At 43.3% G+C, this 576,716-nt stretch overlaps 2 protein-coding genes and 1 pseudogene across 5 annotated transcripts; 2 read left to right on the forward strand and 1 right to left on the reverse strand.

Annotated features, from left to right (window-relative positions):
- Positions 1-109,914: 109,914 nt before the first annotated feature.
- On the forward strand, positions 109,915-422,116 carry Otud7a (OTU deubiquitinase 7A). Of its 4 annotated transcripts, none has more exons than XM_051206440.1 (12): positions 109,915-110,069; positions 266,510-266,639; positions 348,424-348,606; positions 354,989-355,210; positions 386,016-386,117; positions 391,172-391,299; positions 391,894-392,009; positions 395,672-395,799; positions 397,559-397,708; positions 418,096-418,210; positions 418,358-418,442; positions 420,652-422,116. In XM_051206440.1, the coding sequence occupies exons 4-12, from the start codon at positions 355,096-355,098 to the stop codon at positions 422,074-422,076; spliced, it is 2,364 nt and encodes a 787-aa protein (XP_051062397.1). In that variant the 5' UTR covers positions 109,915-110,069; positions 266,510-266,639; positions 348,424-348,606; positions 354,989-355,095; the 3' UTR covers positions 422,077-422,116. The 4 variants fall into 4 exon arrangements, with proteins under 4 accessions (XP_051062397.1, XP_051062396.1, XP_051062393.1 ...); XM_051206439.1 differs by lacking the exon at positions 109,915-110,069 and adding an exon at positions 151,611-151,775; XM_051206436.1 differs by lacking the exons at positions 109,915-110,069; positions 266,510-266,639 and adding exons at positions 299,660-299,740; positions 301,327-301,481.
- Positions 422,117-470,844: 48,728 nt separating this feature from the next.
- LOC127238018 (nudC domain-containing protein 3-like) lies at positions 470,845-471,996 on the forward strand (annotated as a pseudogene).
- A 39,217-nt stretch (positions 471,997-511,213) lies between these two features.
- On the reverse strand, positions 511,214-559,754 carry Klf13 (KLF transcription factor 13). Its single transcript, XM_051206481.1, has 2 exons — positions 558,686-559,754; positions 511,214-516,543 (listed from the first exon to the last, which is right to left on the reverse strand). The coding sequence occupies exons 1-2, from the start codon at positions 559,263-559,265 to the stop codon at positions 516,254-516,256; spliced, it is 870 nt and encodes a 289-aa protein (XP_051062438.1). The 5' UTR covers positions 559,266-559,754; the 3' UTR covers positions 511,214-516,253.
- Between the last annotated feature and the right edge of the window lie 16,962 nt (positions 559,755-576,716).

The raw sequence follows: 576,716 nt of genomic DNA on the forward strand, positions 1-576,716 counted from the left end.
TGTAACCCCTGTGGATATTTCAAATGATACATAGATGTCAAAATCTTAAAATCTAGCATCTAACATGTAATATCTTATCAGGTTACCTCACTCAGAATGACTGTTTCTAGTTTCATCCATTTACCTGCAAATTCTATTTTTATCTGCTGAATAATATTCCACTGTATAAATGCACCAAATTCTCATTATCCATTCATGTGTTGACTGTCATCTAGGCTGTGTTCCTTTCTGGCTACTGTGACTAGAGGAGAACTAAACATGGGTGAGCAGGCAGTTTCTGTAATAAGATGTCTAGAGTCCTTTGAGTACGTTTCCAAGAGTGATCTTGCAGTAGATCTATTTTCTGCTTACTGAGGAACCTCCACACTCATTTCCAGAGTTGCCACACCAGTTTTCATGCCCCTCTCCCAGCAATGAGTAAATGTTCCCATTTCCATGCATCCTTGCCATCTGTTGTTATGTTTTAAGGTTTATTTTTATGTTGTTTGATTTTTTCATTTTATATTAGTCATTTTGACTGGGGTACAATGAAATCTCAAAGAAGTTTTAATTTGAATTTCCCTGAGGAATGGGGATTCTGAACACTTTGAAAAATATTTCTCAACCATTTATGTTTTATCTTTTGAGAACTCTATTATTTCCATGACCATTTTTAATTGGATTTTTTGTTTTTTGGTTTTGGGTTTTGTTGTTGTTGTTTTGGATTTTTTTGTTTGTTTGTTTTTTGTTTTTTTATGCTTTGTTATTTGTTTTGATTTTTTTGAAGGAAGGTTTCTCTATGTAACAGTCCTGGCTGTCCTGGAACTTGCTCTATAAATCAGACTGGCCTTGAACTCATTGAGATCTACCTGCCTTGCCTCCCAAGTACTGGTATTCCAGGTATGAGCCATCACCGCCTGGTTACATGCTATTACTGCCTGGTTGATGCTTATTATTTCAAAGTTCCTTATATTCTTAGATAATAATCCCCTGTCATTTTAATATCTAACAAAGATTTTATCCCAGTCTGTATTTTGCCTCTTTACTCAAATAAAAGGAAATGAAAACAGTTTTGGGGTTTTGCCTGATTGTTCTCATTCTTGTTGTCAAGTTCATCTGTTCTATTGCTGAGGTATACCTTCACTGATATTAGAATCTAATTCTTCAGGATTCCTATGTAGACTGAAGGCTGGAAACTCTCTAGGACTTCCCTAGGACTCCAGCATCATATTGGGACCAATGAGAAATCCACTCTTGTGGACTAAACATCTAGTAGACGCTTGGCTTCACATCATGAGACAGCCATTGTTGAACTATGTAGACTAATAGTAACTCTCCTTTTAACATATATAATATTATATATATATATATATATATATATATGTGTGTGTGTGTGTGTGTGTGTATAAAATGCATGTAATCTATTATATATTATATTCCTTTAGAGAGTCCTAACTAATAGGAGTATAGTGCCTAGAGTGGTTCATAAGAAACAGAATTTTAAGGATAATTTTTTAAAGTATTTGTAACATGTTTTACAATTTTCTTACAGCTACAGCTGCTGGAGAGTCCTCTAGTAACATGTAGAACACTGACAGTCTATGGTGAGAAATATTTCAAGGGCTTGCTGTAGGTAACAAGCAATTTACTAACTCTGTGCATAAAACTTTTGACAATTTGTGGATAAATAATGAAAATCACAACACTGGAAGGTTGCTTCTAGAAGCTCTGAGCAAACTGACAGTGGAAAATTCAGTGTGTGTGTGTGGGGGGGGGAACTGGCTCCAGATTCATATAAACAATGTAAAGTTGTCCAAGTGTGCTCGCTCCCCAAAAGAATCTTCTTTTTAGTAGCTATAGAAGTCAAGTTGTAGAAAATCAAGAGACAAGAAGCTTACTATGTTTTTGTTTTTATATGTATAAGCAGAAAAATTCTTCAACAAATGAAAAGACATTCTGTAGGGCTGTTTTGTCCAGCTGTTTTGAATGTAGGATCAGCTTGTACTCTGTTTCAGGCGGTTGGAGACCCTATGTTAAGACAAAACACAAACATCTACAATTTCAAAATCACTTGAACTGACAAGTTGAGTAAGATTTTAATTTACAAGGTTCTAATTTAATATTGGTTATCAAATTGATTGGGCCTGGGGTCAATTAAGAGATATGCCTGGGATGGAGAGGTCTATGAGGTTTTGAAAATTACCAAGAAAAATCTTGAAAGTAGCTAAAGATAAATAATACATCAACTGTAGGTTGAATATCAAAAAAATTCTCGTCAGAAACAGAATCACCAAGGCCAGAAATAATTACTGGCCTCTGGAGCTCTTTAAGGCAAGACTAAGACTAATCGAGTGAGAACTTCCTGGGAGGCTTACTGTGGGTAGATGCAGTGTGAAGCACCTTCTAGCAGAAGCCTGGACACACACACACACACACACACACACACACATATATATATATATATGATGGGAGATGTCATTCTGTAAATGTTTCTCATGCTGGTTAATGAATAAAGCACTGTTGGCCAATAGGAAAGGAAGATAGGCGGGACTGGGAGACAAGAAGGAAAGAGGAAGTAGTAAGGGGAGCCAAGATGGAGAGTCGGGAGAAAGCAGTAGGCCGGCCAGCTCCCCGGTAAGAGAAATACATAGATCAGCAGAAATGGGTTAATAATTAAGACAGAGCTAGCTGATAAGAAACAAGTAACCGGGCCAACAGCATTGTATCAAATACAGAGTCTCAGTGTGTTATTTGGGGCTGGCGCGGCAGCGGGACCAGACCAGGCGGTAGGTGGAAAAACCGTACTCCTTACATATATATAGAGCGAGAGAGAGAGAAGGGTGGGGGGAGAAAGTCATGCAGGGTTTTGCCTGTCCACTTTTATTATTGCTGATATGTGCACCTATCTCATTATGGCCTCTGCTGTTGCCATGCTTCACTGATGCTGTAACTCACTTTCTTTTGGTCTTCTGATGTAGACTAAAGACCAGTAATTCTCTAAGAATCTCCTGACTTTCACAGAATCATGTGTTATCCAGACAACCATTGTTGGAATATAGTCATCTGGCCTATATCTTGTAAGTAAGATTAATAAATTATATTCCAGTATGTTTTTATATTTTTAGTTCTGTTCCTCCAGAGAATCCTGTCTAATACAGATTGTGATACCAGGAATGGTTCTAGAGAAACACAATTGTAAGGCCAACTCTATTAATTCTAGAATTGCTATAGACTCCCCAGGTAGCATGGAGAACACTGATAACCTATGGTGTGAGCTACATAAAGAACCACACAAGGTAAGTGAATTGAAGACTGATTCATCCCACTGTGAAGAACAATGAATTTAATAACTTCCTGTTAGGAGTAAGGTTTTTTTTCCCCCTGCTGGTCAGGTCCCACTTCTGCGCCAGCCCCAAATAACACACAGAGACTCTGTATTAGATATAAATGCTGTTGGCCAGTTACTTGTTTCTTAATCGGCTAGCTCTGACTTAATTATTAACCCATTTCTATTATTCTGAGTGGTCTCATCTTACCGGAGAGTGGGGCCAGCATTCTGCTCTCTCCAGTCTCAACATGCTGACTCCTCCCTACCTATTGGCCAACAGTGCTTTATTCATTACCTACCTGAAAAACATATTTACAGAATGATATCTCCCATCATCTCCTCTTTTCTTTCTAAGATAAAAAGGGTTTTAACCTTAACATAGCAAAATATATAACAAAACAGTTATCAAATAAGAACCACAGTTAACAATATTCTACAGTTACTGCTATTCAGTCCATTAACATTTAGTAAGATTTAAAGAAAATATTCTATCTTCTATCTTATCTTTGTGAGTCTAAAGTCTTATATGTAACTTATCTTTACTTTCCTAACTAAGGAAAACTATAACCATAACTATCTGTCTTCAACTCCATCAAAGACCACAAAAGGATAATATATAAACTCTAGAATAACAGAGACAACCCCATTTAAATGAAATCAAGCATGTATAAACAATATTTGGGAATTTGGGCTTTGTTCTTTCCAAACTGCTTCCTGCTGGTAGGGAGCGCTGTCATGGGGATCCTAAGAAGACACAGATATCTTAGCTGTAGTCTGCACGACTGCTATGTCCCAGGTATTTTTGAATGTTGGATCACCTGCAGCTCTGTTTCGGGGGGGGGGAGTCTGGCTTGATCAAACCACATTAGTCTGGAAAGAATCCATAGCTTTTCATTTTCTGTGCAAACAAAATTAGAAATCCTTTTCCCCAGTAATTTCCTCAGTAAGTCTAATTCCTTAGACTTAAATTTTGAAGTCAAAGCATTTCTAAAATATATAAATTGGATTGATCCAGGAGCATTTGTTTTAACAGTTGTTGTTATTTCCTCAGCAGTCAAACGATACAAAGACAATATAATACCATATAGTAACCAGATTTTCTGCATCTTTATGTGGCTTTTTTTATTACTCTGTTTCTTTTACTTTTTATTTTTTCATTTTTTTGGGACAGGGTTTCTCTGTGTAACCTTTTATCTGTCCTGGAATTCACTCTGCATATCAGGTTTACTTTGTAATCACAGAGATATGCTTGCCTCTGTGTCCTGAGTGCTGGGATTAAAGACCTATGCCACCACACCCAGCAACTTTCCATCTTTTTAAAACCATTTTATTCTTTTTCTTTTTCAAAGAAACAGAAACCCACTGAACAGAGAGTTATGGCAATTCATGTAGTCAAAAAAAAAAAAAGTGCCAGAAGTTTGGTTGGTTCAAGTGTGGGTCAAAGGGTGGTCAAGTTGTGAATGAGCTGAAGAGAGGTCACGTCCTATGCCTTGCTGCTGATGAAAGAGTTCAAGCAAGGGCTTGGGAAACTGGAATGCTGGAGTGGCTTTGCCATAGAAGATTACTCCTCCTCCACCATGAAAGTGCCTGGAAGACATGCTCTTCATTAATATTGCAAGTGCCCAATTTGTGACAAGGACCAGAATGCTGAAAGAGTCTCACAGTGGTGGTCTTACCTGAAATGGGTTTCCCTCGATCCCAGCACATCACAGACCTCATGGCAGCCCTGAATCCCTGCAGGCAAGTGAGAACTCTTAGCATGATGGGCAGCATAGGCAACAGCCTTCTGTTGGTACTGGCTAATTAATCACTGTGCCTCCCAAAATGAAATACACAGAGAGCCTACTAATCTGTATAATCAAAGAAATTCCAGGAAAAATTATTGAAAGGCTACCTTGGATCATAGAAGTGGAGACAATGTCCCCAATTTTAAGATTTGAGTCATTTTTATATACAGAACTTCTCAAATGATGGCCATGTACCTCAGAGGGGAATTTTATTACAGCACCACAAAGGTTTACTGCTAGCCTTTCTCCCATAGTTCCCCCAAAGTACCTATAGCCCTTTACAGTATAGTTGTACAATGAATAAAAGGAAATAGTCAGACCTTTCAAGAACTACTAGAAACTACTGGTTTTGAATAGATATTGATTCCAGGAGACCCCAAGCAACACTGTGGCCCTCCAGTTAACCTAGACAACTAGAGGCTTATAGCGGTGAAATGTTTCACAGAATTGTAGCTAAGCTCCAACTCAAATGGGTCCACTGGGTTCCTGAACCCATCCTTTGGTTATTTACATCAACTTGGAATGAATAATTAGGACACATAGGTGAAGAACTTGGCAGAATTGCTATACACTGGTTCCCTGACCTGTGTAGTGAGAGCTTCTTTGATTGTACAAAGTGGAAGCCATAAAAGCTGCTTTTACCAGGGAAAATAGTGAACAAACCCAGTAACTCACCCCTGTGGGTTCCTAGAGATTTGACACCTTCAAGGACTTCAAAGATGCAAGGATGGTGGTTCATGCCACATTTCTATTTATATCTCCTATTTGCCTTTGTGGAGAATGAACAGATCATGGAGAATGGCATTTAATTATCTCAAATGGAATCAAGTAGTTACTCCAATTGCAGCTGCCCTTCAATTGTGGTTTCCTTACTTCCATAGATTAATATCTTCCCATACCTTGTATGCAGCTATTAATCTTTAAAATGTTTTTTTTTCTCTGACTATGTCATAAGGATGCCTAGAAGCAACTTGCTTTCAGCTGGCAAAACCAGGAGGAAAACTTTACAGTTCTACCTCAAGGATATATTAATTCACCAGACTTGCATCATAACTTTGATCATCTGTCTCCTCCACAAAGTATCACAATGGTCCATTATATTAATAACATTATGCTTGTTCGACCAAGAGCGAAGGAATTGGTAAAGTATATGAACACCAGATTGTGGCACATTAAATTCAATTAAATTTCAAGTATCTTCTTCGTCAGTGAACTTTTCAGGAGCTTAGTGGTGTGGGGCATGCAGAAGTATTCTTCTAAGATGGAAGATAACTACTGTACTTGTACTTGGCCTCTCCCACCACCATGAAAGTATTACAATGCTTAGTGGGACTATTTGGATTATGGAAACAGCATATTCTTCACTTGGGTATGTTACACCAGCCTGCATACCAAGTACCCAAAAAACTGTCAGTATTGAGTGGGGTACAGGACAGACACAGGCTCTTCAGTAAGTCCAGGCTGCTCTGCTGTATGGGCCATATTACCCAGTAGAACTGGTGGTACTTGCAGTTCGAGTGACAGATGGAGATGTGGTTTGAAGTAGTCATAATGGAGGCCCTTGGGATTTTGAAGCTGGACTCAGCATCAACTATTCTTCCCTGAGAGATAATTATTGGCCCCCTGGTGGGCCTTAGCAGAAACACCATGAAACTAGAGCTGCCCACCATGAGATGGATGTCGGATGAGATGGATGTCGGCTGACTCATCAGGACATAAAGGTGGGCATGCAAACAAACAGAACATGTAGCTATATTATCAAGCCTCAGAAGGTCTTGAAAGAACATATAAATTAGATAAAATTCCCAAGTTATCAATAAGTCCTTCTCCTGCTACCAAGCCTTCTGTCCCTGAGTATGCATGCATCTATGGCCTCATAGGATGCACTCTGTGATTGGTTGACTTGGGTGGGAAGATTAGAGCCTAGTATACAGATAGCTCTACATACTATGCAGACATCACCCAGAATAGCTGAAGTACTACCAACCTGTTCTGAAACAACCCTAAAAGACAGTGGTGGAGAGAAATCTTCAGAGTGTACAAAGCACAAAGCAGTGCACATGTGCATTTTGCTTAGAAGGATAAACTGCCATCTGTGCAATTACATACAGATTCATGGGCTGTAACCAATGGTTTGGCTAGATGTCTTGAATGGAACATGATTGGAAAACTGATAAGAGAGATATTCAGACAAAGGATATGAGTTGCATCTCTCTGAGTGGGCAAAGGACTTAAAGATGTTTGTGTCCCTTGTAACTGTTCCCCAAATGATGACCAGCAGAGGAAAAGCTTAACAAGCAGATGTAATGGCCAGTCTGGGGGAGGGTAAACCTCTTCTCCTGGCCATCTCTGTTATTGCCATATAGATTCATGAAAAAAGTTACCATGATAGATGGAATGGAAATAATGTATGGGCTAAACAGGTACTTCAAATCACTGAGGTTGATCTGGTTATGGCTACTACTGAATGCCAAATTTGTCATCAGCAGAGACAACACTGAACCCCTAATACGATGTTGTTCCTTGGGATGATCAGACAGTGACCTGGTAGCTGGTTGACTACCTTGGATCACATCTTTTGTGGAAATGACAACACTTCATACTCACTGGAATAGATACCTATGTGGGTTATGTGTTTGCATTTCTAGTACCTAATGCAGCTTCCAACACTACCATCTGTGAACTTACAGAATGTCTTGTTTACCATCATAACACTGATTCTGACCAGACAGTGAACTTTACATACAAAAACATGCAACAGTGGCCTTATGCAATTCACTGGTGTTAAAATATTCTCCATGCTCATGAGCATCTGGTTTGATGGAACAGTTGAGTAGAGTGGCCTTTTACACATAGTTAAGCCCAAACTAGGTGGCAACACCTTGGAGTGCTGGGCCATGGTTCTAAGGAAGGCTGTATATGCTCTTGATCACTGCCACTTTATGGTACTCTTATACATATAGCCAAAATTCATAGGATCAGGGACCAAGAGGTGGTATCTATTATTTCTAGTGACCCACTAGAAACTTTTTGTTTGTATCCCTGCAGATTTATGCTCTGCTGGCCTAGAAAACTTTCTTCTAAATGGGGAAGTACATCCAAGAGATACAACAAACATTCCATTGAGCTGGAAGCTAAGATATCACCCTGTCTACTTTGGGCTCCCAATGTCCTTGAGTCAACGTGCTAAAGAAGGCATAGCAGGATTGGCTGTTGCAGATTACCCCCTTTGATCAAGATGTAGGACTCTCAGCTCTTTCTCCAGCACCATGTCTACTTACATGCTGCCATGTCCCACCATGATGACAATGAGCTAAATCTCTGAAACTGTAAGCCTTTTCCTTTATAATGTTTGCCTTGGTCATGTTGTCTCTTCACAGCAATAGAACCAGAAACTACGGCGAAGACCTACCAAGGTGTTTGCAAGGGTGGAGGAAATATGAAATCATTAGTAGAAAAATGATAGTTATAAATGTCATGTGACAAGTTGCAGAACCAAATTATAGCTACCATGTGTGTTTCTGCCCTGTTCTGTTAAGAACATGCTTATGTTCTTAACACATACATTGATTAACTAGTCATGTTTCCTTCTCCCCATTTCTTTGTCTTATATTGTAATGTCCACTGATTTGATACTAGTAGTGAGGAGTCCTCAAACTGCATTGTCACATATAAGTTATGGGGTAGTAAAAGACCATGCATTCCTCAAAGGTCATTACTACCTATCTTGAGGGAAGAATCATGCCTTTTTGGCTATACAATGGGTTAGTGTATCAAGGTACATAGAGGTATGACCTCACTGTTGTCTTCATTTGGAAATTAAGTACAACACAAGGACATATGATTAGGAGCCAAATTGGCAAGGGGAAGACTTGACTGAAAGCTAGATTGTATCTAGGATCACATAAGAGATCCATCCCTGGGTGAGTCTATGAGGGTATTTACTGGAAGGGCTAAATGGAGAGGAAAGTGCTTCCCCTGTAGTGGGTACCACCTTCTGACAGTAGCCCCATATAAAAACATCTGACAGAAAAGCAGAGCTTGTTTTGGCCTGTCCACTTTTGCTACTTGATGATACACACACATCTACTCAGTTGTTGCATTTGCTGCTGCTCTCCTTCACTAACATCAGAGCCCTGTCTCTTTGGCCTTCGAACACAGATTGAAGACCAGTAGCTCTCCAGGAATATGCTAGGGAAGTGGTTCTCAATCTATGGATTGGGGGTCACTGCATATCATATATTTACATTATGCTTCATAACAGTAGCAAAATTACAGTTATGAAGTAGCAATGAAAAAATTTTTGGTGGGGTCACCACAACTTGAGGAACTGTATTAAAGTGTTGCAGTGTTAAGAAGGTTGAGAACCACTGCTCTAGGGCTTCAGCGCTAGATTGGGACTGCTGTGCATGTTGCTCAATAAATGAGCAGCTACCAGTTTCTTAGCTTCTCCAACATACAGATAGATAGACATTGTTAAACAACTACCCATTCCATACCATGTGAGGCAGTCTAACAAATCCCTTTTTGTAGTAGTTCTAGCATTTCTGTTCCTATGATTAATACATAAGGTCAGTGCAAAGAATGGATCACCTTTCTGCAGACTAACAATGGATATGTAGAAGCTTAAAGAGGGGTTTTGTTTTTATGTAGATTCTCACCATGTTTCCAGGCTGGCCTTGAACTATGGACCTTCTGTTTTAGCTTCCTAATGTTAGGGTTACAAGTCTTGATCCCCATGCTGGCTCTACAATAACATTTGTAACACACCCCTTCACAATAAAATCTTAGAGATATAAAGCTAGTATAGAAGGAAAAAAGAAACAAAAAAGTAAAAAAAAAAAAAGTTGTGTGGGATATCTGTGCTAAAAGTTACAAAATACTGATGATGACACATAAAAATAGAAAAATTTATTTTGCAAATTGAGTGGAAAATTGAGAGAATAAAATGACAGTTCTATCAAAATTGATCCATAGGTTTAAAGAAATTCTTTTCAAATTCCCTCAAAAGAATACCATAATTTAGTATTTTACTTGATATTTACACATGCATATAATGTGTTTAGATCCAATTCATCTCACATTTCTTCCCCTCATGTTCCTCCTCTATTCCCCCGCCATCACTTTTCCTTCTCAACTTCATTTATCATCTTTTTTTTGTAAACATAAGACATGTTTATTCTAAAATGTGTACATGAAGCTACAAACTCTAAATTACATTTTAAAACCTTTTAATATAAAGGGAAAGGAAACATTCTACTGAATGGTTTACTGGATACCTACATTAATTAAGATGTTGTGAAGTGGTACCATGGAACAGAAAAGAGAAGCAAGGCATCTACCCACACAGTCTTCCAATTTTTTCCCACCTTTGTGCGAGCACAATGGTCTCAGGAGTGCTGTTGAAGCGACTGTACATCTACTGGGAAAGAAAGCATGAATTTCTTCCCAAGCTTGTAGTCTAAACAAGAGCTAATGCAATACCTCAACGCTTTAAATGTAGCATCTCAACCATAAAAGTCCTGGAAAATGAAAGAAAATTCAGGATCTAGGGTACACAATGCTTTCTCTGATAATGAAAAGTAAAAATAGTTGGAGCTCATCAAAAGTAAACCCTACTTCAGTGCAAAGATTCCATGAAGAGGATGTAGATGATGCAGGCTGTGAAATAGTAATTGCAAATTAATATCTAACTGAAGATTGGAAGCTGCACTGAATATAGGCTGTTTAGAACTCAACAATAAAGAAAAGTCAGTTAGAAAATGGGCAAATGATGTAGACAGGCACTGTTTCATGTTGAGTAGAAGGAGCTCAGTACAGTAGATATAATACTTCTTTATTAGATAAATTACTTGTAAATATTACTCTCCCCTGTTTTGTGGGTTGTATTCTCACTTTGATGCATACAACCTCTGATGCAAAAAAGCTTTAATTTTTTACAAATTTCATAATTATCTAACTTACCATTTTACTTTATCATAGTCTTAACATTCATCGGATATGAGATTACCCACAATTTGTGAAGAAGACTACTTTTTGCCACAAGATGATATATGGTGGCATGGAACACCTTTTGTGGGGGGACGTGATAGGCTCTGTGGGAAGGGTATCCATAGCTCAGACATCTATCCTTTGTTGCTTTCTTTGTGAGTTTTCTTCCTATGCTCCTCATTAAAATCATGTACAATCCTCCCTGACCAAGACAGAAAAACACATGGATAGAATTCAAAAGTTAAAGAAAGGCTTGGATACAATAAGAGCTTAAGAAATAGAGAGCTCCCATAAAAACACAAAGCCAATGGCTGTGATGTATACTCAAAAGACCTGTAAAGTAAAAAAGAAAAAAATCCCTGACACAGCATTATGAGACAAAGAAACATCCAAGATGCTATTGAGTTTGTTTAGTTTTGGCCTCCTACTATTGGGCGTGAGGCATGTGTGTCTCTGCATCTATATATTTCTTGTGCTTTGGGGGAGTGATCTCTTTTTCTTTTGTTTGTTTATTATGTTCTTGTTTTTGTTTTTGTTCTTCTGTTTTATCTTATTCTATTTTTATTTCTGAGAGATGGAAAGGGCATGGATCAGATGGGAGGGGGGGAGGAGGGAGAAACAAGGAGGAGTTGGGGGAGGGAAAACTGTAATCAGAATACACTGCATGAAAAAAAAACTATTTTCTATAAAAGAAAAAAAAATACAGCGGTAAAAAACAGTGTCCAAATGGATATGAAAAGTGACAGACACCAAGTAAAGATAAAGGATCTACAGATAGCCATGGCAAGGAGAACTGGGAGAAATCTTCTCAGGTGTGATTGAAAGACCCCCCACTATGCTTATTGCCTGTTTGAGCTGCTCTCATTAATTGCCAAGGTCAAGCTATGAGAAAAGTACAGGAGGGAACCAGTTGCTGCTCTCATCCAACGCCAACCAGATATCTGTGGTCTGCAGCTTGGACTAAAGCAAGGTCAGCAGGACGGTATCCAGGATGCTGAGAGAGTCCTAACTGAATTCTTTGTATTCTTTGTGCCCAACCGGAATAACCAACTGTTCTTGGTTAACTACAACTGCTACATTTAGATGAAACAATGAAATCCCTGTAACCATGCTTCTGCTTCTGTAAGCCTGCTTCTTGCCACCCCAACCCTATATAAACTGCCTGAGTTTTAACCTCAGCACGCTCAGTCCCCCGAAAGACTGAAGCGTCCACAGGTACCTGTGTAAACAATAAATAACCTCTTGCACTTGCATCCAGTGGTCTTGTCTCATCTCTTGGGGGTAAGGGCCTTCCCCCCTGACAGGCTCCAAACTCTTGGCATCTCATGGGGGTCTTGCATGATTTGTAGACAAAACAGATTAAGCACAAAACACAAGCTGGACAGACACGGGACAGAAACTTTGGGTTGTGTAGAAGAAAAATGGATGGGAAAGTACCAGAGAAGATGTAGAAAATGGAGCAAAAAAATGGTGAGGCTGAGATATGGAGAAAGATCCTTGGGATATTTTCACTTTTAATGAGGACAAAGAGGAAAAAATGTGCAAGAAGTCAGATAGGAAGGTTCAGGTTTGCTCCAGAGAGAGAAAACTTAGCTGCAGCAGCTTCAAGTGTCTGTGGGCTGAACACCTGCGATGTTCCAGTGGGCTTGAGAGGAAGAAAAGGCAGAAAAAAAAGCCATGGCAGGGAAACAAGGCTTACACATAAAAAATGCACTCAACAAGGTTCCAGCATTGAGTCAAAACATGTTACACAGTAACGAGTCTCACTTCCCTGCTTTTGTCTGCTCAGCCCACCCACACTCTCAAGCAAATGTACTTATTTCCTTTCCGATAAAACATAATGCTAATGTCAGATTTGTTTTCTCGTGGCCATATATAGTGTTGTTCTTTTGCTATAATTATTGCCTATGAAACACAAACACTAGACTCAGCGCCCACATGGAGTTTATTCGTAGGAAGGAGAGAAAGAGAAGAAAAAGAAAGAGGGAAAGAGAAAGAGAAAGAGCAAGAGAATGAGAGAGAGTAAGAGAAAGAGCAAGAGAGCAAGAGAGAGGCACGTTTGGCACGCTCGCTTTTTTATTTTTTTAATTATTATTATTTTTATTTTACATGTCGATCCCAATTCCATCTCCTTCTCTCCCTCCCCCCTTAACCTCTCTCCCCCCTCACATGCACCCTGAGCACCCTCTCCTCCCATCCCCCCACCCCAATTCCACATGTAGGGCAATGCCATCCAGGTGGGGTCATGTAAATCTGTCAATTCATTTGAAGTAGGGACTAAGACTTCTATCCTCTCTCTAGGTTAAGGGAGTATCCCTCCATGGGGGGTGGGATGTGTCCACAAGGTCCTTTTGTGCACCAGGATACATCCTGGTTCCACTGTCTGAGGTCCCTTAGACTTCTCAGTCCTTCTAGCTGAGACCCATGTTCAGGGGGGTCTGAGTCAATCCCATGCTGGATTCCTAGCTATCAGTCTGGGGGCCCATTAGCTCCTTGTTCAGGTCCGCTGTCTCTATATGTTTCTGCAACATGGTCTTGTCCTCCCTCTCTGCATCTAGATTCTAATTCAACTCAGTGTTTAGTTATGGGTGTTTGCTTCTGTTTCCAACAGGTACTAGATGAGGGTTCCATGATGGTGGATAAGTTAGTTGTTGATCTCACTATCCGGGAAGGGCATTTATGGTAACCTTTCCACGGTTGCTCAAATTGTTGGTTGGCAGCAGTCTTGTAGGTCTCTAGACCTTTCTTTAGGTTCAGTTTTCTCTTCAAACCAATAATGGCTCCCTCTTTTATGTTCTCTCTCTCTGAGAGAAGTAGGAGAAAGAGAAGGGGAGGAGAAGAAAGCACATGCGACTAAGAAGATTGAGTCAGGGTAGGAATAGAGGGTGTGCTTGCTTTAAAAGGGTAACTTGCACATGTGTAACTGAGTCCCCTGGCAGCCAGGTAAAGCTTGAGCAGCCAGGTAAGTCATGACATAGATAAGACATGGCCATGAGCATCCCGCCCATCATCGGGGGTGGGGTCAGCAGACTGCTGGTTCCCAACATATAGTTCCCAGGTATTTTTCTAGTAACACATGGGGAGCTTCTTGATCGCTTTTATTTTGGTGTCTATGCTGGTTCGAAGTGCTCTATTCTGACTTTCTCTTGGTGGAGTTCTGAGTTGTTTCAATGCCACTGAGAATAAGTTTATACATATATCATTTTGAGTGTGTGCAAATGCATGCAGAAGACAAATTCCTGGAAGGCACTACAGAGTCAAGGGGCAGGTGCGTTTCTCATTTTGATGGATGTTCCCACTTGCCCTGAATCATGTACCATTTCGCACTCCCAACAGCAATGGATGAAGTGCCAGTTGCCTGAAGGGAAGAAGTGACATCGTTTGACTTACAATGGCAAAAGCCTTCCTGCTCAGTCTCTGACAGCAGGATGCATAGGAGGTGGAGGTTATCATGGAAGCTTTTGCAATCAGGAAAGACTGCCATTCATCAGTGGAAACAGGTGAAGCAGGGAGAAGTAAAGCATGTTTGGTAAAATTGTCAAAACTTGTTGATGCTTGGTTTGGGGGGGGTATGAGAAGGAGTATGTGGTGTGGGTGGGAGCACTAATGAAAGACCCCCACTATGCTTATTGCCTGTTTAAATTGCTCTTGCTAATTTGCCAAGGTCAAGTTATGAGAAAAGTACAGGAGGGAACCAGGTGCTGCTCTCATCCAACGCCAACCAGATATCTGTGGTCTGCAGCTTGGACCAAAGCAAGGTCAGCAGGACAGTGTCCAGTATGCTGAGATAGTCATAACTGAATTATTTGTATTCTTTGTGCCCAACCGGAATAACCAACTGTCCTTGGTTAACTACAACTGCTACATTTAGATGAAACAATGAAATCCCTGTAACCATGCTTCTGCTTCTGTAAGCCTGCTTCTTGCCACCCCAACCCTATATAAACTGCCTGAGTTTTAACCTCAGCATGCTCAGTCCCCCGAAAGACTGAAGCGCCCACAGGTACCTGTGTAAACAATAAACAACCTCTTGCACTTGCATCCAGTGGTCTGGTCTCGTCTCTTGGGGGCAAGGGCCTTCCCCCTGACAGGCTCCAAACTCTTGGGGTCTCTGGGGGTCTTTCACTAAGAAGGAACAAGGCTGCAGCTGTCAGTCTGTTAGGATGGTCCCCAGTGGGATGCTCTCCCATGGAAGAGAGATTCCAATTCCAGCTGCTGATTGGGGATGGAACTTATAAAAGTTAAGTAGGTCACCAAAGTGTGTGTTGGGGGAGAGGTACGGGGGAGGGGACTCTCCCAGCCCAAAGCAGAAGGCTAACTCATGTCAAACAGAATAGAGAAGGGGCCATCAGAAAACAAATGTGACTATGGTCTTGTGTGTTGTACAAGCTGTGGGGAGAGGGGTGTCATTGGTCCATTTTCTCCAAAGCTGCAATGAGGTGGAGACTATGGAAACGAGAGTCCAATGGATGGGAAACTGCATGTGGTTTCATCAACTCTAAAGCATCCACTAACAGCATTAAAAGAATATTTGGCTTAAGTCATCACAAGGAGGAAAAAAAAGCTTCAGATACATATACCTAGGGGAACACAGGAAACAGCTCGGGAGCAATAGCAGAGCACACCACAAGCTTGTAACAGCCATTAGGAGCAGGGCTGATGTTTATGTTTAAAATAGAAAAAGAAAGACAGAGGCCTAAACAGGGTTAAGTTGGGGATTGCATATTCTGACTTGGAGCAGTATGCATGATCCCTGCTATGGTTTGACTATAGTCTTCTCTTGGAAACTCATGCTGTAATTTCATCCCCCCCCCCACATGTAGCTGATATTAAGAGATAGGACCTTATGTCTCCAGCTAAGTCTCCTGGCAACAGTAGATATGTAGCCTGAACTGGCCATTTCCTGTGATCAGATTGGTGGCTACCCCAATTGTCATCAGAGAGCCTTTATCCAGTAACTGGTGGAAACAGATACAGAGACCCACAGCCAAACATTAGGCTGAGCACAGAGAATCCTGCTGAAGAGAGAGGGGAAGGATTGTAGGAGCCATAGTGGTCAAGGACATCACAAGAAAACCCACAGAATCAACTAACCTGATTCATGGGAACTCACAAAGTCTGAACCAACAATCAGGGTACCTGAATGGTACTGACTTAAATCCTTTCTATATATGTGCAGTTGTATAGCTTAGTCTACTTGTGGGACTCCTAATAATGGAGGCAGGGCTGTCCCTAATGCCTTGATTGGCTCTTGGGAACATATTCCTCATTCTGGATTGCCTTGTCCATCCTTAATTCAAGGGGATGTCCTTAGTCATACCACAACTTAATATGCCATGTTTTGTTGATACCCTTGGGAAACCTGCCTCTTTCTGAACAGAAACAGGAGGAGTAGATGGGAAGGGGGATATTGAGGGGGAGATTGGTGGAGGAAATGGGTGGAGAGGAAAGATGGGAAACTGAAGTTGGGGTGTAAAATAAACACATTAATTAAATAATAGATAAAAGAGATAGGACCTTTAAAATGGTATATTGAGATTTGCCCTCATTAATGGATGAACATCTGAATTCATCCCTGAAGTTAAAGGGTTTAATGAGTTGTCCAGAGAATAGATCTCCTATAGAAACCCAATGGGGGTCTCTTGAAGGTTCCCTGTGTGACACTGATGATTCTGCCATCACAAGATATGGGGCATTCAGCCTTGAACCAAAAGCATGAGCTCAAAGCAGCCCTCTTCTCTTTGTAAGCCATCAAGTCTGAATTATTAGCAGCAGAAAAAAAATGGGCAAAGAAAATAACTTAAATAAAATGGCATTGACGGAGATCGAAAATAATATCGACCCAGAAAAGGCAGGCAAGACAAAGTAGAGAGCAATGGTGAGAAGATAAGGAAGGATTTCCTTCTGGATGCTGAGAGTCTGTGCTGCAGCTGCATTTGTTACACTTTGACTCAGACAACTCAGCACTGCACCTTGGAGGGCTGATTTGAATAAATCTTGAGTTTCTATGACACATCGATGCTCTTCCTGTAGCTTTGATCATTATACTGTAGCCATATAGGCTGTCAACAACTAGGAAAGCGAGACCAAGTTTCCAGGACTTTTCAGTCTAACTATCCTAAAATGCAAAGTTCTCTTTTAAACAAATGCATTAGTTTTCTCCCCAGACCTCATCTGTCTTCCATTTCTGTGAGAAATGCTGTGCTTCCTCCAAGCCTCTGGCATCACCCCCTCTTCCCTCACTTTCCTCTCATCAGTTCACCCCAGAACGTGCCATCACATTGTTCCTCCTCCAGCACAGTAGGTTCAGTCTGGCACTGTCTGCAAAACTTCTGACCCTTGTGCAAGGCCAGCAGCCTGTGCCTTCCCACCTCCCGCTATGACCAGTGTCATTGTAAAACACAAACACATCCATCTACCTGCAGTGGACTGTACTCCTGGAGACCCCTACCTGTCCTCCTTCATGTTCAGCCACTGGTTCCTCTGTCTCATGCCCCACCTGGTTTACCTCAAGTTTAGTCAAAGGCAAGCTCTCTTACAGCATTCCTAAAACCACACACCTTCTCAAAGTACTTACTGCCCTCTGTTCAGTGTTCCCACAGTGGCAGGTGTCTTGCTTATTGTAATGATACAGAAGATGAGTGGCATTATGCTGTTCCTGCTTCCTGTGGCTTTATATCCTGCCAACACAGCCCAGTTCCTGGGGGTATAATACATTCACATAGGGGTGTTGTTGCACTGAACATGTGCCAGTCACTCATCAATGTCTTGCTTAATCATATTACAAAAGCAGCAGAACTTCAGATGAGCCAGAAACAAGCCATTTTCCATGCTATGAAGAAACTCAACTACTCACTACCTCCAGTCCTTTCACCACCCAACAGCAAATGGCCAAGAATATCAAATCGTAATCTACTTAAATGTTCTTCAATTCTGAAAAGGACTCAGTTCAATAGAACTCCAAATTATCTCCAGTTTCCTTAGCAGAATTGGAATCTGTTCAACTCACATTGGCAGGCTGGAAGGGATGTGCATATCAGTGCAACCCTAATCACACCACAATGCTCAGCAGCCCATGCAGAATTCATCTAGTCAGAGAGCAGCAAAGGAATCACAGCCTCAGCAAAGAGGGGGAGGTTGGTGTGCTCTCTGTATGCCTGCAACTCAGCAGCAACTCAGAAGGACTCAGGAGGCAGAGTCTGAGTTCTCATAACTCTTAGGACATGACTGCTGCACTCTGCTAGACTTCTAGACCCCCTCCAGCTTTCTGGGTAAAGTCAGCTTCATGAATGTGAGGACCCCTTTTCTAGTCCTCTCTAATATGATCCTAATGTCATCCTTTATGCTGGATGCAGACACAGCTATGCCAGGGTAACTAATAACCTATTATTTCTGGGTGTGCCTATGAGGGTGTCTCTAGAAGAGATGAGCATCCTAATGGTGAACTGAATAAAGCAACATGTTTTCCCCAGTACATGTGGACATAAGTCAGTCCTTCCAGGGCCTGAGTGAACCTAAAGTTAAAGGGGGAGAACAAGTTCTCTCCACTCAAGATGAAAAGACACTCTCTTCTGCTTTGTTGCATGGATGATCCTGGTGTCCAAGCCTTTGAACTCAACTAGCTCTGACTTTCTTGATCTTTTTTATCTTGTAGAAGCCAAGGGATGCTTCTTGGTCTCCCTAGGCTCATGATCCAATTCCTACAGTAAATCTTTTGTGCATAGTCTATAGGTTCTGTCCTCTAACTCATTGTTAGTAATCAGAAAAATGGAGAACCCTTTGTCTCAGTCTTTATTCTTCCTTTCAACCTGATTGAAGCAGGCAGGCAACACATGTCCCTCCACACACAAATATGCACACATGCACACCTGCACATATATGTGATCACAAAGTCCCTTTCTAAGCAGCTTTAAATTTAGCCCAGAGTCTTTTGTTACTCCCCATTTTTTGTTCAAGAGACTTTATTCACTAATCATTAGAGGAAAGCCCAGTCTCAAATGTGCTGATTTGGGAAGAGCATCTGGGGATTTCTAGCAGCAAAGACATGCTTGGAGGTTAGCCAATGGCAAGTGAAGTGAGGGAGGCCAATAGGTCTCATTTGTATCTCCCCTACAATGCACCACCCATGTCATTTTTAAGGATATATTGATAGTCCCAGCAATGGGGAAACAGAGGCAGGAGTGGTCAGGAGTTCAAGCAGTTTAAATTTGGCCACAGAGTAAATTCAGGGCCATTTTGAAATACATAAGACCATGTCTTTAAAAAGGATCAAACAGATCTCAAATAACTTAATTATACATCACAGAGTCCTAGAAATATGAGAACAACCCAAACCTAGAGCAGAAGACAGAAATAAATAATAAATATCAGGGTACAAATGAACAGAACAGGGACAAAAAAAAAAAAAAAAAAAAAAAAAAAAAACACACACACACACACAATGCAAAGAACTGATGAAACAAAGAATTGATAAACCTGTATCCAAACTAAGAGAAAGAAAAAAAACTGCGTGAATAATTGCACAGTGATGAATAGGACATCACAACATCTGCCAGGGGAATCTAGAAAATATTCTCTAAAAACAGGGGAAACTAGGAGAAACATAAACTATTATAAGACACATATGGCCCACCAAAATTAAATCACAAGGATGAAATTACTCCTTTGTAAAGATAGCCTCCCCAATGAATGATTTGCTAGAGTGACTGACAGGTCCAACATTCCCAAACCTCCCTCAAGTGCCTCAAGAAAGGGACAAATATGGGATAGGAGCTCTCAGTGCCCCTTCTCCAACACAAGTCTCCAAAACTGTCTGAGGCTTCCACGCTTCCCTGGAAATTGAATGGGCACCTGCTTTACTCAAGCAGGCAGCATGGGGATGGAGGCTTCACACCTCCTAAGAGAGAAGTGACTATGGGAAATGGCAGAGGCCAGTCTATGGGCCTAGAGGACAGAGCATGGAACATACAGCAAACTAAGGCCAAGGATGCTCAGGCCCCAGGAGCAGGAGCTTTTGCTGTTGGACAAAGACATTAATGAAGCCCCTGGACGAGGCCTGGGAAGCATGTGATCAAAGCTGTCTATCTCATTTCTGTATATTCCCTCGGTCACTTGAAACATATTTGTTACTGCCAGAGGTGACAAAAGTGACTCCAACTGCTTGGACAGGGAAGGCCAGACAAGGCCAGGCATGTGTCCTATGGCAAGTGGTAAGTGACCCATGCTGCTGGGGCAGAGTTGTGCCATGTCATTGACTCCACCATCAGTTGGAGTTGGGAGCCTGCTCGTCCATTCCAAACACTGGGATAAGGCATTATCCATCACCAGCACCTCCATGGTAACGTTTCTGGTAGACATGCACACCAGGGTCTGCAATCATTTAAGCAGTCTCATGAATCACTTTTGCCTCCTGCAAATTGGCTAGATCCGTATCCCTGGACTCTGAGCAGATCACAAGCAGGCAGTCAAGATGAAGCTGGATAGAGGCCATATCTGAAGGTCCCCTCCTCCTCAGCTGTTTGCCTATGGTGTGCATAAGGTCCTTTTTATCTAATAAGCACTCATTAGCTATTCTTCAAAGGCCTATCCGAGAAGACAAGTTGAAAAATGCCTCCCGGTGCCCTTACACTGACTCCATTCAATTTCCAGCCCTTTCTCAGCTAATCCTCAGCCTGTAATTTCCTAATGACTCTGTCAGCACCACTCTATGGTTCACTAAAAGGCACAGCTACATGCCCTACATGGATTTGCAGTTGGGATGCTGTCAGCATTTCTTCTCTGGTTATGAAATACTGTCAAGGTTCCTCTGGGTGTTCAGTGTTTCTCTGAGATAAGCTTTCTGCTATCAAGAACAGGGTTTGAGAAGGACTCTAAAAGACCCATCCTAGAGAAAGCCTGTACCCCACTCTTTCCTGGGGCAGGGTGGGGCTTAATTATGGATCTTCTTTGTTTCCTTCTTGAAGGGCCTAGTAAACAAAGGATAGACCAGCATCCAGTATATCTCTACACTGGTCTGTATTTTCTGGACTCACTAGCCTTGGCTAATCTGACCTGGCTATGATGCTAAGTAAATGTTTTTCAAAATACATCTATTAATGTCACACTATAAAACTGTGTAATTGGTTACATGTAGCACTCTGCCCATACCTAGTATTTCCAAATTAGTGAGATTATGAGCCTTAGGCTGGCACGCCACATCCTAAGGACAGACTGGGAGAAGCTATTAAAAAGTTATTACTATCATTGCTGCTATTCGGTTGTGGAAAGGCACTCCTCTCCTTCTCCTCTGGGCAAAAGATTTCTCAGGAAAGAAGACCTGTGACAAAGTATATGATTCCAAGTACAACAATAAATCAAAGAAACAGCAGGACCCCTGAGCTCCCCTCTGCCCTGTGGAGCCTCTGCCCTGCTTCCCGCCTCTGCCTATTAGGAACCCCCCCCCCATGAAGAAGGAACCAGCTACTTCCCATTCCTCATCCCTGCTTCATTCCCACCCCTGGACCAGTGCTGTGAACTCAACTGTGCCATGGAGTGGCCATGGTCAGGGTCTCTGTCTCTTTGGAAGTTACCCCTACCCACTTTCTCCAGAAGAATGCATAAATATGCATAAGATTTTAAAAGCTATTTATGTTCTCCAAGAGCTATGATCCTTCTATGATCTGAATTCTAACAAGACCTGACTCCAGTTCCTATTTGCCAGTACCTAGCCACACCCATTCCCCAAATTAATTAAAACGAAAATTCAAGTCAGTCTCCAAACACAACAGCTGCTTGCAGCTCTACAGTACGTGTTTCTACTGTTGCAAAGATAGAGTGGTCACCCCTGTCCATCTGCCAGTCCCTATGTCACTCCAAGATCCAGAATACCCAGGAGAGCCACCACACTCTTCTTCCTGTTCACACTCTTCTGACTGTGAAATGGTCTGCCACACCCTTTAATAGACTACCTGCCATCAGGGGAGGTTTGGATGGAGTTTGCATGGCAACAGCCCAAAGGAAATGAACACATGACTCATAAAAGAATTAGTGTGTGCCAAGGACAAAGTACCAAGACAAAGGTTGTACTTAACTAAAGTTTCATGTGGTGGTTTGAATAAGAATGGGCCACATAGGTTCATATATTTAAATGCTTAGTTAGTCACCAGGGAGTAGCACCATTTGAAAGGACTAAAAGGATTAGGAGGTGAGGCCTTGTTGGAGGAAGTGTGTCACTGGGGGTGGGCTTTGAGGTTTCAGAAGCCCATGACAAACCCAGAGTCTGTCTCTTGGCCTGTGGCTCAGGATCTAGTTTTTACCTCCTCCTCCAGTAGCACACCTACCTGCCACTATGACCACCATGATGCTGACCTCTGAAATGGAAAGCAGCAAACCCCCGCCCCCCGATTAAATGCTTTCTTTTCTAAGAGTTGCCTTGGTCTCTTCACAGTAATAAAACAGTGACTCATCTCATCACTGAAAGTTCAATAAACTATGAAATTAGGAAAATTAGGAAAAGTAAATGAGATTTAGAGGTGATCCTTGGCTGATGCCTGGGCGGGAAAGGCAACTAATTATTCCTGTGTGCAAAAAGGATCACCAAAGGTCTACCTAAAAACTCACACCAACCCCATGCTGGCCAGATCTCAATGAGATTACACACTCACACTTGGCCTGTCCTCACAAGGACACGTCAGTACAGACTACACAGAGGGTGCACACTGAATGTTTGCAGAAAGGTGTGGAAGGCCCCACGGTTACACATGCGTCGACTCAGCACAGGCAAACTATAAGAGAGTCATCAGGATTCACAGGGGCAGACTCTGTGCTTACAGTGGCGGGGACAGGATTTCTGAGCCTGTGCACTTGAGTCTGTCCTGACTGTCACTCTATTCTTCTCCATTCTCCACTTCATGCCTTACTACAATCGTCTTCTAAAATCCAGACATAAATATCACCCAGTATGCTTTCCTGTCACTCTGTCTTCTAAATGATAGCATACAGTTGCATATTAAATCCTACAGCCCATTTGAGGGCATGAGAATCGACCCCGTGAGCTAAAGAATGTAGCCCTATGCCTATCCAATATTGGTGACTTTTATGAATTTCATTGTTTTCAGCAAAAGTGAAAATGCTGATCCTCAAGAAGATACTGTCTTGAATTTGACAAGCTTGCTCATCATCATCCTGTGGTTTTTAAGTCAGTGAAAAAGAGAAAACACATCCATAAGCACAACAAAACAGCATAATGTTACAGAGATTAAAATAATAATAATAATAACAACAACAACCTTCAAATAGGAAAACATTACAGAGATGATGATGATAAAAAAAAAAAAAAACCTTCAAACTGCAGAGGACACCCAGGACAGGACAACAGCTTAGACAATGTGAATAAGCAAAGACCTCACAGAAAACACAGGTGGTTAGCATCCACACATCCATTGGTGTGCAGGAACCTTTCTTCTCTCTACACAGAGAACCCCAGAGGTCACAGCTGGCCATGCTCCTTTCCATACTCCCCCACCCCAGTAAGCAGGGGCAGAGCAAGAGGTAGAAAGGTAAGGGACCCCAGACTGTCATAGAGGAAAAACATGGAACCTGGGACATTACAAATCAAAACACTCAGCCACCCAAGTTAAATGTTTTGTTCTCTAATGGCCTCAACCTACAGGAAACATGAGTTTTCAGAGTGAGTTTTTAAACCACTGGTTTGTACCTTTAAATTCCGTTTTTCACAAAGCTCACACCTTTCTCTTGGTTACACCTCACACCCTTACAGAAGAGATCTGAGGGTGCCCTCATGCTAGGGTGCTCTTCATTCCAGCAAGTTAGAACCAGTGTCCCAAGACAGAAGGTGGCTCTGCCACCTCGTGGTTCTATCTGGTATTGCATCAATCCAGGCCTTGAAGTTGAGCGGAGAGCCCAGAGGCTGCCTGAACCCCACCACCACCCAAACCCATCGGGAGGTAGGAGGGGAGCTCTCCAGAATACCCTGGCCTTCATGGGACAGGGACTGCCCTGGCTTCTCTGTTAGATGGACACCCAACTTGGTATGCAGACTGGGGGCTTGAAATGATACCTTCTTTTTTCTATTTTCTCTTTTTAATTAACATATAATTGTGCATATTTCAAACACATTATGACATTTCCTGAATAAGCTCCGAATTGATTATGTCAGGTTAGCATTTCTTCTGACACTTTTGAGCTCCACTCTCTTCAGACAGGAACTGAGCTCTTGTGAACCCTCACCCCATCTACCTGCAAAGCATGGAGGCGTACTCTTCCTGCATTACTGGCAGGATCATGCAACCTCCTCTATGCACTTCATTCCCTCTAGACTATTCCAGTCTTTCCCTACTTTGAGAGCACGACCACCAGGGGGAAAGGTTGAGGCATTAAAATAATCTTCCTCTTGTAAGACAGAATATGAGGTATTTACACACACACACACACACACACACACACACACACTCACACACACACAAATTTCTCTTCATATAATGCCTTTCTGATCCATGTTAAGATTTATTTATTTTATGTTTATGAGTGCTCTATCTGCATGTACTCCTTTATGCCAGAAGAGGGCAAGAGGGCATCAGATCCCACTATAGATGGTTGTGAACCACCATGTAGTTTCTGGGAATTGAACTCAGGACCTCTGGAAGAGCAGTCAGTGCTCTTAACTGCTGAGCCATCTCTCCAGCCCTCAGAGCCATTTTATACAGATGTCAGACTTTTTTGCCAGAACAAATGTCTCTTGGTTCCCAGGACTTGTCTAAGCCTATGTACAAGTGTCCCAGTCAGGGAAGGGCAGGAGATGAGATGGGACAGAGGGTTGAGTAGAAGTGGAATTTATCCCCCAGGTCCTGGCAGGACTTCCTCGGTGCCCTCCAGCTGGAAGAAGGGTAAGTTCATAGGGTAATGTGTGAACTTTAAAAACAACAACAACAACAACAACAACAACAAAAAAAATCAGTGTCCTTAGGGGATAGCATGAAGGAAGAAGGCCTGTTCCACCAAGAACTATACCAGCCTCAAAGGTCCTGGAAACAAGGCCTGTGCCTGCCACACTACAGTCAGAGGATGGCCTCCAGGGTGGGCTGTGAAGACAGATCTCTTTACCCTCTCAGCACTCCCCAAGTTAATGGGGTGTGTGGTAAGTGGGAATCTGTTTGTTGTGAAATGGTTGAACTTGAAAAAACTGAGATGAGACATGTGTTCCCAGGTATCTGAGCTCCCCGGGGGAAGAAAGAAGGTAGAGGGATAGCCAGAGGTCAGATGTGACCCTGAACATTTCCCAAGCAGAACTGAAAGTCAACACCAACACAAAGTTGGAGGCTAAACATCACCAGGAAACAACCTGCATACATCACCAGGTGTACAGTTCAGGGCATGGACACACCCACAGGGCACACACACACAGGGTACACCCACAGGTACACACAGGATATGCACACAGTGCACATACTGGGCTGTATAGAAAGGCAGCTGAGTAAGATGGAGCAAGCCTGTCAGCTTTCCTCCTTGGTCTCTGTTTCAGTACCTGTATTCAGGCTCCTGCCTTGAATTCCTATCTTGGCTTCTCTTAACAAAGAACTAAACTGTCTGGTAGAAGAAACCATCTCCTCTCCAAGTTGTTGTTGCCAATGATGTTTATCACATCAACACAGTGCAAACTATAACTGTAATCAAGCAGGCAGCATTGTTCATCAAGCCTAGGCAGGCAGTACCACACACACTCGCCATGCACTCTGGGCATGCAGATCCAAGTATAATCCCTGACACATGTTGCAGGACACCTACAGCAGTCACTGGGCAATGGGGACACTAACAGAGTCAGTAGCTGCATACACATTTGACAGATGACACAGGAAACTGGTTCTTAGATGATAATGCACACAGAGGGAACATAATGGTGGACTTCCAATGCAGACACCACACAAGGCAGGCATGTGAGAGGACCACATGCTGGACACAGACGCTGGCGACAGGCTACACAACAAACAATAGGCAGCACATAACACAGGATGCAAGGCAAGCACACAAAGCCCTCCCCCCCACACACACAGAGACAGTGGGCACACAGCAGCAGATGACATACTGGGCACTCAGCAGTACATACAGCACTCAAAGTTGACTTTGAGTATTCAAGTAATAGTAGAAAAGTCCCTAACAATGTTCTTGTCTCTCGTGCTCAACAGCCAACTATGTTGCCATGGTAGTGGTGCCTCAGCCCTAGACCCCCATGAGTCTAGCAGAGCTGTGACCCAGCCTCTGGGGCTCAAAGTCATTGGTTTCTACTGCAGAACTAAACCACACAGTAGTACTGTTCCATCCATTAAGGGAATCTTTGAATCATTTCCTAGACTTTTTGCTACAACAAATCAAAATGCAGTCTGAAGCACACAAATATCTCCTGCTTGGATGACTAGGTCAAAGGACAACAGCAAATGAGATTTGCCTAGATTTTGCCAGTTATTTCCACGAGGCTGTGCCATTTTGAATGTCTGCTAGCAAAGTTTGTGAGTTCCTGTCTGAGCAGCTGCAAGTTGCAAGCCGGGGTGGGGGGGGGATCATTAGGCTCTCCCCCAGACTCCAGAAATCAGAGAGACCTTTTCTCACTGCCCTTCAGTTTGGGACTTGCATTTTACGTCATTGGCCGTTAGGTGACGCCAAAGAGTAAGCTATCTAATTGAGGGCAGGCTCAGCACCGGTGAAATGTCTAGGATTTAGTCCAAATGGAAACCACAGCTCCAGCATCAGTGTCTTCAGCCACTCTCAATGCCTTTAGTACCAGTTCCTACGCAGGTGTGGGTGTGGATTTGCCCCATAGCCCCAAGCAGTCCGCAAGGCACCTGAACTCTCTTAAGAAAAAACTAGAGCTTGGTGATTGTGGCTAAACACAAAGAGTGAGGTCCCTGCTCTGTATGCACCAGAGGGGTCTGTAGCTCTCCATTCACAGCCTCTGCTGACTGACAGTCCCTGGCTTGCTGGGCTGTCCTGGGTGGTGAGCATGGCTGCGGAGCGAGTTCTGACATTGGCACCATCTTTGTACTTCCGTTGCTGTGGTTTATTGCTTGTTTGCATCTGTTCAAAATTTCTACTAAGTTTTAGTTCCCAGTGCAACAGTATTAACAAGTAGGGTCTTTGTGGGTGATTAAGTGGGATTGGACCAGTGCCTTACAAAAGTGCATGGGAGACGTAGATAGGCCCTTCTTTGCTACTATGGCTCCGACCTGTGAGGACACAGTGCTTGCCCCTTATGCTATGTAAGGATGCAGTGAAAGAGAAGAGAGCCCTCGCGGACTCCAAACTACAGAGCCATGGCCTCGAACCTCCCTGCTTCAACTGAGAAAACAAACCCTTGCTGTTTATAAATTAGTATCTGAGATATTTTGTCATCAAAGCACAAAGAAGACAGAAGCCTATTGAGTATTTTATACATTTGGAATGAAGTTTTCCTCCTGGGTTTGATGAGTGATTTTTAATTAAAATGAGGACATTTGAGATATTATATTACCAAACGAGTCTTATTTATCTTTTTAAAAAAAATTAGGTAGTGTTTTGTAACACTATAACTATGGATAGAGGGGACTCAGTCCAAGTACTGTTAGGCTGAAGGAGAAGTCGGATCCCTGCTGCTCTCCAGACACCCAAGGAGATGAACTAGCCTCCCACTGCGTGTCTTTTAATACCACCACCGCTTTAGAGAAGGACAAGCAAGATCTATCAATACAGATCCTCGTGTGGTCTCTGATGGCTCTTCTGTCCGAGTCCCGCCATTAAGAGAGCTTTTCCCAGCTCTTCCTCCAACCTCCTTCCACAGGTCACTTCCGCCCATGGCTCCACCCCCAATGGGCGTGGTCAGTGCCACAGAAGGACTATCTCTCTACAGATGATTGTGGAAAACTGGCCTTTGCTGTGCTCAGTGTGGGACGCAGAATATCATACAAACCCTTGGAACTCACCAAGTCCTTCCTCAGGACATAGTCTGCTTAGCCAGCCCACCCCCAGCTTTCAAATTTGCCTATGTTCTTTGTGTACAATGTTCAAGATGTGGTTGCTGCACCGGGTGGGAGGAACTGGGAAAAGAACCCTTCATCTTCGTGGAGGCAGAAATATCCATCACAATAATTTTTATATTCTGTCCTTTATTCAATTCAGTGTGTATTCATAATTTTGATGTTTTAAAACTATGACTTAAGTTTTGTTATTGGGCATTAAATTCGTCCAAGACGTAGAGTATTTTTGTGCTGTGTTGTTTTGGGTTTTTTAATCTTTTTAAAAATTTTAATTACATTTGTTCTTTCTGGCCAAGTGTCATAGTGCATGCCTCTAATCTCAGCACTCAGGAAATAGAGGCAGGTGACATCTGTGAGTTCCAGGCCAGCCTGGTCTGTATAATGACTTTCAGGCCAGTCAGGGTTACACAGTGAGCCCTGCCTCAAAAAACTGTATACTTTTCCCTCTTTCATACATGTGTACAATGCATGCATTACTCTCCCCCTGTCCTATCAACCCACTCCCTTCTGTACAAGTTCCTTCCTTTCCATTCCTACATTCATATCTTCTTGTTTTGTTTTGTGACCCATTGAATTTAATCAAGGCCACTTGCTGACCATGGGTTTGGAAGTATCCATTGGATAAAGAAAGGGATGATGGGGCTGGGAGAGGGGAAGTCATTTACTTCAGTTGTGTAGCCCTCTCCCAGCCCCATCATCCCCTTTTCTATCCATTCAAGATTGTTGACAGCCCAGTCTTGGGAAGCTCAGTGCAAGTAACAATTGCTGCTGTGAGTTCAGTATTGCAGCAGCTGTGCAACACCCAAAAGGTGGTGGTTAGCAGCCCTTCTTCCTATCTTCCCACTCTTTTCTTCCTACCTCCTCTCCCTCAGTGTTCCTGAAACTCAAAGGGGGTAGCATAAATACCTTGATTAGAGCTGAGCATTCAACTATCACTTACTCTCAGCACCGTGAGAAGCCATGAGTCTGCATTCACTGTCATTCAGTTCACTCATCAAGATGGAGAGTATCATTTTTGTAAGGGTATAAACATAGATATTTGGGTGGCAGTTTGACACTGTGTCAGTTTAAATAAGCAACAGTTCCCCATAGGGCTTGCAACTTCTCCAGCCCTATGATTTTTTGTTTTGTTTTGTTTTGTTTTGTTTTGTTTTGTTTTTTGTTTTTGGCTGAGTTTATAGCATCTTGGATCAGGCCTCAGATCTAAGCAGAGAGCAGTTAGTTACACCCCTAACAGGAGTGCCACTGTTGCAAAGTGAGCACATCTTGCTTGGCAAATTGGTTTTGAAGCTGAGTAAGATCAATGATGCAGTCTTTCCCCCAGTAGCCTACACAGCACCCTCTAGCAGTATGGAAGCTAACCAACAGGGAGAAAATTTCCAGCTCAATTCCGGCTTGTTTTAGTTCTTTCAACCAAGGTAGGTAGGTGTGTGTGTGTGTGTGTGTGTGTGTGTGTGTGTGTGTGTGTGATCTTAAGCAGTGAGATCTTGTCATCTGGTTTTGTCGAGCAACTAAGAGGAATTACAAGAGCCTGTATTATTTAGAAGACTTCTGAGAGCTAACCAACAACTCATCTGGAGATATTCCATACATGGTACTTGAATTTTTTTAATGGACTTCTAATTGGTGTTTCTGGACAATTTACATTCAACAAAATTATTAGTATGTGAAGACTGAAATCTTCCTTTCCTACTTCTAGCTATTCTTTCTATTTTATCAATGTCTCTGTTTTCTTTGCCCAGTTTTCTTAGAGATTGTTTGCATATTTTTTCAGTCCCACATAGATTTATCTATACCATTATGAGTGTATTTTTTTTCTATAGAAATTCTTAGCCCTAATAAGCACGCTCCAGGGTGTGTATTGGTGCAGTAAATGAAAGGAGTTGCCAGCATGTATATGCTTTTCAGACATTATTGTCAATGTAGAAGTGTCCTTTTGCTTATTCAACTTTTTTCTGTTTCTTTATTTGTTTTAAAATAGGGTCTTTCTGTGTAGTCAAGGCTGGCCTCCAACCCAAAACACTCCTGTCTCGATCTTCTGGGTGATAATATTACATGTGCTCCATCACTCCTGTCATCTTAACAGGAGGAATTGTCTACAAGAGGTGGCTCTTTTCCCTGCTCACCAATGACTGCACTGCTCAAATGAGACTCTGTTTCCATGGTACCAATATACTGAGGTGAATACCATCCTGTCAGCCTCTGACAAGCAGTTTGGATTTCTTGCCTCACTGGGTGTTGCACTTCCAATTTGAACACACAGGCCTTCCTTGTGACATCCTTCAGTTGAACTGTAACACCAGGGAATGTCTGAAGTGAGATAGTGATATTTTACAAGCCAGAATAATGAAAATCTAGTGATTTCAGGGCTAACTGTCCCCATCAGTTCAAATGGAACTATAATGCCTTACCTGCAGTGAATGGGTTCTCGTGCATTGCCGGCAGGTTTCACAGGACCTGGAGTTCCTGCACAGCACCTCCAGCCTGGTCTATGAAATCACTGGAGCAGTTGTAAGAACTTGAAACACCGTTTTTCTCTGTTGGAAAGTAGAAAGGAACCAAGGTCACGGTTTCTTCATATAGGTACTTCCCGGAGAAATAAAATAAGGTACAGTGTGCTGTGGCATTGAATAATTTTCTGTAATCTGATTCTACACGTCTGGGCACTCATCTGATGTATAACCAGCCTCCCAATATGGTGGATTAAAACAATATTCATAGTGTAGTTTGCTCAAAAATAAAAATACAGTGTGTTCTCTATTGATGGGAGCAGTCTGTAGCCCTGTTCTCTGGCAACACTAGCTGAAAGCTCTGCTGGGCCAAAGGTTCCTAGAGAAAACAGCCCATGTAGTAGCTGTCAAAGATGGTGTTGGCTCATAGCTTTGACTGGGAACCTTGGGTCTTCTTCACATGAATTTCCCTGGATGAGCTTCAACTCAGAGCTCTTGGGTCCCCCTCTCTAATTTCCAGAGAGCAAGAAAGAAGCTCCTAGGGCGCTGTTTCTCAATCTGTGGGTCACACCCCATTTGGGGAATAAAACATCCCTTTCACAGGAGTTGCCTAAGACCATAGGAAAACACACTTACATTATTATTTATAACAGTAGCAAAATTACAGTTATGAAGTAGCAACAAAATAATTTTATGGTTGGAGTCACTACAACATGAGGAACTGTATTGAAGGGTGGCAGCGTTAGGAAAGTTGAGGACTACTGATCTAGAGAGATGACTTGTGTTTCCTTCTATTGATTATACAACTCATCTAATCCAGCCAATACTTATGATGATAGATATTAGATCTCTTCATAGAAGGATTAGGAAGTAACTTCTGGAGTTCTTTAATCTTCTACAATATGAAATATTATATGACTCTCTACTAGCCACATCCATGACTATGTTATAAAGAAAACCAGAGTATGATCTGCTTGATTTCATATCACTTGCATAAGATAGGAAAGACAATGCATGTGCTTTTTAGTTATTTAAATATTAAGTATGGTGGACTATACAGAGAAGGAGGAAGAAAAAAGAGATAAAGTATAAGGTTGGCTTTTTTTTTTCCTGCATGGGGTTGTTACAATGGGGTTCACATTACTTTTGTAAACTTGAAGAGCACAATGTGGCTATTTGTAAAAAACCAAGATATTTTAAATCACTGAAACACGCAGAATTAGAAAATATGATTCTCGAATATCCCACTCAAATAGAAACCAAAGTTATAAATAAATGTCTCAGTGCTCTTCTTAACAACTACTCAAAGGTAAATGGTCACTAGTGAAGTGTTGAGGTCCATAAACACTCTTAATTCCGAGACCCTACTGCATTTCTTTTATTGTTTTTCTCTTTAAAAAAAAACTTCTAGTAGAATATATTTTGATCATATTTGTCTTCTCTCACAGCTCCTCCCAGATCCTCCACACCTCCCCACCTTCCCAGCTTTAAGTTCTTTCTTTCTCTTTCAAACACACACACACACACACACACACACACACACCAACACACACACACACCAACACACACACACACACGCACACACACACCAACACACACACACACGCACACACACACACACACACACACACACACACACACCCATCAAAACAAACAAAAAGAAACCAGTAAGACAAAAATTTCCCTAAACATAGAGTTTGTTTTGTGTTGGCCCACTGTTCCTGGCATGGTGGCACTACCCTGGAGTGGGTTTATACACCTAGTTTTTGCCATTGAAGAAAATTGATTTTTCCCTCTGTCAGTGGTATCAGTTGTAAGCAGCTTCTTGGTTAAAGGTGGAACCCTGTGTACACTGTCTTCGCTCAGTGCTGGGACCCTGTGTGGCTTGTATCTTGTATCTATTATGGTTCTTAGGCGTTCTTTCACAGTCTTTGTGAGTTCCTGCATCAGTCCTGTCCTGTCTGGAAGACACTGTTTCCTTGGAATCAGCTGTTACCTGTCTCTTAGAATAGTTCTGCCTCTTCTTCCAATAGATTCCATAGTCTGGGATCAATGGGTTTTGTAGCAGTGCAATGACAATTCTTTTACTTAAAACACAAAAATATAGCATATTTTAATTAAGTTACATTTTCAGTATAACTCACATTCACAAGTACATACACAACACACACACACACACACACACACACACACACACAGACACTGTGTTGAGCTTTAGAGCTACTCATGTAATAACAAGGTATCATCTCCTTGTGCTAAACCACACTGCGAGCCTTCCATTGTCTAAGCAGCTATCAATATAGACATTTTATTTGTTTGGAGCTTTATTTAAATGAAACTAGAGGTCATTCTGTGCCTATTTTCTTTAAATACACAAAATATGTGAGGTACTGTAGAGAAGTCATCATTTTTCATAGCTTTGGAATATTTATTACATAATCTAAATTCCATTAAAGACTTAATGGAATGCATTTGCTTATACTGCTGTTGATCAATATTTGGAATGCTCTCAGTTTTGATTATTGTGCATAATGTAACTGTGAGCATATTTTCAAACATATTTTAGTGGAGTTCCAAACATTTATTGTTTTATCTACGTATATTGTGTGTATATATGTCTATGTATGAGCAATGACTCCAGTAGAAGCCACCAGAGGACAACATATCCCTGGAGCTTGAGTTACTAGAGATTGTAAGGTATCCTACCTGGGCACGGGGACCTGAACACCAGTTCTATAAAGGCAGCAAATGCCCTAACTACTGAGGGATCTCTGCAGCCCCTATGTTAGTGTACTGTGTGGAGTTTATTTATTTATTTATTTATTTATTGATTGATTGATTTCATATAACCAAGTCCATTTAAATGAGAACAAACATTTCTAGACAATATTTGGGAATTTGGGCGTCGTTCTTTCCAAACTATTTCCTGTTGGTAAGAGGTGCAGTCATGAGGGATTCTAAGAAGATGCAGAAATCCTGGCTGTAGTCTGTAAGGCTGCTTTGTCCAGCTGTTTTGAATGTAAGATCACCTGGTACTCTGTTTCAGGCGGTCTGGGGTGATCAAACCACATTAGTCTGGAAGGAACCCACAGCTTTTCATTTTCTGTGGAAACAAAAATAGAAATCCTTTTCCCAGTAACTGGTCCTTCAACTTAAATTTTGTAGTCAAAGCATTTTTTAATTAATTTCTTATTATTTAGAGAGTCAGTATATGTGCCCCTGGAGTTATGTTCAGGAAGCGGTCTCCTATACCAATTTGTTCAAGGGTACCTCCTGCTTTCTCTTCTAAGAGGTTCAATGTGGCTGGATTGATGATGAGGCCTTTGATCCATTTGGACTTGAGTTTTGTGCATGGCGACAGACATGGGTCTTCTACACATCCTCATCCAATTGTGCCAGCACCATTTGTTGAAGATGCTGTCCTTGGCCCATTGTATAATTTTAGCTGTTTTGTCGGAAATTGGGTGTTCATAGGTGTGTGGGTTAATATCAGGATTTTCAATTCGATTCCATTGGTCTACCTGTCTATTTTTATGCCAATACCAGGCTGTTTTCAGAACTATAGCTCTGTAGTAGAGCTTAAAGTCAGGAATGGTGATACCTCCTAAAGTTCTTTTATTGTATAGGGTTGTTTTGGCTATCCTGGGTCTTTTGTTTTTCCATATAAAGTTGAATATTATCCTTTCAAGGTCAGTGAAAAATTGTGGTGGGATTTTAATGGGGATTGCATTGAATCTGTAGATTGCTTTTGGCAAGATTGCCATTTTTACCATGTTTATCCTACCTATCCAAGAGCATGGGAGATCGTTCCATTTTCTGGTATCTTCTTTAATTTCTGTCTTTAGAACCACAAAGTTCTTATTATATAGGTCTTTTACTTGTTTGTTATGTGTTACCCCAAAGTTCTTATTATATAGGTCTTTTACTTGTTTGTTATGTGTTACCCCAAGATACTTTATGTTATTTGTGGCTATAAAGAGATTTCTTTCTCTGTCTCTAGTCATCTGAAAAAAGTAGGGCTACTTATTTTTTTGAATTTATCTTGTATCCTGCTAGTTTGCTGAAGGTGTTTATCAGCTGTAGGAGTTTCCTGGTAGAGTTTATTGGGTCGCTTATGTAAACTGTCATGTCATCTGCAAATAGAGACAGATTGACTTCTTCCTTTCCAACTTGGATATCCGTGATCTCCTTTGTTGTCTTATTCCTTTAGCTAGAACTTCAAGTACCATATTGAAGAGATATGGAGAGAGAGGACAGCCTTGTCTTGTTACTGATTTTAGAGGAATTGGCTTAAGTTTCTCTCCATTCAGTTTGATATTGGCAGTTGGTTTGCTGCATATTGCTCTTATTATGTTTAGGTATGTTCTTGTTATCCATGATCTCTCCATGACATTTATCATGAAAGGGTGTTGAATTTTGTCAAAGGCTTTTTCCGCATCTACGGAGATAATCATATGGTTTTTCTTTTTCTGTTTGTTTATATGGTGGATCACGTTGATAGATTTTTGTATGTTAAACCATCCCTGCAATCCAGGGATGAAGCCTACTTGGTCATGGTGGATGATTTCTCTGACGTATTCTTGAATTCGGTTTGCTAGTATTTTATTGAGTATTTTTGCACCGAAGTTCATCAGGGATATTGGTCTGTAGTTTTCTTTCTTAGTTGTGTCTTTGTGAGGCTTGGGTACCAAAGTTATTGTGGCCTCATAAAAAGAGTTTGGCAATGAACCTTCTGTTTCTATTTTGTGGAACAATTTGAGGAGTATTGTTATTAATTCTTCCTTGAATGTCTGGTAGAATTCTGCACTGAAGCCATCTGGCCATGGACATTTTTTTGTTGGAAGGCTTTGAATGACTGCTTGTCTTTCATTGTGGGTTATAGGTCTATTTAAATTGTTTGTCTGTACTTGATTTAATTTTGGTAAGTGATAGTTACCCAGAAATTTATCCATTTCCTTTTAATTTTCAATTTTTGTGGAATACAGGTTTTCAAAGTATGACCTGAAAATTGTCTGGATTTCCTCTGTGTCCGTTGTTATGTTCCCCTTTTTGTTTCTGATTTTGTTAATTTGCATGTTCTTTCTCTGATTTTTCATTAGTTTGGATAAAGGTTTGTCTATCTTGTTGATTTTCTCAAAAATCCAACTCTTCGTTGCATTGATTTTTTTCATGTTGTTTTCCTGGTTTCTATTTTGTTGATTTCAGCCCTCAAGTTGATTATTTCCTGGCGTCTACTCCTACGGGATGAGTTTGCTTCTTTGTGTTCTAAGGCTTTCAGTTGTGCTGTTAATTCTCTTATGTGACTATCCTCTGTTTTCTTCATATGGGCACTCAATGCAATGAACTTCCCTCGTAATACTGCTTTCAAGGTGTCCCATAAGTTCAGGTATGTTGTGTCCTCATTCTCCGTTGAATTTTAGAAAGTCCTTAATTTCTTTCTGTATTTCTTCTTTGACCCAGGTGTGGTGCAATTGCACATTGTTCAGTTTCCATGAGTTTGCAGGTTTTCTGCCATTTGTATTGTTGTTGAATCCACTTTTAAAGCATGGTGGTCTGATAAGATACAGGGGACTATTCCTATTCTCTTGTATCTGTTGAGGTTTGTTATGCCACCTAGCATGTGGTCAATTTTAGAGAAGGTTCCATGTGGAGCAGAGAAGAAGGTATATTCTTTTGTCTTTGGATGGAATGTTCTATAGATGTCTGTTAACCCCAGTTGAGACATAACTTCTGTTAGTTCTTTTGTTTCTTTGTTGAGTTTCTGATTGGTGGTCCTGTCTAATGTTGAGAGTGGTGTATTGAAGTCTCCCACTATAAGTGTGTGAGGTTTTATATGAGCTTTGACTTTTAGTAGTGTTTCTTTTACGAATATGGGTGCCTTTGTATTAGGGGCACAGATGTTCAGAACTGAGACTTTGTGTTGATGGATTTCTCCTGTGATGAATACTCAAAATGACCGTCTTCATCTCTTTTGATTAGTTTTGGTTTAAAGTCTAACTTGTTAGATATTAGGATAGCCACGCCTGTTTGTTTCTTGGTTCCAACTGATTGGAAGATCTTTTCCCAACCCTTTACCCTGAGGTAATGTCTATCTTTGAAGCTTAGATGTGTTTCTTGTATGCAGCAGAAGGATGGATTCTGTCTTCGTATCCATTCTGTTAGCCTGTGTCTTTTTATAGGTGAGTTGAGACCATTAATGTTGAGGGTGAGTAAGGACCATTGATTGTTGATGCTTGTTTGATTTAGGTTTGTTGTTGGCAGTAGTATTGTTAATATATTTGTCCTGCTTTACCCTTGGTTTCTGGTATGGTTAGATTATCTGTTGCCTACATTTTTGTGGGCATATTTACCTTCCTTGGGTTGGAGTTTTCCTTCCAATACTTTCTGTAGGGCTGGATTTGTAGATATGTATTGGGAAAATCTGGTTTTGTCATTAAATATCTTGGTTTCTCCGTGTATAGTGATTTAGAGTTTTGCTGGGTTTAGTAGCCTGGGCTGGCATCCGTGGTCTCTCAATACTTGTAGAACATCTATCCAGGACCTTCTGGCCTTGAGGGTTTCCATGGAGATATCAGGTGTAATTTTGATAGATCTGCCTTTATATGTTACCTGTCCTTTTTCCTTTGCTGCTCTTAATATTCTTTCTTTATTTTGTATGCTAGGTGTTTTGGTTATTTTATGTCGAGGGGTCTTTTTCCTTTGGTCCAGCCTATTTGGGGTTCGGTATGCTTCTTGTACTTTCATGGGCATGTTCTTCTTCAGATTGGGATAGTTTTCCTCGATGATTTTGTTGAATATGTTTTCCTAACCTTTGAGCTGGGCTTCCTCACCTTCCTCTATGCCTATTATTCTTAGGTTTGGCCTTTTCACGGTGTCCCACATTTCCTGGATGTTTTGTGTTAAGGATTTGTTGTATTTATTTTCTTTGGTCAATGAATCTATTTCTTCTAGTTTATCTTCTGCGCCTGAGATTCTCTCTTCGATCTCTTGAATTCTGTTGGTTATGCTTGCATCTGTAGTTCCCGATCTTTTGCCCAATTTTTCTATTTCCAGCATTCCTTCGGTTTGTGTTGCCTTTGTTTTCTCTATTTCAGTTTTCAAGTCTTGAACCGTTTCCTTCACCTGCTTGTTTTTTCTTGGCTTTCTGTACTTTCTTTACTTTCCTTAAGGAATTTATTCATTTTGTCCACTTTTTTGTTTGTTTTTCCTTCCACTTCTTTAATTGGTTTCCTCACATCTTCTTTAAGTTGTTCCCTTCTGCTTCATCTGCTTTGTTGTTGTGTTTTGTTCTAGTTGGAGTAGATTCCCTAGATTCTGGTGGTGTCATGCTTGTCTTTCTGTTGTTAGGTGTTTTCTTGTGTTGCCGTCTTCCCATAGCTTCTTCCAGTAGGTGTTGGTAGGGTCTCTCCCTCTCTCCATGGTACTTCCCCTGTGGGCTTATGTGGGTCAGAAGTTCAATATCTGTAGGTCTGGATGGTCCAAGCTCTCTAGGAGGTCTCTCCACAGACAGGGGCCAGGAATGGGGTCAGCGATCAGGATCCAGTAGAAGATGCTGACAGGAACTCAGAGTGGTCCTGCAAAGATAGGCAGATCACTGGGAGGGGCCCAGGACTCCGGCAGATGACCGGTGGTGGGGGGTCAGAGCCCAAGCAATTGGAAATTATGGGTGGTCCCGCGTGTATAGGCAGGTCTCCTGTGTTCAGAGCTGCTCCGAGAAGTTCCTCAAAGTTGTGTGGACTATTGGCTCCACCCTCTGTCCCAGTGCTCAACCAGAGCAGTGGGACAGTGGGCAGGGTGGGGCACAGGGTAGGAGGAGGGCAGGCTCGTGGTGGGAGTGGGTAGGGGTGTATCAGAGCTCCAATAGTGCTCTCGATGGGGACAGGATACAGGAGTAGGGGGATCAGGGGCCAACCCGTGGGGGGAGAGGGTGTCAGGGAGAGGCCGCCCCAATTGGGCCCAGACTCACCTCTAGCCAAGGGCTAGCAGAAGAGGACAAAGGCTGGGCTCAATCCTTGGAAATTTGTATGAAGAAAAATTATGCAATTTATGAAGGTTTTGTCTTTTATATTTTCAATATAATTTCCCTCTTAACATTACTTATTTCTTGTCTTGTTTGGCTAGCTGAGGCCAAACAGTGCTGACTAGGAGCCATGGGATTATTCACCCTTCATTTTCCCAGAGCTTAGGGAGAAAACATCTAATCTTTCACCATTAGGATGATTTCAGTGGATGGGAGTGTAGTTTAGTGGTGAAGGGCTTGCCCAAGCTGGGTTCTGGGTACACTATTGGTACTGGAAGGAAAGAAGGGGGAGAGGGAAAGAGGAGAAGAGAATGTAAGAAGAAATGATGGAAGAAGGAAGGAAGAGGAAGGAGGAACAAGTTGCTCAAGTTAGAGTTGAAAAGAGGGAGATGCTACAGCAAATACCAGAACAATCCAGAAGACCATTAGAGAGCATTCTTATTTGCCCAAACTTGAAAATATATAAAAATAAATAAATTCTTAGACACATATGATTTACTAAAATTAAGCCAAAAGTATATAAATGACTTAAGTAGACTGGTAACAAGAAATGAGATCGAAGCAATAATAAAATCTCTCAACAAAACAAACCCCAGAGCCACATGTATTCTTTGCCAAATTCTACCAAAGCTACCACAGGAAAAGCCAGTATCAATTGTCCTCATAGCTGCCCACAAAAGAGGAGGGAGAGAAACACAACCACACTCAGACTAACTGGGTGAAGCGTGATTAACCTGATAACAGAACAAGATGAAGACACAACACAAAAGGAAATTACAAACTGATTTACCCAGTAACTATGGGTACACACACACACACACACACACACACACACACACACACACACACACACACACTCACATCTGCTAAAATACTTGTAAATGCAAGTCAATGGTACAACAGAATGTAACAGACCACAGCCAGTTTGGCTTCCTTGATGGTTTTCATAGATAACTCGACATATGCTATTCAGTGGTTGTTACACATCACATAATACATGCTTGTGAAAAAAAATCACAGGATCATCTCCATAGAGGCACAAAAGACTCTTAACAAAATTCAATATTCCTTCCTGGAAAGAGTCTAAAGAGAGTAGGAAAATAACGACTATACTTCAGCGTGATTAAAGCTATATCTGACAAACCTATAGTCAATATTATGTTAAATGGAGGATAACTGAAAGCATTCCCTCTAAGATTAGGAATGAGAGAAAGGTGTACACTCTTTCTAAGATTTAGTTTGATTAAAAAGGAAAGAGAAATGAAAAAGGTTATAAGAAGAAAACAAATGATTCCTGTTTGTAGCCAATATGACCCTTTATTTAAAATTTCTTACAGATTCCATTGGGGAAACACTTTACAATAGAGTTTTATTCAGCCATAAAGAGGAATGAAATTGTGTTATTTTCAGAAAAAATAATGGATCTGGATCCCATCATGTTAAGTAAAAGGCTCTTAATCAAATGTAAAATCTAGATTTACATGTAAAATATATGACATGAAAACAGAAAAAGGGCTATGAAAGGAGATGCAGGAGCCTAAATGAGGGAATTTGTGGTAAAGAGTGGATAATGTACAGAAGAAAGACAAAAATATGACATATTTGTTTTTATCCAATACACATATATAATATAAAAGACAGAGATTATTGATGAGGAATGTTCTTCTGTATATTTGTTTCTCTTATTTGTTAATGAATAAAAGACTGATTGGACAGACAGCAGGTGACATAACTGGGCAGAATCAGGATATAAGCAGGGACAAACAGGAAATTGCTCTCTTCTGTGCAGAGATGCTGAGCAGTTGCCATGTAGCAGGCAAGATAGTTTCAGGTCAGGCATTTCCTCAGTAAGATAAGCCCACATGGAAATACATGGATTAATAGAAATGTGTTAAATATTAAGACAGAGCTAGCCAATAAGAAACCTTAGCCAACAGCCAACAACTTTATAACTAATATAGCATCTGTGTATTCATTTGGGGCTAAAGCAGCAGCAGGACCCAACTGGACCCAAAACCTCATGTTACAGATTATTTGAGTGTGTAAGAAGGGTATCAAAGGGGTGGGGAGAAGGATGAGGAAAATAGGGAGAGGGACTATAAGCAAATTACATCAGTGTATATGAAATATCCTAACAAAGCCCATTATGTTACATACCAACTGAGAATTTAGTTAGTGTCTTAGCTGGGTTTTCTATTTCTGAAATAATACTCTATGGCCAGGGTTTATTTCATCTTAAAACGTGCAGGTGACACTGCATCACTGAGGGAATTCAGGGCAGGTACTCAAGGCAGGAAGCTGGAGGCAGGAACCAAAGAGCCCATGGGGGAATCATGCTTGCTGGCTTGTTCCTCACAGCTTGCTCAGGATGCTTTCTTATACAGCTCATGCCCACCTCTCCGGAGAGCACGGCACACAGTGTGTTAGACACTTCCACATCAATTGTCAATCAGTCTTGCCCGTTACTGCCAAAGAAGGGCCAAAGAAGGGTCAGCTGACCCCAGGAAGTTGAAGTTGAAGGGCAACATAGCAAGACATTGTCCCACAAAGAATTTTGGGTTTTTGCATATGCTTCAAATCACATAAGGAAGTATTATTTTTTTCTTCAATTGTCACAGATAATTGAGAAAATTCATAGGGAAAATGAATTATTTTCATCAATTTTAAAACATCCTTCTTCATTGGTGCTTGCACTTTATATTTCCATTTTCTTTCTGTTAGCAAGTTTGGCTTAGTTATTTCATGGCTAGTTTTACTTTAGGGGAAAGGCATTGGGCTGGAGAAATGGCTTATCAGTTAAACCACTTATCTTGGTATAGTATTCTATCCTCTCTCCTAATTCATGAACCTTATCCCAAGCATTCAGAGCTGCTGTACTGCATAGAGACAAGATATGTTCATCATAGGCAGCTTGGGTTCCTGGGTCAGCATAAAGTCCCTCACCAAGAATTTTATCTTGGGGAGCTTTATAACCTTTCTTTAAGCCCTAAAGTTCAAGAGCTTTTGCTTCCTCTCTCCATAAAGCCCTCCATTATAATTGAGAGGAGTTTTCAAAGACAGCTGATATTAACTGATCCCAATCCTTAGGGGTTACGTTGTTGTTCCTTGCCCATGATTCTACTAATTGCTTTACATATGGTGAGTGCATGCCATAAGAGACTACTGCTTCCTTTATACCTTTTAAATCTTTCATATGTATTGGTTCCCACTGATATGCAATGATACCTTTTGGGTGTTTTTTTGTTGCTGGTTTTTCATTAATAGATACAGGGAAAGCTCCCCTGACCCTAAATGGTGTGGAAAATTTTAAGTCTTTTTCATGCCCTGTTACCTGTAGTTCTTCTTCTGATGTATCAGACTGAAAGTCTTCTAAAGCCTGAAATCTATTCACCATTGTTTCTCTGAGTGTCTGAACTTCTTGAATCAAATAACTTTCTAGAGACTTCATTGCATCAGTCAGTTTTTTACTTGCTCCAACTACAAATGATTCCATGTTTTTAATCTTCTCATCCTTAGATATTATCTGAATGGCATGTAAACTGCCTTCCAAAAACAATGTTCTATCTGCTAGCTTGCCATTATCCTCAGACATGGAAGAGATTCTATCATCTAGTCTTTCTATCTGATGTTCCAGTTTTTTAAACTTATTAGTAGCATCCTCCGACCAGAAATGAGCTGTTTCTGCTAGAGTGTTAATGCATTGCATTGTTTCTCTTCTGGTTATTGAGGTATCAGACATGGAACAAATTCTGTTTTCTACTTGGTCATTTTTATGTTCCACGGTTTGTATTCTACCTGTCAGCTCTCCAATACCATCTTCAATATTCTGAAACTTTTTTCCTAAGCATTCTATGTTTTGAATTCTATACTTTTCAATGTTTCTAATCCTTGTTACTAAGTCTCCTATGATTTGTACAAGTTCCTTATTGTTTGCTGTAATCTCAAACGATTTCTTTAAGAATATCATGTTAATGATGAAACCCATTGCTATTACAAAATAAAAGTACATATTCGTCCAGTCATAATTTTCTTCTGCTAAAATTCCTTCTATATATGAAGTAAAATAATTCCTAAAGTCCTGCATTGTAAAATTATCTGCCTTAGGTATGGAACAATTGATCTCAGATATTATATCAGCTTAAATTGCAAAGGATTTTACAGTTACCTTAGGTGTAATTCTGCTATCCTGGAACTTTGATGCTTTTAGTTGCAGGTCTCAGCTTGTGGTGGTTAAGCCTGGAAGTGTACCACCAAATAGCGTCTGGCCACAGAGGACCTGTCTGATCCTGGTTCTGCCTGGAAGTGTACCGCCAAATATTGTCCGGCAGCAGATGATCCTTCTGATCCCGGTCCCTGTAGAATAGCTCTTAACAAACTATGGCAAGCGAAATTTTGTTAGACAAATGAGTAAAAGGAGCCTTTTGGAATTGTTGGGACTGCAGGGCTAACCACAGGAAATACACAAGCAGGGCAGGTGCCAAGCAGCTCTGCGTGAATGCAAAGTGCGGAAGTGGGCAAAAATTTTGAACCAGTGAGTGCCTTCTCAGCCCCGCTGTGGAGGCAAAGGAGTTGTAGGGCAGAGGCAAATGTCCCAAAGCTGTGGTGAGTCCACTTGGTTAGGCAATGGACCCTGCCCGTTGGGGATGGTGGGGGAGAAGAGCGGCGTCTGCTGCCTGAGTGAATCCCAGGTCCCATGAAAATCCTAATCCCACTTCTGACACAAGATATTGCAGTTAAATAAGGATCAGGATAAACAAATAGGCCGAATAGATGTTTATTCAGGGAGAAATAACTTACAACCTAGACAGATGAACACCAGCAAGTTTCACCGGATGCTCTCCTGTCCAAGTTCCGCCAGCAAGAGAGCATTCCCGGCTCTTCCTCAGAACTCCTTCCACAGGTCACTTCTGCCCATGGCTCCACCCCCCAATGGGCGTGGTCAGCGCCACAGAAGGAGACAAAGTAAATATCTCACTACACAGGACAGGAGATAGGAGGACAGGCAGGAAAACAGTTAAGGCTGAGCAAGATATAATCCCAGGCAAAGACACAGAGTCAAATCAAGTGGATCTCACACTCAGACTTCTTGGTTTTTTTCCTCAGCATCAATTCTGGTACCCATGAGTTCATTTTGCCTTAGGGAGTGTTAGAATCCTACATTCTTAATATATGATTCCCCTCTCTGATCATGTATAGGTGTCCATCCCCACCCCATCCCAAGTGATGTCTAATCCAGCTGGCCTGTTGTTTGAAATCCTGTTAGATAAGTTAGTCAGGATTCCCTCACTCCTGAGTTTCATCTTACCAATTTTCTTTTTGTTAATTCTTATTATATTTCTCTCTCTCTCTCTCTCTCTCTCTCTCTCTCTCTCTCTCTCTCTCTTCCTCTCTCTCTCTCTCTCTCTCTGTGTATAAATTTGGCATGCATGTTCAGGTTAGAGAACAGCTGGTAGAAGTTGGTTCTTTTCACACACCTTATGGATTCCAGGAATCAAACTCGGGTCCTTGGTGTTAGCAGCTGAAGTTACATCCTCAGTGTTGACAGCAGATACCTTTACCTTCCAAGCCATCTTCTTACTAGCCCCTGATTTTTTATCCTCACCTTGTCCTTGACTATGGGTTCTAACATCTATTGTATCATGAGTTGAGCCCAATATGTCTTATTGCAAAGTCCCTACAGCATGTGAACCTTTTAACATAACATCTGGAGGTCAAGTTACATCTCACAGCTATACTGTGTAGAAACACATTTGCCTGTCCCCTGGACATAGGAGGATAGTAGATACAGCAGACTGGAGGGAGATATCTGAAGAAGCTGTCAGGTATCTTCTGCCAGAGGCAAAAGAAAGTCTGCAATGCCCACAGAGACCCAAGGAATCAGGAGGTGAGATGACAATAGTACTGGCATCATCCCCCTGCTGTGCCTATCCACAGGGGTGTGTCAAGTCTGCAGCTCCATTCCTCAATACCTTATCCCAATCTTATCTGAACTCCCAGACAACAGATTTTTTTCCTACATCTTCCTTGATGGCTAGTAGTATAAATTACCACACCAAATACTACTGATCTAAAAAGAGTATCAATAAAATGAGTCCTAATGATATTCACAGGTCATCATCATCGCCAGAGACCCTTCCTTCTGCAGCAGATGGGAACAGATGTAGAGACCCACAGCCAGACGTTATGTGCAGAGAGAATCCTTGGATTGCACAGCTCTAAGTGGGATGTCTCCATTTAATCCTTCCCCTCAGAGCTCAGGGAATCCCACAGGGGACATAATGGATGTAAGAGTTAGAGATGACAGAGGACACCAGGAGACCAAGTCCCTCTGATTCATATTATCAAGTTCATATGAATTCACAGACTGAAGCAGCAAGCACAGGGTCTACATGGCTCTTTACCAGGTCCTCTGTGTATAGATTATAGCTTTCAACTCAGTATTTTTATGGGACTCCTGAGTGTGTGAAGAAGTGTGTCCCTGATTCTTGTGCCTACTTTGGGGGCTCTTTTCCTTCTGTTAGGTTGCCATATCCAGCTTTGATGTGCTGGTTTTTGTTTTAACTTACTATATTTTCTTTTTTCATGTCCTTTTTAAAATGAGACAGGGAAGGAGTGGATCTGGAGGGGAGGGAATATGGAGAGGAACTGGAAGGAGAGGAAACTGTAATCAGGATATATTGTAAGATGGTTTAAATAAAACTATTTTCAATAAAATTAAAATACATGGATAAATAAATAATTACTGCATGATGATAAAGGGATAGATTTACTCAAGAAACATCTATGTGTAAATCTTGGTTCTATTCCCTTATCTCTACTGTGAGAAGGAAGTCAACCCAAATATAGGTCAAGAAGGTGGACTCCGAGTGCATCACTTAACCTGGGTATGAGCTGAGAGCTAATGTTTTATTACAGAATTTGTAGAGAATTGTCCCAAAGCTGTCTACTCACCTAATTACCACCCATGTTCACAGATAACCTCTTAGGCTTATCACTATGTTGAATTAGCCCCCTATGTTCATAGTTTAAGGTGTCTCCATTTAAAAATATTTTTCATATAATCTGTTAGTGCCAGGAGCTGAGATGACTTCTTAACTTAATCCCCACAGAAGCCCCAGAGAGCATTATCACCCACATGAGAAAAAGGAGGTCAGAGGCTTACTGAAGAAGGCTTAGCAGGAGTGTAGGCATAATGGGGTCATCCTTGGAAGAGCTCTGCCTACAGGGTCCTTGACTCCTCCCATGCCTTTGCCCTTGACTAGACTGATTCCTGGTCTCAACTCTGCATCCACTTGAGTCCCATCAGATACCACTCCTATCCCACGGAACCTTCTGCAGCTTTTCCCGGGCATGCCTGCTATCTTTTGAAAGTGAACTATGGTGACTGGCCCTGTCTCCCTTGCTGGTTCCTGCCAACAAGGGAAAGGGTTTTGAGCATTCTCTTTCCCTACTCTCCAGAGGGTGTGGTTAGAAAGCTTGAATATAGACTGGAATAAATCAATGATGCTCATTATCTGGGTGTTAAGAGACAAGCACACTGATTTTCAGATTTGAAATGTGTGTTGTTGTGTTGTTGAAGGATTTCCTTCAGGATCCAAAGATGCTTAGAACCTCCTCCGGGTGCCTGTTGCTTGGAAGCCAGAAGGGACTGGACCAGAGTTCCTGACCCCTCAGCTCCCTGGCTGTCTGAATGATTTGCCTCACCCAGTTTGCTTTTCAATGGGCTCTGGGTTCTTAGCTCCCTCCTCATACCACACTCTCTTCCTGCAGTGGGTTACTGTGACAGGATCTACAGCCCTGGAAATTCCTATCTGAAGGTTGCTATAGAAACGCCCAGTGTGGGTGTGTGGAGGAAGGGGTGTGATTCCTCCCAGCCGATGCATGGAGGAGCTTTGCACAGCTTGCAGCAGCACAGAATCAGGCCCCTAGTATTTCTCAACCAATTTGAGCCACCCCAGAGTGTGGAGGAGGAAGACACCCTACTCCTTTTCTATGTATCTCCAATATTGAGGGAAAAGAGTAAATCTTCTCATGTGATTTGATTTTATCTGGGGAAAAGTAAAGGGCTTGTTGAGCCCATCCACTTCAGAGACAGTGGTACAGAACCAGAGCACCCAGGGTGTCAAAGATTACCAAAAGTCAAGGTGACCAAAGCATACTTCTCAATAGGATACCAACATCATTCACCATATTTGGCAGGTTGCAGGTTAGGGAACCTCCATGGACTCATAGCTTCAGTAGTCAGCCCTATAGCTAGCAGCAGGGACTGGTTGAGCATCTTGATCCACAGCACCCCCTAGTGATCAGAGATCAGAACAGTCAGATGTAACTGGGGTTGTAATCCTCCATGTTGACAAACGACTGGAATTTAACAGGGTTGCCTGTGAAGTTGTTTCTTTTCACACAGTTCTTAAAATAAATCTTATTGAAGGAAGGGTTTCACATGCAGAAGAGTGTCAGATATATCCTGCCCCGTATAAGATGACTAATATCTGCACTTGTTCACAAGCACAAGCTGGAGAATGTCAGAGACACTCTGGCCATGAAGACAGGGGGCTTCTTGGCCCACATGGAGGATTGGAAGTGAGAAAATAGGCGGATTTCACAGCAAGGTAAAAGCCCCACTGAACCAAACACTACTGAGTGAGTGCCTACTGAGTGCATGAGTCTGTGCTAGGGATAGGTCAAGCCTGGAGATTGATGTGAATGAGGATTCCCTGCTCAATTGGCTTCAAAGGGCACTGATGACATCAGGGTGTAGGCAGTAGTAACAATGTGAAGAACAATTTTAAATATCAAAGAAGAGAAAAAAAAACTTTGGGCATGTGGGGCATGGAAAACTTGAGCTCTCCAGGTTTCGAATCTGAGAATGGCCTACCTGGGAGCTTGTGGGATTCCCAAATCTACCAGGAATCATGGTGCCTCTGTAAGAGGCTTTTAAAGGGCAAATATAACTATGTTTTAAAACCTAAAGTCTTATAAAGATTGTTTAAAACATTGACTATTGTAAATAGAAGATGTTTAAGAATAATTCTATAAAGGGTTACGAGCTGTTTTCTAGGAAGATACTAATATCAAGAAACACACAGAGAGACTGGAGAAGAGTTGGGTCATCCTCCTGCTGTATGCTAAATGTGCCCAAACTTCTGTGCTGGAAAGTCACGTTTTGGGAAGTATGTGGGGAGGGAGGTTAGGTCGAGAGTAATGATATAATGAGATCCCAATGGTATCAGGGTTGTTTTGTTTGTATCTAAAGCTATGTGGAGATCTGTTTAGCTTTTTCCTGGGGCTGTCCATCCAATTCAAGTAGAGGTCAGAGCAGTACCAGATGTCAGAGCCTAGATCTAAGACTTTGAAACAAACAGGGCTGTAGGAAACAATTCAGCTCTTTTTCTAGTCTCTCATTATAGTCGAGTAAACTAGAATAGCAACTTTCTGTTTCTGACAGACTGTAACTCTTAAAGGAGATATTAGAGTATTTCTTATCTAGGAAACAAATGCCAGAAAATAGTATCCCTCCATGGGGAATGGGCTCCTGAAGTCCATTCCTGCACTAGGGATACAGCCTGTATCCATTATCAGAGGTACCATAGACTTCCCAGGCCTCCTAACTGAGACCCATGTTCAGGGGTTCTGGGAAAGACCCATAGTCTTATAGTTCTGGTGTTTGGTAAACCTAAGTCTTTATTTGCCTTCTCATATGAATACAAATTTTATGATGTCCTATGCAAATAGGAAGTGATCTAAATACCAAGGAAAACTTAAATGCAATCCCTTCTCCAGATTAGTAAGTCTGTTATGGTCTCAAGGTCCAGTCATAAACAGAGTCATTAGTAAAGTAACTTCTCCCTTTTTGGGCCTTAACCTGGCCCCAGGTGGGCAGACCTGATCTCTGATGATGTGGACTATATCTCCTGTTGCCCTTTCCTGGAGGTTTGCTATTGTCCACTGTCTCCTCACCCTCCACTGTTGTCCTTGATGGCCCAGGGATGGAGAAGCCAGAGAGGGATTCATCATATTTCAGTAGATCATGCTGCAATGATAGATATACATTCCTCCCCAATTTTCTTTTGAATAAGTCTTTCAGCAATAACCAGGGAGGTTAGAGTGTGAATGAGGATGAAGCTATTGTTAGATATAATCATACAACACAAACAGAATCTGAAATGATATTTGCCAGTTTGTGAATAAATGTAATAGATGAATCAAAACAGCCAGTTTTACCTTTTGGGCTGAGGAAAAGGAAGTACTAATAAATTGATGAATATCTGGACCATGAATCCCTCCTACCCTTAGATAAACCATTAATGATATGAGTATCTGTATGTGGAATGGGAGAAGGGTGGGCTTTTTAAAAAATTATTTACAAATCAGTTTGTATGAGAAAATCCCATAAGGCTGGATAATAATCTCCTATCCTTCCATAGTAATCTGCAAATAAAATTTGAAAATTCATACAGTTCTATATTGCTCTTAACACCTGATTGTTAGTTAAATGGTATATAATTCAGCAAGGATCAAATCCATATAATTGTTGATACTGAATCCTCTCCTGATTTATAAATTGAGCAAGAAGAGAAAGCATTCCTCATGATGTAAATGTATCCATCCCAAAGATTTATCTGCTTGTGCTATAATGCCTGTAGGAGACAATTTATTGGGAAAAATAAGTAAACTGAAAGGTAGAAAGATCTACATGCTACACAAATGCCTGTTTTAGATAGATTCAATAGATGTAGTACTTTCTTTGCTTCTTGAGATAATGTGAGAGGCCTGGCCAATAACGCCTCTCCTAGAGTTTTAAATAGATCAGTTAGTGCATAATTAGGTAAACATTTTGATTTTGCTGCAATTGCACTGGAAATACCAACCACAGTTCATGATCCAGGAAGGAACTAGGGGATGAATTTTGTTTCCCTGTTGTCCTCTATCTTGCCTACATTGTAAACTTAGCATTCTTATAGGCTTTCCCAAATCCTCAGTAAGAAGTGGAGAGGATTATCAAATTCCTCGGGCCATGCTTCAAGATCATCTTCAGGCAATGGAGGATACATATTTAAAGGAGGTTCCAGTAAGGACAGAGCCTTCAACCCTGTCCCATCTTCATCTAAAGCTCCTTTTTTTTCTAGAAGCTAGGTTATACTTGTGCCATTTGTTTCTTTAAAAAAAAAAGTTTGTACAAGGTCAACACAAGGCAAAGCCTTCCTGTTTTTTCTTTATGTATTCCCTGGCTTGCCACCCATTATACTCCTTTGCTTCCTTCTGTGCTGGTCCCCACTCTCTCATCTCATAGCCAACTTCAGGTCTATGATTTGTAACGCCACTTGCTTACAGCTCTAGTTAGTGGCATGAACCTGGGAGAATGGAGCCTAAAAATGAAGTCTAAAATTCCATGCAAAGCCAACTTTATTCAGAGCTGCATACAATTTATAGTCTAAGAGTTAAGAAAGGTCACCTGAGTAAAGCTCTCATGAGTTGGAGCTGTATATAACTACAAGGATAAACGACACATGATAAGAATATGTTTTTCCATAGAGGCATGAATAACTACACCTGAATTAAACTTACTCCTAACCACTACCTGTGGGAGGAGCAGGAAAACACATTCTAAGAACAATTGCATGTTCTGGAAGACACTGAGACTATACAACTCTTGTGTTTTCTTGGCATTTTCTCACAGGCACTCAGAATTCTCCTTGACTCTATTCTTGAACCATGTTCCTACAAGTAAGGGCATTTAACACTTTTTAAAATAGTTATTGGCCATTCATGCATCTTTTAAAAACTGGTTTATTCATCGGCCCATCTTTTAATTTCCAGTTTGATTTCCTTGGTATTTAATTTCTCGTTTCTTTGTAAATGCAGGAGATATCACCCCCCTTGTCTGAAGGGCACTGGTAAAACTGTATCACACTCTGGGCTGTGTGTGTGCTCTGCCTTTGCTATGCATAAACTACTTAATTTCATGTAGTCCTTCTGTTGATGTCTGGGACTGCTTGCTCTGCTTTGGGTGTCCTGCATGGAAAGTTCTTACTTGCCCTGGTATCTTTCAGACCATCCCCTGTGTTTCCCTCCAGCTATTTCAGTGTTTGGGGTTTTAAATTATGATTCTTGATCCAGTTTTATTTGACTTTTTGTACAAGGTGAAAGATCAAAGACCTTAATTTAATTTAATCAAAGACCTAATTTAAAATCCAGACACCTTGAGCTCTTCCTTTCCTATTTTTATGTCTTTCCTCTTTATGTCTTTCTCTTGTGTAGCATCTAAGGTGTTGAGCACCATATTAAATATGAAGAGATATTGTGGACATTTTTGATTCACAATAGTTTTATAGGAAATTTTACAGATTTGTCTCCTTTTAATGTACTGTTCATGATAGGACGGTTATATATACTCTATGTAATGTCTCCCTGACTCTTATCACAAATGTATTAATTGGATTTTGCTGAACATCTTTGTGACATCAATTGAGACAGCTATGTGATTCTGTCCTTAAGTTTGTTTATGCAGCACATTACATTTATTTCTTTTATTTTTGAGACTATAATACAATTATATCATTATCCATTGTTTTTGCGATGGGATTGCAAACTGGACATCCACTATAGAAATCAGTGTGGAGAAGTCTCAAAATGCTAAAAATAAATCTACCACATGACCCAGCTATACCACTCCTTGCAATATGCCCTAAGGAGTCAAATCCTACTTATACCTATTCTATTTACAATAGCTAGGAAATGAAAACAACAACTTAAATGCCCTACGATGGATGAATGGATAATGGAAATGTGGTACATATACACTGTGGAATGTTCTTCTGTAGTAAATAAAAACGTCAAATCATGAACTTTACAACCAAAGAAATGGATAGAACTAGAAATGGTAAGATTAAGTGAAGTAATACAGACTCAGAAAGACAAATATCACATGTTCTCTCATATTGGAAGCTCTTAGATTGAAATCTCCAGATATGCCTACCTTGCCTGTGGTAACTATATAAATCAGGAAAGTAAAATGAGACTACCACAGTATAGGAATGTTGAAGAAGAATAGAGAAGGGAATAGCAGGGGTAGCAAGATCAATTACAGAAGAAGGAGAGAGGAATAGCAGGATACAAGTGATCTGATAAGAAAAATGGGAAAATGGGGGCTCTTTAGGGAAAGGGGAAGAAGGCAAACATGGGAGAGGGAGGGAGCTGAGTAAAATAACAGGGAAGCTATCTTAAAAAAAGCCACAAGGAATCATATTATTAACTATTGGCTTTAAAAACTATAATGTATCCAATTCTGTATATAAATATACATCTATAGCTTTACTGAACTTTTCTTATATGGGCTTATGGTGCTCCTTCCAAGAGCCAAAGACTACCTAACAAATACAAGATATCAGACATGAGCCCCTATTGATTTGTTGGTCATGGTTGTTCAAGAGACTCCCAAATCATACAGCCTATTACTGTTGCCCTTGATTACCCCTCAGAGATGGCAGACAAGTCCCTATTGCTGAACACGCCTGAGATGGAACTGACCTGAAATCCTCCTCCCTGAGGACTAGTCTTCCTGGAATCAGAAGGCACCATGAGCGCTTCCAAAGGAGGGAAGCAACCCAGTCCTGTCCTCCTATGATGCCTATGAACCATATCAGTGAATGACCAGCATGGTACAATAACCTTCAGAGTGCAACAGTGGTATTCATGCCTTGATGGTAACCAATAGCTTTCTGATTGGACTTGAGACCTAACCACCCAGTGCCAGTGAAGTCATGGTATTTACTAAACCAGGAAAATCTCTATCAATGTCTGTAAATATTTGTCCTTATACCCACAGATAAGTGTAGTCTTCAACCCTCAGCAAACCTGTTTCTCTTTGAAACAGATGGGATCAGTACAGAAATTTACAACCAATTGAAATGCAGAGTTGTGGATCCCAGTCCAAATGGATACACCTACAAAGCACTACACTAAAGGCTCTGGGAGTGTGTGGAAGAGGAGCAGAAAGATTGCAAGAACCAGAGGATTTTGTTGTGAGATTGTGTCTCCTAGTAATGTGAAAAGCTACACCCATAAAATCTCACCTGCATGACTACTAAAACATGAGCTGAACAAGGAGAACAAACTTGCCAAACTGTATGGAAGAAAAGTCATGAAACCTCAACCCTACATGAAGAATCATAGGCAACTGACTGAAGGAAGTTGTCAGAAGGAGAGGTGGCCTTCCCCAGGGTAGAGCATGCCAGACTGTCTAGTGCCAAACAGTCAACCCTGAAGATCTACATACAAGTAGTGCATGATATGAAATAAACATGTATTTAGTAATGGATATATGTAAATACATTTATATACCTGTGTATAATGACAATGATGAAAAGAGAGACCATGAATTGAAAGAGCATGGAGGGGTATGTGGAAAGGTTTGGAATGAGAAAAAGGAAGGAATAAGAGTTATAATTAAACTATAGTCTCAGTAATAATAGTAACATTGAGGAATTTCTATTTTAAGAATTTAATGAGATATGTGAAAGCCTTGGAAAAACAAGGGCAGTAAATATCTCAAAAACAGGACACAGGAAGAGATAAAATAAAGGCTGTAGTTGATGAAATAGAAACAAACATTAAAAAAAAAACCACTAAGCATCAACAAAATGGAGAGCTGGTTCTTTGAAAAGATAAACAAGATAAATAAATACTTTGCCAAATTAACAGATAGGAAGGAAGGAAGGAAGGAAGGAAGGAAGGAAGGAAAGAAGGAACAGAAGGAGACAAATTGATGACATTATATATGAACAGAAAAATAGCACCACAGATGCCAAAGAAATTAAGAAAACTGTAAAAGTACATATTAAAATTGTATATTCCACTAAAATAGAAAACTTAAAGCTCCATGGAGTTTTAAGGGCTACTCTGGCAGCCTAGATAAATGGGGAAGGGCCTAGTCCCTCCCCAAAATATGACAGATTTTGATAATCCCGCATGGAAGGCTTCACCCTCCCTGGGGAGTGGATGGAGGGTGGGATGGGGGGGTCAGTGGAGATGGGAGGATGGAAGGGTAGGAAACTGGGATTCAAATGTAAAATAAGGTTGTTTCTAAATTAAATTTAAAAAAAATATTTAAGAAAAGGAAAAGCTAAAACCAATGGGTGGATTTCTAGATGCATACAACATACCAAAATTAAGCCAAGATTAAACAAATAATTTAAACAGATCCAGATCCATAATTAGCAACAAGACCGAAGAAGTAATAAAACATATCCTAACTGGAAAAAAAAAAACATGATTGGCTGGATTTACTATAGAATTCTGCCAGAAATTCAAAGAATTAGTATCAACAGTTTTCAAATTATTCCATCAACTAGGAAAAGAAGGCTCCCAAGTCCCTAGAGCAAGTGTTGCCTGATACCAAAACTAGATAATGACAAAATAAACAAAAAGAATGTTTCAATTTTCTCTTCCTGATAAACATAAATGCAAATATTCCAAATAAAATACTGGTAAACCAAATTCAAGCTCTTATCAATGTCATTCATCATGACCGAGTTGGTTTTATTCCAGAGATGCAGGGGTGGTTCAAAAGTAAATATAAAATGTTATCCATCATATAAATAGACTTAAAGACAGAAACCATAGATGTAGAAAAATCCTTTGACAAAATGTTATACCCTGTCATGATAAAGGTTGTGAAGAGGTAAGGAATATAGGGAGCAAACCTCAACATAATCATGACTATATCAAATGAAACCAGCCAGCATGATGTTAAATCAAGAAAAACTCAGCATCCTCATTAGGATCAGGATCAAGCCAAATATTAGCTGGTACAATAAGAAAAGAGAAAGGCAACCCATGTTCCATCGTTCTATCTTCTATGTGGATCCCAACTTCAGGTTTTGCTTGTTTGTTTGTTTGTTTGGTTTGGTTTTTGATGTTTAACTTGAACTACAAGTGGGAGCCAGGAAGCTAGGAAGGGGCCTAGTGCACATTAAGGGAAGGGAGACTGCAGGTAAAATGAAAGTTTTGAAGTGCAATACTGGAGCAGAAAGGTTTAAGCAGGAAATGTGAGAGCTAGCAAACTCAAAGCAGGTGATATGAAAAGTTATATGCAAGACTACTATCTTATAACCCAGCAGCATTAAAAAAAATCACTGGATGGTTAGTGGCACATATGTGAAATGGAAAAGAAGAGGATACTAGGGAATACTAGGGTCTAACGGGTTAAGAATAAATGCAGGGGAGTGTATGGGAGGGAAGATAAGATAGTGGGTAAATTAATCCAAACAAAGGATATATGAAAATTACTTATGGAAAATTACTAGGTAGTAAACACAACTAAAAGTAGTTAAGACAGAATTATCCTACAGGAGTGGACAATGTATTTGTTACTTTACTATTGCTATGACAAAACATCGTGGTCAAGGCAATTTACAAAAGAAAGCATTTAATTTTGGGACTCAGTTCGCAAGGGGTATAGTCCATGACCACCATGGCAGGGTGCATGCCAGCAAGGAGGCATACGTAGTGATAAGGCAATACCTGAGATCCTTATACCTGATCCACAAGCATTGGGGAGACAGGGAATGTGAGGAGACACAGAGAGAGACACATACACAGAGAGAGACAGAGACAGACAGATAGACACAGAGAAAAAGAGAGGAGGAGACAAAGAGAGTAGCTAGAATGCCCCCAGTGATACACCTCCTCTCATAAGGCCACACCTCCTAATCCTTCCCAAGCAGTTCCACCTACTGAGTCCAAACATTAAAATTTATGAGTCTATGGCTACATAACACCCAAACCAAACCAAATAGAGCTCCCAGAAGACATAGGTTATTAAATGAAAATCACACTATACAGCAACACCAATGGATTTACTGAATTATTATTTTAAAAAAGAGAGATGAAGTTAAAAGAGTGGTGTGAGATAGGGATATGGCATAGGTTAAAGGGGGAAAACAGGGATAGATATGACCATGTGTCATTGTGTATTAATTTTATGGATAATTTAAAACAATATATTTTATCATGTTTTTTTTTCTTCTACAATGCCTCCAAGATCCTGTTCCAATTCTGCATCCATCTGACTCATGTTGTTTCTCTCTTGTAAACAAAACAACAACAAACACCAAAAGAGGCACATAAAAAAAACATTAAGTCCAATTTGTTGTGGACAACTACTCCTGAGCCTGAGACCTTCCCTCTGACTCTGTGCTTTCTCTTGCACGTTTTTCCTTCTGTTTGCTTGCTTCGTCTGATTCCAATTTTCCATTTTTTAAAATCTTATTTTACTTTATCAATTTCCCTTAGAAACCTGTTTTTTGTTTTGTTTTATTGTTTTCTTTTTTTTTAACAGAAAGGGAGGGAACCAGATGGGAGAGAAGGAACTAGGAGGAGTAGAAACTGTAATTAGGATATATTATGTGAGAAAAAAAGAAAAAAGAGACTAGATCAGCAATCACCATGGACAAGCAAGTATCTCTGTATACTATATAGAGAGTCCTGGGTGTATGCCCAAGACCTATGTAAGTAGATCTTTTGTAGAAAAACTTTCAGATTTTTTAGGATTTTCCACACTGATTGCCATAGTGGCTATACCAGTTTGTACTCCCACCATCAGAATATGTGTCTCCTCTTTCCCACATCCCACCAGCAAGTGATGTCATCTGTTTTGCTAATCTTTGTCATTTTGACAGGGGTAATATCAAATCTTAGTTTAATTTTCCATACTTCTGACAGTGAAGGATGTTGAATATTTTTCTTTTTTAATTTATTTTGAAAATGTATTTATTTTTTAACATCCCTACCCCTGTTTCTCCTTCTTCCCCTCCTCCCCTCTGCCTCTCCCCAATCCTCTCCTCCTCCATTTCTGTTCAGACAAGGTGTATCTTCCCATGACATACCCAGTTGCAGTAAGATAAGTACCTCCCCTTGAATTGAGGAGTAGGGTCCCGAAAGCAAGCAAAAGAGTCAAAGACAGTCCCTGCTCCCATTGTTAGGAGTCCCACAAAAAGACCAAGCTACACAACTGTCACACATATGGAGAATAACAAGGTCAGTCCCATGCAGGCTCCCTGTTGTCTGTTTCTGTGAGTTCCAATGAGCCCAGGTTAGTCAATTATGTGGGTTTTCTTGTGATGTCCTTGACCCCTTTGGCTCCTACAATCCTTCCTCCCTCTTCTCAGCAGGATTCATGGGCTTAGCCTAATTTCTAGCTGTGGGTCTGCATCTGTTTCTATCAGTTGTTGGATGAAGTTTCTCTAATGGCAAGTAGGCTAGGCACCAATCCTAGAGTATAGCAGAATATCATTAGGAGCCATTTCATTGACATTTTTTTTTCTCCAATCATGTTTGGTTCTATCTTACTTCTCTGGGCCATCCAGCCTCTGGGTCCTGGCATTCCAGGCAGTGTCAGAGATGGGCTTACTGTTGTGGCATGGCTCTGAGGTTGGATCAGTCATCGGTTAGCCACTCCCACAGTCTCTGCTCCATCCTTAACCCAGCACACCCCATAGGCAGGACAGAGTGTATGTAGAAGGTGATGTGGCTGGGTTGGTGTTCCAATCCTTCCAGTAGTCATCTTGCTTGCTTAGTTGCGGGAGATGGCTAGTTCAGGCTACATATCTCCCATTGCTTAGAATCTTAACTGGGGTCATCCTTGCAGATTTCTGGGAATTTCCGTTGCACCAGATTTCTACCTCACTCTGAAATCCAGCCCCACATTTCCAGCCATCTCCTTGAGTACTGGACCCTTCCATTCCTCTCCAACCTGATCCCTCATGTAATCATCCACTCCCACCCCCAGTCCACTTGTCAAATCTATCCTATTTTTCCTTCCCAGAAAGATCAGAAAGTCCTGCCTTGAGCCCTCTGGTATCTAGACTATCTTTTTTCTCACCCATTTGTTTCAACTTCTGAGAACTCTATTTCATTCCATACCTCACTTTTAAAGATTAATTTATCTATTTTGTGTATATTTTGCCTGAATGTATACATGTACACCACTTAAGGTCCTGGTGCCAATGGAGGTCAAAAGAGATTGTTGGATCCTCTAGAAGTGGAATTACAAATGGTTTTGTACCACCGTGTGGGTGATGGAAATTGAACCTGGGCTCTCTACAAGAGCAACAAGGGCTGTTATCCCTTGGGCTAGCCCCCTATATCTCATTTTTAAAACTGTTGTTGTTTTCTTGTTCAGGCTTTTTTGTTTTGTTTGCTTTTTAGTATTTTGTATATTCTGGATACTAGTCTTTTGTCAGATGTATAATTGATAAATAGTTTTCTCTTATCATGTAGGATGCCTGAGGTGATTTGAAAGAAAGTGGCCCTCAAAGGGAGTGGCACAATTAGGAGTTGTGACCTTGATGGCGGAAGTGTGCCACTATGGGGGTGGGCTTTGAGGTCTCTTTTGCTCAAGCTCCCCTCAGTGTGTCAGCAGTTTGATTTCATTCCATTGATCACCATGTTTGTTTTCATGATGTTTTTAGTTTTTAGCTCTGTAGGAGAACTTGGAACCTGGCATGGTGATGTCTCCAACAGTTCTTTTATTCTTCAGGATTGTTTAGCTCTCATGACTTTGATCATTTGTGTATGTGTATTTCCACATGAATTTGAATGTTATTTTTTTATTTATTTCTGTAAATGATTGTGTTGGAATTTTGGTAGTGATTGTGTTGAATTTGTAGACTGCTCTTATTAGAATGGTCATTTTTACAGTAGTAATCATACCAGTCCATGAGTATAAGATGTCCTTCAATCTTCTGATGTCTTCTTCGATTTCTTTCTTCAATGTCTTAAAATTTCCATTGCACAAGTCTTTCACTTGCTTGGTTAGAGTGTTTCTAAGATATTTTTGAGGGTATTGTGTATGGAATTATTTACCTGATTTCTTTCTCAGTCTGTTTGTAATTTGTATATAGGAAGGATAAATGTTTTCAATGTTTTAATTTTGTATGCTGCTACTTTGCTAAAGGTATTTATAAACTGTAGAGGTTTTCCAGGTGGAATCTTTGGATATTTGGGATATATATATATATATATATATATATATATATATATATATATAAATAATCTGGATACATTCACTTTTCTCCTGTCCTATTTTTAATCCCTTGATTTCCTTCAGTTGTCTGTTGTCTTGTCCCTTTAGCTAAGATTTCAAGCATTGTAACGGAAACAGTATACATTTTTTTCTTGTTCCTGATTTTAGTGGAAACGCTTTGTGTTTCTCTCCATTTTGAACAATGTTGGCCTGTGGGCTTGTGTAAATAGCCTCTATTATGTTGACATATGTCCCTTGGAACCCTAGACTCTTTAGGACTTTTATCATGAAGGGATGCTGGATTTTGTCAAAGGCCTTTTCTATATCCAATGAGATGATTATGTGGTTTCTCTCTTAGTCTCTGTATGTTGTGAGTTACATTTGTTGATTTACATTTGTCAAGTGCCCTATATCACACACACACACACACACACACACACACACACACACACACACACACACACCAATCTCTGCAAGGCCCAGAAAATGGTGTAAGAAGAAGGATGTGGTGCTTTGTATGAGAAGTGTCCCTAATAAGTTCATGTGTTTGAACATTTGGTCTCCATTTGGTAGTATTGTTTGGAGACCATACGGAATCTTTAGGTGGTGGAGCCCTGTTAAAAGAAGTACATCATTGGAAGCAGGGTTTATGGGTTTTTTGAGGTTTAATAACTTGATTTCACTTTCTGCTTCTCTTTCCCTGATTCCTAAGTGCAGATGAAATGTGATCAATCTGTTTTGTGTTCCTGCCTCCATGCCTTCTCCACACTATCCCCATCACACAGGAGTCTATCCCTGTGGAATTGTAAGCCAAAATAAATCCTTTCTTTTCTAATGTGCTTCTTGAAAGAATATTCTATCACAGCAAAAGAAAAATAACTATTACACAGCTCATAGCTGGTACTGGGAGTGGAATGGTTGCTGTGATAATCCTGACCGTGTGATTTTTATGCTTTTGGCATACTCTGTGGAAGAATCTGGAACTTAAGGCTGGAGGAGTTGTTGAGTGCTGTGGACAGAGCTTAATGATGAATTCTTATGCAAGGTTAGAATTGAAGGATGCTGAGAGAAATACAGACATGAGGTTCAGAGGTTTCAGGGGAAAAAAAAGCAAGGACTCTACTGGGTAAGGCTGTTTGTATGATAATCACTATAAAACCTGGCTGGATTATGCCCATGCCTTGAAAGTTTTCATGAAGCTGAATTTGAAAATAATGGACCAATTTCTTTGTTGGAGGGAATTCTGCGCTCAGCGTAACACTGAGTCTGGGGTATGGTCATAACTTGTGCAGGTCTACAATGAAGACAAGCAATAAGCTGGGCAGAAAGAAATCAAAATGTGCAATTTGGAGGGGGAAAGAGCACTAGAAAGTGTTTCGGTCACGTCATGTGATGAGAAGGAGGGTGTAATTGTTAAAGATGTGAGCCCCATTAAAGAGAAGCCTCTGGATGAAGCTGCAGTGGAATGACAGTGAAGATGCCCTGAAAATAAGACTCTAGCTGGCTAAGCGTAGAAAAAGCTAAGAAAGCAAATGCACAGGGGAACCTGACACAACTAGTGTCCAAGGGAGCCAGACTTCATCTGAAGTCAAACTTGCCAGGATCACCTACTTGGCTTTGTGAACAAGAAAGATGCAAGACTAGCATCATGGGTTCTTTCTTCGTGTTTTCAGAGATCTGCTGAGGCTAGGCAACCTGTGGCGTGATCAGAGTCCCTGGGAGGAAGCCCCGAAAAGCCACTGGGTGCAGATGAAAAGGTAAAGCCTGAGTTGCCATGGAGACTCCAGGATGTTGGATATGCCAAGGCCGTGAGATGTCTTCCAATCAGAGTGACGTACAGGGCATGGCACTAGCCCAAGAGAGGTGTATATTTTAGGTAGCAACATGCAGCTTTAGGATTTGGTGCCCCCCCAACCCCTGCTTGATTTTTGTCCTGCTTTGATCTATTATTTCCTCACTATGATCTCAATCCCTCCCTTTTGGAAGAGGAGTGTATGTCAGAAGTATGTAATTTTGTAATTTAGCATTGTTGTGAAGGCAAGGATGTAATTACTTCACTAGATCCAAGATAAATGATAAATGGGTGTTTATTGGGGAACAATTACACAGAAAAATACAAAGAACTGTGGGAGCATTTCTCTGCCCTTCCTACCGGATCGGCTGACCCACCAGAAAGAGCACACAAAGAAAAGCCACACCTCAAGCTTCCCTCTTTCTGCTTCTGTTTGCCTGAGGCCATGCCCAAGGGGTATGTACACCTTTACAGGTCCACTGCAAGACTGCTACTTTGTTGTTTTAAATTTATAGGAGATCACAGTTAAGAGCTTGCATTGACTATCAGAAGGGATTTTGGACTTTGGACTTTTGAACGGTGTGGGAACTGTTGAAAACTATGGGATCTTTAAAGTTGGGCAACAATCCAACTGGAGGCTAGAGGCAGAATGTTGTTTAAATGAGACATGTTATCTACAGGCTCATGTGACCAAGATTGTAATACATGAGCTTCAATAAACACACACACACTACTTCTATATGATTCATAATGTCTAATACAATGTAAATTCTGAGTAACTTGTTATACAACATTATTTAGGGAATGAGAAGAAGAAAAACTGTCTGCATATTCTGGACAGTGTTGATATACAAAAATAGATGTGCAAAATTTATAGGTAAATTCAGAAATGGTGCAAAATATTAACTCATTATTATCAACCATATATTTCCATACTAACAATTACTATATAGAACCCAAACTTTAAAGGATGATGCCATTTACAAATCACTCTAGCTGAGAGTGTTTGCTAACATTAAGAAGAGAAGCCAGTATAAAAGGAATGTAAGTGTTACAGGACAAAGGCAAAGTGGTGAGACTTCTCTGTGGCTTGGCTAGTAGTGGGTCCATGATGGCATTGAAACACAACACTGTCTTCTACAAAAATCACACTTCATAATTGAGCAGTGAAATTTCAAAAGAACAGTAAAAAAAAAATGTTCATACTGAGGCTTGAGAGATGGCTCAACCATTAAAGGGTAGGCTCACAAAAAAAAATGTTCATACTGTTTTATTAATTAAGTTTACAAGTTTGTGTTGGGTCAAATTCACAGGGCTACAGGTTGAACATACTTGGTAGATAACAAATGTCCATCAAAGGCCTATGTTTTAAGGACACGGTCCCTAGAGTACTGCTCTTGAGAGATGGTGAGACGTATAAGATGTGGGGCCTGGTAGGGGATCTTTAGGTAACTGGAGGAGTGTCTTCAGAGGAAATACCGTGATCCTGATCTCTTCCCACCTCTCCCTTTTACTTCCTAGCAATGCAATAATGCCAAGTAAGGTGGCAGATAGAAGAGAATAAATAAAATTCTACTGACATTGCAAGGTTCACTAGCCATCAAGTCAGAATTCTGAGTATGCAACTGTAAGGCTGCAGCAGAAGCAGGAAGTGGCACAGTACTTCTTACATAGCAAGAGATACTTTCCCAGAGCATCCCATGGATATGGAGAAAGGCTATGTCTACTCAGCCCCAATGCAAATGAGAATATCAGAGGAGTGGAAGACCTTCTCAAAGACAAATAAGGTAGTTAATTGTTTAGATTCATACTAAGGAGACAAGACAGTGGGGAGAACAAACCAGTCCTTAATTGTTCCTTCCCTATTCCCCTCATATGAGAGCATGCACCCCACCCCCACCCCATCCCTGTTACAGCCTGTCTGTAAATGATTAAATTTAAAGGAAAATTTTACACCTCAGGTGGGTTTATTAGTTTCCAATAAACATGGCTGCTATCTATTTTTGGCTCTCATCACCCTAATGAAAGGATCACAGAATGTTTCACAGCCAATTACTTTGCACTAGATAAATGCATGTATTTATTCATTCTCCATAGTGATGATTAAGAGAGAGTTCATTTCACTGTAGTCTAACAGATGTTTAAAATATAAATGAACCAACTGCAATAAAAATACCCAAAGCCCTACCTGAGGAAAATGCCATCCAGATAATGCATTCCTGTTTAAGTCTATTAGCATGAAATTGATCTTCCTTTCCTTCAGATCTCACTGAAGGAGTGAGCTAAAGCACAAGTTTGAAAGTGCACACCACGATTTAAGGAAGGGACTGGCTTTCCTGTATGCATCAGGCTCGCCCAGAACCCCAAGTCTGCTCTCCAGACAGATTTTTTTTTTTACTCTGATGTATGCATGTACATGTATACATGGAAATACTTCCATTGCTGAAGTCCTCTACTGGGAGAAAAAAAAGAAAAAGAAAAAAATGTGATAACATGTAGCTATGGAAATGCCCATGGTCATCTGATCAATCCTTAACATGCTTACTATTAAAATCCTCACTTTGCAGCATTATTATTCCTTTGCTCTAGATGGACACCATAAGAAGGAACAGACTGTCTATCATGTGCTGTGTGCTACTCTCAGAAGATAACTCTACCTGGCCAGGTCATGCAGGACAAATGTCACAGAGCAGTTTTAACATGTCCAATTATCAAAACTTTACTTTCTAAATGGAAATAAAATATACATACCCCAACTTTAGTTTTCAGTGACTATGATGACTAGATTTCTTTTCAATACTTGAACAATACCTGACCCTTGAAGCTCCCTTGAAGCCCAACAGAGCTGTCTCTTACAGTGGACCCTTAGGAGACTTTTCTACATGCTAACCCCAGACTCTTCCTGACTTGCTTCCCTGGGTTCTGCACTCCAGGAAAAATCTCAGAAGCAAGAATGTGGTAGAAAACAGGCATTTGTTTCATTAACATGTGAGACAACTTGGCAGCATATTTCCCATATGGTGACCCCCATATTTTGGCCATACAAGGACATTCTGAAGAGTCTTGTGTCTGAGCCTCTCTCAAAACAGTAGATCATGGGCTTTTTGCAATCAACTCACCAACAAGGAGAAGACATAGGAAAGGAACATGGTATATCATAGATTATTCTTTTTGATGGAATGTTTTATGACTATAAAGTATAAAACATATAAATATTTCAAATACAAGTATATGAATATATTTACATTTACATATAAGTATGTACTCAATGTAATATCTTAAATAGTATTTAAATTAGTTATTGTTTTTATTTAAACACAAAAGAGTGAACAAACTAATTGCATTCAATTAAGCAATGAAAAGTAGCAGTAGAGGGCAATGTCAGAAACAATTTTTATTTGGTAGGCTAAAGTGTTCTGAAGTCTTTCCCTTTCTTAGTCATCAGAGCAAGAAGCCCTGTGACTTAGCTTAATATCCCCAGCCCTCTTTACCCTGCTTTACCTCCTCCGACACCAAGCTAGTTCCTAGCAACACTGGTCTTATCCAACCTGCTCAGTTGTCCCCAAACTAGTAGATCCTGTTGCCATTTACTCTGTGTTTAATGTCTAGTTGCTACTATTCTCTCCATGCCCTGCTTACAAGTCTGTGTCCATATGCCTGGCCATCTCAGCGAACCTGCTAGGGCTATTCCTAATGCTATCTAACTCACATCCTACAAAAGTCTTATCTCACCAGACACACACCTTGGGTATGCAGTCATCTTCTACCACCAGAAATCCAGTTCAGTTCACAAAAAGTATCAGGTGGATGTTTTTGTTACCTAACCTGTGGATCTAGGTGAACCACTCACAGGTTAAGACCAACATCATCTGGCATCACGAATTTGGAACAACTTTTTAAAGAACTTTCCAGCAAGAGAAAGATTTGCAGGCTGGTAAGCACTTGCCTCGGGTCTGCCTAGGAAATAACCAGTTCTCACAAGTACTTCCTGCTAATATGTTCTCTCTCACTCTGAGATTTTAAAATCTGCCAATCTCAAGCTTTCATTTTAATGAAGTGACCCTGGGCAGCTTTGTTTAACAGACTGAAAGCTTGAGATTGGCAGATTTTATCTCTGAACAACCAAACAAGTTGCAAAGTGGTTCAAAGCTATTTTGAGTCTCTGAGCTGGATGAGATTGTTTGCTCAGTTTCAATCAAACTTTAATTTTCTTTGCAGAGACTTATGCTACCTGCATGTCACAGCTATAGGGTTCCTTTGCAGAGTAGGAAACCATGGATTTCTTTACAGGAGAACCCTTTGTTGTCCCTGAATTCATCAGAAACCACTGGAAGACCATCTTTGTTACATGACTTTCATTTTATAGGAGTCAGACTCATGCTACAGTCACTACTGTCACCTATGTTCTTCATAATGGACTCAGAGGTAACTTACAGGGCCGGAAGTGCCTTCCTTAGTGTCAGACATAATGTTTATGGTTAGCAGAGCGACAGATGAGGGCATTGATTTCTTAAAAATTTGAGCAAAAGATTAGTATTGCTAATTATACATTCATATATTAATCTGACAAATACATCAATTGATTTAATTACATAGTATATGCATATAAACAATATTAATTAGTTTAATTAATTATACAATATATACATTAGTTTATATTTTATTATTTTATAAACAATAGCCAAACCATATAAGAGAGATTAGGGATCTCCCAAGCTTGATATGCGCCAGTTCAGCCATGTGAATGTGCATGACAGCAGTGTCATGATTCAGTCATATTTTATGCCTTCTTCATGGTCTAGGACATTTGTGAGTAGGTGTGTGTGTGTGTGTGTGTGTGTGTGTGTGTGTGTGTGCGCGCGCGCACCGGAGATTAAGCTCTGGACCTCAAGTATTCAAGACCTCTGAAGTTAGGGAAGATGGAAGACAGATATTTCTGGACATAAAGTTCTTGGCAGGCAGTGCTGCAACTCCTGAGCCCATAATACCAGACTGTACTTTCCCCTTCAATTTAGATTTTGTTTTATTTTGTTATGTTTTTGCTTTTTTTTTTATTTCATCCAGAACATTTTTAATGGCTCTTACAAAGCAAATTATATCCCATCCCCCACCTGCCTCACATTCATATTTTGAAATTCTAACACTCAGTAACTCAGGAATGTGACTTTTTGGAGATGGGACCACTGAATAGATAATTAAGTTAAAATGAAGCCTCAAGGACAGGTTCTAATTCAGTATTGCTGGATCCTAATAAAATGAGGACATTAGGAAACAAACACTCAGGAGAAAATAATGAAAAGAGATGAAAAAATGGCCATTGTCTTAGTTAGGGTTCCTATTGCTGTTAAGAGACACCATGACCATGGCAACTCTTATAAAGGAAAACATTTATTTAATTGGGGATGGCTTACAGGTTCAGAGGTTTAGATTGTCATAGCAGGAAACATAATGGCATATAGGCAAACATGGTGCTAGAGAAGGAGCTTGAGAGTTATACATCCTGACAAGCAAGCAGCAGGAAGTGAGAGTGAGCTATTGGGCTTGGCCTGAGATTCTGAAACCTCAAAGTCCATCACCAGTGACATACTCCCTCCAGCAAGGCCACATGTCCTAATCCTTTCAAATTGTGCCACTTCCTATGAGCCTGTGGGAGCCATTCTCATGCAAACCACCACAGCCATCAACAGGCTAAAGAGAGAGACCTCAGAAAAAAAGTACCATGGTGACATCTTATTCTCAAACTTATTTGAGAAGAAGGAATTGTGGGGATAAATTTCTATTGTTCCAATCACCCAGTCAGTGGTACTTTGTCAATAGTACTTGGCAGTCAAAACAAACAAACGAACAATAAATGCAGTGTCCATGATGAATTTAATGGTCCTGCAAGTTCATAATGTAGAGATTAGACTTAGTCTGATTAATATGCACTGAGTAACTATTTCAAGAAAATGATGATGATCTAAAACACAAACCCAGCAGTGGTGTTTTGTTTGTTTGTTTGTGTTTTTGGGTTTTTTGTTGTTGTTTTGTTTTTCTTAAAATTTACCTATCTCAGTATTCCTGGGTATTTGGAATATTGTATCTTTAGAACCAAAACACAGTTTAAAGACAGTAAAAACAATACTCCCAGCAATAGAAAGCATGAGAGTTCAGATTTACTGGCAGTTTGCCATATATTATTGTCTAAGGGTAGTTGTGATGGCCAGTGTTGTCAATTTGACAAGCTCTAGAGTTATTCCTGTGGGAAATGAGTGATGATTAGGTGAGGTTAGCTTCTTGGCACACCTGTGAGGCATTATCTAGGTTAGGGTATCTTTTTGGCACATCTGGGAAGCACTGTCTAGGTTAGGCTATCCTTTTAGCATGCATCTGAAGCATAATGTAGGTTAGGGTATCCTCTGGGCATACCTGTGAGGGATTCTTGATTAGATTCATTGAAATAGGAAAACTCCTTCTTAATGTAGGCAGGACCTTCCAAAGGCAGTGGTCCAAATATAAGGAATTCTGAAGGAAAAGCCTTTGCTTTTTGCCTGCTTACCTTCACATCTTGCTGTGAGTTCATCTACCTAGTTACTATCAGGGCTGCTGCTGCTGTTGCTGCCACTGCTCCTGGTTCAGAACCCAGCTTCTTCAGCCTTCCCATGTGTAAGCCAGCATCTCCCCAAGAATCCTCCAGGCATTTGATCCCATACTGGGAGACTGCTGAGGCATCCTGCTTCATGGACTTAGCAACTAGCAGGTTCTCAGTGGCTCCACTACAAAGACAGCCATTGTTGGACTACACAGACCACATTATGTAAGCCAATCTAGTAAACTCCTTTATAACAATTCATCTAATGGTTCTGTTCCTATAGAGAACTCTGACTAATACATTAGTGTTCTGCCCTAGGCCTTTCTTTTCTCTGAAGCAAAATGAAAATATTTGACTTGTAATATAACATTTTATGGCTCTTTATGAGTCCTGTAAGTGAAAAATGATTTTGAGTATACTCAAAGTGGCCATTGTTATTACCCTTAAACCAAAGAGACAAAGCCAATACTTAAAGGTTCATATTCTGACACTAATCACCTCTTCTAGGTTGATGTTATTTGAATTTTGTGTTATATGATATGATTATGTCTGACATGATTAACAAGAATAGAATTTATTTAATAAAAGGATAAGTATTGTGTTATTTGCATATATTTATTCATCTAGCATTGATTTATGTTCATACGTAGACTGGCCTAATGCAATGAGTTCTTTTCTGTAGGGAATGCATTCCAGGACAGTGGAGAGATACCTGAAACCATAAATAGTTATCAATCATATACTTTGTATGGTTTCTTTTCCTTCACATACACACTCAAAATAAAACTCAACTTACAAACTAGATACAGTAACATATTAACAATACTAAAATAACAGATAAGTCATAAAATACACTGCAGTGAAAATTATGTAAAAGCTATTAACAATCTGAGCAATAGTGGAGAGGCTATCTTAAAAGCTCTTCCCTGATAATGAGATTGATTACTAACTTATATGCCATTCTAGAGCCTTTATCTAGTAGCTGATGGAAACAGAAGCAGACACCTACAGCTAAGCTGAGCTGAACTTGAATCCAGTTGCAGAGAGGAAGGAGTGATGAGCAAAGGGGTCAAGACCAGGCTAGAGAAACCCACAGAGATAGCTGATCTGAACAAGGGGGAGCTCATGGACCCCCAGACTGATAGCTGGGAAACCAGTATTGGACCAACCCATACCCCCTAAATGTGGATCTCAGAAGGCCTGGGCAGTCTACCTCTGAGAGTGGAACCAGGATGTATCCCTAGTGCATGAAAGGACTTTAGAGTACATTCCCCATGGAGGGATACTCTCTTAGTCCAGAAACACAGGGGAGAACCTAGGCCCTACGCCAAATGACTTGACAAATTTTGATGATCCCTCCTGGAAGGCCTCACCCTCCCTATGGAGAGGGTGGGGAATGGGACTGGGAGGAGTCGGGGGCATGGGTGGATCGGAAGGAGAGGGATACGGGGATCCATATGTAAAAATAAGAAAAAAAAAGCTATGAATTGTTTAATTCTGTAATATCCCTTTTAATGTTTTTGAGGCACAGCTAGTCATAGAAAACTGAACTGTAGAAAGGGAAACCATAGACTGCTGTAGCTGGGTGAGTCAGTAATGTCTGGGATGTGTGCATGTGTGCATTGTAATAGCATGTGTTCTTATGATAGAAAATGAGATAAATTAGCTTGAATGAAGAAAGGAATTATTGGTTAATAACCTCTAAGGCCCAGGATCCAGAGCAGGTCCACTGATTCAATATTCCATCTCCTTTGTTAGCTGTTTCTTTCAGCATCTCTGCCTTAAATCTACAGTGTGAGTGAAGCAAGAGAGATGGCAAAAGGGACTGAAAGGGTGTGGGGTCTATCCATGCTCATTTCCAACAGGAAAAGGAGCCATTTTCTTGATGTTGCTAGACATATCTAAAAATAGTCTCACTGTTTTCTTAGATAAAGTGGCAATTCCCGATTATCCCTAAGATAAGGAAAGCAGATTGTGCTGCTGTGTTTGGTAGTATTGTAGGCATCTGGTGTCTCAAAAGGATGAATCCATATCAGGAAACCATTGCCTGAGTGGCTATCTTCATCAATGATGCAAGCGGACTTCATGCAGTTTTCCCAAGTCTCTGAGTAATAAGCTGAATTGCTAGCAGAAAATGGCAGAAAATCATTTTGAAAGTTTGATACTAATATTTTGCAAATCTTTTTCTTGTAGGAAAAGTTATATAAGTTTAAGCTAAGAGAACAAAGAATTATAAATGCTAATAATGATGAATGTGTGAGATATTGTATCTTTGAGGAAAGAATCTTGTATTAGTTACCCTTCTGCTGCTGTGATGAAGCACTATGACCAAGGCAACTTAGAGATGAGAGAGGTTTTTGGACTGGTGGTTCCAGAGTGACCAGAGATCAGAGTGATGGGAGTTCACATTGGCATGGCCACGGGCAAAATGGTGGCTTCAACAGGAAGCTGAGCATTCCTGTTTTGAACTGTAAGTACAAAGGAAGGACATAAAATTGGAGTGGGAGGGTTTTTAGCTCTGAAAGTCTGCCTCCAGTGTCACACTTTTTCAGCAAATCTGCCTTTCCTAAATCTCCCAAAACAGCACCACCAAGTGGGCCCCAAGTATTCAAGTATGTGAGTCTATATGGGACATTCCCATTCAACCACTCCATTCCACTCTCTGGCCCCCAACCTCAGCTGCATCATAATGTAAAATTTATTTGGTCCAACTTCAAATGTCTCTAGGTCTTTCATGGTCTCAACACTGTTTAAAAGTGCAAAGTCTCTTTGCGAACATATCCCCCATGGAGGGATAACTGCCTTAATCTAGAGATAATCTAGAGACAGGAGAGAAGCCCTAGTCCCTACTTCACAGGACCTGTCAGATCTACATGACCCCAACTGGATGGCATTCCCCTACATATGGAATTGGGGTGGGGGATGGGAGGGGAGGGTGTTTAGAGTGCATGTGAGAGGGCAGAGAGGGTAAAAGGGAGGGAAAGAGGGAGGGTGGGCTGGGGGGAGGGAGGAAGGGAGAGGGAACTGGGATCAACATGTAAAATAATAAATTAAATTAAAAAAATGCTTTGACTCCAAAATTTAAGTTGAAGGACAAGTTACTGGGGAAAAGGATTTCTATTTTTGTTTCCACAGAAAATGAAAAGATGTGGATTCCTTCCAGACTAATGTGGTTTGATCACACCAGACCGCCTGAAACAGAGTACAAGCTAATCCTACATTCAAAACAGCTGGACAAAACAGCCCTACAGACTACAGCCAGGATATCTGAATCTTCTTCGAATCCACCCAAGACAGCGCCCCTTACCAGCAGGAAGTAGTTTGGAAAGAACGATGCCCAAATTCCCAAATATTGTGTATAAATGTTTGTTTTCATTTAATTGGACTTTGTTATATAAAATTAAATAAAATAAAATAAAAAAATAAAAATAAAAGTGCAAAGTCTCTTCTGAGAGTCAAGGCAGTATCTTAACTGTAACCCCCTGTCCAACCATGGGAAAATCAAATCACATACTTCCAATACATAATGTCACAAAATATACATTATCATTCCACAAGGGAGGAATGGGGCATTGTAAAGAAATCTTAGACTGAAGATCAAAACCCAGAGGTACCCAACACCAAATCCTATAATTCTATATCTGATGTCTAGGATTTTAATTTCAAATGACTTAGATAGCCCTGTCCCTCTAGCTTTGCTGCCTGCAATATACACCCCTTCTCTGGGGATGGTCCCACTCCCTGTTTGCAGCTCTCCTTGGCAGATATTTCCTGACTCTGGCAATGCAATCCAGGGTTCACTTTCACAGCTTCACCCCATGGCCTCTCAGGTTCTCTTACCTCATCATGGTTTTCACACAGGGATTCCTCTACAAAGGTCACCTGGCCTCAGCAGCTTCCTGATACCACAGAGGACCTTCACCCTTGCATCTTTCATGCCTCTAAAGTCAGCACCAAATGGATGACACTGCCAAGTTCTCCAGCCAGCTTGGGATGAACTCTGGCTTCCTTAAATCACATTAGCAGCAGTTTTTGTTTACAGTTGCTTTCTAGGACCAGAAAATGTTGGAGGTAAACTGGGTAGAGTCTTACACCGAGGACACCCTTCTCTTTATTCTAGTGCCAAGCAGGAGGCTTCTCTTTAAGGGCATTAATGTAATCTCTTCCATCCCCAAGCCTTGGCTGTGGCAGGCATTAAGCTTCCTGTTGTTCTTTTTCTCTTTAATACATTGTGTATTTCTTCCTGCCTCCTTTGCTCTTTTTTATAGTAAATAGGCATAAGGGTCATTAATAATATCCAATCCAGAAATTCGATATTATGCTGCCTCTGCCAAGCAATAAGTCCACTGCCTTTTTGATTTAGCCTCAGGCAAGTTAAGTCAAGGGCAGAGCACAACCATGTTCATTACTAAAATAGTCAAGGATTGCTTCATGCTCAGTCACTATTACTGTTCCTCTCTGATACCTCTTGAGCTGGCCTGCTACAGTCCAATTTGTTTTCAGAACTACTGGTTTCTAGGCTCCTACCAGAATGACCATTAACCTTCACTTAGAGCATTTAACCATTTTCCTAGTTCAAAGTTCCAAACCCTTCCAAAACCCTCCAAAAATCATCAGGCTTGTGTTCTTCACAGCAACAGACCATTCCCAGTACCAACTTGTTTATTAGTTACTTGTCTGTAATGAAACATCATGACCAAATCAACTCACAGAAGAAGGAACTGATTTGACCTTATGGACCCAAAGGGATGAGAGTCCATCATGGCATGGAGGCATGGTAGCTGGAACAAGGAAGGCTTATTTCCTATCTTGAACCACAAGCACAAAGCAGAGAGAGTAAACTGAAAGTAGTATGAGGATTTAAGCTTGGGAAGTCCTCCCCCAGTGACATACTTCCTCCAGAAGGCCACATCTTCTAGTCCTCTCCAAACAGTACCACCAACTGGGCATTAGTATTAGTGTTAGTGTTAGTATTAGTATTAGTATTAGTATTAGTATTAGTATTAGTATTAGAATACAGGAGTCTATATGGGACATTTCTCATTCAAACCACCACAGATTGATCTTCTTGAAGTATGCCTTTAAAAGTTGCTATAACTACCAATGGATCACAGTGTCTAGTAGAAGCTGTGTCTCCATCTGTGGACTATGAAACAATACCTTTTACAAGCCAACATCCCAATGACTGACAGCCCCATTCAGGACTCTGCCCTATGTCCCAAGCCCTCTGAGATGGCTGGCCCAGGGCCTGTGATGCTGCCATGGAGTCACTTTCCACTACCTTTTATCTCTGTAAACATACTAGGAGTTTCTCTGACAGATGCTTCATTGTGTTAGGATGTAATTCTCATTAAAGCCTACACCCCAGCAAGGAGCACTCAAACCAAACACAGAGAAAGATAGCTTCCACTGAGAGGACAAACGCAGGAAGCAGAAGAGAACAGAAACCCTGAGAGAACTACAAACAGAATCCTTGCATTGCACCAGCAATACAAGGAATTTACATGCTCAATTTTAATCTGTGATGTGAAAACTGGAGGATCAGGCTGGAAAGATGACCCAGTAGGTAAAAGTGTTGCCACCAAACTTGACAACTGGAGTTCAATCTCCAAGACCCATGTGATGGAAGGAGAGAACTCAGTCCCACAAGTTATCCGTTGACCTCTATAGATGTGCCATGGCACCAACACCCACCCAAAACAAATAATAAAATAAATGTGTTTAAAAAAAAAAAGCTGGACAGTTACTACTAAAGAAACAAATTGCTCTGCAAAAACAAGAAGCTCACAGAGATCTAGCTGCACAGAAAAATGTGCTCTGACTTTTAGAATAGTAGATATTCCAAAGTAGATAGAAAGCTTCATCACAGAAGAGATGGACCTGCCAATTAGCTTGGTATAATCATTATGTGGCATACATATATTGAAGCCCATACATATGCACAGATCTAAGGGGCCAAATAAAAATAAAACTAAATTAAATTAAATGTCTTCATCATACGTAGAGACACAAGACTTTATGGAGTAAGGATGTGCAATATTTGGCATGAAAACATATGCCTTCCAGGAAGGAAAATAAGAGAAGAAATGTTTTTTGGAAGGGAAAAAATTTGAATCTTCAAATTGGAAGACTATACTGACAACCAGACAGGCCAACCAAAATCAACACAAAAAATTTCCCAAAGATGTCCAATAGAATCCCTGAATCTGAAGAATAGAAAGAAATCCACCCTTGTTTGCCAGAAAGAAAACAGCTAGCTCAAACAACAGAAACAACACACCATTATCTGATCTTCACCATCAGGAGTAAAATGTCGCCCAAGGACTGCTGGCAGAAAAATCAGTAAGAACTAAGAGTTCCAGCTTCATGCATGGAAGAAAAAAAAGAGAAAAAAAAAAGAAAAAAGAAAGGAAGAAAGAAAGAAAGAAAGAAAGTGTAAAAAGCCTCACACACGTCCTGAATAGAATATATATAAATATATTAAAAGCACACAAACAACAAAAACATCTCAAGAAGATAGATGTCTAGTTGTCTTAAGATGGGAGAAATGACAAAGGAAATAAAAGTTAATATGGACATTGGGCAAGCTCCCATCCCACTGGATCACACCTATTCTGAGGAGATTTAAATACTGGAACCTCCTTGAGGTTTCTTGTCTTGCTCTATTGGTTCCCTACCTCCAGCTACCCCAGCTAGCATCTCAGCACTGGGCACACAGTCTGTCTCGGGCCTTCATGTCTCAGAGAGAAAAATCCATCAATGCTTCTCTGGGCAGGAGCTCAGGGACCACTGTCAGGAGACACTAGGAATCAACACTCCAGCAGTTATCAGCTTCAGCCAGTAACTGTGTAGATTCCTGCCTTTCCTAAAGCACAAAAGGAAAGGGGCCAAGGCCAGGGCAAGCATCTGTTTTCAGGTCACTGCAAGGACAGCCAGAGCCTACATTCCCCATCTCCCAGGCAGAGACCACACCCTGCAGCTGCTTAGTGAAAGGACAGTGTGAAAAGGAAGGGCACAGAACAGTTGCAGGTAGGGCTGCCAGCAACCACAGAGATACCCTGGAGCAGGACTTGGTGTTGTAGGCTCGGAAACAAGGGGCCTACAACCCATCTTCTGTGTTTATGCTCAGCATGCTGCCCTGGAGGTTATCCCAGTCACAGTCCCCTCCAGGATTAAATGTAGCCTCTAAAATTCTGATGTTGAAAACTTAGCAATCACATTCATATAACAGGAGTTAGAGTGGGGCAGGCCTTTTCACAGTGCTAATAATGAAGGGAAAGAGATCCAACTCAGAGCACACACTCTGTTTTATCAGGAGCTGTTCTCTACCTGGTTGTGATACAGCCAGGTATCCCTCATCAGATACCTGCACCATGCTCCTCAACTTCCTAGCCCCTGGAACCATGAACTAAATAAACCTCCATTAGGAAATTATCCTATCTTTATATGCAATTATAGCAACAGGCAAGCAGACTGGAGGTATCCTGTTCCCACCTTGAGAGTTTCCTCTAAATGTCGATGTGGGAACAATTACATTGGTAATTAGTTCTACAAAAACCACCTGATTTCTACGGTCATTGTGGTCTCAAGCCTCACTTCACCTGCCTCTGTAGTCACAACTAGGATTTACCAGGTCCCTGCTGGCCCTCCATGCTATAACCTCATACACTAGGAAGTCAACGGAGAAGGTCTGTCCCAGAGAAGAGACAGGTGTCCTCCTCCTGCTCTTGGGCAGTTAGCACTGGAATGCCTTTCTGCTGCCTCCCCCATTCTGTTTTCTAAAGACATGTATGTTCTCAATACCACCACTCACCCCAGGACAGTCCTGCTGTCTGTGTGAGTGGCACCCCATCTCCCTCTAGGGACTAGACATTTTATTCCAAGAGGAACTTGGATTTTGCTATCTTCCTAGCTTCAAGGAAGGACCACATGTCCAAGTTCCAGAGCACAGAACCTTCCTTTTATTATCCCTTTGAGTCTCCTCTCCCCCATGAGGATAGTTCCTCAATCTTGCCTACCTGGGCAGGGTGACAGTGACAGCTTAGTTAGCTTCCTACCTTCTACACCTCTCCCAATTCTGCCCACCACTGCTGACCACAGAATGAGGACATCCTCTGGAGTAATTTCTGACCTGTACGCTAGATCCAACCATGCTACTGAGTGTATCACATTCTCTCTCCTGGAGCACTGCTTGTAAATTCACTCCCCTTGCCTTTGTGTGCCCTTTGACATTAAAGAAACACATATTTCTAGGTTTGAGACCCTGTGAGAGTTCACCTTTCCACGTTAGCCTGTCTATTGGTGTCATCCTTGTTCAGGTCTTGTTTAGGCAGCCATGTATGTACGATTCTAGACATTTCTAGGAGATATAATTTCACATCAATGTCCTGTTCTTCTGGCTCTTACAATGTTTTTGTTCCTTCTTCTGCAATGATGCCAAGTCTTAGTTGCAGGAGTTATATTGTAGATGGGATTGGGCAGCACACCATCTCTTGTGCTCCCTGTTGTATTCTATAATAGAATCTGTCTATTACAAACAGAAGTTTCTCCTGATGAGAGGCAAGAACAAAGAGTTCCAGGCAACTAAGGAATTCTGAGAATGGGAGAAATTGTCTTCCCCAGGGAAGAGCACACCAATCAACTATCTAATACCATACAGTCAGCCCTAAAACCACATACATACAAGTAACACTAAGAGAACTCAGCAGTCAGTACTTGCATATTTATTCATAAATACACACATCTATAACATTATGTATATACATTTATATAACTGATTAACAACAATTCAATGAAAAGGGCCATTAAATTTGAGAAAGAGTGAAGGGGATATAAGGGAAGGGTTAGAAGAACGAAATGGAAGGGGAAATTAGATAGCTATATCTTAATTTTAAAAAAAAAACACATTGTCACATTCCTTAGACATGAGTAAGTATAGCTTCTGCCAAAGTTTGGTGCTTTCACTTGACTGGGGATGGACAGGGAATAAAGAAAGGACAGACACACAGACACACGGACAGAAAATCTGGGGTCAGGTGGGATGCAGGCACTCTGATAGAGCTGCATCATCTACCACCAACAAACTGGAACCCCTGCACATTTATTATGCACAAGGGAGGGGTTAACTAACCTCAGTAGGAGGTCTCTGTAGGTAAGCAGTCTTGGGCTACAAATACCCAGGAACAAAAAGCTATATTTGCTCATTTTTGTACACACTTATCAATCATTCAGAAACACTTGTGCTCAAACACACTATCAACATTCACACTCAGATAAGAGAAAGCTTTTGGTATTCCTTTGAGCCTCATCTTAGGGGAAGGCTTTGGCAAATTCCTATGAATCCAAGGCCTTTGAATCCTTGACATGGGCATGCCCATGTCAACAGTACACATCCACTCAGGATTTCATTCACTCAAGGCTTCCTTGGCTCCACACAAGTATCTGCAGAGTCCTGACCCACCAGCTGCATGTCAAAAGAGAGGTAACAGGTAACAGAACTCTCAAGAACCATTCAAGGTCTCCCAACAGCCTGAAACTTCTGGGAAATACCTTTCTCTAGTGTTCATCTGAAAACTAGACGAAAGTGAGTTTCTAGGACAGCATGAAGCTCAGGCTTCTTCTGCGTGAACTTCTCCTTCAGCCTGGCCTGCACCTCCCTTAGTATTTTTCTGCTTCTGAGTCCTGGAAATAAAATTTGCCATCTCTATTGTTAGGATCCATACCAAGAAGACCCATGACATACATTATATTCATATTTCACCAAAAAGGGCAATAGCTTATGATGGTTTGACTTTCAATTTTTTGGCATTATGATGGTGTGAAATAGATTTTAATTTAGTTAAATACATGAATTAATTTTAAATACCATTTTTTATTTTAAGGTTACATTTACATCATTTTCCTTCTCAAACCCTTATGTAGTCCTCCTTGCTCTCTTTCAAATTCATGTGTTCTTTCTTCATTAATTATTACATGCATATATATATAGACACAAATATATCCCTAAATATAACCTGCTTAGTCTGCATACTGCTACTTGCATGTATGTTACAGAGTTGAACATTTGGTATTGAAGAAACAATTACTTTGCTCTTCCCTAGGTAAGACTATTTCTCCCATTTCTGGCATCCCTTAGTTACCTGCAGTTGTTTATTGTATAGAGTTGAGGCCTCATGAGCTTTCCCTGTTAACATTTATCCTTGTTCTTGTTTAGCTCTTTAGCTCATGTTGAGGCAATCATGTTGGTGAGTCTTAATGGGTGTAGCTTCTGACATTCCTAGGAGACACAATCTCATAGCAAACTTCCTGATTCTCTGACTCTCACAACCCTTCTGCTCCTCTTCTGCCATGTTTCCTGAGCCTTGGGTGCTGGGCTTGCTTAGTGTATATAGCCACTGGGACTAGGCTCCACAATTCTGCATTTTAATTAGCAGTCATCTCCATCTGTTGCAAAGAGATGTTTCATTGATGAATAGTGAGGACTACACTTATCTGTGGGAAGAAGAACAAATATTTAGAGTGTCTTTAGGGATGGTGCTGGTTTAGTGAAGTGATGGTTGGAGGTTCTCTTCCAAGATCCATGACTTTACTAGCAGAGTAATCTGCTAGGCTTCCAATACCAGAGATAATATCCTTCTTGTTAGGCAGGTCTTAAGCCCAGTTAGAAAGCTGATGGTTGTGCCAAGATATGCACAACACTACTCCACCCTTAAAGTTGTCATGACATGCTGGTCATTGTTGTGGTTCATAGGCACCATAGCAGGGCAAGGACTATTGGTTGCATTTCTCTTTTAGAATCTGGGAGGAGGCTTTCAGATCAAATGTCTAAAGTGACTCTGTGTGCTGTGTCTGAAGGACATGGTACCTTCAGCAATGGGTACCTAATTTCCACCTTTGGTACTCAACCAACTGCAATGGCAGTTGTCTCTTGGACAACCCCTGCCAACAACTCAAAAGAGGACTTCTCATGCCTGATGTTGTTTCTATTTTGTTTTATGGTCTTTGGCTCTCAGATAGAGCATTGCCAGCCCAGATGAGAAATTTTTATTTAAACTACATATGTATTTTTAAGGAGAGACTTGTATTACAGGGTTTTGGAGTGAACATTTGAATCCTTAAGACTTTTTCAGACACCTATATTGTTTGTTTTTGTTTTGTTTTGTTTTGTTTTTGTTTTGAAACTATCTTCTCTCCTGTATTATCTCCTCGTTCCCTAATTAGAAGCCTCCATCTCCATTGCTCCCCTAATCCCTTACTCTGGCAACAATCACCTTTTAATGTCTTACTTTCTGCAGTTTCTCTTGGCTATGTACTGCCATTGGAAGTTTTGGAGTTAGAAGCCTCCAGTGGACATTTGTCTTTCTGGGTCTGGGATATGTCACTTAATATGATTTTCAAGTTCTTCCATTTACCTGCAAAGTTCATGGTTTCACTTTTCTTTGCAGCTGACAAATGTATATGTACCACAATTCCCTTATCTATTCATTGGTTGTAAAACATTTAACGTGTTTCTAGTTTCTACCTATTGTGACTAGAACAGAAATGAACATGGCTGTGACATCTGAGAAGTAGGATGTCCGGTCCTTTGGGACATGTGGAAAGGAGTGGTTCAACTATGTCATACTGTAGTTTTTTGTTTTTGTTTTTGTTTTTGTTTTTTAAGATTTCTGATACTTCTTCAGACGTATTTTCATAGTGGCTGTACCAGTTTGCAATCCCACCAATGGGCAGTAAGAATTACCTTTTCCCCATACCCCCTCCAGGAACTGATGTTGGTTGTTTTGCTTATCTTTGTCATTCTGACTGGACTAAGATAAAAATCTCAAAATTGTCTTGATTTGCATTACCCTTATTGCCAGAAAGAACGAGGAGTTTTAAAAAATATTTCTTAGCCATTTTTCTTCTTTTATGAACTCTCTGTTGAGGCCCTGGGCCCATTTTTTGAATGGATAATTTGTTTTTCGTGATTCTATTTTGAGTTCTTTGTGCATTATTATTAATCCTCCCATTCTGTGGTTTTCTTCTTTATCTAATTGGTTGTTGTTATTGTTGTTTTTGTTTTTGTTTTGCTTTGGAACTCCTTAGTTTTATGAAGTCTCCATTTGTCACTTGCTGGCCTTAATTCTTGGACAAATGTAGTCCTGTTCAAGAAGTCTTCTACACCTACATCATGCCTTATTTTCTTGTAGCAGATCTGGTGTTTTGAGTTTTATGTTTAGGCCTTTGATCTATTTGGAGTTAGTTTTTGTGCAAAGTTATAGTTAAGAATCTAATTTCATTCTTATGTATATGGACATCCAGTTTCCATGCACTATTTGTTAAAGATGTTTTCTTTTCTCTAGTGTGTATTTTTTGACATCTTAGTGAAATATAAGATGGTTGAAGTAATGTGTACTCAAGTTTGGGTCTTCAATTTTGTTCCATTGATCTACAAGTCTGTTTTTATATCAGTACCATTTTGGTTTTATTACTATGGTTCTGCAATTTATCTTAAGATATGCACTGGTAATCCTTCCCATATTATTTGTTTTGTTAAACACTGTTTTGAGGAGCCAGGGTTTTGTGTGGTTCCATATGAATTTTAAGATGTTCTTCTGTAAATAATGAGATGGGAGATTTCCACTGGGATTACTTGAATTTGTAAATAGCTTTTGTTAAAATAGTCATTTTCACAATATTAGTTCTACCAACCCATGAGCATGGGGTGCCTTTCCATTTTCTAATGTCTTTATCTCTTTCTTTAGAGGTTTGATGTTTTCATTGTAGACGTCCTTCACATGCTTGGTGTAATGGCTGTTCTTGGTTTTCAACTTGACTATATCTGGAATTAACTAAAACCCAAATGGCTGGGCACAACTGTGAAGGATTTTTTGTTAATTGAATCATTTGAAGCATGAAGACCCACTTCTAACTGGATATTTGAAGTGGGAAGATACACCTTTAACACAAATCTTTAGAGGTGGGAAGAGCCACCTTCTGCTGGATGCCTATATAAAGGACATGGAAGAAAGAAGCTTGTTCTCTCTGCCTGCTTGCCTTCATTCTCCCTGGCGGGTCCATTCCTTCATTGGCAATTGAGCCTACCTCTTTGGAATTCTGGTGCATACTGAAGAACTCATGTACTGAACAATTACTGGATTCTTAGGCCTTTGTTTGACTAGCTGGACCACAGCCTATAAGCCATTCTAACAAACTATATATATATGTTCTCTCTCTCTCTCTCTCTCTCTCTCTCTCTGTATACATATATATCCTATTATATATATTTTTTCTATCAACTCTGACAGACCCTGAGTTATGTACTTGGATAGGTTTATTCCTAGGTATTTTGTTTTGTGATTGGGGATGTATCTATGATCTTCTCTATTTGTTTGGTGTGACACTATTAATTTTTGTCAGTTGATTCTGTATCGTTCCACATCTCTGAATTTATTTAGCATTTCTAGAAGTTATCTGGTAGAATTTCAGGAATCTCTAATGGATAGTATCATATCATCTGTAAATAGAGATAATTTGACTTCTTATCCTATTTGTGTCTCTTTAATTTCTTTCTCTTGCCTTATTTCTTCAGCTAGTACTTCAAGCTCAACATTGAAAAGGAATAGGGATAGTGGAACATCCCTGACTTCATTGGGGATTGCTTCAAGATTTTATTCTTTTAGGATGATGTAGCTATTGGTTTCTCTTATGTAGCTTTTATTGTGTTAACATGTATTCTCTCTTTTCCTACATTCTCTATGACTTTTATTGTTGTGCATTAAATTTTGAACTCTGATCCTTCTCCAGGCTGGGGATCTGCAGTCCAACCCTCCTTGGTGATGGAGCAGAAACTGCAGTTTACACTCTGCAGTGTTATGTACTGATAAACTGAGACATCCATTCCGGAAGGCACTTGATATGCATTTTGTCATTAGTTCTATATATTTATTGCACAAAAGAATAGGTTTCATTATGATATTTTCATACATGTAAATGACATACATTATGTTCACCATTGATGCTATTTTATGCTTCTCCTTCCTGTTTTTTCTTTTCCTTCCAAATAGCCCCCCCTTTTCTTCTTTCATCTCTTTTGTCTTTCAATACACATCCCATATATGAGAAGCAAAGATGAATGATAGCTGTCATTCTGGGACTGGTTTGTTTCACATAACTTTCACTTTAATACCTGAAATCAATATAATTTCATTCTTTATAGCTAAACAATTCTTCATTGTGATGTGTGTGTGTGTGTGTGTGTATGCTTTGTATAATTTTCTTTATCTGTTCATCTATTGCCAGGTACCTAGGCTGAGTCAATGACTTGACTACTATGAATAAATACTACCACTTTAGATACAGGTGTGCAAATGCCTCAATTGTGTGCCAACTAAGATTCCTGCAGGAACATATGCAGAGATAGTACAGCTAGATTACATGGTAGTTCTGATTTTGGTTGAGACCTTTTCTGCTATTAGTGGTAGCGTCTGATGGGTGTGTAATTACGGTCCCTTACCCCTGCATCCCTAGTAGTGTTTGCTGTTAGTTTCTAATGATTGTATTAAGACCTGAAAGACATGTTTACAGGTGTTATATATTATTTAAAAAATTAAGTAAAAATGTTTCTTATATTTATTTTTGTCAAAATAATGTTTCTCTAGTGATGAGATAATACAGTGGTTTATAAGGAGCATTGCACATGATTGCAAGCAGAGAGGACTTAAAAAGTCAGAGAAGGCCAAAGAGTTTAGTGTAGACATGATTTTATGAAGCTTATTTTTTGTTTTGTTTTGTTTTGTTTTTGAAGTACTTCCAGGCTGTACTGGGTTATTAGGATGTCATCTGTTCTACATGGGAGAGCATCTGTACTAAGTGGTCCAAACTACCTGGATTACAGAGTGTCTTTCTGAAAGACCTAGTTTAGCTGATGCAGAATCCTGCCTACAAACAAGAAACTGGCAGGGAAATAGTAGGGTCACTTTTTCCCAGAGAATTTCTAATGTTTCATGAGTATTGATTTACTTTATCCCCTTTCCAAACTAGGAGGTTAACTGCTATTATAACCTCTAGTTTTCACATAAGGAAACTGAGACCCAAAGAGAGAAAGACTAAATAACCTCCTCACTGTCACAGATGCAACAGATGGTCATCCACTCCTCAGAACATCTAGATCTGCTATCTGCACTCTAGATTCCATCCATATGCCTGATCCTACAAGCCCCTAGAAAAGAGTCAGTGGTATTATTTAGTGGCAGCTTGCTAGACAGAAGCTACAGAATGCTATTTGTGGAGAGCCAAGAGTTTTCTTTCAATGAAAATTTCATAAGGAATCATAATTCTATCTATTTAAAATGCCTATAATACACCTAAGTTGGCACATAAATAAACACATATAGTTTTTATGAAATGTTCTCATTCTAGGCTCACAATAAATGCACCATCCAAGAACAAAGGCCATCTAATAGAAACTCTAAAGCCAAGCATTTCAGCCCTCCTTTGAGTTGTAAGTCAAGGTTGTCCAAGGGACACTCAAAAACATACAGCCTAGTGCTATTGCCTTTGGCTGCCTCCACGGTGGTAGAAGGAAAGTCCCCATTGCTGAGGACACCTTGTGCTTTGAAGACAGGGTCCAAAGACTGTGTCTGACCCAAAAGTACCCTCCCTGAGGACTAGCTTTGATGGAACTGGCAGGCAAATGAAAGAAGCAACCAACTGTCTCATTCAGCCATGATATGTATGAACCACAACAACCACCAGCATAGCATGATAATCCAAAAGGCACAGCAGAGGCACGCATACCTTGGCAGTAACCAGCAGCTCTGTTCTTGGATTTAAGTCCGACTCAACCAGAGAGAAATTATGCCTGCTACTGGAAACCTGGCAACCCAGGCTGAAGATGGAAGATTACAGAAGAACTTCAGGTGACTGACAAGGCAAGATGTCTCTGTCATTTCTAGAGTTTATATACTATCTATCCTTCTGTGGTCTTGAAGGAGTTGAAGACAGATAGTTATGGTTATAGTTTTCCTTAGTTAAACTTAAACATAAGTTACATATAGACTTTAGATTCACAAAGATAGGATAGATGATAAAATATTTTCTTTAAATCTTGCTAAATGTTATTGGACTAAATATTAACTGTGATTCTTATTTGATAACTATTGTGTGATATATTTTGCTATGCTAAGGTTAAAACCCTTCTTTTTATTTAGACAAAAAAGAGGAGATGATGGGAGATGTCATTCTGTAAATATGTTTCTCATACTGGCTAATGAATTAAGTACTGTTGGCCAACAGGAAAGGAAGGTAGGAGGGACTAGGAGACAAAGAGGAAAGAGAAAGTAGGAAGGAGGAGTCAAGATGGAAGACAGAGAGAGCAGAATGCCGGCGGGCTCTCTCTCTCTCTCTGGTAAGATAAGATCACGTGGAGATTAAGAGAAATGGGTTAATACTTAAGACATAGCTAGCTGATAAGAAACTAGTACCTGGCCAACAGCATTATATCTAATACAGAGTCTCTGTGTTAATTGGGGCTGGCGCAGCGGCAGGACAAGACCAGCGGCAGGAGAAGAAACCTTACTCCTTACAGTAACTAGCAGCTCTGTTCTTGGACTTAAGCCCGACTCAACCAGAGAGAAATTATGCCTGCTACTGGAAACCTGGCCACCAACCTAGGACTAGTGATGACTAGTGATGTCATGACCTAGCCTCTCAACTAAAGCATTGCTTTCTCTCTGTGCTCACACCATGCACAGATGTAGCATGCCTCTGCCCTCCCCACTCCCTCGTTTTCGTGTGAAGTGAACTGTCATCATTTTTTCTCCTACAGGAGTCACTTCTTTTTCCAGTATCTTGTATGCTCAGCACAAAAAAAATTGTTATGATTATTATTGTAATTTAAAAGGATAAGCTTTTGTTTTCATTTATGCTTTTTCCATAGAAATAAAAAAAATCCCAGCAATGGTATGTGCCTTTGGGTGTTTTTTATAGTCGTCATAGCACTCAGTAGCATTTACAATTTTCCAACTATGATTAGGATTATACCTATTATACCTATTTTTTTAATGTGTTGGCAGTAAAGTTTATTCCCAAGAATTCTTTTTTATATGCTTAAAATTCACTCTAAAACATACATTTTAAAGAGTGATAGGGCATGATTCTCAAATTTTCAAAAAATATACCTTGTTTATACAACATAACTTACCTATTTTTACTTATTTTTAAGTTATTTTTGAGATTATGTTTTCATCATTTTATCTTGCCTCCACTCAAACTTGTTTCCATCCTAGGAAAGTTTTGTATCCACAGGTTCAGCAAATGCAGATTGAAGTTTTCCTAAAAATGATTGCATCTGTACTGAACATATGCACATATTTCTTGTCATTATTACCTAACAATATAGCACAGTAGCTATTAATCCAGCATTTACATTTTGTATAGTTTTATAATTTAACATATGTGGGAGGCTGCATGTAGGTTACATGCAAATACTGTGCCATTTTATATGAGGGACTAAGCATTTACAAATTTGGGTTTTTGTGGCATATCTGGAAACCCTGTATTCTCACATGGTCTCCTTGCTTATCCTCCCATACATAAAGGTACTGAGTTGATCAGCACAGAGGAAGCAAACAGGAGGCCTCTGCCCTTCTTTCCCTTTTTGAAAAAAGGCCACAATGAACATGATGGATGCTATTTGTCATTGCTTTTCCCTGTCAATACAGTATAAAAAATACTGTAGCACTAGTGATTTGGTGTTAGCCTTTATAAGTTAACTAGGAATGGTTTACAGGATATATGAAGGTGTAGGTAGATTTATGAAGACCCCATAACATTTTACCTAAGAGACTTGTACATCCTCAGATTTATGTATCTGTGGGGTAATGGGTATTCTAGAACAAATCTTTTTCAGTTACAAGAGATCACACATATCTCCAATGCTCCTATCATTAAAAGCAAAACAAGTAAACCCCTAGAACATAAACTATTACATGAATTTTCAGCAGCATAACATGTCTCTACTCTGTCGGTCTAGGTTTCTCATGAGCAGTCTCACATGCCCCTGCAATGTTACAAAGCTCCAGGCCACCAGGTCTGTCCTCTGGATACTTGGGTCTCAGAGCTTCTGATTTGGACACCCTTAAAGACGGGAAACACCTCGTTTGGAAGCCCTTAGTCTACACCCCAGCCCACTGCTTACCATACCAGTAAGGACAATGCCGAAAAGTGATGAAGCACTCACGCCAGCCCCAAGATAGATGCTAGACACTTTTGCCTTAGCCAAGCAGGAACATTTTATGGCTAAATTTATAGAAGAATGTTGACATTCAGTACGCTGTGTAACTGAGAGATCTGACTGGATAAGAGAGCCAAACTTTGTGTATGGACAGAGGATTATGTTTTCAAAGGATATTCAGAAATCTGTAACATTTTCTTGGCATGTACAATAAATTCTACAATAGATGGCCTAAACAACAAAAGTATTTGCCTACAGTACTGAAGGATATAAGGCCAAAATCAAGGTATGAGAAGGTTGGTTTCCCTGGAGATCTCCTTGAATTAAAGATGACCATCTTCATCACTGTGTGATTTCATGTGCATCCTCAGTGTCTTTGTTCACCCAATCTTCTCTTCTCATTGGAACAACACTATGTTGGATCAGGTCCTACCTTAATGGCCTCACTTGATTTGATACATCTTTCAAAGGCTTGATTCTGTATAAGCTCCATTGAAGGTCAAAAAGGAATAAGACATGGTGTAAGCAAATCTGTCTATAACTCAATTTGTTGCATCATGACTTTTAACAAGGTAACATGTGACTATTTGATAATTCCTCAACACTCAAATATGTAAACAGAATGGTTTAGACAGCACAGAGAAAGCTATTGAGAGCATTGAGGTCAGACACTCATAGTACAGGCCTGACTTTGTGACCTGCTACTGGGACAAAGCTGCCCCCATCCCTTTAAACAGCCTTGCATTATGTTTCAGAAATTGAGTCCTAGTTATTTAGAGATGAGGGGAAAATAGCACTATTTAGAGGGGGATACAAAATACCAAGCTCAGCGTTTTAGTTTGATTTCTACTGCTATGATAAAACACTACGATGAAAAGCAACTTTGGGAGAAATGGGTTTATTTCAGTTTACAGTTCCGTATTGCAGTCCAACACTGAGGGAAGCCAGGGCAGGAATTCAAACAAGGCAAGAGCCTGGAAGCAGGAGCTGATGCAGAGTCATTGGAGGAGGACTACTCCTTGTGGCTGGCTCAGCCTACTTTCTTATACACCCATGCAGGTGGTCCTAGAGTGATTAATCACTAAGAAAATGCCCAATGGATTTACCTATAGTCATTATGGAGGCATTTTCTCAATTAGGATTCCCTCTGCTCATCTAGGCTTATATGAATTTGATGAAAACCAACCAGCACAACTGACCTATCAACTGGACACACAGCCACATCACTTTTTAATCCATAACCTTTCCTTTATTGTTCATCCCCACGATCTCATGTATTAACATCACAATATAAAAAATACATGTAACTTCTGAAGTACCAGTCTTTAAATAAAGCATCCAAAGTGTCTTTCAAAGTTCAAGTCTCTCTAAAATGCAGTCTCTCTAAATATATGAAGCTTCTTTAAACCTCCAAAATCTCTTAACTATGGGCTCCTATAAAACCAAAATCAAGTTAGGTGCTTTCTTATTCCAAGAGAAAGAATCAGGCCACAGTTATAACTAAACCAAAGCAAAACTAAACTTTAACTGCATAAAGAGTTTGGGGCTTGACATCTGGGACCTACTCCATCTTCTGGGCTCCAAAGGCTCTGTGATTTGTAGTGTGCTTATCTCCTAGACTCAGGTTGGCTCCACTCCCTGGTCACTGTTTTTCTTGGCAGTCACCTGATGATATTGGCATCTCCAAAATTGTGGGGTCTCTTGCAACAGTAGGTTTTCTTCTTCACTAGTATCCTCTCCAAGTCTCCTTTGGAGATTCCTGCCCTGTCACACAGTCATAAGCCTCGGCTGCTCTCCATGACCACCGAGGGCCTCTTACATTACCAAGTTCAGCTGCCAGGACAAGATACATCATTGGATCCCTCTGGATCACATTTCTGTGTGCTGGCCCTGAGAAAACACTTCCCAGAAGACTTCACCTCAGTGATGCAGGATTCTTCTTAATCAGTGCTAATTTCTCAGCTCCAACTCTCCCCGCTTTAAACCCTCAAGTCCTGAGGCCTCTGCTCCATCCCCATACCCACCATGAGGCTGTGGCCCCCCCCACTGTCTCCATTAAAGGACAATCTGCTTCTCTTGGGTCCGGAGTCTGCTCTCCTAATTTCTTCTTTGTGTCATCTGGGTCCTTTTGTACCTAACATTTTTGGTGACAAAATCCAGGAATGAGTTAGGTACTTTCAGTTTCCAAATTCTAACTGATATAAGCAATTTTGTACAACAGAATGGCAAGTGGTTTGAGGTTCCTTATGTTCAAACTTTTCATAAGGCCCACCCCTCCGCCTATCAGACCTGTTCCAGTTATCAAATTCTTCTTCCGTGATCTCCCCTTGCTCACTTCCCCACTCGCAATGACCCTCCTCCCTCTGCCTTCAGAGGCTTCAACCCAGAGATGATCCCCCACATTAAAGACCCCCCTACCTACCCTTTCACCCTTCTGGTCCCTTTTGCTCCCCTCCCTCTTCCTCCCCTTCTACCTCTTCCCCAGCTGCCTCCTCCAGATTACCTACTGCCTACCTTCTCTCTCCTCTCCCCACATCTCTTTGCCCCTATCACTGGGTCTCATGAACAAGCCCACATGTTTCCCTTACAGGAAGCAGTGGAGGCCACTAGGCCCACTTAGGTCCTTATGCCCTTCTCCCTCCCTGATATTTGAGAAATTTCCCTTAGACTAGGCTTATTCTTCCCCCCCCCAAATGCCCATTAACTACAAGAAAGAATTCCTCCATGTCACCCAATCCTATTACCTCACCCTGTGGCAAGGTTTCAGGAGGCATGTAGTATCCATTCACTTCTACCCTCACCCCATGCAGACCAACCTTAGCTGTCAGCAATTGTCCTGACCTCTGATCATAACTGGGCCCTACCAGAGGGGAGATCCTGGCTTTCAGGGGCTTAAACAAATGATCACCTTTCTTTTAGAAGGCATGCAACAAAATGTTCATACTTTTGTAAACTGTGATAAAGTTAGGGAACTCACCCAGGGACTTGAGGAAAATCTGGCCCTATTTCTAGCCAAATTCACCAACCTAGATATTTCAACCCCTGCTGCTTCTTCCCTCTTCCTTCACAACTAATTCATTGGCCAGTCAGCCCAAGATACCCAGTGCAAGCTCCACAGATTTGAAAAGGAGCCTGGGGCCCTGTGGAGGGACCTATTAGACATTGTCTTTAGGTTCTTAACAACAGAGAGGATGAAACCCGTGTGTGTGTGTGTGTGTGTGTGTGTGTGTGTATGGACCACAAAGCCAAATGTCAGCTTCTGGCCCCTCCCTCCATGGTTTGGTCCCGCCTCAGGGAAGCTACCTTTCAAGGTGACAAAGTCCCTCCCCCAGGGGCCCTGCTTCAAATGCAACCAACTAGGTCACAGTGTCACTGGGACAAAGCTTTCCCTAATAACAGACGCCCTACCCAGGCCTGCCAGACATAGGTCAGTGGGTGCAGTGGAAAACAGAATGCCCTCAGAGGTACCTAATCTCTGATGGATCCCAAAATACCAATTCCTCACCACATCTGTTGCAATAATGAGGTTCATGTTCAAGACCTCATGTCAGTACTTCTGGCTCCTCCAGGGAACTCTAGGTGATGGGAATGGTATCCAGATATGACATTTCTTTTTCCTAGATATGGTGGCTTCCTTCTCTCTATTGACATCCTAGATACTTATAATCCTTCCACTGAGTCCTACCATGGGCCTATTAAAGTTGACCAAAAAAAAAAATCCCAATTATGTATTACCCTTTGGCTTCAACCACTTGTTAATTTGTAGAGCCCCTTACTACACAGTGTCTCAAGCCTGTTCCCTGTTATTTAAATCCCATTCCAGGGATCAAAAAACCAAATGGTGCCTTCCACTCAGTTTAAGATTTACCGAAGGTTTATGAGTCATTAGCCCCATCTCCCCAGTGGTACAGTCTTTGACCTAAGGGGTACTTTTTGTACCAAGAGTACTTTTTGTACTCTATCGGCCATCTCAACTTCATTTGCCTTCACCTGGGAAGACCCTGACACAGTTTTCTCTCAACAGCTAACTTGCACCATGTACCCCCAAAGTTTAAAGGATAACCTTCACCATTTGCCAGGCCCTATAATGAGATTTCTCCCCCTTATATCTCTCATGCCAATTCTATGTTTATTATCTCCTTTTCTGGAGGCTCTCACAGAAACTCTGTCTCACCCACATCTCCCAAATCCTTAATGCCCTGGCTGCTTAGGTCTACCTGGTCTCCAAAGAACAAGGCCCAAATCATCCTAACCACAGCTCAAAACTTATTCTTATCCAACTCTCACCAGCCCAGGTCCATTCCTCTAGAAAGAACATCCCTATTCCTATATCAACCTATGCTGTCCTCTAAATGAGAACTTTCTTCTGGAACTCTTTAACTACTTCCATATTTGGATTCTCACTTTCTCTCATAGTTCATGCCCTATGAATGGTTTCTAGGGAAACCCTGCATGAACCCCTTCTCTCTCCCTTCTCACTAACAACCCTGATCCAGTCTCTCAAATAAGTGCTAGCTTGCATCTCCACCCTCACTCTACTAAACACCACAAAGTCTTTATCCTTTGTTCATGCCAATCAGGACTTATCCTATGCCAAAGGGCTGGAGATACCTTTTCTCCCATGACATCTATCTCCATAAAACTGGACTTAGTTATTCACATCTGGCTTCCTTTCCTATAGGTCCTGGAAGCTGCTGTTCTCCTTATTCCCAAGGCTAACAAACAACTCAGTAGCCCCATATTTATTCTACATAGTCCCTCAAAGACTGCCTCAGCCACTGAGCCCTCCACAGCTTACCACCTTCTAGCTTCCAGATCCCCCATGCCCTTCTCTTTGATTCCAATTTATCATATTTGAACTCTGTCCCACTCTCAACCCTGCATCTCTTCTCCCATGTCTCCCATCTCAGACTCTACTTCCTTGACCCACTCCCATGCCAATGCCTTAGACTTATCTCTTAGCCCAGTCCCATAATACAGGATTACCTTATCATGGATAGGTCTACTTCAGAATGTTTTATAGACAGAAGTTCACAGAAAACACCTCCTTAGTAGCTGGATTCAATATAATCCTAGGACACCTCCATTCCACCGATATCTATAATATCATAGAAACCAAACCTCTAGCCCCAGGCACCATCACTCAACACACAGAACTTTGTTAGAGCCCTCATACTGGCCAAGGGTGTATATAAACATATACAGAGACACCAGATATGACTACAACATCATTTACTTCAAGATCTTTATATGAGAAGAACTGGACTTCCTCACTCCAAGAGGGACCCCTATTAGAAACACTACCACAATACATAACTTCTTGGAGATAGTTCTTGTTCCCTATTAAGCAGCTATCATTCACTGCTGAGGATACCATAAGGACAAACAGCACAGTTCTGTTTCTAACCACCACATTGACTTGCTGGCAAAAGACACAAAACCCTTTCCCAAGATCATATCTGGCTATTAATATCCATTGTCAAACCATCTTGGCTGCTTTTCCTCCACTAAACACACCCTGTTCCATCTACACTCCGTATTTCACATCTCTACCCAGCCCCTCATAATCTTGGTCCAAAACCACATATCATTGCAACCCTCAGACAAATGATTTTTACAATAGCTCCCTAGTCTAGCTCTACCTGCCCACAAACTAGCCCTAGCCCAACCTCCAGCATCCAAACCCTTTACTTCCTACTCACCATATGCAGGGCCTCCAAACCAGCATGAATTGGCAAATCAACTACACATGTATACCCCTTGCCAAAAAAAAAAAAAAAAAAAAAAAAAAAACCTACAAATACCATTTCATCCTGGTGACACATTCTCATGATAGAGGTCTTCTTCACTACTAGCAAAAGGGTCAATGCTGTACTCCAAACCCTTACCCACCACATCAACCTCTCCCACTCAGGTCACCCTCTTTCATAGAAATAGATAATGGCCTCCCGGATCACCTCCTCCATTACTCAACAGATAGCCTATTTCCTTCACATTCTTTTAGAAATCTCATATACCTTATCATCCCCAATTATCAGGAAAAGTTAAAAGATCCAATAAAACTTTGAAAGAAACACTCACTAAAATTACCCTAGAGCTAAAGCTAGACTAGATAAAACCATTTACTTTTGGCCTTACTTAAGATAAGTGCCCTTCCAAGGAAGCCCACTAACATTGACCCCTTCCATCTTCATGAAAGACCTCCCTGCTCCTTGGAGACACCAAACTTTCTCCCTTACAAGCTTTTCCCCTTATATCATTTCCCCAACACATCTTATGGTGATACAACAAAGATACAAGTACCTTTCCAGGATCCCATGCAACACTTCCTTATCATTGCCACTAGGAGCAACAAGTCTCAGTTTCAGACCCCAATCATCCTCTTATCCCCCAAATGGAATAGCCACCTAAAATAATCCTAATACTCACAGCTGCTGAGCTTGTGTAGCTTCTGGAGCTTTCCTCCTGCTTCAAAAGTATTCATCTGCCCCCAATAAGAACAACTCCAACTGGACCTATCGTGAACAGGAAATTCCAATATAAACTCTCCTAATGGTTCTCACTCTACAGAAGCTCTGGTCATTCATCACACATCTACAGAGGGATCTGTGGCTGATTCCAACTTCCATCAACACCTCTGTGGAACTCCTGGAAGATGTACAAGAGCAACTTTTATTCCATTTACTCCAGATCAGATACAGCTCTTTACCTCAGCCCTGTGTTTTCTTCTATGACAACCTTGTAATGCTGCATAGTCCCTCACTGGTTGTACCAGCATTCAGGTGTAGCCTGTCTGGTAGTAGGGCTATAAAATGACTGGATATGGAAAGAAAAGCTAATTCTAATTCTTTTTTTTTTAATGTCATCTGGATTATAACCCTAGTCATCATACACTGTCACCCCCCTACTTCACCCTTCCTATATTTCCCTTTCACCCTTAATTCTCCCTTTTAATGACAATAAACCCACTTTGATATTCCACTGGGAGTAGTTGGCAGTTCCAGTGGGCCAAAAGGACAAAATGTGTCCCTTTATTTTTGTGCCTGAGAGTAATGAGACCAGGGTTCTGATCCAATTGTTGTGGCCTAAGATGGGAAACAGACTATACCACCAATGATAAATACTTTTGTTTAAAATATAGACAAGCTGGTGATTATGACAACCAACAGAATTTTGCTGTCTGTATTGGAATTCCAATAACCTAAACTCCTTCCTTCATATCCTCTCTCTCTCTTACACACACACATACACACACACACACACACACACACACACACACACACACACACACACACACACTGGCTGAACCCTGGAAGACTTCAACCCACCCAGTAAGATTCCAAATCCCTACACTCCAAAACTCACATTGACACCAACCACAAGAGGCAAGAAACATGGTTGATGGTTGTGGCTGTGAGGTGGACCCAGAAGACAGAGTCCTGTTCCACTATCTGGCCACTTTGGCTGCTGTCTGTTGCCCAGAGTAAACCTCCAGCAGCCTGTATGGTACCCACTACCTCACTCTGCTCTGACACTATCTAGTTCCACCCATCACTTCCTGGCACACAATAAATCCACGCTTGTTCATAACTAACAAATCTTCAAAGATCACCCCTCCCCTCAGTTCTCTAGCTCTAGTGCCTTCTCAGATAAGCTACATTTGTCAACACCACAGCCAACAATACTTCCTGTTCCAATTCAGTCGTTATCTGGAACCTGTCAGAGCCACAAAAGGAACCTATACCCACAAGGGTTCTGAAAGTATCAATACCTAAAGTGACCAAGAACCTGAAACTAGATGGTCACTGGCCTAGGGAAAACCTAGTACTATTATTCTGCTAAAAGAACAGACAATTAAATGATTACTGCCATACTACTATATTCATCAGTCAGTACCTTGTTCAACCCATATCAGAGAAACTTCTCACAGTTGATGAGGATGTGGAGCACTTTCTTAAGTGTCTTTCAGCCTTTTTGATTTCCTCTATTGAGAATTCTTTCTTCAGTTCTGTACCCCATTTTTTAATAGGGTTATTTGGTGTTTTGGTGACTACTTTCTTGAGTTCTTTGTATATTTTGGAGATCAGCCCTTTGTCGGATATAGGATGGGTGAAAACCTTTTCCCAGTCTGTGGGCTGCCGTTTGGTCTTGTCCACTGTGTCCTGTGTCTTACAGAAGCTTCTAAGTTTGGAGAGGTCCCATTTATTAATCATTGCTCTCAGTGTCTGTGCCACTGGAGTTATGTTCAGGAAGTGGTCTTCTATACCAATTTGTTCAAGGGCACCTCCTACTTTCTCTTCTAAGAGGTTCAATGTGGCTGTATTGATGTTGAGGTCTTTGATCCATTTGGACTTGAGTTTTGTGCATGGCGACAGACATGGGTCTATCTGCAGTCTTCTACACATCCTCATCCAATTGTGCCAGCACCATTTGTTGAAGATGCTGTCCTTGGCCCATTGTATAATTTTAGCTGTTTTGTCAGAAATCAGGTGTTCATAGGTGTGTGGGTTAATATCAGGATTTTCAATTCGATACCATTGCTCTACCTGTCTATTTTTATGCCAATACCAGGCTGTTTCAGAACTATAGCTCTGTAGTAGAGCTTAATGTCAGGAATGGTGATGCCTCCTGAAGTTTTTATTGTATTGGGTTGTTTTGGCTATCCTGGGTCTTTTGTTTTTCCATACAAAGTTGAATATTATCCTTTCAAGGTTGGTGAAGAATTGTGGTGGGATTTTAATGGGGATTGCATTGAATCTGTAGATTGCTTTTGGCAAGATTGCCATTTTTACTATGTTTATCCTACCTACCCAAGAGCATGGGAGATCTTTCCATTTTCTGGTATCTTCTTTAATTTCTTTCTTTAGAGCCACAAAGTTCTTATTATATAGGTCTTTTACTTGTTTGGTAATCATTACACCAAGATACTTTATGTTGCTTGTGGCTATTGTAAAGGGTGATGTTTCTCTGATTTCTTTCTCTGTCTCTTTGTCGTCTGAAAAAAGTAGGGCTACTGATTTTTTTTGAGTTTATCTTGTATCCTGCTAGTTTGCTGAAGGTGTTTATCAGCTGTAGGAGTTCTCTGGTAGAGTTTATTGGGTCACTTGTAGTGAGATAGTCTTTCTGTGGCGCTGACCATGCCCATTGGGGGTGGGGCCATGGGCGGAAGTGACCTGTGGAAGGAAATCGGAGAGAGAGCTGGGAAAAGCTCTCTTGCTGGCATGACTCGGACAGGAGAGGATCGGGTTGAATTTCCTGGTGTTCATCTGTCTAGGTTGTAAGTTATTTTCCCCTGAATAAACATCTATTCGGTCTATTTGTTTATCCTGATCCTTAATTAAACGTGATGTCTGATGTTAGAAACTAAAAACATATATAGAAAAGATCTCTGACTTGATTATAAAAGGTAAATTAAGACTTCGTCAGCTAATAGGAAGGGACCCACCAGAAATTATAGTACCTTTAACTAATGAGGAAATTTCTTCCTTATGGAAAGATAACGAATATTGGCAGAGAGCTTGCAGTAACGTTTTGGGAACGATTAGCAACAACTAACCCAAAACTAAGAGAATCAAATTCATAAAGAAAATATTTTGGATCCTTCCACGCATTGTAAGAAAAACACCTATTTCTGGAGTTCATACATTCTACACTGATGCAAACAAATCAGGTAAGGCAGGATATAAATCAGGAAAAATTAGAAAAGTGGTTCAAAGCCCTTACAATTCTGTACAAAAGGTAGAATTGTATGCCATTTTCATGGTACTTATGGATTTTAAAGAACCCCTCAATATAGTTACTGACTCTCAATACGCAGAGAGAGTCGTTTTACACATTGAGACTGCAGAATTTATTCCTGACGATACAGAATTAACTTCATTGTTTATACAGTTGCAAGATACTATCAGAAGGAGGACTCATCCTATATATATAACACACATCAGATCCCATACGGGTCTGCCAGGTCCTCTAGCACAAGGCAATGATGAAATTGATCGTTCATTGATAGGAAGTGTGCTAGAAGCCTCAGAGTTTCATAAGAAACACCACATGAACAGCAAAGGTTTAAAAAAGGATTTTTCTATCACTTGGGAACAAGCCAAGGAAATAGTAAGGAAATGTCCTACATGCTCATTCTATACCCAAACTCCTTTACCACCAGGCAGTATCCCTAAAGGTATAAATAGGAATGAAATTTGGCAAATGGATGTGTTTCATTTTGCAGAATTTGGAAAATTAAGATATGTATATCACACTATAGATACATTTTCAGGGTTTCAATGGGCTACTGCTCTGAGCTCTGAAAACACTGATTCTGTTATCACACACCTATTAGTGGTAATGGCCACTATGGGCATACCTGCACAAATAAAAACTGACAATGCTCCAGCATATGTCTCCAGCAAATTGAAATAGTTTTTTGAGTATTATAACATGAAGCACATAACTGGTATACCACACAATCCTACAGGACAAGCAGTGGTTGAGAGATCCAATCGTACTTTAAAAGAAATGCTCCATAAACAGGCAGGAGGAACCAAAACACCCAAACACAGATTACATAATGCTTTATTAACATTAAACTTTCTTAATGCTGATGAAAAAGGAAAAAAAGCTACAGAAAGACACTGGACAATAGAAAAAATTTCTGAACTAAATCAGCCAGTGTACTTCAAGGATGTACTGACCTCAGAATGGAAAGCAGGATATGTGTTACATTGGGGTAGGGGTTTTGCATTTGTATCTACAGGAGAAGAAAAACTATGGATACCATCTAAGTTAATCAAGATCCGAGTTGAACAAGAGAAACATCTTAATGAAGAGAAATGACAAGTCATTCAACAAATTAGGTCACATGAGTTGTGCAGAGGCCTCTCAAAGGTAGGGGAAGTGTTCTGTTCTTGTTCTTACAGGAAAACAGAGAAAACCTAATCATCAAATAGCCAAAAGACACTGAATATGTAGGTGCCTACAGAAGAGAAGACGGCTCTTCAGAAACAATCGCTTAAGGAAGCAGAATCTGATATATGGTAAAAATATTTAATTGTAGTAAACTATTTCTATACAGAAATCTATTTCTCTCTACTATCTAGTATTCCTGAAGTCCCAATTTATGTAAACCAATGCTGGCTTTGGAGTTGAATTTGGCTTTGCTTCTCTAAATTCAAGCATGTTGTTAAGATTAAATTCATGGTTTCTGCCTTAAATCAAGAAGCCAATTGGTGTAAGGCAGAAGAAAACAAAATCTGGGACTCATTTCTTATATGCAATTTTCTCTCTGAAATCCTAATTTTCTCACATACTTTTAATGCTTATTTTTTTCTTTCCCTAATGCATACCTTAAAACTTGAAATTTTTACTTTAATATTGATGTGTAACTTTTCCACAAGGAATAATAACGATTCCTAACAGCAGTCTTTGAACTCTCTGGAAAGAAGATGGGGCCCCACATCATCGTTTCCACTTGACTCAACCTGATGCATCTGAACTATAAACATCACCCTAAAACCAGTTTGAGACTGTTTTGCTCAAGACAACTCATGACTAGGTAGCTGTAATGGTGCACCTTTTTATTACACACTGGCCAGAGTTTCAAATAGAACTACAGTCAAGAATTTTCTGCCACACAGTGACTAGCTACATATGTCACAGCCAGTTCTGTTGAGAGAAATTTGGTTGCTAAAAATTTTTCTTCCTACAGGATCCATTGGAGCAATCATCGTCACATTTCAGCAGGAAGTAACCTTAAGATAAAGACACCCCCTTTCCCTACCCTTGGAATTTTGGGATAATAGTCATCATCTTTGGGTTGGTTTTAGTTATTTAGGATTGGGTATGGAAGGTGATGCTTACACTCGGGTTTATCTTTTAGACAGGAATAGGGAATGGTTGGGAAAGGTATGGTTTAGATGGGATATATGTAGATTAGCCTATTTTCTTGTGAATTTGAATAAGAATGAGATAGTATTTTACAGCTTACATTGTTATGTATTCTTATATGTGGTAAGCTATGTAAAATTAAGTTTATATTTTGTTATATTGTGTGAAATCTTTCCACTTTACAGTGTTTTATGCACATTATTTTTACCATATTCTATGTATATATACTTTTCTTGTATTCAAGACATTTGGGATATTTATCATGCTGCCCTTTATAGTTCTATCTCTTGTCTTGACATTTCTACTCTACCTCTATTGTAGGGATTTATATGTATGTATATGTATGTATATAGTTATATTGTTTAAGTATTTGTTCCTGCTTTACTCAGGGAAGTTTTAATCAGTTTTTTAGCTAAGTTCCTGAGTATTACAGATTATCTTTACTCATGTTTCCTGTACCTATGAGATTAGTCAGATATAGATGCTTAATCTTCAATCACTTCATAGACATGCAGAACATAGCATTTAAATGTTTTAATATTAGTACTCCATTGACATGAGACACTGTTGCTCCTGACCGCACCGTGCACATTCCCGAAAATATGTTGGACACTGTTGTTGCTCCTGCTGGAGTTCATTCTCGCCTCAGCTAATGGCCTGTTGGGCAAAGAATTGCCCCCACCTTGACCACTGATTTGGACATGCAGTCCTATGTGCTTTCAGGAGACAAATATAGAAGACTGCTTGACCTTGCCAAGTCAGGGTAAGACAGCCATTCTACCTCCCTGCTGTTGCTGTGGTCTGTCAAGTTCTCTTGGCCTTAGCCAAAACTGGGTGTACCAACATTGCTGTGAGACATAGGGTGACTGTTCAGGTGGCTTGCTGTTTCTGTCCTTGCTGCACCTTTTGGAAGTTGTCCATCCAAACTTCCTGTCTACTATAGTATTGTTATTTTCCTTCTCAGGTCTTGATGAGGTTGAAGATTAAACTATCACAACTATTATTCTCTCTTCCTAGTTAGATATATTAGGTACTAGACTTACATTTTCCAGCTTAGGACAACTCTATTGTAAACTCCATTATGCCTTCACCCTAGGACTAGATATGTAGGTCATTTTGTTCTCGATTTTCCTTTTCTTAGAGCACACTTGTTATTCACTGTTTTGTACATAGTTTTGTATTAAGCCTTTTCTCTAGACTAAAAGGGGAATTGTAGTGAGATAGGCCTTCTCTGGCACTGACCATGCCCATTGGGGGGTGGAGCCATGGGCGGAAGTGACCTGTGGAAGGAAGTCAGAGAGAGAGCCAGGAAAAGCTCTCTTGCTGGCGTGACTCAGACAGGAGAGGATCGGGTTGAATTTCCTGGTGTTCATCTGTCTAGGTTGTATGTTATTTCTCCCTGAATAAACATCTATTCGGCCTATTTGTTTATCCTGATCCTTATTTAACCGCGATAGTCACTTATGTAAACTATCATATCATCTGCAAATAGAGACAGTTTGACTTCTTCCTTTCCAATTTGGATCCCCTTGATCTCCTTTTGTTGTCTTATTCCTTTAGCTAGAACTTCTAGTATGATATTGAAGAGATATGGAGAAAGAGGGCAGCCTTGTCTTGTTCCTGATTTTAGATGAATCAGCTTTAGTTTCTCTCCATTCAGTTTGATGTTGTTTGTTGGTTTGCTGTATATTGCTCTTATTATGTTTAGGTATGTTCTTGTTATTCCTGCTCTCCATGACCTTTATCATGAAAGGTTGTTGAATTTTGTCGAAGGCTTTTTCAGCTTCTATGGAGATAATCATATGGTTTTTCTTTTTCTGTTTGTTTATATGGTGGATCACGTTGATAGATTTTTGTATGTTAAACCATCCCTGCATTCCAGGGATGAAGCCTACTTGGTCATGGTGGATGATTTCTCTGATGTATTCTTGAATTCTGTTTGCCAGTATTTTATTGAGTATTTTTGCATCGATGTTCATCAGGGATATTAGTCTGTAGTTTTCTTTCTTAGTTGTGTCTTTGTGAGGCTTGGGTACCAAGGTTATTGTGGCATCATAAAAAGAGTTTGGCAATGAACCTTCTGTTTCTATTTTGTGGAAGAGTTTGACAAGTAGTGGTATTAGTTCTTCCTTGAATGTCTGGTAGAATTCTGCACTGAATCCATCTGGCCCTGGACTTTCTTTGGTTGGAAGGCTTTCGATGACTGCTTCTATGTCATTGTAGGTTATAGGTCTATATAAGTTGTTTGTCTGTTCTTGATTTAATTTTGGTAAGTGATAGTTATCCAGAAACTTGTCCATTTCCTTTGAATTTTCAATTTTTGTGGAATACAGATTTTCAAAGTATGACCTGAAAATTGTCTGGATTTCCTCTGTGTCCATTGTTATGTTCCCCTTTTCCTTTCTGATTTTGTTAATTTGCATGTTCTCTCTCTGCTTTTTCATTAATTTGGATAAAGGTATGTCTATCTTGTTGATTTTCTCAAAAAAACAACTCTTTGTTGCATTGATTTTTTTTTTGTGTTGTTTTTCCTGGTTTCTATTTTGTTGATTTCAGCCCTCAAGTTGATTATTTCCTGGCATCTACTCCTATGGGATGAGTTTGCTTCTTTGTGTTCTAAGGCTTTCAGTTGCACTGTTAATTCTCTTATGTGACTATCCTCTGTTTTCTTCATATGGGCACTCAGTGCAATGAACTTCCCTCGTAGCTCTGCTTTCAAGGTGTCCCATAAGTTCAGGTATGTTGTGTCCTCATTCTCCTTGAATATTAGAAAGTCCTTAATTTCTTTCTTTATTTCTTCTTTGACCCAGGTGTAGTGCAATTGCACATTGTTCAGTTTCCACGAGTTTGCAGGTTTTCTGCCATTTGTGTTGTTGTTGAATTCCAACTTTAAAGCATGGTGGTCTGATAAGATACAGGGGACTATTCCTATTCTCTTGTATCTGTTGAGGTTTGTTATGCCACCTAGCATGTGGTCAATTTTAGAGAAAGTTCCATGTGGAGCAGAGAAGAAGGTATATTCTTTTGTCTTTGGATGGAATGTTCTATAGATGTCTGTTAATCCCAGTTGAGACATAACTTCTGTTAGTTCTTTTATTTCTTTGTTGCGTTTCTGATTTGTGGTCCTGTCTAGTGGTGAGAGTGGGGTATTGAAGTCTCCCTCAATAAGTGTGTGAGGTTTTATGTGAGGTTTGGGTTTTAGTACCGTTTCTTTTACAAATGTGGGTGCCTTTGTATTTGGGGCATATATGTTCAGAATTGAGACTTTGTGTTGATGGATTTCTCTTGCGAATAATACTAAATGACCCTCTTCATCTCTTTTGATCATTGATTGTTAATGCTTGTTTGTTTTAGATTTGTTGTTGGCAGTGGTATTGTAGTGAGATTATCTGATGCCTACATCTTTGTGGGCGTAGTTAACTTCCTTGGGTTGGAGTTTTCCTTCCAAACTTTCTGTAGGGCTGGATTTGTAGATACATATTTTGAAAATCTGGCTTTGTCATTAAATATCTTGTTTTCTCCATCTATAGTAATGGAAAGTTTTGCTGGGTACAGTAGCCTGGGCTGGCATCTGTGGACTCTTAGTACTTGTAGAACATCTATCCAGGACCTTCTGGCCTTGAGGGTTTCCATGGAGAAGTCAGGTGTAATTTTGATAGGTCTGCCTTTATATGTTACCTGTCCTTTTTCCTTTGCTGCTCTTAATATTCTTTCTTTATTTTGTATGTTAGGTGTTTTGATTATTATATATCGAGGGGTCTTTTTTCTTTGGTCCAGCCTATTTGGTGTTCGGTATGCTTCATGTACTTTCATGGGCATGTCCTTCTTCAGATTGGGATAGTTTTCCTCGATGATTTTGTTGAATGTGTTTTCTGCACCTTTGAGCTGGGCTTCCTCACCTTCCTCTATGTCTATTATTCTTAGGTTTGGCCTTTTCACGGTATCCCACATTACTGGATGTTTTGTGTTAAGAATTTGTTGGATTTAAGATTTTCTTTGGTTGATTAATCTCTTTCCTCTAGTTTATCTTCCGCACCTGAGATTCTCTCTTCCATCTCTTGAATTCTGTTATGCTTGAGTCTGTAGTTCCCGATCTTTTGCCCAGTTTTTCTATTTCCAGCATTCCTTCGGTTTGTGTTGTCTTTATTTTCTCTATTTCAGTTTTCAAGTCTTAAACCGTTTCCTTCACCTGCTTAATTGTTTTTTTTTTTTTCTTGGCTTTCTGTACTTTCTTTACTTTCCTTAAGAAATTTGTTCATTTCTTCCAATTTTTTGTTTGTTTTTTCTTCCATTTCTTTAAGGGTTTTCCTCACATCTTCTTTGAGGGCCTCTCTCATATTTATGACCATAATTTTTAAGTCGTTCCCTTCTGCTTCATCTGCTTTGTTGTGTTCCAGTCTAGTTGGTGTATATTCTCTAGATTCTGATGGTGTTATGCTTATTATCTTTCTGTTGTTAGGTGTTTTCTGGTATTGCCGTCTTCCCATAGCTTCTTTCAGTAGGTGTTGGTGGGGTCTCTTCCTCTCTCTACAGTACTTCCCCGGTGGGCTTAGGTGGGTCAGAGGTTCGATGTCTGTAGCTCTGGGTAGTCCAAGCTCTCTAGGAGGTCTCTCCACATGCAGGGGCCCGGTGATGGGGGTCAGCAATCAGGCTCTGCAAAGACTGGCGATGGGGGTCAAAGGCTGGGACTCAGGATGTTCCTTGTGCCTATAAGCAGATCTAACCTGGGCCTGGCACTCTCCAGCTGAGGTCTCTTTAGCCCTGCAATGGGGGTCAAGGATCCTGGTGGCGGGAACTCAGAGTGGTCCTCTAGCTAAGGCCTGGCAATGGGGGACAAATGCTGGGCTGGTACTCAGGATGTTTCTGCACTCATAGGTGGATCTAGTTGGGACCTGGCACTCTCCAGTTGAGGCTGCCAGCAGGAACACAGAGTGGTCCTGAAGAGAAAGGCGGATCTCTGGGAGGGGCCCAGAACTCCAGTGGAGGACTGCTGGCCAGACTTCTTAAGCAGAACTGCTAGGCAGCTTGGAAGATTCCTAGTGTGGAGCCTAGGAGAACACATCTCTTATCTGCCCCACATGGGCATCTGGGTAGAGTCCTGAGTAGCGATTATGGTTTGGCTGTTTGGGTGGGTTCTAGGAGTTGGAGCCAAGGGAAGCAGTTCTCTGGTTAGCCATGTGTGGTGGATGCCTGCAGAGGATGCCTAGTTGGAGGGGGTAAGTTGATAGCAAAGCTGGATCAGGTCTCTTACCATGGGACTGTTTTATGGGCAGCACAGCACCTGGAAAGCCTATAGCATGTCAGGATTGAGTCCCAATAAAGACAGGAATGTTTTGGGATCCTAAGAGGAAAAAGGTGAAGACATTATCCAGTGATGGTGGTGGGATAGCAGTGCATGGAGGAGGAAGGAGTTGAAATGGCAATTCAATTTTTGAAAGAATAAAGCATTTTAAAATCAAAGAAGCTTTTGAAAAGCCACTGCAACTCATTAGAAAACAGTTAACAATATGTTTGAATATAAAAACAAAATATGTCAATAACAATGTTCAATATGGATGGTTTAATGCACCAATCCAAAAAACAGATTAGCAGGGTCATATTCCTGTAGCTGAAGCAGTGGGGAGGCTGAAGAGGGAGTATCATGAGTTTGAGGCCACCTAGGGGTACAGAGAAAAACCCTAACACAGAGGTTGTCAGAATTAATTACAAAAGAAGACTGGACTGTGTTTTATCTATATGAAGCCTCTGTTAGCGCAAACTTGATTGTTTCTAGGTACAGGATGATGGAAAATACAGTAATTAACTCTAGAAAAAAGAAAATTATAGTAGTTATATCAGTTTTATCCAAGACAGACTTCAAAACAAGAGAAACGATCAGGAACAAAACAGGAGTGGTAACACATAATTTTAAAAGGGTAAATTCTTTAAGAAACCATAATAATCCTACTATGTATACTGAATCACTGAGTCATAAACCTGAGAGAAAAATATGACCAATCTCTTATCACAGATGTGTAATTAAACATCTCCTGTCTATCATTAGTGAATTAGACAGAAAATCAGAAAAAGACACTAACAACACTAACAACATGTACAGCCCTAACAGTAACAGGACAATACATACTCCTCCATACTGACACGGAAGATTCATGAGCACTCAACCCATTCCAGGCCACATAGTAGAAAACATCAAGTATATTTTTGGCTTACAGGACTCAATGTTGAAATATTGAGTCTTACAAATTTAATGCCCATTATCACAGGAATATAAATAAATTTCTAGAAAGCTGTGATATAGATATGTGTAAGTAAATTACAAAATTTTATGAAAAAAGTAGCAGACCTGCAGTGGCCAATATAACACAGCAGAAGAACAAATTGAAGGAGAAGTGCTACTCACCTATAAGTTTTACTGTTATGCTATAGATATCAAGGCAGTAAGGTATAATTATCAACAGATTGATGAAATGCAGCAAAGAGCACAAGATTGGCTATTCTTGCATTTCTTACAGAAGCTAATAAAAATGGATCACAAACTAAACACAAAACTAGAGGAAAAAAATAGAAGTAAATCTATATGACCTCATGATGCTTAGATACAAATATTGAAGCATGACACTTGAAAGAAAACCATCTTAAGCTGGACTTACTTAGAATTAAAAAATTAATGTAGGACTTAGGTTCTACAAAACTGGAAAGACAAGCCTCACACTAAACAGAAAATATTTCTAAAACTCATCCCAGCACTTCTCTCCAAAGAGGCAAATGACATTAAAATTCAACCATAAGAGAATGACCCAGTTCAAAACTGGAGAAAATAGGAATGTAATAAAAAGAATCACAAGTGGAAGATACACAAATGCAAATGTACACAACATTATTTTTCATTGGGAAGTTGAAAAGTAAAACAGTAATCATGTACCTTTTAGATGTTTCCATGTGGGTGCATGCCTCAGTAGTAGTTCTTTTTATTAAGTACTGTCCTCATTAAAGTTGATTGAGTAGAGAAACTGTAAGTTAAGAAAAGCATGTTTATTGGTGTCTCTAGGATAGTATTTTCAGAGAGGAGTAACTCAAGGAGGAGGGGGTTTATCTTCTTGCCCTATAGTTGTGAGAACAAGACAGAATAAGTGGGGGTGGGGGTAGGAAGGGATGTAACATTCTTTCTGTTTCCTGACGATATGGTGTGAGCTTCTGTGGCATGCTCTCCCAGCCACAATGAACTGAAACTTCTGAAAATGTGTGTGTGTGTGTTTGTGTGTGCGGGCGCGGGCGCGCGCGTGGACGCACGCATTTCTTCAAACACTGACAAAATAATTTATGCTCCTGGTGTTTTCTTCATTTGAGTAGTTTGTATGCTTGCTTAGAGAAGAAATCATGTGACTAAAAAGGAAAGACCATATCATAAACTAAAGATAGGAATTCCACACTTTCATTGAGATAGGAACTAAACTCCCTTTCAGGAACTAAACTCCCTTTCAAATGGGAATCATGTTCTCCACGACCCTTGCTGGGATGCTTCTTTTATATTTAAATTTTGGTTGTTTACCGCTAATCAGAAGGTGTGCCTGTGAGACAATTAAAGGTATTTGGGCATCTACCACTATAAAGCTCCCAAGACAGGGTAACCTGGAGAAGAAAATGCCATGAATCTTAAATTATGTGCTAAAAAAGAAGCAACAATTGTTGAGATTAGTGCCAAGAAAGAAAAGACCCTTACTATCTGTTAGAAAGATAGAAAAGGTGCCCTAAGTGTAAGACCCCATCCAGGTAAAACTCTAATTTGTGGAAAGAAGCTGATGGGGTCAACCCCAAATTGGGACTAGCTTTGATGACATGAAAGATGAAAGATTGAGAAAGTATTGATCCTTATTCCGTGGTTTCAGGAAGTTTATAAGGCCAGGGGATATGTGGCAGGGTTGGAGTCTCTTTGAGGAGACCTTTATAAGCCACTAGACAAAGCTGTGAAGTTGCTACCTGGGTTGTGCTAAAGACCCCAAGAATTTGGAGATGCCTAGGCCATGGTATATCTGCCAAGAAGAGCAGCATACGGGGAGTGAAACTAGCCGAAGGGAGCTGTAGCTTGAGAGACTGCAGGTATGTAGCCATCTAAGCCCTTTGATCTGAAGCTCCAGATACCAAACACAGAGCTAGAGGATTTGGTGTTTTCTCTAGTGTGCTTAAGTCTTGCTTGTCTGATCTTTCCTCACTATGCCTTCATTCCTCCTTTTAGGAATGGGCATGTGTAGCCTGAAGCATTGTATGTTGGAATTATGTAATTTGTTTTTGTATTTTACAGGGAGTCAGTTAAGAGATTGCCTTGGGTCTCAGAAGATAATTTGAAATTTTGAACAGTGATCAGACTATTGAAGATGATGAGGATTTTTGACATTGGACTAAACACTTTTTGTATTATGATATGGCCATGACTGTATGAGAGCTATTGGTGGAATTTGGTGCTTTGATTGAGAAATGCCCCCTATCAGTGCTGTTAAGGAACCTGCTGGAGGAAGCATGTCTCTGGGGGCAGGCTTTGATGCACTTCCTGTCCTTTTTCTCTGCTTCCTGTATGTGGATTGAAATGTAACCAGCCAGCTTCCTGATTAACATGACATGCCTCCTCTCTCATTATGGGATCCAACTCTCTAGAATCATAAGCCCCAATTTTTTATTCCTTAGGTTGCTTTTGGACAGCAACAGAAAAATAACTAATACAATGACCCTCCCTTTTCTGTAAGCATCCTTTTCTAATAAGGGAAAATCATCTCTTATTTGAATCAAACTTATGATGGAATACATTGTATAGATTCTTCATCTCTCATTTACTGAGCAAACAGGCCCTCTCTGATTATAATACTTTCTTGACTTTCTTTGTTAGGAATGTGGCCTGTTGGCAGGGCCCTATTCTTAAAATGATTATAATAAACCATCCACTCCTAACTATAGATATGACTTATCCACCAACTCCCATTCAGGCAGAATCTCAACAAATGACTCAACACCTCACACAAAAACCTCACAGGGAGACTGGTCTCTCTAATCATAAAATGACCAGAAGCCACTGTTTGTACTCATGGATACCGTAATTAGAAAGGGTACAGAGGCTATGGAGGATCTCACAGTCACAAAGACTACAAAGAAGTCCTTGCAAAGTCTACCATAGGTGGTTGCTGGATATTGCCAGCACCCAAAGGAGATACTCCACAGAGAGAGGCCCAGGAATCTATGCCATGCTCATTCCTGTCCAGGGCACATTCTTTTGGTGGAATCAGCTCTCCATGCTCTCCTCTCCTCCCTGTTGTAGGTTATCACTGGAAATTCTTCTTTTCTACCAGACTCTGCTTGGGTATTTTGTTATACAATGACTGACATTTAACTCACATAACCTCAGAAAAAAGGTATATTATATTTTACTGTAACTCTGCTTAATCCCCATACCATCTTGGGGATGGAAAGAGATGGCTACCATGGTTCAACTCTCCATATGATGTTCAGTTGCTTGATAGTGATTCCATAGACAGACCACGACAACTCCTTTCAGTTCAGTTTCTTTAGCCAAAGATATTTCCATTAATTCCTCTAAATCAGAGATCTGTACTTTTTTTTTCAACACTCATTATTATCTCATAGAATGATTTCTGGCATTCTATACAAAATTAAATGTAAATATCTTTTAAAGAGAAGCCTACTATTATAAGAGATTTAAAACATGATAGCTAAAATTCAAAATTAGTTACAGGGTATTTCCACAGTAAGTTCCCAAGAAAAGATAAACTAAATGAATAAAAACTAAAATTAGGTAATTTCAACAATTGGGAAAAGACATCACATAAATGGGGACCCTTGACCTAGAAGAGGAGTCTACTGGGCACTTCTAATACTGTTCTATAACACTTCAAGAGATACCCCAGATTTTTCACAGCATCTTCATGGACTTCAGAAACACAGGATGACACAGGTCTTCAAACATGGTGACAATTGGGTACCCCAAGTTACTAAATTCCAAGCCTCTCTAGGAGTATTTCTAAGTCTTGCATTGTATACTTCTTAAATACTTTTTTAATGGATACTTTGAAAGTTGTCCATGATATTTGGAGCTTTCTTTGACATGATACTAATGATAAAATAATGCTAATGTTTTCATTAGTGATACTATTTCATTCTTAATTGGGTTCTATTGTACGTCTTTGCCTACCCAGGCCTTCAATTTTATTTTTATTCTAAGACTTCATGTGTAAAAATCCTCTAGACACGGGGGTGGGGTGGGGATGGGGTTAGGGGGTAGGGGGGTGGCAGAACATGTAATGGTATGACTAAACAGTGTTAATGCACACAGAGGTCTTTGGGTTGGTTCATACACCTTCATCTGTTCCTTTCTTGATTATTTTAACTATAGGTATAATATTTTAATTATGCTTTGCATATAAATGATTATTAGAAGACAAAATAAAGGAAAAACAGACTGTACTTATGAAGGCATGTAGATTTTATATGATTCAGGGATTTATTCCTTAATGGCAGAGACATCCTTCCTGCCTACTTAGATGACTCTAGGAATGAGCTTCCCTTGCTCCATGGGACAATATTTGGTCTCTTCACAAGCAAAATGTGATTCTTAATCAATTTATTAGTTACTTTTCTCTTGCTCTGACAAAAATGTCATGACCTAAAGCAACCCTAAGGAAGAAAGGCTTTCTTTTAGTGTGTGGTTCCTGAGGTATATAGTCCAGCACTGTGGGGGAAGGTATGGCAATGGCATGTATGTATGGCAGCAGAAGCAGGAAGTTGGCTAGTCACATTTTCATTCACATGCAAGAGGGAGAGAGGGAGGGAGGGAATAAGGGAAGGAAATATGAAGGAGAGGGAGAGGGGAGATGGAAGAAGAAGTTGGTTGTGGCTATAAATCTTCCACATCTGCCATTAGTGACACACTTCCTCAGTAAGGTCCCACTCACCTCTTAAAGGTTCCCTGTCATCCCCAAACAGCATCACAAACTTGTAATGGAGTGTTCAAATCCACGATTCTATACAGGACATTTCCCATGCAAACAACCAGAGCCAAGAAGGAAAACTTTGAACTGAAGCTCTAAGAATTAAATAACACATGAGTGTTAAGACAAGTCTGGGGAAGTCCAACACAATATTAAACATACCCTTTCAACCTCTATCAATGTCCTGGGCATTGCCAGTACCCTTTCCTATAAGGATACATATCTTCTCCCTGATTCTTTAGTTCACTCCTTGGCTTCCTCTTCTCAATAATTATACTGTGTATGTCTTCAGAACACAACAACTTCGATTGCAAATGGTGCTCCATCAACAGATGCCACCAGGATTGGCAAAATAGGCAAAAGTCATCTGTTTTGTCCCTTGACCAACAGTCTGAGAACTTTTCTAGACATTCACTAATGGAGACCCAGGAAATATAACAGCCTTAGGGACAAAATAGGAAATACCGTTTTGCCCTTTTCAGCTTTAGACCGCTACACACACAGCACAAAGAAGTTCAAAGACTGATCTTCAACTCCCCTGGTAAATTATGGAGAAAAGTCTCTCAGTGAAGTTGAGAACTATATGCATTGTGCACAGCTTAGCAATTTGGAACTTCATTTAGCTATACACAATCCTTCTCCTAACAATGCACTAGCAACCTGTTGGCAAACTGGAACACCCACCTGCATGGAGATGTATCCACACCCTACTGTAAACAATGGAATAGGTATTTCTTCCCAGTAAAGACCATTAGACACTGACAGTTTTCTCTTCAGTCATATCAAGTTATACTAGGGTTTAAGAATGGGAGTCCAGATCCCACCTGAACTAGATTTTGTGCTCATGCACAATAAGGAAAGTGTGCTCTGAGTGAACTTTTAGGAAGAATACACTTCTTAGCTATTATACGATTATGCATAGTTGGGGGTGCAATGACTAAAATCAAACACATTATAGGAAAGAACTTTCATAGTGATAAACGGCTTACATAATCTGCTCTGTCAATCAAAACAGAGGACCACTGATGCTACATCCTTTAGCCATCAAACACCTCCTTCTCTGAAAGCCCATAGAAAGAACCCTCCAAATAATCCCGGCCTTTGAGTGGGCTCACTGATGTGGTCCGCTATCACTCGACTGTATATATTTCTGATCTGCGCTATGGCTTTGCCCTTAGTTTTGTTGTTACTTTGCAATCCCTATGTACCCTTCTTTCAGTTTCTTGAACAAGAATGTGGAAACGCCCAGCTCTGAACTTAACTACATCAAGAGGGTTGAGAGGACAGAGAGCAGTGGCACCACTTGGTGTCAGGACCTTGAAAACGTCTTAAACAGTCATGTAAATATTGTCAAGGGGAAAAGAAACAGGGGAAGGTCAAAGGGGCGTGGGACGCGGAGCTGAGGCAGAACGAACTAGCAAAAGTTTAAGAGTGCTTAGGAAAAGCGAGCCAGCCCAGTGGTGAATGCAGACCAAGAGAGGCAGGACGAGCAAGCATCGTTTTCAGCGCTTTCCATAGTCCAAGGACCATCTCTAAAAGCTACACCCTAAGGGGCAAACCTGGGAGCGCGTGCGCGAGGGCACAGCGGGTCCTAGCATGTCCCCGAAGAGCTCTGCGCGACCGTGGCCAACGGCGGCTACGGGCACGCGCGCTCCCGTGGCCCCCACCACCTCGGTGGGGGCGGGGCGCAGTGGAGGGGGTGACGTCAAGGCAGGGCGCGCGCCGCGGGGCCGCGGGAGGAGCCGGGAGGCGGGCGCTGCGCGCGACCGCGGGCGGGGAGGGGGGGTCGCGGGGGGCGGAGCCCGGCGCAGCCAGGAAGGCGGGGGAGGAGAGGCCCGGGAGCCGCGCGGCAGCTGGGGAGGGGGCCGCGGCTGGGCGCGAGCGAGCGGAACAGCTGATCTGGTTTTCCCGAAGCCAGGGAAGATGGAAGTCGGCTAGCGGCGACTGCGGCGCTGCGGGCTGAGCGGCGGGCGGCGCGGCAGGTGAGCGGCGCTGGCCGCGGTGCTGCCCGGAGGGCGGCGGGCCGGGCGCCACGGGCAGGTGCGATGGGGCGAGCGGTGCCGGGTTTTCCTACGCTCCGCAGTGAGGCGAGTGGGCGCAGGCCGGAGCCGCAGGGCGCGGGGGGCGCGGGGCTCGCTGCAGGTCTGCATTGCGGGATCCGTTTGAGATCCCGTGGGCGCTACGGCCACCGGCTTGGGTTCTAGCCTGGCGCGGGCAGGGCGCGGCGCTCCCGCTGGCTCCGGTAGCTGCCTCCTGGCCCTTTTCGCGGTTCCGCACTGGAACGTGATGACAAACTCGTGGGGACTGGGCCCTCCGTCCGTGGGGACGCGTCGGGGGTCCGAAGGGCATGGCGGGTCCAGAGCGGCGCGCGAGGCCGCTGGCTTGCACAGGGGTCACCGTGGTCCCACACACCCCTCGCTGGTGGTTTCTTTGGGTCTGGCTGGACTGCCACGAAACGATTGATGAAATTTGGCTCTGAACCCAGAGGCCTTCCCTAGTATCTCTTCACTGGAAGGGAAAAAATGAATCTGCTGTGCTTTAAGTGCTCCTTTAAATTAGGGAGATGTCAGTGATGTCATCATTAACTAAAACTTTCCTTCATTGGACATAACCGCTCAAGGGTACCCTCCTCCCGAACGGTGCAAGCTACTGCAGCTCTTTGAGAATCTTAGCCATCCTATGGATTTGCCTCTCCTTGCTCAGAACCCCCAAACTCATAGAAGTGCAGCTTTTATTCTGTTGGCTTGGAAATCAGTACATTTAAGAGTGACTGAAAGGACATGTGTCCTTAAAGGTCTGGGAATCAGTTGACCAGAGCACACAGATCCATCATGTAGAGCAGTACATGATTGCACCTTGCTGCTTTCTCTCTGCAAATGAAAGTGGTCTATAAGAGAAACACACACACACACACACACACACACACACACACACACACACACGATCTATTTAATGTGGTGCCCAAGGTCTCTGCAGGCCTTGATTGCTTCAGGTGAATCTGCAGGGCTCCTCTTTCACCAACATCCCCTTCTAGGGTGTGACTGAGAGAGATTCCCTCCCCAAAAGGTGCTGGTTTCTCTAGGGCCCTTCCAGCAGTTGTGTGTCCTTCCAGACCCCAAGACCTCTCCAGAGCATTCAGGGAATGTGAATGCTAGAGATCTGGACAGCACACCAAAATCGGGGGGAGGGGGATCTTCTACTACAGCAGCTACAGCAAGCCATCATTTGATTATCTGAGTGTGCCATTAGTATTTGCCTTTATGGGAACAGATGAAAGCTAGTGCCCAAGACAGTCTGAACATCTACTTAAGCCCATTGTACAAAAGGATATCTAATAAGAGACGAAAGAAGTATTGATGTTTTTGTATTTAATAGTTAATGACACCTCCTAACTGGTTAAAATAAGGATGCCTTAAATTATTAGTGTGATCATACTGGGTTTGCAAGGAATTTAATGCCAAATGCCACAGGAAGGTTTGAATCTGGCTACAAACGTGAAGCCTTTGAACCCTGAAAATAGTGTCATTGTTGTTCAGGGTGGTAATGAATGGAAGTAAATTCTGAGGTCCCTCACCCTACTGGAGAAAGAGAGGGGAGAGCTGCCATGAGCACTGTGCACGTCACAGTCTCTGATTTCTTGATAATGTCAGATTTATTCACATTGGCATGCCGAGTGAACAAGCCTTGTAGTGAAATTTGCCACATGAAGAACTTTTCCATGGTTTTTCTAACACAGGTTGCCTTGTGCTTGTGTATAGTGCCAAGATCCTTCTGTATTTAAAGTGGTGAGTGGATTATAGCACTCTGGGATGGGAAAATGGAATCTGTGAAACCATGGTGGTGGCCGTTGTATCTATTGTTTCCACCTGTAGACCTGTCAAAATATCTTCATTTTTTTTTTCACTGTAATACTCATGAATATATAGCAGCAACTCTTTCCTATAGTTTTGAAAACACACTTGAAATATGTTTAGGTTGAGTGTTATGCCCTTTATTTCTGAGAAGCCCAGATTGACTTAACCTTATCATTTTGTCTGTCCCTCTGGGTTTTAAGGTCATTCATCCATGATTTAGGCCCACAGAATAAAGGCTGAGTCAGCTCCTGCCAGCCCAGCAGGGGGCGTGCTAGATGTGGCTTGGCTGTGCCTCTACCAGACTTTTGAGGAGGATTACCGAGAGTGTATGTTAGGTGGGTGGTTCGTGTGTGTGTGTGTGTGTGTGTGTGTGTGTGTGTGTGTGTGTGTGTGTGTGTGTACCCTCTCAATTTCCCCCTCCGCCACTGTGTGCCCAAGGAATGGAAACTGAAAAGATATGCTTCTGAGTGACCAGAGGTCTTCAGTGTGATGATATTTTGTTTGTAATCTAACAAATAAAGCTTACCTGAAGATCAGAGTGCAGAGCTAAGCCACTAAGTAGAAACACACACACACACACACACACACACACACACACACGTTAGCCACATACCTAAGCCATAAACCATTAGTTAGCCATAGCGGACAGGCAGTTGGTGGCCACACCTTTAATCCCAGCATTTGGGAGACAGAGGCAGATGGATCTCTGTGAGTTCAAGGCCACCCTAGGGTACAGGAGAGTGAATCAGTCTAACAGAGAAACAGAGCTCCCACTTCAGTGTGAGAGGTCTTTAACTGCCCCTGTCTTTGAAGGGTGGTTGATGGTCTTAAGCACATCTTGAGTCTGAGGACTCATTGATTTCAGGAATGTTACTTCCAAGAGAAGAGTCATCCTCAGGGACATGCAGCCCTGTATACTGGTGAGAGGACAAATACCCACTAGAGCCACCGTTGGAAACCTAAAGGTTGCCCTTGATGTTCATGTCTACATGAGCAAACCCTGGTTCTCTGTGTTGTGGCACTTCCCAAGAGAAGTTCCTTGCCCTCCTTGGCAGAGTTATTAGCCTCAAGGACTTTCTGAGGGAGTAAAGCAAATGTTTAATCAATGTCTGGCTTTATCATCTAGAAAATGAGAAGAGGATGAAACTACTTTTCATCCTAATGTGGTTGATTATGGCTGTAAGGTATGCCTCCAGTTATTCAACCGTGTGTTTCTGAGAGGCTGTGCCTCATGGGCAGTGAACTCAGACAGCCAACATCTACTTGAGGCTTACTGTAGGGAGCTCCTGCAGGCATGCCCCATGGCTTCCATAACTGTGGAGGGGTTCATCTGTGCTACTGAACACCAAAGATTCCTGATGGATTCCACCTACAAAAGGGTCTTCTCCTGCCTTGAAATAAAAGTTTAGTGGACACCCCAATAGAGACTAAGCATACTTACTACTCTTTTGAAGTTGCCTGGAAGAACAAATGACTGGTTTCCAGAGGGCAAATGGTAATGTCACAATTTTTTGCTTTCTGCTGGGCCAGGCTTTTTACTCTAGCACTGCAGATGGCCATGGATAAAGTGCCACTAGACATTAAAAACAAAGGTTACCAAATCACTTAGAAAGCTATTGCTACTGAAGTTGATCAGAGACAATTCTACTTAACTAGGATCCATAAACCTTCAGGCATTTAAGTGGAAGTAAAACACACAGGTCTCTTTTATAATTCACTTAAAAACATTTTGAACTCCACAAAGAGTATTTGCCTGTTGATAGGCTTCTGTGTCCCCAGGAAGTTTATGTGTAAAATTGAGATGGTCTTAACACAGACATGACAGAACAGTGCAAGGAGAAGCCACCTTTGTTACACTTGAGGGTAGGATTCTTTTGAACCATTTATAGTAATAGACAGGTAAAGTGGTTTATAAATGTCTTAAAATATAAGGGTTTGTTCCTAGTCTTATTGCATCTTGTTACGCTGTGTTCCATTGAGAGCCCTGGAAGGCCTGCTCTTTTCTGAAGGGAAACAGAGAAGTGGATTTAAGGGAAAGGAGGGGGGTATAGGAGGAGTGGAGGGAGGTGAGGCTGCAGTCAGGATGTATTGTATGAGAGAAGAATAAAGTAAATAAACCTACAGAAGGGCTGGATGCAGCCTGTGCACTTGACTGTGTGGTGGAGATATGTTTCATTGGCTGACTTTGATGGCATCTCTGGATAGAGGACAAGGATGGGGAGAATACACATCTGGCAGCAACTCTCAGCCAGGTAATCTGTGACTTGATCATGCCCTAGGTTCCTCATGAAAAAAGAGAAATGTGTTGCTTCCCATGTCCCTAGTCCTTATCTGGTAAAACTGGGTATTCTACATAATTCCAGTACTTGCTGCCCTAGCTCTTTGCTGTAACTATGTCATGCTCAAGGAATTAGCACACATTGATGTTAGTTAACACAACTTTTATGTGCAACTCGTAAAGTCCAGAGGATTGAGTTTTCCTCCCAAGAAAATATTTTTTATTTGAGCATAGTTTATACTCTCCTAGGTTTTCTTACCAGTGCTGTAGAAATGTGGTGGCTGAATGAATATAGACAAGTGTTGATGTTTAATAAGGATCAGGAGAAACAAATAGGCCGAATAGATGTTTATTCAGGGAGCAATAACTCACAACATAGACAGATGAACACCAGCAGGTTCCTGGTCCCAAGGGTGCCTCCGGAAGTGCTCCTGTCCCTGTACTGCAAGCAAGAGAGCTCTCTGAGCCCCCTCCTCAGCCTTAGTTCCCCCAGGTCACAACAGGCCCTGTCTCCACCCACCATGGGTGTGGTCTATGCCACAGGTGCGGACAAGGTGAATATCTCACTACAGACAAGTGCTTGATTTATGAAACATAGAATTAGACCCTTTCCACTCATTTTCGTGCCTTTTCAGTTTCATTCATTTTATTAGCTGGCACTTTCATGTGGTTCTGGGACAGCGACCCATACTTTGATGAGGTTGTATGAAGTTCTCCCTTTACTGGACCTCGTTTAAAAGCACACTTGGAAGGAGGCTGCCTGACATGGGCACAGAGACCTGTCCCAAGTGCCAGCTTAGCAGGCTGAGCCTTTGGAGAAGGACCCAGTTTTATGCCCCCACCCAAAGTGATTATTATCCCAGATAGTTTGTTCATCTCAGTACCTGTATCAGACATGTTGGGAAAGGCTTCACAGGGCGTGCTGTGGGACCATTCTTCCCCAACCTCTACTGTGTCCACTCCTGAAGCTGATAGGGTATCTTTCAGATGTTTGAAATTGCCACCATGGTTGCCATCCATTTCTTCTCAATTCCTTCAGTGATGATTTGAGATTTGAAACTGTTGTGTTATTTGTCTGTCCATTTTCTGTCACCATAATAAAATATCTGAAGCTTGATAATAAGTGTTAAAGAAAAAACAAAGGAGACTTGTGGTTTTAGAGGATACACATTTTAGATCAGTGTCCTGTGGTGAGGGCACCCTTGGCTTATGACAGTTAGACAGAAGGTGACAGGAGCATGTACTAATGTTGCTGTATAACAGACTGCTGCTCTCTAGAGAACTCCCTGCCTCCCTGAGCTCTGTATTAATCCCTCCTGAAAGTAGTTCCCAGTGATCGTGTCAACTTTTACCTTGTTCTAGGTCCCACCTCTTTATAATTCTACCACATCATTCTTCCACACTAAGGCCACGTTTCTGGTACAGTTATTGGAGGAACAAAATCAAAATACATTTAAACCACAGCAATATTACTGAAGTGTGAACAATGAAATCACATTTATAATTTTTCAGACATTAAAAAATTCCACCAACATCCATAATATGTGTAAGCATTTTTGATAAATAAATTAATGGGGATTATTGTAATCAGCCTTTTCTTTCCCACCAGCCAATTCCCAAATAACCACATGGAGACTTATTATTAATTATAAATGCTTGGCCCGTAGCTCAGGCTTGTTACTAGTTAACTCTTACATTTTTTCTTATCTACATTCTGCCACGTGGCTTGATACCTTTGCTCAGTATGACAAGTTCATACCCTATTTCCTTTGCATCTTCTGGAGACTCCCAAGACTCCTTCCCTTCTTAGTACTCTCTTTTTGTCTGCCTGTCCAGCCTAACCTCTATCTGATCAGCTATTGTCCAGTCAGTCAGCTTCTTCATTACACCAATCACAGCAACATATATTCACAGAGTGTAAAGGAATAGTCCACATTTACCTCCCTTTGCCTAATTCAAAAGGAAAATTTTACTTTAACATTGTAAAATTACATACAAGAAAACAGCTATCAAGTAAGAATTACAGTTACACTATCCAGTATATTTGTATTTGGCAAATTTAGAGGAAAGTACTATTTTATCTTCGTGAGTCTAAAGTTTTATACCTGATTTCCTTTTTGTCATAACTAAGGAAAACTTTAAGTTCCCACAAGAGTGTGTGTCTCAACTCTAGCCCAGTTTCTCCCCTGTGTTCATTGATTCCATCATAGTTTGTACTTGTAAATCAAAACACTGCTTGGATGAATTACCTTGACTGGCTTTTTCTTTCAGAACTTTAGAGAGAGTGGTAAGTTTAAAAAGTAGAAGGAAGGTCTTCTGTGGCTGAGCAGTTCTTATTAGCCATCTCTGTTAACAGTCCTTGAAATTCTTTGAAATCAGAGGGGATGATGAACCGAGGACCAGACTGTGCCCCTCCAGTGGATGCTGCTGGTACATGGGCAGCAGACCCGGAGAGGCTCAGTGATTGGGATCATTCCTGAACACTCTTTTCTGATCTTAGAGTTGATTAGTCCTTCACAGGTGAGTGGGAGGAGACTGGCATCCTGAAGGGTGGAGTCCTGAAGCAGATGCCAGAGAAGGAAATGTCAATGTCAGACAGAGTAGCCTCAGGTTGTGCAGACAGGGTGGGCTTGCCCTTTTCCCCTGCTGTGGTGATAGACATCCCACTACTCCACCTTGAGCATATTTGCTTGAAATGTTTCAGAATGCTATTCAACCCTTTGTTGTGGGCTGGACTATAGTGAAGGGCACAGTGGCCTTCATTCTTTTTTTGGGGTGACATAGACCCACATAGATGGCTGCAGATCCTCTGTGAATTCTGTCACTTGTTATGCTGAATGAAAGTTCTATGGCTTCCTGTTTAATTTTGCTGTACAAGTGTAATTTGGAGATAGTGTACCTGAAAGGTTGACATGGGTGGCAAAGATGGTCTTCAGTGTCTACACATCTCTCTTGATTACCCCTCTGGAAAGCTTCTTTTGTCCGACATGTATGTGACCTTGGCTCTCAGCCATACCTGATTTTGAGGGCTGCCTGCTTGACTCTAGGTCATCAAATAGAGCATGCTCTTTGTGTCCTCCCTACAGCTATCTACCTGATCAGGTAAGCTTCTTTTACCAGAGTTGACTTATCCCATTTGTAGTATGGTAAGCAGTGTGTGCATCAAGAATGTAGTCATATAAATAGGTGAAAGGCTTCAGGAGTCCAAGGAGAAGTAGATTCCCAGAATCATCCCATGGCTTAGCAACTGGGGTTTGTTGGAGGAAGGTCAGTGTGCTTTGATATTGACATCACATTTCTTTCCTACCTGTAGAGTCCTGGCTAGCGGGCCTAGCCCCACTCCATGGGGGAAGACTAACCGGTAGCCTGCTTTCTGGATGAACCTCACTTTGGACATACTCATAGATTTTAATTTCACATGTACACATGAAGGGATATATCTGTCTACCTTCTATCCCATCCAAATCCATAATTCTGTAAAAAAAAAAAAAAAAAAAATCCCTAGTTTTCCCAAAGTAGTAAAGAAAGCTGGGCACACTGCTGTTAGAGAAAAATGTAAGGAAAATTGGTGTCTCGTGAAAGTATTTATTTGTTGCCACAAGAAGAGTTGTGGGACATACCACACATCAGAACAAGTACTTCCAATTAGCATTGAGTTGTGTGGATAGTATTCGTTTCTCCTTCTTGCAGTTAGACCATCAGAGAAATGATACTCCATCTCAGAGGCACCTTGTGCAGAACAGGCTCCCAGCTCATGTTTGTTAAATGCATTTAGTAGCCCTATGGGAATTGAAATTAGAAATTTAATTATTCTTTCTAGAATTGCTTGGTTCCCATGAGTCTAGAAGCATAGTAGTTGAAAATGTTCATATAAAATCTGAAACACTTAGGCCAAGTTTTGTTCAGCTGGCATACAACAGTAAGAAAAGACACAGTGTGCTTCATATTTCCACTCTATGAGTCACAAATATTATAGGTAGCCACAGGGAACATTAGCTCTATCTGTTTAATGAAACAACTTACTATACAATAGTTTTTTTTTTAATAAGACACAGTGGTTTACTGAATGGTAAACATTAATGTTATGAAAGAGACAATGGAAGGTCACATAAATGAGTCACATCTGAAACAGTCCTTTAGGGAGAAAAAAGAAATGTACTGAAAGAACAGACGGCAATGTTATGACTCATTAAAATGATCAATTAGGTTGACTTTAGATGGGTTGAGAATCCCTTATCTGAAAATTTTGAGATGGGAAGTGCTAGGAATGCTTTTCAGATTTGGAACATTAAGTTATATATAATAAGATGTCTTAGGGATAAGACCCAAGTCCAAGCTCAGAATTACTTTCTATTTTGTGTATACCCTATGCATACAGGCTGAAGGTAGTATTAATCAGGGATTTAGGTATACTGTATTTGGACTTGTAGTGTATCACATTACACTTGGTATGGAGTTTCCTGCATTGAGTGTCTTGTCCACACTAAAATCATTGATGATTTTTGGAGCATTTCTGATTTCCAGATTAAAGATATTCAGCCTGTACAAAAGAGTGCCAAGTGGACAGGGAGCATGCCTGTATTTAGTGACTGAGGTAAGAGGAACATGAATTTGAGGCTACATATTGAATTCTAGGACAGCCTGGGTTACATATGATAAGACTGTCTCAAAAAACAAACAGACAAAATAAGAAGAAAAATAGTGAATTCTAATCCTCAGAAACTTCCCAACAGGGAAGAATGTTTTTCCTGTTGGTAGACCTCCCTACTTGCTTGATACACACACACACACACACACACACACAGAGAGAGAGAGAGAGAGAGAGAGAGAGAGAGAGAGAGAGAGAGGGGAGGGAGAGAGGAGAGAGAGAGAGAGAGAGAGAGAGAGAGAGAGAGAGAGAGAGAGAGAAGTGCTGTTTTGCTTTTCTGGAGGGCCCACCATGTAACATGGGATCATGTCAGTGATTTAAAAATGCCTGCTGAGTACTACACTGGAGGTGCTGAGATCAAGCTAGGTACACAATAGGACAAATAACAGCTGAGATTGGAAAACGTTGGCCTGATGGAAGTCCACATAACTTTCAAAGGTAACAGAGAAGTCTCAAGAGGCTGGGAAGAGAAGAAGGTCTTCCCTCCTGTACATTATCTCATGAGTAGCAAAGACAGAAATTGGGAGACATCTGTGAGATGAACTAACAAAGCTGTCACAATTTGACCCAGGTTATGATATTATATGATTTAATAATATAGTTAGCATAAAAGTATTTGCATTGAAGAGTTCTAGTGTAAAACCTGGTGACCACAGTTAATAGCAATGTGATGTGTGCATTGTGCTCATCATTGCAGTAAACTAAGGGCACATGGTTCAGTATCACAGCCTCTACAGAGGAGCCCTTTTTCAGAATGGAGAGCTCATGGTTCTTCCTGCCTCAGGCCTGCTGCTCTAGGAGCACCTGGGAGCATTCTAGGATCGAACTGAGATACTCCTTCAGCCCCAAAGCACAAATTATTCATGTCCTTTCTTCCTAATTTGGCTATCTGTTCCCTACCATGTTGAGGCCACCCATCTGACTTTATAGAGCTACTGAACTTACAGCAGGAACAGCATCACAGTCAGTAATACCCCTACTCACAAATCCTCATCTCACCAAGAGGCAGGCAGTACCCACCATCCCTTAGCAGATTCCTACTGGTACTCTGTGATGCGTCAAAGAAAGATCCCATAAAGCATTACGGATCAAGTGCATCCTTATCAGCAGTGACATAGGTGTAAGAGCCTAACATTTGGGTTGCTTTGGGGGTAGTAGAGAAACTATAGATGGAGGCCTCAAATGGGCAGAACATAAATAGGTGGAACATTGGATCCCATGGGATGTATAGGCAGGGCTCAGACCCTCTGTGCAGGGTCTTATCCCAACCATGGAAGGCTGAGCTGGATCTGAGGAGGCATAAGTACACTGCTTGCCTGTTCCCCAGCCTCCCAGGATCCCAGAGACAACCAGACGCAGTGGGGAGTCTAGTCAAGCAGGGACTCATTTATTGCCTCATAGCAAGCATCTTTTAAAGCAAAAAACCACAGAGCAGGAAAACAGCCAGTCAATGGTTTTAAAGGTCAACCTATCATGGGCCTAAGTGCCCTATGGTTTACCTAATGAACATGAGCCATTCATGCAGTGACCTCTTCTGGTTGGATCTTGGCAACCAATCACCCTTTTTTATAAACATCTCAGGACTCGCCTCCCTGACTTCCCCTCCGCACCATCTTTGATTGGCTTGTATGCCCTTCACCTCTGAATATATTGTTAGGAGGAGGAGATGGACCCATCCAATCTCAGCTTTCATTTCCTTATTTTCACTCCTGGCTTCACTTTGTACATCCTAAAACTTTGTTTAGCAGTGTTCTCATTTTTCTAAATTCTTTTCAGAAGCAACCAATAATCAAAGCCCAGAGGGAAGAAGGTAAAAGGATTGGGTAGATTAATCAGGCAACATGTGTACTGGCATGCAGATGTTAGCTGATACCTTACCTTAGCTGGGAAGTCTCAGAGGAGAATGGCCTGAGAAACTGGTGGTAGGCTCCATTGCTGATTGTAGGCAAAGGTCAGCTATGCACAGCCCCAAGGAGCAGCTCTGTGGAGCCAGGAGGTTGTGAGACCGGTACTCCTTTCAGACACGTCTTCTCACACTTTCCCTAAGTCTCTGGCCGGTGCTACTTAAGGAGCCCTGTTTCTTACCTACTTACCCTAATTGTTTCTTGATGCATTGCCAATGAATGTTTGCCAAATGCACTGCCACATTCAGTACTTAGAGTGGGTCAGGTTCTGTCTGAGGCACCACTCTGCCTGTTCTGACTATATTTGTTCTTTTTGTTGCTCCCATGGGGGACCTGGGTTTCTCTCCAACTAAGCTTATTGTCCTTCCAGACTTAGATTCCCAGAGAGAAACTCATGAACCCCAGAGCCAGATCTGGATGAGACACTTAGACCCACCATCCCACACATGGTTCACCTTCCATTTGTGGTTCCTCTGGCTATTAGTTCATCTCCCAGCCTCAGCGTCTGTGACATGTGGCATCTGCCTTACAGGTGACAATAGAGCTAAGGCAACACTTGTCAGGTATGGTTGATTACTTTCCCAGCTCCTCTTTGGCCAGAGACAAACTACCTTGGGCGATTATTTCCCTTCTGGTATGAATGAGACAACTTGGCTCAAGACTTGGTAGTAAGACCTGCCTCTTCAGTGGGACAGTTCCATGCTGCAAACAGGAGTGGGCCCGACATTTTGCAGGCCTGTTTTTGTGAGAATGAAAGGGTGATGAGTAGCTCCTTGATGGCAACTCATAGAGAGGTGATCTGGGAAATGGGAGGGGCCAACTCGTCATTGGCATGAGCACCATCTAGGCTGGTGCTCCAAAGTCCAACAAGCCCCTTGTCTATTGCTCCTGTGATGCTCCAAGACAATCAAGAGATGATAGACTCAGAAAGGACAGTTCAGACCCTCCATCAAATGCAGAATCTGTCTGTGGGCTTTGTATTTTAGGAAGCACACTAAAGGACTGTGCACACATTGTCCAGCGTCCATCATGGGATTTAACATTTACATAGTTTAAACGAACGTAGTTAAACCTGGTATGTGGGGGCATAGTATAGCCCTATTAGGAAGGTGGCTCTGGGTGAGCCCCACTTGGCTCATAGTATTTTGAGTATTATAATCTGTTATAGGGGAGCTTTTAAATGTGTCCTTTAAGAAATACCATACATACACAAAAATAAAACTAGGGCACAGACTTCCACACCCCACTCCCTTTCACTAGGTCCTTCTGTGTACAAGCAAGGGCAAGGGCACAGATATTGATTAAATGCCTCAAAGCAAAGCCATATTGATTGTTCTTTCCTTTTTCTGTGCTAACTCATGCTCTCCCCACTCCATGAAAATCATTTGCACAGATTAGAAGAGGAAATTCAAAGAAAGTAGGTGTATAATAAAATGTATAATTTTATGAGCTAAGGTTCCCATTTCTTTACCAAGATGCGCCACTGGTCATTGTTCCTTTACAGATATTTCTAGAATCATCTTATGGATGCCCATAAGATGTGTCTTATTTTCTCATGTTGAGACATACAGACTCGTGCAGTAGTTATTGGAGATTATTATATTTTTTAGTCTAAAAAAATGTGTTCTTTTCCATTTAAAAAGTATTAAGTTATATTTTGGTTTCATTTAGCTATGTGGGTTTTTTTTTAATTTAAGCTAAGTATCATTTCTTGGAACATACAGTTTTCTAAAATATCCCTTCCTTGGCTTATCTTGCAGCTCCTGATTATCATTACTTAGCACCAGCTCCCCTGAGTGGTAGCTCCTACAGCAGGCCCCTCTAGATATGAGAAAGAGTATCCTTTCACTCTCTACCCCAGGGAACATATCAATATGGTCAGAAAGGACAGAAAGTAGATTTGGGGAATGTCTCCAGTCTACATCCACTCACTATCAAGTTAAGAAAAATCTGTGTAATACCTGAATACTTGTTTGGTTGTTGCTGTCCACGAGTTGGTGTTTGTTGTTTGCTAACTGCTGTGTAATAGACTCACTTGAACTTTGGAAGAGGACTAATTTACAAGCCAACTCTTTCTTTGGCTTCCTATCTCCCTTATTTATAAAATTTTCACTTACTGGCTACTTGTTCTTAGGTTTTTTTTTTTTAATTGAAAATTCATACTAAATATTCTGATCATGGTTAAAATCCCCTCCCCAATCTCTTCCAACCTCCACCCTACCTTCCCACCCATCAAACGTCATGCCTTCTTTCTCTTTAGAAAAGAAACAGGACCAGGCAGTGGTGGTACATGCCTTTAATCCCAGCACTTGGCAGGTGGATCCCTGTGAGTTTGAGGCCAGCCTGGTCTACAGGGCGAGTTAAAGGACAGCCTCCAACACTACAGAGAAATCCTGTCTTGAATAAGTGGGGAAAAAAGACAAAGAAGAAATAAATAAAGGGTGACAGGCAAAAAGAAAAAAAATACAAAAGCAAACACACAAAAACATTCCATAAACATTCACACCACTCATACTCTTTAACACTAGTTTTACAACACTGTTTGTTAAGGTCTTTAGTTTCCCTCAGTTTACTTCTGCTCTGCTTCCTGGTCCCTTCTTCTCTTCTTTCATGGACAATGGTGCCCACTTGGAGAATTGTTTTAGAAGTGGCCATATCTCTCACCTGATCATCAAGTTGTCAAGTTATACCATTTTCTGTAAAACTAGGTGCAAATATGTCTTTTGTTTTTTATTACTGAGTATTATTGTGAAAAAAATTAAAACCATCATGTTTTCTCTCAAGATACTTATGCTTCTTTTGGTTCTTGCAATTTCCACAGAATGTTACTGGAAGCAGGTCTTTTCTTTCTTTTAAACTAAATAGTGCAGCCTGGTAGTAAGCAAAACTCAACTGTACTTACAATTTTTTTTTTTTGTATTATGTCATTGAAATTTCTTCTATTAGTAATTCAGTAATTTTAATGACATGTAGTTGTTTCTTCTGTGCCTTCTTTCTGGTCATCTCTTTAATGAACTCTATTTATTATGTGCTCCCTCATCTTATTCAGTTGCTAATTTGGTTAATCACTTTAAGCATTTGTTTGCTTCTAATGTAGCTTTTATAGTTACCCTATTTATTTTTACTTTTGGTTTCTTCCTCAATTTCTGTTTTTTTTTTCTGTTGTTTTATAATTTCTTCTTTGATTTTTTTTTCTTTTGTGGAGCATGTGTTACTCAAGATAATGGCCCCTCAAAAAGGTCAATATTTCTTCCCTCTAAACCCATCAATGGAGCACCTTGTAAGACAGAGGATCTTAGAATGAAAAACCTCAAGTGAAATATAGAATGAAGACTGCACAATTCTTCACTGACCTTGGAAGGTTAATACTCGATTTTATATGGGAAAACAAAAGACCCAGGATAGCCAAAACAACCTTGTACAATAAAGGAACCTCAGGAGGCATCACCATCCCTGACTTCAAGCTCTCAATAGAGCTATACTCCTGAAAACAGCTTGGCATTGGCACAAAAATATACATGTAGACCAATGGAATTGAATAAAAAAATCCTGATAGTAACCCACACAACTATGAACACCTGATGTTTGACAAAACAGCTATAAGTATACAATGGGAGGAGGAAAGCATCTTCAACAAATGGTGCTGGCACAACTGAATGATGGTATGTAGAAGACTGCAGATAGACCCATGACTATCACCATGCACAAAAACTCAAGTCCAAATAGATCAAAGACCTCAACATAAATCTAACCACACTGAACCTCTTAGAAGAGAAAGTGGGAGGTACCCTTGTACACATTGGTACAGGAGACCACTTCCTGAACATAACTCCAGTAGCACAGACATTGAGATTAACAATTAATAAATGGGACCTCCTCAAACTGAGGAGCTTCTGTAAGGCAAAGGACACAGTTTACAAGACCAAACAGCAGCCCACAACTGGGAAAAGATCTTCACCAACCCTATATCTGACAGAGGGCTGATCTCCAAAATATACAAAGAACTCAAGAAAGTAGTCACCAGAACACCAAATAACCCTATTAAAAAATGGGGCACAGAACTGAAGAGAGAATTCTCAATAGAGGAAATTAAAAAGGCTGAAAGACACTTAAAGTGCTCAACATCCTTAGCCATCAGGGAAATGCAAATCAAAACAACTCTGAGATACCATCTTACTCCTGCCAGAATGACTACAATTAGAAACACCAATGACAACTTATGTTGGAGAGGAGGTGGAGAAAGAGGAACACTCCTCCACTGCTGGTGGGAGTGCAAACTTGTTCAGCCAATTTGAAGATCAGTATGGCAGTTCCTCAGGAAAATGGGAATTAGTTTACCAAAGGACCCAGCAATTCTGCTCTTAGGCATATACCCAAATGATCCACATTCATGCAACAAGGAAAACTGTTCAACTATGTTCATATGAGCATTACGTGTAATAGCAAGAACCTGGAAGCAACCTAGAATGGATAAAGATGATGTGGTACATTTACACAATGGAATACTATTCAATGGAACAAAAACAATGGAATCTTGAAATTCTCAGGCAAATGGATGAAACTTGAAAAAAACCATCTGAGTGAGGTAACCAAGTCACAAAAAGAGGAACAAGGTATGTACTCACTCATATATGGACTTTAGATATAGAGCAAAGGATCACCAGCCTATAATTCACACCACCAGAGTAACTAGGATACAAGGAGGATTCTAAGAGATTCATACAAGGTCCCTCACAGAAGGGGAAAGAAACAAGATCTCCTGAGCATAATAGGATTGGTGAGGGGGAATAGTGAGTGGAGAGGGAGCTAGGAGGAAGAGAAGGGGAGGAGAGGGAAGCACGTGGAACTAGGAAGATTCAGTCAGGGGAGAAATAGAGGAGAGAGAGAGAGAGAGACAGAGATAGATAGATAGATAGATAGATAGATAGATAGATAGATAGATAGATAGATAGAGAGAGAGAGAGAAATGTCCAGAGACCTACAAGGATGACCCCAACTAACAATCTGAGCAACAGTGGAAAGGCTACCTTAAATGCCCTTTCCTGATAATGAGATTGATGACTAACTTATCTACCATCATAGAGCCCTCATCTAGTAGCTGATGGAAACAGAAGCAGACACCCATAGCTAAACACTGAGCCAAACTGGAATCCAGAGGCAGAGAGGAAGGAGTGATTAGAAAATGGGGTCAAGACCAGGCTACAGAAACCCACAGAGATAGCTGACCTGAACAAGGGAAATGTACCCCCAGACTGATAGCTGGGAAACCAGCATTGAACCGACTCAGACCTCCTAAACATGGGTCTCAGTTAGAAGGCCTGGGCAGTCTAAGGGACCTCTGACAGTGGAACCAGGATGCATCCCTGGTGCTCAAAAAGACTTTGGGAGCACATTCCCCATGGAGGGATACTCCCCTAACCTGGAGGCAGGAGGGAAGGCATGGTCCCTACTCCAAAGGACTTGACAGATGTCTGAAAGGCATCACCCTCCCTGTGGAGTGGGAGGACTGGGGTGGGAGGGTGGAAGAGGCATGGGAAGAAGGGAGAGAGAGAGGGAAGGAGAAAAAGGGAATTGGGATCAATATGTAAAATAAGAAAAATATAATAAAAATATGTCTCAGAAAAAAAAAAGATTGCTAAGCAGCAGATTTTTAAAATGGGAGGTTTCCAGCATAATTCTTAATTGCATTCTTGTAGCTATCATCCCTCTTATCCAATACTAAGTGGTCAGTTCTGAAATCATATAGGTAGAAGTAATTAAGTGAATCCAGAGGGTTTTATATATACATGTATGTATGTATGTGTATAATGATAACAGTTAAAGAAAAAGAGGCCATGGATTTGAGATGGAGCAAGGGGATATGGGCAGAATTGGAGGGAGGTAGAAATGGTGTAATTATATTATATTAATTATGTAATTAATTTCAAAAATATAAAGTGGGAAGATTTTCCTAGGTTGTCTGTTTGTATTTGCTGTGTGTGTCAGTCTTGCGCAGAGGTAGATGGAGGAAGGCAGAAGAGTAATAACCAAAAAGCTGGTTATGGGACTGTACCTGACACAGTTGAATGCAGAGGACTGTGAACCAAAGGCTGCCCCTGGAACCTGGAAACATCAAGAAAAAATGTTTACTCGCATGACGGGCACAATAACAAACCTCAAGATGTTTGAGTCCTAACATATCACTAAGGTTGGCAAGGGAGGTGTGCAACTGTGATTAAGTGTATGAAAAAGGACCCTGAACTATACAGTGAGTCTCAAGTCATCACAAAAGACAGGCATGACAGTATCAGGGAAGGAGATATGACCTGGGAGATCAATGGTGCATTTCCTAGAAGGAGCCATGAGCCAGGGGCCTTGAAAAGCTGTAAATGGTAAAAGAGCATCCTGGAGGCATGCTGCCATTCCCTGGGCAATTTTAGCCCAGGGAGACTGATAGTAGATTCTGACCTTCTCAACTCTAAGATAATGAACTTGTGTTGTTTTAAGACATATATTTTGTGATAACTCATTATAGTGTGATAGGAAACTAATAGAGTGGGAAATATTCTTTTCCCCCAAATATATTTTAATTGAAAATAGATTTTTCTTTCATACAATACATCTTGTCTATAGTTCCCTTTCCCTCCACTCCTCCCAGCTTCCCTCTCACTTTCCCTTCCCCCAGATCCACTCCCCCTTGGCTTCTTCCTTAGAAAAAATCAGGCCTCCAAGAGATAACAGTCAAGCATGACAAAACAAGATACAATAAGACAAGGCAAATGTCCTCATATGAAGGCTGGATAAGGAAACCCAATAGGTCCCAAGGGCAGGCGAAGAGTCAGAGACACACCCACTATCACAGTTGGGAGTCCCACAAAAGCACCAAGGAACAGCCATAACATTTAGGCGGACCCATGCAGATTTCTGTGCTTGCTGCTTCAGTCTCTGTGAGCCTGTGTGAGCCCTGCTTAGTTGACTCAATGGGACATGTTCTCCTAGAGTCCTCCATCCCCTCTGACTCAGAATTCTTCCTTTGAAAAGATCACAGACTTTGTTCCTTGGAGTGTTTTCCCCTTTGCTTTTACTCTTCTTCCCACGCTGGTGATTCTGTGGCTTTAGGAAATGTTTGGTATGACCTGGTCTTTGTTGAGGGCTGAAGAACATTTTCTCTGAATGGCTTTCTTCTGCTCAAGGTAGGCCTCCTACCTGGCTTCAGTGTTTACACCCATTGTTTACTGCAGGTCTGCAAGTTTCTGTTTTACATCTGTTGCCTTTTGTCCTGATCAAGGTCTAATCCTTAGGCACAGTGCAAGTCCCCCTTGCTTGTAATGACCAGTTGTATCAGTGCCTGGGTGCTTTCTTCCAGCATGACCCGTGTGTTGCTGGCCTGTAGTTAAGGCATGCTCTGAGTTGCTGTGTATCTTCTTGGCTTCTTTGGTTCTAGTGCTTGCTCAGTGGTTTGTGGTTTGTGGTCATGTCTGCTTGATTTATTGGAGGTGGAATGCATTTCTCTTTCTGATTCTCTCTTTCATTTCACATTGTTTTTGGGGCTTTCAAAGAAAATGCGGAGGAGTAATTGTTCTCTAAATGCTGGGAAGCTGATATCTGGTGGGTGACTATGTGTATGTTCAGGATTTTGCTTTTCAGTTTTGGGGACACCTTGTGCTTTGAGAAAGAGAAACAGGTCATCATATACATGGGGGCTGGGCATTGTTTAGGAATGCTGGGGTAGAGTTGTGTCTTATTCCTGATGGCTTCTTCACAAAAACCCTTCTGTTACATTAGACAAGCTATTGTACTAGAGATTTGGCATCCCCAAGAGCCAGCCTGGCCCCTCCTTTCACAGCAGCGTGGCGTAAAGGGAGACAGGCAAGTAGTGCAATGGGCATCTGTACCCCTCCTCTTAGGCCACCAAGCACCCTGCCTAGTTCAAACGTGGTCTTGCAAGTTTTGGAGCCAATTCATAAAACCTTGAATGAACATTTACTGTTATAATAACTTCATTGTAGGAATTAATTTATATCCATTAGTTTTTTTCCCCATAATGTCTAAGTGGCAAGATGGGCAAGTTGTCAAGCACTTTGCCTATATTATCCAGTTAAGTTGTATGGCTTCCTTGTAGTTAACTTGTGTTTGTTTTAAATACTCAAATTAAAATAATATGCAACACCTCAAGTTTGCAGTTTAGAAGCTTATGGTAACTTAGAAGTTGGGTGTCCTCAGTTCCAAGGAATGAGAGCTGGTAGATATTTTGCCCCAGCCTAGGCCACTATGTGCTGTATTTGTGTAGCCATTTCGGCCTGTTGCCTCTAGAACACCTGCCAGCTAAGTGATGTAGATGGGAGACAGAATTTTCCCTCACTGTCTTCAGTCTGCCATACCTTAAAAAGATAATGGGCTGAATCTCAGCATTTTTCTTCTTTCTCTGAGTGCCTCCTGGTCTCTGGGGTATACAGGAACTCTCACTTGTAGAAGCTGGACGCATGAGTCCCGGCATCTTTGTCAACAGGGGTCCTGTAGAATCTAAGAACTAGTTCAAATTATTAACTCCATCATGTTGGTACAGTATAAGCAAGCATTTGAAAAAAACTGTATCCCACAGCTGTACAACCAGAACATTTGAGGATGTAGAAAATGGGACTGTTCATGTCTGGATACCTGGGGAGATCTCTGGGCTCCCTAGGTCTCCCTCGAGTAGATGACACATACCTGTCATTAGTTCTGGGACATGTTGGGCATAGTTTTTCACAAGCTGCCTATCACCGCATCTCTTTTCGTTACCTCCCTGCAACCATTTTTTGGTCCTTTCATCTTTTGCTTTGGGTGGTTTTTCTCTTGTCAACTTTTCCTCTAATCCTATATGATATTTTCTCAGAAATTCACTCAATACTGCCTTCTAGTATATTAACCTGCCTTCTACATACAGTCTGATCACGTCTGACTATGGTTTTGTTTGTCAGGCCCCCAAAGACCTTGTGGACCACTCTGTATGTTGACTCCTTGAGTTGGAGGTATTGAATACCAAGAGACACTTTGGACTGAGGGTCCACTCTGACTGAACAATTGTCAAGTTATTTAGTGTGGTTCTGTATATGCAAGGACATAGGTGTGCCACGGTATGTGTGAAGTCAGAGGAGAACTCAGAGAGGTCAGAGGTGGGAGTCAGTTCTTTTTTTTACCAAGTGATTGAACTGACATCATCAGGCTTCAGCACACTCATCTGCTGATTCATTGAGATAGTCCTTTGGCTGGGCCTTTTATTGGTGTGTCTGCAGTGAAGGTTGTGGAAGGAATCTGTGTGCATGAGAGGTACAATGGATAGGGACATAGGACAGGAATGGGCACAAACCAGATATTCTGTGGGCCTGTGTGGAGATGCTATGCAGTTTTAAGTGGCTCAGGAAGTACATTCATGTGGCAAGGCTTGAGAGAGGCCAGTTGGCAAGTGCAAGTTCTCAGACCTGCCCGTAGTTGGTAAACATTTGGGCCCGTCAGAGAGCTCTGCTGAATAGACAGAGGCAAAAGACATGTTGTGATTTCTAAAAGTCTATTATCTTGTTATTACACCAAAATGTTAAAAAACATAAACTTCAAGCTGAGTATGATGGCACGTATCTTTAATCCTAGCACCCTGGAGGCAGAGAGAGGTAGGCAGAACTCTTACCAGTTCAAGACTAGATGATCTACATAGAGAGTTCCAGGACAGACATAGCTCCATTAAGAGACCCTGTCTCAACCAAACAAACAGATAGACAAACAAAATGCAAATATCTGTATGTAAATCAGCATGTGTAAAGCAGCCATTGGCAAAGACGTAATCATGTGTTCAGAGAGTGCGGTGTATATCTTCTACTGTCTTGGTAGACTTGTGTAAGGGTGTGTGTGTGTGTGTGTGTGTGTGTGTGTGTGTGTGTGTGTGTGTGTGTGTGTGGTGCTAAATGCCATTCCATAACTGCATTTCCACTGTATTGAGGCAGACATTCATTGAACCTAGAGCTTGCTAATTCACCTAGACTAACTGGTCAGCAAGCCCCAGGGGTCCTCCCATCTGTCCTTCCCCAGATCCAGGACTACAGACACACGTCACTATACTCAGCTTTTGCGTGGGTGCTCGGCATCTGAGCTCATATCTCACACTTTTGGTGCAAAGCCCTTTGCCTGCTGATCCACCTTTTAAGCCACCCAGGTGTTTTCTTTTCCTGGAGCATGCCATTAAATACCCTTCTCAAATAAAGGTTTTGGTGGCTACACAGCCCTACACTAGGGAGTGGGTTGTGGTTGCTGAAGGGATTATTGATTGAGGCTTGTCAAGGGTGGCATTGATATGGACATGCTCCAGGGAGAAATTCTGAATTACCCCTGCAGCCTGGCATCTCCTCATGAGCTGTAGCCCTTCCCATCGCTTGCTGTCTATGGTGTCACCCCCCCCACACACACACACATACACTTTAGTACTGTTCTCTGTTCTCTGGGGTGTTCTATGGCTCCTTCACCACTTTTTGTCTGAGTTCTTCAGTGTTCTTATTCCAGCTGGCTGCACCAGGCCCTTGGCAGCATACCCCAAATGTTGACAATTCTCTTTGCATGATCCTTCTCACAAAAAGGGGGGGGGCATGACTGGCTGGGGGGCCAACTTGTACCTGAGATGAGCTGCACATTCCTGAAAGTGTTGTTCTTGGGTTTTAGATGCAGACATATTAAAACATTAGTCAAACTTCTAGGGATAAGAACTGAGCAGGAGATGGTGGGAAATGGAGTCTGGAAGGATGTAGATTACAGATTTGCAGGGTTGTATGTGAGGCAGGAGAGCCTGCCCAGTGTGGGTGAGGAAGGGAACTCTGTACCCACACTCTGGTGCCAGGCCTGGCACTCTTGTGCTGATGCCAGCTCTTCAGCCCATGTTGGGAGCATGGCAGATCTGTGAGGTCGTAACCTATGCTTCCCTGCACACAGAACCAGGTACAGGAAGAGGTGTGTGCAGAGATACAGGTGGGGTCTTAGAGGAGAAGTAGATGGCACAGACTTTCCAGGCTGGTCTTTCTTTAGTCTGTCATTGACTGGCATAACAGCCAGTCTTGGAATCTCTGAACTGAAAGATGTGTGGTTACCCTGTCCAGAGCCATCTGTCTGTCTACTGAAGATATGTTATACAATCCAGGCCAGTGTGCAGCCAGCTCCGCAGAGGACAAGAACAGACCAATGGGTACACAAAAGTGCCAGGCTGGCCAGATGGTTTTCATGCACTCATGTACGCTTGTTCCTTTCCATATATTCGAGGGCGCTGGGATAGAGGAAGTGTGTAACCTCTTTTAGTTTGAAGCACAGAGCAAGGTGTGTGCAGAGTCACCAGGGAAGCAGATTTATGTCTTCCCTTGGAAATAGTAGGGTACCACCTGCCTTGCCTGGTTAGCTGACATGATGAAAAGTAATGCTTTTTCTTATTGTTTGAAAACAATCAGTAAGATGGGAACAAGAAGATGTTAGGAGGCAAGAAAATAGCCTACTTCTAGACTGTCCTGGGCCTCACCACTAAGGAGGTTGGTGATCATAGCCAGTGCCAGAGGCTTTTGGCTTGCTGTGGACTGTCCAATGTGGGCCTGTAGGTCATGACTTCTTAAGGCATGGATGCTATTGTCTCTAGCCCATTGGTGGGGACACAGGGTATAATATGGTTCCTGAGTCACTGTGGAGCCCTGAGAGAGGTCCTGGACTGGCAGAGCCTCCATTCATGACCTCCTATTGAGGAGCCAGCCTAACTGTCTGGCATCAAGTAATTGCCTTTATGGAAGGCTGAAAGTGTCTGCTTTAGTTTCTGATATTTTTATGTAGCAGAATGGACCGTGTATAGGGGTTCTGTGGCAGAAGTGCCCTGAGTAGTTCTGGGAGCTGTTCATGAGGACTCGGGAAACCCTGCATATACCTTTAGATCAAGGTGACAAAAAACAAAGGACAAACATCTCTAGTGTCACCAGAAAACACAGGTTTGTAGAACTAGTTTGAGTTTCTAGATTTTCTGTTCTGTTGGATGCTGTGCTGCCATGTTGAGACTGGGCTATAAAGGTCAAAGGATAAGAGGAAGGAACATGGAAAGTGGGAGCAGGCAAGATGGTCAGTCTCCTGGTCATGGAGTCCCAGTGTGATGTGTAGTCTGATGATTCAGGAGGATCACTATGGAAGATGTTCCCCAAATAATGAGAAGGTCAAGGCTTTCTGCTTTCTTCTGATTGTCATATTTATCTGGTGTGAACATGTTCTTGGAACTGGGGTATGCTTTGCAGAAAGGCTTAATAAACTCTGATTTGAAAGCTTTCATGTGTAAGTTTGTGGCCCTCATGTCCCAGAAGGATATCCTCACAGGGCTATGTGGTTTAGCTGGGAGTGATGGTGGCTCTGCTGGCACTGCAGATCTTAAAGATTGCTTTGATGAAATCATTGGTACCTGCCCTGCTGGGACAGATGTGTATTATGTTTGAGTTACAGGCAGCACTATGAAAAAAAAAAAACAACAAACAAACAAAAAGAACTACATATGCCCAAACAAAACCAGCAGACCCAAAACAATGACTGTGACATATCCAGGATTTGTTCATTGTCACCCAGCTCACTTGGGGTGGGTAATGGGGCTCTGCCAAGCAGTCGTTCATCGTGATGTATCCACAGATGTTTGCAGGCCTTGTTTCTAGCCTGGCAGGAAATAGTAGTTATGTTGCATGGAAACTACAGATTTTACTTTGAAGAGGGTATTTACTTAAGGAAAGGCTGTAAAAATAGTATTGGTGAGGAAAAAGAAATCAAAATTAGTATGTTATATTTAAATATGTAAATAATATATATAAATACATATTTATAAAATAACCTGAATATAGAGAACAAAATAATAGAAGAGATAGACCATACACAAGCACACATGTGTGCATACATATGCAGATCATATATGTCTAGCAGTGTTGAGCATGGATTTGAGGGTCTCTTGCCTCCCTTGAGCCCTAAGGAAAGTGATGTGGTAGGATACCAGCTTTGAGGACAGAACAAAGGACAATCAAAAGGTCCTCTCTTCCTAGCATCTCTACTATTAATAGGAACTGGGGTCTACATATCAGCGCAGGGAGGGGGGAACAACAATTGACGGTATTCCTGTGCACTGTTGGCCCAGTGCATCAACTAAGATGCACATTGCACAGGAGCTGTTAGCAAGTGCAAGCTCATGGCTAAGAACCCTGGACCAAGCAATGAATCTGGGATTTTCATCTGTTCAGCTCTTGCTTGAATCGTTAAGAGACAAGCTTTAAATAGGAAAACAGCAATGTCACTTAAAGGCACTCTCCTGGCCCTAAGTAGGTCAGGGTTTTGTCATAGCTTTAAGGAGATCACAGGTGAGTCACAGTAAATCCAGAGAGTCAGGAATCTCATCAGAATTCAGGATGTGTGTTTTTTTGTTTTTTGTTTTTTGTTTGTTTGTTTGTTTGTTTGTTTGTTTTTTTGTTTTTGTTTTTTGCCACATAGCACACTTTAAATCCTGGCCAGCTGAGTTTCCCTCTGTCCCCACCCCACATCCTGGCCCCACACAGAAAATACACAGGATACTTTGTTGAAACCAGCTACCTGAGGGACTTTCTCCCAGTGTTGGCTTTGAAAACCTGTCTTATTGCTAGTTTAACTGGTAGGAAAAATGAAGACTTGAGACAAAGCCTGGGTCATTCCATCAATAGGCTCTCTCTTTACCTTGGCCATTTTATACAGAGTTTTTTGTGGTCTGTCTATGCGTCAGTGAATGTTTACACTTTGAATATTCCTATTATCCACGGTGGGGTACATCACCATCTTTTCCAGTACCAGCAGCTAACCACTATCCTTTTCTGACTGCAAAGACTTGCCTTACTTGTCAAATCATTTGCACAAGGGGCCCTATGGTGTGTCACCCAGGACAGTGTGGGGCTTGTGTATGTCTTTGTGTGTAACTGTAGATAATTACTCTTCAGGGGTGTATGAGAATTCAGTGAGCACTGGGATGGGAATGATTTCCACTCTGTACCATCATGAACCCTTTTGTCATTCTAAATGATGGTTTTGGTAAACACCTGGACACTGTTGGGTGCAGGAGCTCTGGGGTCATGGTTATACATATCTTCAGCCAGGACATTATCCAGATCTTTAGAAATTCTCTTTCCAGTAGATATTAAGAAAGGATGAGGTTTTCCAGGCAGCACAAATCAGGTTAAGGTGGCTATGGTGTACCCTGGAGTTGACACTGTATGTATCAAACAGGGAACCAAAGACTCTTCAGCAGTCATTCCTGGAAAGCTGAGTGAGGGAAGAGGACTGAGTGTATGGAGGTTCACTTTTATGAGGATGATTTGTTCCTATACCTGTCTGTATAGCTTTCATCTTTACTGGGCTCAGCGTCTTCCAGCAGAGTATGCCCTACTCCCTGTAAGCTAACTCAGGCAGATATAAGAAGTCCCTGATGTGGGCAGGCAGATTAGAACTACTGAAGTGCCAATATGTACTTGTCATTTATGGTTCAGGAGTCTTGCTGCACACGTAAGAAGTCTCAGGGAAGCTTATGGAAGCTGAGATTGCTGAGTTCAGGAGCTGCATTTCTGAGGCAGCCTCACATTTGTCCAGCATACATCTATTAGGATCGCCTCCCACACTCTGAGGTAGACAGTAACCCTATTGTATAGATGGTGAAGTGGAGATCCAAGGGACCTTAACCAGGGATTTTGTATGAGTAAGAAGAAGGCTAGACTCAGCCTAGGTCCATTGACCACAAACCTGGTGAAACCCTGCCAGCCCACAACCCCTTTCTCTTTGTATATGGTGTATGACTTTATGACAAGTGTCCTAGGTCTGCCTAAACAACAGGTCGTCTGGTGTTTGTCTGAGGTTTGCCTTTGAATATCCATACCACACAGGTGACAACATACTTTTGCACTGGTTCTTATGGGGCTTAGGAAGACTGATGTGGTGACTTGATCCCTGGGATGGCTGTGTTACTGCTGGAGGTAGAAATAACCAAGTTCAACTCTGCTAAGAGTTTCAGCATAGCAGATGCTACTATACATATTTTAATTTTGAAGTACAATTTGATATTATATTGTATAATCATAGTGTTAGTGTAGTGGAATTTTTAAACAGCAGCTGTGATATTTTAGTTAAAGTTGTTTATGCTTGTCAATTGCTCCAGCCCTGTTTTTGAAGTCTCTATCTTCATTGAATTGGTTTTTCACCTTTGTTTGCGACTTAATTTTAATTAACGTTTTCTTAATTTCTTTATCAAGTAGTTCATTGCTAGTATCCAGAAATGCTACCTCCTTTTTTTTTTTTTTTTTTGGTATGTTGATAACATGAAACTTCACTGAATTTTTTTTTCCTTGCTCTCTTTTCAGAGCCTAAGATTATACTATTAAAAGATAATTTCATCTTTTCTTATTGAATGTTTTATTTCTGTTGTCCACCACTCAGTCTAGGAAGAAAGTAAAATATTTGGGAGAAATTTGACAAAAGAGGTGAAAAATCCTTATACTGAAAACTGAAAATTTGGTGAAATTGGTTAGAAAAAAAAGATAATCAGAAAAAATTGCCATGTTCATGGATTGGAAAAATAATTATAAAAGAGTTTTGAAAATGTCTTACTACCTAAGCAGTCTACAGAGTCAGTGATATTCCAATTAAAATCCCAAAGTAATTTTTCATAAAATTAAAAAAGACTAAAATATATTCAGAACCACAAATGACCCTGAATACTTTAAGCAAAAAGGAAGATGCTAGTCAACCAGAAAATAGAACCTCAAGTTGGAGGAGTTAGTCTTGGTGACCTTAGTGCCTAGTAGTTTTAGTGCCTAGTAATTGTTAAAAATACATTTGGCATTTGCATAATGAGCAGTAAGTCATTATGATGGATACTAGCTTGTTCTTACAGTATAAATTAAAATAAAATGTCACATTCTGTCGCATAAACATTTGTCAGTTAAAAAATATCAGATTGTTCCCTAATAAATTCCTTCCTTTTAAAAATCTGCCCTCTTGATCTGTGCTTTTATCTTTTTATCACCTGCACAGTCTTGATCACTGAAATGTCATGATAAGCCCTAATACCATGTATCATGGTTTCCCTTTTTATATTTTATCAATACTGTTTTTGATGATTTTCTTTCTTTTGATTTTTCATAAACATTTAAGATTTTTAGCCTTGTGTATGTACAGAAACAACTTTTGGGGGACTTTTGATAGAAATTTGAAGGGACTTAACATCATTAGATTTTTTAATCTTTTTATTTTTAATTAATTAATTGTTTTTACAGCTGTACCCACCATTCTGAGTCTTCCAATCCACTGGTGTAGTATACTTGTCCACTGACCTAGATCCTCCTTTATTTCTTTTGTCATTATTTTGTAATTTAGAAGTCTGATTCATGTCTTATTCAACAGATACCTAATCATCTCATTTTATTTTGACTGTTTAAAATCAGTTTCTACATGAGCATTGCTGGTATGAAGAAACAATATAAAGTTTGTGTATATGTGTCTTGTACTGACTGAATTTATTTAGTTTGCAAAGATTTCCTGTGGATTATGTAGAATTTTCTGCATAGTTTATGTGGTCTGTAAGTAGAGAAGGCATCCCTTCTTTCACAGTCTGTTCTTATTGACTTTTTATGCCTTGTTGTCTGGCTGAACTTCCACTGCCCAGCTGACTAACGCCTCTGAGAATGCATGGCCGTCTTTTGCAGACTGTTGGTCCTAACAGTAAGTGCTCTTATTTGGGAACATAAACTAATGATGCTAGAGAGTTCTTTTAATGCATGTCTTTAATCATTTGGGGAAAAATACTCTGCTGGGAGTTTTCTGGTGAGTATGTGTTGGATCTTGCCAAGTGGTTTCCCTAAAACAATTGCTATGATCTAGTAGATCTTATGTGTAGCCTGTTAATATAGTAGACTATATTGCTTGGTTTTCTTAATGTCAGATTAGCCTTGTGTACTGGCACATACATTTTAATGCATTAGTTGCTTCTTAGAAATATCCATACATCTTTTATGGTTTGATTGGTTGATAATTTATGGTAATCCTTGTTTCAGAAAATAATTTGGCAAAATATTTTTCTTAGAAAGGGTTTTTGTGAAAGAAACCATGAGTGAAATTCCACAGTGAATTTTAAAACTTTTCTCATGAAAAATATAAATGCAGCGGAAAGAAAATATCTCAAAAGCAATGGAGAATGACTAAGTTTAACAAATACCATGGATATCTAGCCCTCTCTTATTCATAGTCTCACTTCTGAGGTTGCGCTTACCTGTAGTCAACTGCAATAAATAATGTTGAATGGAAAATTCCAGTAGTCAACAGTTTATATTCTAAATAACTTATTATTTTATTAATATCAATCTATTTTATTATATTGAAGTTGTTAATCTCATGATGTACCTAATGTGTAAGTTAAATTTTATTGTAGCATAGGTGTATATGAATAAAAACTCACAGATTATTCAGGATTTATTAGCATTAGTATCCCAAGTTTCTGGAACATGCTTGGACTTGGGAAGTTATCCTCTGTGTACCAGGTAGGCAACTCTACTGCCTTTTGTATCCTAAAATGTTCTAGTCCAGAGAATTGCTTCATTGGGACATTTTTATTTTTGGGATTCCATGTATGCAAATAAGACATCTTGATCAAACCCATCTGCTTTCCCTCCACAACACAAAGCCCTCTCCTATCCCCCTCCCCACTTTTTCAACCCAACTTCATGTGCTCTTTTTCTTTTTAACCCACTGAGTTCACATAGTGATCCCTGGATATGCATGGGTGTCAGACATTTTAAAATGTCCAAATGTGATTAGAAAGAGCCTTTAAAATCAGAGAGATAAGGCTGTTGATAACTGTTAGTACTGGGTATCACCCTTGGAACTCACTAGAGGTCTGTGTCTTGGTCAGATAATTAGAAGTACATTCTGTGTTCCAGAAAATAAGCAACTTTCTTCTTCAGGGGTATGACCACAGAGGGTATGCTTAACTATGGAGCTGGTCCCCAGCACTCACATGTGTGTGCATGTACAAAATATCTAAATGTAGGGCCCTAAATTAAGGTGGCTAGGAGAACAAGAATGAAAATATAATAAAATAATAATGCAAGAATGAAACTATAATAAAGAAATAAATACTAGTTACACAGTAACTGCACTGTATATGGGTGATGGCACAGTCCTAGTTGCCTGCAACAGCCTTTTCACAGGTCAGGGATTGTTGCTTTGCTTTTTTCACTATGGAGACTGGCAGAAATGAGATTTTAGGAAGGCCAAATCAGTTTGCTTCCTTTAGAGTTGCCTAAAATGTACAAATGCTAATGTGGCCTTCCTTGCTAATGTGGATTTTAGTTGAATAAGAAATGCTATTTCTGGCATAGCATTTCCCCAAATACTCCACAAGATACACACTAGAGTATTCATCATTTATCTAAACTTCAAGTTTACTGGACATTCAGTGTTTTGTTTAGCATCCTGGCTGCTGTCTATACATGTTTTTCTTCTTCTTGCTTGTTTCCGTTGAAGGTAAAAGCAAAGAAGTTGTAGATGGGTCAAAATTCTGTGGCATTGATTTTTGTGAGACAGGGTCTCACTGTGGGACCCAGACTGTCCTTGAACTTGTCATCCTCCCAACTCTGTCCTTCAGTTGTGAGAACTGCAGGTGTGCACATGTCCACTCTGCCTGGCTTAGCAGTTGTAAAGCTAGTAAAGCTAGTAAAGCTAGATAGCAGCACAATCGAGAGCTGTGGTTTCCACACAGGTGAACCTGAGGGCAGACCATGTGAAATGTCTGATGTTCCTTGTTGTATTCTGTTGTTTCCTTTCTGCCATCAGTACCTGTGGTAAGATACATAGCCTGAGGTGGGGGTCACTGCATCCCAGTGCAGCTCTTGGGCATTGCAGCTATCCTGGTGATACATGGGGTCATGACTGGCCTGAAGCTTCTCTGCCTTGCGCCATCATTTCTCTTCACACTTTCTATTCACAGTGACCTCACTCCACTCGCTTTGCCACTGTCTAATTATTCAGAAAGATTCTCACTCTTTCACACATCCCCCTCCAGTCCTATTTGCACCTACCCTTTTAGGATGGTTCCTAAATTAGTGTCCACACACTACAGACAACATTTTAAATTCTTCCTGGGTGGGGCATAAAAGTGTATACAGAGTACACCACCACTGTATGAATAGTCGTGATAGCATGAATAGAGCTTGGATTCAACAATGGTGGGTCTAAAGATCATAGAGAAACGAACATCCATGTTAACATCTAAGGTCACTAGTCCCAGGAAGAGGCAGCCTAGCTGGGGGAGGCTGAGTACCTAGTCTGTTTTGTTTGTTTGTTTTGTTTTCTACTTGTTTCCCCCCCCCCCATTTTTTGATTTTTTAATTTCATTTTACATTCTAACCACAGTTCTCCCTCCTATCCCTCTTTTCATACCCCCTGCCTCCTCTCACTCCCCTTTAATTCCCCCCTGGTCCATCCCCAGTCTGATGGGAGATGTCATTCTGTAAATATGTTTTTCATACTGGTTAATGAATAAAGCACTGTTGGCCAATAGGAAAGCAAGAGAGGAGGGACTAGGAGACAAGGAGGAAAGAGGAAGTAGGGAGGAGGAGTCAGCATGGAGAGACCCCGGAAGACCAGATGCCTGCCCCACTCCCCGGTAGGTAAGACCACGTGGAAATACATAGAAATGGGTTAATAATTAAGACAGAGCTAGCTGATAAGAAACTAGTAACTGACCAACAGAATTATATACAGAGTCTCAGTGTGTTAATTGGGGCTGGCGCGGTGGCGGGACCAGATCAGGCAGCGGGCGGAAAAACCTTACTCCTTACACCAGTCCATTCCTCCATGAGGGCTTCCATGAGGAGTCAACTTAGTGCGGCACAATAGGTTGTGTCTGGGTCAGGGCCAGGCCCCTCTCCCATGCATTAATCATGGACCTCTAAAGCCCCCATTGCCATCTCTTTCAGAGAAGCTATCAGACCCACATGTGAAACTACTCTGCTGCTGTGAACATGTTCCTAAGGAAAGACAATGCCTCCACCTCATCTTTGTATTTGTGGCTAGGATTAAGGTATCTGAAGCCAGTTAGAATTACAGCTCTGCCAGCAGTGGCTCTGAAGGCCACCTCTCTTTTAACACCTAGATTTCCTTAATGTAAGATCAGAAAACAAGTATAGGGAGTTTATGAGTAGCTAACATGAAAGTCTTCCATGGTTTCCCTTGTGAAGAGTCCAAGGATGTGGCGTGCAGGGTGTGTATAGGTTGGGGTGAACCCTCTAAAAAAGCAAGAAATCAATTCTTGAACCATCCTCCTCATCCTCAGAAATGGCACCTCCTCTTCCCAAGTAGAAATTGCAATTGAGCAAACCTGTGTTCCGATTCCTACCATTCCCCATATCTACTTTACAATAGAGATTAGAACATTTTCTTGTGCTGGGCTATTTTCTTCACTCAAAATATGGAAGAGAGAAACTTAATTCTTGCCAATCTCTCTGGAATTCTGAGGATATTCTGGTTCTTAGAGTGTTCGTGAATTGTGTGTACTCCATTTTTATATTGACCTAAATAGATTTTATTGGTTAGACTACACAAACGCATGTTTTCTAGGAACTGGTCTTTGAGTACTAGGAATGGATATTTTCCTGACTTGTTGATACAGTGGCAAGGGGAATATCAGTATTGTGCTGTTACAATAGGAGGGAAACATCCTCAGAGTAATTCTGTCGCCTTGACCAAGAATATTTCTGTAGCCCTCACAGATAGGTCTAGGTTGTTCCAAGTGAAAATAATTAATTTTGCAAACATTCCCTGTTTCTTCTTTCTTTTAAAAGTATCAAGGATGTTACCACTCAACCATTGAAAAGAGTCCTGTCATTAAAAACTAGGCACAAAAATCCTGATAAGGATGTGAAATTGGAAGGTTAGATACTATTGGTAGGGTTTAGAATGGTGTTGCTACTGGATGAAGCTTTAAGGTGGTGCTCTAGAAAATTAAACATATAATTGAAATATAAATCAAGGTATCTACCCTTGGGATGGCCCTAAAAGGGCTAGAAATGGACTCAAATATACATTTGCATAACCAGGCTCATAGCAGCATAATTCCTGTCACCAAGAAGGCAGCAATCAAGGGTCCCACAGTGGATGAGTGGGTAGATATAGGTGCTGCAGGCATATGATGCACTGTCAGTCGACTTAAACAGGAAGGGGACTCTGACACACACTGCAGTGCAGATAAACTAACCTTCAGGGTATCTGAAGTAAGCCAGTCCACAAAAAAAAAAAAAAAAAAAAAAAAAAAAAAAGACAGATAATGAGGAGTTTTGTGCAGTCATAAATCAAAGAGGCAGAATGTCAAATGGATGTCACAGGAGATAAAGAAGGGGTGTTAGTGTTTAAGGCAGACACAGTTTCAGTTTGCAGTGATGAAGAAATGGATGGATGGTGATGACTGACTGAATAACATTGTGAATGTTCTTGAAGCTATTAAGCTAGACAGTCAAAATGGTTAAGATAGAAATGTTTATAATGGTTGTATCCTGTCACTTTTTTTTTTTCACTATCAAAGGTGTGTGCCTATTAGGAGATAGAGGAGCAACTAATACCTTCCTGAGTCCAAATCTGTTTATGCTATAGATAATATGTGACACCCTCAAGCACTTGAGGTTCTCTCACCCTTCAGGCTATTGCATCTGAAGTCTCTGTAGACTATCTGTTTCTCCATCTCTTAGTATTGGTATGTCTGAGGAGTCTGAGTGGAGGGATAGATGTGGAAGCACCTCCAGTTCAAGCCAATCCAGAGGGAGAGGTTTCATCCAACATTGACTCAGATCTCAGCCTGCTAGCCCATCTGTCTCCTCACTACTTCCCTTGTCTACCAAATGAACTAAAAAATTGAAGTGAGTCTTGAAGAATGCCTACTCCTAGATATCTGTACCCTCATTAAGATACAGATGCCACATGAGGCAGCCCCTTAATGTCCAGTGTATCTCTCAGGCTACCGTCTTTCTGACTTCTCACTACAGGCTGATTTATTCTAAAACTTCATATGGAGGACGCAGGCACTAGGCCCACACCCTCCTTTCACCTAGTGTTCCTAGAGTTTGCTGTGTTGTCGCTGGGTCATCAATGCTCCTCTCATTGCTAATTGAATCCATTGTCTCACTGTGCCAGTGAGCTGTTCCCAGTTTGGAGCCCTTGTGACTAAATCTGCTGTGAACATCCTTTTGTGAGGATTTATGTGGATGGATACTTTGGATTCTCCTGAGTTAATATCTAGGAAGGAAATCACTGGGTCATGGGGTGGTTTGTAAGAGACAGGCAAACTGTTCCACACTCTGCCCTCAAATATTCCTTCCAGCCTTTGGTACTGAGAGTAGTATGTCCTTCAAGACACTCCAGTAGAAGTGTAATAATTCAATGTAATTTTAATATGCATTAAAAGTTCACCAAATTTTCCTTTATGAATATCATCCACCTCTTCTACTCATTTTTACTAGGTTATCTTTGTATTGTTGATTTATAATTACATCTTTGGATGAATGCCTTTTACAATTTGTATAAAGTCTAATTTCTTATTTTATAGGCATTCTTATTACTGCTATGTCTTAAGAAATTTTGCATGCTCTAAGTCATGTATATAATCTTCTTATTTCTTAATATTTTATAATTAAATTTTTATATTGTGGTTTGTGGTTCTTATGTATAGTGTGAAGTCAGGCTCAGGATATTTTTTTTCCTGTTCATTTATGAGTTATGGCAATGCTGGTTGAAAATGGAGTGGCTATAAAAGTGGGGAGCTATTTCTGGGCTCTTCACTCTGTTGATCACTTTATCTGTAGCTTTGATAAGCTACATTTCCCAGTAACTATATCTTTCTTGTAATATCCCCAGAACTTGACCCCTGTGTTGCTGTGGCCTTGCTCCCTTGTGATGGAGAGGTAATACTGTTTGCTCTTACTCATGTCCCTCATACATAAATGGAGATGATGTCATCAATGAATCTGGGCGAGAAGGTGAATTCTGATGATGATGTAAATCAGGGCACATGTAGGAGGTCTTCAGCAAACATTCCCCTCTCGCTTTATTCTGTCACTGGGGTACGTTGCTGTGGTGCAGTAGGAGTGAGTGCAGGAACCGAATGAAACTATTTTAATTAAGATCTTTAACTCATCTTAGAAGAGAAAGTGGGAGGTATCCTTGAACAAATTGGTACAGGAGACCACTTCCTGAACACAACACCAGTAGCACAGACACTGAGATCGACAATTAATAAATGACACCTCCTCAAACTGAGAAGCTTCTGTAAGGCAGTCAACAAGACAAAATGGCAGCCCACAGAGTGGGAAAAGATGACAGAAGGTTGATCTCCAAAATATACAAAGACCTCAAGAAGCTAGTCACCAAAACACCAAATAATCCAATTAAAAAGTGGGGTACAGAGCTAAACAGAATTCTCAATAGACACTTAAGAAAGTTCTCAACATCCTTAGCCATCAGGGAAATGCAAATCAAAACAACTCCGAGATACCATCTTACTCCTGTCAGAATGGCTAAAATTGGAAACACAATGACAAGTTTATGCTGGAGAGGATGTGGAGAGAGAGGAACACTCCTCCACTGCTAGTGGGAGTGCAAACTTGTACAGCCATTTTGGAGATCAGTATGGCAGTCCACCAGGAAAATGGGAATCAATCTACTACAGGATCCAGCAATTCTGCTCTTAGGCATATACCCAAATGATCCACATCCATGCAACATGGTATGTACTCACTCATATATGGATTTTAGACATACAGCAAAGGATCATCAGCCTACAATTCACACCGCCAGAGAAGCTAGGATACAAGGAGGACCCTAAGAGAGACATACATGGTCCCCCACAGAAGGGGAAAAGGACAAGTTCTCCTGATCGTGTTGGGAGTGGGGGACCAGTGAATGGAGAGGGAGTCAGGAGAAAAAGAAGGGGAGAAGAGGAGGGGAGAGGAGAACGTGAAACACCAGGAAGATTGAGTCAGGGGAAGAATAGAGGAGAGCAAGAAAAGAGATACCATAATACCATTATAGGTTTGAAGAGAAAACTGGCACTAGGAAAATGTCTAGAGACCTACAAGGATGACCCCAACTAACCATCTGAGCAATAGTGGAGAGGCTACCTTATGCCTTTCCCTGGCAATGAGATTGATAACTACCTTATATGCTATCCTAGAGCCTTCATCTAGTAGCTGATGGAAACAGAAGCAGACACACATACTGCTAAACAATGAGCCGAGCTCCTAGAATCCAGTTGCAGAGAGGGAAGAATGATGAGCAAAGGGGTCAAGACCAGACTGCAGAAACCCACAGAGATAGCTGACCTAAACAAGGGGGAGCTCATGAACCCCAGACTGATAGCTGGGAAACCAGCACTGGACTGACCCAAACCCTCTGAACATGGGTCTCATTTAGAAGGCCTGGGCAGTCTAAGGGACCTCTGACAGTGGGACCAGAATGTATCCCTATTTCACAAAAGGAATTTGGGAACACATTCCCTATGGAGACACGAGGGAGGGCCTAGGCCCTACCCCAAATGGCTTGACAGATTTTGATGATCCCTCATGGAGGGCCTCACGCTCCCTGGGAAGTGAATGGGGGACATGGAAGGATGGGAGGGAGAGGGAACTGGAATAGATATGTAAAATAAGAAAAAATAAAATAAAAAAGTATAAAACGTTGGAAAAAAGATCTTTAACGCAGTGGCAGAAAAAAAGACATAGCTGCTATCTATTTAGTTCTATTGGTAACTTTGGCCGTTTTATTTTGCAACATTATTTAATTATTTAAAAATTAGGTATCTGAGCTTCTGTGTTCACATATGCAAAATGAAGAAAATCATGTTCAAGGCTGTTGTCAGAAGCAGATGTAAACACATCCATCGTGGGATCTAAACTATTGTGACAATAACACACATGGCCACTGTGACTTATCTGTGTGTTGGCATTTGGATAACCAGAAAATGAATGCATATTTCTTTTTCTGTTGTTGATGTATGACTCATCTGTGAGATCTCACATCAGTGATTTGCAACTGATGAACAGAGCATTTAAAATAATTTATTAGATATGTTTACAGACTTAAAGAGCCAGAGCTTTCCCTCTCAAAGATTCCGATTTTAGGTAGAATCACTATAAGTAGGAACTTATAGTGTGGGTTACATACAGCATAAGCAAATAGCAGTAGGTGGTAAGTGATGGTTTAGAGGACTCTTTGGAGTGCCCTAGCTGTGGGGTGGTGTATATGGGTCTCAGGTTACAGACCTAAGTGTTGAAGAACAGCCTCTTGTCTTTGGGAGGTCTGCTTAGGTTTCAATTCTGAACTTCCAGTCCCACACAGCCTGTGACAGTGTTTGTGGCATTGGTGGTTTCTGCTTCTAGCTTGTGCTGGAGTAGTATCTTTAGAACTGACAAGGATTTTTGTTCCAGGGGGAATGGTCAGAGTCCACGCAGATGGACTCTGCAGTGTCCAGTCTTCTGTGTACCTGAGGTGTTCAGGTTTGTGCACTTGGCAAACATGAAGAGCACTTGGCATCTTCACAGAAACAACCCAAATAGTACCCTATTTGCCATGGTAGTGTCCATGCCCTGGAACTACTATACCAACCAAAGTTGACAAAACCAAGATAAAGATGGATGAAGCCTTCTTTCATCTGTTAAAGGTGTGTTTTCAAAAAAAAAAAAAAAAGGCACAGAGGAATAAAGTATAGGTAGCCTGTCAACCCTTACATGTTATAGTGCCAGGATACACTTGAGTAGGAGAGTTTATTAGAGCTATAAGAAATGACAGTGTAGCAAATTGTTCTGCCCCAACGGCAGCATAACTCAGAGGAGACTGGCCTTGACTCCCATCTCACAGTATGTTGTGCTTTTCACCATCCTCAACTCTCTGTGAATCTCTGGGATTCTTCATTTGATTGATTAGTCAGTGAAATGGTATGTTTATTTAAGAGAGATTTAGTGGGCATGTACTATGGATTGGGGGGTTATCAAGTGCTTAAGTGAATGAGTACCTTTTCCTTGCCAGGGCAGAGTGAGTTATTGAGTACATTTTTTTCTGCCCGCCACCTGGTCTGTCCTGCCGCCGCGCCAGCCCCAAATAACACACAGAGACTCTGTATTTGATATTATGCTGTTGACCAAGTGCTAGTTTCTTATCAGCTAGCTCTATCTTAAGTATTAACCCATTTCTATGTATTTCCACATGGTCTTACCGAGAGGCGGCTGGCGGTTCTATTCTCTCCAGGCTCTCCATCTTCACTCCTCCTTACTACTTTCTATTTCCTCCTTGTCTCTCCCATCTTCCTTTCCTATTGGCCAATGGTGCTTTATTATTAACCAGTATGAGAAACATATACAGAATGACATCTCCCATCATCTCCTCTTTTCTGTCTAAATAAAAAGAAGGGTTTTAACCTTATCATAGCAAAATATATTATACAACAGTTATCAAGTAAGAATCACAGTTAACAATATTTAGTCCATTAACATTTAGCAAGATTTGAAGAAAATATTCCATCATCTATTCTATCTTTGTGTGTCTAAAGTCTAAGTAACATATCTTTAATCCTAACTAATGAACTATAACCATAACTATCTGTCTTCAACTCCATCAAAGACCACAGTAGGATAATATATAAACTCTAGAAATGACAGAGACAACTCACTGCCTGGTCACCTGAAGTTCTTTTGTAATCTTCCATCTTCAGCCCATAGGCCATAGTGTGTCTGGCAGACTCTTCAGCAAAGTAGGAAACTTTAAACTGTCTTCTTGTATTGGCAGTTTTCTCTGTGTCCTGCAGACTGTCTGGCAGATTCTTTCATGAAGCAGGAACTCTGTAGCAATGTCCATCTTGAATCAGCAATCACTTTTCTGTGGGTCCTGCATGTCCAGTTTATATAGCACAAAGTCAAACAGTCCAGACAGGAGCAATATCTTGTCCAAATGGCTAGTCTTGCCATATTGGAGGCAAACTTCATAACGCGTTTCTTCAATGTCCATCTTCCTTTCTGTCGCAGGTAGTGTTGCCAGGAGCAATTATGTCTCATTGTCAAGAAAAACCCTAAACCATTTTAAATGCCATATTCTGTAGGTCTTTGAAAGGTTTGAAGAATTCCTATCTATCTTAAATACATCTCTGTGTATCTTGAAAAACCTAACTAAACTCTAAGCTTTGACTCTCATAGGTAATTATCTATAATCTGTACTCCATTATACATTACATTTCTAACTGAGCTCAATAAACACAATACCTGAACAAGAGGAGAAATATACATATCACCTTATTGACCTTAAATTGTATCAATAAATGAAAACCTGTTCTAAAACAAATGAATCTATACCATAATTCCCTTTTTACCTTTAAAAAGAGATTGGTTGTTGTCATTAACCATTTATAACCAAGTCCATTTAAATAAAAACAAACACTTATAGACAATATTTGGGAATTTGGGCATCGTTCTTTCCAAACTACTTCCTGCTGGTAAGGGGTGCTGTCATGGGGATCCTAAAAAGATGCAGAAATCCTGGCTGTAGTCTGCAAGGCTGCCTTGTTCAAGCTGTTTCGAATATTGGATCACCAGCGACTCTGTTTCGGGGGTCTGGCTTGCTCAAACCACATTAGTCTGGAAGGAATCCACAGCTTTTTGTTTTCTGTAGAAACAAAAATAGAGATCCTTTTCCCCAGTAACTTGTCCTTAGTCTTAAATTTTTGAGTCAAAGCATTTTTAAAATACATAAATTGAAGTAATCCAGCAGCATTTCCTTTATCAGTTGTTGTTATTTTCTCAGCAGTCAAACAATGCAGAGACAACACAATAGCATACAGTAACCAGATTCTCTCTGAGCTTTTCATCTTTACATGGCTTTACTATTACTCTGTTTCTTTTACTTTTTATTTTTTATTTTTTTGAGACAGGGTTTCTCTGTGTAACTCTTATCTGTCCTGGAATTCACTCTGCATACCAGGTTTACTTTGAAATCACAGAGATCTGCTTGCCTCTGTCTCCCGAGTGCTGGGATTAAAGGTGTGTGCCACCACACCCAGTTCCTCTTTGTCTCTTTAAAACCATTTTATTCCTTTTCTCTCCCAAGCCTACATATATTTTAGAACATACTGTAAACCTTTAGAGCTTTTTCTTAATGTGAATCTGCCTTTACTGTAAATCTTTATCTTTTTTTCTGGCCAGGAGTCTTTTATCTGGTAAACAACAACATTGCTAAAATGAAAGTCTTTGTTGTTTCTGCCGTGGTTTATAAAAGATGGCGGCAGCTATTTTACCGCCAGCACTGAAAGCTGCGCTCACTGCCTTGGTCTGCATGCTGCCGGCTTGGAAATGTGCTCACTGCCATTGCCAGCTCTGATAAACAGCAATAAATTGTTAGCAGTGCTTTTTTAAAGCCATGCGGTTTTTTACCGCTTATGCTGAGTCAGGAATCTTCCCTTAAAGGAGCCACGCAAATATCTGCTTGTCTCTCACAAATCAGAGTCCAACCGAGAAAAATGCTGCTACCAAGAAACCTTGCTTGTTCTTTTGTTTCTAAAACCCTTTTTTAAGCTTTTGTTAAATTTTAAGTGTAAGTTCTTAGCCACGTTGGGCGCCATTTGTAAGGGTATGGTTTTTCCGCCCTCCGCCTGGTCTGTCCCGCCGCGGCGCCAGCCCCAAATAACACACAGAGACTCTGTATTTGATATTATGCTGTTGACCAAGTGCTAGTTTCTTATCAGCTAGCTCTATCTTAAGTATTAACCCATTTCTATGTATTTCCACATGGTCTTACCGAGAGGCGGCTGGCGGTTCTCTTCTCTCCAGGCTCTCCATCTTCACTCCTCCTTACTACTTCCTATTTCCTCCTTGTCTCTCCTATCTTCCTTTCCTATTGGCCAATGGTGCTTTATTATTAACCAGTATGAGAAACATATACAGAATGACATCTCCCATCAGTCAGGTGTTCAGAGGCAACAATGAAGTGGCTAAGCTGTCTCCCATTAATAGTGTATAGCATCTGCCTCCTGGCTTAGGGACCTGCCCAAGAGGAAACAGGAGATGGAGATATGAGCCTGTCAGTAACTCATTGCTGCCTTGAAGACCTATGACAATAGGAACCTTATTACTAACCAACCCAACCTTTCAGGAGCCCAAACAGAAGGGGACAGCTTCCCAGGTTGAAGTGAAGTGGAGCAGTCAGAGAGAAAATATTTCAGACAAATTTGAATCTGGACTGTAAACATTCTCAGCTTACATTCTCAAGTCATTCTATATTATCCTTCCATAAAGTACTGATCCCACTCGAGGATGATTAAGGACTGCTAAATAGTACGCAGAGAACACAGAACATGATTAAAAAAAGAAAAACAAAACAAAAGACCCAGAGAAAATGGACAATTCAGAGACCAACCTAACCATTCAGACAATTTACATCTTCTCAAAGAAAATATTAGCAGTGGTGTCTCTAAAGCATGACTGAGCACCAAAGACTCAGAGAGGTGACTGAAACAGAAGAAAACAAAGCAGCTGCTGGCAGGATTAAGGTGGTAAAGGTAGAAAACAGCAAAATGTTCTGACAGGGAACTAACTGGGAAGCTACTGACTAGGATCTTCTTGAGAGCATATGCCATGTGTGACTTGATGACACTGCATGGGAACAAAGGCTCACCAGAATCCAATTTCCTAGAAAAGCAGAGGAAATTAATAAAATGATGTAAGAAAACCACATCAATGTGCACACCAGACTTGACTGCCATTCGGAGAAATGATGACATTTAAGGAAGCTTGCAGAGAGCAGTGCTGGGTGATTTCCCTTTGCCATGGGACTCCTCACCTACTATCCAGGTAGGATCAGGCTGCATCAGCCTGTGCCCACCAACGTGATCCCAGGACACAGAGGAAGTGGGTCCTAGCAGATTTCGAGTGAGACTGGTACAGGGAGATAATTTATCTAGCTAAATTACCCTATTATTCAAAACAGCTGGGGGAACATTCATGTGCAATGATTCCTTTTGAATAAACATTTGGGATAAAACTGTTGGATGTCAAAATCTAACCCAATTAGGATTGAAGGAACCATAGTACAGAGTGTGGCATCACTAGGTGGTAATGAACCTTGGGTATGTTTAATGTAAGACTGAGATCTGCCAGTCAGAGTTATTTTGGCAGCCCGTAATAGAAAAGATGTCAGCCTTGCATATCATAATGTAACTTGGGGAAGTCTTAATGGGAAGCTAGAAGGGACACCTAAGGTGTAGTCGTCCCTCTGTATCTGTAGGTTCTCATCCTGTTCACTCCACCAGCCTTAGATTTAGACTTCAAATGTTGCTTCTAAACATGTGCAACATCTTTCCTGTCATGTTTCCTAATCAATGCAGTATAACTACTGTTGAGATTGGGGATGAATTAGAGAACCCACGACTGTGTGCTAGGCTGTCTCTAGATGCTTTTATGTCATTTTATGTAGCAACTGGAGTATCCACAGATCCTGTGTATGTAGGTGGTCCTGGAGCCAGACCCTCGAGGGCACCAACGGGCGTCTCTATATAATGTCATCCTCATATTTCTTAAGAAGCATGAGAGCCAATGGTCTCTGTGAGAATGTCCATTTTTAATAATGAGGATTATAACTTTAAGGTTGTTCATAACATCTTCATTACCTTTAGCTCATTCTTGAAGCATGCTGTCTCTCAAGGAAGTAAACGCTCTCCTGAACTTCAGTGACCTTCCTGTTTCACGGTTACATTCTGTCTTTCATTGCCCTTGTAGGAAAGTGGGCAGTGTGCTAGAAGTGTAGAGAATACCTGCTGAGCTGGCACTCCGGAGTGGAACATCATGGCAAAGGTGAGGTGTTGCTATGGCGATTAAGGCGGGTGAAGGGAGGGAAAATTAGGTACAGCCTCACTCAGAAAGGCCTCTCTGAAGAGGTGCATGGAGAAGGCCTGGATGCTGCACTATAGCTAGCTTGGCTAAGGAAATGTGGCTCCTGATCCTGAACAAAGAATTGTGTTCCAGAAACAAAGCACAGGTACCCTCCCCTTCCCCTCCCAGACCACCGAGTTTGCCCTTTTTACTTATCCTTTATTAGGTGGTCTCTCCACTAAATAGTCCTGTCCTATAGTAAAACCTTCATGACTTGGACCATAGATTGATTTTTTTGCGGGGGGGGGGGTTGGTTTTTCCCTTAATAGCTTTTAGGATTGTCTGGAAGAGATCCATGAATGAATAAGAATGGATGAATGAATCAATACATGAGTGACAAAGGGAAGGATGGGAGGTAATGGAAGGGAGATAGGAAGAGAGAAAAGAGAAAAAAAGTAAGGATGTAAAGTGTAAAATGTCTCCCAAGAAATATTTTTATTTTAAATTTAATATTTTTAACCTAGACTGACTTTTGGAACCATTATGAAACCCACATTTTACAGCATGGGATTGGCCAGGCAGTTTGATATTCTGGCATCTCCTGATAAACCACATAAGTTGTTCTCAGAGACTTCTTCAGATACCAGCAGAGTCAGAGACATAAAATTCACAGCCAAGAACTTTGTCTGTACTGATTTGAGAAGAAAGTAATGTGAAAGTCTACCCCGAAGGTTTGGGATGTGGCATCCCTGAGCTGGGTATTAAGTAGAATACTCTTGTGACCTCTACTCGAATCTTCATTGCTGTAAGGTTGGTTATGTTACAGACATGGTGCCTGGGAGCAGATTATGAGTAATTGAAGTGTCTGTTTGACAGCAAGATGGCTTGCATGTTGGCAGTCACATATATAGATCTGTTAGTGTGCACAGGTGGCTCTGCTTCCCTGGGATCTTTCTTGGTGGAGGTACTGCTGACATTAAAAAAAAAAAAAAAAGGTTTCTAGGGTGTTGTTCAGAAGGAGGGCTCTGTTCATGTTGCATTTTTTTTCCTTTGACCCACAAGCCTCAAAGAGATTAATGAGAATTTCCAGTGTGTGGCCAGGGCATTTTTTAAATTTTTTGAATGTTGTTTTTAAATTCCAGGATTCATGCCCTGTTGGCCAAGGTTTCTTTTATCCCTCTTTGCTTTCTGTAGGTTTATTTAACAGGGTACATTAGAGTTTAGAAATTTTCCATATAGGAGAATTTTAGTTTGGAGGTAGTTTGGGATGACTTTTGTTTGTTCTTTGTGGAGTTTGTGAGCCAGTTATTATCTATGGGAATTTGGATACTTCTGTTAGGCTACATATTCCCGCCCTCTACTTTAGATTGAATTTGTACAAAAACATTTCCTGGAAGCTTGGCCATGATGTGTTTCTGGTGTTTGCCCATGTGGTTCCCACAAGCCTGGTGGAATTTTAGGTGATATCTCCGCAGGCCATAGGAAGTCCCCATCATTGACAATTGCAGTAGGCTATTTAAAGGAACTTTTCTGTGGCTCTCTGCAAGTAAAGAGACATAGGTCTGGATTTGTGATGTTTCTTCTCAGCACATGGGAAGGGAGGGTATCCAGGAAACAGCAGCTGGTGCTCCTCTAGCAGCAGTGGTGGCAGCACTTATAACTAGGCCATCTCGGAGCCTCTCTTACCTCTTGTGTAAACTGGGTAGAGTGGCCACATTTCCAATTTTCTTTGTTTCATTGTGGTCATGCTTCCATTGGTGACCGGTAGGAAATGGATGGAGGAGGGACTCACTCTGTGCGACTTAAGAATCCAAGGAGATGTAGCTCTGGGGTTCAGGACACATGAACCCCAACAGAGGCCTGCTATGGGAGCCTGGGAATTTACTGTGTGATTTCCCTGCTGTTTGAGCCTTCCTGAGTTTCCTCATGCAACCTGCCCTGGGTGCTTTGGCTTACACAGCATTGAAACAACAAAGAAAATAGATACAGTTGACTACTGTGTCTGTTGGACTTCTTCATGCTACAGATATCACTCACCTTTGAAGCAGTGAAAGACAATCCACAGAACAGTAGAAAATATCAGTAAGTTATATCTTATGAGAGCCTAAACCCACTATATATATTTTTAAAATCTTACACTTCAGCTATTTAAAAAGCCCAATAAAAATTAAGAAAAGTACATTAATAGGCATTTCTGCAAAGAAGATGCACAGTATCCCATGGGCACACAAAATGCCCAATATAATCAGTCATTAGGGATTCATGAAATCAAAACCACAAAACAATACCACTTCACACCCAGTAGGATATCAGTAATGTGAAAAGTGTTGGCAAGGTGGCAGAGAAATCAAAGCTGCCATGCATTGTAGATGAGAATCGAAAAACTGCATCTCTGTGGAAGCAGTTGGATATTTCCTAAGAAATAAACAGAATTTCCATCTGACCCAGCATGTACATGCCCAGGTACAGACAGAAGAGATGTGAAAGCTTTTTTTCTGAATGTGCATTATGTGTTAATAACCCAAAGGTGGATCCAGTCCAAATATCTACCCACCAATGCCTGGATAATTAGAATTTAATGTACATGGCACATTGTGCTCTGTGGTATATAATGGCATATTACTCAGGAAATGAAGCACTGATAAGTGTTGGCCATTGAAAACATGCTAAGTGAACTTTTCCAACCAAAAGATTGCACATTGTATGATTCTATTTACATGAGGGAAAATGGCACTTCACAGAATTATAAGATACATTAGTGGTTGCCTGAGATGGGAAACCTCAGAAGGGTTGGGCAATGACTGAAGAGCACAAGGTATCTTCAAGGGTGGAAAAAAAATGTTCTTAATTTATATTGTTCTTATAGTTACATCACTCAGAGTATGATAAAAAAAATCCTCTGAACGATACATATTAAATAGATAAATTGTCTGCTTAGGTATAGTATTTATGTCATAATGAAGCTGGTTAATAAATAAAACAAATTTTTGAACTCAGACTCCAAATTCCATCTTGTGTGGCTAAGTCTCTGTCCAGGCAAGGGGACAAAGGCTGCAAATAAAAACAATGTGTGTGTGTATGTATGAAAATGACAAATGCTGTTTTCCTTTAATCCTGATTTGAAGGACGACAGTTGCCATTAAAATGAAGAGATGCATGCAAGTCATTCAACACAGTGCTTGGCATGCTGGACAGATCAACTCCAATGGCTACATCAATGTCACACTGTGCCCTGTATAAAGTAAAGCTCAGAACATAGTCAATGAAGAACCCTGCCTCAAGAAATGAGAGAAGTTCCAGGGTGAAAACACTGAGTTCCAGTATGTCTTTTTAAGGGAAAAACTAGATATTTAATTTCTGACATGGGATTCCATGTTGCTTAATTTTTGTCAGCCTGACACAAAGTCATCTGGGGAGAGCAGCCTCAGCAGAGAAGATGCCTCCTCCAGACTGGCATAGGGCCAAGCTATAGGACAGTCTCTTGATTAACGATTGATGGGAGGGTCTAGCCCTCTGTGAGTGGGGCACTGCCACCCATGGACAGATGGTCTTCAGGATATAAAAAAAGCAAGCTGAGTGAACAATGGGGAGCAGGTTGGTAAGCAGTGTCCCTCCATAGCTTATGCCCCTGGGTTCCTGCCTTGAATTCCTGCCCTGTCTTCTCATCATACTGTAAGATGAAATAAACACTTTCCTCCCCAAGCTGTTTGTGGCTGTAGTGTTTATCCCAGCAATAAAAAGCAATAGGTACTTTCACCTTAAACTCATAGATGTGAAATTCCTTTCACACACATATGGAGATGGCTTCATCTGCCTCTTGGTAGTGATGTGTAGCAGCCATTATCTGCTGCTGTGAGGATTTGTTGATTTCTGTCCAATTTTATTATCATCACTTTCCGCAAGTCCCCTCCACCCCCGTAATGTAAGGTATTAGGTGGCTGCAGACAGGAGCAGACAACAAAAATGTTTAAAGGCAGACTGGGACCAGAGCTATATTTAGCATCTCAGATTCCAGATTCTGTCGTCTGTCATGAGGAAGGCACTGCCCACACATGTGATGGGACCCTAAGGATTAAGTACTAAAAACACTGTCTGCCTGAGAGGCAGTCACAAAACCATATGTACTGTAGTTTAGATTTTAATAATCAAAATGTATGTTTATAAAATGTTAGATGCCACGCTACTTAATATTTATAAGTACTTATACATCATGTATTAAAATATAGGCTTATGTAAATTTGATGAAAAGTGTGTTTTGAGTGGTAAACATAGCAACCCATCATTCAGAGATGACTAATCTGTGTGGATAAAGTAAAATTCATTGAAATGTTAAATTTCATCACAGATAACACTATTGGCATCTGTCCTTCCATATTCTGATGGATCATTCTAGAGAGATATGGCTCCTCCTAGTTATGCCCTTCTCTCCAAGCATCTACAAAACATTCTGGAAAAGTAATAAATGAAACTCCTTGATTAAAACTTTTCTTCTGGTAATTTTAGAGCCACAAAAGATTGGAAAAAATGTTCCTTCTTTTATATATGCTCTTGCATCTAAAAACCTGCAGCTTGCTTGGGTGCATCAAGCTTGGGCACAAATGCCTTACTCTTAATTTTCAGGTGCTATATATATCAAGCCATTTTGTTCATCTTAAAGAAATATCTAGACTTTTAGCCTACTCACAGTTTACAATAGCAGTGTTAAGGTTCTATCATGCTTTACACCCTTCCCTTTGAATGTTGTGTCCTAAGGCTGGAGACTTTAATAGACAGTGCAAAAACCTTAGTGGCTTACAGACTGTTATTTATCACTCCTACTTGTCTGCTCTTTGTCAGTGAGAGCCCCTGCTATGTCAACCAGAGAGGCACAGATCCTTGCTGTTAGCCAAGAAAGAGGTAGCATGAGGATCAAGCAGTACAGACTCCCATATGAAGGGCCAAGCCACCTCTGCCTTTTCCTGATTAGCAGGTAGGCAAGGCCCATGGCCTCACCTATAGGGACAAGACAACTACCCTCCATCTAGAAAGAGAGAAGCCAGACATATGCATTTGGTATTAAAAGGTACTACCACAGTGCCTTTTGCCAGGGAAGAGAGTAATGCTTTCCTTTTATTTTTCTTTATAAATAAAAGTAGAGTCAGACCTTTCCCCATAACTGTTTGATCCTGTACTTTTGTTTTCCCCCTTTTATTGAAAAAATAGATCTTTTCTCACATAATAAATGTTTTTACCCCCAATTCTCCTCTTCCCAGTTCTTCCCCATCTTCCTTTTCATCCTGATACACCCCTGTTCTGTCTCCCATTAGACAACAAATGGGCTTCTAAGGGAAAATAATAATAAAATGACATAAGATAAAGCAAAAGCTGAACACATCAGAATTGGATAAAATAAACAAAAGGAAAAGAGCCTAAGAGAAGGCACAAGAAACGGAGACCCACACATTTTTAACATTAAGGAATTCCATATATGCACAAAGGACCTATAGGTAAAAAGAGAGAAGAAAAGTATTTTATAAGTAAAATAAAAATTAAAAAATAATCAGATAAAATTTTTAAAAATAAGAATAATGGCATAACATTAGGAGACAAGGAACTCTGTTGAGTTCATTTTCTATTGACCATACTGCTGGACATGCAGTCTACTGTTTAGAATAGTTTCTCCAGTGAGACTGCCTTAGAGGAAACTACATTTTCATTTTTCAAGTGGTTATCAATTGGAGATAGCTTCTGGGTTAGAGATGGGGCACCTGTCCACTTGTCCTTTCAACTCTAGGACCCCATTTGGCACAAACCCATGTGTACATTTATTATATTAATATAAAGGACCTTGTTTTCTTGGTGCCCCCTATCCTCTCTGGTATAACACTCTTTCTGTCTCTTCCATATGGTTCCCTAAGCCCTGTAGGAGGGATTTGATGGAGATATCATCCCATTTAGGGTTGAGTGTTTCAAGGTTTGTCACTCTCTGTATAATATCTGGCTGTGGGTCTCTGTATTTGTTCCCATCTGCTGCAGGATGAAGCTTCTCTGATGATGGCTGAGTGAGGCACTAATCTATAAGAATAACAATGTCAGTAGGATTCATTTTTATTGCTGTTTGTTGTTGCTGTTTTTAGAACAGTATTATTCAGTTTTACCCTGAGTCCCAGGGCAATCTAGTCTCAGGTTCTTAGTCACTCATGCAGTGTTGAGTATGGCTTCCATCTCATGGAGTGGGTCTTAAGATGAAGCAGATACTGGTTAGTTACTCCCACGAGCTTTGTGCCACTATTGCCCTAGCATATCTTACAGGCAGGACCACATTTTAGACTAATAGGTTGTGGCTGTTTACATTCATTTCTTGGTAGTGTACAGAGTACTTTCCTGTACCAAAGATTCTAGAACAGCAGTTTTCAATCTATGCGTTGTGACCCTTTTGGGGGTTAAATGACCCTTTTACAGCAGTTGCCCAAGACCATCAGAAAACACAGATATTTACATTTAATTAGATAATTTATTTCAGTTAGCCTTCATATATGTATATATTTTAGGAAGTTTCTACTATATTGGGTTTCCATATTACCACTCAGATGGCCCTTAATTTTAGCAGTCTCCTCATATTCCATCTCTTGTTCCCCTCCCTGTTTCCCTTACCCACTGATCCTTTTGTTCAAGTCCCCCCTTCCCATTCCATACATAGCTATTTATTCTATTTCCTTTTAATAGCAAGATTTTTCTGCCTTTCTCAATCCCTTACTCTATACTAGTGGTTCTCAACATGTGGATCATGACCCCTTTGGGGGGGTCACATATCAGATATCCTACATAACGCGGTTAAATAAGGATCAGGATAAACAAATAGGCCGAATAGATGTTTATTCAGGGAGAAATAACTTACAACCTAGACAGATGAACACCAGGAAATTCAACCTGATCCTCTCCTGTCCGAGTCACGCCAGCAAGAGGGCTTTTCCTCGCTCTCCCTCTGACCTCCTTCCACAGGTCACCCTGCCCATGGTTCCACCCCCCCCCAATGGTCGTGGTCAGTGCCACAGAAGGACTATCCCACCTCACATACATATAAGATTTTTACATTATAATTCAGAACAGTAGAAAAATTACAGTTATGAAGTAGCAATGAAATAATTTTATGGTTGGGGTCATTACAACATGAGGAACTGTATTAAAGGGAAGGTTGAGAACCAGTGCTCTACACCTAACATCTGCTTCTATGGTTTGTAGCTTGGTTATCATTAACTTAACAGATAATACCATATTTGTTTCTTTTGATAAGGATTATTTCATCCAGGATGATTTTTCCAAGTTGCATCCATTTATGTATATTTCATGATTTCATTGGTTTTTAATGGCTGAATAATACTCTATTGGGTTAAATGTATTTGATTTTCTTTATCTGTTTTTCTGTTGAGGGACATCTAGGCGGTTTTAAATTTCTGGCTCTTAAGAACAGAGTAGTAATGAACATGGTTGAGCATGTGTCTCTTTCTATATGTTTTGTTTTAAAAGATAAATTAAAAAATTTGACACAGTTTATACCTGCTAGGAGAAGTAAAATCAGTTTTCCCCAGTGGATTATATGAAGCACTCCAGGGCAGGCCTTATGTTCAGGAGTTGACCAATATGTAATTGTACTCCACAGGTTTTCTGTGTGTGTGTGTGTGTGTGTGTGTGTGTGTGTGTGTGTGTGTGTGTGTGTGTGTGTGTTCTTTTATATGGTTACAGTTTTTTGTTTGTTTGTTTGTTTTTATTTTGTTATTTTTGGTTGTGGTTTTTATTCTGTTTTCTTGGTTCAGGGATGTTGTTTCTATATTGGGATTTGTTTGTTTTTTGAGAAAGAACTTAAAGTTGGGTGGATGGGTGGGTGGGTGGAGAGGATCTAAAAGGACTTGGAGGAGGGGGAAGAATGTGATCAAATATATTTAAATTTAAATTAAAAATAATAATAAAAACAGAGAAAATTGACATTAGAATAAGCCCAGGAAAACATTTTGTTACAACAAAATGCTGTATACTGAGTGATTCATAAGAAATGGGCATTTATTTGTCATGGTTATGGATGCTGAGAAAACCACGGTGAAGGTGTCAGTGACTCTGTGATTAGAAAGGGCTCTCTGCTCTATGAATGGTTCCTTGCTGTATCCTCACCTGATAGAAGGCAGAAGAGTGAAAAGGATGAACATTGTGACCCACATGACTAGATGGAAGAAGGAGGCATCTCTGAGAAATCTTTTTTACAAGAGCATTTATCACCTTCATGCAGAAGAAGACCATCACTTCATAGTACAGTGTGGAATTTAAATTTTGACCTATTGACTTGGAAGCTCATGTGCATTTTAACCTTGGCAGTGTGATGCCTGTTTGTGTATGACTATGAGAGCCAGGTGGACAGCAACTTGTGAGCATGAGGAGCTGGTGTACTCTGCAGGCAGGGCATGAGTATGGCTTAGCAAATAATCAGGTTTGAGGTTCTACATCCCTCATAAGATAGGACAATATTCCATCTTCTTAGTTGTTCACCAAACTTAACAAAAACCTTGATGTACAAGTTTCTATCAAGAGTTGGTTTATGCTTTTAACAGCTAGGAGCATGCCTTGACTCACTAAGACCCAAAGGAGAAAGCAAGCTTTGCCTTTTTCAAAGATTGACAATATTTTCACCTCCTTAAATATTCATTTTTGTGTTGAGAATCATTGATCCCTTCTCTTCCAATTCTTCATAAAATATTCAATGACTTCTTAAACTGTAGACACTCTAATGTGCAGCAGAACACTAGAACCCATTTCTCGTTGTAACTAAGTTTGTCCAAGTCATATAACATATTGTGTTACTAAGTTCCCAGGAAATGTGCTACAAGATGATTGACTGATAAGAACTTCAATGATTGTAGACAGCTGAAATATTATAGGTGTGAAGCAAAATTATCTAATGTCTTGGGCCCACCCTGTGTTTAATAACTTTTATCTATTAGGTGAATCCTTTTGAAATGACATAAAGACCCTATCTTCCACTGACCCATGGCTAAGCCTGCTATCCTTCCTACCTGATGTTACTAGCAATGAACTTTGAAAAATCTCTTATTTTACAACTTTCTTTGTTCTGTTACTATAAAAGTTTCATGAACCTCTTACCATATTTGAACATGGTATTTGCAGTAACTTAAACCCATGTTCCTGGACCATAGTTCCAGAGTATTTGGTTCCAGAATAAACTGTCCCTTATGCCTTTGAGGTAAATGTTTTTCAATATATATGTATCAAATTGCAATACTGAATACTATAAAAGTATGCAGCTATTGTGTGTCAATTTAGAAATCAGCAAAGGAAACAAAACCCATTCATTCTATTGAACTCATTCTAGTCTATATGTTCCAGTATGGTGGAGGAGGGTTTCACAAGTTCCAACCCTGGCTGATGAGCCATTGACAGATGATGGCTTCTGGGTAAGGAGAGAAAGTTTATGTTAAAGTTGTGCCCCCTTGTAGGTCAACTGTACTCCATGAACATGAGATCTATATATGGTCTGCACAAATTGGGCTGGGTAGGCAGTTTGTAAAAGAAGACACGAAGTTTGGAAGAATGTGGGTGATCTGGGAAGAATTAGGGGGGAGTTTGGATAAATATGATAAAAATACAATGTAAACATATATGAAATTCTTTTTTTTTCCTAGACAGGGTTTCTCTGTGTAGCTCTGGAGCCTGTCCTGGAACTATCTCTTGTAGACCAGGCTGGTCTCCACTCACAGAAATACGCCTGCCTCTGCCTTCCAAGTGCCGGGGCAAATATGAAAGCATCTTAAAGCATCAACAAAATATATTTCTTAAAAATGTCTTCGTATTGGGAACCCTTAATCCCTATCTTCTATATCTCCATAAAATACATAATAAGTTATTTTGAACTGTAGTAGCCTTCTTGTACTCAGAACACTAGAATTCATTCTCCCTCCTTGTAAGTATAGGTTTCCTTTCTTCTGGTTTAGATTCTGATAGTGTGATTCTGCAGTTTTGTTGTCATCGTGGGCAGAACTGACAGGAGCTCTTTCTGTCTTTTGGTTTGCCTGTGGTACATATGTATTGTCATGTGACTTGTACCTTCTTGCTGTTCAGATCCTCTGTCAAGTGCCCCTCTAAAGAGCAGCCCTTCTGGTGGGTAGGCAGACACTAGTACAGGATAAAAATGTAAGATTATTAAAAATATAGTATGCACAATGGAAATTATGGAGCCATTTGTTTCCAATGGATTTACTCTGGAAGTCTCAGATAGTAAGCATCCCAATATATGCTTAATATTAGATCCCAATTTAAAACTATTTTCCTTAATAAGATCAGTAAAGGGAGAAATGGTAACTGCCTATTGTTGTGATAAAATACCTAACAGAAGTGATTCATGGAAGAGATTTATTTTGGCTCATAGTTTGATGGTAAAGACCATTTGTCTTTACAGCCAGGAGAACAGGAGTGGTGAATGCTGCTGCCAAACTCCCTAGCAGTGTCCCACATTTAGCGTGGATTGCCCCACCTTAATTAATGGTGTCTAGAAACTTATCACACATAGGAACAGAAGGTGAGTCTAAATCTTGTCAAGTTGAAAATCAGTCTTGCCTATTGGTCATTTTGCTTTCTAGTTTCAGTATCCAAGAGCACTCTTAAATGATTAATGTAAAAATTCTAGAAACAATTCCCAAATTTTAAGTTGTATGTTGTTCTAAATAGTCTAATACAATTTCATACCACTCTACCTGAAAGGGAGTCACTCCTTTACCCAATGTATCCACACAGTATATGCTACCTGCTCATGGGCCAGCTTGTATTATCCCATTGACTCTTGAATAATCACATTTCTTGAAAGCAACCATTTTTGTTTGATAATGGCTTCCAAGTGAAGTCTAGCCATTTGAATAAGCCAAAGAGACAGCATTAAATGAAAACCTGAGCACAGTAATATATTAGAGAGAGAGAAGACTTATAATAAATTTTTTATTACAAGGCATTCTAATTTCTAAAGTTTATCATTACAAATTAATTTCTTATTTTGACAAATTTATAAATAACACTTGATCATAGGTATGTATATATGTGGAAAATATGATATATGTATGTGTCTGAAGGTTCAAGTATCCACTGTTGTCTTGGATTCTATATCCATGGATAAAGGAGAATGCTTTAGTATTACATAGCTTGTCCCACCTCTTTCAAGGAAGAAACAGAATACCCCTTTTGGGTACTTCAAGAACACACTTGAACTATATGTCTTCAGTTGGACCCATGTTGCCTTAAACTAATGAGACTTCCAAAGCTGCTGCTGCTTTTCATCATCAGACATAAGGCAGTGTCTTAATTATGATTTCTATTGCTGGGATAAAACAAAGGACCAAAAGTAACTTGGGAAGGAAAGATTTGTTTTATTTTATACATTATAAGTACGTCACTGGGGTAAGCCAGGCAGGAACTCAGGGTAGGAACCTAGATACAGAAACCAATGAAGAGGCCTTGAAGGGATGCTGCTTACTGACTTGCTCCTCATGACTTGCTCATTCTGCTTTCTTATAGAGCTCAGGACCCCTAGCCCAAGGGTGTCCCCACCTACAATGGGCTGGACCCTCTGCCATCAATACCTAATTAAGAAGGAACCCTACATGTTTGCCTTTCTACAACCTGATCTTATGGAGACATTTTCTCAATAAAGTTTTCCTCCTCTCAGATGACTCTAGTTTTTGAGAGGTTAACATAAAACTGGACAGGACAAGCTGGAATATTTCAACCACTGTCTTGCATCTCACTCAATGCTAGGTACCAGTAGACCTGGTCTGGAGGTAGTCCCAGAGGAAACTCCTGCCGAATACTCTGGCTTCTCTCAGCCGTTGGTGGAAGGCTGTTACAAAAGCACTGGATGCCCAGTGTACTGATACACAAATCAGCCAGATAACCTTGAACTAGTTCCTCACATAGACATTTGCGCATCTGTGAGACAGGACAGCCATGTGTCATTCCAGCTGCCCTCGAAGAATGGCTGTGGAGAGGACATGGGTGACCAGATGTGAAAGGTCACACACATTTGGGACTGAGAACTTACCGGGCCCCCTGTTTCCTTCAGCCCGATATATCTTCTATCTGTTGCCCAACCTCTGCCCAAAGACCTGTCATAACTGTACCTTTTGCTCCATCATGGCAGGGGCTGTTGTGAGAAGTTTCTACATTCCATGGATTTGTGTGATTACAAGTATAGTGGTATCTCAGGATTGGGATGTGGTAGGAGGTAGCTTCAGGGCTCAGAAATTCTGTGTGCCTCTGTTAAAGAATGTGCCTCTGTTGGGGATGTTGACTACATCCACCTGGAGGCAAAAAAAATTGTGATCCCTATAGCTGGGAGTTTATTCCAGTCTCATCAGGGTGGACTGTTTGTCTGGAACTGTGGGATTATAAACACACACTTAGCTATTGACTGCATGGATGGATTCATATCAATGAAAAAAAAAAGAATCTAGCTTTGCTTAAGATGGGCAAAAAGTTTAGATCAGTGAGGAGGGTGGGTGGGGACTTTGCAAAGGGTGGCAAGCAAAAGGCTGATCTTTCTGAAGGAAAGAGGAAAGGTAAACTACAGGGATGGTGAGAGGATGCCTTCTACACAAAGATGTTCATAAGTTGAGAGACAGAAGAAGAAAACATGTTTAGAAGATAAATATTGAGTTCATTTCTGGATAAAAAAACATTCCATAACTCTTTATGATTGTTCTAACATTAAAAATTATTTAAATACAACAAAAACAAAAAGAAGAAAAGAATACTCAGCAAACATGAAGAGAACTTAAGCATAATGTTTAGAATTTGATTCTCAATAATGTTAAGGTCCTTCTTTACCTGTTAGCTGTACTAATACTGAGCAGGGTTCACTGAACAGGGTTGCAGCAAGTCCACCATGGTCTTCATCAGTACCCTTGCCAGTGTTCCAGGTCCCACCCATGTGACAAGTGGACTGCTGTGATAGGGTGAACCCAGGAGGTGGATACTACTCTGAGAGTGGTGAGTCGGATCTATATATGTGACTTGTGGGATGGAGCATTTAATTTTGGTTAAGCTAGACCTACACAAAACAGCTGTGAATCTAAGCATCTGGAGTGTTGGATACTGGGCATAGGAGAGTCCTCAGGTCAATGCTCCTGGGTGCCTTTTGTCTCTTTTTCTCTGCATTGTTATCAAGTTACTCACATCTTAGAATTGAACACTGATGATTTTTCTGGCTGCTTCCCATAATTCCTAGTGAAAAAATATTTTCAAGCATCTCCAAGTAAACAATAGATGCTCCTGGCCCAGATGTCATGGCAAAGGCCAGAATAGAATTGGGTATGGGTATTCAAGGAGATGCATATTTATCAAAATGTTTTGAAATGAGACAACTGACCAAAAACAGTGAACTGGAAATTTACCAAGTTATGTTTCTTGATGTTAAAATAAATATATCTGATAACAAAATAAAATGAGGAGGTCCCTTATCCAATAAGCTTGGTAAATACCATGTTCTGTCATATTTCATAATTATTCATGGTGCCCATCCATGTACCCAAGGCTCCAACAAGGAACTGATCACTTACATGGGATCTGGTATTCCCCAGTCCAGTTTACAAAGTTCCTTTGTCACATACTCTTCTCAGATCCAATATTTATGGAGAAGTAAACAGATGAGCAGTGCTTCTCTGTGGCTGTCATAAACTTCTAGGGTGTGTCATGTGTGAAATCATGTAGTTAAACCTTTGCCAGTGTTCTGTAAGCAATGATTTATAGAATTCCCAAATTGTACAAGGCAGTACAAGATGGTAGTAGGATGTTCTTCATCTGATATATGACCACGCATGCTTCATCACCCTTGTTCACAGGCATAGGGAGGCATGTGCGTGCTTGCACATCCTGCTTGCTCCATCACTTTCAGAAAGGACTTCTCTTCATGCAGGTCACAAGAATCCACACTAAATCTGGTTCTTTTTTCTTTTTTTAATTTATTTTTATTATTTTACATATTGATCCCAATTCCCTCTCTGTTCATCTCTCCCTCTCCTCCACCCTCCCATGCCCCTCATCATCCTTCCATCCCACCCCCTCCACTCCACAGGGAAGGATCAACAAAATCTGTCAAATCATTTGGAGTAGGGAATAGGCCCTCCCTCTTGCCTCTAGGTTAAGGGATTATCCCGCCATGGGGAATGTGCTCCCAAAGTCCTTTTGTGCACCAGGGATACATCATTGTTCCACTGTCAGAGTTCCCTTAGATGGCCCAGGCCTTCTAACTGAGACCCATGTTCCTTATTTCTTTCTTTATTTCTTCTACGACTCAGGCATAGTGCAATTGCACATTGTTCAATTTCCATGAGTTTGTAGGGTTTCTGCGATTTGTGTTATTGAATTCCAACCTTAAAGCATGGTGGTCTGTATCTTTCTTTCTTTCTTCTTCTTCTTTTTTTTTTTTTTTTTTTTTTTTTTTTTTGTATCTGTTGAGGTTTGTTATATTGCCTAGTATGTGGTCGATTTTAGAGAAAACCTTCTCTAAAAGGTGGAGCAGAGGAGAAGGTATATTCTTTTGTGTTTGGTTGGAATGTTCTATAGATGTCTGTTAAAACCAATTGAAACATAACTTCTGTTAATTCTTTTGTTTTTTGTTAAGTTTCTGTCTGATGGTCCTGTCTAGAAGTGAGAGTGGGGGTGTTGAAGTCTCCCACTGTGAGTGTTTGAGGTTTTATGCGAGATTTGAGTTTTAGTAGCGTTTCTTTTACAAATGTGGGTGCCTTTGTATTTGGGGCATAGATGTTCAAAATTGAGACTTTGTGCTGATGGATTTCTCCTGCAATGAATACGAAATGAACGTCTTCATCTCTTTTGATTGATTTTGGTTTGAAGTCTAACTTGTTAGATATTAGGATAGCCACACCTGCTTGTTTCTTGGGTCCATTTGATTGGAAGATCTTTTCCCAACCCTTTACCCTGAGGTAATGTCTGTCTTTGAAGCTTAGATGTGGTTTTTGTATGCAGCAGAAGGATGGATTCTGTCTTCATATCCAATCTGTTAGCCTATGTCTTTTTATAGGTGAGTTAAGACAATTAATGTTGAGGGAATGTAAGCACCATTAATTGTTAATGCTTGTTTGTTTTAGATTTGTTGTTGGCGGTGGTATTGTGAATATATTTGCCCTGCTTTACCTTTGGGTTCTGGTGAAGTGGGGTTATCTATTGCCTATGTGAGTGTAGTTAACTTCGATGGGTTGGAGTTTTTCTTTCGGAACTTTCTGTAAGGCTGTATTTGTAGATATGTATTGTGAAAATCTGGCTTTGTCATTAAAGATCTTGTTTTCTTTGTGTATAGTGATTAAGAGTTTTGCTGGGTACAGTAGCCTGGGCTGACATCCGTGGATTCTTTGCCTTCTTCTATGCCTATTATTCTTAGGTTTGGTCTTTTCACAGTGTCCCACATTTCCTGGATGTTTTGTGTTAAGGATTTGTTGGATTTATGATTTTCTTTAGTGGACAAATCTATTTCCTCTAGTTATCTTCAGCGCCTGAGATTCTCACTTCCATCTCTTGTATTCTATTGGTTATGCTTGTGTCTGTAGTTCCTGATCGTTTGCCCATTTTTTTCTTTTTTCAGCATTCCCTTAGTTTGTGTTTTCTTTATTGTCAGTTTTCAAGTCGTGAATTGTTTCCTTCACCTGTTTGTGTTTTTTCTTGGCTTTCCTTGCTTTTTTTTAAAGAGATTTGTTCATTTTTTGCATTTTTGGCTTGGTCTTTTCCTCTATTTCTTCCAATTTTTTGTTTGTTTTTTCTTCCATTTCTTTAAGGGATTTTCTCATATCATCTTTGAGGGCCTCTGATGGGAGATGTCATTCTGTATATGTTTCTCATACTGGTTAATGAATAAAGCACTGTTGGCCAATAGGAAAGGAAGATAGGAGGGACTAGGAGACAAGGAGGAAATAGGAAGTAGTAAGGAGGGGTCAAGATGGAGAGTCTGGAGAAAGCAGAATGCTGGCTGGCTCCCCGGTAAGAGAAATACATAGATCAGCAAAAATGGGTTAATAATTAAGACAGAGCTAGTTGATAAGAAACAAGTAACGGGCCAACAGATTATATCAAATACAGAGTCTCTATGTGTTAATTGGAGCTGGCGCGCGGCCGGACAAGACCAGGTGGCGGGCAGAAAAACCTTACTCCTTGCAGGCCTCTATCACTTTTATGAAGATAATTTTTTAAGTCCTTCTCTTCAGCTTCATCTGCTTTGGTGTGTTCAGGTCTAGTTGATGTAGAGTCCCTAGATTCTTCTGGTGTCATGTTTGTCTTTCTGTTGTTAGGTGTTTTCTTGTTTTGCTGTCTTCCCATGCTTCTTCCAGTGGGTGCAGGTGGGGTCTCTCTCTCTCTCTCTACCCTACTCCTCTGGAGGGTGGTCTAAACTCTCTAGGAGGTCTCTCCTCTGGCAGGGGCCTGGCAATGGGGGTCAAAGATCAGGCAGACATGGACTCAGGGTGGTCCTGCATGGATAGGCGGGTCTAATGTGCTCAGAACAGATTCAGGAAGTTCCGCAGAGGTGGAGGGGTTGTTGGACCTGTTCTTTGGTCCAATGCTCAACCAGAGCAGTGGGGCAGTGGGCTAGGTAGGGCACAGGGTGGGGAGAGGGCAGGTTCTGGGTGGGGATATTTGTGGATCTGAGTACCAGGAGTGTTCTCGATGGGGGCAGGATATAGGAGAGAGTGAGATTCGGTGCTAACCCAGGGAGTTCCCAGGGAAGGGCATGGGGGGGACCTAGGACCTGAACTGGTCCCAGACTCACCTCTGGCAGAGGCCTGCTATGGGGGTCAAAGATCAGGGAGGCGGAGACTCATGGTGGTCCCTCGGGGATAGGCAGGTCTTTGGTAGAGGCCTGGTGCTCTGGCAGAGGCCCAGCGATGGGGTTTTCTCCTAAATCTGGTTCTTTTACATTACCATTCTTTTACATTACCTCTGATTTGGGTTTTATTTGGAAGTACTGGGGTGGTCCTGGTCCTGGTGATCTGGTTGTGTGGTCTTGAGAGACTATATAAGATGTGATATGCATATATGTGTGTGGAGAAGCAAAGTATAGGAGGCTTATCACTTGCATTTAAGGCCAAGGCCAGAAGAGCAAGGTTCCTTGGGATTTAGGGAATGTGATTTAGACTTGATATTTATCATATATTCGAGTGATACATTCTTTATCCTTATAGTAGTCATATTGTGTAGATGGTAACACTTTTTCCTGGATTTTTTTTTTTTTTTTTTAGACAGAATCTAACTGTATAGTTCAAGATGGCCCTGAACTCCCAATTCCTCTGCCTCAGTCTCTCAAATGCTAAGATTATGGGTGTGCCACATCACCTGGCTCAGGTGGTGATTATAAATGATGATGGTGATAAAGAAAGCAATGAGTGGCAGTAGGCTTTAGGAGCTTTATGGGAGCTAGTCTGCTCTACCTCTCACATGTCTGTTATTTCAGCTCAGTGGAGGGCTCCTGAGGCACTGAGTCATGGTGCATGAAGCACTTCTGGAATTTATTCACGCATGGGTAGAACTGGATAATTTTTTCTGGTCCATGAAAATGGCCAGGGCTTATGTTTCCTTGGGAGTTACTATTAACATTGCATGATGTTCCTGCCAGGCGGTCTCTTCTCCTCCTACAAGGACAACTGCAAATGAGAAGTCATTTAAATTCTGTCTCTTCTCCATTCAAATTACCTCACAGTGGCTGGTGTGGTTGTTAGGAAGGTATTACTGAAGGACAGTTGCTGTTGTAGGCTCTGGAGCCCTGCAGGTAAGTGCTAGCCTGGGGGCCTTAGGGGTGAATGTTGACTGGGTGGGTGGACCTTCCAGGGACAGCAGTGGCTGGAACATTCTTGATAAGATGGGACACTGAACTGGAGAATGTGGGAGACATGGTTCATGAGATGCTTGTGCAGGTAGAGGTTTTAGTTTTAAATAGAAGTGAATGTTCCATCCCTGAGTAATGCTTCCCCAAGAGTTACCTGTGCATCCGTTGGTGTTGCTACCCAGAGAAGGAACAGTGCAGAACTGTCAGTCAAGTCAGCACCACCTCTGTCTGTGGCATGTCGGTGGGGGGGGGCAGGGGTAAAGCAATGGAGTTAGTGTCCACCCAGGCTCTATCATTCTCTCAGGTTTCTTGGGGGGGGTGACTACTACATGAGTAAGGAAGGGTAAACTGATGCCTCATTCCCACGCCATGTGCTTGGTGGAATGGAGAATGACTGCCCACTCAAGAGATTGAATGGTTGCTAACTTTGCTTGGTGCCTAGCTGGAAAGACTAAGGGGAAAGCAGATGGTCTTGAATAAGGAGACTGTGGTAGATGGATGGGGTGATAGCCTGCAGAGGTCTCCCTTTTCCACCCCTAGAACTGGGCAGCCTTACATGTGCATGTATGCTCATATGATGGAATACAGCAAAGTGAGAGTGACAGAAAAGCATCTCTATGCTGTTGTTTAATCAGCACTAGGACCTCTGAACTCGTTAGAGAGAATGTGTTACTCTTGGGATTTGTCTGTTTCCCTAGTCACATTTGTGTATGCATACAATAGACAGCCCATATATACACACAATAACACATAATTTAAATATCACTCATGCCCTCCATATATATATGTATTACATACCTGAAAATGTGTACACACATGCACTGTGCAATATACAACACACTCTATAAGTGTCACTCATGCCTTTCCACATATATGTATAATATACCTTCTCACACACTCATAATAAATGTATACATGTACTTATATAGAGACATACTACATACCCATGCGCTTATATACCACATGTCCACATACTGTATCATGTATACACACATATATACCCTGCCCTACACATATCCTTCATACCATAGAGACCTTTCCACAACACAGCACACACACATTACACACTATGCCCCACATGTACACACATTAGCATATACATAACCACACACCCTTCATACTACTAGTACCACGTAGACATACATAATTCTTTATCTACCACAAGTGTGCATTTGCTCCATACCTCAAATGTGTATTTGTGCGTATATATAAAATCAAGTCAATTGAAGCTCCTAGTAATTCATCTTTCCAAATGTCTTTTATCCTGTCTGCCTCTTTCCATTATTAATGCCCTGAATGCAGCCATCACTGTCTCTCCTGGCCAGAAATATCATCATCTTTTCTACCAAATGTAATTGAAATTGTCCTTAATGATAGGGGCTAAGACAGGAGCTGGAATCCATGTAAATTCTTCAGTGCCTAGTTTGTATGTAATAAGTACAACTTGCTGACCTCCCAGCTTCACAGAGATCCCTAGGACCCTTCTTTGGGCTGCGGATGCAACTCAGGCTCTGTCCATATGTACATGATACGTGCCCTCTTCAGCCTGACCTTGCACCTCATTAGATGGCCTGATTCCTCATCTGGAAATTCCATCATGGAAAATGCCATTCCATACTCCATGTCCTTGAGGGTCAGAGACTCCTGGGCACACATACTGATGCTGGCTGACCCTGCAGAACTAAGAGGCTAGCTTTCAGGTAGAATTAAAAAAAAAGGGGGGGGCAATTTAGTCATGGAAGCATCAAGTCTCCAATACTTAGGATCATTATTAAAATGTAACATTCTAGCAATGGACATGGAGGACTCTGACATTATTTATGGTTGGGATCTTAGTCTTTGGGACTTGGGCAGCAGACATTTATTTTCTAACAGTTCTAGAAGGTGAAAGTTCCAGGTCTAGGTTTCTAATCACTACCTCCCACAGGGGGCTTGGCTTGCAAAAAACACCTTGTCATTGTGCCCTCAGATGGCAACTTGTAGGATAGAGACAGAGAGAAGGGAGAGAGAGGAAGGCTGGGTGGGAGGAAAGGAGGGGTAGACAGATGAGGGGGCAGAGAAAGATACACAGAACAGGGGACTGAATTGTCTTTTCTTCTTTTTATAAGGACACTAATACACTGCTTTGGGGACATAGCCTTCTATACTCATTACCTTCAGGTACCTCCTTTTAAAAAGCCATACAGTCAAATTAGTGGCTAAGAATTCAACATAAAAATCTGAAAGACACAATTCAGTCTTTAACAGAGATAGAGTTTTTAGCTAGGTTCCTTCCAAGAATAAGAAGATGTTATGGAACACATCAAGGAATGCCCAGCCAGGCATAATGCTCTACCCCTGTACACTTGGGAGTCTGAGGCAGAATGGAATTAAGTCCAGTATGAGCTCCATTGAGACCTTGTCTCAGAAACATAAGGAAGAGGGGCTGAGGACATTGTTCAGCAGTGAGAGCACTTGTTGCTTTTGCAGAGGACCCAGGTTCAGTTCCCAACAGTCATGGCCACAACAGTCCATAACTGCAGGTCTAGGAAATGATGCTATCATCTGACAACTGAGGGCATCAGCTATACATGTGGTACACATGCATACCTGCAGATAAAAAAAACACTCATACATATAACATTATCTTTAAAAAAAATCCAAACTGGGAGGGACTAGACCATGTTGTCCTACTGTGCCATCAACTGGATACCAAGTATTCAAACACCTGAGCCTATGGAAGACATCCTAATTCAACTGACTACTGCTCTGTCTTGCTGTACTACAGTGGTGGTTTGAAAGGGAGTGGCACTATTAGGAAGTGTGGCCTTGTTGGAGTAGATGTAGTTTTGTTGGAGGAAGTGTGTCACTGTGAAGGCAGGCTTTGAAGTTTTTTTCCTCAGTGTGACAGTCAGTCAACTTCCTGTTGCCTGCAAGAGGTAGGACACTCCACTGTTTCTCCAGCACCATGTTCCCTGTCATGATTATAACGGACTGAATCTCTGAAACTGTAAGCAAGCCACCTCAATTAAGTGTTTTTATTTATGAAAGTACCAACAGACAGGGAAGATTCCCAGATCAGTAAATATAAACCAGCATGTGGCAAGCAAAGGGCCTCTGTTGCTAAGTTTCTCTTCAATTTTGGGGGACAATTCAGGTGAAAAGACAGGGCACCTAAGTGTGTCAGCAACCTACAAAAGTCCAGTTACTTCCCCTCCACCCCACTTTATCCATTTGTCTATTATTTAGGCCTTTTATTTGTTTATTATTTGACTTTTGAAAAAAATATAAGGGACCTGAGCCTAGTGCAGTTATTAGAAGAAAGGCATCCATGGTCTCTGCTGCTGTATGTATGCCAGATAAGCACTAGAGATGTGTGACCAGGGGCTGCCCAAATGGCCACTAGGGGCCTGTGGTAACTCTGGGTATAAACCTTGAATGTCTGTTCTCATCCATTTGAAAGCCAGATCAGAGATTGGGAATGTCTGTCTTTTGTACTATGGCAATTTGGATGGAGACAGAGAAAATTCCATTAAAAACGTTATAATGTGAGCTTGATGTGAGAATTTAAAAGACACATTTAGCACATTCACAAACTGGAAATACTAGTAACTCATAGTAATTCACAGAGACAGAGTCTCATACATGTGTGAGTCCTCTTCACAGACATACATTGTGTGCATGTGTGTGCATGCGTGCATGCGTGAGTGTTAGAAGAGGACAGTGAGGAATAGGAATATGGAATTCTGAAATGGAGGGACCATTCTCATAGGTCTAATGAGAACAAGTTAGCTTCTTAGCTCAATTTCACCTGTAAAGTACATGGGGATTAAATGAGGCAATGTTTACAAAAAAAAAAAAAAAAAAAAAAATGGGAAGAATCAAATAATGGAAGGTGAAATGAGTTGAATTGGCTCTAAGTCTTTGGTCTGTGAGGGAGAGAGGAGAAGGACCTGGTGCCTGTGGGGTCAAAGGCCCCACACACCTCTTGCAAAGGGAAACAAGTAGGAATCCCAGTGATCGGAGTGGAGTAAGGGCAGAGGTGACAGCATGTATCAGTACCTGGCTGTCTTTTCCACTTCTACCATAGATGCCAGCATCCATGTGTGTGTGTGTGTGTGTGTGTGTGTGTGTGTGTGTGTGTGTGTGTGTGTGTGTGTTTAGCTTAATTCTTGGGAAAAAATGTTTCTTGGTATAATTTTGATATGATCTTTGCAACACTATGAATTGTTTTCTATGTGTGACCTTAGGACAAGAGGCCAAACGAAATTCAGTTGCTGAGAAATGGGATGCTCTGCCCTTACATTCAGGATCACAAAAGTCCCTGACTCTTCTGGGCCGTTCAGCCCCTTAGACCCTCCAAAGGAATCAGATAGTTTAAGTAAAAATTGTGATAGGTCTGTTTTAACCCAGAGGTCCAAAGGCCGGGTTCCATATGCTCACTAAATTGAGATTGAACTGTTGTGTTGTGGGTGATGAGTCAGGTTAGAATAGTCTCATCGTAAATGTGTTGCAGGCAAATATCAACAGACTTAACAATTCATGAGCATCTCCCATTTGTCCAAATGTGTTACTTTAAACTCATGAATATCACAGAAACAAGGCTCTAGGGGGAAGCTTGGCCAGAGGTCACTATAAAAAGACTAAGACCCAGAAAACTGTGCCGATAAAGAAAAATTCATATCCAATAACCTTTTATTTTTCTGTACTGAGAACTGAACCAAGGCCCCTCTGCAGGGTAGGCAAGTCCTCCATCACTTAGATATATTCCTGGGTGGTTTGATAAGAATGGCCCCCACAAGCTCATATATTTGAGTGCTTAGGTCATCAGGAAGTGATACTGATAGAGACAGATTAGGAGGTGTGGCTTTGTTGGAGTAGATGTGGCCTTGTTGGAGGAAGTGTGTCACTAGGGGTGGGGTTTCAAAAGCCCAAACCAGGTCCAGTGTCTCTCTCTTCTTGCTGCGTGTGGATCCAGATATGATATCCTCAGCTACTTCTCCAGCACTATGTCTGTCTGTGTGCTGACATGTTCCCTGTCATGATGAAAATGGACTGAACCACTGAAACTATAAGCAACTCCCCTCCCCCGACCCATTAAACCATTAAATGCTTTTTTTTTTTTAAAATAAGATATGCCTTGGTCATTGTGTCTCTCCACAGAAATAGAACACTTACTAAGACAATTTCCGTTCCTTTTCTTTAGTATTTATCTCTAAGCAGGTTTTCCTTACATTGCCCAAGTTGTTCTCAAACTCACTCTGTAGCCCAGGAAGGCCTTGAAATCTCAATCCTTCTGCTTCAGCCTTCCAAATAGCTAGCATTGTCAGGCCTGTGCCACCAACTCATCTCTCCCCGCAAACTCTCAGCCCTAGGAAACTTGCTTAGTTCTCTGGATGGAATAAACCTCAAGAAATTCAGAGCCTGGAAGCCAGCCAGACCCTTTCGCAAAGCACTGTGCACTTTGATTGCTGTCATCATGATGTGTCAGCTAGAGTTTAGCTCCTAGGCAGACCCCCTAAATGCCAAACTCTCTGATATGTTTTTTGCTTATGTCCATACAGAAATTATCTTTAAGTCACTTTAAATAACATGTTACTGGAAATTTCCGAAGCAGAAGGGGCCTTGGAGCTTCACCCTTGGCTCTATTGCTGGCTGGCTGACTGCATCTATTGGTGTTAATGAATTGAATGTGTACATTGGTTCCTGTCATTGGGGTTTGAAAGAGATGCAGAGAAGCCTGCAGCTCTCAGTCTATGAGGAATGCCAGGCCTCCAGGAAGCTCTCAGAAACACCCATCCTACTATCCCTGGAGTTCTTTTTGTACTCTTGGAGATCTAGGTGCAGGCAGGGAGGTGGTGCCACCGAATCCTGGATTTTGCCAAATACAAATCTGTCAGTTCCTACATGAGTCTATCTCAAGACAGATCACTTGTTACTTGAGATACTGCCATGTTATCTTTGGTCTTAGATCTCTATAGACAGGAACAATATCTGTAGGGAGAGAGAGAAGAGAGATAGGCTTGTGTGGAGCTCCAGCTAACCCTACATGATAGATGATTTCAAAGTATTTAGTGGGCACTGGAGAGAGTTAGGAAGAGCCCAAGCAGAACTCCAGGGCCTTCATTGGAACCTCTAATTGGAGGTTTCCTCCATGATGTTTTTTAGTTGATCTTCGGTCAGGCCCAGGTCCCTCTTTCCACACATAGAAGCCTCTGGGGGGCTTACCTTCCAGCTTTAATCCTGACCCTGGACTCTGTTTCAAAGTTAAACAGCATCCTATGACCTTCCTCAGGCTGTCTATGTTTGAGGAAGGACCAGCGTAAGGTATGGGATGGTTCCTGACCATTAGCTAGCTGAAAAGCTGCTGTAGTACAGAGCTACTTTCTGACATCTGACTTCTTCCCTGGCCTCTGCCTAATTTTTATGCACGGTTCTCCCATTTCCCCCCATTATTTTGTTAATGATCCCTTTTGTGTAAATTGTGAATGGTTCTTCTCTAATTCACAATGGTAGTGCAGCATTGCTTAGGCCCCAGTGCTCTACAGAGATAGGGGCTTTACTTTTTCTAGATGGACCTTATCATTAATCACACACACACACACACACACACACACACACACACACACACACACACACACACACACACACACACACAAAGCGGGGAAGATAGAGGAGAGAGAGAGATGCCTACCCAAGCATACTGATAGGATGGTGTTCATGGCTGGGACTGAGCCAAACCCTAGTTTCATCATGAGGAAGAGAGGGGGACAGAGGAAGTATGCAGCAGCAGTGGCATACTTAAGTCCTTAGCAGAGGGTGGAAAGAGAGGGGTATGGTCACAGAAAGGGTGAGCAGGGAGGAGTGGGGAGCCAGCTCTGAGATTCAGTAAGGGAAAAGTTCCCTTGGCTCCCCCAGTGTGGAGTATGATTCAAGGGGTCAATAATAGAGCCCTATTTATACATACACACACATATATTTCATATAATTATAGATAATATAAATCCCAAAAGCAGTAGTCATATAAAATTGCTATAACCCTTATCACTGCACTAAACTAAATTGCACTAATTGATTTCAAGCAAGGATATGTTTATCTCATACTCCAGTCATGTTCCACCATATTCTAGTTTAGAGCCTTAAGCTTGTCCCTAGATATTATACTCCTCTCAATCACCATGAGGAAGCATTAGATTTGCATTGCAGACCTATTGTACCATCGCGTCATGCCTCTTTGATTCAGAGCTTATTGCTCATACTGGAAGGTATCTTTTCCTAATATTAAATTAAAATTTTAGTTGACATATATTTGTACATATTTGTGATAATTATACATAATCAATGACATGTAATGTGCAGTTATCAATTCAGGGTGATTTCCATCTTGTATCAGTTACTTTTCTATTGCTGTGATTGATTGTGTTGCAGAGGGTAAGGGTCCATGAAGGCAGACTGAAGGCATGGCAGCAGCAGCCTTCTCTTGGAGGAATTAGAGAACATTTGAGGGTTGGTAGAGCCCTTTGAAACTTAAAGCCAGTGAACTTTCCCCACCCACCCAACCCCCCCGTGACACACCTCCTCCAAGAAGGCCCCACCTCCTAATCCCCTAAAAGATTCCACCAACTGAGGGCCAAGTATACAAATATGTGAGCCTTTGGGTGCCATTCTTATTCAACACCAGACACCTTCAAAACATTGTCATTTTGTGGTGGCACATACCTTTAATCCCAGCACTTGGGAGGCAGAGCAGGCAGATCTCTGTGAGTTTGAGTCCTACCTGGTCTAGAAGAGCTAGTTCCAGGACAGCCTTCAAAGCCACAGAGAAATCTTATCTCAGAAAAAAAATGTCATTTTCATGTGCTGGGAACATCCTTCAGGTATTACAAATTACATCCTAAACTGTAGTAGCCCTCTGGCACCCACTGTGCCATAGAATGTGAGAGCCATTCCCCTCCCCTCTCTGCATTTGGTGCCATTATCCATCTATGATGCTATGAGTCTCCATGAGGTTCCTCCTGATCCTGCCCCACCAGGGCCTTGGCACTCACCTGCATTAGAGCCTTGCCCACATATGGCCACAGTGGTGATTGTATGATTCAGGTTTTCCATAGAAACTTCCTGAGATGAAGCCAACAGCCTCAGGCAGCCAGCCTCAGGTTCCAATGACAGTTCTGTCACTCTGAGTAGAGGCCTGGAAGCCTCAGGAATAGAGACACAATGTTTTTTTCACCCAGGCTCTGGCTCATGGTGTCCTGAATAAGAGAGGAAGGAAGGCTGCAAAGTTGCTCTGTAGGGAGAGTTGTGTATTGAGCTGATTTGCAGGGAAAATGACCAATAAGTAACTTAAGAATAATAAGTAACAAGCAAAGCACCAAATGCAATATACAAAGTTGTGAATGTAGGATAATCAAGAAGAAAATGACCTTTAACTTTTTATTATTCACTTTAGGATTTTGAAACAGTACAGACAGATGTGAAAGTTGTCCCATCCCCGTATTCTGAGCAGGGTCAATGTGGTTAGAGGAAAGACACTTTGTGGCCTATACATGAGAAAATGGCAGCTTCAGTCTGCTGTTTTCTGAATGACCATGACACTCATGTTCCTATGAGCACCCATGTCCTCTAGAATACAATCTTCGGTTGTGTAGATTCATCACTCTCAACTCTGCATTCTCACCCTCTATAACTGCCCTTCAGTCAGATCTTACCCCCAGCTGCCAGCAGTTCTGCCAGCTGACCCTCTCTGACTCAAATTTTCCTGGAGGTGCCCCAAGCCCAGGGAACTGGCCTTGAATGCTAATTCTAGACCATGGGGCCTGGGACCCCCAGGCTGTCGTTACCCAGCTCTCAGCTGAATTCAGGCTTGCGTAGACTATCCTGAAGTACCTTTGTACCGAGAGATGGTAATTGCCTTCCAATGTCTGAACAGCTATACAAACAACTATGACTGCATTGCCTGCAGAGCAGGAACCTGAGTCAGCCTCTTGCTTGCTCTTAGGCAGATGGACAGAGGCTGCCTGTAGCTCTTGGGCACTGGGTGTGGGGGAAGGTGCTCTTCCCACAGCAGTCAGACAGGCTTGAGGGACTAGCAATGACTGCAGGTGGCAGCAGAAGATCCCAGAAATCACAATCCCCAGAACTCAGTCCTTCCAAGACCTGAACAACTGGAGGCCCACAAGCCAGCCCTGGGCTGTTCCAAGCTGACTTCATCCAGGCCAGCAGTTAGTATGCCATCACAGGTATTTTTCTCAAATGCCATAAAACTTCATTGTTGGAGAAATAGTAGTATTTTAAAATATAATTTTTTAAAAGAAACATATTATAGGAAATTGTCTACTTAGTAGGTGCTAAGATTTTCTATGGATAAATTGTGTGGATGAATTGCATGTGTGTGTGTTTGTGTGTGGTGGAGGAGGAAGAGAGAGAAAATTTGCACATGGGAGTGTTGTGTGGGAGAGTATATGGGCAATATGAGATCATTAAGCTAATTTAAATCTACAACTGAAAAACCAAGAGAAACCAGGATGCCTTTAAATCTTGAACCTATAGTATATGGAGGCTCTTTTATATATTTATATTAGAACATACTAAAATGATAGTTATTATAAATTTAAATGGCAAAACAGGGAGGGTTCAGAATTCTCACAACAGGATGATAAATCATACACATATGACATGCTTTTGCATTATCAATCTTCATGTTCTAACAGTGTGTTCTTCATTTTCCTAAAAGAGTATAATAGTGTTCAATTACACATTATATAGCCAAGGTTCACATTAGAAGTAAAGTTACTGCTGGGACAGATTGGTGATGTGAAATTAAGAATGCTATGAGGCACATGCTTCTTAAGAGCAATCACATTAACCCTTTCTTAGGAACAATCACACTAACCGCCCCCCCCCTTTTTTAGGAGCAATCACACCAATCCCTTCTTAGGAGCAGTCACACTAACCCTTTCTTCCTAGGAGCAATCACACTAACCCTTTCTTTCTAGGAGCAATTACACTAACCCTTTCTTCCTAGGAGCAAACACACTAACCCCTTCTTGGAACCAATCACCCTGGGCCTTCTTTCACTAAGCTTTGAGCTAGGTGTTCCCAGCTTCTCTCTCTCTGTCTCTGTCTCTGTCTATGTCTCTCTCTCCATGTGTCTGTCTGTCTCTCTCTCTCTCTCTCTCTCTCTCACTCTCTCTCTCTCTCTCTCTCTCTCTCTCTCTCTCTCTCTCTCTCTGCTTAGATCTCTAGAAATAAGAAATTTCTGTGACCCAGAAGGACCTGGGAACATAAAGGGACTGAGACCCAGGCCTGACTCCATGAAACAAGGACAGAAACCTTGGGGACAGCCCCTTTCTCTGTCTCTGCTAATTGCATTGCTGGGTCCTGAATGTCTTTCCTGATGACATCATACAGTCCTAAGGCCTTAAGACTTCTCCAACATGGTGGGCTCTAGGATCAGTATCCTTAGGATGCTAAGTATGCTGAGTACACAGGGTGGTGCGACTGTGAACATCCAATCCCCTGGACACAAGGTCAGCTTATCTGGCAGAACCTCAGGTTCAACCTGCCAGGTCTTGACAGCTTCTGGGCCCTTTGTCTGAATTTCCACATCAGCTTAGCCAGGGCCACTCAGGTCCTATCATACATCCCTATCCATTGCATTTCCAACCATTCCCCAACCTCCTTCACCTATCAGGAGTGATTTTAGCCTACTCAGGAATACCTATGCATTGGTCTGTACATCCATCTTTCAGTCCAGCCCCATCTGAAGTCCTGAGCTAAAAGTCTGGGACACTCTAATAAACTGCCCACGTTGTATTCCCACCAAGCTGGTGGTGGGAATGATGACTGATCTAACATAAATGCTAATTGTGATAGGAAGACACAGAGCTAACACAGCTAGGACAGAAGGCCTCCCCAAGACTGACTACTGTTTTCATGTTAAAGGATGAGTTTGTGCTAGTGAGACAAAGAAGGAAAAGAACATTCACTTGAGCAACAGGAACAGTTTGTAGAGGACAGTGGTTGGACTTGAGAGCATAGAGAATACCTTGTGGAGTTTGGGTTGGTGTAGGCTGCACTGGGCAGGGCTCTGCCCTGAGTTAGGGAGTGTAATAATGTTTTCGTGGATCTGGGAGTGCATTCAAAGAACAGTAGTCACTGTTCTGTGAGGGCTTTTTCTGCTGCAGGTGGGGAACTGCAGGCTTTGTTGGTGTGTCAGGTAGGCCTGTGCTTATCATCCCGAGAGAGATGCTGCCTGGCCCAGATATGTACTTGGGGTTCATTTCTGCCCCATCTCTACCCTTCAGACCTGCTGCATGGTACAAAGAACTTGCCTGGTGTATCCAGAGATTTGAGTCCTTAAAAACATGGATATGCCATGTGCTCCTTTGTCAACAGATTAGTCTGCTTCCTGTTACTATAACAAACATCAAAAGCATCCTGGGTGAGGAAACGGATTATTTGGCTTTTACTTCCATGTCACAGGCTCTTATTGAAGGAAGTCAAGGCAGGAACTCAAGAAGACCAGAGGTGGAACCACAGAGGAAAGCTGCTTACTGGCTCTTGTTCTGTGGTTTGCTAGGTTTCATAGTTTAGATAACCCAGGACCACCTTCCCTCCCACCTAATAATTAATCAAGAAAATCCTCCACAGACTTTAATACAGGCAACTCTTGTGGAGGAATTTTCTCTATTGGGATTTCTTCCTCCCAGATGACTGTAGTTTATGTCAAGTTGACAAAACAAACAAACAAAAATCAAACAAGCAAACAAACAAAATGATCATCCCACTTAGCTTCAAGTCCTTGCCCTGAAGGGTCTATGCTGCTGAATTTCTCAAACCCATCCAATCAAGGGTACAGAAGCTATATGGTAGAATCAGCAGGGGGATGGGTGGATGGATGAGTGTGTGGATAGGTGAGTTTAGCTAATTGTTCTAAAGGGAGAGAGCAAACAATGAACCTGATTTCCCATCACTTTTCTATCATTTCCTGTCTGTCTTCCTGATAATAAATTACATCATCATTCTCAGTTTACTCATCTAAAAGTGGGACTAAGAGTGATGTACTGATTAGTGTTGGAGGATGACATGAGATCATGAATGATGATGAAGTATAAGAGCTGCAGAGCATGAGCCATGTTGTTCCTGTGCTCAACAGACTCTGCAAGTTCCAAGAGGCAGCAATACCTACCTGAAGTCCCTCAGCACCAGCAATGGTGATGGTCTGATAGCTCCCCTTTGATGAGCAGTCACTCATGGGAGACATCTATTCATGTGCCATGGTGAGTGTTCAATGTACACTCAGGGCTTATGTTATTTATAGTCACCTGGCCACAGATACCATGCCAAAACTCCGCTTGTCAGAAGTTTGCGCCAGCCTATCCACTGCCTGTCCACTATCCACTTCTGGTCTAATAAACTTCATCTCTTGTTTCTATGAACCAGGTGTGGTTCCTGGATCAGAGTTTAATGTGGGTGCCATGGCTAACTTGAAGGCAAGTTTGGCTTCTATAGAATGAGATACTACAGGACCCCATGGTCCTACCTGTAGCTTTAGGCCATTGCCCTCCCTTGGCCTGTGACACATTGGCTGAAGGGGAACTATATCTTGGGAAAAATTAGGTGTAAGCCAGAAAGACCTGGATTCTTGTCTGACTTGATAAGCTTGGGCTGTTATAACAGATGAGCAAAGGCTGGTAGCTTAAAGAGCAGACATCTATATTTCTTAGTTCTAAAAGCAACAAATACAGGTCAGGGTGTGGGTGGATTTTGTGTCTGGCAAGAAGCTGCTTTTATCCTTGCTGATGGACGCCTTCTTGCTGTGTCCTTACATGGCCTGTCTGTTGTGTATGTGTGTGGAGGGGGAGGGAACCTTCTTCTTCCTGTGAGGGTGCTAAGTCTGTCATGAGGCCCCTATTTCATGACTTCATCTAAGCCTAATCACCTCCCAGAAGGCCCACCTCCAAAGACAACTGTGCTGGGACATAAGCATTTGAGCCACAACACAACTCAGGGGTCGGACAATGGAGAATCCTGCTTCCTTTGCTGGGTGCTTTCTCATCTACATATCAAGAACAATTATGGGGCTACTTTGGGGAACATCTCCATAGCCTACAGTCCCCTCCAATTTTACACAGGAGCCTGCCTTTCTGCCTTATCTCTTCTGGTTCCACCAGAAGCCGTAATGGCCTCTGTGTCATTTGAAGAGCTCCGTAGCCCCGGCTCTCTCTGGCCTTGGAACCATGTCCTTTGCTTAGATACTTCCTCTGAACTATTCTGTGACTGCCTTCATGCCTTGGGGTCCCTCATACCCTGATCTTTCCTGAACAGCCTCTGGAGCCACACCAACTTAGCCAATACCACCATCTGCCTTCTATAGCTTGACCCACCTGTATTCAATGTGGGCTGGATTTAGGCTTCACTACTCTTCCTCTTTGGTTGTGTTTGGGGGATCCCCATGTCAGGACATCCTGAGAGAGGAGATCACAGTTCTCCCTAGACATGAAGAGGCCTACAGTTTGCCCACTGGCATAGTAGACAATCACTCAAGCACAAGGATCTCAGTAGTGACAGGTGCCCACAGTGGGTAGCTCTTTCTAGGCCTCCTGCTGATTCATAGTCATTTAAGGCCAAGGAAACAAAACGCCCACCATAGATGCTCTGCCATCATCACACTGTGAGCAAACAGGGATCTTAGCAGGCTTCAGTACACTACAGACTTCTTCCAACATACACAGGACTGGAGCGTGTTTCCTACTGCTCATCCTCCAGTCAGTTTAGGTTCTTCCTGTGCACACTGTTGTGCAGCTAGGGGACATCAATGCTGATGCCTGGGAGATAGCCCCTTCTCTGTCCTTCACATTGCCCAGACACCTTCATAATACTGTTGGTCCAAAGGGTGCATTGATCATTTTATGTGTGCTCTCATTCTTGTTGGTGCTAGAGATGACATTAGGATTGTCCTTGTCCTAAGCCCACACTCCTTCACTTCATAACCCCAGCTTATAAACTCTGACTCATCCACAGACACTCTTGGCACCTGGATAGCAAGTACACAGTGGGCACTGGTAGTACTTAGCAAGTGTCTGTTAAGTGAGAACCTCAGAGTCATGGGTAGGGCATCAAGCAGATCACAGGCATCACTTCTTCAAAAGCACTGCAGTAAGTACAGTAAAAATTTACATTGTATTTATTATAACTCATTGAGGGATGAGTTCATAAATACAAAATGGCTAACATGTTGGCACATGCCTGTAATCACAGCACTAGGAGGCAGAAGTAGATGTATTACAACAAATTTGAAGCCAACCTGTTCTGCTGACAAGTTCAAGTTCCAGACCACTCAGGGCTATGTAGTAAGACTCTATCTCAAAAAAGGGGGTGGAGTATATGTAGTATAAGCATAAATGCTACACCATGTAATATAACTTGAACATTTATAATTTTTGAGATCTTAGAATTAATACCCTTCAAGGAATGAAGGGACAATCATAATCATATTAAAATGAAGCCATTTAGTGGTTCCTCAGACAGGTGACAGGCATGGTCAGATGAAGACATAATTGGTCTGTAAACGAAGCATAATAGTCTCAGGAGAAACCAACTTTGCCAGCACCATGGTCTTCAACTTTCAGCCTGCACATCTGTAACAGACACATCTGGTGCTGAAGCCATTCAGTCTGCCACAGCCTGTGTGGCTGCACTAGCACAGCAATGCAGTGTCCCATGGGGAATGAACTGGGAAGAAGTGTCAGAGCATCAGGCACATGAAGATACACCCAGACCAGCATTTTTTTTTTTTTTTTTGGCAGCTGCAGTGCATCTTTTGTTTGTGAAAAGGAGGCTTAAATTTTGTAAGCATGATTTGAGATGTTGGGTTGATAGAGGAGATGTCAATCACTTTCTTTGGAGAACTAGACTTGTCTTTTACGAATGTGACCCAAACAACAGATCTGCCCATAACACAGCCTAAGAGGAAGTGGCACTGGAGGCACATTGGAAGGGTTGTGGGGGACAAAAAAGACATGGACTTTGGGGAGCTTGTCCTCCAGTGAAGAAGGTAGACAGGACATGAGGAGAGAGCAAAGCTGAGAGGGCTGCCTGTGGACATCCTGGGAGTTACATGGATGGAAAGGGAATCATACTCAAGTTCTTGTAGGTGCCACTAAGATTGGCTCTGAGGGAAAGCCTCCTGGAGATGTCCTGAGCCAGTGGAATGCACTGTTGATACAGCCTGCTCTGCAATCCTTCAGAAGAACAAGGGAGGATGTTACACTAAAGGAGAGTTAGGGAATCAGGCTCCCTCCAGCCCAGCATGTCTCCACCAGGGCTCAGGAACTTACTCCAGGAAGGAGCCTGGTCTGAACTGCCCAGCCAGTGGAGATTTCCTCAGATGGCCTCTAACTAAAGAGAATTGTGGTTCTTGGACAGTGGAGAATATGTTCTAGACTTCCTGTCATGTTCCAGATTTAAATTCCATAATTATGACTGTGCTGAGAATAAAGAATACAAGGACTATGGAACATGTCAATGAACTGTTGTGCTTTAAGAATTGATGTCCTTAGCTAAGCATGGTGACTCACATCTGTAATCCCAGAAGTCAGGGCCTGAGACAGGAGGATTGCTGACTCAAGGCCAACCTGGTCTACATAGTGAGGCTCTGTCTCAAAAAGAAAGAAAGGAGGGAAGGGAGACAGGGGAGGGAAGGGAGGGAAAAGGAGGGAAGGGGAGAGAAGGGGAGGATTTACAATTGTATAGATAGAGACTGTTCAAAGGGGACCACTTCTGAGAGGGAAGGGGCAGTGTTGGCAACTGGCAATTTTGTGTTCCAGGAGAACTGAGCTATGTTGTCAGACCATTATAAAGTAGATAGCTTATGTTCTGAAAATGAAATGTCAGCTAGAAGTGGACAATCTGCAGTGTGAGATATAAGAAGTTCTTAAGTGACCATAAATGTAGCCTTTATGAATACTGCCTTTCTGGAGGTAGTTTCATGCTCATTGCATGAGTCCCTGTGAATCAGTCATGCAGGGGAGCCTTCAAAAATGTTCAGTTCTTAAACTCATTTACCCTCCTCCTTAAAGTTCCACATTGCCCATGGGGTGCAAGCTGAATTAGGGAGCAGTGACTGTGAAAGGGCTCTATGTCTGGGAACCTGAGATAGGCTCATTGGCTGGAATAGAACATTAGCAGCAGGGGCAGACTCTGGAATAGTGTGGTAGCCCTGCCCAAAGGTCAGAAATGTTGTTAAGGGTCCAGGCCACCTTTGGAAGAAATATGTAATTTAAGGAATGACCTGTAAAGAGAGTAATAAATCCAGTGTCATAATTCACTGATTCTAAGATGATACTTGACCATCCCTCAATTTCTGAGTCAACAGTGATACGCAAGAGGTAGTCCATGATGAGTGTCCATCATGGCTGTGCATATGAAGACTGCATGGTGCTATTCCCTGGTATGGATTGTTTGACTGTGGGAAAGATATTCAGAAGCATTATACTTCAGTCTGCATTCAAGATAGAAGCTATTGGGGTACAAAATGACATAGACCCAGCAACAGTGCACAGGCAATGGTGTTGATGGAGCAGGTGCTTATGTTTTCAGTGAGAATAAAGACTTGATTCTAAGGAAGGAGATTTCCTACAGGAACTGGGATCTGTGTTCTATTTTGTAACACAGAGAAGAATAAGAAAGGAATTGCCTCTACTCACCCAGCTTACTGGAAACTGTTGTAGTCTGAAATAGTATCTGACTTAGGGTTTCTAATGCTATGGTAAAACAGCATGGCCAAAAACAACTTGGAGAGAAGATGGTTTATTCTACTTAGTCTCCCAATGATCACAGTGCATCATTGAAGGAAATAAGAGCAGGAACTTAAGGCAGGAATTGAGCCTTCTTTGAAGTAAGGATGTTGCACAATCCTCATAGTCATGGGGCCTCCAAGACATAAGACAGCTAAAGCCTTTACATCATATATTTGTATTTGAGGTAGGGTATGTGACTGCATTCCTTGTGCTCCGAGGATTAAGTTTTAATGTACTCTTTGTCCTATAGGGAGGAAGTGGAGTCGTAAAAAGATCCAGGCCTGTTTTGACATCAGGGACTGTATTCCTAGCTCATACATATCCTTGAGGGAACTTGTACACTATATCCTAGCTCCCTGTGTAAATAAGCTAAATTAGCATTTGCCAAACCTTCTAAAAAGGGGGATGTGGCCAATGTGAACATCTGCATTGAACCTCATATTGCAGGACCTGCTGACCCCAGGAAGTGTGTGTACTCAGTGGATGTAACGAGTCTTTCCCTATCCTACCAGCCAGCTCCTAAATAATGACAAGGAGACTTACTAATTATGAATGTCTGGCCTTAGCTTAGGTTTCTTTCTAACTAGTTCTTCTAACTTAAATTAATTCATTTTTATTAGTCTGTGTTCTGCTTGTCACCCTGCTTCCTCCATGTCCCCTCTCATCACTTTCACCTTCTCCTTCTCTCTCTACCCAGAAGTCCCACCTCTACATCCTGCCTAGCTATTGGCCATTCAGCTTTTTAGTACACCTGTCACAGTAATGCATTCTCACACAGTATACCAATATCCTGCACCAGCTGGTGATTCCTGTCACTAAATATTGGCTACTACCCATAGAAGGAGTGTATCTGATGGCCTATCCTCCCAGCCAAAGAGCTCTGATTTTTTTTCCCATCCCCCGCCCAGATTCTCTCTTGGCCAATTCTCTTGGGAGCATGCCCTGTACCTAGCCAGATGTGTGCCTACAGTAGCTGTGACCAGTGAGGACATCTGAAAGGGGCCGGCAGGGCTTTTTGTTTTGTTTTGTTTTGTTTTTTTGAGGAAAATTGAAAACCCAGTCCAAAGATATTCAGGGAGAATCGGCTTTCCTGCTAGGAGAGTTGGGTAAATGAGAACCTGGCCACCATCTGCTGACTGGGGACTGGGAAGGTCTGGGGTGGTGTCATAGTGAATGAAGACCTCTCCTACTAAATGCTCACCAAGCAGCTGGGGGATGTTAAGGGAGGAAGGACATCATGTGGTCACCATGTGGTGGGGAGGGGCTGAGAGTGGAGGGGGTCTAGTGAATGATCACCCAGCCACCATATAGTCCATCGTGGCTGGGGAAGTTGGGGGAAGCTGGAAGTGAGGTATTTAGTGAACAAGGACTGGCCCACCATCTGGTCACCCAAGGGCTGGAAGAGGAGCAGAAGAATGATCTAGTGGGTAGGACCTGTGACACCATATGGTCACCCTGTGACTGAGAGAGGCTAGCCAAGGAAACATTTGTCTTAACCAAGGCTCTGCCTTGTGAGCCCTTCACCTGGGAGGAGCAGGGGATCTGCATTTATCTTAATCTCCTTTACTGCCAAATTGCTCTTTTCATAGGACAGTTTCATTTCCATGTTAAACATAATGAAAATAACTAGATTTTATTGTTTAGAAGATTCATGGCAGTAATAACTTTGCTTTCATTTCCATAAATCTTTATTCACAGATAGACCAGTGACTAAACTAAAGAGAAGGAAATGACTAGCTATTTACTTAAGCTAAATATATTGACTTTTTGCAGAATTAAATCTTGAGTAAATTAACTTGTGCAATGGATTTCTGATTAAAGACAGAGGGAGATGCTCACACTGTTTACCTGCAGCTCAGGGGTGACTCAGGCCTCCTGAAACATTTATTCCCTCAAGGAGCTAGAAGGTGCTTCGAGGTTTTCACCCTGACCTTGGTAGAAGAAAATTCTCCAGACACTGAGCTGGTGAGAGGAGGTGCATGAAATGATCTCCTGATCTCTGCCATTCAACTGTAAGTTTGTGAAGGCATGGTCAGGGTTTCTGAGCGTGCTCAGTCCCCCAGCATCTAGAGCAATGCCAGCCAATAACAGATATCTAGTTATATTTGTTAAATAAATGAATCAATTGACCATTTATAAATTTACCTCCATAGAATACCAAGAATGACTGATGTTTAAAAAAATTAATAACAACCACTTTAAATATATGGCTGAGATTGTCACTTGCTTTCTGCTTGGCGTACAATAATTTCTTTAAAAATAGCAACTGACTTCCCATATAAGGAGAATTTGCTTTGATAGACATTAAGGTATACTAAAAGCCAGGAGTTGGTGACGCATGCCTTTAGTCCCAACACTTGGGAGGCAGAGGCAGGTAGATCTCTATGAGTTTGAGGCCAGCCTGGTCTACATATCGAGTTCCAGGACAGACTCCAAAGCAGTACAGAGAAACCCTGTCTCAAAAAACCAAAAACCAAAACAAAACAAAACAAAAACAAAACAAAAAAAAAAAAAGAAGAAGAAGAAAACAAAAGAAAGAAAGAAAAGAAACTTTTAAACAAGATCTCCCTAGCAAATTGGAAGCATGGAGGGAAGGGAGAGGGAGTTAGGAGAAAGAAGAGGAGAGAGGTGGGCATGAGGGAACAGGAAGTGAGACAGAGAAAGAATAGAGGAGAACAAGAAAAGAAATACCATAATACAGGGAACCATTATAGATTTGAGGGGAAATCTGGCACTAGGGAAATGCCCAGAGATCTACAAGGATGAACCCAACTAACAATCTAAGCAGTAGTGGAGAGGCTACCTTTAATAATCTTCTATGATAATGAGATTGATGACTACATTAGAGCCATGTTAGAGACTTCATCCAGTAGCTGATGGAAGCAGAAGCAGATACCCACAGCTAAACACTGAGCCGAACTCCTGGAATCTAGTTACAGAGTGGGAGGAGTGATGAGCAAAGGAGTCAAAACCAGGCTGGAGAAGACCACAGAATCAGCTGACCTGAACAAAGGGGAGGTCATGCACCTCAGTCTGATAGCTGGGAAACCAGCATAGGACTGCCTCAGACACACTGAATGTGGGTGTTAGTTATGAGGACTGAGCAGTCTATGGGACCTCTGGTAGTGGGTCAGTATTTATTCCTAGTATATGAATAGACTTTGGGAGCCCATAATATATAGAGGGATACTCTCTCAGCCTAGGCACATAGGGGAGGACCTAGGCCCTACCACAAATGATATGACAGACTTTGAACACTTCCTATATAAGACCTCACCCTCTCTGGGGAGCAGAAAAGAAATGGGCTGGGGTTTGGTGGAGGTGACAGGGGAGGACAGGAGGGTGAGGGAACTGGGATTGACATGTTAAACAACCTTGTTTCAAATGTAGATTTAAAAAAAAAGTATACCACAAATACACCCTAATTAACAATGTGGTCTTGGGCAAGTACAGACAAATAGGCAGAGGGAGCTGGGAGACAGACTTTAATGTGCCAGGAGCTTAATATACATTAAATAGAGCCACAAATCAATAAAGTTTTTAGATGAAAAGTTTAGAGACTTCCTATATAGGGGAAATCTTATATATAAAGGAAAGCCAAACTGGAGCCATACCAAACCACATCAAAAAGTTAAAAATATAGGCTTAATCATGGATAATAGGCCTGAGAACTTAGCCGAGAGGAACTAAAATATAAAGATTTCTAAAATAAAGATTTAAGAACACAAGTATAGGATCATATCAGAACTAAGGATCTCAGATTAATTAAGGCTATCTTGGAAAGCACCTGCAATTGGGTGACAGGAAGGAAATGGCTGCAATATCAATAAGTTATATATGTATGTATGTATGTGAAATTCTTCCAAGTCAATAGGAACCAAGAAAAGGCTGTGTGGGAGAACCAGTGATGCTGTCTTTCCTGTCAGCTTGACTTGATTTAGGATCTCCTTGTAGACTCACTTCTAGGGGTGCTTATGGGCATTTCCAGTGGGATTTCACTGATGAGAAAAGACCCATCCTGAATATGGCTGGCACCATCTCATGGGCTGGGCTCCCCGACTGTTGAAGACATAGAGTAGAAGCAGAGAACACCAGCATTTGTCCTTGTGTTTGCTGACAGTAGACACAACCAACGTGACCAATTGCTTTACCTTCTCACCACCAGGCCTTCTCTATCACAGTGGACTGAATAGCTTCAAACTGTGAGCAAAACAAGCCCCTCCACCCTTAACATGCTTTAGTCAGGTATTTTACCACAAGAAAAGAAACTAATGCAACAGGCATAGTATGCAAAACAGGAAAATCCCAAGACTAGATAGCAAAAGAGAAATCCCCATACCACACGATTTTTAATCACAGCTGTGTGTTTTACAGAGCAATAAAATACCCTTTGTAAATCATAAGGACCTTTGTCATCTTCTATGCCTACAGATAGTAGTTCTGACCACACCCCTTACAGAACTGTGGCTTTAGATTGAGAGATGAAGAATGCAAATATATCTGCTTCTTAAGAGGCTGTGACATGTCTGCCCTCAGTAGTGCAGGGATTTTCTTCTAACTTGTGCTATTCTCTGAAAGATAGTTTTTATTCATTAGAGATTCTTAATTTCATGTGATTTAATTCATCACTATGGCCTTATAATCTGCACCCTCTCTGTAGGATGGATGTTTCTGTGGAGGAGGCAGCATGCTGTACAGTGTGGGAGGAGAGAATATGAGAAGAGATACCATTGGAGGAGGGCTGGATCCTCATCCACTAGACACCATTCCACCCTCCGCCCCTCCCAGCCATATGGTAACCACATTATGTCCTCTCTCCCTTAATGTCCCCCAGCTTCTTGGTGATCTTTTGGTGGGAGAGATCTACATTCACTAGACTATACCCCAGACCCACTGACTGTTGACTGAGCTCTTCAGTGTCAACCAGCATTCCAGACACTGAGGCTATAGAGGTGACCCACAGGTGACTGTGCTAAAAAGTTCTTGAGGATAATGGGTCCAGACATAAAGAGCCCAGACACAGTGCAGAGAATGAGAACAGGCTGATGGAACAGAAACAGGCAGTGCCAGCCTGAGGAGGAAGCAGAGGCTGCAGAGAAATGGTCCAGGGAGACTGGAAGGGATGGGGTTAGACATCTACAACAGCATATAGAGAAGCCTCAGAGGAAGACCACTAGTGGACTGGTCTAGGACCAATAAGCTAGTCAGAATGGCAAGTGTGGAGTGGGAAAATAAAAGCCCAGAATGTCATGGAAAGGAAAACAGGGTGCCAACAGATGGAGATCTTCCATGTCTGGCTGAGGAGTTTTGGTTTAGGTGCAAGTAAGATGGAAGGTTATTGTGAAGTTTTAAGTCAGAGGTGATAGAATCTGTTTTCTACTTCACACACACACACACACACACACACACACACACACACACACACACACACACAAAACTACCACCACCTCTTTCTCCTCCTCTTTATCTTCCTCCTCATTCTCTCAATGTGTAGTCAGTTCAGAAAGAAAGAACACTGGTGTTTGTCTGTGGACACTCAGTCACGCAGGTAAGAGACAACTCTGAGGTGGAGAGCAATTAGAAGGCTGAACAGATGCCGAATTCCATCTTAGTGTACACTGAGGAAGCAAGGTAATGGAGGTCTTGAGCTTTCTGATTGAGAAGCTGAGAAGGGAGGAGGAACTAATATCAGATTGTGTGGAGTTAGAAGTCAGAAGCCTAGTTAGGCAGTACATGATTTGAGGTATGTGGGAATATCAGACAGGAAGTTAGTTGTTGAAACCCAGAGTTCCAGTGAGGCATTAGCTCTGGAGACATGTTTGTGGCTTTCCCTTTTTTCTGCATACTGTCTCCAGCTTTCAGCAAGAAAAGCAATGAGGAGTGCATTCTTGAAAATAGGAAGCCCCAGCTGAGCTCAGTGCAGGATTTGGAGAACACACAGTGATGAAGCAGAAAGCCTGGGCTAAGGCAGAGTGTCAAGAGTGCCCAAGGAGGCAGTGTGTTAGCAGAGGGATGTCTGCAGTACACTTGAAAGCTAATTAATATAAGACACACTTCGTGGCTGCTTTTAGAAACCCACATCAGACAGCACAAAACTGAATAGGAAGCCTTTAGATGCTATGCTGGCCTGGGACATTTGGTACCTTACTCATCTGTCACATGCTTGTGTCACAGCTATCTGTTCCTATTCCTCCAAAGAAAAACAGAGATCTAAGCCTTCATTTGACTCCTATGTAAAAGGAAGGACATAGCAGTTAGCCCAAAACACAAGGTAGGATGGGGTAAAAAATGTGAACAATCCAAGCAAAATCACCAGCCCACTTAGTGCATTAACACAGCTCAGCTTCACAGAGACCACAGAATTCACGGAGGCACTTAGAACTGAAAGATCAGAATTAGAAGCTGAAGCATTCCCCTCTCGGTCCAGTTCTCCTCCTGTGGCTGCTCACAGTGAATATCACCAGGAAGAGCCTCAACTGTCTGACTCTCATGACATTTCTGAGGGGAGTGGGAGGAGTTGTCCATTCCCAAAGCCTCAAAGCAGACAGTGCCTACGACATTAGCAGATGGTGGCCAGTGAGCTCAGAGGGTATGCAGGACATAAGGGTCAGTTGTGTCATCTGAGTTACTGTTGTGACATTGGCTGGCAGGCTCCTCATGATTAGATTCCCCAACTGGGATCCCATGTAAAGTCCAGAAATTCCCCATCCCAGGTCAGATTCACCCAGCTCCTGGTCTTCAGAGAGCTTTGCATTTTCTTTTGCTACTTTTTATTGTGTTTAAGCTCTTTAGTCTTATGTCTAATTTTCCCTTCCCCCTTCCCTCCTATCTTTCTTCTTTTCCATCTCTCCTTTTATATTTAACTTCTCATTTTAAATATTCTAACTTAAATGTTATTACATTACTCATTCCTTCCTTCCCTTACCATAAACCTTCTTTTTCTTTGATGATTGTTATTACACACACACACACACACACACACACACACACAGAGACAGAGACAGAGAGAGAGACAGAGAGAGAGATCATAAATATATAGTCAAAACCTAATCTTCAGCCTTTCCTTTGAGAGCCTCCATGCTCTTTTCTATTAAATAAATGCTTTGAGGTGCACTGGGGGAAGAAGTTCTCGGAGTGTGCACTGTAGGCTTAGAGTGTTGTTGGCACTGCTTGTTCCAGAGAGAGAAATAAATACACATTCAGGGGCTTTCTAGAGCCCTGCTAAATCAGTTTCTGGAGGCAGGTTTTGTTTGTTGGTTTTTCGGCCCTCTAGGACTTCTGTGCTGAGCACATAGATGTTATGTTTACTCTGGGTTTGACATGGATAAAATGACTTAAATTGGCACAACTGGGGTCCTGCAGGAGACCAACCCAAGAGTCATTGTCTTAACATTTGCTCGTGGAGGAGGAAGGAGGTTCAAGAGTCTCTCAGGCATAACAAGACTTCAAGGGATCCTCAAAAGGTACCTTCTCCCCCTAAGTTTATGTAGAACTAAACAACTGACTAGGGTAATACTTTTCAGTAATGCCTCTATCTGTAAGTTCCCCAGGAGACTCTTCATCCATGCTGTTTGACGTTGGCACAGGACAGGACATGAGACACTCCAGGGGTCAGTGTTATTAGCCAAACATAAGTTGCCATGGGGAGTTCCTGGTAACAGAGTTGCTTTTGGTCACTGATGCTCCTGAGAGCTCATTGCTTCACCAGGCTAGACAGTCTTTCGTGGGGATGCCTTTTTTAGCTGAGATAAAGATAGAGATGTTTCTTCATATCTCCCTGGAAAAGTCACATGACAAAAGTAGAAGAAATTAGTCTTAAACAATCTATACATTGCCTTGTTATCTGCAGCTTTTCTTTCAAGTCCTAATGTCTCCAGATCAACTGTGGTCTGAAAATATTAGGTGGCAAAGTCCATGTTTACATAATGCTTATTACAATAATATCATTGTAATTATTCCATTTTTGTGATTGGTTGTTATTAATCTCTGATTGCCTCAAATTTATAAATTGAACTTTATCACAGGTATGGTGAGTAGGCTAAAGAAGAAAGTCTATATAGTTCCATGCTACCTACAGTTTCAATCATTTGCAAGAGTCTTGGAACCTATCTGCCATGGAAGAAGGAACAACACTCTGCTAGAAGGGAGACAGAGCTGTTGCTGCAGACGTGTCAGGAAAGAGAGAAGTGGAAATAAGGGGGGAAGGAAAGTCCTGAAGCTGGCTGCCAGCTGACTTGGTTTGGAACACTAGAAGGCAGGCAGATAGTGAGGAAGTAAGTGACACTCAGGGTATTGCAGAGTGGGGCTTTCCATTGTTAGATGATCCTCCATGAAAATGTCCACCAGAGTTTGTCCTCTGGAGAGGTCTGCTTCTTTTGAATGCATTAGCAAGCTGGAGGTGGTTGTTCTTCTAGGGTTGGCCTTCCCTGCCTCATTCAAAGGGTAGGGATCTCTGTGAAGATACGGCCCTGCCCCCTCCCTTTCCCTTATCTTACTTCTCAGCTGCACCTGGGGATAATGGGTTGACCCAGGGAAGGGTCTCTGGAGGATAATATGTCTTTTGAGATCGTGAAAATAGTTCCTTGAGAGCTTTCTCCTGGAGATGTAACTGTAGCACAGAAGCCAGGCTGCTGTATCTGATTGTCTAGATTATTAGAAAACAAGAAACAGGGTCAAAAACACCTCATAGTGTGGCAGAACTCTGTCAGTACTCTGAAGCTTCCCCCCCAACTCCCCACTCTGTCACCACCATCACTTCCCCCTCCCCGCCCTGATCTGGTCCTTAGGGCATTTGGCTTTATTTTCTTAAGGCAACTCATGTGTGTTTCTGTGGTCTGTGATCCAAAGAGTCTCTGGTATACTGTTTCCATCAACAGGTGAATTAATGAAGTTTCATGCATATCTCTTCTCATTTGACAAGATGTTAATGCATTCTTACAAAGAAAGGAAAAGTATAAATGTTATGAAGATAAGTTATTCTTTGCAATCAATATGATAATTTATCTGGAAATCCACAAGTACCTATTCATTCATCCAATTATTTGAAGATTATCTTCCTATATGTTTATTGTTTTAGAATTTCATAACCTGTATAATATTTAAATTAAGCCTGCTCCCAACCCTTCCCCACAGTTTCTCCCTATCTCTCTAGCACTTTCCCCTCCCTATTTCATGTGCTCTTATTTTTAAAACCCATGGAGTTCACTTCAAGCAGCTTATGTGGACATGGGTGTGGGGCCATCCACTGGTGCATGGTGAGCCTGTCAAAGGCCACTTCTCTGAAGAAAAATGACTCTTCTACCCCAGCATCCATCAGTTTCCAGAGACTTCCTTAGCTAGGGGTGGTACTTCCATGGCCCCCTTCCCCTACCTATGTGGAATTTTGACTGGTTTAATCTTTACAGCTTTGTGAATGCAGTCCCAGCTGCTATAAGTTCATGTGTTTCATTTTATGTAGTAGCGCTATCATGTCAAGCAAATACTATTTCCCTACAGATGTCACCATCTCTGGCTCCTACCATGATGATCCCCAAACTCATAGGGAGGAAGTGTGATATAGCTGTCCCATTTAGAACAGACCAGTGCATTCTCCTGTTGACCAGTTATACATGTCTATACCAAATCACCATCAACTGCAAAAAGGAAGCTTCTATACTGAGGGTTGAGATATGTACCAACCTATGAGTGTAAAGATAAAAAACTTAGGGGTTTGTTAATTATTATATTCAGTTAGCAGAATAATATCATTAGGTTCTCCCCTATGGGCCATAGGTTTCAGCCCAGTTAATAGTACCAGGCATGTGTTTCATATTGTGAACCAGGCTTTAAATCTAGACAGAAAGTCTTTTGCTATTGTATTAGTTGCTTTTATGCTGCTGTATCAAACACCATGACCATGACAACTTATAGAAGGAAGAGTTCATCTGGGCTTATGGTTGCACAGTGATACGGGTCCATCACAGATGGGAGGGCTGACAGTAGACAGCAGGCATGGTGACAACAGCTAGAAGCTAAGATCTTATATTCTCAACTGCAAGCACAAGAGAACTGGGATTGCCACATGGCTCCTAACTCTCAAAGCTCACCCCCAATGACATAGTTCCCCCTAAACCTCCTACCCAGCATCACCCATTGGAGACTGCATGTTCAAATACTGGATCCTATGGGGGACATTTCTCATTTGATCCACCACAGGTATCCCATAGTATTCATGGCACCTTTGCACCAATTGGCATATCGTGCCAGGGTAGTTATTACTGTAGTTTGAAGGGTTAATATTTGGGTGAGATTTCTGATTACTTGTATCCTTGTGTTGTGCATAGAACCTTGAAGCACTATGAAAACTAACCAGTATGGATGAAGTTTCCAAGTCAGTACCAGCTTGTTTTCTCCAAGTCTCATGACTCAAGTATGTGATCTTCAGAAATAGGGTCTTTTCATCAATTTCTAGAGGGTAGCCAAACTCAGCAAACAACCACCCATAAAGTTTGTGAGGTCTATGGGTTGCCACTCAGCAGGATGTCAAAAAGAGGTGACTTGTACCTGGTGTTGGGCTTATCATTTGGAGGGCATCATCCCTCCATTACAGTATAATTTCATTTAAAGATTCTATAACTTTTGGTTTCTATATGGCATTTTCAAAGGCCCTTAGTGCTTTGGTGTGAGTTATCCCTCTCCATAATCCCTGATTTACTCTGTCCTTCTATCCCAGCCCCATTTAAGCATTGCTGCTCCATTAGAGCTTGGGAATCTTGTAAGCTTCGAGGTAAGAGAGAGAATGAAAATTAATTCTTGAATTTTGTTCTGGGTCTTGATTTGTGGAATGAATTAGAATTATGAGAGGATTCAGTAACGTAGTCAATTACAAAATATAACAATAGAGTTTTCATGTGACATAAAGCTTATGACCCACATTTGGTTAACAGGATTAGGCCACATCTTGGTCTGCTTGGTGTTGCTATACTAGAATGCCTGAGACAGTAATTTCTAATGCATGTAAGCTTGTTGGATCATAGTTATAGAGTCGAGGAGCCCACACTAGCATGATATTAGATAGCATCCAGAAATGATCTTTCTATGTCACCCTCTGACAGAAAGCAGAAGAGTTGAGTAAGACAGTGGTAGAGAAGAGAAGGCACAGATCCTGCTGCATAGAAAACACACTCATGTTACAATAATAGATGCATTTCTTTGATAGCAGCATTCATTCTTTACTCCATTCTCATGGCCTGATTACTTCTCATTAGGGCTTAGAAACAGCACCATCCTTGTCTCTATCTTCTTTGCCTTTAATGTTGAGGCAAACCTAGTAAGAAGCATTGCTGAAGGATGAAGAACATGTACTGCTACTCAATAGCATGTATCATATGTAGTAATGGTTGCCAATACTTTTAAAAGGATTTATTTTTTTAATTTTAAGTATGTGTGTTATGGTAGTTTAGATGAAAATGACCCCCATGGTGAGGGGAGGTGTGGCCTTTTTGGAGGAAGTGTGTCCCTGGAGGTTGGCTTTGTGGTTATTGTCATTTCCTGTTGCCTGTGGATATAGAACTGTCAGCTACCTCTGCAGCGCACCCTATCTGTCTGCATATCTCCATATTTCCTGCCATAATGACAATGAATTAAAATAAACCTCTGAACTGTAGGCCAGCCCCAGTTAAGTGTTTTCCTTTATAAGATTTGCTATGGTGTCTCTTCATAGCAGTAAAACCTAAACTAAGGCATGCATGTATGTGTGACTGCATGTGGGTATGTGACATTCACTGGAATCTGGGGTTACAGTCAATTGTGAGCCATCTAGTGTGGTTCTGGGAACTGAAATTGGGTGTCCTTAAGTGCTGAGCCATTTCTAGAGCACTATACTTATGAATACTAATTCAGTGCTTGTCATAAATCACACCTTATTGTGTGTGCTTTACATGTACCATTTAATCAGAGGAAAATCTCCATGAGGAATGTGAAACTACCCATTTTACAGAGTAGGAAATGGGGTCACGTGCAATTATGTAATTTGTTCATGGCCCCATGGGAAATCTGTTGCTCAAATGAGGCACTGTGGTGCTTAATCTTAATGGTCAGTTTTAGTAGCTTGAACAGTGCCTAGGAGAGTGACAGAATACCTCTGGGGTGCTGTTGAAGGCATATCCAGAGACTTTTAAGTAAGAGGAGGAGACTTGTCCTGTGGGCTGGGGCACCTAGATGAAATAAACAGGGTAAAGGGAGTCACAATATAGGCATCTCTCTCTGCCTAGCTAAGAATGTGAGTGACACCTTCGTATGAACTGGGATTCTAGACTGATAGAAAGGAGAAAGGAAGGTCTGTAGCTTTAGCTTGGTTGGTAGAGAACTTGACTGGCATCCATGAAACCATGGGTTCAGTCTCTAGCACCAAGTAAAGCTGGATGTGGTGGCACATGTCCATAATCTTAGGATTTGGGATGTAGAAATAAGATGATCAGAAGGTCAGGATTATCCTTGGCTACATACTGAGTTTGAGGCCAGCCTAGGTTATATGAGATCTTGTTTTCCTCTGGTATTTGTCACAGTGACAGGATAACTAATAGGGTTTATACCATGTCTCTGTCACTAGCTATGCGGAACAGGCATGGCACAGTCTGGAGTTGATTCCCTAGGCAGAGGCAGACCTCTGCCAGGTTCTAAGCCCATGAAAGCATCTGGGGTAGCCAGGGTGATCCCTTTGCCCTTCTACCACAGAAAAAAAGGTTGGTGAGACCCATGAGAGGCTCCAAGATACAAATGAAAAAAATATATAGTACAAACCATTATTCTGTATATCTTACATTTAAAAAGGAAAGAAAGGTTACTATAAATTTGGAGTGAGAGAAGCTGTTTCTAATCAGAAGAGCAAAGGGTATGTTTCAAGTGAAAATCACCCCAAAGATCAAAATTTGCAAAAAATAGTTGAAGTGTAGCAGAAACCCTATCAGAATCCCCAAAGGAGCAGATGGACAAAGGTGTAGATGGATATTGGGAAGCTTGAGCTTCATCATGCACGAGATGCCTTTGTCCCCATATTCAGGAAGACACAGGATCAGACATCTGCCTGCTGGCTGACTCCAGCATCTGGTGCATACCCTGTCCCACCTACTCTACTATTGTCTTAGGAAAAAACATCAGTCATCTCTACTAATTGTGGCCTTTCTTTCCCCTCTATTTGTTTTACAACAAATTTTTGTTTCAAAGCAATCAGAAGGCACCGTAGTTCCCTGGTGCCTACAGAATCACCTCCTTTGGGGTTTTTTTTTTCTTCTACTTGCCAGCCTTTGCAACTGTGAACCAAAATAAAAATATACCTTTCTCTTATAATTTAACCATTCTCAACTTTTTGTTATAGCAACAACAACAACAAATGAATTTGGCACAGTCCTTGTCATCTTAAGTAACCCAATTGAAATCACCCACCCCTTCTCCATGGCATGTTTCTCCTCAACTGTCATTTCCTGGTGTTCTTTATGCGCATTGTGACTACAGAGCACCCCCTGCTGATCTATGGAGCTCCTGCAGGGTAGCCTTGCAACTAGCCTTCAGGTGACCCTGGGTTCTTTGGATGTGATACAGTAATTCATCTCCCTGCTTGTCCCCTTCACCCCCCAGTGTGTGTGTGTGTGTGTGTGTGTGTGTGTGTGTGTGTGTGTGTGTGTGCATGTCTCTGCATCTCTACTCCTCTCTCCTGTTTTCTTCAAGTCTGTCTTTCTATCCACACATTCTTCTTGGGCTTTGTTCTAATGCTGACTCTTTGTACAGGCCTTCCTTTGCATGCTGTTAGTACCAGCAAACCTGCCGTTCTATCACCCAGCAGAGAGACTGAGATCCCTTAGGCCCCTCTGTTCCAGACATTACCATTAAAACCTTTGTATCTAAGAACTGTTTAGATGGCTCAACTAGCAATTCTTCAAGCTCTCAACACCATAGGAGCTGGCCTTCCCAGGCAAGACACGAGCCAGAGACAAGGAAGGATCTCATGGGGATTTTTGTTTGTTTTTGTTTTGTTTTTTAACTTCCACCATTCCATCTATGTGCCCCCCCCCTCCACTCTCTCGATCACTTCAGGGTGTGACATTTTGGGACACTCCAGGCTCCTGCCCTTAGCCTCTTTGTAAGTGGCTTGTTGTGTGAGAAGTTTGCCCCTAGACCTCTGCTTAGGACTCTTTAGACAGAATCCAAAAAGCTAAATGGAGAAGAGGGGAATCCCCAAGGACTCAGGAGAATATTACCCTCCTTCTGTAGGAGGAAAATCACACATTTCCTAAAAAGGAAAAAATCCCAACAATGGGTTTCCTCCCAGATCTCTGGCAGCTGACTATACCCCCTTCTTCAAGCTCTAACACAAAAGTATTTTTCTCTTCGAGGCTCTTGAATTTCAAAGCTTGCCTTCCCCACTCTTCTGCCTAGCAGTCAGGTCCACTGTTTTATTGAGACATATGAACACACTCATACACTATTGTTTGCTGCTTCTCTCTTCTCATCTACTTCAATGGAGCCAACACTGTGGCAAGAGTCTTTATTTCTCTGACGTGCCTCGAGCACCTAGTATAATGCCCATAGTGTGGTACTGTGGAGTGATTGAACGAATATCTTTTGCCTTTGGAATAATGTGTTTTGGTCTATATATTTTTCATATCCATCTTGGTGTTTAAGCAGTTGAATCTTTGAGACAGAAAAGAAAAGCCTTTTGAAAAATAACATGGAAACTACACACACACACACACACACACACACACACAGATGAGAGAGAATTAAAATGGAGTTACTCTATAACAGGATAATAGTGACCCTACTAGACACAAGAAAAGTCCCAGTGCCAGAAATGGGTAAATTCTTTTGGAGTGGAGTATTTATCAGTGAGGTCCCATAACCCTTCAGTTTTTGCTGGCTATTGTGTTGCTCCTGGGAACTTTCCAGAGCATGATGAGCACTGCAAAATCAAGCTGATACTTTCCTGAAATCTTCATCCCTATTGGTTTGCTTTCTTAATGCTGGAAGGTGCTATGTAAGCTACTGGAAAATAAAAGTAACCATCAATCATACCAAGATGTGAACCCTGAAAGCTATAGTAATGCCTGGTTTAATAAAACATGATCATTGGTGTAATATTGGCATGAACATCGTGGGAGTAACCAACCACTTTTTGATTGGATTTAAGTCGCACTCTACAAGACGAAATACCTGTCACCATTATTGAATTAAGAACTTATAGCCAGACAGTTCATAGTCCCTAGGGAAGTGCCTACTATTATTATGCTGCTAAATGGACATAGTATTAAATCACCTTCTAACAACATACCATCATACCCATAGATCATTGCATCTCTCAGCCCTCATCTGAGAAGCTTCTGTTTGCAGTAGATGGTAATCAACACAGTGATCCACAATTGGCCAAGGTGCAGAAAACAAGAGTGAAGAATTCTCAGCCATAAGGGGACTATCTACAGTGTACTTTCTGTCATCTCCCATGGATCAGGGATCATTACAGAAAAGTGAGTGAACAGGAATATAAAACCCAAAGGTGAAGGATTACTGCCAGGAAACATTATCTTCTAGACACAACAGAGCATCTGCACATATGAATTCACAATGGTTGCAAAAGCATGCACAAAACCTGATGTATACCTAATATCAGCAAGGAGAAAGGAATTGGCACATAGTCCAATCCCTAGTCATGAAGCTACTGGCAGTTGTTAGCTGCTGGGAGAGGGAATGTCAGTTTTCTCTAAGAGTGTAGTCACTGGTAAATTGACTATGCTCCAATGAAAGACCACTATCCAAGAATATGTTGGCAGCACAAACTGATCTTGAAGGACTAAAAAGAAAAACAGCAAAGTTTGGTGGATAGGGAAGTAGGAGTGGAGCTAGAGAGTTGGGGGAAGGGATGCATATACAATCAAAACTTGTTTTATGACACTCTTAAATAACTAATAAAAAAGAGAAAGCAAATGATGTTTAGTATTGTCAGGTTCTCCAGAATGTAGGCATGGGGAACATATATGCATGTGCGTGTGAGAATGTGGGATACACGTGAGAGCACACATGATAAGCATATGAAGGACAAAGAGGCTGAAATGGTGTTGCTGTAGAATGCTGTCTTTCCTTCCAGAAAAACCATCTTTTTAAAAACCCTCTTTTCAAAGTAGGCCCACTTTGACAGTATTCAGGCCATTATCTCTGATGAAGTGCCTTAGTTCCACCAAAGGTATTGCCAAGAGCCTCCTCTGATCTCTTGATAAAAGAGGAAAGTATCAACAGCTTTTGCTGTTTCAGTACAAATGTCTCTTTTCTCCTAAATTAACTTATAGGGCTGATGTTGTCTCTTACACACCTGGGATTGCTTTGGAAACTTGGCACAATAGTGAGCTTAATAGACTCTGGATGTCTCATGGAGAAAGAAGTTGCTGTGATTGGCAACTAGTAGTGCTGAGTATTGTGAGCTCTGTGGGAAAACCTCCCGGCTGTTTTCATACTTCTGGAGTTACCATGACCTCATTGGCAGTGTACACTGGATCTTTAGTTTTATTCTAGAGCTACAAGTTCAATTCAAAACATTGATTGTGTGCAGATGGCATATGAATTCATTATCCTTTCAGGCTGTTTTGTGGTTGTTGTTATCCTCTTTTCATTTTGCAAGGTGTTGGGATATGATGAAGGAATTCTACACCAGCCATGAAAAGACAGGGCGTAGGACAGATAGTTCATTTCTGAAGCTATATTCCAAAGAAATGGAACCATCATATCAAAGAGGTGCCTGTGTGCACATGTTTATTTGGCCCTATACACAGTCATGAAACTAAGAAATCAAAATAGGTGCTATTAGCAGGTGTGCATGTGTAGTATGTATATATGCTGGCATACATGAACAGAACTTTGGTATTTGCCACCAAATGAATGAAACTGGGGATATATGTTAAGTGAAATAAGCTAGGAGCAAAACAACAGGTTTCCCTTTTTCTCAAATATGGAAGCTGAATGAAGTCCACCCAAATGTGAACAGGGATCACTGGAGACTGGGAAGGGTACAAAGTGGGTAGAAAAAGTGAGGCTGGGTTTGTCAATACCCATTGCATTCACTTTGTGAAGTTTATTAAACATTATTGAAATCCACAATCATAAATATTAATAAAAATGAAATAATAGAGGTATATAGGCCAAGGTGTAGAATGACCACAGGGCTGCTTACAGTGCTATACCCTGCTGTGACCCAGGAGCAGCTGGCCATTTCCAGGACTCTGAACTTGCTACTGTGGTATGTGTCATTACCACCTAGGATGCCACCAAACTTCTGTAGATTCAGCCACATGTGTTCAGTTGCTAACTCCAAAATTTGTTTTTGGTGAGGACCTTTCAGAGGCTATTTGAGGAAGGAAGGAAGGAAGGAAGGAAGGAAGGAAGGAAGGAAGGAAGGAAGGAAGGAAAGAAGTCATTCGTAGTTGTCCTCCATTGCATGTGACTGATGCTGCTTTGGGCTCATCTTCAGGTGCCCATTTTTCACCATTTGCCCTGAGCTGTTGTTTTCATTCCCATACAAATATGGACTGTGATGGTTATGTAGTGCAGGTGTTGATAATCAGTTGTTTTACTTGTTGTTCTTAGAGTATCAGACAATTCTAAGTTGCCTTACTTGACCTCACACCAACTCATTCTACATCAACGTAGTATATAAATATGTTGTGAACACTAGGAGACGTCATTTACATGAATGGAACAAAGCATGTGCATCACTCCCTATAACTTTGTGTATTCAAATGATTTGAGTATATCAAAAGCCTAGTATCTAACTTGATCTTGTCAAATTTCAAAGGAAAAAAAAACCCTAAAATACTGAGATTAATGTAGTAGTCATCTAAATCTATACAGTGGTTCATTGTAATGGAAGCTGGGTTTGCAGTGGTGTAATGGAGTGGGTATTTGTGCTTCCCATTGCAGGTCCATGTCAAAATCTTCACCCTAATATTAGGAGGTGGGGCCTGTGAACTCGATTAGGTTATGAATGTAGAGCCCCAATGAATGGGATTAGATGCACTCTAATAAAGTGTACCCCAAGAGTTCTGCCTCACTTGGGATGCAAGCGTTCAGAGAGTAGACCCTCATCTGTGAGCCAGGAAACAGGTATTCACCTCATATGTAGGCTGCGAGTATGTTGGTCTTGGACTCCCATGACCATGAAAGATGAATGTCTGTTATATAAGCCATTCACATCTTTGTTATAGTAGTCAGCAAGCCAACAAGTGGAAAGAAATAGGTGCGGAATTTGTTGTCTCCACAGGTGATTCTGTCAAAGGATCTAGCACTCTGCCTAGAAGACTGCCAGCATGTGTTCTATATAAATAAAGCTCACTTACAATTTCTTTTACACTGTGTTAAGTAGAAATTCTACCTGCAATATAGTAGCTGTCTGTCAAGTGTTTGTCAAATTCATCTTAATCTATTTAGACATGCAGACATATCTGTAGTGACAATTACATATCTATTAGCCAAGTTCTGGTAACAATAATGAATGAATTCACCTAAAATTTGAATTATCACAGAGAAATCACCTGTCATTATATGATGTCACCATCCTTATATACCAGGGGTCCTCCTTTAACACATTGCATATTAACAGTGCAGCTGCCCATCTCACCCATCACTAGAACTTAACAGGTATACTATAGTACCCATTTGAACATCATACATGTGTTCTTCAAATATAAGGAATATATTTTTCTTTTAATGAGTTCCTAATTGTGTGTTTTTATTTTAAAAGCTTTGTGTCAATGGTTCCTCAGTCTTTCTAAATGTTGGTATTACCTGGGTGGTGGTGACTTTTACAATTAATAAATGTATGTTTCTTCCTTAAAACTTTCTGATTTAATAGCAATGAAATTTAAAATGAAAACTGAGATTTTTAAAGCTGCCTAGCTGTTAATATACAGCAATGTGGGGGCAGCTGTGGTATGAGCCATGTATAGCCAGCCATCAGATGCAAATCTGAGAATGCTCAGACATGTCTGTTTATTATTTTTTTTCTGTATTCACTGTGTACTGAAATAAATACCCACCACCATCCTACAGGCATTGTGAAGCTGTAGGTTCCATAGCTGTGAATGGGACAGTACCATCCAGCAATGTCGACATACTAGAGGAAGACAAGTTGCAGGTAAATTAGCCAATACTCTAAGTATGCTGTTATTAAAAGTATGGAAAGTGAGAAGTTCAAGCTGAGATGTTATTGCAGAGCCCGGTGGGGTTGCAAGCAGAGAGACAGCATGGATGGTTACTGCAAAGCAGGAGGGAGCCTATCAGATGCTAAGATTAAGGCTCATGCATCCTGTGAGACAAGCTGACAAGGTTACTAAGGGGCATCTTGTGCAGGGGCTTCTAAACTATGGCAACCATTTGGGGTTCTGTAGTTATTAAGACAATGCACTTGCCAAGGCTTACCTGGAGGTGGGGGTAAGGCTCTATTTGGTCATTGTTAGAGGTCCTTGTGGTATTTCACTATCTGAAGTGAAAAGTGATAGTGGAGAAGAGCAGTGGATATGAGTTCATAATTGATTTGAAAGTAGAACCCATGGTCATCTTTGGTGAGCTGTATATGTGGTACAAAGAAAGGAGTCACACGTGTACCCACATGTATGATCTGAGCAATTAGGTACATCCTCATGCTATTTGGTGGAGAGTGTTTAGTGGGTAGTTGTGAATAGATGTGGATTTGAAATTCAACTTAGTGTTTCCATTTCTCATATTAACTTTGAGATAAGAAATGCACGTTTGAATAATGTTTTCACTAAAACATACGACAATGTTTTTCACTCTGCAGAAATGCTCTTTTGATCCCATTCTTTTACCTCATACACTTGTGTGGTCATTTTTTGTCAAGTCTTAAAGCAGTGGTTCCCAACCTGTGGATTGAGACCACATTTGGGGTCGAATGACCCTTTCACAGGAGTTACCTAAGATCATCAGAAAACACAGATTTTTATATTACAACTGATAACAGTAGAAAATTACAGTTATGAAATAGCAATGAAAATAATTTTATGGTTCAGGGTCACCATAATAGGAGGAACTGTATTGAAGGGTCACAGCATTTGTAAGGCTAAGAACCACTAACTTAAATGTTTACATTTAAGCTTGTCATCTGCAAATGCAGACTACTGCTGTTATTTTGAAGGTGCTTTAAGGGCCAGGAGCAGAAGATGCTTGCTTTGCTCTTGCCCTAAGGTGCAGTTTTCACTCTTTCATCATTCAATGTGATGTTGAAGGTAAGCTTGCAAGGGCGTCTTTGGTCAGGCTGAGGAAGCCTGGTAGTCTGCATTTGTTGGCTGTTTTTTTTTTTTTTTTAAACTGCATAATTGTTTTCATCAAATGCTTCCTCAGTGTTTTCTTCATCTTTTGAGGTTATTATGCAAGGCTCTTTCCTTCACTTGTATTCTCTTACCTTTCTAATTATACCATGTTAATAGACTTTCCAGTGTTAGCCCATGCTGACATTATTGGGCTCAGTCCAGGCTGGTTATGGCATGAAATGTTGCTGCTTTGGTCCACTCGTGTTTTATTGTGGGTTTTCATGTCTGTGTTCCTCAAGGATATTGTTCTGGGTCTCTTTTCTTTTCTTTTTTTTTTTTTTTCTTTTTTTTTAACTTAATTTATTATTTTACATGATGATCCCAGTTCCCTCTCCCTCCCTCTCTCCTTCCCTCTCTTGCTCCCTCCCTCCTTCCTTCCTCCTTCTCTCCCTTTTTACCCTCTCTGCCCTCTCACAGGCACTCTAACCACCCTCCTCTCCCATCCCCCACCCCAATTCCATATGTAGGGGAATGCCATCGAGTAGGGGTCATGTAGGCCTGACAGGTCATGTAAAGTAGGGACTAGAGTTTCTCTCCTGTCTCCAGGTTAAGGCAGTTATCCCTCCATGGGGGATGTGTTCACAAAGTCCTTTGTGTACCAGGGATACATCCTGGCTCCACTGTCGAGGTCCCTTAGACTGCTCAGTCCTTCTGGCTGAGACCCATATTCAGGGGGGCCTGAGTCAGTCCCATGCTGGCTTTCCAGCTATCAGTCTGGGGACCTGTTAGCTCCTCTTGTTCAGGTAAGCAGTCTCTATGTGTTTTTGCCACCTGGTCTTGTCCTCTATCTCTGCATCTGGGTTCTACTTCAACTCAGTGTTTATGTATGGGTGTTTGTTCCTGTTTGCAACAGGCATTAGATGAGGGCTCCATGGATAAGTTAGTTGTTGATCTCACTCTCCGGGAAGGGCATTTTTGGTAGTCTTTCCACGGAAGCTCAAATTGTTAGTTGGGGGCAATCTTGTAGTTCTCTAGACCTTTCTTTGTGTTCAATTTTATCTTCAAATCAATACTGGCTCCCTCTTTTATGTTCTCTCTCTCTCTCTCTCTCTCTCTCTCTCTCTCTCTCTCTTTCCTGTCTTCTATTCCTAACCAGGCTCAATCTTCCTGGTCACAAGTGTTTTCCTTTCTTCCCCCTCGTTTTTTCCTACTTCTCTCTACATTCGCTGCCCCCCCCACTTCCCCTGAGCTCTGGGGGACTTGTCCCTTACCAATTCTATGAGGGACTTTATATGAATCTCTTAGAATACAACTTGTATCCTAGTTCCTCTAGTGGTGTGAATTATAGGCTGGTGATCCTTTGATCTAGGTCTAAAATCCATATATGAGTGAGTACATACTATGTTCCTCTTTTTGTGACTGGGTTACCTCATTCAGGATGGTTTCTCCAAGTGCCATCCACTTGCCTGTGAATTTCAAGATACCATTATTTTTTTCTGCAGAGTAGTATTCCATTGTGCAGATGTGCCACATCTTCATTAACCATTCTTCAATTGAGGGGCATCTAGGTTGCTTCCAGGTTCTTGCTATTACAAATAGTGCTGCTATGAATGTAGTTGAACAGATGTCTTTGTTGCATGGATGTGAATCCTTTGGGTATATGCCTAAGAGGGGGATTGCCAGGTCCTGTGGTAAACTAATTCCCATTTTCCTGATCGCCATACTGATCTCCAAAATGGCTGTATGAGTTTGCACTCCCACCAGCAGTGGAGGAGTGTTCCCCTTTCTCCACATCCTCTCCAACATGACTCATCATTGGTGTTTCTAATTTTAGCCATTCTGGCAGGAGTAAGATGGTATCTCAAAGTTGTTTTGATTTGCATTTCCCTGATAGCTAAGGATGTGGAGCATTTTAAGTGTCTTTCAGTCCTTTTGATTTCCTCTATTGAGAATTCTTTCTTCACTTCTGTACCCCATTTTCTAATAGGGTTATTTGGTGTTTTGTTGACTAGTTTCTTGAGTTCTTTGTATATTTTGGAGATCAGCCCTTTGTCGGATATAGGATTGGTGAAAATCTTTCCCCAGTCTGTGGGCTGCCGTTTGGCCTTGTCTACTGTGTCCTTTGCCTTACAGAAGCTTCTAAATTTGAAGAGGTCACATTTATTAATTGTTTCTCTCAGTATCTGTGCCCCTGGAGTTATGTTCAGGAAGCAGTCTCCTATTCCAATTTGTTCAAGGGTATCTCCTACTTTCTCCTCTAAGAGGTTCAATGTGGCTGGATTGATGTTGAGGTCTTTGATCCATTTGGACTTGAGTTTAGTGCATGGCAACAGACATGGGTCTATCTGCAGTCTTCTACACACCCTCATCCAATTGTGCCAGCACCATTTGTTGAAGATGCTGTCCTCACCCCATTGTATAATTTTAGCTGTTTTGTCGAAAATCAGGTGTTCATAGGTGTGTGGGTTAATATGGTTAATATCAGGATTTTCAATTCGATACCATTGCTCTACCTGTCTATTTTTATGCCAATACCAGGCTGTTTTCAGAACTGCAGATCTGTAGTAGAGCTTAAAGTCAGGAATGGTGATGCCTCCTGAAGTTCTTTTATTGTATAAGGCTGTTTTGGCTATCCTGGGGCTTTTGTTTTTCCATATAAAGTTGATTATTATCCTTTCAAGGTCGGTGAAAAATTGTGGTGGGATTTTAATGGGGATTGCATTGAATCTGTAGATTGCTTTTGGCAAGATTGCCATTTTCACTATGTTTATCCTACCTATCCAAGAGCATGGGAGATCTTTCCATTTTCTGGTATCTTCTTTAATTTCTGTCTTTAGAGCCACAAAGTTCTTATTATATAGGTCTTTTACTTGTTTGGTAAGGGTTACACCAAGATACTTTATGTTGCTTGTGGCTGTTGTAAAGGGTGATGTTTTTCTGATTTCTTTCTCTGTCTCTTTGTTGTCTCTTTGTAGGGCTACTGATTTTTTTTTTTTGAGTTTATCTTGTGTCCTGCTAGTTTGCTGAAGGTGTTTATCAGCTGTAGGAGTTCCCTGGTAGAGTTTATTGGGTCGCTTATGTAAACTATCATATCATCTGCAAATAGAGACAGATTGACTTCTTCCTTTCCAATTTGGATCCCCTTGATCTCCTTTTGTTGTCTTATAGCATTAGCTAGAACTTCTAGTATGATATTAAAGAGATATGGAGAGAGACAGCAGCCTTGTCTTGTTCCTGATTTTAGAGGAATTGGCTTAAATTTCTCTCCATTCAGTTTGATGTTGGCAGTTGGTTTGCTGTATATTGCTCTTATTATGTTTAGGTATGTTCCTGTTATCCCTGACCTCTCCAAGACCTTTATCATGAAAGAGTGTTGAATTTTGTTGAAGGCTTTTTCAGCATCTATGGAGATAATCATATGGTTTTTCTTTTTCAGTTTGTTTATATGGTGGATCACGTTGATAGATTATCATATCCTGCAATCCAGGGAAGAAGCCTAGTTGGTCATGGTGGATGATTTCTCTGATGTATTCTTGAATTTGGTTTGCTAGTATTTTATTGAGTATTTTTGCATCGATGTTCATCAGGGGTATTGGTCTGTAGTTTTCTTTCTTAGTTGTGTTTTTGTGAGGCTTGGGTACCAAGGTTATTGTGGCCTCATAAAAAGAGTTTGGCAATGAACCTTCTCTTTCTATTTTGTGGAACAGTTTGAGGAGTATTGTTATTAGTTCTTCCTTGAATGTCTGGTAGAATTCTGCACTGAAGCCATCTGGCCCTGGACTTTCTTTGGTTGGAAGGCTTTCGATGAATGCTTCTATTTCATTGCGGGTTATAGGTCTATTTGAGTTGTTTGTCTGTTCTTGATTTAATTTTGGTGTGTGATAGTTATCCAGAAATTTGTTCATCTCCTTTGAATTTTCAATTTTTGTGTAATCTAGGTTTTCAATGTATGACCTGAAAATTGTCTGGATTTCCTCTGTGTCCGTTGTTATGTTCCCCTTTTTGTTTCTGGTTTTGTTAATTTGCATGTTCTGTCTCTGCTTTATGTTAATTTGGATAAAGGTTTGTCTATCTTGTTGATTTTCTCAATAAACCAACTCTTTGTTGCATTGATTTTTTTGTAATGTTTTCCTGGTTTCTATTTTGTTGATTTCCACCCTCAAGTTGATTATTTCCTGGTGTCTACTCCTATGGGATGAGTTTGCTTCTCTGTGTTCTAAGGCTTTCAGTTGCACTGTTAATTCTCTTATGTGACTATCCTCTGTTTTCTTCATATGGGCACTCAGTGCAATGAACTTCCCTCGTAGCACTGCTTTCAAGGTGTCCCATAAGTTCAGGTATGTTGTGTCCTCATTCTTGTTTAATATTAGAAAGTCCTTAATTTCTTTTTTTATTTCTTCTTTGAACCAGGAGTGGTGCAATTGCACATTGTTCAGTTTCCATGAGTTTGCAGGTTTTCTGCTATTTGTGTTGTTGCTGAATTCCAATTTTAAAGCATGGTGGTCCAATAAGATACAGGGGACTATTCCTATTCTCTTGTATCTGTTAAGGTTTGTTATGCCACCTAGTATGTGGTCGATTTTAGAGAAGGTTCCATGTGGAGTAGAGAAGAAGGTATATTCTTTTGTGTTTGGATGGAATGTTCTATAGATGTCTGTTAACCCCAGTTGAGACATAACTTCTGTTAGTTCTTTTGTTTCTTTGTTGAGTTTCTGATTGGTGGTCCTGTCTAATGTTGAGAGTGGTGTATTGAAGTCTCCTACTATAAATGTGTGGGGTTTTATATGAGCTTTGAGTTTTAGTAGTGTTTCTTTTACGAATGTGGCTGACTTTGTATTAGAGGCATAGATGTTCAGAACTGAGACTTTGTGTTGATGGATTTCTCCTGCGATGAATATGAAATGACCGTCGTCATCTCTTTTGATTAATTTTGGTTTGAAGTCTAACTTGTTAGATATTAGGATAGCTACACCTGCTTGCTTCTTTTCCATTTGATTGGAAAATCTTTTCCCAACCCTTTACCCTGAGGTAATGTCTATCTTTGAAGCTTAGATGTGTTTCTTGTATGCAGCAGAAGGATGGATTCTGTTTTCGTATCCATTCTGTTAGCCTGTGTCTTTTTATAGGTGAGTTAAGACCATTAATGTTGAGGGTGAGTAAGGACTATTGATTGTTGATGCTTGTTTGATTTAGGTTTGTTGTTGGCAGTGGTATTGTGAATATATTAGTTCTGCTTTACCTTTGGTTTCTGGTGTAATTGGAGTATCTGTTGCCTACATTTTTGTGGGCATAGTTACCTTCCTTTGGTTGGAGTTTTCCTTCCAATACTTTCTGTAGAGCTGGATTTGTAGATAGTTATTGGGAAAATCTGGTTTTGTCGTTAAATATCTTGTTTTCTCCATCTATAGTGATTGAGAGTTTTGCTGGATATAGTAGCCTAGGCTGGCATCCGTGTTCTCTTAATACTTTTAGAACATCCATCCAGGACGTTCTGGCCTTGATGGTTTCCATGGAGAAGTCAGGTGTAATTTTGATAGGTCTGCCTTTATATGTTACCTGTCCTTTTTCCTTCGTTGCTCTTAATATTCTTTCTTTATTCTGTATGCTAGGTGTTTTGATTATTATATTTCGAGGGGTCTTTTTTCTTTGGTCCAGCCTATTTGGGGTTCGGTATACTTTTTGTACTTCCCTGGGCATGTCCTTCTTCAGATTTGGAAAGTTTTCCTCGATGATTTTGTTGAATATGTTTTCGGCACCATTGAGCTGGGCTTTCTCACCTTCCTCTATGCCTATTATTCTTAGGTTTGGCCTTTTCATGGTGTCCCACATTTCCTGGATGTTTTGTGTTAAGGATTTGTTGGATTTATGATTTTCTTTGGTCGATGCATCTATTTCTTCTAGTTTATCTTCTGTGCCTGGGATTCTCTCTTCCATCTCTTGAATTCTGATGGTTATGCTGTGTCTGTAGTTCCCGATTTTTTGCCCAGTTTTTCTATTTCCAGCATTCCTTCGGTTTGTGTTGCCTTTATTTTCTCTTATTTCAGTTTTCAAGTCTTGAACCGTTTCCTTCACCTGCTTAATTGTTTTTTCTTGGGTTTCTGTACTTTCCTTAAGGAATTTGTTCATTTCTTCCACTTTTTTGTGTGTTTTTTCCTCCATTTCTTTAAGGGATTTTCTCACATCTTCTTTGAGGGCCTCTATCATTTTTATGATGGTAATTTTAAGTGGTTTCGTTCTGCTTCCTCTTCTTTGTTGTTGTGTTCTGTTCTAGTTGGTGTAGATTCCCTAGATTCTGGTGGTGTCATGCTTGTCTTTCTGTTGTTAGGTGTTTTCTTGTATTGCCTTCTTCCCATATCTTCTTCCAGTAGGTGTTGGTGGGGTCTCTCTTTCACTCTATGGTCCTTCCCCAGTGGGCTTATGTTAATCAGAGATTTAATATCTGTAGCTTTGTGTGGTCCAAGCTCTCTAGGAGGTCTCTCCACAGACAGGGACCCAGGGATGGGGTCAAGGATGAGGATCTAGTAGAAGATGCCAGCAGGAACTCACAGTGATCCCGCAGAGATAGGGGGAATCTCTGGGAGGGGCCTGGGACTCCAGCAGAGGACTGGAGGCGGGGTCAGAGACCAAGCAGGTGGAAATTACGGGTGTTCCCGTGTAGATAGGCAGGTCTCCTTTGTTCAGAGTTGCTCCGAGTAGTCTCCAAGTAGGGTGGACTGTTGGCTCAACCCTCTGTCCCAGTGCTCAACCAGAGCGGCAGGACCGTGGGTAGGGTAGGGCACAGGGTGGGGGGGGGCAGGGTCACGGTGGGGATGGCTAGGTGTATATCAGAGCTCCAAGGGTGCTCTTGATGGGGACAGGAGACAGGAGCCTGTTCTGGATCCCTTTTAATGTGAGGCCTTTGATTTAGATAAGAGGGGAAAACTGACTTCTAGAATGACTTGAGTTGTGTTCTTACTCTTCCGTGTGGCAGTGCATGAGGAGATTAATGCCACGTTTTCTTGTCCCACTGGCAGAATGTGCCACTAGTTTTATCCTGTGTGAGAAGAAGCTTTATTTCAAATTCATTTTATTTACTCTGTTATTGGCCTATTTCTATTTTCCAATTTCTTCTTGTTTCAGTTTTGGCAATTTGTTATTCTTTTTGGAGTATGTGTTTGTGAGTATGTTCTTGTGTATGCAAGTGCACCTATGTGCAGTTATGTACTATACATGAATATATGGAGACCAGAGGGTGACCTCAGCATTCCTGAGGTACTGTGTGCCTTTTTTAAAAAAATATAAGTCACTGAACTGAAGCCCTCTAAGAATGCTCATGTGGCTGGCCAGTGACTCCCAGAGAGCCATATTTCTCTGTCTCTACACTGCTGAGATCCCAAGCACATACCACCATACCTGGCCTTTTAATATTAATGCAGGATCATGGATAAATTTCACACCCTCAAGCTTACAAGGCAAGCACTTTACCCACTATGCATCTCTCCGACTCAGTGTGTACATTCTTGATCATGTGTGTCATGTGACTTTTTTTTTCTTGAGACAGGGTCTCACTATGTAGAAATGGCTATCCCGAAGCTCAGTATGTCGTTCAGGATGGCTTCAAAATCAGAGAGATCTACCTGATTCTGCTTTCCCACTGCCAGAATTAAAGGCATGAACAACCCATACCTGTCTGCTATCTGGTTTCGTTTGCACAAAATTGTTCATAGTATCATGCAGAATACGTCCCACATCTGTGGGTTTGGGAACCGTGGCTGCTCTTTCATTCATCATTTTCATAAGTTCTGTCTTCCATTCAGTGTCTGGTATTTTGTTAATATTTTCAAAGAACAAACTTGTAATGCTTTTTGTTTTCTCCATTTTCAAAATGTCATCAGTTGCTATTCTTGACATTGATCCTATTGCTCTACTCATGTTGTGTTTAGTGTGTCCCTCACTTTCTACTTTTTCAGTTGGAAGCTTAACTTCTCTATTTCATGCCTTGTTTACCTGATAGTAGTCATTTTTATTTTTATTTTTTATTTTTAACTCAGCACATTTTGATGTACAGTTCTGAGCTTAATACATGTGTAGTTTTATTTACTCATGAGCACAGTTAACATATAGGCTAGTTTCTTCAATCCACAAATGTTGGTCCAGCTGGCCTTTGGCAGTCAATTCATCCTTTACTCTTAATGCCAGACACCTTGATCTGCCCTGTGTCTCCTATAGTTTTGTTAAGAATGGGATCATAATAGTCAGCATTGTCCAAATTTTCCTCTCTATGATAGATATCACGACCAAAAGCAACTTGGGGAGGAAAGGGTTGATTTTCTCTTATAACATCCTCCTCACAATCCACCATTGAGGAGAGTCAGGAAATGGACTTGGGGCAGAAATCTGGAGTGAGAAACTAAAGCAGAGATCGTGGAGGACTGTTTATTGCCTTGTTTCTCAGGTTTGCTCAACAAACTTTGTTGTATAGCCCAGACCCACCCTCCCAGGTATGGCTCTCTTCATGGTAGGTTTGGTTCTCAAACACCAATCAGCAAGTAAGAAAATGACCCATAGACCAATCTGATGGAGGCAATTCCTCAATTAAGATTCCTTTGTCCTAGGTATGTCTAGGTATCAAGTTTACAAAAACTAAATAGTTCAAGTGTGTCGGGACCATCTTCTTTAATTTATCAAGGCACATTTGTCCTATATTTTTGTGAGAATCAATAACTCATATCTTTGTGAGAATAAAAAGCTCATATCTTTGTGATAATCAATAACTCATATCTTTGTGAGAGTCAATAATTTATTTCTGCTATCGTTTGGATTGTCAGTGTGCTCTCAAGGACAGTGTCCTAGAGGTCTAGTTCTCAGCATTATATTACTAGGAGGCAGTGGGACCTTTCAGAGCTGGGAGTTTGTGTGAGGTCTTTGAGTCATGTGACACATGATCTTGAAAGGGATACTGGGACTCTAGCCCTTGACTTCCTTTCTCTATGAAGTGATTGACCATAATGGGCTGGCTTGGCACAAGTTCAAAGCAGTGAGAGCAATCATGAATGAATGAAATTTTCAAAATACTAAGGCAAAATGTCTCTTCTCTATTCATAGGTAAGTCATATCTAGGGTATTTGTAATTAAAACTGATTAGCATAATTTCTTGTTATTGCTCAATAGTAAGCTACTGTATATAATATCACAGTTTATGCATTCTCTTTTTGAAGGACATTAAAAAGGCACCAGTTGGGGCTATGAATGCTCCTTTACAGATTTTGTCAAAAGCTAGTTTTTTCATTTCTCTGATGTGTATCTGTATGTTTAAAGTTATAAGAAGCTCTCACACGATTTCCCAAGTGGATTTTGAAGCTCTGTTTTTGGGCCATACACATCTGTGGTTGGTATGTCTTCTTACCAAAGTGAACTCTCCATTGTTCTAGAGTCTACTGTGCCTAATGTCCATGTTGTACATTAATGCAGCTGCTCCAGCCCAGATTTTATTGCTTTTGACCTACCTGCTTCATATACATAAAAGTAATTTTCATGGAGAGATAGTGTCATTGATTCATTTCCTTTTATACATCCAGTCCAACAATCTATGCCTTTTACTCAGTTTGTTTAGATTATTTTCAATATATTTTTATGTTTGTGTTTAAGTGATACCCCAAACTTTTCTGATTTTTTTAGTCTTTATGTTTTCTTGTTTTTGACAGAGGCCCTCTTTATGTAGTCCTAGCTGTTCTAGAGAGCTCATTATGTAGACCAGGCTAACCTCAAACTCAGAGATTTGCCTGCCTCTGCCTTCCTTAGTGCTTGGGCTAACTAAAGATATGCACCACCATGCCAAACTCTAACTTTTCCACTTTTAAATCTGTCTCTTTGTATCAACTTGTTGTTTCATACAATATAATATTTTATTTCATAAGATGTAATATCTGTACTAATTTTTCACAGTCCTTGTAGGATTAATACTTTATTACATAGCATAGAATTTAAAAAAAAAAACAAACAAAAACAAAAAACTTCACACTGAGTCTTTTCACTTTACCTCCCCCTTGTGGTAGTTTTCTGCAGTAGTCCATCCCCCAATCCAGGGAAGCTGTGTTCTGAACACGGACTGTGGATAGTACTGATCCCTAAATATACTGTTTATCTTTCTACATACATGATAAATTTGAATGTTTAAGTTATATATCAACTCATTTTTATTTATAAACAATCATTTTGCATATCAATTTCCCTGTTCCCTCTTCCTTCCATCCTACCATGCCCCCTACAACCCCCCACAGCCCAATCCCCAAGGATAGTGAGGCCTTCCATGGGGGATCATCAAAGTCTGTCATATCATTTGGGGGAAGTCCTAGGCCCTCCTCTGTGTATATGGGCTGAAATAGTATCCCCCCCCCCTCCATAGGGAATGGGCTCTCAAAGTCCATTTGAGCACTAGGGATAAATTCTGGTCCCACTGTTAGAGGTCCCATAGACTGCCCAGGCCTCCTAACTGACATCCTCATTCAGAAGGTTTGGTTCAGTCCAATGATGGTTCCACAGCTTTACAACTGGGGTCCGTGTGCTCTTACTAGGTCCACTCATCTGTTTCTGTAGGTTTCTCTAGCACGGTTTTGACTCCTTTGCTCATTCCTCCTCCCTCTCTACAACTGGATTCCAGGAGTATGGTTCAGTGCTTAGCAGTGGGTGCCTGCTTCTGCTTCCATCAGCTACTGAATGAAAGCTCTAGGATAGCAATTAAGGTAGTCATCATTCTCATTATAGGAGAAGGGCATCAAAGGTGGCCTCTCTACTACTGCCTAGATTCTTAGTTGGGGTCATCTTTGTGGATTTCTGAACATTTCTCTAGTGCCAGATTTCTCTTTAAACCTATACTGGCTTCCTTTATTAATGTATCTCTTTTCTTGCTCTCCTCTATTCCTCTCCTGACTCAGTTTTCCTGATCTCCCATGTTCTCCCCTTCTCTTTTTCCTACCTCCCTCCCCTCTCACCCCATTACCCGAATTTGCTCAGGAGTTCTTTTCTCTTTCCCCTTCTTCTGGGGACCATGTATTTTTCTCTTAGGGTCTTTCCTATTTCCTAGTTTCTCTGGTAATGTGGACTGTAGGCTGGTAATTTTTTGCTCTATGTCTAATATTCATAGATGAGTGAGTACAAACCATACTTGTCTTCCTGTGATTGAGTTACTTCACTTGGGATGATTTCTCCCAGTTCTATTTATTTGCCTGTGAATTTCAAGATTTCGTTCCCCCCCCCCAAATAATACTCCATTGTGTAAATGTACCACATTTTCTCCATCCATTCTTTGGTTGAGAGGCAACTAGGTTGCATCCAGATTCTGACTATTACAAATAATGCTGCTCTGACCATAGTTGAACATAATGTCCTTGTTTTAGTGTGCATCCTTTAGGTATATGCCCGAGTGGAATTGCTGGATCTTGAGGTAGACTGATTGCCATTTTCCTGAGAAATTGCCATACTGATTTCCAAAGTGGCCACACAAGTTTGCATTCCCACCAGCAGTGGAGGAGTATTCCCCATTCTCCACATCCTCTCTAGCATAGACTGTCATTGGTGTTTTTTATTTTATCCATTCTGGCTGGTGTAAGATGGTATCTCAGAGCTGTTTTGATTTGCATTTCCCTGATAGCTAAGGATGTTGAGCATTTTCTTAATTGTCTTTCAGCCATTTTAGATTCCTCTATTGAGACTCTCTATTTAGTTCTGAACCCCCACTTTTTAATATGATTATTTGGTGTTTTGGTGACTAGCTTCTTGAGTTCTTTATATATTTTGTAAATCAGCCCTCTGTCAGATGTGGGGTTGGTGAAGATCTTTTCCCATTCTGTGGGCTGCCGTTTTGTCTTGTTGACTGTGTCCTTACAGAAGCTTCTCAGTTTCAGGAGGTCTCATTTATTAATTGTCTATCTCAGTGTCAGTACTAGTGGTAGAACATCAACTAATTTATGAACAGTTATAGCAAGATGCTATAATAATTGTCATATGAATATATGCTTTATTTTGATTCATTTTCCCAATTCCCTTTGTTCAATTTTCCTAAACTTATTGAGATTTTATCTGTGTCCCAATATGTGATCTGTTTTAGAGAAGTGTCCTTGGGTTGTTGAAAAGATTATGTATTCTGTAGTGGGTGGAATGTTGTATAGATATCTGTTAGGGCCACTTGTTATCAAATATTTCTCTCTTTATGTTTTGTCTTGATTATTTGTCCTTTGGTGGAAGTGGTGTATTGAAGTCTTCCTTCTTACTGTATTGAAGTTAATCTGGAACTTAATGTCTGATAGTATGTATTTTATAAAATTGGCTATTCCTGAGTTTTGTGGGAACATATTTAGAATTGTAATATTCTTTTGTTGAATTGTTTCTTTAATCAGAATTAGGTTTGGCTAAAAGTCTATTAGAATAATGGTGCCTGCTTGTTTCTTGATCCCATTTGCATAGAATAGTTTTTCCATCCTTTCACTCTAAGATAATTTTATGGTGTTTGTTTTCTTTGTATTATTTTGCACGTTTGCCCCCAGTATCATTTTTTTTCTTCTGCAGCCTCTTATTTTTCTCTTTGATGCACAGTATTCCTTCCAGTATTCTCTGTAAGACTAGATTTGTGGCCATAAATTCCTTTAGCCTTATTTTATTATGTGGCATTCCCCCCCACCCTGTATTTACAATAGATAATTTTGCACACCAAAGTAGCTTCAGTTGATATCCATGTTCTTTCAGAATTTGAAGCACATTTCTGTATGTTCTTCTGGATTTAAAGTTTTCATTGAGAACTCAGCTGTTATTCTAATGGCCCTGACTGTGCTCTGGGTCTTTTCTCTTGTAGCTTTCTACACACTTTCTGAATATTTAATGACAACAGCAGTGAGGCATGAGGAATTCCTTTCCTAGCCCTGACTGTTTGATGTTCTGTGTACCTCTAATACCTGGATGAGTGCTGCTTTTCCTGTGTTTGGGAAATTTTCTCCTGTGATTTTACTAAAAATATTTCCTATGCCTTTGACTTGTAATTCTCCTTGTCCTATTCCCAACATTCATTTGTCATTTCATGGTGTCTAAAAACCCCTGAATATTTTGTTCATGTGCTTATAAAGATTTATTACTGTCTTTGAATGGGTCTGATCGATCTACCCTATCTGCAAGCCCTAATATTCTGTTTTCTATATAATCTGTTATGTTGATTAGGCTTTAAACCTGAGTTTTCATTAGGCTGCTGGAGTTCTTCATTTACAGCTTCATTTTAATTTGAGTTTTCTTGAGTGAGTATTTCTGTCTCTTTAGTGAATTCAGTTTCCCTATCCTCACTTGTCTTCATCATTTCATTCAGATGTTTTGTGTGCAGGTGGATTTCAATCAGTTTATTTTTGTATTCTGTTGGATCTTTTTTTCATCTTTGAAGTCTTTGAGCATTCCTATAATTGTTCTTTTGAATTCTCTCTTGAGTTTCAACCAAATTGCTTTGGGGGACCATGACTGTGGAATTGGTGGTTTGTGTTGGAGGACATATTGTCTTAGTTTTGATTGCTTGTGTTTCTGTGCTGTGATCTGGGTATCTAGACTTAGTTAATTTTATTGCCCTCTGATAAGTATTTAGCCCACAGAACCAAAGTGCCAACATGGAGCTATAAAGCTTTGGAGAAACCAGATACAGCCTATCTCTGTGGGCTAGGGATCTAGTACACTGAACCAGCTTTAGTTTTGTCTGAATACCTACCAGAGAAGTCCTTGGGTATATGTAGAACTGTTGAAAAACCAAATGGTCTCTATGCAGTAAGAAATTACTTTTCTTAAACTTCAGATTTTCAAAATTAAAAATGAATAACTGTTAAAGTTAACCAGTTTCCCTTTGCCCTTGATATTGTAATATTTATTGGATTTTAAATGTTCATTTAACTTCATTTAGAAGTTCTTGTTAATCTTAATTCTTTTTTTTTGTTTGTTTGTTTGTTTGTATTAGAATGAATTTTTTTAGGAACGACTGACTATACTTACATGCCCATTGTTTAATGAATCTGTGATCTTCATGTTCTGTTCTAATTGAGTGTAGAGGTCTACAGGTTTTCATATAAAATTTTTAAATTATTTGTGGAGTTTCTTTGATTTAATCCATGGCTTTCATGTTTGTAAGAATTTTCATGATGAATACAATTTAACAGATATAAATTCAGAATATGCTGGGGCTGAAGAAATGGCTTAGCAGTTAAGAGCACTGGCTGCTTTTCCAAAGGACCCTGGGTTTAACTCCCAGCACCTACGTCGTAGCTCACAACTGTCTGTAATTCCAGTTCCAGGGGATCTGGCATCTTCACATATATGCAAGCAAAACACCAAATGCAAATAAAAATAAATATATCTTTAACAAAATTCAGAATATGCTGTTCAGGTTTTCTGTTTCAGCATATCATGTTTAGTAAGAAGCATTTTAAGGAAGTTTATCCAACTCAAAAATTGCCCAATTTCCCATATTTGCATATAATCTCTTGTTTTCATTTTGTGTGAATAGAATCTGAAGGCGCCCTCCCTTTCGTGTATGGCACAGATGATGTAATACAACCCAGTGCACAGTCTACCCTACTTCCTCTCCTTCATCAACCTTTGATATTAACCTTTTCAATGAACCACATTTGAATATGTTTAATTTTGTCTTTTTAAAATTTGGCTTTTTAATTCAAAATAAAAAATTTAAATATATTCTGATCATGGTTTCCTGTCACTTAACTCTTCCTGCATCTTCCCTTCCTCCCTACCCACACAATTTCATATATACTTCCTCTCTATTTAGAAAACAAACAGGCAGATAGCAAAAAGCAAATAAAAGGCAAAACAAACATAAATAAAACAAGAGAAGCACATACATACAAACAGACACACAAGCATATGCACACCAGACATTGATCTATAGGTAAAGCAGAATGTCATTTTATTGCTATATTCCTTTATCTGAACAATAGTATTTGGTTTTCTCCTAGGTCCATGGCCTATTTAGTCTCAACTTCATGGCCATTCAGTGTCCAGCAACTCATGGAGTGGTCCTTAATTGGGTCATGACTGTACTAGCATAGCACACATGTAGGATACCATTGTAGATCAAAGGGTTCTCTTAACAGGTTTGGTGTTGACCTTTTTTCTCTGGTAGTATGCAGAGCAGCACCATGGATACCAGTCAGTAGGGATGGAGGCTCTAGTCAGGTACCAGCTCAATTTCTTCATGTTCAATGAGATATGCAACATACCAGCAATATAGGGCATGTTCAGTGAGATATGCAACATACCAGCAATATAGGGCCTTAGCATCAGCTTGTGGGGAGCAAACAATAGCCTTGGCAATAACTTGATTTCTTTTTTAAAAAAACATTTTTCCTTTATTTTACATTCCAACCACAGTTTCCCCTCCCTCCTCTCCTTTCTCACCATTCCTTCCCCCATACTCCCATATACCCCCCTTCCTATCCACCCACTTTTCCTCTGTCTCCATTCAGAAATGGGTAGGCCTCCCAGGAGCTTGAACATAGCATGGCACATGAAATTGAGGTAGGACTAAGCTCCTTCCTCTGTATAATGGCTGGGAAAGGTAACCCAGCATGGGGAACAGTTACCCAAAAGCCATTTAAGCACCAAGACAGGTCCCGATCTCATTGCCAGGAGACTTAAAAACAGACCAAACTATACAACTGCCACACACATGCAGAGGGCCTAGGTTGGTCCCATGCAGGCTCCCTAACTATTGGTCCAGAGTCCATGTGAATAGATTGATTTCTTTGAGGGTTTCCATGGAGCCTTTTTGTTCAACAACTCAATTAGATATTACCCATTCCTGGCACTTGAAGTTTCAGTTGGTAGTGAGAGATGTATAGTAGGGGCTTTGTCTCCCCTGTTATTTGGTGGAAAAAAAAGTGTGTGTGTGTGTGTGTGTGTGTGTGTGTGTGTGTGTGTGTGTGTGTGTGTATTTCTACTTTAGTAGATCTCCATGTTACCCCTCATGTAGCCCTTAGTGTTAGATTCTCCTCCCTGTACTCCTCTCCTCCCCCTCTCCATTTAATCCTCTCCTTCCAGGCCTGCACATTGTTTCTTTCTAACTATATATATTTTCCCTCCTTTAAGAGATCTTCCCCTTCCCTCTAGAACCTTACTCTGTATCTAAACATCTGTACTTACTCAGTCTATTAAAGGCTTAAAAATCTAATATCCACATATAAGTGAGTACATTCCATATTTGTTATTTTGAGTATGGGTTACCTCACTTGTGATTAAATTTTTCTAGTTCCATGCATTTTCTTCAAATTTCATGATGTCATTTTTTAACAGTTGACAAATACTCCTTATTTTTCTGTTGAGGGACATCTAGACTGTTTCCAGTTTCTGGCCATTATAAATACATTAGCAATGAACAGGATTGACCAAGTGTCTCTGTGTTGGATGAAGTGTCCTTTGAGTATATCTGGATGTTGAGGTAGATTGATTCCCATCTTCCTGAGGAACCCACCACACTGAAGTCAATGGTGGCTGTGAGTTTGCACTCACACCAGCAGTGGAGGAGTGTTCCCTTTACTCCATATCCTTACCAGCATGAGCTGTCACTTGGGTTATTGAATCCAGCCATTCTGACAGGTGTAAAATGAAATCTCAAAATAGTTTTGATCTGCATTTTCCTGGTGGCAGTCACTCGAAGTTCTTCTGTAATGTTTCACTATGGCTGATAAGCCATAGTGTGTCTGGTAGACTCCTCAGCAAAGCAGGAAACTTTAAACTGTCCGCCTGTATTGGCAGTTTGTTGGTCACTTTTCTCTGTGTCCTGCAGAATGTTTGGCAGCCTCTTCCATAAAGCAGGAACCCTGTAGCACTGTTCATCTTCTTTCAACAGTTACTTTCCTGTGGTTCTGCATGTCCATTTTATACAGCATAAAGTCAAACAGTCCAGACAAGAGTAATGTCTTGCCCAAATGGCTAGTCTTGCCATATTGGAAGTAAACTCCCTAACAAGTTTCTTCCATGTCTATCTTCCTTTCTGACACAGGTGGTATTGCCAGGAGCAGTTATGTCTCATTGTCAAGAAAAACTCTAAACCATTTTAAATACCTTATTCTGTAGGTCTTTGACATGTTTGAAGAATATTTATCCATCTCAAATATATCTCTGTATATCTAGAAATCCTAACTAACATAAGTTTTGACTATTATAGGTAACTATCTATAATCTTTATTAAATTATACATTACATTTTTAAATGAGCTATATAAACACAATACCTAAACAAGGGGAGAAATATACATATCACAAAATTGACCTTAAATTTGTATCAATAAATGAAAATCCATTCCAAAACAAAGTGTTCATTTCTATGCTATAATCAATGCCCCTTTTTTTCCTTTAAAAAGAAATTGGTTGTGATCACTAACCATTTATAACCAACCCCATTTATTTAAAACAAACATTTATAGACAATATTTTGGAATTGGGGCATTGTTCTTTCCAAACTACTTCCTGATGGTAGGGGGCACTGTCATGGGGATCCTAAGAAGACTGTAGTGGTCTGCAAGGCTGCCTTGTCCCAGCTGTTTTGAATGTTGGATCACCTGGGACACTGCTTCAGGGGGTCTTGCTTGATCAAACCATGTTAGTCTGGAAGGAATCCATAGGTTTTCAATTTCTGTGGAAACAAAAATAGAAATTCTTTTCCCTAGTAATCTGTCCTTAGACTTACATTTTGAAGTCAAAGCATTTTTAGAATATATAATTTGGATTAATTCAGCAGCATTGATAATCAAGTGATTTTAGTAGTTGTTCCTTCCTTAGCAATTGAGCAATTCAAAGACAACACCATAGCATACAGTATCCAGACTCTGTGTGTTTTCCATTTTTACGTGGCTTTTTTATTACTCTATTTCTTTTACTTCTATCTTTTTCATTTATTAAGATAGAGTTTCTCTGTGTAACTTTGGCTGCTCTGGAATTCACTCTGTATACCAGGTTTACTTTGAAATCACAGAGATTTGCTTGCCTCTGCCTCCTGAGGGCTGAAATTAACTGTGTGCCACCACACCCAGCTACTCTCTTTCTTTCTATTTTTTAAACCATTTTATCCTGTTTATTTTTATATGTTAAAACATATTGTAAACCTTTAGAGGTTTATCTAAATCTGTCTTTACTGTAAAACTTTATCTTTTTCTGGCCACCAGTCTTTTATATGCTAAACAACAACATTGCTAAAATGAAAGCCACACCCTGTCTATGTTGTGTTTTTGAAGTCTTTTCAACCAGGCTACAGATGAATTTTGTACTCACTTGCCAACCTGCTGCTTTTAATGGGAACATCTGTCTCTTTACATTTAATTAGTGTCATATTTGAGTTTATGTTCAGCCATCTCATCAAGTACTTTCTCTTTATAATCTTTGCCTCTTCTGATTCTTCTTCCTCTTTTTTCCTTCATTTTTTAAAGATTGTTTTTAAACTTGATTATTCAAGCTATATCCAGAATCTTGCCTCTTCTCATCATCCCCCTGATACCATTGCTTGGACCCTTTTCCTCCTCCCTGAGGATGATACAGAGGCCTCCTGACTCATCTCGTAGCTCCTCTCCTTCCTCCTATTCCCCACCCTCCCCCTAGCCATCTGCACACAGAACAGCAGCCAGAGGGAGTCTCTAAGCATGCAAGCTCCATCACTTGTAAGACTGTAGAGATGCTTGGGTACACACAGAGGGAAAACCATTATAATAACGGAGCTTCCTGTGCTCCGGGACCTCACTCCTGGCAACCTCTAGAGCATACACTTCCCTTCAGATACATGTTCCCTCTTGTAGGTGCTCAGCCTCTGTGACTCTCCCCAACCCCAAAGATCATGCACTGGCTTGCTGCCTTCTCCCCTTTGTGCCAGAATGTTGACATGAAGCACAGCTCTTGCTCCAAAAGGGGTGAGAATTTCTTCTGAATCAAATCTAATAGACCATTCCCTGGAAGCATGGATTTGGGTTTCCCTGAATGACATGATCCATCATAGTAGTGACTGCATGAGGGCTCATTAGCCAGAGAACAAAGCAAGACTCATAAGTCAATGTGTTTATCAAATGTTTAGTGAAGGCATCAGGGATATGAGTCACATCGGGGTGGGGAGTTGTCTGTGCTAGGCTTCAGATTATATCTGGTGATATTCTTACCTCTGTCTTGGTGTAAACTGGTGATCTGCTGCTAGTTAAATATGCTCTGAAGGTGTTGCCTGGCAATCAAGATGATGCTAGGTCAAATACACAGGTGGATGATACATGGTTATTTAGGGAACTAAAGATAGACCAAGATGACTGTGGCTGTCAATCTATACCATTCCAACTCTCCACGTTGACTGAGCCCTAATCTGTCCTCACTCTGCAGAATCTTCAAGACAGAGGTGGCTTTTCCAGGCACCTCCAGCTTGAAAGAACCATTTTCTTAGTGATGCCTGCGCTGAATGTCCTCACTTGGCTCGGCTCCCCCTGTCCTTGCCTTTCTCTGTATTCACCATTTCCCCATGGTGGCCAGCCACCTTCTGCATCCTGGGAATGGTATGAAGTATGGTACTGCTTGCTGAGTTGTGTGCCACGTGTGTAAAATAAGCCCCAATGAAACCCTACCTCTTCTAGCCATGGATACACCCTATGCATCCCCGGTAAGATGTGGCCATAGTTGATGTTCCAAAGATGTTGTTAAACATCTGTTGGGCTTTCTCATTGCCTTTTTAATGTGTGAAGGTTTTCTTAACATTACCATAGAAATGACATCACTGAGTATAATCATAGGCTAAAGGTTGCAGGCATTGCTCTTTTCTTCTGGATTTTGCAATGACATGTGAAGATTTCTAAGACATGCTCTTATTTTATATAGTTTTGTTTTTACTTTACCTTGATAAGTGGAACAAAAGCAGACATTTGGTTGTTTTGTGTGACACTGCATCCAGGAATTTAAGCATTGAGCCAGGTGACTCTGCAGGCTGAAAGTCATGTGACCTCAAGTTGTGATCATTACAGAAATTGACCAAGCTGCAGGCATTTATCAGCTTCCTACATTGACCCTAAATGCTCAGTGGTTGAGACTGCTTTAGAGGTTTCTAAAGCCACTCGATCTAGAGCATTCGACATAAAAACAAATGCCTTGAGCTAATATCTCACTCCAAGGAACCTCCCAGAATCCATCCATAAATTACTCCAAGTTGAATTCTGCAGCTTCCAGGAATGTAGCTCTTTCCAGAGCCCCTCCTGGTGCACAGAACCTCCCCTAGAGATCTCCTCACTAAGACCACTAATCTCAGACAGGGTAGCATTTCAGGGAGTCTGGCATCTACATGGGAACAGGATGCTTGGAAGGAACCTATGAGCCACAATTGGAGGTTTCTGGTGGAGGAATGATTGTGGTACTTACAGGTGGAATGCTGCTCATAGACTGTGGGAATGTAGCCCGAGGGGATGCCTGAATTCTCCTGAACCCAGGAGGCTACAGCTTCTGGATCTGCCAGAGGCAAGCAGCAGGTGCCTCAGTGTACAGTCCTAGGAAACATCCCTATGTGGGGTCCAGGTACTGTCCCGCTGAATTCCTGCCACTCAAGGCTCTTCACAGCACCAGCCAGCTGGTGTAAATTACCCTTTTCTCAGAGGATAGCTGTTGCAGCTTTCTGGACTGTTGTGGCTCTTCTGGACTGTGGAGGCTATGGACCCTGCCCTGCACCATTGGAATGCCTCAGCTTAGAGCAGACCAGGCCAATGGCTTCCTCTCCCCTGAGCATCTTTGCTGGTCAAATATGGAGAATCCTGGCTTCTTCTTTCCTGTACTGAGCTAATGCATGTTCTCATGTCTGTTTGCTACCAAACTCTTTACCTCTCACTACTGTCCAGATGCTAGTTACAGAGCTGGAAGATATGGCCTCTGACTCTGCTGAACTGTGCACCATTCACTGTCGTTTAAAGACAGAGGAATAATTTGAGAGGCAAGGAGGGGACACAGACATGGGAAGAGATGGGATGGGAGGGATGAGTGGCAATGACATAAATACAGCACCCATAAATCAAATTCTTTAAGAAGATTTTTTAAAAATTAAAAATAAAATGGCCAGCTTGTCATGTTTGTCACATGTACAGTAGGTCATCTATTCATCTCTACTGTCTACATACTCTACTATCAATGTGTGATTAAATTCCAATTTACTCAAATACAATGTGGTGGTTAATGTTAACTGTCAACTTTTCAGAAGCAAGCGTCACTTCAAAGAAGGGCCTTTGAGCAGTTCCTGTAGTGCGTTGTCTGGATTGCATTAGCTAGTGTTGGAAGGTCCACCTTAAAGGTGGGCGTGACAGTTCCCTGAGAAGATTCTGGTCTGTGTAATTGGAGAAAGTAACTGAGTAGCAAGCATACATTCATCCCTCTCCTTGATTGTGAATGCAAGGTGACAGCCTGCAAGATCCTGCTGCTGGGACTCCCTGGAGCTGGGAGTCAGAATAAGTCCCTTCCCCCTTAAGTTTCTTTGGTCACAGTATTTTTATCACAGCCACAGGGAAGGAAAAAATATATATTCCAACTATCCAACAGGCCATTAGTTCTCGTCTGCGGCACTGCTATCTCTTACCACTGTGAAGACCAGCACTTGCTCATCTCTTAGTGCTCCACTGTGAGAACTGGTTGCTTATGCTCCACTGTGAGAACTGGTTGCTTATTCATGAGATTTTGAAATTAATAGATTTTGGAGTGTGTAGAATATTAATAGATTTTGGAGTGTGTAGAATGAGTTTTAGCTGACTACTGCTGAGCAATCTTTCCAAGCTGTGTTACTGAGTTCATCCCCAGCACTACTGTTAAGGGGTCTGTCTGCTTTACCTGCAATTGGTTTAAAAGTGTTTCTGATGTTGGACACTCTGGGGAGTCTGTCAGGTTACTTCCACAAATTTTTGCCTTTTATATTTTGACAGTTTCATCCATGTATCCTGTGTTGTGAACACATTCACAGTGTTCTCATATTCACCCCATTAACCCTTCTTATGCTACACACACCTGCTGACCCCTTCTTCCCAATTAGTCCTCCTCCTGCTTCACATCTCCTCTGTGTGTGCAGTCCTGTGGAAGTAGCCACATCAGCCAGGAGGTCATGACAGTGACAGCCAGGAGGACATCTAGACACCAGATCTCACTGTACTCCTCATCTTCCAGCTCTTACATTCTTTCTGCCAGCTCTTCTGTGGTGTCCCTTTCTGGTAATACGTGTGCCTCTTCTAGCTAGATAGGTCTCTTTTCCCTGGATCTGGGAGATTTTCTACTACAATTTCATTGAAAATATTTTCTGTCCATAATTCACTGATTTTATCTTTCTATAGTGTCTAAAGATATCACATCTTCCACTCATGTTTTTTTTAAAGTTATCATTGTCTTTTACTGAACAGTTGCTCTCAAGACTTAGTATTCTGTCTTCTGCTTAACTGATCCTATTGAGCTTTCCACTAAGCTTTTTTATGTGGCTTATTGAATTTTTCACATCCATTATAATTTTCATTTGCTTTTCTTCAGTATTCCTATCTCTTGATTGAATTCTATTTTCACATCCTGAACAGACTTCCTTATTTCATTCAGCTGTTTGCTTGTGTTCTCTTGGAATTTACCCAGAAGATTATTCATGTGCTCTTTGAATTCATTCAGGAGTTTAATCTGTATCTTCTCTGAAGTCATTGACCATGCTTTTAATAAACTCTTCAAATTCTTTGTCTGAGATTTTGTCTAATCACCCTCACTGAGGGACATTTCTATGGGATTGGTAGTTTTGGAGGAAGGCACATTGTTTTAGCTTTTCATGTTACTTGTGCTTTTGCATTGATACTTCTGAGTCTAAAGTTAGTTCATTGGTTGAGACTTTCTGGCACACTGTGTTGAGTGATCAACTGGATCAGTTCTTGGTGACCTAAGTGAATGGAACTAGGTGTTTAGTTGGGATACTCAGTGCTGATTCCATTGGTTGGCTAGCTGAGGTGATCTCTGCTTAACTAGGTGTGGGATGGTTTCTGATAACATGAGAGGAGTCCTTGCAGGGTAGCAGAGCTTAATTTCTGACCTTAGAAGCTGCCATCCATGCACTACATGTGTACCAAAGAAGGGATTTTATCCAACTTCTGACTTCAAGAACCAGCAACAGATGCCAGATGTTGAGTGTCATCCAGCTGCATAAAATGCATCCACAAGACTCATAAGTACAGGGTGTCAAGTGATGAGGTGGGAATCTCATAGAACCTCTGCCCGAAGGAATCAGTATCTCCAGGGTATGTGAACTAGGACTGAGATCAGGTGAGGTTGCATGTGACAATTGTCTGATTTCACACAGATTAGCTAACATTGCTTTGGTCTCACCCTAAGCTTGGGGATATCATAAGCTTGAGAGTAAGTGGGGTGTGGGTGTCATGCACATCAGCCTTTACCATCACACAAGTGTAATCTCAAGTTTGTTCAGGTCTCCTACTTTCGCTGATGGCTAATGACAGTACAGCCACTTTTCTTTGGTTCTTAGCCATTACATGTCTTTTTAAGCAGTTCAAATACCTTTTCTGCATCTTCTATATATATTCTGCATAGTAGCCTTTCCTTTACTCTGTAGATTGCAATGAACTATTTTTTCTTTGAAACTTGTATTTCATATTCTTTATGATATTTCCAAATGAAAGGAAATTTTAGTATGTATACTTTGCCATGTTAGTGGAAATTTTGTGCTGTTTGAGAAAGCTTTGCTTATCCAAAGTTCATAAAGAATTTCTTTTGTTGAGGTTTTGTTGTTAAATTCTCTCTCTCCCTCTCTCTCTCTCTCTCTCTCTCTCTCTCTCTGTGTGTGTGTGTGTGTGTGTGTGTGTGTGTGTGTGTGTGTGTGTGCCCTCTCATACAGAGCAACTGTGGAGGCCAGGATAGGGCACTAGGCATCACCCTCTATCTGTTTACACCTTAGTACCTTGAGACAGAACCCCACATTAAACCAGGAGCTCCCCATTGCAGCTAGACTGGCCAAACAGGGGGCTCTCAGGATCTGCCTCTCTCTGTCCTCCCAATACTGGAGTTACATATAACATGAGTAATAAAAACCCAGAGACAGATATTGGGTAAAGCTGAAGATCAGAGAAGCAAAGCTGCCAGCCACTAGAGAGTTCTCACCTCTACCAACACTCAGACAGAAGGGACGATCCACTGAACCTCAGACTACTCCTGACTGCATTGCTCTTTGATCCTGTCCTCAGACTGCATCTACAGACTTGTCTCTACCAAACCTCATCCTACACTGAGATCCTATCTCCTCTTACATTATATCCCTCTCTAGAGCTGGGATTAAAGGCATGAATCCCAAGTAATGAGATCATCTTTGTGTCAATTCTGTTTCTCTTTCAGACTGAACCAATTTCATGTAGCTCAGGGTGGCCTTGAATTAACAGAGATTCCTCTACCTCTGTATCCTGAGTGCTGCCACCACTGCCTAGCCTCTGTGGCTAACTAATGTGGCTGCTGGGGTTAAAGGTGTATGCCACCACTACCTGGCATATACACCCATACTAAGCTCTTTACATGGTTGCTAGGGATTCACACCTGGATTCTTATTCTTGAATATCAAGTTTTACCCATTGAACCATGTTTGTAGCCCCTAGGCCTTATTTTCCCCTTCATAAGGGGAAACATAAGGGATGACATTAACTTAGATGTGGATTTGTGTGTGTTTTGATATGGAAATTGGGGTACCTTGCCATATTGGCTGTGGAAATAAGACCTTTCTCAAACTCTCTGCATGCTGCTTTTGCCCAGTCTCCCCCATAAAAAGCTACATGCATCCTAACACCCATGTGTAAGGAGTAAGGTTTTTCCTCCTGCCCCTAGTCTTGTCCCACCACCGTGCCAGCCCCAAATAACACACTGAGACTCTGTATTTGATATAATGCTGTTGGCCGGTTACTTGTTTCTTAAAGGCTAGCTCTGTCTTAATTATTAACCCATTTCTATGTATTTCCACGTGGTCTTACCAGGGAGAGGCGGCTGGCGGTTCTGCTTTCTCCAGACTCTCCATCTTGACTCCTCCTTCCTACTTCCTCCAATCCTCCTTGTCTCCTAGTCCCGCCTATCTTTCTTTCCTATTGGCCAACAGTACTTTATTCATTATCCAGTTGAGAAATATATTTACAGAATCGCATCTCCCATCACCCATGTTCATGGTTGACATGGATAGACATGTACACCAAATGCTGCTTCCCAAAATGAGGCACCTCACCAGGACCTCCCAGTCAGGAGGGAATCAGATAGAATCTTTTCCTAACTTTTAGACACCTTAGTTGGGCCAAGATGACAAGGAAGTCATCAGATATTGAGTTGATAAAAGATTCTATGGGGCCAGCTTTATGTTTTCACAGAACTTGAGTATATACTGAAAGCAACTGTTTAGAGTTCAGTTCAGATTTTCTACTTTTTACAACATAAATCAATGAGGCATTTCCACAGTGCTTTCCATTTTCTGAGTCTGCTTTGGGAACCACGTTGTGATTGAGTGGATGGTTGCCCATGATCTTTCCACACAAGACTGTTTCAGCATTCTAAGGCTGGCACTGCTTACATTCCTTAAAAGAACGCTTTATCATTGTCCCAAGAACAATTTCATGGCATTGACCCTCACTTCAAATGTTTTATCCTGATTGCCTAGATTCTAGTATAAACCCTCTATATCAGGTATTATTATCCCAATTGCCTAGAATTTACCATAAATCCAAAATTTACTATAAATTGCAAAAGAGGATTTTTCAGGCCATTATTACTTAAGCTATGCAAACTGTGACAACAGGACAGCATATACAGGTTTTGTATATGCTGTCACACTCTGTGGGTAAATAAAAATATTTTTAAAATGAGACAGTCTTTTTAAAGACCCATGATGCACTTTGAACCTCAAAACAAACAGGAGACAGCTTTCAAAATTAAATCCAGTGGGGCTATGCAGACAGCATGCTCTAAGAGGTGCTGAGGAAGTGTCCCTTTTGTAGCCTTGGATCTGTGTTTTTCCATTTTTCAAGACTAAGTAGGTACTACTGATAACATCGCACAATTGACATTGTAGAATTTATTTCCTCTAGAGAATCTGCTGTCTTTGAGGTGATTTATAGCAAATGAGCTTTGAGAAACATGGACAGTGATGAAAAATAACACAAAGCCAGAGGAGGGTGAGGTAGGTAGGGGGTGAAAGGATGGGGGAAGGAGAGAAGGAGAGAAAAGATTGGGGAATTTAGGAACCAGTGATGTCACTTAAAGCCTGGGGGGGGGAGGAGAAGAGTCAAGGGACACAGCACTTGCTTGCTGCATGAAGCCACCTCAGGAAATAGGCTACAGACTAAAGCTGAGCTGCCAAGAGGTCATCCTCCCATCACCCTGCAGCAGGGACCAAGGGTCTGCAGCTTCTGCCCACTAGTAAAGCCAAAGCTCATTTTAAATACTCACACCCCTTGTATAGTTACAGAACTCAAGTTTTTGCTCTTCCCTAAGTAAGCCAGATCATGGTGTTTCACATAAGGCTGCTCATCACTGTGCACTCTCATCTTTGTGGTTTCCACACTCTCATCTGGCATGGGCCCCTTAGAGTAGGAAGAACTACTCACCATCTCCCACAGTGGACATAGACATATTGTTCCCCCAGATAACTTCTGATGTGGGGGCATCATACAGTGCATATAGTAAGGGACAGCTGTGCTGGATTCGTTTCATCCAGTCGGCCAGTGACCTCCTCACACTCTGGGAAGTGAACTGGAAATGGTAGCTCCATTTCTTTATTCCTATTCCAGTGGATCCCTTCAAATTTAGTTTTGATAGAGCAATCAAAGAACTGGGGCTGAGTATGTGTGCTCTGATCATCTCAAAAAGAAGTTTCTTGAAAATGGTGTGAGGAGTGGAGATTGGCTCAGGATTTGGGTGTTAAAACCTTACCTAGTATGGGCAAGGAGGAAGTAAGAAAAACAAGAGGGAGGAAGAAAGAGGGAGGGAATTGATCTGGGCTTTGTGGATTACCCTTGTAATAACAGAGTTTGGGAGGCTAAAGCAAGACATTGCTCCAGTCTGAGATCAGTAGGATATACAGAGTAAGACTCTTATTATCAAGGAACCAAAACACACACACACACACACACACACACACACACACACACACACACTCACGCACACACACACATGCACATACACTCTCACACACACTCACACAGACACACTCATGAACACATGCTCATGTATCAGTAAACAATCTGATGTCTGGGAAAGTCAGTAGTTCAGGAAACTGACTGCCATTGAAAAGATAATTGTGTCACAGCCTAATAGCATAGTCTCCTTTGGATGAAAAATTTAAGGATAGCCTAGACTACAGAGTGAGTTCCAGGCCAGCCTGAGGACTTAGTGAGACCCACCCCTCTGTTCAAAAGTAAAAAAAAGTCTGAGGGTGTGGCTCAGCACTTGCCTAGCATGGAGGAGACTCTTGAGTTTCACTCCTGATACTGAAAAAACAAAAAAAAAAAAAAAAAAAAAAAAAAAAAAAAAAAAAAAGGAAAGGAAAAGAAGGAGGAGGAGGGAAGACAGGGGAGAGAAAGGGGAGAAATGGACAGTTGTTCACAGTTCCTAGGAGGAGGTGGCATGCCATACCATGTCATGGAGGAGCAGGTGAGAAGTCTGAAGAGGGAGAGCTCTGGGCCTCAGTTTTGAATGGTTTCTAGAAGAAGGGGTGATGACAGAATAAGCCACAATAAGAAAGGTGGCAGCGAGCATCAAAGCCTGCTCTTGCATGGACCACCTGGAGGAGTTTCTTCTTCTTTGCCCATGCTCTAATTGATTGTTGGTCTTTAGTGTTGGATTTTATGAGTTCCCTACAAATTTCTATAAGTTCTTTTATCAAATATGTGATTTGCCAATCTGTCTCAGCTTATATCTTCTCTCCTCGCTTTAAAAATGTCAATAGGCAAATAATAATGGGCATATTTGTAGAACACAATGATGCAGTTAGATAAGTATGTGCAATTTATAATGTGAACAAATCAAACTTATTATCATATCCATTGCCTCAAACATTTGCCATCTCCATGGAAAATATTCAAAATCCTCTCTGTTAGCTATTTGGAAATATATAATAAATAGTTTTATACATCAGGGTCTTTCACAGAGAAAAAGTTTTAATTTTGATAAGGTTTTTAATGTATTGGTTTTGGTATCAAGGTAACAAAGACCTATGCCCCAAATATTTTCTTCTAAAATCTTTCTGGCCTGGTATAGCAGCTTCTGCCTGTAACCATAGTACTTTGTGGACAGAGGCAAAAAGGTTAAGTGTTTGAGGTCTGCCTATGTTGCATATACAGACTCCTTAAGGTCTCTCAGCTATCCTACATATCTTATGAAATGTTAAGTTTGGGGTTAAAGTGGTGCAGCTTTGCAAATGGCTGCCCACCTGCTGTCCAGAATGCTATTTCTCCCTGTAGTTTCGTCTTTGTCATTGTCAGAGACTAAGCACTCACTTCTCCAGCACATATACTAAATAGAACAATGCAGAAAAACTTACCACAGCCACTGTGAAAGAATGGCATGCAACTTGTGAAGAATTCCATTTTAATGCCACTAAATTGTTTACTTAAAAAGGCAGAGTTTTCCACAAAAAGAAAGAAGAAAGAAAGAAAGAAAGAAAGAAAGAAAGAAAGAAAGAAAGAAAAGAAAGAAAGAAAGAAAGAAGAAAGGAGAAACCAGTATATAACATGCCAACAAACCCTGGAATGAGAATTTCAATAAGTCATATGACATATGTGTTGATTGTGTCTCAGTAAAGCTGGGAAAAATCAATCACCTATAGCCATATGTGTTGATGTCTGACTTCTCTGTTTTATGCGTAGATCTACATAGCTTATTTTCTGGCATAGGCTTAAATTCTTACCTGCCTTTGCCCATAGTCCCCAAGAGGATGTTTTCATGTTCCCACCTGTATGTTTTCACTTTCTCTTATCCTCTGACATTTCTCAGCACCAAGAACACAGCTTGCAGGCATCCATGTGTCACTGTCTCCTTTCTCTGCTGGTGTTTCCTGCAGCAGCTGGCTTTCCCTATCTCACCACAAAGTCTTGGAGCCCTGTCCTTGGTCGATGCTAACACCTCTGATCTTATCTCTGCTATAGATCCCCACACATGCCCTTGAGAAACTTATGGGACCATTGGGATAATTAAAGTTGCACACTTTCTCTCCAATCACCCTGGATTGCTAGACTGTATTCTTGCTAATTACACTTAAAAGGTCAGCTCAAAACGAGACCCAGAGCTCATCAGCTGCCTCTTTGATCATGAATATGAGTCATTATTACAGGAGAAACCAGCAAAGGAGACATGACTGAGAAGGGAAGATGTAATGTTGGAATGGAAAGCTTAATGTCACCTATGTCAGAAAGTCTCTGCCCAATCCTAGTAATAATATGTAGACACTAATGTAAATGACGGTAAGTGGGAAGCCTCTTATAAATGTTTCTTTGTGGGACTCTCAATTTCTGAAGAATAAAATTCAAAACACATGATTCAAAGGGCCGATACAATTTAATATATTCGGTACCCACTGGCACATCTGTCAGTTTGCACCCACACCGTGTACATCACATCCTCACTGGATGACCATGTTCTCAAACAGTGCTGATCTCATTAGAATAAAAAGCTGAAGTACCCTGTTTAATCTGCACTACTTGCCAGGTAGTAGGTAGTGCTTCTTCCTACTGTGCCCTAGCTATTGTTCTGTTTATCTGTTGTGTGAGCTATCTCTATACCAGGAAATCCAACCTGTGGCCAAGCATGATAGTTTCTCCTGATCTCTTTCTTAACTTATAAATATGATGGGTGTTTTGTGAGAAGAATACATACCCAAAGCAAAAAGAAGTGTGAATAGTATTCATCTGTTTCTGTCCCTCCTATGACACTAGCTGAAGGCTAGTAAGAGAAGAGGCTCATTTTTTAATTTATAGTTGCAGAATTCCAAGAGCCCTGAACCATCACCAGCTCAGCTCCAGTGAGGACCTTCAGGCTACAACTCAGCACAATAGCAGGAATGTGTAAAAGAGGGAGAGATTGCATGGTGAGACAGGGAGCTACTTATAATGAATTGATCTCCTGGGAACTGACCAAGGTCTCAGGAGAACTAATTAGTTTACTCTGAGTGGGACAGCTCATTGCCTTCCAGTAGAGTCGAAGTCTCAGCAGTTTCCAATACCACCTAGCATGTCACGCTAGGGCCCATGACCGCCCTCTGAACCAGGTCTCCCTCATATAGTCTTTGGAGAATTAATGGAGCCATTGGAATTTAGAAAGTGCTGGCATGCTTGCTCTGCCTTCCACTTCTGCTGGATCACTACATTACAGTCTTGCTAAGAAGGTTTTAAAAGGTTAGTGCTAAGAGTCTTGAGGAACAACCAAGCCACACTGTAACAGATGGGGGAAAGAAGCTTCAGATACCAGTGCTTCTGAAGTTAGTATAGAAATGCACTGCCGTTTCACCCAGCACCTTACATTTTATTTTTATGGAAGCCAAACCATCTATAAATCTTGCTAAGAAATGCTTAAAGAAGTTGCAAGGGGGACTGTGTCTGGGGCTATAAGTTTCACAAAGCTGTTCTAGGCAAGAAGAGAGTCATAGCATTTGTGGGGAAGTGGATAGGATGGAAGCTAATCATCTTCAACAAAGTAGGACAGACTCAGAGAAATACTGTGTGCTTTCTCCTATTTACACAATGTTTAGTGTGTGTGTGTGTGTGTGTGTGTGTGTGTGTGTGTGTAACTAGAAGAGAAATTATGACATGGAAGGATGATAGCTAAAGAGAGGGGGCATAAGAAGGAGTAATGGACAATGAAATATAGGTAGCATAAAGCAGAAGGGATGTAGGGGTGGGGCAGCAAAAGGAGGCATGGGGCATGGAGTAGAGGGGGGATGAATTAGAGCAATGTATGGTGATATACATGTATGTAAATGCCATAAAGAAACCCATCATTTTGTATGCAGACTTGAAGATTAATATAAAATTGTCACCACAATGAAAATGAAACCACTGAAAGTATAGATTTTATAAACAGACAGAAATAATGGTTTATGTAGTAAATATCAGTGATGCTGAGGGAATCAAAGTCAGATGCTAACAATAGGCCATATACACAAATAAATACAACAGGTCAGCCCACACAAATGTCAGGAGAGAGTTTGGAATATTATTCACATTATCTTCAAGGATGAAACCCTTGTAAATATATGAGAATCCCATACTATAATACATGCACAGGTATGGATATGACAGAACCTGGAACCATTTTCTTTGGGGCTTTAACATCTGTGGATTTTTAAAATTTTATTCTTTAATAATTTTATATAGTATATTTTTATCATATTCTTTCTGTCTCCCAATGCCTTCTTGACCCTCTTCCACCCTTGGTTTGTATTCTTGGGTTATTCCCTATGTGTTTCTCTTGGCTTTTCACCTTCTAACTTAATATTCATTTCCTACAACCTAATACTCAGTACCTGCTGGCATGCCCCTTAGTTTGCACCCCCACCATTGTGCTGCCCCACACATCATATCCTCTTCCCCATGGCATTTGAAACTTGAGAAAAGTAATCCCAGTGTCCTTACATGTCCCAGCTAATACAGGTGCTAACACTAGCAGTTTTTAAATCAAAGTCACAGCTCTTTGAAGTTGTATCTCAAACACAGACACCTTGAAGAAACCTGACCTGGGGACATGTGACACACTGGTACCAAACTCTCATGTGGAGATGGTCAGGGCCACACAGTAAAAGGGCCTTGTGCTGGAGAGAGTGTTCCTAAGGGAAAGCACTTAATGAACTGTTAGCCTCACTCAGTATAAACCATGCAGAGAATTTCCGATCCCTGCATATTTAAATAAAGAGAAGATGTGGTGGAATGGAACATGTCGGAGAACAACTGGCATTTACATATTGCAGAGTTACTCCATAAAATCAGCAGTGTATCCAGAGGATTTACCAAAACTTTTCATCAAGTAACAACGTTTTTGAATACTGTTAGTTCTACAAATGGTGACAGTATTACCAGTGCCATACAATATTCTGAGACAGATGTCCAGAAGGGAGGAGGGTGCCCCTGTGAGCATCCGCAGGGACAGTGTACCTAAAGTGGTGGCATAGTGTAACCAAGGGAAGAATACACACATGGAATGTGAAGATGGGCTCTGTCCCTCAGCTGATATCTGTTAGCTTCAGAAAACTGCTAAACTGGGGTCTTCTCTGTATAACAAACATGAGGTGCTGGATTCATTACCTGAAGACTTTGAGAGCTTTAACTCTGTTCTTCTCAGTTCCTCATTGAAGTCTCATGGTAACTTTGGGCAAATGAAGCCTGATGTCAGTTTAAGGATATAGGATTCACCATTGTCTGTGACCTTAGCCAGTATGTGAGTCCCTCAGTTAGCCTTGTTGTAGTTTTTAGTAGACACTGAAGACTGTCTTCCTTCATGCCCAGTGATTGTATAAATGCTACAGCATTGAAGTTAGTAATGTAAGATCCAAAAGTAAATAATTGATGACATTAAAAACTTACACTCTGTGGCAGCTCTTTCTCAGCCATTTATGGAAGCAACCAGTATACAAAATGTAAATGAATGTATGTTTCTGTTTCACAATATTCGTTTACAAATGAAGATGGCTAAAAGCCAGGCATGCTTAACCAACATATAATATTGGAGAGGGCCAGATTCAGAGCCCCAACCCCAGGTATCATTTAGGTGTTTAGACTTTAGTTCTAAGCCTCATGTCAATTCCAGGTTTCTAAGAGTTTCCCAGCTGGGAAGCAGCAGGTATTTGAGGCTGGGGTCTTCCAAAATGGGGAGTCTTGCACTTTGGATGTGGTCCTAGATATGCACATAGCCATGAGAGCCTAAAACTTCCATGAGAGCTTATGGTAAGCTAAATCTAATACAATGGAACTCAGGGCTGTATTGGTGACTATGGAATGTGATGGTGAGTCTACATAGAAAGGAAGCATGGCTACTCAAGCAGAAGACCAAATCTGTCACTTTTCAGGGGACTTCTCTGATCCTGCAGCTGTGTTGAACTGAATGGGTTAAGAACCCAACTGAGTGGGACATCCAGCATCTTCATCCCAAGTCCACAATGGGTGGGAAGCATGAATTTCATTTGTTGGTCAGTCAGTGTCTTAGTTTTATTTCTGTTGCAAAATAAAACATGTCCCCAGGAACCCACAGGCTACTTTGGTCAGGGAAACAGAAGAGTGCCTTGTTCAACCATCATCAGAGAAGCTTCCTCCTGTCACAGCCCAAACATTACACAGAGAGTGAGACCTTGGAACAATCAGGCCTGCATGAGATGTCTCTATCAAGTCCCTTCTCTTTGGACTTAGGAAACCCCAGGGAAGAGAAAGTGGAAATAGTGTAAGAGCCAGAGGGGAGGGAGAATGCCAACAAAACAAGCCCCTCTAAATCAACATGGTCAAAGAGTATCTGAACTCACAGGTGCTGAGACAGCATGGCCAGGCATGCACAGGTCTGCACCAGGTCCTCTGTGTATATATCTTGGTTTCCAGTTTAGTGTTTTTATGGGATTCCTGGGTGTGTGAGCAAATGCTCTCTAACTCTTGTGCCTGGTATTGGGCTCTTCTTCTTTGGTTGCTTTATCCTATCCAACTTTTATGTGATAGCCTTTGTTTTGTCTTATTATATTTTAATATTGTCTTTCAGATGCCTATTCTTTTCTAATGGGAGACAGAAAGGGAGTGGCTCCAGATGGGAGGAGAGGTGAGAAGGAACTAAGAAAAGTAGGGATAAGAGAACCATAAACAGGATATATCCACAAAAATGGGAATAAAAGGTAGAAGGAAATAAACTGACTCTATAAAATTATCCTCTGAATTCTACATGCATGTGTGTGGCATTTGCATACATACATACATACATACATACATACATATACTAAAGAAATACATGTAATTGTTTAAAATGTAAAAAAGGAGGTGGTGAAAAGTTCTACTTCATATCACAATTACAGCTATAGTTCAGTCATCACCACAAGGAAACCACAGTGACAAGAACTCAAAATGACTGGTTACATCACATCTACAATCAAGATCGTCTGACATCACTAAAAGACAATCTCAGAGCAAATTCCCTGAACCACTAGGACCCATCAGCTTTTGTAGTCTTTCTGCTCCTTCTTCTACCATGTTCTGTGAGCCTTGAGTGTGGGAGTGTTTTGTAGATGTATCCATCTGGTCTCCACAACTAAGCATTTTGATTGGTTGTGGTGTTCTGTAATGGTCTTTGTCTGTTGCAAAGAGATGTTCCCTTGATGTGTGGTGAAGAATAAACATATTGGTTGGTATAAGAATAAATATTTGGAACTTAGTTAGTGATTATGTTGGTTCAGTGAAGTGGTGGTTATAGGGTCCATGACCTCACTAGTAATGAGTTGTTCTCTGGGTTTTCAGTACCACATACGGTTTCTCTCCTGTTGAGTGTGTCTTAATGCCAATTACAGAGTCATTGGTTACCACAAGTTAAGCATCCTACTACTTCACCCTTAGTGTTATTGTGCCATGCTGGTTGTTTATATGATTTGAAGACATCATAGATGGGTAATACTGTTGGTTGCCTCAGGTATGACAAATGGCCATGCCAAAGTGGAAAAAGCTCACTAGTCCTCAACCCTACACAAAGAACTATAAGCAATTGAGGAAAGCTAGTAGTGAGAGAGGTGGTTTATCTTTCCCAGGAAAGAGCACACTCATTGGTTGTTCACTGCCAGATGATCATCTCTGAAACATACATAATAGTAACATTATATGGGCTGAACAGGTTATATTGAGGAACAGTTATGAATACACACACACATATTATCTATATATATTTGTATGTATGTAGGTGCACATGCAATAACAATTAGTGAAAAAAGAGGCCCATGAATTTGAAGGGGAGCAGTGTGGCACATGTGGGAGAGTTTGGAGGGAAGAAAAGTTAAGGGAGAAATTTTGTAATTACAATCCCAAAAATAAAAAATAATTAGAAATACAAAAAAGAGAAAGAATGAACACATGCATGTTTATGCTCAGCTTGCCTTCTCCATGCCCACTCAGTTCAGGATTCCTCTTCTAGGGAATGATGCAATCCAGAGTGGGAAGCTCTACCAACATCAATTATCATACTCAAGACAGTCCCCCATAGACTGCTCAAAAACCAACCTGACCTGGGCAGTCTCATTGAGACACTCTTCCTGGGTGACTCTATATCATGTCTAGTTGACAATTACAACTAACCATCACAATTCCACATAATCTCAGCCCTGTCCCCATAGGTTCATGTTTATTCCATAATACAAAGTACAGTCCAACCTTCAAAGACTTCATAGTCTTCAAATATTCCAATACATTTTTATTGGAAGAAATCAATTTTGGTCAGGCTTTCCTCTCCCCCAATTTCTCCCAGATCCTCCCTAACTCCCTAATCACCAAACTTTATGTTCTTTCTGCCTCCTTCTCCCTTCTAAAAAGACAAAACAAAACAAACAAAAAAAAAAAAAAAACAAGAAACATAACCATACAAATATAAATAAATAAATAACGAAAATAGAAACCTAAATACACAAGCAAAGGACCAGTAAAACAAAAAGAAAAAGCACCCAAACAAAGCAAAATGAGACCAGAGGTCTACAAAAAATACCGCAGAGTTGTTGGCCAAACTACTCATGGGCATGGGGCCTACTCTAAAATTGTGGGTTAATATACCTAGTGGAACTTGATTGGAGAAACTTGTTTTCATCTTGCCAGTGGATATCAGTTTCAGATAGCTTCTTGATTAGGGGTGGAAGCCCTTTTCTATTTCCCCCTCTCATTGCTGGGACCCTATATGGCTTGAACTGTGCAGGTTTTGTGTGTGATGCCACAGTGTCTGTGAGTTCATATGTTTATCTGTCCTGATATGTCTATAAAAGTCCACAGTCACTTAACTAAGAGCTTCTATAAAAATCAAAGCCAAGTTAAATACTTCCAACATACAATGATTCAGGCAAACATTCTTACTGCAAAAGACAGGAATCAAGGCAAATCAAAGAATAATCAAACAACAAATTACAAAATCCAGCATAGCAAACATCAGACAATTCACCTCCATGTCCAGTGTGGGTAATGTAACCTTCTGAGATCCCAACGGCTTAAGTAACATCAGCCCTTCATCTCTGCTTCCCTTAATATTCTAGATCCTTTGCCTCTTCATATAAATAATATAGTTGACTCTATACACACACATACATGAATCATATATATATATATATATCATACTAGATTTTTGACAGTCATTAACCTAGATCTGAATGGTGATTGGGCAGTGCAGTGTTGACATCTTTTAGCCTATTGAGTTTTACAATCCTTTGAACAATGTACTCTACATTTATCTCTGTCTGTTATGTCTTCCATCACTGTTTCATGGTGTTCAGTTTACAAGAACTATCTTTTTTTTTTATATTTACTACTAAGTACTTAATTTTGTTTAGCAGTTAAAATGCTATTGTATTTTAATGTGTGTCTACATGTTCATTGATAATATAGAGAAACACAATTGATTATATATACTACCTCTGTGCCTTATAGCCTTGCTGTGCACACAAATTAGTTCTAGGAGGTTTTGTTCTATGTGAACTTACTACATAGGGTATTGGGTCATCTGCAAACATTGTCTTACACTTTTTTCTAAAAATTTGTTTATTTGTCTTATCTAATGGCAGTGGCTAGAATTTCCAGCATTCTGTCAAATCATAGTGAGAACAGAAGTAACTATATTGTTTTAACACTATTAACTAGAGTGTTAATGTAGGGTGTTTATACTATTTGTTAAAAGGGGAATGTTCTTTATTCCTACTTCCCTGAGAAGTCTTACCATTTAGAGATATTAAGTTGATCACTTTTCTGTATCAATTATATGTTCCTATCATTTTTCTCCTAGTCTGTTAATATGGTGGATTATACCATCAGGGTTTCAAATTTTGAACCACCCTTGCATTCCTAAAGTAAATTCTACTCAATTATGGTATGTAATTTTTTTGTAATACTGAAACCATTAGCTAATGTTTCTTAAGCATTTTAAATCTATTTATATGAGAGATATGAATCTGAAGTACACACCAATCTATGTGGCTTAGGAAGAAAGGTGATATTGTCTTTATAGAAGTGTGATATTGTTCCCTTCTGCTATATTTTCTGGAAGATGTTGTGTAAAAAATATTGCCAATTCTTGTCTAGATGTTTGGTAGAATTCACCAGTGAAGTCATGTAAGCCTACACATTTCTTTAAGGGACTTTTATAAATTCTGAATGTTTTCTTTTTTTATAGAGTTGTAGAACTACACAAATTATCTGCCTAACATTGAATGAACTGAGAAGTGGGGTTTTTTCCAAGAAATTAGTTTCCTCTCAATTATTAAATAAATTCATAGATTATCCAGTAATTTATTACTTCCTTATTGCGCTTCTGGTATCTTTAGGGTGGTGTGATAAACTTCTTTTATTATTGGTATCTATAATATGTATAACTTTTTGTTAGCTTAGTTGTTTATTAAGTCAGAATCTCCCTGAATAACCTGGGACTCCCTATGTAGACCCAGCTAGCCTTCAACTTTCAGTGATCTTTTTGCTTCTGCCTCATGAGTACTCTGATTACCAACATGTGTCACCATATCAAGTCCGCCAAGCTTATCTTAAATAATTTTAGGCTCAAAGAAAATTTATATAGAATGCAGATTTCCAGTTTGATTTTGGCCTTCCTGAATATTACTACCTTATAGAACCACAGTAGCTTGATACCAGGAATTAACACCTACACAGCAGTAACTTGTAAAGAGTAAGCCCCCCCCCCCCCGCTGCCAGTCTGGTCCCGCTGCCACGCCAGCCCCAAATAACACACTGAGACTCTGTATTTGATATAATGCTGTTGGGCAGGTACTAGTTTCTTATCGGCTAGCTCTGTCTTAAGTATTAACCCATTTCTGTTAATCTAATATTTCCACGTGGTTATCTTAGCGAGAGCCAGCTGGTGTCCTGCTCTCTCCAGACTCTCCATCTTCTCCTCCTTACTACTTCTTCTTTCCTCCTTGTCTCCTAGTCCCACCTATCTTGCTTTCCTATTAGCCAACAGTGCTTTATTCATTAACCAGTATGAGAAACATATTTACAGAATGACATCTCCCATCATCTCCTCTTGGGCGCCATATGTAAGGAGTAAGGTTTTTTCCGCCCGCCGCTGGTCTTGTCCCGCCACTGCGCCAGCCCCAATTAACACACCAAGACTCTGTATTTGATATAATGCTGTTGGCCAGGTACTAGTTTCTTATCGGCTAGCTCTGTCTTAAGTATTAACCCATATCTATTAATTTAACTATTTCCACGTGGTCTCATCTTACCGGGGAATGGGGCAGGCATCTCGTCTCCCTAGTCTCTCCATCTTGACTCCTCCTTACTACTTCCTCTTTCCTCCTTGTCTCCTAGGCCCTCCTACCTTACTTTCATATTGGCCAACAGTACTTTATTCATTAGCCAGTATGAGAAACATATTTACAGAATGACATCTTCCATCAGTAACTATCTACCAACATCACTGATGACATTTCACCTATTTCCTCACAGCATCCTTTGCCTATAGTGGGATTCAGTCCAGGTCCCATATTGCATTGGGTTACCATGTCCCTTTGGTTTCCTCCAAACTGTAACAGTTCCTCTGCTTCCCCTACTCTCTTTTACCTTCCTACTTTTGAAGTGCTGCTCTTGTTTCAACAAAGTAATTCAGGCAATCCCAGACCTGGAGTTTACTCTTACAGCACTTGCCCCTCCAGCTTGCATGTCCTCTCCTTATAGCAAGCTATTTAGTAGTTACTGTTATTCCTGTCTTTAAAAGGGAAGCAGTATATTCCAGAAGAATTCAGGAATTGTCCAGGTAATCCAGTGAGATAAGAAGCAGTTGTGCATGCTGTGTGAGCCAGGATGTAGAGAAGAGGAGCTTTAGGGCCTGGGGAGTCAGTATAGGGAGCAATATTGGAAGGTGTATTCGTTACTTTTCTTATTGCTGCAATCAAATGCCAAAAGAAGCAGATTAAGAAAGGGAGGATTACACAACTAGCCAAAATACAAAGAATAAGTGTCGCCAGTGTGTTTTGCCACAAATGGGTCGTCTCCATCAATCCTTCCCCAAAGCTCAGGAACCATCAATGACAAGTTAGGGATGGAGACATTATAAGAGTCAGAAGTCAGGGAGGGTGGGACATAGCATATGTGGTTGCCTACACAAGTCCAAGCCAGCCAATATTCTCACATAGAGTGGGAAGGGATTCATGAGCTCCCACCATTAGCTGAAGAGCTTCAGACAGCTGGTAACTGCTTGGGGGGAGGGCGGTCAGTTTTCTTTAAGGATGTGGCTCCTGTTAGGTTGACTTAACTTCAATGGATGTCCACAAATCCATGAGTATATGGGCATCATAAAATGGAGTCATGGGTTAAGTTTTTTTTAAAAAGACCACAAAGTTGGGGAGGAGGGTAGAAAGATGGTATGGGTCTGAGAGGAGATTGGGGTAATATGATCAAAATACATTGTAAGAAATTGGCAAAGAACTAATGAAAATATGTTTACAGAAAAGAAAGATGTGTGTTGGCATATGGCTCAGTGGGAATACAGCCAGGGTGGCAGAGAAGGGGATACAGCAGAACACATGAGTCAAGAGCAAGAAGCTGCCAGGTTATATTGCACCTGCAGTCAGGAAGCAGAGAATGAATGGGGTGGGGGCCTGGACTATAAACCTTCAAGGCATGCCCCCTGTGGCCCACTCCCTCCAGCCAGGTGCCATCTCCTAAGGGCCTTGCAACCTTTCCGTCAGCTGAAGACCAAATGTTCGAACACATAAACCTGTAGGGGGCATTTCTCACTCAAAACACATCAGTGGTTCTCTTGAGAAATAGCAGCAATTCAAGGGAAACAACAAATAAAATTTCCCAAAGCTTAGTGAATTCCTGTGCACTAGAGTAAAACTTGTGCCAGCTGATTAGCTCTTCTAGATAAAAAAACAAAATCAGAAAATAATAGATCATTTTCAGTCTGACTATAAGGAAGAACATTCACCTTGAATAAGACATAATTATCACAGCATAATAAGCAGTGTGAGATAGAAAACACTTCTTGTGGAGGAGGGCAAGAGCAGGGAGGGATGCTGGGATGCCTGTAGATCACAAAGGGGAGAACATCTAACTGCTGCTGTGAGAGCAGGTGATGCTGTCTGTGAGGGGTCACTAGTCAACTCCAGGATGAGTTATGATGGAAGGATCTTATGCCATGTGACACACCTCTGCAGCATCAGGTATCCTGGGAATTAAATAGCCAATGCCTTCATAGCTGGATACCGAACTTGTTAAATGACATCACATCAAAGCAATGGAGCAAGCGAGCTAGCTGATATGAGGATTTCAGGTGACTTTCTGTGTGACTTGTGCAGGTTGCATGCTTGGGAGGACAGACAATATTCAGGTGTTCTAGCTAATCCTTGTTTCATTGCTATGAAGGAGTAAGAATGGCACATACAGAATTCAGCTGATTCACCTTGAAGAAACTCCTATGTTCAAATAAAACACAAGACTTCACTGGGTCCCCAAAGCACACCTAAGCCTGAACATCCTCAACCTCTGTCTGCTGCAGTTGCCAAGCCATCTTCCTATGAAAACTGTTTCAGTCCACCAAGAGCAAGTGAAATAAGCCAGGCACATTAAGACAAATGCCACCAGCCAAAGGGTGCATTGAGCTCCAGTGCAGACCTGGAAGAGAAAGGCAATGAGACTCAGTCTGTCCTAACACAAAGTGTTGAGAATGGCAGACTGGTCGGAACTGAATAAGCTGCAAAGCACCATTTCCTTCTGTTCCTGCAGATGCTTGTACAGATGGAGGCCTTGCCTGTGATGTACCAAAAATGGGCAGCTTCCAGTGTCCAGCGTGAACTTTTAAATTCCCCTGCTGTCTCTGGCCTCAGAACACAACAGCTGCCACCTCTTGGCACATCCTTCTGCCTGGTTGTCTTTATCCTCTTGTGAGTTATGCCTGCTTCCTTTTCCATCCTCCAATTTGCAGAATCTGTACTGGATTTCACCAAATCTTTCTCCATTCCTTATATGTATAGTGATACCATCAGGAGGAAGCCACCAACTGCCTCAGCCTTCCCTCTGTAGTTTCTTCTTTACAAGATAGTGGTAGGACATGACTGTGCACATGCTCAAATGTCCATGACTCAGCTGAGGTGCCCTCATAGATGCAAGGACCTGGTCCCTCTCACTTTCTCTTCCTTCTTGTAGGAATTCTGTTTGTTTTTAAGGAATAAGCATATGCATCTTTCTCCCTGAAAAGTTCATGTCTCCTGAGGCAAGTGACAGAAAGTAGCTTCCCTGGACTTGGGTTACCCTCTGTTGTATAGTATACCCTTATGATTCATATTGAGCAAGGGATACTGTGGCTACTGGTGTCCAGGTCTATCTTCTGCTACAGACTGAAGTGTATTGATGGGGAATAGTGGTTCTCTTTATTTTTGCTCCACTGCACCTGAAAAAGCCAGTGTTTGACTGGGAGGTGATGGAGCATGCCTTTAGTTTCAGTACTTGGTAGGCAGAGGTAGGTGGATCTCTGTGAGTTTGAAGTCAGCCTAGTCTACACAGCCAACTCCAGGACAGATAAGGCTACACAAAGAAATCCTGTCTCAAAATGAAAGGAGGAAGGGAGGGAGGGAGGAAGGGGAAAAAGAAAGATGATGTGGGAGGTCATTCTGTATATATGTTTCTCATTGGTTAATGAATAAAACACTGTTAGCAAATAAGGCAGAAAGATAGGCGGGACTAGGAGAAGAGGAGAACAAAGAACAGACATCATGCAGATGCCAGGAGGGTAGGACATGCTAAGCATTCTCTGGTAAGATAAGGCCATATAGAGATAAATAGATTAATAGAAATGAGTTAATAATTAAGACAGAGCTAGCCAATAAGATGCCTTGGTCATCAGCCAACAGTTCATAATTAATATATGTCTCTGTGTGTTTATTTTGGGCCAAGAATTTCCCATAACAGAATGTGTTCGTTAAAAGCTTGCCTGCTGACTGTGTAGATAAATCGCTGGTGATTATTATTTTTTAAAAAGAACAAAAGCCAACAAATATTAAAGAGAATTGGAGAAGAGGGAGCCCACTCATACTGGTGTTGAGGGTATGAATTAGTTTAGCCATTATGGAAGACACTTTGGAGGTTTTGTTAAAAAAAAAAAAAAAAAAAAAAAAAAAAAAGCTAAAAATAGGACTACCACATGATTCTACATCTCCATTATTGGTATGTCAAAGATGCATCTACACTATTCATAATAGTGAAAATATGGGGTCAATACATAGATACATCAAAAACTCTCTCTCTCTCTCTCTCTCTCTCTCTGTGTGTGTGTGTGTGTGTGTGTGTAAGGCACTAAGGGCCTATGCTAAATAAAAATACTATCCAGGCTTGAAAAACAGAGGAAATACTGCCATTTGTAACATAGATGTACCTTAAGTGAAATGAAATGAGCCAGGCACAAAAAGACAAATGCCATACAACCTGCTCATGTGCAAATTCAAAACCAGCTAAATTCTTAGGGAGTTGAATTGTGGCTTCCAGAGCCTGGACTGTGAGGGTGATACACTCATGGAGTCAGGTGCTGTACAGTATGACAGCCTGGCCATGCACTCAAAAGCTGCCTAGAATAAATACAAAGAAAGAAACCCTATTATTCACTAAATGATCAGCAAATGTTTCCTGGAGAAGAAAGGCTTGAGGGCACCTCTGCTGATGAGGGGTAGATGGGGTTTGGACAGATGGAGAGGCAATAGGGCAGAAAGATACAGCAAATTCTCTGTGAAGGTATGGAAAGGTTGCCAGGAGATCACTGTGTTTGAGTGTCTGCCTCTCAGTACCTGCTACCTGTCTTTGCCACCTCCAGACACCACAGTGTCTGTGTGGTAAGTGAGGCAATACCTCTCCTCTCTCCTGAGCCACTTAGTGGCTGCTGTTTATATGGTACCTAATAATTTCTAGTGTCCAGGCCTTGCTCTCTCATCTGTAGCCCTGTTGTAGGCCTATAGTTTGCCTTTAGAACATTGTCACCTTAGGACAGTGAGAGCCTATGTATTCCTAGAGAATTTGTAGGGATCTGTCCTCTTTCTTTCTCACTGGGACCTGTAACGAGTACGGTTTTTCCGCCTGCTGCCACTGGTCTTGTCCTGCTGCCGCGCCAGCCCCAAATAATACACAGAGACTCTGTATTTGATATTATACTGTTGGCCAGGTACTAGTTTCTTATTGGCTAGCTTTGTCTTAAGTATTAACCAATTTCTGCTGACCTATGTATTTTCACATGGCCTTCTCTTACCGGGGAGGTGGCTGGCGTCCAGCTCTCTCCAGACTCTCCATCTTGACTCCTCCTTACTACTTCCTATTTCCTCCTTGTCTCTCCTATCTTCCTTTCCTATTGGCCAATGGTGCTTTATTATTAACCAGTATGAGAAACATATACAGAATGACATCTCCCATCAGGGACCCTTGAAGCAATCCAAGTCTTGTGGTAACAGAGAGATGCATGGAGCAGAACTGGAGGGGCCTCCAGGACACGGCTGAACCTGTGTGGACTATAAAGGCTGGGGAAAAAATCTGTAATATGAGCATTAGAGCTGGAAGCACACTGTGCTCACAGTCTCAGTCAGGCACATCCATGGGCCTGCTGTCAATTTTAGGGCATTGAGAGAGACAGCTCTTATCTCCTAATGGACAGTGTCTTCAGAGTGTTCCTACCCCAGCCAGCTAAGTTGCCCTTTAGAGATGAAGCCAAGGCTTTGTGACTTGTTTTGTTTTATATCAGTACTAGGCAGTGAATGAGAATTTCACACAGGCTAGACCAGCATTGAGCTATACCCCCAGCTAGCAGGCTATTTGTTTTTTATAGCCTTTACTCTTCTTAGGACTAAAGTGCATACATTATCCTTACCTTAATGCTGTCTGGTACCCTTTCCCAGCCCCAACCTCATCTTTCTCAGGTCAAAACTTCTTTTTAAATCAGTGGTGACTACCTTGGGTTTCTCTTTGGGGAACTGGAATTTTGAGAAGCAATTCAGCCCTCTGGGTCTCTACATAATTCATCCCAGATGCACTCAGAACTCCTAGTGTCTTACAGTGCAGAGTGAACCTGCTCTGTCTTTCCAGAAGCCATTAGGCTTTTTCTGAATTTAGATTTCCTGAAAACTTAGCCAGCACACATTACAGGCTTGGATTCCATTTGAGAAGCAGAAACAAATGTGAGTCCCAGGAGGCCTGAGGCAGAGAGGGGCACCTGGCCAGAATATACAATGCCTGGGCCATACTAATCCAAGGACAGCCCACTGGTCAGTGTATGAATTCAGTCCATTGCCTAGAAACCTACCTTCCCTAAAGCTTAGGATGACTGAGAGAGAAAGCCACCCTGCACATGGGGGACCTGACCCGGGATGAGAGGATGTCACTGGAACTGCCTTCCCTCTTTCAGCCAGCAGGCAAACATCTCTGGTGTGGAAAACAGGGTGCCCCTGGGTTGTGTTAACAGTAGCTTCCTCAAAGTAAGGCCTTTGGGTGGAACATGGAAAGAAGCGGCTTTTGAAAAACCCTCCAGGTAAAAAAATGTGAACAAAAGGGAGGCAGGAAGTAGGAGGCCACATGACTGGCCTCAGCCAGTTTCCATGGGCACTGATGCCCAGTAGGCACAGAAGATTAGCACTGTGAATTTTAGTTATATTCCTTTGATTAAATGGGAAATTTTAAGCTTTTTTTCTATCTTTAATGATTTATTCTTCTATATCCTCAAAATTCCTGTGTATTTTTCTACTTGGTTCATTTTTCTACTTGCTTGTTTATTTTCTTCTATTCTGCCTTAGAATACTCTAAATATTCTATTCTGGGTGCTATCTTTATAAAATATATTTAATTGTAATTGTATCACTTCTTTCTTTCCCTCTCCTCCCTTCACCTCTCTCATGTTCCTCTTTCTCAAATTGATAGCCTCTTTTCCCTTAATTATTATTGTTGCACATCCATACATGCACAATTATGAAAATCCAACCTGCTGAATTCATTCTCTGTTGTTGGTGCTGTTTGTGTGACTGTAATTTCAGAAATGACCACTTTGTACTAGACTCATCCTTGAAACAAGTTTATTCTTCCTCTCTCATTAGTCACCAGTTACCTAAAGTTCTTTGTCTAGGGATGGTACCCTGCTACCACTGAGATTTCCCCCTTCCACATTAGCATGTGTACTGGTATTGTCATTGTCCATGTCTTCTTGATGCAGCCGTTCTGAGAGAAGCAATCATGCTTTCTGAGTGATAGACTCGAGAACTGTGCTGCAGGCATACCCACTGGCACTGGAGTCCCCACAATCTGATCATGCCTGTGTTTTGTCTAATGTGGTTTTCTGTAACAGCTCCCATTCACTGTGAAGGGGAGCTTCTTTGATGAGGGCTGAGAAATACATTTACCTATGGTTTTGAGGATAACATTTAGAGTGTACTTAGAAATCACACTGATTGAGCAAAGTGGTGGTAGTAGATTGTCTTCAAAAATCCATGATCTCAAGAGCCCCAGGCTTTTGGCTAGGTTTCTAGCATCAGGTATTATTTCCCTCCTATTGAGTTGATCCTAAGTCTAATTAGATAGCAGTTGGCTACTACCAACACATGAGTGCCATTTACTGAACCTTCATGGATATCTTCCCATGCTAGTCATTGCTGTGGTGCATATGTGTCATGCTGGGTAGGACTGTTAATTGCTTCTCTTCCTTGAGAGCTTGAATAGGACCTTATGGTACTATGATAGCTACACTGAAGGAAGGAGGCTTTCGGATTAGATCCAGCTCAAAGCATCCAAATCCTGTTTCCTAAGTGTGTGATAGTGCTGATAGCTTCAGCTGTAAGGACTTGGCTTCAAACTCTGAGAAGAAAGGAAGGAAAACAACAATGCCACCACATACTATTTGGGAAGCCACTTGGACTGTCCGGAAAAGGATGCTTCCATCTTATAGGATACTGCCTATATTTTCTTCTAGAAGTTATAGCTTTTTGGGTTTCAAAATTGATGTCTTTGATCCCTTTGGATCTAACTTTTGTGCAGGGTGGTAAAGTCAGTTCTAAAGTCCTATTTCTGCATGATGACACCCAGCACCATTTGTTGAAGATGCTGTCTTTTCTCTAATACATGTGTTTGTCCAATATCAGATGGCTATGGTTACATGTACTCATGTCTGTGTCTTCTGTTTTATCCCATCAGTCAACATACTGTGCCACTGGCATATTGTTTGTATTACTGTAACTCCATAATATATCTTGAAGGGGGAGATGGCACCCTCCCCCTGTGATTCTTTACATATCTAGGACCTTTTCTAGTTCTGTTTGAATTTTGTGATAGCTTTTTTTTTCTAGTTCTGTGAAGAATGTTATGGCTATTTTAATTGGGATTGCATTGAACTTTAAATAGCTTTCATTTTCACAATATTCTATTAACCCATGAATATACCATGCCTTTCTCAATCTCTTTCTTCAGAGATTTGATGTTTTCATTGTAGAATTCTCTGACCACTTGAGTTTATTCTGAGATAGTGTATTGTCTTTGATGACATTGTAAATGGAACTGTCCCCAAGATCTTGTTATCACTGTGTTTGTTGATGTTGTAAAGCAAAGGCTGCTGATTTTTGTTAGGTGACATTGTATCCTGCCACTTTGGGATTTCTTACATATACTATAATATAACCTGCAAGTAGGAGCAATTTGACCTCTTTGTGCCCCTTTAATTTCTTTCTTTAATCTTATTGCTCAGTTGAGCACAATATTAAAAAAGAATGGGGACAGTAGACAGCCCTGTCTCATTCCTGATTTTTATGGGATTGTCCTGAGGTCTTCTAATTATTTATTTTATTTTTTGCTTTTCATTATATTCTTGTTCATCTTTTTAAATTAATTTTATGTAAATTTAAAACAATTTTATTTTACATATCAATTCTAGTTCCCTCGCCCTCTCATCCTCCCATTACCTCCACCAGCAACCCCCATCCTACCCTCTATCCACTCCCCAGGAAGGATGAGGACTCCCATGGGGGATCATCAAAGTGTCACTTCATTTGTGGCAGGACCTAGGCCCTCTGCTGTGTATCTAGTCTAAGAGAGGAGCCCTCTATAGGGAATGAGCTCCCAAAGGCCATTCAAGGTCTTCTAAGTTTATTGAAAATGTTGGCTGCGTATTTATCACATATACCTTTGTTATGTTGACTTATATCCCCTGCCCCAGTCCTACTCTGTTTGGGAATGTGCCTTGAATTTTGTCAAAAGCTTTTTCTGCATCTTATTGAGGTGATCATGTGTCTTTTTCCTTTGAGTCCATTTGTATGATTTATTATATTTATTGGCTTATGTATATTGAAGCATTTCCAGGATAGAGCTAATTTGTTTGTGGTGGATGATCTCCATACGTGCCTGTATTTGGCTTTTTGGTATTTTATTAAAGATTTTGTCATCCTGACGATTTGTTTGTTACATCTTTACCTGTTTTGGGTTTTAGAGTAATATTGGATTCATAGAACAAATTCAAGAGTTCTTCTGCCTCTATTTTTTTGAAAGCTTTAAGAAATATTCATTGATGGTAGTTCTTTAAAAAGTCTGGTAGAATTCTTAGGAGAATCCTACTGGGCATGGAATTTTTTAACTAGAATGTTTTTATTACTGTTATAAGTTCCTCCTTTGTTATGGGTCCAGTTATATTGTTGGTTTCTTCTTGGTTTAATTTTGATAGTTTGAAAGAATCAAGAAACTCATCCATTTTTATGGTTTATGGATTATAGGTTTTTAAAGCATTCCATTATGGTATCTTCTATGTCTTTGGTGTCTGTTATAATATTTCTCTGTTCATTTTTTTTATTTTTTAATTATTTTATATAACCAAGTCCATTTAAATGAAAACGAACATTTATAGACAGTATTTGGGAATTTGGATGCCGTTTTTTCCAAACTACTTCCTGCTGGTAAGGGGCGCTGTCATGGGAGATTCTAAGAAGATGCAGAAATCCTGGCTGCAGTATGTAAGGCTACTTTGTCCAGATGTTTTGAATGTAGGATCACCTGGTACTTGGTTTCAGGTAGTCTAGCTTGATCAAACCACATTAGTCTGGAAGGAGTCCACATCTTTTCATTTTCTGTGGAAACAAAAATAAAAATCCTTTTCCCCAGTAACTTGTCCTTGAACTTAAATTTTGGACTCAGAGCATTTTTTTTAAATTTAATTTATTATTATACATGTCGATCCCAGTTCCCTCTTCCTCCCTCCCTCCTTCCCTCCCTTTTACCCTGGCTGCCCTCTCACATGCACTCTAACCACCCTCCTCTCCCATCCCCCACCCCAATTCCATATTTAGGGGAATGCCATCCATTTGGGGTCATGTAGATCTGACAAGTCATGTGAAGAAGGGACTAGGGCTTCTCTCCTGTCTCTAGATTAAGGCAGTTATCCCTCCATGGGGGATGTGTTAGCAAAGTCATTTTGTGCACCAGGGATACATCCTTGCTCCATTGTCTGAGGTCCCTTAGACTGCTCAGTCCTTCTGGCTGAGACCTATATTCAGGGGGGCCTGAGTCAGTCCCATGCTGGCTTCCCTGCTGTCAGTCTGGGGGCCCATTAGCTCCTCCTTGTTCAGGTAAGCTGTCTCTAAGTGTTTCTGCCACCTGATCTTACCCTCTCCATCTGCATCTGGGTTCTAGTTTGACTCAGTGTTTATGTATTGGTGTTTGTTCCTGTTTGCAACAGGCATTAGATGAGGGCTCCATGGATAAGTTAGTTGTTGATCTCACTCTCCGGGAAGGGCATTTATGGTAGCCTTTCCACGGAAGTTCAAATTGTTAGTTGGCAGCAGTCTTGTAGTTCTCTAGACCTTTCTTTGTGTTCAATTTTATCTTCAAACCAATATTGGCTCCCTCTTTTATGTCCTTTCTCTCTCTATTCTCTCTCTCTCTCTCTCTCTCTCTCTCTCTCTCTCTCTCTCTCTCTCTCTGTGTGTGTGTGTGTGTCTCTCTCTCTCCTGTCTTCTATTCCTAACCAGGCTCAATCTTCCTGGTCACACATGTTTTCCTTTCCTCCTCCTCGTTTTCTTCTACTTCTCTCTCCATTTGCTACCCCCCCCACTTCCCCTGATCTCTGGGGGACTTGTCCCTTCCAGGTTCTGTGAGGGACTTTATATGAATCTCTTAGAATACACCTTGTATCCTAGTTCCTCTGGTGATGTGAATTATAGGCTGGTGATCCTTTGTTCTAGGTCTAAAATCCATATATGAGTGAGTACATACTGTGTTCCTCATTTTGTGACTGGGTTACCTCATTCAGGATGGTTTCTTCAAGTGCCATCCACTTGCCTGCGAATTTCAAGATACCATTATTTTTTTCTGCAGAGTAGTATTCCATTGTGTAGATGTGCCACATCTTCATTAACCATTATTCAATTGAGGGGCATCTAGGTTGCTTCCAGGTTCTTGCTATTACAAATAGTGCTGCTATGAACATAGTTGAACAGATGTCTTTGTTGCATGGATGTGGATCATTTGGGTACATTTCAAAGAGGGGGATTTGCCGGGTCCTGTGGTAAACTAAGTCCCATTTTCCTGAGGAACCGCCATACTGATCTCCAAAAGGGCTGTATGAGTTTGCACTCCCACCAGCAGTGGAGGGGTGTTCCCATTTCTCCACATCCTCTCCAAAATGAGTCATCATTGGTGTTTCTAATTTTAGTCATTCTGGCAGGAGAAAGATGGTATCTCAAAGTTGTTTTGATTTGCATTTCCATGATAGCTAAGGATGTGGAGCATTTTCTTAAGTGTCTTTCAGCCTTTTTGATTTCCTCTATTGAGAATTCTTTCTTCACTTCTGTACCCCATTTTCTAATAGGGTTATTTGGTGTTTTGTTGACTAGTTTCTTGAGTTCTTTGTATATTTTGGAGATCAGCCCTTTGTCGGATATAGGATTGGTGAAAATCTTTTCCCAGTCTGTGGGCTGCCGTTTGGTCTTGTCCACTGTGTCCTTTGCCTTACAAAAGCTTCTAAGTTTGAAGAGGCCTCATTTATTTATTGTTGCTCTCAGTGTCTGTGCCCCTGGAGTTATGTTCAGGAAGCAGTCTCCTATACCAAGTTGTTCAAGGGTACCTCCTACTTTCTCTTCTAAGAGGTTCAATGTGGCTGCATTGATGTTGAGGTCTTTGATCCATTTGGACTTGAGTTTTGTGCATGGCGACAGACATGGGTCTATCTGCAGTCTTCTACATAACCTCATCCAATTGTGCCAGCACCATTTGTTGAAGATTTTAGCTGTTTTGTCGAAAATCAGGTGTTCATAGGTGTGTGGGTTAATATCAGGATTTTCTATTTGATTCCATTGGTCTACCTGTCTATTTTTATGCCAATACCAGACTGTTTTCAGAACTGTAGCTCTGTAGTAGAGCTTAAAGTCAGGAATGGTGATGCCTCCTGAAGTTTTTTTATTGTATAGGGTTGTTTTGGCTATCCTGGATCTTTTGTTTTTCCATATAAAGTTGATTATTTTCCTTTCAAGGTCAGCGAAGAATTGTGTTGAGATTTGAATAGGGATTGCATTGAATCTGTAGATTGCTTTTGGCAAGATTGCTATTTTTACTATGTTTATCCTACCTATCCAAGAGCGTGGGAGATCTTTCCATTTTCTGGAGTCTTCTTTAATTTCTGTCTTTAGAGCCACAAAGTTCTTATTATATAGGTCTTTTACTTGTTTGGTAAGCGTTAAACCAAGATACTTTATGTTGCTTGTGGCTATTGTAAAGGGTGATGTTTCTCTGATTTCTTTCTCTGTCTCTTTGTCGTCTGAAAAAAGTAGGGCTACTGATTTTTTTTTGAGTTTATCTTGTATCCTGCTAGTTTGCTGAAGGTGTTTATCAGCTGTAGGAGTTCCCTGGTAGAGTTTATTGGGTCGCTTATGTAAACTATCATATCATCTGCAAATAGAGACAGTTTGACTTCTTCCTTTCCAATTTGGATCCCCTTGATCTCCTTTTGTTGTCTTATAGCATTAGCTAGAACTTCTAGTATGATATTGAAGAGATATGGAGACAAGGCAGCCTTGTCTTGTTCCTGATTTTAGAGGAATTGGCTTAAGTTTCTCTCCATTCACTTTGATGTTGGCAGTTGGTTTGCTGTATATTGCTCTTATTATGTTTAGGTATGATCCCTGACCTCTCTAAGACCTTTATCATGAAAGGGTGTTGAATTTTGTTGAAGGCTTTTTCAGCATCTATGGAGATAATCATATGGTTTTTCTTTTTCTGTTTGTTTATATGGTGGATCACGTTGATAGATTATCATATGTTAAACCATCCCTGCATTCCAGGTATGAAGTCTACTTGGTCATGGTGGATGATTTCTCTGATGTATTCTTGAATTCGGTTTGCCAGTATTTTATTGAGTATTTTTGCATCGATGTTCATCAGGGATATTGGTCTGTAGTTTTCTTTCTTAGTTGTGTCTTTGTGAGGCTTGGGGACCAAGGTTATTGTGGCCTCATAAAAAGAGTTTGGCAATGAACCTTCTGTTTCTATCTTGTGGAACAGTTTGAGGAGTAGTGGTATTAGTTCTTCCTTGAATGTCTGGTAGAATTCTTCATTGAATCCATCTGGCCCTGGACTTTTTTTGGTTGGGAGGCTTTCGATGACTGCTTCTATTTCATTGCGGGTTATTGGTCTATTTAAGTTGTTTGTCTGTTCTTGATTTAATTTTGGTAAGTGATAGTTATCCAGAAACTTGTCCATTTCCTTTGAATTTTCAATTTTTGTGGAGTACAGATTTTCATAGTATGACCTGAAAATTGTCTGGATTTCCTCTGTGTCCGTTGTTATGTTCCCCTTTTTTGTTTCTGGTTTTGTTAATTTGCATGTTCTCTCTCTGCTTTTTTGTTAATTTGGATAAAGGTTTGTCTAGCTTGTTGATTTTCTCAAAAAACCAACTCTTCCTTGCATTGATTTTTTTTTTTTTTGTATTGTGTTCCTGGTTTCTATTTTGTTGATTTCAGCCCTGAAGTTGATTATTTCCTGGAGTCTACTCCTACAGGATGAGTTCGCTTCTCTCTGTTCTAAGGCTTTCAGTTGTGCTGTTAATTCTCTTATGTGACTATCCTCTGTTTTCTTCATATGGGCACTTAGTGCAATGAACTTCCCTTGTAGCACTGCTTTCAAGGTGTCCCATAAGTTCAGGTATGTTGTGTCCTCATTCTCATTGAATGTTAGAAAGTCCTTAATGTCTTTCTTTATTTCTTCTTTGACTCAGGAGTGGTGCAATTGCACATTGTTCAGTTTCCATGAGTTTGCAGGTTTTCTGCTATTTGTGTTGTTGCTGAATTCCAATTTTAAAGCATGGTGGTCCAATAAGGTACAGGGGACTATTCCTATTCTCTTGTATCTGTTGAGGTTTGTTATGTCACCTAGTATGTGGTCGATTTTAGAGAAGGTTCCATGTGGAGTAGAGAAGAAGGTATATTCTTTTGTGTTTGGATGGAATGTTCTATAGATGTCTGTTAACCCCAGTTGAGACATAACTTCTGTTAGTTCTTTTGTTGCTTTGTTGAGTTTCTGATTTTTGGTCCTGTCTAGTGTTGATTATGGTGTATTGAAATCTCCCACTATAAGTGTGTGGGGTTTTATATGAGCTTTGAGTTTTAGTAGTGTTTCTTTTACGAATGTGGGTGCCTTTGTATTAGGGGCATAGATGTTCAGAACTGAGACTTTGTGGTGATGGATTTCTTCTGCGATGAATATGAAATGACCGTCGTCATCTCTTTTGATTAATTTTTGTTTGAAGTCTAACTTGTTAGATATTAGGATAGCTACACCTGCTTGCTTCTTATTTCCATTTGATTGGAAGATCTTTTCCCAACCCTTTACACTGAGGTAATGTCTATCTTTGAAGCTAAGATGTGTTTCTTGTATGCAGCAGAAGGATGGATTCTGTCTTCGTATCCATTCTGTTAGCCTGTGTCTTTCTATAGTTGAGTTAAGACCATTAATGTTGAGGGTGAGTAAGGACCATTGATTGTTGATGCTTGTTTGATTTATGTTTGTTGTTGGCAGTGGTATTGTGAATATATTAGTTCTGCTTTACCCTTGGTTTCTGGTGTAGTTGGATTATCTGTTGCCTACATTTTTGTGGGCTAGTTACCTTCCTTTGGTTGGAGTTTTCCTTCCAACTTTCTGAGGGCTGGATTTGTAGATATGTATTGGGAAAATCTGGTTTTGTCGTTAAATATCTTATTTTCTCCATCTATAGTGATTGAGAGTTTTGCTGGATATTTAGCCTAGGCTGGCATCCGTGTTCTCTTAATACTTGTAGAACATATATCCAGGACGTTCTTGCCTTGAGGGTTTCCATGGAGAAGTCAGGTGTAATTTTGATAGGTCTGCCTTTATATGTTACCTGTCCTTTTTCCTTCGTTGCTCTTAATATTCTTTCTTTATTCTGTATGCTAGGTGTTTTGATTATTATATTTCGAGGAGTCTTTTTTCTTTGGTCCAGCCTATTTGGGGTTCGGTATACTTCTTGTACTTCCATGGGCATGTCCTTCTTCAGATTTGGAAAGTTTACCTCGATGACTTTGTTGAATATGTTTTCGGCACCATTGAGCTGGGCTTCCTCACCTTCCTCTATGCCTATTATTCTTAGGTTTGGCCTTTTCATGGTGTCCCACATTTCCTGGATGTTTTGTGTTAAGGATTTGTTGGATTTATGATTTTCTTTGGTCGATGAATCTATTTCTTCTAAGTTTATCTTCTGGGCCTGAGATTCTCTCTTCCATCTCTTGAATACTGTTGGTTATGCTTGTGTCTGTAGTTCCCAATTTTTGCCCAGTTTTTCTATTTCCAGCATTCCTTCGGTTTGTGTTGCCTTTATTTTCTCTTATTTCAGTTTTCAAGTCTTGAACGGTTTCCTTCACCTGCTTAATTGTTTTTTTGTTGGCTTTCTGTGCTTTCCTTAAGGAATTTGTTCATTTCTTCCCCTTTTTGGTATGTTTTTTCCTCCATTTCTTTAAGGGATTTTCTCACATCTTCTTTGAGGGCTTCTATCATTTTTATGATGGTAATTTTTAAGTGGTTCCGTTCTGCTTCCTCTTCTTTGTTGTTGTGTTCCGTTCTAGTTGGTGTAGATTCCCTAGATTCTGGTGGTGTCATGCTTGTCTTTCTGTTATGTGTTTTCTTGTATAGCCATCTTCCCATAGCTTCTTCCAGTAGGTGTTGGTGGAGTCTCCCCTTCTTTCTATGGTACTTCCCCAGTGGGCTTATGTGGGTCAGAGATTCAGTATCTGTAGCTCTGGGTGGTTCAAGCTCTATAGGAGGTCTTTCCACAGACAGGGACCCAGGGATGGGGTCTGGGCTGAGGATCCAGCAGAAGATGCCACTAGCCAATGGTTCTAGCCAATGGCTAGCAGAAGAAAACAAAGGCTGAGTTGAAACTTGGAAAGTTTTTGCAGGATAGTCGGATCTCACTGGAAACTGAGACTCTCCAGCTGAGGCCTCTTTCTTTAACAGAAGCCCTGATTTTGGGGCCAAGGATCTTGCCTCCAGGAACTCAGAGTGGACCTGCAGAGATAGGCGGATCTCTGGGAGGGGCCCAGGACTCCAGCAGAGGACTGGAGGTGGGGTCAGAGACCAAGCATGTGGAAATTATGGGTGGTCCCTAGTGGATAGGCAGGTCTCCTTTGTTCAGAGTTGCTCCGAGGAGTCTCTGAAGTAGGGTGGACTGTTGGCTCCACCCCCTGTCCCTTTGCTCAACCAGAGCAGCAGGACACCAACCCAGGGAGTTTGGGAGGGGAGAGGTTGTAGGGGAGAGGTAGCCCTGATTGGGCCCAGACTCACCTCTGGCCAATAGCTGGTGGCAGAGGACAAAGCCTGAGCTGAAACTTGGGAAGGTTTTGCAGGATAGTGGGATCTCACTGGAAACTGGGACTCTCCAACTGAGGCCTCTTTCTTTAGCAGAGGCCTGGATTTGGGGGTCAAGGATCTTGCTGGCAGGAACTCAGAGTGGACCCGCAGAGATAGGCGGATCTCTGGGAGGGGCCCAGGACTCCAGCAGAGGACTGGAGGTGGGGTCAGAGACCAAGCATGTGGAAATTATGGGTGGTCCCGAGTGGATAGGCAGGTCTCCTTTGTTCAGAGTTGCTCCGAGAAGTCTCCGAAGTAGGGTCTCTCTGTTCATTTTTATTAAGCTAATTTGAGTCATCTCTTTCCTTTTGTTAGGCTAAGAGTCTGTCAATTTTGTTTCTTTCTCTCGAAAAGAACAAACTCTTAGATTCTTTGAATCTGTGGATTATTTTCATTGTTTCTATTTCATAGAATTTTGCTTTGATTTTAATTATTTTTTGCCCTTGACTGGGTTTGGATTTGGTTGTTCTTATTTCCAAATTCTTAAGTGGTATGGAGTCACTTACTTGTGCCCTTTCTGATTTTTTATGTAGGCACTTAGAGCTATAAACTTCCTTTGCTCTTAGAACTGCTTTTAATGTGTCCCAGAGGTTTCATTGTATTGTGATTGTGCTTTCATTTTCATTGAGTTCCAGGAATATATTCCTTTTTTTTTTTTTTTTTTTTTTTCTTTCTTTTTCTTTTTTTGGTTTTTCGAGACACGGTTTCTCTGTGTAGCTTTGTAGACCAGGCTGGCCTTGAATTCCCAGAGATCCACCTGCCTCTGCCTCCCAAGTGCTGGGATTAAAGACGAGTGTCACCACCACTGGATATTTTTATTTCTTTGTTGGTTTCTTCTTTGACTCTTTCATCATTCTGTAATAAGTTGTTTAATTTCCATAAGTTTACTAGAATTTTGCTTGCTGTCAATTGTAAGATTTATGTGTAATGGTCAGATAGTACACCTGGAATTATTTTGGTTTTCTGTATTTGCTAAGGTTTCTTTTGTGTCCCAGCATGTGGCCTATTTTAGAAGCACTTCCTTATGCTGCTGAGTAGAAGCTATATTCTTTGGTGTTGGTGTTCAGGAGAGACCTGTTAGGTCCATTCAATATGAAGTATCATTTAATGCTGAGATTTCTTTGTTTACTCTTTTGTCCAGAGCCCTATCTATTGGAGAGAGTGGGGTATTTGAAGTTACCTAGTGTTGGGTTTGTATTAATCTGTGTTTTCAATTCTATTATGCGACTTTTTATGAAATTGGGTACAACCAGAGTTTGATACACTTGTGTTTAGGGCAGAGATGTGGTTTTGGTTAGTTGTTCCTTGGATTAGAATTAAATGTCCCTCTTCTCTCTTCTGATTAGTTTGAGTTTTAAACCTATTTTGTCAGATATTAGGATTGCCATGTCTGCTTGATTCCTTGTCCCTTTGGCTTGGAATGCTTTTCCCCTCCTTCCACTTTAAAGCTAAGATGGGTTTCTTATAGATGACAAAAAGATGGATTTGCTTCTTAATCTGTTCAGCTAGCCTATGTCTTTTGACTTTATTATTGAAAGATGTGTGTAGATTACAGTCAATTTTTTTTCTGGTTTGCTTAGTTTTATATATAAAACCAAGTCCATTTAAATGAAAACAAACATTTATAGACAGTATTTGGGAATTTGGGTGTCGTTCTTTCCAAACTACTTCCTGCTGGTAAGGGGCGCTGTCATGGGGGATTCTAAGAAGATGCAGAAATCCTGGCTGCAGTCTGTGAGGCTGCTTTGTCCAGATGTTTTGAATGTAGGATCACCTGGTACTTGGTTTCAGGTAGTCTGGCTTGATCAAACCACATTAGTCTGGAAGGAATCCACATCTTTTCATTTTCTGTGGAAACAAAAATAGAAATCCTTTTCCCCAGCAACTTGTCCTTGAACTTAAATTTTGGACTCAGAGCATTTTTTTAAATTTAATTTATTATTTTATATGTCGATCCCAGTTCCCTCTTCTCCCTTCTTCCCTCCCTTTTACTCTGGCTGCCCTCTCACATGTACTCTAACCACCCTCCTCTCCCATCCCCCACCCCAATTCCATATGTAGGGGAATGCCATCCAGTTGGGGTCATGTAGATCTGACAGGTCATGTGAAGTAGGGACTAGGACTTCTCTCCTGTCTCTAGATTAAGGCAGTTATCCCTCCATGGGGGATGTGTTAGCAAAGTCATTTTGTGCACCAGGGATACATCCTGGCTCCACTGTCTGAGGTCCCTTAGACTGCTCAGTCCTTCTGGCTGAGACCTATATTCAGGGGGGCCTGAGTCAGTCCCATGCTGGCTTCTCTGCTATCAGTCTGGGGGCCCGTTAGCTCCTCCTTGTTCAGGTCAGCTGTCTCTATGTGTTTCTGCCGCATGGTCTTACCCTCTCCATCTGCATCTGGGTTCTAGTTTGACTCAGTGTTTATGTATGGGTGTTTGTTCCTGTTTGCAACAGGCATTAGATGAGGGCTCCATGGATAAGTTAGTTGTTGATCTCACTCTCCGGGAAGGGCATTTATGGTAGCCTTTCCACGGAAGCTCAAATTGTTAGTTGGCAGCAGTCTTGTAGTTCTCTAGACCTTTCTTTGTGTTCAATTTTATCTTCAAACCAATATTGGCTCCCTCTTTTATGTTCTTTCTCTCTTCTCTCTCTCTCTCTCTGTCTGTCTCTCTCTCTCTCTGTTTCCTGTCTTCTATTCCTAACCAGGCTCAATCTTCCTGGTCACAAGTGTTTTCCTTTCCTCCTCCTCGTTTTCTCCTACTTCTCTCTCCATTCGCTGCCCCCCCCCCCACTTCTCCTGTGCTCTGGGGGACTTGTCCCTTCCCGGTTCTGTGAGGGACTTTATATGAATCTCTTAGAATACACCTTATATCCTAGTTCCTCTGGTGGTGTGAATTATAGGCTGGTGATCCTTTGATCTAGGTCTAAAATCCATATATGAGTTTTACTTTATATTTCATTAATTGTGGCTTTGTTTTCTTTCTTGATTCTCTTGGCTGTATCTTTTCCTCTCTTTGGCTCTTAAGTGTCACTTCCAGTATTCTGTTTAGTTGGTTTTTGTTGTTCTTGGATGTGATATTTTCATTACACCTGGTAAATGGCAGATGCTTTGCTGGGTGCAGTGATCTAGATTGACAGCTGTGTTCATTTAGGACTTGGAGTGTATTACTCAAAGTTTTTCTGGCTATCAGAATCAGCTGCTATTTTGATAGGTTACCCTTTACATGTCATTTGTGGTTTTTCTCTGTTACCTTTTAATGTTTTTGCTTTGTTCTGTTTATTTGTGTTTTGACTATGATATGTCACGAGGAGTTTCCTTTTGGGTCTCGTCCAGTTGGGATTCTGTATGTTTCTTGCATATGATCTTCTTAAGGATCTGATCTGTGTCATTAACCTGGCATCCTTCTCCCTCATATATTTCTATAATTAAAAGGTTTGACCTTTTGGTCATTTCCTGCAAGTTCCTTCCCTGTGCTTCCTTAAACTTTTCCATATTCTTTGCTTCTTTGATCTAGATCCTCTGCTTTGCCTTTGGGTCCTGGTATTCTATCCTCTGCTTTATTCAACTTCTTGCCTTTCCCATGAGTTTTCTAATTGAGATTTTTTTTTTCAATTCTGTCTTCACTTCAGCTTGTGCTTCTTTCAGTGTTTCTATATTTTTGTTGGATTTGTGTTGAAGTGACTCCTGGGTTATCTTTGTTATTTCATTCAAGTATGCACTGGTATTTCACTTGACCACCACTCACAAGTTTATTGTTATCCTCTTGGTGTTCAATGAAGTATTTGTTCATAGCTTTTTTAAATTCCTTGACTTATTTCATAAAGTTTATGATTGTCCTTTTAAAGACTGTGTCCTGGGGTTCCTCTAGGCAGATCTCATTGGAGAACACTTGTATAGAACTAGTGGTTTGATGGGAGACATGTGGTCTTGATCATTCATGTTGGCTTTTGTGATTTGACCTGGGCTTGTAGAGTTCTTTCTTTGTTTGTATGGCTGATAAAGGCCATCTGCATGACTTTTAGTGGGTCAGTGAAGGGGATGCTTAACCTAAGCAAGGCCAGGTCAATTTTTGTTTTCATCAAAAATCACATGCCATCTAAATAACAGTTGAATTCTGGGTCCCCTGCTCTCTTAGTGGTCCATAACTGTGCCTTTATCCCAAACAATGTTGTTTTATCTACCAGAGACTTCTGGTAATTAGATGTGAGAAGACTAGTTTTATCCTTCTTTAAGAATGTTTTCTATTAGGCTTCATTCTCTTGCACTTAATCTCTATTTTATTCTTCTAGTTTTTATTAAAGAACTCCAAAAATGTATTGCCTACAAAAACCATTTACAGAGAATTACTCAAAGGTTGCCTATAATGAAAAAAGTAAGAGAAAATATGTAAAGTATTCATACTCAGTTAGCAAAAGTCCTGAAACATAATTATGTGCTACAATTATTAATAACAGGGCTGAGAAGCTTAAAACAGCATTTAAGTGATTCCTGAGTGGTGGTAGAGATGGCTCAGGCATCAAAAGTGCACACTGCTCTTGTAAAGGACCCAAGTTCTTTTCCCAGCACCCATGTCAGGCAGCTCATCAAGCACCTGAAACTCCAGCTCCAGGCAATCCAATGCCTTTGGCCTCTGCACCTCACTCACACACACATGCTTAACACACCTGTACACATATATAGGTGTACAGACACCTAGTTATACATAATTTTAGATAACAGTAATAAAATAAATCTTTGAAACACTATTTTAAGGAAATAAAAGAAATTAAAGTCGTTCCTGGGTCAGCGATATACTGTGGTAGTAGAGTGACCATCCCATGTGTTGGAAGTGGGGTTTGTCATCCTTCACATGCATACTGAGTCATTAAGACTTTTAATTCCTGTTTTTGATACACTGGACATTCTCTATCCTTTCTTTTCCAGAGTTCTCAGGAGCTAGCTTGGTTCTCATACCTCCCCTGTGGCAGCAATGGGACATTTCCAGCAGGAACGGTGCCATGTTGACCCAAATGCCTGAGTGCCACTCACCTCCAAAGAACAAGGAGTCTGAAAAGTAAGTCCTATGCTGAGGTCCTGGTGGCAGGGTGAGAGGGCTACAAACATCTCCAAAGACCTCAGAATCCTGGGAGCAGAGCCCCAGGAGATGGGGTCAAAGCCCATGCAGCATGCTAACCACCCACAGGAAGACAGTGGATAGAAGGTCAGAAATATCTTTGATATTACATTGGAATTTTAGTGCAGAATGGCTTTATTCATGAGAAGAATATGACAGTGATGGCCGACAAGTAGCCTGGTGTATACTAGTGCAAACTGGCATTGTCACTGTTGCAGCTAAAATTCATTTTGTGAGTATTAAGAGTGGTGAAAGAAAAGAAAGTGGGTGTTGTTGTATTAAAACACTATTTTCATTTTAATGTTTCCTTTTAATACTTGCCCTGAATGACAGTTTCTTTCTCACTGACATGAGCAGTGTCTTTTCATCTTATAACTCTTGGAATACACACACTTTCATTTTCCTTAGTTCATATTATTAAGAACTTCAAATGTACAGAAAAATCTAAAGAACAGGGCAGTGATAACTCCTAAAATCTTTGCCCATGCTTACTGATTGGTTACACAGGGTGAGATTATAATGTGTGCCTGTGTGTTCAGTCTCTGTATCAGAAACATTTGAAAGCAAGCAGCAGGCACTCTCTGGCCTGAGTCTCCTAAGCTCACAGCGGTCTCTACAAAACCAGACCAGCATCCTCAGTGTGAAATCTGAAACATGAAAAGCAATGTCTCAGTTTATTGTCCCAATTCAGATGCCCTTTATTTCTGGGAAATCATTACCATCACTGTTTTTTTTTTCCCCTGTCTTCCATGCACTAAAGCTGAGTACATCTCTGCTATTCGTTTTCTGCCTTGTTTTTGTTTGCAGATTTCCTGATATTGCCCCCTTGCCCCTTTCTTTCATTACTGTTTGTTTGTTTGTTTGTTTGTTCACTTCAGCCCTAGAGATTCAGCCCAGGATCTCTTGAATACTAGGCAAGCTGTGTATGGCTGGCTTATTTCCATAGTAAAAAAGTAAGTTTGGGTGTGTATGTGTGTTTTTGTTTTATTTTGCAGGGGTAGGATCAAAACCTAGAAGATATGCAATGTTAGGCACATGCTAGCCATGGACATATGCATTTTAGGCACATGCTGGCCATGGACATATGCACATTAGATGCATGGTTTGCCACGCACCATATGTCCGTTCCCATTATGTTGATACTTTTGAAAAATCTAAGCCACCTATTTTGTAGACTGTCTCTGATCCTGATTGGGTTCTTTCCTCTCCCTTAGACTCGGCTTTGCCTGAACAGCCCATCAGGGTACACTGCTTCATCTGACCTGCTAAGAGATGTTCATGTGATGTTCTCTTGGCTAAAATGGCTTCTGGCAAAGCTCCCCTTTAAAAATAGCCTTTTATATTTCTTGTAATTAATAAGCTTGGCAAACGCCCAGTGGTGGTGGCATTTACCTTTAATCCCAGTACTGGGATGGCAGAGACAGATGGATCTCTGTGAGTTCGAGGCCAGTCTGGTCTACAGAGCTAGTTACAGGACAGAAAGAGCTGTTACACAGTGAAACCCTGTCTCAAAAAAACAAAATAATAATAATGATAATAATAATAATTTTGTCAAATGTTGAGGCCCTATGGATATTGTCTTCTGGGGTTAGTTTTCACTGAATAGCTTTAGCAAACCTCCATGGCTGTACAGGAATTTTTAACTGATCCATTAACCTGGACATTCCATATCCTCTCCGGTCTCATATTTTCTATGTTTTTGAGATCACTACACAGGAGATGGTCAAGAGAAGGAATGAAATGAGATGGTGGTGTGTGTGTGACACACACAAGCCAAAACCCTAGATCAATTTTCCCTCCTCAGCCCCCAGTGTGTCCTTAGGCTAAGTGATACTACAGAGGCCTGTGGCGCTTGGAAGAGCTGTGTTCTGCTTCACTGAGCTCTGGCTGGACCTATTATGAGGAACAGGGAAGATGGGCAGAGTGCCAACTCAACGCCACACTCCTGCTAAGAACTTTTAAACAGACTTTGGCAAAAGTACAAAGGATCCTATGATCTTCATGGTTACATTTTAAAGTCCTACATTCCAGAGATCCAAGGAGAAACCTGGTCACCACAACAGGGAGGGCTTGTCACTGCAGAGTCCTGGTGAGGTGCAGATGCACAGCCATCCTGCTTCTTTCCAATCTACTCAGTCATGTCACATCCATCTCTTTCTATTCCCAGGCCTCCCTGATCTACTGCCACTTGGCTTTTCAGTCACCAGTCATAACTGAATGTTTGTCTGAAGAGTACTAACTTCCTCCTGTATGGACTAAGTCTGTGGTTTTATGTGTACTTCTTTCCTTGCAATGAGCCATCCTTGAGAATGTTTCCAGACTGTTATCAAGAAAACAGCTGTGGAAGGGCAGGCTGCTATAGAAGTTACACTGTGTCTGTATTGCTGTGTGTGTCCTCAGGTTTCTATTGCTATGACAAATACCATGAGGAAAGCCAACATGGGAAGAAAGGATGTATTTTATCTCACACTTTTAGGTAACAGTCCATCACTGGGAGAAGTCGGGGAAGGAACCGGGAAGTAGGAACTAAAGCAGAAACCATGGAGGAGAAATGTGTGTTGGCTTGCTCACCACATCTTACTCAGCCTGTTTTCTTGTACCACCCAGGGACACCTTTCCAGGAGTGGCACTACCCACAGTGAGCTGAGCCCTCCCATGCCTCTCCTTAATCAATAAAATGTCCCACGGGCTTGCCCAGAGGACAATCTAGTGGAAGCCTTTTCTCAAATGAGGTTCCTTTCCCACAAATGACTGTAGCTTGTGTCAAGTTGGCATAAAACTAGCCGGCACAATTGACACCTTTGTTGATTTGACACACAAGCACATCAATATTTGACTAGAGTCACTTCTTTCTCATTTGTCCCCAGGACAGCATGTTAATAATAGCATCACAATGTAAAATATTCCAACTTTTTAAAGGTCCAAGCTTTAAAAATTCAAACACATTAGAAGTGCAATCTCTTTTAAATATACAAAGTCTCTTTCAAAGTTTCTCTAAAATACCAAAAGCAACTTAACTTATCCAGAGGCTTTCTGAAGTTTCTAAATCTTTATAAAATTTAAAAGTCTCTAAACTGTGGGCTCCTGTAAAATCCAAAGTAAGTTATAGACTTTCCTTACTTCAGGAAGAAAGAACTAGGGCACAGTTATAATCAAAGCAAAGCAAAACCAAATTTTGAAAATGTAAACTGTTGAGTGTTTCACATCTGGCCCCCATGATCCTCAGAGCTCCAAAGGGCTTGGCCAGTATCACTTCACTGGCTCTCCATCTGCAGCACACACAGCTTGTGTCCTTGGCTCAGGCCAGCTCCACTCCACACACACTGCCATCCTTGGCTGTCACCCATGGTAATGGAATGTCCTAAATGCATGGTCTCTACTGCAGCTGGGTTCTACCTCCCTCTCCTCTCCCCCTGTGCTCCCAGTTTACTTAGGAGATCTGGTCCCTTTCCCCTTCTCAAGGTGGTCCATGTATGTGACTCTTAGGATCCTCCTTGTTTCCTAGCATCTCTAGGGTTGTGGATTATAGGTTATCCTTTGGTCTATGTCTGATATCCACTATGAGTGAGTACATACCATGTTTGTCTTTCTGTGACTGGGTTACCTCACTCAGGATGGTTTCTTATATTTCCATCCATTTGCCTGCAAATTTCAAGATGTCATTGTTTTTTGTTTGTTTGTTTGTTTGTTTGTTTTCCCACTGAGTAGTACTCCATTATATAGATGTATCACATTTTCTTTGTCTATTCTTTGGTTGAGGGGCATCTAGGTTGCTTCCAAGTTCTGGCTATTATAAATAATGCTGCTGTGAACATAGTTGAACAAATGTCCTTGTTGTATGAATGTGCATTCTTTGGGTATATACCTAAGAGTGGAATTGCTAGGTCTTGAGGTAGATCAATTTCCAATTTCCTGAGAAACTGCCATACTGATTTCCAAAGTGGCTGTACACTGTTCCCCTTTCTCTATATCCTCTCCAGCATAAGCTGTCATTAGTAATTTTGATTTTAGCCATCCTGAGGAGTATAAGATAGTATCTCAGAGTTGTTTTGATTTGCATTTCCCTGATAGCTAAGGATATTGGGCAATTTCTTAAGTGCCTTTCACTCATTTGAGATTCCTCTATTGAGAATTCTCTATTTAGATCTATACCCAATTTTTTAATTGGATTATTTGGTGATTTGGTGACTAGCTTCTTGAGTTCTTTATATATTTTGGAAATCAGACCTCTGTCAGATGTGGGGTTGGTGAAGACCTTTTCTCATTCTGTAGGCTGCTCTTTTGTCTTATTGACTCAAAAAATTCTGCCAGGGAACTCCTATAGCTGATAAACACCTTCAGTAAAGTGGCAGGATACAAGATTAACTCAAAAAAATCAATAGCCCTTCTACATATAGATGATAAATGGGCTAAGAAACAAATCAGAGAAACATCATCCTTTACAATAGCCACAAACAACATAAAATATCTTAGGGTAACTCTAACCAAACAAGTGAAAGATCTGTCTGACAAGAACTTTCAGTTTTTAAAGAAAGAAATTAAAGAAGATATCAGAAAATGGAAAGATCTCCCATGGTCTTGGATAGGTAGGATCAACCAAGTAAAAATGGCAATCTTACCAAAACCAATTTATAGATTTAATGCAATTCCTTAAAAATCCCAGCACAATTCTTCACAGACCTTGAAAGGACAATACTCAACTTTATATGGAAAAACAAAAACCACAGGATAGCCTATACAATAAAGGAACTTTGAGAGGCATCACCATCCCAGCTCTGCTATAGAGCTATAGTAATGAAAACAGATTGGTATTGGCACAAAAACAGACAGGCAGACTAATGTAATCAAATCAAAGATCCTGATATTAGTTCACACACCTATGAACACCTGATTTTTGACAAAGAAGCTAAAATTATACAGTGGGAAAAAGAAAGCATCTGCAACAAATGTTGCTGGCATTACTGGATGCTGACATATAGAAGATTGCAGATAGATCCATATCTATCACCGAGTACAAAACTTAAATCCAAATGGAGCAAAAACCTCAGCATAATTCCAGCCACACCGAACCTCTTAGAAGAGAAATTGGGGCATACCCTTAAATGCATTGTCACAGGAGACCACTTCCTGAACACACCAGTAGCACAGACACTAAGATTAACAATTAATTAATGGAACCTCCTGAAACTGAGAAACCAGGCAAAGGACACAGGTAACAATATAACTCTTCTTATGTGTGCATGTTTGCAGATAACCTAAAAAGATAAACAACCCTTAGAGGTTAAATTATTATTTATAGATTACTGCTAGTACACAGCTGATCAGAATAACATTATTATAGAAAATTATAGAAAGGAGACTCTTAATGAAGTAGGCAATACAGGAGCTTCTAAAGAGACCCCTGGTTGGTTCCTTCATGGTGCTGGGAGGTTTTCTCCCTCAAGGCAACACAGTAGCAGGGAAGGACTTCCTTGTCATGAGCATCCTCATAGGTGAGCATTAGGAAGGATTCTAATCCTTCAGTTTGTGGAGCTTCAGTTTTGAAAGTTAATGGTTTTAAAGCATCCTATATTAATTTCACCTTGAAATAACTGAATGGGTGCCTAGGATGCTCAGGAATGGCAGATGGGCACTGAGGTCTGGCTCCATCCCCTGCCAAGGCCAGTGGACCTGAGGCCATGCCCCAACAGATGTCTATGTCCTCATCACTGGTGCCCATCCTCTTTTTGCCAATGCTATGAATCCTGGGACTCCCACCCCCACAACTTCCCTGGGAACCATGATGTCCTTTATGTGACCATGCAAGGGAATGAGTGGATAGAGTCTCCAAGGTGAACTCAGAAAAGACATGTTGGCTCTCTTATCCCTGTAGCCAGCACATGCCTAGACGCTGGTGAGAGCCTCGTGTGCCTCACTTCTGCAAATTCAATGTTGAGGTATTATTGCCAATCAGGAGAGCACTGGTTATTGGAACTCAGCTTTGATGCCTTCGCTGCATCTGTGGGAAGAAGACACAGCCAACAGCAAGAGAGCACAGGAAAAGTAACAAAAGGCTGGGTCAGGCCCAAGGTGATTCTAAAATCTTCAGGAATGGGAGAAACTTGCATCCACACAGATGCTGTGTTACCATCAGTGTATGAATGAGCCAACCAAGGTTGCATGAATCTTGGAAGCTTTTAAACAATTAAGTTCTCAAGGAAAACCAGTTTCTGTTGAAGTCATTGTCCAGCAGTGTACAAAGGGACTGCTAAACCATGTGGATGCTAAGTTCTGTGAGACAGAACCCTCCAGCATCACAGGCGAAATCCTCACTTCACATATTTACTTGTAAGGGAGCCAACCAGAAAGCAAGTCTAGGTCAAGGAGCTTTTTAGTAACTGAGGTATACAGTGAGTTAGAAAGGAAACCTAGGTATAGTACAATATCAAATCATTTCTACAGAGCAATATAACGCACTTGAGGTCATTTTTTATTAGACGATAAAAATATAATTATCCATTTCTATAGGCAGACCTCTGACTTTTACAATTTTATCAGATGTGAATCCTTAAATATTTATGATGCTTCTTGAGAGTTTCAAAACAGGATCAAGCAGGCTTACCAGTGTATGTTGAAGCAGGTTATCCAAATGTTATCAAATCTCAATCCCTCCCTTTTGGTAACTGGGGAGTAAATTTTGAGGTAACAATTAGATTTTAAAAGGTGCCTGCTAAATGATAAAAGACTGTGCCTTTGGATTCGCATAGTGAACTTGACCTAGGATATATGTATGATGGCAGGTGACAGTTGGCAAGGACCCCCAACTTTCCTACCTCTTGATATCCCATCCTATATCAGGATGTGCCCAGTGACTTGTCCTTGGGAGAAAGAATACAGAGAATACATTGACAGCTGCCACAAGATGATGGCCTCCCAACATGTAACAATCCTCCACATCAGTCCAGTCAGTGAAGATTGTGGGATCTTGGCAAGGGACCCTTTCCTATCTGAGCCTTCCCTTGAGATCACAGCCCCAACCAGTATTGAGTTAACAGCCTGGGGACAGAATCCACTCAGGCTGCATTCTGGTCACTGCCCTATAGACAATATGAGGTTACAAACACATTTTATTTAAGTCCCTAGACTTGTCAGTTGTTCACAGCAATGGTAGCATGCCTGAAGTGGAGGGTGTGTGCACCCTGATGTGCAGCTCTGGAATAGACCTTTTTCTTGTCACTTTCTCTACTGAAAGAGCACCTGCCTTCCTCTGCTCCCCCTACTCCCATTTATGGATTATTACTCTTTCCTTTCTTGATTTGTGGTCTGATTCAGTTTCTTTTCTCTACAACTGTGGTGGTGCTCTTGGCCATTGACTAGAGAGACTGGGACCACAGTCAGTTTGTCTTGAGGTCAATGTTAAGTTCAGAAAAACATGTGCCATGCTTGGCCAGGAGGGAAGAATTTCCTTAGTTGCAATCAATACTTTCAGAATTACAGAGACAATTTTCCCCAAAGCTGTGTGCCACTTGCTTGGTCTTGAGCCACTGCCCACTGCTGGCATGAAATTAGTTTTTGCTATTCTTTCCTCAGGGTAGTATGTACAAATACATTTTCTGCTTGCAACTGCAATCTCTCTATCACCCTAAATAACTGTTCCTGGAATCTTGGATTTCCTGTTCATCTATATGGAAGAATTAGGGGTTCTTTTGCTATTCCAGACTATTAAGGTTGCCAAAGCAAGTAGAATTAGGGTTTCTTTTGCTGTTCTAGACTGTGAAAGTTGCCAAAGCAAATTTGCGAAGGACTGGAACTCCTCAGGGCTTTGCTGAGTTTCTTAAGGTTATTAGTTGAAGGGTGTGTTTGCAAATCAATGCCTGGATAATACCATCAGGTGAATCAGGTCAACCTCTTCCTGGTGTTCCTCAACATGAGCACTGTGCTTGAGGTAGCCACACTACTGTAGAAGATGCTATCCTTATTTCAAATGAGAGACAGTAAAGGCCAGGGGCATGGATAAAGCAATTGCCTAGCTTGAGGGAGGCCTTGGGTTTAATCCCTAGTAAGGCAGAGAAGAGATTTATAGGAAAGCAGTGAGCACTCATGGTTAGAAGTAGATCATTCCTAAGTCCTTTGATATGACTGTATGGATTTAGTATGTGTTTCTAGTGTCTAAAAGAGTAAAAATACCAATAACTAAGAAAACATTTAGTGTTGTTTGTTCATTAGTCTGTGAAGTTGCTAAGGAATGAGAGAAATCAAATTGGTAGTCCCAAGTCATCAGGATGGTGACTGTCCATGCCTGTGGCTGTCATTTCATTTTCATTTAATTATGTATTTGGGCAAACTAATTTGATCTGTTTGGAGAGGCAGATACTTGCTTGAACACTGAATTGCATTGATGACTGATATGTGAAATTCAACTGTAATGGGTCTATTTAAGTTCCAAAGCTGAAGTTCTTCTCTGCTTGTAAAATTTCAATTGTTTTCTGAAAATAAGTGAAAAATGTCAGTGTCTGCTTCTGTGCTTCCACTAGCCATATATGGGCTATGAATGCAAATGTCTGTTCTCCTGTAACTGCCCTTCAAATGTCCCCTGAACACCCCCCACCCCCTTAGTGCACACACAATTGTGCAAGTGTGAACTCTACTCATGTACATCCTTACTCATAATGAGCATAAATACAATGTCTCCAACACATGCACACAGGCACTAATATACAAAAGCTCACACACATTCACAAACTCACATGGGGACACACACACACACACACACACACACACACACACACACAATGTCATATGAACATGCTCACTCAGTGATACTTGAACACTCATGCAGTGATCCATAACTTGATTAGAGTCGGTTTTACACTGAGTGTGAGGTGTAGGTCGAGGTTATTTTATTTTCCTCACATATCCATGGCCATTTGTTCTGGCACCTATCTCGTTGGATTCCTGCTATACCTGTGACAAAAGTCAGTCGTGTGCTTCCTGCTTCATTGATGTAAGCTCTATCTTTTCGTACTCATTGGGCTGTCCTGCCCACATCCTAAAATCCGTAACTCCTCAACAATGTTTTTCCTTTTTAGTATCCTTTAAGCTAACCTAGCTTTTATTTTCACATATAATTTTAGTATGAGCCATGTCAGTGTTTACAAAGATTCGTTCAGAGATATAGTCTGGGATAATGTTAAACATAAATCAGTAAAAATATAATTGCTTTCTTAATAGTGCTATAGCTTATAATCTATGAAAACAGAGCTTCTGCACACTTTCTTGGTCTGCCCTGTCTGAATTTTGTCAACTCACACCCCTAACTTCTGGAGCATGTCCTTGCTGTCATTCACCATGACCATATACATCCTATTCCCTCTTTTCCTGGCTATCCAGCCACTGTTCCTGGTTCTATACCCCACACATATACAGTCCTTTGCTTCCCCAGTGTGCCTGAGGCTTGCCAGAATCCTATAATACTCCCAAAGCTTCTCTTGTTCTCTCCTGTCTCCTGCCTAGGGTGACTGCACTTTCTAGATGCCTCTCCACCTAAATAGCTTGTGAGGTACCACAGATATTCTAGAAGACAGATCATGCCTGATTTGGGGTTGTATCTATGTCACATGGAATAGAGCAAGGGCTCAGTGAAAACTGGCTGTAGAAAAGGAATGCAGGAGGAGCTTAATAGTGTTATTAGGGTGTTTCCCTGTGTCAATCTCTGATGGGCAATGCAGATTGTTTGGTAAGAAATAGACAATTATTGTCATCTCCTGGATACAGCCAATTCCCCCTGCACATTCTTCTGTGAGCTTATTTTTTCCTTTTCATATTTAGATTTAGTATTTAGATTTATTTAATCATACTATATAATGTCAAAGTTCTCCAAGTGCCTTATGGAAATTTTTCCTCTTTTAACTCTATTTGTATTTCATGTGCATTAGTAGACGGCATGTATGTCTGTATGAGGGTGTCAGATCCCCTGGAGCTGTTACAGACAGTTGTGAACTGTCATGTGGGTGCTGGGAATCAAATCCAGGTCCTCTGGAAGAACAGCCAATGCCCTTAACTGCTGAGCCATCTCTGCAACCCCGGGAGATTTTCACATTGGCACCAAGAGAGCAGCCTTGTATGGATAATGCCCGTTCTCTCCCTAGTTTAGTGCAGCATTCTCAGACGTGCTTCCACATGCACATAAGAAAACCCGGAGAGGTGGAATCATTGACTTAGGAGATATGCACATTAAAACAAAACATTAGCTCCTGAGAGGATGGCCTCACTGACCAGTAGCCCAGAGTGCTCCTGTCAGCAATGTTTCAGCTGACCTGGTTCACCAGGACGTGGTGTTTCAGGCTCTCCCCTTAACAATATGATGAGTGATCAGGCAATGACTCTCTTATGGCTTGGTTTTCCTCTCCATCATCGTTACTGTGGTGGTTTGACTTTCAGTTGTGTACTGGTCATTTGAATTTCCTATAAGTTGAACATTCAAATTTTTATCGACTCACGTGTCTTTTTCTCCTTGCTGGGAAAGGCCAGTCATGGATTCTGAATCCAATCACTATGCAGTTTCCAAATTTTTCTCCCATTCTCTTGTATGATGAAGAAAATGTGATTACATTGTTTGTTACTTGAAATTTTGGGAGTTTGCTGGTATAGGTTTTAATAAGGTTAAGGGGGGTGGCTTTTTGCTTTTTATGTCTTCTGAACCCTTCCTGTATTAGAGGCCAGACAAGTGCTGGAATCTTGAACTCGATCCCTGTGCTTTAGCAGGCCTGCCTGTTTTTCTTCCTGTGTCAGCCCAAGGTGGTCAGCAGGACCTCCCTGTCCCACATGATCACCTAGGCATCACCTTTCTCCCTTAAGTGGCTTCAGCATACCCTGTGGCCTCAGCCTTCCACAGGACTCTCTGCACACTAGCAAATGAAAAGTCACAGAAAAGCTGAGACCCAGGAGGCAGTTAGGAGCCAGACCAGGAAATGGCCACATCACCTTCTGCCAGCCATCCCGGAGTGGCCATATCAACAAGAGAGAGAGAAAGCATCTTATTCTTAATGAATTCCTATGGGACTTGTTGAGCTCTTTTTCCCCCCTAAAAGACTGCCAACTCACTCATTGATGATCCTTCCTCTTGGGATTCCATGCATTTAGGATTCTCTGCATCTGTTGTTCTTTCTGTTAATGAAACTCTCCTGTCCCCAAGTGACAGGAGAGTTACCCAGCCTGTTTCCATAGGACTGCCAGCACTTGGTGCTGACACTAGGGGAAATATTCAGGGATGTCACAGCTGCAGCATGTGGGCTTTCTGATGTTTTCCTCATAGTTACAGGCTCGTGTATCACATCTCTTCAAAGACGGGTAGAAAAGGGAGGGTGCTGTGCTTGTCCCTTTTGTTAAGGAAGCAAAATGTTTGTCATACAGAGAGAGCCAAGCAGTTTCCTCTTGAATTTTAGGAGTTTGTAGGGAAAACTGGCCACCTAAATACTTTTAAATGTGAGAAAAAGTGGTAGAGCATAGCAATTGCTAACCATGGTGTATTACATGATTGGGTGTATTACATGTAGCTGGGAACGAAAGCAAGTATTCTGGTCATGAAAAAAAAAAAGTGAGCGGGTCTTAGATAGGAAATTAACCACATGTGCCTGGTTTTCTCCCCTTACTCAGTCATACACATATACATGCAAGCATACAGATACAAAGATATGTGCATGTGCATACACACACACGCACACACACACACACCTACTCCCTCCCCTTTGCCATACTTCCATATATAGTATGAATTTACAGGAAGACAGATTATTCTCAGGCATGCGAAACCATTGACATTGCAACACAACATTCTCACCTACACATTCACACTTGAGAACTATGCAGCTGAGTTATTTAAAAAATCATCTAAAAACAGTGCCTTGTTTGAAGTTACAACTTCAAAGCTACAACTTTCTGCCAGGCCACTTGCGTAGCTATCCTTGGCTGCTTTGAGCCCCATGGTCCACAGGTTGGACATATGTGCACCTACATCCACTTTTTTCTTTATCAAAACTGTCTTGGTGTTTCCTGCTTATCCCTTTATGTTCTATAAGCTACTCCCCAGTGAATAGCTCCCAGGATGACTGCATTCAAATACAAGAAAGATCAGCATCATTCAGTTTCCTGTCCTGTGTTTAGGTTCTATACCCAGGGAAGGCTTGCTGTTTTCTGAAAAAGAAGAAAGTTTAAAGTCTGTGTTGTGCCCCCTTGGTTGGTTCACAGACTATTTTGTGGTTGCTCTTACTGAACAGATCTCTTTACTGTGTTTAAAAATGTTTCACAACTAAATGGAAAAAAAAGATTGATTTTTATATCTTGGTCTTGTTCCAGCTATCTAAAGATTTCCCTGTTTCCTATTAGTCATGAGTTGTCTCAGTTTTGGTGGACCTACTGATGGGTTTCGTTATTAGTCCTTATCATTCTTATGAGTTTGGATCTGTGCTCTTTAGAGGCAAAAGAAACTCCCTTCCACCTCTGCTTTGCTTCAAGGTGGTATAAAGCAAACAACTTTTGGCACCTTTTAGGATGATCATATGATGTTTTTTCCCAATTTTTCTTATATTTATTAGAATCAGAACTATTTTTGCCTATTTGGATCAAAGGAAATAATGGATAATTTAATAAGATTTTTTTAATGTGGTTTTCTCTCATGTGAGTCTGGAATGAGACCTTCCTGTGATGACTGCAGAATTTCCAGAAACTCCCCTGCACTCAACTTGACCTCCATCACTATGGACCTAAGACAAGAGTGTCCTGCAACTCCTGGCCTTGAAGTACCTGGGTCCTATGGCCCCTGACCCTGAAGTACATGAGTCCTGCAGCTTCTGGACCTGCAGCTCCTTGGTCCTGTAGCTTCTGGCCTTGTAGCTTCTGGCCCTGCAGCTCCTGGCTTCTGCAGCTCCTAGATCCTGAAGCTTCTGGGTCCTGTGGCTCCTGGCCCTGAAGCTCCAGTGTCCTGGGTTCTGTGACTCCTGAGTCCTATGGCTCCTCGTCCTACAGCTCCTGGCCCTGAAGCTCCTGAAGCCCACAGTGCCCAGACTTTGCTTTATCTTTGAATGTTTTTGTCTGCAGCTTGGATGAATTTGCCTATCTTTACTTTTTAGCTTTACATGAACATTTATGAGTGACAACTGTCTTGTTTTTTTTTTCTTCTCACTGTTGCTTCATTTCTAATTGTGACCTCCAAAGCATTTTACTTTCATAAACCAATTATATAAAAGGTTAAATATTAGACTTAATTGACTTATATGAAAATGATAATAAAACTCCAAATACAGGCTAAGGTTAATGCAGCTGTTCGATGGTACCAAACACTGTCCAAATTTCAGTGCATTTTCTCCTCTTGCTTCACACTTCACAGTCCCAAGGTACACAGTGAACCTGTGGGTATCATTAAAATGAAGGGACAAGAAGGAAACAACATGGGAGCAGGCTACACTGGGCCAGCCTGTCACCTTCTACCTGGTAAGCTGATGCTTTCTTAGAGACCAGACTAGGTGGCATCAGTTTACCTCAAGTGAGCCATATTGCCAGTATGACTTTACTCAGGTTGAGGATCTCAGGGCAGGCAACTAAGTGTGTTGCTGGCTCTGACCACTCATGATTACCTCCCCCAACCCCAGAGCTAAGAGTGTTGTTTGTCTTCTCTGGAAAGCAGAGTCTCCCCCAGTTCCTGCTGAGTCATGATTCTATCTTCAGTATGCTGTGGGGTGGAGAGTGTGGGTAAGTTCCAGCCCGTGAGCAAGTACCTTCCCACTGCTCTGCCTGCCATGCATGCAGGTTTATTCCATCACCAAGTTCTATGTCCATCACCAAGATTCTTTCTCTAAAGCACATATGTCAGAATCATTCACAGCCCTTATTCACAGCTACTTGCCTTGCCAGCTCTACCCTTATCCCACAGCCCTCATGGCCATAAACCCCTGGGCCTACGAGAGTTTCTGTACTTTTGACTTTTGCTCAGTCATTCTAAATCCTCCTCAAAAGCTGCTCTTAGGTCAGGTGGCATGGCTCCACAATAGAGGACAATCCTGGCATGCATAGGGTCGTGGGTGTGATGCCCAGTATGACAAAAATTGAAACAACAAGAAAACCTGATTTGGGGCTGTGAAGTGCTTGTCCTTTGCCTTGTATGGCTTCTATCTCTGGGACTCCAAAAAAGACATACCTATAAAAATCTTATTTTAATTATAATGGATATACTTGTAAATAATAATAGCATTATGTTTAATCCAGTCTAAATTGAGTTGTGGCTATTTCCATTTCTATGAATCAGAATGGAGTAAGTAAGAACTTAAGTTTCGGATTTCCAGTCCCTTTTGTTCAACTGTCCAGCATATTCATTTAGTACTTGGTATGTTCTAACTCATGGTGATAAGTAAAATATGAGCCCTCCCTCTAAAAAAGCTCACACAGAAAGAGGAGGAGGCAGGTAGCGCTGGAGCAGCAACAACATGGTGACAGTGGGAGGGTGTGAAAAAAGCCAGACTCATCAGGCAGGCTCTTTTCCCTTTGTGTCTTTATCTCAGTACTAAGCTGAATGAATATGACTAGACTGATCCATAGCAGAAGCATCAACCTGCTTGGTGAGCTGTTTGGCTCTAATAAAGGCCTTTATTGAGGGCACAGGGTCTAATACAGACACACATTTTCATACCTATGTAACAGCTGGATTTTTAAGCCTGGAAAATGAGAATGTATATCTCCCAAAGCAAGAGAGCTGCACACATTCCAGGGCTATCTGTCTCAAAGACAGCAGCAACACTTTGCCACAGGTTGAGAAGAGATGACATTTACCCTGGAAGGTGGCTTAACACAACTGAAATGTCAAGGTTCTTATGGGTCAGTGCAGGTGTATCTTCCTGCTCCATGACCACACTGAGTTCGCATCCAGGTCCAACCCGTTCCATCAGAATTAGTGGTTATTGTTCCCTGTTAGGTTTTTCTCTTTTTGTGTGTGGATAGGGTGTGTTTGTGTGAGTTTGAAGCACAGTGTATGGTGTGTGTGTGTGTGTGTGTGTGTGTGTGTGTGTGTGTGTGTGTGTGTGTACACCATGTATGTGTCTGGTGCCAGTGGAGACCAGAAGAGGCCATCAGTTCCCCAGATCTGGGGTTACAGAGGGCTATGAGCTGCCATGTGGGTACTGGGAATTGAACCTGGGTCCTCTGGAAGAACAACCAATGCTCTTAACTACCAAGTCATCTCTGCAGCCCCTCGCCAGATATGTTCAACTCAGAAAAATCAATAGCTTTGTTTATAAACACAATCCTCAGTTGACACACAAAATAGGGACAGAAAAGATATCTTTCACAAGTGCTTTTGCACAAATCTAACCAAAGACTATAAAGCAAATGTCAATTTACCCTATATCTCAAAATATGATTGACCTAAAATGTGCTTTTTCTAAATGTTATTTTCAGTTGTATTAAAGCTTCGAATACTTTTAAACCATTGAGCTAGAGAAGAATGCTTTGGTGAGACCCTTTCTACTCTATCAATGGTTATGATTTTAGACCTAAATCCACACACATCCAAGGACAAAACAGACAGCTATATAGAAGATATTTTCCTGCACAGAGAAAAGAATGAATGGAAGGTACAAAGAGTTTCCACTTACTTCCCACCAATTTTTCCCTCATTAACATTCCCCATGAATTGGTAAGTGATCATGGACACATCATAATGACAGGATTGCAAACTACAGATTTGAACAAATGGATAACATGCTGTCACCATTATAGCATCAAACAGAATTGTTCCACTGCCCAAAAATCCTCTCTGTTTACTCAATTCATTTCCCTCCTCTCAATTTAAAGTTCTTAATTACAAGGAAAAAGGACACAAGAAGAGGATATGTAGAAAAATATGAAAAAGAAAATTCAGTGCAAACCAAAGAAGAAATTGAATGAGCTCACAATGGGATGTTAAAGAAAGGTCTCCAAAATGTTTAAAAGAAGGAAATGTGCTAGAGAATCAGATGGGTCAAAAAGATGAAATAACATTTGGGTTACATGAAAATATGCTCATTTTCACATATGGTAAGAGGTATTTCAATTGAGACTACAAGATTGGTAGTAGTGCATGCCTTTAATCCCAGCACTTGGAAGGCAGAGGCAGGTGAATCTCTGTAAATTCAAGGCCAGCCTGGTCTACAGAGCAAGTTCCAGGACAACCAGAGCTACACAGAGGAAACCCTATCTTGAGAAACAAACAACAAAAAATAAACAAATAAATAAATAAATTGAGACTACAGCAAGAGAGTTTCATCCCCATGAGATTACCAAAACTCCATGAATTCAATATTGTGTTGTGTAGGTGAATATAGTGGCTTGGATGAGAAATATCCCCCATAGACTTAGGAATCTTAATACTTGGTCCCCAGTTTGGAGAGATTCACAGCACCATCCTACTTCCAGGTTGTTTCTGGTTCATACTTGCAGTTGAGATGTGATCTCTCAGCTTCCTACTCCAGCTGTCACGCCTGCCACTTACTGACATGTCTGTCCATCAGTGATGAACTCATAACTCTGGAACTACTAAGCCCAAATCAACCTTTCCTTTTATAAGTTGCCTTGGCCATGGTGTTTTATCAGAGCAATAGAGAAGTAACTAATACAGAAGTTAGTACTAAGAAGTAGGCTATTGCTTAAAGAACCTGAACACACTGCTTTTCAAAGAAGGTGGAAGACTTTGGAACTTGGAACTGGAGAAGTGGTTGAGTAGTGTAAGCAGAATTTAAAGAGCCACTCTAAGTTGAAACCTGTAAGGTGTTAATGCTGAAAACAATGAAGATCATGGATGATAGAATGGATGGAACTGGCTCTAACCAGTTTGAACTGGATCAGATGGGACAGTACTGGTTCAGATCAGTTTTTCCAGTCCAAGGGGTGCCAAAGGAAAACAGCAATTTCACGGGGCTAGAGGTCATCCCTGTGTTTTTTGGGGCAAAGAATCTAGTTGTGTTCAGCCTGTGCCCTGAGAACTTGCCTTAGGTTAAATTTAAGACTAATGGGCTAATTTCTTTGGCAGAGGAAAATTTAAGCTAACACAATATTGATTCTGTGGATTGATTGTTAGGAATAACGTTTATGCAAGTCTACAATGAAAAAGAGCAAGTGGATAGAAAGAAATACAAAATTACAGTTTGGAGAGAAAAAGCACTTCCTAGTGCTTAATGTTACAGCTGGGACATGCTGGAAAAGAGGCTGTAATTGTTAATGAAGAAGCAGCCTGCCCTGCATTCAAACAAAGGGCAGATTGCTCTCAGGGCAAACCCCCACCAAGAGTAAGGATTTTTTCTCCTCCTAGAAAGCATCTCTAAAGTGCTGCTAATGTGACTCAAGTGGTTCAGGGTCCATCACAAACTGGCAGCTGAACTTGGTTTGATCCAGTATATCCTCATTATGGCCCCCTTTCCTCCCATTTGGAATAAGAATATATATTGTTCATGATTGAATGTTGGAAGTATGCAATTTGCTTTTGTATTTTATAGGGAATTATAGTTAAGAAAATACTTTGAGTCTGGAAAAGAGACTTTACACTCAGACTTTTGAATAGTGTAAAGGATATGAAAGACTATAGGGACTTTTGATGTTGGACTGAGTGCATTTTGTACTGTGGTCTGGTCATGAGCCTGTTCAGGCCAGGGAGTGGAATTTTGTGGTTTGAATAAGAAATATTCTCTCCATAAGCTTGGGCATTTGAATACTTGGTCCTTGGTTGATGGTGCTGTTTGGGAGGTTTGGGAGATATGGAATTGCAGGAGGAAATATGTTACTGAAGTAAGCTTTGAGGGTTTCTTGGCTTCTATTCATATCCAGTTCTTCCTCTCTACTTCTTGGGTTTGAGATATAATTCTCAGCCTCCCTCCCCCCCCTTTGCTGCCATGCCTTACACTTCCTGCCATGCCTCCCCACTATTATGGAGTCTTATCCTCTGAAACTCTGAGCCCAAATGAAGCCTTCCTTCTGTGAGTTACCTTGGTATTTTATCACAGTAACAGAAAACTTCCCGATAAAGTGAGCTTATGGGAAATTGATGCTTTTCTACTGTGCAACTGAAAGTGGAAATTGGCATACTGCAAACACTTTGGCAAGACTTGGTAAATGCTATCAGAGTCAGTTTTGCATCTAGCCTCACCCTAGAAACCAACCCCAGAGACACACTGAGAAAACTTAATTGCCTTGTTGAGCTTCAGAGCGATGGTAATCATGTCTACAGTCTGTGATATGTTACAGATGTACAGTGTGGCATTGGTAATGATGTGGAAGGTGGTTTAACTGGATAAGTGCAGACTTATCCAGAGGGAAAAGAACAAATTTTAAAAAATGCCTATAGAGTACATCATTTATTCAACCCCTTAGGAGGATGCAGTATGGAGTTTAAGGATCCACTTAAGCTTAAGAAGAACAAGTCACATAAATAAACTCAAAAATATAGAGCACTGGAGAGATGGCTCAGAGCACTCAATGCTCTTCCAGAGGTCCTGAATTCAATTCCCAGCAACCACATAAATGGTGCTCACAACCACCTATAATGAGATATAGTGCCATCTTCTGGCCTGCAGGCATACATGCAGTCAGAACACTATACAGAATATACAGAATATATGGCAAGGAGGAACTGGGACAGAGAGTACAGAATAGAAGTCATACTTCTTTGAATGTATCTTAATTTTGAGATTCAACTAGTGATCTGTTGCTTTAACAAAACAATTCTTCAAAATTAACTCTGAAAGCCTTTAACCACAGAATGAAGTGACTGTAACACTCAGTTTATAGACTCAGTATTGGTGGGGAATATTACTCAAAATGACTTAAAAAATAATGTATCCATAGTGGGATATATAAAACCATAGCAATAAGGATTAAAATTAGCACAAATTACACACAGAGAGCAGGGGAGGATTCTGGTGTCCACTTTATGTCTGTCCACCTCAGTCTTTTAAGAGAGGAGACTCTCACCAAACTCAATGACTGATGGCCAGTGAGGCTCAGCAATCCCCCTGTCTACATAGCTCCTGACATCCACACTGCACTGGAACTGTGGGTACATGCACAGCTATGGCCTCATGACTGCTCATGAGACACTGTTAACCACTGACTTAGAGCCTGTAGAACACATTGAATAATTGTGTAATATTCTGTTGCCCCTGATGTTGATCAGAACTAGGACTAGAGGTGTGCATGGGAATATCATATGTACAACAAATGAGACTAAGTGGAAACACGGAAAAGGCTGGAAAAAATGGCTCACTGGTTAAGAGGACTTGCTGCTCCTGCAGAGAACCTAGGTCCAGTTCTCAAAGCTCACAGCCATCTGTAATCCCCACTCCAGGGGATCCAATGCCCTCTTCTGACCCCTGTGGATCAGACATAAAACACTCATAACCATAAAATGAAGTGAATCTTTAAAGAAAACACTGAAATATTCCATTTGAATTGGAAATATAAAAGCAAATTTTATCTTAAAACAAATGTATTTCATGGCTGTATCCACCAAAAAGTCCTCTAGACAATGACTAAGCCAGCACCAGTGGGTGCACCAAGCTCTCCAAAAATCTGTTTTCATGAGACATATGTATGCTATTAAAAAAATAAAAAGTAAACCTTCCTACTGGACATGTCAAAATGTCAGATTCCAGATCCAGGACAGTAGGTGGACAAAAAGAACCTGAAACATTTTGTCACCTCCTGTCAGCCACACCAGATCAAAGCAGTATAGCTAGAAACCTGGAGCTTCACAGGCCAAAAGGAGGACAATTTGAGCATCCAAAAATAACAACTACATTTATTGGGGAATATAAATGTATTGGGTATGTTCAGATCATGTGCAGAAATTATGCTTTTTCTGTGTATAATGCCAGTGAGGATCAAATTTAAGACCTAACATATTAGCCACTCAAAATGATACCACTTGTGCTTTTTTGCTTTTGAAAATGGTCTTCTCCACTCATTAGCCCATTTACTGATTGGGAGATGTGGGAATTTAGATGTGTAAATTGAAGACATTTATATGTCCTTCATATGAACCCCAAGTCTGAGTTGTTTCCATTCTGTGGCTCTGCTGATAGTTTTGTAACCATTCAGAAATCTTTTGATATCATGGGTTTCCATTTGTTAATGATTTTGAGATTATTCCCCATGCTGTTGGAGTCTTGGGGGGGGGGTCTTACTGTGCCTTTATCTTGTAGCTTTTCTGTTTTCCTCTAGTAGCTTCATCATTTCAGATCTCTGATCTGTTTTGAATTTGGTTTTGTGCAAGAGAGAGATAGGGATCTAATTTAACTCTCCTGCAAAGGAGTACACAGTTTTCCCAGAACATTTGTTGACTATTCTCTTTTCCTAGTGTGTACTTTTGACACTTTTGTCAAAAATTAGGTAGCTATAACTGTGTGGGTTTATTTCTGAACTCTCTATTCTCTTTTACTGTTTTTGTGCCAGGACCAAGGCTATCTTTGTTACTGTTGCCCTGTAGCATAATTTAAGGTCATGATACTCCTAGCACATTTTCTACTTGGGATTTCCTTGATTGTAAGAGGCCCCTTATATTTTCATTTATTAATTATTTTAGTTACATGAAGAATGTTGTGGGAATTTTCAATGAACTGCACTGATCTGAATACTACTTTTGCAATTTTGCCATTTTTGTTATGGAAAGAGGTGATTATTTTGAAAATATTTAAATTAAATAGAAAGCATGTCAGAAGGGGGAAAGGATATAAAAACACAAACCATATAGTCAGATTTTACTTCACTCTTCACTAGTTCCTAAGATAAGGAAGTATTCAGCCACCCACAATAATACTATTTTTAGGGATATGACATCAGCTTTGCAAAGAAGCCCTTAAATTCCCATGGTAGAGAATCCTACTGCTGTGACTTCTGCAGTTTTCTGGGATTCTTTTCTGTCAAGTTTGGTACCTCTTTTAATCAGCCAAATTGAATCCTTTCTCAGCTGCTGGTGCTGCTCAACACCTGAATTACCTGAGCCATGACTGTTTGCAGGATGGCTGTTTGGGAAGACCAAGCACTACACTACATCGGCTCTGCTAATTCATGAGCATGGAAATTCTTTTCATTGTCTAGTGGACCATTCAATTTATATTTTCAAAATCTTAAAGTTTTCATTGTAGAGGTCATTCATCTCCTTGGTAGAGTTTTTCTTTTTTCTTTTATTTATTTATTTTATATAACCAAGTCCATTTAAATGAAAACAAACATTTATAGACAATATTTGGGAATTTGGGTGTCGTTCTTTCCAAACTACTTCCTGCTGGTAAGGGGCGCTGTCATGGGGGATTCTAAAAAGATGCAGAAATCCTGGCTGTATGAAACAGAGTACAAGGTGATACAACATTCAAAACAGCTGGACAAAGCAGCCTTACAGACTACAGCCAGGATTTCTGAGTCTTCTTCAAATCCCCATGACAGCGCCCCTTACCAGCAGGAAGTAGTTTGGAAAGAACAACGCCCAAATTCCCAAATATTGTGTCTAAATGTTTGTTTTCATTTAACTGGACTTTGTTATATAAAATAAAATAAAATAAAATAAAATAAAATAATAAAAAGAAAAAGAAAAAAAAAAAGAAATCCTGGCTGTAAGTCTGTAAGACTGCTTTGTCCAGCTGTTTTGAATGTAGGATCACCTGGTACTCTGTTTCAGGCTTTCTGGCTTGATCAAACCACATTAGTCTGGAAGGAATCCACATCTTTTCATTTTCTGTGGAAACAAAAATAGAAATCCTTTTCCCCAGTAACTTGTCCTTGAACTTAAATTTTGGAGTCAAAGCATTTTTTTTTATTTAATTTATTATTTTACATGTCGATCCCAGTTCCCTCTCCCTCCTTTCCTTTCTCTCTCCCTCTCTCTTTCCCTCCTTCCCTCCCTTTTACCCTCTCTGCCCTCTCACATGCACTCTAACCACCCTTCCCTCCCACCACCCCCACCCCAATTCCATATGTAGGGGAATGCCATCCAGTTGGGGTCATGTAGATCTGACAGGTCCTGTGGAGTAGGGACTAGGGCTTCTCTCCTGTCTCTAGATTAAGGCAGTTATCCCTCCATGGGGGATATGTTCGCAAAGTCCTTTTGTGTACCAGGGATACATCCTGGCTCCACAGTCTGAGGTCCCTTAGACTGCTCAATCCTTCTGGCTGAGACCCATATTCAGGGGGGACTGAGTCAGTCCCATGCTGGCTTCCCAGCTATCAGTCTGGGGGCCCGTTAGCTCCTCCTTGTTCAGGTCAGCTGTCTCTATGTGTTTCTGCTGCATGGTCTTGTCCTCTCCATCTGCATCTGGGTTCTAGTTCGACTCAGTGTTTATGTATGGGTGTTTGTTCCTGTTTGCAACAGGCATTAGATGAGGGCTCCATGGATAAGTTAGTTGTTGATCTCACTCTCCGGGAAGGGCATTTATGGTAGCCTTTCCACGGAAGCTCAAATTGTTAGTTGGGAGCAGTCTTGTAGTTCTCTAGACCTTTCTTTGTGTTCAATTTTATCTTCAAACCAATATTGGCTCCCTCTTTTGTGTTCTCTTTCTCTGTCTCTGTCTCTCTCTCTCCTGTCTTCTTTTCCTAACCAGGCTCAATCTTCCTGGTCACACGTGTTTTCCTTTCCTCCCCCTCGTTTTCTCCTACTTCTCTCTCCATTCGCTGCCCCCCCACTTCCTCTGTGCTCTGGGGGACTTGTCCCTTCCCGGTTCTGTGAGGGACTTTATATGAATCTCTTAGAATACACCTTGTATCCTAGTTCCTCTGGTGGTGTGAATTATAGGCTGGTGATCATTTGATCTAGGTCTAAAATCCATATATGAGTGAGTACACACTGTGTTCCACTTTTTGTGACTGGGTTACCTCATTCAGGATGGTTTCTTCAAGTGCCATCCACTTGCCTGCGAATTTCAAGATACCATTATTTTTTTCTGCAGAGTAGTATTCCATTGTGTAGATGTGCCACATCTTCATTATCCATTCTTCAATTGAGGGGCATCTAGGTTGCTTCCAGGTTCTTGCTATTACAAATAGTGCTGCTATGAACATAGCTGAACAGATGTCTTTGTTGCATGGATGTGGATCCTTTGGGTATATGCCTAAGAGGGGGATTGCCGGATCCAGTGGTAAACTAATTCCCATTTTCCTGAAGAACTGCCATACTGATCTCCAAAGTGGCTGTATGAGTTTGCACTCCCACCTCTCTAACATGAGTCATCATTGGTGTTTCTAATTTTAGCCATTCTGGCAGGAGTAAGACATAACTCCAGGGGCACAGACACTGAGAGAAACAATTAATAAATGGGACCTCTTCAAACTTAGAAGCTTCCGTAAGGCAAAGGACACAGTGGACAAGACCAAACGGCAGCCCACAGACTGGGAAAAGATTTCCACTAATCCTATATCCGACGAAGGGCTGATCTCCAAAATATACAAAGAACTCAAGAAACTAGTCAACAAAACACCAAATAACCCCATTTAAAAATGGGGTACAGAACTGAAGAAAGAATTCTCAATAGAGAAAATCAAAAAGGCTGAAAGACACTTAAGAAAGTGCTCCACATCCTTAGCTATCAGAGAAATACAAATCAAAACAACTTGGTAGAGTTTTTCATTGAAATATTTTGAAGCTCCTGTGACAGATTTTTTTTTTCCTAATTCCAATCTTGGCAAGCTTGTTGTTGCTGACTAGAAAAGCTAATTATATTTGTATGTAGGCTTTGTAGCTAGCCACTTTACAGAATTACTTATCTAATAAGAACTTGATGGCATTATTAGAACCTCTTGGCATGGTGTTATGTTATATGTGAATATGAGTCCCTGTGGTGTCTTCCTTAATACTTACCCCTGCTGTTTCTTTCTCTTGTCTCCTTGCTTGACTTTGAGCACTGAACTGAGTAAGATTGGAGAGGGTAGGCACCCAGCCTTCAGAAAAAGTGCTCTGTTTTCCGTCATCTAGTAAATGTTGGCCAGAGGACTGTTATTTTGTTGATATATATTCTTTCTATGCCTTGTTTATTAAGGATGTTTATCATGAAGTCATGTTGAACACTGAGAAATGCCTTTCTGCACGTGATTTTCGGTCCTTAATTCTATTTATGTTATGTATTACATTTTTTGATTTGCCCCTGTTGAACCAATTTCTCATCCCTAGGATGAAGTCAATTTGATGGTTGTATATAATCTCCCTAATGGCTTTTTAATTAAGTTTGTAAGTAGTTACTGAGAATCACTTCCCTGTTGTGTTTCCCTCTGGGTTTGTTATGGGGTAACACCAGCTCTGTACACTGAGTTGGGTTGTGTTCCTTTCTGTTTTGTGTTCTGTTGCTCTTTAAAGATAATAAGATTGAGTAGCATTTAGAAGAGTCTGGTCCCAGGCTTTTCTTTGTGGGAAAACTTTTCAATACTGCATTAATCTCATTGGTTGTTATAGGTCTAAGCTTATTCTATCTCCTTGATCCAATCTTATTTTTTTTTAACGTTTATTCTTCTCTCACACATTATATACTAACTGGTTTCCCCTTCCACCACTCCTTTCAGTCCCTTCCCCTCTCCTCCAGATCAACTTCTCCTCAGTTTCCTTGAGAGAGAGAGAGAGAGAGAGAGAGAGAGAGAGAGAGAGAGAGAGAGAGAGATGCCTACCAGGTATATCTACCAAACATGGCCTAACGAGATACAGTAACACTGTGTACTAACGCTGTTATCAAAGTTGGCTGGTAAAATCCACTAAAATGAAAAGGGTCCCAAAAGCAGGCAAAAGAGTCAGAGAAACACACCTCACTCCAATCGTTGGGAGTCCACAAGAATATCAAGCTACACAACTGAAAAGTATATGCAGAAGAGAACCTCGCTCAGACCCATACAGGGTTGGTGTTTGAAGTGTCAGTCTCTATGAGCCCTGTTTAGGTGCTTCTGTAGGCAGTGTTCTTGTAATGTCCTTGACCCCTCAGGCTCCTACAGTCCTTCCTCCCCTTCTTCTTCAGGGTTCCCGAAGCTCCACCTTATGTTTGACTGTGGGTCTCTGCATCTGCTCCCATCAGTTGCTGGATGATGCCACTGATGCCAATTGAACTAGGCACAGCTCTATGAGCATAGCAGCAGAATATCATTGGGAATTGGGAATCATTTCATTTACTTTTTTTGCCAGTCATGTTTGGCTCTATCCTGGGACTCTGTGCTGTCCTGCCTCTGGCTCCTAGCCATCCAGACAATGTCAGGCATGGGCTCCCTGTCATGCATGGGCCTCAAGTTGGACTAGTCATGAGTTGGCCACTTCCACAAGTTATGCACCACTGTGTCCCAGTCCATCTTATAGGTACAACAGACATAGGCTGAAGGCTTTGTGGCTGGGTTGATGCCCCAGGCCCACTGCTAGGAGCCTTGCCTGATTATAGAAGATGGCTGGTTCAGGCTTGATTTAGTATTAATAGAGTATGTGTGTAAAGAATTTATCCATTTCTTCTAGATTTTCTATCTTCTTGGAATATGTTCTCAAAGTTTTCTGTAATAGTATCTGGATTTCATCAGAGCAACAACTTCCTTTTTGGCTGATTCCATTACTTTGTGTCTTCTTTCTTTTTCTTTCCATTAGTGTACCTAAGATTTTTCAGCTGTACTTATAGCATTTTCAAATAGCTCTTCAGTAGACTCTACATATTATTCTTTTAATCTATATCTCATAATTGCTGCCTTAATCTTTATTTCTTGCCATCTACAACTTTGAGTTTGGCTTCTCTTATTTTTCTAGGTGCTTGAGTGGCATCATTGGGTTATTAATTTGAGATCTATCTGATTTTGTTAATGTGATCATTTCTGGCTATGAAACTTCCTCTTTGAATTCTTTGAGCTGTGTCCTAGAGGTGCTGGTAAATTATGCTGTTATATTCCTCTGAATATTAATTGCCGCTATTGTGGTTATATTTAAAGTCTTTTAGAAAAATACTTATCTGCATGTGAATGAAATAATGCTGATTTTTTTTTTCAAAATGATGTGGAAAGGGGAAATTGTTGGAAGTATAGAAGAAATAATAATAGCTATAATATAGTTATTATTGCCATAACTAAGTAGCCCACTGATATTTATCACATATTTTTTACTACTTTATTGGATATTTAAATTTTTTCATTGAGAAATAGTTTAGTTACATTTAGTGTGTGTTTGTGTGTGTGTGTGTGTGTGTGTGTGCGTGTGTGTTTACACAGACACACATGCCCCATGAGATATATATATGGAGGTCAGAAGACAATGTAGCGGGATGGAAGTTGGTTCCCGCCTCATACCATGTAGCTCTCAGGGATCAAACTCAAGTTTGGCTGCATGCACTTTCCCTGCTGAACAATCTCACTGGCCCCAGAATAAAGTATTTCTAAAATATATGCATCACTGTTTTATGAGTTCAAAAGTAACAGAATCTGACTAGACTTTTAATTCCAACATTTGCTAGTGCTAAGGAGGTTGCAACGGAAGAATAGTGAGTTGAGATGCAGCCTAGGCTGCATCATGAGACTCTTGTCTCAGAAAGAAACCAAAAAAAGGAGGAAGAGAGGGAGGAGGAAGGCCAAGAAGAAGTGGGGGGAGGAATGGGGACAAAAGCCCAGAAATTGGAGCATTGAAAGCCATTTACATTATTTTTTCTGGTTTTCCAAGACAGGGTTTCTCTGTGTAGCCTTATCTGACCTAGAACTCACAGAGATCCCCTTGCTTTTGTCTCCAAACTGCTGGGATTAAAAGTGTATGCCACCATCACCCAGCTGTTTACAGTTTTTAGTGCTCCAGTTTCTCATGTGTGTTAACCCACCCTGTCCTGTGCTCTAAGAGCTGGCATGGCACAAGACCAGTGGTCCCTGGGTCAAAAACAGTGCTTCTCTCCATTCCTTCTGAATCTGCTGTGCATGTGGAAGGGGCTCAGAACCCTCACATATGCCTCCTTCCATACCTTGGCCTAAGTGGTAGCTGGAACTGCCCATCATTGTTTCTTTACCAAGGAAAAAATGAAGGATACCAAGTGGCCAAGCTGAAAAATATGCATCCTGGGAACCAGATATTGCTATGGTCATGTTTGTTTGATTGACAGGCAGCCCTGTCTGTTGTCATCTCCCCAGCCTCTCTGCCTGTTCCTTCTGCCTTGTTATCTCACCTCCCTCCTCACCTGGGGCTTTTTAGTTTGAGTTTTCTGGATATGTTGCTTTGTTGCAGCCACAATTACTCAAAGATCAGTGTCTGTCCCTAACTGCTGCACATGTAAACTTGCTTTGGGGTTGATTGGGCACACTGGACACCTTGCTAGCCTCATGTCTTTGCATCCCAAGGCACCCTGGAAGCTTTATCTCACCAATGGGACATAGACAGAAACTAGTGTCATCAAACTTGTCTAGGGATGAAGCAAGCAGGTTGTCTGGACAGAGGAATATTGACATCTGAGCTGATATGTCATGAATGCCCCCAGTGATATCTGTGTGTCTGTGATCCTATCACCAAAATGGGCTCTTCCATCACAGTGTACGATGGACTGGAGCATGTATGACCCTTTTGATATGTTACTCTTCATAGTAGGGATGCATGCCTATATCAGTGATAGTGCAAAGATCCTCAATACTAGACAGCTGTGTGTTTCAAATCCACATCACGGATGGTAACAATGGGGTGTGTTCATGAAACATCATTTTCTTTCTTCCCTTCAGCTATTTTGAAAGGCAGGGCTGTTCTTAGCCTCATTTTTCAGATCAAGAGAGCAAGGCCCCAGGGAACTGCTCACTTTGCCTAAATCAGGGAGTTAGGATACAGTGGACGTTCACATACAGTGAGACACATACAGTCCCCAGCCTGCTCCATCCTGGGGTCTTTATTGGATCCTGAGACTAGGCTGCACTCCAGGCCTGTGTTACCCTAGCCCTTCATGCCTGTGTTCTGCAGGTTGTATCATCAGAAAGACCCACTTGAGTCCTGCTCCCCACTAACTTGGACAGCCCTGACCTGAAGGTGGCTGTCCCTGAACATGTCACTACAGCAGCAGAAATGTGAGTCCCTAACCTGCTTCCCAGCATCAGTCAGCAATTCTAGATAAGTTCTAACACCTATCAGCCCCTAGAGTCAAAGGCTCATGCCTGCATTGAAAATGGTCTTTTTCTGTTCATCAGTATATATACTCATTTCTTTTAAAATTACCTTAAATTCTATATATGTGTTCTGTACATACATAATTTCCTCACCCCTCTTCCAACCCTTTCATGCCTCCCTAAAATTCATGCCATTTTGTTTTATTTCACATATAAAATATATATTGTGTACATAGATATATAGAAAATGACAGAGCCAGACGTGGTGGCACACACCTTTAATCCCAGCACTCTGGAGGCAGAGGCAGGTGGATCTTTGTGAGTTCAAGGCCTACCTGATTTACAAAGAGAGCTCCCGGACAGCCAGGTTTGTTACACAGGGGAACCCTGTCTCAAAAAAAAACCAAGATAGATAGACAGATAGATATAGAATAAGATATATGAATCAATATGTAAATATAATGTATTGTATCCACTTGGGTTACTCATATGTATACCTATTTAGGGCTGGTCACTTGGTGTTTGGGTAACTAATTAGGGAGCTTGTTCCTGGGGAAAAACTGTTTTCCCCCTCTCAGCAGTAGAGATATCCTCAATCCACTTTGGCATGCCAACTGGTGTTGCCATTGGCTGATCTTGTTTAAGCAATCATATTGATGAGATTTCATGGATGAAGCTTCCCTATCATGTCTGCAAGGCACTATCTCATAGCAGATATTCTGGTCTTCTGGCTCTTACAATCTTTCTGTCTTCTCTTCTACCATATTTCATGAGTCTAAGTTATAGGAGTTCTTCTCAATCCTATACAGAAAGACCACCAACCCAAATCATGGCCAAATTAATTAAAGCAAGTAATTGATTAAAGCAATTTTTTTTTGTTATTGTTGTTTTTCAAGGCAGGATTTCTCTGTAGCTTTGGAGCCTGTCCTGGAACTAGCTTTGTATTGTATACCAGGCTGGTCTCAAACTCACAGAGATCCACCTGCCTCTGCCTCCTGAGTGCTGGAATTAAGGGTGTGTAAAACCACCACCTGGTTTAAGAAAGCTTTTTGTATTCATGTACGAGGGCTGTCTCTACTAAAAGGCAGAGTTCAAGAGATCAGCATTGTACATGGGTAAGATGAGGGTTTTTATAGCTCAGGAGTAGGAGATTTCAAAATGGGATATTTGGAAGGCAAATAGGTAGGGTTATTGAAACAGAACATAAGCATAACAAGTTGGCCATAACAACATCCTGAAATAAAGACATGGTTGCAAGGTAGTCTTAACAAGGGGATTATAACAAGGTAGTTATATAACAATATGGTTATAGCAAGGTAGTCATAACAGCATGGCCATACAGGTGTTGATTGCCACCAAAATATAAGTGCCACTGTTGTATGTGGTGATACATTGTTTATGATGTAATAAAGCCACTGGAGATCAAAATGCAAAGCTAGCCACAGCCATAGAGCCAACAGTGAGGATACACACCTTAATCTCAGCAGCCACGCTAGCTAAACATAAAGGCCAGATGGTGGTGGTGGCAAACATCTTTAATCCCAGGACTCAGGAGACAGGCAGATGGGTCTCTGTGAGTCCAAGACCATACTGGGCTACACAAGAGAGTGAATCAGCCAAAAAGAATAACAGAGCTAATGTTTTTAATCCCAGCACTAGGGAGGTATAAAAAGAAGGAGCAAAGGGTTTTGTGTGAGATTTTGCCTCTGGGGATTCATGGAGAGCATTGCACTCTGAGGATTGGTGAAGACAGGATTGCCATTTCAGTTTGGTAGATGTAAGAGGTGCAGGCCTAGCTGCTCTGCTTTTCTGATCTTCAGCTTGAACCTCAATATCTGTCTCTGGATTTTTTTCTTAAATTAATTTATTATTTTACTTGTCGATCCCAGTTCCCTCTCCCTTCCTCCCTCCCTCCTTCCCTCCTTCGTTTTTACCCTCTCTGCCCTCTCACATGCACTCTAACTACCCTCCGCTCCCATCCCCCCACCCCAATTCCATATGTAGGGGAATGCCATCCAGTTGGGGTCATGTAGATCTGACAGGTCATGTGAAGTAGGGACTAGGGCTTCTCTCCTGTCTCTAGATTAAGGCAGTTATCCCTCCATGGGGGATATGTTCGCAAAGTCCTTTTGTGCACCAGGGATACATCCTGGCTCCACAGTCTAAGGTCCCTTAGACTGCTCAGTCCTTCTGGCTGAGACCCATACTCAGGGGGGCCTGAGTCAGTCCCATGCTGGCTTCCCAGCTATCAGTCTGGGGGCCCATTAGCTCCTCCTTGTTCAGGTAAGCTGTCTCTATGTGTTTCTGCTGCATGGTCTTTTCCTCTCCATCTGCATCTGGGTTCTAGTTCGACTCAGTGTTTATGTATGGGTGTTTGTTCCTGTTTGCAACAGGCATTAGTTGAGGGCTCCATGGATAAGTTAGTTGTTGATCTCACTCTCAGGGAAGGGCATTTATGGTAATCTTTCCACGGAAGCTCAAATTGTTAGTTGGGAGCAGTCTTGTAGTTCTCTAGACCTTTCTTTGTGTTCAATTTTATCTTCAAACCAATATTGGCTCCCTCTTTTATGTTCTTTCTCTCTCTGTCTCTGTCTCTGTCTCTGTCTCTCTCTCTCTCTCTCTCTCTCTCTCTCTCTCTCTCTCTCTCTCTCTCTCTTTCCTATCTTCTATTCCTAACCAGGCTCAATCTTCCTGGTCACACATGTTTTCCTTTACACCCCCTCATTTTCTCCTACTTCTCTCTCCATTTGCTGCCACCCCCACTTCACCTGAGCTCTGGGGGACTTGTCCCTTCCCAGTTCTGTGAGGGACTTTATATGAATCTCTTAGAATACACCTTGTATCCTAGTTCCTCTGGTGGTGTGAATTATAGGCTGGTGATCATTTGATCTAGGTTTAAAATCCATATATGAGTGAGTACATACTGTGTTCCTCTTTTGTGCCTGGGTTACCTCATTCAGGATGGTTTCTTCAAGTGCCATCCACTTGCCTGCCAATTTCAAGATACCATTATTTTTTTCTACAGAGTAGTATTCCATTGTGCAGATGTGCCACATCTTCATTAACCATTCTTCAATTGAGGGGCATCTAGGTTGCTTCCAGGTTCTTGCTATTACAAATAGTGCTGCTATGAACATAGTTGAACAGATGTCTTTGTTGCATGGATGTGAATCCTTTGGGTATATGCCTAAGAGGGGGATTGCCGGGTCCTGTGGTAAACTAATTCCCATTTTCCTGAGGAACCGCCATACTGATCTCCAAAAATGGCTGTATGAGTTTGCACTCCCACCAGCAGTGGAGGAGTGTTCCACTTTCTCCACATCCTCTCCAACATAAGTCATCACTGGTGTTTCTAATTTTAGCCATTCTGGCAGGGGTAAGATGGTATCTCAAAGTTGTTTTGATTTGCATTTCCATGATAGCTAAGGATGTGGAGCATTTTCTTAAGTGTCTTTCAGCCTTTTTGATTTCCTCTATTGAGAATTCTTTCTTCACTTCTGTACCCCATTTTTTAATAGGGTTATTTGGTGTTTTGTTGACTAGTTTCTTGAGTTCTTTGTATATTTTGGAGATCAGCCCTTTGTCGGATATAGGATTGGTGAAAATCTTTTCCCAGTCTGTGGGCTGCCGTTTGGTCTTGTCCACTGTGTCCTTTGCCTTATGGAAGCTTCTAAGTTTGAAGAGGCCCCATTTATTTATTGTTGCTCTCAGTGTCTGTGCCCCTGGAGTTATGTTCAAGAAGCGGTCTCCTATACCAATTTGTTCAAGGGTACCTCCTACTTTCTCTTCTAAGAGGTTCAATGTGGCTGGATTGATGATGAGGTCTTTGATCCATTTGGACTTGAGTTTTGTGCATGGCGACAGACATGGGTCTATCTGCAGTCTTCTACACACCCTCATCCAATTTTGCCAGCACCATTTGTTGAAGATGCTGTCCTCGCCCCATTGTATAATTTTAGCTGTTTTGTTGTTCAGAGAAGTCTCTGAAGTAGGGTGGACTGTTGGCTCCACCCTCTGTCCCAGTGCTCAACCAGAGTGGCAGGACAGTGGGTGGGGTAGGGCACAGGGTAGGGGGGGTAGGCTGGCGGTGGGGATGGGTGGGGGTGTATCAGAGCTCCAAGGGTGCTCTCGATGGGGACCGGAGACAGGAGCAGCAGGATCAGGGGCCAACCCAGGGAGTTCCCTGTCTCTGGATTTTTATTATTAGTGTTACAATTGTACCTTTAGGTATGTCATAATATGCTGGTCATTGTTGTGGTTCATAAGCAGCACAGAAGGGTAGGACTATTGCTTTCTTTTTTCCTTGCATATCACCTTCTTGTGGTATTGAAATTAATCCTCAAGAACGAGGCATTCAGATCAGATCCAACTTAGTTACTGTAAGTCTTGCATCTGAAGTTCATAATGTTCCTTTGATGAGCTTACACTGAGTGACATAAGCTAATCACAAAAAGACAAATGCTGTGAGATTTTACTTATAGGAGTGTCTAGTCACATTCCTAGAGACAGGTGGTAAAATGGAGGTTGCCGGTTTCTAAGGGAAGCAGGACTAGGGAGCCAGTATTTAGTAGGGCCAGTTTCCATTCAGGAAGGCAAAATGTTCTGGAGGTGAAAGTGGATACAGCTGCATCTAATGTCACTGAACTATGAGGTTAAAATGGTAACTCCGATTAAACGCATTGACCCACAAGTTACTGGCAAGGTTTACAATGATTCTGTTGTGTGAACATGATCCCGGGTGCTCAACAAAAGGAAGTTGAGAAAGTCCTTTCTTGCCAACCTCCACTCTGGGAGCTGGTGATCAGCTAGCCAGGAAGTGCCTATGGCACCCAGGAAGCAAAGGCCCTGCCTCTAGCAACTGGCCCCTCCCCTTTTAGCTGATAACACAACCTTATGCTCTCCTTTGTCCCCAGGTGGCAGTGCCTGAAGAGGAGAAGCTGCTGTGCTTGTGGCTGAGGAAGGAGTCTCCTAACTGGTGCCATATACATCAGGTCAAAGCCATTTCATCGTTTTTAGCCACACCGACAAATCTCACTTCAAAGTAGGAGCCAGATGCAGATAGGACACTGCAAATGGCTAGCTCTTAGATTATAACCTCCTGCCTGACACCTCTGTCCCTACATTCTAGGCTTTAGGAGTGTCTTCCCTTCTCACAGTGTGCCTTGCTCCAAAGATACAAAAGCTGCTCACTGAGAGCTCCCACCCCCTGATCAACAGAGAGGGAGGAGCAAAAGGTATTCATCAAAAACACCACAAAGTGTGTTAAATTAACCACGTCCTTGACGTCATAAAATTGCACAGCATCTGTCCTGGCATCCATGAACTTCCTATAAAACAACTCATTCATGTCATTCATGTGTTAGTGGCCAACTTCCAATAAAACTTTATGTATAAGAAAACTATATGTATATGTATATGTATATATATGAGAGAGAGAGAGAGAGAGAGAGAGAGAGAGAGAGAGAGAGAGAGAGAGAGAGAGAGAGAGAGAGACTTCCAGAGGGAAACACTTGCTTTGAGTGCTTCCCCACTTTTACACCCTTCTGGAAAAAAATAAATAAAAATTTTATGTATGAAACAGACATTTGGCCAGTCATCTACATGATGGTGGATGCATCTGTTCCTTATCAGCTCTTACTGAGAACACAAGTAGCTCTGAAACTGCTTTCCCCAGGTGACACACACACACCCAAGGTTGCTTTCTCCAGCTGTTTCAGGCACCCATCTTGTCCCTCTGCCTGCAGCTGTTCTGTTCAGTGGGGCTATCACTGTGAATGTGAAAACTCAAGGAGTTCCAGTTAGCCATGACTGAACTGGGAAACTCCCTTAACAGCCAACAGATATCTTCAGCATATTGGAAGACACAGCGCAGATGCCAGTGCCTCATCTCACAATGCTGCCGTGTGGCTTTAAGGATGTAACAGCTTTCGTGTAAGGGAAAGGAATTATTCAAAAACTAATTCAGAACTGTACAGTGGAGGTAGTAGGGATGTCTTCTGGCTACTGGGATTCTGTGTGTGTATAGGGTGAGTGTGTGTGTGTGTGTGTGTGTGTGTGTGTATGTGTGTGAGTGTATGGGGGTGTGTGAGTATGTATGTGAGAGAGTGTGTGTGAATGTATGTGTACATGTGTGAGTATGTGTGTGTGAGAGAGAATGTGAGTATGTGTGTATATGTGTGTATGAGAGTGAGTCTGTGTGAGTGTTTGTGTGTGAGAGTGTGTGTCAGTGTGTGTATATATATATATATGTATGTATGTATGTCAGTGTGTGTGCATGCAAGAGTATGTTTGTGAGAGCTTGTGTGTCAATGTGTGTATATGTGTATGTGTGTATATGTGTGTGTTGTGTGAGTGTGTGTATGTGTGTGAGTGTGTATGTATATATGTATGTGTGAGTGTGTGTGTGTGTGTGTGTCAGGGTATATGTATGTATGTGTGTGAAAGAGTGTGTATGTGTATGTGTGTATGAGTGTGTGTGTGTATATGTGTGTGTCAGAGAGAGTGTGTGTGAGTGTGTGTGCACACACATCCCTCTGGCCCACTTCGTGGTGAGATGCCCTTCTCTTGTTTCCTGCAGATGGATGGTCTCTAGCCTGCTTCCAAACCCGCCCTCGGCTCAGTGCTGGGCAGCACTTCTACATGATCCTATGACGCTTGATATGGACGCAGTCCTGTCAGACTTTGTTCGGTCCACGGGGGCAGAACCTGGTCTGGCCAGAGACCTGCTAGAAGGTATGTGGACCTCATTGTCCCCAAACCACTCTTTCAGGTGTGAACAGAAGATGAGGAGTGTTCATGGCCTCACAGTAGTGTTACTCGGACAGCATTTGGACACTTTCAAAGTAAAACGAAGTGTTAATGTTGGGGATGGAATTCTTCTGTTTTGCTTGTCATTATTTGGGATAGGACATGGATCAACAGCTGTTAATGAGCACAGAGAGAAAGAAGATGACTCTGGTGAATGCTTCCAGAGAAGTAGTCCTACTAACAATAATCATTTTTAAGGACAGTATACTCCAATGGAGTAGAAATTCTAGAATATATTAGGATAGCCACATCTGCTTGCTTCTTGTTTCCATTTGATTGGAAGATCTTTTCCCAACCCTTTACCCTGAGGTAATGTCTATCTTTGAAGCTAAGATGTGTTTCTTGTATGCAGCAGAAGGATGGATTCTGTCTTCGTATCCATTCTGTTAGCCTGTGTCTTTCTATAGGTGAGTTAAGACCATTAATGTTGAGGGTGAGTAAGGACCATTGATTGTTGATGCTTGTTTGTTTTAGATTTGTTGTTGGCAGTGGTATTGTGAATATATTTGTCCTGATTTACCCTTGGTTTCTGGTGTAGTTAGATTGTGTGTTGCCTACATCTTTGTGGGCTAATTACCTTCCTTGGGTTGGAGTTTTCCTTCCAATACTTTCTGTAGGGCTGGATTTGTAGATATGTATTAGGAAAATCTGGTTTTGTCATTAAATATCTTGTTTCCTCCATCTATAGTAATTGAGAGTTTTTCTGGGTATAGTAGCCTGGGCTGGCATCCATGGTCTCTTAGTACTTGTAGAACATCTATCCAGGACGTTCTGGCCTTGAGGGTTTCCATGGAGAAGTCAGGTGTAATTTTGGTAGGTCTGCCTTTATATGTTACCTGTCCTTTTTCCTTCACTGCTCTTAATATTCTTTCTTTATTCTGTATGCTAGGTGTTTTGAAAAAAAAAAAGATTCTGAATCTCATTAAATATATTTAATGAAGAAAAAAATAATAATAATCTTTTTTAAAGAGAAAAGTTATTATGTTCCTGGCATGACCGGGTTTAAAGAATAGAAGAGCATGTTTGAAAAGGAACCAATAAAATAGAGATTAAATGGAAAAAAAATCTAGAACATTCAAGAATACACTTTCCATGGAGATCTTCTCTCATATCTTTGTCTTACCTGAGGCACAAATATCTTAGGCCAAACTTATAGGTGGAAAAACTACCTAGTAGCCAGGAAATCAAATGCCCCTTTGGGCTTTGCAGGTAGAGCACTTGAGACATGGAAAGCATATACCTGGTGGATATGGGGTATTTCTGGGGCTCTATTCAGCCTTGGTTCTTCACCTTGTTTCTTCCTCTTGAGTGCCTCTTGAGTGATGATACTGTTGAAGCAAGGAAAAGTCAAAAGCTGATCACTGCTGCTCAGGACATTCTAGCATGGGGAGGAGGAGCTTGTCTTTCAAGACTTATCTACTTCCTGTGCACAAATCACTGTGGAGTTGGGAACTATCAAGTATTATAAGCCACAGTGATTCTCAGGGTCAGTTAGACAAAACTGAATGACTAGGCATTTTCATAAACAGATTAGAAGCTCTTGTTGGGGTGCCAGGGAAATCCTAATTCATGGTCTGAAAGTTTTTCATCGGCCTCTCATAATTTCAGTCCAGTTCATGGTTTCAGTGATGCGTATGAGTAAAAATGTGGTCCTTGCTGCCCGGTCTCCTTGCCACACGAACTTGCTTGAGCTCCCTCCTGCTCAGGTTACTGCAGTAAGGAGCAGACTAGAAAAAAGCAGTTTCCGACAGAGGCTGCTGTGGGGCTGGTCCATGCCAGACTCCTCTGCTTCTCAAATGAGAATAGTCGATTATTTTCCTTCTTTTATCCTTAGGTGGAGTTTTTTGGAGGGAGGGGGGCTCTCTTTCAGTTGACACCAATTCAGCTTCACAAGATAATCGTGAACAGTTGAAGGTGGCCCAGAATCTATGCAGGTGGCTCAAGTTGCTGCAGTCAGCTGTTGCATCTCATGTCTCTTGATTACCCTCACACAGAGTCCAAACAATATTTTCTCTTTCCTTCATACTTTTTAATTATGATACATTAAAAACTGGATTTCATGTACCAATCTATGCATTTTAGCATATGGTTGGATTCATTTGATAGCCCTGCTGTTGGCCCCAGGGTCGCTGCACCACCTCCCAGGAGCTAGGTCCCTGCCAGATCCTCAGGCAACCAAAGACTTTGTGTCTTCACAGGGAAGGGTTGTGATCATGGAGTCCTACTGTTTGATCTTTCAGAACCAACATTTCACGGGTGCCTAATCCATACTGCGCCTTGAATGACCTGACTAGGCATCTAAGGAGTAAAGAAAAGACCAACAGATAAACAGGCAGAAAGCTGTGGTGGGTTTGTCTAGGTTCTCTGCTGGAGAAATCGAGGCATCTCAGAAGCACAACATGTTTATTATATATAGTTGAACAGAGGCTGGGCTATTGCATACAGGTGAAAAAAGGAGGCAGGGTTTATGATGCACAGCTGAGTCAAGGAGATGGTTCAGCTAATCTCAGTAGGAGCAGTCTGCAAGCCATAAGGTTGGGATGGGATAGAATGGAGAAAACTATGGAGAGCAAAGGACCAAAAGGGAAGGCTTTGCCATTTCCCTCAGAGCCACACCCCAGGAAAGGCTTTGCCATTAAAATATGGCTCTGAGGCCGGTCGGTTAGTGGCTCACACCTTTAATCCCAGCACTCAGAGGCAGAGGCAGGCAGATCTCTGGTCTACAAAGTGAATTCCAGGACAGGCTCCAAAGCTACACAGAGAAACCCTGTCTTGAAAGAAAGGAAGAAAGGGAGGGAGGGAGGGAAAGAGGGAGGGAGGAAAGGAGGAAGGAAGAGGAAAAAAAAGGATGGGTCTGAGGCTACCGGGTCCTTGACATGTCCAGGTCAGGTCAACAACCCTTCACTCAGGGCTTAACTCACTCAGGGTCTTCCTCCATTCCCCGCGACTCACCACAATTCCTGAGAGTTCGTTCTAGCAGTGTGTCAGTAGTTTCTTTTTCATTGCTGAGTAGTAAGGCATGGGCCATAGTTTGTGGATCTAGTCGTCTGCTGAAGGACACTTCAATTGTTGCCAGTCTGGAGCAGTTACACTGAAATGTCTGGAGATATTTCATACCAGACTTCCTGTGAAGGCATTGTTAACTTTACCTGGGTTGGGCTCACTTGCTGCCTACAGTGTGTGTTTGCCATAGTGGTAGGCCAGCCTGAGTCCCTACCAACAGTGCATGAAACACTGTGCAGTGTCCTTGCCAGCTTTCTTTGCTTCTGCTGATTTTAATCGTTTTAATGGGTGTGTGGTGATATTTCTCAATGGCTTTGGTTTTCATCTACCCAAACAGCTTATGGTGCTGAGCTGATTTCATGCCAGGATGCTTATTTGTTTTGTCTGAATATTCCATCTTGTGAAACTTCTGTTCATACTTTTTATGTATTTCTATCTTTTTTCTGTATGGGAGCATCAAAAGGTCTTTCTATATAATGAGTTCAAATCCTCTGCCAGACACACTGTGCAGATATCTTCTCCAGGCCCTCCTGGGTTCCATCTTTTCCTCATGGAGGCTTTGCAGCTGGAAGATCTCAGTTTGATACAATTCAGATTGCTGGTTTTTGTAGTTTGTGCCTCATACCTGTAGGAGTCCAAGATCCTTGATGCAGTTCCAGAGCCAAAGCTCTTCTTGACTATACTCTTAAAAGGTTTACATTTTTGTGTTTTACACATAGATGTTTGACCAGTTATAAGTTTTACTTTTATGTAATGGGTGGGTGGGGTTTTGGCTCTGGTCCATTTTTACTTGTATGAATTCAACTAGTTTTAACACCATTTGATGAAAATGTCACCTGTCCTCCTTTGAATAAGAATTACCTCTTTGAAATGTTGGAGAAGCAGCTGAAGGCATGTATAGAAATCCATATCTGCTGTTGCCCATGGCATCTGCTTCCATTGCTGCCATGCAGCGATTCTCACAATCTGATGCATGATCCCCCAGAATTCATTCTTCCCTTTCAAAATGACCCCATGGCTCCATCTCCTTTGACTCTCACCGAAATTTTGGGATGATTTGCCTCTGACTTGGAAGTGATCAGGGAATTTGACTGCACTCTGTTGTGTGTTTAAGGACATCCTTGCTACATTAAATCTTAACTGATGAGGTACAGCCATGTTTTCTGTTTATATTGGTCTTGAGTTCTTTCATCACATTGTGTAGACATCTTTTTACATTTATATGTGAGGATCTTGTTTCTTGAAATGGTAATTTAATTTTCTCTGCCTTTAATTGTTCATTGCTGAAATTAATTATGTATTGATGTTTTAGCATGAAATGCCACTAAAGCTGACTCAAATACTTATTTTTAATTTTTCCCTTTTATTGAAAATATATTCTTTTCTAATACAATGTTCTGATTCCATCCCTGTATTCTCCCCCAGTTCCTCCCCATCTCTTGTCCCCTCTGGATTCACTTCCTTTCCATCTCATTATAAAAGAAGAGGCTTCTAAGAAATAACAACCAAACATGACAAAATAAAATACACAAAGATAAAGCAAAAACCATCGTGTCACAGTTGGACAAAGCTAACCAATAGGAGGAAAAGAGTCCTAAGAGCAGACAAAAGAATCAGAGACCCACTCACTCTCACACTCGGGAGTCCTATAAAAGTCCTAAACTGTTCCATACTGTCATAAGCATTGTCTTTTCCCTTCCGATGCTATAACCACATGTCCAGCTCTCTACTTATGTTTCAGTATTGCTTCATCCTCAAGACTTGAAGCTTTGTGAACATACAGATCATACGCATTTTTTATTATTTATACCCAGTTACAGACATCTATGTTTTGAGTAGGTGAATTAATTAATGAATAAATCTCAGAGTGATGGGGAAAAAATACTAAGCTAAAAGCTATAATCTATATGCAAAGAAATGCAGTCTCTTGTAAGCCCTGTGACTGCTGCTTCAATCTCTATGAGTTCATATGCGCCTTGCTTGATTGATTCAGAGGGCCTTGTTCTTCTGGTATCCTCCATCCCCTCTGGCTCTTACAATCTCTCCACCTCCTCTTCAGCAGCCTTAAGCTCTTGAGGGAGAAATTTGATGGAGACATCCCATTTATACCATCTTTCCAAGTAATGTCTGGCTATGGGTCTCTGCATCTGTTCCCATCCACTGCCTCAGGAAGCCTCTCTGATGATGACTAGATAAGGCACTGGTAGATGAGTACAGCAGAATATCACTAGGTGTCATTTATTTGATTCCTTTTTTAGAACGATAGTGTTTGGCTTTGTTCTTGGTCTCTGGGCTATCTAGTCTCTTGGTCATTCAAACAGTGTTGAGTATGGGTTCTGTCGTATGGAGTGGGCCTTAAATCAGACATTGATTGGTGACTCATACAAGTTCTGTGCCACCATTTCCCTAGCATATCTTACAGGCAGGACATATTGTACATCCAAGATTTTGTGGCTTCTCTTTTGGTAACCTGCATAGTACCTTCCCTCACCAAAGACACTAGGGGTAGAGCCAAGTAGGCACCAACTGGACTTTTCCATGTTCAATGAGTTGTGGGGGTGTTGCCCTCTGCAATGGGCCCCCTCTGTCAGTTTGCAGAAAGGAACCCATTGCCTTAGCAACAGTCTGAGTTGTTTGGGGATTTCTATGGGACTCCCTGGGCCAACAACTCAACTGAGTGCAATCCAGTCCCATTAAGCTAATGGAAGCCTCATTTGAGATGGCCAATTGAGACTCTGTATCTCTCATTATAGGAGACCTCATTGGGATCACTTTCATATATTTTACAAAGTTTTCACTGCATTAGTTTTCCATTGGCTCCCAGTTTCAATTGTCTCACCACTCCACCCCACATTCTCTCCCTCAATCCCATCTTCCTTCCCCTCCCCATCTGATTCTTCTATTCCTGTCCCCATCCACCCTTTGTCCACCCATAAATCTATTCTAATTCTCTTTCCTAGGGAATTTGTGTCCCACCTAGACCCTTCCTCCGTACCTAACATCTTTGGGTGTGTGGATTGTAGCTTAGTTATCATTTACTTAATGGCTAATATCTACAAATAAGCAAATAGATACCATATTTATCTTTCTGAGTCTGATATTTTTCTAGTTACTTCTACTTGTCTGCAAATTTCATGATGTCATTTTTAACAACTGAATAAAACTCCATTGTGATAATGTACCACATTTTCTTTATCCATTCTTCTGTTGAGGTACATCTAAGTTGTTTCCAATGTCTGGCTATTATGAATGAAGCTACAATGAACATAGTTGAACAAGCATCCTTTGGGTATATGCCCAAGAGTGGTATAGCTGGATCTTAAGGTAAATTATTTCCCAACCTTCTGAGGAAACACCATACTTATTTCAATAGTGGCTGTACGAGTTTATACTCTTACCAGCAGTGGAGGAGTGTTCCCCTTATTCCACATCCTCACCAGCATGAGCTGTTACTTGTGTTATTGATCATAGCCATTCTGACAGGTGCAAAATGGAATCTCATAGTAGTTTTGTTTGCATTTTCCTGATGGTTAAGGATGTTGAACATTTCTTTAAGTGTTTCTCAGCCTTTTGAGATTCCTCTATTGAGAATTCTGTTTGATACTTAGCTTCTTAAGTTCTTTACATATTTTGGATATTAGTCCTCTATTGGATGTGAAGTTGATAAAAAAAAATATTTTCCCATTCTATGGCTGCTGCCTTGTCCCAATGATGGTATCTTTTGCCTTACAGAAGCTTTTAAATTTCATGAAGTCCCATTTGTCATTGGTGATCTTAGTGTCTACACTATTGGTGTTTGGTTCAGAAAGTTTTCACCTGTGTCAATGTGTTCAAATACATACCATATTTATCTTTCCCTACCTTCTCCTCTATTCGGTTCATTGTAGATACAACATAACATGGACTTGAGTTTTATGCAGGATGATAAGTATGGATATGTTGGCATTCTTCTACATTCAGACATCTAGTTTAACCAACACCATTTGTTGAAGATGCTGTCTTTTCTTCCAGTGTATATTTCTGTGTCTGGAGATATGCAAATTTACATTTAGATCTTTGATTCAATTCCATTTATGAGTGTATCTGTTTTTTTATGCCAGTACCATGTGGTTTTTATTACTGTAGCTTTGTAGTACAATGTGAAATAGGGAATAGGAGACCTCCAACAGTTCTTTCTTGTTCAGGATTATTTTAAATATCCTGGGGTTTGGGTTCCCTGTATTTCTTAGAATTCCCTTTATTCTCTCTCTCTCTTTCTCTCTCTCTCTCTCTCTCTATCTATCTATCTATCTATCTATCTATCTATCTATCTCTTTCTCTCTCTGCCTTTTGGTTAGTTGGATAAGGGTTTGTCTATCTTGTTGACTTTCTCAAAGAACCAACTCTTCATTTCCTTGATTTTTTTTTGTATTATTCTCTTTCTGTTGTTAATTTCAACTCCTTAGGTGTGATTACCTCTTTTTATTCCAGAGCTTTCAGTCATGCTGTTAAGTTGCTAGTGTGAGATCTTTACAGTTTTTTTTTTTTGTTGTTGTTGTTGTTGTTTTGTTTTTGTTTTTATGTAGGCACTCAGTGCTATGAACTTCCCTCCTACCACCACTTTCATTGTGTCCCAGAAGTTTGGGTATGCTGTGTATTCATTTTCATTGATTTCTAAACGCCTTTAATTTCTTTATTTATTTCTGTCTTGACCCATTTTTTTATTCAGTAGAGAGTTGTTCTGTTTCTGTTGTTGTTGATATCCAGCTTTAATATGTGGTTATCTGACAGGATGCACGGAGTTATTTCTGTTTTCTTATATCTTTTGAGACTTGCTTTTTGTCCGTGTACATGGTCAGTTTTGGAGAAAGTTCCATGAGGTGCTGAAAAGCTGATATATTCTTTTCTTTTGTATTTAGGTGAAATGTTCTGTAGTTATCTAATAGCTCCATTTGGTTTATAACATCATAACTCCAGTATTTCTCTGTTTAGTTTTTGGCTGGACGATTTGTGGGGTATTGGTGAGAGTGGGGTATTGAAGTCTCCCATTTTAAGCGTGGGAAGGCCAATATGTACTTAAGTTATAGTTTTTGTTTAACAAACTTGGATGCCCTGTGTTAAGGCAAAGATATTAAGGATTGAAATGTCATCTTTGTGGATTTTTAAAAATTTTTATGAGTACGTAGTGTCCTTCCCTGTCTCTTCTTATTTGTTTTGATTTGAAGTCTATTTTGTTAGATATTAAGATGGCTATACATGCTTGTTTCTTAGGTCCACTTGCTTGGAATGTCCTTTCCCAACCCTTTACCTGGAGGGAATGTCTATCCTTCATGTTGAGTTTTGTTTCTTGGATATAGCAGAAGGATGGATTCTGTTTTTGCATCCTTTCTGTTAGCCTTTGTCTTTTTAAGGGGGAATTGAGTCCAGTGATACTGAGAGATATCAGTGACCAAAAATTGTTGATTCCTATTATTTTATTGATGGTGGTGGTGGTGGTGTGTGTATGTGTGTACATGTGCTCACACACATGTGTGTCCCTTCTTTTGGTTTTTCTGATGTGAGAATAATTGTTCCTTGTGTTTTTATGGACATAGTTAACCTTGGAGTTTCCTTTTAGAACCTTCTGTAGGGCTGGAATTGTAAGTAGATAATGTTTAAATTTGGAGGTAATTAACAGTTTTGCTGGGTATAGTAGTCTGGGCTGGCATCATGGTCTCTCAGAATTTACAGGACATCAGTCCGGGCCCTTCTGGCTTTAGAGTCTCCACTCAGAAGTAGGTTTACCTTTATATGTTACTTGCTTGTTTTCCCTTTCAGCATTTAATATTCTTTCTCTGTTCTGTATGTTTAGTGTTTTGATTATTATGTACTAAGGAACTTTATTTTCTGGTCCAATCTATTTGCTGTTCTATATGTTTCTTGTACCTTTATAGGCATCTCTTTCTTTAGGTTAGGAAATTTTTCTTCTATGACTTTTTTGAAAGTATTCCTGGGGCCTTTGAGCTGGGATTCTTCTCTTTCCTCTTAGTCTCCTCTCTTTCTCTTATTCTTAGGTTTCATCTTTTCATTATATCCCAGATGTCCTAGATGTTTTATGTCAGGAGTTTTTAAGATTTAAATTTTCTTTGACAATGTATCTATTACTTATATCTTCAACACCTGAGATTCTTCCATCTCTTGTATTCTGTGGTTTCTGGTCAAATTCCTAAATTTTTTGTTTACAGAATTCCCTCAGTTTGTGTTTTTTCTTTATTGTTTCTATTTCAATTTTCAGGACTTGAATATTTTATTAATTTCCTTCAATTGTTTGTTTATATTTTCTTGGATTTATTTGTTTCTTCCAATTGTTGTTTGTCTTTTCCTCTATTTAAGGGATTGTTTCACTTCCTCATTAAGGTCCTCTTTCATCCACTATGTTAGGATGTTCAAGGCCTGCTGTGGTAGGATATCTGGGCTCTAGTGGAGATATATTGCCCTGGATATTATTGATTGTGTTTTTATGATGGCATCTAGGCACCTGGGTTTTGGTTGATTATAGGTCTAGGTGCTGATTTCTGGATTTGTCTTTGTTGGGTGAGTATTTTATTCCATTTTTTATGTTTCTTTTCTGAGTTTTTGGAGAATATGATGGCTGTGTTGCTTGTTTTCCTGGCCTGATTATTGTAAGCCCTTGGTAGAGGGAGGGAAGAAGGAAGCAAGGAAGACAGGGGAATGGGAGGTAAGGAAGGAAGGAAGGAAGGAAGGAAGGAAGGAAGGAAGGAAGGAAGGAGGGAAGCTAAGCTAAGCAAACTATAAGGAGCAAGCCAGTAAGCAGCACTCCTCCATGGTCTCTGCTTGGGTTTTCGTCCTGACTTTCCTTGATGGCTGCCCCTTCCCTTGCTATATAGAAGGGCTTGAGATTCGGGGCACAGAAAAAGAAATTTTCAGGAGAAAAAAATGAGGAGTTTCCATATTTTAATACTATAAAGACCTTTTCTGTGTCAATCCAGAGGCAGAGAGTTCCACTGCAAGCAATGCCCACTTGTAGGTTGGGGCTGTATTGTGTTCACATGGATATTACTGAGGAAAAAGGTCAAAGCCACTCCTGGCCCTGTGGAACATTGTAGTGTAGCCATCTCCTCTGTCTACCCAGACTCATGCTTTGGCTTTCGATTCTTTTCTTTCTTTCTTTCTTTCTTTTTTTTTTTTTTTTTTTTGTTTTGTTTACAGATTAACAGATAAAGTTTACATCTGTATGATGCTTGCAATACAAATACACATATGTACATACAAACATATATACATACACACACATACGTCATAGCATCATGGAATGTCTAAATCTAAATCTGGACATCATTAGCACAAGGGTCATTTTGTGGTGATAAAACTTAACTAGTCATTCTCTTAGCATTTTTTACAGAATAAAATGCATCATTGTTAGCTTTACCCACTAAGCTGCATTGTGACTCTCTGAAATATGGTTCCCTGATTTCCTTTGCTTGCCACATCATATCCCTGCCTCTGTGAGTTCCACTTTTTGTTTTATTTCGAGTTTTTAGTCTCCTTCAATGTTTTGATCACATTCACACACACACACACACACACACACACACACACACAGATCTTTCCAGATCTAGACTCACTTTCTCAAATTTGTTTGCCTTTTTAAAACCCATTTAAGAAGAATTTGTGCTGTCCAAACTATTTTGGGGTGTGTGACCTTCCACTGGAGCATGGTCAACTTTCCAGGGGCCACATTCCTAGAGAAAACCGACCCTTCCTTTTCCAGCAAACAATTGACAGAAACCCTGTCTCAATTAGGGTTTCTGTTGCTGTGAAGAGACATCAATTAATTGGGGTTATATTTAATTGAGGTTTAGTTCATTGTCTTCGAGGTGGGAAGCATAGCAGTGCACAGGCAGACACGGTGCTGGAAAAGTGTCCCAGAGGTCTACATCTGGATCTGCAGGCAGAGAGAGACACTGTGCCCACCTTGGCTCACCCTAAAGCTCACCCCCAGTGACACACTTCCTCCAACAAGGCCACATGTCCTAAGCCCTTCAAATAATGCCGTTCCCTATGAGACTATGGAAGCCATCTTCATCCAAACCACCACACTCTCCATTGGCAAGGAGTGGATTGTATGCCCAACTCCCCTCTCCATACTGTGATTTGGTCTGGCCAGCTTGAGCTTGCATGGGTTTTGGAAATGCTGTCACAACTGCTGTAAGTTCATATGGGCAGCTGCCTTGCTGTATCTAGATAGTTCCTTGTAATCATCTACCACCTCTGGATTTTATAGCCTCCCTGTGCCCTCTTCCCCAAAGTTCCCTGAGCCTTGAGGGGTGATATATAAATTCCATTCAAGGCTGAGCATTCTGAAATCTTATTTACACCTTGGCCAGTTGTGGACCTATATTAGTCAGTATCTACTACAAGCAGAAGCTTCCCAGATGATGGTTAAGGTACATTGATTTATGGATAAAATGATAAGTTATTAGGTACTGGTCAAACACTATGTCCATTTACAGGCATATTAGTAGTAGGTTATCTCATAGGGCCTATGACCTGTCTGGCCTTAGGTTCTTAGCCCAATAATGGTGCCAGATATGGGTTTCTTCTTGTAGAATAGGAATAGGAAAATAGGAAAGTGGCTGCTTACCCCCATGATATCTGTGCCACTCTTGTACCAGTGGAACTGTCTTACCAAGTCAGTCATTGTTGTAGGTCACAGGATTCACATCTGGAAGTGACCAATGGTTACTCCTCTTCTCTGGTGGCATGCATAACACATTCCTGCACTAAGAAAGCTGGCCAGTATGGATGAAGCTTCCAGGTCCACATCAGCTTGATTTTCTCATGTTCTGTGACTCAACTATGTGATGGGGTTTACTGTGATAGGGTTTTACTGTCAAGTTCTAGAGAGCAGCCAAGAGCAATGAAGATAGCCTGCAACATTTGAGGGTCTATGGTACCTCACTATCCAACAACTCCAAAAGGAAAGACCTAGTTATTTAATTTGTTAGTCTCCAGTGCCCAGTAGGGACGTTGCTTATTATAGGGTAACTACATTTTAACTCTCTCTCTGTCTCTCCCTCTCTCACTGTATGTGTGTGTTAGAAGCTTTCTAATATACATAATATGTGTTATATACACATTACTATATGTTATACATATATATTTTAGGAAGATTCTCAAATAATAGATTTTGGTATGTCTTTCAAAAGTTCTTCAGTGTTATTTATCTCTCCCATACCCCTTCCTCTACTCTATTCTCCCCACAATTCCCCAGTTTAGTACTTTATAATCCATTATTACACTTTTATGCTTTATACCACTGAATTCTATCTTCCCTCTCTTGAACATCACTCCCCATGGCCACTTATTAATTTCCTGACCTCTATGGACTTTCCAAATAAAACACACATATACAAGGATTCAAAGAAGGATTGCCATCCACAGATAAGCAAACATGTAGCATTTGTTTTTTGGGAGATTACCTCACTCAGAATGATTGTTTCCAGCTCTAACCATTTGCCTGAAAATTTCATCTTTCTTAATAGCTGAATAATATTCCATTGTGTAAATATGCATTTTTGTTATCCATTCAGCAACTGATAGACCTCTAGGCTGTTTCCATTTCCTGGCTATTGTGAGTAGAGCAATGATGAACATGAATGAGCAGATATCTCTAGAATAAGCTATGGAGTCTTGAGTATACCCAAGACTAGTATGGCTAAATTTTACAGTAGATCTACTTTTAACTTGATTGAAATCCACACTGATTTCTATAGTGGTTACAATAGTTTTAATTCTCACCAGCTGTACTTCCTTTCCTATATCCATGACAGCATTCATCATTTGTGATATACATACATACATACATACATACATACATACATACATACATATATATCTTTACCTTTTGACTGGGGTAAGATGAAATCTCAAAGTAGTTTTATTTGCATTTCTCAAATGGCTAAGGATTTGAACGTTAAGTGTTTCTCAGCTATTTGAGTTCCATCTTTCAAGAACTGCTGTTTAGTTCTATGCCCCATTTTTAAAATTGGGTTGTTTTATGTGTGTTTAGTATTTTTAATTCTTTGTATGTTCTAGATAGTAAACCACTGTCAGATATATAGCTGGTAAAGATTTTTTTTCTCTTGATGTAAACTGCCTCCTTACTCTAGCAATAGTGTTTGTGTCCATTGCCAGACAGAAACTTTTTAGTTTCATGAGATCCTTTTTCTTAATTATTGTTCTCAATGCCTGTGCTACTGGGGTGCTGTTCAGAAAGTCCTTTCTGTGCCCATGAGTTCAGTATGTTTCCTGCTTCTCTTCTATCACATTCAGAGACCAAATCTTATACTGAGGTCTTCCTTCCACTTGGAGTTGGTTTCTGTGTACAGTGAGACATGAAGATTGATTTTTCACCCTGATGTGTGCCTACACGATACCCTGTTTGACCATCACAATTTGTGATTTTCTCCAATGTGTGTTGTTGGCTTCTTTGTCAAAAATCAAGTGTATGTAGGAGTGTGGGTTTGTATGTGGATCCTCAGTTCTATTCCCTTGATCAATGAGACTGTTTCTATGCCAGTAACATGAAGTTTTCATTACTGTAGCTCTATATATCACTTGAAATCTAAGATGATAATACCTCCAGCAGTTTGCTGTGGCTTAGGATTCCTTTGGCTGTCCTGAGTCTTTTCCATATGAAATTTAAGATTTTTTTCCAGTTTCTATAAAGAATTGTGCACATTTCAACAGAGATTTTCTTGAAGCTGTAGATTGCTTGGGGGGGAAGGGGAGGCACTTTCACAATATTTATCCTTCCAGTCAATGAGCATGGGAAATCTTTCCATCTTCTGGTATCATTTTTAATTTTTTGTTTGTTTGTTTGTTTGTTTCTTAAACTTTTTCCTTGTACAAATTTTTCGCTTTCTTAGATCTATTCCAAGATAGTTTACCTTTTCTGAGATTATTTTCTCCTTGATTTCTTTCTTGGTGTGTTTGTCATTCACATATAGGAAGGCTACTGATCTTTTGTGTGTTAATTTTGTATCCTGCTTTGTTGAATGTGTTTATCAGTTTTAGGTGATTTCTAATGGAGTCTTTCATGTCCTTTATGAATAGAACCCATTATCTGCAAGTAAGGATGCTTTGGCTTCCTCTTTCCCTATTTGTGTTCTCATTAACTCCTTCACTGGTCATACTGCTCTGGAGCTGCCTCCATTACAGCTTGTTCCTGGAAATCTGACTGGGGGCATGAGGGACCGAAGAAAGGATGGGACAGATACATAGACATGCATCCAGAAGGGCTGAGGTCCAGTGAGCTGTGTATGCTCTGATAAAGACAAACCAGCAGCCTATAAACACATCCCATTTATTTTATACATTTGAGTTCAGGAGGCAGGTCTATTGTATATCGCTGAATGAGAAGGTAAGGCTATTGTCTTACACCTAGACAAGGAAATAGGTTAACTAACTGTAGTGGGGTGGGGGGTTCTCTGTAGGGAAGCATCTCAGGCTGTAATAATCCCACAGGAAGCTGTGGTTGATAGTTTCTGCATATGCTGGCCAATTGCTCATACATTCATACTTCATCCAGAAGAGGGTTTTGCAATTTCCCTGAGTCTGACCCAGGGACAGCTTTACCATTATCATGAGTCTGTGAGACACTGGGATCCTCGACATGGCTGGACTCATGTCAAACAAGACGTATTCATTCAGGACTTCCTTCATTGCCCATGCTCCAGCTAAGAATTTCAGTATTATGTTGGATAGGATGGGTGAAAGTGGATATCCTTGTTTTATTTTTAATTTTAATGGAAATGCTCTAAATTTTTCTCCATTTAGCATGATGTCAGCTGTGGGCTTCCTGTGCCTAGTCTTTATTAACTGAAAAATGTTCCTAGTCTCTCTAGGCTTTTATCATGAATGGATGTTACATTATGTCAAAAGCCCCTTCTTCATCTAATGAGATGATCATATGGTTACTGTCCTTTAGTTTATATATGTGATGGACTATGTTTAATGACATACCTGTGTTGATGCATCCCCGCATCTCTGGGATGAAGCCAACTTGATTATGATGGATAATCTTTCTGATGTGTTCTTGAATTTTGTTTGTGAGCATTTTCATTAAGAAATTTTGTGTCTATATTCATCAAAGATATGGAACTTCTTTTTTATTGCCTCTTTTCTGATTTTGTTATCAAGGTAATACTGGCTTCATAAAAAAGAATTTAGAGATGTTACTTCCTTATCTATTTTGTAGAATCACTTGAAGAGTATCTGATGTTATTTTTCTTTAAAGGTCTGGAAAAATTCTGAAAGGAATCCATCTGGCCTGGGCTTCTCTAACTGGGAGATTCTTAATTGCTACTGCTATTTCACTGGGTATGCTGGGCTACTTAAAGTATTGACTTCACCTTGATTTAACTCTAGTAGGTTGTATATATTTATTCCTCCATTTCTTTTTAGATTTTCCAGTTTAGTGGAATGTGGATTTTTAAAACATGTCCTTATGATTCTGAATTTCCTCAGTGTCTGTTATAATATCTCCATTTTAACCTCTAATTTTATTAATTTTGATACACTTTCTTTTGATTAGTTTGGCTAAAGGTTTGTAAATCTTGTCAGTTTGTTCAAAATATTAACACTTTGTTACATTGATTTTTGTTTTAAATTTCTACTTTATTCATTTCAGCCCTTATTTTGGTTTCTCACTCCAAATACTTTTTGGGGTATTGATTATATTTTGTTTTTCTGTGGCTTTTTTGGGTGCATCATTAATTTTAGACCTCAAGCGATAAGCTTCCTCTTATGACTGCTTTTGCTGTGTCATATAGATTTTGGTATATTTTCATTCCTATTCAGTTATAGAAAATTTTAAATTTCCTTCTGAATTTCTCCCTTCACCTGACTTTGATTTAGCAGTGTGTTATTTAGCTTTCATAAATTTGTGCACTTTCTTGCTTTTCTTTTGTTATTGCTATCTATATTTAAAGCATCAAGTAGAATGCAGGATGTAATTTCAATTTTTCTATATCTGCCTAGACTTATTTTGTGAACTAGTATGTTGTCTTCTTTTGGAGAAAGCTCCATGGGCTTCTGAGGAAAACATGTATTTGTTACTGTTTCAGTGGAATGTTCTGTAGCTTTGTTAGGTCCATTAATTTAAGATCTGTATTTCTGTTATGAAATTAGGTTTGTATATGTTTACCATTCCCATGGGTCTGAGTTTGGGTTTGCTGTGCACATGTGTAGATTTTCATGCCCTCTTCATGCATTTTCCTATTAATGAGGACATAATGTCCCTCTCTGACTCTTTATATTAGTTTTGTTTTGAAGTTAACGTTGAATATGAGAATAACCACAACTGCTTGTTTCCTTGTTCCATTTGCCTGGAGTCCCCTTTCTATCCTTTTATACTGAGGTGGTGTGTATAGTGGTCATGAGGTGTGTTTGTTGGAGATAGCAGAAAGATGGGTCCTGTTTTCCAATGCAGTCTGTGTCCCTTGATTGGGAGTTGAGACTATTAATATTAAGAGTTATTATGCAACAATGTGTATTGATACCTGTCATTTTGTGGCTTTTGTGGAGTCCCATTAGGCTTCCCTTGATTCGGTATTCTGGAATTGATTTGTTCCTTGTCCCTTCTTGTGTGTGTGTGTGTGTGTGTATTTAACATTCTATTCAGACCTAAGTGTTCCTTCCAATACCCTCCCTGAAGCCAGCTTAGCAGTAACAAACACCTTAAATCTGGTTTTGTCCTGGAAGATTTTCCTTTCCTTTTAAATTCAGTTTGGCTAGGCTGACATCTGTGGTCTTTCATAATTTGTTGAACATTGTTCCAATTCTTTCTGGATTCTATGGTCTCTGTTGAAAAGTCTGATGGCCTTGTTATTGTATATGTGTTGGTCCTTCTTTCTTGTTGCTATTAATATTCTTTGTATATTTAGCGTTTTGATTATCACATGGCATGTGGAATTTCTTTTCTGGTACTGTCTATTTGGTATGCCTCTTGGATCTTGATATTCACCTCTTAGGTTAGGGCAAGTTTTCTTCTGTTTTTTTTTTTTAATTTATTATTCTAGTTAAAATTATTATACAATATATTGTGATCATTTTTATTTTCCCCTCCCCCAATTCCTCCCAGATCCTCTCTCACCCTCCCACCCACCCAACCTCTTCATGCCCCTCATTTTTTTTTATTGTTTTGGAACCTGTTCTGGGAACTAGCTCTGTAGACCAGGCTGGCCTCAAACTCACAGAGATCCACCTGCCTCTGTCTCCCAAGTGCTGGAATTAAAGGCACCAAATTTTTTTTAAAAAAAACATAAAACAAATAAGATAAAACAGACCAAAACAAAACAGACAAAAACTACTAAAACAAGATACAAATACACACACTATAATAATAATTTAAAAAATTATGTCCAATTGGTATTAGCCAAGTACTCCAGAACATGAGGCCTGCCCTTAGTGTAGTTGGTATATCCAATGACATTTCATTAGACTGATTTGATTTTCCCTTTCCCAGCAGGAATCAATTACAATTATTAGCTTCTTGATTGGGGTGGGACTTTGTGACCCTTCTTCTTCCCAATCCTGGCATTTTTTTCTGGTTGGGAACTGTGCTATCACAGTCTCTGAATTTATATTTGCGTGGCATTCCTGTTGTACTTGGAAGATGCTGTTTTCCTTGGAGTCATCCACCACCTCTGGCTCTTAGGATGTTTCTGTCTCTTCTTCCCCATAGGTCCCTGAGCCTTGAGGAGAAGAGTTTGATGAAAACATAAGTATTTCAAAGTCTCTCACTCCATGCCCATCATCTAGTTGTGGGTCTCTGTATTAATTCCTGTCTAATACAAAAAGAAGATTCTCTAAGAGTTGAGTGATTCACTGATATATGGAAATAGCAGTATGTCATTAGGAGTTATTTTTATTGCTATGCTCCTTTAGCAGAATAATCGTATTATATTTTCCTATGTAGCCCATGATCTATTTAGTCAGGTTCTTGGCTATTTTAGCAGTGTCTAAAATCAAATTTTTATTATTATTATTTTATTTAATTTTATATAGCAAAGTCCAATTAAATGAAAACAAACAATTATACACAATATTTGGGAATTTGGGTGTCGTTCTTTCCAAACTACTTCCTGCTGGTAAGGGGCGCTGTCATGGGGGATTCGAAGAAGATTCAGATATCCTGGCTGTAGTCTGTAGGGCTATTTTGTCCAGCTGTTTTGAATGTAGGATCAGCTTGTACTCTGTTTAAGGCGGTCTGGTGTGATCAAACCACATTAGTCTGGAAGGAATCCACATCTTTTCATTTTCTGTGGAAACTAAAATAGAAATCCTTTTCCCCAGTAACTTGTCCTTCAACTTAAATTTGGAGTCAAAGCATTTTTTTTAATTTAATTTATTATTTTACATGTCGATCCCAGTTCCCTCTCCCTCCCTCGCTCCCTCCCTCCTTCCCTCTGCCCTCTCACATGCACTCTAAACACCCTCCCCTCCCATCCCCCCAATTCCATATATAGGTGAATGCCATCCAGTTGGGGTCATGTAGATCTGACAGGTCCTGTGAAGTAGGGACTAGGGCTTCTCTCCTGTCTCTAGATTAAGGCAGTTATCCCTCCATGGGGGATATGTTCGCAAAGTCCTTTTGTGTACCAGGGATACATCCTGGCTCCACAGTCTGAGGTCCCTTAGACTGCTCAGTCCTTCTGGCTGAGACCCATACTCAGTGGGGCCTGAGTCATTCCCATGCTGGCTTGCCACCTATCAGTCTGGGGGCCCGTTAGCTCCTCCTTGTTCAGGTAAGCTGTCTCTATGTGTTTCTGCTGCATGGTCTTGTCCTCTCCATCTGCATCTGGGTTCTAGTTTGACTCAGTGTGGGTGTTTGTTCCTGTTTGCAACAGGCATTATATGAGGGCTCCATGGATAAGTTAGTTGTTGATCTCACTCTCCAGGAAGGGCATTTATGGTAGTCTTTCCACTGAAGCTCAAATTATTAGTTGGCAGCAGTCTTGTAATTCTCTAGACCTTACTTTGTGTTCAATTTTATCTTCAAACCAATATTGGCTCCCTCTTTTGTGTTCTCTTTCTCTGTCTCTGTCTCTCTCCTGTCTTCTATTCCTAACCAGGCTCAATCTTCCTGGTCACACAAGTTTTTCTTTCCACCCCCTCATTTTCTCCTACTTCTCTCTCCATTCGCTGCCCCCCCACTTCACCTGAGCTCTGGGGGACTTGTCCCTTCCCAGTTCTGTGAGGGACTTTATATGAATCTCTTAGAATACACCTTGTACCCTAGTTTGTCTGGTGATGTGAACTACAGGCTGGTGATCATTTGATCTAGGTCTAAAATCCATATATGAGTGAGTACATACTGTGTTCCTCTTTTTGTGCCTGGGTTACCTCATTCAGGATGGTTTCTTCAAGTGCCATCCACTTGCCTGCGAATTTCAAGATACCATTATTTTTTTCTGCAGAGTAGTATTCCATTGTGTAGATGTGCCACATCTTCATTAACCATTCTTCAATTGAGGGGCATCTAGGTTGCTTCCAGGTTCTTGCTATTACAAATAGTGCTTCTATGAACATAGTTGAACAAATGTCTTTGTTGCATGGATGTGAATCCTTTGGGTATATGCCTAAGAGGGGGATTGCCGGGTCCTGTGGTAAACTAATTCCCATTTTCCTGAGGAACCGCCATACTGATCTCCAAAATGGCTGTATGAGTTTGCACTCCCACCAGCAGTGGAGGAGTGTTCCACTTTCTCCACATCCTCTCCAACATAAGTCATCACTGGTGTTTCTAATTTTAGCCATTCTGGCAGGGGTAAGATGGTATCTCAAAGTTGTTTTGATTTGCCTTGCCCTGATAGCTAAGGATGTGGAGCCTTTTTGATTTCCTCCATTGAGAATTCTTTCTTCAGTTCTGTATCCCATTTTTTCATAGGGTTATTTGGTGTTTTGTTGACTAGTTTCTTGAGTTCTTTGTGTATTTTGGAGATCAGCCCTTTGTCGGATATAGGATTGGTGAAAATCTTTTCCCAGTCTGTGGGCTGCCGTTTGGTCTTGTCCACTGTGTCCTTTGCCTTACAGAAGCTTCTAAGTTTGAAGAGGCCCCATTTATTTATTGTTGCTCTCAGTGTCTGTGCCCCTGGAGTTATGTTCAAGAAGCGGTCTCCTATACCAATTTGTTCAAGGGTACCTCCTACTTTCTCTTCTACGATGTTCAATGTGGCTGGATTGATGTTGAGGTCTTTGATCCATTTGGACTTGAGTTTTGTGCATGGTGACAGACATGGGTCTATCTGCAGTCTTCTACACACCCTCATCCAATTTTGCCAGCACCATTTGTTGAAGATGCTGTCCTCGCCCCATTGTATAATTTTAGCTGTTTTGTCGAAAATCAGGTGTTCATAGGTGAGTGGATTAATATCAGGATTTTCAATTCGATTCCATTGGTCTACCTGTCTGTTTTTCTGCCAATACCAGGCTGTTTTCAGAACTATAGCTCTGTAGTAGAGCTTAAAGTCAGGAATGGTGATGCCTCCTGAAGTTCTTTTATTGTATAGGGTTGTTTTGGCTATCCTGGATCTTTTGTTTTTCCATATAAAGTAGATATTATCCTTTCAAGGTCGGTGAAGAATTATGGTGGGATTTTAATGGGGATTGCATTGAATCTGTAGATTGCTTTTGGCAAGATTGCCATTTTTGCTATGTTAATCCTACCTAACCAAGAGCATGGGAGATCTTTCCATTTTCTGGTATCTTCTTTAATTTCTGTCTTTAGAGTCACAAAGTTCTTATTAGATAGGTCTTTTACTTGTTTGGTAAGCATTACACCAAGATACTTTATGTTGCTTGTGGCTGTTGTAAAGGGTGATGTTCCTCTGATTTCTTTCTCTGTCTCTTTGTTGTCTGAAAAAAGTAGGGCTACTGATTTTTTTGAGTTTATCTTGTATCCTGCTAGTTTGCTGAAGGTGTTTATCAGCTGTAGGAGTTCCCTGGTAGAGTTAGTTGGGTCGCTTACGTAAACTATCATATCATCTGCAAATAGAGACAGTTTGACTTCTTCCTTTCCAATTTGGATCCCCTTGATCTCCTTTTGTTGTCTTATAGCATTAGCTAGAACTTCTAGTATGATATTGAAGAGATATGGAGACAAGGCAGCCTTGTCTTGTTCCTGATTTTAGAGGAATTGGCTTAAGTTTCTCTCCATTCACTTTGATGTTGGCAGTCGGTTTGCTGTATATTGCTCTTATGTTTAGGTATGTTCCTGTTATCCCTGATGTCTCCAAGACCTTTATCATGAAAGAGTGTTGAATTTTGTTGAAGGCTTTTTCAGCATCTATGGAGATAATCATATGGTTTTTCTTTTTCTGTTTGTTTATATGGTGGATCACGTTGATAGATTATCATATGTTAAACCATCCCTGCATTCCAGGTATGAAGTCTACTTGGTCATGGTGGATGATTTCTCTGATGTATTCTTGAATTCGGTTTGCCAGTATTTTATTGAGTATTTTTGCATCGATGTTCATCAAGGATATTGGTCTGTAGTTTTCTTTCTTAGTTGTGTCTTTGTGAGGCTTGGGGACCAAGGTTATTGTGGCATCATAAAAAGAGTTTGGCAATGAACCTTCTGTTTCTATCTTGTGGAACAGTTTGAGGAGTAGTGGTATTAGTGCTTCCTTGAATGTCTGGTAGAATTCTTCATTGAATCCATCTGGCCCTGGACTTTTTTTGGTTGGAAGGCTTTCGATGACTGCTTCTATTTCATTGCGGGTTATAGGTCTATTTAAGTTGTTTGTCTGTTCTTGATTTAATTTTGGTAAGTGATAGTTATCCAGAAACTTGTCCATTTCCTTTGAATTTTCAATTTTTGTGGAATACAGATTTTCAAAGTATGACCTGAAAATTGTCTGGATTTCCTCTGTGTCCGTTGTTATGTTCCCCTTTTCGTTTCTGGTTTTGTTAATTTGCATGTTCTCTCTCTGCTTTTTTGTTAATTTGGATAAAGGTTTGTCTAGCTTGTTGATTTTCTCAAAAAACCAACTCTTCGTTGCATTGATTTTTTTTGTATTGTGTTCCTGGTTTCTATTTTGTTGATTTCAGCCCTGAAGTTGATTATTTCCTGGCGTCTACTCCTACAGGGTGAGTTCGCTTCTCTCTGTTCTAAGGCTTTCAGTTGTGCTGCTAATTCTCTTATGTGACTATCCTCTGTTTTCTTCATATGGGCACTTAGTGCAATGAACTTCCCTCGTAGCACTGCTTTCAAGGTGTCCCATAAGTTCGGGTATGTTGTGTCCTCATTCTCATTGAATGTTAGAAAGTCCTTAATTTCTTTCTTTATTTCTTCTTTGACCCAGGAGTGGTGCAATTGCACATTGTTCAGTTTCCATGAGTTTGCAGGTTTTCTGCTATTTGTGTTATTGCTGAATTCCAATTTTAAAGCATGGTGGTCCGATAAGGTACAGGGGACTATTCCTATTCTCTTGTATCTGTTGAGGTTTGTTATGTCACCTAGTATGTGGTCGATTTTAGAGAAGGTTCCATGTGGAGCAAAGAAGAAGGTATATTCTTTTGTCTTTGGTTGGAATGATCTATAGATGTCTGTTAACCCCAGTTGAGACATAACTTCTGTTAGTTCTTTTGTTGCTTTGTTGAGTTTCTGATTTTTGGTCCTGTCTAGTGTTGAGAATGGTGTATTGAAATCTCCCACTATAAGTGTGTGGGGTTTTATATGAGCTTTGAGTTTTAGTAGTGTTTCTTTTATGAATGTGGGTGCCTTTGTATTAGGGGCATAGATGTTCAGAACTGAGACTTTGTGTTGATGGATTTCTTCTGCGATGAATATGAAATGACCGTCTTCATCTCTTTTGATTAATTTTGGTTTGAAGTCTAACTTGTTAGATATTAGGATAGCTACACCTGCTTGCTTCTTATTTCCATTTGATTGGAAAATCTTTTCCCAACCCTTTACCCTGAGGTAATGTCTATCTTTGAAGCTAAGATGTGTTTCTTGTATGCAGCAGAAGGATGGATTCTGTCTTCGTATCCATTCTGTTAGCCTGTGTCTTTCTATAGGTGAGTTAAGACCATTAATGTTGAGGGTGAGTAAGGACCATTGATTGTTGATGCTTGTTTGATTTAGGTTTGTTGTTGGCAGTGGTATTGTGAATATATTAGTTCTGCTTTACCCTTGGTTTCTGGTGTAGTTGGATTATCTGTTGCCTACATTTTTGTGGGCTTATTTACCTTCCTTGGGTTGGAGTTTTCCTTCCAATACTTTCTGTAGGGCTGGATTTGTAGATACATATTGGGAAAATCTGGTTTTGTCATTAAATATCTTGTTCTCTCCATCTATATTGATTGAGAGTTTTGCTGGATATAGTAGCCTAGGCTGGCATCCGTGTTCTCTTAATAATTTTAGAACATCTATCCAGGACGTTCTGGCCTTGAGGGTTTCCATGGAGAAGTCAGGTGTAATTTTGATAGGTCTGCCTTTATATGTTACCTGTCCTTTTTCCTTCGCTGCTCTTAATATTCTTTCTTTATTCTGTATGCTAGATGTTTTGATTATTATATTTCGAGGGGTCTTTTTTCTTTGGTCCAGCCTATTTGGGGTTCGGTATACTTCTTGTACTTCCATGGGCATGTCCTTCTTCAGATTTGGAAAGTTTTCCTCGATGATTTTGTTGAATATGTTTTCGGCACCTTTGAGCTGGGCTTCCTCACCTTCCTCTATGCCTATTATTCTTAGGTTTGGCCTTTTCATGGTGTCCCACATTTCCTGGATGTTTTGTGTTAAAGATTTGTTGGATTTATGATTTTCTTTGGTTGATGAATCTATTTCTTCTAGTTTCTCTTCTGCGCCTGAGATTCTCTCTTCCATCTCTTGAGTTCTATTGGTTATGCTTGTGTCCGTAGTTGCCAATTTTTTGCCCAGTTTTTCTATTTCCAGCATTCCTTCAGTTGGTGTTGTCTTTATTTTCTCAATTTCAGTTTTCAAGTCTTGAACCGTTTCCTTCACCTGGTTAATTGTTTTTTCTTGGCTTTCTGTACTTAAGGAATTTGTTCATTTCTTCCACTTTTTTGTTTGTGTTTTTTTTTCCATTTCTTTAAGGGATTTTCTCACATCTTCTTTGAGGGCCTCTATCATTTTTATGATGGTAATTTTTAAGTTGTATCCTTCTGCTTCCTCTGTTTTGTTGTTGTGTTCCATTCTAGTTGGTGTAGATTCCCTAGATTCTGGTGGTGTCATGTTTGTCTTTCTGTTGTTAGGTGTTCTCTTGTATTGCCTTCTTCCCATTGCTTCTTCCAGTAGGTGTTGGTGGTGTCTCCCCCCTCTCTCTATGGTACTTCCCCGATGGGCTTATGTGGGTCTGAGATTCAATATCTGTAGCTCTTTGTGGTCCAAGCTCTCTAGGAGGTTTCTCCACAGACAGGGATCCAGGGATGGATCAAGGATGAGGATCCAGAAGAAGATGCCAGCAGGTACTCACAGTGGTCCTCTGGCCAATAGCTCTGGCCAATTCCTGGCAGAAGAGGGCAAGAGCTGAGCTGGAACTTGAGAAGGTTTTGCAGGATAGTGGGATCTCACTGGAAACTGGTGCTCTCCAGCGGAGACCTCGTTCTTTGGCAGAGGCCAGGAATTGGGGGTCAAGGATCTTGCCTGCAGGAACTCCGAGTGGACCCGCAGAGATAGGCGGATCTCTGGGAGGGGCCTGGGACTCCAGCAGAGGACTGGAGGCGGGGTCAGAGACCAAGCCAGTGGAAATTACAGGTGGTCCGGCGTGGATAGTCAGGTCTCCTTTATTCAGAGTTGCTCCGAGAAGTCTCCGAAGTAGGGTGGACTTTTGGCTCCACCCTCTGCCCCAGTGCTCAACCAGAGTGGCAGGACCGTGGGTGGGGTAGGGCACAGGGTAGGCTTAAATCAAATTTTTAAAAATTGGTTGGTTACTTCCATAGCATTTGTACCACTATTGTGCCAGTCTATATATACTGTAAGTAGGTCAGTGTTTTAGTTCTCAATATCTGTGTGCTGTTGCTGATTACTTTTCTCTTTCAAGAGAACAAAAATCATAATATAATGGGGTAGCCAATGCCCCAACTAGATGTCCTTTCCACCAAATAAAACCTCCAGTGCCAGGAATGGAATGGGTTATAGCTTGTTCAGTCATTGGTAAAGGGTTCTCATAAACCCCTTCCCCCATAAGCATTACAAGCTATTGCCAAAACTATTGGTTACTCTCCATAAGTTGATTGTAAGATCCTATTGCTAAAGACACCATGTTCAGTGGAACATGGTGAGACCAAGCTGGTACTCAATTGGAAACTTCATCCCTATTGACTAGCATTCATGGAGTTAGAGGTACTTTTCTTTGTTGATCTTTATTGAAAATATGTTCTGTACCTTTGACCTGGATGTTTTCTTCTATTAGAAGGTTTAGTGTTATTATAGTGTCCCAGAGCTCCTTTTATGTTATGTTCCTGTAGCTTTTTGGATTTGATGTTTTCTTTGACAGAATGATCCAATCCCTGTACCTTGTCTTCAAGATGTGATATAATTGCTTCTATTTCATCCAATCTATTGTTGAAGCATTCCTCTAAACATTTTGTTTGAATTCCTGAATTATTTCATTTCAAGTTTTATTTGATTTTGGCTATTTTCAGAGATCCTATTTCTCTATTAAATTCTGTTTTCACACCTTGAATTGATTCACTTTTTTCATTCAACTCTGTGCTTTTGCATTCTGTGAAAATCCAGAATGTGATATTTCATGCTGGCATTTCTTCATAGCCTCTGAGTTCTTTGATCATACTTATTACTGCTATTTTAAAATAATTCTCATGTGTGTCAACCAAGTCAATTTTCTCAGGTAACCTTACTATGTGACTAAAATTTTTATTGGAGATTTGTTTTGGTTATTCATATTTGGGATTTTGCAATGGGTCTTGGACATCTGAAATTAGGTAGGTAGTGATGCTTCCCAGGACAGAACTCCATTCTCTTTTTTGTTGAGTGGGTGTCTGATGTTCTCTTGCCTATTATCCCAACTTGTCAGATTGCTACATGAGGCTTAGGGTTCAGTCTTTGGATACTTCTGGGTTGATGTTTAAATGGGGTTTCAGAAGTAGACCCAGATAAGTTCTAGCTAAGGTTTCTAAGCCCAGGAGAAGACTTTCTTGTAGTTAGAGGAGTCTCAGAGTCAATCTTCAGGAGCCTGAGCACTTTTCTTCAAGTAATGGGTACTGTCCAAGTTGCCTATATGAGTATGGGATTTTTTTAACCTAAAAGGCAAGTGTGGGGCTCATGGTCCACAGGTGAGTCACAGAGGTGGGTAGAATTGCTGAGCTATGCCCCAGGCTAGAGATGAGGGTAAGGTAGATGTGGCTACTGGAACAAGTAAAGCTTCCCTACTGGAGGGATGTATGAAGAGAGGGGTGCAGAAAGGCAAGAAGGTCACTGAGTCATTAGGCAGTTTACAGAGATGGGTAGAGTTACTGGTTTGGGTCTAGCCCCTCCCTGGAGAGGGGTGGTTCTCCAGTTGAGAAGGTAAGTATAGTTGGCATTGTGAATCTTACATGTACCTATAGAAAGGTCCAGGTGTGTACAGTGGGGATATGTAGAGTTGTGGGATAGCTGGAGTGGGGGTTGGTATCATGGGGGAAACCTAGACTTCCCAGTTAGGGTTGTAGCTTAGAGTGATCTGGCAAGTATGGATGGGGTTAGTGGCACAAGTTGGGCCTCCCTAACTGAGAGATGTATGGAGAAAAGGAGCACAGAAAGGAAATGGGACATTTGGTTCTCAAGCAGGTCACAGGGTTAGGCAGTTCAGCTTTTATTTTTTTTTAATTAATAAATTTTATTTAATTTAGAAACAGTCTTATTTTTCATATCAATCCCAGTTCCCTTTCCCTCCCATCCTCCCATGGCCCCCACCGATCCCCCAGGCCATCCCCCATCCACTCCCCATAAGAGATCATCAAAATCTGTCAAGTCATTTGGGGTAGGGCCTAGGCCCTCCTCTGTCTCTCTAGGCTAAGTGAGTAACCCTGCATAGGAAATGTGTTCCCAAAGTCCATTCATGCACTAGGGATACATCCTGATTCCACTGCCAGAGGCCCCATAGACTGCCCAGTTCTCCTACTGACACCTATGTTCAGGGAGCCTGGTTTGGTCCTAGGTTGGTTCCCCAGCTGTTGGACTGAGGTCCATGAGTGCCTACTTGCTCAAGTCATCTGTTTCTGTGGGTTTTCCCAGTATGGTCTTGACCCCTTTGTTCATCACTCCTCCCTCTCTGAAACTGAATTCCAGGGATTTGGCTCAGTGTTTGGTTGTGAATCTCTGCTTTTGCTTCCATCAGCTAATGGATTTAAGGTAGCCATCAATCTCATTATAGGGGAAGGGCATTTAAGGTAGCCACTCCACTATTGCTTAGATTCCTAGTTGGAGTCATCCTTGTGGATCTCTATATAATTCCCTAGTGCCAGATTTCTCTTTAAACCTATAATGGCCCCCTTTATTGATGTGTCTCTTTTCTTGCTCTCCTCTATTCATCTTCCCACTCAATCTTCCTGATCCCTGATGTTCTCCACCCCCTCATCTTCTCCCCTCCTCTTTTTCCTACCTCTCTCCCCCTCACCCCCATGCTCCCAATTTCTTCAGGGGCTCCTGTCCCCTTCACTGGGGGACTGTCTATGTCTCTCTTACAGTCCTCTTTGTTTCCTAGCTTCCCTGGAGGTGTGGTTTGTAGTCTGATAAACCTTTTCTCTATGTCTATTATCCATATATATGAGTGAGTACATACCATGTTTGTCTTTCTGTGACTAGGTTACCTCACTTAGGATGTTTTCTTCTAGTTCCATTCATTTGCCTGTGAATTTCAAGATTCCGTTGTGTTTTGTTTTGTTTTGTTTTTTGTTTTTTGTTGTTTTGTTTTGTTTTGTTTTGGGGGTTTTTTCCCTCTGAAGTAATACTCCATTGTGTAAATGTACCACATTTTCTGTATCCATTCTTCGGTTGAGGGTCATCCAAGTTGCTTCCAGGATCTGGCCATTACAAATAATGCTGCTATGAACATAGTTGAACAGATGTCCTTGTTATATGAATGTACATCATTTGGGTATATGCCTAAGAGTGGAATTGCTGTATCTTGAGGTAGACTGGTTCCCATTTTCTGGAGGAACTGCCATACTAATTTCCAAAGTGGCTGTACAAACTTGCACTCCCACCAGCAATGGAGGAATGTTCCCCTTTCTCCACATCCTCTCCAGCATAAACTGTCCTTGGTGTTTTTCATTTTAACCATTCTGATGGGTGTAAGATGGTATCTCAGAGTTGTTTTGATTTGTATTTCCCTGATGGCTAAGGATATTGAGCAACTTCTTAAGTGTCTTTTAGCCATTTTAGATTCCTTTATTGAGAATTCTCTGCTTAGTTCTGTGCCCCAATTTTTAATTGAATTATTTGTTGTTTGGTGATTTGAGTTCTTTGTATATTTTAGAAATCAGCCCTCTGTCAGATGTGGGGTTGGTGAAGATCTTTTCCCATTCTATAGGCTGCCATTTTGTCTTGTTGACTATGTCTTTTGCCTTACGGAAGCTTCTCAGTTTCAGGAGGTCCAATTTATTAATTGTCAATCTTAGTGTCTGTGCTAGTGGTGTTATTGTTCAGGAAGCAGTCTACTGTACCAATTCGTTCAAGGGTGCCTCCCGCTTTCTCTTCTAAGAGGTTCAATGTGACTGGATTTATGTTGAAGACTTTGATCCATTTGAACTTAACTTTTATGCATGGAGATAGATATGGATCTATCTGCAATCTTGTACACACCAGCATCCAGTTATGCCAGCACCATTTGTTGAAGATTCTTTCTTTTTCCATTGTATAATTTTATCTTATTTGTCAAAAAATCAGGTGTTCATAGGTGTGTGGGTTAATATCAGAGTCTTTGATTCCATTGGTCTACCTGTCTGTTTTTATGCCAATACCAAACTGTTTTCATTACTATAGCTCTATAGTAGAGCTTGAAGTCAGGGATGGTGATGCCTCCAGAAGTTTCTTTATTGTACAGGTTTGTTTAGGCTATCCTGGGGGTTTTTGTTGTGTTTTGTTTTTCCATATAAAGTTAAGTATTATCCTTTAAAGGTCTGTGAAAAATGGTGCTGGGATTTTGATGAGGTGAGTTTTGGAAAAGATGAGCCACTGCCGAAGGAATGTCTTCATAACTTATAGAACAAGCTCCTCCCCTGGATACTCAGGTTCCTTCAGCATCTGGTCCTGCTCCATCCCTCCTGCTTCATCGATTCCTGAGACCCTTCACCTTCCCTTTCTCCAGTCCCACCACCCTCTGCTTCTGCTCAATCCCATTGTGACCCTCCCCTCTTCATACACTCTGCTCAAATCCTATCTGTATTGGTCACTTCTTTCAGTGGAGGAGAAAATAGTGTTTGGGTAAATGGTTTTGGTGCAGCTCTCATGGTGGGGAAGGCATCAGACACAACTGGAGCAGAAGCAGTTCAGGCTGCTTTCTTGTATCATCAGGGTGGATCAGGAAGCAGAAAGTGGACAGGAAGTGGGGCCAGACTATAAATCCTCAAGGCCACCCCTAGCAACCCATTTCCTGAGTAAGACTCCTCCTCTAAGGGTTCTACGTTCTCTCACAACGTCGCCACTAGCTGGGGACCAAGTGTTCTATGGAGAACACTTGAAAGTCAAACCACAGCACCCTGCAAGGTAGATTGGTCTCTAGACATTTTATAAAACCTTTTTATTAACTTAAAATTATAGTGTTGGTGTGGCCCTTCAGTGGGTACACAGTGTGCACTGTGCAGATCAGGGTTATTAGTGCTCTTGTGGTTTGGGCTTTGAGTTTCTTTCTTCTAGTAGATCTTCATAAAATATATACTAGGGATGTCATTATAGCCAGACATTGGACTCTTCAAATATGCTATCATGTCTTTTCTCATAATGAATTAGCAATGGAGAGGCTAGATTTCCAATTGACTAGCTAAAGAAGCTAAAGCCAAGAAAGATCTCTAGATGTTCCACAGGTGGACAGAGCAGAGCCCATTGCTACCCATTCAGAACTGGCATCTGAACATAGCTCACTCTACAAAAGCCATATCCCTGTCCCCTGGCTCTGTATCCACTGGCTTCTGCAGCTTCAGAGTACTCCACACAAGGGAAGATGCAAGCACGCTCTTGATAATTGCTAAAGAGATGGCTTAATAAACCCTTTTATGAGGTGCCTAATTGACCTTTATTTTTCAAAGGAAGCCATCCATACTCCAATAGACTGCAGAACTTAAAAAAGAAAGAAAAAAAGATGTGACTAACATCTTTGTGCTAGACACTGTCTGGTCAGTTTGCATCTATTAGAAGTTACTTAGGAAGATCTCTGAAAAGGAGCCAAGGACATAAGTTGCTCATGAAGCAACAACCCCCCCCCCAACCTGAAGGGAAAACAGCACTTCATTTCTGTGATAACAGTGAAAGTTGGGCCTCAAGGCTCCACCAAGATGTTCCTGCAATGAGCCCACACCTTGCCTTTTTCACCATAGAAAGAAACTTCTGAACAAAGCAGCAAAGTCTCACTTAGGAAAACCAGTAATGGGAAATTAATATCTCATAGTATTGGTTTTGTCTGCCTGTTTTGTATGATTCTCCAGAATCTTTGTGGAATTTAGAATGCCAAAGAAAACAAATGTGAATAAGTTAGATTATATTCCTCAGAAAGAAGGGAGAGAGAAGGAGTCAGGCATAGTATGCAACTCAGTTCCACCTAACAGACATAAGGGTCACTTAAGCCTAGTAGTTCCAGGCTAGCCTGGGAGTCATAGCATATCCCTGTCTCTTGTATTGAGCTACCCCACTGAAGATATATGTATAATAACAAGTTGAGCTGATCACTTGAAACCAAGAATTCTAGAGGTGGTTTCTGAGGAAGCACAACCTCTTTTCTTGGTCTCTTAAGGCTTGAAAAATGTGTAGTTTTGGAAACTGCTTCTGATACATTTTCTTGGTCCAACTCATGCAGAGGAAGTATCTGCCAAATATTTGACAGTCAGAATGGCAGGTCGTTCACTGACATTTATGTTGAGCTCTTGAAATCTTGAGCATGATGTAGGGACTCAGCAGCTGCTGAGACTCCACAAGAAAGGAGGAGATGGTGAGAGAAAGACATTTTTAGTAAAAGTAAAAAGACTCCATTGCCTACCAGCTGGCCATGGGACCCAGATAGAGCAGATCCATATTGCTGCCCCTTGAAGGGCAGACACGGATGGTAGCACAGGGTCCTGCCTAGAGACCCCTGATTTTAGCAAGAGCCCTGTCACTCCACTCCATACTGCTAGACCATTTTTCATTTTTCTAAGTGGCAGGGGATGAAGCCAGAGCCTAGAGCATGCTAAGTGTATACTTTACCACTTAGCTCCATATCCAGCCCAATGACTGGACACTTTTTTTTTTTAACTTAAAATGGCAAAGCAAAAATGGCTTCCCCATAACCAAACTTCTTTTATTAACCTCAATAAATATTTTTATTAAATTTTTCCATTTGACATACCAAACACAGTTTCCCCTCCCTCCTCTCCTCCCACTTCCACCCCTACCTCCCACTGCCTCCCCATCCACTTCTCCATTCAGAAAGGGGCAGACAAAGCATGGGAAACCAAGATGAGCCAGGATCAAACTCCTCCCCCTGAATCAAGACAACCTAACATGGAGAATAAGTTCTCAAATGCCAGCTAAAGCACCAGGGGGACAGGCCCAGATCCCACTGCTAGGAGCCCCACAAACAGATCAAGCTATGCAACTGTCACACACATGCACATGGCCTAGGTCAGTCCCATGCAGGCTAGAGTCTGTGACCCCATGTTGGTCTAGAGTCTGTGAACTTCCGTGAGCTCCGATAACCAAACTTCTTTTTGTTGTTGTTGTTCAACAAATTTATTTATTTATTTTTACATATGAATCCCAGTTCCTTCTCCCCACCTTCCCTCACCCCGCCCCCATCTGCTTCTTAGAAAGGGTGAGGCCTCCCATAGGGAGTCAATGAGAATCTGTCAAGATGCCCACTCCCCACCACCCCACCATTCCCCACCCCTGTGTCTAGTCTGAAAGGTATCTCTCCATAGTGAATGGGCTCCAAAAAAAAGCCAGTTCATGTACTAAAGATAGATCCTGGTCCCACTGCCAGTAGCCCCATAAATCTGCATTCAGGGGGCCTAGTTCAGTCCTATGCAGATTCCCCAGCTATCAATTTGGAGTCAGTGAGCTCCCACTTACTCAGGTCAGCTGTTTCTGTGGGTTTCCCCATCATGGTCTTGACACCTTTGCTCATATATCATTCCTCCCTCTTTTTTTAATGGACTCCAGGAGCTCAGCCTAGTGGTTCGTTGTGAATTTCTGCATCTGTTTCTGTCAGTTACTGGATGAAGGTTCTATGCTGACAATTACAGTAGTTTTCAAAATGATTACAGGGGAAGGCCAGTTGGCACCCTCTCCACCAGACTTCTAAGATACCTTCTCTGGCCTGGTCCCATTCAGAATACATTCTTTGTTCAGATAGAGTAGCATATCCAAATACTCTTGAAACCTATCTGTACCATTTGTGTTAACTCCCCTTTTGTGGCTATGGTTAATTAAGTGGCTTTTATTTCCCTTATTTCCTGGTGTAAACTAGTACCATTATTGTCCTGTTTTCTAGTGTTAAGGTCTGTCCCAGCTTGGCTGCTTGAGTTTAAATGCTTCCTCTCTAGGCAGTCAGACAGCCAAACACCACCACTAGGCAGGTGGGAAAGTCAGGAAAGTGTTCACCTCACAATCACATACGTAAAACATACAATGGATGGCACCTGAGAAGCACCCAATGTCAACCTCTGCCTTACACACACGTGCGCACACACTCAAGCACACACAGTAGGAAGCCAGACTGGGAGCCACTTTTCTGACCCTGCTATAGATTTTAAAAAGACTCAAGAGGGCTGGGCAGATGGCTCAGTGGGTAAAGAACTTGCCTCACAAGTGTGAGGAACTGAGTTCAGATCCCAAAACCCACATAAAGTCAGACACAGTTGTATACATCTGTAACCTAAGCAATCCTACAGCAAGAGGGCAATGTGGAGACAGGAGAAACCCTGGGAGCTCAAAAACCCTGGCAGCTAAACTGATATACACAATCTGACATCCAAGACTGCCTCTGTATGCCCTCTATCATACATACATATACACAAAAAGACAATAGACCTATAGACAAATGATAACATAGGTACATTGATTAAAAGCTTATTCACAAATACTGAAAAATGAAGCATTGCAAGACAAACTGGAAATTGAACTCAGTGTGCCTGGGGCGCTGAGGATTTGGGGGCTCTTGGTGTTGAAATATGCTTTGATGTGTTACTGTGATGAGAAAGGCTCAGGTGAAATACTGATGGATAAAATGATACTGTGAAAACAGGCTGTGGGAGGAAACATCGATGAGAGCAGAAGTGAAATGAGAAACCATGAGTGATTTTTGTCAGAGCTGGGCTGTGGAACCATTACAGTCTTGTGTCTGCTTCTGCACACATAAGAAAGCTCCCATGATAAAATGCCTAAACCCAGCAGGACCCCTGTCAGGATGAGTGCCCTACACAGAAGCTCCTAGGCCAAAGCTTGGGAGAAGAAAGCTGCCCAGATGGAACTCAGATGAATGACTATAGTTTTAAGATTGACTCTAGTTAGTATTGTGTTGCACACTAAAAGAGATTTTTAACTGATTTTTAAAAATTGAAAAGATGTGTTTACAAAAGGACTCATACTTGAAGGTATTTATAACAATTCCATTCACCATCAAAATCTGCAAGGAAGCAACATGGCACCTTTCAGTGTGTAAATGGATAAGCACACCTTTCTGTATGCATTCAATGGAATATTCCTCAGCAATGAAAATAAATGAATTACTGATGCATGTTACAACATGGTTGACTCTCAGACATCTTATTCTGAGCCAAAATGAAGATATCAAACAATACTGTATTGTAAGGGTCCATTTGTTCTAAGCTCCAACACAAGGTTACCTGGTAGACAAATGTCTAAAAATAACTCACAAGACTCTTGTTCCCTAATACTGAACCTTGTGCTGGCTCAGGTACAGTTATGCCCCATGTCTTTGTTTTCCTTTTTCATAAATTCTGTTGCTGGTAGTCAATGGCAATTCAAAACTATTAAATATAAAATTCCAAAGAAGATTGATAGAAGCTTACACTGTGCTATTTCACCCCAACTAGAACATGAATCATTCTTTTGCCAGCATGTCATGGTGTGTATGTGGTCAGGTAGTCCTTATTTTAACCTAACAATGACACCCAAAGCAAAGGATAGAGATAGTGGCATCTGAGAGACAATAGAGAAGGGTAAAGTGCTTCCTGTGAGTGGAAAGGTAAAGCTCTTTGGCTTAATTTGGAAGGTGGAGGTTTCTCAGACCTGATTTAAGGATTTGACACATGCATGGCTTCATGGATTCAGACATCTCCCTTAAGTTTTGGAATACATCTCCCTCTCTTTATAAGAGGGTCTACTGTAGTACTACAAAAAAAAAAAAAAAAAACAAGCAAAAAACCTCTGCGAATGGAATTTAGGCTGATGATCATTTGATTTTAACAAAAATTATGCCCAAAAACATATGAAGACTGCAGACTCGGGGAGGTGAGAGGACATGGGGTGTGACAGTGAAGCAGCCCTTCATTGGTTGTCTGACAATGGAGGGGGGGACCACCAGCCAAGGATCCAGACCGGCATCTAAAGCTGACCTTCAGCTGATAACCTACATGGAAATTCAGTACTTCCACCACCCGGGACAGGACCAGGCCTCCAAGCTTATCATCTTCTAAGAGCATCCAGGAGGGACCAAAGACCTGCTGACACCTTGACTTTAGCAATGTGAGACTTGGAACAAGGAAATTAGTTGAGACCTCTGGACAGCTGGCTTCCAAAATCATGAGAAAATAAAGTCATGCTGTTGCAATCCACTCAGTGTATGATAATATTGTAGGCAATACAAATTAATGACAGAGGGACTGATGTGGAAGGGGCATGATGGTCATGCTGACAGGATAGACAGTATTCAGATTGTACCTCTGCTATAGGTTGACTAAGCAAGTCCAACTGAGCACACAACTGGGCATTCGGTATCCATACCAACATTCAACCACCATCAACAAATAAACCACACATAAAATATTAATGAATGTCAGAAAAATTATCTCTCCAGATGGAACTGGCCAGTGTTCTGTGACCCAAAATATAATCCAGTATCTTTACCATAGCTGCACCCTATGCACTCCAAGCACAGACCATCCTCCCAGGTTATCACAGATGACACAGATGACGCAGGTCTATGGTGTGGTCAATCTTGCCATTCTAATAACTGAAAATGCTATCCTCCAAATAACTGCAGCACTCCCTTCCTCATTCAGGAAGGGCCCTTTGCCTGAGAGGAACTGATTCATTTGCCCTGGTAGTACCATGGGCTAGGCACCCCTGAATTTCTGCTGACTTCATTAACATTGTTCCCTGGTGCACAGACTGCTTGGTGGGCACAGCCCTCTAGGTAGACAAAGTCTCCTCAGTAGATAGGGTCTCCTGTGTAGACATGATCTCCTGGGAAGACTTGGGGTCCTCTGGAAACACATAGGGTAGACATGTACTCCATTCTTAATGATCTCCAGTAGGGGTTCAGCCTCTTTGGTGTACATAACCTCTTAGGTTCGCATAGTCTCATAAGTAGACAGTCTTCAAGGTAAATCCAACTTCTGTACTAGACACAGCCTGCTTGATGGATGCAGCTTCCTGGTTAGACACATTTGGTGAATGTGTCTAATGTAGCCTCTTCAGTGAACACAGCCTCCTTGGTGGACTCAACTGGTGAATATAGTCTCTTCAATGGACACAGCCTCCTTGATGTACACAGCCTCCTGGCTAGATACAACTGGCGAATGTAGCCTCTTTAGTGGGCGTGGCCTCTTGAGAGGAGTGTATCCTCCCATCCCTGCATCTGCTTCTCCAAGCTCTCTACTACACAGGTTGGGAAGAACCACGGCTCCCCCGAACCCCACTTGCTACATTAATATGCCCCCACTCTTTCATAGACAGGATCTCAGTGGGATGTTTTTGATTCTGAACAAACAGACAATATCATTAGAGCATCAGCCTCTGTTGTGTGGATGGACTGACCACCCACGGACAGCTGCTAACTGTGCACTATGTTATGTGCTTATGGATCCCATGGGGGCTTGCCCTCCTCAAGGAGAGTCTTGAGCCCTGGTGTGAGCCTTGGGCCTCAGTAACCACAGCCTTCACTATCTATCTACCTGTATTACATGGACAGTGTAAAGAGGAGCTGGTAGACTTCTGGGAGGGGGTAGATGGAGAGAGCTAAAAGACTTTTCTTCCAAGTAACATATTAAAACTCCTCCTGGAGGCCAGCCTGGCAAACATCCAAGACACATAAAGTGACTTATTTCTCAGATCTGCAGGATTTAGCTTGATCTTACTGTAGTTTTTCAAGCCTCTGTGGAATTTTAACCAAAACAATTTAGCTGAAAGGAACAGGGTCTTAAATCCCATGCAGACTGACAGCACAGGAGACACTGAAACAGTGGGCCCTCCACAATGAGGCAGATATACCTCCAAAAAGGCCTGTCAGCCCCAAAAAAGCATGCTTTCCCTGTCACATAAATCTAGACTCATGTTGCCAGCTGATGTCATTCTCATAAGCTTTGTAGCAATTGGTGTCTGGTTTAGTTGTGTGAGGCAGCACTCCATCATTATAAAAAGATATGAGGTAACCTAGAAAGAAGAAAGGTTCACAGCTTGAGAGGGTTGAGTCAGTGATTATTAGGTGCCTTTGTTCTAGGCACTAGAGACAGCAGCATGTTACATAGCAAAGCCACCAATCTTACCAGTCAGAAAGCAGAAGAGAAAGGAAGAAAAGTCCATGATTCCCTTGGAGTATGCTTCCTAATAGCCTAACTTCCTCCCATCAGCCCCATCTTACAAAAACACCACCACCTCCCAAAAGCTTGAAGCTGGGACCAAGACTATAACATGCACACACACACATGTGGGTACCCACGCATCTCTGGGGACATTAAGTATTCTAATTATGCCTTCGGTTAATGAAGATGCTATTGTTTGCTGTTATTGATTTCAGTCTGTAGCTTCATGCTGCCTAGAGGGAGCTCAGTGAGAAGAAGGATTGAACCACAAGTTAATTGCAGAGTGTTGGCCCCCTCCCCCAACACCTCCACAGGGGCAGTTGCTGCATGGTGTTGCCTGGACACCTGGGTGAATGATAGAAGAATGTGGGTGTAGGAGATAGCCATTCCCTGAACTCACTCAATTGTCCTTGAAATCAAGTAATGTTTTTTAACCTATCTGAGACTTTAACATAAAATTATATATCTTCCAAAACTCTACTTGGGATTTTGGTCTGGTTGACCAAATTTAAATGATGCAAAGGTTGACTCTATGACCCCTTGATTGGCTATTTCTTTGTTGAGTATGAGATACATTAGCTCCAAAATATGTCATCTCCAAACTCAAAATGTCATGCCTCTGATTTCTTTTGTGGCACTTGAAGTCAAAGTCCTTAGGCATACCAGGCAAAGGCTCTGAGCTTGATATATTCCCCCAGCCCAGTCATCTTGAATATGGCCCAAACAAACAGAGTTTATCTAAAACAGTGGTTCTCAACCTTTCTAATGCTGTTGACCCCTTCCTTAATACAGTTCCCCATGCTGTAGTGGCACCCAACCAAAAAAATACTTTGTTCTACATCATAACTGTAATTGTGCAAATAATAATGAATAATAATGCAAATATATGATATGCAGGGCATCTGGTATTGGAACCCACAGGTGGAGAATCACTGATTTGGAACCTTCCTATCTTGCATAGCCTGTTCTCTCCCCCACTCTCAGGAACTAATAAGGCAAAGCTTTGTGCTGATTTGACCCTAGGCTCTCTGACCTGGAGACTGTCTGCTCTAAGTCTATGTCTACATACAGAAAAGAAAAGAGAGGTAGGAATGAGATAAATTTATCACAAGGAATTAGTTCATTAATTATCCCATTAACTAATCAAGGGAATAGTTAGGAGAACTAATGGGTCCCATGATTTGCATTAGGGTTGCTGGAGGCCAGGAGGGCTATTGGCAGCCAGCTCTCCTCTGCCATCAGGGCTGCCTCCCTTGTGAGCCTTTTCTTTCATTCGGGTGGCAACTGGATGCAGCCAAACCACCCTTGGAAGGTAGCACACCTTCACTCAGCTTACAGATTCAGATGCTCATCTCATCCAGAAAGATCCTCACCCAGCATCAGAGATGTACAAATGTATACCACGTTTTGAGGCCTTGTCTGGCAGCTTGCGGCACAGTCAAGTCTGCAAATGAGCCATAGCCTCTGGTTTCTTTCTCCACTCTGTCTCTCCTGGGAGTTGCTCCTTCCCTTCTGAACAGCAACCTCCTCTTCCTCAGTTCCCTGTACCTCCCCTACAAAGGGCATCTTTCCAGAGAATCCTTTCCAGAGCACCTCCAGAGAAGCTGTGTGATCTACTGACACCTTGTGGCCACACCACATGTTTATTTCCTTGTTCAGCCCCAATCGCCCCAGTGCTGTCACTTCTGTGCAATCCCCTAGGGTGGCTGTGTAAACCACTGGCCCCTTGTCTGTGCTATGCTCTGCACTGCCTTCCTCCTCCTCTGAGAAGGTTCCATTTCCTTACCCCCGACTGATGTGTAAGCTCTGTGCAGACTCCTTGTACACACACACCTCAACCATCACACGTTACTGCAGTTGTCCCATCATGCTCAGATCCAGTAGTAGTTTTCATTCATTTTTATGTCATCAGCACTCAGGAGTGTCTTCGTGTACTTGGAGCCACCAAACAGCATAGCCTTTCCTGAAGCTTTTGGCTCTTGGATTTAGCTATTTCTTCAGCCGTTATGAATATGCTACTCCCTACATTTGCAGAGGCTTAGATTAATTGTATTCTGAATGTAGAGAAACACAAACATATGCAAAGACAAAAAATATGGTATGTTTATAAGCTTGGGCAGGGTTCTTAAGTATACTTTCTCAATATGTTAAGTTCATAAGCACTTATACACTCATATGACAAGTTATTTCATTTGTGGACTTGTAAACTGAAAGTCAGGATATACTGTGCATACAATTTTAATTTGCTTTCCTTTTACTTCTTTAAGATAACCAAATTTAAACTTTTTATATTGAAATTGTTCCTTTCACATAAAATATACCAATTAGAGGCTTGCATGTACTGTTCTTTCAAGGGACCTGAATTCTGTTCCCAGACCTACATCAGGCTGCTTGTAACCCCAGCTCCCGGGAATCCAGTGTCTCTGACATCCACACACCCCAGCACTCACTCATATTCATGCTTGTGCACACAATTGAAACTAAAATAAATACTTTTAATAGACCAATTAATGTATAAATAATTAAACTGTGTTTCGCATTACTGTAAAATTGATCTTTTCAGTACACTTTCCTTGAAGATTACTCAGAATACTCACCATCGCCACCCAGTGCTGGAATATGTCCTTGATTTCCCTTTAACTAAGATTTAACAAGCACTATAAAGTGATTGAACACGCAGTCTGTTTTAGTTCAGATGTGAACATACTTACTGAAGATAAAGTCAAGCTGGGCATGGTAGCACAGGCTCAGTAATCCCAGCACTTGGGAGACTGAGGCAGGATTGCAGTTTAAGGCCAGCCTGGGCTACATAGCAAGACCCTGTCTCAAGGAAAAATAAATAATGAAAAGGTACCAACTGTTACCCAGACAAACAAATCCTGTCTAGCAGACACATGAACTGAAGACCTATGGATAATCTTCTTTTTTTATTAATTAAATGTATTCATTTATTTTACATACACACAGCAGTTTCCCCTCCCTCCTCTCCTCACTTTCCCCTCCCCCACCTCCTCTCTGCCTCCCCCCACCCCAACACACCCCTCCTTTGTTTCTGTTCAGAAAAGAGCAGGCTTCTTGTAGGTATCAACAAAGCATGGGGTATCATATTGAGTGAGGACTAAGCTTCTCCCAGTATGAGGAGTACATTCCCAAAAGCCAGCCAAAGCATTAGGGACAGCTCCTGTTCCCACTGCTAGGCCCACAAATAAACCAAACTACACAACTGTCACACATATGGTGCACCTATGTTGTTCTCATGTAGGCTCCCTGGCTGTCAGTCTAGACTGTGAGTTCCTATGAGCCCACATTAGTTGTTTCTATGGGTTATTTTATGATTTTCTTGACCCCACTGGCTTGTACATTTCTTCCTGTCTTCACCAGGATTCCCTGAGCTTGGCCCAATGCTTGGTTGTGGGTCTCTGCATCTGTTTCCATCAGTTACTGGGTGAAGCCTCTCTGATGACAATTGGGCTAAGTACCAATCTATCCTTAGGAAGCATTACATTGACTTTTTTTTTTTTAACCTGATCCTAATTGGTTCTATCCTATGTCTCTGTGCCACCCAGCCTCTGGGTCCTTGTGCTCCAGGCAGTGTCATGGATGGGCTCCATCTCATGAAATAGGTCTGATGCTGGACCAGTCATTGTTTGACCACTCATACAATCTCCCTGCCATGCCACTCCCCCCACCCAGCATATCCCATAAACAAGACAGACTGTAGGTCAAATGTGTGGCTGAGCTAGAGTCCCAATTCCTCCACTGGAAGTCTCACCCAGTCATAGGAGAAGGCCAGTTAGGGCTACAAATCATCATTGCTAGAAGTCTTAGCTAGAGTCATCCTTATAGATTGCTGGGAGTTTCCCTTGAACCAAGCTTCTACCTGACCCTGAAAGTGTCCCCTCCCCTTTCCAGGCATCTCTTTCAGTGCTCTCCCCCTCCATCTATCTCCAAACCCCATACCTTCCTTCCCCCAGTCACCCATGAGGTCTTTTTCCCCTTCCCCAGGAGATCCATGCAGCCTCTTCTTGGATCTCCTTTTTTTTAACTTTATAGCTAATAACCACTTATAAGTGAGAACATACCATGATTATCTTTCTGGGTCTGATTTATCTCAACTTCATATGGGAAAACAAAAAACCCAGATCAGCTAAAACAATCCTGTACAAAAACAGAACTTACAGAGATATCACCATCCCTGATTCCAAATGCTAGAACAAAACTATAACAATAAAAACAGCATGGTGCTGGCATAGAAACAGACACACAGATCAATGGAATCAAACGGAGACCCAAGCATAAATCTACACACCTGTAGACACCTGATTTTTGACAAAGAAGCCAAAATGATACAATGGAAAAAAAGAAAGCATCTTCAAGAAATGGTGCGGGCATAACTGGATTTTGGCATATAGAAGAATGCAAATAGATCCATATATATCACCCTGCACAAAACTCAAGTCCAAGTGGATCAAAGACTTCAACATAAGTTCAGATACACTGAACCTGATAGAAGAAAAAGTGGGAAATAGCCTTGAACGCGGCACAGGAGACAGCTTCCTAAATATAACACTAGTAGCACAGACATTGAGATTAACCATAATAAATGGGACCTCCTGGAACTGAGAAGCTTCTGTAAGTCAAAAGACACAGTCAACAAGACAAAACTTCAGCCTATAGAATGGGAAAAGATCTTCACCAACCCCATATCTGACAGAGGTCAGATCTCCAAAATATGTAAAGAACCCAAGATACTAAACATCAATAAAACAAAACAAATAATCCAATTTTAAAATGGGGTACAGACCTGAACAGAGAATTCTCAATGGAAGAATCTCAAATGGCAGAGATAGATTTAAAGAAATGTTCTTAACCATCAGGGAAATGCAAATCAAAAGGACTCTGAGATTTCCATCTTATATTTCTCAGAATGGCTAAGATCAAAAACACTGACAGCTTATGTTCAGAAGGATGTGGAGTAAAAGGAACACTCCCCCATTGCAAACTTGTACAGCCACTCTGGAAATCAATATGATAGTTTCTCAGAAAGTTGGGACTTGACCTACTTCAAGATCCACTCTTGGGCATTTACCCAAAGGATACTTAATCATACCACAAGGATGCTTGCTCACCTATGTTCGTAGCAGCTTTATTTGTAATAGCCAGAACGTGGGCACAACCAACAGAATAGATAATTTTACACTGAAGAATGGATAAAGAAAATGTGGTATATTTACACAATGGAGTACTGCTTAGCTGTTAAGAATAATAGCATCATGAAATTTGAAAGCAAATTGATGGAACTAGAAAAAAAAAAGCATTCTGAGTGAGGTAGCATTGTGGATATTCTTAACATTAAGTGTGAGTTTGTTAAGAATAAAATGCGATAATGAAAGTCGCTTATCATCACAGATTTTAGAGAGAATTCCAAGGATGTTTTGATATCTCTTACTGTAGTTTTCATGCACAGAATATGCACACAGTATATCTAGATGTATGTATGCATCCGTGCATGCATGTGTTGTGCATATACATTCAATGTATTGCTACACAGAAATTTGTATATGAACATCATATATCTGAGCCACTGCTCAGGTTGGTGGCATCTGGCTAATTTCACATCTTATAGTTGTCTAGGTACAAACAAACTGGTTATTTACCAAAATGTACCTTTCCTTCTCTCTAAGCAGGTCCCTAGGCCTCATTTGCCAGACTCCCTTGAGCATCGTGTGGCTGTGGAATGGTGCTCTGCAGGCCTCTACTTTATACCCTATCTCCACCCTGGATGTTATACACTGAAGATCCCCTGCCCTATATTCTCCTCAAGCATGCTGGGACACCAACAACTCAGGACAGCTTTAACCTGGGAGCTGACGCTGCAGTCTGGCCAACCCCAAACCTGCTTGTCTGCCTTGTCCCCCTTCCCCCAGAAACCACAAGAAAGGCCCTGTGCTCATACCCCTCATCCCTCTGCCTCCTCACTGACCTTGGCACTTATTCTGAATGAGTGCAATGCTACTATTTAAGGGTTCTGCTTATGTTTTGGAGAGTCATAGTAAGTTGTATAAGCTAACTTAGAAAGAAATTATGACACTGATTCTTCTAGACAAAGAACACAATAAGTATAGACCCACTGCTGTATCCTTTAGAAGTACTGTAAGTAGCCTAGAGAAGTAGATTGATGGGTAACAGTATGCTTTCTGCATTTAAGGATATTCCTTTGTATTTTATCTTTGGGTTATAATTTACAAATTATAAATGTATCTTATAAATATAATAATATTCTATAAATTTGTTTTCTAGCTTCCTTTTGTCCAAAGAATATTTGTTCAAGCTTGCTCATTCTATCCAGCTTACTTGAAATGCTTGCTGGTTATGGGCTCTACCCTGCTTGTCTACCTACCACAACCTGTGAAAATGAGAAGAGTATTCTCCAGCCCCAAGGTGGAGTTCTGACATGGGGTTGATCAGAAATGAAATGCATTCCTGAGACAATTTTTCAGTTGGGGCATTCCAGAGTGCTAGGAAGTTTGAAGTGTGGCTGCTCTCCTAGCCCATGGCAAGCAGGATCCCAAGCAGACTGTGATTTTGAGGTTGGTTGCTGCCATGTTAGAATCTACCCTGTGGAGTGGGGGCATAGCTCAGTGGCAGAACACCTGCTTAGTATGTGTGAGGCCCTGGGTTCCATCCCCAGACTGTAGATCTGCCCTTCTTAAAGTCCTCTCTCAATGTGTTTATGTCAGAGCCTTGCAAGTAATTTCTGCCTTTTAACCTTTAAATTCCATATGTGGCTATTTATATCTCCAGTTTTCATCTATGCCTAGAATTTGCTTTAATTGGGTGTGCAAACACAGATGACAATTGTAGGAAGTTTGCTGGTGTATCAGGAGGCATGGTACAGCATAGGGGTCAGTGAGGAGGCAGAGGGATGAGGGGCATGAGCACAGTGCCTTTCTTGTGGTTTCTGGGGGAAGGGGGACAGGGCAGACAAGCAGGTTTGGGGTTGGCCAGACTGCAGCGTCAGCTCCCAGGTTAAAGCTGTCCTGAGTTGTTGGTGTCTGAGGAGAATATAGGGCAGGGGAATCTACAGAGTGTAACAGCCAGGGTGGAGGTAGGGTATGAAATGGAGGCCTGCATAGGGCAGGAGCAAGCCTCTCCTCTTCAGGAGGCAGAACCTCAGGATGCCCACACATCACGTTGAATGCATCTCTGTTGTAAATTGAGCCCTTAAACCCAGTCATGTTGCTTTTTTCATCTTATTTAATGATGTAGGCCTGAATCCTGTGTTGCTACAAGAGCAGGATCTTATCAGTACTGTCTTGTTATCTGGTGGCCATCACCTAGTAGCTCTCAGAAATTGTTCTGCTTTAGGTGTGGGATGTTTGTTTATTTGCTTTGTTTTGTTTGTTGTTGTTTGTTTTGTTTGGGTTTTGTTGGTTTGGGTTTACTTTTGTTTGTTTCTGTTTGTTTGTTTTGCTGTTCTGGGGGTTTGAGGAGGTTGTTGTTGTTGTTTTGTATTTTTTGATCACTTGTTTCTTTTGCCAGTACTGTATATTAAACCTAGGGATTTGGGCCTGTTCCCCCACCATTTAGAGATAGTCTCAGTGAGCTGTCCAGACTAACCTTCAATTTACTCTATACCCTAGGCAGGCCTTGAAAGTGTAATCCTCCTGCCTCAGCCTGCCAACTAGCTAGGATGTCAGGCTTGTATCACCATGTGTCTCCTACAACAAATATGCATTCCTTTTCCTTATGTATTGTATTAAGTCCACTCCCATGTTGCTGTAGGAGATAGAATTGTTCGTGTCATGTATTCTATTTTAAAATGTGCATACTTTAAATGTCAACCTCTATGTTTTCTTATCTTTTTATCTTAAAATATTTTTCTACTTAGAAAACTAGCATCTCCTGACTAATGGCTACCTTTAAGTCTGCTTTTTTTGTTCTGTTTTCTTTCTCTTTTCTTTAGACAATTAAGTTCATTTCCTGTGGTATGCCTTCAATAATACTTTGTCCCTCCTCTCCTCCCTCCCCTCCTCCAAGATATTTTGTGGAAAGAAATATAAATCAGACAAGAGCAACATCCTTAATTGAATGGTGATAAGTAATGAGGAAAACTCTGTTTTGTCAGATAGTGGATGTTTACACTGATTGTGTCCTCTTGTGCCCAAACTCTGAATCCCCAAATCACCAAGAGACCCAATCCAGTGCAAAAAGCAAAGAGTCTTTAATTAATTAATGAGTTAACTGTATTAACTCAGGTCCTCCATCAGTAGCGGGTAGAGCAAGAAGGGCCTGGAGGAACCGTGGGGCAGGGAATTTATTGGGGTAGAGCAAGGGGAGTGTCTGAGGTCTGCAACAGTCTCAGGATTGGTGCACTTCTTGGCCTGGGCAACCTGTCCTGTGTTGATTGGTCAGTTGCAGCTACAACCAGGATGCTATGCTCTGCACTCCACTGTTACTGTAAAGCACATCCAGAGCCTGCCAGCTAACTTCTGATTGGTTCCTTGCCACATAAAGGATATCTGGCTTCCTAGTGACTGGGGCAAGGCCAGAAACTCAGCATATGTTGATGAGTCAGGGGTCTTTGTCTTTCTGAGTCTTTTCTGCAGCCTGTCATGGCTACCAAAGCAGAGGGCTAGGTGAGGGTCTGGGCCCTTCAGTCCTCTATAATCTCTTCTTCTGTTTGTTGTCATGACCACCACCCACCCACACCCACATTCAAAAAAGTGGGTCCCCATAACATCAGCAACCTCCTCTCATCTACACAAGTATCACCAAACGTACCTTCTTTCTGTTGAGAAACTCAGATGGTTTGGGCTAACTTTTCTTACCAACTAACATGGCTATTACCCAGATTAATACCATTTACTATGTGCTTTCCATATGTTGAGTACTTAAAAACACTATCTCTTTGTTTCTTTAACCTTCATATCAGTTCCAACTGAGTTAGGATTTTACTAACTCAATTGCACAGAGGGAATCCAAGGTTCTATGTATGGAATGTCATGTTCACTATCATAGTCACTGAAGAGGGCCTCCAAAGCCTGTGCCCCTGTTACTCTAAGAAGCATAATGATGTATTAGCACCGAGATGTGGCCCAGGTGGGGTTCACATCATCTGTGTGTACAGATTGGGAAATCTAGAATACTCACAGGACTGTAGCTGAAGCCCTCAACAAGAGAAAACTACCCAAGCTGCACTTCCTTCCACTTTTCCTATGTAAGGCTGAGTAAATTCATATAACCTGGGAGTTCGTTTTGTATCCTGTGCTTTGTTTCTCGTGGCCAAGATGAAATCAGTGTCACCTAGGGCCTAATGTGTGATCTGGAAGACACTGGAACCAGGCAGCCTTGCAAGTATGTGTGAAAGTTTTACAAAAAGGTGGGTGTGTAGTTTCTTAAGTCAACGGGACCTGTTCCTTTTTTCACTTTTTTTCCCCAAGAGTTATGTAAAAGTATAAGGTTTGGTCATGGGTGAGATCTTAGGAAATCCGTATGTCAGAAGGTGATCAGATTCATTCCAGAGTGGCAGTCTCCAAAGTCACTGTGTCCCTGAGTTGTGTGCCAACAGCTTGGAAGTTCAGCCATGCTGTTCCTGAAACCTGGCCTGTAAGGCTTCCTGGATGTTTTAAGTGTCCAAAACCAGTTCTTTGTGGCCTTGATTTCCTTTTCTGGCACAGCCCTCACTAAGTGCTACACTTTGATGGTCATTTAGAGGCATAATGTTGACAGGCCTGTGTGTGTCTGTTAATGAGAAGCGCTGTATCGAGTATTTCAGCTCATCCATTTTGAGTGTCAGAGGCTACTTCCAGACAATGCTCAGCAACATCCTTTTCTCCAGGAAAGCCAGGATTCCTCCATTTCTGTCATAATCTCTTGTCATTTCTATCCACAGGCAAAAACTGGGACCTGACAGCTGCTCTAAGCGACTATGAGCAACTCCGACAAGTGCATACAGCCAACCTGCCACATGTGTTCAATGAAGGGAGGTGCACCAAGCAGCCAGAGCGAGAATTACCCCAGCCTGGGCACAAGGTGGAGCGGCCCTGCCTGCAGAGGCAGGACGAAATTGCCCAAGGTACCACCTGAGGGGCCTGTAGGTGTAGAGAAGTGTGGTCAACATCACCAAGCTGAGCCAAATGAACTCTCAGCGTCCATCTTCTTACAGTAGGCTAAAAGGCAACATGAATCTATGGCTCCTCATCTCCCTAGAAAGCTGGAGAGTGTGCCTGAAGCCTTTAGAGCCTGGCCATCAGCTGGGGAGTCCTGCTTTGCCTGACTGGTCCTCCAGTTACTTCTGGCAGCTTAGTCTCCAAGTCACTCAATAGCCTGTTCATGCGTTTCTTCTTCTTTAATGTTCTTTTTTTGTCATCAACTAAGATAGAGTTGTAACAGCGATTATAAAAAGGAAACCTAAAAAGTTTCTGTCCCACCTTCCAGCTGTCACTCTGATTAACCACATCTATCTCCTTCTCCTGCTAAGCTTGTTCAAAATGCAAATGCTTAATAGTCAGGGAGACATGTGGCTTACAAACTGCTTACTTTACCTAGCAGTAAGCACTAGTTCATTCTCTTGGTTGCTACATTTGGTTACAAGACCCTCTGTATAAGGCCATCCTGGTTTTTCTTGGATTTGTGTTGCCATTTGTCTTTGCCCACCCCCCACCACCACCACACACATATAATAAATGTTGTGACATGGGTCTCAGAGGCTTGGTGAATAAGAGCACTGGCTACTCTTCCTGAAGACCTGAGTTCAATTCCCAGAAACCACCTGGCAGCTGACAACTATCTCTTAACTCCAGTGGATCTGAGGCACTATTCCATCCAGCCTTACAGAGCACCAGTTCAGGCGGCATACATACATATATGCAGGCAAAACACTCATGCACAATTAAGACATGAAAATAAATACATCTTTAAAGAAATGCTTAGTCCTATCAAGCTCATGCCAGTGCACTCCCTACAAGCTAGTGCCATGCAATGTGCTTGCTGTGGTGTCCTGCAATCATCTCCCTGCTCACATTCACTGCAAATCCAGGCAGGGCTGCTTCACCCTGCTCCTGCCAGCTCTGTGTGTTCTTGCTGTGGCTTTGCCTTGCTGGTGTTTTGAAGGGTAAAAACTGCAATCTTGTTTTAATTTTCACCTCATGGTTTGCTTGTTAATTGGCCTTCTCCTCTGCTACATGCCATTTCTTCAGGTGGTTCATTTTTCCACCAAATCAATGTGCTTTTCTTTATCAGCTTGTAGAACAGGCACATGATTCTACCCATCTCATGTGTAAATACCATTGTGTCCTTTGTCTTACGACTTCATGTTCAAAGAATCTGACCATACAGAAGTCTTTGTAGTATTAATGTCCCAGCCTATGAGCTCTTCTCTGGATTTGAAAATAAAGTACATGGTTAAAAAGCCATTTCCCTATTGTTTGTCAATTTAGTTTTCAGGTGTTTCCATCAGTATGAAAACCTTATAAACAATAGCAAAAGCTCTAGGCTGCTGTCTTCTAAATAGAGTGCTTCCTCCCCAAATATTGATCAGTTTGCTATTCCCCTCTGACTAAATACCAACTGGACCATTACTTGTAAAGTCCCAGCTAACCCAGAATCTGTTTGTAGACCCTGTGTGTCTTGCATGCTGCTGTCTAGCTGTTACTGTTACCCTCTAAGGCAAACTCCCTTACTGCCTTTCCAAAGGTTTTCTCTATTTTGTGTATTTATGCTTCCATGTCAGCCTTATTGCAATTGTGATTGAATGGGGTCCTGCTTAATCTTTAAGTTAGCATATTTCTTGCATCTAATACTGTTGTGTATACCTCTCCTCATATTCAGATTCTGCTAAGACTAGACACAGGAGAAAGCAAGTCATCCTGCACTTATCCTGTCATCTAAGCAGCCATATAACACAGTGTCTTGTTAATACTAATAGTTCTGAAAAGATGACCCTGGGTTATGGCCACAGGGAAATCATATCATCAAAGAGCATTTGATATCTTGTTTACATTTAGATATAATGATTTCTTGTTATTTGCAATTTTAATTAAAATACAATAATATAATTTCCCTCCTCATTCTAACTCCTCCCATTGCTCTTCTCATTCCCTTCAAATTCATGGCTTCTTTTTCTTATATAAACACACAAATACACAATACAGCCTGCAGAGTCTGGTTGTATTGTTCATATGTATGTGATATCAGGGCTGACCAGTTGGTATTGGCTAACCCAAACTGACAGGTTTATCCCTGGGGAAGAATAGTTCTTCTGCTCTCAGCATTGAATAGTGTGTGTGTGTGTGTGTGTGTGTGTGTGTGTGTGTGTGTGTGTGTGTGTTACTTGGGCCTCACTTATAAGAGAATTACAGTTATGTGACCTCACATCATCTAGTATATTAAAGTACTGGTAATAAATAATTGATATCAGTATGAATATCAACAAGCATGTGTTTAATATTCTCTGTACTATGCTTTTTATTGGTATTGTAGTGTGTATTTCTGACAAAATGCTTTACTGTGAAAGAGACTGCCAGGCCCCGCTGGCTGCAGCCTCAGCATTTACCTTGCTTCTCAGTGGTGTAAAAAGAGCACATTGAAAGCATGGGCTGAATCCATTAAGAGACATGTGGCTACATCCATTCCCTCTTTCAAAAAGAATATTTCCTTAGATACTGCCTTCATATCTTATTTTTGCTGAAAATCTCTTAAACCTTGAGTGCCTGAAAAGGCTGTCATGACCAACTCAAATTTTGTTGGTGAAACAAAGCTCCCTGGTTCTCATTCATTTCCTTGAATTCTTTGTAAATGTCCTCAGCCGTCTTCTTGAAGCTCTGCTTCTCATTGTCTAAGAGACATTCTTGCCCTGGCGTGCTTCTTTTTCCTGTGCTTTCCTTGTGAGTCCTTTTTAATCCCAAATTGGTTCTTAGTATTACTATTATTTCACAATAGCCTCTGTATTTCCCTGAACATGTTTACTATGCACATTTATAGATTTAGCCCACTCAGTCTGGTTCCTGTAGTGTAAGTACTCTGTCTACTTTCTTACACGTGCCTACATTCCTTGGATGTTTCCTTGGTGTCCCTGTGAGCCTAGTGCTATGATTATCAACACCTCAGACTAGAATCTATTAGGCAAAAAGCAGGCAGTGCAAGTCTATCTGGTCCTCTGGTTGAGTATGAAGGGCCAGCCTTGAGTTTCTTGTCTTTGCATTTGACACGTAATAGTTGTACATATCCATAGGGTGCTGTGGCTATTTCAGTATATAAGAACAATGTGTAAGAACCCTCTGAGGGCTAGCCCATCTGTCATCTCAGTTACCATTGTTTCTGCTGAAGACATTCAAAATGTTTTCTTCTGGCAACTTGGAAAAGCGTAGTAAATTCTGAACTGTGGTCACCGCTATACTATGCAACATTAGGGCTTACTCCAGCTATCCCACTGCAATCTTGTAGCCAATCACCAACCTCAGTTTACTCTCCCCACCACCACACCCACTCTTTGCTCACCACTATCCCACTATAACTCTACATAATCACTTCATTTTGGTTCTGCCTGTAAGCTACATCTATAGGATCTGCCTTGCTTTTTCCACTTAGTGTAGGTTCCTTAGTGTTCATCCATGTTGTCATACATGACACAGTTTCACTATTTTCATTAATAAATGGCATTCCCTTCTATGTGTATGCTCGCTTTTCTTTTTCCATTCTGCTGATAGATGTGTCACTAACACTATAGAGCACATGGGAGAGCAGGTAGCTCACACAGATTTTCTCTTCTTTGGATGTACATCCAGTGCTGGGATTACTGTGTTTTACATGTTTTACCTTAGGCTTAAGGGAACTTCTCCTTCCCTACAGTTGGTATCTCCTCAGGGAAACTTCCAGAACCATTGTTATAGACATTGTTTGTTTATGAGGGCTAAACTTATTGTGGCCATTGCCCAGCTATTGGCATGTTGGAGAAAGGAGGGAGGCAGTGCCTGGTGGTATTGGAGCACTTAGCTAATACTCTCAAGGATCTGAGCTAGGTGCAGGAAGCAACAGGGACATCTCTCAGGGGCAGACAACCCAGACCTCCCATTTCATCTCTCTTATTTCTTATTCCAGATGGCCTCTGTAGTTTCATTTCTTTTTTTTTTTTTCTTCCCTCAAGATATAAGATAACCTAATCCTATTGTCCCAGGATGAAACTGAAATGAATCAAAGCCTTTCATTCTGAAATATACAATCTCTATACTTTCTGTCCATTTGAATGGGGAAAACGTGTGAGGTCGTCAAGGCAAACTAGTGCTTGCCAGTCTGCTTTGACAAAACTGCATTAATGTCATTTGTGGCCACTGATACACAAATGAGGCTCGTAGGAAGTCTTACTCTGAGGAAGGCAGTGGCTTCAGTTTTCCATGTGTCAGGGATGCTTGCCTGAAAGGAGGTGAGCAACTCATATGCACATACTCAGGAGTTTGCCACACTCAAGCACCAATGGTCCTTTCATGAGATGAGTAAGAGGAGTTCTGCTATGAGAAACCCCATACCACAAACACTGGCTATACAGGGACTATTCTTATAACATATGCTCCAGAATTGTTGTTTAGGGACAAAGCACACATACAATCCCTGCACTTGGAGGCTGAGACAGGAGGATTTTAAATTCAAGGGCAGCCTTGGCTCTATAAAAAAAAAAAAGTATATGCTGTGTTACCCATTAAGCACTAGGTTCTTTTTTTACAAAATGTTTCACTGCAGTAAGAGAGCAATGCATTCGTTTCAGATCATCCAAGTTCTAACAGGGTAACATCCTCCCCTGTGTTTCTCATCCTTTGGGCAGAAAGCCCACAAAGAGTAAAATAGAGTAGGCCACTGTCCCAGTGCTGGGACAAAAGAACATGCAGGTGGCCAGACAGCATGCACAGTCTCCATCCCTGTGTCCCCAGGATGCTCACATGGGAAATGCTCATCGGAGAATCAAGAATAAAGTAGCCCATGTGTGGAAAGCCTGGACCACAGCAGAGCAGCCTGAGCAGGATGCTTCTTTCTTTAAACCTGTGACTGCATGAAAACAAAGATGGCGGGGCTGGAGAGATGGCTCAGAGGTTAAGAGCACTGGTTACTCTTCCAAAGGTCCTGAGTTCAATTCCCAGCAACCATATGGTGGCTCACAGCCATCTGTAATTGGGTCTGGTGCCCTCTTCTGGTGTTGAAGCAGACATGTAAACAGAGCATTGTAAACACAATAAATAAATCTTAAAAAAAAAAAAAAAAAAGAAAGAAAGAAAGAAAGAAAAAAAGAAAACAAAGATGGCCTCCCAGATCCCACTCAAAGCTGGAAAAGGAAGGCTCCAAGGAGTGGAGTTAAATGGAGCCCAAGAGCCTTGCTGCTCTGTCAGTGGGCGAGCAGTACTGCTCTCAGTGGTTCTGTGGCTCAGCTGAGGTAGGGCCACACCAGCTTTATTCCAGCAGCAGGCAGGCCTGCAAGGCTGAAGAGGCTTAGAAGATAGAAAGGATAATGTGGGAAGGATATGAGTGTGTGTGCATGAGTATAGTGCACATACATGTTTCTATATGTGTATAGTATAGTGGACACATAGCTGTACCTGAGTGTGTAGTATATCCTATGTATTCATGTTACACATTTACTGTGTAGATATACTGCATATGTATTGTATGCATATACATCCATGTTCATGCATATGTAACATGTCCATGGTATACAGTACATGTGCATTAGTATATGTTTGGGGATATATGTGTCCATATTTGTAGTATCTAGTACATTATTATGTCTATGTGTGCATGTATGCAGGTATATGTAAACTATATGGTGTATGCCTGTGTGTATGTGTATGTAAATAAATGTGTTGTTTAAAAATGTCATGTCAGGGATGTAGAGAATGTTCAGTTAAGAGCACTTGTTGCTCTCATAGAGGCTGCAGGTTTGAGTCACAGCACACATGTGGTAGTTCACAACCGTCCAGTCTCAGGGGACCCAATGCACCCTCCTGTCTTCCTCAGTCACCAGATATTCACAGTGTACACATATGTATATTCAAAGAAAACACACAGAAAATGAGATGAATAAATCTAATTTAAAAATTAATAAGAAGTATCATGTGTATGTATGTGTAGACATACTTATTGATAGTTCTGTATAATGTGCGCACAAATTAGTGTGTGTGTATTAGTGTGTGTGTGTTTGTACTATCCAATGTGTGCATACATTTGCATCTATCTATATGGGTATGGTTGTATATATGTGCATTTATAATGTGTACATAGTGTATTATATGCATGTAGTTGAGGGGATATGTGTGTTATATGTTCATAATATATAGGCGTGTATCTACATCTGTGTGTACTTAATCGTGTTTGCATGTATGTGGTATGTGTGAGTATTCAAGCATGGCTGCATGCACTCTCAGAACCACACAGACAGTGGCATAATCCCTGTGACTATCCTTTCTTCTCATCAGCAGAGAAACGCCTTTCCCGGGGGATTTCCCATGCCAGCTCAGCCATTGTCTCCCTGGCCCGGTCCCATGTGGCAAATGAATGCAACAGTGAGCAGTTCCCCCTGGAGATGCCTATCTATACATTCCAGCTGCCGGACCTGAGCGTGTACAGTGAGGACTTCAGGAGCTTCATTGAACGGGACTTGATCGAGCAGGCCACCATGGTAGCTCTGGAGCAGGCAGGTGAGTGTCTGCTACTGGCAGGCTCCTCTTCCTCAGCACTCACCCCTACTCACTGATGCCTGACTGCCTCTTTCCCCAGTGAGCAGGAGGAAAATCAGGGTTCTTGGGATTTACCATCAGAATTCTCCATTGTACCAACCTTGCTCTAAAGATTGTCATACTCTGTCACCAAGTACTGGCTGGGTGTGGGGCCAGTGAGCAAGCATGCTAGTGCCTCCCAAGTCATTTCCCTTCCTGAATCCCAGATTTTTCTTGGCCAGAAATAAATGCTACTTGACTTTGATCTCTCCTCATGCCCATGGAAACCGAAGAAGGATAGGCAATATAGTTGAGTTAGAAGAGAAATGGGAGGCCCATGTCCTATTCACATGGACAAGTCCTACACCCAGAACTTCAGCTTCACATCTGCAAAGTTCACAACCCTAGTGGCCATGAGGAACTCTGTGAAGACAGACATGTGTCACTCTTCACAACTCTCCCAGTCTTTCTGGCCTCCCAGTGGAGGGACACAGAAGTGACTGAGCCTCTTTGTGTCTAGCATAACCTCATGACCCTACAATGCCAGTGAGGACTCTTGATACCATGAGTGTCCATCAACCTTGCTTCTACTAGTGTGGGAGAGGATGCAGTGTCCCTTCTGATGTCATATTCAGTGGTGCTCATTAGTATAAGTTGGCCTCCCGTCACTATAACAAAATACTCCAGACAATTTTTAAGAGAAAATGTTTGTTCTGCCTGAGGTCAGATTCCACAATAAAGTGGTCCTGGCTGCCTGTGGTGAGCCAGACCGTCATGTGGATACACATGGCAGAGCAAAGCAACTTGCCTATAGTTAGGAAGCACAGAGACAGGAAGGGACTGGCCTTCCACAGCCCCCTTAGAGGGTATGCGGCCATGTCTAGATCCACATCTTACAGGTGCCACCACTTCCCAACCACATCAAGCTGGGAATGAGCAAAGCCTTTAACACGTGGAGGGCATCCCAGTCCAGTGAGAGCCACTATTGGGCACCGAGGAGAGTGAGGCTCACACATGGTGAGAGACTGTAGGGATCTATTGAAGTTCTGCAGAGACTGTCCCTGTTTATGTGACAGATGCACTGAATGTTGGGGCTCATGGGACCAGGCCAGCAACATTCTCACCGAGAGTGCGTGTTATACACTTTTGACTTTCCTGGGAGCTTATGATTGGTTTGTTTTGTTTCCACATTTTTAAAAGTTGCAATAAAACAAGGCAATGAACAATGTGGTGGTTTGAATGAAAATGACCCCATAGGCTCATAAAAAGTAGCACTATTAGAAGATGTAGCCTTGTTGGAGTAGGTATGGCCTTGTTGGAAGAGGTATGTCACTGGGGGTAGGCTTTGAGGTGTGCCATCTTAGCAGACAGAAGAGAAAGTGTTCTGCTGAGAGCTCCAGCCAGCAACATGCTGCTGGGAATTAGAATTCAGCTCTTAGCCAAGACTCCATCTGTGCTTCAGAAAAAGAGAAGAGTAGGATCTAGAGGGTGGACATTGGTAATCAAGATGCTGCCACGAAAGACTAATGAGATGGTAGGGTTCCATAAAGGGAATATTTGCCAAGCAGTGTTCAGAGGTTAAGGACACTAAAGGATAGTGCCAAGCCTGTGAATAGCCCAGCCAGGCCATTGCTACCTTTGTGTTTGCAAAGAATGGAAGGATGAGTAATCGTATGGAAAGATCATGACTTTGGGAAGAGAAGATGTTGGAGAAATACTCTCTAACCACATTCTTCCTCCACCATTCAGACTGTCCAGGGTATCACATTGGCAGAAAGACAGTGGTTGGATGATCATAACACATCTGTTCAGCTCACCCTCTGGGTGCAGAGCTGTGGGCACAAGAGTAGCATGTAGATCTTAGAGGCAAGGGTCAATATCTCGTGCATTTTGGCATGCTCACACCTTCTAGGTGTAGTGGTTTCATCTCAATGCTTGTCAGAATAACTCAGGGGTCATTCTCATCCACATGCTCTAGATGGGATGTGGATGAAGGGATGGATGGAGGTTGGTGAGGCCTTGGATCGTGCTGGGAAGCCTTGCGATCAAGACTTGTGGGGCTTCTTCAGTTACCCTGGAGGTAGTGTTGTAACTAAGAACAAATTGTTATCTCAGCTGCTACACAGCCCTCAGAAACACCTAACTGGCTCTGCAGACCCCCCTCTTCATTGCCTTGGCACCATTGACTGAGCCACATGCAAAGCAACCCAGGGAATTGGTGGTAACCTACATCACCTGCAGATGCTGCCAGCCTAACAGACACAGATGACTATTCATATAAGGCCACTGAGGGTGTGTTCTTACTTGTAGATAACTGTTCTGCTGAGCTAAAAATCACAGTGAGACATGAAATCGCATTGGGTATATTGGGGTCAAAAGAATCTGCCCAGCTCCCTCATTTTCCACTTTGAACCATTCTCCTTTAAGTGGTATACTGCAGTACTGGGTGGCTGCAGACAGGGTACATTATGTTTCTACTCTCTGCCTAATGATGCAGGCTTCAGACTTCCACTGTGCCCTCTAAGGAAACTGGACCCTTTGTGGGCTCTCCTGACAACCAAAGCTGAGCCCTGTGGGGTGGGATAGGCATAGTAGTGGCTGTGCTTTGGGTAGCAGCACCCTTGTCATGTTGGAGGCTCATATATATGCGCACTTCATGTATATGCGCAGTAAATTAACTCTCACTTCAGCTGCTTACCAGATCCAAAGACAAGGAAAGAATGCCCAAGAGGCGAGGCATCCAGCTGTGCCTCCCTAACCTGCCAAATGGCCAAGCTGAAGGAGGGCCCAGCTCTGTGTTCCCCCTGCCCTCTCTCAACTACCTTCTCAGAGTCTTCCATTCTAAACCATCACCCTCTCCTCAAGGCTGTCTTTGAACACTCCATTCCAAATATGAATTGCACAATTCCTTTCCCTAAAAGAATAAATCACCGATGGCAGAGGAAATTCCCAAAGGAATAATCTTTGGGGGAGGGGGCGGTTACAAAAGTGTTCTGTGAGATGGAGACACCAGAATGCCACTGTGCAGGCAGGGAGGGCTGAGAGGAGCGGCAGACAAAGGCAGTGAACAGAGGAAAAACTTTAGGGGTTTCCCTTGTAAACTGCACTCTGTTTGAGTGATGGGAAGGTTTTGTTCAGTCTGCGACATTACAGGGACAGGACACTTTTGACAGACAGCAGTTGACTGTGGAGGGTTCTGATTCTGAGCTCTGTTCTGTCCTATTGGCTTACCTGTCTCTGGAACAGAATGACCATATCTATAAACCCTATGTCATGTAGCCCAGGTTGACATTTAAAGGATCCTGTCTGTATGATTTTCCTCCCTCTGCATTGAATTTATTAGTTTGTTTTCTATGGTTCTGAGATAGTTCTTTAATTCATTAACCTTTATCCTATTGTAAGTGCTTAAGTTATTACACTTCATTATGTTAGTGATTTTCTCATTACTATCTTCACTACATCCCATGAGTCTTTTTAAATAGTATCGTTGTTATCCTATAATCCAAAATATTTGACTTTCATTTTCATTTATTTTTTTGACTCTGATTATTTTGTAGGTTGACTGTAGGCTTGTCGCTTATACCCTTTCTTGTGTATTGAGTTGAGTTCCTTCTACTCCTGGTCTTTTCATGGCTTCTAATGTGAAGGATGTTGGATTTTGTCAAAAGCCTATTCTGCATCTATTAAGATGATCATGACTTCTGTCCATTTGTGTGATTTTCTACATTTATTGATTTGTGCAAGTTGAAATCTGCACCTTTGGAATGTGATGGATTTTGTGTGTGTGCATGTGTGCATGTACGTGTGTGTGTGTGTGTGTGTGTGTGTGTGTGTGTGTGTGTGTGTGTGTGTGTGATGTGTGTGTTCACACATGCAGTGCTCAAGCTCAGGTCATCAGGCTTGCACAACATGTGCTTTTACCATGAGCCATCCTGCTGACCCATCATAATGGCTTTGTTATTGGTCGGAAAGGATTATCTGTATGATTTGAAATTTATGGGGTTTTCCTTATTGTCCAAAAATGCTTAGCTTTTGGGGGGTATTTTGTTTATTTGTTACTTTTATGTGTAGGAGTATTTTGCCTATGTTTATGTATACCCAATGCATGCAGTTCCCACAAAGGCCAGAAGAGGGCAGAAGATACCCTGGGACTAGAGTTACAAATGGTTGTGAGCCACCATATGGGTTCTGAGAATTGCACTCCAATCCTTTGGAAGAGCAGCCATTGCTCTCAACCACTGAGCCATCTCTCTAACTCTATGATTGTCCTTTTCAGTGTTGTATGTATGCTTGAAAAGAATGTGTAGTCTATCTGCTACATGTTTTACTTGTGTCCGTTGTTATTTACTACACCTCTCTAACCTATATGCTTTTTACTTGTTCTCTCAATTACTATAAAATGCACTAAAACGTTATAAAAATGTACTAAAACATTCTGTTTTGGCTGTGTAGTTATCTGTTGCTTCTTGTATTTCTGTGGCTTTGAAAGTGTGTGTGTGTGTGTGTGTGTGTGTGTGTGTGTGTGTGTGTGTTTACCACTCAGAGATAGATGTTGGATTTTGTCAAAAGTTTTTTCTGCCTCTATTGGAATGATCAAGTGATTTCTGTCCCTGGGTCCATTTATGTGTTATACTACATTTATGGATGTGTGCAAGTTGAACCCTCCACCTTCAGAATGACATCAACTTGACCACAGTTCATATCTTTTTGATATGTTCTTGAATTCAATTTGCAAATACTTTATTGAGAAATTTTGCATCTAAGTTCATCAAAGAGGTCTGTCTATAATTTTCCTTTTATTTTTGATGTTTCTTAGCATGGTTTTGGTGTCAGGGTAACACTGTCTTCATTAAGAGTTTGGTTGACCAGGCTCTGGTGCACGGACACACACCCAAGAATATATGGGCAGCACAAATTGGCTTCCTTGGTTATTTTGCTTTTAATGAGTACCCACAGTTAGGTATGTAATGAAGTATGTAACAGATTATGGAGGAGTTGGGGGTAGGTGGTATATATGAGCAAAATACAGTATATGAAGTTCCCAAGGAATTCATAAGACATTTTAAAAATCAAAACAAAAAGGGGGTTGGCAATGTTTCTCACCTTTTCTATAGAATAGTTTGAGAAATGCATGTTAGTTCTTTAAAGGTCTCCTGAGTCGAGACAGATTTAGCTGGGAGATATTTTATTTGCATTTTTTATTTTTGAGAACCTCGTGTGTGAGTAATACATTTGTAACATTCACTCCTCCCTCTCCACCTTCCAATTCCTCCTGTCCCCTCCCACTCCCTCTCAAATTCATGTCCTCTTCTTTTTAAATGATTGTTGAATACATATACACATACAACCTACTGAATGTTACTCATATGTATATGTGTTTAGGGCTTAAAGGGACCCACACACAGGCGGAGCTCCCTCTCAGACCCCTGATTAGGCACAAACCACACCCAAACACCTGCATTTACAGAGAGATCTTTCATTAATCAGGAAAGAAAGGTAAAAGTGGGTGATTTTCCCTACAGGCTCCCTGATCTCTGTGAGTCCCCATGAGTCCTTGTGAGATGATTCTGTGGGCTATGTTCTCATGGTGTTCCTGACACCTCTCATTCCTCCAATCCTTCCTCCCCCTCCTCTCCAGGACTCCCCTAGTTCAGCCTAGTAATTGTCTGTGGGTCTCTGCATTTCCTTGCATCAGTTGCTGGCTGAAGTCTCTCTGGTCTCTTTGATGACAATTCTGCTAATCTCTGGTCCCAGAACACTATGCAGGCAGGACAAACTGGAGGTTAAAGTATTGTGGCTGGGTTGGTGTCCCAATCCCTCCATTTGAGGTCTTGCCTGGTTATAGAAGATGGCTGTTTCAAGCTCTGTGTCCCCATTACTGGAAGTCTTTGCTAGGGTTGCTCTCATAGATTCCAGGGAGTTTCCATTACACTAGGTTTCTAACACAACCCTGGAATGCCCCCCAATTCCAGCCATTTCTCCCAATATTTTATCTGTCCTCTCTGCCCCATCTAACCTTTCCTGTTCCCAGCCTCACCCACCCCAGCTCAGCTGTGAAATCTATTCTACTTTTCCTTCCCAGGGAGATCCTTGTGTCCTCCACTTTAAGCCCTCCTTGTTACTTGGCCTCTTTGGGTCTGTGAACTGTAGCATAGGCCCTTTGCACATATGTTATAGCTGAGTAGCTTGGTGTTCTTGTGGGACACCTAACAGTGAGAGCAGGGCTGTCTCTGATTCTTGCCTACTTGTGGGACCCTTTTTCTCTTACTGGGTTGCCTCGATGTGATGTGCCTAGTCTTACTATACTGTCATTTGGTTATGTACCTGGGAAGTCTGCTCTTTTCTGAAGGGAGGATCTAGAGGAGAGAGAAGATGGGGGTAGAGACTGGGGGATGCAGGGGAGGGAGAGTAAACTGTGGTGGGGAAGAAATATATGAAAGAAGAATTTGTTTTTAATCAAATAAAAGCATGTACACACACACTCACAAAAAATATGTTATATGTTGGTCAACTACTCCTGAACATGAGGCCTGTCCAGGAGCAGTTGATGCACCCAGTACCATTCCATTGAAGGAAACTAATTTTCCCTTTCCCACCAAGTATAGATGACAGGTATGTTGTTAACCTTTACCCTAGTGGCTAGATTTTCTTTCTTTCTTTCTTTCATTCATTCATTCATTTTTTTAACATAACTAAATAAAAATCACACTGAAGTTGGGCAAGGCAAACCAACAGGTCAGCCTAATCTACATAGTGAGTTCCAGGAAATTTATTTCTCCTTCAGTTATGAAATACAGTTTTGCTGGGTATCGGGATATGTGTGGGTAGCTATTGTCTTTCAGAACCTGGAATACATCATTCTAAACTCTTCTGAATTTTTAATTTTTTCAGAGAAATTTGCATTCATTGTATTGGGCCTGCCTTTATATGTGAGTTGGTTTCATGAAAATCTCAATATACTTTCTTTGTTCATTATACTTAACGTTTTGATTTTAATGTGACATAAAAAGATCTTTTCTGGCCATGTCCATTTCGATGTTCTAAGTAACTCTAGTATGTTTTCTATTATTATTTTATTGAAAATGTCTTCTGTGACTTTAGCACAAGAACTCTTCTTCAGTGCTTATAATTTGTACATTTGGTCTTTTCATAGTGTTCTATAGATGCCAAATGTTGTATTTGTAACTTACTTACTTTTGACATTGACCAAGGATTCAAACTCCTCTTTCTTCTCTTCAAGACCTAATATTCAAGTAACTCTGGCCCACTATGTCGCTGAGGCTTTCTACTGAGGTTTTTGTTAGATTTATTGAATTTTTATTTCCAGTGTTTTGTTTTTCTTCAGTAATCATTTTATTGAATTCAGTTTTATCACACATCGACTTCCTTATTTCATTCCATTCTTTGTGTTCTCTTGAAATTCATTCAGAAGTTTACTTGTGTCCTCTTGATTTCTTTGAACATAACTATATCTTTTTTTGACATACTTGATATTTTGTCAAATTTATTTTCATTGGAGGTCATTACTGTCAATTGGTAATTTTTGGAGAAGTCGTTGCTACCTTGATTTTTCTTGTTTCAAGTTTATTTTTTGCATTGAAACTTATGCATTTAGAGTTAGGGCACTGGTTGAAATTTTTTATTTAAATTAATTCTGTGTAAGTATTCTCTATGTTCAAGAGGGCCTAGACTGTAATATGGTTGAAGTGTTGTTTCCCTTTGCTAGACTGATATTCTGGGCACCACAATCAATCCCCCAGCTCTGAGAGACAGAATGCTGTCTATAAACATAATCATTATTAGTCTGTAGTAATACATCAAATCAGACAAAAAATGTCATCTCTTATGTACCAATCACTTTAGGAATTAAGGGGCTGTGTTATGAATATATTAGTTACCGTAAGTAAGTGGAAAGAAACGCAGATGAAGAGCAAAGATTCTCCTCCCCAGCTTCCAGAAACCTGTCACAGCCCTGTGTGATGTTGGGTCACATCCACATTCAGTCCTTGGTACCTGATTGGAAAGTGTTTCTGCCTCTGAGCCCCTCCTTCAGAATACTGAATCGCAGGTGCAGATCCTTTCTGTGGAAGATGCTTCACAGGTAGAGTGGCCAATGCTGGTCACACCTCTAGAAAATTCTCAGGAATCCAACTGTGAATGCAGGCCTGGCCCCTGCACAGTCCTTTTCACTGTCCAGCACATTGCTTGGAGCCAGTGTTCCACCTGATTGAAATCCTGTGTGGCTCTGACTGGAAGTTTCTCCCATGCAGGCTAGCAGTGTTACCTGTACAGGCTTCAGAGTTCTGTGGCTGTGTTTCCAAACAATGCAGATTCACAGGGATCATGGACCACTGATGTGGCAGGGGTCTCTTTAAGATGTGTTCCACTGCTGCTCCAGTCTAGTGCTGAGAGCTGAATGCTGGGGGTACAGTTTTCCCAGCATTCCATTCTGCTGCTGATGCTGATGTATACCTTTTATCTGGGTCCCTACTCCTTTTTCCTGTCCCCTGCTGAAATCACAGTACAGAATCTCTGAACTTGTCTCAGGTACAGTTCTCACCGTGTGCTCTTGGCCTTAGCTCTCACTGAGAGCAGAGAGCTTCTCTATCCCAGTCAGTCTGTTCTGCCAGAACTCTGCAGGTTCTCGACTGCTTTGTAAAGTTGCCTGTTTCACTATGCCCTTAAAATTAGAGACATTCAGGTGTCACTCAGATTTTCTGATATCTTTTCCCAGTTTCATCATTTTACTTATTACCTGAGTCATTTCTATTGCCTGGATTTTCTTTTCCTATTTTTATTTTATTGAAAATAGTTTTTTTTCACATAGAATATTCTTTTTTAAACTTTTATAGACTCTTTGCAGATTTTACATCATGCATCCCAATCCCACTATCTCCCCTGCCCCCACATCTGCCCTCTGCCCTTGCATCCTCCACTCAAAAACAAAACAAAAGTTAAAAGAAAAACCATGAAGCCGGGCGATGGTGGCACACACCTTTAATCCCAGCACTTGGGAGGCAGAAGCAGGTGGATCTCTGTGAGTTTGAGACTAGCCTGGATTACAGACTCCAAAGCCATAGAGAAACCCTGTCTCAAAAAACCAAGGGGGGAGGCATATGGAAGGGAGAGAGGGAGGGAGGGAAGGAGGGAGGGAGGGAGGGAGGGAGGGAGGGAGGGAGGGAGGGAGGAAGGAAGGCCAATAACCAAAGGAAAAAAGGAGGAGAAGAAGAATGTCATCATGGCCCAGTAAGTCACACAGTACACCCTTTAGTCCATTCATCTTTACTTGAAAGAGTTCATTGCCTTGAGTCACTGGTCTGGGTCAAGGCCTCTGGCTTTGTTTACACCGCCAATAATGGTCTGTCACTGAGGCTCTTGAATATCCTGTTATCCTGTGTCATAGAGATCTGCTGTTTTGGATCTGCAGATTTGACCCCTTCACATGCTCCAGCAGTTCATAGATGGGGTAGATGTTGGGGTGGGCCAACTCATAGTCCTGGTTCTGGACCTGGGTGGTAGCTGTGTTGTTCAACCCACCAGCTTTCCCTCATCATCACACCTAGGCAAGCTGTGCAGCACTGCCTCTGTCAGCCCACCCAACACAGCCTACAGCAAGGAACAAGCTGGTTCTCTTGCCCTCAGGCCCTCAGGTATGACTCACCCAAATTCACACCACCAGGCCAGCTCTGCTGTCTTGCCCAGGTGAGGTGCAGGGCCCTCTCTCCCCAGATTGCTTTAAGAAGCATACACGGGAGGGTGGTGTCAGCTCTCCGGCTCTCACACCCTCAGTGCTGGCTCACCTGTGCCCCCAACAACAGGATTAGATCTACTGCGCTGCCTTGGCAGGATGCAGGGTCCCATCTCCTGTGTGCTGCAGCTGGTGAGGGGCAGGGCTAGTTCTCTCACTCCCTTGATCCTGGGACCAGCTCTCTCACCTGCTGCAGGTAGCAAGGGAATGAAGGCAGGGCATCTTCCCCCGACCCATACTATCACATGGCAGATGGGGGTATCAGCTCTCCTACTCTCATGCCCTCAGGATCAGGTCATCTGTACCACCAACAACAGAGTCAGCTCTAGTGTTCTGCTCAAGCGGGATGCACACCCATGGTGGGACCATCTTTCCTGAGTGCAGGGGGACAGTTCTCCTGCTGCAGTATCCAGTGATGGGGCAGGGCCAGCTCAGCATGGTCCACGGATTTCAACAAATATGGTTCCTGTGACCCCTTGTGGTAACATAGGCCGTGGATATCAACATAGCAGGACCATGGATATAGACATGGCCCTCAGCAGCAACTCAGGACTGGATGTCACCATGCCCCTCCACCCCCACCCACCATGGCAGCACAGAGTAACCAAGATCTGTAAGGCCTTGGCAGCAACATGGCCCTAGGACACTAACATGTACTCAGGTGGCTGACCAGACCCCAGGTATCCCCACAGCTCTCAGAGGTAATAGGAGCCACGGACATCAACTCAACCCCTGGCTGCTATTGGACAAATGCCCTGGCTTAGACAACATTATTGCCCCATGTAACAGCACAGGCCACTCAGATCAGCATGGCCCTGGTGGCAGCATGGGCCCTAAGATACCCACATGGCAGCCGGGAATTGGTGGTACACGCCTTTAGTCCCAGCACTAGGGAGGCAGAGGCAGGTGGATCTCTGAATTCAAGGCCAGCCTGGTCTACAGAATGAGTTCCAGGACAGGCTCCAAAGCTGCACAGAGAAACCCTGTCTCAAAAAAAAAAAGGAAAGAAAGAAAGGAATAGAAAGGAAGAAGAAAGAAAGAAAGGAAGGAAGGAAGGAAGAAAGAGAGAAAGAGAGAGAGAAAGAAAGAAAGAAAGAAAGAAAGAAAGAAAGAAAGAAAGAAAGAAAGAAAGAGAAAAGAAAAAATATATACCAGGCATCCATGTGGCCTTTGGTGGCAACATGGGCCATAGACATCAATACAGACCGTGACTGTGATAGGACCATGGACCCACACATGTCCCTAGGCAGCAGCCTGGGCTCAGATGTTACCATGGACCCAGGTGGTGGTACAGGCCACACAGATTGGCCAACACAGCAGCATGGCCCATGGACACCAACATGGCCCCAAATGATGGTTCAGACCCCTGGTATCGGCATGGCCTTCATCAATATGAGGAACTACAGACATCAACACAGACCCTGGATGCACAGTAGGGGCATAGACTGAGAAATGGCCCTCTGCCACAGCCCTGGGCTGGACATCAGCTCAGATGTGGGTATCAAGCAGGCCATTCACTTCAGCCTGTCCCTTGACACCCTCAGTTATTCTCTTCCCAGCCCATCCCATGAGCCTCTCTCTCTCTCTCTCTCTCTCTCTCTCTCTCTCTCTCTCTCTCTCTCTCTCTCTCCCACCTCCCTACTCTGTACTTACTCGCCATAATGTTGTCCAACCCAAGGCATGCTCGGTTGAGTCCTGCCCACCCCAGCCACAAGCTTAGCTTGGAGCTGTTGCTATTCATACCATCTATTCTGATTATAGTTCTTGTCCCTCGACGCCTATGAGCTCCTCCCAACTTCCCTCCCATCTTAATCCACACCCTTTCAACCTCTCATTAGAAAACAAGCCGGCAGCTGAATACTAACAATAATAGTAGTAGTAGTAGTAGTAGGAATAATAATAATGAAGATGATGATGAAGATAAAACAAACAGACTGGAATAGGGCAGAATGAACAAAAGAAAAAAAAAAAAGCCGAAGAAAAGGCACAAGAAACACATATAGGTACAGTCATACATATTTGTACACAAAGGACTCCCATAGAAACACAAAGCAGGAGGACATAATATATATACAAAGGACCAATGAGGGGAAAGAATAAGCCCTGACAAAGAACATCCAAAGATGTCATTGCATTAAGTTTGTATTGCTCATCCACTGCTGGCCATGGGACCTGCCCTAAAGAGTGATTTGTATTCCCAGTGAGATTGTTAGAGAGAACTGATCTTTCATTGCATGTGGTTATCAGTTGGAGATAGTTTCTGGATTTGAGATGGGAGCATGTGTCCTTTTCTCCATTTAGCCCTAGAACCTTCTTGCAGGTCCTGCACAGATCCTGTGCACACTGTTCCTTTCAAGTACTTTATCCCCTTTGACTGGCAGTCTTCCTGCCTCCTCTTCCCTGAGCCCTGAGCTGAAGGATTTGATAGAACCACCCATTTAGGACTGAGTTTTCCAAGGTCTTTCAGTTTCTACACAATGTCAGACTGTGGGGCTCTGAGTTTGTTCCCATCTATTGCAAGAGGAATCTTCTCTGATGGCCTCTGAACAAGACAATGATCTGAAAGTATGTCAAAATGCCATCAGGAGTATATTGCTGCCATCATATCGCTATGTTCCTTTAACAGAACAGTTGTATTCAGTTTTCTCCTAGATCTCTTGCTTATCTGGTCTCAGGTTCTTGGTCACCTGAGCAGTGTTGGGGATGAGTTCCATCTCATGGAATGGATCTTCAATCCAGTCAAATATTGGTCAGTTACTTTCAGAAGCTAATGCACTAACACATTTTGCAGCCAGATCATCACTGTAGATTTAAGAAGGGTTTGTAGTAGTGTTAGTGTTTACCTTTCTCCTTTGGCAGCATGCAGGATACCTCCCAGTACCATAAACACTGGTCCATAGAAGTGAAGGATCTATATAGGTGCCAGCTTGACTTCTCTGTCTTCAGTGAGTTGTGTAGGTGTTGTCTTAGCAATGGGGACTTACCATCAGCTTGTAGAGAGCAATCACTAGAGTGGGCATTAACCTGGGTTGTTTAGGGTTTCCCATGGGGCCCCTTTGGCCAACAACTCAATTAGATGCAATCCATTTCCTGTATTGGAAGCTTCAATGGTAATAAAAGATATCCAGTTGGGGTTCAGTCTCCCCCATTATTTGGCAATTTCATTTAGATTGCCTTCATACATGTATATATTTTTAAGAAGCTTCTATGGTATTAGGTTTCCATATGACTCCTCAAGTACCCTTAGTTGTAGCTATTCCTCTTTGCACTCCCTCCCTCACCTCCTTCCTCCCTCTCTTTCCCCATCTGAGCATCCTGTTCCTGCCCCTTCATATATCCATAACTGTATATTCCAATTCCCCTTCCTAGGGAGATCCATCCCTCCCTACTTGTCCCTTATTCTATACCTAAGGTCTTTGGTCATATGAATTGTAGCTTTTGCTTATTGAAGACCTACGAGCTAATAATAAGAAAATACATGTCATATTGTCTTTCTGAGTCTGGGTTACTTAATTCAGGATCATTTTTTGTCTAACTCCATCCACTTCCATGCAGATTTTATGATTTCATTTTTAACAGTTATGTAATATGTCATTGTGTAAACTCACCACATTTTCTTTATCCATTCACTTCTTCATTGACAGACATCTTGGCTATTTCCAATTATCTGTCTATTATAAATAAATCAGCAATGAACATGGTTGAGCAAGTGTCAAATTGTAGTAGAATGAAGCATCCCTTGGGTATCTGCCCATCTTCCTGAGGAACTTTTACACTGATTTCCATAGTGGTTGTACTCCCACCAGCAGCAGAGTGTTTCCCTTACTCCACATCCTCACCAACATGACCTGTCGTTATTTTTTATTGATCTTAGCAATTCTGAATGGTATAAAATGGAACCTCAAAGTAGTTTTGATTGGATTTTCAAAATTTTCTCAGCCATGTTAGCAACTTTATCTTTTGTGTACTTTCTTATTCACATTGTGAACTGATGGTCTGCTTTATTCAACTGCATGTTTGTTCCTGTTTTAACTGTTGATGGTTTTCATAAGTAGGCTTTGAGTTCTTTTTCTGACATTTCAATCCTGTTAATATCTTTAGAAGCAGTAACTGAGGATTTACAATCTTTTAAGGTTATCATGTTTCTTCATATTCTCAAGTGTTTCTGTACTGCAATTTGCAAAGCTGTTGCTTTGGTTGCCTCTTCATTGTATTTAGGGATCTTATTGTGCACCCTACTCTTAAGGATCCAATCCCCAACACCATTCAGAGAAAAGGAAACAAACCATTATAACAGCAGCAACTTTGATACAAAGATGCCATAGAAATGACTTAAAAACCATTTAAACCATCAATAAGCAACCAATAAATATAAAGAAAGATGGCTAAAATTATGTGGACTGTACTATGAACTTTAAAATTATTTAGGGTAAGAATAAAAATTAGTAAATGGATGAAGTAAAGGAAAGGAACCTAGAAAGGGTTACATAACAGAGAAGACAGAGAAGAATGTTAAAGAAAAGAAAAATTAATGTCAAGAGAGACCAAAGTAAAAACGAGATAAAATCTAAATGCACAATGAGGAAAAAATGTATAGGTTCAATTACATAAGCAAAGAGAAAAATAAAGTTAAAATACTAATAAACTATACTAAAGTAAAAAGGTGAGACACAGAGAAATGCAATTTCTCTGTGTATTGGTACAACTCCCTGAATCCTCCAGTGTTGGAGTTTTCTGGTTGGTTGGGGGCATCAACTGAGATTGACTCTTGTCTTTCCAGCCAGGCCTGGTGTAGAGCAGTCCATTGTCACATGTGAGCCACAGCTGTTTCTCCTTCAAGGGTTTCTTTTCCTTTATGTACCCAGAAGCTCTGCTGGACACAGTTAGCTTTGTAGTCTGTGAGCTAAGCTTGCTGCCTTCCCACAATTCCTTGGGATGGCTGATGGATGTCCAAGCCAGAGTGCATCTCCCAAGGGTTAGGGAGAGGAGGAAGCAAGCACAACCCTGGTATCTGAACTGACTAGAGCTCTAGTTCCCTTGCTTTGAAACACCACTTAGTATTTACCACCATGTAAGAAGCCTGCAGAAGTCAAATTTCTTCTCTGGAACTTCAGAGTTCTCAGACACTCCAGGAAGGGCTCCTGGCTGAGTGACACGTCAAATCTATCCAATTCCATCATTGTCTTCATGTGATGGAGCTACCAGTAGAGGGCAAAGCTACCAACCCCCATACCTGTCACTGTTTCAACTGAACCTCTTGTCACCTGAACTCCATGTGCCTGTGACCAGCCCTGTTCCTCTCCATAGCTGCCTCCCAAAGTTGTAAGTCACCTGGGACCATGGCAAGTTGATCCCTCAGTGAATGGCTTGTGGTTGTTCCTTCTTATCTGCCCTCTAAGACAGCTTAACTTTACATAATAGTTTCCCTCTCAAAATGGTACAAAGCCAGAGCCCTCCAAGACTTGAAGGGTGACAAAGTAGACCTCCCCTTGACTGCTGATACAACACACAGCAGTCTCTGTGTTAGTTATGAGAGGAAAGCCTCCTTTGGTCTCCTAGTTTCAGCCATCATGGCAATGGTGTCATGGTAGATTCATGGCAATGGCAACATGAGGTAGAGGTATCTCAGACCTTAGCAGATCAGGAAGCAGAACTCTTGGGCATCTCAGACCATGATCATAACTGCTGCTGTCCCCAGAGACCTATTCCTACCAGCTGGGTCACATGTCATAAAGTTTCCACAGCTTCTCAAAACAGTATCACTAGCTGGGAGCCAGATATTCAAAACACAGCTTATGGGAACTTTTCACATTCAAGCCACAGCACCTTCCTGGGTTGAAGGTTTTCAAGAACGGTGGGGTTGTTCTGGGGAGGAGCTGCTGACTTTCTGCAGGGCTCCTGGCTGACCTTGCATCCCTGTCAGGAAGTGGCTGGAGCAGAAGCCATGTTCAGCTACTCCTGTTCTCCTCATCTTCAGTTTCTCTGCATCTTTCAGTCACATGCTCTTCCAATCTGAACCCTCTTTGAAATGGAATCTGGGCTTTGTTGCCCCAGCTCATCTCCTTCACAACATCCAATTCTGGCAGCTTCTAATCTGCCAACTTATCCAAGAACTCTCCAAGTCTCTGCTCCTGATTAAAGTGTGTGTGGCTTTTGTGTGTGTGTGTGTGTGTGTGTGTGTGTGTGTGTGTGTGTGTTTATGGTTTGTGTATGGTGAGTGTGCATGTACAAGTCAAAGCAGGCCAGGTGTCTTCAGGCGCTGTCCACTTTATTGACTTGATATGAGCTCTCTCTCTCTCTCACTGACCCTAACACTTGACATTGTGGCTAGCCAACTTGATCCCAGGATCTGCCTTTCCCTGTTTCTCAGTGCTGGATTTACAGAGTGAACAGCCATGTATGACTTCTGACTTTTTCATGGATAATGGGGGTTCAAACTCAGGTTCTCAAGTTTGCAGAGCAAGTGTCTCCAAGTAGATGAGACCGTCATTGGCCCTGATGTGATTTTGCTGGGATGCACAGAGTATACAAGTCCTTTTAGAGTATACAAGTTAGTTTACTCTCTGTGGGTCTCAGTTTCCCTCTCTGTAAATAGAAAGAGACAGAAGGGGTGGAGAGAGACACTAACACAGCCAGCAGATGTCCATCCCACTCCCTGACTTATTAAGAAGAACGGGAGAAGAAAGCTTTGGCTTTGGACAAACAGGAGGCTTGCAGTTTGTCCACTTGCCTTATTAGCATGCTACATGTCCTAATTTGCTTTCTATTTCTATGACAAAACCACATAACCAAAAACAACTTGAGGGAGGGGTTTACTTGACATATTTGGGTTCACAATTATCCATCACACTCAGGGCAGGAACTCAAACGAGAGAGGCAGGAACTACAAAGGAATGCTGCTCAGTAGCTTGTTCCCCAGGGCCTGCTCAACCTGCTTCATTATATGCTCCAGGACCACTGTCCAGGGGTGACACCACACTCAGTGGACTGGGTCCTCCCATATCAATCATTAATCAAGAAAATGCTCCCATCAGACATGCCCACAGACCAATCTGATGGAGGCAATTCCTCAGTTGGGGTTTCCTTTTTCCAGGTAACTAGAATGTGTGTGAAGTTAACAAAAACTAACTAGCACACTTCCTTTTCCCTCCTCTACCCCTGCTCATGGACGGTTGCTGGGAGCCATTGTGCCTTCAATGGTATCAGGACATGGACCAAGATGTCTATATTCAAATTAAATGTGTCAGTTATTATGCCTTTATTAAAACAAATCTTATCATTTTCTTTTAATTTGTAGTAACATAGCTTTAATGCCTCTTAGCCTGGAACTTTATGAAGAGAGTTTTACAAGTCAAGTGAGACAGATTGCTATTATTACACTGCCTTGAAACAAAAAAATTATTAAGTGATTGAATAGTATTCCCAATTATGTCTCCAACAGGCTATCCATAGATACTGTTAATTAAGACTGCTAATTGCATCTCTTCTTCATCATCAATAAGATGTTTTGCAGGTGGTAAGGATGTGCCCATTGTTAGCATAAGCTTTAGCATCTTCATATCCATTTCATTTTGTACTGTGTGCTTTTATTACATGTAATGCATATTTCATTTTCAATTAGGGCCAAAGTTAGTGTGTGACATTAAAACACTTACCATTAAAATGGAATTACTGAATATTAGCCAGGCAGCACTGGGGAGCAGATCAGAGATCAGTTTGAGCAAAACACTGACAAGCTTATTGTATTAAACTTTGTTAATATGCTGGCTCTAAACAATACACTTTTGAGAAGCTTAATTTACAACTGAGTTGGAATCTTTCCCTTTGGATTTCATTGTTTTGAAAGCATTAACACCTTTTGTCAAATTCAGTTTCATTTCACTAGCAAGAAGTGAAATGGAGACAAAAGAAGCAATACCCTATAGTTGTTGGTCACTGCTAGCGTTAATCTATGTTGTTGGTGGTGTTGTTGTTGCCATCTTTGCTTTTTTTTTTCTTTTTTTTTTCATTTTCCTGAAGCAGAGCCTCACTCTGTACCCCAAGGCTATTCATGGTATAGCCTGGCTCAAGGCAGCCCTCATGACTGCCATTTGCTGGGATTACAGACACCATTCCCTTTCAAAAGTCAACTGGAATGTTTTTAACAACTTCTTGGAATATCTGTAGTAAATGTTCTTATTCAAGTGAAGTTCACAAAGATTTGACTGAGTACTGTATTCCATCCCTTAAGTAAAATATAATTAACATAATATAATATATAATGGTATATATAATATAGTTTTGCATGATATTAGATGATATACAAACAATTCAGATTCATATGCATACATATAGACATACATAAACATGCAAAAATACATGAACACGTGTCAACTTGGCTCATAAACTTGAACAATTTTAATATCCAAGAAGCAGTTTATAAATATTGTGTCATGTACATGGCATGTATATACCATTGTTAGATGATCCTGCGTCATTCTTTTGAAAAGCAGTTAAGTGCAAATGCACTCTCTCCAGATGGAATGGTCATCCACAGCACCATCCTGGCGAATGCCTGTCTCCCTCCTGGGTAGCTCACCCTGGCTCACTGTGTTCCTTTTGTACCCTCATGTGGGTGAAGCTGTCTAGGAGCTTCCCAGTAAAGAGTGAATGGGGACATCTTGATCCAGATCCTTGTGTGAAGACAGAGGTCACAGTTCATGCCAATTACCTGAGATACAATCCCAGACTATGAGTAAATGGTCTGTGGAGAAGTCAGGCAGCTGTGGGTATTCTGTACAAATCCTATTTTCATTTTTCTTGAGTAAATACCTGTGTGAATTGCTGGACTATAGGGTGCCATGGTTTCAGTGTATATCTAAGAGTTCACACGGTGTCAACTTGGTGCCTAGACTTGCTAGGTGACAGGTGTACCTCTCATAAGGTCTAACAGAAGGTGGTTTGGTCACTTGAGGTAGAACTCTAAAAAAGATTAATGTAGTTACTATCAGACCCTGGCTATTTCCCATGACAACAAATTATAAAAGAAAACGTCCTCCCGGCTTCCTGTCTCAGTATGTGACTGCTCTGTTCCTCTGTTCCTCCCACATGTGTTCCTACCATGACTTCATCCAGCCATGATGCCCTCAGACTCTTGTGCATTGTCCTGGACTTTGAGCTTCTGAAATCTGTGTCCTTCAAGATTCGGTTGTCAAAATTTCATCGTGGGTTAAGGACAGACTACGAGGCACCATCTCTCTCTGAGGGACAATTGACAGTTAAAGGTGGCTAAGGCAATGAGATGTCACTTTGTCCAGTGGTGTACCCACTGGTAAGTTGCCCAATGCACCAGCAAATAAACTGCTTGCTCAATCTTGTGTAAGCAACACTAGTTAAGCTCACAAACACACACACATAACACACACACACACACACACACACACACAAGCACACACACTCATCAAAGTTGAAAGAGAACTTGTGGGAAAGGAGAAGGGTTTCAGTAGGAGCGAGAGTGGAATGAGAAAGGGAGATGGGGATTAAAATGACCAAAAATCATTATATATATATATATATATATATATATATATATATATATATATAGTCAAGAATGTGTGTGTATGTATATATATATATATGTGTGTGTGTGTGTGTGTGTGTGTGTGTGTGTGTGTGTGTGTGTGTGTGTGTGTGTGAATTGTCAGGAATAGAAATCTGTATGCTAAATAAACCATTTGGTTTGTTTTCAGTTTCAGGTATTTGTTATAGTAACAGAAAATAGACTAGTACAGATTCACTAAAGGCATCATTACTAAGTGCTGATTATGTCAGAAACAAAACCTCCAACTTGTTAGTACTGGAGCAAGGTTGCCCTGACTGAACATGTGCATGCCTCCCATTTCTTTCTGTCAGGTAAATACCCAAGAATAGAGGCTTTTGGATCATGCAGCATGCATATGCTTAGCTTTTAGCAATTACCAAAAGCTTTTCCAAAACCCTTCTGCCATTTCCATTCCCATCTGTGACATAGTAGAAGTCTAGCTGCCTTGTGATTCCAGTACTCATTGTGACAGATGGACCTTAAGAGTGTGAGGCAGTAGTGGCCTTCTGCAGTTTGAATCTGTTATTTGATGGCTCTTAATGTTAAGGACCTTTTGTGCCTTTCTGTTTGTTTTCTGAGACAGGTTTCTCTGTGTAGCCCTGGCTGCCCTGGCACTTGCTCTGTAGACCAGGCTGGCCTCGAACTCATAGAGATCCACCTGCCTCTGCCTCCCAATTGCTGGGGTTAAGGCATGGCCACCATGCCTGACATCTTTTGTGTCCTTTTTCATCCTCTGTAACTCTTTTATGATCAAATTCTTGTTAGGTCTTGTGCACATTGTTATTAGGTTGTATTCTTTGTCCATCTGCCACTCCCTCTCACATGCATGTCCCCTCACTTTGTGGTGGTGTTTTTGAGCATACAAAAAGTTTTTGTTTTGATGAAGCAAGCGTGCGAGTCTTTTTCTCTGACTTGCCCAATAATATTTTGTTCCCTTTTTTCCAGGACATAGTGCAATTTCAGCTTTTTACTTGGGCCTCTGAATCTCTCTAAGTTTAGTTTGATAGCTATGGCTGTGATTTAGTTCTAATTAATTGGTGCTTATGGTGCACAGTTGACATTGAATATCTTTGTCCATGTATCCCTTGCCCCACTTGTTTGAGGCTAATTCCACTCCTCTGTTGACAGTCACCATAGATTTGTAGAAAATTGCTTGATCATAACCATAATCTGTTTTGGCCTCCACATTTTGCTCTATTGATTTGTCATATACTAAGTTTACATTATTGTGGACGCTGTTTCTTCATGATAAATTACATAATCAGAAACTGCAAGTATTCTGATTTTTCTCTTTAAGATTTTATTGGTTACTCCCTTTTCTGAAATAGTTTTTGTTTTTAAATTGTATGCTTCATAAACAGCAATGCCTTTTGCTCGAATTCACCCCCACGTCCTCATCTTCAAGTCCTCCCACCCCCATCACCATTTCTCCCTCCCAATTACCTTTACCCTTTTCTTTAACCGACTGGATCTAATTAGTGTAGACAGTATGCACATGTTTTGTACAGCCATTCACTGGAACATGAGGAACCTGTCAGGGCCTCATCCCTGAAAACACTGACTCTCCTTCCCCCAGAAGTAATCAGCTGCCAATATCTCCTCAGCCAGTAGTGGGACTTGTGACCTCCCCATCCATGCTGGGGTTTTGACTTGCCTGATCCTGTGCAAGCATCCTGCGGCAGCCAAAGCTGCTATGAATTCTTATGTGCAGTGGGCCTGCCATGTCAGGATAACAGTTTTACAGCAGTGCTCCACAACTTCTGACTCTTAAATCCAATCAGAAAGTGGTTGGCTACTCCCATGCTACTATTGTACCCATGAGCTTGCCTTAGCAGGCCAGTCCTTATGGTAGCTTATAGTGTCCATAGCTTAGTAAGGCTGATAATCAATGTTCTTCCCGAGCAGTCTGTAAAGCACCTTCTGGCACTATGGATGAATTAAGCTTCCAGACAGACAACAACTTGATTTCACCATTGTCCCATAACTCAACTGTGTGGTCTCTTCAGCAACAGTATCTCAATATCAAGTTTTTATGGCTCACTAAGAGCAATGGCAATAGCCATTATTGTTTTGGGGATCTGTCAGAACTCCCTGATAGGTATATACTTAAGTTTTTATATTTTTAAGTTCATTGTTGTAATTGTTTTTGATAAATTTTTTGTAGCCTGAGATTTGATAAACTTGAGTTTGTTTATTAGGTCAAGAAATGTTTGTAGATCCCTAAGTACTTTCTATATAAAGCCATTTCTTCTGTTAATAAAGTCTGCCTCACTCTTTCATTTCCCATCCTTTGTCCTTCCATGTCTTGCAGGATCACACTGACTCAGCCTTAATCAGTATGGAGTATCATTTCCTGTCTTGGTTTTGAGTGTCCAGGTGACTCTTCTCTATCGTGTTGGCAGTGTGGCTTTCACTGAGGACTTCTATATCACTGAGAAGTGTCCTTATGCTCCTTATTTTGCTGTTGAGGATAATTTTTCTCCATGCAGAGCCTGGTCTCCCATGGTCCTGTGCACTGTGTCCTGGCCTTACCTCACCATTACCCATTCGGTGCTTTTCTCTGCTTTCAAGGCCTTGTCTTTAACTCTTGACAGCTGCACTGTGTGCTTTGGCATGGTTTACTTTGTATTGGCATTTCTGGGTCTATAGACCTTCTAAAAGCTATATTTCCAAATCTGGAAAAGTCTTTAACAGCATTTGCTCTAGTATAGGATTTGACCCACCCCTTCTACTTTTTTTATTCTATTTACCCAAGTTACTTCAAAGTCTCTGTCAGGTAGCTCAAAAGCTGCATCACTTGTGTGGCTTTTTTCTTTTTCAAAGATTTTTAAATTTTATTTTATGTGCATTGGTGTTTTGCCTGTATTCATGCCTGTGTGGGGGTGTCAGATCCCCTGGAACTGTAGGTACAGACAGATGTGAGCTGCCATGTGGGTACTGGGAATTGAACCCAGGTCTTTTGTAAGAGCAGCCAGTGCGCTTAAGCCAGTGTGGCTTTTTCTTTAACCTCATTTTGTTCTGCCATCTAAGGTTGGAAGGTTAATTGTTCATATGGGTAGTAATTTTTTTTACTGGCCTCTAGATATCATGCAGATAAAGTTAGAGGCTGTCGGTGTTACACTTTTATAGAGAGACCCACCAATCCTTCAGGAGATGGACCCCCTATCTCTAGTCAGGGCCTGATGAACCGAAGCTGGCTTACAGTGTCAGAAGGCCCCATCTACTTTAGGCTCATGCCTGGTCTGCCAGTATTTTCCCCTTATCCCGTTGCATTTTGTCAGCTCTCTTTCCCCAGTAGATGGTGAACTCATTATTTTATGACATATCTAAAAAGTCTGTTTTATGTCAAGAACTGCGATATCAGAGAGTTCTCACTGCTTGCAGCTGGTAACTTCATCTGCCTGGTTTCATGAGTACTGACAGAAGACCTGAGAATCCTGGGTCAGAGGAGAGGAGCCCATATATACGTTTCCAAGCTGTCAGAGATCTGGGATATTCCCTCCTGTATACTGGAGTGACTACCCTCCATCACCACCTACATAAAACCATCCTTTTTAATAATTTCAATTATTTATCTCCTCTATGAAGGTCAGAAGCAAGAAGAACAAAAGCATTTTTTATAAAGCTAAGCTATAATTAACTATGAATTTTCTAGGTCCTCTTTTGACTGGATAGCTAGCCAGAAGATATCCCAGACTACCCTTGGTTTGCCAGAAGAAAAATGAGAATTACAACATGAACAAAACTGTTCAGGGTCAAACCTAAGTTTACCTAACCAGCTCTCTATAACCCCTGCCCTGTTCATCCAGGCCACTACTTAGGGAACAGGTGATGGCCATCTAGTGCAAGCCATCTCCCTCTAGATGTCCCTACACTAGAACAGCCACATTCAGGAAACTTCCCTTCAAAGGTGCTGCCATGGACTCAGCTGTGCCCCCAAAATCTGTATATTAAAGACTAACCTAACATGATTGTATTAGGAGGGAGAGCCTTTGAGAGGAAACTGAGTTATAATAAGATCACAAAGCTGGGGTGCTGATCCAAACCTACAGGAATAAGGGTTCCTAAGATGTGGTGTTGAGGAGGAGGATGGGGGATGAGGAATGAAGAAGACAGCTGGAATCAGGAGCTCTTAGATAAACGGATGACTTATGCCAACAAGTTTATTAAGCACAGCATCTTATATGCTATTTGCAGGAGAGAATGGAACAAGTCAGCAGAGAGACTTGGCAAAGAGAACACAGAATACCTCAGATATAGCAAGCTGCCTTAGGGCTGATAATCATAGCCCTTCAGAGGGAAAACTCAACTTGTTCAAAGTCAACCCCAAACTGGACTTTGTCAAGTTTGCCCCTGCACAAGGACATGGAACTACCACTCCCTTTGCTTTCATCAGGGCCTCTGAGAAAGCCAGATGGATCTGACTTCCAACAGGATGCAAAGATCAAGGTCCTGAAAAGAGAAGAAAGAGCAGACTTCACTCCCCCTAGTGTAAGGACAGGGTGAAAAAGTCACCATCCGCAAGCCAGGAACAGAGAGAAATGGATGCCTATTGTTTGTGTAGTAGCCACACACTCCAGGACCCAAACTAACAAAGACTGGTACATATCAAGAGAGATGAGGGTCAGTGTTTTAGACCTTCCAAGTTGCTATAACAAAATTGTTTGGCCCAATGAATTATAAACAGAAGTGTCCTACTTACAGTTCTAGAGGAAATCCAAGGCCAAGCTGCCAGCCGTTTTGGTACTCAGAGAGGCTCATAGAGGGTACCTTCTACATGTTCTTCATGATAGAGAGGACAAAGAGGTCCCTAAGGCCTCTTTTATAAGGGCACTAATCTCATTCATGAGGATATACCCCTGTGACCTAATTACCTCCCAAATGCCACACTTCCCAACACCACTGCTGAGGGAATTGAATTTCAGCCTGACTTTTTAGGGGAATAAACATTCAGACCATAGCAATCAGAGATCATTTTGAAGCAACATTCTGGAAGGCCACCCCAACATTCAACACTGCCATGCCAAATAACATAGGGAAAGCACTGGCTCTACAAGAATTAGCCAAGACTAGAGAGAGGCAAAGAAGACTGCACTGCGGGAAGACAGGTGAGGGAGGCAGAGATACCCAGCTGAGAGGGGATGGAAATCTTTTACAGCAGTTGAGGAATAAGTTGCTTGGCTTTAGCCCATGGGCCAGCCATATCTGCATTTAATGTTAGACATCTCATCTTGTTAAGTTGTAAGTTTTACAGTGTGTGTTGTTTTCCTCTGGTCTGGCATTTGCTCAGGTACTATGGGTCATTTGGACTCTGTTTCCATATGGCTGCATAAGGTACACATTATTAGAAGTCAGACTTCCAGTACTCATTCCTTATGACTAAAGTGTGAGAATTCAGCTTTATGTGGGGCCTTTTATTGCTACATTTCCTTTCTGACAGATCACCGAGATAAAGTCAGTAACAGTGGTTAACATCTGACCTATGGACCTGCTTCAGAGCTGGGTCTGCAGGGCCCCTGATCATGACTGCTGATCTGCCATAGGGTCATCCAAATGCAAGGCACAGAGGGAGAAGGGAGTGGCTACTGTCAAAGGTTAAAAGGGAGACTGTGACATCATGTGGAGATCTAAAGGTCCTTGGCAGTGGGATGCATGTGCTGCTGCTGATCTCTGAGACAGTGCCATCTGTAGATTAAACCTGCCATCTGAGAGCTGTCCCAGCCAGGTGTCTTGAAATCTGAAGAAATGAGCCATACTCACCATTGAAGAGAGGGAGAACTGAAAACTCGGAACAATTTATTAGGAATTAGAGGGAGCGGCCATGTATGTCCGTTGGAAAAACGGCTGGAAAAACTGGCAGTGAGAGGAAAGACAAGCAGCCAGCCCTGCAAAGGGAACAGAAGAGTACAGGAAGGCAAGTGCCTGTGTGTCACAGGGGTGAAGGGCTTGGGTTTGTGTGGTAATTTGAATTTATTTGGCCTCCAAAAACTCACAGGGAGTGGCACTATTAAGAGGTGTGGTCTTCATTGGAGGATGAAACACACCTTTAATCCAGACCTTGAGGGCATACCTTCTTTTGGAAGTGAGTGGGTGGGGGGCTTTGAGGGTTTTCTCAAGCCTCACTCCGTGTTTCAACATGAGCATTTTTTGAAAAACAGGATTTTGCCTCAAATAGGTGAACTGAGTTAGCAAGCAATTCTCTAGAGTTTGAAGCTGCTGAAGTACTTGGGTAAGGGCATGTCTTTGTACCTGGTCCCCCAGGTGAATGGGATCCATATGAGAAGCTGCCAGGGGTGGGGTGCTGATAGAGTTTTCTTTTGTGATGTTACTGATTATTTTTGGTTAAGCTTTCCCACTGGGTACTTAAGACATGGAGGTGGTTCCTAAGGCCAGTTGAACCTTGATGTTCACAAGACCTACTCGCTTTGTCTACCTGTTGTGCCGTTGGCTGCACCTTGCTGCCCATATGGCTTCCCATGCAAAGAGGAGACTTATTATCCTTTAGTTAGCCTTTGTATGATGGTCCTGGTTAGGTTCTAATCTCTGAGGTCTCTGTAGTCTCTCTGATCAGAGGTCATGAGACTTACTGGAGTTGTGGGGCCCTTTTATTTTAGAGAGACTTCATCATCCCCTCCATCCTAACCCTGGAAGGCAACAGCCAAAGTATCAGCTTTCCTTTGACCACTTTGTCCTTGTGGGTGTAGGCCTCCAGATTTCAGCTTTAGTGCCTCACAGGACAGTTTTACCAGTCTTAGAAGTTATGAATTTTAGTCTTCACTTATGTATACCATTTAGACAACACTGCCCTGAGAGTTTTCTCCTGGCTTAGTGAACCAGTGTCTGTGTTATAGTGACTTACAGGAGCAGGATAGATTAACTGTTGTGGCCATAACAGTGTGGCCAGAGTTGGCTACAGCTCTGTTTCCTGGAAAGTTTAACGCCAGGGAGGCAGTGCCATCCTGCTGTCTGCTGAAAGAAGGAGACCCTGGCACTGTACTATACACACACACACACACACACACACACACACACACACACACACACACACACACACTACAGTAGCCATCTCTGCATAAGAACTAACTTGGAGTCCTTTATTCTCTGTCCCCTGTGATGGCAGGATTACTGCCATGTGTACCTGCAGAGGATGCAGATAACCATGGTAGCATCTGAGAAGTGCAGGCAATGCAAGCCACTCAATACCAGTCTGTCTCTTCAGAGGACAAACGTTGGGCGTGGCCTTCAATATGAGTGGCTCAGTCATTAGGCTAGTTGCTGAGGTCTGCTGTCCTATTTAACCTGTCAGGGTGCAGCTTTCTTTGTGGTGGATGGATTGCTATTTCATTGACATCAGCAAAGAGGAACAATTTCATCAAGGAAACATTAGACAGACCTTCAAGAGCATCCCTGAGTCCTGCTCAGAGATTGGGTGGCTAGGCTCATTTTGGGTTCCGTAGGAATTAGGGCTGGAGCAGGAGCCTTCCAAAGCCCAGTGGGCAGCCCAGCTTTCAGCTCAGCAGAGGCATCAGTGAGCTGAGCCCAGCACTGAGGAGACTATGTGGAGAGACACACACAGTCAACAGTTCTACACTGAGCAGCAGCACCGGAGACAAAGTCTCCCCCAAAGAGGTTAATGCCCACTTCTCATGTAATCTCCAGACACCTCTGGAGGCTAGATTGCAGTATTCTTGGGTGTCCCATTCCCACTTGATAAATGATAAGCCCAGGGTGTCACTCATGAATAATCATGATAATTTTGTTCACAAGATATTTAGCAAATTGAACTCATCCATACGTGTCAACAAGGTCAGATTTATTTCAGAGATACAAATTGGATTACTACCAAAGATAAGACACTGGCAGTCTCCTGCTCCCAAAATCAATAAAGGGGCTAATGGCAAATCTGTCTAGCCCAGTGAGAGGAGAGACAGTCAGAATCTTACTCCTTAATCAACCAAAGCTTCTGAGACTCCAACATTTAGACAGAAGAGGCCGGTCGCACTGCCAGATCCCTGGAAGCATCTGCAGAATCTGAGTGCGGGAAGAAGTTTAGTAAGACTTGAGATACCATAACTGTGATCTGGTTTTCACCAAACCCTTGACTGTGAACAGGGAAGGAAGCTGACAGCCTGATCTAAAAGACTTAGAAAGTGGAGCTAGGGTTTAGAACCACCATGGAGAAGGCTGCCAGCAAAGCAAGCCTGTATGAAAAGGGATGTTGTCTGCTCTGAGGCCATGGGAAGATTTGTTCACTGTCCACCAAAAGAAAGGAATCTCTGTCCTCTCTTGTCTTCCCTATCCCCCTCTGTCTGTCTGTCTGTCTGTCTGTCTCTCTCTCTCTCTCTCTCTCTCTCTCTCTCTGTGTGTGTGTGTGTGTGTGTGTGTGTGTGTGTGTGTGTGTGTGTGTGTGTGTGTGTATGACAGAGAGACAGAGAGAGAAGGGGAGAAGAGAGGTCTGTTTCTGTGTGGCTCCCTCTGTTTCTCTGTCTCTCTTTGACTGCCTCTCAGCAGAGTTTTTGCAGTACGTTATAAATGTAAAAGCATGGGGTTTAGAAAGCTTCAGGTCTCTCAGCTGCAGCAGAGACCACCAAGAGAAGTGCCTATTTGTGACTATCTTCCCACCACCCCTGTGAGGTCTGGGAGACCAGAAGAACTGGCATTGACAGGAAGCTCCTTCTGTTTGTTGTGGACAATAAAGTCTCTGATCGAGGAGCCTCTGTCCAGTGCCCAGGAAACTGTGGCAGCCATATGTGTGTGCTCACGGTGTACAAGGTGTGCTTCATGTGCATATGCATTGTGAAATGACTACCGTAGTTCTTAGACTGTCCACCACTGATGGAGATGTCATTCTGTATATATGTTTCTCATACTGGTTAATGAATAAAACACTGTTGGCCAATAGGAAAGGAAGATAGGAGGGACTAGGAGGAAGAGGAAAGAGGAAGTAGTTAAGGAAGGAGTCAAGATGGAGAGACTGGGGAGATGAGATGCCTGCCCCATTCCCCGGTAAGAAGACCAAGTGGAAATATTAGATTAACAGAAATGGGTTAATTAAGACAGAGCTAGCCAATAAGAAACTAGTACCTGGCCAACAGCATTATATCAAATACAGAGTCTCAGTGTTTGGGGCTGGCACAGCAGCGGGACAAGACCGGGCGGGCGGAAAAACCTTACTCCTTACACACCACCTCAGATAAGACCTCTCTCATAGTGGATTTCAAGTGTGCAGGATGCTTTCATTAACTATGGGAGCCAGGCTATACAGTAGGTCTCCAGAAATTACTCATCCTGAATCACTGTTAGAGTGTATGATTCATTTACATTTAGTATAAGTGCCAATATATATTTTAGTTTGTATGTATTTGTCCTGTTTAAATCTAAATCTCTTATCTTGCCTTTTCTTGTGAATTAGTAGGGTTTTTCCCCCTTTGGAGTTACTTAAGAACATTTTTTGTTGTTTTATTTTTTGGTTTGGGGGATATTTTTGGTTTTCTTATTCTATCTTCCCTTACCCTACAGTTTACAAAAATGTGTCTGTGAGTTACTAGCATTTGCCTATAAGTTGATATTTTTACCATCTGCTGTCCAATGGAAGGCCTTCAGCTTCACATCACGTAGTATAAACGCTAAAGTTCATGCTGTCACTGACATTTGTTTTAATTTACATATAATTTAATCCCCAAGAGACATTGCTATTTACAATTGATCAGTATTCACTCATTTTACCAACATATTTGTCTTTCAATTTTCTTTATTCCGTTTACATCCTCTGCTTCTACCCAGGATATTTTTTTTTGCCATGACTAATATGTATGCTATAGGTCCAGTGGTAATGAATTGTCTCTTCCAGTCTGAGTACAGAATTCCATATTGTTATCAGTTTCCTTTCTGTAAGAAACCATGCTACAAGGAATGCTTTCAGCCTATCAGTCAGCAGGAATTCACACCCTCACTTAGTGAAGAGTCTCCCTTTGTGGAATTCTCCTACAGTGTTTTGAACTCTTATTTTGTTTTGTTTTTCTGAGACAAGGTTGCTCTGAAGACCAGAGTGGCCTTGAACTCACAGAGATTCACTTGTCTCTACCTCCCGAGAGTGCTGGGATTAAAAGCATGCATCACCACCACCTCAGCAAGTTTTAGCCTCCCATTGGCATGCATGCATTCTCCAGCCTGTGAGAGTACTGAGCATGGGCAATAGATCTGTGCCTAGGTCATTTCTGAGTGTTTATAAATGCTGTTGCATTTTTGTTGTGACTCTCATGTATTATTGTGAATATGCAGAAATACAATTGATTTGCAAATATGTATCTCATCTCCTATGATCTTTACAAACAAATTACAGAATTTTGTAATTTCCATCTGAAAATAGGGCTGTTACCTCTTCCTTTCTAATCTGTAACTACAAATTCTTAGAATCTCTCACTGGGAGGCTGTATGGTACTGGTACGAGGGTCCACACAGATGCTCAAGTAGAGGCTTTCCCTCATGTAGAAGGAAAGCACTTGCTCTTTCACTATTCAGATGCTGCATAGGCTGACAGATGTTCCTTGTAAAGCTCCTCTCTAGTCTTAATCACAAATATGAGTATTGGTCTTTGTTAAATAGTTGTTCTCCATTTGTGTTATTGATTATCAGACCTGCTTCTTCTGTAGTTTATTGTGATGGGTTATGTTAATTAACTGATATTTTAATATTGAGCCAACTTTTCACCCTTAGAATCAGTCTCATATAGTCACACCATGTAATTCTTGGTGTCTGTATCTGAGAGCAGTTTGTTTACATGTTGAAATTTTTGCAATATATTCATGAGAAATTTCTGACTATATTTCTTGGTACCTTCACCTGTTTTTGGTGTCAAGGAGCAAGCATATTGTATAGTAATGGTTGGTTGATTGGTTGATTGATTGGTTGGTCTTTAAAACAAGATCTCACTAGACAACTCAGACTGGCCCTAAGTATGCAATCCTGCCTTGCCCTCAGCACTGATTACAGGCATGAGCCAACCATGCCCAGCTAGGATTGTTTGAGTGTGACTCAGTTCACTCTCTTTGATGCTTGTTCTGGGTGTTGCAGTGCATACACCACCTTGCCAGAGCTCGCCGCTATAGAGACTTAGCTCCCTTTAAGGGGGCATGTACATCTTCCCTGCTCCTGTGACCCTCATTCTCCACCAGTCATCTGGCTGTCTTAAATACTCTACAGACACAGAGACAAACTATGTAACTTTTGGTCTCAGGGAAAGAAAAGCTTGTTTTACCCTACCCTACCCCACCACATTTTTCTCTTTATAGTTTGAGAAAAGGAAACCTTTCATTGATATTTGGGACTGTGTAGCGCACACACACACACACACACACACACACACACACACACACACACACACACACACACACACACACACACACACACCTGTTCTCTGCCTTTCTGAGCTTCTGTTCTAAAGTGAACTTCCTTTCCAGGTCGCCTGAACTGGTGGTCTACTGTGTGCACGAGCTGTAAAAGGCTTCTTCCTTTGGCCACGACAGGGGATGGGAACTGCCTCTTACATGCGGCCTCCCTGGGTAAGCACCCCAGCACCAACAGAGGCTGGTAGGGCTCTGGGTCTATTCAATGCATGGTTAACACATAGAGCCACTCATGCTGCTGTCATCAGAATGCCTGTGACATCCTGGCCCTTCTGGTCAGGCTGGGTTGGTGACAAGACAGAGTACTATGGGGCAAATACCTGTCTTTCTAGGAGACCTTGAGTAGGATAGGAGGAGGAGCAGGTAGAAAGGGTACTCTGGGGCAATCTAAGAGGGCTTCCTGGAGGATCCTGGATCTTTACTGAGACTTGACTTGAAAGAATGGAAGAAACCATGGGCAGGAGACACACAGACAAAGCACAAAGGTGGAAATCACGGGGTGTTCAGAGGCAGAGCTATGCTGGATAAGGCTCCAGCAGGAAGACTTGGGAGCAGTGTGAGGCACAGGGAAGTTTGGAGGCTGCCTGTGGACAGCAATCTGTGATGAGAAGAAGGCAGATGTAGGCATACTCAGGTAATCACAGTTAGGTACACAGCGTATGCATTTGCTGCCTTCCCCAGGAAAACCCATCAGCAGATGCACAGCTGTGTGTGGCAATATTAAATAACTCTCGGTCTCAGTAGACTTCCTAGAATCTCTGTCCTCCCCTCCAGGACTGGTCTTGCCATGTGATAGGCAAGTCTAGATTTTTACTAGGGGCCTAAACATCAGGTTCATGGCCTTCATCATTCCTAAAGTACTGACTATCTTTGTCAAGGGAACAGGATCCCCAGATAAGAACATGGTTCTTATTATCTTTCCAATTAAATGTGACCTGAGCAAGGGCCATGGCTATATCATATTTAGACCACAGTGGGACCTGCTCAGTGCAAGGCAGGCCAAGAGGACACTGAAAAGAGCTCTGAGCAAAGTGCCTCAGCATGGGCCCAGAGATGCCCAGAGGCCCTGAGACCTAGATAAGTCCATGGGTGTGACAGCAGCAGTGGGAAAACAGGCAGCCACTCCATGCTTCCTCCCCACAGCAGGGACAGCACATTCTGCTGATGACATTAGGCATGTGTGGTTGATGATACACATCTTTAATCCCAGCACTTTAATCCCAGGGAGCAGATAGTTATGAGTCCAAGGCCAGCCTGTTCTACATGGTGAGTTCCAGGATAATCAGGGCTACACAAAGAGACCTGCCTCCAGAAACAATAAGGACAGAAACAAAGGCTGTCAAGAAATAGACTCTCTTCTCCAGGGATGAGCTCCCTGATAGACTATCCAGTCCCAAACTGTCAACCCTAAACATATATACATATAAGCAACACTAAGTGAACTCTGCAGGTGGTATCTATACATGTCTATGTGTATATGTTACAAGATGAAAGACTATGAATCTGAGAAGGAATTGGGAGACAGGAGGAGTTGGAGGGATATAAATACATTATTCACATGAAACTCTCAAAAGAATAAAAAAATCATTTAAAATTTTTAAATTAAAAAACAAAAACCCTCACTGCCCAGCAAGTACCCTAGTTAGGTCTTCATTCCTCAAAAGTTCCACAACTTCTCATAACCATCATCTGGGTACCAAACATTCAGTCACCTGAACTTGTGGGGTAAATTCACATGCAAACCCTGACAGGAACCCCCATTTTGACTGTTAAATCACTTGCAATCCTCTAGTGTGGTTAAATATGCCAAGGAGTATGTTTCCCGGTGTGGCAGCTGTTAGTGCTATGGGCTTTGGGATACTTGAAATGTAGCTGCTACCGATGGAAGCACTGTGCAACTCCATTGCACCTAGACGGTGAAGGCATCATGTGGAAAACAACATAAAATACCTTATTATTTATTCTTAATGATTATATACTTAAAATGATGTTTTGATATGTTCAACTAAATGAAATTTTGTTATTAAAACTCAAAACAAAATATTAAAATTTTGATTACTTTATTGCAATGAGCTCATAAATATAAACTTTTTTAAAAAAAAAATCACACAGTTAGATTAAGGCAGCCACTCAAATATTATACATCTGCAACTCCTTAGTATTTCAGTAAACTTCCATATAGGATTTTATACTTTCACTATCAATTACATATTTATGGAGTTATCCCCCACAAAAAAGAAAAAAAAAAACTATGGCAAAGTTGAAAGCAGAAAGAAGGAAGGGGGGGAGTAAGGAAATAGAATTTGTTATGCAGCCACTTTTCTCAGAAGAAAACTAACACCCCCAATTGAAGGCTACTCTTAATGCTGGCACATATTATCATATTATCACCCAGTCTAATAGGCCTGCTGTGTTCACTTCCAAATCCAACATTTCCTACTTAGCGTTTTCAAAATGTCTTTTTATTTTTAATTGACAAATAATAACTATACATCTTTATGGAGGGTTAGCTATCTTGAATTTTCATTAAGAATTTCCTATTTCTTTCCTCTCTAAAAAATGTGATTTGGTCATTGGGTCTTACTTATTACAGTACTCAATACTGCTTCCCTAGTGCTGTTCACTTTATTCACCTAAAGCCTGGAGAAAAGATCACAGGAGAGGAACTCCTGTCTCTAAGTCTCTTTGCACCTTGTTACAAAGGCTCTGATATGGAGATTCCTTGTCCTTCACATACATCATGTTATGGAGCCTCTGTCCGCAGCAGCACCACAACTGATACTGTTTTCTCTATGAGCACGGTACCCTCTGAAGTCTCCCTCCAGTCTTGTTCCACCTGCAGGAGAGGCCAGGCCATGGTTGGCCTGGACACAGGCTTGCTATCAATGCCCTGCAAAATGGGATGCTTGGAACCCACTGATCCTTTATTCCGGGACAGGTTGTGTACCCCAATCTAAAAATCCAAAATCTGACACTTCCTGGGCATCAACATGCCACCATAAGTGGAAAATTCCACACCATAAACCTTTGTTTCAAACAAAAATCACTTTTAAATGTAACAGAAATTACCTTTAGCTCTGTGCACAAATAAATAGGCTTTCTATCCCCAAGGAGTCTATGTATGTCAATATCCCCCAAATCAGAAGCTTTCCTAATCCCAGACATTTTAGAAAAGTGTTCTCAGCCTATACTTGCTTTGCATTTGTGCTGACACAGCAAAACTCCACCCATCCAGGACTACCAGAAGCATCCATATGACAACATCAGTACCAGGGAACACCTGCTAACCGACCTGGCCTGACTAAGCAGGATTATTGGGCACACATAGAAACAAGTCACTGGAGCTATAGAGATAGCTTAGTCAAGAGCCAGGACCAGAATTTGGTTTCCAGAGCCTGCTACACTGGGAGGCTCACAACCACCTCTGTCTAACTCCTATAACTGTGAAAACTGCATATGCAAGCATGAGTGCTGTGTACCTGCCTGCATGCATGCATGAATCTTTTTTAAAAAAATAAATGACATTTGTCCTGGAGCCAGTTAGGCAAATATGTTTGAAACAAGGAAACCCTGTGTGAGTAAGGCCTTCAAAGAGCTATGGAAGCAGAGCCTGTCCAGGGAATGCCAGAAGGTGGGAGGAAATGTGTCTGAAGATGAGAAAGGAACAATAGTGGTCATTTCTCTCCATCCATGTTGTAGGGAAAGATAAAGCCTGAGATGCTACTATGCCCATGGAAGTTTCTATCTAGAGGTCTATTGTCTATCTAGAAGATCACAGCCCACAATCAATTCCAGTCACACTCTAGAAGCTCCCAGCTCATTTGCAATCTAGAAGCTCCCAGCTCATTTGCAATCTGGCCTGTTTCTTCTCTGCTTCTTCTTCTCCATCCTGGACCTAACCACCTCTACCTCTTGCCTTTTTCTCAAATGCACCAATGCCTGGGAAGAGCTGTCTGCCTAGCATGGCAATTCAGCTCCCTCCTTCACCCATTTGAACCTTTTGTGGATATCTCCATCCACTCACACCATAAGGGATGCACCTGTCACACTGCCTTTACCTGCTTTGTCTCCCCTTGGGTTGTGAACATTGTACATTTTGTGCTCATTTAATAGCTACTCCACTTCTTATTTCCATACAATATATACTCACAGATTGTAGGAACTTTGTTGTGTCATGAATATTCCCAGAACCTGTGATGGATGGATGCATGGATGCATTCATGGATGCATTCATGAATGTATAGGTGGATCGATGGATGCATGCTTGTATGTATGCATGGAGGGGTGGATGGATGGATGGTAGGGTAGGGTGGGTGGTAAAGAGGTGAGTGGGTATGTGGCTGAATAGAAGATAAATAGGTGAATGGGTGGGTGGGTGGGTGCGTAGGTGGATTGATGGATGGTAGAGAGGTAGGTAACTGGGTAGATGGTATATGGATGGATGGATGGATGGATGGATGGATGGATGGATGGATGGATGGATGGGCAGACAGATGGTAAAATGGTGAAAGAGTGACTTGATAGCTAGACAGATTCTCCTCACCACCCCCCCTGCAGCCATGGCTGTAGCTCATTTCAATGCCCTTCTCATTCTCATTGGTTGGGTTTCTTGACCATGTCCCAGCCACCCACGTATGTACTCATAGATAGATGGCTTGGCCTTTTAGTCCCTCAGCACCTACCTCAAATGGAGTCCTTCTACCCAGGAAGCAAGGTTCCTGTAATGCTCCAGACATATGCAGTGGTACCAACTGACACTGCTGCTCAGAGAGCTCAGATGCCCTATGCTAAGACTTCACACATCATCTCCAGTGGGCCTTAGGGAAGCCAGAATCCTATTGGCCACACAGATGTGGGGCCCTCCATGAGGATATGTCACCTTGTCCCCATCTCTCACCCAAACACAAAACCAAACCTGCAGGAGAGGATAGATAGCCTTAGGTCCCAGAGAGAGGCAGTACTCGCCCTTTACCTGTAGGACAGGAAGTGCTGCTTCATTCATGTCTGAGCTGAAGGAAAGCACACATAACAGTGTGCAGTTGGAGAAGGGCTGCAAGCCTGTGATGGCAGTAAATAGCTACCTGGCATGGTAGTTCCTTCCTGTGCACCTATGTGGGAGGTCAACCTGCTGGGCTGTGACCCTTTGCATCTCCTTAGGCTCATCTTGTATGTCCCTTCCTCCTCTGTCCCTCCTGGCCTCCTGGCCACAGGAATGTGGGGCTTTCACGACCGGGACCTGGTTTTGCGGAAAGCTCTCTACACCATGATGAGGACGGGTGCTGAGAGGGAAGCCCTGAAGCGGAGGTGGAGGTGGCAGCAGACACAGCAGAACAAGGAGGTTGGTACTTGCCTCTGCTGGAGACGGGAATCCACATCGGGGCAGCTGCTGACTGTGCTGTATCCCAGAGGAGCCCTGTTACAAGCACAACCCAGGTGGACAGCAGCACCACCTTACTACACACACACACACACCCCAATCTGGTGTGGTTAGGAAAGTGCCTTCCTTCACATTTACAGTACCCCAGCATGGCTAATGAATTACGTAGACATGCACTGTTCTACGTATCCCTGGATCCAGAGGAAATCTCAGCAGCCCTTAGCCATGGTGACATTAACACTTTTCTCCACAAGAAGAATCTGTCAATATTTGGGGTAAAATGGCTTGATGGCCCTTTAAGCCATGCCTTGGTCAGCCCCAGCCAGCTTCACTTATCTCACATATAATACCCAGGAGTGTCCTTGATGATGGGAGGACTCCCAACAGCTCTGAAATCAGGGGCTGGAATTTCTGAAAATGCATTAAGAGTGGCCATCAGGGGACACTACCAGATGTGACCAGGCCAGGTCCTGGTGGGACTTAGGCCTTGGTGGGAGGAGGGGGTGAAGGCAGGTGACAGAGGCTGCCTCCTGAACCAGCTTCCCTTTGCGCCAGTCAGGGCTGGTGTACACTGAGGAGGAATGGGAGCGAGAGTGGACAGAGCTGCTAAAACTGGCCTCCAGTGAGCCTCGCACACACCTCAGCAAGAATGGCAGCGGCACGGGTGGTGGGTGAGTGCTGCCCTCCTCTCTGTGGGTCTTCCAGAGCTCCTGGCCACTCAGGGCCTCAAAGAGCTTGGGGAGGAGGGGAGGTGGCCCTGCATGCCAGCCAGCTGAGCAGAAGACAGGAAGTGTCCATTATAAATGAGGCCACATGGGAGGGGAGGGGAAGGGAGGCGAAGTTGGACACATGAGCTCATGACAGCTGCCCAGCCCTGTCTCCCTCAGGCTCATCATATAAAGCAAACAGTAGTAGGTAGGTGACTCAGGGCAAAGCCAGGCCTAAAGGTGGCCTGTGATAGTGGCCATTGACACGCTGTCATTGCATACACAGGGCTGTGAAAACACCAGCTGCTGTTTATCAAGTTATTCTTTAGTCTATCTCATGTGTGTTTTCAAGTCACACTGAAAGCAAGAGGTCATCAAACAACCCCAGCGCTTCCCAGATGGACTCCATGGGTAGGACATGTGTTCTTAGCCCAAAGGTCTTATACACTGTGCATTCAAGAATAGCTTGCTCCTGCAGGTCTGCTCCAGCATTCCACTGTGGGAATGAAGAGCAGGCCAGAGCAACAGGCACACTGTGGAACATTTGGCCATGAAACCTCAGAAGGTACATCTTTGATTTTTGCTCTTTTGTCTGGAAAGAAAAGCTATCACCCCAGAAAATGTCTCTGCCACAGCACAAAGAATGAGGACTGACACCAAGAACACAGATCCACATGTCCCCTGGCCAGCCTCAGCTTCACGGGCCAAGGAAGCATGTGGGCTCTCAATACCCCACCATAGTGGACCTGGTGCCCACTGGGCCTAGCCCTCTGGCAGCTCCAGCTGGAGGATGTGTTCCAACAGAGCCTGCAGTGGCACAATGCAGAAACCCATGATTCCTCTAGGCTGCTCATTGCTTCGTTTTAGTGAGATGACACATCAGCCCCAGTAGCCCATCCTGGATCCAGGCAGGCATATTTGAACAATTGAAGACCCATTCCTGAAAACTTAGCTCTTATCAATTCTGTGCCCTCCGTGCCCCAGGTGTCCCTTCCAGTCCAGTGTTTCCTTCCCTGTTGAACTTCCCACACTTGCCAAGAAGAAGACCAAATCTCTTCTGGAAAAGCACAAGTGGGAGAAAAGAGAGTAATCACAATCAAGTATGATAGTCTGTTTTCCATTGCTATAACAAGTTACCTGAAACTAGCTACTTATAAAGAAAAAAAGTGTACCATACTGTTTAGGGGATAAGAAAAAAAAAGTCCATCCAGTTCTTTAGTACTTATCTCCATTGGTTGAATCCAGGTGTGGAACCTACGGGAATCTATATGTTTTGTTTGGGGGAAGGTGTGAATATATGTGCATTGTCATGTGTGCAAGCACATGTATGTACATTCTCACATGTGCAGGCACATGGATGCATGTGGAAGCCCAAAGGTAATGCCTGTTTTCTTCGGTCATCCACTTCTTTATTTATTGAGACACATTCTCTCTCTGCACCTGGGGCTTCTGAATTTGGCTAGCCAGCTGGCCCTAGGAATCCCATATCTGTATCACAAGTGCTAGGATTACAGGCTTCCACCATACCTGCCTACATAAGCCTGCTTTTATGCCTGGGTTCTGAGGATCCTAACTCTGGTCCTCACAAGCACAACCACTGAATCCATCTGCCCAGCCAGAGCTATTTTTTAAAGCAAAACATGTTTTAAACATTCTTCTTGTACTCTCTTTCCTAAAAATCTCTACCTTCAAGTCATTTGATGGACAAAGCAGAGTAGGGTGTCTGCAGTGGGTGGGGAATGGGAGAACACAAAGGACTGCAGCAAGTGCCAAGGCCAGACAGGGTGGAGCACTGTTGAGGATGGCAGCCGAGATGGGAGACTGCTTACAGGCCAGGACACGGATTCCAATGAGTAAGAATGGTTCATAGTTCCAGGCAGTTCCCCACTATACAGGAGGAAGTTATAAGAAGGATGAACTTCATCATGACTAAACTGCAACTGAGAGTACTAGTGCCCCACGGCAGCTGTGGGACATGACTCACAGGCACCCAGCGATATATGTGTGCATGTGGTCCAGGGAACAAGGAAGCAATCCAAAGGAATGACATGGAGATGTTGTTAGGACACAGACCAAGCTGAAATAAGTGACGATGGCCAAATCAAAGCATATTCAGGTATCATGATCTCACAAATGGATTATTAATCATTTAGTGAAAGAATAAGGCCAGAACTCCATAGTGCTATCAGCAAGCTTGTGAAAGAACAGAGATGAGCAGGGGTTCTGAGTTCTCCAGTGGGACGTGTTGATTACAGAGGTGAGCAGCTCTGTGAGGGTGTGGCTGGAAAAAGAGCCAATGAGCAAGGGCCTACTTCTGTGGTAGGACAACCTGCACATCACACCACCTGAGAGGACAGTCTAGGACCACTTGGCTAATATCATAGAGACCCAGATGGGGAAAGTTCCACAAGACACCTGCCCTGTACTACTCAGCATCTTTAAAGTGCTGTGGTTGGGGAACCCTGGGCAGCATTGCAGACTGGGGCAGACTGAAAGGACCTAGGAGAAAGCAGCTTATGGTCCTGAGCTGGGTCCTGTATCTCACAGGTGTTGCTGTGACCACTGTGAGCAGGCCTAGTAGCTGGAGGTTAGCTCTTCATTTGGATGGCAATGTCCTGCTCTATCAAAGATGGCCTGGTAAACAAGAAGCATTCCGACCCCTCTCAGAGTAAAGAAGTGGAAGGCTGGAAGGCTGGAAGACTGGAGAATAACTTCCAGATAGTTCTGTGTGATGTTTTGTGGTTTCTGATTGCTGGCACATTTTTAACTATCAAATAAAGTTTATTGACCACCAAAGAAAAAGGCAAAGTAAGGAAGGAATGAACAAATGAATAAAGGATGGAATGGAGGAAGGAATGAAGGAAGGGAAAAAAGGAAGGAAGGGATAGAAAAAGAGAGAGAGAAAGAAATAGGAAGAAAGGAAGGAAGGAAGGAAGGAAAGAAGAAAGAAAGAAAGAAAGAAAGAAAGAAAGAAAGAAAAAGAAAGAAAAGCATAATGCACTATTGGATCTCCCCAAAGGCATGGTGCATTTCTTAGGATTTACAACCTTTGTTCTAGGAGTGATGAAAACAGTTGGCCCAGCACTCTGCACATGGAGCTCTTTCCAGCCACCCGAGGCCCCACAGCCATCCCCACTCCCTTGATGTCTTCAAGGAACTGATTCCAGGAATCTCAGGATACCAAAAGCCATAGAGTCCATCACCCCCTGCATCACATTTAGGAAACTTACACAAGACCCCACCATCTACCAGCTATGGCTCCCTTCCTTGGAGAGTGGCTCTGTTGTTGAGGGGCATATAGGTCACCACCTTCTGCTCTACTGTCTCAGTCTGAACGATAGCGATTCCTGGGGCCTACTCTACCCCTGAGGCTAGGAAGGACGTTGGACCCAGGATGGGAAGGTTGTGAGCGTGCAGCTGTTCATTCAACCTCCTCCTCCCCTCAGGGCAGGGTTCATGTAGCTTTCTCATGACCTCTTCCCGGAAACTGTTCTAGAGAGTTCCTCAGACCTTGATAGACAGGGCCCAGTGTTTGGGGGTGAGCAGCCCCCTACTCAGGGTCCCTCCTCTTCTGTCCCCCACCACAGTCTAGTCTCATGACAGGATCACTTTGTTTTGTTCCCTAGTGTGGACAACTCTGAGGATCCTGTATATGAAAGCCTGGAAGAGTTCCATGTCTTCGTCCTAGCCCACATATTGCGGAGACCCATTGTGGTGGTGGCAGACACCATGCTAAGAGACTCAGGTGGTGAAGGTAGGATCCTTAAGGAGCCATATTTAGTGGTGGTCCAGAAAAAGTGACATCCACCTGCACATAGGCAGAGTCATCATGTCACTCTGAGACATACATCAAGATGGCATAATTCATGTATCTCTTCTTTCCATCGCCTGCCCTGCATGACACTAGCAGGTGACTGAGAAATCTGCCCAACCACCCCAGACAGCACAGAGCCCCGGGCCCTATTCCAGGGGTTCTTCAGGATGGAGTTTTAGAGAGGAGAGGTGGAGGGAGGGTATGGGAGCTCTAGAGGGTGGTGAAGAATAAAGAACTGCAGGGATAGCCAAGCTGTTGTCATCCACTGAAAGCCTGGTCCATGCATGACTTCTTCAATGACCCCTCCCTCAGCCCTTCACACAGCTAGGTACACTGAAGCCCCCAGTATGGCTAGACAATATCCCATCAGGTTCAGCCTGGATAGACCCTCACATGCCATCCCCAAGCCTGAAGCTTCTGTAGGAAGGATGCCCGAGACTCCACAGGGCTGGTCATGCGCTGAAGAAGCAGAAAAGAGGAGAGCCAGGAGCTGTCACCAGATCCCTGCTCCACTCAGCAGACCACACTCTTCCCAGAACTTTCCAGCACCCAGCACTTCCCACAATTTCCATTTTCCTTGGTGGCACTGGGGCAATCCAGTTTACTCTTGCTGCAATTTTTTCCTTGTTTTGTCACTTCGAAAGATGGCATCATCTACATCATCTCTTTACGTGACATTTCACTCGGCTCCACTTAAATGTTAATCTGTCCCAGAGCAGAAGTTATGAACCTCCTGGAGCCCTGCCAGCCAGGCTTCAGTCTTCATGCCAGAGAAAGACCACCCTGGCCAAGGCTGCTCTGAGGGCAGGGGCTAGCAGAATGTGTGTCCTGCCCAGCACTGGAGCCAGCAGCCAGCTGCAACCTGTTCATGTTCCTTCTCCTTATTACAGCCCTCAAAACAGGATTCTTATAGGTATACAATTGTCCTGCCCAGTACAGACTGAGCAAAGAGTAGGGGAGGGTAGACTGCTTCCCTTGCATTCACAAAGCCCTGGTTCCATTCCAGCACTATATAAAATGGGCATGGTGGTACATGTGTGTAATTTCAGCACTCAGGGGGCCAAGTCAAGAGAATTGGAAGTTCAAGATCATACTCAGGTATGTAGTCAGTCAGGGCTACATGATACCCTATTTTAGTGGGAGAAAGAAAAGAAGGAAAAAAAGAAAGAAGAAAGAGCTACTGCCTGGGGCGGGTGTTCACAGACACAGTTTTCAGGTTTCTCTTCCCTTGTAAGAACATGAATAGGATGGTGTCTCATCACACAAAGATAGCATCTCTACTTCTCCTGTTCCACCTGATCTGCAACTCAGTATCAGAGCCATCTGGCTTGTCCCTTCTGTTCCATGGAAATCATTTTCAAAACATGCACCAGGCACACTCAGGAAGTGTAGGTCCTGCCTGTGTGTGAGCATTCGAGTGACACCAAAAGAGAAAGGACAGCGTGGATTTCTAGATAAGCTAGTGGGTGATATTGCTGACCATCTTCGGCAATGGCCTTAGCCCTGACCCCACCATTCTTTGGACTATGGTGTGACTCTCAGGAGCAAGCTACCTAGACAGGTCACCATGGCAACCTTCAGCCCTGACCCTGAACACTAATTCTTTCTGTTCCCACATCCTCCCCCTCCTCCCATCAACCCACCCCTCCCTCCTTCTGTACTCCCTTCCCCACTCCCCCCCCCGTGTCTGTGCCCACAGCATTTGCACCCATCCCATTTGGAGGGATCTACCTGCCCCTGGAGGTGCCTCCCAACAGGTGCCACTGCTCGCCCCTGGTTCTGGCCTATGATCAAGCGCACTTCTCAGCACTTGTGTCCATGGAACAGAGAGACCAGCAGAGAGAACAAGGTTTGTCCAGCTCCTGAAACACGATGGGTTAAGGTGGTGTGGAGGGATGGAGGAGGCAGTAGAGATGTGGTATGCGTGGACAACCGCTTAAAGCACATGCACACACAAGGAACAGCCATGGCGTCTGCATAGCCATGCTCAGGAGGTACACATGTGTGTTCACTAACAGCAATAGTATTAGAGGTAAGGGTCCACCTAAACCACTAAGGAAATGAGGTACCACTGCCTGTACTTAGCTGTTGGTTTCTTTCATGGACATATGTACATTTTCTATATTGTAATTAATTTTGACTGACACATAAAATCATGTGGATTCATGTTGTATTTCAGTGCACATGCCATGTAGTATTCCAGTCAGGGAAAACATAGCTACCTCCTCCAACATTTATTACTTCTTATGCTGAAAATGTTCAAAATTCTTGCTTCTAGCCTTCTGAAATACACCCTGTGTCTGTGTCCTTAGAGGGGCTTTTGACTGTAGAACTAATTATTGATAACGTTCTATATGAATTTTTATATAGATGCAATCCACCTTAGATGGAAACAAAGTCCCTTCAGAGCAAGTATTGGCAAGTTGTGGCCCAGCACGTAGTTTGCAAATAGTTTTACTGGCACATAGCCAAACTCATTGCCTGACGTTTCCCCTGTGGCTGCTTTACAATGGGGCAATGGGGCAGCAGAGAGAGAGAGAGAGGGAGAGGGAGAAGAAGAGGGAGAGACAGGAGAGGGAGAGAGAGAGAAAGTGACCTGCTGGCCTCTGATATCCATTTGCTAGCACTGCTCATGAAAGGCTTGCCCACTTCTGCTTACACTAGTAAGCTTTTGAATCAAAAAATCAACACTTTGTCTATAGATCACTATAGCCAGGTTTCCTGCAAGAAGCTATCTCAGTGCTGATGGGCCAACTGGACCAGCGCCACCTGCTGTGCACAGTGCACAGTGCAGCTATTAGTAAGGCATTTGTGGGGTTGACTTATAGTCACTGTGCTGTAGCTGATGGCAAAAAGGACTTCCGTTTGCTCTTTCTTGTTAGCTATGTTGGATATGTGAGTGTCTGAGTAGAGCGGACAGGCTTTAGTGTTGCCACTCTTATTTTCATTACCGATTGAGATTTTCCTCAGGGAGACTGAAGGTTAAGGAGATGGCATGTGTTTTAGGGTTCCTGCCCTTGAATGTGGTTCTAGGAAACCCCAAGTTGTTGGTTCAGGGCTTCCACAAGCTGGAAGCTCAGGGTGACCATCCTGACTCTACGCTGAGTGTATAAAAGCCTCTACCTCCTGCCCCTTCCTGTGGACAGCTGGCAAGGTGGGACACAGACAAATGTCAGGGCCCTAGCTCCTCCAGCCCCTATAAAGCACCCTTCCACATATGTTCTTGGCCTGATGGCCAGTCAGAGAGTCAGCAGGTCTGTGGGATGGGATCTGAATCCAGGAAGTAGAAAGATCCATGCCCCCCTCCCCAAAAGCCAAATCAAACCCCAGCTCACGTGCTGGGTCCCTGCATCAAAGGTAACAGTCGATTGGTTGTTCATTACTCTTCCTCATCCCTCCCTCACTACCTGTGACTAACAAAAGAGGCTCTCCATCACCAAAGCCTGGAAGGAATCTTGCTTTTCCCTGACTCAATGCCTCCGGTGGTACCTGCCTCCTTCCCCAGGGTTTTGTTTTGCTTCTGTTTTAGCTTGGTCTGAGATGAGGTCTTCCTCTGTTACCCAGGATAACCTCCAATCCCCTGGACTCAAGTGATCCTCCTGCTTCAGCTCTCCAGGTTACTGAAACCCTATACACATGAAGGCCACCACCCTTCACAACTGTAGCCCTTGCAGGGCAAAATAAGCCTTCCTCAGGGTGTGGCTTGGGCCAGGACTGGGCCTCCTTGTCTAGTGTCCCAATCCCCTTAGGTCTGCATCAAGTTCACAGTCTCAGGTGCTCCCAGAGGTCTTCCAGGTGTGGCCTCCAGATGCCTTTCCAGTGAAACGGCAGCTGTGGAAGGTACTGTTGTTGCATCCCTCTAGGAAATGTGGCCGAGTGGGGGTGTTTCACCCTGAGGGACAAGCTTTTTCGAAAGTCTAAGTTCTAGCCCCAGAGTGTAGTGCAGATAACTCTTGACTTCTGTGGCTGTCTGGGTCCCTCCAGGGCCCTGTGGGTCCTGCCTCCTAGGCCACTATTCCCCAACAGTCCTCACAGGCCAGGTTAGAGCCCTGGATAGTGTGCAGGGTCAATGGGACATATACCTCTATAGAGCTATTACCAGCAGTGGCTCTGCCATCAGCCAAGAGAGACAGTGCAGACGTACTGACATCCTGGATGGCCCAAAGCCTGAATACATTGTCCCTGTGTGTAGCCTCCCCCACTGTAGGCACTCACCAACTTCAGGCATGGCAGCAAAACCAGCACTTGATATTTCCATCTTTCTCCATGATGTCACTGTGGCTCTAGACCTTAGTGACAGGCATTTGATTACTTTTATTTACTTATTAAGTTAAAAAAAAAAACTTTCTGCTTCAAGGAAGTACTTCCCAGCTTCTCCTTGCATGCAGGTCTCAGTCTTGTCATTGCTACTTTGTATTTTGGGGTCCATGGATAAGGGATGATATGCACAGCACAAAGGTCCCTGAGCATCAGCCAGACAGCCCAGGTAGCTACTGACAGCAGACAGCTAAAGACAGTATCTACTGTGTGGGCTCTGTGCACAAAGGGATGCTTCACACGCGTGAGAGGTGGGAAGTTTCCTCACACAGCTCAGAATAGCCCAGTTTCGTCTTATGAATCGTTGATTTATGGAATTTTCTATATAATATTTTCAATCATGGCCGGCTATAATGAAACTGCAGAAGCTTCAGATGAAGGAGTTCCTGCCTCACCATTCCATCCCCTATGCCACCCACAGAGAACTGGTAGAAGAGCCTCTATTCCCCACTGTCCACATTAGCCCTAGGTCCCTTTATTCTGTGACGGAGGGACAAGAGTCAATCCCTCAGACATGTACTGAGCAACATCTCAACATCCTCCTTAGACCTCTCTCTACTTTTTAGGGAAAGGAAGACACAGGACAAGCATTTAGGGCCATAATGGGAAGAGCAGGTAGATGGGGGGGCACTTAGAACTGGTCTTGGGGGGAGTCAGTCATGATGCAGGGACAAAAGTACCCAGGACAGAAGTGTAGGCTGCTATAGAATGCTAATGACCTAGCAGAGCAGGCCCATGTGTCTAGTGCAGTGCAGAGTGACCATGGGCTGTCTGTCCAGAGCAGGGCATAAAAGGCCTGAGCTGTCCAAAGCAGGGCAGAACAAGCCTGGGCTGTTGAGGACAAGGCTTGGGACAGCCTCAGGCTGTATACCCAACCAAAAGCCTTTTCTTCCTACAACTGCCTCCTCACTGGGAAGAAAGGCATTCTTTCCTTGAGGACTTGTGCTAAACTGAGCTTCCCATTTGGGATTTCCTGGTTATGAAGCAGCCTGAGAAATTAAGTATAGCAGAGGAAAAGGGAGGTTCTGTGTTTCTGAGCAGCTCCACTGGGAATTGTACTCTCTTGCTAGCAGTGTCTGCTCATCAGAGAAAGGCCCAAATAACAGAAATTGGATCTTTACCAACAGACCTCATTTGGGAACACTAAGCTGGCTGCTAGACTCTCAGACAGATGAGTGGCTCATTCCCCTAGCAGTCAAGAATGTCAGAGGCCCATGGCTGTTGCCTATGGGTGCAAGCCCTACCTCATGGTCATTCACACCCTCTCCAGTTCAAGATTCAAGGGTAGAGTGTGCTTGTCTAGCAGTAGCCCCCAGCAGCTGACTCGATGGCACAGCCCTCTGCTTCTATGCATACACCTTTCTCTTCTGCAGCTAGGGTCTAAACAAGAGCCTCCCAGACAGCTTCAGAGCCTGGGGTCACCTGACCTTCCAAACCAAGAGCTTAGGCAGCGGTTCTGTGCCCTGGCTCTGTACCTAGTGCCACCTAGCATTACACTGCCTGAAAATACCTGTCAACCCTCAAAGATGAGATTCTGGGCCTGTAGAGATGATTCATTGGTTAAGAACTCTTGCTGCTCTTGCAGGGAACCCGGGTTCGTTTCTCAGTTCTATGTAGCTCACAACCACCTATTACTTCAGTTCTAGGCAACTGACACCCTCTTCTGGCCTTTGAGGGCACTAGCAATCATGAGTTACACATATATACATGCAGGCATTTACAGCATGCACATAAAATAAAAATATATCTCTAAAATTAAAATTAAAAATGAGGTCTCCCAGAGTCACCATACCAGCCCCATCCCTGAGATCAGCCAGCTCTCTTGCCCTTGTCTTTTCCCCTCGCAGTACACCCTACCACCAATTGGACATCTTCACAGGAAACAAAGCCCGGCTCAGGCTCATAGTGACCTAGGTTGGAAGTGTTTGCCTTTGTAATGCCTTGCTGCCCAGAAGCATATAGCCCTCTACCTGGAGCTTCCAGAGTGCCCCAGAACCAGTCTCTAGGTCCCCCATGATAAACCATGTGGTTGGACCTAGGGTCAGGGCAGAGATCCAGGATCATCACAACTTGCCAGAAAGCAAGATACCTGTGTGTTGTCAGAGGGTAAGTCCAGTTGGAGAAATGCATGATGGGCAAGCAAGGATGGCAATGATGGACTAGGGGAGAAGGGAACAGGCCTCTTGAGGATGACTGCATGCTGGGGTTCTCCTCAACATGTGGGTCATTGGATCCTGTGGGAACTGTCATTGGAGGAGTGTAGGCCAAATCCTGTGTCCCCATGAAGTGCAGAGAGCATGACTCTCTGAACTGAGGCACTGCAGTTTATTGTGCAGGGATTATGGAGTGAGTGGTGTTTCTCTGAAGTTGATATCTTTCACCCCCAGTGTGTTGCAATGTGACTGTATTTGCAGCTAAGTTCTTTAAAGAGATTAAAACTCAAGTGGCCCCTGACCCAGTACACTTCTATATGGAAAGGAGGTCATGGTGTCGTGATGCACACCTGTAATCCCCAGCACGTGGGAATTGAGCAAGAGGACACCACATTAAAGCATCCTGAGCCTGGGCTACATAAAGAAACTCTCTCAGAGAGAGAGAGAGAGAGAGAGAGAGAGAGAGAGAGAGAGAGAGAGAGAGAGAGAGAGAGAGAAAGGGAAAGGCCATGTGAGAGTAGTCATTCCCAAGCCAAAGGAGGATGTCAGAAGAATGTGCCCTGATGAAGACTTAGATTCCAGAATGTAAAGAGATACACCTCTGCTGTCCAAGCACCAGGCTGTGGTGGTGTTGAAGTGGCCATGAACTTTAATGAGACCAGTTCTTCACACAAGTAAGAGTGGTTAAGTTTAGCCAAAAATTCACAGAACTATAAGCCAAGCCACCCATTACCTCCTCATCTTCTTTCTCTAAAGACTTTGACCTACAGTGATCCTGGTGCCTCTGGAGGGATCTTCCTCACAGAGGGTAGATCCCAGCTCCAATCCTCCCTCCCCTGGTAGCACCAAGCCACAGCATTGTAAGGACCATGAGTTGCGTCTACACGAACTTCCAGGGAAGCCAGGAGGCACCATGAGGCAACATGAGACACCATGGTGGTTTGAGTGGGCATCCCTCCATAGGCTTACATGCCAGAATCCTTGGTCCTCGGTTGGTGGTACTGTTTGGGAAGGATTAGGAGCTGTGGACTGTGTGAGATTCCCAGTACTCTCAATCTGTTTCATGGCTGTGGATCAAGATGTGAGCTCCCAGTTGTCCCTTGGCATCATGAACTCTAACACTCTGAAACAGTAAGCTAAATTACTCACTTTCTTTTCTGAGTTACATTGGTCATGGTAGGTAGGCACCAGTAAGCATGAAGCCAGGGGTCCTCGCTTTTTGCTTATGGCTTGTTCAACATGTATTTGCAATTCGACTTAATAAATAAATACCTTAAGAGCTTTCACAGAAGAAATGGGAGAGGACTCATTTTCTGTGGCCATGCAACCATGGGAGATGATGGGGAAAGGCATGCTTGGAATTCTCTGCCACCCTCATATCTCTCACTGTGTTCGCCCAGCTTGAACCCAAGACTTGAGGCTGATAGGTTCCTGAATAAGCCACAGGATGACCCAGCACATGTCATCACAGCTAAAGGCAGACATGCTGTCACACTGCTGCAATTCCTCTTCCCTTCTTGGTAGAAACTCTCCTTGCCTATGTGTAGTAAGTAAGTTTTATATTATTTGTTATTATATGAGAAGTTGCTTTGTGGCTTCAGTGTAGTTGAGTCAGGGTGGACCAACACCCAAGCTTTATCTGGATAAGCAATGACCACCCTGAAAACCCTCAATGTTGAAGACTTGAAGCCATGTGTCACTTGCCCAAGAAGTATGTGTAGTTAGACCAGAACCATTGTGGACACCAAGAAGACCCTGGGGGATGATTGGTGAAGTAATATTGCTCGGCCCAGACCTTGGAGGGGAGCCCAGCAGCCTTATAGGTAGGAATGTGTCCTTTCCAAGCCTTTGTAGGAAAGGTCTCCTGAGTCTCATGAGCATGGCTATGGAAGGTTAATAACAAAGGGGGTGGGCCCCCTGGAAGAGCTGTTTCAAACTCATGGAGTGCTTAGATGCCTTTTAAAAGGAGGAAATCTGGGCCCTAATTATCCAGAGGTTTCTGACTCAGTTTACCACAGTAACTTCCTTGGCCAGTGTATGCTGTATTCTGATGGTCTGTCACTGTCTGGACCCACCATTTAATCCAGGTTCATACCTGAAATGGGGAGTGCAAATTGAGGAAAGAAGCAGACAAGAAACGAGATAGAGTCAGGAGGGCACCTGGTGGATACCAGGATCAGCCCAAGTTTATTGTTCAAAGATCTTTTATACACCCATCAAAAGAGGGAGAAGAGGCAAAAGACTTCCTTTCCAATGATACAAGGAACAAACAGAGTAATTACCTCTTCAGTGCCCAAAACATAAAGTAACTATCTCCTGAGTTAAGTATTCTGTTATTCAGGAAGGACATGCAGAGACTACCTTAGGCCAAGCATCCTGTTGAATCCACATCTTTGGCCAGACATCCTTGTTGTTTTACCTTGGAGAAGCAAAGGCAGGTAAAAACTCTCTGACCTTAAGTCAAAATTGAATGCAGTCAGTTCTGTAGGTTCCCACATGTCACCTACTCAATGTATGTTTTTCCTGGTACCCCAGTCACCAAATGCATCTCCTGTTATAACAGAAAAAGAAATTTAAAGTGATATTTGGCAGACTCTTGAAGACCCAAGTCACCCTTATGATAAAAGCTACTAAATTTAAGGGCACTTCAGTAGCCTCTGTAAGACTATAAGAATGGGGAGTCTCCCAGTTTCGGTCGGTACCCCCAAGAACTCAATGTCCAGTCCAGTTGCTGCAACACGCAAGAGGCTTTAATGAACAGGAAACACTTGTGTAAATGGGCTCCCTCAGCATGCAGGCTAGTGAGAAGCATCATTTTCCAGGCACAGGTATTTTTAAAGGCAAAACCCACAAGCTTAGGGAGGGGATGTGACCCTCTGTCCATTGAGTTTGTGACCCTTTGAGGGATCTCGCTGTTAGGGTCAACAGACCTTAGGGCCTGGGGGAGGGGGTGTGCTAATTAATCTTGTCTGGGCAAACCAGAGTTGCAGCTTTCTCTTTGTTTCTTAAGGACCCTATTTACCACCTGCTGACTCACTGAAAGAAGGGGCAATGTGAATTCTTGGTATCCTGCTATCTCAGAGCTGGTGGTTAGCAAATTCCAGGAGCTAAGTCACAGTGGCCTTGGTCAGCTTTCTGGGTCAGACTGCCCTTCATTTCAATTATTTGGGTTCCATTTCATTTCTTTGCTAGTTTAAGTCTTTCACCTCAAAATTGGATAAAATATGTTCCAGACTGTAAGTGGAGACCCCACCTCACTCCTCACCCCCTCCTCCTTTTCCTTAGCAGTGTGACTGCACACACCCAACCTCCTGGTGTGTAACAATACATACAACTTTTCTTCGCCTAATCATATAAGGGCCTTGCCTGTACTCAGTCCTCTGAAAGAGACCTCTGCCTCCTTCCAGCTGCTGCTGCCACCTGCAGCCATCTCCACATTCAGGTATCCTCCTATCTTCCCCAGGCCAGACATGTGACAGAGACAAAAGTTGTAGCTGGTAGAATGGTCCAGCTACAGCCAGCCCAAGTGGGAAGGCCTCTGCCAATTCTTTTAGGACCTTTTAAATAGAACGTATGCATTTCCTTAAAAGCTCACACAAATGATGACCAACTACTTTGTCCAAGGGAATTTATGCTGGTCCTTTGGCCTCATAATACCCTAGTCCCTGGTTCTTCATCAAGCTACAGGAAGCAGGCTGCTGTACCCATAGGCAAAGCTCCAGTGAGATGCCATGTCATCTTCAAATGGGCCTGCAAGGGGAACTCTGTGAGAGTCTAGCACAGGGCATTTCATTCTGACTTTAGAGCAAATGGCTGAGTTATGAAAACACACAACTGGCAAGAAAGCAGAGAGGCCATGAGATTTGCTGAACACAGGAATCAAAGAAGTTTGGAAATCAACACCAATAGGCCTTGCTCACACTGCTTCAATGCAGAGTTTTCAACTTCACAAAGATGAAGAGACACTCAGTGGAAACCATACTTGGAATTTTTAGTTTAATCTTTTTTTTTTTTTTTTTTTTTTTTTTTTTTTGCCTAAAATGCACAGTGCACCTCTCTCATGATGCTGGAGTGGCATCCAGCATAGCTCCCCATCAGCCCCTGCAATCAGATAGAACTCTGCCTGCACTCTGTAGTATACTGATGTTCAAAGTGCACAGCAGGGTATAAGTAATATAGATTTCCCTTTATGGCTTTCTCCACTTGTGATGGACTTATGAAAGCATAACCAACCCTATCACAAGTCAGGAGGCATCTATACAATAGACTTACAGGTTGTCCTGAAATGAAATTACTTTCTATTATTTGCTGTTTTGAAGTAAAGTCTATGCAATATCCTAAAGGCAGCTAATTGTGAGTGAGCTTCCTATCACTAGATCAAAATCCTCATGATAGCTAACATACAAAGAGAAAAACCTTGTTTGGGCCTAAGGGTTTATACATCCCCCTTGACAACCCATTGCTTTGGATCTCTCCTGAGCAGCCATTATGACAGAAGTAGAGTGAAGCAATCCACTTATATCACAAGCCACAGAGCAACAGAGAAAAAGAAAGGCCATGGTCCTCAAATCTCCTTCAAAGGAACATACCCAGTGGCCAAAGACCTAGGCCAAGTCATAACCAGCAGGCCCCACTCACTATACTTCAACTCAGAGTTTTCAGCTGTACAACAATGAAGAGACACACTTAATAGAAACCATACTGGAGTTTTGATCAATGAGGCCCACCTCCCTCAGGCTCTATTCTCCCTCAAAATCTACCACCTCCTAGAGCATCACCCTGGACTTTGAGTCTTCAACATCCCAGAAGCTATGTCCTAGTTTAGTTTCTTGTTGCTGTGATAAATACGGGGGGGGAGGGGGCGAGGAGGCATTCTGTTATTCACCTTATAACTCTCCATCATGGAGGGAAGCTAGGAAACTCGGCAGAAGTCTGGAGGCAGGAATTGAAGCAAAGACGTGGAGGAATGCTGCTTATTGACTTGCTCCCCATGACCTTCTCAGCTTTCTTTCTTAACCATTCAGAAACATCTGACAGGGTGGTACCACCACTTATGGTTTGGGCCCTCCCACATCAATCACAATCAAGATAATGCCTCATAGGATCACATACATGCAAATCTAATAGGGGCATTTTCTCAACTGAGGTTCCCTCTCCACAGTTTATACTAGCCTATACTAGTTGAACAAAAAGGACAAACCAACAAAAATTGATCCTTTCTCAACTTGACACACAAAGAAATGCATCACTATTAAACCATAACCTCCCCTCTCTTGTTTGCCCCACAAATTGTGTTACTGATATAAAATATAACATTATGGTAACAATTTTTTTAATTTTTATTATGTGTACAGTATTCTGTCTGCATGCTTGCCTGCACACTAGTAGAGGGCAGCAGATCTCATTATAGATAGTTGTGAGCCACCATGTGGTTGCTGGGGATTGAACTCAGGACCTCTAGAAGAGCAGCCAGGGCTCTTAAACTCTGAGCCATCTATCCAGCCCTAAAATATAATTTTAAAAATCCTACAGTCCTTGAAACATTCAAACACTTTAAAAGTCCAAGTTTTCTTTTACAATATCCTAAGTTACTCAACTGTAGTCTCCTATAAAATAAAAAAATAAGTCACATACTTCCTTATTGCAAGAGGGAAGAAGCAGGGCACAGTCACAAATCAAAACCAAATTCCAACAGGGTAAAAAATTCATTATCAAACATCTGGGATTCACTAACGATTGTCTCAGCTCCAAAATGCTTGGGAACTCCACTTCTTGGCCTCTGCATCCACAGTCTCATAGGTTCAGGCCAGCTCCATTCCACACCTGCTGCTGTTCTTGGTGATCACATCACAGTCATAGCATCTCTGGTATTCTGGTATCTCCATTGCAATTGGTCTGTTATATTCACCAATGGTCTCCCTTCAGGGATTCTGACTCTGTCACATGGTGCCAAACTTTGGCTGTTCTTCATGACCCCTTCAATCCTGCAACTTCTATGCCACCAAAATCAGAAATGTAGGAGAATCTTACATATTCTCTTACATATTACCAAGTTCAGCTTCCAGCTTGGCCCACTCTGGACCACAGCTTCTGTGTCCTGACCCTGAAGAAATACTCAACTTAATAATGAAGATCTCAACTTAATAATCCTCTTTTTTAATCACAGCTGATTTCTCAGCCACAACTAAAAAGCATCAGTCCAAGGAAAGTGAAGGCTTCTCTGTTAATCAAATCTGATTCTGCTGGGCAGTGGTGGTGCACACCTTTAACCTCAGCAGAGGCAGGTGACTCTCTGTGACTTTGAGGGGCAGTCTGATCTAGAGGTAGTTCAGGACAGCCAGGGCTATCACACAGAGAAACTCTATCTCTATCTCAAAAGACCAAAAAAAAAAAAAAATCATAACTAATTCTTCCATATCTGACCCCCCCAAAAAAAGATAAAAAGATTCTTAATGTAAATATATCACATGAATGGTCTTTATCAAGTCTTTGCTTCCCATGAAACTTCACAAGCCAGGCCTCTATCATCACAAGTTTAACAAGGCCTCTGCATATCTTTCTCAACACTCCCATAGAACCACCCATTAAGCTCTGAGTTCAGAACACCTCCATAGTCCTCCCCAGAACAGCGTGGTCATGTCTGCCACAGTATAGCCCACAATAGTGGGACCAATTTCTGTCCTAGTGTTTTCTGTTGCTGTGAAAGACACCAAAACCAAATGGTAGAGGACAGGGTGTTTTTGTTTGCTTAGGTTTAAATTTGGTTTGGTTTGAGTTTTTTGGATGTTTGTTGTTGTTTGTTTGTTTGTTTTGTTTTGTTTTGACTACACATCATGGTAACAACCCATCATTGAAGGAAGTCATAGATGCACTCAAGGCAAGAGCCTGGAGGCAGAAACTGAAACAGAGATCTTAGAGGAATACTGCCTACTGGCATGCTTGCTTTCTCAGCTTGCTTTCTTATACCATCCAGAAACACCCGCCAGGGGTAGCTTGGTCTCTCTCACAGCATTTTATAGTTAAGACAGTGTCCTACAGGCTTGTCGATAGGCCAGTCTGATGGGGCATTTTCTCAACTGAGAAATCTCTTCCCAGATGAGCCTAGCCTGTGCCAAGTTAACGAAAACCCAACCACCATCAGTTATTTATCCAAATAGCACTCATGTCATAAACTAATGTGAGTGCAGTTTGTGGGTGCTCAGATCCTGTATGGCATTGGCATGTCCAAGTGCCTTAGGACACAGATGTGTCCTGGGTGATGGTCTCAAGTATCTATCAGAGTCTGCATTTGATGGCAAGATTTTCCAAAATACCAACTAATTTCAGGCAGAGTGCACAGTTAGACACATCTCACTTACCCCGTCTCACTGAAGCCTCTATGGGTACAGAGGGAGCAGGCATTCTCTGTCCTCATGTGACACCTCTGGACTAGGACAGCAGGTTCTGCCACACAGGGCTGGGTGCACAGGCTCTGGTGGGTCACATTGCATGTACTTTCCATGCACAGGTGGGTTTCTGGGTCCTTTCCAGGACTGACTGCTTAGCCTTCATAGTTTTCCATCCCCAACTAAACAGAGGAGGCACATGAGGAAGAGAGAGCCCATCTCCCGGGAATGGCCACAGTCACAAAGCAATGTAGCGGTGCATGATAGGATGGATGCTATGCCTTCTGAAAGAGAGTTTTCCTACAAAAGCAGCTATCTAGTGATTTCGTAGTATGCAAGCACTAGAGAGAGGCCTTGAGAAGTGGTGTCTCTGGTCAAAAACATGCGTGAACTCACACCACAATTGGGACCTGGTGATTCAGGAGCCTTCAGTGTTAAAGAAGGAAAGCCAGGGCTGCATTGCTTCACATGGGCTACTGAAGGACAGTATGTGAGGTGATTGCCAAGCTATAACTTGAATCCAAACAGCTTGGATACACCAAAGTCAAGAAACCCTAGAGTGTCCTGGTGCCCTTCCCTGGGGTGGGGGGTGGGGGTCAGGTCAGAGATGGGGGTGGCTGAAGTCAACAAGGAGCAGCTTCAAACTCTAGGAGAAGGCCTGCAGATGGACAGGTTTACGATTTGTTTATTGCAACAGAAAGTCAACACAACCAAAGAAGAATTTCACCAAGAGCAACAGGCAGCCTTGTCTTTTAGACACAGCACACATTTATGATTATGAGGCATCCAGAGATCTGGGGGAGCCACTAAATATGTAAGCGACTTGTCAGCTATGCTTGATGTGTAACCTACAGTAAAAACAAACAGTGTGTATCAGTATTCTCGGGCCAAATAAATTAGGATGTTTTTATGATAGTGGGAGCCAAACCCAGGGCATATGTTCTACTACCAAGCTACACTTCCAGTACTGATAACATGGTGTGACTTCCAGCACCTTGAACAATAAAGGCTTTGTCCTACAGGAGTGATTACCAATCAATAAAGTCAATTCTTTCCCAGTTACTATTTGTCCTCACATATGAGAAATATTAAATACTTGCTTAAATGGAATGTTATAAGTTGATATTGTTAATGCAATATCAGACTGGCCTGTGTGGGTATAGTAATGCATAGAATATATAAAAGCACTTTTGTAGGACAAGGGTCTGTCTGTGATGGTAAAGAGGCTTTAGAAACCAGGATGTACTTAACAAATGTGGCCAGTGCTGTCCCTGCACTTAGTGCCCTTCCTTTCAGCAGCATCCTTAGTTTACCAGTTGCCATGGAGAGTCTTGGGAGGAGGAGGTTGGCTGCTGGGCCTCAGGAGACCCCTCTCCCTGCTTCTCCTCTTTGGGTCCCAGGACATGGACACTGAGCTGTGCAAAGGCTTCAAGGCACACAAGCACCACATCCTGCATGGCTTGGCATTTTAACCCAACTAGGGGTGGCAAGGAAAGGACAGACACTTAAATGACAGGCACATACACAGAAAAGTTGAAATCAGGTTGGCTGTATGCACTTTGATGAAGCCATATCAATGACACTATAACCGGATCCTCCATGTGATTGTTATGTACAGCACGGGCTGGGGGAGTTAGCTAGTCTCCAGAGGAGGAGTCTTAGGTGAGCAGTCTAGGCTGTAAACACTGGGGAAGAGGAAGCGGCTGTTGCTGGTTTTGCACACACTGCTTGTAAACATTTGTACTTGCACACACTGACCAGTCATTTGTAAAGATTAGTACTTGGACCAGAGGAAGGCGTGGCCATTCCCAGCCTTACCTAAGGATAGCTTCAATAATTCCCCAAGGGTCTGGGACACTGGTCCTTCACATGGCTGTGCCCAGTCATTAGGAACGTCATCTGATCTTTATACATTTACTTGTGGCTTCACCTCACACACTCCACCAACACCTGATGGAGGAAGAGGAGGAAGAGCCAGGTGAGAGGTCACCTGGACTTTTAGTTTTCAGCCCAGGCTGTCACATTTGGCACACTTGACTCTTGACCAACAAACTTCACAAAAGACTAAAAGGAGGCCAGGAGCTATGGGTGGATTTAATGGTTATAGGACTCTCTGCTTGGTTGCATACCAAGAGCAAGCCCTTGAGAGACAGTCTGCCTACATCTTGACCTTGGATCTCTAACCCCCAGGATTGAGAAGGAAACCATTTCAGTTGCTAACAGGCCACCTAGTCTAGGGTATTCTGTCACAACAGCTCAAGCTAGTGACACTGGAAACCATACAGGAATGAAAGGACCTGTGTTGATGACATCCTCTGAGGTGAAGGGGATGGGCAACCCTAAAGACAGTCCTGAGCTCTTGGCTCAGGTGAAAGCAGGTGGTCCACTTGTGCCTCCATTTGTACGTGCTCAGTGCATTCCTCAGATGAATATGCCAGCTACATGCTGTACCCATTAGACACCTGTAAAGTAGCAAGCAGGGTGTTCAGAGAGCCCAGTCAGGGACCTAGGTGCCTGTGCCTGCTATATAGCTCAGGAGAGGATGGGCAGGGCTCGAAGGAGAGGCTAGAAGCTGGGAACACGCATATTTTCCTACGTTTCTTAGCCCACAGCCAGTTCACTCCAAGTAGATGACATCTGCTGGTGTCCTCCAGGCTTTGTTGGGCTTCTGGGCCAGTGGGGCTTAGAGTAGGGCACCAACCAATAGATGGACAGACCCTCCGTAAGCTACTGAGACAGGGGTGACTGACAGTAAAAATAGGTTTGCCCTTTCTCCTTTCATGTTTGTTAGCAGGGTAGAACACTCCCCCATCCCTAGTTCATTTTCTGCTGGTCCCATCAGCCTCTTTCAGCTATAGTCTGAAAATAGTAAGTGGAAAATTCCAGAAATCACCAGACCATATTCACATTGCTTTTATTTCAGTATATTTTATGATTTTCTATTTCATTAGTTATGGCTGTGAATTTCTTACTGTGATTATTTATACTCCATCATTGGTATGTTCATATAGAAAAAAAAATTCAGGCATCCACTAGGGCCATGAGATGTGGGTAAGATAGCTAGCACATTTGCTGTGTGCACTTGGAAACAATTTAGTTAGAAGCTTGCGCATATGTATGTCTGTTTGGAGAACTGGTCCCTTTATCATTATGTAAATGGTCCTCTTCTTTGCAACCATTTTTCTGAACTCTTCTTTGATATTAGATGGCTTGCCCTAGCTCTTTGTATCGGACAAAGTGTCTTTTAAACTACCTATGTCTTTAGAGTCATAACTTAAGCATTGTAGGTAGTGCAGACTTGAGACTTGCTTTGCTTTAACCCCAATCTAACAATTTTATCTTTTTGACAGTGTTGACTGTTTGCATTTAATTAGATGAACAATGTGCATCAGTGAAAAGTCACCATGCTTGCTAGTCTTTTCCCCTTCTCCCATCTGTTCTTTTGTTTTTCATCTGTCCCCCTATCTTGGTTTAATTGTGGTACTTAGTGACTCTGTTTGCCCAGGCTATTTACCTACTAGTGTTTAGCAGGTAATGAAGGGTTTGCAGTTAGAATCATTAAGTAAAGCCTCCTGCTTTCCCTGGCTATGGGCAAGGTGCAGCACTGCTCTCTTGGCTGTGGAGCTCTGGTTATCTCTAGGTACATGGAAGTCTCTGCTGGTCACCTTCCTACTCCTTGTAATGTTTTGACACTCTCTGGTGCAGATCAGCAGGCAGGGAATAGCTCCTTGGGGATTGAGAAAGCCTCTGAATCTCCTCTGTGTCTCAGAGCTCTTTGCCAGAAACAGAATTAACAGTTTTTTCTTTCCTTCCTTTAAAGACACCACCTGTTAATCACCTGCTTTATCTGCTTACCCTGAACTGTGTGCTCCAATTCCTATCTTTCTTTCTCTGTATCTAACTTGCTTTCAGGGGCTATGTATGCAGTGGGGAGGGATGTTTTTGTTGTTGCATTGCTGTTATAATTTCCCCCAGTGGTATCCTCATGGCTTCTTTGATCTGTGATAGTTTTGTTTATTTTGTGTGTATGTGTTTTTAGTGTTTTCTCTACCTCCCCCCACCCCATTTTTCTGGAGTGACACTGACACAGGCCTTCAGCTGGTTGTTGCTGACCTGCAGCTCTCGGATGTTCTACCTCCTACCCAACCTTTTCTATTTTGTATTGCAGCTTGGATGGTTCTGACAGATCCATCTTGATGTTCACAGAATCTCACGAGCTGTTCTTCTTCTCAGTTGCAATCTTCTGTTATTGTTGTTTTATTTCTAGATTTTCCCTTTGAAACTTCATTTCTTCTGTCCTCTAAAATCAGATACCAAATCCTGTGTGGTGTTCATCTTTTCTATCAGTTTATAACATCAACCAGTTCTCCTACTCTCGTTGTTCAATAGTTGCTACCAGTCGATTGTATGTAAGTTAGACTGTGGTTTCAGACACCCACTGGGAGTCCTGGTGTAATGTGAAAAGCCTGCCTACATGCCACCGTGCTATCCTTTTAGAGAATTGGCCCCTTTATCATTGTCTCTATTATCATGACTTTCATAAAACTTATAATGCAAAAGATAACAGAGTGGAGTCTTCAAAGATTGAAAGAAAAACTTCCAATCTCAAATTCTGTATCTAGTAAAACAGCCCCCACAACATGCATGAGACACAAAGGCTTGTCAAACAAAATAGCTTCATGCCTGCACACCTGAGTTGGAATCCCGTTCTTTCAACTCTGCCTTGTGAACACATGGAGTGTTGGTAACTTCTCTTCTGCTTTGAAGGCTTTTTTGTTTGTTTGTTGGTTGGTTTGTTTTTGTTTGTTGTTTTGGTTTTTTATTGTTGATGTTGTATTTCTAAGAACAGAGAGACTAGGGAAATCACTTCGTTCCTAGTAATGGGCACACCCTGTTTGCCTTTAGTGTGCATGTTGGAGTGTGTCAGAACACATGAGGGAGGTCACCCCTTCCTGGGGAATAGAGGTGTGCTAGAATAAGACACCTGTTTAAGCACAGTACCAGAGAACACTGTCTTCGGCACACCCCGACTTTGTGGACCTGAGCACTTCTGCTCCTTAGTAGAGAGAGGAGAGCAGATAACACTTTTGGGGAATTTGTGTCCATAACATGCAGGGGGAAGGGAGGGTGCACCTGTGTACTCAGGCTTACAAACACCAAAGGTCAATATTGTGTCTTCCTCAACCACTCAGCACCTTGTTTTCGGAGACATGGTTTATTGCTCAGTTGCTGCCCAGCAGGTCCCAGGAATCCTCCTGTCTCCATCTCCCTGGCACTGGGATTGTAGACATGTATTTCTGCACCCAACCTTTACAAAGGTGCTGGGCATTAAACCCCATGTCTGTATGACAGCGAGTTTGTCAACTGAGCCATTCCTCCAGGCCCTCACCAATCTTTTTTGTGAACATCATGCTCGGTCCTATAGTCAGGAGCCTATAAGCACTTGCTGGTCTCCTTCTTTTCCCTGGAGGAAGGGTCTGCTATAACTTCACTGGCTTGCCCTCTTCTTTCATGAGTGTAACCCTTCCTAGTGGGTCTGAGTCAACCCCCCCCCAGCTGTCGCCATCCTTCCTTGCAGGTATCTTTCTTTCCTTAGAATTCGAGTCACTTGTATCGGCTATGGGGTGGACTAAAGACAGGCTGTGAATTTGCAGCTTTATTGTTGTAACAGCAAACATCTCAAACCAGAAATACCTAATGTGTTTCATAAAACAAATATTCAAAATCTTCATAGGCTAGTGGGAGATAATATCAGTAGATTTACAGGCGAAAAGTAAGAGAGAGCTCATTCCAAAACAAACCAATAAATCCTCTAGGGCCTGTTTTGAAAGGCTTTGCTATTGTTGACATTTGCCACCAGGGGGCAACCTGCCACGTGACTATGTGTCTTCCTGGGTAAAGCAGATGTTCAATAAGAATTTTCCATCTATATGTGATAGGAATGCACTGCAAATGATGCTCAAGAGGAGGACCTGCTTTTGAGGTATCCCTGGCTGTACCTCCCCTCAGCCCTCAAACAGGCTGAGCTGTGTGTCCCCAGCCCCTCACTTAGGCCCTATTCTTCACCATAAGATCTGGGTTGACAGATTGTCAGGGTTATTTTAGGTAGCAAGCGCTGATTGTCAGGGTTATTTTAGGTAGCAAGCGCTAGCATCTTCAGGTGCGTTCTAGTTATCGTCTCAGAGTATAAGTGCTGTGGAACCCAGGTTCATCTGCTCATCTGCTGAGGGTAAAAATGCCCAGGTACCCTGTAAAAGGGAGATGAGGTCGGTGAGGTGTCCTAGTTTAGGTAATTTATTAGAAACAAAGCAAAACCATAGTGGTTTACAATACACAGAGTGGGCTCCCAAGTAAGTAAATCCTGTAACAGGGGTTCTGATTTGCAGACAATTCTTCCTGGGGTTCTAGAGCCTGCTCCAGCCACCTCAGAGTTCCACTGTCTTCACAGGAGACATGGGCAGAGAGAGGAAAGCCCCTCATCCTGGCCATAGCCCCCAGAACTTACCACACTACTTTTCTCACAGACAGTGTACCCAGCTATGCAATCCATGCCTCCCCAATGCTAAGAGGATGGAAGGTGTAGTCACAGTGGCAGATGTTTCTCCAACCAACTCTGCCCATGAAGGGGTTGAATATCCAGCTGAACCCAGAATGTCCAAATTATACCCACAGGAACTGATTCTAATAGATTATTGTTGTCTAGAGCAATCTTTTCCAGAATCCCTTGATTTCAAGATCCGCAGGGATGCATATTTACAATGTAGTCCTCCATCCTCACTCAGGACCCCATCCTCACTCATGCCCCTCAGCATGCAGGAGTTCGGAGCTCTAGGAGTCTAGGAAGCAGTGTTGGTTAGGAACACCTCTGTTGCCCCCAGACACTAGTGGAAATCCAGGCCAGGTTCTCAGTGTTTGTGTGCGTCACCCAAGGGAGACCTTGTCCTGAGCCAGCCCAGAAGCCCACTTTGCAGTTCAGCCCTGGGAAGGGAGGCCACATCAAAGAAGAAGCTGAGATACCACCGCCCTCTTCCCCATCAGACCCAGCCTGGACTCCTCCATCCCTGGCCACACACAGTGAAAACTCCTAAGATGGCACAGAATAAGCAAAACTGCCTTTCATCTCTAACTTAGAGATGGGAAAGAAGACCTCCATCCCTGGCCACACACAGTGAAAACTCCTAAGATGGCACAGAATAAGCAAAACTGCCTTTCATCTCTAACTTAGAGATGGGAAAGAAGAGGGAGGGTGAAGTTTGCACTCACAATCTCCTTGACAACAGTAGAGGGCAGCATCCAGTTGTATACAATTTCTCTAACCTCACAGTACTGGCTCCTGGATTTTCTGTTTTGTTTGTCTTTTTGTTCTTGCCATGGCACTGCATGGTATGAATCATGGACTATGGCAAGCAAAGGAACAAAGCAGATGCCAGAGGCCCTGGGCTGGGCTTCTCCTCTGTGGTGAGACTCCAGAGAGGTGGGACATTCTAAAGGGAGTGATACAAGGAGACTGGTACTCATTTGGAAAGTGAAATTGGGAAACCAACCTCCCCACTCCTTCCTGTTCATTTCTCCTGACAAGATCCTTAGGAGAAGGCAGATGTGACATTAAGGATTCCATTTTCTGGGTAGCTGGGAACCCTTATCACATCTCAGTACACCTTTGGATAACCACACCCACAACCCCTCCAATTTCTGAAGCTGGTGTGCCTCTGTCCATATGTTTTGTGGCTAACCCACTCCTCTGAGGAATAGCAGGCCAGACCCCCACCTCATCCCCACCTCCTCAGAAGGCTCCCCCCTCCACTCTGCTTGTAAGAGGGCTTTAGTCCAGCACTGTGTGGCTGCCTTCTGTAGACTCTGTCACCAGATGCTGTTATGTATGAGAGAATGCTTTGCTTCTGTGTTCTGCTCTGGTGAGCTCCCTGTGACAGGCTCAGGGGTTTGCAGACCCCACCCCACCCCCAGTGTTGCTGTGGTAAAGCTCAGCACACAGCTCTCCTGACTTGCAAACTCTGTCCTTCACTGGGATGAAATGAGATAAAATGGAGGCAAGGAGCGGGCCACTCACAAAGTGGCCTCCTCTGGTACACTTCCCAGGCCTGGGTCTTCCCTTGGCAGTGCATGCCCTCTAACAGAAAGAGATTCAGGCAGCCCAGGGGATGCCTCTACCTTCTTTTCATCTACATAATGGGGTCGATTTTTGAAATCTATGGTCTTAACCCTACTGGTATGAAGTTGTGTGTCTACCTTCTGTCTCCATTGGGTTGCCTGTCACAGCTAGCCTTGAATTTCTCTTACAGAGATCTGAGCTCTTCCCAGGTTCCCAGCCTCCTGGCAGGCCAGTGAGCTGCCTGCCACCTTACCTCTCTCTCCTGTTTCAGCTGTCATTCCCCTGACGGATTCGGAGCACAAGCTGCTGCCCCTGCACTTTGCAGTGGACCCAGGAAAGGACTGGGAGTGGGGGAAAGATGACAACGACAATGCCCGGCTAGCCCAGTAAGACCTGCCCCGTGGGAGAGCCCTGGAGGGGCTCCTGTTGGTGGTGGGGGTTGAGGGCTAGAGGGCAGAGAGAGGATGGCATGTGCAGGTGGGTGAGCTCGTACTACCTCCGGAGCTTTTCAAAACTCGGTGTTCTTTTGTCAGCCTCATCCTATCCCTAGAAGCCAAGCTGAATCTTCTACACAGCTACATGAATGTGACGTGGATCCGCATCCCCTCTGAGACCCGGGTGAGCCTCAAGTACACAGAGGGGAGGGCGCTCTATGTGGTGTGGGATATGATGCACCTCCCTCCCAAATGTCCATAGGCGATGCCCCATGCCGGCCACCCACAGCTGTGCTGCCCAGAGGCCCCACACCCTCATACACCCGGACCTGGCCCAGCCACTCCTCCGGTTCCCAGTCCAAAGACTTCCTGTTGGTGCAAGTGGGGACGCGCGTGCATGTGTGTGTGTGTGTGTGTGTGTGTGTGTGTGTGTGTGTGTACACGCAAGTATGCGCCCAGTTAGGTTTTTCCCTCTCTTATTTTGCACAGCAGGAGAGGAATAACACACCCACTCACAAAACAAACCGCAGGCAAGTCATAACACAAAACTATCTCTGCTGAGATCGGAACAAGATGTGCCGCGGCAGAGCAGAATTAATTATAACTGTGTGGATCCTTAGAAAAGCTGGGGAACCGACAGCGCTAGTCCTCAGCGCGCGCCCCTCCCCTCCCCGAGGCGGAGGTGGCCAAGGGTGGAACTGGCAGCAGGCAGAGAGCCGCCCACCAGTCCCTCGCCGGGGTAAGGGGGGGAGGGGCTGCCCGTGCTTGCAGATGCTGAGAGATTCATTTTAAGTATGTGACTGATGTTTTCATAATCTTAGGAGGGAACTCCCAAGGAAAGGGATTTGTGAAAATTGCTTGTAAATAACTGGTCCGCCCTGTCATCCGTTTACTTAAGCACCCAGCGGGCTCTAAGTACTGAAAGGAGAGACCCTGCTGAATGGTGCCCGCCCTGCTGCTCTGAAGGCTCACTTCCGCTTCACCTGCTCATCAACTGAGGAGGGCGCGCCCACGTGGCTCTTAATCCATCATCGTGTTCCTGAGGGCACGAGGGACGGACAGTCAGTGGCAAAGTCCTTCCTCTCCCATACTGGAAGATGTCATTGTGCCCCGGGATGATGCTCCCTAACAGCAATGGCAGCAGCCCGAGATCCATCAGAACCCTTCAGCTGGGCACATCACTACCCTACTATGAGCAGGGTGCTTGGCCAGGCCTTGGTGGCCTTCCTACCCATTACAAAGCTCTGCACACAATCCCACTGCTGAAGGGCGCACACTACACTCCCACATACTGGGCTCCCTTCCCTGTTTCAGCCTTGGGCCTTCCATCCTTTAGAGCCTCTGGCAACCCAACCTAAGAGTCCACACTCCTTCCAAACCCAAGGAGTTTTCTGCCGGGGAAGCGGGGGGGGGGGGGGGGCAGTTCTGCCAGCCATTGTTTCAGTGACCTAATCACAGAGGGTCATCCCTCTGGAGCCTGCTTGAGGGAAGGACAAAAGTAACAGCTTCTCCTATCTCCTCTGAGATCAGAAAAGCCTGTTCAGGCATCCTTTATGCCAGCCTTCCCAATGACCCACCTCACCAGGAAGGTCCCACTTTGGAGAAACTATGTCCTTCTCCCACAGCCTTATCAGGCTGGCCCCCAGGTAGTGTCATCCAGGTTATTAGCCACGAGATTCCTTCACTAGTGTCTTTCCACCAGACCCCACATCCCTACTGGAAGCCATTTCCAGCATCCTTCTCAGCTCAGCATTCCACATTAGCACTAGGAGAAGGGAACCCCTGAAGTAACATGCCATGGTTGGATAAAGGGAGTAATGGATCCAAGACAAAGAATGGGGTTTATGGCAAAGTGTCTAGCCCATGCTTAGAGTAAGCAGATGAAACATCTGTGTGGCAGAGACGTTGTCTCATCTGGTGGTCTCTATCATTACACAGAGATCTGGAACCTTTGTAGTGGTGCCAATAGTCTGGCACCCAGGGAGGGACGTCAGAGTGTGGCCCTGGTGACTCTCTATAAAATATTCTGAGGTTCTGAAACTCCACACCAGTTGACTCTACCCATCCACTCGGGATTCTAGACTACCTATGAATTCCTAGTTAAAGTTCATGCACTCTCCCTAAAAGGATAGCACTGAAAGTATGAGGTTCCATCCAGATCACTTTGCCAACACCTGCAAGCCTGCCTTCTTCTACCTTTGCAAAGATCAGGGCTCTGTACAAGATGACTATTCCATAAACAGCTCAATCCCTCTTGGGTAGACCCCACCCCAGCCTCTACAGCAGCATAGACTTAAAAAAAAAAAAAAGATGCTAGTGTCCTGTGATCTTGAAGCCTACACTGGGACAGCTCTTCTAAAACTACCCTCCTTTCCTGCCTTGCCTCCCCACAGGCTCCCCTTGCCCAGCCAGAGTCCCCGACAGCCTCAGCAGGGGAGGATGTGCAGTCCCTGGCTGAATCACTGGACTCGGACCGCGATTCTGTATGCAGCAATTCCAACAGCAATAATGGCAAGAACGGTAAGGACAAGGAGAAAGAGAAACAGCGCAAGGACAAGGACAAGACACGCGCAGACTCCGTGGCCAACAAGCTGGGCAGCTTCAGCAAGACGCTGGGCATCAAGCTGAAGAAAAACATGGGCGGGCTGGGCGGCCTGGTGCACGGTAAGATGAGCCGCGCCAACTCTGCCAATGGCAAGAACGGCGACAGCGCCGAGCGCAGCAAGGAGAAGAAGTCCAAGTCGCGCAAGGGCAGTAAAGAGGAATCGGGAGCTTCAGCTAGCACCTCGCCGTCGGAGAAGACCACGCCGTCGCCCACGGACAAGGCGGCGGGAGCGTCGCCGGCCGACAAGGGCAGCGGGCCAAGGAGCGATGCCTGGAAGTACAGCACGGACGTGAAGCTGAGCCTCAACATCCTGCGCGCCGCCATGCAGGGCGAGCGCAAGTTCATCTTCGCCGGCCTACTGCTCACCAGCCACCGGCACCAGTTCCACGAGGAGATGATCGGCTACTACCTAACCAGCGCGCAGGAGCGCTTCAGCGCCGAGCAGGAGCAGCGGCGCAGGGATGCCGCAGCCGCTGCAGCCGCGGCCACAGCCACAGCCACGGCCACGGCCAAGCGACCGGCGCGCAGGCCCGAGGCTGATGGGACGCCAGGCCCGGAGCGCGCCTCGCCGGGCCCGCCAGCCGCGCCGCCCACGCAGCTGGTGCTCAAGCTCAAAGAGCGGCCAAGCCCGGGAACCGGCGCGAACTCGCGGGCGACGCGGGCGGTGGGTGGCGCGGCGTCCCCGGGCTGCGGCGTCGCGCGTCGCGCGGGTACCGGCACGGGAGGCCCGGCCCCAGGTCGCAGCCCACCCGCGCCCGCGCGCCAAAGCGTCATCCACGTACAGGCGGCGGCCCGGGACGAGGCGTGCGCGCCGGCCGTGGGCGCGCTGCGGCCGTGCGCCACCTACCCACAGCAGAACCGCTCTCTGTGGTCGCAGAGCTACAGCCCGGCGCGCGGCGCGCTGCGTACGGTCAACACGGTGGAATCGCTGGCGCCCGGCGGAGGGGACTCCCCGGGGCCCGCGGAGCACAAGTCGCAGACCTACAGCAACGGCTTCGGCGCGGCCCGCGACAGGCTGGAGTTCGCCGATGCCGACGCGCCGGCCGCGCGCTCGAACGCTGAGTGCGCCCGTGGTGGACCCGGGCCCGCGCAGCGGCGCTGCCAGCGAGAGAACTGCGCGTTTTACGGACGCGCGGAGACCGAGCACTTCTGCTCCTACTGCTACCGCGAGGAGCTGCGGCGGCGGCGCGAGACGCGCGCTGCGCGGCCCTGAGCCTCCAGGGACTGCTTTTCCATCCTATGGGTCTTTTTTTTTTTTTAAAAAAAAAAAAAAAAAAAAAAAAAAAACTTGCTCTGGTCAGCCTAAGGGCCGGCGCCTCTTCCTCAGTCAGTGCCGTGTACGTGTTTGGTCAAACGTTCCTAATGGTGCCTGAACCTACACTGATGCCACTCAGGTAGTAGACGGATAGGAAACAAGTCATACTGTTGGAAGTGGGTGTGCTAGCCTAGCATCTGCCTCGTACCTGTGGAAACTCAATAGCCATTGCAAGAATATTTTTGTTCCTCTATATGAGAAATAAAATCGCAGCCCTTTGTTTTTAGAAGGGAGTGTTTTACATGCTTTTTCCCACCTTAACCTAGGGACTGACTTCTTCCAAGTAGTGGTCACTTGCGTGCAGTTGGTAGCACGCAGGGTTTAGAAGCAAACGTGCAGCCCGGCCTGAGGGGAGCCTCTGCGGCTCCCACCTGCTTCCCACCTGGATCTCTGGAGACCTCCAGCAGGCACCTCGCTACCCACTGACGCTTACCCCTTAGGACTCCCCAGCTCCATCTCATAAGCAAACCCTCCTCCCACAGTCCCCGGCTAGAGCAACATTCACACTGCCATCCAAGCCGCAGGCGACCACAAAATGGGCACTGGACAACCTACCTCTCAGGGCACGGGGAGGTGTAGTGATCGCTCCCAGCGCGGAACAGCTCTGGTGACAGGAGCTTCCTAGAGACACTTGGGGGTGCAAAAAAGCAGGGTCTTGAACTCAAGATCATATCGGCAGCCATCTATGAGCCAGCGTGACAGGCTGCTTGTGTCTCCTTTGAATAAAGCGAACTGTCGCTGGAGGGTCCTTTAGGAAGTGATCTCACATCCGTGCCCCAGAGGAGGGGACAGAATTGACCCCTTGGTCACTGTGTCAGCCCTCTTCGGGCTGCTTTAAACCCAGCCTGGCCTCCTTCCGCAGGGTAGGGGCTGAGAAGCCTGGAGGCAAGAACACCACACTTATCCCACCTGCATCTGTCAGGGTTGAGCCAGGTTAAAGGGCTCTGTGCTGGTAGAGGCCCTTCACAGGGCAGGTGGCCCTGCTCCTGACTCCATGCCACATTGAGGGAGCAGCCCAATCTCTGAGCAGTCTCCTTTCTGGTGCCTCCTACATTTCTTGAGGAAAATTTAAAAAATAATAATGTGTCCTTAGCTACCCTGTTTTGAGCAGCAATATGCAGCCTCTTCCTTCCAAGATTACCTCTTGCAGACCACTGTTCTTGGCCAAGGACACTGAGGAGCTAGCCTGCTTCACTAAAGAGCAAGCTTTCTTCCAGGAAATAGGGAGCCACGGGGTAAAATCGCTAAGGAAACAATACTTTCACACCTGGTGAGAGCTTTAAATTAGCCCCACCCCATGCCCCTAAAACAGGAGAAAGCACCTGCCTATCCTCAGAAAGTGCAGGAGATGGGTCAACACATTCACCGGGGCCAGCCTCTCCTCCTGAAGGATGCTTTATCCCATGACATCCAGAGCAGCAAAAGCAAAAAATAAAAATAAAAAATAAATAAAAATTTTCAAAGGATGGGGAGGGAATTTTTTTTTTACCTGTTTGGAAAATGATAATAAAATAACTGAGTAATTTCCTGTGAGTAATTCCTTTTTGTTTTTAATTATTCCACAGCCTGTGGAGTTTTCAGTAATGTATTCAAGTTTTTGCATAAATGGTTCCTTAAATCAAAATTATTTATTAAATAGACTCTTTAAGACTTTTTTTCAAAGTTTTATTTTCATGTTGAATAAGATGCTTTAAATGTGTGGTAATAGCTAATACTCATCTCCCTGAAAGTGCTGGGGTTTCTCTCTTGTTAACTGTGGGGGGGGGAGGCTCAAAAAAATCTCTCACTCAGAGGGTTTGTGGCAGCTTGAGGGGTGGCTGGTTTCTTTTGAACACATCTTTTTGAAACACAGTTGTTTTCATCCCCCAAAGTTGTAGGTCACAGAGGCCTCTGTTTCCAGCAGAGTGGGCTACTCTAGTTCATCCCAGTATGTGTTCAGAAGCTCAGTGCATAGATGCAGGAGAGAAATTCATGTTTGCCTTTCTCATACTAGAAATTTCCAAAACTGGATATTTGAATCTTTCCTTTTTTCTCACATGCTCTGCCAGAAAACAAATAATAATAAATGGGGCAAATTGAGAATTAAAGTAGTTTGTGGTAACAGAGGAAACCCTCCCAAACAGGACTGTGCCTTTGTACTCTTGAATGATGAAAAGCCTAGGGGATAGAGGCCTGCTATCCTAGCCAAATAAAAGGCCCCAGCTCCTCAGCTTGGTCTCACTGGACTTGACAAGGTAGAGCACCGGTTGGGGCCTGCTCCAAGCAGTCCACGTGTTTAAGAATAGCCATTGCCTTCTGTGAGAAATGCAGCTGCTGTGTAGTATTAGAACAGAAACAAGAGAGATCAGTGTGATGTTGACATGTGGTTTCTGTGTACCCACAGTCTGCTCATGTTGCTCAGAAGAGCTGAGTGCTGTGCTCCCTGGCCAGTTTTAGTGGCTGGAGACGGGCACAAATGGACCAGGTTCCCTAAGATCCCTCTTTGACCGTGCAGACCTTTGTGGAACAAAGGAGAAGGGGGTAGGACCCGCCTGCTGTGTTGAGAGACTGCCTGTACCAGTGGCAAGCAGGGTTCCCCATATGATCTGGTCAGACTTTCTGAAAGGGATGGGTATGTCCAAGTAACAGCAAATGTCCAGAACCCCAGATATTTCTAAACCCCTGTGGAGATTATTCCAGAAGTTTGGTTCACATTTCCTTCACATGCATCACCAGGGGAGGGAGGAGGGATGATTTTTAATCATATTACTTTGGCAAAGGAGGTAGTTTTTCAGTGTATTCTGTTTATAAATTTTATGCACTGTTATGTTCAAGTTTTACAGGCCAACTTTAAACTTTACTCCACAAGTTATTTTTATATGACTTTCAGAATGTGCCACAGAGCAATACCTTGCACCCTTTTTTCCCCACAGGGTTGTCTCTTGGGAGATCAAGTCAGGGTGGGCAGAGCTGCACTGCGGGATGGACCCTCTGACACTGGGACCATGTAAATGCCTTCACAGGTTTGAGTGAGCACTTGGTTTGTTTTCTTCTGTGTATGGGTTCGTGGGGCTGCATCATTCTCATTGACGAAAATGTCACTAAGTTACTGTGTCCTCTTCCTTACCTGTTAGCACCAGTGCCATTTGAACCTATTGTTTCCCAAAGTTAACATTTTTTTCCCATAATTACTTAACTTACAAATTCTGGTCACTTATTGTCATAAGTAGCTCACGATGACAGAAGATGAAGGAATCCACCCCAGTAAAGGCCTCAGGGTATGGGGTCCCCTATGAAATCAGTTTGTACTCCCAAGTCTTTGGGACAGAGCTAGCTGTACCCAAGACCCTCCCTTAGCATCTGTAAGTTTATTTTGCAGACTTTTCTAACTGTGAAAACAGACCTTTTCCAACAAAATATATTCCACATTAACTGGAAAGGAAAAAAAAAAAAAAAAAAAAACAAGGAGGAGGTGCGGGAGGGTTGTAGATATTGGTGTTGGGAAATTTGTGAAAGACAAAAAAAAAAAAAAAAAAAAAAGAGTGTGACAGTTCCATTGTGTGAGCCTTCATTGTTTATGGCAAGGCCTGGAGTCAAGCTGGAGACACCTTCCTCATGATTGAGGCCTTTTTCTTTGTGACATGCTCTTTGCCCCTGGTCATAGTGAGGACTTTACATATTCAATTCTTCCAGTATTCTTTTCTTCCAAAGCTTCTAATAAGTATTCTGATGGCTGAGTGAGATAACTCTGGCCTTAACCCCCTTGAGGTAGAGGAGCCAGGGCTCCAGCTAAGAGTCTCCTGCTCTTGTCCTTTGAAGAGAAGCATCTGTGAGAAATCCAGAGGTGGCCAGTCCTCCTGGCACCAAGAAGCAGTCAGCCCCTTCCCAAAAGCCTTAAGGAGCAGCTCTCCAGACCTCTGAACGCCTTGCCTCTCTTTGAGGATGTCACTGATCCATGTAGCTGTAGGCCCTCAGGGCAGAGACCTCCAGTTCTGTCTGGTTGGCTTCAGATCATCCCTGTGGCCCAGGTCTGTGGGGTAGCACTGGTTCTGTTAGCCTAAAGCCTGGTTTCCGAAGTGTTACCTTGTTCTCACATGACTGGGGCCAGGCTAGTTCATCCTAGAGGCCCTAAGCTCCACAGTGATACTGGGGGTGTCTCACCCCAGACCTCCTCTGTGAAGAATGTCTCTAAGGGAAACCAGGATTCTCATGACAGCTCCCGACAACAGACAGGGTCATCTGTGAGAGATTCCAACATGGAGTGAGAGATAGTAACAGTATGCAGGCTGATCCTTTCCCCCAAAGAGCCAGCCCTCCTCCCACTCCATTACCATGAAGAGAAGAGGGAGGGTGTCACCCTTCAAAGATGCCCAGGGAGCTTCAGGAGTACATAGTCTGTAGGGGTGTGTAAGACACACACAGAAGCCATCATCCCCAAACATGCTAGCAATATGGCTGTTTCTAATAACCGTGCAAAATAATAACAAAGCCCACAAACCCTAATTATGCATAAATGAAATGATGCACACTGCTGTACTTTTATTCTTCCAGAGAATATCTCAAAGATGTATGTGTGAATAAATATATATATATATATGTACATATATATATATATTCAGTTTAACATAATGTGAGGAATGTCAAGTTGGTTTTAAGGGTTAATATAAATGGAATCTGCTCAAAACCACAGCAGTGAAATCAGCTATTTCAGACTCTGTCTCCACATTCTGAAGGATGACTTCCCATTAAAACAGTTTCCCATAACATAGTAAGAGCCAAGACCTTACAAAGCCTTCCCTGGCCTACTATGTTCTTGTCCAAAGGCAATGCCATCTGCAGTTTCCAGGCACCCTCTGGCCTCGGGGCCTTTTCGTATACTACTCATCTTTGCTTCACCACCGTCCTTCAGCAAGGCCTTCTCCAACTTCATTATTTAAGAAACTAATATCCTACCCTTCCTCCCATCTACAGCTTTCTCTCACAGCTCCTGATCATTGTATATAATAACTACTCATTTATTCATTATTCCACAGCCCCCCAGGTCCCCCTAGAAAGTAAGCTCCATGCGGGCGGGACTTCTCATGTGTCTTGTTCTCTACTGTGTGCTGATGCCTACAGCAGTGCCTGGCACACACTAGGTACTGGGTAAATCCTGGTTGAAGAAAAGAAATGAAATCACTCATTTGGTAAGACACCATAAAATGTCAGTTCCATCCTTCATCAGGTTCTGATTTTTCTGCTGCACTTACATATAAAAATCATATGCTGGTTAGGTGGTCTGGTTCATCAAGACTGGAGGTAGCACGTGACTAGATATGATAACTTATCATTGCTAGCAGCTGTGGTCACCTTCAGTCTCAGAGTAGGCTCTGTAGCCAATGCCTTCCTCATAGTGGGGCTCTGCTGTTTTCAGGGGGTCAAGAGCAGGTGAAAATGAGAAGCACTGTGGGGAGCCCCACCGTCATTGGAGACTCCAGCCATTCCAAAGAAGCCTTCCTAATTGGTTCTTGGGTAGCCATCTGTCTTTCCTGTCCCAGACACAGTGGCACAGGTGACCCAGCCCTGATAAAGGATCCATTCTCCGGTCACCAAAATGCAGGGCAGTGGGAGGACAGGAGCTGATCCCTCTGGTGATCTGGGGAAGTGCTGGGTGACAAGACCACTAGGACTCAATGGCTTCAACACTGGTGTGCACTGGAAGGACAAAGTTACACACACCTCCATGGGTCCAGAACTCTACTGCAGACACCCTGTGCTGGACAGGCGCCAACCTCACCCACCTACGGGACCGCTGCCCCAGAGCCTACTCCTTTGTCAGGTATTTTCACAGCTACCTAACCACACTGTTTACTTCCTGGCCCTTTGGCCAAATTCATTTTCCTCTAAGAATCACTGGCAAAATACTGTTACAAGCTTCTCATTAGACCTGCATCCTCTTGTGGTCTGCTGTGTACTCCTTAATCCTCTTCTGTGGGTGATTCTTGCTTTCATCTCTCTGGATGCTATACTATAGGGTTCCTCTCAGGTGTGATATCCCTCATAAATCCCCTCTGCCTCTGTCCAGTTGTGCAAATGGACACTTGCACATGTACCCCCATACTTGAATTGCCAAATATATAATATTCCTTTCATTGCTGCACAAACAGCTTGGGCCCCTGTTCCTGCCAAGACTCAGAAGGAAAATAACTTCTGGGGGGGGGCACTGCTCTCCCTGGCAAGTGCCCAAGGACAGCCCAGCTCTCACTCAGCCTCTGTGTGAGCACATCAGAGTTTGAATTATGACTTGGCAGTGAAAGTGGGTTAGCACTCACTCATGACCCAACTATTGCATAGGCACGAGCATACCATACAGACCAGCCATATCTAGGAGCCCAGTGCACAGAGACCAACCTGCCTCCAAAAGTATTCAGTCTGCAGAGCTCAGCTCTGCCACAACCCCAGGTGGCAGACACTGGGCCCCCAGTGACACTTAGGAGTAGAAAGCAGGCTCAACTGAGTCCAAGCAAGGACTAAGCTTGGTAACCCATCACTGCCTCATCTATCTACAGAGCCTGCACTCCATCCACCTTCATTTTTGACAAACTAGCCTCCTCATAACTGGAACCATTGAAGCTGATTGTAACAAAGGACTCCCTTAGCCTGTACTTGCCTAGTTCCTTTAAAAGGGCATTCAGCCTCATAAAATCATGATCTCTCTCTCTCTCTCTTTCTCTCTCTGGTTCATTTGACTGATTTGGGGATGAAACAGATTGCCTTGCTTTCTATTTATTTCGTTATTGTGGACAAAGGAAAACCCCTGAGGCAAAAGATGGGTCATAGATCACCATTTTTCCACCAAGTTGTTCAAAATTCTTTTTACCCACTTGTGAGTGTTCATGCTAACTCCATACAAGTCTTCTCTTCCATCTGGTCCACTGTTGGTGAAGAAACCCATTGTAAGAGCTGTCGAAGGTGACGAGGCCGTTCCTTTGCAAAGTATTAAAGCACTGAACCAATTTTTGCAATATGTAATAAATCTTGCTTTCATTTTGGAAAACTTCCAGTAATAGCTACTGCACTTTTTATAGAAGAACAGTATTTCATTTCTTTCTTTTATGAAAGATTATTTCAAGTAAAACTAGCTCTGTAATCCGTGTGACATGGCTTCTCCATTACTTGATACAGAGGAGCTTTGAAGCCTACTCAATAAAATTAACCTATTTGTAATGCACAAGTTGATCCAGTTATTTGCTCACCCATTCCTGTGTACTCAATAAGAGGCCATCAGAGGAAATGGCTCAGAGTGAGATGGCTCAGCAGGTAAAGTTCTTGCTTCACATGATGACCTGAATTTGAACCCACATCAAAGTAGAAGGAGACAACCAACTCCCAAAAGTTGTCCTCTGAGCTCCATGTGCATGCCAATGCATACACACAACAACAACAGCAACAAAATAATAATAATAATAATAATAATATGTAAATTGTAAATGTCTTTATAGCCTAAGAGGAGAAGGGTTGAAAGAGGCATGTGTGCACCCCTGTTATAGGGGACAGTGTTTTTCCCTTCAGATGGAGTGTGAATCCAGTGATCCATAGATTTCCTTTTGCAAATGCACTAAAGAGGCCTTCGACACATAATCAGGTGTTGTGACAGTAAACAAGGAGATACAGCTGCCCATGTGACAGGATCTGATTTATATTTTCCCTGTTTCCTGAGATGGAGAAGGATGAGGAAGAGTCCAGAACCCTGGGTCTCTCTCAGGCACAGCACTGTGCCAGGACTCAGATACAGCTGTGCATCTGGTGCCCACTGTATGCTGTGCCCTGGGCTCAGCACTGGGGCACTTGGTGGAGGGTGTGGTGATCTGCTTCCTACACTGAATGGCTCTACAGGAATGCATATCCTGCTTATGGTGGAATATGGTCTACACCACAGCCTATGAGGGAGAAACCAAAGCTTCATCATATAGATGAGAACACTGAAACTTGGCACAGCAAGTCATAGAGTCAGGATTTGAGCCCAGATTTGCCTGGTATAAGGTGTTTTGTGGTGATATATTGTTTATGATCTAATAAAGCTTGCCTGAAGATCAGATAAGCAAAGCAGTAAAGTCACTAAAGAGTTCTTACCTCTACCAAGGTTGGGGTGATTTTGTCCTCACCATGACTGCACAGTGAATGCCCTGAGACCCTGAGTTCCTATCTTATAAACCTCTCTAGTGCTGGGATGTGCCACCATCACCCAGCCTCTGTGGTTAACTAGCATGGCTTCTGGGATTAAAGGTGTGTACCACCACTGCCTGGCCTCTATAGCTGTGACCAGCTTTGCACACTGATCTTCAGGCAAGCTTTATTAGATCATAAACAGTGTATCACCACAATTCCCCTTTTTTTCTAGTACAAAAAAGAAGGTTGTAACTCATATAAGAAAAATATATACAGTAAGTACGATAACTATATTCAGTATATACAAGCAATAAGTACAGCAACAATGCCTAGTCCATTTGCATTTAACAAGTTCAGAAAAATACTCTATTATCTGTCCTATCTTGGTGAGTCCAAAAAATTATACCTAATTCACTTTCTACCAGCCTTTGTAGATGTAAGAACGCTTTAGTGACTTTACTGCTTTGTACTCTGATCTTCAGGCAAGTTTTATTAGATTATAAACAATATATCACCACAGTGTGTGTTCTTAAGGCTCTCTGTGGGATGCCAGTCCACAGGAGCCAGATCCATGCCTGGCAGGAATCCCCAGTCCAGGAAAGCTGGCACACAAATCTTCATCTGACTCCCAGGAGCCAGGAATTAGCACAAATGGGAGGAGAGTATTAGAAAGAGCTAGGCTGGCCTGTGGGGTTTTTTGGAACAAAAGCCTATATACTTCAGGGGTTCAGTTGAGGCCAATAAGTTCTCGTGTCTGGCTCTGGTGGTCTCCCACAGGAGACCTGGGATCTTGCTAGGAGATAGAGGATTCCTCTCAGTTTTTCATGCTGGCAGAAAGTCCCACACCAGAAGCTGACCTTTCATTTAAAATTTGGAAAGGTCCTTAAAGGTCACAGAATGAGGGCAGGGCACTAGCTAACCAATCCTGGCTTTTTGATTTCTATTCTGTAAAACACACACACACACACACACCTGACATGCCATGAGATCATGAAATAGATATGTTGTTTGAAAAACAAAAGATGGTCTCAGTGTGCTGGATAGATGGCTCAGTGGTTGAGAATGCTTTCCCAAAGGACCTAGTTCAGTTCCCAGCACCTCTGTTGGGTATCTCATAATTGCCTGTAACTCTAAAGCCAGGGAATTGGATGCCCTCTCCTGGCTGACACATCTTGTGCACACACACCTCCCCACTACCACTGCATCACAGAGATAAATAAAAATAAACCATTAAAGAAAAGGATGTCTTGGTTATTTTTAAAACTGATTTTAATATGCAGAACTAGACAAGCTAATATGGGAAGACTAAAAACGCAAACGGGGAGCAGAGATCACAGAGAACAGCCTGCAAGAGGCAGCTTCATCTCAGAGCTATAGCTCAAGTGATAAAGTATGTGCAAGCCCCTGAGTTCAGTCCCTGGCACACATGAACCAAAATGAGGGGACTCTCCTGAGTGGAGTTCAGATCTGTGGAGAGTGCAGAGGGAGCACTGCTCTGCTGGTGCTCTGGCCTAAGAGGTCCAGAGGACACAGCTCACAGAGCTGGGCTCTGGTATCTAAGCACAAGTTGTTGACAATCTCTGAAAGATTCTTCTATATGGACTAGAACAAATTGCAGCTGGTAAGGGAAGAAGTGTTGCTAGGGACAACGGTGACAGAAAGTGAAACAAGCCCTCTGTATGTGTCCCTGCCACACACTCCCAGTGTACACAGTACAGTTACAGTACAGTAATGTTAGCTGTCATTGTTATACTTGCAGGGTTCGGGGACTAGCCACTCAAGACAATGCCTGATCATGGAGATAGTTTTTCTCCAGTTTATTTGGTCTATGTATGCTTGAGGTTTTAGCAAGCAGATATGGAGCCAACAGTTTGTAGACACATATGCATGTGCACACGTGCATATACAGATTAAGGAAGAAAATATGCCTCTTCTACAGCTCTTTGGATCCTGGCAACCATCCCTAAGTACCCTAATCTGTGCCGGTCCCTGTTCCCTTTTCTCCTGTTGAGCATTTTCCTGATGGAAATCCAAGCTTTCATTACTGAAGGCTTAGTGTCCTCAAAGGCCATTTGTTGGATGATAGTTTGCTATTAACTTTTATGTGGGGACATGAACCTCACTGAAGCCTGGGTTCCACACATTATGCCCCTGACCCCATTATTTAGTAAAATAAACAACAAAAAAAGTCAAAACAAACAAACCGCACCCCTTCTTTAATCAGTTCCCCCATCAGTGGAGTAATGAATGATTTTATTTGTGTTGACTAAGTGGCTTGCAAAGGCCCCAAGAATCTCAGCCTAGTAAGATCCCAGAGGCTCCTGCTGGAAGATTCCACAAGGGACCTAAGGTGGGAAAGGAAAGCACAGTCTCTCATTTATGAGCATCAAGAGCTACTCACCAGGCCACCTCCTCCTGTGGCTGTGTTGATGTCATGGGAAGTAAGGACTGTTTGCAGCCCTCTGGGCAACAGTGACCAATTCCAGCCCTAACTTGCATCCTTCAGGGCAGAACCTTTACCCCTTCAGGCAGTTATCTTCCTGCTGGAACAGTGACTGCATAGCAGACAGGCAACCAGCCTGAGGCCAGCTGCATCTGTATGAATGGAATAGGGCTTGAAGATTAATGACTAGGAGTTACAGTGACAAATGTACATATAGCAAAGTATGGAGATCGATCTCTCAGATATCTTGAGGCATTTGGAGGTGTGTTTATACTCATCAAAAAGAACCCTGTGTGAGGAGTCACATGACTCAGGGGGATGGACAGCCTGTTCTGTGATATCACTTAGCCATCCTTGTTGCTCAGTGGGCTTGCATAGAAAGAGCCCATGGTTGCATGGGCAGAGGCTATGACTACAAGTTAACACAGAGGTCTTCTTCCAAGGGCCAACAATGACTACTGTGTTGGTGTCACCATCTCACAGCTGAGGCCTCTGTGGTGTCCAGCTGATTATAGGGGACCCCTTCCAAAATGGAGGGTATCTGTAATTTGGACATGTAATGGCTACCAGAAGTCCATATGTTAAAGACTTTGCCCACAGCTTGTTCTGTAAGAAATAGGCAAGAAGGCAAGAAGTTAGAGTTCTTGGGGTGCCATTGAAAAGAATGGGGGCTTCAATCTCTTCCTGACACCTGTCTTTCCAACCATGAGCCTAGCGACTGGATCTATTACACAGTCCCACCACACAGCCCCACCACACAGCCCCACCACACAGCCCACCTCTCAGTCCCATCACAATGCCTCTCTCCACAATCCACAGAAATTTGACCAACCCATCAGAGACAACAGCCTCCAGAGCTTGGCCCAAATAACCTCTTCTTTTATTTGTTTCTTTATTTGACAGCACTGGAGATCAGAACTAGGTCCTCATGCATGCTAAGCAAACCTCCCAAACCCAGCCCAAACCTCCCTTCTCTTTGAGAACTGATCACCTGGTGTGATCAGAAGTGAGACAGAAGCTGATGGATGCAGAAGGAAAGCAGTTTCCCTATCTGGGCAGATGCACCCTGGATTCGTGCTTACCTACCTGCCATGTTCCATCAAGGGCTTCTGGGCCCTTGTCTGATTGACAGTCACTTTGCTTCTGGATTATGTGTTTCTGTTTTATAGCAGCAGGGAGATGCACAGTCCCAAATGTGCCTAAGTGAAGAGCAGGACTGTAGGTTGCAAATAGAAGGCACAGGACCATTCCTCTGGCTGTTATCCAGTCCAGGAAATAACAGTCCGTTGTTTTAAATGGTTCTGTGAGACCTTTTCCCTTCCCAGCTGGCTTTCCAGGAGTTGCAATGTTTTCCACAGTCTTTCAACTGGTTCCCATATCACCCCACAACATCTGCCTGTCAGAACTGCCAAAGCTGTGCGCATAGACTGAGGGAGATGATAGCGTGATTGTGCCACAGGATCTGAGCCACCTGCTCACACATACTAATATGGCATTCTGATCTTTCTCAAGCTACACCTGGCAGACATTTTCTGAACCTGATGGCAGATACTAACTACAGATGATCGGGCAGAGGAAATGCCAAACCCTCCAGAATCAAGGATGCCTAGAGGCACTCATCGGTACCATAAGCACCAGCAGGTTTGGGGCTTATGACCAAGGAGAAAGCATTGATCAGGGACCCAGGGACCCTATACTGGCTTCCTAGAGACCCAGGGATAGTGAGTGAAGATGCTGGGTGGGCTGTAGTAAGCCACCCAAGCTGGGAGCTGCAGGTGCCCCTCAAGTTTTGCTCTTTCCCTCCTCCATTGGAGACCTCTGTCTCTCCGTGCCACTGGTGAGATGGGGCCACCAGGACTCTTGTGAAATCATCGCTTTCTGTGTGAAACAAACAACAGAATGCTGGAGCTGGGCTCCTGCCCTCTGCTCTTGGGTGGTTTGACAGGTGTAGTCAACCCTCGAACTGGTGAAAAGGACACTTGACTGGACTTGGGGTCTGGGAAGCTGCATTTTAGTGAGAAAAACAAAAGGCCTTTTGTTTCTTCTATCCTCTAAGCTGGAAAAAAAAAAAGAATAAGAGAATGCTGAAGTCATGTGAGAATGTGAGATGTGAGTCATACTCTAGTTTTTCCTTTGGATTTGGTGTTGATTATAAATCTGTTAGTTTAAATTTTATACTCCGACAATAGTAAGTGTATTAATTTCTATCATTCATTCAACAATCCAGTTTGAGACCAAAGATGATATTTGCATTGGTCAGACTTGGGGAAACAACCATCTGCCTCATCAGGGGTGGGTCCCCATCCATGTGTGTCATAAGGGGTGGGTCCCCATGCTGGGTCTGAGGCTTTAGAGGAGCTGCTACAGGTCGTTGCTTGGTGGGACTTGAGAAAATGTCTATTCACCATAGACCAGGTCCTGACAAGAGACCAAAGAAATAATTCACTCAGTTCTAACTTAGTGAGCAGTGGATTTCTTGGGATTATTACAAGAGTGTGGGTGACTCAAAAGCAGCAGCATCACAGAAAAGCCTATCTCTGGCAGGCATCTCAGCACCACAGAGAGCCTCCTCTTCCCAGACAATTGTTCCTGCTTCTGTAACCATGGCTGGACCCCTGTGACTCACTGAAGGAGCTTTACAAATCTTGGAGGCTTTATTTAGGAGCTTCCCTACTTCTAGGAGTCAGTGTTTCATCTCAGTGAGAACAGCTAAACAGCAGGTGCTGGAGAAATATCTTAGACACCTTTGACTTCAGGAAAGTAGAAAAGGAAAGGAAAGGAAAGGAAAGGAAAGGAAAGGAAAGGAAAGGAAAGGAAAGGAAAAAGGCCACAGTGGGACTTTCTTGTGTGTGTGGGGCGGGGGGGGGGGTGTCAACTGCCAAAGGAAGTTTTCTCCAGCCATCTGATGACTTCTCTACTCAAACAAGCTATCTTGACCAGCTTGTTGGTCCTGTTTTTTTTTTTTTTTTTTTTTTTTTTTTTTTTTTTAATTTGCTGGTCCTGTAATCCCAAATTAAGAGCCTACTGTGTTGCAAACACAACAGTCAACAGGAAGGTTGGCTTCACACCTTACCTTCTGCAGCCAACAAGGGAGTGCCCAATCCATACATTTCCCAGAACCCACTCATGATTCCAGAAGCAACTTCTTAAAGAACAACTAACTCCCTTACAATGTTTTAGGCTTGTTGCTGTTTGTTTTGGTTTGGTGTCAGAGCATTAAAGATTCTTTTCTTAAAATCAGGTATAACAGCTTCTACCTCCACTTCCCAGCACTGGGAAGACTGAGGAAGGAATTTAGGGCTAGCCTGTACTGTTACAAGCAGTTTCCTGCCAGCCTGGCCCCAGAGCCTTGTCAGTCCCAAATAACACACAGAGACACTATTAATTATAAAACTGTTGGCCTGTTATTGTGTTTCTTATTGGCTATCTCTGCCTTAAATATTAACCCATTTCTATCAATCTAAGTGTTTCCACATGGTCTTAGCTTACTGGGAATGCTGGACCTGCATCTCCATTGCCTGCTACATCTCTGCAGAGAAGAGGAGAGCGATTTCCTGTTTGTCCCTGCTTATATCCTGATTTTGCCCAGCTACATCACTTCCTGTCTATCTGTACAGACCTCCCAACCTCTATGGTTAGCTAGTGGCAGTATCTGCCATGCTACATCACTTCCTGCCTGGCCAATCAGTGTTTTATTCATCAACCAATAAGACAAACATATACATAAGAACATTCCCCATCACTGTCTACATAGCCAGCTCCAAATATGCATGAACTAAGAGCTCTTGTCTATAGGAAGATAAGTAAGAGATGAGATTCCTTTTCTAGGTGCCTTACCACTGCCATCAGGAGAGGAACATTCCAGAAGGGAGGGAAGGAGAAGGAGGAAGGGAGGAAGGAAGGGAAGAAGGAAGGGAGGGAGGGTTTCATTAACAATAAATATCTACCTCCCAGGGGAGTAGGACTTGACAATGGTTCTCATGTCACAGGATGATGGCTGACTCGCACACTTTTATTGTACCTTATTTCTTCCCCCTCAAAAAGTAAAAAGCGAAAAAATGTTTGAGCCCTGCCCCCCTCTTGTGGCTCTTGCTTACAGTTCAGGCCAGCACTGCAGAGATTCCCACAGATGAGACTCATAGCACTCCTACTTGCATTGTGGTGGCCTTGGTCTTCAGACACTGAAGGGCAGGCAGCTAAGGTCAGTGAGTGCAGAGACAGAGGGCTTTGACAGACCTGGCTGTCACAGCAGACACTTTCGTGAGGAGTTACACTGCTCCATGTTGCTCTTCCAAGGCTTTGAGAAATGACCTTGAATTCAAGGAAGAGCATTCCACAGAACATTCAAATTTTGTGGGGGATAAAAGTAGAAATACTTACCCTTTTCCATGTGGACATTCAAATAGTATCAATGACTTTTCTGGAAATGGGAGCAAGACATCAGCATCTGGTCATGTCAGGGACAGAAGAGCAGTAGGCAGGCCTGGGAGCTGGTGCAGAAAGAAAAATGAGTAAGAAAGAGAAAGGACAGAAGAGTTTACATTCATGCCACACCACGAAAAGGGGCAAGTGCAGGACCGGCCAGACCATGGCCTGTTTGGGCTTAAGACAGGTCAGGCACCAGATTCACTCATGCACATTACACATGCAACAAGCCATGTGAACATGCCAAGGGAGGATTTGAGAAGTCCCAACAGTGCAGCCCGCAACAGCTGGCACTGGGGAAAGGAAAGGCAGGGCAGGCTTAGTAGCTTGTTTCTCAACAGCTCCTGAGCAGTAGCCACTGTCCTGTGATTGGAGATGTCATAATCTAATTGATCACATACACCAGAGTTTAGATCACAAATGGCTAACCAGATGTTTTAGATTTAAGCAAAACTGGCTTGTAGCAAAGTGATCAAAATCGTTTTTAAACAGTGACTCTAATATAGTCCTGGCCCTGCTTCCCCTTCTAAAGGTAAAACTGGGTTTAGTTAACAATGGTCAAACCAAGCAAAACAGGTTGCTTTTATGTTTAGATTCATATAACTGGCTATTCAAATATGGTTTCAGAGGTCAACTCCCTGCATTGTTTCCTAGCAGACCAAAATCACCCATTTCAGCTTGTGTTCACAGCTTGTTATAAGCACTCGTTAAAGAAAGTGAAGCAGTTGTGGTCTGTTTTTGGTTCCAGTTTATTTAGAATTCTCTGTATCTAAAAGTCTTGTCTTTGACTTACGGAAAGGTATTTTAGTGTGGCTTACGTAGAATATCAAACAAAGATTTAACATCTGTTACCTTTTTTTTTTTCTTTTTTCTTTTTTCTTTTTTTGAGACAGGGTTTCTCTGTGACTTTGGAGTCTGCCCTGGCACTAGCTCTTGTAGATCAGACTAGTCTTGATTTCACAGAGATCAACCTGCCTCTGCCTCCCAAGTGCTGGGATTAAAGGTGTGCACCACCAACAACCAGTTAAAAATTTTTCTGTAAGACCTACACAGTACCTATGTGGGCCCAGCTTGAAAGTGAGCAGAATATACCTGACATGCATGTCAGGCCCATCTCAGAGCAGCTCAAGGATGCTGCCTGCAAGTATCAGTGGCATCATGGCTGGACATCAGGGTATCTGGAGCACTAATACAGGGACATCCTTCCAATTCTGCCTTTGGACCTCTCTTGAAAATGGGTTACAATGACTCAGAGTGGTGCTCAAGCCTCAGTGGACAGTCAGTTCAGAGACCAGCTGACTCTGGCTGGGGAGTGCCAGGATTTGGCACAGTTTGTGTCTCCCAGATTCACATGTTAGAATCTTGACCCCCAGGCTTTCATTGTTGGGAGAGTCTGGGTCACCTTCAAGAGGTGGAATCCTGCAGGGGGCACTTAGGCCACTGAACATTGAAGGGATGGATGCCTTTGGAAGGCACTAAGGTAGGTTTTTTGGGATTTCTAACCAATAGGGTAGGGATATATCATAACACCAGCTCCCACACTTGGTCCTATTACTCTGAAAACACCTACCATAATTACTTCGCCAAAAGCAAAGTCAGTGAGGCCCCTGACCAAAAGTTTGAACTTGGAAAATTTTACACAAAATAGACTTCCATTCATATGACACCCTTCAAAAGACTGGAGTACATGGACAGAAGGGTTATAACGTTAGGAAACAGGGAGCAGCTGGCTACAAATGGACTGAACAGGACCATTTCTAAGGATGATGGAACCGACTCTGTCAGGGATAGAAGTCATAGATAGACACAGGAATCTCTGTGCTTGTTAAAACCCACAGAACAGTTCTTCCCAATTCTATCTCTTTCAGACTGTCTGCATCTGTATGTGAGTCTGCAGACTTATGTGTTGCACATGTGTGTGCTGGTACATGGGGGCTGTGTTCTTCCTGCGGTCCCTTGAGACCCTTCACTCAGAGGCTAGGGGGTAAATGAGAAGAGCCACTTCCGTGTCTTGTGCTTGCAGGCATAGATCCTGCTAGCTCCCAACTCTAACCAGAAGGCAGCCTATGGGGCTTCCTAGGACTCAGCTTCTGTGACTCTGCACTGGCAAACCAGCCAGGTCCATTCCAGATGAGTCATAATAGTCTTGGCCCCAACCCAGGCCGAAGCTGCTGTTGGCTGAGCTGGGAGATGCAAAAGACTCTGTTCGTCCCGGACAGACAGTAAATAAACAAGAAATTCCCCAGTGTCCCATGAAAATGACTTACAAAGAGTCAGGAGAAATGGACACTTCCCAAGCTCTTTTTTTCCCAGAAAGATATTTTACTGGGGATACAGTAGGCCCTCAATGGATGGGTCCTGATTTTGCTAAATGATGCAAGGAAATGGGACCTGACACCCACATCCAAGACACCACAGAGACGTGCTGTGGGTTCCTAGTGCTTGAGCATTTCTGGACCTGATTGAGGATGTTTATGACGTGCTCAGATACAGGCAGGCATGTCTGGACTGGAACTGGAGTTATAGATAGTTGTGAGCTGCCATGTGGGTGCTGGGAATTGAAGCCTGGTACTTTGGAAGAGCAGCCAGTGCTCTTAACCATGGAGCCATCTCTCCAGGCTCTCTTCCTTGTTTCTTACTCCTATGAAGTTCACAATAAGTGTTAGATATCACAATTATGAAAAAATTTATGAAAGTAAACTAATGAAAGCTTCTAGGTACAAAATTGGCATGAAAATTTTAATTCTATTTCTGTGAACTGGAAACAAATGGAAATACAATAACATTTTACAAAACAGCATGCTGACAATGCACATCAGAAAGACAACACTGAAGTCAGCCTTGCAGAGAGCAGAAGGCTCCAAAGGGATGCTGTGTCTCTTATTCTGGCTGTCAGGATATTGGCACAATAGAACTCAAGAAACTAAAATTCTCCAAGAGTCTCAGGTAGGAGAACAAAAAACCTAAAACTGGTACCAGCTGAGGCTGTTGTGGGGAGATTACCTTTATCCAGGAACTAGATTTACAGTTTGTCAGATCACCTTTCAGAAGAGCCAATGATGGGCAGACAGTGGGTATGACAACACTTGGCCAGAACTGTGGAGTGCATGTCTGGAGCACACCACAACCTTAACTTTACTTCAGAACTCTAAAGATGGACTTGAGGTGACTGGGTGTCTCATCTCAGTATGATCACATTGAATAACTCTACCTTTCTTTTTATTATTAATTTGGCTGTTTTAATTGGCTTATCAAGGACAGGTGACCAAACCTGTCATGGTGTGGGCCAGGGTGTGACCCTGAGTACAGTTTCAGTCACAATAAAGAGAAAAAAAAAGTTTCAAAGAAATGGAAAATGTTGAAATTTGAGAGTACAATAAGAGTACAATGATGGAAGTAAAATTGTACTAGATGGTCTCAACAGAACTCTCCATATGCCAAAAGAAGGTGATAGCTTGAAAACAGATCAACAGAACTGCACAGCTGAAGAATGCAGAGTAAAATAAGTGGGGAAAAGTCCAAACAGCCACAGAGATATAAGGGTATCCAACAGACACACCAGCAAACACATCCTGAAAACAGAAGGAGAAAGAGAAAACGATACCCGAAGAAATGAAAACTGAAAACTTCTGAAGCTGATTCAAGACAAAACCCGTACAGGAAGCTCAACAAACTGGAAGGCATGGTGAACCCTGAGATCCACAGACAGTGAGGCACACGATATACAAGCAGCAAAAACACTGGAAGCCAAGGGCAAGTGGGAAAGGTCGGAAACAGCCTGAGGAAAACAAGCTATAGCTTCTAAAGAAACCAAATGAGATCAGCAGCTGACTTGTCCTGGGGAATAATGGCAGCCAAAGGCAGTAGGGCACTTACCCTGCCCAGAGAAACTGCCAGTCTTGAACTTTTACATCCAAAGGCCACCTTCCAAAAGTGAAGATGAAATAAAGGCACCTGCCACAGAAGCAAAAATTGGCCAGATGGTGTTGTTAGCAGAAAACATTCCCTCCCTTAACAAAGACTAAGAAAAGTCTTTCAGGGGGAAACCAGTGACCCTGTAAAGTGATTAGAACATACACACAGACACATACACACAAAGAGAGAATCCATGCTGGTAATTCTGTAACTATCTTGTGTAATTATAAACGGCATTAGAAATTCATTTTCTCATAGTTGATAGTTGGGTATAGAGCACAGAGACACCTTGTGTTTGCATATGGCATCACAGGAAAATAGGAGGTAGTGAAGCTGAGCTTGAGTGTGTAAATTATCCCAGAGTGGACTTGGCACCTGCAGGAACAAAAGCAGAGAGCTAGACCCAAGTAGGATACCCAAAAGGGAAGTTGTAAATAAACACCCACTTTCCATTCTTCTCTCTCAGCTTCTTTAATAGACAGAAAAATTACAGTCCTGTGCTGTGAACATTCTAGACAGTGATGGACCACACATACAATGATGGTCCCTAAGACCATAATGGAGCTGACAGAGTCCTGCAGCTCCCTGAGGTTAGAGCCATCAGGTTGTATGGCAAGGCTAGTGTAAACAACAACACTGCACTTGGAATCATAGAAAAGGCAGCATCAGCTATGGGCACAGGCTAGCACACTCAGTGACAACATACAGCTGGGAGTCACCTGCTGCATTTGATATCATTACTCTAGAGAGTTTTCCTTCTGCTTATTTAAAAAAACAAGTAGACAGCCATGGGCTCAGAGGAGTGAAGATGTGGTAAGGAAGACAGGGCTAGTAGCCTTGACCTTTTGGAGGACTAGATATGTGTGTTCATGTGCACACATGCATTTTAGCTCCTAGCAGAAAAGTTTTAAAAACTAAAAATATTTTTAAAAAAATAGGAAAAGCTTACAAAAGCAGGGTACAAAGTAGTGAATGTTTTTGTGCAGCTGCACAGTGTTTGTGTTCTAAGCTAGCATTTATTATTAGAAATGAGTAAATTTCTTTTGTCAAACTTTTAAAGTTTATAAAATCAAAAGGTTCCAGAAAGGAAAATCTTATTGTTGAAGAAGATGTTTTTAAATCTCATGTGGCCTAAGCATCCAGCACAGGTGGCCATGTTCCAGGCCTTTGAATTTCTTTTCTGAACCACTCATCCCTGCAGTCATCTAGCAGCATGTGCCCTGCATGGGTGAATCCCTGTTCATTCTTTCGTTTTGATTTTAAAATTGCATTTGCTTACATATGTAAGTGTGTGGGCATATGTGTGACATGTGTGTAGGTTAGTGGACAACATGTGGGAGCCAGGTCCTACCTCCCAACATTCGAGCCTCTGTCATTAATTGTGAGGCTTGGTAGCATGCTCCATTATTCACTAAGCCCTCTATGTTCATACACACAAATGCTTACAGCGTGCTATTGTTCTGGATACAGTGGCCTACAGTATCCAGAACAATAGCACTCTGTGTGAATTTGAAGCTGAGAGGCAACAGGCTATCCCAGGCAGCCATGAGCTCTGGGCAAGTACAGAATGTTTGTGGAACTACAAAATTTCCTAAAATACCTATTTTTTTTTTCTGAAATCTTCCCCATCGCTAAGCAAAGCATAACTATATACTAAATGAAGAAATGAGGACATGACTGCTCCAAGATATGGTGGAGGACAAGGTTTATTGTAGATATGAGGGAGACCATAACCAGACGAATCTAGAAGGGTCCAGGCTAAACCCTGGGGGAGGGGGGGAGGGATGGGAATGAGAAAGAGAAAGAAGAATGGAGAAAGGAGCCAAGCCAAGAGGGGAACCAAGAGACAAGAGACTGGGAAGGAGAAACCCAGACCATGGGCTGGAGATGATGAGGCTAGGGTGCAGGGTATGCCACTCAAGATGACTCTGTAACAGGTTACACGAGTAGGGACTGAGAGAGACTGGTGGCCAGAGTCAGCTTTGATATGCTAAAGAGACATTTGTCCCTGGTTTCTTTGAAATCTTATTTTCCAGCCTATTGTTGATGATAAAGAGTGATGTAATCTTTTCTATTACTACTGGAATGGGGGCATCTGTGTTGGGGCCCAGGAAGGCTGGAATGATGGCCAAATAATGGGAAGAGGGGAGTGCAGATTTGGTGGGGATGGTGGAGGTGGGGGTCTGAGCATCTGTTTTCTCTCATTGCCCAGGTTCTGTGGGACCACCTGGGGCTAGGGAAATACAGACCAATTTGGAGCAGTCTGAGGTGTTGGACCACCTGAGGCTAGACACTTTGCAGCAGTCTAGGATGCTGAGATTTGGGCTGGTTGGAAATTCCCTTAGAAGCATCTAGGGCTGGCCCTCTTGGAGCAATTTTGGAGCAGTCTTTAGTTGATTGGGAACTCTCCAGGACAGACTGGATAAAGGTAAGAAGTTTAAGGAGAAATTTTTATCTTTGGTGTACATTTGAAATTTCCAGGCCCTTAGTCCTGGTATCTAGGGGGAGGGAGAGCCCCAAGACCAGGGAAGATCCCGCCCTCAAGGATAAGCAGATACACCATTTAAGAGTTTTTATTGTTTTGTTTGTTTGGTTGGTTGGTTGGTTGGTTGGTTGTTGTTTTTGTTTTTAAGAGTAGAAAGTAGAGAAACTTAGAGATAAGAGACCTTTGGAAGAATAGTGCAGAGAAAGTTTAGAAAAAAATATTGGGGAATCATTTGTTGATGTTGTGATAGAGGTTGTATCCATATGAGAGCAGTCAGAAATCAAGTGTGCCATCTTTGACCATGGAGCTGTACTGGGGCCAAACTATTGCAGTAAGACATCAAGTCTTAGCTGGACGTTGGTGGCACATGCCTTTAATCCCAGCACTCGGGAGGTAGAGGCAAAGGCAGGTGGATCTCTGTGAGTTGGAGGCGCCTGGTCTACAGAGCTGGTTCCAGGACTCCAGGACTCCAGGACAGGCTCCAAAGCAATACAGAGAAGAGAAACACTGTCTGGGGGGGGGGGGGTGAAGGAAAAGACATTGAGGCTTTGCAAAATGAACTTTACCCAAGGGAGCAAGGGAACATAAAAGAAAGGGTTTCATGACACAAGGATAAACTGCCACAAATATGATTGCAGTGGGATATTTTACACTCTTCTGAGGGAGTCAGAGGCCATGGCTGGCATCCTGATTGTTTTCTGGCCAACTTCATACAAGATAGAGTTAACTGGAAAGAGGATCCTCAATTGAGAAAATGTCTCCCTCTCCCTCTACCAGATTGCCTGTAGGCAAGCCTATGGGGCATTTCCTTGATTAATAATTGATTCAGAAGGACCCCCACCCCCATCCCCATTTTTCAAGACAAGGTTTCTCTGTGACTCTGAAGGCTGTCCTAACTAACTCTTGTAGACCAGGCTGGTTTCGAACTCACAGAGATCCGCCTGCCTCTGTCTCCTGAGTGTTGGAACTAAAGGTGTGTTCCGCCACCGCCTGGCAAGAACCCAGTCTATTAAGGACAGTGTCATCCCCAGGGAAGCACCAGGGTATACAAGGAAGCAGGCTGAGCAAGCCATGAGTCACAAACTAGTGGACAGTGTTCCTACACAGTCTCTGCTTCTGTTCCTGCCTTGGCTTCCCCTGGTAATACGTTCTACCTGTGAGCCAATTAAACCTTTTCCTCCTCAAGTTGCTTTTATCACAATTACAGAAACCTAGCTAACATAGGATAAGAAATGTCTCCCCCAAAGGCCATGTGTTAAAGCCTGGTGCAAGTTGTGGTGCTACTGGAGAGTGGTAAACCTTTTTGAAGTGGGACCCAGGAGAAGGACATGGGATCATGGGAGATATTGCCCTTGAAGGGGACAGGGGCAGCCTGGCCCCTTGCTGTCTGTTTAGCATGTGCAATAGGTAAGCAGCTCTGTTTCTGAGCATATTCCCCACCATGATGTTGAACCTTATCCAAGGTGACAGAGACAAGAAGCCATGAGCTAAGATGTCTGAGCAAAAATAAACCATACAGGTGTTTTGTCACATCAGTGGAAAGCCAACTCACAAAGCATAAAAAACAAAAGTTCAACAGGAGTATATAAACCTTGACTAAAGCAATAAATACTCTTACTTTAGCAGATACTGTCAGTAAAGCCACCTCCCCCTCTGCCCACGACAAAAATTTGTTGAGCTATGTCTGCTCTCATTGCTCTCATGTGAGATTTCTTTTTTCTTTTCTTTCCTTCTTTTTTTTTTTTTTTTTTTTTTTTTTCTTCTTCTTTTAAGGAAAGGGCTTTTGGAGGGACAGATCCAGGTTGAGGGCCACCTCTACAGTTGTAGCATATTTGTGCCCCTTAGTTGAGAGTGAGAACCTGTGGTGATTTGAATGAGAAATGTCCTCTATAGGCTCATGTATTTAAATACTTGGTCCCCTGTAGGTGGCACTGTTTGGGGGAACCTATTGAATCATTATGTGGTGGTTTGAAAGAAAATGACCCCCAAAGGGAGTGGCACTATTAGGGAATGTGGCTATGTTGGAGTAGGTGTGGCCTTGGAGGAAGTGCGTCATGGTAGAGGCAGGCTTTGAGGTCCCTTGCTTAAGCTTTGCTCAGTGTCACAGTCAACTTCGTGTTGCCTGAAAGATGTAGGACTCTCATCTCCTTTTCCAGCACCATGTCTGCCTGCACACTGTCATACTTTCCACCATGATGATAATGCACTGGACTTCTGAAAGTGTAAACAGCTTCAACCTCAATTAAATGTTTTCCTCTATAAGAGATGCCATGGTCATGGTGTCTCTTCATAGCAGTAGAAATCCTAACTAAGACAGAAGTTAGTGCCAGGGACTGGGAGATTGTCATGATAGGCTGACCATATTTTTCTGTTTGGAGGAATTTGAACTTCGTACTTTCAGTTTGGAAAGCAGTGGAATGCTTTCAGCACTGCTTAATGGGCCACACTAGTGGGAGCATGGAAGGCAACGGTGTTGAATGTGATTTGATGAACTGTGGCAATCAAGAGGTTTCAGAATTTTAGTATGTTGCCTAGAGACTGGTATTGTACTATTTTGGTGAAGAAAGTGGTGCTTTTTGCATGTGTCTAGAGTTTGCCTGGGGCTAAAATGAAGAGTTTAATTCCCTTGGCAAAGGAAATCTCAAAACAGTCTAGTATAGACTCTGTCATGTGGATATTAGTGGTAACTCTAATTAAGATTTGTAATAAAAAGGAGCAAACAGAATAAATTACAAAATGTAAGTTTTGAGGACAAAAGGGACACCAGGAAGTGGGATGAAGCCCAGTCCTGTGTTCAGGGATGTAGATGAATTAAGACATGAAATAGAGGGAGTGTTGACCTTAGGGCAAGATCCCATCCAGCTAAGTTTCCAACTTGTGAAAAGGAATTAAAGGAAAGTGTGGAGCCAGGTGTGGTGAGGCACACCTTTGGTCCAAGCACTGGGAAGGCAGAGGCTGGCTGATGAGTTTGAGGCTAGCCTGGTCTACACATCCAGTTTTAGGACAGGCAAGATTAGGCAGTGAAGGGCAGAAAGCTGATAAAGATGTAATTGAGTGAGGGGGCCATGTTTCAGCTCCAGTAAGCAACAGAACTTGGCAGCTTCAACCATGTGGCTTTAGAATTAAGGATTGAAGAAACAGATTATGAAATTTGCTTCTGCACCTGCATGAGACCAGGCATGTGTCAGGGGTGTCCCTGAATGGAGGCCTAGTAAAGAAGCCATTGTGTGAAGCTGTGAAGTTGAAGCCTGGGTTGCCTTGGAGAAGCCAAAATGTTAGAGATGTCAGAGTCATGTGATACCTGCTGAAGAGAGCTACTAATAGGGAGTGGAACCCGCTCAAGAGAAAGAAGTGTGTTACAGTCAACAAAGCTGAACAGAGTTGGAGATCTGAAGACATGGAGATGCAGAGTTTGGAGTTTGCACAGCTAGTTTTCTGTCTTGCTTTGGTCCAGTATTGTCTTGCTATGCTGTCTTCCCAACATTTTGAAGTGGTAATGTATATCCTGTGCCATTATATGTTGGAAGTATGTGGTCTGATTTTATAATTCTATGGGGGGTTATAGTTAAGAGATTGCCATGAGCCTCAAAAAAACTTTAGACTTTGAAACAAGTTAGAGTCTGTTATACACTATGAGAACTTTTGAAGTTGGACTGAATAGTTTTTGCATTATGATATGGCTACAAACCTTTGGGAACTAGGAAATGGAATGTGATTGTTTGAAAGAACATGATCTCTAAAGGGAGTGGCACTATTAGGGGGTCTGGCTTTGTTAGAATAAGTATGGCCCTTTGGAGAATGTGTGTCATTGTGGAGGCAGGCTTTGAGCTCTCTTGCTTAAACTTTGCTCAGTGTCACAGTCAACTTTCTGTTACTTGCAAGATGTAGGACACTCAGCTACTCCTCCTCCACCCTGTCTGTCTGCACACTGCCATGATAATGCTCTGAACTTCTGAAAGTGTAAGCTGCCACCTCAATTAAATGTTTTCCTTATAAGAGTTTCCATGGTCATGGTGTCTCTTTACAGTAACAGAAATCCTAACTAAGACACATTAGGAAGTAGAATCTTACTAAAGGAAGTAGTCACTGGGGTTTTGAAATTTTATAGTGCCATTCACCTCCAGTTCTTGCTTTCTGGGTGTAGTTAAAGATGTAATCTCTCAGCTTCCTGCTCCAGCCATCTGCTGCCATGTCTTCCCTTCCATTATGGACTCTCCCTCTGGAATCACAAGCCAAAATAAACTCCTTTCACCATGAGTCACTGTAAGTCATGGGGTTTTATCACAGCAACAAAAAGTGACTAACACAGAAGCCCAAGTTAAGGTATAATGTTTTCTTGCACAATCCAGTAAATTTCTGGGTGTGGTCATTTGAGATCACCAAACTGCTGAACAAACCTTAGACACTAGCCTGTGGTAAAAAGTATACTCTGCTTGGCTCAGGTAACAGAGTATGCCTTAAAGCTGGCTATATGCCTCTCCAGCATTCATTCTAGTACTATAGGGAGTAGGGCATGCATTCCTGTGGAGGACCATGGTCTCAGCTGTGGGGGAGGAGAGGTGAGCTAGCTATGTCTTTATTATTTAAGTCTAATAAGGAGATATATGTTACTGTGTGGCCATGGCCTACATCAAATTTTATGTAAAACCTGAGAACTTTCCAGCATTCAAGCAATATTCATAAACATAAATCAAAAATTGGCTACACAGGAAATCTCAATAAACATCAAAAGGTAGCAAGTATATTAAGACATAAAAACTTTAGCACAGTAAACTGCCAACAACCAAAGTTTAATTTTAAAAAAATATTTTATGTGTATGATGTCTTGCATGTATGTCCAAGCACTTTGTGTGTGCATGGTGCCTGTAGGTGACAAAGGGCATCAGATCCCCTAGAACTAGAGATACAGGTAGTTGTGACCACCAACTGGTTGTTGGGAATTGATCCTGGGTCCTCGGCAAGAGTAGCCATATCTCCCCGAACCCTAAAGTTTTAAATTTTTAAAGATTTATTTTGTTGTTTTTATTTGTGCATGTGTATATTGTATAACACATGTGACATGTGTGTGGGTGCCTGTGGAGGCCCAAAGAGGGCAATGGAGTCCCCGGACCTAGAGTTACATTGCAGGTGGCTGTGAGTGCCCAGCCTGGGTGCTGGGAACTGAACTCAGGTTCTCTGGAAAAGCATGACTGGTTTATAAACCACTGAGCCATCTCGACAGCCTCTGAAGTTAAATTTTAGGACGAACTGTTTGTAAATGATACCACTGTGTTTACAGTTTGACCCTCTTCAAACTTAAAAATGAGAGCATTCACCTAAGGAAAGTCAGTAGCAAGAAACACAAAAACTCCCAATCTACTAACAGAAATGAGGAAGCTACTGCCTAGATCTTTATAGGGAGCCTGACTGTCACTCAGCAGGAAGGAAGGAGGGACATAATACCAGGAGGAGCCAACAGAATAGGGATGAGATGTCAGCAGTGTGTTTAAAAGATATACATACCAGGACAAAAACAAAAATTGAGTTACTGGGGAGAAACTGTAGCTCAGGGATGTAACTCAGTGGCTGAGCATTGTGAGCTTGTGTGAGGACCTGGACTCCAACCCTAGCACCAAATAAATGAGTAACAATCTGGTCTTGATACAAAGATTTCAGGTCTACCTCAAAAAGGAACTTATCCCACTGTGGGTGGGGCCACCTATGTGCCCCTCCTCCCGACCATTAATATCTGGAGGTGCTTGAAGCTTTACAGAGTCAACTGGGTATGACTTTATAGCCCAGGTAGAGAGATACTCTTACCTGGGGAGTTTTCCTCTACCTATTGGGGATCATAAGTGCTTATGTGAGGAACAGCATAAATCAGGATGTTACTGGCCCAGTCCCATGAGCCAGGCCAGGCAGTGGACTCAAGATCCTTGTGCTGGGAAGCCTCTGCCATTAATATGTCCATCCTAAGTCCAGCTTTCTAATTTAACTGCTTGGTAATTTTGGATGACTTAGATCAGATGATTTGATCTTTGTGGGTCTCATCTTCCCCCTTTCTACAGACTCTTGTGTGCATTGGAGCACATGGTTGCCCAACACAAGTGTGACTTCATGATCCAGCAAGTAACATGACTGCTCCTTGGCCAAACTCTCTACTCCCTTTCTCACCAAAGATGGCCTGTGGCAGGGAAAAACCTGAAAGCAAGCAAGCCTTGGAATCAAGTAAGGTCTTCAAAAGACCTAGCCCTTCAGCTGTTTAAAAAACAGCAAAACTTGGAATAAAACAAACAAACAAACAAAACAACAACAAAAAACAAAAATAAAATAATAACAATAATAATAATAAAGACAGCAAGACTGTGACCAGCTCACTCTGTGCTAATTAACGCCCTTTGATTTTTTTTTTTTTTTTACATTTGTGTAACTTTAAAAAAATAAAGCAACCATGTTCATCATTTTTTTTTTTAACTTCATACTATTAAGGGTTGTTTGCAACCTTCTATCCCACGCCCGGGTTTAAGAATTCTCTGTAGAGCTGAAGCTAGGCACACTGGCTTCATTCTCCAGTGTGGAGATTTGCAGAACTGCCGGTGGAACCGCCCACAGCTGGCTCCAGATAGGTCACTGTGACCTTGAGGCCAGGCTGACTTAACCTGAGCTTCCCGCTGGCTCTCAGGCTCTGCTGGAGACATTAGTCTTTCCAGGCGACCGCTCCTGCTGGGGATGAGACAGCCACGTGGTTGGCAGCTTGGGGAACCCCAAATTTCTGAGTGTCGGGGCCGAGGAGTCATAGTGCTGGTGACGTTCCGGGCGGTGAGCAGGGATCCGGATGAGGCTGGGAAGCCCCGGCTGCCCGCATGCGCAGAAGCCACACGAGAGACCAGCTGAGACTGTGAAGCCTCAAGGAATCAGGAGCTTGACCTTCGTCCACCGTCCGGTATTGGCCTGGTGTGGGTGAGTCTTGAAAGCTAGGCCTCACCGGGACCCTGAAATGAGCAGGCACGGAGACCTGCTCCGTGGGGGACCAAGGAGGCCCAGGCAGGCAATGCCTGAAGAAGAGAGGGTGTTTGGTGAAGTATGGACACTAATGTGTAAGATGAATCCTCCTATCCGTGGTGAAACCCAGGAGGTGAGGGATAGGGGGCCGGGAAGCATATAGACTTAAGAGATGTGAATGAAAGGATACAAAAGGATGCTGTTAACTTCCCCATCCTCTTTGACATGTTCTGTGATTCTCCTTGTTCAGCTCTAGGTAGGTGGTCATGCTGGGAGACTTTATGGGTTTCTGACATTCCTAAGAGATGCAATCTCACAACAAACACCCTGATCCTCTATGTATGTAACAACAATTAATGAAAAAGGAGGCTGTAAATTTGAAAGAGAGCCAAGAGGGATATGTGTGAAGGTTTGGGTGTTAGGAGGAGGAAGGGAAGGGAGAAATGTTGTAATTACATTATAATCTACAAAAATAAAAAATAAATTTTAAAAGAATACAAAATAAATGGTCGTGGTACAGACTTCGTTAATCCCATTACTGGGGAGGCAGAAGCAGGATCTCCGTGGATTCAAGGCCAGCCTGATCTACATAGGAAGCTACAGGAAGGATAGGACTACATAGAGAGAGACTCTTGTTTCAAAACTTAAACAAAAACAGAAGAAAGGAAAAACTGACACAGAAGTCAAGAGTAAGTTTGTTGATATAGCCTGAGACTCACAGTGTAGGGTAATGAGCATGTCAATTATTTTGATTTAACATTGTTGTGATGCTTCCAAAGCTCAAAACTTCATGCCATCTTCCTGAAATATATATAGTTTTTAGTTTTTCACCTAAGACAAATTATCAAAAAACAAAACAAATGCTTGGTTCAAATTAGCATTCCTAACAGGCAGACCAGCAATGTTGAACAAAAAAGGCAGATTGGAGTAAAGCCCAGGGTACATAAGCAGAAGCCAGCCTGCTCAGATGAGGTTCACATTGGTAAAAGAACCACTGAGGCATCAGTCAGAGGCCACAAAAGCTACAAGTACAAACCATGCCAAACCTCTACATATGAGGCATGGAGAAACTGCTTCTCTACTGGCAAGCAGCTGGCCAAGTTGCATCTGTCCTGTGGCTTAATTGCCAAGGAGACATTCCATGTGATCCCTACAGCAATGAAGAGGGAGATCTGAATGTCCCCTTGAAGGTGACAGGACAGCCCAGTGTGCTGCCCCAATGGCACAGAGCCCCCACAGACAGTGAGGGACCCAGAAGTATCAATATCTCCCAGAGGCCTAGAAGGAACGGGCAAACAAATGGATTCACATCTAGAAGTACCTATCATTAAAGGGGTGCTTTGGCAAGAAACTGGCTGGCTGCCAGAGGCTATGCCAATGTCATCTGTCTGCTGCATAATTATACTACTTTATGATTGGCTTGTTAGAGTCACATGCATGCTCTTAGGTTGGGGGCATAGACTTGCATGAGGCACTTAAGCTACCTGGTAGCCACCCTCAGACATCAATCACCTCCTGGGGCCTCAGAATTGGACTTGTTCCCTGACCAATGGAGAAGCAGAAGCTTGAGCAGTTTCCCATCTCTCTTGGTATACAGAGTTTTGTTTGCACAGGGTCACCACTGGCCTGAACTCCACTTTCCTAGTCCATGCTTCTGTCCAGGGCCAGGTTCAAGTGACAACATGTAGACTATGGGGACTTGACTTTGATGCTCTGTGCTCCAATTCTCTAACCTAGAAGCCACTGGCCACCTTGCAGGCCCAAGGCCAAAATATATGGGAAACTGAAAAAATTGTGGCAAGAAAATGACACAACCTTAATTGCACCTGGAGCTCTAGGGTTCAAAGTAATGTTTTACTTTGTAAGAACTTTGTCAAACAATTACAAATGGCACACATTGAGGAATAAAATGACCAATTGACTTGGTTTGCAGAATTCAGCACCGATTTCTCCTGAGCTGGGCTGTACTGTTAGGATCCTTTCCTAGAATTCCAGAAGCCACCCTTTCCCTGGAGACCAAATGGCTAGTGAAAAAACCCCAAATTCCTTGACCTTGGTGTGGCAGCAGGAAAAATAGCCCCCTCTGCTGGGGTGTGTCTGCCACAGCATGCCACCCCCACCCCCAACCCTCCAGTACCTTATCCTCTCCTGTCCCCTAGTCTTAGGTCTTAAGTGGAGGGCTCAGGACAGGCAGAAACTCCTCCAATATCTGGTGGCTCATGGATCAGTTGATTTAGATAGGGAGACAGTGGCCTCTTCCCATCATAAAGTCAGGGGTGAGCATGAACAATCATAGGTCTTCTCAAGTGAATAGGAGTAAAGCAGGATATCCTAGGCTGCAGGAGACCCCAACTCACCCATGTGGGTCCCTGTGAAAACACATAGCATCTCTGCATTGCCCACAGGGTCTGGCTTCTGCAGACATCTGCTCTCTGCCTGTGGCCCTGTGGCCTGCTGGCAGCTCTGGCTAACTTGGACCAGCAGCTTCAGACAGCACATTCACAGGTCCAACCATGGAAGTTTCAAAGATAGAATGTAAAAAGAATACCTCCCCCAAACCTCCAGGGCATGTTTCTACTGCATCATTACAATGTTTTTTGGTTTTTTTTTTTTTTTCAAATTCAAATGCAACTTAGCAGACAACAATTGTATTTGCTAAACTCTGGCAGCAATAGCTAGGCAAAGTCCAGTGTGGAGAAGGGTTAGTGCGAGAATTGAGATCCTGTCCTTGCCTCTTGCCAGCTATTTTCTGAGGTCACCCCTTCATGTACCTACCCCACAAATGCCACTAAAGCAAGCCCAGTAGCACTCCACAAATGCTGGGAAGCTACAGAAGTTACAGAAACACCAAAGCAAACTCTGATATGGAGCAAGATAGAGAAAAGGCAACAAGCTGGCCCACTGTGTCCCCTATCAGTTCATGGCTACCTGATGCCCAGCATACCAAGGTCTTCCCTCTTTTCAAGTGACAGATCCCAGCCACAACTATGTGAAGACACACAGTAGCCTTGGTGCTTGTTGTGAAGCTAAGCTAGAGAAAACCTGGGAACTGGTTCAGGACCCTTGCTCCGTCCATGTTAAGTGCTCAGGAGACTCATTCAGACCCTTGGAGTTAGTGCTGGTGGCTCACACACCAAGAGGTACCCTGAGGAAGGTGAGACAGCCTGCTCTCTGCACTCTTAGCCCCAATGGGTGCCTGAGTAATCTACAGGCTTGCAGTAGTATTTGAAGCTGCCCAGACTGGGATAACAAGTCCCTTCTGCAGGCTAGAGGCTTGCCCTCCAGGACAGTGGGCTAAAGACTTGACTTCTCCTGTTTGCCAGGCTAGCTACTGTTAAAAAAAAAAAGGATCAGTCAAGCCAGGGAGATTGTAAAGGCACTTTGCCATCAAGCCTATTGGCCTGAGTTTGAGACCCATAACCCACATGATAAAAGGAAAGAAACAATTCCTGCAAGTTATCTTGAGACATCCTAATGTATATGAGTGTACACAAACAAAATATTAGAAAATATAGGGTTTTACATTTTTATTTATTTATTCTGTGTTTTTCATAACATGTATCTTGATCCCATTCATGCCCTGTCCCTTCGCATCTGCCCCCATCCCTGCAACCCCTCCTTGAAAAAAAAAATTCAAGAGAAAAAAATGAAGAAAATAAAATAAGAAAAATAAAAAGAAGGGAAGGAATTAAAAATCTCATCATGGAAGCTACAGTGTATTTCCACTTGCAAGTATTCGTTGCTAAGAGTCATTGGTTTAGTTCAAGGCCCCTGGTCTCTATTACACAATGAATGCTGGGGTCCCACTACAACTCTTCCCGGACATCCCGCTGGTGCCCAGAGTTGTGGAGATCCTGAAGCTTTGGGTCTAGATAGAGCGGGTGTTGTGGTCTGGGCCTGCGCAGCTAGCTGTAGGGTTGGTCTGCCAGATGGGAAAAGGTCACAATTTCAGGTCTGTCTCACCCACACCAGCACTTACCCTGTTGGCTCTATTGTGCTGCCCTGGCCTGATGCAGGGCCTGCTCTCTTGAATGTTGCACCTGGCGGGGGTCAGAGAGAACTCTACCACACTTATGACCACAGGGTCATCTCTCCCACCTGCCCCAGGCATTTATGTGAGGGGTGGGGCTCCCGGGACCATTCCAGTAGTGGGGACAGCTTGCCCTGTTCACTACCCCCCCCCACACTCCACCTCCTAGGGCTGGCTCATCCACACCTCCACCAACAGGTTTGGCTCTATTGTGTTGCCCAGAGAAGGTGCAGGGCCTACTCTCCTGAGTGCTGCTGGGGGATGGGGGTGGGCAGGGACAATTCTATTGGGACCTCAAGGGCCAGCTCTGTCACCTGCCTCAGGCATTGGGGGGCATCTTTCCCTGGCCTATGGCACCACAAGACAGATGAGAAATGGTGATAGCTCTTCCTTGCTCACATCTCCCAGGCAGGCCCATTCATGCCTGTACTAACAGGGTTGGCACTATTGTGCTGCCCTGGCAAGGTGCAGGACCTGGTCTTCCAAGTGTTGCAGCTGGTGGGGGTCAGGCACAGCTCTCCCACCTGCCTCAGGCACTGATGGGCGGGCATCTCTCCCCAGCACATGCCACTATGTGGCAGACCCCACACTCCAATCCTCAGAGTTGGCTTGTCTGTGTTCTCTTCAACAGGGCCATTTCTGCTGTGCTGCCCAGACAAAGTTCAGGCCACAGTCAGTCTGTCTATCTGTATCTCTCTCTCTCTCTGTCTCTCTCTCTCTCCACCATAGGATACCTCTGCTCCCTCTAATAGTGGCCTTCTGGCTGGTGCTGCCAAGGTGGGCCCGTGTTTTCTCTTCAATGGCCTGGGGTGGTCAGCTTGTGTGTGTGTGTGTGTGTGTGTCCCAGTTTAACTTAGGTCACTGTGACACAGGACTGGGCCATGCTTTTTCATCACAAGGTGATCATTACAGAGACCAACTGCTCGGCACAGCGGGCTCCTGATTGCTGCCTTTGGCTGCTTTCCATCCACCCTGGACTCATAGCTTAGTGTGCTAGCTTGGCTGGAGTTCCACTGCCAGCCTGGGTTGGAATCCCATGCCCCTGCTCATCTGTGTTGTAACCAGTGCCGATTCAGGCCCGGGTTGGGCTGGTGGCTCCTTCTCAAATGCCCTCCCACCCCTGCAGACCCTGAAAATACATAGTTTTAAAAGGGCTAAGTTCTCAGGTTCTTTTTGACCCCAGCACTGTCATGTGGCATGGTGTGAGAGGACCCCATAGCCCCAGGCTCTCCTCTATGGACAGGCCTCCTGTTGTGGTTCCTTCCTGGAGAATCGAATAGGGTACAAGATCACTGACCCTTGACTTATGTGTGCCTTCTTCTACCTGCACCCAGGCATGATGGGCCTGGAGGCCAGAGTGCTTCATTACCAGCACACTCACTCTGAACATGTGATGCCATGGTGAGCAGATGTTCCCAGATGTGACCTAAGCAGATGTTCCCAGATGTGACCCTTCTACCAGCTGCACATGGGCCCAGCATTTAGAGAAAACAGCCTCATAGAGGCTACAGGTGCAGTAAGCCACCATACAGACCCAAATTCTCAGAGGTGCAATTTCTAGCTGTCCCTGGGACTCCAGAAGGGCTTTATCTATCAAGAAACTCCAATCTGCTTGGCAGTGGTGGTACATGCCTTCAATCCAGCTCTTGGGATGCCGAGATGGGCTGATTTCTGTGAGTGAGTTCGAGGCCAGCCTGGTCTACAAATAGAGTTCCAGGACAGCCAAGGCTACACAGAGAAACCCTGTCTCATGAAAGAAACAAAGAAACTCAAACCAATGGACAAGGGCTGGCCCCTAAGGTTCACCTCATGGGTGTAACTTGGAGGTGAGGAGCTCCTCCTTCCTGGCATGACTGTGCTGGACTGGGTAAAGCAGAGGTGCACAGAGCTGAGTTCTGGGACTCTTGAGCCCCACAAGCACAGTTCATGATAGTACTTGCCTGACATCAGACTAAGTAAGACCTGAGTACTGGCTCAGTGGGTGGCTGTCAGTAAAAAAGGGGGAGTGTATCAGACACTGTATAACTCTGTGGGATGGATGTTGGTTCATGATGATGATATCAAGTATGTGTGTACATGGACGCATACATGTATACAGATGTTCTACAACTCCATAAACACCCTCTAAGCAAAAGTCACCACACATGGAAAACGTGTAGAATATTATTAAACTGCTGACTGTTTACATCAAGTGTAGCAGGACTGGCTCTTTCCCCTACTGATCTCTGGTTCTTGGGGACTTTGGCTCAAAGTTGAGGTCCAGCATCATGAAAAGGGATTGTAGCATATATCACTACCCTGGGAAAAGGTCCAAACCCACTACTCAGTATATGGTTTCTACTGAATATACATTGCTTTCACACTTTTTGCTTAGTCAAAAAAATCTTGCCGAGGCCACTGTATGTGTATGTGCAGACATGTACAGGGACAAACGCACATACACATGCCAAGGGCAAGTCATCATCTATAGGCTGAATGCAGACTTTTCATGAAAATCATGTTATCTGCAGTCATAGTGTATATACATTCTTATGTTTATACCGGTGCATTTTTTCCAGGTAGCTTGCATTACCTCTGGCATATCAGTTTTTGAGCAACTCTGTTCACTCCAAGAAAAAAGAAATTGCAATAAACCAAAAGCCCCCTGGCTTCTCAGGAAACAAGCTGGCAGGATTTTTAGCAAGGGCTGGCAGGCTCTGAGCCAGTAATGAAGGGCCTATGAGCAGTCTGCCGGAAGGGCTTGGGCGTGGGAGGCAGGAAGTCAGTCTTGCCTCCCTGCTTTTGGCCTCCTAAGCAGTTTGGCCTCCTTAAGTGGTTAGTTACCTGTAAAAGAATCAGAGTCCACAGCCAGCTCCTGTGACCTATTTGAGATGAAACCACCTCATGTGAGGGTCCAGAAGTGATGCCAAGACTCTTCCTCCTCATTCTCAACGTTTTCACCTTACAGACCAGCGGGAGCTGTTCCCAAAACCCTGTGACAAAGCCCCTTCAGAAGCAACCCCACCCTCATGGTCTACCGCAAAGCAAAGGAATAGGACAGACAAAAAAAAAAAAAAAAAAAAAAAAAAAAGCAAAAACACTCGGGCAGAGCCTACCCCCTTAGCATGTGTAAGATACACACAGGAAGGAAGTGGCTGGCTGACTCAAGGAGGCAGAACTTCAATGCCTTTAGGAAGGAATATTTTCCGACCAGCTTGCCCTGCCTGTGGTTTTAAACAGGATTTCAGACATAGCTCTAGCCAGTCCCCTGCCCCCTGCTGCGTCCCTCCTGGACCCTCCACCCAACATGGGCAGCAGCTGCTGTCTAGACACAGTGGTGAGGGTGGGTGTCAGTGCAGGAAGCTGTCCAGCAGGCTGCTCTGCTTGATGGTCTTGGAGTTGGAAGCAAGCACGGGAGGCACAAGCTGCTTGTGGTGGTACAGGAAGGGGCAAGCAAAGCCTGGTGCAGCGAAGGGAAAATCTGCCCTACCTCTTGCTGGGTATTCCCACAGACTGACTCAGCAGTAAACCTGTTTTTGGTTTCTGCTATAACCAGCTTCAGATCCCGCAGATCCAGCCCTGAGAGCCAGGGTCTGTCCAAGCAGAACCCTCCATGGACCAGACGTCTTCTGTGCTTCCGTGACTGGGAGGGCTTAGAGGCAGAATCCAGCTCTGAGCCTAGCCATCCTCTACCCTTCTGTGTCCACAGCCTCCCACTGCTGAAGCCCTTGCTCCAGGGTAGACAAGTGCACTGGGACACTTCTCACTCTGCCAGGCATGCAGATGCTCTGTCCTTCCTCCCTGCCCTCTGCTCAAGTCCTGCCCCTGCTCATGTCTAGCCCAATGTTAGTTTTAGCAACTTTCTGGACTCTCCAGATGGAAAGTCCCTGTCTTACTGCCATTGATCTGATACTATAACCCAAGGCAACTATGTGTCCAGGCATGTGAGTCTGAATGAGTCACTTCAACTCTCTAAGCCTTGGTTCCACATCTAGAGGATGGGCATGTTGAGAGGTGCTGACTGAGTCGAAGCAATGATTGTAAAGCAAGGAGCCTAGCACACAGGGCTGGTCCAGAGCCAGGCACCCATTGCACAGAACAGAAGTGCCAGTCAGTGAGGCCCACATAGAAACAGAGCTGTGTGTGTCCTCCATAGAGAGAAAGCAGTTAACAATGTTCTAGGACTCTTAACAGGGGAGCCCCTCAGGGGATCCCTGTCTTGGCCCATTGCACAGTGATCAAGTTCCCTTGGTGGCTTAAGAATAGAGACCATATAGACACATCTGTCTATGAATAGATTCTGTCCTGTGACCAATAGAGACACTGAGTCCTGGCCACCAACTAGCTTCAAGACCAGATGCCCTTTGGACTTGTCATTTGGCCTCTATAGTGGCAGCAGCCATGTTCAGGCAGACTGGAGACAGCACACAGGGAAGGGCAGGTAACCCATGCTGTCCTCCAGAATGCTCTGCTGCTGTGCATAGTGAGGCTGCCAAGTTCATTTGAGTCCTCCAGTCAGGATCAGGGTTGTGTAGACATCCATGCCAGGGCCAAGAGTGATAACCTCCTCTAGAAAGATAGCCAGGCAAAGTGCCAAAGCAGACAGACTACTCAGAATTGCAGGTCAGAGGTTCATTGTATATTTCTACAGAACGAAGAGTGTAAAGATACTAGGCCCTGTACAGACCAGCACGTCTGGCCTTGACCTCAGTGACGTCAACTGAGGAGACACTCTCTCTGTGACAATCATGAAGACCTGTGGGCCGTGCCTGTCACTGTCTGAGGCCTAGAACATTGTTAACTGCTTTCTCTCTATGGAGGACACACACAGCTCTGTTTCTGTGTGGGGTTTGGACTCACCTAGCCTCCCCTACATAGGCTAGGCTGCTTCTGTGTTTCTAGTTGTCATGGCAGATTGGTACAGTAGCCTTCTACCCTCAGAAGTCCGGAAAGTCTGAGGCCTCTCTCTGAACCAAAGGCCTCTGCTCACTTCCTGAGAATAGGCGATCTCACCTGGGTAGAGCCACTCCCACTGGTACCCTGTCTACTAGGGGTCATTAATTGTGGTTCTCCGCCTCACCCTTCTGCACCACCAGCTCTCCATTTCTTCCAGGATTCTCTCAACAGTCCTATGTTTACATCAACCCTCTGCCTTTGTCCTCTCCAAGACAGAGGAGCAGGGATCCGATGCTCCTTACACTAAAGTACCTCCACACAACTTGCTCTGATAGGAGAAGAGCCTGACAAGAAAGGATAGGGCTCCCAGGGATATGGAGCTGTGAGCATAATCCCTGGGTGGAAGAAACTGACCCAAGATCACCTTGATTGTCTACCTCACTACAAGCCAGAATAACCAAAGCCAATTTGACACATCCAGAGTGCTGGGATTAAAGGCAGGAGCCACCACTACCCAGTGCTTTGTTGACTTTTTAAAAATAGGAGCTCAGCTTTATGTCTTTGTTGTTTTACCTTCTGTGTTCCATTTATTTCTCATTTAATATTTTTCTTTTTGCTGTTTATCAGTTTCATTTACTTATTATTTTTAAATGCTTATTGGTGTTTTGCTTGCATGTATGTCTGTGTGAAGAACTGGAGATACAGACAGTTGTGAGCTGCCATGTCAGACTGTTTCTTCTAGTAATGTTGGAAGTTATGCCCACAAAGTCTCACCAACATGACTAAACAAGATCAAGAACAGTGGATATGCCAAAGTGGACTTGGGAAAGCTCACAAAGTCTCAATCCTACTCAAAGAACTAATGACAGCTAAGGACTGCTGAGAGTGGGCGAGAGTCTTTCCCAGGGAAGACCAAATGGTCAGCCCTGAAAATATACATACAAGCATCATTGTATAGACTGAGTAGGTTGTATTGTAAGGATGGAAAAATTTAGCCTAATTTCCCCCTAGACTCTGCCCCCTAGCAGTGAGTAGGCAAAAGGTCATTCTTGACTGTTTACAACAGGGCAGGTTACTGACAGCACCTGTGAGTGAATGTGAACAGGAAATGAGCCGTGCCACACTACCCAGAAGCCCTAGGGAAAGCAGACTTCCTGGGCAAAGTGCGGGCTTGGATAGTTCAAATTGATTGGTCCACACTGGATGCTATTTAGATGATTGGTTTGTAATGTGTGGGCTTTGTTGTAACCCTATAAACGCTGTCTGAACCCCGTACCAAGGGTTCCCAGTCCTTTACCCCACGTGGAGTATGACTGTGGACCCCAGTGCACTGGAATATAAAAAACCTCATGCTTTTGCATCAAGACCGCTTCTCGTGAGTGATTTGGGGGGGCCGCCTTTCCTTAATCGGGGTGTGAGGGTCCACGCCCTCTGCGGGTCTTACAGTATTTAGGAATATGTATATTTCTAATTATTAATAAACAAAAAACTGAGTTCATGAAGTTTAAAGAAAGCAATGAGAAGTATATGGAAGAGATTTGGGGAAGGAAAGGAGAAATGATATAATTATTTTTTCAAAAATGAAAGAAAATATCTAAATAATAATAATAATAATAGTGCCTTTTATTAATAATAGTGCACAACATATTTTGGTCATATCAATCCCTTCCCCAACTCATCCCAAATCCTTCCTCCCTCCTTACCCACACATCTTCATGTTCTCTCTCTTCCTTCCCCTCTCTTCTCTCCCTCTTTCTTAAAAAAGAAAAATCAAGTCCTATTTGTGTTGGCCAATTACTCCTTGGTATGGGGCCTGCTCTAGAGTGTGACTGATATTCCAGGTGTCATAGATGTTAGTTCTAAATCCTCAGAGCACAGAGTAAGGAAACAGAAGGAAGAAAGAAAGCAGGCCCTGACCTCAATCGATGGGACTGTGTGTCAGGCACTGTGCAGCAGGAATGAAGGTTTTTCAAGGGGGGAAAGTTAGCTGTGCCTCTGTAGATAGGCAAGTGAGTGGCTTGGGAAAGAGGAAGTTCCTATGGATCTACCTGTAGGCCTTGGTTTCTTCTTCTGGAAGGTGTCGCTCAGGCAAGACAGATTATTTTGGGAGACAGGCTATATCTGAAAACATTCTTCTCTGAGCTGTGTCTGGCCAATAAGATTGAGGAAGGTCAGCTGTAATCTCAGGGGTCCTGTTTCTACAGCAGAGATGCTCCATTATTCCAGACCCTGAGGCATGGAAGGAAGTGGGAAAGGGGCTATCAATTCTTTCTTAACTGCCCTCTGCTGAAGGGATCCTTGTAAGGGAAAGAAAAAGAGTGTGGTTTTCCGGGATCTTTTGCCTTTAGATGTATCTCAATTCCTTAAATCTGTATATTGGCTTTTGGAGGCTTATTTGGTTCCAGGACTGTAAGGGGTTGGTAGCACTCACTTAAGAAGAGCTGAGTGGCAGTTGAGGAGATAAGGGCTTGTACTCTTTCTGCAACAGATTAAAAAGGAATTTTAAAACACAAGGACCAAAATCTAGAGCTAGAACTATCATAATAAGGGACCCAAAGAAGGAGATGATACATGTTCCCCAAGTGCTCCAGAGCCCTGTCCTGCTGGATGGGCGGGGGTGGGGGGTAGGAGGGGTGGTGGTCTGGCTCATGATTCTGTCCTTCCTTTCTTTTAACTGTCTGGCATTCTCCCTTATATACTTGATAAGTTCATGTAGAAGCAACATTCTCTAGCATAGCACAGATTCCTCCCTTTTCTGCCATAATGAGATCTAACCACCACCAACAACAACCCTTTTTATATAATACCATGGCAGTGAGAGTCCAGCTGGGTCCGGAGTTTTTCATTGCTGTTCTGTACCATTGTCAGAGCAGCCTTAATTTGTTAAGAAAGTTGGCTGTATTGGACTTGGTGGAGTCCAATGAGGCTTCCTTCCAGGCCCACAGCCCCTGCCATGGTTACTCCTAACAACAGTGGAAGTAATATTTCATTCCCTTTGATTCAAATAAGGTGATGGTTTGTTTTCTTCCCACGGATGACTATAAGATCTGGAACAAAGTATACAGCTTGGCACATGGGGCAATTGATGGGGTAGCAGGAGAAGAGGCCATTGGGATATACAAAACAGGATACATTCAGGGAGCTCTTGAATTAGAGATCAGCCTGGTGAGAAGTTGGTATGCGATCCCACACAGTTGGCTTGTACAGGCAGGGCCCAGAGGCAGGCCTGGGATGTGGAGTTGTTGGTTAAAGGGATTTTAGTTAAGTCTGTACTCAAGTACATAACTTATTTTGTTCTCAGGCAGATCAGGCTTAACTTGAGAGAGCATTTTGTGGCTACCATTTTATGAGGGCAAGCATTTTAAGAAGGAGGACATTGGGATTGCAAGTATTGGTTTGGGTTTGGCTGGCTTGTTTTTTGTTTTGTTTTGTTTTGCTTTTTGGGGTTTTTTGTTTTTGTTTTTTCCTGAGGGGGGATTTTATTCCTGGGAAAGGGGTCTAGACTTTCCACAGATCCAAGTATGAACAGCCTTCACTCCAGGCAGAGGATGGCCAGTGAAGGGAGGTCCTTTAGCTATCAGATTACCATTTGAAACCAAAATCCATTTCCCACATTTTATAAGCATTTTTTGCTTGATTTCCCATACCATTCCTTGTTTTTCTGGTCTATGTCCCTTTAGATGTCTAGGGTGTTATGTTTACTGATTTGATATAATCATTGGAAGAAGGAGTCCAGACCAGACACCAGGAATGGCAAAATTGTAACAAGACCGTTCTTCCAAAAGGACCATAGCAGATCTCTGCTGTAGCCAACAGCAGGCAATGGATCCTACATGGCTGCAATGTGGCTTGTTTCTGCTGACAAGGAGTCAAGACAGGATTCAGAGACCTGTATAATTAGCTTCTGTCATAACACTATCTGAAAGACACTAACTGTGTCTTCCTGTGTAGGGCTTGTCCTATTAAACAATGTAAAAGCTGTAGTTTCCTCTCCAGATCCCAGGAGTTTTATTACCTGGAATTTTAGAACAAAGTGACCTCCCATTTAAGAAGTGTGAGACAGGGGATTGAGAGTACTGTCTCCTCTTCCAGAGGCTCTGAGTTCAATTACCAGCAACCACATGATGGCTCACAACCATCTGTAACTGGGACCTGATGCCCTCTTCTGTCATGCAGACAGAGCACTAACAAATATAAATTTAAAAATTAAAAATTAAAAAAAAAGATTTTTTTTTAAATATTTGAGCAATGGTTTTGTAGGTGTGCAATCAAAGTAAGGGCTGAGAGTAACAGAAAAAGCATTTTACAATTGAGAAGGGAATGGCTCCAGATAACCCTTAAAGTTGTAGCAATCCTCGGATGAAAGAGGGCTAGAGGAGTTGCTCTCCCCAGCTGCAGCTGCCAGTGTGAGAGAAAGCAGGTCCACCAAGAGAAGAAAAGCAATACAATAGTTAAATGGTAATATCCAGGGGTTGCAGAGCATCACTGAAGAAAGAAAAGAAGGAAAAACTGGATTTGGTCTGGAGTGTAATGGATAAAACATTCCTTGGAGCCACACAGTCTCCAGGCAGCTAAGGGGGAGTCCCAGTTCATAATGGATCCCAGCATCAACTAAGGCCATTCTGAAGGTCCTTGAGGAGGGGTGGAAGGCAGTAACCGAGCACTGGGGTCTGTTCCATTTGACTGCTCCAGGGAGGACAGGAGCCAAATGAGATTTAGCGATGTAAATCTAGGTGGTACTGCCCTGAATGAGGGACAGATCTTTTAAAATAGGAGTGGTGTATCCAGGATGGGAAGTTCTCTAGTTCAGTGGTTGTGGGAGTTGGGAGAATAATTCTGTGGAGTCCTGTCCATTTGGGGACTAGGGCAGAGTAGGGCCTCTGCCAGGTAAACTGGATCTCCAATCTGGAGGGCTGTATCTCCCTCCTCTGTGGGAAAGGGGGCTGTTGAGAGGGGGAGGTGAGTTTTCATTCTGTGGCTACTCCTTCTCAGGAAGGTGTAAGAGTTGAGATAATGTCTTTGGGAAGTCTGAAAGACAAATGCCAAAGGGAGACTAGGTCTATTCAGTAAGACCCAACAGGTAAGTGCCACACCTCCTATCAGTGCCACTTCCTGTGGGCCCATGGGGGGCCATTATTTCAAACCACCACAGCATAGGAGTTGGAGACTATGGGGAAGGTGGAGAATATAGCCTCCATGGTTTTTCTAAGGTCTTGGACCCATTAGGTATTATAACCCCCAGAATAGGAATGTTGTATGGGTAGTGAATGGTAAACTAGGAGTATTGTGGGAGGAGGCAGTAAATGTGGAGTTTTAGGCTGCTCCATGAATTTAGGGATAAGGGAGATTGTTCTTGTGTTATCTTTTTCATTTCTATTGCATTTTTCAATCCTGATTTTGATTATTTCTCCCTATAAACTATTCTTGTTTATTCAAGGCCTTAAGACACACCATTATGTTTGTTGTGCTTTCTGATTTGTTTGTTTGTTTTTTGTTGTTTTTCGAGACAGGGTTTCTAGAACTGTGGCTTTGGATGTTGACCTGGAATTAGCTCTTGCAGACCAGGTTGGTCTCGAATTCACAGAGATCTACCTGCCTCTGCCTCCCGAGTGTTGGGATTAAAGGTGTGTGCCACCAATGCCCAGTGCTTTCTGATGTTTTCATGTAAGTACTTAGCAGGACATATTTTCTTCTTAGGACTGCCTTTGTTGTACCCCATATTTTTGGGATGCTGTGTTTTTATTTTCATTCAATCCTAAAAAATTTAATTTTATTCTTGATTGATTCATCCTTTGGTAGTGTGTTGTTTAGTGTCCACTACTTCATATACTGTCTTTAGCTTCTGTTGCTTACACACACACACACACACACACACACACAGAGAGAGAGAGAGAGAGAGAGAGAGAGAGAGAGAGAGAGAGAGAGAGAGAGAGAGAGCATTATTCCACTGTGGTCAGATAAAATACAGGAAATTATTTTGGGTTTTCTGTATTTGTGGAGTCTTATGTGGTGTCCTGACATGATCAATTTGGAGAAAGTTTGAGGTAGAATTTCTGTAGATCTCTACTAGGTCCATTTGACTTATGATGTCATTTAACTCTATCATTCCTCTGTTCCATTTTTGTCCAGATGACCTCTCTATTGGTGAGAACGGGATGTTGAAGTCACCAAAATTACTGCATTCTGTTAATCTGAGTTTGTTTTGTGAAACTTGATACACCTGAGTGTACTATGTATATGTTTAAAATTGTAGTACCCTCTTGGTGGGTTCTTCCATTGGTGAATATGAAGTGACGCCCTTTTTCTCTATTTTTGGACTGGTTTATTTTGTCAGGTATTAAAGTAGCTATGCCTGCTTTGTTGGTTCCTTTTTCTTGGAACACCTTTTCCTATATTTTACTCTCAGGTGTGTCTATGTCTGGTGGTGAGATGAGTTTGTTGGCAGCAGCAAAAAGATGGATCTTGTTTTCTAATCCTATCTGCCACTCTGCAATTTAGGACCTTTGATATTCAGAGCTATTATTGAAAGATGTGCTAACTCCTGTAACTTTGTTGATTATGTGCTTTTTTCTTAGATGAACTGTCTAATGTTGCTTATTTGTCTCCTGAAGGAGAGTGTGTCTATCCTCCTTTTCAGTTTGGAATGTTCCTACTGGTTTAGTAGCTATGAAGGAACATTTCTCCTTCAATTGTAATAAATAATTTTGCTGAGTGTGTCCTTTAAGAACTCAAAACATGTCTTCTCTGGCCCATCTGGTTTTAAAGGTTTCTATTAAACAATCAGCTATTGTTCTGATGGGTCTGCATTTATAAGTGACTCGACCTTTTTCATAGCTTTCAATACCATTTTTTTTTCTCATTCAGTGTAGTAAGTGTTTAGCTATAATACTTTACAGAATTTTTCTTTTCTGATCCTGACTGTCTGATATTCTGTGTTTCTTGTACCTGGATAGGCTTCTTTCTCTAGGTTTAGGAACCGTGTGTGTGTGTGTGTGTGTGTGTGTGTGTGTGTGTGTGTGTGACTTGTGCAAGTGTCTGAAGTCCATGGAGCTGGAGTTACAGGTGATTGTGACCTGCCTGACATTGGTGCTGGAAACTGAACTCAGATCCTCTAGGAGAGCAACAAGTGTTCTTTAAGTTGATTCATTTCTCCCTCCCTCTTGCATGATCTTACTGAAAATATTTTATATGGGTTTAGGATAGTGTTCTTCTATTTCCATAGTTCAAAAATGAGAAGTTTTCATTGTGTTTAAAATAACTCCTTTTTAAAAGGATCATTGACCATTACTGAATGATCAATTCTTCTACCTTGCCTTCAAGCCCTAAACACCCATTTTCTGCATGTTCCATCATACTGGGGAGGTTTTCCCTCACTGAGATTTTCATTTCCAGAATTATTTTAGTTTGGCTTTTCTTCAGAGACTCTTTCTATTGAATTATACTTGCATAACTTGAATTGACTTTCCTTGTTTCATTTGGCTCTTTGTTTTTGTTCTCTTGGAGAATATACATGTCTTTGAGTTATTTGGACATAGTTATAATCATTCATTTTAATTCCTTAGACATTCTTCCAAGTTGCTTTCATTGGGGCCATTACAATGGGATTAGTCATTTTTAGAGACATGTTGTCTTAGGTTTTGGTGTATTCTTTTTTGTTTCTATGATGTACTTACACATCTGGAGTTTGTTGATTTAGGTATTTTTTCCTCTCTCCATCCCTCCCTCCATTCCTCCTTCCATTCCTTCCTTCTCGATTTACCTTTCTTCCAGTGGAGGTATATGCACTATCCAGAAGAGGATTGAGTGCAATGGGGTTGTGATGCTGTTCTCTCTAGAACTGGCATTTAGGATCTATCCCTGAGGTTCCTCTGAGAGTCTACTACAATCTAAAATACCAGATCACTATCCAAAGATCAACACACTCCTGTCTGGTCCCTGACTTTGCTACAATCTAGTGTGACAATTTGTACCCAGGCACCTTACCCTGGATCAGCTTTGGTCTGATACCCACTTCCACAGCCTCCCACACTTGCCACAGGACTCCATACACCTGGACACCTTACTCTTGGTCATCTCCAGCACTCTCCCTGAGTCCAAAGCTTCTACTGAATGTGAAGGGACCTGTGATTCTGGCCATCTTACTGTGGGTCATCTCTAGCCTCATCCTTGAGTTGGCAGCTTCTACCACAAGTAGGTGATTCCTGGCACCTGGATGCCTTAACCTAGATCAACTCTGGCGTGATCCCTGGGTCCACAGCTTCTCCTTCATGTTGTAGGATTCCCTGTGCTGTAGTGCTGTTACGAGTAGTTTTTCCCCCTGCCGCCGGTCTCACTGCCATGTCTGCCCCAAATAACACACAGACACGCTGTATTTAGATATAATTCTGTTGGTCAGTTACTAGTTTCTTATTGGCTAGCTCTGTCTTAAGTATTAACCCATTTCTATTAACCTAAGTATTTTCACGTGGTCTCATCTTACCGGAGAGTAGGGCTGGCATTCACTCTCTCCTGCCTCTCCATGCTGACTCCTCCTTACTACTTCCTCGAATCCTCCTTGTCTCCTAGTCCCGCCTATCTTGCTTTCCTATTGGTCAACAGTGCTTTATTCATTAACCAGTATAAGAAACATATTTACGACCCTACCCACGGTCCTGCCGCTCTGGTTGAGCACTGGGACAGAGGGTGGAGCCAACAGTCCACCCTACTTCGGAGACTTCTCAGAGCAACTCTGAACAAAGGAGACCTGACTATCCACACGGGCCCACCCGTAATTTCCACCTGCTTGGTCTCTGACCCCACCTCCAGTCCTCTGCTGGAGTTCCAGGCCCCTCCCAGAGATCTGACTATCTCTACAAGACCACTGTGAGTACCTGCTGGTATCTTCTACTGGATCCTCATCCTTGACCCCATCCCTGGGCCCCTGTCTGCGGAGAAACCTCCTAGAGAGCTTGGACCACACAGAGCTACAGATATTGAATCTCAGACCCACATAAGCCCACCGGGGAAGTACCTACTGGAAGAAGCTATGGGAAGAAGACGATACAAGAGAACACCTAACAACAGAAAGACAAGCATGACACCACCAGAATCTAGGGAATCTACACCAACTAGAATGGAACCCAACAACAAAGCAGAGGAAGCAGAAGGGAATGACTTGAAAATTACCGTCATAAAAATGATAGAGGCCCTCAAAGAAGATGAGAGAAAATCCCTTAAAGAAATGGAAGAAAAAACACACAAAAAAGTAGAAATGAACAAATTCCTTAAGGAAAGTACAGAAAGCCAAGAAAAAAAAATTAAGCAGGTGAAGGAAACAGTTCAAGACTTGAAAACTGAAATAGAGAAAATAAAGGCAACACAAACGGAAGGAATGCTGGAAATAGAAAAACTGAGCAAAAAATCGGCAACTACAGACACAAGCATAACCAACAGAATTCAAGAGATGGAAGAGAGAATCTCAGGCACAGAAGATAAACTAGAAGAAATAGATTCATCGACCAAAGAAAATCATAAATCCAACAAATCCTTAACACAAAACATCCAGGAAATGTGGGACACCATGAAAAGGCCAAACCTAAGAATAATAGGCATAGAGGAAGGTGAGGAAGCCCAGCTCAAAGGTGCCAAAAACATATTCAATAAAATCATCGAGGAAAACTTTCCAAATCTGAAGAAGGGCATGCCCATGAAAGTACAAGAAGCATACCGAACCCCAAATAGGCTGGACCAAAGAAAAAAGACCCCTCGACATATAATAATCAAAACACCTACATACAGAATAAAGAAAGAATATTAAGAGCAGCGAAGGAAAAAGGACAGGTAACATATAAAGGCAGACCTATCAAAATTACACCTGACTTCTCCATGGAAACCCTCAAGGCCAGAAGGTCCTGGATGGATGTTCTAAAAATATTAAGAGAACATGGATGCCAGCCTAGGCTACTATATCCAGCAAAACTCTCAATCACTATAGATGGAGAAAACAAGATATTTAATGACAAAACCAGATTTTCCCAATAACTATCTACAAATCCAGCTCTACAGAAGTATTGGAAGGAAAACTCCAACCAAAGGAAGATAACTACGCCCACAAAAATGTAGGCAACAGATACTCCAACTACACCAGAAACCAAAGGTAAAGCAGAACTAATATATTCACAATACCACTGCCAACAACAAACCTAAATCAAACAAGCATCAACAATCAATGGTCCTTACTCACCCTCAACATTAATGGTCTTAACTCACCTATAAAAAGACACAGGCTAACAGAATGGATACGAAGACAGAATCCATCCTTCTGCTGCATACAAGAAACACATTTTACCTTCAAAGATAGACATTACCTCAGGGTAAAGGGTTGGGAAAAGATTTTCCAATCAAATGGAAATAAGAAGCAAGCAGGTGTAGCTATCCTAATATCTAACAGGTTAGACTTCAAACAAAAATTAATCAAAAGAGATGAGGACGGTCATTTCATATTCATCGCAGGAGAAATCCATCAACACAAAGTCTCAGTTCTGAACATCTATGCCCCTAATACAAAGTCAGCCACATTCGTAAAAGAAACACTACTAAAACTCAAAGCTCATATAAAACCCCACACACTTATAGTAGGAGACTTCAATACACCACTCTCAACACTAGACAGGACCAAAAATCAGAAACTCAACAAAGCAACAAAAGAACTAACAGAAGTTATGTCTCAACTGGGGTTAACAGACATCTATAGAACATTCTATCCAAAGACAAAAGAATATACCTTCTTCTCTGCTCCACATGGAACCTTCTCTAAAATGGACCACATACTAGGTAACATAACAAACCTCAACAGATACAAGAGAATCCCCTGTATCTTATTGGACCACCATGCTTTAAAAGTGGAATTCAACAACAACACAAATAGCAAAAAACCTGCAAAATCATGGAAACTGAACAATGTGCAATTGCACCACTCCTGGGTCAAAGAAGAAATAAAGAAAGAAATTAAGGACTTTCTAATATTCAGCGAGAATGAGGATACAACATACCTGAACTTATGGGACACCTTGAAAGCAGTGCTAAGAGGGAAGTTCATTGCACTAAGTGCCCATATGAAGAAAACAGAGGATAGTCACATAAGAGAATTAACAGCGCAACTGAAAGCCTTAGAACAGAGGGAAGCGAATTCACCCCGTAGGAATAGACGCCAGGAAATAATCAACTTGAGGGCTGAAATCAACAAAATAGAAACCAGGAAAACAATACAAAAGATCAATGCAACTAAGAGTTGTTTATTTTTTGAGAAAATCAACAAGATAGACAAACCATTATCCAAATTAACGAAAAAGCACAGAGAGAACATGCAAATTAACAAAATCAGAAACGAGCCTCGGGCAGCAGAGCATGGAGCCCGGGGCTGCTGAGCTGTATGACCAGGCCCTGCTGGGCATCCTGCAGCACGTGGGCAATGTCCAGGACTTCTGCGAGTGCTCTTCAGCTTTCTGTATCACAAGACCGACTTCTACCATCTGCTGCGCCACCCTTCGGACCGCATGGGCTTTCCGCCCGGGCCGGGCAGGCCCTAGTGTTGCAGGTCTTTAAAACATTTGATCACATGGCTCGCCAGGATGATGAAAAAAGGAAGAAGGAACTTGAAGAGAAAATTAGAAAAAAGGAAGAAGAGGCCAAGGCTGTGGCAGCTGCTGCAGCCGAGAAGGAAACCGTGCCAGTCCCAGTGCAGGAGGTAGAGATTGATGCTACTGCAGAATTGAGCGGGCCTCGGGAAGTAGAAAAGTTGGAGTCCCCAGGCCCACAGGGTCCTGAGCACAAGGTGGCCCATGGCTTGGAGGAGGCAGAAGCTCCAGGAACTGTTAGCAGTGCTGCTGAAGGCCCTAAGGAACCCCCTGTGCTCCCCAGGATTCAAGAGCAGTTCCAGAAAAATCCGGACAGTTACAATGGTGCTATCCGTGAGAACTACACCTGGTCACAAGACTATACTGACCTGGAGGTCAGGGTACCAGTGCCCAAGCATGTGGTGAAGGGGAACAGGTCTCTGTGGCCCTTAGCAATGGTTCCATCTGAGTAGCCATGCTAGAAGAAAACGGAGAATGTGTCCTCATGGAAGGGAAACTCACCCACAAGATTAACACGGAGAGCTCCCTCTGGAGCCTTGAGCCGGGCAGGTGTGTTTTGGTGAACCTGAACAAGGTTGGGGAGTACTGGTGGAGTGCGATCCTGGAGGGAGAAGAGCCTATCGACATCGACAAGATCAACAAGGCCATGGCCACTCTGGATGAGGAGGACTAGGCAGTCCTGGACAGACTCACCTTTGACTACCACCAGAAGCTGCAGGGCAAGCCCCAGAGCCACGAGCTGAAAGTCCATGAGATGCTGAAGAAGGGGTGGGATGCTGAAGGCTCTCCCTTCCGTGGTCAACGATTCGACCCGGCCATGTTCAACATCTCCCCTGGGGCTGTTCAGTTTTAATGACCAGAAGGAAAGGAAACCCTCATCATCGGGGAGGTGGAGATCTCGTCCCCTCCACTCCCTGCATGCCGGGGAATCAATCCTCTTGATCAGTCCTCACCATTCTTTCTTTCATGATGCTCCAGGGCCTTCCGTGCTGACTTTGCACCTTCAGACTATTCTAGAGAAGGTACAGGGCCTGGCAATCACTATGGCCAACACTAAATGAAGGTGTTTGAAATTAGGGAGGGACATGTCCCAGCAAACTGGGAGTACATGCTCCGTCTCCACAGCAACCAGCCACTACAGGCAACATTTCCTTCCTCCCCTGTTCTCTCTGCTTGCTGTTGTTTTGACTCTATTCTGCTTGCTTGTCTTCTGACTGGGGATAAGGAATGGCTGGGCTCTCAGACAAAGCTAAGTTCAAGAGTGTGGGGCCCGGCACTTGCATGAGGGCAGATGGAGCCTGGCTCTGGAGCTGCTCCTAGGGCTGCTGTGGGACCCTCGCTTGTTGACTCTCTTTGTGTGTGTGTGTTCAGTCTTGCTCATCTCTTTGTGAATACACTTAGCCAGCCTCAACTTCATGGTCAGAGCAGCAGAAATTGGGGTCTGTTTGCCTATTGGAGATGTTGGGAGAAAGTCTGAGGTTCTGGCCTCTGTCCCAGATGTGTCAAGGATGTTGTCTGCCTTCTGACTGCGGCTACCTTACTTTGGTTCTTGTTGAAGTGAACCGAGCCTGGCTACCACCACTTGCTCCCCACAAGACCTCCTCTTGGATGGGCTGCAATGGAGCCTGGGTACCACAGCATGTTAGTAGTTCATTGGTACACTGTGTCATCCACACTCCCTATGCAGCCTTGATGGATGCCTCAGGAAGGAAAATATATCCACTGGCTTGAAGGCAACTACAAATGAGTCCAAGAATATGAAGATTCTCCTGTGCCAATCACCAGACTGCTTCCCGGAGCTCAGAGCCTCTGTGACTGCAGACCACATTCAGCCAGGATGTGAAGACCTGACCAAAGGCCAAGGACCCAGGTGTCCCAATCCTTTACAGGGCCCTGTCTGTGTCTGTTGCTGCATGGCATCTCTGTTTGCCTCTCAGTTTTGGTGTATGTGTACAAGTTTCTGTACTCTACTAACCATATACCAGCGGGAATTAAGACCCACCAAAGCCAAGGCAGTCTGCACTCTCGAAATAGCCCTATGCTGAGTGTGGTTTGCACTTGCTTGGAAGGAACCACTGGAAGATCAGGTTGAGGACTTATTTCGAGAGTCTTCCTGTCAGCTGTGTAGACTGGAACTGGTCCATTGCAGTCATTTGAGGGATTTCTGGTTTACAGTTGGTAGCTGATGGCTCTTATAAGAAGTCCATACTGAGAGTTAATGTGTGGGTCCCGGTAGGGCCAGGGGGATGGTGAAAGGAGAGCAGTGGGCCCCAAATACCCACCCTGAAGTCTGAACTTGTGATTTGACATTGGTCATTGATGAAATCTCTCTAAAGTGATCACCTTAGGGGAAAAGAATTTGTCACATTCACGAGATCCCCAGGACACTTTTGCTACTTCCCCCTACCCCCGACATTTCCATTAAGGTCCTAGGATGTGCCATGCAAGCTGTCCCACCTAATGAAGGAAATCGCATGGTGTGTATGTATCTCCAGTCTTCTTTGTAATCCTAATTGGCTCCTCTTCAACCCTTATCCTGTGGGTAGTCCTCCAGAAGGAATAATGAAGTGGGCGAGCCCTACATTTTTTATTTGGGACAGTGTTTCACTTCTGTGGTAACTTACCTTCCTTTGGCATGGTTTTGTTTCCAGCATTGTATTTCTCCTTTGTCCCTGCCCTGTTTCAACAAACAAGCCAGTGTAGAAAAAGCAGCCTGGGGAACAGTATTAGATGTAGGCCATATGGCAGGAGCCTGTGCTCTGTGAGTGATCCCTGTGGCATGTTACAGTGCATGGTGTGGTGGTGGCTACTGTATCCACATGTCTTCATCACAGTGGGACTCAATCCCAGCCATCCAAGTAGATAGTTGTTTGCCCTGAGTAGCTGCCCTGGCTCAGCCACCCACTGAGGCTGGCACATTGCCTGTCTTCTCTTTTTAGACATGACAGCCACAGGTTGGTCTCTAAATCCCACCTGCTGAGGACTGAGGAAAGCAGGGTGATTTCATCTCCTGTCCAAAGACCCAGGAGAGTTGTGTGTCCAGCCTACAAAGCTGCTCTGCCTCCTCGGTGTTGGTTTGCAATAAATCTGTATTTAAGCAAAAAAAAAAAAAAAAAAAAAAAAAAAAAAAATCAGAAACAGAAACAAAAAGGGGAACATAAATACCAACAGACAGAGAGGAAATCCAGACAATTTTCAGGTCATACTTTGAAAATCTGTATTCCACAAAACTTGAAAATTCAAAGGAAATGGACAAGTTTCTGGATAACTATCACTTACCAAAAGTAAATCAAGAACAGACAAACAACTTAAATAGACCTATAACCCGCAATGAAATAGAAGCAGTCATCGAAAGACTTCCAACCAAAAAAAGTCCAGGGCCAGATGGAGTCAATGAAGAATTCTACCAGACATTCAAGGAAGAACTAATACCACTACTCCTCAAACTGTTCCACAAGATAGAAACAGAAGGTTCATTGCCAAACTCTTTTTATGAGGCCACAATAACCTTGGTACCCAAGCCTCACAAAAACACAACTAAGAAAGAAAACTACAGACCAATATCCCTGATGAACATCGATGCAAAAATACTCAATAAAATACTGGCAAACTGAATTCAAGAATACATCAGAGAAATCATCCACCATGACCAAGTAGGGAACCAATGAAATGAAGAGTTTGTTCTTTGAAAAGATTAAAAACTGTCTGTGATTCCAACTCCAGGAGATCTGGCATCCTCACACAGACATATGCACAGGCAAAACACCAAAGCACTTAAAAAAAGAAAACACAAACTACCTTCATTAGAGTCATAGATTTTTGCCTGTTGTATTTACATTTTTATTCTATTCTAAAATTTTGAAGTTTCCATTCTTGATTCAATATCATTCAGCAGTGTGTTCTTTAATTTCCATGAATTTTTGTACTTTCTGTAGTTCTTATTGCTGTTGTATATAGCTTTATTCCATTAATTTTTCCTATACTTGTTCAGGCATTCTTTGTCTTCGAATATATTCTTGATTTTGGAGAACATTCCCTCGTTTGCTGGAATGTTGCATAGATCTCTGTCAAGTCAATTTGTTTTATGGTGTCATTTCATTCTAGTGTCTCTTTGTTTAATTTATATCCAAATGACCTGTCTGTTAGTGGAAGTGGTATGTTGAAATCAGCAGCTGTCACTGTGTTAGCATCAGTGTGATTTTAGCTCTACTAATGCTTCTTTTATGGATTTGGGCATCCCTCTATTTGGTACATATATGTGTAAGGTTGTAACAGTCTGTTGGTAAAATTCTGTTTTAATGGGTATGAAATGTCATTATCTCTTCTGACTACTTTTGGTTTCATGGCTATTTTGTCAGATATTAGAATATCTACATATTGAGAAATGTGTATTAATTCTTGTCATTTGTGAATTGTGTGTATGTGTTTTCAATTCTCTCTCTCTCTCATTTTTCAAGACAGGATTTCTCTGTATAGCTACAGAGTCTTGGAACTCTGGGGCTTCTACAGCAGATTCTCATAAGGAGGACACTGTTCCCTCCCCCACTTTGTGGTTTTCCCACTGTGGATTATAGGATGGGGCAAGATGGAGATGAGGGAGATATTACCCCATCATTAGGAATCTTTGTCAAGATTCCTCCGTGGGTTCCTGGTGGGTTCCTAGTTTCAGGTGTACAAAAAATGTAGGGTATAGTGGTCCTCTTGCACTTGGAGGTACCCAAGTACAGTATCTTGTGACCTACATATATAGGTCATTCTCTCCCGTCTCACCCTTCACGTTGCTTTTCGGTTATCAGATTGACTTGTGGTTGCTTAAGCAAGAATGGACAAAGCTCTAAAAATGAATAAGTGGGTGACAGAAGTAAGAAGAACCTTGTATATGGACAGTCACCATCTCCATGATCTCCATTCAATTTTTCAAAGACTTTGGTTTTTTTGTTTGTTTATTTGTTGCATTTGTATTGGCTAGGGTTCTCTAAAGGAACAGAACTGGCAGAATGGATAGGTAGGTAGGTAGATGATACATAGGTAGATGGATGGATAGATAGACAGACAGAGATACAGGCAATGTAGATTAGAGACACAACAGTGGAGTAGGTGAGAGAGAAGGTGGTGTAAAGATGCACAGGGATTCTGAAGATCATTTTGGAACTTCTGACCTCTGTAGCTAGGCAACTTAACGCATTCAAGTTGGTTCAAGTCTTCAATTCCAGAAAGATCTGTCCCAACAATGATAAGAGTCAGGATACCTCCCTTCCAATCCTTGTCTGTTCATTCTCTCCAAACTGGTGCTTAGCACATCTGGATTTCTTGCTTTATGCAGTCCAGATGTCCATCTGTCCCCTCCAACCATCTGTCTCTCTACCTTTCCCCCTGAACACCAGGGCAATTGCTTTGCATGGATTTCCCATCTTTGCCCCGGTGTTTTAAGTTTGACAGCGGTACCTCCTGTCACTCAGTGTCACTCAGTCTTCTCTGTCATTTCCTTTCCTCAGCTTCTGCTCTAGTTTTGGGGCTATAGTATCTCTTCCAATATCTCTGAGATGATAATTTTTGGCTGGCTGACCCATTTCCTCCAGGAGCAGCACTTGCTCTGCTCAGCCCTTCCATCGTAGTAGTCATCCTTGGCTACCTGTATACACACACACACACACACACACACACACACACACACACACACACACAACAGAAAGGAAGGAAGGAAGGAAGGAAGGAAGGAAGGAAGGAAGGAAGGAAGGAAGGAAGGAAGGAAGACAATGCCAGGTTCCAGGTGCTGGCAGATCTCCCTGCTGCCTCCAGGTCTGTTTACTCAGCAGGACGCTCCTCTTTCTGGGAAGGGTAGCATGTGTGCCCTTGTGGATGAGTCACACTAACCAGCAGCCCTCACTAGAGGGTGCCAAGGTACCTCTTCCCACACAGGGCCAGGCTGGCAAGGGCTTCCTTCTGGTGGACACCAAGCCTCCTCCCCAGTGCACTCCATTTCTTAGTGAGACCCTTTCCTCACTGGGGCCATGAGAACGGATTCCACATGCTGGATACCATGTCAACAAGAGCATTGATTCCTGGCTATTCTAGAAGCCAGGAAACCCAACAATCAGAGAGGCAATAGAGTCGCTGTCTGCAGAAGGTGGTCATCCCGGCACAGATGTCCTCTGCCTGCTATGTCCTCACATGCTGGAAAGCAATGAGTGCTTCTTGGTTTTTCTTTCAAAAGGCACTAATCCCCTTAATGAGAGCTCCATCCTGGAGAGTAGTCACCTACCACAGGCTCCTACACCACTGCCTTCAGGGTGAGGCTTCACTGTAGACAGTCTGTGCTCAATGGCTCTGTCCTGGTACCAACCCTGAGCTGTCAGCTTCTTTGTTGCATGCCTGGTGGGGACAGGGTTAGAGACAAGTGGAGTCCCATGGCAGTGTTCTCTTTCATACCCATTCCCCTAAATGAAGTCCCTGGTCTACCATGGTTCTCGCCCTGGCTTCCAACCCCTGCTTTGGCTTTCCTGAATTGCTGCCGCCGCCACTGCCTCTGCCACCACCACCACCACCACCACCACCACCACCACCACCACCAAACCTCCCCTGCAAGCATGCAGACTGCACCAGCCCTGTTCAGGGTCGTACAGCTAGAATCTCATGTTTTCTTTCTGGAAGCTCGTGAAAGTCAAGGCCATAGATGCCCACCTGTGCCTACCTCCTCCTCCTGTGCTCTACCTGTGGCTTTTGCTTTTGTTTAGTTCTGTGAGTTGTAGGAAAGAGGGGAAAGAAGAAGGGTATGTGCCTTCTGAACACTGGAGCCCAGGCAGCTCTTTCTCTCCCAAACATTCACCCATGCCCTTGGTGACAGGTCTGCATGCGGGAGGAGTTTCCTAACAAAGGCAAAGCACCCCACAAGTTAGCCTCCATGTCTCAGCCATAGAGCCTCAACCTAACATCACCTACACAACCATTAGCTAGCTTTCACATAAGAAACACTGAAACCAAGGTATCAACCTAGGACCTCCAAGACCAAGCTCTCTGAACAAAGAAGATTTATTTGCCCCAGAACAACAGAGGGCAGGGATAAGGGACAAAGACAGGAGATAAAGGGAGAAGGGGAAGGGAACAAAGGAGAAGGGAGAAAAAAGAGGCAAAGGGGGGGGGAGGGGTGATACAGAGTATTCATCCTAGGGGGAGAGGAGATAGCTATGGCAGTTTATTAAGGTACAAGGGGACACTGCATTTAGGATGAAGTGCTTAGTTTTAATTGGGCATGTTAATTAGGGTAGCCAAAAGGGAGCTTTTGATTGCTGGACTTTAGTACTTTGAAAGCTGGACCTTGGTAGTCAGTCTCAGGAGGAAGGCAAAGGGAATGGGGAGAAGGGTAAGGCCTGCCATGTTCTAGCTGACCAGAGTACCTTCATTGACTGTGGAGTCACTAAGAGTGGCAAATATCTTTGGCTATGGGATGAAGAAACTTGAATGCTTGTGTTTTTGGTAGTGAGTGTAGCCTTACATGGCAGAGACACCTCTAGCCCAAGAAACACATGTAAGGACAAAAGCTGTCTACACATCAGGTGGTAGGTACAGAGGCTACATCACATTGAATATCTAGGCTCTGTTTATCAGGTCTGGGTCATGTGTGGCTTCTATTCCCAACAATGCCTCATGGTCCAAGATGACTACTGTAGCTCCAACCATCACATCTACACATCAGCTTATTGCTGTTTAATAAGGATCAGGATAAACAATTAGGCCGAACAGATGTTTATTCAGGAAGAAATAACTCACAACATAGACAGGTGAACACCAGCAGGTTCCTGCTCCCAAGAATGCCTCCGGATGTCCTCCTGTCCCCAAGCAGCTTGCAAGAGAGCATTACCCCCCACCCCTCTTTCTAAGACCTAGTTCCACAGGTCACTTCCGCCCATGGCTCCACCCCTCAATGGGCGTGGTCAGTGCCACAGAAGGAGACAAAGTGAATATCCCACTACATCAGCCAGGAGTGGAACACAGTTTTATTACAGCCTTGGCTCCTAATGAATCATTCCATGTTACCTAGTGCTGAATATAAGATTTGGTTCTGTGTTGAAAAGCTGCTAAACAACTATGAAAAACTGGGCATGGCTGCACAAGCCTATCAGAAATTCAAGGTCATAGCTCCTGACCTTTGCTACCTAAAGACTATGAGACCATCCTGGCCTACATGAGATCCTGTCATACAAACAAACCAGAAGGGCTGGCTAGATGGCTCAGTGGGTAAAGATGCTTGCCACCAAATCTAACCACCTAATGTCAATCTTTGAGAGCCATGTGATAGAAGAAAGCAGAATCCCAAAAGTTATCCTCTGACTTCCATATGTGTACTGTGACATGCACATGCCCCTCTCTTCAAAAAAGTTAATAAATATAATTTAAAAAGGAATTTGTTTCTTTTTTAAATTTTATGTGTGTTGTTTGCCTGCATGTTTCAAGAGGAGCTCTTAACCCATGAGTCGTCTCTCCAGCCCCTAGAATATATATATTTTTTTAAGTAGGAGGAAGAGGAGGACCAGAGCAACAACGGGACATGTGAGCTGCTGGCACCAAAGCCTCTGGCTTGCCTCCAGTCTTCCTAAGGTCCCCCAGGATCTGGCTTGAGCTTCAGTTGGACAGAAGTGAATGAGACCAGTGAAGCTGCCTGAGAAAAAAGACAGTTCCTGAGGACCCCCCACCCAGTCCCACCCCTGACCATGGAGGATGCTAGGAAACAGCACTATTACCTTTGGTCTTTGGGACAATGTGACAGTCCTACTCACAGTACTGTTCATAGCCTATGGGAGGTGGCTCTGCCCCAGATGGCGGTTCTCGGGCTGGCATACTCCTGACTATTTGCATGCAGCAGTCACTGTCTTCTGATGGGAACTGCATAGCCAGGTCACCTAAGGGACTGAAACCTAAGGCTTCCATTTAATATGTAAGGCTGACCCTCCAATCTGAGGTTGGCAAGGGTCGCCTTCCCCAGGATAAGCTCCCCCAGGGAAGTCAGAGACCAGGAGCAACAGAGCTAGGAGTTGGCAGGCCAGTGCCCATAGCTTCATGTTTAGCCCTTTACAGAGCCTCTTAGGCCTGACAGGTAGAGGTCAAAAGTTGTGTTCACACACAGCATCTTCCCTCTAGGCAGACAGAATTTCCCAAAGCCCAAAAAGGCTTTGGGGTTTTCTATCAACCCGCTCTCATACATGGAGACTATGAGCATTCTAGCTATGGAATTAGACAGCTACCATTCTAGGATAGGCCACACTGGTTTCTGATGCCAGCTGCCTATGGATGAGACTGCCTCTGCCTGGAGCTGCTGGGACATCATCCCCTCTGAATGCAGCTCCTAGATGTCAGGTGGCACAAGTTGACCAAGTGGAAGGGTAGGTGGACCCTCAGTAAACACTGAGTTCGAGGACCTTGTTGCATGATGGGCAAATCCTCCATCTCTGAGCCTACATTTTCTCCTCTGCAAAACAGGCACAACATAGTCATTCCCTCATGGTGCCACTTAGAGGACTAAGTCCAAGAAACACCATCCCAGCCTAGCAGTGGTGGTAAACACCTTTAATCCCAACACTCAAGAAAGAGGCAGAGGCCTGTCTGGTCTACAAAGCTAGTTCTAGGACAGCCAGGGTTGTAACACAGAGAAAGCCTATATCGAAAAACAAAAAAACATAATAAAATAAATAAAAGCAACAGCCTAGCCTTCTTGCAGATGGCCCCTGCAAAGCTGCCACAGGCTTTTTTTTTTTTTTTGTGGGAGGATTTTTGAAAATGGCTTGAAGGTTTGTTCTCACCAGTATGAACTTGCCAACCAGCAGGGGGCAGCAGACAAACTAAAAGGACCATAATGAAAAGAGCAGAAGTCTGTGGGTTGGAAGACATGGGGTCCAAATACCATGAGGAGTTGGGAAGGTGTCTCCTTCAGACAAGTCACCTAGTGATGTCAACGAGATGATGTCCACATCACACTGTCTGGTAGGTGACAGACAGGAAATCTGGTTCAATCACCCATCCTCCCAGCAATTGATGAGATTAAGCTTCAGCACCATCTACTTGACTTGAAAGCTTAGGGGTTAAGCATCCCTAATCAGGAAACTCCAAATCCTAAATGGGCTAAAATCAAAGCTAGCTATGGAGGTGGTGCACACTTGTGTGATTCCCCTACTCCAGAATTAGCTGAGGTAGGAAGACTCAGCGTGCCAGGCCAACTTGCCTAAAAAAAGTAGAGGGAGAGTTGGGAGATGTCTCTGTGGGTAAAATATTTCCATGCATGAGGACCTGAGTTCAGATCCCAGACCTCATCTGTAATCCTAGCGCTCTGACAGAGACAGACACTCAAAAAGTCCCAGGGCAGACTAGCCTGATATGCTGTCAGGTAGTGAATGACAGCAAGATCCTAGCTCAAACAGGGTGGAAGGCAATGCCATCTATCCTGATGAACAAACACACACACACACACATATACATCCCCACACATCCTCCACATATATGTAGACACACACTAAATAAATAACTTAAAACAATATAAATGATTCTAAAGTCAGAACCATTTTGAGTGCTGACAAGATGTGGCAAGTGGGAAATTCTGTGCCATGAAACTGCTACATACACAAAACTATGGATGATATTGTTCAATGTTACTTTTAGGTCTCTGTGTTAAGGGGTACTGGTTAAACTTGTTACATTATTTACATGCAAGTATACTAAAATCTGAGAGAGAGGGGGGAGAGAGAGAGAGAGAGCTAAAACACTTCTAGCTGGGCATTTCATATATTGCATGAACTTTTTAGCCCTCCCCTCCCCAGTGAAAATGCAGGCATGAAAGGGAAGGTGGGGCTTCCTCCCGCCCCCCCCCCACAAACTCCCACCCTGGCTGCCCATACTCCATAGATTCCTGAAGTCCTTGGAAGTAGCAAAGCCCTCACCCTAATGAAGGCCCAGCAGAGAGGAGAAGGATTGGGTGGAAAGGGAGAGAGGACCCATGCCTGGCAGGCTCTATGGTTGGGGATGCCGTGACCCCTCTTGGCCTGGACTTCTTGATTTCTGCCTCTGTGATTGATAGCACTGAGAATGACAACCTGGAGATCTGATTCACCCTCCTCCTGTCAGGCCACTTAGTAGGAAGTCCCTGAATGAAGGACATAGTTTGAGTTCAAAGGAGGCTACAGAAACTTTGAAGGGACATCCAGTCAAGACGGCAGGGAGAGAATAATGCAAGGTGTGACATTGAAAGAAGGCTTTCAACCCCTTCTTGTGGTCCACTTGGACACAAAGCCCCTGAGTTATAGGACTGTGATTCCGGGTGGCTAGTACTCCTGTGCCCCTCTGGGACAGCATTCCTGTCTGGCGCACCTAACAGTCCAGTGTGTGCCAGCTCTGACTCAGGGCACACCCATTGTCCCACCCAGCGCTGGAAGGCAGCACAGGTTCCAGCGCCCCCGGACCTCCTCTGGGAATAGAGGGAACAGGCCTGGGCCTGGAACAGTGGGTGTCAAAGTATCACTGGGCCTCTGCGTGGGCCTGATGGCTGTGGGAATCTGAAGGGATTATGCAGTGGTTTGGCAGTGCCAAAAGGCAGACACCACACCCACTAAAACCTTTAGAGCAGAGGGGCCCTTGTTTTTAGGTGAGTTCAGTTCCAAAGGTGGTGGACATCAGCAGCCAAGTTGGGGCTTCCTGTAGTTGCATCTGTTCCTGAAGCCCTGGGGTAACCAGTGGTATTCTCTAAAGGAAAACGGGGTGAGGACCTCCACAGCCAGGGATGCCCACCCAGACAAGACTGAGCTGCTGGTGCCATCTGCAAGGAAAAGTCACTGGTGACATGACCAACCCTTGGAGCAGATCAAAGGGAGGCCAGGGCTGCCAGCTCCTCTAGCCCAGGGCTGGCTGGGTAAAAGAGCTGGAGACAGCACCCCACCACCCTTCTTGCTTGTGGGCCACAGCATCCTTAGCCTCCTGCTTAGGCCCTCCAGGGCCAACGGGGTGTAACACCAGCACCCAGGCTTTGCAGGCTGTGGGCCTGATGCTGTGGCTCAAATACCAAGGTGGTTGGAGAGGCCTGGAAGGCAGGGAGGTCTCAAAACCCTGGAACAAGAGCTCCTTGTCTGTGGGTCCCAGGAACCAATGCATACCTGCTGTAGGTGGAATTGGGGTAGGGACACCTGTGGGGGTCCCTAGAACAGGTGCTGTAAATGAATATGGTGAACACCAAGGGACAGACTCACAGCATAGCATCTCCTGGACACCCACCACTCCCTTCCACAGTATGGGATAGCCAACAGCTGGCTGGGTTTGGCCGTCTCTTCTATCACATCTTGTAAGGCAGACAGTGCAATCTGTTTGTTCTGTTCTGTCCCCTGTACAGCCTGTCCCTTGGGTTTCGTGAGTGGGTTTCTGTGATGTGGAGGCAGGCCTCTGAGGACTCCTAGGTCCATGGGCAGGTGGGGAGAGAAAGAGTGCACAAAGCGCCACAATTACATACTCCACCCCGGGATGGGGTGCTTTGTGGAGGGAACCTGTCCAGGCAAAGGCCTTATCCAAAAGATCAGGCAAATTACTGGGTAGGCATCAGAGTGGAGTCTAGGCACAGCCGTGTGCGCATCAGACACCTTAATAGGCTAATTATGGGCTCCTGGGCCTACTGGTACCATGTGGATGAAGATAAACTCGAGGTCACCAAGAGAGCAGCACCAAGGCAAGGCTTTCCTCTGGAGGCTAGCTTGTCATTGGTCCTCAGGGTGAGGCCCACAAGAAAGATGGAAGAAATGAGGGGGATTAGAAGTCTGCAGACCGTCCCACCCCATGCCCCTGCTCTGGTGTTCTGCTTCCTTCCATTGCATCTAAAGCCTTCATCCTCTGACATCTAGGACTGTCAGGACCTGTTGGTCACTGGACATAGTCCAAAAAAAAAAAAAAAAAAAAAAAAAAAAAACGATAGAGAGAGATGGCTCAGCAGTTGAGAACACTGGTTTAGATTCCCAGAAATGGTATCTCACAAGCATGTGTACCTTCAGTTCAAAAGGATCAATGGCCCTTGTTGGGTAACAGGCACACACATTATACGCAGACATATATGCTGGCAAAACACCCATACGCAGAAAATATTTTCATTTTAAAAATTAACATGGTGGCAAAGGTGACTGTGCACACAGAGATCGACTCCATATTGCACATATATTAGTTCATTTAGAACTGTAAACAGATACACTTATTTCAGGGACAAGAGAGCTGTGGCTCGAGGATGATAGGTGGTTTGCTAGCAGCTGCTGGCCCTAAAAGGAAAACAGGCCCAAGAACCACCCACCATAGAAGAGCTGGTGGGACACCGGCACCCCTCCCTCGAGAGAAGATGACGTCATGGGGCCCCGGCTGACCCTGCCTCCTTTAAAGCCTCTGAGTCTCTCTGGTTGTCACCCTCAGCAGAAGGGTGAGTTCAGTGAGGCATAGCCACAGGGTTGTCACCAGCAGTAGAAGGGTCGGTTCCGTGGGGTGTGGCCATAGGGTTGTCACTGGCAACAGAAGGGTGGGCTCCATGTGGGGTGGCCATGGGCTTTTGAGATCTGGTATACAGCTCCTCAGCCCAGGCTCAGAAGGGGCTGCACACCAACATGGGCCTGAGCATCTATCTAACTCTCTCCAATTTGATGTCATCAGGACACTACCTGCCAGAAACCACAGAGCATAGAATGCATTTACAGCACTTGTCCTGTGTCACTCTGTCCTCCAAGTGCAGCCTAAGATCTCTACCAGAAACCCCACCATGCTTGCCTCGTCTTCCCCCATGCAGTTCCTAATTTGGCTTGCACAGAGGCCTACTGTACCATCCGTCCCCTGGTATACCTCCTCTCCTAGCTATCATGTCATCCTGCCCTCTCCTTGCCCAGCACTCTCCAGGACAGGATCACCTGGAAAACAGGACTAAGGATCCTGCCACACTTCCAGGAAGACCCATCAGACTGTGACAGGGACAAAGGCTGGGCCAAGACAAAGATGTCAGAGGCCCACAGGTCCCCTGGGTATTAAAAATAAAAACAAACACAAACAGATCTGAGGTATTTTTTTAAAGGAGGGGGCATGTCAATGTCCCCCCAACCTGGACCTAGCAGGCTCAACTGGCCTTGCCATTGCTCCTTTCTTTCTTCATGGAATACAGTGAAGAGGCATGGAGTAGTTTATAGTGTAAAACGTCAGTCAGTAGCAGCACCTGAGGGAATAACCTAGCTCCTTCCTGGGTTTGTGGACTCAGAACCTGTGCTCAGCAATCCTCCAAAGGATGTTAATGCAGCCATTTATGGGACCTCCTGGCTCCAGATTCCTTTTCCCTTCCCTGAGGTCTGCCCCCACCATTGATGCCTCCTTCTCTTCCTCCTGAGCCAGGCAGCCCCAGAGCTTCTCCCACCGAGAACCACTACGAAGCTCCTTCTGTCTGACACATGAGGGCTAACCTTGGATGTCCTCTGTTTCTATGTCTCCCACCAGAGTGAAGAGACCTAGGTGTGCGGTCAACAGGTTCAGAACTCATCCTGGGCTCAGAACTAGGCTGCATCACAGACTAGTCCCCCTGTCTCCATTCCTTATTTTGCAAAGGTAGCAGAAGTTCTGAGATGGAGTAGAACATGAGATTGTTCTGCAAACACCAGAGCCAGAACACTATCAAGAGCTGGGAGGCTTCTACCATACCAGAGCTACTTTCGAGAGGCTGTCACCTGAGAGCCCTGACCTTCTTCCTAGTCCCATCTAATATCTGTGTAGATGGGCCACCTGGACTACCTCCCATCAACTAATCATGCTTCAGTGTGAGCTAAGACATTGAATGTGAGCCAGGTGCAAATGCTACAAGGGCTGCTCACTTCCCTGGCAGTTCCTTACCCTCCCTACCACCTCACCCTCTGTGTCCAGTGTCCCCCATGAGGTTTCTCCTTTGCTTCTTGGTCCTTCCACTCTGCTCAGTGCCAACTATTTGTGTCTCCTAGCTCTTTGTGAACAGGACCTATTGTCCCTGGAGCCCTCTGACAAAGCCCGAGGTCTACCTTATTCTTCCTTTTTCTTTTCTTTTCTCCCCCACCCCCACTATAAATAACTAAGACTGGATCATAGGTTAAGAATTGAGGGTTATCTAGCTTTCAGTTCTTGAAGCTAAGAAGTATAGGCACATGGCATCTGGTGAAGGCTAACTTGCTGTACCATAACATGGTAGGGCATCCTGATGAGACAGAGGAGGGACTAGTTTGGTTCTCTCTTCATTGCTTTGTAAGTATAAGGCCACTCATGACTTCATTTGTCCTCATTATCTTCCAGAGAGCCAGCCCACTTCCAAACAACACTGGTAGGAATTTTTCCAACAGATGTGTCCTAAAGACAGCCCTTTGGACCACGGAGAGGGCTGATCCCACACTCTCTGACAGTGCACCTTCTTCTCTCGCCCTCCTAGCCATGGCCACAGGTTTAGGCTGTGGTTTCATGAGTCATGGCCCCAGCTTCCCTCCTAATGAGTGGTTTTAGCCAGGTAAGTTAGTGAGCCTGGATTTCCTAACCTAGAGGCCATTGCTTCCCACATGACCCCTGTGTTCCTGAACACCATGGGTATGTCCTGACCACCTACAAGGGTAGAGAAGGCTTCCACATGGGAGGCACTAGTGTGCACAGATGTAGGAGGCCACTCTCACCACAAGAAGATGAACACATGGCAGAGAGATAGGCACTTGGGATACAGGCCAGTAATCCCAGCACCCAAAACTCAGAGGCAGGAGGGTCAGGAATGGGGTTATCTCTTGATGCTTCTTGATTGCAGATGCATGGTGAGCAGTCACCTCCTGCTCCTGCATGGGACGTCTCCCCATGATGGACAGGCCCATAACTGTGAACAAAAACAGACTCCTCTTCCTTAAGTTACTTTTATTGTGGTTTGGTCCTGGTGGCAAGAAATGTAACTAGCTTGACCAGTTAAACAGCCACAGAAATAAGTTGGCTGTTATTAAGGAAAGTGTAAAGGGCTCCTGGCTTGCCTGGCTTGCCTATGGGGTCAGGGCCTTCCTGTGCAGGGGAAAGGCAAGGAGCAGCCAGTAAGGCTGAGGAGTGTCCTGAGGAAGGAAACCGACAGTGCTGTGTCTATACCACATGCCAGGAGGCTGGGAGAGGTTAGGAAGGAAAGATGGGACAAACCTGTCCTCAGAAGGCAGCAGGTCCTTGTACACTGGTGTTCAGAACTGCTGTGTCATTCTGGGAATAGGTTATGGGTGTCATTTTAAAATGGTCTCTTCAGCAGTGCTACAAACAGACTGAAGACACAGGCCAGGTGTGGTGACACATGGCTATAATCCCATCACTTGGAAGGTGGAGGCCAGCCAGGGATATCTGAGACTGTTTCAAAAGGCCCAAAACAAAAAAGACACAGACAGGCTGCTGTGACCAAGTTGCCTATGTCAGGGCAACCCTGACCAGCCAGCCTTGGGTCTCCCTAGGCCAGGGGTCAGAGCGGCGAACCCAAATCCCAGACACCGGAGTCCAACAACTTTACTCCACCTTGATGTTTTCAAAGGGACTGGTGCACAAAATCCTGAGCTAACTGTATTTAGCAGTAAAGAGTTTGTAAATTAATATTTAAGGCATTAAAGTTACAGCCTTAAAGGGCCAGTTCTTCCTTAAGCTTTTAAATTCAACCTGCCAAGGATTTTGCTTTATGTAGAGAGCCATCACTTGCAAGGGGCAAGGGAAACACTTGGCTGTGTTTGGGCTATCCATATATTTGTCAATGAAATTAAAGTTATTAAACTATATTTGTGCAATTAATTTTCAGTTGCTATTATGCCTCTCAGTGACAAAAAAAATAAAATAAACCTCATAAATATTATTATTAAACCTACACTTAAATATAGTGTCCCGGTGATATCATACACTTCTAATCCCAGCCCTTGGGAGGCAGAGGCAGGTGGATCTCTGTGAGGTTGAGGCCAGCCTGGTTATAGAGTGAGTTCCTAAACAGTCATAAAAACCCTGTCTCAGAACAAACAAACAAACAAACAAAAACAATGACCCAAGTTTTCCAAGGTTTCTCTGCTATGAACTTAGATTTGGAGTAAAAAATCTCAGCTCTCATTGCTCAGTCGTTGCTTTAAAGTTGGTTCAGAGGCTGGCCTTTGACTCTATTGATCTGACTGTCTAAGCAAGAAAGCAAGATATGCATGTCATGTTTAGCAAGGTTAAATGGCAGCTCCTCTGTTCACTACTGGAAAACCATTCAGTGACTTTTATACTAACTTCCCAAGGAGCATGAGTTACATTCTCAGCTGGTAGTATCTAAAATCTTGGCAATCCCACCCAGCTTCCATCCAGAGGCTGAGCCTGTCTGGTAATTCCCATGTGGCAAAAGAGGGGTTACAAGTCATCCTGTTAGTTCATTGCAGAAGTTTGCAACTCCTCACACTTAGAAGTACCTTCATTCCTGGACCATTTTCCAGCCTTCCTCTTTGCCAGCAGAGCCAACAGGTGACTAAAGTCCTCTGGATGACTCTCCCTCCAGGGGACACCTGCCTGCAGCTGGTTTACAGTGCTATTCTGAGTCCTGGTCATTTGTCCCTGACAGGCTATCTTCACAAGTCAAGCATGCCATCTGAGGGCCCCAGATCACCCAGGACAGATGTATAGCAGCAGGGACAGGATGGCAGGATGCCCCAGAGTCACTGTGTGTCCTGAATATACATCTATGGGAGAAGGTCGTGTTCACCAGTCTTCTACAGGCAGCCTTCTGGAGCCAGACTCTAGCAAAACTATATGCCCTTCCTTGTAAGAAGTACCCTGTACCTTCCTACACACACACACACACACACACACACACACACACACACCACACACCACACACCACACACTTCTCCTGTATTCTCTGGAGGCCAGACTGTGTCTCTTCCACTCCTCCACTCCAGCCTCTTGTGGTGCATAGGGAGCAGTGGGCCATTCTGCATGCCCAGGCAGATGGGGTATGGAGAATGGCATCCATGCATGATGGGCACAACTTGTGGGGTAGAAGACCAGAGGCCTTCCTCCAAAGCTGGACACAGGAAGGAAAGACATGAGACAGATGCCAAGGCCCAGTCTCAGGGCATTCATATTAAAAGGTCTAAGGGGACAACAGCTAACACTGCTAAGTGCCAGATGGTAGAGGGGCTCCCTAAACCAGGACCCTGAGACTAGAGTGCAGGCTCTATGGCCATCGAGAAGCATAACTCTGGGGGAGTCATCCTCTGTTTTTGCTTAATTTTGTCAAATTATTTTTATATTATTAAGTACAACTCGATATTAAAGCTACAAATAAGATGTACATCCTCAAAGTATTTCTATTTTTGTTTCCACAGAAAATGAAAAGATGTGGATTCCTTCCAGACTAATGTGGTTTGATCACACCAGACCACCTGAAACAGAGTACAAGCTGATCCTACATTCCAAACAGCTGGACAAAACAGCCCTGCAGACTACAGCTAGGATATCTGAATCTTCTTCGAATCCCCCAAGACAGCGCCCCTTACCAGCAGGAAGTAGTTTGGAAAGAACGACGCCCAAATTCCCAAATATTGTGTATAAATGTTTGTTTTCATTTAATTGGACTTTGTTATATAAAATTAAATAAAAAATACTCTATATGCACAAAAAAAAGGAAGAAATAAAGAAGGAAAAAAAAAAAAAGATGTACATCCTCACCCTCAATAGAAACAAATGAAGCAAAAACACAATAAGGGTGGGTCATTTTATACACATTAGGGTTATTCGTCAAAGAAAGGCCCACAGCAAGTGCTGGGGAGCATGGAGTCAGGACCTTTTGTTCATGAGTTGGGGACTGGCCAGGTGAAAACTGTCTGAGAAGTCCTCAATTGGTTAGCTCAGAGCTGTCACATGACCCATCACGTCCATGCCCAGGTATGTGTATAAGAAGTCAAATGTGTCCACACAAATGTGTGCCGGGGTCTCTCACAATTCCATTCACACACAATCCCCAGAAGAGGAACAACCCAACATCCACCAGTTATCCTGTGGACTTTTTGAAGTTACATCCACACAAAGATGAGCACTCAGCCATAAAGGGGGGATGGGTCCTGACAGGCTACAACTGGATGAACCCAGGAAACAAATCCTTTAGGAGAAGCCAGACTCTCAAGGCTGCATTCTGAGATTCTATTGTAATCCCCAGAGAGGCAAATCCAGAGAGGTAGAAAGAATGGTAACTGAAGCCTGTGTAGCTTCTTTTTGAGTATGTTCTGTAGTGATGGTTGTGTCTATGAATATGCTGAGATGCATGGAGATGCATGCATAAACTGGTTGCATCACTATGATATTCTTTTAGTTTGCTTTATATTACTGAGACAGAACACTCTGATCCAAAGCATCTTGGGGAGAAAAGGGTTTACTTGGCTTTCAGCTCCTTGCCAATGCCCCCACCATCACTGAGGGAAGCCAAGGCAGGGACTCAAGCAGGAACCTGGAAGCAGGAACTGAAACAGACACCATGAAAGAAAGGAACTGTGCCTCCTTACTTGCTTTCCACTGGCTTGCTTAGCTGTCTTTATTAATCAGCACAAGTCCCCCTGCCTATGGCTGGCACCACCCACAGTGGGCTATGCCTGCCTACATCAATTAGCAGTTAAGAAAATGTCCTACAGACATGCCCACAGATCAACCAGATGGAGGCAAATTCTTCAGTTGAATTTCCCTCTTCCTGTGTGGCTCAAAGTGTGTCAAGTCAACAAAGATTAACCAGCCCAGATATCTAGATTATACCACCAGCCCTTCCTCTCTCTATATATCTAGAGGCTTCTTTTTACAAAATAAGCAGAGGACAGAGAAAAACAGACAGACAGCTGGCTGGATAATTTAGGGAAGGGTACTGGGAGTTGAAGCCAGGGCTTCCCACACATGTTAGGCAAACACTTTACCTCTGCACTACATAGTCCTGGCCGTGTGTGTGTGTGTGTGTGTGTGTGTGTGTGTGTGTGTGTGTGTGTGTGTACTTTCTTATATCAATAGTATCTTCTAACTACCATTTAGCATCTTATTTTGTCATAATTTTTAAAGTGTATTGAGAATTTCACAGATGTATACAATCAAATCCATCTGTTCATATCTACCCTTCATTCTCCCCTCCAATTCCTCCAAGATGACCCACCCCTTCCAAAGTTTTTTTCTTCCACTGAGTCCAATTAGTACTGTCCATAAGTGCATAGGTGTGGGGAGGCCACTCCCCTTCCCCAGCAGTCAGCAGCTGCCAATAGGCCCCCAACCAGTGCTGGGGTCTTGAGTGCCCTCACACACACATGCATGTTAAATAGTACCTGGCTTGTTCTTGGCCTTAACTCTACACCCTTTCCTTTAATTTAATATGTGCTTCTGCTGTTTCAACCCTTCACTGTTGTGTTATTTTCTTGAGCCTAAGTGGCAAGGCCCAGTTCCTCTCTTCTCTCTGAGGGAGCACAGGGCTTCATGGCAGACAAGTCAGCTACCACTTTCCTGCATCCTGAGCTGCTGTCAGCCAGGATCTAGGGTGCCACCTCTCAGACCGTAACAGTCCCATCTCTCCATAGAAGCAGATCCAAGTTCTCATTCTTTCACTCCTTCACACCCCCACCCCATCCCACCCTACCACCTCCCCACCCTACCACCTTACCTCCCACACCACCACCTCACACCCCCACCTCAATACCCCCACATCCACACCCTCACCCCACACTCCCATATCACCACCCACACCCCACACCACCTCATCTCCTGACACCCCACACCACCACCTCACCCATCACCACCACCCTCACCACATACACACACACACCTCCACAACACCCCACACACCATCACCACCACCACATCACCTCTCTACAAACAACTTCCTTCCCTCCACACCTCTGCCCCACCAATGACTTCTTTCTCTCCCTTGACCCCTTTCTCTGTGCCCCAAGACAGAGCTGCTGGCTTATCAATCCCTTTTTCTTTTGCCACAAAAGGTGTCAAATCTCCTATTGAGATATGGGACCTCTTCCCTCCTGAGTGACCTGCCACAATACCGTCTCTGATAGGACAGGGCAGGACCAGCTAGGGGTGTGAGGTGCTTGGTGGTCGGCAAAGCATCGGAAGGCAGGAGCACAGCAGCCCTTATGCACAGGTTATGTGGGCAACTGTCCTGTGCTGTGTAAGCTCGAACAGAAGCTAGCTCTGAAGACAGGATCTGGCCCTCCCATCTGAGACTCAGTCTTGTTTATCTCACAATGTCCTCCAAATCTCTGTCCTAGATGGGGTAGCCATTGATTCTGTGACAAGATAAAAAAAAAAAAAAAAAACAAAAAACAGCCAAACAACCCAAGAGTAAGTCATTGCTCTCCTAAGGACAGCTTGTGTGTAAGCCATTTCCAGCACAGGATAATATACATACTCTATATTTCATGATATAGAGATATCTGTAGCTCATCCATGGAGAGGCCAGGGAGGGCTTTCTTTCTAGAAGTGTCTCAATCAAGAACTCTAACATGAGCATTTTGACAGGGCTTCCTTAGTTAATTTCTAGGGGAAGGTGTAATATGTGTAGCTACCTGCTACTTTGCAGCTACTATATATTCTCATTCAAAACCCAAAGTGTGGTTATGCTAGCTGGTTTCATGTGATACAGAAAGATTGCCTTGTTTTTTTTCTATATGGTTTAAATGGGTATTTACAAAGCTTCCCACTTTAACAACAAGCATACAGGTTATGCTAATATTACATTAAGTCCAATGTACTTGTGGTGAATTTCAAATAAATCACCATAAGTAAAATCTAGACTAAATATATATACCATATTCATGTTACCATATGAGAGTAGGGAGGAACTGTCCTTTCTAGTTCACCTGGGGCAACACACACCTTCCTCTCCCTTCAACCTGCCAGAAACTTTCAGAGTTTCTGTCTGGCCAGGGGCTTGATACTTTCTCAGTAGCTGAGATGCACTGGGGTCCCAGTCCCCTCACATGACAGGGAGAGCTAACTGTAGTTTACACTGATGCATACAGCACGCCTGTAAGCCATTATTCAGGTTTCAGGGAAAGGAAAAAAGTTCTCTCTCTTTCACACACACAAGCATTCCTCACTGGATCTGCCCATAGAGCAGAACTGGGTCCATCTCTTCGAAGGCAGAGATTCTCACCTCGAGCCATCCTACGTATGAGGTTAAAAGGGAACTAATATACAGGTCCCCATTGCCTTGGCTCCTGGATAACTGCAGCACACAAAACCTCCAAAGGCTTAGGAAGAAAACGTTTGTCTTTTTCTCAGCCAGTGACGCTTTTGTGTAACAAGAGGGAAAATCCAGTGAAATCTCTTTTGTTGTCTTTAAGGCCAAAGGTCAACAATTAGAAGTACTGGCTAAAATATGTGTCTAATCTAAGTTTATTTTAAAGCATCTGTGGATCTTCTGGATGTTCAATGACCATATTCAGAGGCCTGCACTGATATGAACAAAAGAATTAAGAGGGAAGGTTTTTCTTTTGGCCTTCAGAGTCATCCAAGTCCCAGCAGACTGTAAGACAGCTCTCAAAATGTCCTGAAACTGTGAGGAGTCTTGTTCAAGGAGGTCATGGAGACGCCACTGTGGGGACCCTAATTATCTTAGGATTTCTATTGATGAAGAGACACCATGACCATGGCATCCCTTATGAAGGAAAACATTTAATTGGGGGTGGCTTACAGTTCAGAGGCTCAGTCCATTATCATCTTGGCACAAACCATGGAGGCATGGGGACAGACATAGTGCTATGTATGGGGAGGTATCTGAGAGTTCTACATCTGAATCCTCCAGGCAGCAGGAAAAGAGAGAGACACTGGGCCTGCCTTGAGCAATTGAAACCTCAAAGCCTCCTTCCAGTGATACACTTTCTCCAACCAGACCACATCTACTCCAACAAGGCCACACACCTCCCAATAGAGCCACTCCCTATGAGCCTATGGGAGCCATTTTCATTCAAACCACCACACAAAATGTATTCCATTTACAAGTCAATACAGAGGGAAAAATGTCTTCCACATTTCCAACTGATGCCATAGTCAAGCAAGGCCTTTGACTTATTCTCACATTGATGGTCAACTGGTAAAAGAAAGACTAGGGAAGCCAGCAGTTCCTCCCAAGCCCAAGAGACCCTTGAGGACCAGATTTTCAACTGCCCTTCACAATAAAGGGAAAGTGATTAATTTTGGCCACTTACATGGTCTTAAACACTGAGTAAAAAACTATAACCAGGGTTAAAATGATAGAATGTTCATTTAACAGTCCAAAGAACTGCACTACTCAGGCATTACTATTTCTCACTAATGATTACCTGCTTGAAAACAAAAATTGCCCAGCTATAAGACATGACCTTGGCTCAATTCAACTCTGCAACGTCTACTTAAGCTGAGCCAGATGGTCCTGTGTTCTTAAATGCCAAAACCAAATCTAAAAGATGTCACCAACTATAACACACACTCTCCCTCTGGAAGACTACTTCTCGTGACTGTGATGTGTCCTTCTACACATAAATACCCCGTTCCCTGATTAAAGAAGTCTATCATATACCCTGTCATCAAAACCACAGGGCAGGGAAATTGTTCAGGATACTCCAGTTGTGTTCATGGGACATTGCTGGACAATCCTATAAAAAAGTGACTCAGTGAGATTCTATTTCTCCTTTAAACTGTGAATTAGATGCTGACTTTAATTGGCTCTTACAAAGTTCTCAGGTTCTTGTTGCTTATACAGAAGTTTAATGTAACAGTCTTCTGCAGGGTACACAGTCCTGCTGATTGTATGATTACACTTCATTTGACTAAACAAAACTTAAGTTAAACATGATGAGAAATTTTCCTTATTAACTTTGTCTGCTAATGTTCCCCAAGGATTGTAAAAGAGGAGGCCCAGTTGCCGACCTCAGAACTTAAGCTGGGTGATAAAACACTTCACTGGGATGGAGAGAGGGCTCAGAGGTTAAGAGCACTGACTACTCTTCCAGAGGTCCTGAGTTCAATTCCCAATAACCACATGGTGGCTCACAACCATCTGTCATGATATCTGCGCCCTCTTCTGGTATGTAGGCAAATATGCAGACAGAACATTGTATATGCAATAAAAATAAGTAAATAAATTTAAAAAAATGCTTCACTAACTCTTGAGCCAGATAAATTGCTTCCCCAAATGGCTTCCCCCATGGTGTACACCTTATGGACAAAGGTGACGAAGTCATTAAAGGCACCGATGCCCATGACAAAGCCTGCCAAGGAGGGGAATTCCTCAGACCTATTCCTTCCTCTAACAAGGGCAACACTGCCCTAATTATACTAACTATACTCTCAGTAGGAATTACAGTAGTACTAATAATCTCACCTTTGTTACGTTGCACATCACAGGACCGTTTTACATCTAAATCCCTGTCATCTATAAGTTTTAACATGGTCCTTACATCAACCCTCCTCTGGTGGCTCTAACTGATGCCCCTTTTACATCATCTCTTTTTTCAGCTTGGAAGCAGTTAAGATGGCCTGCATTTCCAAACCATTAGCAGTCATTAGGATGGCCTCTGAGAAGGAGAAACAAGAACATTAGTAGTTAGACGATCCTTAATAAACACATAAAGCTGGGGAGAGGGGCTATGACTAGCTAAAAAAAAAAAAAAAAAAAAAAAAAAAAAAGGCAAAGGCAAACTTCCAAGATGCCTGGCTTCTTCCTCTGTAGGAACCTTCTTTTGCGGGATCCAGCTGACTTGCCTGGTCTGTACCTGAGATGGGGAGTGTGGAACCAGCAGGTAAAGATACTAAGGAAAAGATAGAGACACATAATTGAGTCAGGAGGGCAATCCAGTGAATACTGAAGGCACCAAGTTTATTCTTCAACATTCTAATATACTCAAAGCAAAAAAGGGGGTAAAGGCAAGAATCTTCTTTATCAAGTTAAAAGGAACAAATAGACTTACTTCCCTAATTTTCCAAACATTCAGTAGACTAAATCTCTTGTTATCTGACCTTGAGGGTTAAGAGTAACCACACCTTAGGCTAAGTCTTTTGTTATTTAGATAAGACATCCATGCCTTAGACCTTTAGTTCTTATGACTTTAACTTCAGAAGAGTAAGGGTAGTTTTGAACTCTCTAACCTCAAGTCAAGATGAAGCAAAACCATTTTTATGGACCCCAACATTTCTTACCTGGAACAAAAGTCTGGCAGCTTAAAACAAAGGCCTGGCAAGTCCTTCTCTATTCCCCTGTCCCATAGGGCTCCCTGCTAATGCCAATAAATCCAAGGCCAGAACAGGACAGCACAGTTGTGTCCTTGTTCAAACTGACCAATCCAAAATTAGAAGACATTTAGACCATTCTTCTCTTGGAATCCATGGTTAATTCTAACCACACAATGTTTCCTCTGGACTAGCCACCACAGCTCTCTAGGACTGAAGCCTGGTACAAAGAACTATGTTAGCCCTGCTGTAGCAAGGAAACTTTAGAGCGGATCTACACAATTCAAGATCAACTTGATTCTTGAGCTGTCAAACAGAAACAGACCTCCTTACCACTACAGGGGGGGGGGGAGGGATGCGACGACTGGGACTCGTGCTTTATTCTAGGAACAATGCTGATTCCACACCTATGGTTCAAAACTGGTTTGAGTTGGAACTCAAAGACTTAGAGCAGCAAAAGCTTCCTCCTCTGCTGGGTTCTTGGTCCTTCTCCTTCTTTCCTTCTTTCTTTCCTTCCTTCCTTCCTTCCTTCCTCCCTTCCTTCCTTCCTTTCTTCCTTTCTTATACTCATACTTACTTTTGTTTTTTGTTTTTGGAGACAGGGTTTCTTTGTGTAGCTCTGGCTATCTTGGAACTAGCTTTGTAGACCAAGCAGATCCTCCTTCCTCTGCTTCCTGAGTGCTGGGATAAAAGGCATGGGCCACCATCATCATCTTATATATAGTTAAATTTTTACCTTGGCTTTTGAACAGTTTACAGAAGTTCCTCCTGGACCACATCACCACCATCATCTGGTATATACATGCAAAATGAAGTATAAAACTCTTAGACTCATTCTAGGCTGAAGAACCCCCCAAAGCACATGTCCCTGCCTACAGAAAGTGGCCAGATCACCCCCGGGTTTGAATAAAGGAAAATGCTGTGGAATAATCCTTCTTTGCACTCACTGTAAATTACACTGTGATTGTTTTAATAAAGAAGCTGACTGGCCAATAGCTGGGCAGGATAAGGTTAGGCGGGAAAACCAGACTAAGGACATTGGGAAGAAGAAAGGCAGAGTAGCCGGGCGTTGGTGGTGAACACCTTTAATGCCAGAACTTGGGAGGCAGAGGCAGGTAGATCTCTGTGAGTTCGAGGCCAGGTCTACAGAGCTAGTTCCAGGACAGGTTCCAAAACAATACAGAAAAACCCTGCCTCGAGGGGGAAAAAAAGAAAGGAAGGAAGGAGTTGTCAGCAAGACACAGAGAGGAAAAAGGAGGTGCAAGATGAGGGAGAGGTAACACGAGGTGGTAGAATGTAAATTAATAGAAATAGGTTAATTTAAGTTGTAAGAACTAATTAGTAATAAGCCTCAGTTATTACTAATATTACCAAGCATTTATAATTCACATTAAGTCTCTATGTCGATTATTTGGGAATTGAAAGGTAGAAAATAAAGTCTGCCTACAGGGAAATCCACCCCCTAAACAAGACCAAGGTTCCAGGAAACCTGCCACCCATAGCACTCCTGGAAAACAGCAGACCCCACTATGTGACCCAGAGCCCAGAAACTGAAAAACCATTCAGTTCATCTTGACTCCCACCCCACAGTTTTGAAGAGCAGTTTGTCCAGAAGAATCCCCTGGACCTAGAGAAGCTATGCCCTCCCTTCTCAGTTACAAAAGCCATGCTCACACCCCACCCCATGTTGTGGGGCAGGGTCTTAAGAGACCCACTTTCCAGACCAATTTGCTCTCTCCGTAGAAGTAGATCTGAGCTCTCATTCTTTAATTTCCCCTTGGTGGTGATTTCGGACGTTTTTCTCAGAAAACCCACTCCCAGGAACAACCTCATTTGCTTGCTTGCCTCTTGTCAGTGAAGGTGAGCCCCTGGGAGAGGCAGGAGCAAGGCTTAGTGCACACAGTTTAATACAACTGCTTGGGCAGGAAACGCTAAGACGTGGTCTTCCATGGCTAATTCATGTTTCCTTGTGCATGTCTGCTTCCTCATCTGTAGGGCAGGTGGTTGTGGAGGAAGTGAGTGCACAGACCCAGTACCTAGATCTGTGACTAGCACACCTAGAGCATTTCAGCAGGAATGTAGTTATCACTACCCTCAGGGCCACACCAGCTGCAGTCTGCCTAATGCCTGCCTCTTTTTCCCAGGCTCCTTTTCTGTTGGGGACCCATAATCAGTTGCTGTGCTACCTTAAAGCACAGCAGGGTTGGCTCTTGGGGACAAGGCAAAGCAGACTACTAGTGGCTACAAATTGGGAACTGTGGGAGGAGGCTGAAGAATCATGTCACCTATCCTTGGGCCAAGAAATGCTAAAGAGGCTGGGGATGACAGCCTGCATCTGAAGTAGGGATTCATAGAAGGCCTCCCTTATAAGGAACAGGAGAGCACAACCTGCAAAATTAGGGAGTACACCCCAACATCCACTTCAGAAAGTGCTCATCAAGCTCCAGGTCCAAAAACTAATGACTCTTCCTGTAACAAATATTCCCGGTTCTCATTTGAAAAGGACCAATGGGCAAAATGGACAGACACACTTGTTGCCAAGCCTATCTGAGTTTGATCCCTGAGGCCCACCTGAAAGCTCTTGCCTGCCGCCCACATGAGCACTCAAGAGAATTAGGGGGAGAGGAAGGAAGGAATTTTAAAAAGAAAAAAGGGCCTATGGACCAGCCTCCAGCTGGTTAAGGCTATCCAAGGCCCCAGGCAGAGACAGGGGAATGCTGCTCTTGTTCCCGCCAGGGCTGAGACCATGTGGCCTCCTCTCAGTGAAATGGAGATGACAATTTACACCTATCCAACCCAGAGTGTGCAAGCCTTGCTGGACACACACAAACACACACACACACACACACACACACACACACACACACACACCATACACACACTCATAGATATGAGGAACAGGCCTCCTCTGATTTAGAAACAGGCATTCTGGAAGTATCTAGTGGGGGAGGGTGGCATCTACATCCAGGGCCTGCAGTCCCTCACTTTGAAACAAGAACAGACTCCAGAGTTTCCAAAATGTCACTTACTGGGATCTCTACTTTGAGGCCTTGGAAGGGATCATCCTCCTGAATCTGTCCTAGGAGAGAACACAGACCTGCAGTAGCCTAGGGAGAGCCTGAAACACAGGAAGGAACTCATCCCAGAGCCACCTGCAGACAGACCTGGAGGACAGAAGGATGTGTGGCCAGGGAGCGAAGAACCTTGGGGGGGGGGGCATAGTTACAAGGATTGACAGAATGAGGCTCAGGGACAGGCTGGCCAAGTCATGAGGGATGGGGTAGTTAAGGCAGGTGAGGGGCAGAGCTTCATTCCTCCACCCCAATGATGAGGGTGGGGTCTTCCATGGTCTATGGCAATGCCTTAAAAACCTAAAAGTGCAGAACTCCGAGGTAAATAAAGGCTTCTGCTCCCAAGTCTTCTGAGTTCCACCCTCCCAGATCCACAGTTGTCCTCTGAACAGCCCTGCCCCCCATCACACACACACAGAGTAACTTAAAAAAAGAAAAAGAAAAGAAAGAAAAGAAAAAACTGTAAACTTGGAGACACTGCCAGCAATTAAGGCTACCCAAACAACATCCAGTTTCACTCTTGAATGGCTCTTGAGCAGAGTGATGGTTGCTCAGGTAGATCAAGCAGGAAGGTGGGCACAGTGACTGCAGCATATGCTGTGGGAACCAACGTGAGAGGGAGCAAGAGAGGTCCTGAAGCCCTCAGGGGATGGCCGGAACCAGGGTTCAGGGTCTCCAGGAACCAGTGCTGGGAGTGGGATTCACCCATGAGAAAGTTAGCCTGGGATCCTAGACACTGATGGGCAATGTCCTTAAGAAACTGTGTAGGCAGCTATGGGGAGTAGAGAGAGGACCTTGAGGGCCCCTCACCACGTGAGTCTTTGGGTCTCCAGTCTAGCAGGCGCTGTCAACCCAGACATGAATCACTAGTCTTCTGGGTTTCCACAAAAAACACCAGAGGGCAAGCAGTTTAGAATTCCAGGAATTTACAAGAGCCTTGGGAAGCTCTGGAAGGCCTTCCTGGCCTGGTCCCTCTGCCCTTCCTCCCCACCTCCTTTAGCTCTGACTGTTCCCCCCCCCCCCCCCCGCCACTGCCCCCAAAGACTGACTGATCCTCTCTCTCCCTCCTCCCCTCCCTCCCTCCCTCTCTCTCTCTCTCTCACACACACACACACAGAGAGGCAAAAGGACACTGTCATGTTATTAAGAAGAAAGGGGCAACTCTCAGAGAGAGAGCTCCCTTTGTCTCCTATGGCTCAAGAGCTGTTACCTATATAGACTCTTCCCCCAATTTACTCCTGTAGCTCCATTCAGCCCTACTATAGCCCCCTAAATCATACTTTACAGCCCTCTATAACTTCCCCACAGACCCTCACCTCACTAGTCTCCACAAACATTCACCCAAATACATCCCCTTAGCTTTTCACAGCCTCCTTCTCCAGGGAAGGGCTTTGCCCATGACAGGAGACCTTGCCTGTATCAGCAGCCCAGTAAGAATTGAGCAGGGGCAAGATATCACACAGAGGGGACCATGGCACTTCCTGAGGACAGGAATGCCAGGAAGGGATGGAACAGGACTGGAGAGACTGACACACCACAGGTGATCCAGGTCTCAAAAGATAATGCCACTTGAAAGCAAAATGGCCCTTCCAGCTTCATGAAAAGAGGAAAAGAGAGAAAGTAAACACAGGCTAATCCTGAGAGAAGACATAGAAAATCAATTATGTGAGTCCACCATCTGCTAAGGAGTTCCTGAGAGAGGGAAGATGAAGGGAGGGGGATTAGCAAAAAAAAAAAAAAAAAAAAAAAAAAAAAAAAGATAGAAGGAAATATTTATTATTGAAGAGAGTCCTCAGTTGGAAATGGTTGCCCCTGGAATGCAGGTTGGGGTGACCTTAGAGAGAGGACTGAGCATCAGGAGTGACTGCTTGACAGATTTCAAAGATGGTAAATGTACATTTGTTACATGGACTGAGGACTCTGGGCAGCTGACTTCCTGTCTGTGGCAACCTATGTGCAACAGGCTAGAAGCAACACTGAACCTCATTTTCTATATTGGGCTAAACTATCAGCTGTGTATGCGACAAAAGTAGTAAACCAAAACAAATCACACCTCCTATATATCCTTCATGGGGGTGGTTACTGAAGGACATATTCCAGCAAAGTGAGAAAATTAAACAAGGAAAAGACAGACCTGGGATTTGGACCACTTACTCAGTGACCTACTCATGCAGGTAGAGCCCTACCTACAGGGAGTAGCCAGGTAGAAGGTGGGGAAAAGAGGTGTGGTGCAGAAATGTGGTAGCAAAAGGACACTGTCATGTTATTAAGAAGAAAGGGGCGGCTCAAAGCTACAGAGACAAAATTTATGCAGCAAAACCATTCTTCAAATGTCAGTTTTCAGAAGGGAGTTGTCTAATCTCCTTCTAAAAACTTAAATGTGTGTGTGTGTGTGTGTGTGTGTGTGTGTGTCACGCACGCTAGAGAGCACATGCATGTGCAGTAGCCCAAATAGGCCAGATAATGATGGTTGCATTCCTTAGAGCTAGCATTACATGAGGTCAGGAGCTGCTCAGAGTGAGTGCTGAGAACTGAACTCAGGTCCTCTGGAAGAACAGTGAGTGCTCTTACAGCCCAGTCATCTATGCAACCCACTGTGTCTCCCCTCATTGCCAAAGTCAGCAGAAAACTCCCGAGGAGCTTAGACTAGAGATGCAAGCTGCGACACTTGATTTCTGATTTGCTCTTCATGTTAGAAATATCTTCCTTACATGGTATGAGGTAGTGACCACATTAGGTTCACAAAGAAGGAAATGTCCTTGGGACCTTTAGCTGCTCAGCCTGTCGATAACGTGTAACATGGTTGGGCTGAGTTCCATCTGAACCATTGAAATCCAATGCTGTGGGAGCTGTGGGGGAAAATGAGCATGATGGCTCACCTGTAATGAATGCCAGGGCTGGGGATGCAGGTGGTGGAGACAGACAGATCCCTGGGGATCTGTGGCAGATACAGGGCCCAATGAAAGAACCTGTCTCAAAAAACAAGACTAATACATTCCAAGGAAGAACACCCAGGTTCAACCTCCTGTCTCCACACACGAACACGTACATACTGGGGCACATCCGCAAATGTGCTTTTAGCATAGACAAATTTACCAAAGCAAACGGCTGAGGTGAGCAGAGAAGAAAGGTAGGAAAGGCCATCTGCAAATACGGAGCAAACAAGAAAAAAAAGAACACTGTGTAACTTCAGAGTGTCACAGGGCAGAGATACCCTTGCAGGATGGGAAACTGGGGTGAGGAGGCTAATTACCATATTCATTTTCCGAATCAGGAAGGACAATGGGACTGAAGAGATGGTTCAGCAATTAAGAGTGCTTATTCTTGGGGATGGCCCAATGTAGGCTCCCAGGACCCACTTGGCAGCTCACTTATAATTCCAGCTCCAGGGGGATCAAACACCTCTGGCCTCTGAAGGCACCTGCATTCACGTGCACACCCCCCATAGATACACATAATTAAAAACAATAAAAGCAAGTCTTTGTAAAAAGGAGAATGACAAACAAAATGCTTAGGTGTGGAAAGAGACTTATCTTAATAGTGTGTAAGGAGGGGCAAGAAGGAGAGCTCTTTCACCAAAAGGTTTTGGGAAGGGCTCTTACTTTCTATGGTTTTGTTCCTATGTTACTTTCACTAACTTAAAAAACTGGAGGCCAAAACCAAAAGTCTCTGAATGTCCTGACTTATTAAAGCATTTCCACCAGCATCTTCTCAATCATTTTTATGCTCTTTTCCTGAGTACATACACAGAGGAAAACAAACCATCTCCAATGGCTACAGCGAAGAGCAGTGAGCACCTGTCACCTACCTTCAGGTTCCTGGGACCCTACCCCCACACACAGCATCCTTCTCTAGGCTCAGATCAATGAAACTTGCTCCTATTTAAAAGGCTTCCCAGCAAGCAGCAGCGCCCTTCTCCCCACTGGAACCAGATCATTCTATTTTTACTCCATGTCTCTGAATGGCTTAAGTCCAAGCTGAGCAATGATCTGGGTGCCAGACTCCTTGGCAACATCGCTCCTTTGGAGCACCACTCTACTCTATGAGGGAACAGCCTGGCCACTGCCATCTGCACAGCCATGATCCTCACATCACATGGATGCCTTCAGACCATCTTGGGCATGCCCAGAATGCATACAAGAATCCCTGTATGTACCTTGTAAAACTCAAACGCGTTGAGCACTATGGGAGAACATGGCCCTTCCTAACAACCCTTAAATATAATATGTGGCATTGATGAATCCCTGGATCTTTGGAGCTACCTGACTTGATAGTTAATCTTCACTATGTGGTTTGATAGCCATGATTTAGAGTCAGTTTGGCTTGCTAAAACAAACCATCACTTGCCAGTAACTTAAACAGTAATTGCTCACAAACCTGGTGGCCCAGAAGATCAAGGTCAAGTCGGCCCAGATCTGATGTCTTGAGAGAGAGAGCCTCCAGGCTTGCAGAGTGCTGACTTCCTCCCTGTGCCCTCAGATAGCCAGGAGAGATCATCTCTCTTGTCTTCTTATGGATGCACTAATCCCATCCTGAGCACTGTACAATCACAAGTGCTTCTTGGTGACTTAACTCCTTCCCTAGGGACTTAGCTGCAACATTTGAAGAGGGGCAGGCAAAGCTGTTGGGGAGGTTGGCACGGCTGGGTGGCTCCCACTGTTCTGTAGTTTGATTTCCTGGAACAGCCAATTTGAGATGTGACTTGGAGGATGGGACATTCAATTCCTTGTCCCTTTTTCATGCTGCTGTGCTGGGGGACAGGGACAGGGACCTGGAGCACAACTGTCCTCCTATGGATTCCTGTTAGGGGCATCTAGGGTGAGTCCATCCTGTTCTCTCTAAGGGCAGGCCATGGCAGCTGGTGGATGGTTAGAGATGGGATGGGGTACATGTAACCGCTGGCTTTGGCAAGCTTTTGCCTCAGACAGAAGAGTACTATTGTTTGTTTTCCTGACATAAACACTACCTAACCAGTTTTGAAATTTTAGAGAATAAGAGTAAGTAGATAAATACCACCTGTTATTTCTGGGTACCTAACAATAAGAAGCCCCTGAGTTTGTGTCGGATGTACTTTTCCTCTATGAAATGTGTAATACAAATACCGAATAACTGTAGATAAACAGTGTGTTTGTTTGAAGCTAGCCTGCTCTACAGCGTGAGTTCTAGGACAGCCAAGGCTGCAAAGAGACTGTCTTGAAAAACAAACAACAAACAGAAAGTGTGTTTGTGTGTATGTATGTGGAAGCCAGACACTGATGCTGGATGTTTGTTTCACTCTTCACCTTATGATTTGAGGCAGGGTCTCTTGACAAACCCAGCACTCATTGATCTGGCCTGCCTGGTGGGGCATACACGCCCACAACCCTCTTTTTAAAGGGCTGCTGGGGATCCAAGTCCAGGCCCTGGGAGTCACACAGCCAGCCCTCTCTACCCATGTTGCCATCTCCCCAGCCCCAAGAGCAATGTTCTTATAGAAATAAGCTGGCAAGAACAATATTCTTATAGAAATAAGCTGGATGCTGTGTGATTCGATGAGTAAATCCTTACCCTGGACATCAAGGATGTTTTAAATATTTTGTTTACTTTTCTTAATATCTCCTAATTTAATAACTGTTATATTCACAGACATATATGTGAAGGAGTTCTGACCAACTCCTCCTGCCAGCACCAGCCTGCTGGTGATCTTTGCCTGTGTACCTCTCCCAGTCCTTCAACTCCACTGCAGAGGCATCACCTGCCTGGGTCTGAAATTTATGAACTGCTACCTGCACCTGCCATGGTGCAGCTCACTGGGTTGGAAGCTCACCGGCTCAGGATGGAGAAGATGCTGTTGAGCTTGGGAACAAGGCAATCTTCCCATTTAGACAGTGTCAGGTGCTACTGTCCAGTAACTGATCTTGGAAAAACCTCTGGGGTGTGTGTGGTTGAGAGAAAAGGTCAGGACACAGACAAGAGGCAGGGGTATCTCTGTTTACTAGAGTAACCATGTGTTGACCTGTTACCTGAGCATCAACAGCAATCGATTAACAACATTGCCTCCCTGTTGTCTGTGATGGTGTCTCCTTTCAGGGGGCTCAAGGGGACAGCTGATCACAAAGGCCACCTGGTGCTTCTGGAGAACATACAAGTAAGTCATGCCATGACTAGGAAGGCAGGGAATTGAGGACATCAAGATTCAGACAGTTGTAAACAATGACTCTGGTATTACCAAAAAACACAAACTGAGCCAGAGGATTGTGGGCACACCTTTAATCCCAGAACTTGGGAGGCACAGGCAGGCAGATCTCTATGAGTTCAAGGTCAGCCTGGTCTACAAAGGGACATCCAGGACATGGTGGCACACACCTGTATTCCTGGCACTCGGTAGGCTGACGCAGAAAGACAGAATTTAGGCCAGCCTCGGCTAACCAGACACTGTCTCACAAAACAACACCAACAACAAAAAGACAAAACCAGTGTTGTTGAGGATGCTGTGAAGAGATCCCTTTTCTTGGTTTGTACAGTCAATGGGAATTAATGTAAACCTGCACAAACATTGTGGAAACAACAAAAAGGAGCCTCAAAACACAGAAAATAGAACTGCCTGCGAGCTGTCAATCTCACTGCTGGGTGTACAGCCAAAGGAAGTGAATCCACTGTGTTGGAGAGATGCATTTGTGCCTGAGATTCCTGCAGTACTATTCTCAGTGGGCAGGAATGAACATGCCTGGAGGACCATGAACTGATGAGTGCATACAGAGAACATGCCACATACATACCGCACAATGTTATTCAGCCACAAAAACATATTTAATCCTGCTGATAACAACACCATGGACAGAGGGGACTGTGTTAAGTGGAATAAGCCAGGCACAAGAAGATAAGTGTCACATGACCAGACTCACATCGGGAGTCTGATGCAGAAACTGGGAGCAGAATTTGGTCATCAGAGGCCAGGTGAAGTGTTCAGTGGCATCGACAGGGTGTCTAAGTCCAACAATAATGTAGGCCAGAAAACAGTTTTGAATGTTCTCATCATAAAGAAGTGACAAATGTGTAGTGTGTATGCTGTAGTCATCCTAATCTGACCACCATACAGCACAATACAGGACCACAGCACATCATGCATAGTGACATGTTAGTAGACAGCTTCCTTAAAAAAGAGGACCTGAAGTTTGCCGACGAGGACAAGTTTGCCCATGTCAGTGTTCTGTGTCCTCAGCATCATGATTCCAGGAGGTCCGAGTGCATGAACTTCCCTGGGTAGGGAAGTCATTGTTGTTTGACTTCATGGAGGGTCCTAAAAGGAAGGCCTGAACCCTACTGTGCCTAGACCTGGGTCCACAGAGACAGTATTACTTCATCTCAGAGGACATGGCAGGTATCAGGTGGGGCACACCCTTGGCTGGTGCTTAGACTCTGGGAAAAATAGCCAGAAAAGAGTTAAGTATTGAGCTCTGTGTTGTGGGCTGGAGGTACATTCTCATGTTATCAACAGCTGGGCAGGAGCAACCTGGGATAAGTTATAATAAATAACTCTATTTAACCCAAAGCTAAAGGCAACCATCCCTGGCCTCTGTCAGTGGTACAGACTTGGGAAGGACACCTACTTCTCTGGGCTTACATTTTGTTATGAATCAGAGCTACACATGCCTCCTACTGAGGGTGCTCACTGAGCAGCACCTGGCCAGTGTGTGCAGATTTATCGACAGCAGTGGGAAGTTGTGGAGGTGAGCCGGCTGCTGCTCTAGGCTTTTAGGCAGGTGCCAGCGAGTGAGCCAGACAACCCTTCACCTGACGTTAGTCTTGGTCTTCATCCACACTGAGACAACCCTGCAGGGCTGCAAACTGTTTCCCAGAAGTGTCTGGGAATACAGGCCAGACCCTGAGGGGCCTGAAGACTTGGCACAAGGGTCTACTGACTTGGCACCTGGCCCCTGCTGCCTCACTGTGAACTTCACCCTCCGCAGATCACAGCCCAAGCCTGCTTCCCAGGAGGGAATGAAACCCAGAACATGACTGCCTGCACAAATCGTGTTCAGTGTGTTCAAGATGGGAAGTCAAGACTGGTATCAGCACTAAAAGCTAAGCCTTGTCTGGGGCTGCACAACGTGATACCTACCCATTTACCAGGAACAATCTGGAATCAAAGGTGAAGGAAAAACCATGAAGGACCATACAGGGTAAAGAAATACTCAGTTCTGGGGACTGTGTAGGAGTTGGGGCCTTTCTACCCCTTCTGTTCCTTAAATTCAGCCTGACTTCTGCTTTGCTGTAGACTCAGAAGGGTGCAGGAAGGGCATGCAGGCTGAGACAGGTAGAGAGATGGGCTTGAATTAGTAGGTAGCTCAGATGCACTCACAGGGGCAGGAGAGAAGACAGTACCCTGATGCCTGATGGCTCGGAAGAGACAATGGGGTCACAGGTCAAGGAATGGACATGGACTCTAAAAGCCTTCAGAAGGAACAAGTCATGCTGACACCTTGACTACAACTTGGTTTGGACTTTTGACCTTCAAAAGTTTTATAAGAAAAAAAATAAGTGTCTGTTGCCTTAAGTCGCTGTCTGGGAAGCTTGTTAAAAGCAGTAATAGGAATGAGTTCAGGATGAGCCCTTCAATCCTACCGCCTGTCAAAACCCACCTAGCCTTGATACCACTGCTGCAGAGTAAAAGTTCCTCACCCTCGTTGTTGCAGGACAATCCAGCAGACATGATACAGCTGTCAGACATTGAGTCTTTACCTGATCATGCTGCTTTGCATGTAGCAGGCCTTGGGAGTGTGGCTTATAGTTAAGTGTTCTATCAAGAACAAATCACACCTAATCTGTGTTAGGTCCTCTGCAAGTGAAAGGAGCGTTTCCAAGGGTCTGCATGACCACGCCTTGGGAAAAGCCTAAAAGCAGAGCAACCCATTTCATGAGAGCTCAGCTACTCTTCTAAAATGCAGCTTTGTCCATGGTGTTCCTGCCAAGCAGAATTTTGCTGCCTGCTTGAATGCCTCAGCCAAATGGGTTCTCACCATCTGTGGACAGAAAATCATGCTCAACTTTAACCATGGTGAGGGGTAAAAAGATGGAAACTCAAACTATCTGTGATGTTTAGGGGAGGTATTTGGGAGGAGTAAGCCCCCATGACTAACCCGTTGATTAACAGAAAACGGAATCTCAAGGTGATATATGCACACATGTGCCTCTTGGTATGTACCAAGAGAAGGGCTATCAGATATGGGGAGTAGACCTTGTGTCTGAAGGAAGGGCTGAGCCAAAACAAACCTTTTTCATAGCTAACTCTCACTGTGACACCACATTCCCAACAGCAGAGGACAGACTAGGACATGCGATAAGTCCATCCTTAAAAAGGCAGACTTTCAGCCCCTCACCAGCTGTAGCACTCAAGAGAACAGGCCCTGCCTGCCCAGCCAGCACAGCAGAGTTGACCCTGATGGTGTAGGTGTGCAAGAGCTGACCCTGAGGGCATGAAAACAGGAGAGCGGGCCCAGCCCCTTGCTCACTGTTATAAGGAGAGAACTAGCCAGGGCAGTGCTGGAGAGCTCAAAGACCAGAGAGGTGGTGGCCTGACCAACCCTGCTACTACACAGGCCCAGAACCAGGGTTCTGGGTTGGTGCCATCCAGCTTCCACCCCATCTGTGATCTGCAGAAGCACATGAAGGGGTTAATCCTGCAGACCCAAAGCTATAGAATCTCTACAACACAGGATATCCAAGAAGAGTCCCAGAGAGGGCTCAGCACTGACCGTGTGGCAGAGACCAGAGGCCTTAAACCAGACCACTGACTCTCTGCAATGAACTTGCAAGTAAAGATGTAAGGACAAAGGGGTATACTGTGCCCCACTGTGTCACTCTACAGCTTCCATAATGAGATTTTTCCTTTTTTCTTTTTTTGTGGAGGATTCAAGGGCAGAGGGCAGATACTACTAAGGGATGGGGAAATGAATGGGATCGAGATGCAGGATTGAAAGACACAAAGAATAGAAAGACACTTTAAAATAAGAGGCAGACTCTGCTCCCTGGGATGATGGTAGCCTGCTACATCCATGATCAGACATCACCCCTCCCCTGACCTGAGCACAGGCAGATATGGCATTCCACCAAACTGCCACAAACCGCAGAGGGACCTTTCTTCACCTTATCCCAGAATGACGGAACGGATGTGCTACTTGGATTTCACATGTACTAATGAATTCCACTTTCAAGTATCAGTACAAACTGATGCTTCTTAGAGGATGTGTTCTGTTTCTTTTCCACTACTGGGGGCTCCTCAAGGTCTCAGGGGATCCCTAGTTCCTGAGGTAGGCCGTTAATGTTGCTTCCCTTTTGGAAAGAGCTCTCAGCAGTGACATCATGACTGAAAGGCATTTCTTCTTCCTATATTTTTAAAGCATCCAGGACCCTTCTCCATACCACCGTTTATAGAAGCAGAGCCACCCTGCAATTACTGCTATCTGTGGAAGTTCCTACCCAATAAGGAAACATCACAGAGGAGGTAAATGACATTGTCCCGGGACAAGACTTCAACTGAGAACCCCCTGCAAAGTATCTTGTGCCAACATATGCTTCAAGGTAAGTGTTTCTGTTGATGGCTGTTAATATGCTTGGGTGCTTTCAGCACCCAAACCTGTCCTGGTCTTAGAGACCAATGTCTACCAGGAAATGGCTACAGGATTACTGTAGCTTCAGGAAAACCCATCTTCAATTGAAATGCCTTCTTTGGTTAATATTTAAAATTTCTTAGTGGGTTTTCACTTACAGATGCAGATTGCACTGGTAAACGGATGCCACTCTGGATGAGGGCTGAGGATGTGTGCCTCAACTACACCCTCCCCTTAGTCTCTCAACCCACATGCTACTGTTGCAGACCAGTAGGACAGACCCAGTCACTCATCTGATCTGCTAGCTATTAGTCTCCATTACTAGCATCCATGAGCAACCACGGGCAGTTACAGATCACAGGGAACTTGGCCTCTGGTGTTGACAAACATCCAATCTTTTTCCTCTTCTCCATGCAGTGAACTTTGGCCTGTGACCAATCACCTAACTTCTGTGGCTAGAAATGGGCCTTTTCTAGGATAAAGGGTGGCTGTATCCAGGGAGAGTGTGGATGCTTATGGAGCATTATACTTTGAGGTGGAAGCATCCTCCAGGTGTCCATGTGGAGAAGATGTGCTCTCTAGAGTGGTAATACTGGTAGACTAGAGCCTAAATCTTCAGATCATGATGATGTGCCTATCAAGCGCATTGTAGGAACCGGCTCCCTCTCCTCTCCCACCTCAAGGAGAGGTGAACTGGATTTGCTCCGCCACTCCCTCTTGCTATAACACTGCCTCACCACAGTCTTACAGCAAAGGAACCAACTGGGTATGGTGGATCCTGTGAAACCATGAGCCAAAAGACCCCTTCCTCTTCGGGCCAATTACCCTATTTGTTACAGTAACAACCAACAAAAAGGATGCTAAAAAAGGAAGCATATAACCTTCTAGAGACACGAGCATCACATCCTCCCTGTCCTTTCTGCTGGCTTTGAGGAAAAGGAGTGAGGGAAAGTTAGTGGACGCAAATGTCCCCAACACCCAGAAGAGAACCTGCTGAACCCACAGACCTTGTGCAAAGTCCCAGTTGAGCAGCACTCAGGAGGCAGAAACAGGCAGATCTCTGTGAGTTGGAGGTCAGCCTGGTCTACAGAGCTAGTTCCAGGACAGGCTCCAAAGCAATACAGAGAAACCCTGTCTTGAAAAACCAAAAAATCCCATTTAAGGTTCTGCTCCTCAAGTCAGTGGGTAGAGTTCCTCCAGATTGTAACTTCTGTCCCCCTCCCAGAGCCTCTATGGACCACAACCCTCAAGTGAGTCACCTAGGCAAATAAAATAATGAATCATAAATTTTATTTCAAAATGTAAACGTCACTAAACATGCATACATGTTAAAACAATAAAATTTACATTTCATTAATTTTTTTCTTTTGCATAGGACATTACAATATAGAATCTATGCCTTACAAAATACATAACAAAGTTTTATCCGAGCAAGCCAAGGCCAGATTGGGAACTGTACAACTGTAATACTTCACTGTAGTGATCCAGGAAAGACGGAACATGGCCTTTGGAAGCATGTTGGGAACTAGGGTTTTCTTTAAAAAAAAAAAAAAAAAGTTCCTATAGAAAAGAAAATCTGGAACTGATGATGCAAATGGCCTTGGACCCTTGAATTTTGCCTTGAGGTTTTGGCAAAGGATTCCACAGACGTTCCACTGATGGCTTTGGATGGGAAGCAGTCACCTGGGCCTAGCCAACAAAACCACAACAGAGATTTCCAGTCACCAGGAGCTCTGACCCCACAATGCATAGTGGTACAAGGAGCTTCATGTTACTGTCCATGGGGTCCCCTGCACTAGGAACCCCCGGCCTCCCCAGTGTGCAATGGGGAACGGAGAGACCCTCCCACTCACATGCCAGGGTAGTCCTCATAACTCAGGGTCTGAGTCACGTGCAAAATGGCCTCAGCTACTCCTGGGGAAGGGATATTCCCAAGTCTAGGATCAGCTCACAGGCTAACACCAGTCAGACCCATAGTACATGCTCCAGGGAAACAGGAGGGAGAAACCCCACCCTCATGCCTGACCTGTTTCCTGCCCACCCCCAGAGATGTGAAAGGGGCTGTCTTCTTTGCCATCCTGTTTGTTTCTAAATAAAAGTAGTAAAGTTTTAAAGCTATGTGAGATTGGGGATGGGGTGAGGGAGCTGGGCTGGGCTGAGCTAGACAGTTCCAAGGCAAGTCCACTAATCCTGTAGGTTCAACAGAGACCAAACAAGCCTTCTTTCCAGGGTGGACTGGGGCCTCCAGGCCAGTTCTGCTCCTTTCACTGGAGGTCAGTTGGCCAGCAAGAGGAAGGGCCTCTCCCTCAGCACTGCTTAGGCCTGTATCAGTAGTTAGCTGGATTGAGCATCCATGTTTGGGTACAAAATTCTCTGGAATGTGTCCAGGACAAACCTTCGAAGACTCAGAATCAGGAAAATTAGTCATAGGGCCTGGCTCTCCCTAGTGTTACCCTGATTTCAAAACAAGCTGAGTCCACATCTGGATTTTGGATTTGAAAGAGACAGCCACCAGGACTCACATATGGAAATTTCAGGGAGCAAAAAAAAAAAAAATGTGGGTGACCTACAAAGGCATTTCTTACTTATCGAAACATGGCTATTCATAAACCTTCTGGCACTGTCTCTGACTGATGACCTTTTGTGAAGTGTGTTCGTGGGGGGTAATCAGTAACAGCTGTCAGAAGTGAACAAAGCCACAACCTTTGTTGTGAGCTGAGAGGCCAAGCTAGTGCTCAGACTTGTCTTACATGGATGGTGCCCCTGCTTGGTGGAGAGTCCAGAAAAGCCCCTAGGAAATGCTGTGACCCTGTGCACATTGTATGTAGCACCTGCTTCTGGCAAGAAAAGGGCCAGTCTCCTGGACAGTGAGGCCAAGAGGCAGAAGTCTTGAAAGTTAACCCCTCTAGTTCTGCCACATTTCTCTTGGGACCACAGAATGTCACCTTCCCTCTTCTCCACATCTAAACCACCCTTCACCAGGGTCACCAGGATGCAGGTTTTTGCACCTGGAAGCTGCACTCTGGTGAACCCTGCATCTGTCCCAATGCTGGTCTCAGAACAAAGTTGGGATGGGAGGTGCTGGAGGTGGGACCTTGCACTTCAGGTCCTGTGGTTAGGGGGCACAGCAGGACATAGGCTGGGCACCTCCAGGACCACACTCCCATCAAGGGCATCATTATCCATCCCGACTTAGCACCCATCAAGAGAGAACCAAGGGCCCTCTGTGGAAAGGGCTGTTTTCTGTATGGCTGTAGAATTCAGTAGGCATCTGGGGAACAGACAGTGGCCCCCTAATATGGCTGATGCAAAGAGGGACTTTCTCATTTGGGACATGAGCTAAACTCCAGCCCCCTGATGGCCGAAGTCCAGAATTCCTTTTAGACATTGCTATAGGGAACTCTCCCATTCACTCAGGCACTTTCATTGTGGGATCTCTGCTTCCCGTCCCTAATGGGAAAAGGAAAAAAAAAAAAAAAAAAGATTTGACTTTTCAGTACTATTTCTGGGCGCCCTATGGGTTCCTCAGTCAAACTGAAACCAGAAAATATGGCCATAACTGCAAAAACTCAAAGACCTAGGCTGGGAAGACTCTGCATCTTAGAAGGTATCCCTTGTGTATGACGAGATGAAAATCCACTGGAAATGAGTCTAGTCATGTTCCTCCCTTCCTCCCACCCCTGGATGAGATGAACTGAAGCCCCAGATGACATGGGGGAGGGGTGGTCCATGAGAGGGGTGCTTGGCCCCACACTGAAGGACCACACCCTACCATTAAAGGAGAACCACTTTGGGAATGAAGACACGTTCGTTTGCCAAAAATAGCCAACGCCTGCATATTTCTGTTTTAAGGCAACATTACCCTTCCATCCATCAGATGGAACAGCCCTGGGTCATTCGGAGGAAAAATTAAATTAAGTGCTCTTTGGAAACAGCCTACGCCCGCTTTCCCTCCCCCTCCCCCACCCCCAACCCGCTCTACAACAAACCAGCTCTTTCTTTTATTCCAAGATGACGAGCTTAGAGTCCTTTTTACCCTTCCTAAGTACAGACAGTGGCGGAGTTATAAAGCTTCCTCCCATGTCTGTGGGCAGATCACAAGAGACACCTGGCTCTTCCCAAGGAGACCTTGGCTGGCCTTTGGGGCACACCGTTGCCTCTTTCTGTCTTCAGAACCATGGATGTAGGTGCACCAAAGGACTTTGGAATAAAATTCCTGAATCTGGAATGTGAATTCCTGAGACATGAAATGTGTTCAGAGTGTGGCTTTCTTTGCCTCACACAAATAGACTTTGGGAGGGACTACACTTTGGAACTCAGCATAAGGAAAGCCACACCCCAAGCACCCAGGGTTCCCTTCAGTCAAGGTCCCAACCACATTTTCCAATCTCTTCCCCAGATGAAATGCAAGCAGAGCTGTCACCAGCTTTACACGGGACCAGGGCAGGGACCATCCCCACCCACCAGCAACAATGCCAGCAACAATGCCACAGCCCAACTCAGCACCTACTGTGCTACCATAGCCACCATATGCCATTAGCCTCTCAAAGCACAGGTAGTTAGAAAGTGGTGCCCCAGATCCACATGGTAGCCAATGACAACAGCCAGAGACTGCAGACATGGCTGGGCATGATCTCTGGGTTTTTCCTGTGCTTCACCCCTACACTGTGGGCTGGGGTGGAGGCAGAATGGCCACAACCAAGGCACTCTGGGCCCAGGAAGCCCATCTATGGCCCTCCAAGTCACAAGGGCTGATCCTCCACATCAAAATGAAGAGAGGTCTCGGTAAGATAACCCAAGTCCATCCCAAACCCACCCACCCAATACATACTCGCGAACACACACACAGGCGCACACATACACACATACACATATATATCCAGTCCCGGGGCCTTATGTTCCTAGGCCCCATTTTCTGGGAGAAGGGGAGGAAATGCCTGGTCCTCTGCAGGGTGGGAGTTGATGGACACTCCAAAGATTTGCAGAAGAGCAAGCAGAACATGGTCTTGCTGACGAGGCCTAGCGCCCGAAGCCAATGCAGCCCAGGTCTGGGCTCCAGGAGAAACAGGATAGGCCTAGCTTCTACTTTTACTCCTGCTGGTTTACCACCAGCTCCCTCCTAGAGGCCCGCCCTGCAGGTTAGGTGTGGCTTGGGTCCTCCCAGGCAGGGAAAGCAGGGAGTGCAACAGTATGGAACCATGGGGTTTGCTAAGTCTGCACTCAAGGTTCTGAGAAGATGATTCCCATAACTTTCATGTGGTGTCCCCCAGAGAAGCAGAATGCTTGTTCCTCCAGTATCATCTCTTATACCGCCTGCTGTGTTGCTCTGCAGAGTTCCAACTGACAATGCCTTTGCCACCACGGGCAGTCTCTGTGGGATGTGAGTGCTGCCACTCGCAGGGCCACACACACAGACTGAAGAGCCAGAGGGGGCATGATGGCCCAGCTTCATACAGAGGTGCCTCCACGGTGGCCCAGGTCATGAGAGCTTGGGGAACTGGATGAAACACCACCCAGTTTGCAGGGAAACAGGTTCAGCACAACGTGCCCAGGGCACTATTTCCCAGACTGAGAACATGGTGTGATGGTGAAGGGTCCCAGATGCCTTCTGTAGGGCAGGCAGGGCCCGGGGCCGCCTCTGGGGGCTGTTGGCAGCAATGGTGTGCCAATACAGGAGGGATTTGCATCTGGCCTCCATTTTTCTGAGAATTTCTAGAGGCAGAAAGCCGGGCAGGGTGGCAGGATCACCCTCAGAAGGCTGCTGTCCTTCTCCATAGTTCCACAGTCAAGTGCTCCCACAGTCTGTCATGGCCAGTCCCTCAGACCCACCTGTGCTCTAAGCCAGGCCAAGGGGCAGAGGAGGGCAAATGAGTGGTAAGCAGTAAAAGGGTACAGGCCTTTGGGGGGTCTGTTGCAAAATCACAATGTCAGTGGCCACATCTGTTCCCAGCTGGCCTGTTCTGCCCTAGTATGATCCCCAACCTCACAGAAAACTCCAGAGTGCAAACCTATGTACAGAGTAAGGCGGCAGAAAGGCATGCCCTCACTGACCTCGTGGACCGCGTCCATCCCTGAGAGAGGGGGGGGAGGTTTCAACACCACCAAATCTCAACTTCGTGGATAGCTCTATTGTGCAATTTGTGGGTCGTGTATATTTTTTTTTTTTTGAAAAAACAATTTTTTTTTTTTTTTTTTTTTTTTTGTTAAAAATTGACACCTGAGGTGAAGAAAAGTGTTTTGCTGTGGACTTCTCAAGTTCGCTCAGCTTTCCTATTTACCAAGGGGGCAAGGCGCGGTCCGGGGGCGTGGGTGCTCAGGGCGAGCTGGCCGGGCTGATGGTGGGGCTGCTGGCATCGGAGCGGCTGTAGTCACTGAGCGAGCCGGTCCGCGAGCCCCCACCGCGCCGCTGCAGCATGCCGGGATGGAAGTTGGCGTGGCGACGAGCATGCTTCGTCAAGTGGTCGCTCCGCATGAAGCGCTTCTCGCAGATGGGGCAGCTGAACTTCTTCTCGCCCGTGTGTGTGCGATAGTGCCGCGCCAGCTCGTCCGAGCGCGCAAACTTCTTGTTGCACTCCTGCCAGCTGCAGGCGAAGGGCCTCTCACCTGCGGGAGACAGGGGCAGAGATTAGGTCTGGCCTCACCCCACCGTCTAGTCAGGCCACTGCCTCTTGCCACCCACAAGGCCAATTTTCCCATCCTGTGATGAGCTCTCAGCCCACACCTGAGATGCAAGCAGACGGCAGAGCTGGGGAAGAAACAGCCAAATGGCTGACTCTGGCAGTGGAGCTCAAAAAAAAAAGGGAAAGCATGCCATCAATACTACCAGGCCAGTAGTGTTAAGCACTACAGGAAATAGGAAGGGAGTGCAGGCTCCAAGGAACATTCTTCTCCAAGAGGGGTGTCAGAGAGGGCATTACCCAGAGTCTGCCAGCTGGGCTGCCCTGCTCTGGCAGGGGTCCTAAGGCAGGTCCGGCAGCAGTACTTCAAATGGCTCCTGCAGACTCAAGTAGGATGATTACAAAGGTGATGTGACAGAGCAGCCCAGGGGGGGCTAGGCAGGTGTGGAGAAGAAAGACCAGAGTGAGATTCTGGGGTGCTGTGCATTCACTCATTATGAACCCCAATCTACTCCGTGCTCGAATCAAAGGATAAGCTAGTGTTTACCCAATCTCTTAACCATGCATGTGCATAAAAGGGAGGGTGGGAAGGGAATAGGAGGAGAGGGGAGGGGAGGGGAGGTGAGGGGAGGGGAGGGGAGGTGAGGGGAGGAAGACCAGTAGTTCAGGGAGGAAGCAGTTGGTATCACCCCAGAATGAAGCCTTCCTGTACTGGGGGAGTCACACAGCTGCCTTTCCCGTTTTCTTGGCCTATGGAGGCTCTAAGGAAGATTTCCAGTCCTTGAAGTTAGCCCATCTAAGTCCAGCAAAGGAAATTCACAAGGGCCATCCATCTACCTTATATATAGATACGAAAAGACACATGGAGCCACCTGACAGCCAACGAAAGAAAATCACCAGCGTGACAAGTAAAGAGCAACAAAGCCACCAACTCCAGAAAAAAAAAAAAAAGAGAGAGAAGCCAGGGAACAAAAGAATATCAACCTAAAATTTCTAATCAGTATTTTCAACAAAATCTGAGATATAATGGGATGCACAGGGCAAACCGAATACCATAAAAAGCAAGTTCAGAGGAGAACAACAACAACAAAAGCATTGAGAAATTAAAAATATTCTTGATTAAACAATAATTCCAAAAAGCTAGAAATATACTCAAAGAACTATCCTGAAAAATACAAAACAAAAACAACCCTAGAAAATATGTGAACATCGAAGTGTTCCATCTTCAGTACTCTGTTGAAGACAAGGCCATATGTAGCATATTTGTTTTCTTCATTAATTTTCACATTATGGGCAAAGAAGCAAGCAACCTTGGTGCATTGCCATGAGTGGCTGTCTGTACTTTTTGGTTCTACTTTCCAGGGCTGTTCTGTGAATATATTCTTAGCTTTTCATGGTACTTTTTGTTTTTAACAGACAGTGGAGGACTAAAAGTTGAAAGCTCCAGGAATCATCAGTACAGGGGGTTTTATCCAAGAAGAGGTATAGACTGGCAAAATAGAAAAAAAAGAAGAAGAAGAAGAAAATGAATACAGGAAACTGCGAAGTGGAAAGGAAACTAAGGCAATCTGTTGTTAGCATGGGAGCCGGGAAAGAATGACAGGGGAACACACTGGGAAAATCAGGCAGAGGTGCAGGGTAAGCACACAAAAACATCCCTTGCTAGGAGAGTTTCTGCATAATTACAAGTGATAAAAAAAAATGAACTCTTTTTTCTTGTTGTTTTTGTTTTGTTTTCTTTTGTTTTTGAGACAGGGTTTCTCTGTGGCTTTGGAAGCTGTCCTAGAACTAGACTTGTAGACCAGGCTAGTCTTGAGCACACAGAGATCCGCCTGCCGCTGCCTCCAGAGTGCTGGAATTAAAGGCTCTCACACTTAAGTGGTATTCGAGAAACAAACATCAGGTTATCCACACCAGAACAAGACATGTCTAACATGCTTATGTCATATTGGACATGCCAGAGGGCAGGTTAGGGGAAGTTTATACCTCACCTAACTCCATCCAGAAAAGAGAGACAGAAAGGAAATCAAGAAACCAGGAATCAAATGCAAGGCACAGGCTTTGGGAGGCAGGGCCCCAAGGCCCACAGGGGATAATCCTAGGAAGAAGGAACTCTGGGCAGAGAGCATGATTGGGCAGAGAGCATGATTGAAATACTAAATAAACTTGAGGACACAGGAAAGGTACTTTTTTTACTTTTTTTTTTAAATGTGACTGCGAACTCTGGGAAATATAGGAGCAATCTGACACAAGACAACAATGATGAAATCAAAAGCACACTAAAATACCAGATGGTATAGTCAGTGAAGAGCTCAAGGGCCCTCGCTGCTTTTTGAATGTGAAAGTACTTCTCTTCCCCAGAAAGCCCATGAAAAGTAGCAGCAGGTCAGTGAATCTTTATTGCACCAATCACAGAAAGCCAGTGCTAGATTCCAACACTGTATAGAGTCAGTGTCATAGACAGATCCCACCACCCCATTAGAAAACATGGCTTTGAAGGAAAGGTAGAAAGATACACAGTGGAATTAAAATAACGTAATAATTGAAATTAAACATTCATCAGCTCAGGAGGAGGTGGATAGGAATGAGGTAGTCTTAAATTTAATAGTATAAAAATAGATTAATTTGAGAAATTAAGAAACAAATATACATTATATACACATAACTCACACATACACAATATTCTTTTTCTTTTTTCTTTTTTTTTTTTTTCTTCTTCTTCTTTCAGTACCCTTCAGGACAACTAAAATCTGATCAAGGGTCCAGTGCTAAATTGAACACAGTTTTATTATAAGTTTTCTGTGTTGCAGACTTGCAAGACTCAGACAGTAAAGATGTTTGCTTGTTCAAACCTGATGACCTGGATTCCATCCTCAAGACCCACAGAGTCTTGAGAGAATGAATTCCCAAAACATATATTCTGGCCTTTATACACGTGTCATGCCATCCACATGCACCACCATACCCCAATTTTTAAAATAATGTTTAAATACAATTTTAAAAATAACCCAACCACAGTCAAAAAAAATGGTAATGCTGAACTGGTTGGGAATGGGGGTCAGTAAAAAATGCCACATGCTAATTCTATTCCTGGACATTCACCAGACCTATTAACCATCAGCATTGTGGGAAGGTCTGTCATCACATGTGTCAGGCCTGACCTGGTCTCCGTTACACTGATGTTATGACACTAGACAAGCTCCGGACTGCTTGTAGTGGGATGAGCAATGAAAAAAAATAAATTAATTAAAAAAAAAAAATACAGTCAACCCCTAACTCCCAGAATTTGTGAGGTAACCTAATCTGGGGGGGGGGGTCTTTGTAAATTTAATTAGGGTAAAAATATTGAGATGAAACCACAAGTTGCAAGAGGGAAATACAGGGAGATGGCATGAAGAGACTGAGACAAATCCATCTGTAAGCACCGAGTTCCTAGACCCAGCACTGAAGTGACAAGCAAGAATGATGCTCCCCAGAAAGAACCACTCCTGCCAGCATCTTGCTCTTAGATTTCTGGTTTTGTCCAGGAAATCTGAAAAGTACATTTCAGCTGCTTTTAGCTACCCACTTTGTGATTGTGAGTTACAGTAGCAATGGGAAACAAATATGCGGCCCTGGTCTCACAATGGGATCCACAGGGTCCGTATACCACCAGCTCTGGTACCAGGCATGACAAGTTCCAAAATGCCTATTCTTATTTGCTATCCCCATCCACTACAGTCTTCTTAGATTGCAGTGGGGGTGGGGTGGTATTCAGATTCACTTGGTTTCCTAACAGCCCTGGATCCCTGTCCTTTTCAGGATCTTTCTGCTTGCATCCCTGGCAGCATATGAGATAGGTATTACTACAGACAGGCCAGGTAATGTCAGGGCTGCAGGTAAGAGGAGCATCAGAAGAGTCGAGTTTTTAACTGAGGAGGAAAATGGGACATGGTCCTCACCCCAAGAGATGCCAGCTTCCCACCTGTTCTCTATTCCTTCATCAGCCTATTTAAAAAACAAACAAACAATCTATAGACAGAAGTTACAGGAGCTCAAGCTGCATGCCCGCTGCCAGTGGTCATATCCAAGGCTGCCAAGGAGGCAGGCAGGCATTATTATGTACAATGGAGGATGGATTGGGTGTGTGTGTGTGTGAGAGAGAGAGAGAGAGAGAGGGGGGGTCTGATACTTAATGTATTAGGAAAAAACAAAACAAAACCCAAGCACACACTCCAGTGGGTTTCCAGAGGAGTGAGGCCATCAATCATCACACAGCCTCTGCAATTTTTCCACTGTATTCTAGGAAAAGCAAAGGTATATTGTCACTATAGTCAGTTTTCTCTTATGGTCCCATCAAAGAGTCTCAGGTGCTCTCCAACACCACTCTGAAGGCGCTGTTCTGGAGACTGGCCTCAGGGTGGAGTGGCTGAACTGAAATTATCACAGGACACACCACACAGGCAAGCTCAGCACCACAGCTGGTGACCCCACCTCCCACCACAACAGAGAGTAGGGTAGGCCAAACAAAAACCCTAACACCCTCCCCAATGCACCTGGAACCCTGCGCCTGCCTTCCTGTGTACAACACAGCTCCCCAAGGATAAGGCATAGTGTACCTCAGGAAGAAAGACACTGGCCCTCTCAAGAAGGTAGCTGGATCAGAGAATGCAGGTCCCTATTGAAAGCTGGTCTTTCTGAAGAATCCATAGCCCTCAGGACCCCATTCTCATAAGCTAAAAGAGACCAGGGGACAGGGCGTTGGATGACCAAGGCAGGTGTATGGGGAGGTGACTGAAGGCACAAGACAAGACAGGAATCAGGCTTCCTGAAGGGACACTGGGCGAGAAGAAAGGGACTGGCTGCTGAATGTGAGGTACTGTGACTGAGTGGGCAGGAAAGTAGGGGAAGGGAAAGTGAAGGAAGGCCAACCACTATATGGGGCTGGGCCAGGGCTAGGCTGTGTTGGTGTCACAGGGTTGAGGAAGTGCCTCTGCAGACACAACACAGGAGCCAGAAGCTATAGGCCAAGTGAAAGTCCAGGAGGCAGATATGGAAGGTGGACCCTGTATACAAGATTGGGGGGGGGGGGAGGCTTAAGCCTGTGGAGTTTTCAGAATGAAGCTGGGGGCCTGGGGGTACAGAGCGACCTGGGGATTTATTGGGAGGTGGGACTGGCCAGGGGCACTTGGCTGGCCAGGACCACGGTTACATAAATGTTCCTTGGCGCCGCCGCGAGGCCACTAGTAGCAGCAAGCAGCGCATGGCGCAGACTGAGCGTGATTGCCTCATCTTATCAGGGAACACAACGTCCCACACGCTCTTGCCCAAGCCACAGGACTGGGCGGGAACAGCGTGTTCTCTGTGAGGCCAGCCGGAGGAGGGGAAGCAGAAGAAGCGACCACAGAGGCTCTCCTCCCGCCAAAGCCCTCACTGTGATTGGGCTGTCCTGCAGCAGAGGTGCACAAATGCTTCTCAAAGAGCTCCAGCTCACAGTATGAGCTCAGCCCTGGGCCGCTACTGCGGGATCCTCCAGCCCAAAGGGCATGCTCCCACTACCTACAACCACCACAGATAGCTGGGCCTCATTACCACTCACTCCTCCCCACCAACTGAGTTAGTGGCTGTCTCCAGGTTCCAGCAGCACCTGTACAAACCACAATGCCTTTGTGCTCTGTGTGGACCTCTCAGGGGCAGCATGTGTTTTTAAGAGACTTTTCTGATGCCCCACCTCCGCCCTGTGTTCTGGGGAAGGGACAGAGCAACCTCTTGCTTGATCTTGGTTTGGCTTTGCTGCCCACACCTGGAAGCCTACCTTGCTCTCTTGCTGTAGAGGGAGAAGAGAGGGACTGGGGGTGATGCCCCTCTGACCAGGAGACCTTATGCTAATCCCAGATGACATGAGCAGCCCTCTGTAGGCACAAGGAATCTATGTGGGCATTAGCCAGGCAGGGCAGAACAATCAGAAGCCTTTAAAGAGATCCTACAGTCAGACTCCTAGTCTTGGCTAGTCCATACCAGAGTGGGCTGTCATTTGTCAGTAAATAATAGCTTTGATCTGTGGTCACTGGCTAGGGGCCACTTCTAGCCTTAGCCTCAAGAATGCCTTGAGGTAGTCTTCACTCCAGGAAGGCCTGTTTGTCCTCCTAGAAAAGCTTAGCAGTCGGCTAAATATTTGGGATGATCAACTGGAGACCTCCAAGAAAATAAAGGGACACAGTCTCATTGGGCTATGAAGGGCTGCCTCTGCCTGGTGGGCGGGACTTTCTGAATTCCTTAAGGATACCATTTGGTTGCTAGTGGCCGGCCAAGACAGCTAATCTGCAGATGGCTTGTCTCCCTCGCCCAAAGAACAGGTGAGAAATAAACACTCCGGGGAGGAGAGCTGGCTAGTGGCAGAGCCAGAGTCACAGCTGGACTCAGTCTGCATCATGGGAGGTGCATGCAGCAAGGAAACTGTCTTCCCTGCCCCCACACTGCCGCTGACAGTAGTAAGAGAAAGAGGTAGAGTTGTCATCTTACCTCTTTTCCAGTCCCTGTTGCTCAGTAGTGCTTGTAAGAGATATGCCTTTATCACCTGTGGACCCTGGAGCCCCAGGGAGGTCCCTAAGCAAATAGAAGCAAATGGGAGGCATGTAACAGAGGGAGGGACCACTGGCTACAGATGCTGCTCTCACCTCTGGACCTACTTCACCTCATGGCACTCTGGTCTGTTGTGAGAACTAATGCCACTGATTGAATCATACTCCTACACTTGGTCTTAACCAGGAGACTGAAAAATCAGTGAACGAACACACACACACACACACACACAAGGGGGAGCACATGCATGTACACCATCCACATGCAGAAGGCAAACTGCTACTCAACCTCAGACTACATCTTGGACTGATATATGTCTTGACAATTTCTGCAATGGATGCAGGGTTATTTCTTAAAGCTGGCATTTTACTTGTAATTTGGTAGGGGATAAGGTGCTACTAAAATGTTTATGGAAAATAAAGTCAGAAAAGCTCTGCGAAGAAATGACCGTGTTTGAAGATACAGCTGTGGCATCTGATACCTGGCTGCTGGAGTGAGGCAGGAGGTCAGAGCTAGACTCAAACAGAGTGGCAACTCCATCAGAATACCAAGTGGGGGGGGGTGGTCACCAAAGGTACTAAAACAATTAGTGTCTGTAAGGGTTAGCACCATACTTCATATATCATGCTAGAATTGATTCCATGTGGCACCAATACATCACATGGCTTTCCATAAACATATACAGCCTTTATATACTGGTTCAAGTTTCAAAAATTAAAAGAAAGCCTAAGCTGTCAGCGGTAGATGTGAAAGACGAAACCATGAATGTTCTACGAACAAACTGTTTTATGACACACGGGCAGAAGTTCTTTATATAATCAAAGTCCAGAAGCCATGAAAGTGAAGACTGATGACTGGACCACACAGAACTTCGTGGACAGAGTCACTCTAAACAAAAGTAAAATGTAAATGACAAACAGGAAAAGTATACAAGAAGCTCATCACCTTCAATATTAAGTCCTGGAAGAAAAAATGAGAAAACCAGGCAGAAGCAATTCAAAAAAGGGCACAGTGGGTCTCTCAAACAACCCCAAACATCCCCACACCAGGATTTCAAGGCAACGGATTCCACTAAAATATACTTTTTATTCACCAGATGGTCAGGCTATAGGGCCACAGCCACTCTGTCCATCTGCTTATAGAAGGACAACTGTGAAAAGCTACTGGCAATACTGGCAAGATTACAAATGTGGCAGCTGAGACTGCAGCTCAGTATCAGCCATCACGCACAAGGCTCTGGGCCAGCCCTGCACTGTTGCATTTAAAACACTGCATACCCTCTAACCTTTCAGTGCCTAGTCTACAAATATACCTGCACACTTAGAAAACGGGATTCACACCTGACTGATCATCAGAGCTGAAGCCAGAAATGAGTAGGGCTCTTCAAGAAATGTTTAAGTAAACTATGAAAGGCAGGTACCAGAGAATAACATGAACAAGCTAGTGTTCTTTGTGGACTACTAGACACAGGCTACCAAGTCTCACAGCCCAGTGAGGAAAGCGAAGCATGAATGAAGCATTTGGATAAACAGTATGGAGTTGTGCAAGCACTTTCCTGTCTGTGCATAAGTAAGAACAGGTTCTCTTGTGCAGGCAGAGGACCAGGAAGGCAGCAAAACTACCTAAACCAAGCCTCCTTCTTCCCCCAAAATTCCATATGGTCAACTAGAAAATGATGCTAGTTGTACAGCAAGATGGTAAGAGCACTTGCCGTGCCAGCCTGACATCGTGAATTAGATTCTGGAAACACACAATGGAAAGATAGCAGGCTTGTGCAAGTGTTCAAAGGCAAGGGAGTGGCAGTATTAAGAGGTGTAGTCTTGTTGGAGGAAGTGTGTCACTGTGGAGGCGGGCTTTGAGGTCAAGATACTGTCCAGTATTTTAGTCCACTTCCTATTGCCTTCTGATCAAGATGCAGCCATCGCCATGTCTGCCTGCAGGACACCATGCTCCCTGTCATGATGATAATGGACTAAACTTCTGAAACTGTAAGCCACCTCAATTAAATATTTTCCTTTATAATAGTTGCCATGGTCATGGTGTTTCTTCACAGCAATAGAAACCCTAACACAAGGCTCCCAAAAGCTGTCCTCTAACTTCCATGTGTGAGCAAATGGCATGCACACACCAGCATGCATTCACATACAATACACAACAATAAATAAAATTCAAAAATAGAAAATGCTGCTCATAGCTCGTGTCTACTTAAAAACTAGACATTAGGGCTAGGGGCACAACTCAGTCTTGAAACACTTGTCTAGCACATATGGGGTCCCAAGTTGCATTTCTAGCACAACAAAAAAATAAGAAAACCAGACTTTAAATAATCTTTCAACTAGACATGGTATGTCATGTGTGTAATCCCAGTGCTTTGGAAACAGAAGCTGAGACTTCCCTGAGTTGGAGGCCAGTGTAGGCTATCTAGTGGATTCTAGCCAGCTTGGGCTAATGTAAAATACTATATAAGTAGTAATAATAGTAATTTATTTGTACATTCCTGGCCAAGCCCTGACTCAGCTTCAGCTGTATTCTATTCTGCACAACACTCATCCCTCACCTCCTCTATTTTTAATTATGTATATGTTTATGTCTGTTCCTGTGTCTATGTGTGCACATGCAGGTGCCACTGGGGGCCAGAGTGCATATGCTGGCTGTATGCTGCCTAACATGGATTCTGGGAATTCAACTTAAGTCCCTGCAAGAGCAGTATATGCTCTTAATCACTGAGCCATCTCTTCTGCCCCACCAGCTCTTTCAACAGAATTGTCATTCAGAAGACTGTCCTAAGACCATGGGGAAGGGGTGCTAAGATTATGAGAACCCTCAAAGAGCAATATCGTACAATTCTTACTTATAGGAGATGCTCCAGGGCCAGGCTCCAGCTTTAGAGAGCCTGGGTCACCTAGCAGGTTGTTCTGTTCTGGGGCATTCTCAGATAAAGGCTGCACAGGCAATCCAGAATAGGGGGGACTTAAAAGGGAAAGGTGACAAATACTCAACAAAAGAATGTAAACTGTCTGTACCCTTCAAGACTACCCCCCTGAACACCTACTTGTGAGTACGAGCAAGTGTTGGCATCCTGGAAGCCAAGTCCGCCCTGCAGCCGTAACACACCCCCCCAACATCAAGGCAGGGAGAGTTGGTCTCTTGGTAGGGGCTAGAATGGTGGGTACCAGGGATACAGCAGACTTCTGGGAAAGAGTCTACTCTGGGACCACAATGAAAAGGGCAAAGAGGGAGGGCAGCAGGCATAAATGAGGAAGCCTGAGTACTTCCTGTGGTGCTCGAGGGCAGCACTGGCAATCAGCAACCTGTGGAGACCCCTAGAGAACCCTCGACACAGCAGGCCCCCTGTCCACCTGGCGGTGGGGATGGGGGACACATGTCTTCCGAGAAAGAAACTCTTTAATGACACCAAGGCCTCAGAGGACAAGTATGGCATCTGGCAGCTGCACGGGTGGCAGCTCCTACCCTATACCCCTAGGACTCTGTTCACAGCTGAGTGAGAAGGATTACATCTCTGCTCTCTGATAATCAGTGTGCCCCCTTCTGCTTTCTTCTTCCTATGCACCCCACCCCCATCCTGGGCACCTCCTAGATGTACCCACCCAGCCAGCAGGGACATGCACCTTGCTCTTCTCAGGGATTACATGGTAGTGATGGGGGACATCCAGAATAGGTCAGCTTCACCTTCACATTGTGCCAGCTTACCTGCCTCTACCAGCCCTGATACCTCAAAGTGTGGATGAGGAGTCAATGCCCCATAGAGCTGGGCCTCAAAGCCTGGATTTTTGCCTAGAAAGGAATTTGCATATCCTTCCTTACCACACCAGTGCTGTCAGGAACAGCTATGGCCTGGTGCCTGCACATTCATATTGCAGGTGAAAGGAATGAAACATAGGAAACCAATGCCTCGTCTAACCTCCAAACGGGCGGAGCACAGGTATTGTGGTGAGGCACGTGGCCCCTCAGCCTTGCCAGATCCCACCCTCAGAACCCTAACACTTCAGGCTCTGCAGAGGAAGGCGGGCGGCTACCTCAGAATCAAGCTGTAGCCATTGGCCAATTCCTGGTCACACTCAGCCTGCAGAATAATCCCAGGAGAGGGCTGCAGAAGACAACACCTAGCCTGTAGAAGGGGTCAGCTTCCCCAACCCCAAGGCCCTATCTGTTTGAGGAGTGTTGTCGATCAGAGGTGCCCACTCCAAGCAGCAGACTGCGTGGGGGAGCCTGAGAGTGACTGCCTTGAAGTCCTGAACCTAGACTCCCCCAGTGAAGAACAAGAGGTTCTAATTCATTGGGGGAGGGATAAGGAAGGGGATTCCATGAAATTGTCAGCAGGGCATAACCAAACAATACACCCTGAGCTGACTTCTTAAAGCAAACACATTGGAATTGTCATTTCCACTGTGGGACTGAGCTGTTTGGTTTTGTATTTAAAAAAGGAAAAGGCGAGACAGTGACTGTCTTTTCTGAGACAGTGACCATCTTTTCTAGGAACAGCTGCAGCGTGGTGGGGATTCCTGCTTCACACCCTCCAGGCCCACCAGGAAATCTCACCAGCCCACTGACCCAATAGATGCCTCCAGTTACTGGCAATTTATACCCAGTATTTTCTGGGAAAACCATTGTGTTCAAAGGTCTAGTGTGAGAACAGGCTTTTCTGCAAAGTTCCCTTAGCCCTAGGTATAGTCCCTCAGTCTGGGAACTCTGCTAGGGAAGCCATCCAGAAGACAAAACCAGCCCCATTCTTGTCCCAGCCCTGCCCACAGCTTCCTTGTACCCTGTTTTGTCCTCCACCCTATTTCCTATGCCCTTTGAGCTGATCCAAGAGATGCCACCCAGGAAGGAAGGCCAGAGCTACACTTTTTTAACACCCAGGATTAGAAAGACCTTCCTTCCCCACTGAAGCTTTGCAAGGGATTCCATGACCCAGGTCTACCCAGGTCTGCTGGTGCTAAGGGAGGTTTGATGACTGACAAGAGGGCAACTCCCAAAGCAGGAACCCTGTTCCCCTCTCCAGCAAGACTCCAGCTGTGGGTGGAGCTCAGTGGCATTTGGAGGGCTAGATGAGGGTGTGGGGGCGGAAGCACATGAACGGGCTAATGTTCTCACAAGGCACAAACAGGGAGGCTTACACACAGCAGACTACACGTTTGGATGCAGGCAAACTGCATATTCTACAGAGCCATGAGCACAGGAAAGAAGAAACATGGAACATCTGGAGAAAAGAAGCTGTGTAATTGTGCTTTCTGAAATTCTTGTCTTTTCAACCAAACTGGTTCAGGAAATCATAAAGAATACAACTCTACACAAAGCCGTGTGCATACACACACACACCCACCACCACCACCACCACCACCACCACCACCACCACCACCACCACCACCACCACCACCACCACCACCTACAATCTCCAGTTCCCAACCAGGGCTGCTTCCACCAAACCAGCACCCCCCACCCGGACAAGGAAGCAGCACTAATTTGCACATTTTGGTATACTTGCCTGGAGAGGTCAAAAGGACCACATGCCAGACATTTCATAATGGTGTTTTCTCTCCTTTTACTAAAGGTTACAAAACACATTTGAAATTTCCGTTTCCAGGGTTGCCTATAAAACAGCAAGCACCATAGACAAGCCCTCCCCTGCACAGGCACTTGTTACTGTTGGAAGTACACACAAGGAGGTAAATATCCACTCGGGAAGCTTTCAGATGTGGAAATGCTACATCAAAGGTCTCCTCCAGGTGACTGAGGCTATGAGGGTGTGAGCTGAACCCAAAGAGCAGACCTTTCCATGTCTTTCCTCTCGGTTCTTAGATCTCACCACTACTATCTAACGGGACAACAGTGTGTCTCCCTGGTTCATCTTCCCCAAGACTACAGAGAGAGGCAAGTGGGCCTGCCTTCCTCCACTATTCTGAACTAAATGACCAAGTCCCACTTCAGAAGCAGAATCAACAGTCTCTCTCTGGGTATACATGGGAACTGCTTGCTGCACACTGCCTCTGCACTCAGTGGCTGACAGCCCTCGAATGATGTGCACCCCACCTGTGCACAGTAGGCAGAGGCAGGAGAACTTCTGTGAGTTTGAGGACAGGCTGGTCTACAATCGGGTTTCAGGACAGCCAGGATTGTTATACAGAGAAACTCTGTCTCAGGGTAGGGGGTGGGGAGCAACTTATACACAAACATCCTTCATATATAAAGAACTCTGAAGTCTCAACAATAAGTGCCCAATTTTAACAATGAAGAATCTGAGTGTGGCACTGAAGAGGATGATCAGCAGCCACTGTGAAAGTCACTCACAGATTCTTTCAGATTTACACAGCCTTGTTGTATGCAATACCCTAACCCCACTAACAGCCTTCACCAAGGTGAACCAAAAGTAGGCTCCACACTAAGACCTTAAAACAGCTATTCACAACTGTCACAAATGGAAGTGGGCACTTTCCACAGATGGATAAGCCAATTTTGTGACCACACAATGGAATATTATTCAATGGCTAACAAAGAAACTACTGACTCCCAACAAAATGGATAAATCATGAATGCACTTTGCTAAGTAGAAGAAGCCAGGCATAAAAGGCTGCGCTTCTCATGGCTCTATTCATATTTCATTCTGCAAAACACAAATCCATAGGAAGAAAACCCATCAGAATAGGGGGGATTGGGGACCGGTTAACTACCATAAAGGGACACACAGAACAATGTCCACAGTGACACTAGGACAGTAGATAAGAGACTGCATTTGCTAGTTCTCACAGAACTAGGTAGTGGGGAAGGGACCTGAGTAGAGTCTGGATTTTAACCCAACACCATAACAAAACAACCCAGCACTTGGAACTGTACTCACAAACAAGGCACTTCAGTCTACACAAATAAACACCAACCAGGAAGTTGGGGAATCCCAGGCTGGAACTCACACTGAATCACATGCCTTTGTGGAGGGTGGGACAGCAGCTGACCTGAGTTGTTGTGACAAACGCTAAGCCAAGGCAAAAGAACCTGCCTGAACTTTAATCAGCAAATTATCTCAACTAAGCATTGTCTAATAAGTGGCTCCTGCCTCCCAGCTGCACTGGGGAGGGGGTAAACAGATGAACGCATTGCTTGGGGGGGAGGTGGCAAACAGATGAATGCATTGCTTGGGGGGGAGGTGGCAGGGGCAGCAAGGGGCAGTCCATAGTGAGTACAGTCCCATGAGCTAGCCCCCAGAAAGATCTGGATGTAGATTCCTGTTTAGGTTAGTGTGCAAATGCAGAGACAGAGAGAAATGGTGTATTTCACTAATGTGTTAAACAATGTTTAAAAAGGGCGCGCGCGCGCACACACGCACACACACACACACACACACACACACACACGCGCGCGCTCTCTCTCTTTCTCACCAATTCTACTGGTAGCATAGCAGCAGCCACACCCCAGTCACAAGGAGCACACCCAGATCCTGGATTCTGATACCATTCTGTAGTGAGAGGAAACAGGGTCCTTTGGATTTGGTTTGAAGGCTGGGACAGGAAAAGTACATGAGCCTGAGCATCATGTAATGCCAAAAAGCCAGGAAACAGACAAAAATTCAAAACGAAGGGGTATGTCAAAAGGATACAGGAACCAACCTGAAAGAGTCCCTTGGCCAGGGCTGGGACATTTGAGTAACAACATAAATAGCACTAAATTCACATTAACTGCATCCCCCCCCCATGGGGGGCATGAAGTGCAGAGGGCTCTCCCTTTCTGTTGTATTTACCTCCAAAAGCAACACACCCAATCCAGTCACAAGAGAAAGATCAAACTGAGGGAACAGTCTACTGTTCCCTCTTTAGCCAGCGAACGGTCACTATCTTTGTTTCTATGGCAAAGTACCGGAGCAAAGCTATGTAAGGAAGCACTGACTTGGGGCTCACAGTTTGAGGGGATAACATCCCCTCAACAGAGCATGGGGCAGCTGGTCACATTACATTCTCAGGCAGCAGAGAGAGATGAACGTAGGAGCTTGTCTGCTTTTTATACAGCCTGGGGCCCCAGATCATCAGATCATATCATCCATACTCAAAGTGGGGTTCTCCTCCTCACACCCAGAGATGTATCTCCTGGGTGATTCACAACCTAGTCTGGTTGACAAAGGAAACTGGACACCACAGCTGGTACCCCTGGAAACTTTTCCCTGTCTACTGTGAGAATCTGTCTTTTAAGACCTGATGGCTACTGCACTGCACTGATGAACTCACAACAGCTACAGTAACCTGCACTTGATCAAGCAGTCAGCACTCCAGCATGGGCTGGAGGGGCTCATGAGGTCCCACCCCTAGCTAATAAGCTACTGGCACCTGATGGCTTCTCATGGGGAAGGGGAAGTCATTTTTTCTTGGGGTTGTGGCCACTGGTAAATTGTCCATGCTCTGGTGGGTGAATGGCTCCATGCACATTAGGGCAGCACTATTTGGACTGGTTGAGTTCTTTTTTTTAAAAAAGAACAAATTGGCCAGACGGTGGTGGCACATGCCTTTAGTCCCAGCACCCAGGAGGCAGAGGCAGGTGGATCTCTGTGAGTTCGAGGCCAGCCTGATTTACAGATCGAGTTCCAAAGCTACAGAGAAACCCTGTCTCAAAAAACAAACAAACAACAAACAAAAGAAAAAAGAGGGAGAGAGATAAGTTGAAGGGGGTATGGGAAAACGATAGAAATGAGTTGGGGCGATAATCAAGATATACAGTATACATGTATGAAACTGTCAAAGAACAGAAAATTATTTTCTTTCTTTTTTCTTTTCTTTTGGTTTTGAGACAGGGTTTCTTTGTATTGTTTAGAGCCTGTCCTGGAACTCGTTCTGTAGATCAGGCTGGCTTCAAACTCACATAGATCTGCCTGCCTCTGCCTCTGCCTCCTGGGTGCTGGGATTAAAGGCGTACACCACCAACACCTGGCAAAAAATTATTTTCTTAACATGCCAAAGCTGAGCATGATGGTAGTGCATGCATTTAATCCCAGCACCCGTGAGACAGAGGCAGGGCAAAGTCAGCCCTGTCTATATAGCAAATTCCAGACAGCTGGGGCTATACAGAGAGTCCATGTCTCACAACAACCAACCAAAAACCAAAATCATGAACAACAAGTAAAATCTTGGGTGCCTGGAGTAACCCAGGGAGACATGACAACTATTGTCTGGTTAATGAACTACAGGCAATGCCCCTTGCCATCTGTGACCAAGACAGCCAATGGCTATGTGGATTTACTAGTATGTGACAAGATAATACCACTGAGATGGTGCAAATGAGTAAATCAGATTCAACCTACAGAAAAAAGACAAAGATGGAGAAACTAAGTTCTCAGGCTCTTCTACTATGTCGGGAGCAATCCACAGCAGTCACTTTGTCAATCTTAACACTTCCCTCAGGATTTCCCACCTGGAAGGTGAAAGCACAGTAACCACTCGGCAATGTGTTGGCAACAGATATCTACTGGCCCAGCAACTGTCTTTTAAAAGCCTGACCAGTTTGCGAGACAACACCCACCTGCTTCTTTCATACTCCCTTACACCCAGGTCTAGCTCTGTGAACTACTTCTGGCCAAGCAGCTCTGGGTGTGTTTCTTCGGAGAAAAAAAAAAAAAAAAGAGCATGCTCCCTGTCTTCATGCCTGGGTTATGTTCTAATGCTACTAATATCATAGGAGCAGGTGTCATTGTGTACCACCGGAGTGACAATAGCCCAAACTGAATGCCAAAAATTACTTCAGAGAAAAGAAGGGGTGAGCCAGGCTGTCCTGTGGCTGTTACACCAGGCCTGAGTTGTCATAGGACCTGGAACCAGAGGAAAAGTAACCTGGGACCTCAAGATTGATAGAGGAGAACCAATTCATGCAAGTCCTCTGACTACCAAAGGCATGACACTGCCCCCACCCACACACACACACACACTAAATAAATAGTCTGTTCATCATCTCTTTTCTAGTTCGCAGGTCTCCCTAGACCTCTCATGCTAGACCTAAGGCCAAGCAGGAACTCAGGGTAAAGCTCAAAGCTTAGCTGCTGGCTCTGGCTACTTTCTGATTTCCACTGACACCAAATCAGTTAACAGGCAGAGCAAAAGATAAAGGGCGAGGGTAACACTTAGAAACTGGACCCTAGACCACAGAGGCAGGCAAAGGGGGATCTCCTTACCCTGCACAATGTACCTCAACCAGGGGCTCAGGAGCCTCTGGTGGGTGCAGGAGGAAGAACATTAAGGGAGGCAGTGCAAACAGAGGGTCCCTCTAATACCTGCTAGAGCAGAGACTAGCTGATGGAAAGCTCTTGACAGGAACACTTCTGGTTCAGGGTGGGACGGCCTCCTCAACAGTGGCTCACTGGCTGGATGCAGCCACCCTAGTGGACCCATCCCAACTGGTTCTGAACCCCCAGGTAGGGCACAAAACTGAGGCAAAGCCCTGAAGGAAACGGCCCAACAGACCACTACCTTCAAAGCAGCAGCACTTGACACAGAGATGGACAGAAAAGGCAGCCCCTGGCCCTGTAGGCCAAAGGACAGCCAAGAGCACAACAGAAGAACGGAGTGAACTATGATGCAACAAGAAGAAAATGGGTACAGAATGAAAACCCCTGCAGTAGCATTAGAAGGGAATGCTTAAGAAAGTACAGAGAAAACAGCAAAGTGGACAAATGGATAAGGAGGAAAAAGTTAGGAAAACATAAAGGCCAGCCCAACAGTTTCAGTCCCTGGCAATGGAACCCCCACCTCCACCCCAGGCTGGTCAGATGCCACCCTTCAGGTGCCATACAGGGGTACCAATGCAGGAAAGCGTACAGCGGGCATGTTCACAAAAATCTATATCTTTAGGATAAATGTTGCCTGTGGAAAGTTCCATAGAGAGCTGGAGAGATGGCTCAGTGGTTAAAAACATATGTTGCTCTTATGAGGGCCTGAGTTCAATTCCCAGCACCCACTCTGGGCAGCTCACAATTGCCTGTAACTCCAGCTCGAGGATATCTGACACCTCTGGCCTCTGCAGACATCTGCACCCACACGTACAAACCCACACACGGACACATACATAAATAAAAATAAGGAGAGGGAGCAGAAGGATGATGTAAATACAGTACTCATATATGAAATTCTCAAAAATAAAATTAAAATAATAAATCCTTTTTTGAAAAGGCATTTGAGCTGGAGAGAGAGTTCAGTGTCAAGAGTATTTTCAGACAGTCAACCTGGATTCAGTTCCCAGCACCCACATATGGCTCAGTTCCAGGAAATCAAACACACTCTTCTGGCCTCTGGCACATATGTGATACACACATACATACATGCAGACGAATGTCTACAGATTCAAAATAAAAATAAACAAATGTAGAAAGAGGGAGGGAGGGGGAGGAAAGGAGGGAAGGAGAGGGGGAGAGAGGGGAAGGGGGGGAAAGAGAGAGAGAGAGAGAGAGAGTTTCAGAGTAAAGCAGAGCATGACAGACACAAATGGCCAGCAACAGAAGGGCTCTAGCCTTAGCAATGTGAGAGAAAACTCTCACAGCCAGATCTGAATGGTGGAGACAAAGATGGGGACATTCCCTAACCTCTAAGCCGATTGATTCCATACCCTTCTCCAGAAGCAGTGGGGTACGCATCGCCAGGATGCAAAGCAAGCACACAACCACCTTCCAGGAACCATACTGTACAGCCATAGCAGGCAGGAGCGCAGGCCCAGGGCAGCATCTGGAAAACCATCAGCACAGGGAAAACCATGCCAAAGGCTGATTATAAGGGAGGAAAAGAAGGCATGTGGTGCATGGGTCCCCTGCTGCTCTCACATGCAGTCACCTACCAGAAGATTCTATTACCATACAAGAGGAGCAAAAGTGCCATGTGTGGGTAGTAGGAGAACCACACACTCATCTGCCATCATGGTAAGGCAAGAAATAAAGCCTATGAGGCAGACTCCTCCTGGAAAGCGAACTCAGAAGGGAATGCCATGAAACTGGCAGTGCTGCCCTGTGGAAAGGAACAGCGGGAGGGGCAAGGCCCATGCATTATAATAAAATGTGCACAATAACCTGCCACTTAAGCTGTATCACCAAATTTTTCAAGTGATAGATTTTTAAATCCCATTGCAAAATGAGATGGGTTTAACACTCTCAGCATCCCGGCTGGTCCGTGGAGAAATGACTCTCTTCAGAAAGCCCTGGAAGAGTGCTAGCTCCCTTTGGTCTCCTATGGTATGTGCAGGCAAAACTCTTCCCCTGCTCTGGGAGAGGTGAGGAACCATCCCCAAGCAATGGACCTCTTCCTGCTGCCCATGATTGCTTTACAACGTTCTTGGCTTCAGAAAATATTGGAGCAGCACAGCCCAGCACTGGTGACAGGCTGGTGCCCTTTCTTGGTCACAGCTAGTTAGAACTTGAGGCTGAGAATTAGTGCATTGTGTGTGTTTTCTTTAAAAAAAATTTCCAGTGTTGGGGCCCCATGTATGCAAAGGGTGCACACCCTACCACAGGGCTGCACCCCAACTCTACAGTTTACCAGGTGGCTCTAACTTTTGAGTTGAGGGGGAGCAGGTTTTGGGTGTCTTCAGGCGTCACACTCTGCATCGATATTACAGACACTAGATTTTCATGTAAAAAATAGCTGACATTTAAGGTACTTAAGGTAAAGTAATGGGGTAAAGCAAATTTCTTTCAAAACAACTGGGAGGGTGGTGCCTGTGGGATGTTCTTCAACATACAAGTTTAGCAATCCCAAGCAGTAAGCCCAACATACTCACACTTCCTTCCTGCCTAGATGTTCCCCCCCCAAGGCCTGCTCCAGGGCTTTGGGTTGGGTCAGCTGTGCTACTGCCTGTCCCCCTGTCCTGGGTGAGTGCCATCCTGTAGCCAGAAACCTTGGGCCATCTCTATCACTGTCTCTCTACTAGGGTCTCATTCCTTCCATGGCTGGGAAGGTAGTGCTGTAGGTCTAACGTTGCACTTGGCAAGCACAGGACATGCTTGGGTCCTCCAGTCGGAGGAATCTTTTGGGACTGGTTGCATCCAAGTACCACATCTGACCCCAAACAATAACTTGGGTGCTGTAGTCAGCAATTCTCAGGGGGTGAGGCGGGGCTGTGGGGGTGTTCCCTTTTCCTGGCTTCAGCCTGGTTTTGATTTAAAAGGAGAAAGGAATAGAAATAGGAGTCCCCTGGTGCTCAAAGCCTGGGAGCATCTTGGGGTACAGAGCCTGGGGCTTAGTTCAGAGCCTAAGGCTAGGGCCCTGGGCTTTTTTGTCTATAGACAAACCCTCCTCCAAAGCCAGGCAGCAAGAGCTGCCTCACATAGGCTGATAGCTCACTGTGGGAATGCTGGCCACAACCCCTGCAACCCCCCTTCCCAGAAGCTATTCTTGGTCTGTGTCTCCCTTTGGGGGGAGGATAAGGGTGGAAATGATCAGAAGCTAAAGTTAGCAAACTGCAAACAATTGAGGCCAGGAATCCGAGGTCAGCTGAGGACAACAGCTTGTTCTCTGTGGCCCTCGGGTGGTTTAGCAATAAAGGGAACTGAAAATGAAAACAGATCTGGAAGCAGCCCAAACCGTGCAGGGAGCAGGCAAGCTGAGGTCGGCCCCAGGTGGGCCAGGCCAGATGGCAGAGCAAAGGCCCCTCCCATGGTACCCCACTTTACAAGACCTTCTATATCCTGGCAGACACACTCAAGAGCACCTTTTTAAAATGATGGCTACAGAGACCTTAGGACACCCCTACCCCTGCCTGCCTGCTGAGACTTTTATTGTTGGGTGGCCAGCACCATAGCTGTAAAGCCCACAGTGACGGCACCTTACAACCAGGGTGCCGAGTCTCTGTTCTGGACCTGTTGGCCACTTACCTTTTAACATGACCCATTGAAACTGACTTGGTGAAGACAAAGGAACCAAGCCAAAAGGGAGGCTGAGGGGTGCCAGGAGGCTCACTGCCAACAAATGGGACAGCCTTGAGTCCAGTACCCTGGCAAGGGACTACCTCCCTGTCACCACCCTCTGCAGCCCCTCCTCTTGAAGGCCCACCCAGTGTCTGAGCAGGCCACAGGCTCAAAGGCAGTGGCTGTGGAGGCCACAGCCTAGGCAGGCTGTGTTGTGGCTGCAGACAGGCGGGGAGAAGTCCAGCATTGTCCTGCTCCACACTGGAAAATTTCCCTCCCCCGGCAACAGCTCCCAGTGACTCCCCAGAGTTTGGGTTTCTATATGGTGGTTCTGCCCCTGGGAACTGAGAAATTATGTCCTCCCTGTTCTTTAGGAAACTTAGTCTGGCTATGTGATAGAAGAGACTGAACATGTTTTATTAAGTTTTTCTTCCAACCCATTGAAAGGAATCAGCCAGAAAGCATATCAGAGCTGTGGTCCACACCCAGAAGCCTAGGACAGCCTGACCCCTGAAGACAGTGCCCCAGCTTGGGAGGGAAGATGCCAGAGGCCCTCCCTGGGTAAGAGGGAAGCCCATAGGTATACTATTATCCCGGAAGCAGCCTCTTTTCTACCTCAAAAAGAAACAAACTCAAGAGGGCTTCCTCCCGCCAAGAAGTAGGAGTGCCAAAGGGTACATAACGGGGGCGGGGGGGGGGCAAGGTGATTCTGCTTACAGTGCCCTGGCCCAGGTTAGACCAACAAACCCCCCAATGCTGCTGCTTACAGGCGTTAATCTCAGTAGTTACTAAGGCTGCTGTCCAGCCCACACTTAGGCTGGGCAGGTCTGGCCCAGTCCACATATTCTTACTGTGGCTACCAAGTCTACCTATCAAGCAGAAGCCAGAATGTTAACTGCCTGCAGAGCACCATGGCAGAGCCCATGGCAGGGTACTTTACCAGTCCCTGAAGTAAGTGGAGGTCCTGTAGACAGCTGAGAAGAGGAACGGAAAGGGCCCTTGGTGGGCTAGCCCCAGCTCAGGCCTCTGCTGGGATCTGAGGATCCTGCCTTTGGAGGCTGGATCACTAAGCTTTCAGTGCAGCAGGGCCACAGTGTGCACTATTTTCCTGGAAGCCTTCTCATTTCCCTTTAAAAAGAGAGAAACTACAGTTCCTGGGTGAAGGGTGAGTCTGGGCCCTTCTAGCCTCAAGCCTTCTCAAAACAGTGACTCCTGATCACTGGGACACCCTCTCAATATCTAACAAAAACATACTCCCATCTCTGCTGGGGGGAGAGGGGGAGACAGGACATGACACAGGGGCCCTCAGGCCTCCCTAAAAGGCTGCTGACCTCTGCAAGGCAAATTCCTTGGCTGGCTCCTAGGAATTCATTCACATTAGGATTTCTGAGGATGGTTGCCACAGGAGAACACATTCACTACAGATACCATGCTTATCTGACCCTGGCTTGCCTCCTAGACTAAGGTTCTGAGTTCGATTCCTAGTACCAACAACAGTGATGACTGTGGGTAAAGGATTAGGACTTGATTTCCTTCCCAATTCTTTCCTTGACAGCCTCCCATTTCCTAAGTAATTTTTAATGAAACTGTTCAATTTTTGCCATCAGAATTACAGCTGGATAAAAGGCATTCAAGTCACTGTTTCAACAAGGCAGCACCAACAATAAGCCTCAATTGTCAACTCAGGATTTTCAAGCCCTGATGTAACTTGGAATCTGGCACCAGGTCCCAGGATGACCAGATTGGGTTGTCTTTGCAAAGTGAATTGTTCTGGAGACAGATTTCCCCACTTGGCCATCCAGAGCCTATCTTCTAGTGTCTCTCACTGTCAACACCATGTCCTCACAGGAAGGCCAAGAAAACTACAAGTACCTGGGCCAGTGGTTGCCAGGCCTAGGCTGTGGCTAAGCTGTGGGGGAGCCTCAGGGCTCAGTGAGCTTCACATTATCTGCTGAACTGAGCCAAGAGAGGCCCTTCTAGAATGCTGACTTTAGACCTGAGCTATCTGGTATCCCTTAAGGTCTAGAGGCCAGACAGAACCAGAACCCGTATAGGTCACAAGCTCTACTAAGACAAAGTCCAGAGAGCTGAAGCCTAGACTACATTATGCACCACATAGCTTTGTCTGAACACTTAATTAGCAAACCCCTGGTTCATGGGGAAAAAAAAAAATGTTGGGAAATACATTTCTCCTAAAAGCATCTGAAGGAGAGGGAACCTCAGACAAGCATCTCCTGTAGAGCCCTCTTCCTCTGAGGTTCACACTAAGATCTAGTCACAGAAGTCCACCTGCCTCACAAGAGACAGCTACTCTCATTCTGCTTGAGCACAGAGTATGAACCTGCTATAACTTGAATGGGCATCTAGGGGCCCTGTGTCTCAAGGGGCCTGTTCTGCTATTCTCCTATTTTCTCTAGCCTCAAAGGTCTCAGGTATCTGTCCAAGATCCCTGGGTCATAGGTGTTTCATGTCCACAGACCCTGTCCCCTTCCCAGACTATTATGTTTATATCAGTAGCTTGACAGAAGAGGCTGCATGTCCTAGGATGGCTGACTGTCACAGCACCTAGGGCTTCCCAGGGTGAAAGAGCATATCACCCAACAGACAGCCACAGCTCTGTGAAGCCTGTTGGCACAATCCAGCAGCTTCAAGAATGCGATGAGTACTTGTAATTCATTCAGGGATACATGGGCATCACATTCTACTATCCAACTTCACGTACAAGTCCAAAGAATACCAAATTAATCTGCTTTTTAGAAATCCATACCCAAGTTCACATTGGCAGGGGAGCCACTGGTAGCTGAGACCCCCTTCCCCCAATAGACCATGTTTGTCTAGGAGAAACAGGCTTCAAGCAGCCCTAAGGACCTGGGCCACAGGCATCATGACACAGGCCTGGCCACAACACTTGCAGAGCCTCACAGGCCCTTCCTCCCATAGCCATCAGCATGCTTCCTCTCTAGTGCTGTGGGGTCGATAAGAGATACAACTCACACTTAAGTCTAGGACTATGAGGAGTGAGGTAATAAAGCAGGGGCCAGGGCCTGGCTGAGGCCCAGGGTCAGCAGACCACGAGAATTTCCAATTTCTCCTGCTGCCCTACAGGACACAGGCTTCCACATGGGTGGAGGTAGTTGTGGGTCCATCTGGAGTTCCAGGAAAACCATCACTGACCAGGCAGGCAATATATTACAAATCCAGTTTCAGCTTTCTTTTCCTAAATGGGTGGCGGTAGCATTTCCCAAGGGGTCTGGTATTCCCCAAGATGAGGTAACAGAGCTAAATGTGGTCCTGTAGAGGCAGGTTGCAGAAAAAAAAAAAAGTCCCATGATGAGGAGGAGCAATAGACCTGCAGAAGATACAGATTCTAGCTCTACCCACATTGTCTATGTTACCTGATGATGGGAGATGTCATTCTGTATATGTTTCTCATACTGGTTAATAATAAAGCACTGTTGGCCAATAGGAAAGGAAGATAGGAGGGACTAGGAGACAAGGAGGAAATAGGAAGTAGGAAGGAGGAGTCAAGATGGAGGGTCTGGAGAGAGCAATATACAGCAGCCGGCTCCCGGTAAGAAGAACACGTGGACATACATAGATTAACACAAATGGGTTAATAACTAAGGCAGAGCTAGCTGATAAGAAACTAGTACCTGGCCAATAGCATAATATCAAATACAGAGTCTCTGTGTGTTATTTGGGGCTGGTGCGGCAGCGGGACAAGACCAGGCGGCGGCAGGAGGAAAAACCCATACTCCTTACAACCTGATTCCAGACTGCACACACTGTGTGGTGTCTAAATGTCTCCATCAAATCTTCACATGGAAAGGTAAGACCTCTGACAGATGATTAGGCCATGAATCAGACTTTATGGTTAGGTTAGGGATGCCAGAGAGGAGTGTGCATCAGGAAAACTTCAGACACTCTATCTGAAGCTGGCCTGACCTGGCCTTCCAGTACTTAGAACTATGACAAATACCTTCTGTTTTCAAGACTTTGGGCCCATGGATTATGACAGTAGTCAAAAATGATGAAGACATCAGCCCTCCAGAAATAGTACATGCTAAACTAACTAGCACAACTGAGGTTTCTGGATGTAAGGCACAGGATGGAGGTTAGAGATGCAGGCTGTACTGGTTTGAATAAGGATGGTCCCCATAGCTCATGCATTTGAAGGCTTAGTCATCAGGGAGAAACACAATCTGAAAAGGATCAGGTGTAGCCTTTTTTGGAGGACATGTGTCACTGGAAATGGGTTTTGAGGTTCCAGAAGCCCATGTCAGGTCCAGAGTCTCCCTCTGCTTAAGGATCAGGATGCAGAGCTCTCAGTTACTTCTCCAGGACTATGTCTAACCTGCATGCTGCCATGCTCACCGCCAAGAGATCATGAACTAACCTTTAAAACTGTAAACAAAGACTCCAGTCAAATGCTTCTTTTTATAAGAGTTGCCTTGGCCAGGGTGTCTCTTCACAGCTATAGACTCCTAAAGCAGCAGCTCTCTGAGGCCAGAGCAGGCGGCTTGCACCTTGGCTGGCAGCAAAGGCTCCCTGGGCCATTTATCTCTAAGTCTTCAATGAGAACAGAGCCAAGCAACTCTCCTGTCTTCCCTGAGCATTTTTGCATCAGCAGAATGGTCTGAAGCAACGCATCACTTTCTGTAAAAACATGTGTTCTCATGTGAGCCCACGTGCGTGCTTGCATGTGTGTTGCCGCTCCTGCTCAGAACACACAACTGAGCTGCCAGCACTAACCTCTGTCAAGCCGATGATGTACAATTAGGTGGGGGGACTGTCAACTTTTTTTTTTTTTTAACTTTATCCCTGCCAGGTTATTCTGGCAAGAGGTAAATGCTCCAGGCTTGACTTGAAGGAAGAAGCACGGACAAGCTGCAGCCTGATGGGTAAGGGAGACCCACACAAGTGGGGGCAAGAACACAAGCTTCCCAGAAGTGAAGACCCAGTCTTCAAGGGACAGGGAACTAGACAAGCCTCATAATATAATACTTGGGGAACAAGAAGAACCCCATGTCACCTACCCAGAGCTTCCCAGTCACACCCCACAATGCACTCACATAGTCAGGTTCAACATGTGCCACTGGTCAGAATTTCCTCTTCTCTGCCCTTCATCATCAACCTTGCCCATCATCTCTCTCCCAAGCCTAGAGCTTCTCCCAGGCTGCAGGGCCAAGCTCAGAAGGTACAGAAGGAGTTGGCAAGCACCTGCCTCATAACCTCTACAGCTAGCTCACACCCAGTCTAGCCTAGCCCAAAGATCATCCTGAACTTCCCAAAAGCATCATGGGTAGAACACCTAGGAATGCTGAGCAGCTCCAAACAGGGCCCCAGCCTCTATCTGTCACCACTCCACCTAGCTAGCTGCCTTCCCCCCATGTCAGGGACATGGAGGACCTGAATCAACCTTACAATAACAGGGTCATTTAGCCATGGTTTCATTCCCCCCCCAAAAAAAAAACCATGGAGTCCATTTTGTGTTAGTCAACTATTCCTGAGCATGGGGTCAGCCCTAGAGTGCGACTGATAAACCCAATGAGGCTCCACTGGTGAAAACTATAATTTCCTTTGCTAGCAGGTTTCAAAGGCTTCTTTATTAGTGGGTGGAATTTTGTAACTTCTCCATGCTGGGATTTTCTCTGGTTTGTGCCTGTGAATGCTAACAGTCTGTGAGTTCACCATTTTGATTCTTTCTTGAGATAGAGAAAGGGAGAGAAAGGAATGAGAGAGACAGACAAAGAATGAGAACATGAAGTTGGGTGGGCAGGGAGGTGGGGAGGATCTGGGAGGAAAGGGGAAAGGAAAAAGAGTATCAAATATATAATAAAAATTAATTAACAAATAAATAATAAAAAGAGCCAAGCAGAGAGCTGAGCCTCAGCCTGTAAGTGACCGAGACCTCCTGACCACAGGCAATAGGGCAAAGACAAGGCCACTACTTGGGAAACAGAAGAACCAAGGTTCATAGGTACCAAGTGCTCATGAGGAGCTGGAAGGTATTATTAGGTGTGTGTCTCAAGGATGAAGGCAGATTCATTCCCCACACCAAAGGCACCCTTGAAATGCAGGCCTTTTGTACACAAGTACAACTGACCAGGTACCAGTCATAGTGGCACGTGGCTCATAGGCCTCTGTGGGCAATGATAATACACCTCACATAGAAGTGAGGGGGACCAGTCACATACAACCAACCCATACTCTGAGTGGGCTGGACAAGAGACCACTCACAAGCTGGATACTGTTCAGAGTGCTAGCCTCAAGATGCAGAAGTTCTGCACCTCCCAAACCTATTAAGGAGGTTGGGTTGGCTAACTCTATGTACTGGAGCCCAAAGTGCCTGCAAGTCACCCCACTCAGGCCTCTCTAGGAACACTTTCTTGCTATGTGGGATTATGGCAGGGCCCAGCTCTTTTCCCAAACCTTTTCATGTTGCTGTAAACTATCTCCTACCAGTGAAACCTAGATTGAGATTCTATAGACCAGGGTGCAGCCTTACAGGCAGACGGATCAGTACCAGACTCTAGTGGTATTCAACAGAAGCCCCTACTGGTCTTCATGTCTGGAGGCAAAGCCAAGGCCAAAGGCCAGCACATGGCCTAGGCACACACAGCACATGGTAGATCTAGACAGCATCCTGGAAGATGGAGTCTATCCTGTTACCTCTGTCCTAACAGCTCCCACGCTTTGCTTTCCTACCATGGTACCTGAAGTACCATGGTCTTCAGGACAGCCAAATGTGGTCAATAAACGGCCTTGCCCTTACTACTTGAAGGGTGGTACTGAGCAGGCACCTAAGCAGCAGGCATTCCCTGTGCAGGGTACAGGATAGCACATAATGAGGCTCAAGGGCTAAAGAGGGAAGAGACCATCCTAAAGACCACAGGGACAGAACAAAGAATGCAAGGCAGCATCATTTGCTGTTGGAGCAAAGGGTCCTGCACAGTGCAGAGAAGGCCAAGGCCACCTCATGTCCCAGGGAGCCCCCCTCCTCCACCCAGGAAACAAGCTCCACACAGTGGCACATTCTTAGACATCCTCTGGAGCCATCAGATGGAGGGAGAAAGGCAGGTCATGTTCTTTTTATACTCATTCAACATTCACCTCAGACCACACAGGAAGTGCTTTCATGCCAAATACACTAACTCGAAGATGCCAAGGAGACAGGAACGCGGTAAGAAAGGGTGGTTCACAGCCCAAGAGCCAACCTCAAAAACACTTCCGGCTTCCCTTTAGGAAACAATTCTTACCTTTGCAAACAGAGTTGCTACCCCCAAAAGAACACGAACAAACACACACACACACACACACACACACACACACACACACACACACACACACACACCAGGGTATGAGTGTGGCTAAAGCTCCCCAAGGCAATCACTCCAGGACAAGAAGAAAGCACATTAGCCCAGGGAGGTCACAGGTACAGCTCCCTATGCAGCTCATGTCCACACATAGATAGATACAGAGGCAAGCCTGCTCAAAGGTTCCACACAAATACTGGGTATGTTTCCACAAATGGAATTTCTGGGCTCTCCAGACTGTGAAGGACTCTCAGGTACAAAACCTGCCATAGCACCTGGAGAGTGCTAGTCTCCCTGAAGAACAGCCTAATGCCCTTGTCCAAGACTCTGGAAAGTATAGCCCACAGTACACCTGACTTGGAACTGTTTCTCTTTGGGTGGAGTCACCCAAAGGCTGGCCTTGCTGCCTACTGTTGTGAAACTGTCCAAAACTACAGACATTGGGGGAGGGAGAGCTTCTGGCCCTCAGCCCACCTTGCCTTACCCAATCCTTTTACCTTGAGGTTTCAGCTCATCTGCTTCTGATAAATTAGTCTAACTGAATACAAACTGCTAGTACCTGAGAGGTCTTGGTTATCTAGTAACAAATAAGACTCACCTAAGAGGGGCTGCCACGCTCTCATCTGAGCACTGCTCAGCACCCAGCAAGGTCTCCATAGCAATACAAGGATTGCAGGTCTCACTGCTGTAGATAAGTCCTTCTATTGTGGTTTAATAAGGATCAGGAGAAACAAATAGGCCAAACAGATGTTTATTCAGGGAGAAATAACTTACAACAGAGACAGATGAACAGCAGCAAGTTCCTGGTCCCAAGGATGCCTCCTGATGCTCTCCTGTCCCCATGCTGCAAGCAAGAGAGAGCTCCAGGTCCCTTCCCCAGATCTAGTTCCCCCAGGTAACATCTGCCCATGCCCCCACCCCCCAATGGGCCAAAGGTGCAGACAAAGTGAACATCTCACTATATCCTTCAGAGAAGGTCATGGGGTATGGCAAGAAACAAAAACATCTATCTAGGTACCCAAGATCAAAACTGTAGGACATGGGGCTGGCTCTAGTTAAGAGTACTTGCTACTCTTACAGATGGCCCAAGTTCAGTTCCTAACACTCACATGGTGGCTCACAACTGCCTGTGACTCCAGTTCTAGGAGATCTGAAGCCCTCTTTTGACTATTGCAGGTACTGCATTCATGTGGTGAGCTTACAGGTAAAATGCATTAAAAAACTGCAGGACATGAAATTCTGTGTTTTCAGGCTAAACACACACAGTCTCTTTCTCTCCCTCCCACCCCAGCCCCACACACAACCTGGGCACAAACCCCTCTTGGATGCCTGGACAATTTTCTCTGCTGCTTTTCAGAGGTCAACAGGACCAGACAGATGGGGATTAAGAATGGAAACTCAGGGTAGTGTTCAGCCACTCACACCTCAAGGCCAAGCCTCCTTATTAATAAGGCGCATTATCTTTGTTTACATAATAGAGCACTGCCAAACACATTCCCCAAAGCAAAGTGGCACAACGGGTAAGGGCAACTGTTACCAAGCCTGATGGCCTGAGTCTGAATTCTGGAACCCACGTGGTAAAGAGAGAGAAGGGCCTCTCCCAGGCTGCCTCTGACCTTTCATGTGTATGCTGTGGAATGTGCATGTACACATGCACACATACAACAATAAAGGATACAAACACAAAGGCTGTTTTTAAAAGACCCGGATGCTAAGACACACCATCTATGAAGCCAAACTTCAGACAGAGCTGGTCAAGGATGGAGACAGCAAAACCACTGGGCTTACACACAGCACATGCAAGTCTCAAATGTCCAGGCTTTGGGGCCTGGAACACCCTTCGACACAATGCCAGCAACTCAACTCTATTCTAACAGTAAGAAATAAATCCTAAAAACATAAAAACAAAGAGCAATTCTACAAACATGCTTAAAACAGGTCATATTCGGAGGGCCCTGTCTTGACTTAATGAGTTGGGGGGAAGGCATTCTCAATAGAGGGGACACCTAATCAAGGACTGGGTGGGGTCCCATGCTGGGGCCAGCTGCTAGTGAATGCAAGCAGAGCTGAGCCATTTGGACTGTGGAAAGCAACACCGGCATCGATGGTGAAATCAGCAGTGAATCTGGACAGTCCTCTAGTGCTGGGTTAGGGGCTCTGCTGAATGTGGCAACTCTAAGAGGACCCTGGTGGGTCCACACTCAGGGTGGGCCCTGAGGACAGGGGATAAAGGGTCCATAAAACAGCCCTTGGGACAGGGCCCACGAGGCATGGCCTGACCATGATGAGGGAAGCCTCACCATCCACCAGGTCCTAGACCAGCCATTATCAATGAGAAAATAAATGGATTAGCTTCCCTACATACCCAGTCAGCTCCTTGCTGGGGCAGGGAACTCCATATAAGGTGACCAACAGTTAGGCAGAACAGAGACCCTGGCAAAACAGGAGGTCTGAGAATCCCACAGGGACATTCCCACCAATAGCCAGGCATGTGGGCAGGAGAGCCTGGCCAGGTGCATCTGGCCCAGGCTGCCTACAAGAGCAGTTAGAGTTTAACAGAGAACATAATCCTCACTGGCATGGCTGAGGTGTAAAACCAGTTCACACCCTAGCCGCCTCTTCTGGGAGGACTGGCCCTGGGCAGGGAGGTAGGTGGCCCCTGGACTCTGGAAGCTCCACTTACGGGCATCTGAACACTCCAGGAGACAAGAAGCAGCTCCCCAAAATTTTCCATGGAATTTAATCAGCCTCAAAGCCAATAAATCCTGGTGGGGTGTTTATGTAAGTGCTCCCAGCCTCTGGCCATCAGCCAGTACTCAGAAGCCTACGCTGTGCCAGCTGTCGACAGTGGGGTGCCCTCTGTGCTGCCCCCACCCTGCCTCACCAACCTAAAAGAAAAAGTCAATGAATCACAGAAATGTTCCTCCTATAAAAAGAATATAAATGTTTATTAAGAAATTACAGGAACCAGGTCAGGCATTTTGCAATCTTAGTCATACTAGCTAATTAAAAAAAAAAAAAAAAATAGAAACCCATCTTAGAAACTTGAGACAATGAAAGCTGCTCCAGCCAGGATCACTCAGAGCCCAGACTCAGCTTGGTTGTCAAGGCAACTCAGTATTTACCTCCAGTTCTGCTGTGTAGGAGGACCCTGACTGGGACCAGGAACAGCCAAGCAAGCCACCTCCTCCCCAACACCACACAGGATAGGTGCCAGGGTGTCCCCAGAGGGTGGAAGGAGGAAGCCACAGCTTCCCCCATGAATATGCAGATCTCCCCAGTAGAGCCAACTTATAGCACAAAGAAAAGGTGCCTATATTCCTCTTCCCTTGTGCCCTGTGTCCCTGTTCCTCGGGGATTGAAAAGGACTGAAGGCAGGTTAGAACCAGCTTGGGTCCAAAGTACAAGGAAGGAAATTAAGGATGTGCCCAGACTGCACCCTCAGCTGAACAGCCCATGTTCATGCCCATGCCTAGATCCAATCCAGGCCCCTAGTCTGTAGGGAGGCCTGGAGGAATGGAGAAAAAAATCCCTCCTGTTCAACTATCTGTCCCTCTCCATACATGGAGGCCAATCCTGTCTGCAGCCACTGCCAAGCACGCAGGGACACCCTCCTGCCCTACTCTAGCAGGGCATCAGGCCAGGGCTGATCAGGCTTGCTGAAGGGTTTGTGGCGCCACAGCAACAAACATTCCTGCCACAGCCTGCACAACTGCCAGACATATTATGGCTGGCTGGCTTTCATCCAAGGGAAAAATTGTCCTGTGTGCTGGCTGAATTCTTCACACATGTGCACATATATACATGCAAAGGCACACATGCAAACATGTAACATAAGGGCACACATCCATACACACCCATGTAAACTCTTCTGAGTTGAGCTCCACTGGTAACCAGACAAATGAGTTCAAACCACCGGATCATAACTCAGGTCAAAGCCAACATGGGAAGTGAAGGCCTGTAATTTTAGCTCCTGAGAGGCTGAGGCAGGAGAACTCCAAGTTCAAGTGCAGCCTGCCCAACTTAATGAGATGACTGAGAGGGGAAAACAGCTGGAGCTCAATGGACAAAGTGCTTGCCCAGCATGCACAAAATCTGGGTATTGTCTCCAGAAGTGCAAGACTGAGGCAAGGAAAATAAAGGCTGATGTTTTTTTCAAAAGCTAGAATGTGAACATAGAGTGCTACAATTATCCAAAGCAAAATGCTTATCACCAGGACAGGCCACAGAACCTGGTCTCACAGGCCCGAAGTTCAAGAAAACCAGCTTTCTGGTTGCGAACATGGCAGAACCATGCCAGAACCGGGTCCATTCTGACTGTTGTCTTTGAGAGAGCCTCACCCCTCCCTCTACAAAGTCAGCCAGGCACAGCCTTGACATACATACAGGCAATCAGCAAAGCCCAGTGCTCACACAGAAGACACAGCATGTCTCAAGCAAAGTAGCAAAAGGGAACACTCTGGCAAAGATGAAAGCCCAGAAGTCTCTGAGTGTCCCCGGTGCTGCCATGGGCACTACTGGCCCAATGCAACCTCACTTGGGCAGGTAGTAAAAAACAGAGGCCCAGAGAAAACTTTCTGAGAGTGACACCTCTATGACCTGGGGGGACCTGGAGGCCACCTATCTCTTGCAAATGGGAGAGGATCATGGGGAAAAACATACAGGTACCATTACCAGTCAACAAACCAAGGCTGTGGGGGTCCTGAGCACAGGGAGAGGAATGCAGACTACAGAAGCACAGACCAAGACAACAGAGAACCTACTAAGAGCCAGACTGCAGTCAACTTTAGAGATCTTTGAGTGACTGCCCACTATGTAATTAACTCATATTCACCATCCTTGTTCAAACAACATGTCTCCGGCTTGTGCTGAGAAGAGGCCCAGGTTCCACCTGGCACTCACCTCCAGGTCCTAGGCCTAACCTTTGCCACAACTCCAGGCCAAGCTTCTGAACATACACCTCTGGGCCTTGCAGATAACACCCAGGATTTTGGTCTATGAGTACAAGTCTCCTCTGTCCCCTTCTTCCTAGTGCTTCTTTGCACAGCCCTGTTTCCTACTTCCCAAGCCAAGCTCTTTGTTCTTTCTCTTCTCCATCCCTCATATGCGAGCAGGTGATGTGTGTGCATGTGTAGCAGGCACCTGCTAGTGTGAATGTGCATGTGCTGGGTGCAATGGACATGGGCATCTGTGGAAACCCAAAGTTGACTTGATCTTCCCACTTGTATCTTTTGAGACAGAGTCTCTCGTTGAACTCAGAGCTCATTGATTTAGCCAGGCTGGCCAGCTGATGAGGATGGGGGATCATCCAGGATCCACTCCCTACCCCAGGCAGGAAATGCTAGGATTACAGGACCATGGTGCCTCCACAGCTTTTCATACAGGTTCTGTGGATGTGAACTCTGGGCCTTTAGCTAATGTGGAAGGCGCTTTATCAAGGGAGCCATTTTCCCAGTCCTATTCTCTTTAGAGTTAAGAGAAGGGATTTACAGGAGTAGGCCATTCCTGCTTTCGGCACAGGCCTGACACTCAGACACAGCTGAAAAAATGTCTCAGGTTCCCCTAAAAGCTGCAGAACCTCCCAGAAGACTTGTTCCTTACAAAGGCTGGACCTTCCCACAGCAGGGAACCCAGTCCCCATGAAGAAAGGCTCATCTGCCCTGGGATCCCACATATGAAACCCCAGGGACCCCTGAGTTTCATAAACCCGGGGGATGCTGCTGAGTTCAAGGACTCTCCTCACTGTAAGAGAGTGCCAGGCCAGGGAAGGACCACACTCCTACAAAGTTTAACTGATGCCTCTCCAAAAAGCAAAAGGGAGGCCCTGGTTCAGGCTACACTTGCTCTCTATGCTAGCAACTTGGCTGGGAGCAAGGTGAACCTGTGCAAAGTCCCTGGCTGCTTCTAACTTCCATCCACAGGAGACCAACCAGTGCCAAAACTTACCTTTAAAAGTCCCCTCAAGACAAGAGCCCAATAAAGGCACTGAGCTACTGACCCTTTGGCAAGTGGCTTTTTTTACTTGGGGATCAATCAAAGCCTCACTCAAGTCATACACATAGTCTACACTGAGCCACACACCCCTCAAGCCCTGGTGAGTATCTTTTAATTTGGGCCCCCATGTCTTGCAAAGCTCTTCCATGATGCACCCTGGGTCTGGCTCCAAGGAGATAAGCCTGCCTTGCCCCCCACACTCCTGTGGCAGCAGTACAAGGACATTTAATCTAGGGCTTCAAGCCTCAGGGCTTTTCTAAACAGGTCACCTTGGGACAGACTGGCCAATGGCCACGGAGTGTGGCCAAGTTCCTGGTTAGCAAGTGTTTTTGTGTGATGAAGTTCAAAAAATGAGAACAATAAACAGATGCCCACCCCCACCCACAAGGGAAAAAAATTCTTTTGGAATTATGCTCTTGTTTTGGTTTGTTTGAAACAATGCTGGAAAGGAGGGCCTTGTCAAAGATGCTTTTCTGGCCCATGGTACCATGCTATGTTCTACCAAAAGTGCATGTGCATATCACACACACACACACACACACACACACACACACACACACACACACACACACCACACATATAAATACAGGTAAGCTAGTGCTAGACAGTAAGACCCTATCTCCAAAAAAAAAGGGGGGGGGAATGGGTACTGATTGGGCAGACAGACACTTCTTTACCACAGCCCTACTTCCAAGTGAAGGAACACTGTGCCTCCCTCAGGAGCAAGACTCATTAAAAAGCTCATCCACAGTTATTGGGGTATGGGTGGACCTTAAATTATAAGGCAGAAGTAGAAAGCAGTGTCCATATAGCCACTATACTCCAGCTCTGGATGTCTGACTCAAACACAATGTGGACACTACATTCACGCATCTTAGAAGATTTCTATTGCTGTGATAAAAGATAAAAACCAAGGCAACTTTTGAGAGAATGAGTTTATCCTGGGTTTATGGTTCCAGAGGATTGGGGTCCATAAGGGTGAAGACAGAAGGTGGCAGACATGAAGCAGCACATTGACAGCTAAAGGCTCACACCTCAAACCTCAAGCAGGAAGCCAAGAGAGCAAGCTCAAAATGGTGTCTGTTTTTAAACTCTCAAGGCCTGCCTGCCCCTGGTGACATGCTTCCCTAGCAAGGCCACACCTCCTAAGCTTCCCCAAACACTAACTAGGGACCAAGTATTCAAATGCCAGAGAATATGGGGGACATTTATGATTCAAACCCTCATAACATGCATACACGTATGTATATGAACATGTATGTATGCTTACATGTACATACACAAACATTCTAGGGATAAAGGCAGAGCTTTTGCTTGAGTGGTTATTATTCCAGCTTCCAGCAAGTAACCTTTACCCAATCCACTCCTGCCCCAGAAGAGTCAACAGTTGATGTTCAGGTCCCCATTACACTGGTCTATGACAAAGGCTCGAGTATACTCTGTGCATAGAGACTGGATAGCAGCTGCTTTACTGCCCTAATCCTGCTCACAGAGCACAGCTAACTTCTGAACTGCCAAGGTGGAGAGATATTTATTTCCACTTTGATGGGAAGCTGATTTCCTGGGGAGGGCGAGTTACGGCTGTAAAATAAAAAACAAGCCAACAAATCCCAGACTCAGGTATGTGGGCACAAGAAGGTTCTGTTTTCTTTAAAGTCAGGAGAGTTTCACCAGGACCTTACAGGTGCTGGTGATAGCAACCATCCAGACACAAGAGCAAGCCAGGAGAGTGTGCAGAAGTCTGGCCGACTACCCTTTGAGCTGGCTATAAATGTACCCGGAAGCACTTTCATCACTAGTAATGCTCTGCTGTATTTGTTTAGGGAGGGAGGGCAGTGCCTAAAAGTCCCCTCAGGACACCCTTTGACTTTATTTTATAATTTATTTATTTGGGTCCCCCTTTAAAAAAAAAAAAAAAAAAAAAAAAGACAGGGTTTCTCTGTGTATTCCTGGCCATCTTGGAACTTGTTCTGTAGACCTGGCTGGCTTCAAACTCAGAAATCCATGTGCCTCTGCCTCCTAAGAACTGGGATTAAAAGTGTGAGCCACCACCACCTGACTTCCTTTTGACTTCAAAAGCCATCAAAAGCATCAATCCCCAACCACCAACACTTGTCCAGTCAAGGATGTTAGAATATTAAAGAAACCAACCAGGGGGATGCAAGGGGTGAGCACAAGGCAGGTGGCCAGTCTCAAGGTTATTAGTCCACAGGTTGATTAGTATTTAAAAAAAAAATAATAATGTCCCTGTACAGTGGGGATTCAACAAGCTCCATTTTAACCATGTGATCCAGCAAGGGATTAGTTGACTCAAACTTTTCCCTGCCAGTTCTGGTGATAGAAATGCCCAACATTACTGGTCACACATTTATCAAACTTTTTTTTTTTTTCTTTCTCCTTTGAGACAGGGTTTCTTTGTGTAGCCCTGGCTGTCCCTGGACTCACATAGATCTGCCTGCTTCCCAAGTGCTGGGATTAAAGGCATGTACCACAACTTCAGGCTTGGTCAAACTTCTTAAAGCTATACTTACTAGATGTAAGGTATAAAATTAATCCAGGCTATGGGATATTCTGCAGGACAAACGGGTTCCATTCTTAAATGTCAATGTCTCTGTTAGAGAGATGGCTCAGTGGTTAAGAGCACTTGTTGCTCCTGCAGAAGACCTGGGTTCAGTTCCCAGAACACACATGATGACTCACAATCTGTAGCTCCATTCCAGAGAATCTGATGCCCTCTTCTGACCTCCTCAGGCATCAGGAATGCACATGGTACACAACATATATGCATGCAAAACACCCATATGCTTAAAATAAATAAATCTTTTTTAAAAATCTTTTAAGTGTCAAGTTTCTCAAATGGCCAGAAGACATGCTGTTCTAGACTCAAGGCAGCCAGGACAAAGTGTGTTGCTTAGATCTATCCTGTGTGGAAATTCTGAGAACCCTTACAGAAACAGAATACAGACAGTACATACAATAGTTAAAGAGCCTGGGAAAGACAGAGAGAGAGTAAGGGGAACACAGCATGGCACAATATTAACTTCTCAATCTGGGGAGATCACAGTCTGCCCCACCCCTAAGCACTTGGTCATACAAGTGAGGGCAGGGGTGCAGCCACAGCTCTGCAATACCAGGGTGCCTTGCTTACCTGTGTCACTCAGAATGCTAGTCAAGTAAGAGTGACAAACTCAGAAGCACACAACCCAGTGAGAACTCTTGATGCACCCTCACCTGCTGTGTGAGTATGCCTTAACTGATCTGAACTCTAGTTTCCTCATTTGAAGTGATCTCTTTTACTAGTTCTATATGTGGCTGCACAGTCCTTAACTCCCAGCTAAACCCAGGAGGTTGATCAAAAGTTGGACATCACCCTTGGCTACATGGGAAGATCCTGCCTTGTGTTAGCTCAGTGATGGGATGCTTGCCTAGCATGGCTAGGTTTGACTCCCAGTACCACAAACAAACAAATGTGGTATCATAGGGTCCTTCTGAAGAAGCACAAAGATGCCTAACATCTAGCATGAAGTTTTCAAGTGTTATGTGGCTGAGGGCTGACCATTTCACAACAGATACATTGTTTCAACCTGTGGGTGGCGGTATTCACATTAATTTTTTCTTTTTCTCCTTTTTTCCCCCTTTCTCTCTCTCTCTCTCTCTTTTTTTTTTTTTTTTTTTTTTTTTGGTTTTTGAGTCAGGGTTTCCCTGTGTAGCTTTGGAGCCTGTCCTGAACTGGCTCTTGTAGACCAGGGTGGCCTTGAACTCACAGAGATCTGCCTGCCTCTGCCTCCTGAGTGCTAGGATTAAAGACGTGCACCACCAACACCCGCCTTACATTACTAATTATAACAGTAGCAAATCACAGCTGTGAAGTAGCAATGAAAATAATTTTATGGTTTTAAGGTTGAGAATCACTAGCTCTAGACGTTTTTAAGAACCATTTAAACTGCCTTTTTAAAGAACAAACTGGATACACTTTTAACACACAGGTACCTGAACATCTCTGTGAGAATGCTGGTTTGTACAGGGTCTCTAATGCAGGCCCCAGGACTTTTGGGAGCAGGGATGATGTGCCCCTCCAGACAGCACGGTAGACACCTCAGGTGTCTTCAGGTATGTACTTAAATGCACACACACCCACAAGTGTGCATGTGAGTGACTTTCTGCTTGTTTCCTCCCTCACCTTTAGCAGCTTTGGGACATTAATTCACCTTGTCCCTTTGTTCTGCTACATCTAAGAAGTAACCACAGGATATAGGTAGCAAGAGCAAGCAGGACCTAGGAGTAGAAGGGCTGTCACAAGTTCATTCTGATGACTACAGAGCAAAGGCCCTCTCTGGAGGACTAGAGGGCTGTGGACCCCAGATGCAAGGCCTCTTCTGGAGTGAGCTCTAGCCTATGATTTACTCTTGCTTGTCAGAACACCCCAGCCTGGCCAGGGAGGCACACTTAACTGTCACAGGAACTGCACACTGAGTGAGCACTTCCAAGGTCCCAGAAAAGTCAGAGCTAAGGAAGCTAGGAGAGCAGGCACAGACCATGTGGGAGTAAGCCTGGTCTGCAGAGTTCACTGTGGGTCTGGATCTACCTGAGAGAAGACCTAGAAATAAGAACTCTTTTGAAAGATGGTGGTGATGCAGCAAGTCTCTCCTGCTCAAGGGAGACCAGAAGTACAGCTGGTTCCTTGCCTTCCAGGCCAGCAGGCCCCACATGTGCTATAATCAGCTTGTAGTCAGTCTGAGTAATGTCACCAGGTCTCTACAGAATCACCAGATTCTCGGCATCAAGACTGTCACCTACCAACTAGAGACAGCAAAACCAAGTCCTGGGCTTTCAATGGATGAAAGGAGGTCACATAAGTCATTACCTGGCCATATAACTGGCCATATAACTGACCATACCACTGAACACTTGCACCATAAAGAACAAAATAGTCTCAAGTAAACATGTGGATTCTCTGCAGAGCTTCCCACTCATGCACTTCTCAAATGGCATGTGGTATGCACACATGCAAATCCACAGAGGAGGTCTGGAAAGAGACACACAGTGCAGGGAGCAATAGATAGCTGGGAGACAGTTCATAAGAGGCCACCAGAAGTCTGGGGGTGGGGCAGGGCTAGTTGCCATTGGTATAGTTACATTCCTGGACAAAGGGCTGCCCATCAATGAGCTTGGCTCTATCCTGGGTAAGAGAAGTCCTGCCCAAGCCATCCTCTGCTCAGATAGACTGCCTTCTGGGCAGTTATGTCAGAGAGTACCAGTGATTAGAGAGGCTGAAACACACTGTCCAAGAATCCCATGCAGAATCGAATCACCACTTCAGTGGAGAAGGATAAATTTTCAGGCTAACCTCTGCCCATCGAATTAATTCGGGAAACAGGTGAGAGTGATCTCATTCTACTTTCCATCCCCTGCTCCAATCAAGAGCAGGTGACCACAAACCTTACTCCTGCCTGGCAGGAAGGACTATGCCCAACACTGTGCTTACCTTCCTCAGAGTGCCCGGGGGGGGGGGGGGGGACCTGAATAGTCCAGCCCAGGGAGCATATAGAGATATTTTGGTTCTAGGTGCTACAAGGATAAGAATGTGAAATAATTTTGGAAAACAATTCTTTATAGGAACAAAGAGGTCGTAGGAATCTATTCAGAGTATCTCTGAAGACTGAGTGGCCCAGCATTCCAGTCCAGGCCCCCCAGCCATGCAGGACTCTCCAGACTTTTGATGGAGTGAGTAGGCCTTTTGGAGTATTCCATTTCCACCTCAAATACCCATGCCTCCAAAACCACCAGCATCTGGTCTTCCTGCTCCTCCAAAAGCAAGATTAGCAAATTTCCCAAGTATGGGCTGAGAGGTTCCAACTAAATAAACAAGCATCTTGGATTGTGGCATTCCTTTGTTTTGTGCTTTTGCTGTAAACACCAACTACTGAAATATGAGAGGAAAGGGCCCAGAGAACTCCTAGGAAGGGAGGGGTCATTACCTTGTAGCTAAGGAGGGCAGCTCTCTGCAAACAGCTGTTCAGGCATCCATATCAAAGGAAAGCCCTGGCTAGGGGACCTTTGCCCTTCCCTAAGTCACTAAACACCGCCCCCCCCAGCTTTCCAGGTGGTCAAGGCACATGTCACCAAACCACATGGAGGCTTGGGAATAGCCACACATCAAGAGTTGCGGGCTACCTTGTTGGCTATAATCATCATTCCTGCCAAAAAAAATATTATTCTCAAGGCGGGTACTGGGGTGGAGTAGATGTGGCAGGGTAGTCAGTCACTGCACGCTGTGACCCACAAGCCAAACCACAACCACTCCACAGCCAGAGCCCCTGGGCCCACCTTACTTGATTCTCCCCTTCTGTGCCCAACACACCCCCTATTTCCCTGCAAGGTCTTCAATAGCTTACCAGGGCTTCCTGGATCAGAGGCTGAATCAGACTCCACCCAGAGGCAGGCATTTGAGATGTGCATCTCTGTCATCAGACTCACCTGGGTAGCAAATAAAATGCAGCCCAGACATCTACAGACTTCCAAATCCCCGCCCTCAAGAGAGCCTGAAACCTTACAGCCATTCGAAGGTGGTGCCTCCCTTGATCTCAACGCACAAGGAGGGCGGCCCCGGTTGTCTACCCTTGATCGTACAGCACACTGCGCACACTCAAAAGAAAGCCGGTTCTAGCCTCTTCTACCTGCTCTGAGTTTCCTGGCGCTCCGGAGAGAATGGCTCCCTCCCCACTACGGAAGACGCGGTCCTCAGCGCCCCCAAACGTTTTCTAAACGCCTACTGAGAGTGAAAGGAGGAGCGAGGAAACAAGGAAAACATCTTGGACCCAACCCACCCACGACGGCCAGCCCCTCCCTTCAGACAAGCCCTCTGCATTTCACCAGATCGGCTACCCAGTACTGCAAGTGGGAAGCTATTCTGCCCCAAGATTTCTCAATCCTATAGCTGTTCTCCGAACACCCCAAACCCCACCCAACACTCTTGGTCCATCAGGTTCTGAACCCAGCTCCGCTCCTCCCCCACGGCCACACCCACCCCGGCGGCCGCTTTTCCTAGCAGAACTCAGAGCCCTACACAAACCCCACCCCCTTCTGGGCTCACACACCATTAATTTTGACTATGAATGCCTGGAAACTGCCGGATCTTCACTCAATCCCATCACCTGCTACGAGGTTTGGGCAGCCGCAGCAAAGGACTGAGACCCCCACCCCCACGGGAAAAGTTCGCCAGAGAATCCCTAGCCTAGAAGTAAGCAGAGCTCGGACACGCCCCATTACAAAAGTACAAGCAGAAAGTCTACGCGGCTTCAGTGTCTTTTGGTGCTTTTTGGTTAGCCACTTAACTGTTCTAGCAACAAAAAAGTACAGCCCCTGGTAACAAAGCAACGGAACTAAGTGTTTTTGCAGTGAACTTGTCTCAAAGCTGTAAAGAGTGTCACAGAAGAGTTTCAGTGAGCTCAAAGGAAATACAACTAAATCGCTGTGTTAAAACCAAAAACAAGGGGGAGGGCTTCCATATACGAATCAATTACCCAGTGTCTGGTACGAGCGCGGCGAAGCGGTGCCCGGAAACCACAAAAGCGAATGACCCTACACCATCCCAGGTGGCAGGCTCAGACCGGCCACCCTGGTACAGGTGCCACCTGCCCGCACCCAGCCCTGGAACAGGTGAAAGTTGGGCCAGAAAGGGCAGTAAACAGAGCGCGCCTTTCTAGAGAAAGCGCAGACCCCTGCGGCCGGGCGCGCCCCCGCGGGCCGGATGGGCTGGGGCTCCCACAAAGAGCCGCGGGTGGGGAGTGAGGACTGGGACCGCCCCCGTGTCGGCCAGCGCCGCCGCTGGGTCGGGTTGCGACAAATTAAACCTTAGAGCGCTGGAAAAATTACAGGAAGAAGAGAGCGAAGAATGTGCCGAGTGGCTGAAGGGATCCCTGTCCCCGGGTGAACTTCGCCCGCCCGGGCCGGCCCCTCCCTAGCCAGAGCGCGCCCGGAGCCCTGGGGAGGGGATGGCGAGACTCTAGCCTCGGCAGCCACCCACGCCCCAATCGAGGGGCGCCGACCGCCCCCCAGCCACCTCCAGCGCACCTGCCCGCGCCACCCGCAACCCAGATGACGACATCCACCCCGCCGCCCCGCCCCAAGAACCCGGGAGGGGGCGTGCCCGATGGGGGCGCGGTCGCCGAGAGGGCGCCGGCTCCAAGCGCCCCGGCCGGCCGGCCAGCGTCACGCGAGGCCGGAGCGCCAGGGCAGGGGCGCGGCCGCGATCGCTCTCGGTTCCCGGCTCCCCGCCCCCGACCCCTCCAGCGCTGGGCCGAGAGCTCTGGGGGAGTGGCGGTACCCGAGTAGTCAGTCCCTAGACCGCTTGATCCCGGCGTTCGGGGCGCCCCACTGACCTGTGTGAGTTCTCAGGTGCGCCTTGAGGTGCGAAGATTTCCCGTAAACTTTCTCGCAGCCCGCGTAGTGGCACTTGTGCTTCCTCTGCGGGGACTCGAGGTCCGCGCGACTCCGGCCCCGCCGACCCCTTTGTCTGAGGCCGGGCTCGCCGCTCCCCGCGGGGCCCGGCTCCGGCTCCAGTGTTGCCTCGGGCTCGCTCCACGCGGGGCTGGGGGGCGCGGCCGGCGCGCCTGCTTGTCCCGGGGAGGCGGGCTCTGGGGCGGGAGGTGGCGCAGGGGGCGCGGGCGGCAGGCGGCAGGGGGTCCTCGCTTTGCGCGCAGCGGCCCCTTCTCTGCGTTCCGCGGGGGCGGGCGCCGGCGCCTGCTGGTTGAGGTCCGCTAGGATCCGCGCCACCACGAAAAGCGAGGCGCTGTCCTTGCCGTCGCGGCGCTCGTCAACGCGGGGCAGTGTGGGGGCGGCGGCGGCCGCGCCCTCGGGCCGGGGCTCAGGCCCTTCCCGCGGCTCGTGCACGACTGCGCGGCTGGACATAGACACGAGGCACTCGGCGGCAAAGTGATCCACATAGGCGGCGGCTGCCATGCTGTGGGCTCGGGCGCGCGGTGCTCTCGCAGGAGTCGTCAGCGGCGCATCCGCACCCACGGCCTCCGGAGAGCAGCGGGGGGCGGGGGCGCGGCGCGCCCTCTTCTCCGGCTGGGCTGGGCTAGGCTGGGCGCGCAGCCGCTTCTGCCGTCACCCGCGCGGCTCCGCGTCCGCCTGGCCGGGTACGGGAGGGTGAGCGCATGGGGGTCTCCAACGAAGAGGGTCCGCGTGCGGCGTCAGGGCCGGCTTGTCTTACGGATGTCGAGCGGCGATGTTAGGCACGACCCCTGCAAGTTACGGTCGCAGTTCCACCGTGCATTGTGGCAGGCGGGACAGCCTCCGTGCGCGCCGCGGCTCGGTGTGGGCGGACCGGCCCCGGGGGTGGGCGGGGCCGGGGCCACATCTGGACCCGACGTCAGCCCCCAGCCACATCCTGGCGGCGCAGGTTACAGGCGGCAGCGGCCGCAGGGAGCAGTGCGCACGAAGGGGGCGGGGAGCCTAGAGCGCGCACCAAAGGGACCGTGCGGTCGCGCGCCCGCGCCCTGGGAGGGGCGTGGTCAGTGGCATACACGAACGCCATTGGCCCTTGAGTACTCTAGCCCGCCAATCCGGGCCTCCAGAGGGCCCTACTGGCCCCGGGACCTGCGCGCGCCAGTGGGCGTGTCCCTGGACCTGCAGAAGGAGGGGCGGAAATCGGAGCCCAGCGCGGGGCACGGTGACGCATGACGTTAGAGGGTGGCGGGCCGCAGTGTAGCGGCGCAGGGCTGGGGCGCGTGCCTCCCGCAGCGGGAACCCTGCCGGGCCTTTCCATGCCAGCGCTTTTGTGCGCAGGCAGCCGTGGGTGGTGCGAGGATGGCAACGCTGGGAAGGGCACCCTGTGGTCGCTTCACCCGCTGGGAGCGCGGGCGAGGTGGCGTATCCGTCCCGGCGGGACCCAGGCGGCCGGCCTCGCCTATGGGCGGGACACTGCCGCTCGTCATCCCACCGCAGCGGAGTTCTCGGGTGGCCGGGCTTATACTGCAGCCTCCAGCCACCTCCACACTCTGCCCCATTGAGCTCCAGTCCTCGGCGCAGCCCTGGCGGGAGCCAAGTCACCACCCGGACCGCCCCGCCCCCGCGCGGCCGCACTGCCCTTGAGCCTATGTTAACCTGGCTGGTGCTGGGCCCACCACTGCCAGTGCTGAGAGAGTGAGCTACGTGCTGGGGCTGCGGTCGCGGCTGTTCAGGGAACACAGGGCCCCTTCCTCCCCCTTCCCGCCCCAGGCCTGCTGCCAACTTCTTCAGGCCGCCCCTCTCTCACCGCAGTCGTGGAGGCTTCAAACACCACCAGCTGCGAGGACCCCGCCCAGGGCGCCCCACCCATCCACTGTCTGGGCCTCTAAAGGAAATGCTCCGCTGGGCCCCGCTGGGGCCTTCCAACCAGGCCACCTTGCTCTAGAGTCTAGACACACACATTCATATTCTTTCTCTCCAAACCCACTAGGCCATCATCAGAGACGATAGCTTACTAATATTGCCTTTGAACCGATCTTAACGCACTTTTCGGGACTCTGGCCGCGGCTGGCCTCTGACCTGTGAGGACAGGGTCAGCAGCCTCTGTTTTTCCATTGTGGGTGATGCCTTGAAACAAGTCAGCTATCAGCGTGTTGGAAAGCCACTCCAGTGACCTAAAGCAGGGGCAAATCACCTTACTAGCAAAATTAAGAACCATGGTTCTGACCTCAAGTTCGCCAAATTCATTGGGAGCCTAGCTAGAATAGACTTGGACTTATCTTAACCACGGGAAACTGAGCAATTTGGAATTTTAAGTTGTGAAACTTATGTTAATGTCTGAGCACCCCGAGTGCTAACACACACCCTCAATTTCCTCACTGTTGGGCCTGTCTCTTGTGGAAGCTGAATCAAGGCTCTGCAGGGAGGGTCTCAACTTGGCAGAAAGTAGTCATCTTTGTTCCAGGCAGATTGTGTTGATGACATTTAAGAGACTGTGTCCTGACCAAGTGGTGACTCAGAATGTTCCTCTGTTCCCACCACATGCCACAGACAGTCAATTTCATTAGGAAAGAGCTGGTTCCTACACTGCCATTCTAGCCATGTGTTCCTTCCTGACCCTCTGAAGACAGCGGGATTCTTGTGCTGCCCTTGTCTCTGCCTGCACTGGTGAACCTTCCTAGCACATGCACTATTCCTGAGTATTGTACTCCCACATCATAAGCTTCTATGGTAGCCTGAGTCAATGGACCATTATCCTGTCCAGCTCCTCCAAGCCCCCTTTTGATGGTGGCCTCCCAAAGGGTTTCCCCTGGGTCATTTTAGATACCACAGTCAGCACCTCGACTGATTTCTAAGCAGTTCACTCACTGAGAAAATAGTGACTGGGGTCTCAAGCCTCAAGCTCTTGTCCCAAGCACAAATGGAAATATCCAGGGTGGTTCCATGTTTTCTTGCTAGTGGGTAGATGAGAGTAGGAATAATTCTTTTTAGCCAGAAGCAAGTGGGGGTGAGCAGATCAGGGTAGACCAAGTGAGAGCAAGTGAGCCTTGAAGAGAATAAGATGGGTGAAGTTTTGGGGTGAAGGTGGTAGTAGTGTCAACTTTAACTGCCCTTTGGAGCCTCTGAAACAACCTCAACTATAAGACAAAAATCTCAACTATAAAACAAAAATGCACAAGGACAGGAACAGGAAAGGAAGCAGCAGCAGCCAGTAAAGCTTAAAAAAAAAAAAAAAAAATAGGAAGGAAAGCTTTCTCTGAAAGGTTCACAAATGGCAACACTGGGCACCTCTGGACATGGAAGAGAGAGTCTGTTCCCAGTTATACTCAGATCTCCTGCCAGCCCTGTGCTGCCTTAGAGCTGCCCCCTTCCTCTTCCTGAGGAGAGACTGCAGGTATCTAAAGGAGTTAAAGACAAGTCCCCAAAGAGAGGCGCAGAGGCAGTGGCATAACACTGTGTACCTACTGACAGCTACAAGTCCCTTTCAGGATTTCATGGTGCAGGGAGCCAGGAGCCTAGGAGAGGCTTTTGGGTTAAGCAACAGGAACCATCCGCACAGGCTCACATCCATAGCTGCTCAGATGTCCAATTAGCATAGTACAGAGAAGGCCACAGTGAAAGGTGCCACTTGGCACAGGACTTCTGAGCCACCTCAGTCCTCAAGCAAATAGGAGTGGGCAGCTGACCTGACCCAACATGTCAAGAAGCCTGCATCAGGACATACAATGCCTCAATAAGTTTTTGTTTTGCTTTGTTTTTCTGTTTGTTTTTAAGTTGTAGGACACTAGCCATGTAGAGGGAGAGGTAAACATCAATAAAACTACCAATAATATCAATAGGGAAATGTAAAAGGATACCACAATCTGCAAAAGGGAAATAGGTGCGAAGAAATAGTAAGGAAGCTTGAAAGAAAGTAGCAAGCATGTAAGTGACAAAGTCTTCAAGGGAAAGTGGGGAGGGAGGAATAACTAGAAAGAATTCACAACAGCATAAAAATGGAAAGAAGAGAAGTGGGGAAATGTTAATTAAGAGAATCAACCTGAAAGTGCTTTGGTCAGTCCATAGGAACCCTAACATGGTAGTTAGAGAAAATCATGGATGAATTAGTCCAGAGGTTTTAACAATGTGTTGGAAAGGCCATGGAGAGTGGGGTCATGAGAGAAGATTCCCCACCTTGTATCTTATCACTCTTGACTTTCTGAATATCAGGGAAAGTGGTCTGATGTTGGCTATAGTTCATATACAAACTCCAGTCAGAACAGTGGTCTTCTCACAGCTGGGGTACTTTCCAGGATCAAAGAAACAAGATTTGGGAATGCTAAAGGAAAACGACCATAGCCTTCACCCAGCACACAGTGATCCAAGCATAGGCATTCACCAGCAGGGATGCAATTTGGGAAGTGTGTCCTTAAGCAATTACGTTGCTGTGAGTATTGCAGAGTGTGTTCATGCAAACCTGAGTGTTGTGTGTTAGAAACCCCCAAGCTGTGTGGTATGTTTTTATAATGAACAGACACAGAAAACATAAATTAATATTCTTTACCATAATTTGGATAGTTGTACCCCAAAAGCTGTGTGTTACAGGCTTGGTTCAGTCTATAGTACCTTGGGACATGGCAAAGCCAGAGATAGAACCTAGTGAAAAATATCATTAGGGATATAGGGACCCTGTACCTTCTTCTGCCATCATCCTTGCTTCACTCCTACTATTGCTGTGGGACTGAAATCTCTAAAACTGGACTTGGTGGTGGTGGTGTATGCCTTTGATATCAGCACTCAGAAGACAGAGGCAGGCAGACCTCTGTGAATTCAAGGTTAGCCTGGTCTACAGAGTGAGTTTCAGGACAGCCAGGGCTACACAGAGAAATCCTGTCTTCAAAACAAAAGAAACAAACAATTTCCTGATTTAAAATTCATCCCAGCAAACTTTAAGTAGGAACATACACTGAATGATAAGAGTTACAGGTATCAGGAGTGCCTGTGCTATGCTTTTAGATGACTGACAATACAGTATGTTTGTTTGTACCCCAGGTAACTCACTCGTTGCTCTGTGATCATTGCCATGGTTGGCACATTGGAAGTGATAAGACGGACTCTGTTAGAAATTTCTTTAGGCATCATGGTGGTAAACATTGTCTGTAACTGACAGAAAGTTCATTATACAGCCTGACTGCATTTTTAGATGGCAAGTGTTTCCAAAAAGTTTCCTTCTCCTTGTGGGGAAATGAATCCTTTCTTGTGATCGGAGCTACCTGAGGTCTTAAGTCACCAAAACAAAGAGGACAAAAAAAAAAAAAAAAAAAAAAAAAAAAAAAGCATATGATCCAGGAAGCAGGGCACTAGACACAGGGTAGAGGGAAGGGAGGGGAAAGTTCCACCCAGAGCTGCCCTGATGCTTGGAATGGCATCAGTCAGAAGGGGCTGGCCGGGCTGGCCAGGCTGCAGATCTTTGTTTCTGACATACTGCACATCCATCATGAGGTGCCTGCGATCAGCAGGTGGATGGAACAGCTTGTGTCTGCAGTGTGCTGGTTGCCATGGCAGAGGAAAAGGAAGAATGTTAACCTTGCTGTTACTTACCTCCTCTCCCTGCACAAGATACATCGCCTCTCTGGGTGGCCTGACCCAATCTGAAGTGCCTTTTTAATCTGGAATGGGAGGAATTCACTAAGACATTGCATGGCATCCAACTGAAGGTCCAGAACTTCCATAGGATGATCTAATTTCTTCACATAGCTCATGTGGTTCCTCATGGTCTTGAAGTTTATAACTTAAAAGTAAGTTGTCAGTACCCTATCCCTTGCTATGTCTTAGGTGGATTAACAGGTGGGGCCTAAGTGTGGGTAAGTCAGTCATTGACAGCATCAGCCACTGAATGGGTGAATGCTATTTTCTGGGAACATATAAATACCCACAGAAATTAGTTGTTGGGAATGGTACAGAGATGGCTTAGTGGTTAAGAGAACTTGCAGAAGACTCAGTTTCCCTTTCTAGCACCCTCATAGTAGCTCAGAACCACCCATAACTCCAGTTCCATGAGATCAGAGCCCTTCTTTTGACTTCTAAGAGCACTAGGCATGCACTTGGAGCATATATGTACATACAGGGAAAACACATCAAAATAAATCTCTTTTTTTTAAAAGTTGTTATAAAAAAAAGTAAACCTGAGTTTCAGAAGACTCTAACTTCTTGTCTTGTCTACTACATTGAGACACAGCCATGAATATCCTTACCAGTGGCTAATCTCATGGGGCTGCACAGTCGTGAACTTACAAAACTGTAAACAAACTTCTTTTCTTTATAAAGTAGCAGCCTCCGGTATTTTGTTATAGCAACAACAACAAAAGAATTCATACACTTCCATAGGGATGGAGTCACACTACAACACAGCCCCATTCAGGGAGTCACAAAATCCATAACAACATTGCTATCTTGCTGGACAGATATTGCCCCTGCCATGAAGGGAAAAAAAAATCTTCCTTCAGTAATTCTCAGGTCCTTTGCCGTACTCCCAGAGTTTGTCCTTTGCTTCTCTTGAAGTGGACACTAGGGATTATGTCCTGGAAGGGGAGGGCACTGAGCTGTTTCCTTAAGCCACTTCCTATGTGTATAAGATGAAAGCAAAAGTTAATTGAGTCACAGTTGTGTACCAATCTCACACATGCCTTGGCACTACTGTTTTCTTAAAATGCAGGGGAGCTCTTACCTGTGTCACAAATCAGTTTTGGATCAGAAAACACGCACCCCACTGTAATCAAAGTGTCTCAACAAGGCAAAACTTTACTACAAATCCTGAGGGTGTGGTCAGAGGAGCTAGCACACTGAGACAGGTTTGTCTTTTACAAACCCTGGTCCTGTAAAAGGGCATCTAGGGCACTTAACCTCTAAGCCATCTCTCCAGCCTGGGCTATGGCATTTTATAACCCAAAACTGGATAGACTGGGACAGCATCCTCCTATAGAAAAAGGCCATGGTGGTTCTGAAGGCAGGAATGGACCTGAGCAGTAAAGCACCCATGGTTTCCAGGGCCACAGGTCTAACCTGAGAAAACTGCAAATACTGGCAAAAAACGTGGGGTTGAAATAACCAGAAAATGAAATAGGCAGAAAATTTGGCCTCAGTGGAAATGTCTTCACTACGGTGATAATGAGCAAGGGATCATAATCTAAATCAGTTTCTCAAAGGAAATTGAATGTGTACATGTAACAGGTGAAGGACAAAGAGCCACTCCCATATCTGCCTAAGGAGAAATCCACAGACAATACACCCCAAATGAAAACCCTAACTAGCTTTGCTGTGGCAGGCAGGATTCTAGGAGCCAGCACCCTACAGACCTGAATCCAGTGTTTTCAAGAACTTTTGAGATTAGGTTGATGTTCCTAATCAGTTGGTGTTAGGTTAAGGAGATAATAGGAGAGGAAGTGAGCCAGCCAGTCAACTTGAGCCTGTTCAATCTTTGTCCCAAGGTCAAAGGTCAGAGGGGGAGAGATGCCAGAGAGTCCACCAATCAAGGTTAGAAGTGGAGGTCTGAGAGACTGAAGGTCTCAGGAGAAGGGTCAGAAACTGAAAGGCAGAATGGGGTTCAGACAAGTTAAAGACTAGAGGACAGAGAGATCAGACTGGGGGATGGAAAGACTAGAAGCCTGATGGGGATGAGAGTAGGGAAGCTTCTAGGCTATGGCTGAGAAATTGAGTGGCTCACCACAGGGAACAAAGATAGCCTCTGGTTGCCAAAAGTGGCCCCTGGCTGTCAGCTGACTAGAAAAGGGTCCTCAGCCCACAACTCCAAAGAGCAGATTTCTAAACTGCCACCGGGCCATAGACCAGGACCCCATCCCAGAAGGACACCACCCAGGCAGTTGAATTTTCATCTTTGTTGACCCTGAGCACACAACAGAAAGCACAAAACAGTGACCCCTCCACAGTGAGAGGACAAATGGTTTGTCTTAAGATCCTGAGCCATTTCTTATGCAGCAGTGAGAATACATACTGCATACTGTGTGAGCTGTAAGAATATTCTGGTAGAAGAAGCAGACACAGTCTGCCCTTGGTGTTGGCCACTGCCACACCTGTATTGCCAGCTGCTAACTGAAAACAACGTTTTAAAATGACTTTAGTATTGAACATGTCTAGGCTCTCTTGCCATTATTCCTTAAACAATATGGCATACCAACTCATTACCCAGCACGCTCTCTTTTTTCTTTTTCTTTTCTTTTTTCTTTTTCTTTTTTTTTTTTTTTTTTTTTTTTCTTTTTTTTTTTTTTTCTTGAGACAGGGTTTCTTTGGAGCCTGCCTGGAGCCTAGCTCTGTATACCAGGCTGGCCTTGAACTCACGAAGATCCTTCTGCTCTGCCTCCCGAGAGCTGGGATTAAAGGCATATGCCATCAACACCCGGCCCCAGCATTCTCTTAAAAGTTAGAAGTCACCTAGAAGCAACCTAAAGGACACGGCTTTCATCTTACGTGGACACTTGCATTGCTTTGGATTTGGACTTTTTATTTTATCCACCAAGGGTCCCGATGGAGGAAACCCCTTTCCACAGTTGCCATGACCATACATTTCTGGTACCTTTGCAATTAGGTGTGACTTGAGCTACTGAGCTCCAGAAATTTGCATACAATTAGGTGTGACTTGAGCCACTGAGCTCCAGAAATTTGCATATGGGGCTATGAGGGGTTTGCATCTTTGTGTTCACTGACTCTGTCTGCACACAGCACTGAGGGATCACAAGTTGGTCTCTTGGCTGATGCTTTGGGCCTGGGGCAAGCAGCACTTTCAGGTGGTGAGTCAAACTCTGAAATTCATGGGTTGGGTCTGTAAATCTCCTGGGTGACTTAAACACCTCCATCCAAGGCCCTCCTAGTAAAGGTTCTCCCTTTCCTGTTACCACTATGCTAGGGATGGAACCTTATACAAACACCCAGTGACTTTGGGGTGTACTCATATGCAAACTACAGCAGCTTCTATGCTTTATCTGCTTCCTTCCCACCAATAAGAAGCTTATTACAGCAAAGCTCTAGGATTTGAAGGGAAACCAAATAGGAGGAAGCTGGGCCTAGTGACCTTTTCACTAGCATTCTTCTGGACTGCCACTGTGTGATCAATAGTTTGGGATTTATCTTTAATTAGCCTACCTTGACAAACATAAGGTAGATGGTGAGAGATAGGAAGAAAAACAGAAGTGTGTGAAAGGAAGAGCTGGTGCCAGGGATAAGTGTTGTACTTCATGTTACAGTTTTCTGTAACATGAAGATGCCTCCCTCCTTTGCAGGGTACCCACGGATTATCCTCAATGGTTCACAGTATGTCTAACTGTTAGATCTCAGAAACTCCCGTCAAAACGGCTGAGGTGCTTATTAGAATGTCAATCAAAGCAGATACTGGGCTCCCTCCCCCAGCATCACTCAGTACCTATGGCTCCACCCAGCACTTCTCACCCCACCCCCTACCCTAAACCACTCCTTCCCAGGGACTGGGCTTTCACTTCCATTCCCCCCCCCCACTCTGAGCCCTATATAACTCAGCCATTTTGGCCTCTTGGCCTGGGCCACTTCTCCTGTTTGGCAGTCTGTCTCCTGCTCTCCCTCCCACTCTCTTCCTCTCATGGTCTGGTTTACTCTGCCGGCCATGTTCAGCCTGGACTCCTCTCTGCCTGCCTTATATCTACAATAAAATATAATCTTCTCCATCCCTTAGGTGAAGGCATGTCCTTCTTTTATTCCCATTTTGTCCTTCCTTCTTTCCTTCCTTCCTTCCTTTCTTTATTTGTGTTTTTTTGAGACAGAGTTTCTCCTCAAAGCCCTGGCTGTCCTAAAACTCATCTGTAGACCAGATTGGTCTCAAACTCACAGAGATCCACCTGCCTCTGCCTCCTGAATGCTGGGATTAAAGGCATGCGCCACCCCCACCCCCAGCTATTTTGTTCATTCTGTAACCCAGAGCAGAGGTGACTGGGTTAGCCAGGACATTTCACAATGCCTGTGCCTGGCACCTCAGCTAAGGTCCTGTGCCTGGGGCTCACTCATTAGCTGTGAACTGTCTCATAGGCTCTCCCCCTCCTCTGCTTCTCTTCAGAGTTACTCCCAACGATACTAAAGGGTTGCCCACAGAGGGCTCCAAAGGTGTTTCCATCCCCAAATCTGGCCATTCCAGAACTAGATTGTTGGCAGAGGAACATGTTGTCCACCTAGTGGCTAACAGGTTGACAGAGCTGTTACTCCCTGGGGAGCCTCTAGAAACCTATTCTCATGCCCTGTCTCCCTGCCTTGCAGAGTGCAAAACAACTCATCGAGTTGTCATGATAAAAACTGACTTCACATCTGGTGTTCATTTACAGGAAGAATGAGTAAAACCAGAAGTGCTCCTGTGATGGGGCCATCAGAAGACTGGGTGACACTGGCAGTGTCTGCTGGTAGTGTGATGGGAGCATTGGGGATAGCTTAGCTCCATTGTGGATGGACAGACGGCCCCCACTCCCAAGCCTGGCATTGACATTGACCCCCCCCCACACACACACACAAACTCTTTAGTCACTATCCCAGGGAGCTTGGTCTCAGTGACAATGCTTTCTTCCTGTGTGTGTGTCCCCTCCCACTCGTTGGTCATCTGACACTCATGACATGTAATTTTCCCCCTTGGGTGGGTGCCAGAGTCAAATGCTGGATTTCATGCTTTTGACCCCCAATTCTTGCCAAGCTCAATGTCAACCATAGTGAGCCCAGCCCATGTTCTAAGACACAAGGAAAGAACAGTTCCCTCCCAGCTCACTGGTGAGAAAACTGGCCAGGGAAGAGACTTCTGGGAAGCTAACTGCGTACAGCAAGAGGCAGAGTTTAGACTGGGTCTAGAGTCCCTTGGCCTTATCATGGAGCCCTCACACCATCTCAGAGCACTGGCTGACTGGTGAATGTGTGTCAGATGGTCACAGTGTATATCAAATAGAGGACACCGTCTAATGACTGACCTTGTTCTTGAGGAACCTTTGGGTTACTATAGGCTCTGTCCCTTGGTACTTTCTGTGGCTCTGTCTGGCCCTAGCAGCCAGTTCAGCTGGGCAGACACAAAAGGAACAGTTTCCTTGTTAGAGCAGATGTGAATAGCTGCTGCCACCTTATCTGGTGGCATAGAGAATCAGCACATGTCAGCATGGGGACTGGTCAACTCCCTTTAGGCCCACCACACTGCCAGCTGCCATGGGCAGAACACTGGGGGGAGTTAGCAGCTATTAGGCCAGATTTTATTACGAAATCAGCTGTTTTAAACTATTTCCAACCTACAGGACTAGTTAAGGTTGGCTCTCTCTCTGTCTGGCAGTTGGTGGCAGGCTTTCTGTTTTGTTTGAGGTATGAAATATCTTTTATATGTAAAGCAGGGGACCACACCGCCAAGACTAAGATGGGCTAAGATGGAGGGTGCAAGCTTTTCCCCAAGGAAAGAGTTGGGGAAGGGAGGCTGGAGACAATCAGATTTAACTGAGTTCCAGGTAACTGGAGAGCAATGAGAAGTGACTTCCAGGTACTTCATCTAAGTCCAGAGAAAATTCCTGCCATGGACCCCCAGAACAGAGGGGCTGAGAGGCCTCGGAGCCACTGGTCTGGTGATGAAGCATTGCTGGGCCCTGGACTCCTCCTCCCCAGGGCCAGGGAATAAGAAGGCTTTTAGGTAATGGAACTGAGGGCCCACACTGATAGAACAGGTACTGTGGCTATTGCCAGCCTGACCCCTCTGATACTCTCAAATCACACCCTTTCCATAGCATCACTTAATTTGAAATACATTTAAAAACTCAAAAAGCTAAGAAGTGCCAACAATCTCCACTGTCTTCTTTACCTGCTGCTCTTTCTTCCACCCCATGCTGCTAACTGCATGCTGGTACCGCTGCATAACAAAAGTCCCAGGAGTCAGTGGCTTTAAATCACAGCAGCCACTAGCACCTAGCTTGCTGTGGATTTGGAAGTGTCTAAACTGGAAGGTGAGAAGAAACTGAGGTCTCTCAGGAGCCCGTAGTTGTGAGACTGGCTGGTGTAAGGATTCAGGCATTATGCTGGCCTGCCCCTGCCCCGGCAGAATGCACTCAGGCAGTAGTACCCTGGTCAGCCCAGGTGCAAAGGACCTCTTTAAAAGAAAGATTCCCCCTCTTTTTGCCCCCTCCTCTCTTTCCTGCCCCCCTCTCTTGACAGGACTTTTTTCCTGCTCCCTCTTCTTCTGTCCTCTCTTTGTCTCTCTGTCTCTCTACCTCTTTTCTCTCCCTCCCTCTCCCCCTTTCTAACAAAACTTCACACTAAGCTCTGTCTGCCTGACATGTTTGTCCCCACCTTGGTCAACTTTGTCTGCCATGGAATCCGCCAAGGTCTTCCATGCAAGGTCCCCCTTACACTTTAACATAACAGCTGGGACCATGATGGCCTAAGGACTTTTTGGGTTGGGGAACCACTCTCCACAATGCCTGGACCAGCAACATGCAGAGGAGTCCTTCCTGATACCAGAGGAGGGAGAGTCATATTGCATCTTGTGACAGTCCAACAGAAAACAACACTAGCTCAGGATGCTGACATCAGATTGTCAAGGTCATCCATCTGGGACCAGCTGCATCCTTCACTTTTGCTCAGGTGCCCTTGGGCAGCCCTAGGGAGGCCAAGAATGTTCCTTGATCCTGCTAGTTGCTATCTACCATGGTTCCTCTCAACAGATAGCATTTGAGAGCCTCTCTGCTGAGCCTGCCTGGCTCACCTGCTTACTAGGGTCCTTAGGGTGGCTTCCTGTGAGAACCACTTGCAGTGGCAATGTCCACCAGGGATCTGTTACTGAAGACTGAAAGGCCAGCAGAAAGCTCTAAAACTGAGTCCATTGTAAGGGGAGAACTTAACTAGGATCTGTAGATCTGGAAGAGATGGAGCCAGGAGTAGGGCTGGCCCTAGGTATCAGCCCCCAAGGTACTGTTATATAATATGTTGATTGCATTTTGACAGTAAAGTTTGTTTTGAATCAGAGAGCAGAGCCAGCCACTAGTTGACCAAAACCAACCATAGAAGTTTTGGAGGACTGAGGAAGTAGTAAGGCAGGGTTTAGAGAGGATCTTGGCCCTTTTGGATGGACAAACAGAAGAGAAAGAAAGTGACTGGTGGCTTCTTGGCTTCTCTGATCCTACTCCCAATATCTGACTCTCAATATTTTTTATTGATAAAAAATAATTAGGCCAGATAGTGGTGGCACACACCTTTAATCTCAGCATTTGAGAGGCAGAGGCAGGTGAATCTCTGTGAGTTTGAGGCCAGCCTGCTCTACATAGTTAGTTCCAGGACAAGCTCCAAAGCTGCACAGAAAAACCCTGTCTCGAAAAACAAAACAAAAGAATAATTAGATAAACACATCAAGGTACCTGATTCTCTTCTTCCCCAGACTTCATGCCAGGACCATTCCATCCTTTCAAGGCAGAAATGACCATCCTGAGCTAGGGTGCAGCTGAGTGATAGAGCACGCCCTGGGCATGTATCTGCCTAATGATAACACTAAACACTTGGCTTCTGGGGCCCATCTGGTCCTTATAATGATCCCATGGATGGACTAGCACTCTTCCAAATAGCTACAGACTGGACTGTTGAGGCCCTACCACCTTGTGTGGTGGTTTTAGGAGAGGGGTCCTTTGACTAAGAAGGATGATCATGTCTTGAAGGTGGAGTCAACATGATGGGGGCTCTGCCTTTGGGGAGAGAGAGAGAGAGAGAGAGAGAGAAGGGGGGCAGGAATGTGAATGTGCCTCTTCTACATAAGGATACACAGGACAGCCATCAGCTGAGAAGCAGTCTGCAGAACTAACTAGTTTGGATCTATTGGCACCTTGGCCTTGGATTCCTCAGTCTTCTTAAGCTCTAGAACCATTAGATGTAAACATCTGTTGTTTGAACCACACAGTCTATCACATTTTGTTACAGTGACCCAACCACCTAAACCCCTATGCTGCGGGAATATGGTGCCACCGGGGAAGGAAGGAACCCATTTTGATGACACAATGGGGCCACATGGGGCTATGCTAGGGCCTCTGCTGGAGCCCCACTCTGCAATTTGGCTTTAGCTTTGCCTCCTGCTGCTGTGATAAAACATCCTAACAAAAGCAACTTAGGGGGAAAGAATTTATTGGGCTCACTTCCATGTTGCAATCCATCAATGCAATGACATCAAAGTGGGTTAGTCCTCCAACCTCAGGTAACAGGCCAACCTAATCTAGACAGTTCCTGTTTGAGATTCTGTTCTTCTGAGGTGATTCTAGAGGTGTCAAATTGATGATCAACACTGTCACAGAGTTTATAAGTTACAAAGTTACAAACACTGTGGGGACTGTAGCTTAGCACTTGCCTACCAAGTTCACGACTGGGCTCTCTCTCTCTCTCTCTCTCTCTCTCTCTCTCTCTCTCTCTGTTTGGGCTGCAAGTAAGAGGGTACAGTCTACTGTCTCTTAAAGAACCAGGCTTTCCCATTGAGTTGCAGGTAACGACATACTCAGCCATCTAGTAAAGAACCAAGGTCTCCTGTTATCAGATTTCTGAGGTCTCCTTGGGCTAGAAGCTTCTCATTGCTGCTCTGCCACCCAGAGTTTGGCTTTCTGCTCAGGAGGTGCTTGCTATGGCTCAGGGCCTGCAGTGCAAGTCACACACCAGGCAGGTGGATGAAGCAGCTGGCCTGCCCCGACCTCAAACAGCAGATTTCCCAGAGACCTCAGCTTCCTGTTGGATGTGGTGAGCACCTGCCATACCACCAGAGTGCCAAGACCAGAAAGTGAGCCTGGGAGAATGCCCATGGCACCTACCACATCAACCACCATGGGGCGTCCTGGCTATGGGACAATGGCACTATTTAGAGAACTCCCTTAGGTATCAGGTACTCTTGAAGGTTTGACTAGATACCTTGCTGTTAGGCCGCTCTGGTGAGGAGGAGCAGAGGCGTAATGGCCCCTGGGCCAGCCTCTGAGATGCAAAGGCTCTCCTGAGTGTGTTGGGAGCCCATTTGTCCCTAACTGAACCTGAAAGAGGGGACTAGACTGCACAGGCCCCCTCACATGGGTAGAAAGAAGATGTTCTCTGGCCCTAAAGGGCCTGCCTCTGGCCTTCCCTTCTCCAACAACAGGATTCTGTCTTTTCCTGATTACATTGAGTTTCCTCCAGGCACATCCAGGCAGGCAAGCCCATGGTGAGGTCCGTGGTGACCCGTCCTTTCCTTCCCTCTACTTTCTCAGCTCATCCACCTCCAGCTTCTCCTCGGGTCCTCCCCACATAAAAAGACCTTTCTTGCATGTCACCTGGCAGAATGCACTCAGGCAGTACCCTAGTCAGCCCAGGGTTCCATGGCTAAGAAGTCTGCATGCAGGTGCAAAGGACCCTGGGGTTTGGTGGAGTTGATGGGGAGGGTGGGATTGACATGTAAAAGGAAAGCAAAAGCAACCCCCCACTTATGCATTCCCCCCCCCCCCGTTCCCCTGAGGCAGACAGGACTTCTCCTGTCTCCCTCTTCTGTCTGCTCTGTGTCTCTTTACATCTTTTCTTATCTCCCCCTCCATAAAACTTTCAATATAACTCAGGTGTACAGGTCTCTGTTACCCCTTCTGCCAGCCATCCTCCTGATCCCAGAGCAGACAGGACCTAACATCTGCCCTCCCAACCATTATTCTTTGTTCCTAACTCTGGAGGCCTGGGCTTAGCCTGGTTCCCTATCTGCATGGTGGGTGCATTCCAAGTTATGTCTGGCTTGGTGTCACCCTGGCTTGGTATAAGCTATCACTCAGGGGCTTTGCCTCAGTTCCTCCAGGATTCACTCTGCTCCACTGTGCCCCTCCCCCCAGTGGGATCGCTATAATAGACTTCTTAACTTCCCCAGCTAGGTTTGGAAGTAAAGGAGTCCCAGGAGGAACCAGGAGGAAGAGGGGCCTCCCCTGGGGATTCAAAGGCTAGCTGTGGCCTGTAAGAGCAGGCCTCTGCTCTGAGGAGAAACCACTCCACCCAGCCATTTCCAGGTTTAAGGCACAGCTCCCTGACCCTCACCTTTACTGTCCCATGACAAGGATACCTCTGCATAGTTCATGCCTTTGTCAAGGCCTCAAGAGGGACCCATAAGTATACAATGCACTGTGACTAGCACAACCCTGCACCCCTCCAGGTGGTCTGAAGCCCCAGATATGGTCAAATATGTCTCCCCCAAGTCAGAGTAGCTGGCTGCAAGCTTCTGTTGTGGAATATAGTCTAAAAGCAATTGAGGTCCATGGGTGTTGGCTGATTTGTAGGCACTAAAGCATGACTTCCAGTCTGTACCAGTGCCAAAATGCACGGTGCCAGGACAGGTGAGTATGCACAGAGAGGTGGCACTCAGCAAGGACTTCTGAGGAAGGTGAGATGTGAGCAGGGGCCTCACAGAGCTTTTGTGCTTACAGAGGACAAGGGAATTTGGGTGTGTTAGAGGTGGTGGCCAGAGTAGCTTAGAAGCAATAAGGTCCAGCCAGGGGTGGGAAAGCTCAGCCAGAGAGCGGCAGAGAGAGGAAGGTGATGCCTGTCCAAGGGCCTTGGCAAGGACAGAGGGGTCATGTGCTTACCCACTGAGGGACACAGCCCGGAAGGAGAGGGAGAGCAGGTTGAGATGCTGGGGTAAAGGAAAGGGACCATTGGCTTTGGCAGTATACCCATGATGTGAGCCCCTGGAACTCTGGTTTGCTGGCTGATGCCTATTAGGGAGCCACTCTGAGTCCATTTCCCTGAGCGAAAAGCCTGAAAGAATTCACTAGAAGAATGTGATGCCTTGGCATGGCCTAGCATACCTGTCATGTGCAGTTTTCTTTCCTCTCCTAAGCCAAGGATCACTGTTCACTACTGGTGACCTTGGAGACCTCAACATTACTTAGCCAGAGCCAACTCTCAAGCCCTTTGGGGACAAGACAAGATTCCTCTAACATCACTGTCTCCTGGGTGTCACCACGATCATGGAGTTTGAGCCTTAGTGAGGGTAGTGGGTACGGGGAGGGAATCCTGAACTGCCGTGGGCTGGGAGCAGGTGCTGGCAGCTGCTGCAGGCCTTACAATGTGGCTTTGTCACTAGGGTGGCTTTGGAGCCAGGGAACGACCTGTGCTGGGGAACAATTCTCATGGCTGTGCTGGTGCAAGCTGCCAGATCACAAAACAAAGCCCTGGAGAGCCGTTGGGCAATCGCTTTTGTCATGCAAATGAGGGCAGAGCATTGCAGTCCCCTCTGCCTGCATGCTAACCTTTTTGTGATTCAGATGAAGCCAGTCGGCTTTCCTGGGTCTCAGAGCTGGTTTAGCCTCTCCTATTGTCCTCCCCAGGGCCTGCTGCCATGCTGTTCTGCCCTGACATTCTGTGAACCCATAAAGGTAACAGGACCCAAGAAAGGAAGCACCAAAAGACAGCACCCTGAATAGTGCCAGTGGTTAGGCCAAGGACAGCATCTTGTAGGCAAGGGAACTGTGTGACTAGGTGGGGAGGCCAGTGCCAGGATGCATGGAGGCTGGGTTTCTGAGGAGGGTTAGTCTAAGGCTCCTGGGCAAGCAAAGCTTGAATGGAATTTGAATAATGAGGGAAGGGTACTTCAGCCAGTGTCTCCTGGCCTGGGCAGGCCCATGCATCCACAGGGGAGATACAGGTTCTCCCCTTGTCCCATGACACTGGCCTAGGCAGTGAATTGCAAGTTCCCAAATTTCTTTGGGCCTGCATTTCATGTCTGTGAAGGAGGATAGGAATGGCCCCTGTTTTAGGGCCACAGAGAACTGAAATAAAATAATCCAGACCAAACATTGAGTTTGTTGTTAGGCTCATACTTGCCACATGGCACACACACTCATTTCCCGGTAGTGTTACTTCTAGGAATTTATTCTACAAATATTCTCACATGTGCAAAGTGACATATGTTTGAGGTTATTCTCTGCAGATTTGTTTGTAACAGCCAGAGATTGGAAAAGGCCC

The sequence above is a fragment of the Phodopus roborovskii genome, unplaced genomic scaffold (genome assembly GCF_943737965.1).
Source record: "Phodopus roborovskii unplaced genomic scaffold, PHOROB, whole genome shotgun sequence".
NCBI classification, from domain to species: Eukaryota; Metazoa; Chordata; class Mammalia; order Rodentia; family Cricetidae; genus Phodopus; species Phodopus roborovskii.

Coding starts and splice junctions, on each gene's coding strand:
- Otud7a (XM_051206436.1), top strand. CDS start 301,331: ATGGTCTCTAGCCTGCTTCCAAACCCGCCCTCGGCTCAGTGCTGGGCA. Junction 348,607..354,988: donor GCAGGACGAAATTGCCCAAG/GTACCACCTGAG, acceptor TCTTCTCATCAG/CAGAGAAACGCCTTTCCCGG. Junction 395,800..397,558: donor AAGAGACTCAGGTGGTGAAG/GTAGGATCCTTA, acceptor CTGTGCCCACAG/CATTTGCACCCATCCCATTT.
- Klf13 (XM_051206481.1), bottom strand. CDS start 559,265: ATGGCAGCCGCCGCCTATGTGGATCACTTTGCCGCCGAGTGCCTCGTG. Junction 516,544..558,685: donor GCACCTGAGAACTCACACAG/GTCAGTGGGGCG, acceptor TGTCTCCCGCAG/GTGAGAGGCCCTTCGCCTGC.